The following is a 576,716-nucleotide window of genomic DNA, read 5'->3' on the forward strand; positions in this document are numbered from 1 at the left end:
CCATTCCAATAGACAGAGGGGTATGACAAGGATGCGTCCTGGCCCGACCCTCTTTTGCTTATTTATCGATTGTCTGGTGGAGGTTTTGACTGCTGGGAGGGACAGAGATGCCCCTAGGCTGGCGAACAACAAGGTTCCGGCCCTGATTTTCACCGATGATACCCTCTTATTATCCAAGTCCCCAATGGGAATACAGAGGGCATTGGATATTTTTCATCTATTTTGCAAAAATAGGGTTTTTAATGCAAGTAACACCATGAGACCAAACCCTTTTTTAGATGGGAAACCATTAGAGAAAGTGACTGTCTTTGGCAACTTAGGCTTAACACTCACTGATAAAATGGAGTGAAATGCACAAATTAAGAAGGCTAGCCTAAAGCTGGCTCAGACAGCCGCCGGGGGTATAGCAAAGATGTCTAGGAAGTGCACCTACAAAATGGTAGGTCCAGCAATGGAAAATTGCAAGACCCAGGGTAGGGAAGCGGACTTGTATGGGGCAGAAATCTGGGGCCATCGACCATCTGATCCTCTCTCTAAGAAAGAGAACTCTTTTATTAGGCAGCTACTAGGTCTCCCTAAAATTAAACCACTGACGCCACTCCGTATGGACCTTGGGGTCAGCCCAATAGCAGAGGAAGCTGCCCTTAGGCCCCTCCTCTATTGGAGACGTCTCTGGAGTACTCCAGAGCTTGAGTTTTTTAGAGAAGAGCTAAAGGAGGTGCTAAATTTACAGAGAGCTGGCAAAATCCCATGGCTCTCCTATATTAAAAATACCTTGGCTGCTATAAGGATGGGAGACCTATGGGTTAATGGCGAAGCAATTTGTATGCTAACTCCCAAGAAGGCACTGTCAAAGATTTTTAGAGAATTTAAACTCAACCAGATAAAGGCCAATCCCGACACTGACATACTGACCCTATCTTTTTTAAAAACCAAAGATCAATATAAGCTACAACCTGTTCTTGATGTCATACAGCCCCACCTTGTTAAAAAACTTTATTTACAATTTAGGCACGGTGTATTACCACTCCGTGTCTTTACAAATAAATGGGGAGACACTTTGACCCAGGACTGTCCAGTCTGTGCAGATAATCCGGAGACGGATCAACATGTACTATTTTTCTGCCCGGCATACAAGAAGATTAGACACCAATGGCTACAACAGGTATGCCGGAATCTTGGGACGAAGCATTGTGTGGACATCAGTCTGTCTATTGTGTATTCAGTCTCCCGAGATTTATTCTACAGTGGTGTGTACGTCTATCCATATTAAAAGCCGTGTCAATTGGATAATTTTATCTTATTATTGTAAACAAAACGTATTAATAATTTTAACTCCCTTTTTAAACATTATAAAATGTGTATTCTTTAGCAGTATTTTTTAATATTCATATTCAGAATTTTTTTAAATACTGTAATGCACACGCATTTTATCTCTGTAAGATTCATATGTACAAACTGTGCTGTATGTTTTCCACTGTACTTTTATGACCATGAAGGCCGAAAGAAAGATTATTTTGAATTTGAAAATAATTTGCAGTTGTAGCTCTACTGCATCAGTATGTATCACTGTGTGCCAAAACTTCTGTAGATGAGTACCGCTTAGCAAATCGCAGACTTAACAAACAAGTAAGCTTCGGCATTGCACCTTTCCTGATTATTCCTCTGACATAAGGTATAAATAAAGATTCTGTATTTCCTTGCATCAAAATACTGTATCTCCACCCGTGACATTAACCTTTCTACTTTTTTCTCAAAAGATTTCTTGCATTAAATAGATCCAACACAATATATGTGAATATATTAACAGGAGTCCTGGTTTAGCTCCTGACAGAATCAGACATGAAGCATTTTACATTTTTTAAGTTACTGAAGATTATATCCAGTTGTGGAACTGCACAATCTGTAACCAAGAAAACTGAACTCATATCCTGGCTGCCTTACTTGACCAAAATGTATGACGTCAAGCAGAACGGTTCCACCAACGTGAATTATTTTCCTCATCAAATTTGAAAGCAAAATTAAATAATTCAGGACAGGGTACTATACTATAAAAACACATTAATTGACAGGGTCTAATAAGAAATGTAATTGCACTTACCTCCTGTATCTGCAGCCGCTTTCTTCACATTCCTGATGGAGCAACCTCATAGTTCTCATTTGGGACCCAACATACTGTTTCCTATCGTTTCTGGCAGAGTGACCTTTTACTTCTTTTTCTTGTCCTGCAACCTTTTGCCTTTGGTTTCTCTGTCAGTGACCTCCTGCCTCTTGTTCCTGGCCTAACAGTCTGACAAAGCTTGGTTCTGGCCCAGCAACTTCATGCCTCTCCTTCATGGCCTAGTGGCCTCTTGCCTTATGTTTCTGGTCCAATGGCTTATTCCCTCTTGTTAGTGCTTCAGTCTCTTCTTTGTTTTAATTCCTGACCCACACTATCTTGCCTCTCATTCCTTCGGAGCGAACCCTTACTTCTCATTCCTGGTACAGCAATCTCTTTTCTCTTGGATCTCAGGAAGTAACCACTTGCCTCAAAATTACTTCTGAGTAACCTTCTACTTCTTATTCCTAGTGCATCATGCTCATGCTTTTGAATCCTGGCCTACTGACCTCTTCCTCCCAGTTCCTGTCCCAGTGATCAGCTCCCTCTTGTTTTAGTCCTAGGGTCCTGTTGCTTTTCGTTGGAGTCCTAGCAACCTCTTATCTCGTGCCCCCTTGTATGAAATGTATACATTTGTGGTCAAACCTCTCATAAATGTCATGATAGTGGATCTGAAATCAAAGCAAGATGACACATGTATAGGAGTGGGACTTTAATACTTAATCTACTTAGGGTACTCAAGGGATCAAGCTGAGACCTGAAGTCAACTGAGAAGCACATTCCTTATTATGTACAATCTAACTCAAAGTGTTGGGAACAACAAAGTGGACAATCCGAAAGCTAAACTGTTTCCATAATATGAGAAATTGTGTTTTTATGAATTTCACTAACATCTCACAATCACCATAAATGTCACAGTTAACTTTGTTGCAAAATGATTTTTGTAACCCCCTCTTTAGCTCAAGAGACTCGGTTTATCCGATCTACAGGTTTTAGTGGTGTACGATTCATTTCACCTAGCTTATATTGAGGGCTTAATTTCTCAAAAGCTACAACAGTTCTCCCCTCCCTTTCATCAGTAAATGGATTTAGGTGTTTAGTTACAAAGTAAAACATATTTCTGCACTTGGATCTTTCTCAAGAGAACCCATTTAACATATGAAAAAGCCAAAAAAGATATAACTAAACCATGGAATATGGTTAAACAGATGACTTTATAATATTGGGACTTTGGGTAAGCTCATTAACCATCTCACTTGCATTATTAATGACATTCTTCTCTTGATATATGCTATAACTATTTGTGGCATTTGAGTTTGCCATTATAGGCTATATTGCTAGAGATATCACCCTAACTCCTTTTCATTTGCTTTGTACTAGATATCTGGCTTTGTCCAGGACATATTTGATAGTAAGCCAGTAATCCATTCTCTTGTGCAAGTAAGTAATCAATTCTCACAGCTGCCATGTAAATATGGTGATTCTAGTCGGGGATAATGTTTCTAGTCCTAAAATCATATTTTTTTCTATACCACAAATGTCCCAATGATTAGCTCCTAATACTAAATAGGCAATATTTTTAAAAGTTGAAATATCTCCTACAGGTATTTGGGGCATATGAATATGGGCCAATTTTCTCAGGCTTGGGCCTATGTGTGGTTCCAATCTGACCCTGGTCTATACTTGTGATTGTATTGGCACATGTGGGGGATTGGGTTGATGCTTGTGTGAAAGTACCTGGAGTTGGTAGAAATTCATGAGCTAATGTTGGGGAGCAAGTGAATTCAAATGTGTGTGATTTGTATATCAAAGGATATCTACATCTGAGTTGGCAGAAGTTTGAAGGTGTGAGGTTTGGATGTACTAAATTGATGGGTTCATTTTCTAGGATATGGGAGCTAAATATTGTAATACAGTGAGTGTTGGAATGTTAGGGATCGGGCACAAGAGTGATTTGTTGCAAGTGAGTGAATGGCAGCATGGCTGTGTGCACAGAATGTGTGAAAAGTGGAGTGGATTTTCGTCAGATGGGTAAGAGTGAGTACTGAAATCGCTGCATCAAACACATCACCTTCTTAAGTCACACAAGCCATTTTTCATTATATCGGATGTATGACATTACAACGCATGCTTTTACCACGCATGCCTTTTACAACGCGGTATTTACAACGAATTCCTTTACAACGCATAGTGCTTTGGGGCGCTGGATAGTGAATAGTTTAATTTACTATTCCAACTCCAGTCCCCGTGGATAGTAGGGAAGGTGTTGGATAGTAAATTAAATCTATTCCCTATCCTAGAGCGCCCCCCAGCGCAATGTGTTGTAAAGGTATTCGTTGTAAATACCGCGTTGTAAAGGCATTGCGTGGTAAAAGTTGCGTTGTAAAGGATGTTTCCCCATTATAACTATTCATTCACTTTTCATAGGTTTGTGTATAAATCAAAACTCTGCCTTCCTTACCATATTTAATCCTAATGTATTCAATTATTCTTATTTAAGAAAGGATTTTTTTTCTTTGTATTCAATGTTGAATGTGTGTCATTCCTTTACCAAGCTTTTCTTTTGCCTGGGTTATCTGGGAGTGCGTCCAAAGAAAATAAGAAAACTTTGGGGCCGATTCCAATTCGGTAAAATCCCCTACAAATAGTTGTATGGAGCGTATTTCCCGTAAAAATCGTACACCTTCAACGTCCCCGTACGTACGATCAAGTATGATCCAAACCCAAAGCAGATCTCCGTACGAATAGTACCAAACACCGTACGACAAGAAGAAATCATGCGATTTGTATCAGGTTCATGCAGTACGCTACGTCCGTATGTAAACAAGCAGCAGTTTCCAGCTCAGCAAGTACGATTCGTGTCGGCAACACTCCGTACAACCCTTGTTCTACGGGAGCTGAAAACATCCGTAAAAGCAGAGTCCGACCCGAACCGCACCCCCGGTATGCGACATACACGACATGAACCCCGTCGTCCGTGTCATCCCAGTCCTGTACGCCTACGACCTGGTGCACAGAAACTAACAACGGCGCAGACGGTGAGAACAACGTACTGCAACAACGGAAGTGTACTTGTACGGTGCGTCTTACACACTCGCCTATACCACCATTGCAATAGTGATACGAGCCGCACACACGCCATGAATGTTGGGGTACAGTGCATCACACGCGCTGGCGCATGGCACCATTTTAACAGTGATACTGTCAGCTTCACGTCCGCTCCTTAGGTACCGAATGATGCACAAAGGGGTCCACCTCCAGACGTCCCCAACTCTGGATACACAACACAGTGTAGAAAGGCAGTCAGGTGAGGGAAAAATGTATTAGGGAGGGAGCAGCGGGGAGCGGGAGACCTGTAACAAAAGAATACAGGGTTAACACCAGGAATACACAAGGCTACTCTCGTAATATCTCACTAGAACTAACTAATACCTGCCAACTGTTCAGCGGAGAGCAGGGAATTCCTATACATCAATTCTTAGAATAACGCCTCACTTAAGGCAGATGCATGCCTACAACAAGAAACCAGAAAATGTTATACCACCCTACTTATCACTCCAACTCACACAATTTATACACACCTAACCATACATACCGGGGAATACAGGTTTCCACATGGGCTTCTCCCTTCCTAGGAATATATGAACAGGAATTGCCAGAGAAAATAATCCATAAGGTCTCTTTCTCCAGAGAACATAAAAGTCAAGGTACGAAAAATAACAAACTCAATGTCAGAATAGGAACGATTGTTATTTCAGGGACTCAAATGAGTAAACTGTATTTCCTCCATTAGCGTAGCAAAGCGCTTACCTTCAGCGCTATCGAAATCCAGACCGGTAAACTAGCACTCGAGATGGCGCTTAACATCAGCGCTAATACAATCCGGGCAAGGATAGTGACACTCAAGAGGGCGCTTAACATCAGCGCTAATACAATCCAGACCGGAATGTCCCCCCTGAGAGCTGGCGCTTATCTGCAGCGCGGCTGAGCTAATGAACACACCTTCAAACAACAAGACAGTTCTGGTGCTCTTCCCTTTCAGGCCAAATGCAGGATAACAGAACGGCCATCCGCGCTTGCCTCAGCACGATACCGGAATGTCAGCGCTTAGACCTGCGCTACAAGAACAAACGAAAACGAGGTCCATCAAATAGAATCCAAGTACAGAGGACTCCAGCACTGGAACTCCTACGACTCGATCCACAGTACTCAGCAAAACACACAGGATTACGCGCACTTCCTGGGGCGTAGCTCTGAATGATATAATGTTTGCTCCTCCCACTTTACAAGACTTCTGAGAGTTGTAGTGTTGTTGTTGCAATATTCAGTAGGCGCAAGAGCTAGCGCCTGACAGTATTCCCTCCTCCCCAGCGCCTCCTAGAGCCTGGTTTATCCAGACAACGCCTATGGAACGCCCTCACCGCCCGAGGAGCATGCACGTTCGAAGAAGGTTCCCAGGAATCGTCCTCCGCACCGTACCCTTTCCATGCGATGAGATACCACAAGCAACCTCTTCGATACTTGGAATCCAACACCTTCCGAACTTTGTACTCCATCTGCCCATCCCGGACCACAGGCGGCACCGCCTGTCGCCCAGCACCCACTGCAGGTATCAACAGGCTGCAGTGGAAAACCGGATGGATGCGTAAGGAGGCCGGGAGCTTCAACTTGTACGCCACAGAGCCAACCGACCTCACCACAGTAAAGGGACCGATGAACCTAGGATGGAAGATGCTGCGGTACTTGAAGCGAATGTTCTTGGTGGACAACCACACCCGATTCCCTGCTTTGTAAGTAGGACCCACCTGACGTCGGCGATCCACCCACGACTTGTACAGTCTCTTTGCACGTTCCAAATTACTCCGTATCTTGCCATGTAAGACCAAAAATCTCTCCACCTGAGTTGCAACCGCCGGTTGGTCCGTGACATCACTGGGTACTGACAGTGGAAGAACCTGAGCATGGAATCCATGGTTGGCCTTGAATGGAGTCTCTTTGATGGAACTGTGCCAGGAGTTGTTATACGACAATTCTGCCAACCACAGCATGGCAACCAAAGAATCACTGGCTTCTTTGGCATAACATCGGAGATAGGTCTTGAGAGTTTGATTCAACCTCTCCGTTTGCCCATCCGTCTGAGGATGGAAACTCGTCGACGTGGCTGCTGCTTCAATCCTAAGGGCTTTACACCACATTTTCCAGAAGCGCGCGATGAACTGGGGGCCCCTGTCTGAAACAATCACTCTGGGCAGTCCATGTATTTTCACCACATGAGAAAGTAACAGTTGAGCCATTTGACCGGCAGTGGGTACATTTCTGCAAGGAATGAAGTGTCCCATCTTGGTTAGACTGTCGACTACCACCATGATGGCATCACAACCCTGATCCAATGGTAACCCTAATACAAAATCCAAACTTATGGTGTGCCAAGGTTGAGAGGGTGTAGGCATCGGAACCAACTTGCTTTTGGATTTGCAGCTTTCTCCTTTAGCTCGAGCACAGGTGTCGCATTGTTTGATCCAAAGACAGATATCAGATTTCATGTTCTCCCACCAGAACTGTCTTTGCATCAGATGGAGTGTCTTGTTACAACCGGAATGACCAGCAACAACTGAATCATGACACCAATTGAACGCCTTTAGTCTGATTGCCAAGTAGGGTAAGTATAGACAGTTCTTGTAGAAGGGCAATCCATGCTTCATGGTTCTTTGAGGATTCTGACTAGCCCATTTCTTCCACCATTCCTCTGTTTTGTGAGTTTTTACTTTATCTAGAAAGTTCTCCAACGTGAGAGAGAACACAACTTTGTCTGGAGCGATTATGGCCTCCGGATCTATTGTTTGTGGTTCAAGCACATCTTCTTGTCTTGATAGTGAGTCAGCTTTTTTGTTTTCTGACCCTGGCCGATATGTAACAACAAATTCGAATTCAGCAAAAAACAGCATCCATCGCATTTGTCTTTGCGTAAGATGCCTGGCGGTTTTCATGTATTGCAGGTTTGTATGGTCGGTGTACACCGTAACTGGATGGGCTGCCCCCCACAAATAATGTCTTCACTCTTGGAATGCCTTCTTGATCGGCAACGATTCCTTTTCTGCAATGGTATAATTGAGTTCAGCTGGACTAAATTTTTTGGACAAGAATGCAACCGGATGTAAGTGTCCTGTGTGACGATTGCGTTGAGACAGAACGGCCCCTACAGCAATGTCTGAGGCATCCGCCTCCACCACAAAAGGCACCTCGTTCTGGGGATGTTGCAAAATAGGTGCCGATGTGAACGCTTTCTTCAGGAAAGTAAATGCGGTCATGGCTTCTTCAGTCCAACAAAAAGGAATCCCCTTTCTCAGAAGGCGTGTCAGAGGTGATACCAACTGGGAAAAGTGTGATATAAACCTCCTGTAATAATTGGAGAAGCCCAGAAAACACTGCACATCTCTGACATTCTTTGGAATGGGCCATTCTTGCACAGCCAACACCTTCTGTTCAGCCATGCTTAACCCTGATGGACTCAGTATCACCCCTAGAAACTCTACCTCGCTCACGTGAAACACGCATTTACTCAGCTTGCAATACAAGCCATTTTCTAACAGTCTCTGCAGCACTAATGACACATGACTAATATGAATGTCTTGATTCTGTGAGTATATCAAAATGTCATCTATGTAGACAACCACAAAATTGTCTACATAGTCTTTCAGTGTGTCGTTCAGAAAGAATTGAAATGCCGCAGGGGCATTACAAAGCCCAAATGGCATCGCAAGATACTCAAACAAACCGTATCGAGTTTTAAAAGCCGTCTTCCACTCATCTCCCTCCCGTATGCGAACCAGGTGATAGGCCTCTCACAGATCTAGTCGAGTGTAGACAACGGCCTCCCTAACCTGGTCCAATAAAACAGAGATAAGTGGAAGAGGGTACCGATTCCGAACAGTGTTTTTATTCAACACCCTGAAATCAATACAGGTCCTCAACTCGCCATTCGTTTTTTTTATAAAAAACAAAGGCGAAGCTGCTGGGGCGCGAGAGGGTCTCATAAACCCGATTTCAATATAGTGATCCAAATACTCTCGCAGATGCCGAGTCTCGGGTTCAGATAAGGCATAGACTCGGCATGAAGGCAACATGGCTCTGGGTGTTAAATCGATTTGACAATCATAATCCCGATGTGGGGGTAGTACTTGAGCTTTGGTTTCGCTAAAAACATCTCGAAACTTGTCGTATTCTACTGGAAGAACTGTTTCTTGCTGAGCGGCTGTAGCTATTTGATATCCCTGTGTCAAAGCTGCTACGTGTGGTTGATAAGTATGAACACAGTTAGCTCTACACTGTTCTGATTAAAAAATCACTGTCTTCTTCGACCAATCGATTGAGGGATTATGCAGCCATAACCAGGACATATCGAGAATCACCTCATACTGAGGTGCCTCGATGATATTGAATGTTATCCTCTCGATATGCAAAACATCATCCCCCTTCCTGACCAAATCTAGTTCTTCGGTGACTTCAGTGATTGGACCAGACTTCAAAGGCTTCCCATCTACAGCCAATACTTTCTTGGGAATGTCTCTGGGTATGCGCTGTAGCTCTAATCTCTGAACCAGCCCACTGTCTATGAAATTCCCAGTAGCCCCTGAATCCACCATCACCTCTATCTGATGCGTTCTGAAACTATCCGCAAGAGTCATGAACAAAGTTATATGGGAAACAGAGGTAACTAACTCAGATCCCGCCAATGAGGGCAACTGCAATGCTTGTTACGATGTGTGTTCTGTTTTCTTTGCAACAACTTATTCCGAGGGAAGGGAAAGGAGCACAGAAGTGACCGCAACTTTCTTATTGGCATAGAACCTGCCCGATGTTTTAGGTTTAACGGGGCATTCTCGTACAAAATGGCTCTTCTTCCCACAATACATACACAAACCAAGCATTCTGCGATTTTCCCCTTTAAGCTCTAGTCAATGGGGCTCTTACCGCTCCCACTTCCATGGGCTCAGAAGGTGGGTCTGACAAGGACGGGGAAGTTCTGTTTCCCTTCTCTGATTTCTCTACCTGACCATATACCCTTTCTCCCCTTCTTTCGGCTAACCGATGATCCAACCTCAACGTAAGGTTCATTAAATCTGTATACGTTGTGGGCTGAGGATCAATCTGAGCAAGAACGTCTTTCATGTCGTCCCTTAAACCCTTGGAATACAACGACGTTCTCTTTATTTCTGGCCATGCTGTTTCGGCGATCAACCGGTTGAACTTAGTTAAACAGGTTACCAAATCATTCTTCCCTTGTCTTAAGTCTAATAGCTCTCTGTCAGCTGAAAAGGTTGTAGCTCGTCTATCGAAAACCCTTTCGAATTCCCTACGAAATGAATCCCAATCAGATAGAAGAGAATCATCGTACTTGACCAAAGGAACTGCCCAATTGGCCGCGTCTCCAGTCATGTACGAGATAGCAAAAGCTACTCTGGAATGATTTGTGGGAAATGAGGCAGGTTTACATGAGAAATGTAACATTATCTGTGTGAGGAAGGTCTGTATTTTCAATGGATCTCCAGAAAATCGCTCGGGACTAGCCAATGGAATAGGGGGAGGGACATTGACTTGGATTTGAGACGAAACCGGCGAGGCATCGAAGGGGTTCCTAGCTTGACAATCTACTTTTTCTCTAAGGGCTGCAGTTTCTGCTTTAGATGCCTCCAACTCCTGTTGTACTAACACAAGCGCTTGTAACATATCGTCTAGGGTTGGCATGTTTGTGAAACATATGAAATGGAAGGAGCGTTATTTCTTGGGCGCGTAATTCTGTCAGCTTCACGTCCGCTCCTTAGTTTCCGAATGATGCACAAAGGGGTCCTCCTCCAGACGTCCCCAATTCTGGATACACAACACAGAGTAGTTAGGCAGTCAGGTGAGGGAAAAAGGTATTAGGGAGGGAACAGCGGGGAGCGGGAGACCTGTAACAAAAGAATACAGGGTTAACACCAGGAATACACAAGGCTACTCTAGTAATATCTCACTAGAACTAACGGATGTATGACGTTACAACGCATACTTTTACCACGCATACCTTTACAACGCGGTTTTTACATCGCATACCATTACAACGCATAGCGCTTTTGGGTGTTGGATAGTGAATAGTTTAATTTACTATTCCAACTCCAGTCCCCGTGGATAGTAGGGAAGGTTATTGGATAGTAAATTAACCTATTCCCTATCCTAGAGCGCCCCCCAGCGCAATGCGTTGTAATAGTTTGCGTTGTAACGACCGCGTTGTAATGGTAGTGCGTTGTAAAAGTTTCGTTGTAAAGGTTGTTTACCGAACTAACTAATACCTGGCAACTGTTCAGCGGAGAGCAGGGAATTCCTATACACCAATCCTTAGAGTTACGCCTCTCTTAAGCCAGATGCATGCCTACAACAAGAAAACAGAAAATGATATACCACCCTACTTATCACTCCAACTCACACCAATTATACACACCTAACCATACATACCGGGGAATACAGGTTTCCACATGGGCTTCTCCCTTCCTAGGAATATATGAACAGGAATTGCCAGAGAAAATAATCCATAAGCTCTCTTTCTCCAGAGAACGTAAAAGTCAAGGTATGAAAAAAAAAACCTCAAAGTCAGAATAGGAACGATTATTATTTCAGAAACTCAAATGAGTAAACTGTATTTCCTCCATTAGCGTAGCAAAGCGCTTACCTTCAGCGCTATCGAAATCCAGACCGGTAGAGTAGCACTCGAGATGGCGCTTAAAATCAGCGCTAATACATTCCGGGCAAGGATAGTGACACTCGAGAGGGCGCTTAACTTAACATCAGCGCTAATACAATCCAGACCGGAATGTCCCCCCAGAGCTGGCGCTTATCTGCAGCGCGACTGAGCTAATGAACACACCTTCAATTAACGAGACAGTTCTGGTGCTCTTCCGTTTCAGGCCAAAGACAGGATAACAGAACGGGCATCCGCGCTTGCCTAAGCGCGATACCGGAATGTCAGCGCTTAGACCTGCGCTACAAGAACAAACGAAAACGAGGTCCTTCGAATAGAATCCAAGTACAGAGAACTCCAGCACTGGAACTCCTACGACTCGATCCACAGTACTCAGCAAAACACACGCGCACTTCCTGGGACGTAGCTCTGAATGATATAATGTTTGCTCCTCCCACTTTACAAGACTTCTGGGAGTTGTAGTGTTGTTGTTGCAATATTCAGTAGGCGCAAGAGCTAGCGCCTGACAGATATGATGCGCACACATGCCATGAATGTTGGGGTATGGTGCGTCACACGCGTTCGGGTATGGCACCATTGCAATAGTGATACGATGCATAGACACGCCATGAATGTTGGGGTACAGTGCGTCACACGCACTCGCGTGTGGCACAATTACAATAGTGATACGATGCGCACACACACCAGGAATGTCGGGGTACAGTGCGCTCACGTATGGCACGATTACAATAGTAATACGATGCGCACACACACCAGGAATGTTGGAGTATGGTTCGTGACATCTGAGGGGTGGGTGGATATGACTCCCAGCAGAGGCCACCAGTATGGTGGTGGGTGCAAAGGACTCCCAGCAGTGTCCAGACATATGAGGGGTGGGTGCAGAGGACTCCCAGCAGTGTCCAGACATATGAGGGGTGGGTGCAGAGGACTCCCAGCACTATCCAGACTTATGAGGGGTGGATGCAGAGGACTCCCAGCAGAGGCCAGACATACGATGGGTGGGTGGATATGACTCCCAGCAGAGGCCAGACATATGAGGGGTGGGTGCGGAGTACTCCCAGCAGTGTCCAGACATATGAGGGGTGGGTGCACAGGACTCCCAGCAGTGGTCAACAGTATGGGGTAGGGTGAACAGGAGTCCCAGCAGAGGCCAGACATATGAGGGGTGGGTGGATATGACTCCCAGCAGAGGCCAGACATATGATGGATGGGTGCAGAGGACTCCCAGCAGTGTCCAGACATATGAGGGGTGGGTGCAGAGGACTCCCAGCAGTGGCCAACAGTATGGGGGTGGGTGCACAGGACTCCCAGCAGAGGCTAAGAGTATGGGGGTGGGTGCAGAGGACTCCCAGCAGTGTCCAGACATATGAGGGTTGGGTGCAGAGGACTACCAGCAGTGTCCAGACATATGAGGGGTGGGTGTAGAGGACTCCCAGCAGAGGCCAACAGTATGGGGGTGGGTGCAGAGGACTCCCAGCAGAGGCCAACAGTATGGGTGGGTGCAGAGGACTTCCAGCAGAGGCCAACAGTATGGGGGGGTGCACAGGACTCCCAGCAGTGTCCAGACATATGAGGGCTGGGTGCAGAGGACTCCCAGCAGTGTCCAGACATATGAGGGATGGGTGCAGAGGACTCCCATCACTGTCCAGACATATGAGGGGTGGGTGCAGAGGACTCCCAGCAGAGGTCAGACATATGAGGGGTGGGGGGATATGACTCCCAGCAGAGGCCAGACATATGAGGGGTGGGTGGACATGACTCCCAGCAGAGGCCAACACTATGGGGGTGGGTGCACAGGACTCCCAGCAGTGTCCAGACTAATGAGGGGTGGGTGCAGAGACTCCCAGCAGAGGCCAGACATATGAGGGTGTAGTGTAGTTCCTATTATCCCAATAGGCTCTGCGCATTGGAATAATATCTTCAATAGTATAGACGTAGGACAGAGGTTAACTAGGTCTTCTACTGACGATATTAGACTTAAGTTTTGTGTGCCAGCTAGCTCAGAGTTCACTAGAAACTTTCTCGAATAGGCGAGGAGAAGTTTAACCTCCCTGGATAGACAAGAAGGGATTTAGTTTCTGACAACCATAGAACATGACAACTTTGCTCTCCCTGATCAAGAGTATATCTCTAGAGTTGTGTGAAAACAAAAGACAGCTATTTTACTCAGTCAATACGTGCGTACTTAGTTTCACCAGATTGTAGAGAAAAGAAGAGACGGGCGTTTTCAATAAAAGGTGTTATTTATTGATCAGTCTCTTTTCTCATACAAGAGAAATGAATCGCTACAATTGTAATACTTATAGTTAAGTAAAATGCATACAGTAAAAGCAGGATTATAAAATAATACTGTAAAAGCATTGATATGGTTTCTTAGCCATATGTTACTTTAAAATGGATAAAAGATATACATACATATATACATTGACTAATCGTACTCAACTGGTGCTTCTAACTACGCCTACCCCGGTGTACCTGACCTAAGCCTAATACATGGGAGGGAGTAAGTAAGTAGCAGTTTAGGTTAAGTTTGTTTTGCCAAGAGTCTGACTCAAGAATTCTCTGTAAGGGGTTAGTCAGTTCAGTACCTGGGATTTAGAAGGCAGGAGGTCTGGTATCTCTTTCTCAGGACTCGGTATCCCAGTTACCCGCGAGGGCAAGCTGGAAACGCTGGAGGCTGGATTCCTTGGCAAGAGGAAAGGCAGCGTTTTTCCTCAGCGCGTCAAAAAGGGAGGGGCAGCGTCCGTGGGCTCTCGCATCAGCTGGGCTCTCCGGCAAGTAGTCGCTGCTCCAAGTTCATCACCACCGTGTCTTTACTTAGGGCAGGGTCGGTATATTTATACTCGAGAGGTGCCGGGTTTGACGTAAGGATGGACATAAGACGTCAATAAGGATGTCATTAAGAACTGGTCGTTCTTACATTCTTTACAGAAGTTCTCGAACGAAATCAAAACAATAGCAGCGGGGATTTCCCAGGTTTGCTGGAGGCTTGGTTTGTTTAGAGAACTCGGTGTGCTTTCTAGGGGGCTGGAGGAATAGTGCTTGCTTAATGTGACAGCATGCGCTATGACTAATTTATGAAACGGGTTTCTGTGCCGTTGTATGGATATTAGTGATTTATAACCGGACAAGGGTCAGAAATTGGAGTATCGATACAGGTCCTTAGGTAAACACACTACACCCACTCCACAAATTCATGTCCATATTTACTAACCTAATCAATAGTAAACATAACTAATAGTGCATGTGTATACCGAACCACCCCAAAATACATTTTTTGCATTTGAAAATAGGCATATTCGAAATACACGAAAATGAGTATAGGTACTGTATGCATTCAAGCAGTGTAATCATTCAAAAAGGGATGCACAATTTATCTCAGCATGAATGATTTGCGAAAATAACACATGAAATGGCTCTTAATACAGAACAAAAAGTGCGAGACCACTCCATCACATATAAACACAGTTACTTGTAAATACGCTAGAGGCTGAGGTAATGTATTGTCTCTAGAGTTTCCTAAAAATAGAAGCTCTGTTCTCTAAGAATAGTTCTACTTTAAGCAGAAGATAAGTGCCAAAAAGTAAATATTTTGGATTTGGGAAAAAAGTTTTCGTTTCCAGGGGAACAAGGAAAACAATTCTCAGTAGCTTTGTTTTTAAAGCCGAAGGCCAAATTCAGAGTTCAGGGAACGCTGTGTGCACGTTTCCTTAAAGTCACTCTCTCTGTTCTGGTGAAAACATCATTTCAGACAGACTTTCAAAAAAACAGTTTACTGCCTCAGGTGAAAGTTCGACCAAGTTGGAAAATGTCGCTACCATGCAGTCGTGCGCATGTTCGCTTTCAGTGATATTTTGATCAGCATTGCTTACAGAAGGCCGTACCTGGTTGATGCTGCTTTCATCCTGTACTTCACTACCCTTCAATCTTAGTGGTGAAGTCTCCACAAATGCCGTCATCAGGATAGGTAGCCGCTGGGGACAGCACAATGCATGAGCCTTTACTGGACCCAACAAAGTATCTGCATCCAATGGTACTTCTGATTGTAGTGTAAGACATGTGTCCAACACGCATTCCTCGCCGCATAGCATGCATCTCAATACAAGTAAGACACAATTCTGCCATATGGGTCTGAACGAAAGAAACCAGGTCATATTCAGATCTCTTAGCCGGGCTAATCCAAGGACTTTAGTTATGCGGTCCCGATAGCGTATAGCTAGGACCGTTTCTTCCATTGTTGCTGGAGTCTTGTCTGTGACATGGTTTGCCATAACGAAGCAGGAGTAGCAAAAATAAGATGCCTGCTACGAGTCCCAACAGGAGTGGAAGTCCGCCAGAGACAGAATGGACGAAATCTGGAAATATTCCCAGGACTGCTTTGAATGGAGTTAACAGTCCCGAAAAAACAGTCTTAAATACACTCGCGATACCATTTGTATCAGAAATATTTAAGATTTCGCTAAGCATTTCTGCGAAGTGTAGGGGGCAATTTGTTGATAACAATGCATGTATCTCTCCCGTTGTCCTTGCAACTTGGAGATCGTACGTTTCTTTTGATGACGTCAAGTGAACTGGCGTCTGTAGGAGCACAGTCTTCATTCTGCTTAAAGTATCAATTCGAATAGAAGAGATTTTCAAACTGGGCCAAATTTTGCCCTCCCTGTCTGGAGCGTCATTCAGAAACAATACTCGCTCACAGCAAGTGACCATGGAGCTCACGCTTACTAGATAAGGTTTTCCTGGCAGTAAGCCACAACATCTGTGATCTACAATTAGAATGTAACTCCCGTTAGAAAGTCTTCTAAAGAATGGTTCTATTTTCGTTGTGATGGAGCGAGATAGAAAACAAAATTTTGTTTAAACTCGTGAAGTCACATTTCCATAACATGAATAATAATATTAATGATTTGTGATATGTCGTGCTAATACAACTTAGATTAAACTTTACACATGGGGGGACTAACATGTGTGCTCATAAACGTGCATAATTGTTGCATCTTTTTGTTCGTGCAAAATAATAAAATAATTTATTGTTTTCGTTTTTGTCATTACTAACTGCTGCAAACTTAAAAGAAGCATGTGCTTGTTTTGCTTTTCCTTGTCTGTGTGATGTCATTTCCACTATTCTAGGTGCATATAAGTCTCATGGATTAACGAAGACTGGTAGATATAAACGCTGCTTTATTTGTTTGCATTGGCTAGGTAACATTTGATTAATCGGGTGGGTTAATTAATTAGTAAATCTTGGGGTGGATACAGAATCTACATTATTTCTTACATTAATACTTTTCTTGTGTTTGTTTTATACTAGAAAGCATAAGTTGCCTGCTTTTGGGCATAGTTTGCTCGAGCTACAAAAAGATGAATTTTACTTCTGCAAAAGTCACGAGACGCCCATTCTGAAATAAAATGTTCGTCAAAAGCTGCGTTCACAAAGCAAAAACTGACGTGCTATCATCATTCTGTCGGACATGGCCAAGGTCGAAAAAGAACATTTTGTCAGCCCTTAACTTGGCATCCGCGGAAGTCAATTGGAAGCAATGAGACATTTGTTGCAAACCTAGGAAGCTCCTGGTTGCATACAGAAAAGACAATGGTCCTTAAGAAAAGTGACCTAATGGAACTTTTGAAATGTGGGTGACATGTCACTTGTCACTCTCAGCCAATGGGACGTCGAAGATTTCTGAAAACTTTCCTTTGCGTAGTTTAGTTAGCGTAGAAAGGTATAAAAAGTCATGCCCCTAGGGATGGGCTGGCTGCTGCTTTCTGACTTTCCGATGAGGGTGAAGTGCTGTCGGACATTGCGTGGAGCACGTAAGAATCCTCAAAGAACTTTACTTTAATTTCTATCTATTTAGCTCAATTAGGGACTTAGATTTTAGAAATGCTAAACTTTAAATACTTACTTTAACTTTGATTCACTTGCTTAAATTGTATTTTTCTTATGTTTCTCTACTGACATGCTTGCTTCAATGCTAATAAATTACTTTTATAAAACTATCAATTAAATTACCATAATTTAGTAAATAAAATCTTACTTTTGACAAACAAGCTGGTCTTGGTTATTCAGAAGTGCAGGTTACTATTAGCTAGATCACGTCGCCAATGGTGGTCGTTTAAATGGTTAGGTTTTATTCTAATGACAATATTCTTTCCGCAGATGTAAAGCAGGCAACTTATGCTTTCTAGTATAAAACAAACACAAGAAAAGTATTAATGTAAGAAATAATGTAGATTCTGTATACACCCCAAGATTTACTAATTAATTAACCCACCCGATTAATCAAATGTTACCTAGCCAATGCAAACAAATAAAGCAGCGTTTATATCTACCAGTCTTCGTTAATCCATGAGACTTATATGCACCTAGAATAGTGGAAATGACATCACACAGACAAGGAAAAGCAAAACAAGCACATGCTTCTTTTAAGTTTGCAGCAGTTAGTAATGACAAAAACGAAAACAATAAATTATTTTATTATTTTGCACGAACAAAAAGATGCAACAATTATGCACGTTTATGAGCACACATGTTAGTCCCCCCATGTGTAAAGTTTAATCTAAGTTGTATTAGCACGACATATCACAAATCATTAATATTATTATTCATGTTATGGAAATGTGACTTCACGAGTTTAAACAAAATTTTGTTTTCTATCTCGCTCCATCAACTCCCTCATCTGGTGATTAACAAATCAGCACACCAGCACTCAAAATGTTGGTAATTTAAATTTCTAAGAAATCGATTCAAATTCATTTGTATCAGTAAACCTAAAAGTCTGTTTCTGCATAATCTTTGGAATTAGCATAACGCTCTCTATGTAACTCCTGTAATTCGATCTCCCTTTCTTCTTCTTTTCTAAGTTTATAGATTCTTTTCTTTTCTTTCAACTGTTTCTTTCTTTTATGTAACAAACAACCTATTTTGGTCAAAATAAAAATGAATACTATTATAATCAAAGGTGCCAAAATCTTGCCAAGAATTGAACTTCCGATATCATGAAACCAGTTTTTAATTGCTTGAAACCTTTTTGAAAGTTTCCCTGTAAAATCTTCTTCTTCTAAAGGAATTATCTCTGAATGCATTTGTGTAATATTCTTAATGTACATTTCAATATTCTTACTTTCGTCAGGTATATATGTGCAACAATGTTGTACATGTAAAATGCCACAGACTCCTCCCTCTTTTGCTAGGAGTATGTCTAAAGCAAGGCGATCTTGAATTACCATGGATCTAATTGCAATAACTTCAACATTTACTAATTGAAACCCATCAGCTGTGTCAGTTGATAATCTATCAACTATAGTGGATAATTTTCTAATTCTCCCTGCATTTAAGGTTATACCAACAAAAGGTATTACTGCTTGAAAAATATCTCCCAGAACTTCAGTAAAAGTTTCTCTTTTAACTCTATTTACATAATTATGAATTTTAAACAATCCTTCTGAATCTCTGTCAACATGAAACACTTTAGGAAAAACAATTCCCACATAACAAGTTCCATACCAGTGGTCTGGAAGGTTGTAGTAGGCTTTGTCACCACAAACAAAATAAATCCCAGGAAAGATTGGATCCTTTCCACCTTTGAATCCCCAACCTCCCAAAATCTGATAAGTATCTTCACAGTTACTTGCACCTACAAAGTAATTATCAAAAAGTGTATTATCTCTTCTAATGCAAAGCTTTCCACTAACTGGTTTGTCTATGTGAATTGCAATATTTTCAAGCATTTTGCCATTTAACTTCTCATCCTCTTTCTGCCAGAAATTTGACTTAGTCTGCTTGACTAATTCATTCCTCTTATAAATTGCTCTTCTCTCCTCAACCATATTCAAAAATTTCTTTCCTTCAGCACTTAATTTGCAAGTTAGATTATTTTTATAAGCATACTCATAAGTAAGTTCGTTAGTAACAAGGAAAAATTCTCTCATTTGCTTTGCTTTCTTGTGCTTATTTAAAGCATTTTCAATTTTAATATTTGCAAAAATTTCATCATAATTTGAATAGTAATATTCTAAACGTCCAGTTTGATAAAATAAACTAGTTAACACACTACATGTTACAGCATAAGTGAGAGGAAGCATATTATATGTTACTCCCTCAGAAACAGAAGCAGGTAACTTAACGCAGACGTAGCAGTCTTTTGCATCCATTACCTTAACATATTCACTCAATAGCTTTGTAAATGTATTACTTGAAAAATCACTAATTGATTTATCTTGATGAATGTTAGGCTGATGATCAATAACTTTTGCGGACGCACTATGTTTAGTTTGGGTAACCAGAGCTTTGCTTGTTATGTTAACTTTATGTAATTCTCTATTCATCTCCAAAGGGATAATCACAGCTAAAATCAACCAGAGCAGAATTAAAATGAGCAGACACACCAGAGTCATCTTACAGCATCTTTTAAAAACAGAACACTTTGAAGTGCTCTCCTTAACATAAGGCATTTTTGGTTAGTTTTAGCCTCAAAATAAAAATTTAAAAAAAAATTTAAAATCTAAATTTATATTTACACCCCCCTTTTAAAATATTTTTTTTTTTTTTTTTTTTTTTTTTTAAAACCCTAAACAAGATTTCTTCGACCTTATGTCATACATAAGTTTTCTTCAACTAAACAGTTTTCCTTCGACCTTGTGTCAACTAACAAATTTTCTTCAGCCTTTTGCCAATTTAATATTTCTGTACTTCAATCATTGTCACTAATTTCTTGGATTTCGTTTTCTTCTTCACTACTATCATATATGTCAATAACAGGTGGAATTACTAAGTAAGTCCACTCAGGAGACTTGTATTTTTGGTTTGGTCTTACTATTCTCTTCCCTTTTCTCGATATCACTTCAATTTTTCTTCCAACTCCAACTTCTTTTCCAGGACTCTTTTGACTACTGATTTCTTCAACTTGTTCTTTTGGTTTCTTGATCAATCTGACTCTCAATCTTCCACCAGGCCAATAGTCTGCTTTTCTCACGTACTTCTTCTTTGGTTCAGAATTATTTGATTCTGACTTCCAAGTCCTTTTCTTTCTGTTTTCACTTTCACCATCCACGTCACTTTCTTCAGTTTCGTAGTCTGAAATTTCAATTGACTCAGGAACTTCTCTATTCAGCAATTTCACTCCTTCAGGAACTTCACTTTGTTTTCCATCACTGGTACTCGGTAATTCGTCTTCCTCCTCTTCTTCAATTACCCTCAACTTCCCAGATTTCGGATTTTTGTTCCTTACTTCAGAGTTTGTTCTCTGCCTTTCGATACTCTCCTGGTCTGAAACTTCTTTTTGTTCTGCTTCTTTGTCTTCGATAGAGACAACCGAATCCTCAGTTATCTTTCCTTTTAACAGATTCTCTTCACCTTCAGAATCTATTTCAATTATTTCCAAGTCTTTTCTTGTCAAATTTCCATTCACTGGCACAGTTTCCAGATGTCGACTTTCTTGTCGATCTTCAGAATCTGGATTTATTTCACCTTCTGTTTCGCCTTCTGCTTCAGAATCAGAATCATCTGTGGTATCACTTTCAACATCAGAACTCTCAGGAGTTGGTACTGGAATAGTATGACTAGGATGAATCCAGCGTTTCAATCCTCTGCACTTTACAGCATTAGTAGTGATCAAAATTATCTGCCTAGGCTTCTGCCATCTAGGAGCTAGACAATTCCTTCTCCGATGTACTTTCGTTCTGACCCAATCGCCAGGTCTCAGATCATGTGTCAAAACCTTTTCCTCTGATTGTGCTTCAGTTCCCACCTGATTAGACACAGAAGTTACCATATCAGATAACCTTTTACAGTAATCCAAAATAGCACTGTCATTTATGCTCAACAGTTTACCTACAGGTACAAAAGCTTGCCTCATAACTCTTCCCATTAAAATTTCATGAGGACTCAAACCTGTCTTTTTATCTGGTGTACTTCTTAATGACATCAAAACAAGTGGAAGAGCATCAGTCCACTTTACACCTGTTTCAAGACACATTTTTCCAATTCTGTTTTTAATTGTTCCATTAATTTGTTCAACCACTCCTGATGCCTCTGGTCTGTATGCACAGTGTATTTTCTGCTCAATGCTCAAAGCTTCACAAATTAACTTCATCAGTTTGTTATCAAAATGGCTTCCTCCATCACTCTCAATAGTGACTGGAAAACCGTACCTTGGGATGATTTCTCTGAGCATTAGTTTTGCTACTGTAATTGAATCACAATGTCGTGTAGGGAAAGCCTCTACCCATCTTGAAAACAAGCAAACAATTACAAGCACATATTTCAAACAATTGTGTAAGGGCATTTCAATGAAATCCATTTGTAATCTGGTAAAGGGACCACCCTCTCGACCAATTATTCCTGTCCCCACCACTGATTTTCTGTTTGGATTCATTTGTTGGCATGACAAACACCTTTGACAAAAAGATTCTGCAATAGTTCTAAACTTAGTATTGAACCATGTTTCTCTGAAAAGTCTAACCATAGAATCTCTTCCCAGATGTGCTGGACCATGATATAATCTGGCCATGTCAGCAATCAAGCAATTTGGTAAGACTACTCTGCCATCTTTGTAAACCCACACTCCATCTTCTTCACGTGGTCTACAATCTGATCTTAACCACAAGTCTTTTTCTTCATCATCTGTTTCATTTTGTAAATCTCTAATCTCATGCCATGTTTCTACAACTGTTGTTAGCATTAATGAATTTGAATCAGTTTCTTTACTTCTCTCCCGATTGTAAGAATAATTTTTCCTTGCGCAGTATTTAGCTGTTTCATCTGCGAAGGCATTTCCTTTGGAAATATAATCAATTCCTTTAGTGTGCGCTGCACATTTAACAATGGCGATTTCTTTTGGCAATTGTATTGCTTCAATTAATCTCCTAATGAAAACTGCATTTTTAATTGGTGATCCTGCTGATGTCATGTATCCTCTCTGTGACCAGAGTTGTCCATAATCATGCACAACTCCATACCCATACTGACTATCAGTAATGATGGTAACTCTTATATCCTTTGATATTTCACATGCACGAATTAAAGCAATTAATTCAGCCACTTGTGCTGAACGAACTCCTTCAAGACATGATGCTTCTTCGACATCTGTGACTGTACAAACTGAATATGAAGCTTTTAAGACACCTCCTTCGGATCTTAAGCATGAGCCATCTACAAAGTAGACAAAATCCGATTCAGACAAAGGTCTGTCTTTGATGTCTTTTCTTGGTTTAGTGCAGAATTCCATGACATCTAAACATTCATGTTCTGTTTCAATGTCATCAACAATTTCAGAATCAGGCAGTAATGTAGAAGGATTCAGATTTAAACATCTTGAAATCGAAACATTATCTGCTCCTAGTATGATTTTCTCATACTTTGTTAATCTGCTACCTGTTAAATGCTGAGTCTTACCTCTTGTCAGTAATATTTCTACTGAATGAGGCACAAAAACTTTCACAGGAAATCCCATAATGATCCCCTCACTTTGTTCGAGACTAATACTTGTAGCTGCAACTGCTTTTAAGCAACCTGGTAATGCTTTTGCAATTGGATCAAGAACTGCAGAGAAGTATGCAATAGGTTTCTTTAAATTTCCATGTCTCTGAATTAACACAGATAATGCACATCCTTCTCTCTCACTACAATACAGTTCAAAATCTTTCTCATAATTTGGCATACCTAAAGCAGGAGCTTGGCATAAGCTCTTTTTCAGGTTTTCAAAAGAATCCATCTCAGCATCATTGAGAATAATTGGATCTTTTACATCTGACTTTGTCAGTCTTTGTAGTGGTTTTGCAATTACTGAAAATCCACTTATCCATTGTCGACAGTAACCAACCATTCCCAAGAACATTCTGACCTGTCTTTGTGTTCTTGGTGGTAACATTGCTTGAATCATTTTAATTCTCTCTATTGTTACTTGTCTTTTTCCCTTTGCAATTCTGTGACCAAGATATTTTACTTCTTGTTTGCAAAACTGTAGTTTTGCTGGGGACACTTTATGTCCTTCTTCTGCAAGGCGATTTAACAGAATTATTGTGTCTGTCACACAATTTTCTCTTGTCTTTGCAGCTATTAACAGATCATCAATATACTGCACTAACGTAGACCTACCAGGTAAGTCTAGGTCTTCTAATGATCTTTTTAACAGTTCATTAAAGATTGAAGGACTTTCTGTATAGCCCTGAGGGATTCTTGACCATCCGAGGGTCTTACCTTGGAATCTGAAAGCAAAGATTTCATAACTGTCTGGATGTAAGGGGACAGTAAAGAATGCATTGCAAAGGTCAATGACTGTATACCATTCAGCATCATGTGGAATCTGGAATAGAATTACTGCTGGATTTGGAACCACAGGACAACATGGAACGACAATTTGATTAACCTTTCTCAAATCTTGCACGATTCTAAATGTTCCGTTAGACTTTTTAACTCCCATAATTGGTGAATTACAAGGACTACTCTCCATTTCTTTTAATACACCTTGCTTGATTAATTTTTCAATTATAGGTGTAATACCTTCAATTGTTTCTGTTTTCATTTTATACTGTGGAATGTTAGGAAATTCTATTCCCTGTTTCAATGTAATTTTTACTGGATCTACATTTTTCATTAGACCCATCTCGTTCCCAGTAAAATCCCATATTTCAGATTTCACTGTTTCCTTGAGTTCTTCAGGTAAATCCTTTTCTTCAAATGCAGGAAACAATTTTGTTTCTTCTGCTTCCATCATCATCATTGTCATTCTGTATAAACCATCTTCCTCCATTGTTTGTAACTCAACTCCATCAGGAGAACAATATATTCTACAATTCATTTTACATAGGATGTCTCTGCCCAATAGATTCACTGGACTACTATTACAAACCACAAATCTGTGTTTGTCTCTGTAATTTCCAATTTCAACTGGTACTGGATCAGTTAAGTCAGTTTTAATTTGCTGATTACTTACTCCGACAACTTGGATGGTATCCCCAGAGAGAGGTAGGTTTTCGATTTCCACTGATCTAACAGTAGAACGGGTAGCACCAGTGTCCACTAGAAAAGTGATGTCTACATCATTAACTTTCCCGTTTACAAAAGGACCAGACTGGTCAACCTCAAGAGTGGCTCCAACAACACACTCTTCCTCCTCTCTCGGGCACCGTCAACAATAATCGTCTGAATCGCTGTCTTGACTTTCTGTTAATAAAAACTGTTGTGAAGCATTTTGCATTTGAACTCTTTGCTGCTTTTGCTGTTTTTGTGGTTTTATTACCTGTTCACTTCCCTGAAATCCCACGTTTGGATTATATTTTTGGACTCCCCCACAATTCGGAAAAGGTGGTTGTGGCAATTGGTCTTGACGATTATTCACCTGTTGCTGTTGCTGTTGCTGCAACTGTCGCTGAATATTTAATTCGTTTAACCCCTGTTGCATCTGTAGCTGTCGCTGCAGGTCAACACCATTCTGCATCTGTGGATTCAATAAGGGATTCTTTAAGTTTTTAGGAGGATGAGGACACTCGTCTCTCCAATGTCCGATTTCGCCACAATTAAAACAAGGTAATCTTTGTTTCAACTCCTCAATTTTTGGGCTAAATTTCTTTGGGAAATTATTACTTTTAAACTTTCCTTGTATCTGGTTTGTATTTCCAGTTTGAACAAAATTAGTGTTCTTATTACCCATGCTGGCAATCTGTTGCTCAGCCACTTTTACCTGAGCCCACATGGCTTTCTCCTTGAGCTTTTTCTGTTTTACTTCTATTTCATCACTGCAATATTTAGCCTTTCTTAGAATATCATCTACAGATAGTGATTGCCATCCGACAATGCTGTTTCTGATCATTTCTCCAATTTCAGGTTTTAGTCCATAAACAAATCTATAGACAAAATGGCTCATGTCTTTTTCGTCTAGTTTTTCATAACCACTGTATTGTTTAAAGATTAACAGTAGTCTTCCATAAAAAGAATGAACTGATTCTTTTGTTTCCTGTTCTGTCCTTTCTATTTTAACCCAATCGACTTCTTTGGGTGGAATTTTGTTTTTCATCCAAACAATTACTTTTTCATAAAAATCCATTACAAGTGGATTTGGAGCACCTGTTTCTTTGATTCGCTCAGGTTCTGTTTTTGGCCAACTAATCGATATTTTACATTCTGTCCAAAGATCTGATGGAACCACAATATCAAAAAATCCATCTAAATCAATCCACAGAACTTTTGACACTTTGATAAATCTATCGACTTGCCTGTACCACTCAACTGGTTTTTCCCTCAATTTCGGAAAGTCATTTGTAAATAACAGAATGTCCTGTCTCGACCAAGGGACATGAACATATCCTCCACCTGCAATTTCTCTCATTGGAAATTGTTTTGACAATTTTTCCAATCTTTCATCTTCCTTCTTTTTCGTCCATTTTACTCTCCATTTATTCAGTTCTCCTAGCTTTTTGATATAGACAATCAAATCTTTTATATGTACTATTCTTCCCATTGATTTCAAACTCTCAATGTCACTTTCTGAAAAGTCTAATCTGTAATGTTTCGCAAAATTCTTTTGTTTGCTCACATCAATTACAAGTTCTGCTGCTAGATCCTCTAGTTGATCATATTTATTTTTTGTTTTCCACTGAATGCTTTTCCAAATGAACAGTAGTTCATCATCTCGATAGTAATTTAAACTATCTGGACCGATTGTTCCAATTATTAATTCTTCGATATTCGCTTTTAATTTGGCCACATCAAGTTTTGGTGTGGTTACCCTGACTTCAGGACTCCCTATATCTGATATAGCACCCATTGGTGTTTTTGGAGATAAATCCTCATTAAAGGTTAAATCAGGCATTCTCGATTTAGAAGAGTTTATTTCAGATAAGTCTGAATAAAATTTTTCAGCAACCTTTTGAATTTCTGCATTCAAAGGAATAGTTAATCCTGTTTTGTTTGTTTCCTTTTGGTCAAATACAGGCTGAACAGGACCAATCGTTACTGGAACTGTCACAGCTTCCATGCCTTTTGTCATTCTTTTTATTAATTCTTCTTTAGATCTTAAATATTCATTATAATCGACATCTTCAACATTTCTTGCCTCTCTTGTATAATCTTTTGGAGCTTCTCTTGCCCTTGGAGCCATTGTAAAATGTCTACCTTCATTTCGAGCATTATCAAATTCTGGTCTTCTAGGAGTTTCAATGATTTCACAATTATTTGGATAAAGTTTAGGAGCTTCATTAATTGGAGGTGCACTCGGTGAAGTTTCAGTAGAAACCACCGGAGTAGACCATGATCTAGGAGGTCTCAAAGGTTGATTCTTTCTAGCTGTTGTATATATTTCTTCCATAACTGCATCCTCAGATTCACTTTCCATAGATTTCCCTGTAGGAGTACCCATTACCATTTCCTGAATTAAATACAATCCTTCACTCATGTTTCCCTGTCTCCACATTCGCAATCTATCTTCATGAGTTTCTCTTCTCCAAGGTGGATTTTTAGAAGGTCTTTTAATTCCACTAGCTTCTCTTTGTAACTGATACATTTCGTCTTCCCACTCAACTAAAGCTTCAAATTGAGTTGGTCTCGGTTTCGGAACAAGAGCATTCATTTTCTCTCGTAAATTTCTCAAGACTTTTACATTAAATGAACCATCATCAGGCCAAGTTAAAACACCGTCGTTCTTAGTATAGCGTTTCCAACTATTGAACCATAAGACAGTATGATATCCATATTCACCTTCCATGTACGCTGCAGGTGTTTTATACTTATGAAGTAGTTTACCACCTCGCGTTTCAATTTTCTTATCAGGTGAAAATAAATTCTTAAACTTCTGAAATAATGTTGGCTTTTTCTCAACATGTTTAAAATGATAACTCATTTTTAAGAGTTAAATCTAATTCACAAAATCGTTCGTAAAATATTTCCGGGATGTTCCGCAAAACAACCAATCCGTGCGCGAAACACACCAACAAGCAAATGACAGTTGAGCTACGTCACTTTTCTGCTCAACCAATAAAATTGGAGTTTTTCTGAAGGACCAATCAGCATACAGGTCGTCAGAGACTCAAGAGCCAATCAGAATATAGCTTGTGACGTAGGTCACCCAATCCCAGCGCGGCTCTGTGACGTACACAGCAGCTGCGGTTTCTCGTTTCTCACTCCTGGCGCTTACCCCTCCTTCACAAAATCTTTTCACAGCGCCATTTTAAGAACACTTTTCAGTGTAAATTAATTTTTAACAATGACTATAAGGACATCATCTGTTCGTTTCACTATTTAGGATAGTTTACATACATTCAAGTATCCACACTTCGGAATAGACGGCGCTATTCACACTAAGGATAATATCCAATTGTCAGTAGAGTAACCCTTACCCCACCCTTCTAACACGTATAATTATGAACTCGCTTTGCTCTGAACGCACCGCGAAGTGACAGTTCTAAGAGTTCCACTTGAACATAAAATACAAATCAAACTCGCACTTTCACGCTGAAAATTCCCTAATTTCAAACACACATGAAATCCGTACAGGACTCTCACCTGTTTATAGAGATCATGCACCGTTAGCAAAATAACGACGTTATCCGTACAGGGCTCTCACCTGTTTATAGATATGAAACATGTACCCGTACAGGACTCTAACCTGTTTATAGATAGTCATGCACCGACGCTACTTTACCCTTCACTCAAGCTCGGATATAACTAATACTCTTATCACAGTGAGTTTTATGGAAGGCGCTTTGTCCCTATTCTCATGCTGCTTTAATTTCTTAGAAAACCCTCACTATACAAGATTCACACCTAGCCCTAAAACTGTGCTGCTCGGCGACAACACTATGGTACACGGCGATACCTCTTGTGATACTCGGCGATATCACTACAAACAGAACAGATGGCTTGCGTGACTAATTTCTCGCCACACAATCTATACCGGTATAGCTTACAGATAGCACGAAAAACGAACTCAACATGTGTTAAAACATCGATCCTATTTCCATACCATAACACTTTAGTAACCCTTAGCAACCAACATATTACCTTGGTTACCCTTAGCAACCATCAATTTCAGTTTGTAGATAATGTGTATATAGATTTAATCTGACCACCTGATTCAGTAGGCCCAAAATATGTCAGGTTTATAAATGGGTCCATAATTTAGTATATAATTTTGTTTATAGGTTATGAAGTTGGGTAGCGTTGTTTATGATATATTTTCTATAGGCCGCTGGATCAATTCTCTGGTAGCAGAAATTGATGGTTGCTAAGGGTAACCAAGGTAATATGTTGGTTGCTAAGGGTTACTAAAGTGTTATGGTATGGAAATAGGATCGATGTTTTAACACATGTTGAGTTCGTTTTTCGTGCTATCTGTAAGCTATACCGGTATAGATTGTGTGGCGAGAAATTAGTCACGCAAGCCATCTGTTCTGTTTGTAGTGATATCGCCGAGTATCACAAGAGGTATCGCCGTGTACCATAGTGTTGTCGCCGAGCAGCACAGTTTTAGGGCTAGGTGTGAATCTTGTATAGTGAGGGTTTTCTAAGAAATTAAAGCAGCATGAGAATAGGGACAAAGCGCCTTCCATAAAACTCACTGTGATAAGAGTATTAGTTATATCCGAGCTTGAGTGAAGGGTAAAGTAGCGTCGGTGCATGACTATCTATAAACAGGTTAGAGTCCTGTACGGGTACATGTTTCATATCTATAAACAGGTGAGAGCCCTGTACGGATAACGTCGTTATTTTGCTAACGGTGCATGATCTCTATAAACAGGTGAGAGTCCTGTACGGATTTCATGTGTGTTTGAAATTAGGGAATTTTCAGCGTGAAAGTGCGAGTTTGACTTGTATTTTATGTTCAAGTGGAACTCTTAGAACTGTCACTTCGCGGTGCGTTCAGAGCAAAGCGAGTTCATAATTATACGTGTTAGAAGGGTGGGGTAAGGGTTACTCTACTGACAATTGGATATTATCCTTAGTGTGAATAGCGCCGTCTATTCCGAAGTGTGGATACTTGAATGTATGTAAACTATCCTAAATAGTGAAACGAACAGATGATGTCCTTATAGTCATTGTTAAAAATTAATTTACACTGAAAAGTGTTCTTAAAATGGCGCTGTGAAAAGATTTTGTGAAGGAGGGGTAAGCGCCAGGAGTGAGAAACGAGAAACCGCAGCTGCTGTGTACGTCACAGAGCCGCGCTGGGATTGGGTGACCTACGTCACAAGCTATATTCTGATTGGCTCTTGAGTCTCTGACGACCTGTATGCTGATTGGTCCTTCAGAAAAACTCCAATTTTATTGGTTGAGCAGAAAAGTGACGTAGCTCAACTGTCATTGGCTTGTTGGTGTGTTTCGCGCACGGATTGGTTGTTTTGCGGAACATCCCGGAAATATTTTACGAACGATTTTGTGAATTAGATTTAACTCTTAAAAATGAGTTATCATTTTAAACATGTTGAGAAAAAGCCAACATTATTTCAGAAGTTTAAGAATTTATTTTCACCTGATAAGAAAATTGAAACGCGAGGTGGTAAACTACTTCATAAGTATAAAACACCTGCAGCATACATGGAAGGTGAATATGGATATCATACTGTCTTATGGTTCGATAGTTGGAAACGCTATACTAAGAACGACGGTGTTTTAACTTGGCCTGATGATGGTTCATTTAATGTAAAAGTCTTGAGAAATTTACGAGAGAAAATGAATGCTCTTGTTCCGAAACCGAGACCAACTCAATTTGAAGCTTTAGTTGAGTGGGAAGACGAAATGTATCAGTTACAAAGAGAAGCTAGTGGAATTAAAAGACCTTCTAAAAATCCACCTTGGAGAAGAGAAACTCATGAAGATAGATTGCGAATGTGGAGACAGGGAAACATGAGTGAAGGATTGTATTTAATTCAGGAAATGGTAATGGGTACTCCTACAGGGAAATCTATGGAAAGTGAATCTGAGGATGCAGTTATGGAAGAAATATATACAACAGCTAGAAAGAATCAACCTTTGAGACCTCCTAGATCATGGTCTACTCCGGTGGTTTCTACTGAAACTTCACCGAGTGCACCTCCAATTAATGAAGCTCCTAAACTTTATCCAAATAATTGTGAAATCATTGAAACTCCTAGAAGACCAGAATTTGATAATGCTCGAAATGAAGGTAGACATTTTACAATGGCTCCAAGGGCAAGAGAAGCTCCAAAAGATTATACAAGAGAGGCAAGAAATGTTGAAGATGTCGATTATAATGAATATTTAAGATCTAAAGAAGAATTAATAAAAAGAATGACAAAAGGCATGGAAGCTGTGACAGTTCCAGTAACGATTGGTCCTGTTCAGCCTGTATTTGACCAAAAGGAAACAAACAAAACAGGATTAACTATTCCTTTGAATGCAGAAATTCAAAAGGTTGCTGAAAAATTTTATTCAGACTTATCTGAAATAAACTCTTCTAAATCGAGAATGCCTGATTTAACCTTTAATGAGGATTTATCTCCAAAAACACCAATGGGTGCTATATCAGATATAGGGAGTCCTGAAGTCAGGGTAACCACACCAAAACTTGATGTGGCCAAATTAAAAGCGAATATCGAAGAATTAATAATTGGAACAATCGGTCCAGATAGTTTAAATTACTATCGAGATGATGAACTACTGTTCATTTGTAAAAGCATTCAGTGGAAAACAAAAAATAAATATGATCAACTAGAGGATCTAGCAGCAGAACTTGAAATTGATGTGAGCAAACAAAAGAATTTTGCGAAACATTACAGATTGGACTTTTCAGAAAGTGACATTGAGAGTTTGAACTCAATGGGAAGAATAGTACATATAAAAGATTTGATTGTCTATATCAAAAAGCTAGGAGAACTGAATAAATGGAGAGTAAAATGGACGAAAAAGAAGGAAGATGAAAGATTGGAAAAATTGTCAAAACAATTTCCAATGAGAGAAATTGCAGGTGGAGGATATGTTCATGTCCCTTGGTCGAGACAGGACATTCTGTTATTTACAAATGACTTTCCGAAATTGAGGGAAAAACCAGTTGAGTGGTACAGGCAAGTCGATAGATTTATCAAAGTGTCAAAAGTTCTGTGGATTGATTTAGATGGATTTTTTGATATTGTGGTTCCATCAGATCTTTGGACAGAATGTAAAATATCGATTAGTTGGCCAAAAACAGAACCTGAGCGAATCAAAGAAACAGGTGCTCCAAATCCACTTGTAATGGATTTTTATGAAAAAGTAATTGTTTGGATGAAAAACAAAATTCCACCCAAAGAAGTCGATTGGGTTAAAATAGAAAGGACAGAACAGGAAACAAAAGAATCAGTTCATTCTTTTTATGGAAGACTACTGTTAATCTTTAAACAATACAGTGGTTATGAAAAACTAGACGAAAAAGACATGAGCCATTTTGTCTATAGATTTGTTTATGGACTAAAACCTGAAATTGGAGAAATGATCAGAAACAGCATTGTCGGATGGCAATCACTATCTGTAGATGATATTCTAAGAAAGGCTAAATATTGCAGTGATGAAATAGAAGTAAAACAGAAAAAGCTCAAGGAGAAAGCCATGTGGGCTCAGGTAAAAGTGGCTGAGCAACAGATTGCCAGCATGGGTAATAAGAACACTAATTTTGTTCAAACTGGAAATACAAACCAGATACAAGGAAAGTTTAAAAGTAATAATTTCCCAAAGAAATTTAGCCCAAAAATTGAGGAGTTGAAACAAAGATTACCTTGTTTTAATTGTGGCGAAATCGGACATTGGAGAGACGAGTGTCCTCATCCTCCTAAAAACTTAAAGAATCCCTTATTGAATCCACAGATGCAGAATGGTGTTGACCTGCAGCGACAGCTACAGATGCAACAGGGGTTAAACGAATTAAATATTCAGCGACAGTTGCAGCAACAGCAACAGCAACAGGTGAATAATCGTCAAGACCAATTGCCACAACCACCTTTTCCGAATTGTGGGGGAGTCCAAAAATATAATCCAAACGTGGGATTTCAGGGAAGTGAACAGGTAATAAAACCACAAAAACAGCAAAAGCAGCAAAGAGTTCAAATGCAAAATGCTTCACAACAGTTTTTATTAACAGAAAGTCAAGACAGCGATTCAGACGATTATTGTTGACGGTGCCCGAGAGAGGAGGAAGAGTGTGTTGTTGGAGCCACTCTTGAGGTTGACCAGTCTGGTCCTTTTGTAAACGGGAAAGTTAATGATGTAGACATCACTTTTCTAGTGGACACTGGTGCTACCCGTTCTACTGTTAGATCAGTGGAAATCGAAAACCTACCTCTCTCTGGGGATACCATCCAAGTTGTCGGAGTAAGTAATCAGCAAATTAAAACTGACTTAACTGATCCAGTACCAGTTGAAATTGGAAATTACAGAGACAAACACAGATTTGTGGTTTGTAATAGTAGTCCAGTGAATCTATTGGGCAGAGACATCCTATGTAAAATGAATTGTAGAATATATTGTTCTCCTGATGGAGTTGAGTTACAAACAATGGAGGAAGATGGTTTATACAGAATGACAATGATGATGATGGAAGCAGAAGAAACAAAATTGTTTCCTGCATTTGAAGAAAAGGATTTACCTGAAGAACTCAAGGAAACAGTGAAATCTGAAATATGGGATTTTACTGGGAACGAGATGGGTCTAATGAAAAATGTAGATCCAGTAAAAATTACATTGAAACAGGGAATAGAATTTCCTAACATTCCACAGTATAAAATGAAAACAGAAACAATTGAAGGTATTACACCTATAATTGAAAAATTAATCAAGCAAGGTGTATTAAAAGAAATGGAGAGTAGTCCTTGTAATTCACCAATTATGGGAGTTAAAAAGTCTAACGGAACATTTAGAATCGTGCAAGATTTGAGAAAGGTTAATCAAATTGTCGTTCCATGTTGTCCTGTGGTTCCAAATCCAGCAGTAATTCTATTCCAGATTCCACATGATGCTGAATGGTATACAGTCATTGACCTTTGCAATGCATTCTTTACTGTCCCCTTACATCCAGACAGTTATGAAATCTTTGCTTTCAGATTCCAAGGTAAGACCCTCGGATGGTCAAGAATCCCTCAGGGCTATACAGAAAGTCCTTCAATCTTTAATGAACTGTTAAAAAGATCATTAGAAGACCTAGACTTACCTGGTAGGTCTACGTTAGTGCAGTATATTGATGATCTGTTAATAGCTGCAAAGACAAGAGAAAATTGTGTGACAGACACAATAATTCTGTTAAATCGCCTTGCAGAAGAAGGACATAAAGTGTCCCCAGCAAAACTACAGTTTTGCAAACAAGAAGTAAAATATCTTGGTCACAGAATTGCAAAGGGAAAAAGACAAGTAACAATAGAGAGAATTAAAATGATTCAAGCAATGTTACCACCAAGAACACAAAGACAGGTCAGAATGTTCTTGGGAATGGTTGGTTACTGTCGACAATGGATAAGTGGATTTTCAGTAATTGCAAAACCACTACAAAGACTGACAAAGTCAGATGTAAAAGATCCAATTATTCTCAATGATGCTGAGATGGATTCTTTTGAAAACCTGAAAAAGAGCTTATGCCAAGCTCCTGCTTTAGGTATGCCAAATTATGAGAAAGATTTTGAACTGTATTGTAGTGAGAGAGAAGGATGTGCATTATCTGTGTTAATTCAGAGACATGGAAATTTAAAGAAACCTATTGCATACTTCTCTGCAGTTCTTGATCCAATTGCAAAAGCATTACCAGGTTGCTTAAAAGCAGTTGCAGCTACAAGTATTAGTCTCAAACAAAGTGAGGGGATCATTATGGGATTTCCTGTGAAAGTTTTTGTGCCTCATTCAGTAGAAATATTACTGACAAGAGGTAAGACTCAGCATTTAACAGGTAGCAGATTAACAAAGTATGAGAAAATCATACTAGGAGCAGATAATGTTTCGATTTCAAGATGTTTAAATCTGAATCCTTCTACATTACTGCCTGATTCTGAAATTGTTGATGACATTGAAACAGAACATGAATGTTTAGATGTCATGGAATTCTGCACTAAACCAAGAAAAGACATCAAAGACAGACCTTTGTCTGAATCGGATTTTGTCTACTTTGTAGATGGCTCATGCTTAAGATCCGAAGGAGGTGTCTTAAAAGCTTCATATTCAGTTTGTACAGTCACAGATGTCGAAGAAGCATCATGTCTTGAAGGAGTTCGTTCAGCACAAGTGGCTGAATTAATTGCTTTAATTCGTGCATGTGAAATATCAAAGGATATAAGAGTTACCATCATTACTGATAGTCAGTATGGGTATGGAGTTGTGCATGATTATGGACAACTCTGGTCACAGAGAGGATACATGACATCAGCAGGATCACCAATTAAAAATGCAGTTTTCATTAGGAGATTAATTGAAGCAATACAATTGCCAAAAGAAATCGCCATTGTTAAATGTGCAGCGCACACTAAAGGAATTGATTATATTACCAAAGGAAATGCCTTCGCAGATGAAACAGCTAAATACTGCGCAAGGAAAAATTATTCTTACAATCGGGAGAGAAGTAAAGAAACTGATTCAAATTCATTAATGCTAACAACAGTTGTAGAAACATGGCATGAGATTAGAGATTTACAAAATGAAACAGATGATGAAGAAAAAGACTTGTGGTTAAGATCAGATTGTAGACCACGTGAAGAAGATGGAGTGTGGGTTTACAAAGATGGCAGAGTAGTCTTACCAAATTGCTTGATTGCTGACATGGCCAGATTATATCATGGTCCAGCACATCTGGGAAGAGATTCTATGGTTAGACTTTTCAGAGAAACATGGTTCAATACTAAGTTTAGAACTATTGCAGAATCTTTTTGTCAAAGGTGTTTGTCATGCCAACAAATGAATCCAAACAGAAAATCAGTGGTGGGGACAGGAATAATTGGTCGAGAGGGTGGTCCCTTTACCAGATTACAAATGGATTTCATTGAAATGCCCTTACACAATTGTTTGAAATATGTGCTTGTAATTGTTTGCTTGTTTTCAAGATGGGTAGAGGCTTTCCCTACACGACATTGTGATTCAATTACAGTAGCAAAACTAATGCTCAGAGAAATCATCCCAAGGTACGGTTTTCCAGTCACTATTGAGAGTGATGGAGGAAGCCATTTTGATAACAAACTGATGAAGTTAATTTGTGAAGCTTTGAGCATTGAGCAGAAAATACACTGTGCATACAGACCAGAGGCATCAGGAGTGGTTGAACAAATTAATGGAACAATTAAAAACAGAATTGGAAAAATGTGTCTTGAAACAGGTGTAAAGTGGACTGATGCTCTTCCACTTGTTTTGATGTCATTAAGAAGTACACCAGATAAAAAGACAGGTTTGAGTCCTCATGAAATTTTAATGGGAAGAGTTATGAGGCAAGCTTTTGTACCTGTAGGTAAACTGTTGAGCATAAATGACAGTGCTATTTTGGATTACTGTAAAAGGTTATCTGATATGGTAACTTCTGTGTCTAATCAGGTGGGAACTGAAGCACAATCAGATGAAAAGGTTTTGACACATGATCTGAGACCTGGCGATTGGGTCAGAACGAAAGTACATCGGAGAAGGAATTGTCTAGCTCCTAGATGGCAGAAGCCTAGGCAGATAATTTTGATCACTACTAATGCTGTAAAGTGCAGAGGATTGAAACGCTGGATTCATCCTAGTCATACTATTCCAGTACCAACTCCTGAGAGTTCTGATGTTGAAAGTGATACCACAGATGATTCTGATTCTGAAGCAGAAGGCGAAACAGAAGGTGAAATAAATCCAGATTCTGAAGATCGACAAGAAAGTCGACATCTGGAAACTGTGCCAGTGAATGGAAATTTGACAAGAAAAGACTTGGAAATAATTGAAATAGATTCTGAAGGTGAAGAGAATCTGTTAAAAGGAAAGATAACTGAGGATTCGGTTGTCTCTATCGAAGACAAAGAAGCAGAACAAAAAGAAGTTTCAGACCAGGAGAGTATCGAAAGGCAGAGAACAAACTCTGAAGTAAGGAACAAAAATCCGAAATCTGGGAAGTTGAGGGTAATTGAAGAAAAGGAGGAAGACGAATTACCGAGTACCAGTGATGGAAAACAAAGTGAAGTTCCTGAAGGAGTGAAATTGCTGAATAGAGAAGTTCCTGAGTCAATTGAAATTTCAGACTACGAAACTGAAGAAAGTGACGTGGATGGTGAAAGTGAAAACAGAAAGAAAAGGACTTGGAAGTCAGAATCAAATAATTCTGAACCAAAGAAGAAGTACGTGAGAAAAGCAGACTATTGGCCTGGTGGAAGATTGAGAGTCAGATTGATCAAGAAACCAAAAGAACAAGTTGAAGAAATCAGTAGTCAAAAGAGTCCTGGAAAAGAAGTTGGAGTTGGAAGAAAAATTGAAGTGATATCGAGAAAAGGGAAGAGAATAGTAAGACCAAACCAAAAATACAAGTCTCCTGAGTGGACTTACTTAGTAATTCCACCTGTTATTGACATATATGATAGTAGTGAAGAAGAAAACGAAATCCAAGAAATTAGTGACAATGATTGAAGTACAGAAATATTAAATTTGCAAAAGGCTGAAGAAAATTTGTTAGTTGACACAAGGTCGAAGAAAAACTGTTTAGTTGAAGAAAACTTATGTATGACATAAGGTCGAAGAAATCTTGTTTAGGGTTTAAAAAAAAAAAAAAAAAAACATATTTTAAAAGGGGGGTGTAAATATAAATTTAGATTTTAAAAATTTTATTTTTAATTTTTATTTTGAGGCTAAAACTAACCAAAAATGCCTTATGTTAAGGAGAGCACTTCAAAGTGTTCTGTTTTTAAAAGATGCTGTAAGATGACTCTGGTGTGTCTGCTCATTTTAATTCTGCTCTGGTTGATTTTAGCTGTGATTATCCCTTTGGAGATGAATAGAGAATTACACAAAGTTAACATAACAAGCAAAGCTCTGGTTACCCAAACTAAACATAGTGCGTCCGCAAAAGTTATTGATCATCAGCCTAACATTCATCAAGATAAATCAATTAGTGATTTTTCAAGTAATACATTTACAAAGCTATTGAGTGAATATGTTAAGGTAATGGATGCAAAAGACTGCTACGTCTGCGTTAAGTTACCTGCTTCTGTTTCTGAGGGAGTAACATATAATATGCTTCCTCTCACTTATGCTGTAACATGTAGTGTGTTAACTAGTTTATTTTATCAAACTGGACGTTTAGAATATTACTATTCAAATTATGATGAAATTTTTGCAAATATTAAAATTGAAAATGCTTTAAATAAGCACAAGAAAGCAAAGCAAATGAGAGAATTTTTCCTTGTTACTAACGAACTTACTTATGAGTATGCTTATAAAAATAATCTAACTTGCAAATTAAGTGCTGAAGGAAAGAAATTTTTGAATATGGTTGAGGAGAGAAGAGCAATTTATAAGAGGAATGAATTAGTCAAGCAGACTAAGTCAAATTTCTGGCAGAAAGAGGATGAGAAGTTAAATGGCAAAATGCTTGAAAATATTGCAATTCACATAGACAAACCAGTTAGTGGAAAGCTTTGCATTAGAAGAGATAATACACTTTTTGATAATTACTTTGTAGGTGCAAGTAACTGTGAAGATACTTATCAGATTTTGGGAGGTTGGGGATTCAAAGGTGGAAAGGATCCAATCTTTCCTGGGATTTATTTTGTTTGTGGTGACAAAGCCTACTACAACCTTCCAGACCACTGGTATGGAACTTGTTATGTGGGAATTGTTTTTCCTAAAGTGTTTCATGTTGACAGAGATTCAGAAGGATTGTTTAAAATTCATAATTATGTAAATAGAGTTAAAAGAGAAACTTTTACTGAAGTTCTGGGAGATATTTTTCAAGCAGTAATACCTTTTGTTGGTATAACCTTAAATGCAGGGAGAATTAGAAAAGTATCCACTATAGTTGATAGATTATCAACTGACACAGCTGATGGGTTTCAATTAGTAAATGTTGAAGTTATTGCAATTAGATCCATGGTAATTCAAGATCGCCTTGCTTTAGACATACTCCTAGCAAAAGAGGGAGGAGTCTGTGGCATTTTACATGTACAACATTGTTGCACATATATACCTGACAAAAGTAAGAATATTGAAATGTACATTAAGAATATTACACAAATGCATTCAGAGATAATTCCTTTAGAAGAAGAAGATTTTACAGGGAAACTTTCAAAAAGGTTTCAAGCAATTAAAAACTGGTTTCATGATATCGGAAGTTCAATTCTTGGCAAGATTTTGGCACCTTTGATTATAATAGTATTCATTTTTATTTTGACCAAAATAGGTTGTTTGTTACATAAAAGAAAGAAACAGTTGAAAGAAAAGAAAAGAATCTATAAACTTAGAAAAGAAGAAGAAAGGGAGATCGAATTACAGGAGTTACATAGAGAGCGTTATGCTAATTCCAAAGATTATGCAGAAACAGACTTTTAGGTTTACTGATACAAATGAATTTGAATCGATTTCTTAGAAATTTAAATTACCAAAATTTTGAGTGCTGGTGTGGTGATTTGTTAATCACCAGATGAGGGAGTTGATGGAGCGAGATAGAAAACAAAATTTTGTTTAAACTCTTGAAGTCACATTTCCATAACATGAATAATAATATTAATGATTTGTGATATGTCGTGCTAATACAACTTAGATTAAACTTTACACATGGGGGGACTAACATGTGTGCTCATAAACGTGCATAAATGTTGCATCTTTTTGTTCGTGCAAAATAATAAAATAATTTATTGTTTTCGTTTTTGTCATTACTAACTGCTGCAAACTTAAAAGAAGCATGTGCTTGTTTTGCTTTTCCTTGTCTGTGTGATGTCATTTCCACTATTCTAGGTGCATATAAGTCTCATGGATTAACGAAGACTGGTAGATATAAACGCTGCTTTATTTGTTTGCATTGGCTAGGTAACATTTGATTAATCGGGTGGGTTAATTAATTAGTAAATCTTGGGGTGGATACAGAATCTACATTATTTCTTACATTAATACTTTTCTTGTGTTTGTTTTGTACTAGAAAGCATAAGTTGCCTGCTTTTGGGCCTAGTTTGCTCGAGCTACAAAAAGATGAATTTTACTTCTGCAAAAGTCACGAGACGCCCATTCTGAAATAAAATGTTCGTCAAAAGCTGCGTTCACAAAGCAAAAACTGACGTGCTATGCTATCATCATTCTGTCGGACATGGCCAAGGTCGAAAAAGAACATTTTGTCAGCCCTTAACTTGGCATCCGCGGAAGTCAATTGGAAGCAATGAGACATTTGTTGCAAACCTAGGAAGCTCCTGGTTGCATACAGAAAAGACAATGGTCCTTAAGAAAAGTGACCTAATGGAACTTTTGAAATGTGGGTGACATGTCACTTGTCACTCTCAGCCAATGGGACGTCGAAGATTTCTGAAAACTTTCCTTTGCGTAGTTTAGTTAGCGTAGAAAGGTATAAAAAGTCATGCCCCTAGGGATGGGCTGGCTGCTGCTTTCTGACTTTCCGATGAGGGTGAAGTGCTGTCGGACATTGCGTGGAGCACGTAAGAATCCTCAAAGAACTTTACTTTAATTTCTATCTATTTAGCTCAATTAGGGACTTAGATTTTAGAAATGCTAAACTTTAAATACTTACTTTAACTTTGATTCACTTGCTTAAATTGTATTTTTCTTATGTTTCTCTACTGACATGCTTGCTTCAATGCTAATAAATTACTTTTATAAAACTATCAATTAAATTACCATAATTTAGTAAATAAAATCTTACTTTTGACAAACAAGCTGGTCTTGGTTATTCAGAAGTGCAGGTTACTATTAGCTAGATCACGTCGCCAATGGTGGTCGTTTAAATGGTTAGGTTTTATTCTAATGACAATATTCTTTCCGCAGATGTATAAAATTGTATATAGTTTGTAGATAATGTGTATATAGATTTAATCTGACCACCTGATTCAGTAGGCCCAAAATATGTCAGGTTTATAAATGGGTCCATGATTTAGTATATAATTTTGTTTATAGGTTATGAAGTTGGGTAGCGTTGTTTATGATATATTTTCTATAGGCCGCTGGATCAGTTGCAGGTGTGCCGAGCTGGTGACATGAAAGGTTATTTGAAGTCCCTTCACAGGCCCCATGTAAACTTATACCCTGACATAGAACTATACCACTTAGTGATTTTTCACAATTATTACCACTAAGAAATACACTCTGTCCTGTATTACTATAACATGTGTGTATAAGGTAAGTTCCATGTTGACTTAATGTATCCTTTACCCAACCTTTCATACTGGCCTGCCTGTATATATTTCTGGCAGTATCGAAATTGGAAAGTCGTTATCGCAATAGTTATGATTCCATGTATTATCCATTCAATGACAGGTCGTTCTGATATTGTCAATGGTAATCTCTCAAATTTTTCAATGCTCAGAATTGTATACTCTGCACCCTTTTGTGCCAAGCTGATTTGTGTATCAGTAAGGTTAAAGATACTGAATAATGACGTTGTGTTGATTAAACGCCAAGGCACGTAGCCTGAACGCAGATTTTGTAACGTCCAGCCAAGCTGTACAATAGAATGCAATTGGGACTGACCGTGTTGTAACATCAGTAAGTCTTGCTCTATTATATCGATTGCAGATGATACAATACTGTCCTGTGAATATATTCTGGAAGACAGAGTCATTAACCCATCGTCCACAACAGAAAGTGATTTTTCCAAATTAACACGGTCAATTTCCCGTATTTTCTCTGCTGTTTCAATTTGAGTTACTTTCCAAGCTTTGTTGTAAGCTGCGTATATAGAGGCCGCTATCAAACGTTTTTGACGCTGTTTGTGTGGTCCCATAATGAAATCACGCAAGTCAGCACCTTCTTTAAGTAAAGTCAAGTGTTGCTTAATTTCTGCCAGCGTGGATGTTCGTAACCATTCGAGGCAGAGTTTTCCTACACTGTATGTAGTTACAATCCCTGGATGTTGTCGCTGGGTGTATCTAGGGTCTGGCCTGGTTAATGTGAACCCCTGTATTTTGTTCAGGAATCTATCTTGACAGTTATTTGTGTCTGTGGGCTAGATCAACCATTTTTTCCAATCAGGATGTGTTCTGTTTTGGTTTAAAATATGGGATACGTCTATCTCATCATCTGTAGTGTTATTACTGTCAGGTGTTGGTTTTGGAATAGACGGTTTGTTTAAGTCTTTAATTTTGGCTAGGACAAAACAGGTTGTCTGTTGAATTGTGTCATTCAAGAATATAATTTGTTCTGGGATCATGCAGGCTCTATACAATGATTCTATACCTTTGACCTGCCAATCTCTTGCACCCCAGATTGTTTTCGTTTCAATGTTATTGTTCCAGAAATCAAAACCGAATGTATTCATTTTGTCAAAAAAAGTCTCTGAATAGATTAATTTTGTATTTGTAAGCATGGTTTTCATTCCTATCTTATTTAACAGTTTGAAATAAAACGTTTCTGCATTACTTGTGTTAAACCCTGAGAAATATGGAAATTTTTCATAAAATGTTTTCGAACTGCCTTTTGGTGGAGTTGCACAATGTTCCCATTGGTTATAATTAAAAACATTTCTAGGTTGAGCAGATTTATGCAGATAATGGTTACCATAGTGGTTGTAACAGTACATCTGGTCATAATTAGATGAACCCTGTAAATAATCATGTTCTGTAAATTTAGCTGACATCACTAGATCTGACATCATATCATTAATACTTTCAAAGTCCCAATCATCAGCGAATGTGCTTGATTTTACAAAGTCACTTAATGAAATCCTGAATTGATGAGGATACTTCAGGAGCTCGACAGGGCCATAGATTTCGTAATCAGTTTTGTCCCATGCTACCCCAGCGGGTATAGGATTGGCTGTGAAGTTTACTGAAGAAAGTTCTCTTTTCTCGATGTGTGAAGACTTGTGTGGTTTTAGGACCAAGTTGATATTCTGACTTGCTGTGTCCATTGTAACATATTTTCCCTCAATGAAATGTCCCAAGTATAGTACCATGATGAGCCAAAGTATGAGGACAAATACACCTTGTGCCACCCAAAATTCAATCCATGGAGAAATCAGATAGGTTTCTTGTAGTTGATTTGTCTTTAAAAGTCTTTGATTGTGTCGGCTGTTCCTCCGGTACGCTCGGATCCTCAGAAAAGTCATCAAAGTTGATGAAATAGCCTGATGCAGTTCTGTCAATTGTTTCAATTGCTTCTGGATTCCTTTTTGTTTTTGGAATTTGCTTTGTTTCATTAGCATAGTCTGTGGTTACATCATTGTAGACTGGTGTTTCTTGATGCATTATTGTGATTTGGGTTTCAAGAGGTTTAAGTTCCATGGCTTTGTTGCATAGTCCTTGTTGATTCACTGTAGGTTTATCAAATGTGATTAGTCTCTCAGTTTGAACCTCTGTGTTTGTAGCAAACTTTGATGTTCTGCTATTTCTTGGGAGTCCACTTGGCCTACTACTTATTTTCGGCCACATGATTGTGTTTTAACCAGGTCGATGGATACAACTCGGTTCTCCTTTTTACCAGCAAGGGGCGGTAGTACAACTGATCTTGTTCCGTTGATAGCTAAGACAGGTACTGCCTTTCTGTAAGAAGGCCCAAATTCCTTCTTCACCGTTATTTTCTCTCTGACCAGATCCCCGATTTTTGGAATCCAGACAGGCCTTGCTGGGACAGGTGGTTTCTCTTCAGTGGTTGTTGGCTGTTGTTTAAACTTTATGTTGCTCAGGTCTTTTCTTGTTTCATTTAAGTCCTGTAAAATAGCCAAACGATCTTTGATATCAAAGCATTTTTCTTTAACCACTGAAGTGTGACTATCGAGGTCCTGGATTAACATTCTAGTCCCAAACAATAGTTCGTACGGACTGAGACCTCTCAGAGAATTTCTTGGCAGATTATTAAGACTACGTTGGACACTTATTAAATGTTTGACCCACCCAGCTCCCGAACCTAATACCTTTGCCGTTATAGATTGCTCTATGCCTCGGTTTTTTCTTTACACCATCCCGTTTCCCTCAGGAAGGAAGTGATAAGAGTCCCGCAATGCAATGCCCATGCTGGTCATTGCCTCACCCCAAGCTCGAGCTCAGAAGCAGGACACTGTTCAGAATGTAGCATGCCCATTGCGTATATGCCGTTTTAGACTCGCGAATCTTTTTATAACCGTTCTGGCGTCATCCGAGAGCTGGGGTCTACATTTTAAGTGAAGCTAGTCTCTATATGTTAATATGACGCATTTATTTATACTGGGTATTTTATATTTTATTGCTTAATTCCAATTTTGATCGAAACGCCATGGCAATATACCGTCTCGGTCGCCACTGCGATCTCATTTGCAGTCTGGGCAGTTTTTTGCAAGACTGTGATGTTGCAGGCTCATTCCTGGCCACCAGTATATTGATTGTAATTCTTCTAGAGAATCTTTAAGCTTGAGGTGTCTAAGACCCTCACCCATATGTGCGACTGATAATAACAAGACTCTCCTGTTCGTGTTTGGAATTACTCTATCCCCCACTCCAGGGATTTGAGCAAAAGAAACGGAGTTTGCATCGATAATGTATGTATAATTGAGTGGATAGGTGATGGGTAGCGCTGAGCAGTCGCCTTTTGATGACGTTTTCACCGCCAGCATTGTTTCCCCGTCAACGTATTTTCCTGAACGCTTTTTTGTAGCTACGGGAGACGATTTAGTTGCTTCCGCTTTGGCTGTCTCAGCCAATGAATTCCCTGCAGCATGAACGCCATCACGCTGATGACTCAGTGAGTGTATCACGTGAGTCTTTGGTAGTTCTTTCTGTAAAAGAACTACTTGTTCCCAAAGCGATTTTTGCTTGATTGTGGCACCTGTGTCATCTTTGTAACCGTTTTGAATCCATTTCTGTAAATCGTTATTGTATGATTTGACGCAGTAATACGAATCGCACACTATTAGTGTCAGGAATTTGCGATCGGCATTATCTAGTGCCATTTTTAACGCTATTATTTCAGTTTGTTGTTCTGAATTATTTTCTACCGAGTGTGATTTTGTTACCAGAGGTCTCAATTTACCTCCGCGCCACACGTTTTTTACAATCTCGCATGTGGCGTTATAGGCTAGTTTTCCCCAAACTGAGGGTTGAGCATGTCCATCTGTATATATTACACAGGCATATTGTCGTATGGGCAGAATGTCGATTGGCAGAGGGTATTCTCTTTCGTATTCTAGATTTTTTAATTTTCTCATTTCCGGGTCAAAGTAGTATTTCACTTTGTCTGTAGCAAGAGAATTTTCCCATTGTATCCATTTTGGATTTAGTGCCACAGTAGGTAAATTACATGGGCTTGTTAATGCCTCAAAAGCTGATTCTGCTGTTCTGACTGTAATCCGTCTGCCGTCAGCTTGGTATCTTTCTCTTGCTACAGCTGTTTGAACCGCATGAACAATGTTTTCCTTAATGCTGAATGTTTTTTCAGCTTCTGTGTACAAATGTGATTTGTATGCTATTGGTACCGTTTCTCCCTCATTAGAGGTCAGGTATGTGAATCCGCATCTTCCTGGGATGACCCGGATTACAAGGTTGCGTGTGTTATCGCGTGTTTGCAATTTTGTTTTAGCTAACATGTCTGTTTGCAATGATCTCAAAATCTCTGTGTGTTTTTGAGTCCAATTGATTCCTTTAAAATCTGGTTTTATTAGGTCATAGAGAAGTTTAACTATCTCTGCATAATTTAGAATGTAAGTTCTTCCGAAGTTCAGGAAACCTAGAATTGATTGTAAGTTTTTCAGCGTTCTTGGTGCTTGGATTACAGCGCATTTCTCTAAGAAATTGTCAGCCAGGCTTTTGCCTTCACTTGATAATTCATATCCTAAAAACAGGACAGTCAGATTGGGCAATTCTTGACTTCTTGAAGTTGAATTTGTAACCCTCTGCTGCGAACCCACGTATTATGGTGTTCACTCTTTTCAAGTGAGTATCCAAGTCATCATCTGTTAGATAGATGTCATCGACATAAGATAATGCCTCATCATCATACATTTGTAGTAACTCTGTTACTCTCGCTGAGAATAATACTGGACTGTTTTTGAACCCCTGTGGCAGACGACAGAAATTTTTCTGCGAGCCATTTATTGAGAAAGCGGTCAAATATCTGCTTTCAGGTGCTATATTTTGACAAAAGAATCCATTAGAGATGTCTAATGTTGTTTTGTATTTTTTGCGCACTATGTTATTCATTAGTGCTGCACTGTGTGAGTTTTGTACTGCAAAAGTTTTGCAACATGAGTTTAGGTGTCTGTAGTCCAAAACTAGACGATATGAATCATCTGGTTTGGAGACAGGAAACAAAGGATTGTTCATTTGTGAGGTGCAAGTTTCAATCACCCCCTGGTATTCAAGTTGATCTAAGATCTCCCTGACCTGTTTTTTAGCTTCTTGCTTAATTGGGTACTGCCTCTGTGCAGTTGGTTGTGATTTTAACTGGATTTTGTGAGGCAAAGAGTCCTCATCCCATCCCACATGGTTTTTATATAATGCAGGAGCTTGGGCTACTGCCCACTTTCTTGCAAGTGTATATTTTTTATGACTTGGAATGTGATTTGAGAAGGCAGGCATAATCATTTCTTCGCCATGAGGGCACTCCCTGACAAACTCCGGTGGCCAGTCTTTTTCAGCTAAAAGGATGTCATAGCCTTTGGAGAGATTATCCCAAAATAGACCCCTTATTTTCCTAGTCTTATCTCCCTCTATACGTAATGGTATTTCGTATATTTTATGAGGTTTGTTTACTCTGGTGTCTGCAGTTTCCACCTGAATGTATTCATTCGTGTCCACTGTCTCCAGATGATTCATCAGGATCTTGCGAGCTATGCTTACTTCTGCTGCGCTGTCTAGCATTGTCTGAGCCCACTCTCCGTTTTTCAGCTGTGTCCTCAGGATCCTCGGCATGTTTGATTACTTTAATACTGGCAAGCTTCTTTTTTGGAAATTGTAATGTTTTACTTTGATGAGCAGGTTCCTTGTCTTTGGACTTGAAGTGCTCTTCCCTTTGTTCTGACCGTCCTCTTCTTTCCGATTTCTGCGAGGAAGTCTGAAAAGATCGAGAGGGACGTGTATCAATATCTTGATATCTATCAGGTTTCTTCAAATTATCCCTATTTCTAAGGTTGTATTTTTTCTCAGAGGGCTCCCTCTGGGGAGACTTGTGTCCTTGGTCCGGAGATCTTTCTCTCCGCCGAGGAGACCTTCCTCTGTACTGGAATCTTTTTTCTTTGGGAGTGGATTGTTTATTTCCATCCCAGTTCTTTTTTGGAGCTGTTAGATTATTTTTAATAAATACCTTTTCAGGATTTTCAGTTAGTTGGGGTTTCACTGGTTTCCCACCCAAACTATCTCTTCCTAGTTCTTCCTAGGATTTTTCTATGATTCTGGCAAGTTCAAATGGTTGTTCTGCTATATCTGTTTCTTTCAACTTCTGGCGGATCGCTACAGATGCTGCTTCTCCTTTTATGTTGGATAACAATAAAGCTGAATATGAACAACTGTGCCCCTGCACTAACACAAATGTGTGCAGCTTCAAAATAGTATATGATTGTTTACATGTAATAGTGACATATAGCACATCAATCTAAACAGTTGGTGGAGATACGTAATTCAGTGACAATTCATCTATTGAGACGGGTAAGTCAATCAATATTCTGTATTTAGAGTGTGCATTTTCTGTTTATTGTTCCGTTTCAAAAAGCCAACACGTGTTTCATCGCAAGGAACAAATGCGAATCTTCAGGGCTAAACAAAAGATACAAGGTCTGTTTTTACTATACATGTTTTGTTTGTAATATTTATGCAGAAAACGGGTGACTCATGGTGTCACCCTGGTGAGCAAGGCATGCGCAGAAGGTGGTAATGTGACTTAGTGTCTGTGTGAAGAACAGTCATGGCTAAAGTGACATAAGTGACATGGTGGTGTGTGTGGTGCCAAACGATATTTTTCTGGAACATAGTGACTAGTGTAACTTGTTGATCAACAGTTGAACAAAACTGGCCGGTTAGAAAAGTGAAGTGATGAGACAGGTGGTGTGTGGTATAGAAAGGACGGTATCCCAATTGACTCATGAGTGACATAAGTGAACGTAATTGAATCGCATATGAAATTGACGATAATGTTATATAATTGTGGTTGTCCATTAGCTGGTGCGTAGAGAGTATGGTATTTTAAATTATTTCTATTCTAAAGTGCGCACTTTTTACAAATCTGTTTTGTGAGGGTAGACTACAGATTTGACATACCAGACATACCTGGAAAATGTGGCTTTCAGGACAGGATGTGCTGGTTCAGATAGGACACAAGAAAGGGCGCGAGAGGACCGGTCAGGACGTGAACTATGTTGATTGTTAATGAGAGGATTTCAAAAAGATAGATGGGAGAGAAGCGGAGGAAAAACTGTAAACGTGAGATTACTGAGAGTTTATGAATAGAAACAAAGTGAAAGGCACGCTGGGCGTTAGGTTTAGACTTAGGTAGACAAGGGGATTGTATCCGATAAAACAAAACAATTTAAGAGGAAAATAAGGGATATGGATGTATGCAGTACTAGTGTCAGACAAAAACCAAGAGGTTTAAAAACCAAAAAGCCGGTGGGGTAAAAAACACGGAGCTACATGCAATTTCAGGCCAATGGCTATGCGGCGGGGTGCTGTTAAGCAAGATAAAAAAAATTATATATAATTGTAAATACAAGAACTCACCAGGAAAACCAAAATTGTGTTTATTTGGCTTCTATGCACTAGGGGTATCTACCACGGTAGGGGCAGAAAACCACGTATCGCGTTATTTGGACAAAAGTATCTAATGTGTGGATAAACACATCTGCAAGAAAAACAAGATATACAGCGCATTTAACAAGGACTGGAATACTATGTTGGCAAGACAACCAGGTAGAGAGGGCGCATGGGGGTAAAGGAAATCCTACCTTAGTTTTAGGCAGGTTGAGTAGAGACCGGGAGGAGAAAGGTCTTCGTGGTTGTAGGGCGGGTGCGCTCGTGACCAACAAAGTACCTTGTCCTTTGGGGAAAGTGAAAATACGGGTGTAAAACTCTATGTACTGTAGAGGATACAGATCGTTTTCATACTCCGACGCCACATTATATGGGGTCGCAATAGTTCTGGGGGCAAAATGCGCTTACCTGGCGGATGAACTTCTCCCTCTTGGAGTTTCCCGGCGCCGTGTTTTGTAAACGGACACGTGACCGGAAGTGAGCTTCATCTAAATACCGTTATTTAGATGAAGCTCACTTCCGGTCACGTGTCCGTTTACGAAACACGGCGCCGGGAAACTCCAAGAGGGAGAAGTTCGTCCGCCAGGTAACACGGCGCCGGGAAACTCCACGATCTGTATCCTCTACAGTACATAGAGTTTTACACCCGTCTTTTCACTTTCCCCAAAGGACAAGGTACTTTGTTGGTCACGAGCGCACCCGCCCTACAACCACGAAGACCTTTCTCCTCCCGGTCTCTACTCAACCTGCCTAAAACTAAGGTAGGATTTCCTTTACCCCCATGCGCCCTCTCTACCTGGTTGTCTTGCCAACATAGTATTCCAGTCCTTGTTAAATGCGCTGTATATCTTGTTTTTCTTGCAGATGTGTTTATCCACACATTAGATACTTTTGTCCAAATAACGCGATACGTGGTTTTCTGCCCCTACCGTGGTAGATACCCCTAGTGCATAGAAGCCAAATAAACACAATTTTGGTTTTCCTGGTGAGTTCTTGTATTTACAATTATATATAATTTTTTTTATCTTGCTTAACAGCACCCCGCCGCATAGCCATTGGCCTGAAATTGCATGTAGCTCCGTGTTTTTTACCCCACCGGCTTTTTGGTTTTTAAACCTCTTGGTTTTTGTCTGACACTAGTACTGCATAAATCCATATCCCTTATTTTCCTCTTAAATTGTTTTGTTTTATCGGATACAATCCCCTTGTCTACCTAAGTTTAAACCTAACGCCCAGCGTGCCTTTCACTTTGTTTCTATTCATAAACTCTCAGTAATCTCACGTTTACAATTTTTCCTCCGCTTCTCTCCCATCTATCTTTTTGAAATCCTCTCATTAACAATCAACATAGTTCACGTCCTGACCGGTCCTCTCGCGCCCTTTCTTGTGTCCTATCTGAACCAGCACATCCTGTCCTGAAAGCCACATTTTCCAGGTATGTCTGGTATGTCAAATCTGTAGTCTACCCTCACAAAACAGATTTGTAAAAAGTGCGCACTTTAGAATAGAAATAATTTAAAATACCATACTCTCTACGCACCAGCTAATGGACAACCACAATTACATAACATTATCGTCAATTTCATATGCGATTCAATTACGTTCACTTATGTCACTCATGAGTCAATTGGGATACCGTCCTTTCTATACCACACACCACCTGTCTCATCACTTCACTTTTCTAACCGGCCAGTTTTGTTCAACTGTTGATCAACAAGTTACACTAGTCACTATGTTCCAGAAAAATATCGTTTGGCACCACACACACCACCATGTCACTTATGTCACTTTAGCCATGACTGTTCTTCACACAGACACTAAGTCACATTACCACCTTCTGCGCATGCCTTGCTCACCAGGGTGACACCATGAGTCACCCGTTTTCTGCATAAATATTACAAACAAAACATGTATAGTAAAAACAGACCTTGTATCTTTTGTTTAGCCCTGAAGATTGGCATTTGTTCCTTGCGATGAAACACGTGTTGGCTTTTTGAAACGGAACAATAAACAGAAAATGGACACTCTAAATACAGAATATTGATTGACTTACCCGTCTCAATAGATGAATTGTCACTGAATTACGTATCTCCACCAACTGTTTAGATTGATGTGCTATATGTCACTATTACATGTAAACAATCATATACTATTTTGAAGCTGCACACATTTGTGTTAGTGCAGGGGCACAGTTGTTCATATTCATTGTAGACCAGTTTTCTGGCCTTTCTGAGTGGTTGTGAGGTATTACCACTCGCCCTATTGCCTACACCATTTTACTCTTGCTTGCCACCATTTAGCGGTTACCAAGGCGTGCGCCCAGTTTATCTGGAATTCCCAAAAAAGACCTCAGCAGGTGCTTACAGTTATATCAGATTGCCAGAGTGGGCTGCCCCCCGCAAGTATTTGTAGAACTGCACCCTCTGAACTCCATTACAATCTAAACGTATTCCTTACTACATGGATCGAGACAAAGTAGCCGCAGACCTCTTTGAAAATTTAGCTAAAGGCATGCCGACTCACACAGGAGCAGCTATCTCTGGTCCCCCTCGGGTGGAGGGGCTCAAAGAAAAATTCAAAAGACTTGAAAAATTGAAGATGCAAGAGAACTCACGATGGTGGGATGCCACTACCTTAAAGCAATATATGCGCCTTAAGCAAATCCCCAGAGGCTTACGCTCTCAGATCTTTCCGACCTATGATAATCTGGATGTAGATCTTATGAAAAAATGGGAAGACTCTGTTAACAACAATTCTTTTGTCCTTATGGACATTCTTATAGAAAGTGCAGACCGCAAAACTCTGAAACTACAGGGTGAAATTGCTGTTCTTGAACAAGAGATAAAAGACCTCAACTTGCCAGAACCAACTGTAAAAAACTACACCATTCTGGATGAGGTTTTACTTAAACATCAGGAAGAAATTAAAAATAGAAAAGCAAGACAAATTAAAAGAGACGATGGTGACTACCGTAACGGTAGAGTGTTCACCTTCGATCGAAAATATGATGCCCTGATTCCCTCGACCAAATCCAAGAAACTAGAGGGTAACACATCTGCCCCAGGCTCCATCTCCTCAAGTACCACATCCTTAAACACTGTGGGTACTAGCGAACCAGAGACAGAAAGTGAAGATAATCTAGACGCAAACAGCAGTCCTTTTTTAGTGGAAATGGAACGCATTCGCAAAGGGAACAGGGCGCCATCCCGAAGAGGTCCTACACCTCCAAAACCCACAGAGGGACCAGGGGGGGCAAACGACGAATATCGCAGAAAACTCAGATCAGGGAGAACACAGAACTAGACAATACCAATACGGAAGTACAGGTTATCAACCTATCCTCCTTCCCCCTCACCTCTGATATGACTAATTTACTCTCAAAAGGTTTGAGTTTTAACCCTTACTCCACCGGGGATATCTGTCAAACTAAAATAGATCTCTTCAAATTTGTCCGCAACCTACAAATCAAAAAATACTTTGCAGGTAAAGTTCCTACCAAGAAAAATATCAAAAACATTCCTGATGTATTGAGTGATAATGTTGAATATACAATAAAAGATATACAAGCAGTCCATCTACTATTGTCTATCACTGAACGAGAAGACAGCCCTATGGAAATGGGGCAACTTTTAGAAGAACTTAACATAGATATGGATTTTGGGGTAGCCAGTGGTCCCAAATCCAAGTCCACATGGACTCCTACTTTACCAGGCGGTAACAGCATTGACAATTTTCATAGACATGTGTTAGAAGACCTCAACAAGATCAACACCAAAAAATTACAAGAAACATTCATATTTAAAGACAACTTAACCAAAGGAGAGCGTAACGCCTTATCTGTACTGACGCTGAATCCCTCCATCATTATTCGTGAGGCAGATAAAGGAGGAAACATTGTGGTAATGAACGCAGAAGACTACAACAATGAAATACTGACCCAATTAGCAGACCTCTCGTGCTATGAACCTATTGCATCCAACCCCATGGGAGTGCTCACAAAGACGGTCAACGACTATCTACTCAAATGGAAAGAGGATGGTCTCCTCAATGAAGAAGAATACATGTACCTGAAAGTACTGAAGCCAACGTACCCATGGCTTTACACACTACCTAAAATTCACAAGGATCTCCCATTTCCCCCTGGCAGACCAAGAGTATCAGGGATTGGAGGTCCAACTGAGAGATTAGCAGAATATGTTGATCTATTTCTGGGCCCACTTGTCAGAAATCTCCCTTCATATATTCAAGACTCCAAACATATTCTCAGCCTGCTAGGAGATTTAGAATGGCAACCAGGTACCATACTAGTTACTATGGATGTGGTTGCTCTCTATACCAGCATCAACCCAAAACTGGGTATTGAAGCAATCACCAAAGTTTTGTCCAAACGGCCGGCCTCTCTCTGGTCACACACACAAATGCTTATTTCTATGATGAGTTTGATCTTGGACAATAACTTTTTCATGTTTAATAAGAAATGGTACCAGCAGAAACGCGGAGTAGCCATGGGTTCAAAATTCTCACCCTCCTTCGCTAATCTTTTTATGGGAGCATTTGAAGCAGACCATCTCTGGGGCACATCCGGTAGTCAATTCACAGATTCCATTCTGTTCTGGGGTCGCTACATAGACGACTGCATTTTACTATGGACCGGAACTGATGCTCTACTACAAAGTTTTTTTGACTTTCTGAACAACAATCTTTGGGAACTCAGTTTCACTATGAAACAAAGTAGATCGCACATTGAATTTCTAGACTTAGAATTCTATGTAATCAACAACACCCTACAGAGCAAACTGTACAGGAAACCCACATCCTGTAATGCAATTCTAAGAGCAGATAGTTTTCATCCCTTCCATCAGATCAAGTCTATACCCTTTGGCGAGTTTCTTCGTGCAAGACGAAACTGTAGCGATGATGAGGAACTGGATAAAACAATCAATGACATGAATCTGAGATTTACCAAACGTGGTTACCCAAAAGCAATTTTGTCGAAAGCGAAATCCAAACTAAACAGAATAAAGAGAGAGGAAACGCTGAAAACTAAAGACCCCCAGACTAAGAAAGAGAATACAGTAAGAATGATCACAGAATACAATGCTCTACACAACTCGATCAGAACCAGCTTGACCAAACACTGGAAGCTGTTAAGAGATGATTCTACATTAAAGGAAATGATCCCGGCCACCCCTCAAATCACATTTCGCAAAGGGAGGACCCTGAGAAACAGGCTCAGTCCCACAGTGCCACGGTTAGATAGAAATCCGACATGGCTAACCCAACGGGGTAATGGTTTCTTTAAATGTGGATTATGCCCAATGTGCAAATGGGCCAAACACAAGACCAAACACTTCACGGGCCCCTCAGAAGAGTCATACGAGATCAGAACCAACATAAATTGCACCACCAAATATGTAATTTACATCATCGAATGTCATTGTGGTAAGAAGTACGTTGGTAGTACAATACGAGCTTTGAAAGAAAGAATCTCCGAACATATGAGAGCAATCTTGAAACAGGATCCAAAATACCCCGTGGCACTTCATATAGCCAAGTGTCAACCCAATACAGACGACTTTCAGGTTTCTTTCTATGGAATAGAAACCGAGCCCATTCATGTGAGAGGTGGTAACCGTGAACTACTTCTAAGACGTAAGGAAGCGACTTGGATTATGCGCCTTCGTAGTATAGAGTGCGGTTTAAATTATGACCCAGAACTGCAATTTTTTCTGGGTAACTAAAGTAACTACCTGTTCCTAAGTATATTTGTGTTGCTGTCTTTCTCTTTCCCCCTTAAGAACTCTAAAATTGAATATGTATTGATATAACCTATTGTATTGTATTTATACTATGTTGTTGTTCTCATTTTGCGTTCTGAACCAGCATGTGTACTAACTTGTTCATAGGAGTAAACAGTTGCTCCATCTAACGACAATCACGTAGTCATGACCAATTCCTGATCCTCTGTGCGATGAAACATTTCGAAAATCACAATCTATCGGTATCAATGACCCCTACTTTACCCCTACCCGGGTAGTAAAATGCTAAGCATTTCGCTCACGTCTCTACACTGAGACCTTCGAGAATAGTAATAATAATATTATCTTATCTTGACATGTAGACACACCTGCATGATGATGCCTGTATTCACCTAGCTGGGTGTTTAGTTACATATATTATTATCCCATCGAATCCTTGATGGTTTATGAATGAGGTCCTGGTTGGGCCTCGCAATAGTTAAACCCTTCACCTCCTTTTTGTTATTTCACATTTTCCAAAATAGTTTGTTAGAAATACGCCATGTATTGTAGTGTTTTCAACATTAGCCTAGTAACGAAAAATAGGAATTATATATATTTTTTCATATGAAGAATAAGTGTTTTTCCACACTTCATTCCCGCGCTAGCCGGATGCGCGCTAGCCGTACTTAAACACCTTATTCTTCGAGCTAAGTTTCAAATTTTCCTTCTACTCTACAACTCGGGGTAGTAACTCTTCCTTTTTTCGGCCACTCTCATCTCCATAGAGCTCTAGGACTACGTTCTAGTCTCTTGAACTCACCAACCGCAAACGGTATTTAGATGAAGCTCACTTCCGGTCACGTGTCCGTTTACGAAACACGGCGCCGGGAAACTCCAAGAGGGAGAAGTTCGTCCGCCAGGTAAGCGCATTTTGCCCCCAGAACTATTGCGACCCCATATAATGTGGCGTCGGAGTATGAAAACGATCTGTATCCTCTACAGTACATAGAGTTTTACACCCGTCTTTTCACTTTCCCCAAAGGACAAGTTACTTTGTTGGTCACGAGCGCACCCGCCCTACAACCACGAAGACCTTTCTCCTCCCGGTCTCTACTCAACCTGCCTAAAACTAAGGTAGGATTTCCTTTACCCCCATGCGCCCTCTCTACCTGGTTGTCTTGCCAACATAGTATTCCAGTCCTTGTTAAATGCGCTGTATATCTTGTTTTTCTTGCAGATGTGTTTATCCACACATTAGATACTTTTGTCCAAATAACGCGATACGTGGTTTTCTGCCCCTACCGTGGTAGATACCCCTAGTGCATAGAAGCCAAATAAACACAATTTTGGTTTTCCTGGTGAGTTCTTGTATTTACAATTATATATAATTTTTTTTATCTTGCTTAACAGCACCCCGCCGCATAGCCATTGGCCTGAAATTGCATGTAGCTCCGTGTTTTTTACCCCACCGGCTTTTTGGTTTTTAAACCTCTTGGTTTTTGTCTGACACTAGTACTGCATAAATCCATATCCCTTATTTTCCTCTTAAATTGTTTTGTTTTATCGGATACAATCCCCTTGTCTACCTAAGTTTAAACCTAACGCCCAGCGTGCCTTTCACTTTGTTTCTATTCATAAACTCTCAGTAATCTCACGTTTACAATTTTTCCTCCGCTTCTCTCCCATCTATCTTTTTGAAATCCTCTCATTAACAATCAACATAGTTCACGTCCTGACCGGTCCTCTCGCGCCCTTTCTTGTGTCCTATCTGAACCAGCACATCCTGTCCTGAAAGCCACATTTTCCAGGTATGTCTGGTATGTCAAATCTGTAGTCTACCCTCACAAAACAGATTTGTAAAAAGTGCGCACTTTAGAATAGAAATAATTTAAAATACCATACTCTCTACGCACCAGCTAATGGACAACCACAATTATATAACATTATCGTCAATTTCATATGCGATTCAATTACGTTCACTTATGTCACTCATGAGTCAATTGGGATACCGTCCTTTCTATACCACACACCACCTGTCTCATCACTTCACTTTTCTAACCGGCCAGTTTTGTTCAACTGTTGATCAACAAGTTACACTAGTCACTATGTTCCAGAAAAATATCGTTTGGCACCACACACACCACCATGTCACTTATGTCACTTTAGCCATGACTGTTCTTCACACAGACACTAAGTCACATTACCACCTTCTGCGCATGCCTTGCTCACCAGGGTGACACCATGAGTCACCCGTTTTCTGCATAAATATTACAAACAAAACATGTATAGTAAAAACAGACCTTGTATCTTTTGTTTAGCCCTGAAGATTCGCATTTGTTCCTTGCGATGAAACACGTGTTGGCTTTTTGAAACGGAACAATAAACAGAAAATGGACACTCTAAATACAGAATATTGATTGACTTACCCGTCTCAATAGATGAATTGTCACTGAATTACGTATCTCCACCAACTGTTTAGATTGATGTGCTATATGTCACTATTACATGTAAACAATCATATACTATTTTGAAGCTGCACACATTTGTGTTAGTGCAGGGGCACAGTTGTTCATATTCATTGTAGACCAGTTTTCTGGCCTTTCTGAGTGGTTGTGAGGTATTACCACTCGCCCTATTGCCTACAACATTTTACTCTTGCTTGCCACCATTTAGCGGTTACCAAGGCGTGCGCCCAGTTTATCTGGAATTCCCAAAAAAGACCTCAGCAGGTGCTTACAGTTATAACAATAAAGCTGAGACCTGCTTGAAGTCTTTCAGTAATTTCATACCCAGAGTTAAAGCAGGCTCTGGACCGTATTCATTTTGAATCTGTTTTAGCACATCTGGTATTACCGCCATGGACGGAACACCATGTGTTTTTGTGTAAATGGAAGCAAAGACTGTGCCCCAAGTGTCACAGTCCTCCACATGTGGTGCGATCCCCATAGGAAGACAGATAGTCAGAATTCTGTGTTACTCAGTAGGGGTAGTATCCGGAAATACCGCCTCTATTTGAGTGATTTGTTTGTGCTAACCAGAATGGAATTTGTTCCCGTTTAATGGGTACTTTGCCTAGACAGGACTGTATGTTCTGTGGTGTGATTTTATTTGTGTTCCCCTGATGAGGGGTCAGCTGTGGAATTTTAATAGCTGGTTGGACTGTTGAAGTCCGCATTACATATTGGACTAATTGTCTGTGTATTTTAATCAGTTGTTTTAGCTGTGCTAAAAGTTCTGGTATTGACATTTTTTCAATGTCTGGATGTGGTGTGTAGCTGGTTAGAACCGGCCACTTTGCTCCTGGTCTACCTAGTGGACCGAGCCTGGTGATGTGATCATTATGTTTTAGGGCGCCTTTAAACCAGAGCAGGTGCTCTTGGTATTTTAATGCGATTTCCACCTCCTCGAAAGGAGTGTACGCATCCGGAGGTTCCTCTATTTTATAATAGTGGAATTCTTTTGTGCTGCTGGAAAGTTTATCCATGAATAGAATACCTCTGTCTGCCGATATTCGTGTGCCTCAATTACGAATATGACTGTACCACCTCTTGGTGTTAGTCCATTTTCTATAAGTTTAAGTGTTATAGTTTTTCTTATGTTGACCGGGAAGAGTAGTGCGTCCGGGTCTTGTTGTAGGAGACTTGTGTCATCCTTTAGGAGTTGAGCTGCTATTCTAGCCACCTCCCTTTCTCCTTCGCTGTCTGACATTTTACTGACAGGAAGGTTTTTTTGTTTTTGTTGCAGATCAGGTTTTCAAGGAAACAAAGATTAGGTGCACAATATTTTGGAACACTGTATCCTTCAACGTTGAATAAACCAAAAACCATACATAGGAGTCTCCTCCTACTAAGTTTGGCAGATTTTTAACCTTTGACCCACTCCAGACGTCTTTGGAGTATTTATGGGAGAAAGGGTCTGTGTTAAAAAGCACGACTGAGTTACTCTAATGCCTTGCGTTAGATTTATCGCCTTACCAAACGTTGGGCGCCATGTAGTGTAGTTCCTATTATCCCAATAGGCTCTGCGCATTGGAATAATATCTTCAATAGTATAGACGTAGGACAGAGGTTAACTAGGTCTTCTACTGACGATATTAGACTTAAGTTTTGTGTGCCAGCTAGCTCAGAGTTCACTAGAAACTTTCTCGAATAGGCGAGGAGGAGTTTAACCTCCCTGAATAGACAAGAAGGGATTTAGCTTCTGACAACCATAGAACATGACAACTTTGCTCTCCCTGATCAAGAGTATATCTCTAGAGTCGTGTGAAAACAAAAGACAGCTATTTTACTCAGTCAATACGTGCGTACTTAGTTTCACCAGATTGTAGAGAAAAGAAGAGACGGGCGTTTTCAATAAAAGGTGTTATTTATTGATCAGTCTCTTTTCTCATACAAGAGAAATGAATCGCTACAATTGTAATACTTATAGTTAAGTAAAATGCATATAGTAAAAGCAGGATTATAAAATAATACTGTAAAAGCATTGATATGGTTTCTTAGCCATATGTTACTTTAAAATGGATAAAAGATATACATACATATATACATTGACTAATCGTACTCAACTGGTGCTTCTAACTACGCCTACCCCGGTGTACCTGACCTAAGCCTAATACATGGGAGGGAGTAAGTAAGTAGCAGTTTAAGTTAAGTTTGTTTTGCCAAGAGTCTGACTCAAGAATTCTCTGTAAGGGGTTAGTCAGTTCAGTACCTGGGATTTAGAAGGCAGGAGGGCTGGTATCTCTTTCTCAGGACTCGGTATCCCAGTTACCCGCGAGGGCAAGCAGGAAACGCTGGAGGCTGGATTCCTCGGCAAGAGGAAAGGCAGCGTTTTTCCTCAGCGCGTCAAAAAGGGAGGGGCAGCGTCCGTGGGCTCTCGCATCAGCTGGGCTCTCCGGCAAGTAGTCGCTGCTCCAAGCTCATCACCACCGTGTCTTTACTTAGGGCAGCGTCGGTATATTTATACCTGATAGGTGCCGGGTTTGACGTAAGGATGGACATAAGACGTCAATAAGGATGTCATTAAGAACTGGTCGTTCTTACATTCTTTACAGGAGTTCTCGAACGAAATCAAAACAATAGCAGCGGGGATTTCCCAGGTTTGCTGGAGGCTTGGTTTGTTTAGAGAACTCGGTGTGCTTTCTAGGGGGCTGGAGGAATAGTGCTTGCTTAATGTGACAGCATGTGCTATGACTAATTTATGAAACGGGCTTCTGTGCCGTTTTATGGATATTAGTGATTTATAACCGGACAAGGGTCAGAAATTGGAGTATCGATACAGGTCCTTAGATAAACACACTACAAGGGGTGGGTACAGAGGACTTCCAGCAGTGTCAAGACATATGAGGGGTGGGTGCAGAGGACTCCCAGCAGAGGACAACAGTGTGGGGGTGGGTGCAGAGAACTCCCACAGTGTCCAGACATATGAGGGGTGGGTGGATATGACTTCGAGCAGAGGCCAGGCATATGAGGGATGGGTGCAGAGGGCTTCAAGCATAGGCCAACAGTATGGGGGTGGGTGCAGAGGACTCACACAGTGTCCAGACCTATGAGGGGTGGGTGCAGAGGACTCCCAGCAGAGGCCAACAGTATGGGGGTGGGTGCACAGGACTCCCAGCAGAGACCAACAGTATGGGGGTGGGTGCAAAGGACTCCCAGCAGCGTCCAGACATATGAGGGGTGGGTGCAGAGGACTCCCAGAAGAGGCCAACAGTATGGGGGTGGGTGCTCAGGACTCCCAGCAGAGGCCAATGGTATGGGGATGGGTGCACAGGAGTCCCAGTAGAGGCCAGACATATGAGGGGTGAGTGGATATGACTCCCAGCGGAGGCCAGACATATGAGGGGTGGGTGGATATGACTCCCAGCTCTTTCCAGACATATGAGGGGTGGGCGCAGAGGACTCCCAGCAGAGGCCAGACATATGAGGGGTGGGTGGATATGACTCCTAGCACTGGTCAACATTATGGGGGTGGGTGCAGAGGACTCCCAGCATTGTCCAGACATATGAGGGGTGGGTGCAGAGGACTCCTCGCAGTGTGCAGACATATGAGAGGTGGGTGCAGAGGACTCCCAGCAGAGGCCAACAGTATGGGGGTGGGTGCACAGGACTCCCAGCAGCATCCAGACATATGAGGGGTGGGTGCAGAGGACTCCCAGCAGAGGCCAACAGTATGGGGGTGGGTGCTCAGGACTCCCAGCAGAGGCCAACAGTATGGGGGTGGGTGCAGAGGACTCCCATCAGTGCCCAGACATATGAGGGGTGGGTGCAGAGGACTCCCAGCAGTGTCCAGACATGAGGGGTGGGTGCAGAGGACTCCCAGCAGCGGCCAACAGTATGGGCTGGGTGCACAGGACTCCCAGCAGAGGTCAACAGTATGGGGGTGGGTGCAGAGGACTCCCTGCAGTGTCCAGACATATGAGGGGTGGGTGCAGAGGACTCCCAGCAGAGGCCAACAGTATGGGGGTGGGTGTACAGGACTCCCAGCAGAGGCCAACAGTATGGGGGTGGGTGCACAGGACTCCCAGCAGTGTCCAGACATATGAAGGGTGGGTGCAGATGACTCCCAGCAGAGGCCAGACATATGAGGGGTGGGTGCAGAGGACTCCCAGCAGTGGCCAGACATATGAGGGGTGGGTGCAGAGGACTCCCAGCAGAGGCCAGACATATGAGGGGTGGGTGCAGAGGACTCCCAGCAGTGTCCAGACATATGAGGGGTGGGTGCAGAGGACTCCAGGCAAAGGCCAGACATATGAGGGGTGGGTGGATATGACTCCCAGCAGAGCACAGACATATGAGGGGTGGGTGTAGAGGACTCCCAGCAGTGCTCAGATATAGGGGGGTACAACATCATCAGCATACCACAACTACATGGTGGTATGTGCACATCCCTAACTTGTGACTTTCAAGATAGTACCATAGAAACACATCACTTACAGCAGTGTCCCACTCCATGGAGGATGGATTTCTGTCACACACTGCGTGACACACCACATATGGGTGTGATGTCAAGTTTCACATGCATACCCACCCATGGAGATTGCTGGCGAAATGCACACCCTACCATCATGACACAATAGTGTATAGTGATGTACCAGCCCACTAAACAAAGAGGGCGAAAGGGAACACACACTGTCACGTACATCCCAGGGCTGATATGAATGTCCAGGTGGTGGTCAGACCACCAAGATGTAGTCTCTCATGGAAGGAATAGGGTTGAAAACTCTTTGATACAATGCTCAAAATTGTGAGTAATGTGCCCAAATACCCTGCAGAACAATTCCCAACATAGGGGTAGGCTGTGATAAAACACATGCATAGTGGTAAAAAGGGTGAATGTGTCCATGAAGGCATTTGTACATACTCAAAACACAAGTACAGTGAGTAGCATGGATGGCACAGACGAATGAGCAGTAGACATCTGTGAGCAGGCATGGCCATTGCTGAAGGCAACCGTCACCAAAAAAGCAAATGTGCACACATGTCAGCACATCAATTGTGCAACTGTCTGCAGTGAAGACCTCAGGTGTCACAGAGGAAGGAACACTCCTTGGGACAATGTCTGTAGCCAAACTGAACCCACACAACCAATGATTAATTGCAAAGACATTGTGATGGCACAGAGATACCGTGGTCCGCCTCATGACCATAATCAAAAAACATCTTTCGGAACCCCAAAACATTACCATGACACCAACTCTAGGGCCCTCATCACCAACATCAAGTACCTGAAATGCAATAGTATAGAATGCAAAATAAAAGGTTGTATTCAGCTTTAAATGAAAAGAAGTGCAAAAATGAGTCCCAGCTCAAATAAGGCCAATGGCCAGTCCACAACAATGTCTTGTAGGGGGATGTTGGGGAGGCCGTCTACCCCAAACTTGCCTGCACAGGAGGTATCTAAAGGGCTGTTGACCCTTGGGGGGCATCATCAGGGTCAGGACCAGGCACCGCAGGGACAGTAGTGGGAATGGTAGGTGTGGTGGGTGCTGGAGGGGACGTGTCATCCTCAGTGGCTTGTGCAGCGCCAAAGGTGGAAAGATACTCAGCGCTGCACACTGCTGCCAGTTCGTCCTGACCAACCCCTGCACCCGAGGACACTATTGGAGTGGAGGTAGAGGGCTGTGAGGGTTGCGGACTGTGACTCTGGCTGCGTGTCTGCGGTCTGACCCCAGTCCCTGTGGGTGTGCCTGCTGCCCTCTGAGTTTTCATGCCAGGAGGTGTGCGCTTCGACTTTTGTGGGGGTGTGCTGCTTGTGTCCATTGGTGTGCATGATCGTGCCTTCCTGCATGTGCTTTGGACAGGCATGGGAGAGGGGAGTTTGGATCGGTCCGAAGGAGGGGGGCGGACCGCTGCAGGAGGGAAACTGCTGCCGTCAGTGAGGAGTCCATGGACTGCATTATTCGACGTTGGTAAAGTAAAGTCCACATTTGTAAAGCGCACAATCACCCGTAAGGGTCTCTAGGCGCTGGGGGCCGTCGGGAAGATTAAGCGAGCTATTGCCCAGAGTCACATGGTGCTGGGCTAACCTGCCGCCGGAGCCGGGGATCGAACCGTGGTCCCCAGATTCCATTGTCAGTCGCCCTGGCCGCGGCGCCACACCTCTCAGACATCGTTGCAGACATGTCCTCCATGAACGACAACTGTGTTAGAATTCAAGTGTGGCCATGGAGGACATTCAGCATAGATGTCTGACCAACCTGAATCTGGTGGAGTAGGTCTACAGACTCTGCACTGAGGGCAGCAGGGGAGACAGGGGCAGAGGCTGCGGTCCCGGGCCGAAGGAGACATGAGGGCTGCACGGACAGAAGGGACCGGAGCAACTGGGAGAGTGGAGATGGTTCTGGAGGAGGCGGGGACAGACACAGTGATGCTGCCAGGTGTTGCGGCGTATTCTCCTTCCTCCTGGGAGTCCGAAGCGGATCCATCTGCGTGGTAGGATGTGTTGCCTTTCAAGAGGACCGCAGGCTGACTCCCCTCACCCTCCTTGCCACTGGCTCCCTCCGACTCCTCAGCGATGGTGGCACTGTGGCTGGGTCCCTCCTCTTGGTCCATGCAGCTGTCTCCTCCTGTCTCTGTTGATGATGCTGTGGGCAAGGAGAAGAAACAGAAATGAATCAGTCACCTGTATACATCTGACACATGAGCACAAATTCAGTAGCTCGCACTGCAAATCATGGCATGCATCATGAGTAACAGCCAGATAGCTCTGCACATATGTGAGACTTGTCCTGCCCAGTTGGTATAGACACAATGCTACTTGGACACACTGATCCAAAGAACACACCAGGCCACAACTTGAATGAGAATTACACTGAGAAGCTACTGTTTGTTTACAGGAGAGCAGATCAATACAATGAAGTGATGCCACCTCAAGTTCACAAATAAATAAACAGTAGTGGTGCCCCTCTGGGCAAACTAACCCACCTTACTCCCCAAGGTGACACCACACTCATAGCTCTGTAAGTACAATGGGGAACAAATGAATGTAAATAAATGTTGGCATCTTGGGACTCACCACACTTTACACAATATACATGTATTGAATGTGGTAATTCGCCATCTTGTGAAGACAACACGTATGTGCCTGCATCAAAGATGTCTCACAATGAAATGCACACAAAAAACATTTACACATTCTTTGAAACAGCTGGCACCCTTTATGATAAAACACTGTTAGAAACAAATGGCGTTGCAGATTTGCCATATACATGGTCCAACGGAGGTCTTTATGTCTTGACACAAATTAGTTTGTACAATTGACAACAAAGGAGTTTCGAGACCTCAAGACCACTGTGGGGACATGTATATGGAGATCAAGGCACACCATTAACCACTAACACTGGCCTCTTTGAAAAGCTGCCTGATTCTTTCAAAAAATTGGAAATGTCGTTTTGTGTGCACTACCTTGTGAGACAAGTATCATGCCGGCACATAAGTGTCCTTCGCACAATTTGTCATATTAACACATTCAAAACATGACCAACCTTTAACAAGTGTTGTGAGTGCCAAGGCACAATCATTAATGTTAGACAACTTGAAATATGTCAGTCCTCACATGGGCATCCATTCCCTGATGACATAGTTGCTTGCACATAAGACCTACTGGCTGTCATGTGAAGTGGCACACATGTCCCAACTCAGGACAATGCTTAAGCTAATGGGCCTACATTTGTGAAGAACAAAATCATTGCTGCATTGTGAACACAACGTTATCCCCAGGCAAAATGTCAACTCAGAAGTGTGCACACTAAGACAAAACAGAGTTTCATCAGTACTACATATATGTGGCTAAAATGTATGAGGCAGAATCATGTCTGGAACAAAATGACTTTGGCTGCCAAGCACCAACTGAAATCACTGGCCATCATCACAGGGGCAGTGCATGGTGAAACATTGATCAGCCAATTCTCACCCACAGGTCAGACCTGGCAAGGCTAAATCAGGCAGGCCCATGTAGACCTCTCTTGCACAACACCCTCAGTCAATGTGATTGATACAGCTCACGAAGTGAGACCTCAGAATCAGGGTAACAAAAACTGTGCAGCAACAATTCCAAAAGTAACCCATGCTCACCTCGTCGGGCTAGCAATACATATTAGTCACAAACAACCAACAACAGATAGTTGTGAATAGGCACACAGGCACTGCCCAGTGTGAGTATGCACCAGCCAAATCTTGTATCCATGTCCAGTGAACACATGTAGCAGACACAGGAAAAAAAAATAAACTATGCCAGGGACCAATGCCACAGAGGCAGACCCATGCTGAACCCACATAGAATGGGCACAGTGTTGGATGACACACATGATTAGGAGGCCAGGGTGTCTCGGGGTACTGTAGTGGGCACACTAACCGTGGGTCTGGAATGAGCTGACTGTACCATGGGTAACCGTCATGGCACTATGCATATCCCCCAACTGATGTACATCATGTCTGAGAACACATCATGGGTCATGCATGCTGCAAGGGTGTGCAGTTGAAACCTCACACTCCTATGATGAGACTCATCATCACTGCTAATCAAATATGAAGCCCAAACACAGTGCACAGGTCATGGCACACGCAAGGTCCCAACACATGTCACAGACCACCCTCCCACATGATGCGCAAATCAATGAGCAGTCTAATTTTCTTGCACCCTAGATGAACATGTGCAAATGTGATTACGCACAGACCAGGGGACACATGTGAAGGAGAGAAAGGGATGAAAATGAGCACCAGGTGACAATGGGGAATCGAAAAGACACTGCACATATAACCTGTCTGACCAGACACTCCAACCGTGGGAGTGTAGCCAGGCTTCAGAGCACCTCAAGAAGCAGGTGACACACAACACAACAAACAGCCATGCACCAACCCCCTCCTTGCTGCTGTCTCTCCTGCAACTGCCTATCGAGGTCTGGAAACACCACTGACAGGACCTGGAGCATGTGGGGGGTGAGGTGACGGCCTCCGCCATGCCGGCGTGGAGGCTCCATCTTCAGCTGGACCTGGGCGATACGCCGGGTCCAGCACTGGATGTCTTGCCACCTCTTCTGGACGTTGCGCAGCCGCCGGCAATGGCCCCCCGCAGACCTGACAGCCCTGACAATGTCCATCCAGATTTCCCCCTTCTCGTAGGCAGTTACCTGTCAGGAAGACAAAGTGAAACAACATCACTACACCTGCTCCATTTCCCAGAGACACACACTTGCACACCATTGATAATGTGAACAGGGCATAGGATGGTGACAGGACAAGCATCATTGTCCATGTGAATTAGGCCTGTGGGCAAGCCCCAATGCACTACATGGCATTGAAAGGCAACAGATGGCGTAACGGGTGCAACACACTCACTGATCATGGCACACACTGGGCAACACATGCAACTGCAGGGTTTGGGACAGCACGTGCCAAACAGTCACATATCCCACTCCACTTAAGAATCCTCAGCAGACCAGATAGACATACCCTGGCACGGATCACTCGCCTGTCACTGACAACAGCGGACACAACCCTCACTTTGCACATGTGCCACGTGACAATGGGGTGTCACAGGTGTCGTGCTAGCCTTGCAAGTCAGGCACACGGCACTGCTTACTTGTCACATCAGATGGCTAGAGCTGCTGCATACGCCATGCAGCAGTGGTGCAACACATCACACGCACACTCACCCAGATGACAAGGCACATTCACACACTTCAATGTCCAGAGGTTAAACACATCATTTGGACAATCTCACCACAGGTCCCCTCAATTTATAAACATCTGTGAGTACAGTCACCTGTCACTCCGGGGGGAACACTGTTCCACCTCAGGACATTTGGGAATAAAGCCACCAAGGTCTGGCACATCTGAATGTTTCATTCACTATGCAGTGAAAGTGACAGTAAGCACAATGCAAGTGAGGAGTGATCACACATGAACTACATAATGCTCTGCATGAGAGACAACACCATGTTCACCCCCGGGACTCACTCCCAACCACATTGCATGTCTGTCCCACCAATACACAATATCTGTTGTAACACTCGCACAACAGGTGCACAGTCAAAGGTAGTGCAGTCAGCACTCACCTGCTCCTCTGGTCTCCCATACAGCTTGCTTTACTGTGGTAGGAGGCCAACCAGCAGGGCCTGGTTTTCCTCCTCAGTGAAGGCTGGGTCCCTCTCCATAGTATGAGCCATGAAATGCCAAAGGATGCAGAGACAGCAGCAGTCTGGTCCACTCCAATGTTGTGCAGGCAAGTGCCCTCTCAGGGGTTCTTGCTACCTTAAATCAGTGCTGATGAGGGGCTTTCGGTTCGAGGAGTACAGAGTGATAGGTCAGATTTGTTCGCATCGTACGTTTCCTCCAATCCCTTTCAACATAGGGCTCAGACAGCATTTGCATCATTCAAAATTGGAGCTTCAGCTCCACAATCATTTTGCAACATTGTATATTTTTGCCTAACTGACTCTTGCAGGGCACCTATAGCACACACTCAAATCTCAGTATCCATGGCAACCAGGATGCATTCAGGGCCGACTACTCGTCCCCTAGGTGTCCCCTAAGTTTTTTTGAGAGCCACCCACGTGTACGGTGCGTTTCACGCGCTCGCGTATGGCACGATTACAACAGTGATACGATGCGCACTCACGCCCGGAATGTTGGGGTACGGTGCGCTCGCTTATGGCACGATTACAATAGTGAGATGATGCACACAGATGCCTGGAATGTAGGGGTACGTTGCGCTCACATATGACATGATTACAATAGTGAGACGATGCGCACATACGGCCGGAAAGTAGGGGTACGGTGCGCTCACGTATGGCACGATTAAAATAGTGAGACGATGTGCACACACGCCCAGAATGTAGGGGTACGGTGCGATTCACACGCTGATGCCAATGCAGGGGTACGGTGCGTTTCACACGCTGAGGCCAATGCAGGGGTACGGTGCATTTCACATGCTGTTGTAAATGCAGGGGTACGGTGCGTTTCACACAGTGCATTTCACACGCTGATATGAATGCAAGGGTACGGTGCGTTTCACACGCTGATGCGAATGCAGGGGTACTGTGCTTTTCACACGGTGTGTTTCACACGCTGATGTGAATGAAGGGGTATGGTGCGTTTCACACACTGATGTGAAAGCAGGGGTATGGTACATTTCACACGCTAATGAGAATGCAGGGGTACAGTGCGTTTCACACGGAGCGAAGCGACCCTTGACCCTGCTTGCAGGTCAGGCCGCCCCCATACTGCACAGCTCCACCTGTGTGCTCCTGCCTCCTGGCCCGCTGCTGCCACATCGAGAGTTCGCCACTCCCCCCCCTCCGCAGGTATCGCTGCTCTGTGCCTGCTGGTCTCGTTCTGCACTCCAGTTTGTACTTTGACTTTTTCACTTTGTTTTTCTTGTGCTCTCTGTTAACTGTGCCATTTGTTTATTTTTCTTTGCATTATTGCACTGCGTTCGCTGTGTGGAGCCCCTGCCCTGCCCCCTTTAGCCTTCGTCCCACTCTTCCCGCCGCTGCCCCCCTCTGGCCCTGCCCCTACGCACTCCCATTCGCCGCCCCACTCCCACCTCCCAGCTGCCACTCGCTTCCACATCCCCTTATATGGCAGCCGCTGCACGGTAGAGGGAGCGACCCTTGACCCTGCTTGCAGGTCAGGCCACCCCCATACCGCACAGCTCCGCCTGTGTGCTCCTGCCTCCTGGCCAGCTGCTGCAGCATCGGGAGTTTGCCCCTCCCCCCTTCCCTGGTATCGCTGCTCAGTGCCTGCTGGTCTCGTTCTGCGCTCCAGTTTGTACTTTGACTTTTTCGCTTTGTTTTTCTTTTGTTCTCTGTTAACTGTGTCATTTGTTTATTTTTCTTTGCATTGTTGCCCTGTGTTCGCTATGTGGTGCCCCTGCTGCCCTGCCCCCTTTAGCCTTCGTCCCGCTCTTCCCGCCGCTGCCCCCCTGTGGCCCTGCCCCCGCACTCTCATTCGCCACCCCGCTCCCACATCCCAGCTGCCCCTCCCTCCCACATCCCCTTATATGGTGGCCGCTGGCGCGCCAAAGCCAAGCCCGTCTGCGCCTGTCCGCACCTGGACCGCGCCCAGCACCAGAACTCCCGGACCCCGAAGCCGCCACAAGACCAGACTGCACTACGACCCCAGCACCCTCCACGCACTCAAACCCGGACTAGATCACTCCTGCTACCGGGCCACCCCGAATCGCACCCAAGGGTCCTTCATGTGCCAGAACTGCAGCTTCACCAGCATCCGGCCTGCCAAACCATCAGCAAGAGAACCCAACCACCTCCGATGCATCCTCCTCAATACCCGCTCCATCAGCAAGCACGCCATCGAACTCTGGGACCTCCTAGACTAAACCACCCCGACGTCGCCTTCCTGACGGAGACCTGGCTGAACATCACCTTGGCACCAGACATCACCATAGCCATCCCAGAAGGCTATAAGATATCCCACAGAGACCGCACCAACGGAGTGGGAGGGGTAATCGCCATCATCCACAAGGATACTCTCAGAGTCACAACCATCACCAACAACACCCTCACCACCGCCGACCACATGCACTTCCAGATCCACACCGATCCCAACACCACCCTCAGAGGAACACTTGTCTACAGACCACCCGGTCCCCGACCACAGTTCAGCAACTCCATTACTGACCTCATCAGCACGCATGCCCTCGCCTCCACGGACTACATCCTCCTCAGGGACCTGACTTCCACCTCGAGAACAACAACGACGACAACTCCACTGCCCTAATCGACAACCTTGCCAACCTCGGATTCAAACAACTCGTGACGACACCCACCCACGCCGCTGGACACACACTGGACCCCATCTTCTCCGCAAGTCCCCACGTCTCCTTCAACCACACCACTGAAAACCACTGGGCAGACCACAGATGCGTCCACTTCACCTTCAGGAAACCCACCACACACCACCACACTCAACAGATGCCACGCCGCTGCTGGGGCAAGGTCACCGAGGACCAAGTGACCACCACCCTCGCCCTGGGACCACCCGCCGACCCCACCGACCCCGACACTGCGGCCATCAACCTCAAACAGTCGATCAATGACTGCGCCGACACCCTCGCCCCACTCAAGTCCTCCGCCACCAATCACACCAACAAGAAAGCCGCATGGCTCACCGAAGACCTCCGGACCTCCAAGGGCACCTGTCGGAAGCTAGAGAAGAGCTGGCTCCGCAACCGAACACCAGACAGCTATACCGCCCACAAGAACTCCACCCGCAGACACCACCAACTCATCAGGACAAACAAGAGGACCGCCTTCAAGGAACGCCTAGACAGCAACGCACACAACAGTAAAGAGCTCTTCAACATCGTGAAAGAACTCTCCAACCCCAGATCCAACACTAACGACATTCCACCATCACAAGACCTGTGCGACTCACTGGCCACCTTCTTCCACCACAAGATCACCTACATCCACGATAGCTTCGACTCTGCCACCCCACATCCAACCCCGAGACCACTCCCACCGCCGAGACCACCCCCCATGCGACCAACACCCGCACCAATCGCCTGACCGCTTGGTTCAATGTCAGCAACAAAGACACCATCAAGACCATGAACTCCATCCACTCCGGATCCCCATCTGACCCATGCCCTCACCACGTTTACAACAAAGTCAGCACAGCCATCGCACCCCACCTCCGGAAAACAATCAATACCTCCTTCGAGACAGCAACCTTCCCAAAAAGCTAGAAGCACGCTGAGATCAACGCCCTACTGAAGAAACGCAAGGCAGACCCCAACGACCTCAAGAACTTCCGGCCCATCTCCCTGCTCCCCTTCCCGGCGAAAGTCACGGAGAAGATCGTCAACAGACAGCTGACCCGCTACGTCGAAGACAACAACATCCTCGACGACATCAGGATTGTTATGGAGAAAGGAGAAACAGCCGCCCTCATCCTTCTGGACCTATCCGCAGCCTTCGACACGGTCTGCCACCGCACCCTAACAGCACGCCTCCATGACACCGGAATCCAAGAGAAGGTCCTGGCCTGGACCACAATGAAATAAGGGTAACCTCTATTATGACCTATCTATCTTTACATAATAGCATTTAAGTCTATTCTCAATTTCATACGGGATGCATCAGGGTACATAGAATCATTCACTTAGACATAGTATTTGTTATTTTCCATTTATTCATTTTTATATCAAATTTTTTTTTCATTTTTTGGTGAATGTTTAGTCAGGATTGTGATACAATAACATACCATTTATACAATTATATAAAATACAAATCTAAGACATTGTTCAACAGGAACTCCTGAACAATCTGTATACAAAAAGCTGTCACTCATACCATAATTCATACAAACTCAGGCTATCATATCTAGTGTGCTGACAAAACTAATACAACATACACAGTGAAACAATAATGTCCTGTATTAGACTCCTCAGAGTGTAGTGCAACTCGTGGTTTGCATCTTCCTTTTTTTATTTATCTGCAAGGGTTGGTAGTCATTTGTAATCCTTTCCTTTATTGCTTCAGGATTTAATTCTATTTTGAATGAGGGTCTAAGGTGCGTACGACCTACGTATTGTTTCAGTGGTCTCATTTCTTTAGTACACCTTCTTCAGGGCCAACATGAAACTGGACAATGAACATATACATACATTCCATTAAAACCAGGGGGTTCTCATAATCTTTAGCATTCCTGTTCTATTCATGGAGATATAGGAGGGTAAGTCTCGTATGTTCTGAATCTCTGTGCAGATGATGGCTCTAAGTTATTTTAGTCCTCGGAGTGTATCTGTATTCCGTATTTACATAAATTAGTATATCGGGCAGGCACCGAGAGTGGCTGGTGCTGCTCTCGTGTCCTTATAACGCGAAATTTGCCGTCTCCGGGGAGGCGCCTACGGCCAATATCTCTGCCACAGACTGGACCACATCCTTCCTCTCCGGCAGAACCCGAGCGTCCGCCTCCCACCCTTCCGCTCCAAGACCACAAAAATCATCTGCGGTGTTCCACAGGGATCATCCCTCAGCCCGACGCTGTTCAATATCTACATGGCACCACTGGCCCACGTCGTACAACAACATAGCCTCAACATCATCTCCTACGCCGGCGACACCCAGCTGATCATATCCCTCACCGCAGACCCCCACAGCGCCAAAGCCAACCTCCACAGATGAATGAAGGCCATCGCCGAATGGATGAAGGACAGCTGGCTGAAGCTGAATTCTGACAAGACGGAGGTCCTCATCCTCAGCCCCAACCCCTCAGCCTGGGATGACTCCTGATGGCCAACATTGCTAGGAACATCCCAAGAACCCACCGACCACGCACCAACCTGGGGGTCATCCTCAACTCCGCCCTCTCCTTGACCAAGCAGGTCAACGCCGTCTCTGCTTCCTGCTTCAACACCCTCCGAATGCTGCGCAGGATTTTCAAATGGATCCCCTCCGACATGAGAAAAACAGTCACCCAGGCCCTTGTCACCAGCAGACTGGATTACGGGAACACCCTCTACGCAGGAACAACAACCAAGCAGCTGAGACGGCTGCAACGCATCCAGAACGCCTCGGCACGACTGATCCTCAATATCCCCCGACGCAGCCACATCACACCACACCTGGGAGGCCTGCATTGGCTCAGCTTCTACCCCTCACCGCAGCCTCTGCTCTACCAACCTAGCCCTTGCCACAGTCCCACGCATCCGGAAAACCACCGCCGGCAGCAGATCCTTCTCCTACCTCGCCGCCATGACCTGGAACACTCTCCCTACAAGCCCACGACAGACCCAGGACCTGCTGGCCTTCATAAGGCTCCTCAAGACCTGGCTCTTCGATCAGTAGCAGCACCCCTCCCCCCTCCCAGCGCCTTGAGACCCTCAAGGGTATGTAGCGCACTTTACAAATGAAATGATTGATTGATTGATTGTGCGTTTCACACGCTGATGTGAATGCAGGGGTTCGGTGCGTTTCACATGCTGATGCGAATGCAGGGGTACGGTGCGTTTCACACGGTGCGATTCCCATGCTGATGTGAATGCAGGATGGTGTGTTTCACATGCTGATGCAAATGCAGGGGTATGGTGCGTTTCACACGGTGCCTTTCACATGCTGATGTGAATGCAGGGGTACGGTACATTTCACACGCTGTTGTGAATGCAGGGGTATGGTGCGTTTCACACAGTGTGTTTCACATGCTGATGTGAATGCAGGGGTATGGTGCGTTTAACACACTGATGGATTGCAGGGGTACCGTGCGTTTCACACAGTGTGTTCCACACACTAATGTTAATGCAGGGGTACGGTGCGTTTCACATGCTGATGCGATGCAGGGGTATGGTGCGTTTCACACTCTGATGGGAATCAGGGTTACGGTGCGTTTCATACGCTGATGCGAATGCAGGAGGATGGTGCGTTTCACACGCTGATGCGAATGCAGGGGTACGGTGCATTTCACACGCTGATGCGATGCAGGGGTATGGTGCGTTTCACACACTGATGCGAATCAGGGATACGGTGCATTTCATACGCTGATGCGAATGCAGGGGCACGGTGCATTTCACACGATGAGGCGAATGCAGGGGTACAGTGCATTTCATACGCTGATGCCAATGCAGGGTGACGGTGCATTTCAAACGCTCACGTATGGCACCATTACAATAGTGATACGAGGCGCACACACGGCAGGGATGTAGGGGTACAGTTCAAAAAAGGATGTGTATCAAGCTCTTGTCATTGCATACTTACATGTGCAGGCCCTGGGTGTGGCAGGCAGTGATATAGCACAGGGCATCTGATCTTGGTGCACAATCGATGTGTGATGACCTGTTGACACATGTCATGTGTGATGGGGCACTATGTGGTACACATCACCTTCACACTTGTCCCATATGTATCATTATGCATATGTTGTCATGCACAGCAACACTGGGATGGCACAGTCATCACTACCGGCACCTGTCTCATGATGCCAGGGACCGGGGCACTTTGTCACTTGACATTTCACGCTCAGCATGACCCTATGTGACTATTTCTGGTGTGTGTCATGTTAAACATTGAGCTTGCTGTTTGTGTTCCGTAAACTGCATCTACTGTTGGTGCATCTAACATGTGTCTGTGTTGAGATGTGAATGCTTTCACATCAACGCACACCATGCCACATGGGCATTCCCACGGCTGTTGGGTCTGATGGCATCAGACATCATTTTTCCCCAGGCATACATGTCTGCATCGTGGCAATGGCTGTGTTCTTTTGTTGTCACATGCACACCTTAATTGCAATGTGTTTGATATGTACATTTGACATTCCATGTGACCTGTGCGTGTGCCTTGGAGTCAGCTGTCTGGATTGGATGACAACCTTCCACTGCAGGTTTTGTGACGTGTGTCACTCCAGTGATATCTCGGACTGTTCACTCAGACCAGCCCAGCAGTTCATTTGAGGGCATGCCATGTTTATTTGTCAATTAACAGGTGTATCTGCGTTTTCATAGGAGTGCCAGCAAGCTGGCATATGTGTTCTGGATGTATTGCACACGGCAGACTTCATAGTGACCTGATGTGTATTAGCAGTTTTGCATGTGCTATGTACATTGCCATCAATTTTGGCTGACAGTTATTCTCCATTCTTCCCCAATCTGTCCTGCAGAGCACCGCCTCTGCCAAGGCCATTTCCAGACTTGGCTACCATGAGGGAACGTGCCTGCATCCAACATTACAGATTCACTCAACAGTTGATTCAGGACTTGACGAACAGGCTGGAACCACATCTCCAACCGCAACACAGGTATCCTACTGCGCTGACTCTCGTTAAAGGTGAAGGCAGCCCTCCATTTTTTGCTACAGGTATGTTGTAATTAACCATAGTTGATGTCGGTGGAATGTCACAAACAATGTTCAGCCTTGTCCTGCGTGATGTTTTGGCAGCCATGTTGGAGCATATTGATGAATTCATCACATTTCCACCTCCTGAAGAGTTGAGAGATGTCAAGGGGGGGATTCTATGCCCTGGGAGGGATGCCACATGTCATTGGGTCCATTGATGGGACACATGTGGCTTTGGTGCCACCACAGGCCCAGGAGCAGGCTTACCGCAACTGGAAACATTATCATTCAATAAATGCCCTGGTGGTGTGTCTTGCTAACATGCTGATTTCCCATGTTTGAGCACGTTTTTCAGGATCAGCACACAATGCATTCATCATGAGGCGTAGCAGGGTGCCACGAATGATGCTGCAGCTGCGCAACGATAGGGCATGTCTTGTTGGTGGGTAAACTCTGTTTGTCCTGTGTGTTTCAGTATCTTTTGCTCTGACGGTATCTCCTGACCCACTTATTTACATGATGTATCTTTGTAGGTGACTCGGGATATCCCAACATGCCATGGCTAATAACACCTCTCCGCAACCCAAGAACAGCTGCAGATCAGCGGTACAATAATGCACATGGGCAGACCAGGGGAGTGATTGAGCGGATGTTTGGCCTCCTGAAGAGCCGATTCCGGTGCCTCGATAAGACCGGCGGATTCCTCCCATATGCCCGGGACAAGGTCTGTAATATCTTCATTGTGTGCTGCATGCTGCACACCATGGCAGTTGAGAAGGCAGTGCCACTCATCCTGGAACCTGAGGAGCAGGAACATCCACCCTTGAGGATGAAGGGCTTGGTCACGATGCAAGTGATGAGGGGGAGGAGGAGGATGATATCCGGAGTCAGCTCATACGTAACTTCTTCTCATAATTGTGAGTCACTGGGAATGAGTGTGCAAGCTTGTAGCATTGAGTGGCATGTGTTGCAATGTGTGTGTCCAGCTGACTGTATGCAAAGTAACTTTGATGTGTGTTCTGATGTGTCACACACGTGCTGATGTTATGCCACACAGTAATGTGCAATGACTTAGCTTGAAATTTACATGTGTACTACATTGTTCCTGTTTTGTACATGCCCATGTCTTTAGCAAAGATTTTTAACGGTGACCCCTTGTGTGTCTGTCATTCCCAGGTTGCTGTGCCTGTTGTCTGTTCGCATCATCTTAGTCCTCCTGCTATTCCTCATGATGATTGCAACGAGGGCCGAATCAGCGTTCCATGCACGGACATGTGTAAATGTAAGTTTGGGTAAAAAATCCAAACAGGCTGTTTGGGCTTGGTATGGTTTGTGAATGTGTGGGATCTGTTTCTGCGCATGTTGTAGAACCATTCATAAATGTCGCATCACCATGGATCAAATTACATGTTGCACCACTCCCATGACAGGACAGTCACCCTTCTTGACAGTCATCTGTAGCGGAGTTTTGACTCTGGTGAAGGCATCAATGTTTGTAAACCTTGACCCTGACACATTGCGGATACCACGGGTTGACATTGTGTGGTACATCACAACCACAGGCTCTATGGGGAATTGCAGCCTCACTGTGGCTCATCCACTTAATCTTGTGTTCCAGTACATTTTGCTTTCCAACAACCATGTTGTGAAGGTGTGGGCCAGAGTATATCCCACATGTTCTGTCAACTGTCCTGTGAGTCTATTCGTATGGATGCATTGCCCCTTGTGCCAGTATGTCATGTCACTGTCACGTCGCTTCCTCAGGGCCGGTGGAGAACACTGCTTTGCAAACCTTCTCGGTAAGTTGATGTTAACTTTCTATTCCCATGAGGCCAAGAATGTTGTGCTGATGATGTCACAACGTTTTGCTGTAGCAAATGTAAAGCTTCCGTGGCACCAGTCGGGTGATGTTAATCCCAGGATTCTCTTGTGGCGTGGGGTGTGTTTGTGCCATTGCTCCTCATTACTCTCTTTTGAGTTCCAGCCCAGCAGCTTGTTATGTTAGGCATTTCAAAGCCCAGTTTAACGAGCCAATGACTTTCTCTTGTGGGGCATCCTTGTGTTTACATAATTCCCTCCCTCATTGGATGAGCTTCTTAAGGTTCTTGCGGGTGATGTGTAATTTCCCCTCTTGACCCTCACTGATTCCCAGGGGTAACTACAGATTGTTGCCTTTGTGTGAGTAGCACTGCATCACATTTGAATTTCTGTTTATTGGAACCTTATTCATCCACTTTGGTTTTCTTGATTACCGCATGGCTATAATTGCAAAAGCAGCCTGCAGAGTGTTATACCCCCTGCATTTAGCTGCAATACTCTGCTACCTTTTATGTGTCCGTATTCAATCCTCAGATCCAGTATCACTTTCATTACTGTGATCCCAACTAGGATACAGTGGCTGTTGTTTTCCGTAACAGGTGTAACTGTTACAGTATAGGTCCTGAGGTATTCGGTGATTCAGTGACAAGAAGTGTTGAATACTTATGCTTGTTTACCTTTGTTTCAGATCTCCCTCCCTGCTGTTCCCTTCCTTTCCTTCCCTCGCCTGATTACCCTTTTGAGTCAGTCATTTCTACTCAGACCAAGAGGCTATCGGGAAATGGACCTTTTTGAGCATCGCACCTTTCTGAGGATTCAGGGAACCGACAGTCCCAGGCAGTCCTGTGCACATTGTTTCACCAGCATTACAGGTAAACTCATTGCATGACTGTTATTTTCTTCAGAGCAATGGCACTGGCCATGGACATTGGCTAAAGCAGCATGGCCTCAACACAAACTTGATCCATTTGTGTGGAAAATGTGTTCTCCACAGTACAATGTGCCTCATAACTGTCACCGCAGATCTCTTGCCAGTTTACATGCATCATCTATGGCATAATTTACAAAGATTGTGCATATGGAGTATGTGTACTGTGGCAACATGCATGCAGTTTATCATGGCTAATGATCCATATTGTGTATGAAGTACATGGTTGTGTATGTATTTGTGCAGGTTGATACCCACAACGGACAGGCAACACCTGCTGACGCTGTGTATCCTGTGCGCAGCTTGGCCTTTTGGTGCCTGATCCTGTGCCCGTCATTTTTGGTGATTGTTCATCCATTTTCTTTCAGTGACCCATGAGTAAACAGACACTCCTTCCTTTCCATACACCTGTTACATTGTGCCTTTCAAACCTCCTTGTCTTTGTGTGCTAGTTTTTGCATGGTGTCTCACCCCTTCCGCCGTCACGTGTTCACTCATTCCTGCTGCTGCCTCCCCTGTGGCACTGCACCACCGAGTGCCCTGATTCTGCAACACACACGCCTCCCAGATGCTCCTCCCTCCCTCCACCCATTCTTAATGCAGGCAGCAGCTTGTCAGTGCCACTGTGGCGCCACCTCCGTGCCAAAGGCAGGACCGTCAGCGCCTGCAACGTGCACAGTGCAAGACCCTCTGGTCCTTCCATGACGCAGGTAACACAAGACTCATGCTCCAGCCACCCACCAAACAGTGAACACCAGACAATCATCCACCTGCTACATGGCAACCCCTAAGCGCACACACAACAATTTTGCATGTTGTGTGAGCAACTCCTACTGCCAACACCGCGCTGCCCCACCTAACAGACCATGTCCGTACAACCAGGTCATATGCCTCCTACTGCACACCTGCTACATCCACCAGCACGCCATTGGACTCTGTTACCTCATCAACACAACATCCCCACACATCGCCTTCATTACAGTAACCTGGTTGAACGCATCCTCAGTACACTACTTCAACATTGCCATCAGACGGATACGAGATCACCCGCAGGGACCGCACTAACAATCCAGGAGAATGAATCGCAATTCTTTCTGAAGTACACCCTCAGAGTCACATACAATACCAAGGACACTTCAGCATTGTCAAGCATCTGCACTTCAGGTTTCACACCAACCCCCTGACCACGCTCAGTCTAACTATCATCTACAGATCTCCAGGCCTACAGCCACAATTCTGCTAAGCCATCTACAATTATAATAATAGGCATTTATTGAGCGCACAGCCAACCCAATGGGGTGTCCCGGCGCTGTAGTAGGCAGAAAATTAGGCAGCATATGCTGGAGCAACTAATCAAGCAAGCTAAATTGCCAGCTCTTAAGGGCTTTGCGAGACTCAAATTCAGACTGAATCAGATGCAGCGGAAGAGGTAGCTTAGTACAACATTGGGTGGTTCCTACCTGAAAGGTTTCACCTCCTGATCTAGGTTTTGCAAACCAAGGACTAATGAGCAAGTGCTTGTCATTGGACCGTAGAGATCGCGATTGACAATAGGCACGGAGTCTCCTCCTAAGGTAGACCGGACCACGGCCTTGTCCTGCCCTGAAGGCGAGTGTCAGTGCCTTGAATTCTATCCGTGTAGCCATGGGCAGCCAATGGAGTAGTCTAAGATCCGAGGAGATATGTTGTCAAAGTGAGACTCTACATACCAGGTGGGCAGCAGCGTTTTGGACCATCTGCAGTATACGGAGCAAGCCTAATGTGAGACCCACCTATGAGCCTTTCGCGTAGTGTAAATGGGAGGTAATCGGTGCGTGAACCACCGTTTTCCGTGTTGCATTGTTCAGATAGTTAATAAATCTCTTGATGGTTTTAATCTTGCCAAAACAAGCAGCACCCACCTCTTGTACCTGTGTGGCAAGGGATAGCTGATTGTCCCATCTAACACCCAGATTCCAGACCGAGTCCTTGTATGCCGGAGCAATGGCCAGTTCCTCTGGCCACCACAGTTTGGAAGAGAGGGGAGAAGGTTGGTTAAATAATAGGATCTCTGTGTTATCTGGATTAAGTTTCAAGAAATTGTGGTCCATCCAGGCCGCAATATTCTTGAGACAATTTTTGAGTGGGTCAAAATTTGCGGCAGACACTACATTTAAGGTGAATAGAAGCTGAGTATCATCAGCATATGATATGATTTTGACTTCAGACATGGCAATCAATTCAGCCAGCGGGGTTAAGTAAATCTTAAAAATCAGAGGGCTTAGAGCAGAGCACTGCGGCACGCCCCACTTCAGTGATTTGACTGGGGAGATGAACGGATAGGTCCGGATCTGCTGTGTGCAGTCAGATGTAAGGACGATATCCAGTTCAGCACTGAGCCCCCACGCCTATGGTCTTAAGACGGTTCAGAAGAATGGGATGGGCGACGGTGTCAAATGCTGTAGACAAGTCTAACAGCACCAACACCAACTTGGAACCTCCGTCGACAGCCCAGCGTATAGAGTCTGCCATTTCAATGAGGGCCGACTCCGTACTATAGCTGGATTGAGAGTTGTGAAGGAGGCTATTATCTTCAACAAAGGCCATCAGTTGCTGCCAGAAAAATGTCAATGAAATCTTGGCCGGAGCTGGTAAAAGAGAGTTAGGTCTATGATTGAAAGGAGATTCTGGATCTGCGTTGGCTTTCTTTAAGATGGGCAGGAGGAACACGTGTTTCCACGCATCCGGATAAGAGCCCAATCTGAGGGAAAGGTTCCAGATGGCGTTTAAATGGAGATTGTGAATTTAAGAAAGGATCTTGTATTGCTTGGCAGGTAAGGGGTCACTAGGGGAACCGGATTTACACTTCTGCAATTCGAGAAGAGCGGCTTCCTCAGAAATTGTGGCAAAATCTGAGAGCACAGAGCTGGAAAACAGCTTTACTGATTGGTCCTCGGCCATTTGACAACTACATCAGCACGCAGGCCCTCACCTACACAGACTACATGGGGCAGGGGGACAGCAACTTCTGGCTGGAGGACAACCACACCACCATCCTCCATTGGTACATCAACATTTGCATACAGTTTTCCAACAAGCAACACACTGCACCACACTCCGTTACAGATCCACCAAAGATGCTTGACCTAAGTCAACACAAACGAGCTGTGTGGCACCCTCACACAGGACACTCCAAACAACGACACCACCACAACCTGCAACCGCACACACTGGATCCGCGACTGATCTAACACTCTTGCCACATTGGCAGACTTTCCTGCGAAGCACAACAACAGTTAAGCCGCCAGGGACAAGGCAGACTTACAGGACTCATACAGGTCTAGCCGGACTCTTGTGCAAACCTTGCAAAACAAACAACCATCAGTTACCTTTCAGCCCTGAAATCCGCAACACACAGACATCACCATATCATCAGCACAGACAAGAGGACATCCTCCAGGTTTGGCCTAGGCACCAACACACACAACATGAAGGACCTTATCGGCATAGTGAGTGAACTATCTAACCCCAGCTCTCCATCCAAAAGACATCCCACCCTTGGAAGGCCAAGGGGATCTCGTGCAACTTTCTACGACTGCAAGCTTGTGGACGTACATGACAGCCTCGCCACACAGAGGCAGACTATTATCCACAGGACATACCCCCCTCAGGTCCTGGACTCCCGTCAGCAGCAAATACACCACCCGGCTCATGTACACCATCCACTCTGCCTCTCCATCAGGACCCTTCCCACACAACATCGCAATCACAGCATACACCATCCTTGAAGCCCACCCACCTCTGGTACATCATGAATGTCTCCTTTGAGTATGCCAGTTTCCAGGGGAGCTGGAGGCATGCAGAGACCCAGGCCCTTCTTTCACAACGGATGCCAGTACCACAGGATCTCCTGGAACATCACCCTGCTTCCCTACCCGGCAAATGTCATTAAGAAGACAGTCAGCGAGGAACTGACCATCTCCCTCCAAGCAAACATCTCCAGGCAACCCGCCCCAGACCATCTTCCACAGTAATCACTCCACTGCACAACTGCATGAGGGAGATGGTTCTCCTACATCATCAAACAGACCTGGTACTCCCTCCCTGGGCACCTCCACATGACCCATGACATCTACACCTTCATAAAACTCTTCCAAAACAGTCTGTCCACGCAGTACGGCAAGCCCCCCCCTTCAGCAGATTGAAACCATCACGGGTGAGTATTGTGCTCCATGTATGTATTTGATGAAACATTGTGACCTATGTGTGTCCTTGACCGGACTCAGATCCCAGTGTATGGATGGCTTGAGCTTGTTCAACACTCTGGGATACTTTAACATATCCCCACACGTATGTTGTTGACTAGGGGAAAATGACTGCAACATCAATTTCACTTGTGTTTGTTTTGTTTATTTATCTGTCTTGTGGGGGAAATGTGAGTAAGTGCTAGGTGCTGTACAAAAATGCTGGGAATCCAAAGTTCACAGAGGGAGATGTGATGCCTTGCAGTTTGAGTCAACAGAGTCCAGACCACAGTGCTTGGCATCATTGTTCAGACTGCTACCAGCAAGTCCATGTGGGAGAGTAGGACAGTCAATGAGGTGATGCTGTTGCACACAAAGGCAAGATGCCAGACCAGGTGCCCTGGGAGATGGGCATGGCCCACTGCCTCTCACTGCCTTTTCCGTGGACGACCCACCTTCCTTGGGGGACCCTCATATGCAGGCCTTGACGATGCATGGGACGCTCCGTCGGACGATTCCTCCTCCTCCTCCCTCCCTGTGCCTGTTGGCGGTCTTTGCCTAGATTTTTCTTGCCTAGTGACAGAGGGAGGGTGGTCCATGTGATCAGCGATCCGATGGAGTGAATGGCTTATGTCCTTTTCCCCCGGCAGGAGCTCAGCCACTTTTGCCTCCATCCATCCTTGGTGTTCTTGTTGACTTGCGTGTTGCTCGGCCTGCAGGTTTTTGATTTCTGTGATGGCCCCCACTACCTGGCTGAACTTCCTGGTGTCGCGCCGGTATGCCTCCTTGATGTTGCGCAGTTCATACATACCGGGCCCTGCAGCTGGCTGGTCAGGTTCTCGCCTCTGCCTTGTGCCACTCCCACCACTTCTGCCCACACAAGCCTGGCCTGCCATTGTGGGCACATTAAGTCGACGCGACCCCTGAGGGATGGCAGTGGTGGTGTTGTCTGCCACCTCCTGGGTGCCCGGCAAACCTTGTTCCTCATTGTCAGACTGACTCAGTTGTTGAGTGTGGGCAGTGCTGCGTGCTGTCTGCTGGGATGTGGCAGGAATGGGTGTGGTGGTTGGCGCATATGTTCCTGATCCAGCTGCTGCACGGGTTTGGGCACCAGAGGTGCCAGGTTGGTGGGGTCATCCGTGGAGTGGTGAGAGGTGTCGCTGTCGGTGGGATCAAGGTCCTGCGTATCCTGGGACTGTGATTCATTGTTGGGGGTAGATTCCGCACGTTGCCCTGTGAGTGTGAGAGACAGACAATGTTAATGCTATGTAATGCAACATCCATTTTTCATAAACATTGTCGTTGGCACTGTTCCACCTGGTGTTTGTCTATGCTTTGTTCTCAATATTCACTTGTGGATGGGCATGTTGTGGGGTCAGATTGATCTGTGCTCAGGAGTGGCACTGTGAGGGACTATTTACAATGACTGGCACAGCCCTGCATATCAGCAGGGATTCGCCAGTCATTGTGCCCCACAGCTATGCCAGGATGGATGCAACACATTTACAATGCGGATCACCATGGTGGAAAAACGGCACAGCTGCATCACACATCTGTGCCGTAGGAGTGGCACAATGCTGGAGTTGAGACGCCGGCGCAACGCAGCACCACTAATGCTCTGTGGGGCCATATCTGCACAATGCTGCCTCAATCCTTATGCCTGCTTCAAGCATGCACAGGGTTTTGAGGCAGCATGTGCATAAATGTGACTGAGTGAAATCTTGAAAATTTCACTCAGCCACTTTTAGGAGGTGTTGCTGCGCCGTGATGGCCACCCACTGCCCCCCTGGACCAGAACACCTACTTCTGGTGCAGGGCTTTAGAATGTGGCACATCTCCCAGATGCATCACCTTGTAAATATCCTGCACCATGGCGCAACTTTTGTGCGTCCGCTGCGTCACAAAGATTCAGCAACGGTGTCGTGAAAGAAGAGCAAGGGACTTGTTAATCCGCACCGTGCATTTTTTGCTTGGATGCTTCAGCAGATCTGTATTTGGTTTGTTGTGTTACATGACGATTGTGACAGTAGGGCACTCCATTGCCTGTCCCAGGAGGCTATGTTTATGTAAGGGGTGTGTGTGACAGGCCGTGCTGGTAGTTGGAGTCTGATTTGAAACTGGGCCTCCCTCGTGATGTGGCTGTCCCCATGGAGTATGCTGTCATGACAGTGGTTGTGAGTTCCTGTCCAAGATATCTGACCTTGTTGTCCTGGTGCTTGTGTTTGCACTGGTCACAGGAGGGCCTTGTGCTGTCTACACCAGGGCCCAGTGTCAGCTATCTTGTGAGTACATTCCCACTCCATGTGCATTGAGCATGGTGCATGGGTGTGTACCTGAGCCATATGGGATGAGTGCAATTGGGCATGGGCATCCACAGAAATGATTATGGGGTGGCCACATTTTTAGCTTAATCACCATCCCCTTGCACCCTCCACACCTCTGCCTCTCACACTTCTCACACTCTGCCTTGCACCCTCCTCCCCTCTGCCTTGCACCCTTCTGGCCCTCTGCCTTACACCCTTCTCACCCTCCGCCTTGCACCCTTCTCGCCCTCCCCCTTGCACCCTTCTCGCCCTCCCCCTTGCACCCTCCTCCCCTCTGCCTCGCACACTTCTCGCACTCTGCCTTGCACCCTTCTCTCCACTGCCTTGCACCCTCATCCCCTCTGCCTTTCACCCTTCTGGCCCTCTACCTTGTACCTTTCTTGCCCTCTGCTTGGCACCCTCCTCCTCTCTGCCTTGCACCCTTCTCGCCCTCCCCCTTGCACCCTTCTCACCCTCCCCCTTGCACCCTCCTCCGCTCTGCCTTGCACCCTTCTCGCCCTCCCCGTGCACCCTCCTCCCCTCTGCCTTGCACACTCCTCGCACTCCGCCTTGCACCCTTCTCCCCACTGCCTTGCACCCTCATCCCCTCTGCCTTGCACCCTTCTAACCCTCTGCCTTGCACCCTCCTCCCCTCTGCCTTGCATCCTTCTCTCCTGCCCCCTTGCACACTTCTCACCCTCCCCCTTGCACACTTCTCACCCTCCCCCTTGCATCCTCCTCCCCTCTGCCTTGCACCCTTCTCACCCTCCCCCTCGCACCCTTCCGGCCCTCCCCCTTGAACCCTCCTCCCCTCTGTCTTGCACAATTCTCGGCAACCCCCTTGCACCCTTCCCACCCAATGGAGGCTGCTGCCACCTGGGACAATGGCACCATTTCAAAAGCATGATGGTCCCACACCAGACACACTGGCGATCCAGGGGGGGCCAAGAGCCCCCTCGCCCTTCCCCCCCCCTCCGGATGCCCATGCAATTGGGTCTTATTTGGAGTCCCACAATGCATTTTGTGATGCCCATCTTCCGAGCATACCGACGTCCATTCTTGGGTCCGTGCTTCCTGTAACATGGACCATTGCATGGCCTTGGTTTGTCAATGGGGCATGCACGTTAGTGGCATTAGCGTTGTTTTTGCCTGTAGTTGTGGGCGGCGGGCGCTTGGGGGTTGTTACGTGCATTTTCTGTACTTGGAGAGTGGATGCCATTACCCCCATGTTACATGAGTTGTTTGTGTACTCACCAGGCTCTGCGACTCCTTCAATGCCATGTACTCCCACCGGTGGTAGCAGGGCCATGACCTTCTCCTCCCAGGGATGGTACTGTACTGGTACTGTACTGGTCTGCGGGGACCACCACCTCCAGTGTGCTGGCTCTGGGTGTACTCGACGTCCATCTTCCACTTGATCATCCTCCGCAGATCGTACCACCTGGCCTGGCACTCCTTCCTGGTACGTCTGATGGGTGCAACAGCATTCACCCTATTGACGATCCTCTCCCATAGACGTGTTTTCTCAGCTATGCTGGTCCATCTGACCAATGCGCCAAACAGCTGTGGCTCGACTCTGATGACTTCATCTACAAGGATCTCCATCTCCTCCTTTGTGAACTTTGGATTCTTTTGTGCGGACATGGTGTGGGGTGAATGTGATTGGGGAGGTGACGGTGTGTATGGATGTGGGTGTGTGGGTCTGAATGTGAATGGGGGTGTGTGGGTCTGAATGTGATGGGGGTATGTGGGAAGGTGGATGTGTGCAGTTGTTGGTGTGTTGTCAGTCTCTGTAGCTAAATGGGTATGTTGCAAAGGATCATTGTGTGTGTGGGCCCTTTTTATTGGTCTATTTGTGGGTGGGGCTTAGTTTGAATTTTTGGTGGGTGTGTTATCAGGGGTGGTTCTGAGTTAGGCCCTCTGTTTGCCTGTTTGGATCTGGCCAGGACATTCATTTCCAATGGTTTGTACACAGGAGACATGTTTTGTGGTGTTGTGCGAGTCGTTTGCAACCTCTTTGCGCTGTTTTTAGGGGTTCACGTACGCTTCGTTCAGGGTGGGTTCGTCTCGTATTTACTTTTGAGACTCGCTCATACGCAACGTGTTTACGGGGTTCATGTGCGCTTCATTCAGGGGGTTAGTTTCGTATTTAATTTTGTGGCTCGCTCATACGCGACGTTTTTACGGGGTTCGCGTGCGCTTCGTTCAGGGGGGGTTTGTTTCGTATTTGATTTTGTGGCTCACTCATACGCGATGTTTTCCGTACAAATCGCAGCTCATACAGGACGGTGTCCCGTATGAATCGCGTTCTCTGTCCCGGTTCTGGATCGTACTTGTTGGGTCGTACAGCATGTTTACGAATCATACGGTTCACTTTCCGAGTCCGTATCATACGGATTTTTGCTTGAATTTCGTACGGTTCGCAAAGATTCAGATGTATTTTTTAACAACGGATCGTACTATACGATTAGGACGGATTTGTACGAATCGTACGGAAACTGCTACAGATACAAATCGTCGTACGGATTCCTTTCCCGAATCGGAATCGACCCCTTTATGTTGGGGTTAAGATCTGGGTTATTAAAATGTAACTATTTTGTTGGGCCAAAATTTGTTTGCCATGTTATATCTATTAGAAAACATATTTTTCTAAATCATCATAGGTGGATTTCTTCTTTATCAATACATGAAGCAAAACCTTTTGTAATTCAATTCTACCATTATATCCTTTGTGGCACTGTCTCACTGGTGTGGGTTTGACAACAGTGGTTATGACTTCAATGTGGCTAGTAATTTGCCAGTGTTACTACTATAGCTATTATGACATTGGTGAGCTCATAAGCTATTAATGTGTTACATATACAATACATAATATCTTCATGAAAGTGTATTCAGAACTTGGCATTCATGAGAGTCATCTGGCAGATAACTATTAATGTATGTTGTATTTAGAAAGAAAGGGAGAGGAATATGGTTTGAGAATGCTCTGTATATTTAACCTTCTGTGTCAAAGTCTGTGTTAAAGTCACTACATTATGCCCCTCAGAATGAGTTGTTTTTTAAAGTCTGTAAGTTTTATTTAATAATGATTACAATATACATACCTCTAGATGAAATCAGACCAAACGTGCAATTGATATTGAATCAAAAAATATGAGACATAAAATAAAATAACATAAAAAAATAAATATACACAGAACATTGAACATTAATAACATGATTAAAACAATTGTAAGTCTTTACTTAATTGTAGCATTAAAAATTAGTCAAAGGGAAAAGACAGGGAGAATAAATGAAGAAGAAAAAGAGCTTCAAACAATCATTATATAACATTGTAAGCATCATTATATGGAATACAATATTGAATGTTGCAGGCAAACTAGTTTAACCAAACATTCTAGAACCTTTAATTATTATAAAACCAGAGAATATAACACATCTATGATTGACTATGAACTTCTTTTTTCAAGGGGGTTTGAAATTTCCCCAAAATAAAAAGTGCTTGTATGTAGTTTTTTTACTGGTGTTATTCAGTTAAAGTATAATAGGTAATCAAAACAAATCTACTTTCAATGGCATAAACTAAGAGCAAACAAATGCCCTACCTAATCTGTGATTAGATCAATTGGTAAACCACCATAACCTAAAAGAAAAAGAAATACTTTATGTACATTTTCAGTTAACAGTTATTTCTTGGAAGACTGGTGCCAACAAAGGGTCCAATGGCCCAGTATTGGAATAAGGTGAAGGCCAGTCATCAGCTAAACATCCCAGAAATAAATTTGTTGAACTAAAAGGAAAACAAAATCACTTTAACGTGTTTCCAAACTTTGTGTCATTGGGTATTAGGATACAAAAATAACATGTGGATGACATCACTGTCAGTATATTTTCACAAACAGCATTTATTTCTATTGTTTCTCGGATACCAAACAAGGAGCTATATCAAATCTATTATAAACAGAAAATAGTGCCTGAGTAGCAATAGCCGTTTTATGATCTTTTTGTGAAATCTTCTTCCATATGGGGAAGGACAAGGTAGAGCTCACATTTTTTTCTCATAAACTTTCTGCAATAGGTTTTGACCTGGAGGTCCCAGTATGAGATTTCTTTTATAACTACTGACACTTTTGGGGGTGAATGTCACAATCTGTTGGAGAACAGTACTCTTAAGTGTAAGATCAATACGAATCTCTAGCTTCTTGAAAGTGTCTCAGATAAGGTTCCTATTAGAAATAAATTTAGATTTAAAACAGTAGGGACTGTTATATTTTAACTTGAAATTCAGGGAAGGAAATGTGAGCAAGATTATCTGTTATATCATGTATTACAAGTTTCAATACTTTATTCGACAGCATTGTCATATCCTAAACAATTATAAATACTATGCTAAACTTTAAGATCAACCTAAAATACACATTAAATACAATCAAATACGAAAAAATGCTGGCGAATATTTACATTTTAAAAATACATTCATTTAAAAAGAAAAGTCAGAGTCACAATACTTAATTCATGAGGATATGGGGCTAATCCTAGAATAAATATAATCCATCTTAATTAATCAGTTGGAATTTAAAGTGCGCATACTAATTATCCTGGCCCATCCCAAGTATTTGGCTAAAGCGATTGCAAGATTAGGAGCACAATTTGATCTGAATATTCTCAGTGCTTCTAGGTGCTTTCTTATACCCAGATTCCTGCAAACCGGTTTTAGCCATCTACTTCTTGGGGCAGCATATAATGGGCAAACAAACACAAAATGTGGGATGTCTTCAACATGTACCTTACAGTAACAAGATGTATTTACATTGCCTGGTGACCATTTAAAAGTGAAAGCATTTAAAGGCAGGGAACCAACTCTAAACTGGAAGTACAGCTTTCTGTCCATGGGTTTTGTAATCAGATCCCAGTACAATTCATATTTTGGGATTGTTTTTATCTCCAAGTACTGGGATACCATCATAGACGGATGATCGGAAATTAAAGCGGAATGACATACCTTGTCCCAATACATTTTTTTCAGTATCGCTTTAGATGGAAAAGCGGAGGGGTCAATGGCAGTACATAAGTGATCTAGGTGCAACTTTTAAAGCAAGTTCCTAATTTCGTTGAGCCAAACTATTTTATGGAACCGATCAGATTTAACAATGTCCATAAGAGCTGACGCATAATGGCTCAATTCTGGCGTAGTCTTTATGCGCCTCCAATATAGAAGTGGGCGCAATCGAGCCATATCTTCAATCTTTTTCCTCCCAAGGTCATATAGGAGCGAAAGCGATGGGGTACTCTGTGGGACACCAACCAACCGGCGAAGAAATTTGTTCTCTGCAATAGTCAAAGCGCTCAGATTGGTGAAGCCCCATAGCTCTGATCCATAAAGACAGGCGCCCAGCACTTTAATACTATAAATCTCCATTATGGGCTGAATAGGTTTTGTTAATGAAGATTTTTATTTTTGCGCTATGGCCCCAGCCAGCTGGTGGAACTTTAAGATCACAAAATCCAAATGAGATTTCCAATTCATATTGCCCTGCAAAGAAATGCCAAGGTAGGTAAAAGCGTTCACTTCTTCCAAAGAACACCCATTAAAATATATTTTTCCCTTGAATTGCTTAACGGGATTCAAATTCATGAACTTGGTCTTTGAAGTATTTAGCTCCAAACCCCGAATCCGACAGAATTCTCCAAATGCATCAATTGTCTTTTGTAGACCACTGGGGGTCCGTGAAACCAGTAGAGTGTCATCAGCAAACATTAATACTGGAACCCGCTCCCCATCTAGCAATGGAGCATCTGTTGGAGATTTCTTTAAAAAATCTACTACGCCATTAATATAGAGAGAGAACAAGGCGGGGGCCAGGACACATCCCTGCCTTACCCCTCGCTCCACGGGGAAGGAGTCTGTGACGTCTCCCTGTCCCCCCCCACCTAATTCTTGCGTTATTTTCGTGCATACGCACGAGCAAAGTCAATAACTCTGGGCTAATGCCAAGATCACTTAAAACAATCCACAGTTTTTGTCTGGGTACTAAATCAAATGCTGCCTTCAGATCTACGAAGACAGCATATAATGGGCCATTTGTCAGAGACACGTTTTTCCAGTAGAGAGTTAAAAAGTGAAATACCTGGTCAACGGAGCTAGTTAATATTCGAAAGCCGGCTTGGTATGGGGAAAGGATATCCTTATCATCTATCCAGGCTTGTATTTTATTTTGTATCATTCTACCCATCAGTTTTTGTGCTGTGTCGATAAGGCTGATGGGCCTATAGTTATTTGGTAAAGCCTTATCCCCTTTTTTAAAAACAGGAATAATCTCCGCACCTTTCCATGAAGATGGTATCATAGCTCCTTGTGCGATAGAATTCGCAAGCCTTAAAAAATATTGGCACCAGTTAGCCCGGTCAGATAAAAATACATCTGCCGGTATTCCATCAATACCTGGAGCCCTGCCTCTAGTCACCCCGTCCAATGCTACATTTACATCTTTCAAAGAGAATATTTTGTGACTGTAAAAGACCATTTTGGGGAACGGATGGGGTGTCGAAATCGAGTTATCAGCATATTGGGGTTTAAAAAAGTCCACCCATGCTTCTTTTGGAACATAATTTTTTGGACACTCTGCCATTCCCCCCCTACCCCATTTTAAAATGGCCCAAAACTCTTTCTGTTGTTTAGCTGCACAGGCTTTTTTAAGATCTAACCATTGATTCTCATCCCACAACCTTTTTGCCCTAGCTTGTGCTTTCCTATAATCATCCCTGGCCTTCAGCACACCTTATTTAGTCCTCAGGGCTAGGCTAAGGTTCTGCCGTGCCTTTCTACAGGAATGGTCATACCATCCTCGATATCTCTGGGGGCCGGCGCCCTTCCCCTTATGTGCCTTTTTTAAGAAAAACCCCTGTAACTCAACAACAAACTTAGGATGTGACTCTTCAATTAATTTATTAAAATTTAATTCATTACAGTGAACCTGCAAACTGCTGACCTCTTTTTCAACAGCCTCCAATAAGTCCTGCATATCCCCTGGCTTATCCATCAATGTTGCCCATTTAATATGTTGGAGGTTGTTGGTTGAGATAACATCTAGCGGGATAACACCCCCTTCCTGAATAGGTGGACTTTTATTTTGGTCCTGGTTAAAGAGCAAGCACAATGGATTGTGATCGCTCTCTAATCTAGACATCACTTTCATATCTATTATCTTATTCCAAACTCTGACATCTACAAGGATGTAGTCTATCCGACTACTTGACCTTGTGTTGTCAAAGGTGTGCGCACCCTGTAGGTCTGAGGGGGTGCGGCCGTTTACTGCCCTCAACCCCCTGGCCAAACACATACTCTTGACTTGTATAGCCACCTCAGTCCATTTCTTTATCACAGGTAAATCCAATTGAGGGACTCCCCATTTAATGTCTTCCTCTAGGGACAGTTCGTTATCCTCATTGCCTAGTGGTTCAAACGTGGTATTCATGTCTCCCCCCACTATAATGGTGATATGCGGTGGAAGATTCTCTAGGTCGTTATCTAATACTACTACCACCTCGGCAGCTTTCCCCCTTGAGTTCCCCTGGCGTAGATGTTATAAAGGGCCATGTCTTGACGATCAGCCCATGTTTTCACGATTGGGAGTAGATCATAGTTGCTAACTGGCCTCACTTTGATGGAACATTTTAATGATTGGCGTGCCCATATAATTAGTCCCCCTGAGGGCCGCCCTTTTGGGTTCTTTTTGCAGGGGCAAAAAAATTTAAAAAGCCCTGCCGATAAACGGGGGTCACTACCCAACTCTCCTGAAACATGATAACATCATGGCTATCTATAAATTCACACCATTCGGGGGACTCAAGTTTAGAATGAATTCACGCCAAATTCCACGAAAGAAATTTAAGGCCTGTCTTTAACTGCCTATCCCTCCCATGAAGTGGCATTACATGGGGGGTATTGGTCAGATTAGAGGGGGGTTAATTTCGCCTCTGCATTCAATGCTGCGGTGAGTCGATGTCAAATGCCCCACAGTACTATAATGATCCCCTCTAGAGCTAGGTGTCCCCTCATTACTAGATTTAGTTACAATAGACTTCATAGCAACACCTATTCCCCTTACTTGAAACCCTGCAATTTTATCCATACCTATACTCATCCGCCCTTTCAGTCAATCACACTCATTGAGACCAGAAAGGGCAGAGAATCTGTTCTCTATCGGTACACCCCAGTTATTTGTTATGAAAAACGGTTTACCTTTTTTCACTACGGGGTTCCATTTTGTTTTAAGGACTGTGGGGTTTAATAAATTCCCTTTTTTTGCATAAAAGAAGTCTAGTGTTAATGGGACTATTTCTGTGGATCTACGCTGAGGGGGATATATATTTGCAAGGATGTTTGGGAGCACTTCGGGGTCAGAAAGATGTAACACCACGCAGTCCCCTTTGAATTTTTTGATACCACCCCCAATCCATTCTACTCTTCTAGCTTTTACTACTTCTTGAGCCAGCTGGTCCATACCTCCCGGGGTGAAGGCCATATTCTTCGATAACCAATGAAGTGATTTATTTATCAGAGAAGGAGTATTCTCTGCTTGCCCGGGCTCTAAAAGGGGAACATTTGCCAGAACGAGTATCAGGGGAGATGCCTCCACAATTAATTCTACATGCCCTTTCTCTACATTTGGATCTACCTGGTTATCCCTTTGACCTGGTCCTTCAGGATCACCGATATTAATATCTAATCCCCTGACAACCCCCCCTCCCATATCAGTAGTCAACATAGGGATAAGGGGAGTATTTTTCAATAGTTCTATTCTTGGAGCTGTCTGTGTAATTTTAGATTCAACTCCGAGAGTTTTCTGGTTAGTAATGTTAGTAGTTTCTTCTAAAGATTTTTGCAGAAGGCCCCCCAGTCTATTCACCTCTTCCGTAAGATGGTCTATTTTACTTAGGAGAGGTTTGGTGATAGTTTTAATTTTATTATCTAGGGCATTTAACAATTTCTTGAGTTGTTCTTCGTCCAAGAGTAGCTTCCCTCCAGGAATTCCCCTTGTTTCTTCTCCAGTGTTTTGGGATAAGGATGCATCGGGACGTTTTTTACTTGAGCGAAGCCCGCCCCGTTTTGAGAGGTTCTTTTCCACCCCCTTAACAGCTCTAGGAGCTGGTATCGGAACAGGGGGCTCCTCTTCTAACAATATTATTTCTTCCCCTGGTATACGCTCAGAAGCTGAGTCTACAATAGCTATCAGTAGCTGGGTTAGGGGGTTAGTCTCAGGTGTCTGAAATACCTCATTACTAATGTCAAAAGTAGAAGTAGGTAGAGGCGTGTCCTCAAATAGCAGTTCAGGAGAAAGACTCAACACCAATGAGGATCTCCTGTCGCTATTAATCTTTGCAACCTTCTGGACCATGTAATTTTCAATAGTATTGACTGCTGGGATCGATTTTGCCTTTGACATGATGAGTGGCAACGTGGGGGATTGCACAAGGTGATGCTTTGTTAGCTGAACCCAAAGAGGCTTTACTGAAAAAGCAAATACGTTGTAAATATAATTAACTTACGGGCAACGATTTAGGCAGAGTTTCTGGGCCCTGTCCCTGGCAATTCCTGCCGATGAGGGCTGTAGAGGGCCCGCCCTTTGCCCGGGCTTCGCCCCGGGCGTCCCGCGAAGCGGGGTGCAGCGCTGTTTTTGTGCGCCTCCTGGCGCTCTCTCGGCGTCACAGAGCGCGCCGCCGCGTAGGCTGCCGGGAATTGTAGTCCCGGAGTGGCGGCACGAGTTCTCAGCTGTGGGATGACTCCTGGCAGTGGCGGCGTCCTCACGAGTGCCTGGGTGCCCTTATGTGACTCCTGGCGGTGGCGGCGTCTCTCTGGTGAGTATCGGCTTACTTGCACGGTTCCCCCTCTCCGCCGTGTGCAGCGCTGTTTTTGTGCGCCTCCTGGCGCTCTCTCGGCGTCACAGAGCACGCCGCCGCGTAGGCTGATGGGAATTGTAGTCCCGGAGCGGCGGCGCGAGTTCTCAGCTGTGGGATGACTCCTGGCAGTGGCGGCGTCCTCACGAGTGCCTGGGTGCCCTTATGTGACTCCTGGCGGTGGCGGCGTCTCTCTGGTGAGTATTGGCTTACTTGCACGGTTCCCCCTCTCCGCCGGGTGCAGCGCTGTTTTTGTGCGCCTCCTGGCATCACAGAGAGCGCCGCCGCGTAGGCTGCCGGGAATCGTAGTCCTGGAGCGGCGGCGCGAGTTCTCAGCTGTGGGATGACTCCTGGCAGTGGCGGCGTCCTCCCGAGTGCCTAGGTGCCCTTATGTGACTACTGCCGGTGGCGGCGTCTCTCTGGTGAGTATCGGCTTACTTGCACGGTTCCCCCTCTCCGCCAGGTGCAGCGCTGTTTTTGTGCGCCTCCTGGCGCTCTCTCGGCGTCACAGAGCGCGCCGCAGCATAGGCTGCCGGGAATTGTAGTCCCGGAGCGGCGGCACGAGTTCTCAGCTGTGGGATGACTCCTGGCAGTGGCGGCGTCCTCACGAGTGCCTGGGTGCCCTTATGTGACTCCTGGCGGTGGCGGCGTCTCTCTGGTGAGTATCGGCTTACTTGCACGGTTCCCCCTCTCCGCCGGGTGCAGCGCTGTTTTTGTGCGTCTCCTGGCGCTCTCTCGGCGTCACAGAGCGCGCCGCCGCGTAGACTGCCGAGAATTGTAGTCCCGGAGCGGCGGCGCGAGTTTTCAGCTGTGGGATGACTCCTGGCAGTGGCGGCGTCCTCACGAGTGCCTGGGTGCCCTTATGTGACTCCTGGCGGTGGCGGCGTCTCTCTGGTGAGTATCGGCTTCAGGTTTTCCCGAAAATGTATTTAGTGTTGTATTTAACATGCTGATTGAACCATAATGGGGAATTATAAACACGTTCTTGCTGCATTTTACCAAAACAACCATGTAGTTCAAGTTGTTTACAAGTACATTTTGAAACTGTGACTAACAATTTTGAAGGCTTTGAAGAAAATGAAATATATTAATGAAAGGAGAAAGTTGATTTCCCAATATGCAGCCAAAATAATACAAAAAGATGATGAATTCTTCAATTGTTAAAAAAAAGCATGTGTGAAAAAAAGCTTTACTACATTTTCTGAAGTCAGGAAAATTAAGTTCATAATAATTTGGACAAGAGAGGGTCAATCCTCCTTAAATATATGGAAGGAAGGTATATAGGAATAATGGAGAGAGTATGTAGGAAAATACCATCATCAAAGTTCAGCATTAACAACCCCACCTTAATCAATACAAAGAATGCCATAGAAATTAACCCTGGGCAAAGCACTACGCTACGCTCGCGTAGTTTGCGCAACTTTGCACTATGCAAACTGCACGTCGCACAGTGCAAACATGCGTAGCGTAGTGCAGCGGTCATTTTTTGCTTGTTCGCCGTCCTCAACGTCAAGTTGGCGACCGCGAGCAAGCAAAATGACATCCTCGCGAGACTTTTTCCTTGTTCGCGATTAGCAACATCAAGTTGCCGATCGCGAGCATGGAAAATAAACCTCCCGGCGAGATTCTCAACGCGGGGAGGTCAGGTTTCTCATTTCGTGTGGGCATGCATGCTCACAACCGCTCACGATGAGAAACTACCAGTCTGCGTTGAGAAAGCTGCAGCTAGAGTAAAAATCTACTCGAGCAGCAAAAAAGTACAGCTCGCACTGTGCAAGATGCTGTTTTCAATGATTGCACAGTGCCGGATGCTTGTCCGCACTGTGCAATCATTGAAAATGACATATTGCACCGTGCAAACATGCTACTACGCAGTTCGCATAGTGCTATGCGTAGCTCGTGTAGTAAGAAGTGCACTTTGCGTAGCTCTACTTCGCGAACAACGCCCACGCTTAATAGAAATCCAGACTTAACAAGGTTATAATATTAACAAGTTCCCTAATGGAGTTAGAAAACCACATCCCAGATATTTAATCCCACTTCAGGGCTCCCATTGACCTTGGTTTGATCTGCTCCTGTTCCAGCCAATAGGCATAGCCACACAAGTGTGGCAACGTTTTTATCGGCACAGGTGGAGTAATGCTGCGTGGTCTGCATTTTGTGGATTCCTACATATTCCAGAAGTTTCCATTACAGCAATGTAAGGAAATATGTGATATCACCAAAGTTTGAGGTTTGCAGGGTATTGTGGGGAAAAAACTCCTAGGATTCCACACGTCACACCATCCTGGATCCCCTAGGTGTCTAGTCTTAGAAATGTGCAACTACCCACTTTGCAAAAAACAGGTCAGATTTGTGTGGAAAAATGTTTTGGGCCCATTCCTGTCATGGGCTCTAGGCCTACGCACAAAAGTGAGGTATCATTTTTACTGGAAGACTTAGGTAAATGCTAGGTGGAAGGAGGTGCGTGGCTACCGGCAGATTCTAGAACTTTACATCACAAAAATGTCAGTAAAATTTGTTTTTTTAGTCAATGGTTGAGGTTACAAAGGGATTCCTGTAAAACAACATCATGAGAGTCACTCAAGTTACCACATCCTGGATTTACCTAGCTATCTAGTTGTGAAAAATGCACAGGTTTGCTAGATTTCCCTAGATACCGACTGAGCTGGGGCCCAAATTCACAATCTACCCACTTTGCAGAAAAGGCCAGTTTTGGGTGGAAAAATGTGATGTTTTCATGTTGCGTTTCGTGTCATTTATTGTTGCAGGCACTAGGCCTACCCGCACAAGTGAGCTAACCTTTTTAACAGAAAAATTATGGGAGAATAGAATAGTTTGATCTTTGTTATTACCAATAGGATGTCACTGCATTTGTGCCTTCCAAATTTACTGTGTGAGAAATAAGACATTTTGAAAAATACCCTCTTAAACCTATGCTGGCACACATACCCAGAAATTCAGAGACGTGCAAATAACCACTGCTCCTATATTCCATATCTTGTGCCCATTTCAGAAATACATAGTGTTATAACTGACAGCCTAAGGGTGGTCTTCCCAAACATTTTACCTGCTTGCATCATATTGTTGCTGATTCCTTTTGTTGACCTAAGGACTGTGAGCACTTTACCACTACCAACCAATGATAAAGTGCATGTGCTTCTCCCCTAAAACATGGTAACATTGGTTCATAGAAAAATTGGCATATTTAATGTACTTATAACTCCCTAATAAAATGCACTACAGGTGCCCATGGCCTGTAAATTAAATGCTACTACTGGGACTTCAGCACTGCTTCGGTCACCTGCTTAGGAAGCCCTTAAACATGTCTCAGACTTGCCATTGCAGTGCCTGTATGTGCAGTTTACACTGCCATGCTGAATTGCATTTTAAAAACCCTTGCCAAGCCTCAAATCCCCCTTTTCTTACATGTACGTCACCCCTAAGATAGGTCCTTGGTAGCCCATGGGCTAGGGTGCTATCTCAATAACAGGTACAACATGTACTTTTATGTTTTAGTAGTAAAAAAAACTTACATTCATTTTCACTACTGAGCAGCTTACCCCTCTTATAGGTTCATTTCTGGGGATTCCTTATTACATTTAATAAGATTTAATCCCTAATTGAGAGAGAGTATATTTGTCATGCTCAGTACCTCTGGAATAGTAACAACAACTCTTCTTTATTGGTACAGATAGATTTGTAGTTACCATTCTGAAAATGCCACTTTAAGTAAGTTGGACATTTTCATGCTCTTAACCATTTGGTGTCTGCTTCTTGTCTCTGGTCAATGGCTGGGCTAAGTAACAGTTCTCTTTTGGATATTTCCTCCAGACAGCCACACAAAAGATGGCTGGGTATGACTTCATCCATCTTCCTGGGAGGAAGGGAGGGGGGAGCTGGGCATAGCCTCACACTTACATCTGAATAAGCTGGGCCCAGTCCACACACTAAGGGCTGCATACCTCCCTGTCGTGAGACCAGAACCAGGGTACGATGAAAGGACATATATGCACTTCAAAGACCCTTCCTTAAAGTCAAACTACTACAACGGTGCGAATGGGTATACATACTGGAACTCTGACCATACCAACTTCTGGACCTGAAACCAACTAGCCAAGAAGAAGAACTGCTATGCTAAAGACTGCCACTCTGCTGGACTACTGCTCTGATAGACTGCTGCCTTGTGGTGCTGTCTACAGCTTTTTCTGACTGAACCCTCATCACTTGACCCAGAATGACTTCAAGGGCTAGCACACTAGTTTCCTGTTATTATAAGACCCAGGCACATCAAAATCTTCCATCCAGCTCCTGTGCCTAGCTCATTAGAAGTGGACACAGGTGCCTGATCCAGTGGAACCAACACATCTTCTGCTGCAAGAGCAGAATCGCTGTATCGCATCTGCGGTGGGGAACAGAACCAGAACATCGCACTCGGAAGCAGCGCATCACCATAAGAACCACTGCATTGAAACCACAGCATTGCCGTCACTACAGCAGGATATTCAACGCTTCACTTCGACGATGTGGAGAAACCTGGCATATTGGATTTAGGACCAAGAAATCTTGAACCAGCGCTTCCAAATCGGCACATTGCCTTTGTTTTGTGGAGAAAACCAATAAATCTCACAGACTGTGGAGTCAGCACCAACACATTGCTCAGCTTCAACCCACATCTCATTGTTTGAGGCCAGGATTAAGGAACGTTTGCTCAGGCAGGCCTGTGTGGGTCATGTATCCAGCCCGCACGGTTGGCTAAAACTCTTGACTTTGTCTTAGGCCAGCTTAACCAATTAATTTGGGTGTTTAATGCTTCTAAGTGATATTTTTCATGTAATCCCGAGAAATTCATATCCTGACATTGGATTTTTGTCCATTTGAACTTGTTTTATTTATAAAATCATACTATATTTTTCTAAACTGGTGCAGAGTCGATTTGTGGTGTTGCTGTTGGAAGTGTTGCACCCATTCTTTACACATTGCCTCTTAAGTTAAGCCAGCCTTCTCTGTGCGAAGCTACCAGAGAGTAAGCACAGGTTAATTTATGGTGTGTGTCTGACTTACCCTGATTAGGATTGTTGTTCGTACTTGGACAGGGTGCATACATCTACCTACCAGAAACCCAATTTCTTACATATCGGTTACCTTGATACCTATTTTGCACCCTACATTTTTCACCACATGAATTGGCCTACAGTCAGTACACTGTGGAAAACTATTGTAGAGTACACCTCTGTTTTTGGCTTTAGGTATCTTTGGTTCTTGAAAAACCTAAAACCCCTATATATCCTCTTAATCAAAATGGTTTTGTAAACATAAGGTACACTGCTTTTGTAAATTGGCCATCATGACGAAAAGTTGCAGATGAAAATATTGTTACAAATGACTGTTTTTTCCAACTCAATTTCAATATTTGTTTCAACATTTCAGAGGTCATTACGATTTTGGTTGGACTGGCTTCCGAGGTCCTTTTGGAGGCAGTCAGACCACTCCAGCCTCGACAGAATCAGTCAGTACGACTCGCCGGATTACGATGCATGCACCATGTACTCCGACTGACTGCTGACAGACTGCCAAATCCAACAGCCTTTCTCCGGCCGCAGCTGTCAGATGGTCGGTCCAACCGGTATTGTAATGACCCTCTTGATGTCTTTAGGAAAACCTTGTGAGGTCTATATATGTGGCCCATTGCTGAATCTAGAATGTTGTCCAATTTTCAGAAATATATAGCTTTCTTGGATCACCAATGTGTCTCACACTTGTTTCCGCCACAAGCTGGAAGTAGCTTGAAAACACACACAATATGAAACATTGGCTACCTCTTTGAAAAATGCCAAAACCATGGTATAAATAAATTTTTTGATTCAGCTCTGCATGTTCCTGAAATCTGGTGACTGTAGTACAGAAAACCATTTGTTAAAGCCATTTTAATGAAAAAACAGAAACTTTTATCCAAATCACTTTTTTACTATTTTTCCCACTAGACTAACAATTTAGCTATATTTTGGCTATTTTTTCAGTCCCCTCCAGGAGATTCCACAAACCGTGGGTACCTTTAGTCTCTTCAGAAATTTTGCAAGTGTGGCATGGATACCTTATATTGACAAAACGTTATGGAGGGCTAAGCAAAAACTACCCCCAAATAGCTAAAAATGAGGTCTGCAATGGGGGGAATGGCCCAGCAGCTAAGGAGTTAAATGAAGTATTTCCTTTTACACAAGTTTATATCTGCATTTTGACACTAATGAAAACAAAGCCATTTCTCTGGTCATGATCTGGGTAAGAAATAAAAAGAGAATATCGCAAAGGCTGACAACTGCAATTATCACCACATCGCAAACCAGCAATTGCTGGATTTTCCCTAATTCTAGGAAAAAAAGAGTCAAGTACTAAAATAAAAGAAAACAATGAGGGTAAACACTCTCTGCCTCACTCCTGTGTGTGTAAACTATTTAAAAGATTTAACATTTCCCAGGACAGAGGTGCAGACAGAATCGTAAAGTAATGACATTATTTTGGTAACAAATCCATGCCATTCTACGGTTTTAACATAAACTCTGGTCTATCAATTGTTTCTGCTTCACTATTTACTACAGCTAGAGGGTATTTAAGATAATGAGATTGTTTTAAGATGTTGAAAAACAATCTTGTATTCTCCGATTGGAATCTGTTCTTTGAAAAGTCCATCCTATTAGGTTAAATAAAAAGGGTTCTAATCCTAAAGCTAATATTTTAGCTAAAAACTTTAAATCTTCAATTAATAACCAAACCCGCCTTTAATTTTGACATAAAAATACAATTTTTAGGTAGAAGTCAAAATGTGGAATCTTGAAAGGTACCTTTAATTGTATTATAGAGGTTAAACTGTAAACAATTCCAGCATTTTCTGGATTAAATTGTTAGAAAAGTGGGTATATGATTCTATAAAAAACCTTTCAAGGCCAGGAGACTTGTCTTTCTTCAGGCAAGCCCATTTAATAACATCTTCTGTGGATATAGCCTGTTTCAATAAAAACAAAACTCTAAAGTACTGTATTTAGTCGCTTAATAGAACTTAAATTGTGTGAAATATCCTTGCCTGTTTAATAGACACTAAAGTATTTAAATTCTTTAAAAATCACAACTCTGTGAGTATTTTTCAAGGCTTTGTCCTTGGTACCTTATTCTTTTAGTTCTAGGTAGCTCTCCAACAGGTTACCAATAGATTTTTTTTTACAACCATACTACTGTGCCCTGCTCGTCAGTACAAAAGAGGAGGCATCATAATCATCATGCTAAAATCTAACTTCACAGGAACCAAATTCTGTAAGGTAGCACCAGTTCTAGAAGGATGAAATTGTTGTTCTAATGCTAAATAACAGTAGTTTTCCTTTTTCTTTAGACACATATGCAGTAGTGAGATCCTGGGCTGTTGCATTAAATGAATCTCAAATAAGCTGTAAAGAAATAATAAAATCGTATGTATATCAAAACAATGTGTAAGCAATGAAGAAAAGTGAGAGTCATTAAATGAAGCGTTAATAAATCTCCAAGTATTAGCTCATTGTTATATTTGCTTCAAATATAAATGTGTAATGGCTGTATCATAATCTGAAATCAAAATAGCACTAATTTCAGTTTTTATAATGTTCTGAACTAGTTGTTTACCTAAAAAGATATAGAGCTACATGTATCAATATTTGTAATAGTGATTACCTAATTGCGTTTTCAGCTGATCGCAATTAGGTAATCGCTATTACAAATGTATGCAATTCCAAAAGTTTCATATAGAGATCCATGGGGAACACAAATCGACCTACCTCATTAATATTAATGAGGTAATTCACAATGTGCGACCCTCTAGGAATCGTTAAAATCATGGGGATGGTGGCAGATCACCTTGTCCGTGATTGCTTTTGAATAAAGCAATGTTTTATTTTTTTTTAAGGAAAATGGGTTAAATTAGAGAAATAAAAAAAGTTAACTTTTAATTTTTTAAGAGAAGGCAGTAGTCCGTGGGACCGCTGCCTGCAGTTAAAAAATGTTGAAGTTGGTGGTAAAATGCAAATGTTTGGCAACCGCATTCACAGTCACAAAACAGTCATGCATACAGTTACGATTTGGTATCTGGAAGGGACGCCCTAAACATGCTCGTTCCAAATACCGACTCGCGTACCCATTTTGCAATTCGGTAACAGGTTACCGAATCCCAAAATGGGGTTTGATACATGTGAAAAGAATTTTATTGCGTTCACAAATAGGTGGATTTTGAGAATTGGCCCATTTGTGAATGTGAAAATGCTTGATACATGTGGCCCATAATTTAGTCTGGTATAAGAGCCATGCACTGGATAGATAAAGGATTAATATTTACCAGAAGAATTACAAATCCTCCAGGTGTCCACCAAACTGCTGTGAAAATTGTTTCTGTATTCTATTTCATATGAATTTGACTAGAGATTGTTGATCAGGAAATTAATCTAGAATTTGATTACAATCACCCCCAGGATAAAATATTGATCATCACACTGAATACATATTTACAAAATAAGAGTTCAGAAACTGTAGCCAGTTTATGTAGGACTATATACATAAGGGTGTAACTGGGGCTCTATTACTTGCTAATTTAGCAGTGAACCATCTACCTTTATCATAAGATTATTTGGAAGGAACACAGACATTCAGGTTTCTTTTTACATAAAATAACTATGCCAGTATTCATGTATGATGCTGGGGAGGAAAGGACTGTACCCACCTAATGTATTCAGAGTTTAGATGTCTCTAAGCCTGGAAGGAGGGTTGTAACGGTAGGCTTGAACTTGGTGAGACGAGACTTCCTGTCTTATTTTGTGTTATTTAAACTTCTTACATTCCATGAGAGAATGCTGAATAATACCAAATAAATGAAAATGGATAACGGTCATGATTCTGCAATATTTTGCAGTGAATGAAGAAGAAAAAAGAAAAATGAGGAGGGACTAGAGGAGAATCGAGACACAAAATAAAATTCAAAAAGAAAGAAATATAGACAAGTAGTAGACAGTACAAGCCAATCCAATGGTCACTGCAGAATATACCTTTTTGGGATGAGAAGGATTAGATTGGCGGCCACACATTACGACAATGACACATCTAGTGGTCATATGCATCTGATGACTAGAAATGTCTTTGTAAAGAGAGATGAAATAAGGACAAATAATGGCAAAACATGGAACAAGAGAATGAGGAAATCAAAAACAGTTAACAACAGCTTCATATTATCGTAAGATATCAATAACAAGTAGAAGGCTGCATATGTGCTAAACGGTGGGAGGCCTGGATGTATACTTGCATCAATCCCTGCCCCACTACACTTATTTAAACTTAAAGGAGAATTAAAGGATACTGACAGGTAAAAATTGTGTTCTATTCCAAGCCATGCCCTGCCTCATTATGAGTAGTGCTGATCAGTATTTCTACATAGTTGTATGCAGTAATACCAGGTAAGTCTCGGTGGGGGATATTCTCAAGAAGGTGCGATAATTATCGGCATAATAGGTTAACGCAAATTTACATATTGCATCTATCGCGGGAAAATAACTCTGTGTTAACGTTGTATTCACAACACGGCGGTAACATGTGATAGTTTCCCGTCAAATGTCCACGATAAAATTACTGTGACGGCGATAAAAATCCAAAGCTGAATGTGAAAAACGTGGCGAAGGGCCCATCCGCAATAAAAAAAATCTGCGATAAGCTGCACCAGGCCTGTAATTCACACACATCAGGAGGGAAAAAACGCTATAAAACCAAAAAAAAAAGAACAAAACAAAACCAAAAACAACTGCAGAGCACTATGGAGGTAGCCGGAGCAAGTGCAGAGGACAACCGGAAGCCCACAAGCCTCATGGAGAACCAGCCTGGGTTCTTGGGGTCAGGAAAGGGCAAGGAGAAGAAGAAGAGGAAGACGAGGTTCAGTCTGCAGAAAAACAGGATCCTGATGACGAATATGATAGAACACCATCAACTACTGTTCGTCACCTCCAATCTGCCATTGGCAACAACATTTTTTATATGGCAGTCCATCGTGGACAAGGCGATTGCAGTCGGAATGCTGAGGAGGACAGTGGAAGGTCAAGAGGCGCTGGAATGATGTGAAGCGCAAAACCAATCGGAAACTCGGCAACAACCAGAAGGCAGCAATGCATACTGGAGGTGGGAGTCCAGCACCACAGGAGGAGCTGGATGAGATGGAGGAAATGGTGGCCACAGTCATCAGTATGGAGACGGTGACAGGAGTTGGGGGACCGGACACTGCTCAACATGACCTGACACAACAGCAACAGGGTGAGTAACGACGAGGGACTGGGGAGATGGGGAGAAGGGCACAATGTCACCCATGCGTAATTAAGTATTGCACAGTGCACACCCACAAAGACTCTTGATCATGTCCTTGATCCCCTTGGCACACTGCAGCACACCTAGAAACAGCAAGTAGGACCCCGTCGACTATGTGCGCAGAGTGGGCCCTTCCCACACATCAGCAATCTCACAACCAGCCCATGCACATGTGCCATACCAGCAAAGCGGCGTGTCTGTGAGCCATGATGAATAGCTTGGCTGCAGTCAATATATTATGACATGTTGCACGCCACAACACTGAGGTGGCTGAGTGTGGACCACATCTGTAAATGAGCAGGTCACACTCGGACACATCCACGTGCACAAACAACCCCTGACGTAAACAACACATCTGGGGAAAAAACATGCCCCAGACTCCCAACTCCCACCAAGAACCCAATGTACCCGAGTATGCAACACCTCAGCACTGTATAAGCACAGAAGTCAAAGGCACACCGCCAGAAAGCAAAATCAGAGCTGCAGGGCCGACTCTCCCAAAATGCAGCACACACACATAACATTCTGAGCACATCAACATTGACAACAATGTGGTACAAACTGCAACACGTTCACAACAGACCAGAGGACAGAACTGGTGCCGCTTGTCTGTTGAAACTGGCCAATCACATTTGGCATAGCAGGGAAATGTGAGATGATAATGTACAAGTACAAACACACTGTCCCGTATCAAATAGGCAGCTCCACCCAAACTGTCACATTGTATATTGTCATGCAGTCTGTATGTAAACTTGTACAATGCACAACATACATGTGAACACAATGTTAAACTGTATCTCCTCTTCACATTGCAGAGGGAAAATCAACAACTCCTGCAGAGCAGACCGAACATCTCTTCACTGAAGACAAAGAGGACTTCCACACCTTCGACAACGACGCCCTCCAAGAGCTCATGGACAGCTTCGGCACCCCACCTGCAGGAGCAGGGCAGCCCAGCTGTACTGAGGAGACCTCACCCCCTGCATACACCACATAGCAGGCAGCACCCGCCACCATGGCTGCCTTCCAGGATACCCACGAACAAAACATGGCCTTCCAATGCCCTGTGTTGGGGTGCCAGGAGAAGATGGCTGATCAGGTGTGGGTGGGGTTCGACCTCATGGCAACCAACCTAGATGCCATACATGAGTGTCTAAGTCACATCAGGGACCACTCACAGTCCTTAACGGACACCCACAGTCCGCTCCATGCTCTCCAACGATCCATGGCTGACATCGCTGGAGTCCTCATTCTGAGACAAGAACAACTGTCAAGTAAGAGTGGCTCCAGCGATGTCATCTGGGAGTTGGGACACATGCGGAAGATCATGGACAACATGGAGCGGATGCAGGTGGAAAGAATGGCTGCTATGGCTGCACACCAGCGAGAGGTAGCGGGGTTCTTCCATGTCCTGTAGACCTCCAACATGGCATTGCTGCCATAAGGCCTGGCGCGGATGAATGCTGGTGCTACTACTCCATCCACATCTCCTCCCCCTGAAGTGTCAGGGATACACAGTGCTGCATACAATCCACCTCTTGCCACTGATGTGTCACTGTCACACAAAACAACACCACCCACATGTGAGGCACATGATACATCAGAGGAGGAAGATGCAGATGATTCTGCCCTAGTGGTAAGAAGGACGCAGTAGCAATCATCTCTGCCATATGGCCTGTTTCTGCTTGGTTCTGCCCTCTGCTTTATCACCTTCCACTGTCCTCCAATACACTCTGCGACACTCACCTTGGACCTCTACATGGACAGCCATATTCTGTTTGGTTACCAATGACACAGCAATCAGACTGCGGACTGAACTCTTCTCTTCCAATGAACTTGTAATTCCCTAAAGGACTGTGGCTGGCCCTCCATGGGGCAACAATGTGAAGTGGGTTTGCATGGCACTGTACTGCTCCAGCGTCAACACTCCACTGAATGTGAATAAAACATTTAAATTTACACAGATGTGTCATGTCTATGATCATTCAAGTATGAAAGTATGGATGTATGTTGGGTCAGTGATTCCCCCATATGTCCATGTTGCTCATGTTGTGGGACTTGAGACACGGGGTGCAACATTGCCGATTGCGGTCCGGGTGGCACCAACACTACAACAGAGACACACACATTAGTTACTTACCTGTGCAGCCCAGAACTGAAACACGCTCAGAGCCCCCGGCTCATTGTTCACACTCCTACGCTGGACTGGCATACGCCAGTCCAGCCCACTCCACTTATGCATACAGGAAGATGACAAAGCTACTTGTCCCAGGTCTTCCCGGTAGTGATCTGCTGATCCCTTGTTTAGTTGTCAATATGCCACAGCCACTCCCTGAGGGTTGGTTTACACCCACATCACACCCATCCAGCACAGCCGCCATAGGACATGTGACCCTGTCAATAAAAAGGGCCTACCACATCACATTCCCCACTGCCGGAGTTGACATGTTGGCATCCGCACCATGAGACTTCATCATAAAGGGTCCATGACCTGTGGTGCACTGGGTTGGTGGCACCCGATGCACTGCGGCTGGCATGGGCATACTGCCACGGGACAATGACATGACTTGCGTTGCACAGAGTTGGTGGCACCCAATGCACTGTGGCCGTCACAGGCCTACTGCCACAGGACGATGACTTGCGGTGCACTGAGGTTGGGGCATCTGAAGAGCCGAGCAGGTGTGCAGCCTGCGATGATGTGTAGGCCTTGATACGCCATCATGCCAATTGAGATTCGATTTGCATTGAGAGTCCTGCTGGACGGCAGTGTACGCCGAAGTCAGCAGTCAGCACACACATGACTCTGCGGTGCGGTGCTGCAGGGTCCGCTGGGAGCCTGTGGTGTGGAATCCAGCGATTGTCTGCAAAGGTTGCACTGGCACATGGTGGGCCCTCTTGGAGACACGCCGGAGGGGGCAGGTGAGCATTGAGACCTGGGTGCGCATGGGCGGCCAGTCATCACTGGGCGACGGACGGGTCTGGGGACTAGGCCTAGGGTGCAGCCGGCGCACAGGATGGCACAGGCACCACCGGTCATGGCAGCGGTCTTGTGGCTGGGTGGGGGGCACTGCCCTGGCAGGCACAACCCTGCGTGTGATGACGAGATGTGCGTGGGTTGGCTAGGGATGTAGCTTCCTCATCTCCAGTGTAAATCAGGCTGTTGAAGGTGGTCAGCCATGGGTGTGTTGGCCTATGGACAGGATATGGCGGAGACAGAGACACACGCAGTATTTACTTTGGTGGCCATACCGGAACTGAACCACGCCCAGAGACCTGGGCTCTTTATTCATGATATACGCCGGCCGAGGCCACTCTGCTCACGCTTACAGGGGCTGACGACAAAGCAACATATCCAAGGTCTTCTGTACTGCCTGAGGTGACCTGTTTGCATCCACTGTCCACAACACTACAAACACCAGCAGCATATTTCCACACGGACATGTTTGTGCTCTGCATACTGAAGTCTCTCCAGCATCTCATCACCACACTTGGCATTGTGTACATTCTCATTGATGGGTCACTTGCCTCCTTCGCACATACTTGGTTCCCACCGCTCCCCACATTCTGCAACTGTGTGGCAGAGGTGCCATGCCATGGATGGTTTGACTTTATGGCTGGCCACGGTTACCACAGTTACTTGTGTTGTCATGTCTGGTATTTGGGCATGTTGACTGGCATGTTGTATGTGATTTTGTAACATGTGCAATCCCACAGTAGTGAGTTGTATGATTGTGGAATTGAGGTGTGTGGAGTATACAGTTGGTACTTACCGACGAGCAGTGCATTTCCATAGGTGCCATCCTCAAAGCCCTGGTTGGTGTTGGACTTGCGGAAGATGTAGGAATCATGCACACTGCCTGAGAAGATACAGGGGCCCGCCATTGCTTTTGTGGACATGCATCCAAGACATGTGTGAGGAAGTTTGATAGAGCTGGCTGTGAGACTCCTCCTACTCTGGCGGTTGTTGGTTGGGAGGTACCACAGGCCAACAGTAGCAGCTTTGTCTGCGGAGGGATGTTGGTTCTGCGCTGTGTTGGTACCATCAGGCTGTGCAAGTCAGGATACAGCGGATGGTTGTCCTTTTCAGCCTGTAGTGGGCAATGGCATCCTCTGGTGTTGATCTCTAAGGCCGGTGCATTTTTGGAACATCCGCTGTCTTCTTCTGAGCTGCCTCTGTGGTAGTCCAAGGGGGTGGTCCGGGGGGGGGGGTCCTGGGGGTGGCAGCACTGGGTGTTGTGGCCCTCTTGGGTCTCTGAGCTGCATGATCAGTAGCTCTATGACATGTGTTGGGCTTCAGATGTGGCTCCGGGCAGGGCTCCCTTTCATGCTGCAGGTTGTCGTACTGCTTAACCACAGTAAAAGGCAGGTGTTAAAGCCATACTGCTAACGCGCCTCATCGCCTGCTATTGGATCGCATCGCAGATCTGGATGGTTGTTGAGAATATCGCAAAGTGGTGTTTTCCTGTGTTTTTGCACTAGAAAGCCTACTCTGCATATCATTAGCGTTAGTTGTCATCCATGGCGATGTCTTTTGCGGCAGCTATTGCGTCAAAATTGGTGATATTGGCAGTTTGCACCAGCTTGAGAATAGGGCGATTATTCTATTGCCACTTTTGTGGCGCTAAAGTGCCGATAAATTGGCGATAAGTCCTTGAGAATATGCCCCTGTATTGCCTGGAGGAAAATGTCATCCAATGTTACTGGTGAGATACTGCACTCAGTAATACAAAACACAGTCTTACTCTGTTGGAAAATATTTGCAGCCAAAGGAGCCTCCTAAGTGAAAATACTAATGAAAACTCCACCTCCTCAATGCAAGTGGTAATTTATATAAATTACAAAAATGCATGAAAAAATACAACCCAAATTTGATTGGATAAGTGTGCACAAAAAGCAGCATGCACAACTATCTACAGAGGTGAAAACAATGTCTCCTTGAAGCAGACATTACGTTGGAAAGACATTTTTTATTTCTCCAAATGTTTTAAACTCATGTACTTGTCATTTTATTGAACATTTCAAATGGGAGGGAACATCTTTAGATTTCCAATTAGAATTAGAGGACGGGCTACAGTACAAGAAATAAAGAGAAATGCCTCCTCGGCCTCAGTTGAAAAAGTTCTGTCTCTACATAACCCAAACAGGGCAGCCTCAGCCTCGGGTGCGATTCTCTGCCCGATTGCCTGATCTAAGTCTGAATAAATTGCCTCCCAAAAGGGCCTCAACCTTGAGCATGTAAAAAAAAATGATGACAACCCCCCTCACCATCCGCCTGACAGCGGAAACGCCTATTTTCCGCATCCGTGTATCTTTTCGCCAATGCTTTCGGAGTTAAGTAGGCCAGCCATCGTGATAGGGTAACAAGACAAAATATCGAATCCAAAATATAGAATTACCAAAATATCGAAGTCAAAATACAGGCTGGACAAAATATCGAATGGACAGAATATAGTGGTCAAAAATATCGAATTGAAGGTAAGTAATATAATATCGATTTTTTTAAATATAGAAAGTCAAAATATCGAAGTATAAATTATAGGTATTAAAATATATCTAATTTGTAATATTATCGAATTTTTTAAAGTGTTTTCTATGTTAGTATATGTGTGAAAAGTATATATTATTTTTGTAATTTATTTAAAGTAATGAATTTTATGTTATTTCATTTTTGTGTCATTTAATTCTATAGCGGCGTGTGGGTTTATAGGGGAATAGGGTGGGAAGTAATTTAATTGTAATTAATTAAATATTTTTATTTATTTATTGGTATTCCTTTTGAATTAATTTTTATTAATTGATAATTATGTTAATTTTATTAATTTATTTTCTGTAGCGGGTTATGGGTTTATAGGGGAATAGGGTGGGAAGTAATTTAATTGTAATTAAGTAAATAATTTGTATTTATTTATTGATATTGATTTTTTAATTACTGTTAATTAATTGATAATTGGTAATTAATTTTTATTAATTGGTAATTAATTTGTTTTAATTTATTAATTGATAATTACGATATTTGTATTAATTTATTTTCTGTAGCGGATTGTGGGTTTATAGGGGAATAGGGTGGGAAGTAATTTAACTGTAATTAATTAAATCTTACAAATATATGTGTATTGATAATTAATATACTGTTATTAATTGGTATGACTTTTTTATTAATAATTAGTTTTTGTTATTGAAAATTAATTAGTTAATTAATTATGAATAGGTAATTAATTTTAATAACTAATATTTATTTGTATTTATAATGTTTTATTGGTATTTATATTTAATTTATTTTTATTGATATATTAAATCATTAGTTTCCCTACTGTTAAAGTCACTAGAGTGGGAATATTAATTTGTACCCCTACACGATCCAACGCTTTCCCTACTGTTATACTCTCTGGAGTGGGAATAGTAATTTTTACCCTCCCGCTATCCAACGGTTTTCCTACTGTTGCACTCACTGGGGTGGGAATAGTAATTTTTACCCTCCCGCTATCCAACGCTTTCCCTACTGTTGCACTCATTGGATTGGGAATAGTAATTTTTACCCTCCCACTATCCAATGCTTTCCCTTCTGTTGCACTCTCTGGAGTGGGAATAGTAATTTTTACCCCTACACTGTCCAACGCTTTCCCTACTGTTGCACTCTCTGGAGTGGGAATAGTAATTTTTACCCCTACGCTATCCAACGCTTTCCCTACTGTTGCACTCTCTGGAGTGAGAATAGTAATTTTTACCCCTACGCTATCCAACGCGTTCCCTGCTGTTGCACTCTCTGGAGTGGGAACAGTAATGTTTACCCTCCCGCTATCCAACGCTTTCCCTACTGTTGAACTCTCTGGAATGGAAATAGTAATTTTTACCCTCCCAATATCTAACGCTTTCCCTACTGTTGCACTCACTGGAGTGGGAATAGTAATTTTTACCCTCCCGCTTTCCAACGCTTTCCCTACTGTTGCACTCACTGGAGTGGGAATAGTAATTTGTACCCTCCCGCTATCTAACGCTTTCCCTACTGTTGCACATTCTGGAGTGGGAATAGTAATTTTTACCCCTACGCTATCCAACACTTTCCCTACTGTTGCATTCACTGGAGTGGTAATAGTAAATGTTACCCTCCCGTTATCCTACGGTAAAAATATTGTATATTTTTTATTAATATTATGTTTATATATATACATATATATATATATATATATATATATATATATATATATATATATATATATATATATATATATATGTATTAAAAAATAAAAAATTTAAGTATGGTTTAGTTAATTATATTTATTATTTCATTAATTTTAAATTACTTTTAAGACATTTTAAAACATTCGATATTTTGACTAACTATATTTTTTAAAACAATATTTTTGATTCGATATTTTCGTACTTACCTGTTTGGAGATAGGAATTCGATATTTTTGCATTCTATATTTTTTCCTTGATATTTTGGTAATTCTGTATTTGTGTATTCAATATTATGTCAGTGATCCCGTGATAGGAAGCCCATCCGTTGAAGTTAGCTGCATGCAGCAATTCACTTCCTGGGTGGCATAAGGCTTCCCATTCTTTTGTAAAAAAAGTACATTGTGTCTCACAGACTATTTTTTCCAAATGATTCTCTATCAAGGGTAGTTGACCCTGATCGTGTAGCAAATGGTACCAATTCCCTACATCATTTTCTTTGGCCCCGTAAAGAGCTACCACAATTTTATGGGGAGTATCAGTAATGCCAGAAGTGTTTTTTTTTTTAAATGAACAATTTGTAGGTATTCAAAAAAAGCAGGTTTCCTTAGAGTCCCGGCCCTTACCACTACCTCCTGCCAGGAGTTCACCCTTGCTTGAATAAATAAATATCTTAACTCCCCTAACCCACAACCTTCCCAATTGTTCATATGGCTTGGTTGAATCTGGAGGCTGAGGCTATTACATTCTCCCAGTCTCAAGTACTGTAGCCCTGAGGAGCCCGACTTTTTAAAAAAGGACTGAAGTCTAAAAGAGTAGTCCTTTAAGGTTTTCTATCTAGTTTTTTTTTTTTAAATTATGGAGGTTTTTAGAAACACTCGAATTTGCGATCCTGTTTCCTGTGTCATTTTATCAATAAAGAAACGATCTCTAATGCACTTAGATCCCAAAAAGCCTGCAACTAGATCTAAAAATGTGGCCTCATAATAAGTTCTTAAATGAGCTCCCCTGTGCAGTCGATAATTGTAATGCGGTCATTTTAACCCTTGACACTTTCTTCCCCCAGACAAATTCTCTAATCAGAGTTTCCATTTCTTTTAAAAAAAGACACATTTATTTTATTGGGCCATTAATAAAAAGAAATAAGAGTAACAGAAATATGGACATTTAAATTAATGAAACTCTTCCCACCAAGGTTCGAGGGAGTAAAAGCCACTGTTCTAAATGTCTTCAAATTTTCTTTCATCCTTAAATAATTCAATTTGTACAACTGATGATATTGGTTGAACACATACATCCCCAGATATCTAATTGGGTCTGACTTTGCAGTTTGTGCTCTCAAACAAGATGGAGAAAAATTGAGATCGATTTTGAAGGCTAAAACGTCGTTTTTATTAGAGTTTATTTTATAGCCCACAAATAGCTCAAAATTCCTAAATTCCCTCAATACTACTTCTAAATTATCTTTACTGGGCTTCAGGTATAAAATAATATTGTCTGCAAAGAGTTACAGCTTTGCCATACCAGCGATTGGAGATTGAATAGCAGCATTATTTCGCATTTTAATTACCAAAGGTTCAATAAAAAAGGTAAAAAGCAGTGGCAAAAGCGGACAGCCTTGCCTTGTCCCCTGGCTTATTTTTACAATGCCTGTTCGTTTCAAATGTATTACTTCCTGAGCCGAAGCCCCCTGATAGATGTTAGGTAGCATGGTAATGACCTGGGGAGAAAATCCAAATTGTCCGAGAGCGAAGAACAGGGTTTTCCAATTTACCAAATCAAATGCCTTCTCCGCATCTACCATCATAATACAGGCCGGAATCGAATTGGTATTAAAATAGTCCAGTGCCTGTATTAAGAACTCGGTACTGGCCACCAAAAATCCGGTCAGGTCTTTGTGAATAGTCTCTTGTGCAGCAAATAAAAAGCCCCCAGCCCATACCTTCATCAACATCTTATAAAGTGAATTTAAGAGTCTAATGGGCCTAAAAGAATTAAGATCCATTGGATTGTTATCTTTTTTTACAAAGGACATAAGAATCGCCTCTTTACAAAACGAGGGTACCAGACCTCCCTTTTTAATATAATTAAATATTTTTTCAAAGGTGGAATTAATTCCTTTGAAAAGGTTTTATAAAATGCAATGGGGAAGCCATCCTCCCCACACGCGTTGGCCCCGGCTATTGCTTTAATGGACGCCGATATCTCAGCGGGTTCCACGTCAGATCATAACTGATGAAGCCGGCTATCTGAGAGTCTAGGGATATTTGCATTTGTGAAATATTCCTGGATGGACTCCTCCCCCACTGAGTATTTGGTAGCAAACAATTGCTGGTAATGTTCTAGAAAGATCTGTGGGATCTCATCACCCTTAGCTACTTCTAATCCGGTCTGAGGGTCTAAAACTTTTGATATTATAGCTGTTTCTTGTTTTTGTCTTGTAGAATTAGCCAATAGTTAACCAACCAACTGGTTATCTTCATAAACCCTTTGTTGATACACTTTAGAACTGCAGATCTCCTCTAAAACAAAACAATTTCTCAGGGCCATTCTGGCCCCTTCAAGATGATGAGGACGCAACTGGATCTGATGAGCATACTCCTCATCGACTGCTGCTTGAAATTCTATTATTTTCAGTCTCCGGGCGGTAGCCTGAGCAGCTGAATAGGAAGTTATTTGTCCACGGGCTGCCGCTTTGGACCTGCCCCGTATGGAGAAGGGTTCCACAGTGATCTCAATGATCCTAAAATATTCAGAGATCCACTCTCTGCAGCTTTTCACCCAGTCTTGGTCTTGGAGGAGGAGGCAGTCCAGCTGCCTTCTGGGTCGCTCTCTGCACCCCTCCCCCCCCAGCAAAAGTTCGAACCCTACATATGCGTGGTCAGAAAAAAGGTTCCAACCCGATCTCTGCTTTTAAAGCCTGAAGGGATCTTGATTCAAGAAAAATATCAATTTGGGATGCAGTTTGGAAACTGTATGAGTAACAAGTAAACAGATCTTAATCAGGATTTATATTTCGCCAAGGATCTTTTAATTGATATTCTTGTTTAATGGCCTCCACCATTTTTTCGTATTGGGTTGGAGTTGTTTTATATTTTTATTTGAAGTGTCCTTTCTTAAATCAAAAATGAAATCAAAATCTACACCTATTATATTCTGCCCAGGGGCTCCCCACAGAAGCTCATAGATTTTAACCTACCCTGAGGTATCATCCGAAACCGGGCCGTAATAGTTTACGAAGTTCAAGATCTTCCCTTTTAGCTAAGTCAAAGTAAAATTTGCTTTATTCGAGATAAAAACTCATAAAAGCTTTGTTACCACCCATATCCAACTCCCCTGTGGATCCCTGTGCACTGTTACAAATTCACAGTGTAGTTTAAAAAAAAAATAGATGGCGACTCCTCTCATAGCGAGGCCTGCGGATGCAAAAAAGAAATCAGAAAATACCCTGATTAAAAATAATTTGGGGGAATTCGATTTTAAAAGCGTCTCCTGGAGGAACAAGACCTGAGTGTTAAATGATATCAGCCATCTGATAAGAGCGCCATATTTACATTGACATTGACTGACAGGATCTTGCATTTACTAGTTTCTATCACAATTGATATTTCTAGAGTTAACTACCAGTTTACTCAATAACAAACCACAACATTTCTTATTATCTGTACCTAGTGCTCCGTCTCTTTTTCCTGCTGTGAACCCTTTCCAAACCCCCTTCGCATCCCGCAAAAAAACAACCCACCCAACAAAATGTGAAAAAAAAACATTAGCCACGCTAGCCACATTTCGACCCACCCATCTCGCCTACTGGGTGTCATGTGACTACACCCTCGGTGACACTACCAACCCCCACAGTGGAAGGGAAACAATCAAAATTATTAAACTAGCGAATACACCTTAGCATTGTATAAGGGCAAAACCCCTTTTCAAATATGTTGTGCCAGGGTTTTTACGCTACTACCTTAAGCTCAAGATCTACCGGAGATCTCTTTTAGTAAATCCTGATCCTCTTCCAAATCAGGAAACATGAAAAATGTCCCCTTAACTAAAACCCGCAATTTAGATTGTTGAGTTATTGTTGCTTGCGCGCCATGGGCTTTAAACAAATAAAGAATCTTAACAAATTATTTTCTTCTGCACGCCGCAGCAGCAGTCATATCAGAAAGAATACTTAGAATATTTAGCGGTTTCTGGTTCTGCTGAATGGCCCTTTTAGGATTCGCTCCTTAATACGAAAATCTGCAAAGTTCAACAGAATTGTACGTGGTAACGTGGAGTTAGGGAAGGGATGGGCCGGAGCTCAATGTACCCTGGTGATAGTTAGGTCTCCTTCGAATTCCAGAAGGACTTTCTGCTTGATAAAGGAATTGACCCATTGCACGGTTTGAGACACTTCAACTCCTTCTGGGACCCCCACGATGCGGAGGTTGGACCTCCGACAATGGTTCTCGAGATCCTCAAGTTTGTTCTCCAGATAGCTTTTGTTTTTTGCTGCTTCTTTCACTTCCCCCATAATCGTGTTCATTTGATCTTCTAGTTCTGAAATTCTGGCTTCCGCTTCTTGTAGTCTTATTGGGAAGCTTGTCATTCTTTCTTCGATTTTGCCTAGCCATTGGTGCAGGCAGGCAATCTCCTGTTTTTTTATTTTTTTTTATTTCCTGCACCTCTTTCGATATAAGTTCAGCATGTCTCTGATTTCCAACTGATAAGTTCCTGGTGTTTCCGATTTTTGACTGAAATTGCTTTGTAATTCTATACTGCCCTGATTTGAATTTTTAACCATGGTGTCCTCCTGGACCCGTAGACCCCCTGTCCATAATTGACCATGGGACTGAGGTCGGATTGTGGCTGAAATTGAAATTGAGTTGATAAAGGGTTCAAGGATACATTTACTGGTGTCTTATTGCCTTCGTTTGAAGACCCAGGTAGCTTTGCTTGAATTGAACTAGAGACAGTCATTTTCAAAAGGCTAGGTGGTATTGGAGAGACCGCCTGGTCTTGCCCTGGACCTTGACCTTGATCAAGTCTCTGGATTGCCGACTTATTATTTGCGGGTGGTATTTGAGTCTGATACAGTACTGGATGGCATTGTGGTGTCTCCTGGTCCTTTGTAGCTAGATCCTCTAATGCTTCCGTAAGCACTGGTAAAGCTAATGGCCCTTATGATGTCATGGGGTTGGACTTGGAGGGGGGTTGTAGAGTTGCTTTCTATAGAAATAAAGGAAATTCCTTTGCTCCTTTTATTCCTTTTTTTTATGCCCATCGAATGAAGAATTATCCTGTTGTAGTTTTGATGCTGAAGCTAAAATTTCCATCGAATTAGGTGCAGCAACTATCTGATTAACCGTCACTAGCTCACATTCCGGGGACCCTGTAGGAGGGGCCTCCTCTTCCGAACTCTCAAGGATGCTATCCAGATCGTGGGAATTGGTGGTATTTTCCATATTGGCTACCCGCAAAGTCTCTTTTGCCTGAGCTAAACATGTTTTTGCCTTAAGGCGAACCTCAGAGTCAGCCTTAGCGAGTGCATTAGAATGCTTCAGGGGTTTGGCCATTTTTTTCTTCAATTACCCCCTTCTCCCTCTTCTCACTCGGTGCCCCCTTGAGGCCCCCTTTACCCTCCCTTCAGCTGCTCTGTACCTTAAGTCCAGCACCTTAGCAGTAACCCTGGGCGTAGTTGGCATAGTGTTGCCTGCTACGCCTACTTTGTAAATGGCGAAGTAGGCAACACTACGCCCACTCCGTGGGCGTAGCGAAGTACTACGCCCAGGGTTACTTAGCAGGAGACTCTTCACCGAACTTCAGGCTCCTCAAGCTCCTCGGGGGCTCAGTCTGAGCATCCTCTACGTACTGTGCCACATAGTCTGGCAGGATATCAGCACTTGGATCCGGCCGGTCAAAGGGACTAGTAGATTCAGGGGGAACAGCTCAATCAGCACATCACCACAGGAGAGCAATTAGAGAACGCTGCGCAAGTCCAGCTGGAATAATACCGCCATCAAATCCCAGCATTTGAGTCCGTGCCCACGTCCGCACAACCGGGCTGCCTCGAACTCCTCCGAGGGGGATTCTAAATCCAATCCCTGAGCTTCGCCGTCTTCTGTAATTTACAGAGGTTCCCCGGGGGTCCAAAAACAGCACTTTCTCACAGCGAGGTCTCGGCGTGATCGCTACAGCCAGGTAAGATTCTTCATTGCGGGGTGGTGCAGCAGCGTCACCTGTGGCTACTCGGAAACGTGGTTCTCCGTAGCCATCTGGTAATCCTTGTTTGGAAAAATAATACATGCCCTGTCTGAGGAGGCATAGGTAAAAGGTCTGTTTAAAAAAAAATGCAGGTGGGCCTCAACCTTGCATGACACAATGTGAGCCAGTGGGTTGTGTGATCAGATGTCCATCAGGAGGGGCATGTGATCATTGTGTGTGTTGTGTCCTGATTGGTTGCATGTCCTAACTTCATGCAGCTTCTGATTTTATGGTGTTTGGGGAATGCGCACACCCCTCCTTGTTTGCTTTATTGGGGTAATTTTCCTTGGACCATTGTGGTGTCACTGCGTTTATCTGTGGGATAGACCTGAGTTTCCTGTTCATGCGATTGTCTGCCAGTTACCGGGGGAATGGGTTGCAGAGCATGTATGATCACCTATTTTTGAGTCTGAGTTGATGGAGAGTTCATGATGTGCGAATTTGACAAAAGTGATGCAATTTCGTTTGTGTATTTGAGTGTACCATCATAAGCATTAGCATTGTTTTTACAATATCAACGTCCCCCCACTCTCGATAAATTTTCAACTACATTATTTAACCCATACTTCATGACAGTCACATTATTGGGGACATTATGCTCTTCAGTTTTGACAAATACTACTTTCCTAATTATGGGTCCCATTACGATCGCGGACGGACTTGCATCCGTCCGCGTTCCCTGTGTAGGAGGGAACATCCGCATGTGCTGTGGCGTTCCCTCCTGTGCAATTAGGATGTGACCGCCACCCTGGCGGTCTCATCCTCTATATTTAACATTGCGGCGGGTGGGGCTTCAATCTGCACCCGCCGCAATGTTAAAAACACATGCAGTGCATTTACTTGCAGAAAGCGGCAGGCACCGCGCGGTGCCTGCCGCTTTCTGCATGTAAATGCAGGGGGGGTACCATAGGTACCCCCCATGTGCACCCCCCCTCTCCCTTCACCCAGGGGGCCCGCAACGGGCCCCCAGAGTGAAGATCCGTATGCTTTTCCACGGCGGAGAGCTCGCCGCGGAAAAGCATCTCTTCTACGCCATCCTAATATGTCTGGCAGTGTCTGAGAGACACCACCATCATGTTAGAGCTTTTCCGCCGCGGACGGGAGGCGACAGCGGCGGAAAAGCTGCGGACTGAAAAACGATCCCCCAGCCATCCTAATCTGGCGGGGGGTCTTTTTCAGTCCGCAGCGGTTTTCCCGCATCCTCCGGGCCGGCGGTGGCTTCCGCCGGCCCGGAGGATGCAGGAAAACCGTCTTTATAATCGGCCCCTATGTGGATTCTACCTAATTTGAGAACTGCGTTTTCACAGCAGGAAACCCCCAATTATAGGATACCACACAAGAACAATAAAAGATGAGATTGGGCAACAGTGATGTGCAAAGCTTCGGTCAGCCACTGGGGGAGTCAAGCAAACCAGTTCAAATACTGACACTGCTCAAGGGCACCTCCCTCTTTACACATGTCTCTTTGTGAACGGGACAGTGCTTGGATTGCAAGAGTCAAGGTTCCGTTATCCAGGGCGTTACCTTGGATAAATGTACAGCAGGATGCACCGATCATGCTCATGCCTCTCAGACTGTGCTGTCTGTGAAAACTTTCTACATGGCCTAATAAGTGGCACTGACTTGTAGCCGTGTGAAGTAGGGGAGTTAGAAGGGGGATCCAGCTTGGCTCCCATAGTCAAGGTTGAAGTCTGAAAGTTGCCCTGAAGCCAACATCCACACCTCGAGCCTCTCCAACACACATGTACCTGGAGGGCAGAAGTCATGGACACCTGTACCTGTCCCAATTGGATGATAAGACCCCAGAATGGTCCCTGGCCTATCTGCTGGTTAGAGAACACCACAGCTGATATAGTGGCCCACTGCATGCACATCTTGGACCTCTCAGTCTTCCTTAGGAACCGGGGTGCTGTTCAGCTGTCCCGCCTGATTTTGATCCTGTGGCAGCATGCTAACCTTGTTCTGGCACTGTACAAACACCAGGTTATAGAGTGAGCCCCTGTTTCAATTGGTTGTTGTGTAGTAATGGTTGTGGCCCCAGAGCTCACCAGGAGATACTGCTGTCCTGTCGATAGACCCCATTATCTTGAGACAATGGTCTCCAACTCCTTAGCCAAATGTACCTAATTAGGAGCAGGTGCTTCGCGCAGATTTCCCATCACTGTGAAATAAGCTTAAATTTAAACACGGTGTCCTTACAAGTGAATTAGGTAAAGTATGTGCCTAGGTTGAGAACCAAAAGACTTATCTAGACATTTTCGTGGATTAATTACCATGACTAGACTTTTGAATTTTTTCTGGTTGAAGTCCTTCACAGTATCTATTTTTGGGAGATATTTTGAGTGTACACATTCCCACATTTAACGTGTACATTGTAGATGTCTACCACCTGGTCTTTTCCCGTGTGGTTCTCTTAAATTATGTTGAGAAAACTCAGCCATTTTCCATCTGCTCGGTTCAGGTGAAAATGTCTGGGAAAAGGGTGCAATGAAACGGGAATGGTCAGGCCAGGCGTGTGTATGTCTATGGCGCATTGTTTGTTCCCACCATACTGCAGTGGTCAGGAGATGCTGCCCGCAGCCCCTGCAGCGGTAATGACAGGCCAGGTGCTACCAGACTCAGAATTATCTGCCCCGGAGATTGCAGACCTAATGATTCTGGGTCCAGAGAGACTTCAAATTGTGGGTGGTTGAATGTCACCCAAAGTTATTGCTCAGGTGTAATTACCTAATTCTGCTCTCTGATCCGAGCCAGAGAATGCCTTTGGGAGCCGCACTAACAGTGCACCACCTTCTGCTTGGTGTACAGTTATAGTGCATCATGAAAAATTGTTAATTTTTGCACCTGCATATGTCTTATTTTTCTTATGTATGTTGTTGCATTGTGCCACACCCTTCCAAAACAAATCAAACGCCCTTTCACATTAGATAGAACTGAACTATGTACCTACCCTATGAGTATTCTTGAATAGGGTAATGTGTGTCTTTGGACTTCAGAGAGCATAAACTAACATGTTCTGCACTCCTGGGACAGGTCTATAATAAAAACTCTGGGGCATATTATCAAGGGGGTTTATCTCCGCTTTTTTGGCTTTAAAAGCTAAGAAAGCGGAGATAAAATTATCTCCCTATTGCCTAGCTGTCGCTAACACCAGTTAGCGACAGCTAGTAGGAGATAGCGACCATCTTGGGCCCCGCTTTGCATGTCAGTGATATTTATCACTAAAGACATGCAAAGTGGGCGTGCCAAGATGTTAGCGACTGGAAACAGTCGCTAACATCGCTATCTCCTATTACCAACTTTTGGAGATATTCGTGCTAAGCGCGAATATCTCCAAAAGCTAACACCTGCCCCTGAGCAGTTCTTAGCCATGTTATCCAATGGTAGGTGGATAACATGGCTAAGAGCATTAGCTCGGTAATGCATGAATATCGCGGACTTTTCAGCGATATTCATTCATTTCGGCCGATTTTTATCGCTTAGGAGATAAACCTTGATAATATCAAGGCTCCTAAGCGATAAAAATCGCCGCAGCTCGGCGATAAAAATATCGCCGCTAAACCAACATTTGTTGGTTCTATTGTGTCCGATTTAGAGACATGATCATCACAGCATTTGATGTGCTAGGGTCCAGTACATGATATCCCTCCTAAAAGCCCCAACATATATTAATTGCCAACTAGCTGGATGCTTAGGAGGAACCTACCTCATTCTTTCATTCCCTTTCACAATGTAACGTTGACATTTAGGAAGCTTGATGGCACTGGAGATGTGCAAACAAACCGTGAAATGTATGCACAAAGTCTATCAGCACTGTGAGCAGTGGGCCATCGGGAAGGGTAATGAGATATTTTCATACTTCTTACGAGCAAAAATTAATTCAAGATGGAGTAGTTGTGTGGAAGTGATTTGGGTTGATTTCAGGGTGGTCTATGCTTTTAAAAAGAGCATGTTTACAAAATGTTACTGCAAGAAGGAAATAAGCTCATTTGGGTGTATTGATTTAATATTATTATTGCCATGTCAGTATTTTATTAGATTCCTGACTTTCAGTTCTACCTTTCAATATGCATCTGACTTTTCATTTTCAGTTTTCCACGCCAGGTGACCTCTCCTTGATTAAAGGGCTTCACACTATGAAAAAATCCATATTTTCCAACGCCTCCTGTGGACATGTTGATTCTAATATCTTTAAAGCACACAGTATCCTTTCCACACTGTCCATACCTTGAAGAAAAATATTAAACTGACATATGAGAGATGAACACATTCCTGAATTACGTGATGCTACTTCATTGCTGTTGCTTACACAATTGTCTGCAATCCTATATACAGCAATTTGGCAAGACTTTGGTTATTAACTATGATTTCCTCCTACATTTGAATAAGAAAATCGTACTGTAGCATACTGCACGGTCGTATGGTTCATTTAGGAACAATTGACAGGATTGACAAAATATGGTCATACGAATGTAGTCATTAGATTACACTTGCACTGTGGCATTTCCAATCAGTGGAAATATATAAATAAACTATTGTAATTAAAGAAAATCATGCTCAGTAAATTCACCCTATGTTCTCACTTTAGAATAATCTAACTGAGTTGATCACCCAAAGTCAGCAGGAAACATGTCATGCAACAATACTGACCCAAACAATTGTATTCACTTGGGGCAGGGCAGCACAAGGGAAAATATTGAAATGTGGAAAGTAGCAGGCGTGAGGTCCCTATGCATTCTTTGTGATTAATGCGATGGTAAGAGTTGATACAAAAAATGCACACGGGTGACATCACATCTACATATGTTTGATAGATTTGAGAGTAGAGTTTCACATGCTGTCACTGTAGGTTAGTGTACATAGGCAGGTTACATCCCTCCACAGTTCACAATAGCTGCTTTGCCACCTTTGGGTGTTATAGTATTCCAGTATAATCACTTGAAACTGGTCCTGAAAAATCTTCTGATTTGCATTGAAATTAATGCATTCACATCAAGGTGGAGTCTACCTGTACTGTCAGGTAAACGATCATACATAAGATGACTTTGTACCTATAGTTCGATCTTCACCATATGTCTACACCATGCGTATGTCTCACATACCTCAAAAGCGTGAGGTCTGTGGAATCTCCATGACTCATTCATATAGTGGGTCCGTCCCCGCACTTATATTTGGTGTTGATTGATCTCACACGTAATTAATTCTGTAGAAGAGTGCAATGGTGTGAGCCTGAAGGTAGAAGTTGTGTTACTCTTAAAGGCACTCCAGCAAGGTTGTGACCAATTCATCATGGTAAGTGCCCCATTTCAAAGACCTAACTGACGCCCTTCCCTCGCGGAATTACCTGCACCACATGCATTGTTCTTTTATCAATTACAATGTATCCCAGTGGTACCCAAGCCCTGTGTGGCAGTGCTGAAGTCACCCCTTACTGTGCACAATTTTTGACTGCTGCTGACCTGGAAATGCACAGTCTGTGAGTTGTGCTTCTCCAAGGTTCACTTTTAGATCATTTCTATTAACATTGCTACCTGTGTCATCTGTATGTAGGCAGCTGAGGTGTTGGAGAAAATGTGATGCTCCCCCATATGAACCCTCTCTTGCATTCCTTGCTAGTATATGTTTTTGTGATGTTAGGGGTACAGTGCTCTTACAATAGGAAGCTCATCCTTGAATAGTCCTTTTGTTCCATGGGCAGTTAAACACTTGCAGCTTTGTTTACAGTTTGACAATCATGATACTCCACCCCAAGCCTATTAGGGAATCCTGTCCACCGAACTTTGTGTTGGTTCTCCCACTCTACTAAGAGTCAAATGACTCTCCAGTGGTGGAGCCACCACTATCCCCGCTGGTGGAAACCAGTGAACGACACCCCTTTGGATATTGTCAACAGACAACCCACCACCTGACTTTTTTAACTGGAAGGTTTCAACGTCCTTTGTTCCTGTTCTCAACTGACAAGAAAAGCATTCCAAACAGCAAAACATAAAAATAACTCCCCCAAGAGAAAACTCCCATGGCGCCGGGGTCAATATTTCGTTTTCTGTTTTCCAAAAACAAGCTCCCTCTTTAGCTGTTTGTTTTTGAATAACAAAAAGCTCTTCTAAATGGCTGAATGAAATATGGTAACCACACAGCGACCTTAAAGGGTCTTCAAATAAGCTGCCAAGGTGCCAAGGTGGGGGCTCCTTTGAAGGCACATAGGTCTCTGCCAGGCAGGCAGATAACTCTAAATATGGTAGGGGGTCATTCAACATGGAGGTGGAGATGATGACCTCCACCACCCTAACTGGATGGTGCGCTGCCCCCAAACCCTAAATAAGCTTCTTACGCTCCAGCAGTACTTCCTGGTATTGAGAGTAATGTTCAATAAGTTCCCACATCGGGCTTTCCATTTTTGATAGGCGTGACACTTTGAACTTTAGAGGTTTAAGTGAAAAAGATTTTAGCTAACAAAATGTGATTCATATGAAAGGACAGTCAATTCAATTCAATTCATAAAGCTTTATTCGGCACATATGAAATGACCATACAAGCACAAGATAACACATCTGATAACAAAAATTACAGAATTTGACAAATACAGAGAAAAATATAAATACAATTCTTAAAACAGCATACTTTTCCGGGCATTAATTGATTGATTTAAAAAAGTGGCAGTATAAAAACAAATATCTACAAATTGCAAATTTAAAATTATTCTCATTGCCTGGTTAACTGTATATACGCTATATTTGACAAACATAGCTTTCAGATAAGCAGTACGAAAATTCTTGTACAGATTACAGAATAATAAAAAGTGCAAAGTGCTCTGTTTGGATATGCCGTCACACAAGCAAGGCCCTATAGGATGTTTCTTGAGGTTCAGGAAAGCTACAAGATGATGTGCTAAACCAAGCCTCAGTCTGGTTAGCACAAACTTATGTGATGGCCTAATTACCATAACTAGATAAAAAGGGAAACCTTCAGTAATAATATAATTGTTATAAAACAAGATAGAGGACTTAGAACCATTAACTAATGTCCGCTTCCTCACTCTGAAGGCCAAGAAGTTAGATTTCAGAACTGCTTTAGGTATCTGAGATGCGGCACTTGGGTCAGCCAGTATGTTTATATTAAAAATTTCTAAAAAACAATCAGCAATATATTTTATCCAGGGAATTTTTAAATGGTTATCCAATAAAAGGCAATCTTCTACTACAGATCTATTTATACATTTTTCATCCTGTAGCCAGATGGAGCGCCAGACCATCGAGGGCGTTAAAGATAACAGATCAATTAAAAAGTTGATATCCAGTTCCCGATGGATCAGCTCAATATGTGCGGAAGGAGGTAGGCACAAAAACTTTTTCAAAAAGGAATTTTCCTCTGTCTGCAGGCTATAATCACAGCTATGCCCCCAGACACCCGCCCCATACAATGCAGTTGAAACACATCTGGCCTGGTAGATCTGGAGCATGTCCCTGGTACGTCTATCCCCAACTTTCGCCGCGAATCTAAAAACCCCATAAGCGTTTTTGGCCATTTTGTTACGGATATTAGTAAATTCGTTAGTACACTTTCTATCTTTTGAGAAGGTTATACCAAGATAACAAAATGTATCTACATGTTGCACTTTGTCATTATCAATAAAAAAGGCATTAGAAGATTTACTTTTTATCCCACAGGTCATGGTGTGCGTTTTTCCCTTGTTGATGATCAGTTTCCTATCCTTTATAAAAGTAGAAAATCTATTGATCAAATGTTGTAACCCAAGGGGGGTTCTTGAGAGTAGCACGGCGTCATCCGCATATAATAACACCGGCACAGTCGCACCATTGACCTGGGGTGCATCAGCATTTACAGTTTTTAAAATAGCGTCAATTTAATTAATAAATAAGATAAAAAGTAGGGGGGGCAAAACACAGCCCTGTTTGATCCCTCTTTTATCACTGAACTTGGGAGCACATTCACCTTTGGTGCCGTAACGCACACATGTTTGTAGCTTTTCATACAGCCTGGCAAGGAAGAAAATAATTCCCTCCGGCGCTCCAAGCTGTAGCAAGGTTGGCCATAGTATGGGGTGGTCAACCAAATCGAAGGCGCTGCTTAGATCTGCAAAGCAGAGATATAATGAGCCTTGTTTAGCTTGGGTATCCTTCCCTATCAGTAAGTCTAAATTTATACACTGGTCAAGCGTGCCCCTACCCTTTCTAAAGCCACACTGGCTTTCGGCTAGGATGCCCTCTAGCTCTACCCACTCTTCTAGTCTAGCCAACATAACTCTACTCATGATCTTAACTGAGGAGTCTAGAAGGGAAATCAGGCGATAATTTTTTACATCTGATCTGCTGCCCTTCTTATGTATCGGGATTATGATAGACTCCCCCCAAGTCTTGGGGGCCTCGGTACATACTGCTGCATTAAATACAATAGCCAGGAGAGGGCTCCACATCTCTGGTGCCGCTTTATAGACATCGATAGGGCCCCCATCAGGTCCTTGGGCTTTCCCCCCTTTACTAGCTCGTATACCTAGCTCAACCTCGTTGACAGTGATATCCAATGGAATCACAGCCCACTTGCTAGGGTTGGTATCTGTACCAGTATCAGAATTAAAAATTGTGAAAAAATGTGAGACCCATCCATCACTAGAGACATTAGAGGTTAGCTCCGGGGTATTTTCCTCCTTCAGAAAGGGAGAGTTGACCATAGCCCCAAATAATGCACAATTACATAACTCAGCGGCCTGGTTGAGAGATTCCCAGGCCTGCTGTTGCAACTCACCCTTCCTCCATTTCAGTGCGAGCTTATACTCTAGTCGTAGCTTAATAATTAAGTTAGTGTCCCTAGGATTTTTTGCAAGTGCATATTTTAACTCGGTTAGTAAAGTAGTACATGTATGGTCAAACCAACCCGGTCCATTTCTACGCTGAACTCTGTCCGGTCTGGTGAACCTGGTGTCAATACATTTATTAATGCCAATAAAAACAGAGAAAACCCGTTCAAAATCAGTACTATTTTCTAGGATAAGGGTGATTTCAGTCAGACACTCTTTAACAATAGAGCTTAATAAGTCATTAGATTTCTCCCCTATCCATCTTAGTCTTGTGCCATTTGGTCTGTGTGGTTCCACATTATTAACTGTAACCCCCGTTTCTACAGGCCTGCCCTCCCAAAGGGTGGTTTCTAAAATAATACAGTTGTAGTCACTCAAGGAGGTGACTTCAACCCTTGGGGCAGCGCAATAGGGGGTAATATTAGAAGAGACAATTACATGATCAATAACTGAACTGGTAAACCTGTTCTTAAAAGTAGGAACAATCTGGCCATTATCATCTTTTGTAAAATCCAAGATTTCCAGATCATGATCGCCTATGAATTTATTTAATATTTCTCCGTGACTATTGTGTTGGAAATGCAAAGCATCCCAACCAGCATTGTTTTTACCCCACAGACTTTTTGGTTTGACATTTCGCATAACGGGATATTAAAATCACCCAGCCAAATGAAATCAAAACCGACGTTCATTTCTGCATTTAAGTTAACAATGACGGTAGCCAGATCTTTTACAACTAGCGCCCTAGTGTTATCGAAGACATTGTCATAATAATTTACGAGAAGAATATTGCGGCCCGGATTCTCATATAACCAAAGAATCTGCACATGGGCTCCCACAGTCAAATACCTTTTTACAACGATTGGCCGATTAATAGAAACCAAAGTCAAAAGGCCACCTTTAGCTCTACCAGAGGTAGAGCCCACTGCTGGTAAATTATATGAAACAAACCCCTCAAAATGTACATCATCCGTACACCACGTTTCCTGAAAACAAAGTATGTCACAAGAATTGATCAGGTTCGTCCAATCCAAAACATTACCCTTAGATTTCCATCCAGCGATGTTCCAACTAATAATAGTTGCGTAATTGATACCCCTTGTTCCAATAGTATTAGAAATGCTAATTTCATTGAGACCATCTCCTACATTAGAGTTACCGTTCGCCATGTCTCCCCTGCCAGCGACTGGATTTAGATAGGCCATCTGCAATGGCCCGGAATCTGTAAATATTTCTCTTATTTCGGTCGCCTGGCTAATTGGAGTCACGCATGGGAGAGGCCGGCAAACTTGTTTATGTCAATCATTAGCATCTAAGGAGCTTAGGGCTTGGTAGCGGTTTAGCATTGGTACCATAAAGACTGGATGTGGGTCAGAACGAAAAATGGGTGTAAACGGGGTTTGTCTGTTATAATCTAAAGGTTTTTTGATAAGATGTAGAAGAAACCAATTGGGCGTACACATATACTATTCTCGTGATAAGATAAGGAAGCTGCTCTTAACAAGACAGTTGCCACATGTTGAGGGTGTTTGAAATTAACTATAACACAATCTCCCCTACAATTCTTTTTGGAGTTACCAATCCAATTTACCCTTCTGGTAGTTAATATTTGATCAGAATAAAAGGTTGGGAACCCACATTGTTTATTAAGCCATGATACCGTTTTATTTTTGAGGGAGTCATGAGATTCCTGACGGTTCTGGTTCAGGTAATTGTCAGATGGGGGAACATTGGTTAAAACCACCACATAAGGTGCACAATCAGGGGGGAGGTTAATAGTGTAACTTTTCTTGGGTACAGTCTGTCCTATGTTGCTCTCTGGTACTATTACCTGTTTTTTCCTGCAGACTATCAGCTGGGGGTCAGGCGTGCCCGCGTCTGTTACATTTATCCCCCCAGCCTCAACCAAGATAGGTGGCTGTAATACAGTTTTATTAGCCCTAGAACCCTCCTCATCAGCCCTAGATCTTTCTACTAAGTTAGTATGGGCAGTTAAAAGATCTCCTAATCTTAGAACTTCTGCGGAGATCATATCTAATTTGGCTGTAAGGGGTTTAATGGACTGTTTATTTTTGCACCGATGATGCTGACCAGTAACTCAAACTGCTCAGTATTTATTTTGACTGTGCCATTTTTATCCATTGACTCCTCACTGCGTACACTACTTATTGGTGGTGTTTTCCCTCCTTTTTTATTATAATTACCTCTGCGTTTAATTTGTACTTTCCTACATGCCCTTCTTGTCCTAGGTGCCGGGGACCACTGTACCAGAGTATTAGGGGGTGTGCCATGTGCAATCGGCGTTGTCACTAATTGGACCGACATAACATCAGGATTACTGAGTTCTTTGTTATCATCCAAGGCTAATACAGACGAAGATGTAAAGGGTGTAGGCGATGCATTGGGGAGACTGCCTAGGCCTAATGAGATTCGCCGTTCGGCCTTATCAATTTCATTGTTAATTTTATTAACAGCTTTTACTAGATAATTGTCCAACGTAGCAGTAGCGCGCACTAGCGGAGTTTTTATAACTTTCTGCTTAGACATACCTAGATCAAGCACCCAAATCTAAAAACAATTATAAAATACTACAGTGCTAAAGCTATTATGAATCTTTAAAAATGGTTAAATAAGCTTGGACCGATTTCCCTATTTCATTACGGTACAAATATTAATACACAAGCATGGGTTCACGAGTCTCACTTCATATGTGTAAGGGCTCCTTGACTTCAGGGACCAGGAACGGTGGCCCAGCACAGCCTCAGCCAGCCTGGATGGCCACAGATGGCCCGCCCTTTGCCCGGGCTTAGCCCGGCGCCACCCGCACGCGGTCCCTCGACGCGGGGGATCTGTGGAGTTTTAAGCGCCTCCGGGCGCGATGAAGGCGTTGGCGGCTTCCGCTTCCACCGCTGGGGGACCTGGATGTTGTAGTCCTCCAAGGCCGCGCTGCATTGATGGTGGCTGCGGCAGCGGCTGCGGCGAGGTGAGACGCGAAGCACCAGCAACGGGTCTGCGTCAAGGGTGGCAGGTGAGAGTCCCCACCAACAACACAGTAGTTTGCCTCAATTCCCCCGCTTCACCGGGGATCTGTCGAGTTTTAAGCGCCTCCGGGTGCGATGAAGGCGTTGGCAGCTTCCGCCGCTGGGGGACCTGGATGTTGTAGTCCTCCAAGGCCGCGCCGCGTTGATGGTGGCTGCGGCAGCGGCTGCGGTGAGGGGGGACGTGAAGCACCAGCAACGGGTCTGCATCGAGGGTGGCAGGTAAGAGTCCCCACCAACAACACAGTAGTTTGCCTCAATTCCCCCGCTACACCGGGGATCTGTCGAGTTTTAAGCGCCTCCGGGCACGATGAAGGCTTTGGCGGCTTCCGCTTCCGCCGCTGGGGGAGCTGGATGTTGTAGTCCTCCAAGGCCGCGCCGCATTGATGGTGGCTGCGGCAGCGGCTGCGGCGAGGGGAGACGCGAAGCACCAGCAACGGGTCTGCATATGGATTGCACCGGAACATTCCTCTTTGCAATTATATAGAACTAATGTGCAAAAGTTTATATAGGAGGAGTGAAACTAAAAGCATATATACATACTGAAATTAGAAATCGAAATGTGTCTATAATGACAAATTATAAATTGTTGGCAGCCTTCTTGTGCCTCGGTAGACTGATGCACAAGAAAGCAGAAAAACAAACCTGTAGAACTCAAAAAGGGGGCAGGATAGAAGCACCCTGACACCCTAGGTCTGCTCAGGGGGTCCCACAACGACCCCCAAGGCCCAAAAAATGTTTTTTTTTTAAATCGCAGGGTACGCGTACCATACGCGTACCGTACTCCTACGGTACGCGTACGGTGCACGCTCACCGGTATGCATACTGTGTGCACACGGTATGCTTACGGTGCACGCTTACAGATATATAAATTTTTTCAAATTCGATTTTCTCAACAACTACTGGAGGGATTTACACCATTTAAACAAAAGTGTGATCTGCGAATCAGACTCTACCATTTTGACACATTTCTTGTAATTCCGTTCAACCGTTCGGGCTGTAGCCGTGTCTAATCGTCCTATGGAAAATAACATGGGGAAAACACGTTTTGTGACCCCCTTTTTGTCTCAGCCCCCACTTCACTAATCCCCCCAAAACTTTCAGGGAAGGAGCAGAGCAGAGCGGGCCATCTTCTTTGAAAAATTCACAAAGATTCATCAACCGGCGCCAAAGTTATTCCCAATAGAATGTTGCGGATTTCCTATGAAAACTAGGTCCTAACTATGTCTACCTACTGGCGACCGCCAGTAGGTAATATATATATATATATATATATATATATATATATGTATATATATATATTCACTGAAAAAACCATAGGTTATAGACCATATATAGTTAGGAATTAGCATTTACAAAACCTTGAAAATTCACTGAAAAAACCATAGGTTATAGACCATATATAGTTAGGAATTAGCATTTAAAAAACCTTATTTTACTCACACAAAACCATTGAAATTCCATATATAGTTAGTTGCACTAACTATATATTGCGCACCCGCAATCCACTGCTGATGATGTCACATATTACATCATTCATGACATGGTCAGTGACATCACTGATGACAACATCCAGTGACTATGTTTCTGTAAAGTTAAAATATGTCTTACATATTGAAGAATGAGTGGATGTATAAGTGTCTGGACGAAGGATTTAGTAGGTGCATGACTGAATGTATGAGTGAGTGATTAAATGTGTCTCACTGAGTGCATGGGTTAGTGACTAAACTGTCTTAATTTGTGCATCATTATGTCTGTTGTTCTGTAAACTGCTGCATGTGTTGATCAGTAGCTATATGAGTAACTATATGGGTTATTGATTGATTGCCCAAGTATTTGCATGGGAGACTGAGTGTGTGTGTGGCTGGATGGGAGGTGTGTGACTCTGTACAGATCAATGTGTACTTGTATCAATGATTGTATAAGAGAGTAAGTATGTGTTAGTATATGGTTGAAAACGTAAGGTGCTCTATGTTTAACTGTATAGAGTAGAAAATGGAAGTGTGATTGATTCTTTACAGGACTGACTAGGTGTGTGAGTAACTCCATGGATGAGTGGCAGAGTGTGAGTGTCTGTATAGGTGTATGAGTGCATATGATTGTGTTGTAAACATGAGTGATTGTATGTATGAATGATTGTATGGGTGAATGAGTGAATGTGTGTGTAGACGTAGGAATCAGTGAGTACGTATGTAGTAACTAGTATTGGTGTGTCAATGGTTTCAAAAATTATACTCTGTTTTTAACACTGGGTGAAACAGAGGTTATATTAAAATGTGAGGAGATGCATTGTATTGTCACATGAATGATATCATCAGTGATGTGGTCATTGATGTCAAATGAGATGTCATCAGTGATGTCATTTGAGATGTCATCAGTGATGTCATCAGTGATGTCACTGACCATGTCATGAATGATGTAATATGTGACATCATCAGCAGTGGATTGCGGGTGCGCAATATATAGTTAGTGCAACTAACTATATATGGAATTTCAATGGTTTTGTGTGAGTAAAATAAGGTTTTTTAAATGCTAATTCCTAACTATATATGGTCTATAACCTATGGTTTTTTCAGTGAATTTTCAAGGTTTTGTAAATGCTAATTCCTAACTATATATGGTCTATAACCTATGGTTTTTTCAGTGAATTTCAATGGTTTTTTAATAGCAAATATCATAAGCTGTCGAATGTCAAGTACGTGGTAAGAATTTTTTTTTTCGTGTTTATGCACACTGATCTGCTTTGATTGCTGCCCCCCACCCCTCATTTCTATTAGGAGTACTCTCTCTTTGCAGATAGTGAAGGGTAGTTAACGCAGCCCTTTCCCCCTTTGTAATCCGTCGTGCCTGCTTCTCTCTCCATTTGATTGATTGTTCTCTTTGGTTCATTCTCTATTTACAAACAAGCACAGAGTCGCAATACTCTGTTTAGTCTTTGCAGATAGCGAAAAATCGTGTAAAAAAACAAAAGGAATCGAGCAAAATCAGTAGGCCACTAATGGGATCTCTTTTTGACCTCGCTAAAATAGAAACATTAGGAACAACCTGTTGAAAATAGCAATGCGTATGTACATAAGCGGCGTTCATTTGTGTTCACAGTACCCCTTGTTGATTGTTTCAATCGAGCATTGAATTGTTCGATGTTAATTCTCTTAAGGATCTTCTCTACCTGCAAACGAGGAAGAATAGGAATATTCTCTCTCCCTTTGCAGATAGTGAAGGGTAGGTAACGCAAGCCTTTAACACGTCGTACCTATTTCATTCCTCATTGATTGATTGATTGTCCGAACATTGACTGTTTGGGAATTAGTTCTTTTTGGAGGTATTCCCTGTTTGCAAATAAACGTAGGAAAATCTTTGCAAGTAGTGAAAGGGTACGTAATGCGGACCTTTCTCCCCCGTTGTAATCTATCATGCCTATCCCCACTGATTGATGCACCTGTTTCACCCGGACCATTTACTAGACATACGTCATCTGGCCCGACCAGAGAGCACCCCTAGTGAAAAGGACATATGCAATAATAACGAAGTGATCACTGTATCCTGTTAACAGAAACTTTAGCATGAAACAACCTGGAAAGAAAAGAATAGGAAAACGAAAATCAGTAGGCCACTGATGAACATGAACTTTTATTAAACAACGAACAAAGAAACGATAACATAACGTAATGATAAAACCTATTAATGTCCTAGAAACAAGAAAACGTTAAAATATGCCAGTGGTGAGAGACCAGAAAAACAGTAAGAGAAACCAAATCACCCCTCGCTGTCCCACCGCCTGCCACGCCAAAAAAATCGATAGACTAGGGAAAATGCAAGTCAGTAGAACATCCGCCCCCACTCTGGAAACTTCCAAGGTGGGGCAGGGTTCCGGCTACGCCCAGCCGGGAGCAGCCCATATAAGGCAGGTCCTGCTGCCACGCCTCGGCCAGGAGATCCTAACGTAGGGTGTAGCCGGAGGAGAGGCCGAGACCAACGGGACCCGGCCAGGGGATTGCCTTTACAACGCTGAACAGTTGCAGGGGGGGGGGAATGTCTCCTCGACCCTCCCCTCTCTCTCCCAGTCCGGCCGCGGTGGCCCTTGAGAGTTGCAGGTAGTCCCGCCACATGCTCTTCCGGTCCGGCCACCAACGGTCGGGGGGCCGAGGCCGACGGAATCCGGCTGCAGCCGATAAACCAAGAAACCCGTTCATGGGGCCAGAGCCAGGGGCGTCCGGCCGACATCCACCGGAAGCCCGGCCCGAAGACGGACGGGACACTTCTTTCTTTTATAATGGCTGCGACAACACTGGGGGGGGATGTCTTGCACATGCCTCCGACCCCCCCCTCGTCCTCATCGCCTGGTCCGGCCATAACAAATCTCAAGCGAGACGCCGTGGGGTGCACTGGGAGGGAGAGACGGTGCGAACAGGCCTCTCCCGCCTCCCCAGTGTAGGCTTCCCAGCTGCACCCTCAGCGGTCCAGGCGCCCGGAAAAGAGTTCTTCCACTGTGGCCATGCTGCAACGTCTCGCCCGGCAGGGTGGAGCCCGTCCGTTCATTTGACCCCGCGATCGCCAGTAGCTACCGAACTCTCAAAATGGCGGTCGACCTGGCAAGAGCGGGCCCAGCATAAAGAAATGGCCCGGTCACTGGTTGACTCCACCACCGTAGTCCTCCACGACCTTGAAGATTCTAGAGGAGCCGCGGGAGTCTCCCACCCCCGATGGGGAATGACTGCCATGATCACCCGTGGAGTGACGAAACTGTATCCGCGGGACGTCGGCGCCAGCCTCACTTTGAATTACTAGAATCCTGCAGACCTCACTTCCGGTGAAAGCACAGTGTGACCCGGTAGGAAAAATTGTTGCACCCCCTCCCCTTTTTGACTGATAGTTCAAACCACCGATCCTTTCCTTTGCCCTTTTAACGGAACTTTGGACTGCCTCCCCCTCTTTTACATTTTCTAGAGAAAACAAAACATTAACCACTACATTAGCATAGCAGTTGACACCAGAACTGTTTTCAAATTGAAAACCAACAACATCTTCAACAGAATCCTTTTTGTTTCTGCTGTGACCCTGCTCCAGCACAGGCATTGTCCCCAGCAGTAATTCTGCAATGCCGGTAAGAATAGCTGTGGTGCCTACTGGACTCACTCACCCCCGCGGCGCCCCACGCCGTTATTTGCTGGGCGGCAACTTGCTAGACATCACCTTCGTGACATCCAGATTTCAGCGCGTTCTGCTGCCTTGGAACTATTCGCACAACAGACCGCTACTGACAAGAATATTTCATTATTGGTGCTGTCAATTTCAATAAATCTATTGGATAATTCAAAATAAATTGCCACGGTCTCTTCGTTGTTTAAATGTTTTTACTGTTTTTGTTTTGTTGTATATATTTATATGTTATTAAAGTTTTATATTCCTACTACTTTGTTGGAGTGCTATATATTTTTTATGTGACACATAATTGTAAAAACTTTGATGTACAAAGAGTCATTCCTGGAATCTTCCGCTTCAGGCTCGGTCCCCTCCCCAATCACAATACAGGATAGTTTTCAGATAGTAGGAACACGTGTGGTGTGACGGATCTCATCGGGTGTGGGCCTTGATCTACTATAACTCCTTTGAAGAGGGGTGATTCTTTACAGCTGGGGCCATAAACTACATCTGCAGGGCTAGCTGATAGCCTGGACAATCGGACACAGAGGAAGAGGAGTGTCACAGGGTGCGGTAGTGAATAGGGCGAAAGGGAGGTGTCGGGCGGGCACAGTGTGATTCTCAGGGAAGAGCAGCGCAGATGGGGGGAGGTTTATTGCCCATGCATAAGACAGAGAGCGGGGGTGACCAGTGCCTGGGGAAGATGCTTGCGAGGGTGAGGAGCCATGCTACGAATCGACAGCGTGCAGAGAGTGGGTCTGGTCAAGACATCTAAAATGGCTGCCGTGCACGACAAAAGTGTGGCATTTCAAAAAAGGCAAGATGGCGCAGACAATGTTTTTCAACACTTCCTCATTTCCTTCGAATCGAACGTTAACAGACGTTGGGGCATATTACCAAAGTTAAGCGATATTTATCGCTAACGATGCTTACCAACCAATTTTTTACCACTAAGCATCGTCAGAAATTATCGAAGATAAACCTTACTATTATCAAGGTTTATCGCAAATGCGATAATAAACGGCCGCAATGCATGAATATCGCTAAAAACTCAGCGATATTCATGCATTACCGAGCTAATACTCTTAGCCATGTTATCCACCTCCCATTGGATAACATGGCTAAGAACTGCTCAGGGCAGGTGTTACTTTTTGGAGATATTCGCGCTTAGCGCGAATATCTCCAAAAGTTGGTAATAGGAGATAGATATCTTGCATGTTGTAATGCAAGTTATTGTGGTATATGGAACTCATACCATAATCTCTCAGGAAAGCAGAAACTGATCCTTTTGGGACCGCCTAAAAAGGCCTAGGGGGTGAGGAGTACTCTACTTTGCCCCCTTTTCACGTTCCGAACTATTTTATTTTACTCTCTTCTGTAATTACACAAAATACCAGCGATAAGATGCATCGGAGACACACAGTGAGAGAAAGGAGGCCGGAGATGAAGAAGACATGTCAAATACACATTGGAGATAATATAGTGGCAGAAGGGAAGTAAATATGAGTAAACTTACCATGTAACATAAAAATGTTGCACTCTATACTATAAGTCTCATTTTATACTACAATCACTTCGCTACAACCTCATAAATTAAAAATAAAAATAAATAATGTCTCAAACAATTTTTGATTTCTAAATATAAATTTATTCTTCAAAATTTTCTAAATTTGAAACAACTAGTAACATGTCCTCATCAGTAATTTCCTCTTCAATCATCTCATCTGGAATCTCCTCATTAAAAGTCTGCAATGATGATTCTTGTAACTCTATGGTCTCCAAACACTCGATAAATTCGCCATCAAGAGATTGATCAAAAAAATCATTCAAGTCATCTCCTCCTTCTGACAATATTTCATTATTGGTGCTGTCCATTTCAATCAATGTAGTGGAATCATTCAAGTCATCTCCTCGTGACAATATTTCATTATTGGTGCTCTCAATTTCAATCAATGTAGTGGAATCATTCAAGTCATCTCCTCCTTGTGACAATATTTCATTATTGGTCCTGTCCATTTCAATCAATCTAATGGAATCATACAAGCCATCTCCTCCTTGTGACAATATTTCATTATTGGTGCTCTCAATTTCAATCAATGTAGTGGAATCATTCAAGTCATCTCCTTGTGACAATATTTCATTCTTGGTGCTGTCCATTTCAATCAATCTAATGGAATCATACAAGTCATGTCCTCCTTGTGACAATATTTCATTATTGGTGCTCTCAATTTCAATCAATGTAGTGGACAATTCAAAAGAAATTGCCACGGTCTCTTCATTGTGAGCCATTTTATTTTGAAATTGCTTGCTGTAAATTGCAGAAAAAAATAATCACTTTCATTTATCGTTTTTAGTAATACATAATATAAAACTAACTTCATCAAGTATTTAGTATAACAGAAGGACTGCAAATAAATAACAGAAAACATTTTTCAAATTATCTTCAAGTGTACAACATAGTTCCCCTTACAAATTAACAACTCACCTTTTTAAAAGTAGCAGAAGTGTTAGTACTGTGTAAATCAAACACCAGAAATTCACCACCAAAAATTCCTCACAAATGTACCTCAGACAGTAGTATCACAAAATGGCTGTGGTTTCCTCTCATTTGACATATATACATAACCAATTAACTTTCATCACACACAAATACAAAACCAAAGTAACATTTTAATTGGTTCTAAATTTCAACACTTTCAAATGTGTTTTCCCCATGCAATTTTCCATAGGACATTTACATACGTCTACAGCCTGAATGGCTGAACGGAATTACACCAAACTTGGCAAAATGGTACATCAAACCTAAGAGGTCAGGAAGGATCTACTATGCCCCCTTATGGTCATTTCCCCCTTCGCTTTGGCCTCCTCTTGTCTCTCAATCCTACCGAGAGACAAGATGGCGGCCGCTACGGACTGTTTGGAATGTTGACAGACGCCGGAGAACCAATCAGCTTCGCAAAGCTCCGTAACGCGAAAAGTACGCGAAGCGGAGCGCTGTTACAGATATATATCTTTTTTTGAACGTTAATTTCTCAAAATCCACTGGAGCACATATATTGAGACCTAGCAAAGGCACATCGGGCTACCAGTCCCTAATATTTTGCCAAGTTTCGTGCAAATCCATTCAGGTGTTCGATTATTATTATTATTATTTTTTTTTGCCCCGCGGGGCCCTTTTAAAACCTCCACATCAAACCTAGGGGGTCAGCGAGGATCTACTATTCCCCCTTATGGTCATTTGCCCCTTCGCTTTGGCCTCCTCTTGTCTCTCGATCCTACCGAGAGACAAGATGGCGGCCGCTACGGACTGTTTGGAATGTTGACAGACGCCGGAGAACCAATCAGCTTCGCTTCACAAAGCTCCGTTGCGCGAAAAGTACGCGTCCTAGGACGCTGCCCGGTCCGCTGTTACAGATATATATCTTTTTTTAAACGTTAATTTCTCAAAATCCACTGGAGCACATATATTGAGACCTACAAAAGGCACATCGGGCTACCAGTCCCTACAATTTTGCCAAGTTTCGTGCAAATCCATTCAGCCGTTCGGGCTAAAAGTGAGGCCAACCGCCCTATGGAAAACTCAATGTTAAAAACACGTTTTGGGACCCCCCTTTTTTCTCGGCCCCCCCTTGACGAACCCCCCCCAAATTTTCAAGGGCTGCTCAGAAACAAAATGTGCCATTTTCCTGAAAATTTCAGCCAATTCCGTCCACAAACGCCAAAGTTATTAGACATAGAATTTTCAAAAAACCCATAGAGAAAAAATCCTAACTATATATACCTACTGGCGACCGCCAGTAGGTAATACATATATATATATATATATATATATATATATATATGTATATATATATATATATTCACTGAAAAAACCATAGGTTTCAGGCCTTAGATAGTTAGGAATTAGCATTTAAAAAACCTTTAAAATTCACTCAAATAGTTAGCTGGACATTTCACTCATACAAAACCATTGAAATTGCTCCTATATAGTTAGTTGTACTAACTATATTTCGCGCACCCGCAATCCACTGCTGATGATGTCACATATTACATAATTCACTGACATAATATCGAGTGACAGAATATCGACTAGCAAAAATATCGAGGAAAAAATATCTACAGACAAAATATCGAGTTTGTATCTACAAACAGGTAAGTACAAAAATATCGAGTACAAAATATCGTTTACAAAAATATAGTTTTAAAAAATATTGACTTTATTAAAAACAGTGTTAAATTAAATTAAAATTAAAAATTAATTACTAAAATATACTTAAAAATACTTAAATTAACTTACAATAATTAAATAATTAATGAAAGTTATATAAAAATGTACAATCATATTTGTTAAAACATACATATAAACATAATATAATTAAATAATATCCAATATTATTACCGTACGATAGCAGAAGTGTAAAAAATACTATTCCCACTCCACAGAGTGCAACTGTAGGGAAAGCGTTGGATAGCGTAGGGGTAAAAATTACTATTCCCACTCCAGTGGGTGCAACAGTGAAGAAAGCGTTGGATAGCGTAGGGATAAAAATTACTATTCCCACTCCAGTGGGTGCAACAGTAGGGAAAGCGTTGGATAGCGTAGGAGTTAAAATTACTATTCCCACTCCAGTGAGTGCAACAGTAGGGAAAGTGTTAGATAGCATAGGGGTAAAAATTACTATTCCCACTCCAAATAGTGCAACAGTAGGGAAAGCATTGGATAGCGTAGGGGTTTAAATTACTATTCCCACTCCAAAGAGTGCAACAGTAGAGAAAGTGTTGGATAGCGTAGGGGTTTAAATTACTATTCCCACTCCAAAGAGTGCAACAGTAGGGAAAGCGTTGGATAGCGTAGAGGTAAAAATTACTATTCCCACTCCAGTGGGTGCAACAGTAGGGAAAGCGTTGGATAGCGTAGGGGTAAAAATTACTATTCCCACTCCAAATAGTGCAACAGTAGGGAAAGCGTTGGATAGCGTAGGGGTTAAAATTTCTATTCCCCCTCCAAAGAGTGCAACAGTAGGGAAATCGTTGGATAGCGTAGGGGTAAAAATTACTATTCCTACTCCAAAGAGTGCAACAGTAGGGAAAGCGTTGGATAGCGTAGGGGTTTAAATTACTATTCCCACTCCAAAGAGTGCAACAGTAGGGAAAGCGTTGGATAGCGTAGGGGTAAAAATTCCCATTCCCACTCCAGTGAGTGCAACAGTAGGGAAAGTGTTGGATAGCATAGGGGTAAAAATTACTATTCCCACTCCAGTGGGTGCAACAGAAGGGAAAGCGTTGGATAGCGTAGAGGTAAAAATTACTATTCAAACTCCAAAGAGTGCAACAGTAGGGAAAGCGTTGGATAGCGTAGCAGTAAAATGTACTATTCCCACTCCAGTGGGTGCAACAGTGAGGAAAGCGTTGGATAGCGTAGGGGTAAAAATTACTATTCCCACTCCAGTGAGTGCAACAGTAGGGAAAGAGTTGGATAGCGTAGAGGTGAAAATTACTATTCCCACTCCAGTGAGTGCAACAGTAGGGAAAGCGTTGGATAGCGTAGGGGTAAAAATTACTATTCCAACTACAGTGAGTGCAACAGTAGGGAAAACGTTGGATAGCGTAGAGGTAAAAATTACTATTCCCACTCCAGAGAGTGCAACAGTAGGGAAATTAAATACTTCATATATTATTTCAACAAATATAAATTAATATCTATCAAAAATTAATTAAAAGTAATTACGAATTTAATATAATATAATAATTAATCAATTAAAATTACAAATTAAATTTAATTATTACAAATATTTAACTATTAATACAAATTAAGTACAAATTAACAATTAATAATTTAACATTTAAAAATGAATTTACAATAAATTCAAATTAAATACAATTAAATAAATTGATTTATTTAATTAATTATAAATAAATTACTTCCCATCCTATTCCCCTATAAACCCACAACCCACTACAGAAAATAAATTATTACATTATCATATTTACCAATTAATCAATTAAATAAAATTAATTAGCAATTCTAATTTAATTAAAGACCCATTAAAAATTAATTAACAATTAATTCTAAAACAATACCAATAAGTATGTTAGCATATTTAATTAATTATAAATAAATTACTTCCCACCCAATTCCCCTATAAACCCACAACCCGCTACAGGAAATAAATTAGTAAAATTAACATAATTAGCAATTAATCAATTAATTTTAATTAATTGCCAATTAAAAGTTAATTAAATACCAAATATAAATTAATTAACAAATAATTAAAAATGAATAACAATAAATACATTTACATATTTAATTAATTATAATTAAATTACTTCCCACCCTAATCCCCTATAAACCCACAACCCGCTACAGACTTATATAACGCAAAAATTAAAAAATAAAAATGTCATTAATTAAAATTATTTATAACATAAATACACACTTTTCACACATATAATAACATAAAAAACACTATAAAAAATTCAATATTATTAAAAATGTGATAATTTTAATAACCAATATTATATACTTCGATATTTTAACTGTCTATATTTTTAACATTCGATATTACATTACTTACCTTAAAAACAATATTTTTGATGTCTATATTCTGTCCAGTCGATATTTTGTCCATTCGATATTTAAAACTCGATATTATGTCCAGTCGATATTTTGTAGTCGATATTTTGACTGTTCACCGTCAGTGACATCACTGATGACATTTCAAATGACATCACTGATGACATCACTGATGACAACATCCAGTGAATGTGGTTTGCTTCGTTATTTAAATATGCATTATATATATAGCAATTTGCATTGAAGAATGAGTGGATATAAAAATAAATATTTGGATGGAGGATTTAGTAGCAGTGTAATTGACTGTTTACTTGACCAATTTATAGTGTCTCACTAAATATAGTGGATAGTAACTAAACTGTTTGAATATCTGTATCACTTTGTCAGTTGTTGTGTAAACGGGTTCTCCAGTTGGTTACTAGCTACTTGAAAGTCTATATTAGTTATTGATTAGTTATCTGAGTATTTGTATGGGAGAGTGAATGTGTGTGTGGTTCGGTGGGGGGGGTGTGACTGCCCAAAGATGTGTGAATAGTTGATTCACTAGATATATGAAGTTAAAACTACATGTTCTAACAGTTGTTTGGGTGAGTGAATATATTTATGGGTGTGGTGATGAGCAAATATATTTCTCAATGGTACATGTCCAACAAACTAGAAAAATAAAAGGCAGTGTATGTGTCTGTTGTTGTATATAAATAAGTATACATAAGACTCAATGATTGTGTGAGTGACTGTATGGATAACTTTATACTTGTAATAATGATTTTATAATTCACTAAATATGACTTACTATCTAAATGAATAGATGAAGTTGTGTTTGTATAAGTGTGTAGCTAAGTAAATATGTAAGTATGATCCATTGTTTGCATAAGTGAGTAGGATGACTTCATATGTGAATAGGATGTGTGCTGGTGTGTAATTTCGATTTAGGTGTATAAGTATATTTGATAGTGTTCTATTGTTCATTGACAGCATGTATGACTGAATCTACAGGTAAGTGATTAGATGTGTGTATACATCTATGAATCACTGAGTGGGTTTTTAGAAACTTGTATTGCTGTAACAATGGATTCAAATATGAAACTCTGTATTTTACAAAGAGTGATGAAAGTTTTTACTAGTGTATGAAAAGGTGTATGTAATTGTCAGGTGGATGATGTCATCAGTGATGTCATCAGTGATGTCATTTGAGATGTCATCAGTGATGTCACTGACCATGTCATGAATGATGTAATATGTGACATCATTAGCAGTGGATTGCGGGTGCGCGAAATATAGTTAGTACAACTAACTTTATAGGAGCAATTTCAATGGTTTTGTATGAGTGAAATGTCCCGCTAACTATAACACCCCTAAAACATATAGTTTTTTGAGTTAATTTTAAAGGTTTTTTAAATGCTAATTCCTAACTATATAAGGCCTGAAACCTATGGTTTTTTCAGTGAATTTTAAAGGTTTTTTAAATGCTAATTCCTAACTATATAAGGCCTGAAACCTATGTTTTTTTTCAGTGAATTTCAATTTTTTTTTAATGCTAATTCCTAACTATATAAGACCTGAAAGCCCACCAGGAATCTCCAGTATGCGCCAGGGGACTGCATTGCAGAGAGGTGTAATGAAGCCACGCCCCTTTTTACACCTCTCTGCAACGCAGCCCCCGTGCATGTTTGAAGAGGGGGAACTTATTCCCCTTGCATACTGGGGGCCCCTGGGGGCTAACTAGCCCAACTTGAACCTCCAGTATGCGCCTGGGGGCTGCATTGCAGAGGTGTAATGAGGATATGCCCCTTGTTACACCTCTCTGCAACGCAGCCCCCTGGCACGTTTGCAGAGGGGGAACTAATTACCCTTGCATACCGGGGGTCCCTGGGGGCCAACTAGCCCACCAGGAGCATCCAGTATGCGCCAGGGGGCTGCATTGCAGAGAGGTGTAATGAGGCCTCACCCTTTTTTACACCTCTCTGCAACGCAGTCCCCGTGCATGTTTGAAGAGGGGGAACTAATTCCCCTTGCATACTGGGGGTCCCTGGAGGCCAACTAGCCCACCGGGAACCTCCAGTATGCGCCAGGGGGCTGCATTGCACAGAGGTGTAATGAGGCTATGCCCCTTTTTACACCTCTCTGCAACGCAGGCCACTGGCGCGTTTGCAGAGGGGGGACTAATTCCCTTGCATACTGGGGGTCCCTGGGTCATGTCTGCCCAAACGCCGATATTCCGAACGATTGAAAATGACTTTTCTTGAGAAACATTTGGATTTGGATTATCAAGTCCTATACTTTGTAATTTTTGAAAGACTGACTTTGAGGATGCTATAAATTACTCAAGTCTGCCCGAATTGTGTGGGTAAAATTGATACCTAGTCACTTTGAATAAGAATGTACTTACGTCTCGTCTAACATTTGGAAGAAATATCTAGTTATATGACAACAGGATACCGACATAACTTGAAAGAAATAAGAACGCCCTGAGGAAGTTCTGTTGTACAGAACTAAACGCGTCGGCTGGCTGTGGTACATAAACTTAAGGAAAATAAAAGCATTTGAATATACACCAAGATTCAGCGCTTCAATAAGGACTCTAAGTGATATGATTTGATTGGACTTATTGTGCAAGTGGTGCTGTGCCAAACTTTGGAATATTCTCCACTACTCTCTACTACTTACTCTCTACTACTCCACTACTCTCTACTACTCACTCTATACTACTCATACTCTACTACTCTCTCTCTACTACTCACTCCCTACTACTCACTATCTACTACTCACTACTACTCACTCTCTACTACTCTCTAATCTCTACTACTCACTCTCTACTACTCTCTTTCTACTACTCACTCTTTACTACTCACTCTCTACTACTCTCTACTACTCACTCTCTACTTCTCACTCTCCACTACTCTCTACCACTCACTCTCTACTACTCTCTCTCTACTACTCTCTACTACTCACTCTCTACTACTCTCTCTCTACTACTCTCTACTACTCACTCTACTACTCACTCTACTACTCTCTACTATTCTCTCTCTCTGCTACTCACTCTCTACTACTCACTCCCTACTACTCTCTACTACTCACTCTCTACTACTCTCTACTACTCACTCTCTACTGCTCTCTACTACTCACTCTACTACTCACTCTCTACTACTCACTCTCTACTACTCACTCTCTACTACTCTCTACTACTCACTCTACTATTCACTCTACTACTCTCTACTACTCACTCTCTGCTACTCTCTCTACTGCTCTCTACTACTCTCTACTACTCACTCTCTACTCTCTATTACTCACTCTCTACTCTCTACCTCTCTCTACTTCTCTTTCTTCTAGTCTCTACCTCTCTACCTCTACCTCTCTACCTCTACACCTCTACCTCTCTGCCTCTCTCTACACGCACACATATACACACATATATATATATATATGCATATATATGCTTATGCATTTATATATATGTATGTGTGTATATATATATATTACATTACATACATATATAAACATATATATTCTGGATATCTATATAAATACAAATATAAATGCATGCATACATATACATATATGCACACATATGCATGTTATTTACATTAAAGTTTTAAAAACACTAATAAAAGCAAAGCTAAAAAGCCACCTCATTACAAACAGAATGGCTTTAACTTAAACGAGGGCGAGATCTATTGCATTTTCAATGCTTGTTTACTTTGGATCCATCAAGAAGGCATTCAGATGTGTCAGTCAGTCAAATAACTTTATTTCGGTTCCACAGAGGAATCATAAAAGTATACATCAATATAAAAAACACAATATAAAACCACAATACATTTTTACATATTTCTGGATTCTAATACATTCAATATCGATTTCTAATAACAAGTGTGGATCTAATAAAACTAAGTACAGCATGTGTCACACATTTGCCATAAATTCTGAATGTTAGCACTCTAGTTGCTGATTAGATCACTGTAGTAAAGCTACTGCTCACCAGGGAAGTCTGCTGCTGGTATTCAAAGTGCATGTTTCAGACTGCATATCAGAATTTTTTTAATGAAATAGAAGAGGATTTGAGAAGTCACTCAAAATGTGCCCTAATTTTTCTTTCTGAAGCACTAATCATACTTTCTATGGCAAAATGAACCCCCTCATTTTGTTCCTTTTTAAATTAAATGTTTTAAGAGTTACCACTTAATTCTAATCAAGATGGCTTCAGGTGTGCCATACCTTTGTAATAAGTAGGACTGTTAGCACTCTAGTTGTTCTTTAGAACACTCTCTAGGAGGCTGCAGTAGAACACAAAGGAATCAACTGACAGTCTCTGTCCTTGTTGGATGTACATGTTTTACTGAGAATGTCAGACTTCATTCTCACATGACTGAGAAAGATAATGTGAATTTACAGAAAATATGCTTTCAGTCTAGCTTATAGATCCCCTTCCAAACCACTGTGGGAAAAGCATAAGATAATAGTTTTCTTTCAAACATGATTCATGATATCCCAGCAGAAGGCTTTTTCACATGGTAAAATCACCTTAGAACACACCACAATTCCTAAAATGAGTATGGTATCATCAACAAATGATTTATAATGTAACTAAAGTCCTAAAACCCTCTATTAACTACAATGCTTTATAATGAGGTGCTATCATGTATATTGGTCCCAAGATGGCTGCCAACACTTCTTGGATGAAGTGCTGACAGCCAAGCAGATCTCACGATGAGATGTGTGGTTAGGCTCCGCCCAGATATATATGTGTTTTTGAAGTTAATTTTCATAAAAACCACTGGAGCAATTTTCACCAAATATAGCAAAGGCACTTCTGCGTACCAGTCCCTACAATTTTGCCAAGTTTGGTGTAATTCCGTTCAGCGGTTCGGGCTGTAGACTTGTCAGAACGTCCTATGGAAATTAACATGGGGAAAACACGTTTTTGGACCCCCCTTTTTTCTCAGCCCCCACTTCACGAATCCCCCCGAAACTTTCAGGGAAGGAGCGCAGCGGAGCTGGCCAAAAGTTTTGGAAAATTACACGCAAATTCCTCAACCGGCGCCAAACTTATTCCCAATAGAATGTTGCGGATTTCCTATGGTAGCTAGGTCCTAACTATATATACCTACTGGCTATCGCCAGTAGGTAATATATTAATATATATATATTACCTACTGGCGGTCGCCAGTAGGTATATATAGTTAGGATTTTTTCTCTATGGGATTTTTGAAAATTCTATGTCTAATAACTTTGGCGTTTGTGGACGGAATTGGCTGAAATTTTCAGGAAAATGGCACATTTTGTTTCTGAGCAGCCCTTGAAAATTTGGGGGGGGTTCGTCAAGGGGGGGCCGAGAAAAAAGGGGGGTCTCAAAACGTGTTTTTAACATTGAGTTTTCCATAGGGCGGTTGGCCTCACTTTTAGCCCGAACGGCTGAATGGATTTGCACGAAACTTGGCAAAATTGTAGGGACTGGTAGCCCGATGTGCCTTTTGTAGGTCTCAATATATGTGCTACAGTGGATTTTGAGAAATTAACGTTTAAAAAAAGATATATATCTGTAACAGCGGACCGGGCAGCGCTCCAGGACGCGTACTTTTCGCGCAACGGAGCTTTGTGAAGCGAAGCTGATTGGTTCTCCGGCGTCTGTCAACATTCCAAACAGTCCGTAGCGGCCACCATCTTGTCTCTCGGTAGGATCGAGAGACAAGAGGAGGCGAAAGCGAAGGGGCAAATGACCATAAGGGGGAATAGTAGATCCTCGCTGACCCACTAGGTTTGATGTGGAGGTTTTAAAAGGGCCCCGCGGGGCAAAAAAAAAAAATATTAATAATAATCGAACGGCTGAATGGATTTGCACGAAACTTGGTAAAATATTAGGGACTGGTAGCCCGATGTGCCTTTGCTAGGTCTCAATATATGTGCTCCAGTGGATTTTGAGAAATTAACGTTCAAAAAAAGATATATATCTGTAACAGCCCTCCGCTTCGCGTAACGGAGGTTTGCGAAGCTGATTGGTCATTCTGTCACTGGGCTATAGTTGGGCTACATCTGGCTGATATTTGGGCTACATTTGTTTTTTTTCGTCTCTGGCGGCCATCTTTGGGCTACATTGGGCTACATTGGGCTTCATTGGGCTTCATTGGGCTACATTGGGCTACATTTGGGCTCCAACATATATATAGGCCAATGTAGCCCAATATATATTTAATTTTCGTAAAAACCACTGGAGCATATATCTTGAGACATAGCAAAGGCACATCGGGCTACCAGTCCCTACAATTTTGCCAAGTTTCGTGGAAATCCATTCAGCCGTTCGAGCTAAAAGTGAGTCCAACCGCCCTATGGAAATGAAGGAAATGAATGGGTAATTTGTAATTAGCAAATAGCTCATCGCAAACTAGGAATGGTAAAGAATCGCTATTTATTCCTTAAAGTTCGCTATTTAGGAAATGCAAAAAACTTTGATGATACATATGGCGGTTCATCTCTAACAAGATAAGAAGCATAGGGATAGATTTATGATGACTGGCGCATCACCAGGGATGTGTTAGTCATTCTGTGCCGCTGTTCCGTCACCTATGGTGTGCTGCATTTACAATGCGGCGCATCATGGGGCAAAAACAGCACAGATGCGTGATGTATCTGTGCCGTAAAGGTGGCGCATTGCTGGAGTTGTATCGCAAGTGTGATGAAGCTCCAGCAAGGGTCGGGGGTGCCCCTGTCGCAGGGTTTCTGTTCTCACACAGAACTGTGGACAGAGGATTGGAACCTCGGCGAATTAGGGTGTCCCAAAACTCACCTTAGTAATCAAAAACCCCTTAGCAAGCTAGGTACAGTGTCACATTGGATATAACAAACTCTCAATGTTTAGACAATCCAGAATATGAACTTATAGTACCTCAGGATACGTGGAACTCATGAACAGTCGGTCGTTATATATTTCTTAGAAACCAGAACATGGAGTTAAGAAGAACACATGTGTATTTAAAATGTTTATTTACTAATGCCGTCTTCTCAGGCGTAGTATCTTAGATAATACAAGTACACATATTATCAGTAGCAAAATTACCAGCATAGTTACTAGTACATAAAAAGCGAATGGTGACAGTATGTTAACATGCTGTAAATGAATAAGAGTTAGCAACACTTATAAGCAGCCGCGGGCCGTGGAGGGAGTTACGGTGGGGCAGGGAGGCGGGGAGGGGGAGGGGCAGGGTGGAGAGGGCTCCACCCTGCTTCTCCCCCTCCCCGCCTCCCTGCCTCACCGTAACTCCCTCCACGGCCCGCGGCTGCTTATATCTCACCCTCCCTAATACACATATTATATTATTTGCTAAGAAGGTCTCTTTGTGTTGGTTTAGGGCGTGCCCATACTTTAGTGTCTTAGATTTGAAGGAATCACATCAGCATACACCAGCTCTCTCTTCATGTGAAGCGCATCAAGTGTTGTGTATGTGTGTTCGGCAAAGCAATATAAAACCCGCCTCATGCCCAGAATTGGCAGAAGTTGCACTTATGTTATGAGTATGAAGTCGTGGAGATCAGACCTCATAACAATTCTGTATCGTGTTGTTCTTGAAACTTTAGCACTCGCTGTACAGATATAGTTTAACAAGCAAAGCAGATAGTAGAGCAATAACATATTATTCTCATGTAAACCACGATGAACTACTAGGTTGAAAGCTAAAGCAACAACTAAGTGTCGTGTGCAGAAGTTGCAAAAAAGGAAAAATGGCGTTTAAACCGGTAATGAGCCCATGCTAACTTAACACGGTGTAAAGATATCCAGGACCTAGATGACACCTCCCCATGATCCGGAAACGAACTGAATAAGATAATAGATGTGCCATCTCATGAGAGCAGATTGCAAGTTTATATGTGGACGGTCCGCAAGGTAAAGCATTAAAAACTAGGAAAATTTAATGCTAAAGAAAAATAAAACAGCCAAGTACTTTATCGAGTCTTAAGCCAATAGGCAAGGTAAATAATAAAAACTTGACAAATAAGTCAATGAATTGTCAATGAAATGCTAGTACTCAGCATATCAAACATGAAAAAGGTCTATGACATAACTGTGTATGCAAAATAAGCTGCAACAGCCTCCAATAGGAAGTCACCGTCTTCATCCGAAAACAGTTCAGCCATCCAATTTAAAAGCGGAAAAGAACATACGTGCTCTCCCAGCACCGGATCCTCTATCACCATCAGAGGACAGCTCGGTGGGTTTTCAAGAAAGCTCTGTTCCAAGAAAGACTGTGTTGCCGCCAGTAAATTCCAGGGACCAATTAGTCCATGCATCAATGCCACAGCCATAATCCTTTCGCCAGGACAAACCAACTCGTGAGTAATGATAGGAGTCATCAGCTGATTAAAGTCGACGTCAGGAGAAACCGGTCCGCAGAGACACAAATCAATGGCCCAATCGAAATCACAGGTCAGGCAGTGAAATACAGGCTGGACACAGGTGAAGTAGGAGAATCGAAAAGATAATCCATATGCCGTGCTTAATATCGCCAACGGCATTGTGCCATAATATTCTAGCATGCGATTGCGGAACAGTGTCAGCAGCTGCAGGGCGGGAGGTTGCATAGGAGGGACATCCATATTTAAAAATGTAAAAAAGCACACGAGCGTCCGCTGGTAATGCAAGTAAAAATGGCAATCCACGAAGCAGAGTGGAAAAAATAGAATGAAAGAAAGCAGGGATGACTCCAAAGATTTTCTCAAATGAAGTCACGAGACCACTGGTAACAACTTTAAAAAAGTGCGCCAGGGCCTTTGTGGAGGATGCGTTAAAGATAGTCCGAACCATCTTGCTGAAATGGAAAGGCAAATCTGAATTGAAAAGGGTCTGCACCTCTGTACGGGTGTTCGCTATGTGAAGCACGAAAGTTTCACGGGCCGAACTCAAGGCCACCTCTCTCTGAGACAAAAGAGCTCTTATTCTTGCCATGCCGTTGAAATCTGCTCCCAAGGTTGGTATTTGTGGCGAGATTGAAAACTCCCTATGTTCATGTGTGGGAGGAAATAGAACATTTCTGCAGCAAATAACCCGTTCACTTACTGTTACGATAAAAGGAATACTTTTAATTAACCCAGAACAATCTTCATTATTGAGCATCAAATAACTACCATTTTCCAACAACTTGAACGTGGGGATGATAGCAGGAACTGGCGTGCCTTGCAACACGCAAGCCATATTTGGTCGGTGTTTGTTGCATGAACCGTGTAACTGTATGTGCCTACACATTAGTGAATGATCTGGCGTCTCAGTGCATTCCTCTCCATTCAGATAAACTTCTTGATCATCTTTGAAACATCTGTATGTGTATGGAAGCGACCAGACCTCATGAAGAAAAGCACTACCTAAAGGTTCATAACGACCTATTGGTATATATTTCATACAATTTGAAAACTTATATAAAGCAAAAGGCAGCGTTATTAAACCGTGGATAAGGCACGTTGCCAAAAAACCCGCAATCCTCTGCTGATGATGTCACTGAGCATGTCATGAATGATGTAATATGTGACATCATCAGCAGTGGATTACGGGTAATAGTATCTCTAGTTTACTCCCCTATAGCTGTCTTTCTTTTAACATAAGTGTCTGTTTCCTTCCCTTATACTTACTGTTTTTGGTTCGCTTCCGGTTCGCGTACCGGCGAGCGAACTGGGAAGCGAACTAAGAGAAATAGAGGTTCCAAATATTGTACCAATTTTTTAATAACGGGGAGGTAGTTCTGAAAAGAACTTTTTTTTATTGTTTTTGTTGTTTTATATTTTTTTTATTATTTTTCGGAACTTTTTTTGAATTTTTCTGAACAGTTTTATATTTTTTGGGGTTTTTCTTGGAGGGGGCAATGAAAACGATTCATTGTAAAGGGCTCAACAGGAGCAACAAAACAAAAAAAAGTATTTATTATTTTGGGCGTTTCGTACAAACTTGCATATGATAGTCAATAGCTCTGTTGATCAGAGTGATGCTTCTTTCTCCGTAGCAAATGAATCCATTGCAAAATACGCAGATGTGTTTTACTTCACCAAATCTCATTTGTATATTTGGCACCATCTCCCTGCCCTCTGGTCCCGTTACTTCCGGTACAACAGATCTTCTGGCCATAATAGGGAGATTATCTAGGTTGTTCCGAAACTGTGCAGCACTGTAGTTGTTAGGATGCCACCTAGTCATATGGCGATGCATTGTGTAGTTTCCGAAACTGTATTTTTTCTCGGTTCCTCTGGACAGTCTATCTTGACATATAAGGCAAGTTACGTATCTTGCATTTACTTTTTTCTGACCTTTGGGAATTTTAAAAAATTGCCAAATGAAGTTTTCTTTCCGGTGAGACGTCCTGGGCTCCTCAGGCAAAAACTGCCTCTCTTCGTGCTCGTCGTTCTGTTCCTCTTCTTCCTCTTCTTGTTGAATTATAACTTGAGCAGGTGGTCCACTCTTCCTTGGATGTGGTGGAGGTGGTGGGGAAGCACCAGCTGAAGCTACTAAAGAAGCCATTGCTCAGTGATCACAAAGGGTCTTTCTCTCACAATGATGAAAGTCAGAGTGAGGAAAGAAGGAGGGATTTTCATCATTTGGGAAAAACAAGAGTTCTCAACCAATGAAAAGTGTTCATTTTAGATTATATGACCTAGTCTTACATCATTAGGAAACCAAAAGTGAAATGAACCAATGAAAAGTGTTATTACCAAGTCACATGACCTGCTGTGTTTACGTTAAGCGCTTTGCAGGGCCTCCCGGTTTGCTTCCTGAAACCTGCGCTTTGCGACTCGCTTCGCGTACCAGTTCGCTAACGTAGCACGTCATATGACGTATCACGCGACAACGTGAAACGTCATGCGGACGGGAGGCGTCACGATGTTGTTTTCTAACGCGGCAGTTGCGGTAAAGAAACGTTTACCGGCTCGCGGTCTATTTCGCGGCATCAAGGTCAGCTAACGGGAAGCTTCCCGATTCGCGAAGCGGGAACGAAGAAAAAAAAATATTAAAAAAATAAATTATTCATAAACATATAAAATATATTTTTGGATTTAAAGAAGAATACATTTTACAGCTACAGATATAAGCTGTTAAAAAAACCAATGAAATTCACTGGAAAAACCATAGGTTATAGACCATATATAGTTAGGAATTAGCATTTACAAAACCTTGAAAATTCACTGAAAAAACCATAGGTTATAGACCATATATAGTTAGGAATTAGCATTTACAAAACCTTATTTTACTCACACAAAACTATTGAAATTCCATACATAGTTAGTTGCACTAACTATATATCGCGCACCCGCAATCCACTGCTGATGATGTCACATATTACATCATTCATGACATGGTCAGTGACATCACTGATGACATCACTGATGACATCTCAAATGACTGCGCATAATAAGAGAGCTATTTGCCTCAGAGATGGGAGCCATTTGTTGACACATGGATATTCTGAAATGTTGTTACAAATCTATTGACTGTAAAATTAATTGCAATGATATATATGTAATTTGTTAAATTATGTTTTTAGGGGTCACTACCGTTTGCACACTTTTCTGTCCTGAAGATGGTCTAAAGGATTCATTCAACTCAAGACCGAAACGTCGACTATACAGTCCTTTTCTTTGTTTATGATTAATTTATAGTGGTAGAATAGATGTCATCTAATAATTTGATCTAGGATTGGACTTCTTTGCAAATGAAATATAGGCTGATTTAGCAATTTCCTTGTTCATTTGTTAAGCATTGTGATCAACGACTACTGTTGATATGTACCCTATGAGTTAAGAAACAATAAAGACAACATTTTTTTAAAGAACAATTTTTCCGTGTTTTTTCCCATCTAAATTTTTTTTGATCATTTAATGTGAATGCTTTGGTCACTTTTTTTAAACTGATGATAAACTGCAACAGTTATTGATTTGATCAATAGGATTCTGTCATTATTATATTACTGAATCATATACTGAAAGCCAGTTGACTGAAACAAAGTCCCTTGCTGGCATCACTAACCTTACACTGTCTACATTGGATTTACAGCAAAGTGGGCAGTGGTCACATCTTCATGAGGAAATTATTTTTCATCAGAGAGTTGGGGGAATAGGGCAGTTGCCTAGTCAACCACAAAGGAATTGTTATAACATACATTTTAACAGGTCCTTGGTAGTAGATGATGTCATTCACCAAGCAAACGCAGATCTTTTTCAGCCAGGCATATAAATGTTGTGCCATTGAGGTATTTTTATGAACATTTAGCATAAAAATCCAGTAGAGTTAACACACAGCGTCTGCCAATACAAGGCTCAGCCGCCACAGGGGAACAGGTTCCAGGTTTTATCTAGCTTGGAAGATAATGATTGGCAGCTGGTGGGAAAGTGGGACTTGGCTAAGGTTCAGAGTAGCAGGGACTTTGTACGACAATGTAGGACTCCCCAATGCATCATCCCTGTACCAAGTCCTCCAGCGAGTGTCAATAATATTGGGCTATTCCAAGGAGCTCAGAATCTTTCCTGTATGGGTGACAATTAAGAGGATTTCGAGCCTCTGGATCTAAGAGTGCTTATGATTCAATTTTAGTCCCGTACTCACCCATGTCTAGTTTGGATATTCATATCAATGATTCTTCACACACTGATACCATCCACACTTACTAGGTTAGCATAAATACTCAGGACTCATCGATCCACTCTAAAAATCTCAATGTTGGCTTACCTGGGGCTTTGTGTACTGGCAATGAGATTGCAGCTTTTGAAATGTTAAATAACAAACTGATTGATTCTGCAGGCATTTTGTCCCCCAGGAGAGCCACACTAAGTGGCATGATCTACCTTTGATTGAGGTTCCGTGAATTCTGAACCTGGGCCATAAAGGTCATGGTTCTGTTACGATTTTGGTAACAGCAAACCGTAAACAGTGAGCTCAGCAAGTATGAGTGTTTTTGTCATGTTACACCGATGGATTCACTGTGTATTTGAAGATTTCGTTCTGAACCCTTGGGTTCCATTTTGTGCATGGCAGCCATTCTGCTACCAGTAACCCTAGTTCCTTCCTATTTATTTCTACCGTACCCGACTTACCAATCCACTGTTACGGGTACCTATAATCACAATGGATCAGGGAGCTAGCTGTAAAAGAAAGGCAGACAACACAATACCAACTTTATATTCTTCTGCATTAAATGACCACAGACTACTGGGAAGTTTTAAAGATTTTTATCTAAAGTTCAGATTCGGAAAGCATCAAGTTTACAACCAAAAGGCAATCAATATTCAAAATAACGAAAAGCACATATCCATAAAGGAAGTAAATCAGGGCAACCATTTATGAGTCTAAAGGAAGATTAAGAACAAGAAACATGCTAAGCAGATTTTCAGGTATGGAACTCACGAATGAATGACTGTAAGTGGAGCAAACTTAGGCACAAACTAGTATTTCACTACTAGGAAATACTCCAAAGGTTAGGTGAAAGTTTTGGAAATTCTATACCTCTATAGGAAGGGAAAAAATGGAACACGCTATAATTCCAAGAGCATAAATTCAGTTGGCAAAAAGGGAGAAATTATAAACCACATCTATATTTCATAAAAGGTCTGTAGAAAGGTACTTAAAGGGAGGGTAACATAGGAACATGCTAGAAAAACAGTAATAACGTATGATCTTTTCATTTAGTAGTTTTGCGAAAGCATGGAAAATCAACTATGCGCAAAGGTATGTCTTAATTAAAGCAAAAGACAGAAAAATATAAGGTGCAGTATATTTACCTAAAATGGTGTGAAGACCAACCCTGGCCACGGATCAGTCAAGGACAGGAAAAACCCCAAGGAAGGACAGTCATCAATGGGACAGCAGGTGCAGAATGGACACCCCAGGACAGGACAGGAAACCCAGATTAGGATCAGGACAGATCCACCAAGGCACGACCAGCACCCGCAGTTTGGAAGCAATGCCTGCGCTCCACCCTCTCTGCAGCTATCGGCCAGAACCCCGATTGGGTTATCGAACTCCCCAGTAAAGTGCTCCGCCAGCACTTAGGGTTTCTTTAGCAAAACCCCGTGAGTCTATGGAAATTTCGGACAGAGTGCTCCGCAGCCCTCTGTATCAAGTCACCTATTGAGTGCGTTGGGTCAGTGACAGGTCAGCCATTCGGACAAGTCGGACAATTTCTCTAGCTAAACCTAGGCTAGTTATACTGTTTTCGGGTCAGTGTACCACCCCCCAATGTTGCAAGTGTCAGAATCCCCAATTTCGATTGGTCCCCAAGTAGGATAGGTCAACACACCAATCATATTTTACTTCTACAAGCCGATATTTGCATATTCTGGGACCGCCTATTGATTTTGGGGTTCCCATGACCTATTCTACAGAATACAATGGAAAGAAATACATTTGTTTCAATTGTAGTACATCTCAGCTTCTTCGGCTGGGTGAAGGTGCATCTTCCAAGGCACGTTTTGGCTGAGACCTCAGGTTGGCATGAATTCAATGCCACCGGCAGACGACAGACATGCGCAGTGGTGTACTTCAATATGGATTCCTGCGTGTCTCGCAGACCCTCAGAAACCCGGTACATGAAAAGTAAGCGAAAACAAATGAAATCACAGAAAATAAATGAATACACTGTATACCATGAATAGCTACTCTATACCCCTTTACTTAATATTATACTATGGCGTTAAAGTTTAGTGCAACAGACAATGACATGAAAGCATCAGTGCAAGCTTCACCATGTGAGGTCACAGGCAGCCATCTTAAAAGCCAGTGCGCAAGCGCAAAGGTTCCCACCAGAACTGCAAGTACGTCACGTCACGTGAGTGTGACTAACGCATGCGCAGAAAGGAAACCCGCCAAGCAGCGGCCATTTTAGGAACAAGAGTTATTGAATTAGTAAACACATATGCAAGTGTCTCTAGGGCAATCCCAATTTAGAATAAAGGGAAATTAGTAAGACAAACAGGTTGAATTACGTTATTACATGTCATTTCGAGGTTCATGAATCCAAGCAAGTCGCGTAATGTGCGAATCCTTGCTCCATCAATCCCCTCTTTGATGATATCTACTATCATCACAAAACCAATGGAATCAGATGCCAACTATTTCACACTTTGTTCATTTCAATTTCTTCCAACACTCTATTCAGCTTTTCTTTCATCTCTTTATTAGGGTGAGAATTTTTCACCCTTTTATAAATCCGATTATTCATCTCTTCTAATTCAAGCTCATCCACGTTCCGTTTCACACCTCTCTTATTCACAGTGTATTTATTTTGGTGTTTGCGACATTTGCAACAGACAAATATGAGGAATATGATGAAACCTATTACTCCAATTGGCATCAGTACCTTTAACAAAAAACCTTTACCTAAATTAGAAAACCAATTACCTACAGCGGAGAGACCATCAGTGAGTCTCTTCCAGGCACTATCAACCTCCAGTGGTTTGAGTTCTTTTTCCAAATTTGTAATGTTCCTGACATACCTTTTAATTTGCAAACTTTTATCCGGTATGTAAGTGCAACAATGTTGCGCTTTCAACATCCAGCAGACTCCGCCCTCTTTCGCTAATAAGGTATCAAGAGCAAGTCTGTTCTGCAAAACCATAGATCTGATCGCAACCATTTCGGTATTGACCTACAGAAATCAACTTGCAGTGTCAGTAGACAACCGATCCACTATAGTTGACAATTTGCTAATTCTGTGTGTATTCAGAACCACTCCCACTGCAGGTATCAATGCACTAAAAATACTACCCATTATTTCACCTACACTTTCTCTTTTACTACGCACTAAACTGTTAGTGTTTTCATTGCTTCCAGCAATTTCATTCACATGGTATATTTTCGGGAAGACAATTCCAAAATGACAGCTTCCATACCAGTGATCCGGTAACTTGAAAACCTTGTTTCCACATATATAATAAATTCCTGGAAACACAGGTTCTGACCCATTTTTGAAACCCCAACCTCCAATTACCTTGTAATTGTGTTCACATTGACTGGAACCAATGAAAATGTTATTATAATAACTAGTCTTTTCACGGTGAAGACAAAGGGGCATATTATCAAGGGGGTTTATCTCCGCTTTTTTGGCTTTAAAAGCCAAGAAAGCGGAGATAAAATTATCTCCCTATTACCTAGCTGTCGCTAACACCAGTTAGCGACAGCTAGTAGGAGATAGCAACCATCTTGGGCCCCACTTTGCATGTCAGTGATATTTATCACTAATGACATGCAAAGTGGGCGTGCCAAGATGTTAGCGACTGGAAACAGTCTCTAACATCGCTATCTCCTATTACCAACTTTTGGAGATATTCGCGCTAAGCGCAAATATCTCCAAAAGCTAACACTTGCCCTGAGCAGTTCTTAGCCATGTTATCCAATGGGAGGTGGATAACATGGCTAAGAGCATTAGCTCGGTAATGCATGAATATCGCTGACTTTTCAGCGATATTCATGCTTTGCGGCCGTTTTTTATCGCATTTGCGATAAACCTTGACAATAGCAAGGTTCATCTGCGATAATTTCTGACGATGCTTAGCGTTAAAAAATTAGTTGCTAAGCATCGTTAGCGATAAATATCGCTTAACGTTGGTAATATGCCCCAAAGTTTTCCCTTCCTCTCGAAATCCAGCAACAAAGCAGGACCAGCCCCACCATTTGAGGTGCTTTCCATGTTTTCAGCCCACTTAGGAGTTTTCTGTCTTTTATCATTTGCCTTTCTTTGGAAACTTTCCCTTCTTTTCTCTGCCATGTTTAGAAACATTTTTTCTTGTTCATGCAATGAACAGGTCAAGTTATCTCTGTGTGCTTCACCTAAATCTATAGTACCTATAGTCAGGAAGTATTCTCCCATATAACGTGTCACGTCACTTTTTGTATGTACAGGGTTCAGATTTCCTCGTATAGGAAGTTCAGAAAATATCACGTCTGAGTTAGAATAGTAGTATTGCAACGGTCCTCTTTTGTAAAATAAGCTAGCTAAAATACTACAAGAGATTCCATATGTTAGTGGCAAGTGATGGTATGTCACTCCCTCAGCTACAGAAGTAGGTAGCTTCATGCAAACATAACAATCCTCTATCTCCATAGTTTCTACGTAATGCACTCAAAGATTAGCAAATACTTTTAAAGGAGTCTGGTTCTTGATTCCGTGATAATGCAGTCCTTCCTCATCTGGTGCTTCTAAGTCCTGTTTAGTTTGTCTAATGCTAAGTGCTTTCTCGTGTCCTTCTATGTTTCGTGATGTCGTTTCTCTTGCATTTGTCGTCACAGTCTCTGTGGTGTCAGCATTAGTACTTTTACTCATCATATAAGGAATAGTACTGGTTAGTCCTATCCATAATATTAACACTAAGGCTACACTACACATACATACTTTGCAGCATGTTTTACAACAATTACGTCTAGGCCTTCCATTCACATTTGAATCAGACATTTTCGCTTAGAAGAAGTTCTCAACCCCTCTTTGTAACTTTGCACAGGTAGCTTACACTGAGCAACTTCAGGTTGGTTCTTCCTCTTCGGCAGACTGATCAGCTGTCTGTTCTTTGTCACTTTCGTCAGTTATATCAAGATCTTCAAATTCCTCCAACACCAAATAAGTCCATTCAGGATCTTGATATTTTTCGTTCAGCCTTTTTATTCGATCACTCCTTCTTTTGGAGCTCTCTCCAGTTTGCTTTGCTATACGGGAACTTTGTCTTCTTTGCTCAAGTTTTTCTTCTACTGTTTTTAGTCTCAGTCTTAGTCTCTTAATGAACCTTGGTTCAGTATTTTTCTTTTTCTTGAGTCTTTTAACTGGCACTGTCGTTTGGTTTTCTTCTAAGGCTCTTTTATTTTCATTCGGTTGTGGCACTTCTGTTTCTTCTTCTTCCCTTCCTGTCTGGCTAGTCCCAGGTCTTGTATCTGTCTCTTCTGCCTGGTTACTAAGTTTGCCTTGTTCAGGTGTAGACAGGATTTGACTTTTGGGCATTTCAGTTTCTGTGTCCTGAACACATTTGTCTATTTCTATCTGATCCTGTTCAAGCACTTCGAACCTTTGATTTTCTTCCGCTTGAACTTTCGCCCTAATTTCTGTCTGTCCCTTTTCAATTTCGGGAGTTCTTGGAGGTGTGTCGATCACCTGTTCTGTCCCTATCTGATCTTCTTCTTCTTCAGATTTTACATGGATTTTGATAATCTGATTGTCTTCTCCTATTCCTGTCTCTTCCTCACTATTCCACTCTCTGTCTGCGTAGGTTTGACTTCTTGTTCTGATTGGGCCATCCACTCATCTCGACTGGTGCTCGGTTGTTCTTCATCAGCTACTTCGGAACCCACGTCTGGAGACTCCTCAGCTGGGCAACCTTCAGCGACAGTCTTATTTTCGTCTCTTATTACCTTCTTGGTGTGGCTGGCATGGATCCACTTTGGAATGCCGGCACACTTCACCGCTGTCTTGGTCACCGTTGTTTTCCCCACTTCGGTGCAAGGCAATTTGACCGAGTATGTTTCTTGAGTACAACCCAGTCGCCTGGAACCAATTTATGGACTGGAGTTGTTGGACTGGCGACGGCGTCTTCCCCAATCTGGGGAGAGATAGAACGCACTTGGTCACCCAGTTGCTTGCAGTACTCAAGTACCAAATCATCAGAAATGCTTATCAGTTTATATCCTGGTACCCATGCTTGTCTCATCACTCTTCCCATTAGGATCTTATGGGGACTCAGGCCTGTATTTCGGTCTGGAATACTTCGGATTCCCATCAGAACAAGAGGTAAAGCCTCTATCCAATTCATGTTAGTAGACTCACACATCTTTTCTAGTCTCGACTTGATAGTGCCATTAATCTGTTCCACCACTCCAGAAGCCTCTGGACGATATGCACAGTGCAGTTTTTGTGTAATCTTGAAAGCTTTACAGAGCTGGTCAATTACTTCATTCTGGAAATGCCCACCTCTATCTGATTCAATTGTGACCGGAACCCCGTACCTAGGTATTAGTTATCGTAGTAACAACTTGGCTACAGTGATGGCATCATTCTTTTTGGCTGGGTAAGCTTCCACCCATTTTGAAAATAGGCAGACAATAACAAGGACATATCTCATTCCTTTACAAAGGGGCAACTGTATGAAGTCAATCTGCAATCTTACAAAGGGACCTCCTGACTTCCCAATTTTTCCCATTTCAACTACTGTTCTCTTCCCAGCATTGAACTGCTGACATGTCAAACACCTCTGGCAGAGTGACTCTGCTACCTTCCTGAATTTCGGGTTGTACTATGTCTGTTGGAAAACCGAATCATGGCGTCCCTACCAACGTGTGTATCTCCATGTATCAGTCTGGCCATAGAAGCAAGCAAGCGACTAGGCAACACAGGCATACTGTCAGGGCCCACAACCATACCATCCTCGCTTCTCTGTCGACAACCAAGCTTTCTCCATTTTTCCTTTTCCTTTTGTGGTGCAACATACTGCCAATCTCTCAATTCCTCCCATGTAGGCACATCCTCAAACACCATAAGTTGGCAGCTGTTTCCATATCCCCCCAATTTGATATTGACAGACGTTCGATGTTTGGCACAATGTTGGGCCACTTCGTCAGCATATCGATTTCCTACTGTCACATGATCAGTGCCAGATTTGTGAGCAGCACATTTGACCACTGCCAATTCTTTTGGTAATTGGATTGCGTCCAGTAATTCTTGTACAACTTTCCCATTTCTGATAGGAGTACCTGAAGAAGTCAGAAACTCCCTTTGCAGCCACAATAGGCCGAAGTCATGCACCACCCCATAACTGTACTGACTGTCAGTATATACGGTTATTCTTTTGTTTTTCCCAATTTTACAGGCTCTTGTCAATGCAACCAATTCGGCTACTTGTGCAGACTTTACTCCAAATAGACAGGATGCTTCTATAGTGCGTGATACCGTGACTACAGCATAAGCAGCACTTAGGCCTACAAGTTCGTGTCTCAGACATGAGCCATCAACGAACAGCTCGCAATCTTCTACAGGCAGGGGCATTTCTTTGATATCTGGGCGTGGTTTAGTACTGAACTCAGTTAGGTCAATGCAGTCATGCTCGACCTCTCCCTTTGCTTCTGCAATCAGTGACTCAGGCAACAAGGTTGCTGGGTTCAATATGTTACACCGAGTAATGACTACATTTGCAGCACCTACTAGGATCCTTTCGTACTTAGTCAGCCGACTAGGGGTGAGGTACTGAGTTTTCGTTCTGGTCAGTAGTATTACAACTGCATGTGGAACATACACAGTTACCGGATGTCCCATAACAATGAACTCGCTTTGCTCAAGACTCGTGCAAGTTGCAGCTACAGCTGTCAGACATCCGGGTAATCCAGCAGCCACTGGATCCAAAGTAGCAGAAAAATATGCTACTGGACGTCTTGTCAAGCCATGTTGCTGAGTTAGGACTGACAGTGCACAATTATCTCGTGTATCACAAAATAGTGCAAATTCCTCTGAATAATCAGGCATGCCTAAGGCAGGGGCTGTACACAGACATTCTCGTAATTTAGTAAAGGCTGTCAGGCTCTCCTCATCCCACTCCACTGGGTCTTTTGCTCCTTTCTTTGTCATTTTGATCAAAGGTTTGGCTAGGACTGCAAATCCCACAATCCACTGCCTGCAGTAACCTACAACTCCAAGGAACATTCTGACTTCTTTCTGAGTATTGGGTAACTGCATGTTTCGAATTATCCTGATTCTTTCTGAAGTAACTTTTCTGATGCCCTTCTCTATCTGGTGCCCCAGATATTTTACTGATTTGGTACAGAACTGTAGTTTGTCAGGTGACACTTTATGTCCTACTTCACCTAGATGGTTCAGTAAGGCAATGGTGTCAACAACACAGTCTTTCTGACTCTTAGATGCCACCAAGAGGTCGTCTATATATTGCACCAAAACTGAGTTTCCAGGTAAGGTTAAAGATTCAAGGCATTTTTTCAAAATCTGGTTAAAGATTGAGGGGCTTTCTGTGTACCCCTGAGGGACACGATTCCAAACGAACACGTGACTGTCGAAGGCAAATGAGAAAATAAATTTGCTGTCTGGATTCAAGGGAATCGAAAAGAATGCATGACATAGGTCAATCACGGTGAACCATTCAGCATCCCAGGGGATCTGATACAGAATCACTGCTGGGTTCGGAACAATAGGACAGCAAGGAACAACGATTTTGTTCACCTTTCTCAGGTCCTGTACTACTCTGTACTTGCCACTAAGTTTCTTTATTCCAATTATGGGTGAGTTACACGGGCTACTCATCACTTCTTGTATGATGTTTGCTTCTAATAATCTTTTTATTTCAATGGCAACTCCTGCTCTTACTTCTGCACTCATTTTGCAAGGCTTCGTATTGGGGTAAACTGCATTTTCTTTCTTGGCTATTTTGATTGGATCAACATTTGCCATCAAGCCTACATCTTTTCCAGTAAAGTCCCATACTTCTGGTTTCCCTGTCTGTTGGAGTTCTTCAGGTAAGTCTTGTATAGTCAGTGTTTTAATTTCTGAGTCAGGTCTGATTAACATTAACTTGTATATTCCATCTTCGTCTGGGGTTTGAATTTCGATGCCCTTTGGTGTGCAAAAGATGGTACAGTTCATTTTACACAACAAATCACGTCCTAATAAGTGTACAGGACTGGTGTCACAAACTACAAATCTATGCATTTCTTTGAAGTTCCCTATTGTAATCTCCATGGGCTCAGTAACTGGGGTACTAATCAATTGATTAGATACACCCACTACTTAGATTGCTTCTACCGAGAGGGGTAGGTTTGGAACGTCTGCTGTTCTCACAGTAGAACGGGTAGCACCAGTGTCCAACAGAAAGGTGACATCATTGCCCTCAACCTTTCCTTCAATGTATGGCCCTGACTGGTCTACCGGCAAGGAGGCGCCAAGTATGCACTCCTTGTCCTCCCCCCTCAGGCCCCGTCAGTAAGGTTCATCACAGAGAAAAGTGTCATTCAACAGAAATTGCGAAGTTGCTGCATTTCTATCCTCCTGTCCTCCCCAGATTTCTATGTCTTCACCCTGCGGTGTCTTTCCTTTATAATTTGGTTTAGGTGCATGAGGCAACTGACTCGCCTTTACCTGTTGCTGAGTCTTTCTTGGTCTTTCATTCTGCGTCTGTGGATTTAAATCAGGGGTTTGAGGGTTATTATGCTGTGCGTATGGACACTCGTCTCTCCAGTGCCCTATTTCTCCGCACTGGTGACAGGGGAACTTCTTTTTTGGCTTCCTCACAACTCATTTTTACTCTAGGCTTTCCTCCACCCCCTGGACCTTGATTTTGGGAATTCTTATTCATTTTACCCAATTGCTTTTCTTGCTGTTCCGCTAGTTTTACTTGTGCCCACATGACCTTTTCCTTCAAAGCCTTTCGCTTATCAGCCATCTCGTCTTCGCAGTACTTTGCATACCGTAAGACCTCATCAATCTTCTTTGACTGCCAACAGATTCTATTGTCTTTGATCCACTGACAAATTTCAGGTCTTAAACCGTTTACAAACCTGTAAATGAAATGGGTCATATCCTTCATCTCGATGTTATCTATACCGCTGTATGTTTTAAACACCTGTAACAGTCTTTCATAAAAGGAATGCACAGTCTCATCTCTTTCCTGTGTAGTTCTATCTATTCTGGTCCAATCAGTTTCCTTTGCAGGCACCTTTCCCTTCAAGTGTAACATCACTTGTTGGTATTTTTTCATTACTTCATCAGAAGGTGCTCCCGTATTAGCATCCCTCGGGTATTCCTCACTAGGCCAACCAATGGCAATTTTACAATCTGTCCATAACTCTACGGGAACGAGTATGTCGAAAAACCCATCCAGGTCTTTCCACAGGCATTTTTGTACTTTCACGAACCTTTCCACCTGCCTGTACCATTCCACTGGTTTCTCTCGCAGTTTTGGAAAGTCATTAGTAAAAGACACAATATCCTGTCTGGACCATGGAACATACTTCCCACCTGGCACTTCTCGCATGGGGTATAACTGTTCGGGCTTGTCTGCTTCTCTTAAAGCAAACTCAGAAGTCGTCTGTTTGGACCTAACTTCTTCCTTTTTCTTTGCCCACCTGGCTTTCCACTTGTCTACATCTCCCCATTTTTGCAACAGGGTCAACAATTCTATGATCTGAACCTTCGTTCCTGACACATTCATATTCTCTAGATCTTTGTCTGAGAAATCTGCTCTGTAGGGTTTTTGCAATGGCTTTGATTTTGAAATATCTATTCCCATACTGGCTGCAGTGTCTGTCAATTTCTCATGGAGCACTCTGGTATTATCGGTAAGACTCTTGCCAATAAACAGCAGCTCTTCCTCGGAATAGGTATTTAATCTGACTAACCCCACATTTCCGGCCGTCAGTTCTTCCATTTCAATTCTCAATTTGTAAATATCTAATGGTTTGGTCTGAGGAGTTTGTCTCTCTAATTCTCGACTCCATCTCTCAATTTCTTCAGGAGTCACCAAGGTGACACTCTTGGTACCTGAAGTCGATTCCATTTGAATCTCTCTCGTATTGAAAGGATTATGTCTCTTCTGCAAACTCCTTCCCGAGTTCCTAATCGGCAAATCCATTAAAGAAGCTTCAGATTCACACTCACTTGTCTGATCATCTACAATTAGGGGCTCTTTTCTTGGCTGCACTACAGTTGGGGTAATAATTGGAGCTCTTGGACTCCCTTGTCTATCCCCATACAAAGGAACAACTGGTCCAATAGTTACTGGGATTGTCAAGGCTTCGGGGCTGGTATTTAACTGGGAGAGTTTCTGAATTATTTCGGTTCTCTGTTCCAGGCTTATTTCAAGTACTATTTGCGGACTTAATGTTGGGGCAGTTGGATGCGTCATACTTGGTCCTTCACCATAATTAGGTTTTGGGAAACAGCTTCCTGTGTTTACGGATCTCGGTCCTTCCTCATAAGGAGGTCTTGAACCAAAGTCTCTTTCACCTGAATATCTTGATTCTCCACTAAATGGAGGTCTTAGACAGGTGTCCCCGGCACCTATGAGTCCCAGGCCCTCGCTATAGGAAGGTATTTGACAGCTATCTCTTGTGTTTACAGATCTATTTCCTTCCTGACACGGGGGTCGTTGAGAAGTATCCTCTACACTAGACGATCTGGGACCTTCATTATAAGGAGGCGGACTTTTCATAAACATGTCATCTAATAAATCATCATCCGAATCCCCAGTGGACACCCAATGTTTGCACTTTTCTGTCTTTTTCTCTCCCGCAGGACCACCCATTGCCATCATTGGAAACAGTCCTTCTACAATCATATTCTGTCTCCATTGTTTCATTTTTTTATCTCGGGTTTCTTGCTTTAATTTCGGATAAAATTTTGTTAACCCTTTGTCCAATCGGGGCTTGTCTCTCTCAAAAGCCTCGATCTCCCATTCCTCTAATGCTTCGTACTGCGTTAATCTAGGTCTGGGATGTAAATCATTCATTCGGGTTCTCAAATTAAATAGAATCCTGCCATTAAATGTTCCTTCTAACAGGAAAGCCAAAATTCCGTCATCTTTTGTGTATTCCGCCCAATTTTCCAACCACACACATGAGTGGTACCCTTTATCAAACATCATGAACGATGCGGGGGTATTAGGTGGCGGTATGACAACACCTTCTCGGGTTTTGATAGGTTTGTCCTTTTTGAAATAATTCTTTACTTTATTTACAAGGGACAATATTCTCTTATTTCCGTACATAATGCTAGTGTTATGCCCTTTCCACTAATCGTTTTCAAACCCTAAATGTCGTGGATCAGGTCTAGTATTCGGTCTATACGTGTGCCACATACAACTTCTGCGAGCGACTTTGTTTACAAATCACTCCCAATCCAAATGCGGTTTTTATTTTCGTGCAACCAATAGAATGCACGAGTTAAAAAATTTCGTCCAATGGGTGCGCGCCCTTTTCGCGAGACAGGTTCTCACGCTTCGGCACTCATCCCTCCTTTACAATTCCAGCTCCGCTACACACCCGCTGTTTCGACCAATACCAGCGCTGCACAGAGTGACGTCAGAGCAGCTCCACAACTGACTCCCTCCTTTACAAGGTAACGGAAACTTGCTTTCTCTTTTAAAGTGCAAGTGCTTTAGTTATTTAACAACATAAACACATTCGCCACTGTACTCGAGTGTTCTAAAAAAGGAAAGATTTGTTTCACTGCAAGTAAACTACTTCCATTTACTTTACCTTCACTACGGATAGATCTCTTCTGCCTACCCTACACTCAATCATTAGGGAACCTGCTACTTCTTTGACTCATCCACTTCTTTTCGGGATATATACTAAGTCTAAAGTTTCACTAGCGAACCCCTTTGCTATCACCCAAGCTTCGACGAACCTGCTACTCCTTCCGGCGTGACCCTTACTAGGTTATATCACACTAGAAGTTTTGCCAGCGAACTCGTTGCTATCATTTATTCAACCATATATTCAGAAAAACCCTAATTAGTGCTTCCAGTTTTGCCTAACCTGCACTAATTTTCCTAGAGTCAGGGACCTCACCGCGGCGTGGATTCTCTTCACCACCCGCTATTCAATTCCCCGGGGATTCCAGACAAACACTAAACAATTACTAACGAGTAGGTTAATAGATAAATCAATATAACAATAAGAAAAACTATTTAAAACATTTCATAATTTTCAAAGCAAAAACATTTCACGTGATCGATCAATTTCAGAAGTAAAAATATTCACAATTTAGCAGCAAAATCTTTATAGCAGCTTCCGACCTACCTACTTATCTTAACTAGTCCTACCTAACTTTAACTAGTCCCTAACCATTCCCTCTGCTACCAGAAAATTACTGATAGAGCGCCCAGGTCACCCAACCAACAATTTCACCATATACGTATCGGGCCCATAAACTTCAATTTATCTTATACATTAATCAGGTGACCTTGCACTCTGCTACCAGTAACCCTAGTTCCTTCCTATTTATTTCTACCGTACCCGACTTACCAATCCACTGTTACGGGTACCTATAATCACAATGGATCAGGGAGCTAGCTGTAAAAGAAAGGCAGACAACACAATACCAACTTTATATTCTTCTGCATTAAATGACCACAGACTACTGGGAAGTTTTAAAGATTTTTATCTAAAGTTCAGATTCGGAAAGCATCAAGTTTACAACCAAAAGGCAATCAATAATCAAAATAACGAAAAGCACATATCCATAAAGGAAGTAAATCAGGGCAACCATTTATGAGTCTAAAGGAAGATTAAGAACAAGAAACATGCTAAGCAGATTTTCAGGTATGGAACTCACGAATGAATGACTGTAAGTGGAGCAAACTTAGGCACAAACTAGTATTTCACTACTAGGAAATACTCCAAAGGTTAGGTGAAAGTTTTGGAAATTCTATACCTCTATAGGAAGGGAAAAAATGGAACACGCTATAATTCTAAGAGCATAAATTCAGTTGGCAAAAAGGGAGAAATTATAAACCACATCTATATTTCATAAAAGGTCTGTAGAAAGGTACTTAAAGGGAGGGTAACATAGGAACATGCTAGAAAAACAGTAATAACGTATGAGCTTTTCATTTAGTAGTTTTGCGAAAGCATGGAAAATCAACTATGCGCAAAGGTATGTCTTTATTAAAGCAAAAGACAGAAAAATAGAAGGTGCAGTATAGAGTTTCAGCACTATATATTTACCTAGAATGGTGTGAAGACCAACCCTGGCCACGGATCAGTCAAGGACAGGAAAAACCCCAAGGAAGGACAGTCATCAATGGGACAGCAGGTGCAGAATGGACACCCCAGGACAGGACAGGAAACCCAGATTAGGATCAGGACAGGACCACCAAGGCACGACCAGCACCCGCAGTTTGGAAGCAACGCCTGTGCTCCACCCTCTCTGCAGCTATCGGCCAGAACCCCGATTGGGTTATCGAACTCCCCAGTAAAGTGCTCCGCCAGCACTTAGGGTTTCTTTAGCAAAACCCCGTGAGTCTATGGAAATTTCGGACAGAGCGCTCCGCAGCCCTCTGTATCAAGTCACCTATTGAGTGCGTTGGGTCAGTGACAGGTCAGCTATTCGGACAAGTCGGACCATTTCACTAGCTAAACCTAGGCTAGTTATACTGTTTTCGGGTCAGTGTACCACCCCCCAAATGTTGCAAGTGTCAGAATCCCCAATTTCGATTGGTCCCCAAGTAGGATAGGTCAACACACCAATCATATTTTACTTCTACAAGCCTATATTTGCATATTCTGGGACCGCCTATTGATTTTGGGGTTCCCATGACCTATTCTACAAAATACAATGGAAAGAAATACATTTGTTTCAATTGTAGTACATCTCAGCTTCTTCGGCTGGGTGAAGGTGCATCTTCCCAGGCACGTTTTGGTTGAGACCTCAGGTTGGCATGAATTCAATGCCACCGGCAGACGACAGACATGCGCAGTGTTGTACTTCAATATGGATTCCTGCGTGTCTCGCAGACCCTCAGAAACCCGGTACATGAAAAGTAAGCGAAAACAAATTAAAACACAGAAAATAAATGAATACACTGTATGCCATGAATAGCTACTCTATACCCCTTTACTTAATATTATACTATGGCGTTAAAGTTTAGTGCAACAGACAATGACATGAAAGCATCAGTGCAAGCTTCACCATGTGAGGACACAGGCAGCCATCTTAAAAGCCAGTGCGCAAGCGATAAGGTTCCCACCAGAACTGCAAGTACGTCACGTCACGTGAGTGTGACTAACGCATGCGCAGAAAGGAAACCCGCCAAGCAGCGGCCATTTTAGGAACAAGAGTTATTGAATTAGTAAACACATATGCAAGCGTCTCTAGGGCAATCCCAATTTAGAATAAAGGGAAATTAATAAGAGAAAACAGGTTGAATTACGTTATTACATGTCATTTCGAGGTTCATGAATCCAAGCAAGTCGCGTAATGTGCGAATCCTTGCTCCATCACATGCACACACCTTTCTATCTTGCGTCTCATCTGTTTCTGTTCCTTCTTTATGGCCTATTTACGATGGGGATGTGCCCGTTTTTATTATGGGTCTGATCGACCTGTCTGATGAAAAATGTTAAGTTTAACCAATGATTGATTTAGGGCTGGACAAACTGAAAAATGGGCTTGTCATCATGATCCTGCTTTTGTCGTGGAAACATGTGAGTGGTCAAACTGTAAGGAAGGAATGTTGGATTTTTTGCATGCTTGCAAAAGCTAGGACTGCCCCTTACTTTTGTGCTGAGTCATTTAACCCTAAAAACATATAAAAGGCCTCTGTCCTCTGTATTCCTCAGACTACCTCATTCAGTTGCTACGGCTACTGTGTGACGTGGCCTCACTTATTAAATTTAATAAAGATGTCTTTTCATATTTTCAGCTTCTGTGCAAAGTTCTTTTTTATTAGTAAGTATTCCCTGAGAATGAATATTACAGTTCTTCATGATTGTGGTGGTTTCTTGAAATGTGCTGGTCATAAAGCCAATAGGATGCAGCCACCATGGGGTGAGTTTGTCAATAAGCATGACTTATGCCTCTTCCAAGAAATGTGGTCATTGGAACCTCTATATAAACTTAGGTACGTGTATTTTCAATTCCCAGTTAAGCTGAGTAAGTTTAGGAGGTCTTTTGGTAGTCTAACAATATGGGTGAAGTCTTCACTAAATTGTAAAATTCTCCAATTAACAATTGGCTGCCGTGACATACTAGGCATTGAAGTAAATAGACAAAAAGGGACCATAGTGTGATGATCTTTAACATATGCAGGCGGGGTTCAGGATGGATGCGCTTTGGAGACTATTCAATCCCTGGAGGCATACTTGGCTAAATTTCACTCAAGCTCATATCTGATACTTGCTGGGGACTTCAATAATACGTTTGGGGAGACAGCGTGTACAATGCTGGTGGTGCCACGCGGGTTGATACCAACGCGGATGTTACATTGTCCGTCTTGTTACCACGCATGGCATTACATTGCAAGTCTTTCAACAGGCGCAAGTCGTAGAAACGACTTGCGATGTAATGCAAAGTGTGAAAACAACGCAGACGATGTATCGTCCGCATTGTAACCTACCGTGTGGTATTTGCTCGCGGTGTAACGTCAAATATCCTAGACATGGATGATACTGAAATTAGTACCGGGGAGGACTCTTCATGGGCTGTTTCCCAGCTGGAGTTCATAGATGTCATACGGAGAGTAATACACGTCTAATTCACACGTGTTACACGCCGGAATTAGACACAGATCACTCTCCGTATCGAGGACGAGGATTTCAAGGACGGATACCAGCCTAATTTTTGCTGTTAGTGATGACTACTTATTAATACTCTCACAACATCGCCTGTGATGGACACACTTTGAATTTTGATGTTATAAACTTGAAAAGAGGGTTAGCCATTACATTCCAATTTCATATTGGATACCGCAGTTGGCACCCTGAGGAAGTCTTTGGTTAAATCCAGAGGGCGAAACACGTGTTTGCATAAACCAGTGGCTATCTGTTCTGCTGCTGTTCTGTTATTGAAGATCTGAAAAACAAATTGTAGCACGAAGGATACAGAATAAAGATTGAAGAAGAAATATCTTAAGAAGAATACTACGTGGACTAATTGTGGCTCAGGAAATTGATTGTGTATTTTGCCTCAAAATTCTGCATTATTTTACCAACTTTTTTAGAGATGGCAAAAAGAATGCAATTGCAGTGATCCTACTCTGTCCCACATTTGCCCTCAAAATTGTAGAACAATATGAATCATACAAAAACTGTTTAGTTCATGTAAAGATTTCATATGTTAAGTTAGAGATACTGTTAGACCTGTCAGCGTTAGAGTTGTATTCCCCCAATCTGTTTGCCTTCACCCTCCTTTCTGAATACATTTTTGCAGTCCATAGGACTCGGTGCACTTTACGACTGCTAATTGGTGCTAAATTGCTTGTGATTATTCCCTGAAACATGACAACAATGGCTAACACCTGATTGGCATATTTAATTTCTGTATAAGTCCTTAGGAAAGTGGCATACCATATACACAGGGCCTATGAATTAAATGCTACAAATGGGCCTGCGGCAGCGATTGTGCCACCCACTGATGTAGCTCATTAGAACATGTCCCAGTCTTCCATTGCAGCTTAGATGCAGTGTTTAAACTCTCCATCTAAGCTTAATCCCTGACTCCCCAGCCTCACGCAGGAAGGAACTGCATTTCCCAGAGGCCTGTGGTGGCGCTAGCTGAGCGCATCATCGCCCAGCGCCAGGAGGCGCATTTAAATGACCGAGGCCCCAAGCAGCGCGGAACGCTGCAAACCTTGCTGCCTGATTTTTTTCATACTGGCTCCTTGTGCCCTTGGAGGGGGAAACACTGCTAGCCTGTGGCCGCCACTGCACTTAATCCCTGACTCGCCAGCCTCAAGCAGGAAGGAACTGCATTTCCCAGAGGTCTGTGGTGGCGCTAGCTGAGCGCGTCATCGCCCAGCACCAGGAGGCGCATTTAAACGACCGTGGCCCCACGTAGCGCGGGACGCTGCAAACCTTGCTGCCTGTTTTTTTTTCATACCGGCTCCTTGTGCCCTTGGAGGGGGAAACGCTGCTAGCCTGTGGCCGCCGCCGCACTTAATCCCTGACTCACCAGCCTCACGCAGAAAGGAACTGCATTTCCCAGAGGCCTGTGATGGCACTAGCTGAGCGCGCCATCGCCCAGCGCCAGGAGCCGCATTTAAACGACTGAGGCCCCACACATTGCGGGACACGTGCGGGCGTGCCCGGGCTAAGCCAGGGCCAAAGGCAGGCCCGTCCGCGCCCGACGGAGCCTGAAGGAGGCTGGGCTGGGCCCACTCCCTAACATCCACATCAGAACTGGTATATTCATTGTACACTTTCCTGTATTGCTTGTTCTATCTGGCCAAGTAAGGGAGGTACCATGAGTAAAATAAAGAAGACCCAAGCTGATGTAAAGGGCCTCCAAAAAACACAATCAGGGGGACAATCGTCACTACTTTCTTATCTTGTGGGGGCTATGGGGGTCATAGATAAACAGATTAATACCTTAGAAGAGACCCTGGGGAAAGGGATATGTAATTTGGACCCAGAGGCTAGCACACCCATACCACTTCTGGTCAGCCCTATAAAAGAGATTCACTTGCAGGACAATGCACGAAATGGATGCATACAAAATCCAGTGGATACCATAGAAGTGAGTGTTCTAGAAGAAGAGGCCCAGCCCCCGAATAAACGTTGTAAGAACCTAGAAACAACGGTGTGGGTTATTAACTCTATTACAAACCAGAGTATTATTCACATAAGTCCAACCAAGGAGCATTCCACTAGGAAAAAGTCCAAAGGGAAATTACATTCAACTAAAATACAAAACCGCAAGACAAGCAAAAATACATGTAAAGTGAATTTGCCCACACAATCAGAACGTAATATAACTCCCATCGAAAAACCTCACAAAGGGCATTGACACTCTCCGTTACACCTTGGGCGAGGCACTAGAGTCCCTTTCTAACAGAATGACCAATCTGGAGGTGGCATTCAACGAGAAACATCCCACTATTAGAGGGAGCAGCGACAGGCTGACACGGGCTGGTATTCAAAATATAGCAACTATTACTTCACAGATCTTAACTGATTTACTCACTGTAATGGCAATCACCCCACAATCTGATACTACAAAATTAGACCCCAGACCCACGACAACCAGAAGTATACCATTAGAGCACCCTGATCGAACGAATCCTTCAATCAAGGCCAGTGGCCCTAATGAGAATCGAAGTCTTGCTACTATTCCAAAAGGTCCAACCAACCCAAATAATCCCCAAATGGTGGACTATCTCGATTTACCTCCCGCCGCCACGCCGTGTGTAGTGGTGTTGGCAAACGCTCCCACATTACCGCTGGAGAAGCGTGAAACCTGGAGGGAACTGGGGAATAAGTCACTCAATTGGCTGGGAAATCAAATTGGGTTAAATGATGAATTGTTCGACTGTTTCAAAATGGGAAGAAGGGGAGCATAGGTGAGCAGGGAAAATAAGACGCTGCCTGGAGACTGTATAGTCCTGACTTTCAGCGACCCCGGACTTGTACACGAGATCTTTTTAGGAACTAGGCACATTACTAAACAGTATAATTCCATAAGTATCAATCTACTGGGGACATTCTATCCTCGGAGTTCATCCACACGTAGGCCCCCTATAAATTATCACATTAGAATGCAGCAGAACAGACATATCCCAAGGTGGAGCATACCCTTGAACAATCACTATGAAGTGTTATCAAGTATGGATGATCAAGATTGACAAGGGATGAACAGGAGGGGGGAGCAACCATCTGAAGTTTCCACCTTTTTATTGAATCAACTAACTGAGAATCAGGTGCTGGGAGGGGCAGAAAGCAATGAGATTGAAAAGGAGGATTCAGATACCCCAAATGTAGAAGCTAATAATGTCCTAAAGACAACACATTTAGAAAATCCTAAAATACATAAGCAAATAATACACCCTCTTATAAGGGCAGGACCAACATTCTCGAAGGGAGGGAACAATGGCATGAAAGTAGGGGAGCCAGAAAGGGTCTCCCTCTTGGGGACATCACTTACGTGGCTAAAACTTTTATGTGGGAATATTGCGGGGCTCTCGGATAAAGCAGCCCTCCCACTATGATTGGACATAGTAAATAACCATAGCATACTATGTCTTCAAAAAACGTCGTCTGTCCAAGAAATCCACCTAAACGGATACCAAACTTTCAACACACCAGCTACCATCAGCGCACAGGGTAGAAATAAAGGGGGTCTGTGCACCTACGTTTCAACGTCTGGAGGGATTACAGTTGCTAAGTTTATCACAATGGAGCATTACCAGATCCTATTAGTTAGTTGGGACGGAGTAAAAAATATGGTGATAATAAATTTTTATAATAATATTCCCACATCCTTATGGGAAAATGTCATAAACAATCTTAAGAGTAAGATGCTTAGCCTAGAGGAACAGGGGAAAGGAGATATGGCCTTACTATGGGTGGGCGATTTTAATTGCATTCTGTGCCCACGTAGTGCTTCTGGCACCTGCGGTCTGGGGACAATAAGGATGATACTCCCACCCACTTCATCCATTCAAAACTAGGGAGGTGTTGAATAATCTGATATTTCATGTAAATGAATTATGTTCACCAATGATATCTTTTCAGCCCACCTTCTGTGGGAGAGGGTGTAACTCGATTATCGATGTCACCCTTTTATCATCGAGGTATTCAACACTCGTGTCCTCATGGGGAACACTGGAAACCCTGCTGAGTGATCACTACCCTATTTCTTTTGGTCTGAAAATTAAAGGGGTGGAAGATAACTCTGATGGAAAGGTCCTCCATATTCTCCCTATTAGCCTCGCGAGTCCAAATGGGGACTCCATTAAATGGGATAAAATTGAACCCGAAGCTTTCCTTCATAAGCTTGTTACAAATACCTACAACCATATGGAAATATGCCTGTCGCGATCGAAAGGAGACCACCTAGTTATTGACTCTTTTAACAAAATTACAGAGGAAATAAGAAAACTATTAACAAAGGAGTGTACCCATAGTATTAATAAAGCCCACAGATAGTTCGACAAGGATTGTACTAAGAGGGCACATATTAATTTGAAACGTGCCTTACATGAAGCCCCCAGATCAACCTAGTCAGTTTGGCTGGATAGAAGATCCTACCGTGCTGCCATAGTTAGCAGGAAAAAAACAGCTAAAATGGGAAGCCTGGCAGACTTTACATGAAGCATGTCAAAAGAATGATAACATAGCTGTTTGGAAAGCGGTTAATGCACCTTTCCTACAAGACAAGGATACAGATGTTATTGATCTAGCCATTCCTGGTGATACCTGGGTTACACACTTTACTGGCCTTTATGATAAAGCCAACATAGTTGATGGTGAAAAAGAATCTGAAAATCTAATTGGAACATCTGACGATAGTGGCTCAGCTAGCATGTTCCCATTGGGGATCGAATTTGATTGCGAAGTGGTCATAAGAGCGATCAGGGAAAGTGCTCCAGGAAAAGCGCCAGGCCCGGACGGGGTCCTGATCGATGTTTATAAATTTGAATTCGATTTATGGGCACCCATGGTAACTAATGTGTTAAATTGATCTAACAGTTCTGGATTCATTTCATCTTGGCCAGAAGCCATCATGATTCCGATTTTTAGAAAGGGGGACAGGAATGACCCAACCTGTTACCGCCCCATATCCCTACTAGACGCCTTAATGAAGGTGGCAGGTAGGATAATTTTAAATAGGCTACAAGAGTGGGCGGAGGAGAATGACATTATTTCTAATTTACAATAGGGGTTCCAGACATGGAGAGGAACAATTGAACAGGGCCTCAATCTACCGTTGCTGATAGCTAAATATACACAGGCTAAGAAAGGAAATCTCTTTGTGACGTTTGTAGGTTTAAGTTCCACTTTTGATTGCGTGGACCATGACAAATTATGGAAGATTCTGAGTGACATAGGTATAGATTGGCAGATCCTGTCATTCATTAAGAAACTGTATAGGGGGGGCAGGTGCTAGGGTACGGAGGCAAGAGGGGAGAGTGCTCTGCTAAATTTAAAATAAGAAGAGGTGTGAGACAGGGGTGCATTTTAGCACCCCTTTGCTTCACAATGTACATTAATAGCATAGGTCAATATCTTAGTGAATTCCAGCTTGACTTCCCAATTGCGGGAGGTACCCCCGCCCCAATCCTTTTGTATGCAGATGACGCTGTAATCATGTCACGGACCACGATCGGTCTTCAAATGGTGGTAACCAAATTTGCAGAATACAAGAATGACAGAGGGTTAAGAGTCAACGTCTGAAAACTCTATTCTATGATCTGCGGAAATACGGCAAAGAATAGCAGAGGAACCTTTCTGGACAAGAATAAGATTGAGAGCACCAACAGATCCTCCACCTAGGAATCAATTTTGATAGAATGGGAACAGGGCAGGCAGCGGTGACTGCAAGGAAATTAGCTTTCGCTAGGGCTAATGGAGCATTGATACATTTTGCACAAAAACTGGGTGGCAGACCGGTACGAGAACTTCTATAAATCTAAATTTGTCACTACTGGTGCCTATGGGGCAGGTATTTGAGGGATCGAACAGGTGGAGCAGATCCAACGCTGTGAAAACCATTTCATCTGCTATTTATTAGGGGTTCCCAAATCTACGGCCACTTACATCTGCCATAGAGAAGTGGGTCTACCATATATCTCTTATACTATTAAAACCTCCCCCTTACTCTTGTGGCATAAAATATGGGTAACGCCCGAAAGAAGTTTAAACAGAGACATCGTTTTAGACTGCCTTAAATTAGATAGAGTGGCTAATATGAAATGGTTAAAGTATGTAAAAGACATGATGTATGAGATTGGGCACCCAGAATTCTTTGATACTCCAATAAGTATGGAAGCAGTGCCAAGAAGTACACTTAAAAAGATGGTCCTGGAACATCTAGACAACGTAAGGTGGATGTCAGAAAAGGGTAAATGTACCGTTATGGAAAAGTAGCTACTCATCATTGATGTAGGGATCCAACCTTACTTACTATTAGACCCAAGTTTTTACTCTCGCATGTTGCTGACCCACTTTCGCAACGACTCATTTTTCAGACTAATAACCTTCCCAGAATGTAATGATTGGTCAAAGGACCTGGTAATGTTCCCATGTGACGATACCTCCCACCAATCTAATTTTCACTGGATCTTGCTTTGCAAATTCTATTTGATTCCGAGGAAAAGGTTTTTGAAACCTATATTAAAGATTTGGGGGATAAGGAGCTGTAGAGTGGCACTCTTTAAACTAAAACAACTAGAGACTGAATATGTTATTAAGGCAGTATCTTCCTTTTTAAAGATACCCATTAGCTTCTGGAATACCATATGATGTATGTACATGTCCTTTCTCTGTAACTGGAATATTACTTGATCAAATGTATAAAGTGTATATCTAACTTGTAACACTCTGAATAGAATATGTATATACAATACTTCTCCGTCCTTACCTTGACACTGGCCAAATGAAATTAACTGTTTAGAGCAGTGATGTTAACATTCCATGGGCTTTGTACGAACTGTATATTAGCATTTTAATACTGTTATGTATGTTAACCCTGTATAGATCTTTTAGCATTGTCTTAACATGTGCTTTTATGATTTTGCAATTTAAGAATCGAATAAAGCTAATTTGATTTTGATTTGATTTAGTGCACAATTTTTATTTTCAAATAAATATTGTAGTGTTAAGAAAAACTGAGTATTTAAAAAAAAATGGATAATAATACATTTAAAAAATAAGAAGGAGTCTGGGGTAGTTTAACCTTTTCCTTATCACTTTATGTAGGTGCTACAGTCCACTAGTGACATTTAGCTTAAACTAAGGACTTACAGTTAAATTAAATATGCCAATCAGAGACAAATTCTGCAAGTTTTATGGGCCATAGAACATGCACTTGGTGCTGGATGGCAGCACCTCGATGTTGAAAGTCCATTCACCAGCAGTAAAATCCAACAAAAAGCGGGAGGATGACTGTGCAAAAAGGGCAAAAGAACCTTAATATATGCAGCTTGTATTAAAGTGACATTGCAGCACCATTTCTGTTGAAGTGGCTGGTAGGAATTCAAGGCCAGATGTATTAAGCCATTTAGCGCTTCCAAACCTAAGATGTGCTAAATCAAATGTTTTGGGAAAGCAAAATGGCTTTTCACCATATACTTAACCCATTTTGTTATTCAGTTAATGGTTACCAAATTGCAAAAATGGTTTTAGGAATGCATAACGAATTACTTATAGAAAACAGGTGCGCCTTCCAAAACTGCTATTTGCAATGTAATGTATCAATGGTTTGTGACTATAAATTTGGTCACAAATCTTTGAAGAGGTACTGACTCCTCAAATGAGGTGGTAACCCTCTCGCAAAGGGGGAAGATATATTCTTTGGACCCCCTCCTCTTTGTGTATGCTTAAACAATGTTTTATAGGGAATAGTAAGTGGTAGCGGGGACTACTGCCAAATCTCAAGCACTATTTTCCACAAAGTTATAATTGTACTTCAAACACAGTCCTTGTCCTTTGAGAAGACTTGCTGCATTTGAAAAAAAAATCTTTCTTTTATCCAATAGGAGATGAAGGTCACTAACTCTGTCATGGCATCCCGTAAGTTTAAGTCATACATTTTGACCAACCACTGTAATATTCATGAGGTAGGTCAGATTGCGACCCACTTTGAATGGTGATTTTGCAACCTGTCCTAATATTACATACGTAAATTCTTAAAATTTCAATGCATTCACTGGAATTCAGTGCACAATTTGCGACCCATTTTTGCTAAGCCATTGTTTATACATCTGATCCACTGTTCCTTGTAGCCAGCATGGGCAGCTCTTCAACAGCACTAGTTTTGCCCAGATGGATTCAGCTTAGTTCAAACTTGGCAGACCTCAGCATTGTGCATATAATACTATTCCAAGAAATTCCATACCAACATCTTATTGATTTATTATGTAGGATGCAGATCAAATACAGAATGGCTATTCACGTCATTGTTTTCAATGGCTTATTGCTCTTCACACATTTCATGAAACACTATGGGCCAAAAGGATTTTATAACTTTAGTGTTAGAAATTAGGTTGCTGGCTATCTAGGATAGGATCATCTGATCCGACGTTTACAGGACCTACTGGTTTGTGCCATATGGGTTACTGTTCCTGTATGAACTTATTTGCATCCCTATCATCTGGATCTTGTGCTATTCCAAATGTCTGACTTTTACCATACCTTTACTATACAGGGATCACGGTGTATGCTGGGTGTACGTTTAAAAATAAACACACCTACCTCACTTGCTGCGCAATGCACGCAAGAGCACTTTTTCACCTCCTCACAGCATCTTGTGGATGATTTTGGCCCATAGGCCACCCTTGTACTGAACCTGAGTCTCCACTAAATTTCAGCTTTACAGCCCCTGAAGAAGGGAAATCCGCCCGAAATGCATTGGGCATGAGCAAACCCTTGTTTCTTGTAAATCCTTGGTATGAAGTAATACAACTGCTATCAAGAAATAACGGATGACAATACTAAAAATGTAACAACAAATGTTAAGTTCAATAAAGTTATATGTGACAAATGATTTAAGAGTGAAGAATTAAAACTATACATTATCTCCTCGAGTGCACATGGGAGACGCCTCTCTGCGTCAGAGGTCACCGCTAGCTTTAAGAAAGTCTTTCCGGGAGCACAAAAGCCCTTCCTCCTGGCAGAGTATCCACAGGTCTAGAAGTGTACTGAAAAGTTGGTGTCTGAGGTACTACTTTGATATCATGGTGCAAAGGTTCTCGAAGGTGGAAGAAGCTTCTAGATTGTGGCTTTGAAGTGCATGAAATGTACTTCCTCCCCAGCCCTGGCTCCAAGTTGGCTGCAGTTGCAATGAGGTTGTTAAGCCTTTTGTGTGAAGGCAAAGTACAGGCTATTCAGTTGCAAATAGGGATGTGTTCATCATTGCCACCCCATCCTGCCAGCAGATGTTCCAATCAGGCACACCTATCCCCCCTATTGTGTGACTGTCTGGGAGGAATTTGCAAAGTCTGTCTGTGACATACACCCAGTCAAGTGACCTAGGCCGGGCTACAGGCACAAAATTGAAACATACATGCTTTCTAAACGTGGGACTTTTTAGATTTTAATAAAAAACCTGACTTTACCATTAAATTGGGTATTTCACTACAATTTCAAGGACACCAAACATGACATAACACCAGCTCCCAATTGGAAATTACAGCTTAATAAATGAAATAAGGAATGCACAATGTTATCTTATAAGAGGTGGTAGGCCTCAAGGAAGCGAAAAACAAATTTAGGAGTTTTTTATTACCAGGAAATGTAAAACTTAAAAGTATATGTCCAACCTTTTAATTACACAGCACCTATGGACTATCTTAGGGGTGATATATGTAATTAAAGGGGAGTTTAAGGTTTGGCAAGCGGGTTTTAATGCCAAGTCGACATGGCAGTTTAAACTGCTTTCAGGTTGCAATGGAAGGTCTGGGACATATTTTAAGGTTCTACATATGACCCTGTCACAATAAGTGTTCGCAGGCCCACTGATATCATTTAATTTGCAGGCCCTGGGTACTTGGAATACCATTCTACAAAGTACTTCCAAGTAAATTTAGTATGTGAATTGGATATATGCCAATATAGCCATGCTTTTTTCAGAGAGCTCAAGCACTTTAGAACTGGTTAGCAGGCACACCAAAACAAACTCAGCAATAAGTAGGAGGGTAAACGTTAAAATGTTTGAGGAGTGATCCTGCAGAGAGGGCACTTAGCTATATGCACATGGTTCTCAAGAAGAATTGGCTTTCTCTTTACAAATAATATATCTCTAATTCCAGTGCCCCTGTGGTGGCTGTCTGTGCTCCAGTTCAGCATGTTCAAATCTTAAACATTGGTGCACATATCCGTTAATGTGAGCCCTGTCTTCATCAATATGAATGTACGAAGTAGCTACTTCACCAGAAGCTCAGTTTAGACCATTCCTCAAGCAAAAAGTTTCCCAGACAGAACAAACTATTTGATAAATGCAAAAATGTGCCATCCTCTGTATATGTTCAATGTTGGTGCTGTTTAAAAGGGGCCTGTGCACCAGGGGCCGTATTCCACATAGGTCAACATGTCCCAGTTTGTTCCTTGAGGGCAGTGCACTAGTGAGAAGCAAATCAGTTGTTTGAACCCAGAGACAGAGATCCTCCTGCAGAATAGTGCAGTTAGTTACTGAACACATGTGCAAAGGTAGCTGGTAGGTCCATGGGACCCCATTTGTCCCCTTTGAGAGGGTGCCCTGTGCTGGAGGTGCACTGACTATGAATCAACCTTTGTGGAGAACACTCAGTGTACCTCCTGGCAGTCTGTTTGCCTCTGCTCCTACGTCTGTGCGCCTGAATAACAAAGGTAAACTTAGACATTTGTGTAAGTGTACACTTTTCTAGTTTTAAAAAGACTACATTTTATTAGTACGTTTATGAGTGTGGAGATTCCGCAGTTGGGGCGGGGAACTCTGCACATAAAAAGATAGGCCTGTATTATCTTTATATGTTCAAAGTTCTCCACCCCGCCAGCGGAATCCCTGCACTTGTAAACTTACTATTAAAATGCAGAAAAACTGATAAAGCATAACCTTACACAAATTTGTAAGTTTACCTTTGTGACTCAGGCCTCAAATGATCTATCTGAATTACAGAGGGACCAACAAAACCACCTGTGTCACCTTCTATGATACTGCAGTGCCCGGGTGCACAGAAAATATGCATGTATAGCCCTGGCACCTCTGTGGCACTGCTTGTATAGTCTAATAAAATCTGCTGTGTAAAGCACAGTCAATAAAATCAAGAGATAGCTCATGTGCTAGAGAGATGATCCAATTGAGAGAGAGAGAGTAGTTTGAGAAAGGTCCTTTTTTACAATTATCTATTCATTGTTAAAGTTCATTAATTTGAGCAAACAATGTCCAGTTCCTTTGAAAGGTTTATTTCTGAAAGCCTAGCAACAGATGTGTTAATGCAAAGAGTAATCTACCATCAATACATGAATTCTATTCAACAACTATTTATTAAAGGAACCTGTACATTAAGTCAGTTATAAAACTTGCACAAAAGGATGTTTTTGCACATTTTAAAAAAAAGTTTAAATGGCTAGGTAGAGCCAAGACTTTGAAAATGCATGGAGCGCAAAAAGAGCCTCCTAACAATAACAATGCTTCAGAGAATAAACATGCAGTCACGCAGATGGGAAAGCAAGAAACAGGAGAATGGATTAATTGTGAACAAACGAAGCAGAACAACAGAAAACGCTTGAAGCTAGGGAGAGAGGATATAATGACGCCACAGGGTGTTCCTGTAAACTAAACTACCACTTTCAAAAAGAACAATACGATGCTAATGGAAAGAACACTGCAAAAAATTCACGCTGAGTCTGATATCTTTGAAAGACCAAGAAAGTTCACAGACAAACACATGAAATTCGTTTTTATTCTTTCACATATTGTGGAGCATTTCTTACATGGCTTTAATCATTAAATATTTATATAAAAAGATAGTTTCAACTTTTGATCATTTGATGTGGTTAGTCAAGATTTTTTACGAGATTTTCCAAGATGCGAAAAAAGGCACATTTGGTGTATTATGTTTGGCAGTTATTGAATAATTTCTGCCTCATACTGTGTTTGTTATCCCTTTGAGAAGCAGCCCTGTCTGCCCGAGTTTATCCTGCTGTCCGGTTGACAGAGGTAAACAGTTTTACTCAGGGATTACTTAGAACACCGTTGGTAACTGAAGGCCAGATGAAAATATTGGCAGAAAGATGTTTTTCATCGGCCTAGCGGAGGGTTTAACATATCGTAGGCCAGACTACTCTGACTGCCAAATTTAGAAAAGACCGCCAACACCAAGCTGGTTGTCATTTTTAAAGCACTAGCCGGAACCACTTTTACAGTCGCTCCTGTCAATGAAAATTTGAGTTAAATGAATGGCTACGTCAACATGACAGAGAGTTCTGTCAAACTTTTTTTTTTTTTTAAAGAAAATCATAGCATTTTTTTAAAAGCAAAAAAAAAGGGCTCCCATCGCTATGGTAGCTCTCTCCCATAATGAGGGGATCATTGAGCTGTGGGAGGGGGGTAACCATGGTAGAGTATTTTCTGTCATGGTTACACCAATAGTCCACCTACAATTAAATCCGGCAGAGGGACCATTATCATGACTGTAAAGATACTGAAAGTCACTGTTACAACAGAGTAATCTCATCGTCAAGATATAAATCTGGCCCTAGGTCAGATCAGCAAGACATATCTCATAGAAAATGTGTGATGTATTATGTGGAACAGAATAACCGGCGAGCAATATGCATATAAAATAACTTTAAGGTCCACATAAAGGTAAGATAAAGAGACAAATACATTAATGAGATAAAACAATGCTTGAAAGACTTTCATCAAGTGATTCACAAATGGTAATTGAAATATGCCCACAAAATAAAATGGCAAAGAGAGTTCAATTATTCTTTAAGGGTTTCTCCGATCTTCTCTCTACAGCCTGTGAAAACACCCAAATCATAGGTTGTAAGGTTTTAGGGAATAATGAAAGCTTATGCATTCCACCTTGTGATGCATAAGAAATTAGGCTATTAGTTGAGGAGGGGAACCACCTGTATCAAGTGATAACCACAATCCTTGTGATGGGAGAAACACTAAAGTCACTAAATAAACCTGTGCTCAACCCCTTGGTAGCTATGGCACAGAGCAAACAGGTCTAACTTAGAGGAAATGGGCCAAAATCACAAAGGAAAACTGAGACAAAAGTCTAACTTTATGACTTTCGGTATTCAAAAACGGCATTTACGTGTTGTAAAGTTAGACTTTTGTCTCAGTTAAACTCAAGTTTTGGTCTTAAGTTTCACTGAGACCGAAAAGTTAAACTTGAGACCAAAACATACGGCTAACTGAGACAAAAGTCTAACTTTACTACAAGTAAATGCCTTTTGTCAAAACCGAAAGTTGTAAAGTTGAAGTCTCTTCTCAGTCCTAATGTCTTAAGCATTTATAGAGTACCAAAACACTAATAAAGTTAAAACACAACAAACAAAAAACTCCAAAGTAGAGTAAAAACATTTTATAAGGGGAAACAAGAGATATGAATTTTTATAGTTTTAAATGAATTTTGCTCCAAAAAGAGCCACCATGGTCATCTGATTGCCGTAGAGCAAGGCACAATTTGAGGCCGACAGTGATGTAACGCAAGTTGGCTATAGAACACACGTTTGATCTGGGTGAACCTTTTACCATCAGACTTAGTCTTTGAAATGGAAGTCCAAAATCTTCAACAGTACAAGGCTGCAGGCTGCAGTGAGGGGAGATCTGCAGGGTCCCATTAAGGCTATTCATTCTTGGTGGGAACCCTCCAAGTGGGAGAAATTAGAATTAGTCGCTCATCTGCCAGATACTTTTGGCACCCTCACCCTGTCAAGATTATTTTGTTCACATTTGACGGTTGTTTTTTTAGCTCCTCAGTGGGCCAAAGCTGCAGTCTGTAGCCAAAGACAGCTGCATCAGCCCAGATAACTTCTCCTCAAGGTTATGCTGATTTGGATTAGCTTCTTTAGAAAAGCTCAGTGCAACGGCAACATGAATCTTCAGACAAGGAGCAATGCTCTTTGATCAGATTGACTTAGCAGATTTGTCTCAGTCCTCCAGAGCACTTTGGATCCAAAAAATGTCCTAATCACAGGTTTCTTTGGATGTTAAAAGGAATACACTTTGAAATAGCCCTGGGTTCCAATACCTCAGGAAGAGCACTGAGGGGTCAAGACCAACAGCAGGGTCCAGGGCAGGATCAGAGTCAGGAACAGGAAGCTGTTCAGTTGCAGGAAATGCTTCTTGTAGCTTGCTATGTACCTGTGGCTTAAATAGAAGATCATCCTTATCACCCTTGTTGTCTACCTCTTTGTCCTGGGTACACGAGGCATAGCAGCTCCAGTCCTTCAGGGCTCTTCTCTGGACTCAAGCAGCAGATTCAGCACTCTTCTGATCTTCTTCAAATCCAGAAAATGTTCTGAGGAGGGTACTGGAGATGTTACATAAATGCCTGGCACCAACCTGTGAGTGTTAGTGACTTCTAGCTCCTCTTCAAACTAATGAGGTAAACGTTTCCAAGGATCACCCTACCAACTTCTGCAGCATCATATGTGTGGCCTAATCCAAACAATCACATATTGCCCTTGATGCCAAAATACAAGATGGTGAAACTCTTTTCCCCATGTGCAGATCCTGTGTGCCAATTCAGAGTTGTGGCCAGAGAAATGAGCAACCCCTCCTCTGTGGTCACTTCAAATAAGTTAATCATTTTCCTGGGCAATGCTCAAATGGTCATCCTGCCAGAGGCACAGCAATCCCTCCCGACACCCAGACCACTCCCTTTGTCTTATGCGCTCAAACTCATTTCTACACCTCATTCAGGGTTCAGCACTCTGAGGTCTGCAGATGAAGGATAATGCATATTTGTTTCCATAGGCTTCAGGCAGGGAAAAGCACAATTTATAAACGTTTGGTTTCCCTAATATTTATAAAACAAATCTGACTGCATTAGTAAATTGAGCTTTTAATAAATTGTCCAAAAATGAAATGTTTGGGGGTTTCTTAGCCAGACATATCTATATTTAATGTAATATTGCATCCCACCATTTTCCCGTGGAACAGCCAGCAGTTATACATTGAAAATAGATTCTGGAGCGTTTTCACTGTAAAGGTGTTTACTATTATATTTTTTACATGTTAAACCTTGAAAAGAAATGCACCCATTCTTATAGGCAGGAAGGCCTACATGGGGTGGCCTATTAACATTTAAAAGAAAGATTTTGACCTGTCCAAAGTGGTTATTTGGACAGGTCAAATTGCAGTATTTAAAATAGCTAGGCGACATGAAGTCATGTTTAACACTGTCACTGTAGTGGATAGCACAATGAGTTCTGCAGTCCACTAATGGCATTTACCTTACAGAACCTAGGCACACTTCGTACCATTTACCAAGGACTTATATGTAAGTTAAACAAGTCAATTAGGGGTCTAACCAATTTCATTCTGCTGAAAGGAGAAGCAACAGGAGTTTAGTGGGGTAAGATGTCACAAAAACAAATAAGCAAAAATCTGGTGTATGCCACACAAACAATGGTAATTCCCTACACAAGGTCTCCCAGGCACACTAAAAATCTAACATGTCGAGCCAGCAGATTATGACAGTTGAGTCATATATGGTTGTATCAAAATTGCAGTGAGCCAGGATTGGAGGACACTACAGCTCTGGCTCAACCTTGTTGGTGATCTTGTGTAAAGAAGATAAAAGAAGAGCAGGGGTAGCTATACCAGAGAGTGCCCATCCTTGAACAATGGGTGGATCTTGGAGTATTCAGATGTCCTTGAAAACGGGAAAACTGCTAATCCATTGCTATGTAGTTTACTAAAAAGATGAAGGACAGAACTGAAATGGTATATATTTATTTATTTTTTAGTTCTTATACATTTAAGGAGTCTTATTCTTGGATTAGTGCAGCATTTTATTTATTTCAATTCTGTGAGGCTTCAAGGTTGGAACTACTGTGTGTACAGAAGACAGTCAACACGTGTTTCACCCCCCTAATGGTGCAGAGTCCTGGGGGTTTGTCAAGGCTGACAATGTAAAGCAAAAGTAAGGTAAGTCAAAATTGTATCAAAGTTGACCAATAAAACAAATACAATTTTACATCACCAACATAAAATATAATGCATCCTCATGGTCCTCCTCGATCTCTCTGCCGCCTTTGACACGGTGGATTATACCATCTTACTTTCCCGTGTCGCGGCGGCAGGGATCGGAGGCACGGCCCTGGTATGGTTATCCTCCTTCCTGAGGGACCGCACCCAGGCAGTTCGCCTGGATGACTTGTCTGCGGACTTCCGGAAGGTCCAGTGCGGGGTCCCCCAAGGTTCCTCCCTTTCACCTCTTCTGTTCAATCTTTACATTTCTCCCCTCATTTTTTCTTTAGAACAAATGGAGGTCTCCGTATATAACTATGCGGATGACCAACTTGTTTTCAACCTATCTTCTTCTCCTGCTTCTATTTCTAATTTCCAGTCTATTATGATTTTTATCCGGGACTGGATGGATTTCAACCACCTGAAACTCAACCCCGATAAGACCGAGTTGGTGTTGACGGGTGGTTGCTCCAGTCCCTGGTCTTCACTTTTTTGGCCCCCTTCCCTTGGTCTCCCTCCGGTCCCCTCTACCTCTGTCAAGACCCTAGGTATTAAACTCAACTCTCACCTTACCCTTCACTCCCAGGTTAGTTCTGTGGTTTCTTCTTCCTTTCTTTCTCTCCGTACCATCCGCAAGGTCTCTCGATTTTTCACCTTCGAGGCCTTGAAGCTGATCGTCCTTGCGATGGTCATCTCCCGCCTGGATTATGGCAACGCCCTATATGCAGGTATACCTGCATATAGTCTCAGGCGGTTGCAGATGATTCAAAACCAGGCGGCTCGGTTGGTCTTTAACCTTCCCAAATCCTCACATGTCACTCCCCTCCTGAAAACTTTACATTGGCTCCCGGTCCGGGAACGTGTCCAATTCAAGCTTGCGACTATCACCTACCAGGCTCGACTGGGCACGGCCCTGCTTTCATTTCCTCGGAGATTATCCCTTACCTTCCAGCCAGGGAGCTCCGATCTTCTTCCCAATTTCTGTTGACAGTCCCCCGGTTTAGCCGGAAAAAGTGGGGGGGTTCAAAATTTGTGACCCATGCCCCAGCTCTCTGGAATTCATTACCCTTAGAGCTCAGATCCCTAACTCCATATTCCCAGTTCCGAAAGAAACTTAAAACCTATCTTTTCAGCAAAATCTTTATTTAGTCTCCGGTCACCCTCCTCCCTTTGTCCCTTGTGGAGATCTGCCAGTTACAGCGCTGTGAAACCGCTGGTGAAAGAGCGCTATATAAAACTTTTTAAACTCAAACTCAAACTCATATGTCTTTGGTTGAAAAAAATAATATGTTCGGACTTGAACTCTAATCATGTATCACAATGCACCCCACAAACTCTCTTTTACTTTATATTACTTTAAAAGTAAATTCTTATTGCTGCTTATATAATTTCATAGTTGGGTAATTACATACTCATCACTATATTATTGAGTATTGTATTTTGGGTTTGCCTTCGACTGATGTCCATCCCCCTTTTCTTTCACTCTTTCTTTTCCCTTTTCCCTTTTCCCATTGTGTTCCCTTTTCACTCTCTTTTCATTTTTAATTCGATTTAAATGTAATTACACTTAGTTGGAGATGTAAAATTGTATTTGTTTCTATGGTCACATTTGATACAATCTTGACTTACCTCAAACTTGGTTTAAACTGTCAGCCTTGGGAAAACCCCAAGCCTCTGCGCCATAAGGGGCTGAAACACATGCTGGCTGCATCTGTAAACACAGTGGTTCCAACCTTGGAACCTGGCAGAAATGAAATACAGAAACATGCTGCATTAATCCTGGACTAAGACTCTTTGTCTGTACTAGAACTAAAAGAATATGGAATATATACCATTTCTGCTCTGTCCTTCATCTCCTAGTGTAAAGAAGATGAAGGGTTCAGCCATACCGGCTGTTTGTGTAATAAACAAGCTATGCCTAGCAAGATGTTGTTGAAGATGGAGGCGGGGTAAGTCAATAATTAGGTTTAGATTTACAAACATTTTGCATTGTGGTTGTTCCATTTTGTGTCGTAGCCAGGATGCAAATTGCTAGTAGATTTTTTGCATTACATTTCCTTCCGGGAGGCTTTCCATGGGGGGGATCATGGACATTCCTGTGCATTTACCCATGGATTTAATGCAATCCCATTTTTAAAAATGTTTGTAGACTTGAGATTGAGTGAAATTGATAAGCCTCCTGGACAGTGGCACAATGAGAACAATTATTTTTTTCCTCAATATGTGCTCTTCTTTTGTGTGCTACATTCTGCAGCACACATAAAACAGGAAAATCCTTGTAATGCAGGCACCTTTGCACCATTTTGCAAGGGTGCCTGCTGTGGCGCTAGGATACCTGAGGTGTGCCAGCGCTATGGGAGAGCAGAAGTGCACCATATCTTAGTACACATTTCTGCTTTCCTACAATACAGAGCAGCAAAGATGCCGTGATGCACTGAGGTGTAGGAAAAGTTAGTAAATCTGGCAGGTGCTTAATTTGAGCCAGTGGTTGCAGATGTATGACGTTACAACGCATACTTTTACATCGCATGCCTTTACAACGCGGTTTTTACATCGCATACCATTACAACGCATAGCGCTTTTGGGTGTTGGATAGTGAATAGTTTAATTTACTATTCCAACTCCAGTCCCCGTGGACACTAGGGAAGGGTATTGGATAGTAAATTAACCTATTCCCTATCCTAGAGCGCCCCCCAGCGCAATGCATTGTAATAGTTTGCGTTGTAATGACCGCGTTGTAATGGTAGTGCGTTGTAAAAGTTTCGTTGTAAGTGATGTTTCCAGTGGTTGCTGGAGGGGAGTGGGGATGGTGGGCACCGGCAATTATTTTTGGGGACAATTTATATTTCTGCAAGGGACTGAAAAAGAAACAAAGGGAAAGACGGAGAACTAGAAGAGACAGAAAACCGTCATAAATGGAGAAAGCAGGAGCCTGTAAGAGTGAGGTAAAGTGGTTTAAATAGGCCTAAGGTACATTTATGACTGTGGAGCCTTGGTATGCAATGCGCTGACATTTAAATGTACTGGCTCCGGGTTTCAGAGCACAGCTTCAGGCATCACCGCTCATTCCATTACAAATTAAGCACTGATCTACAAGCCCCTTTGGCCACCGGTACATCACTGTTTCCCTTACTAAAAGTGACTCACCTGCGGCCCTTGGTGTACAGAGGTCCATCTTAAAGATGCTAACAACATGGCAACTTAGCAACTCAAAGTCACTATAAGAGTGGTATGGCTGTACTTTACTTGATCAAATGATTATCTGAAGCCATAGCTTGAAATTGGACATTTCAAATTGCTACATGATTTAAGCAGATGTCAGTGCTCATCAAATATTTAATGAGAGAAAGTGGTTTTATTTGCACACCATTTTTGAGTTTTTTGGTTGGTTCAGGGTTTCTTTTGCGAGCACCTGACTTTGGGGTCAGCTTCTAAACCCAAATGTTTTTGAAGTACACTTCTCAAGCAAGCTTTCATCCAAACAGTTGTGTGCCCAACATCCTTGTACACTAGTGTGCACATTTCTACTCCTAGCTCCAAACAAAACAGTTCCAGAAATCGAGATTAAAGTCTCTGAGAGAAGGAAGCACTCTGATATAGGGCAAATAAAGGAGGTCAATTTAAATCAAGCAGTAGTGTTAATATTCTAATTTCAAGTTGGTTCAAAAGTACAGAGGCTAATCAAGAACTTTTGAAAGGAGAACAGTTCTGGAATGGACAGACAATTATAATGCAATCAATACAGATTTTAATACCCCCGCTCCCCCTTTTAAATCAAGATGGCCAGAGAAGCCTCTGCAGCTAAGTTGCTCCCTCTTTCTCTTCAACTCACCAATTACGACCCACTCTGATCAGTAAACCTCAGAGTTTTCAACATCTTCAACAAGCATTTTCATGTGATGTCTACCTGGGCCCTGGAATAAAAAAGATGTCATTCACCCTTGCTGGAAAAGGTAAATAAACATCCCCAATCAAATAACCGGGCAGAGGAACCAAGCAAAATCCTGCACCCTTTTTCCCCTTTTTGTAGTTCTTTCTTTTGTTGCTTAGGTGCACTTTAAGTCTTTAGCTGATTATTGGTCTTTAAGTTGAGTTGTTAACTAAATAAATATGTAGCTCATTAGGCGACTAACATTGGTTCAGACCCACAGTATCACAAGTGACATTGGATTAATCACAAAGCATCGCAATCTTAAAAATAGTTGAAGATCTGAAATAGTTATATCTAATGATAGACTGAAGCTTGCCACTCCAAATTACTTGTGACCTCTAAACATTAAGGGGCCTATAAGGATTGCGGTTTTTCCGCATCCTCCGGGCCGGCGGAATCCACAGCCGGCCAAGAGGATGCGGAAAAACCGCAGCGGACCCACCAGAGACCCACCGCCACATTAGTATGGCTGGTGGGTCCGGGTTTCCGTCCGCAGCTATTCCGCCGTGGTTGGCTTACAACCGCGGCGGAAAAGCTCTAATATGGTGGCGGTGTCTCTCAGACACCGTCCACCATATTAGGAAATGCTTCAAAAGATGCTTTTCCGCGGCGGATTTTCCGCCGTGGAAAAGCATGTGGAACTTCACTGCGGGGGCCCGTTGCGGGCCCCCTAGGTGAAGGGGGGTGGGGGGTGCACATGGGGGGTACCTATGGTACCCCCCTGCATTTGTATGCAGAGATCGGCAGGCACCGCGCGGTGCCTGCCGCTTTCTGCATACAAATGCAAAGTATGCATTTTTAACATTGCGGCGGGTGCAGCTTGAAGCTGCACCCGCCGCAATGTTAAGGATAGAGGATGTGACCGCCACCCTGGCGGTCACATCCTAATCTTCACGGGGGGAACGCCGCTGCCCATGCGGACGTTCCCCCCTACTCTATGGTGGCGGACGGACTCAGGTCCGTCCGCCATCATAATCGGCCCCAGTGTTTGTCAAATTTACAAAGTTGCAGTGAGGCTTAGTTTTCTCCAATATTATTCTGCAGCACAAAATACACCATTTCAGCACACCAATTGAGATGCCCGTCATTGATACAACTGCACAAATGATTTGTTGTGCTCTACTGTTACCATGATTGTCCCCCATATGCCAGGATAGGACAGCCGTTACCCTTATTATCAGCTTTTAGGGAGATAGTTATTAATATTTTTGTCAGGACTTATTGTGAGGATCCAGCGACAATAGAGGTGATGTGCCAAGGGACTCTTCTGCAAGCCTTACCCCATGGTTGAGGCAAAACATCTTACGTTTTTAAAAACAGAATTTAAAGAATCATTCAAAAGAAGTCTCGAAAGAATGAGGAAAGACTTTTGATGTACAAAGTGTGGGCCAGTGTGTATATGTCCAGATGTCCAGGATGAGGAACGCATGACCACTAAGTGTGGTGTGTAAGTTGTGTCTTGTTTGGCTGAGTGTTTCTTAGCTTTGTGTTTATTAGGGGAGTGCAAACCTTTGGCTAAACATGCACTATTGGTGCCAATTGCCATGGACCTCTTAGTGTTGCAACTATCTATCCACAGGATTGATTAAGGTATTCCCTGTGTGTGCTTTTATCTTTGTGTTAAGAGAGACCCCACCTGTTACCTGTTATTCTTTGGGCATGGCTACAGGTTGCAGGGCCTGTCTGACCATGTATCTGTGACTCACGGTTGTTGGGGAGGCCACCTTGGGTAAATCAAACAGCAATGGTACAAGTTCACTGGAACTCCTAAAATGATATGCCAGTCACTGGTGTCAATTTAATTGACATTCTCAATAGCTTGTGTACAGCTGTCAGAGCGTACATTGGTATTGTTTTTACCAATATTGACATAGTTATGCATTTCTAGATCATGGCATACATTGACATCGCTTTTACTGGTGATAACATTGTCGTTTTTTACATGGATTATGGCATACATTGACATGGCTTCTGCTGGTATCATAGCTGTTGTACAGTCATAGATTATGACATACATTGACATTGTATTTATGAGCATTGGCAGTGTCATATGGGCACAGGTTATGGCAGAAGATGGCATTGCATTTTATTGCTATTTTCGTTGTCGGCCCTGCACAATTCATGGTACTCATTGACATCGTATTAATCCATTCCAACCGCCCCCATTTGATTCTTCAACTACTTTATCCTCTTCATATGACATGACATTTATAGTATTAGAAAGTGTGTGTTTGTGCGTCTAATATCTGTTACTTTTTCCCTAGCTAAGTGCATACTACCTAATTTGTAGACATCATTTTTACAGCAGGAAACCCCTACTTGTAGGAAACCACATAACACAAACATAATAACGAAAAGTAGCAACATTGACATAAATACTTTGGACACCCTTGGGGATCCACAAAAAGATATTATGCAACCAGTTCTGCTCTGGGGCACCTCCCTCCTTCTTCATGTCGGCTTGCAGGCGATGCAGTTCTTGGAGGGCACAAACTAATGTCCCATTGTCCATGTCCTTTCTGGAAATAAAAGTGCAAGAGGAAGCACCAATCTTGACACACACCCTTCTTCTGTAACGGATGATGAGACAGCTCAGACATATCTTTTCCTGGGATTACCAGGGCTTGGGTGTGTACGGTCATGAGGGTGCCGAGGCCTCGCCATCTGGGGGTGGGCTGGGTTTAGGCAAGGTCACCACATTGCCAGCATATATCCATCAATGTGGAGGAGCCCCATTGCAGGTCCAGTATGCATAATATCACGTCCAGCCCTCATAATAACCGAACGGTATGGTTCCTGTAGCGGGAATTCCGTTCTCCTACATAACTGTGCATAGAGATTTGGAACCTCAGTGAATTAGGATGACCCAAAACTCACCTCAGTACCCAAAATCCCCTTACCAAGCTAGCTACAGTGTCTCATTGGTCATAACAAACTCCCAATGTTTAGACAAACCAGAACATGAACTTACAATACCTCAGGTCACGTGGAACACATGAGCACTCTTTTGTTATACAATCATTACAAACCAGAACGTGGAGTAAATGAGGACACGTGCATATTTGAAATATTTATTTACTAATGCCATTTTCTCAAACGCAGTATCTTAGATAATACAAGGAAACATATTATCAGAAGCAAAGCTATCAGCATAGTTACTAGTCCATAGAAAGCAAAAGGTGACAGCATGCTAAAATGCTGTAATGAATAGAAGTTAACAACACCTAATTCTCACCCTCCCTAACTAGCATAGAATATTATATCTATGAAGGTCTCTTTGGGTTTTAGCAGGGCGGCCCCACACCTCAAGATCCTAGTGTGAAGGGATCACATCATCTTCCACCAGCTGTCTGCATGCGAACCGCATCAAGTGTGTTACGTGAGCTCTAAGCAAAGCAATATAAAACACGCGTAAAGCCTGATTTTGGCAGCAGCTGCATTCATATTATGTCTAGGAAGGTGCGTAGATCAGACCTCACAACAACACTGTGTCGAGTTATCCTTGGAGGCTTCAGCACTCACTGTACAGACATAGTTTACCAAGCAAAGCTGATAACAGAGCAATAACATATTATTCTCATGTAAATCACAACGCTCTTCTAGGTTGAAAGCTAAAATAACAATTATGTGTCGTGTGCAAAAGCAGCAAAAGGAAAAATGGCGTTTAAACTTTTAATAAGCTCATGCTAACTTAACACGGTCTATAGGTAAGCAGTAACTATATGACATTCCTTAGCCTCTGAAACATAAAGAGTACAGTGTAAGTTTCCGTACAACTAGAGGTTGTCCCTTCCCCTCCAACAATGTGTACCTATTAATCTCGGTATCCCAGATTTCCTCGCAAGGGATGTCTATGCTAGCATTGAACCTCCTCTAATGGGACTCATTTCCCCAGTGTGATTGAATTCCATGTCCAGGGTTAAATTGAATTAAAGAAGGTGGTCCCAAAGATTTTAAGGGCTAGCCTGGGACTGCAGACAGAGGATGGACCAGTCGCATTGTGCACTGGTGTGGTGGTCTCTCTTCCTCTAGGAACCTCTTCTCCACAAAGTCCCATGGCCAAACAGTGGGGCCGATTAAGACCGCAGACGGACTTTTTCCGGCCCACCATCCAGTCGTGGGAAGGGACCGTCTGCCATAATGGTGGGGGTCCCGTCCTTGGAATTAGGGTGCACTCGCCACAGTGGCGGGTGCCTCCTGCATTTTTAACATTGCGGCGGGCGGTGCTAAAAGCACAGCCCGCCGCAATGCTAAAAATGCATGTTGTGCGTTTCAAAGTACAACATGACAGGCGCAGCGCGCTGCCTGCCATGTTGCACTTAGAAATGCGGGGGGTACCATAGGTACCCCCCATGTGCACCCCTCACCTCTCCTTCACTCTGGGGGCCCGCAGAGGGCCCCCAAAGTGAAGACCGTATGCCTTTCCGTGGCGGCATCGCCGCCAAGGAAAGGCATCTGAAACAGCCCATCCTTATATGGCTGGCAGTGTCTATTAGACACCGCCACCATATTAGACCTTTTCCGCCCCGGTCGCAAGCCGACTGGGGCGGAAAAGCGGCGGACGGTCTTTCCGTCCACTGCGGTCCCCCCCGCCATACTAATATGGCGTGGGGTCATTTAGGTGCGGATGGTGGGCAGATTGCCCCCGCCAGGCTGGCGGTGGCTACGCCATCCTAATGGGCCCCAGTGTTTTCCCCTGTGGTGCCCCTTTTGTACATCCTGTCTACCTTGGATTGTATTTCGCTAGGAGATACTGTGCAGTGGGGTTGGTCTCATACCAGGTGATGTTTGCTGGTGTCCTACGTGATGCTACTCTATGGGGTTGTTTTTATGCTCTGATCCTACATAGGTACAGAAGGATGAGACATTTTGCTCTTTCGGGGTCTATCCCCTGAGATACATAAAGTCTGTCTGTGCCTCTGGCGTGTGGTATCAATGAACATATATAACATGACATGTTCGTAGTTTGTGTGCCTACTGTGGTGGTCTGTTGATACCAGTTGTGTAGGAGTGCACTGTGTTGTGTGTGAGGATTACTGGTGTTTGCTCTGGTTTAAGTGTATGTGAGGTGAGTGAGGTCTTTGTGCATGTATTGCATGTCTGTAATAGCAGAAATTACAGGATTAGGCACCCTAGCTGAGTAGGGCTTTTACAAAAACACAAAAAGACAAAATCATTTGTCGGCTGCAGAGTCATCTTCGTATGATATGTTTCTCATATGGATGCCAAGAGGTGTCTTGTCTTGATGCACTATAAACAATGTCTTTCAAGGGATTGTTACAAAAAAGTAAATTTATCCTGTATTACTTGAGTGATTGTCCTTTAAAAACTTTGGGCAAAGGAATGGCGGGCCACGGCAGTGATGTTGCACTTTCAACTCAATCACAGTCCTGTAGAGCTGTGGTTTTGGGGGTTAAGTTGGAAAGAGCACATTGCTAGGCAATTGTCTGGAATATTCCTGTGCCTACATTTTACCGATCTGTTCAATGGTTTAGCCATGAGCAAAAGATGTCCTCATGGAGTACTGAAAAGGGAGTGCTAACGTTTTTAGGAGGGTGGATTTCAAGGGAGTAGTGAGTGTTAAACTGTTTTAATGCTCCTGTATTTTGATTTACCCCATCTCCTAGCTAAGGAGGGGGTCATACTCTTTTCATGTGGGTTGTTCTATTTTAAGGTGTGATGCTTTGATCAGGGCAGGGGAGTACTTTAGACTGCTGTGTGCAACTGTGAAGGGAAGTGGGTGTTTAGATTTTAGTTTAGTTCAGTTGACACATGCGCATTCTTTGGGCCTCAGCACATGGCATGTATCGAGGTTTGTCTCTAATGAAGCTGAGTTACTGGACTACGCCCATCTTCTGAATGGGTTAAGAATCTTTGGGCTATTTTTGAGCTAATTTTTTGCAGTCCCAGTGGGCGGTTACCTTTGATTTTGGCCATGGTTTAATTTTAAGAGAAGGACAATGGAGTTGGTTGGAAGGTCGTGTGCGGACCCTTGTGAGAACCTGAAGGAAAATTGTTGGGACAGTGAATGTTTGCAATGTATTCTTGGCAAGGATCAGGGGTCTTGTTGGAACTTTATATGCTCGGCTTGATGGAGGCAGCGCTAATTAATTCTGTGGATTTTTCTATGGACATGGGTCATGTGATTGGATTTTCCTGGGGTTTTGGATGATATTGCTGCCATTGTGGCCAGAACTGCCATATTTGTGTTGAGAAACCTGGTTACCGATGCTGATGCTAGAGCATTCACCTCATTTAGGAATTAAAGAGGACCCTCTATAGATTGGTAAACCCTGAGGCAGTGGAAGCTTACTTAGTCTGCCCAAAGATGGACTAGTTTGAGTAGTCCTGGGTGACTGCTTTTATGCACCAGCTAGGGGGCCTTCCCTCCTCCACCGTCAGACTGTTTCCCCCCCTGGGGTGGGTTAGAAAACCCTTCCCTTTGGGATCAACAGCAGTAGGGGGTCCTGACCCTCAAGGACATCCGGATGGCACACTCTAGCTTATATTCCGGGTCAACATAGAACAGCTGCCCTGGAGTTCTCTTGTGGGTAAGTAAAGCCTTGCTTCTTCCCTACTGTTGTGTTGCTTTCCCTTATTGTTGTAGTGAGTTTTCTGGAGTGGGTATGGAGTGGGCACTACACCGAGGTCTTGTGTTCACTACATACTTGGCTGGTTCTAGGGTTTTGTTTGGTGGGTAGGTAGTTTGTGTGAAGTGACTTGGTTCTATTCTAATCTGTCTGTGGTATATTTTTTGATGACAATATTTGGCTGTATGTTTTATTAAGTAGCAGTAATGGCAGTATTTAGAATTTAGAGGTTACCAGTCTTTCGGCTTTTGGGTGCCAGTACTCTGTTGGATCCTCTGGGACCCTGCCGCTTGTCCAGGCAGGTGCCCTATAATGATCTTGCCTTTCCTCCTACTTCAGTTTCACCGTCTTATGCATCATCACATTCTCCCTCACCAAGTATGAGCTGTGTATCATCATGTTCTTTGTTCTAGAGTGTTGGTTCCCTTGAGTGTACACTTGATTCCTTTGTGTCAGTTGCTGTCAGCTCGATGTGGTTAGGACATACATTTTCACCCACTTGCGTCTACTTGTTAAATAAACCTCCTTTCATCATCTACTACCAGTGTACCTAGATCATTATACTGCTGATGATCTTGAAATGGACCCCAGCTTACTGACGTCCTAACACATCGAGCGGATCATCTACACTGTGAGAGTTTGAAATCTTCCTACCTTCACTCAGGTACTGTGATGCGCATTGCTAAAATTGACTTTGTCGCCTAATAATTGAAGCGCAAGCTAGCGCCACCCTGCCTCGTTAAACATTTATGAAATTGACTTTGCGGCCCAATAATTTTCATCAAATTTTAAGTGCCTTCTTTGCATCGTGCTCTACTGGCTAAAGCTGCATGATGCATATCCTCTGCCTATGTGTCGTTTCCTGGTAGCGTGTCGCTGCCTAGTAACCAAGCTCGGGTTACCTTTGACGGCTTCAGAGACTGTCTCCAAGAAACCAGAAGGCGCTCTGTCTACGTGGCGTTTCCTGGTAGCGTGCTGTTGCCTAGCAACCTACAGCGTGTTACCTTTGATGGCTTCAGAGACTGTGTCCCAGCAACCAGAAGACGCCTTTGTTACAGAGTGAGCGCTGCTACTTAATCTCCGCAAGACTGCACGCACACTATTACTTGACAACTCTCTCTTCCTGTGGATCCTCAACTCGGCGTTTACACATTCCCTTATTTAAGGGAAATAACAAGTCTTCTGCTTGTCAAGCTTTACCTCGCTGAAAGGCACAGCTTTTAAAACAACAAGTCTTCTACCTGCCACTATGTTTCGCTTGTCTAGATTTTCTCGCTGACGGGCACAGCTTTAAAGTTCGGTGCTGGCAGGCACAACCTTTAATTCAATCCTTGCCTATCATTTCTTATTCAACGCTGATAGGCACAGAATTTACTGTACAGTTACGTGTTCAACACAATCTTATTATGACCTTTCCACAATATTTACATGCAGCAAGAAGTTCTTTAACTCATTTTATACTATGCCTGTTAAGCTTTACCTCACTGACAGGCACAGATTTAAAGCGACTACTAGTTTTGCCTGCCAAACTTCGCCTTGCTGACAGTCAAAACTTTAAAGCTTCTTCGCTAACTGGCACAGCTATTATTTTTTTTCTTTTTTTGTTGATTGGCACTAAGCATGGGCGTAAAATCCGCTCCGCTCGCGGATTTTTCGGATTTTCGGCAAATCCGCAATCCGCGAACGCTCGCGAATTTGTCGAAAATCCGTGAATCCGCTCGCGGCGGATTTTTTGCTTGGTTGCGGCGCGCGGCGTGGTGCACGGCGTTCACTTTCCGTCATTTTAGCGTTTGCCGAGTTGTTTTTCTTTGCGAGTGACGCGCCATTTTAGATCTTGCTGCGTGTTCCCGGGGGAGTTTGTCGCCCGCGAATACGTACTCGCGGCTTGCCACCTTGCACAGCACACCTCGCGAGAGTTCGCAATTGCGAACACGTAGTTGCGGCGGAAAGGAACAATCTCGCACTTGCGAAATAGAGATTTTGCAATTTCGCACAAGAAAATCACCAGCAAACAGGATAAACCTTCAGAAAATTATGATTTTTATCAGAATCACTCCTCAGGTTGACATTTGCATGGCCTTTTTTTTTTGCAAGGAGTCCATTTTGGGGGGGGGGAGGAAGGAAGTGCCCCACAGTCTCCAACTTCCTGTTCCTGTCCAGCAGGCTCCTCCCAGTGCTTTGTCCATCTCCTGGTCACTTTCATTTGGATCTGGAGCTGGAAGGATTACTTTTTGTGGGTGCTGCTGGATATTTGGATTTGAGGCCTTTTTGACTGTCTTTGGATCACTTTTGGATTAGAAATCAACTTTCACAAGTAAGTTTGTTTGGGGCATTACAGTTGCTGCAAGTAAAATTTTGGAACTTTTTCAGAACATTAAATAAATTATATTGTGGGTAGCCACAGTATCCAGTAGGACCAGGGTTGGTTAGGGGTGCATGATACAACTGTTTTGTTGAATTTAAACACCATTTAGGCCATGGATGGGCTGGGATTGTGCTGATTTTTGTCTTTTTTTTGGGACTGCTGGTGGGGCCCTTTGCCCAGGGGTGGTGAGTGTTGCATGGGCCTAGTCTTTCTGTGGGGTGTCTTCTTAAATTTAAACATAATTGAGGCCATGGATGGGCTGGGATTGTGCTTATTTTATTGTTTTTTGTCGTTTTTGGGGGGCTGCTGGTGTGGCCTTTTGCCCAGGGGTGGTGGGTGGTGCATGGACTGAGTGTGCCTGTGGTGTGGTCTCACTCTCTTTAATGTAAACATCATGGATGGCATTGGATTGTGGTGATTTCTGGCTGTTTTTCTGTTTTTTGGGGGTGTACTGTTGATGTGGACTGGCCATGTGGGTGGTGGTGGTGGCCATCTTGAGTGCTGGCTGCTACAGGCAACATGTGCTTGGGGTGTAAGGGGCCATTTTGAGGAGAGGCAGTGTCTGAGGCCTGCACTTATTTTGCCTACTTTTCATCCATTATGCCCAGGGGTAGTGAGTGTTGCATGGGCCTAGTGTGTTTTTGAGGGGTGTCTTCTTGAATTTAAACACCATTGAGGCCATGGATGGGCTGGGATTGTGCTGATTTTATTGTTTTTTGTCGTTTTTTTGGGCCTGCTGGTGGGGCCCTTTGCCCAGGGGTGGTGAGTGTTGCATGGGCCTAGTCTTTCTGTGGGGTGTCTTCTTGAATTTAAACATAATAGAGGCCATGGATGGGCTGGGATTGTGCTTATTTTATTGTTTTTTGTCGTTTTTGGGGGGCTGCTGGTGTGGCCTTTTGCCCAGGGGTGGTGGTGCATGGACTGAGTGTGCCTGTGGTGTGGTCTCACTCTCTTTAATGTAAACATCATGGATGGCATTGGATTGTGGTGATTTCTGGCTGTTTTTCTGTTTTTTGGGGGTGTACTGTTGATGTGGACTGGTCATGTGGGTGGTGGTGGTGGCCATCTTGAGTGCTGGCTGGTACAGGCAACATGTGCCTGGGGTGTAAGGGGCCATTTTGAGGAGAGGCAGTGTCTGAGGCCTGCACTTATTTTGCCTACTTTTCATCCATTATGCCCAGGGGTAGTGAGTGTTGCATGGGCCTAGTGTTTCTGAGGGGTGTCTTCTTGAATTTAAACACCATTGAGGCCATGGATGGGCTGGGATTGTGCTGATTTTATTGTTTTTTGTCGTTTTTTTGGGCCTGCTGGTGGGGCCCTTTGCCCAGGGGTGGTGAGTGTTGCATGGGCCTAGTCTTTCTGTGGGGTGTCTTCTTGAATTTAAACATAATTGAGGCCATGGATGGGCTGGGATTGGGCTTATTTTATTGTTTTTTGTCGTTTTTGGGGGGCTGCTGGTGTGGCCTTTTGCCCAGGGGTGGTGGGTGGTGCATGGACTGAGTGTGCCTGTGGTGTGGTCTCACTCTCTTTAATGTAAACATCATGAATGGCGTTGGATTGTGGTGATTTCTGGCTGTTTTTCTGTTTTTTGGGGGTGTACTGTTGATGTGGACTGGCCATGTGGGTGGTGGTGGTGGCCATCTTGAGTGCTGGCTGGTACAGGCAACATGTGCCTGGGGTGTAAGGGGCCATTTTGAGGAGAGGCAGTGTCTGAGGCCTGCACTTATTTTGCCTACTTTTCATCCATTATGCCCAGGGGTAGTGAGTGTTGCACGGGCCTAGTGTTTCTGAGGGGTGTCTTCTTGAATTTAAACACCATTGAGGCCATGGATGGGCTGGGATTGTGCTGATGTTATTGTTTTTTGTCGTTTTTTTGGGCCTGCTGGTGGGGCCCTTTGCCCAGGGGTGGTGAGTGTTGCATGGGCCTAGTCTTTCTGTGGGGTGTCTTCTTGAATTTAAACATAATTGAGGCCATGGATGGGCTGGGATTGTGCTTATTTTATTGTTTTTTGTCGTTTTTGGGGGGCTGCTGGTGTGGCCTTTTGCCCAGGGGTGGTGGGTGGTGCATGGACTGAGTGTGCCTGTGGTGTGGTCTCACTCTCTTTAATGTAAACATCATGGATGGCGTTGGATTGTGGTGATTTCTGGCTGTTTTTCTGTTTTTTAGGGGTGTACTGTTGATGTGGACTGGCCATGTGGGTGGTGGTGGTGGCCATCTTGAGTGCTGGCTGGTACAGGCAACATGTGCCTGGGGTGTAAGGGGCCATTTTGAGGAGAGGCAGTGTCTGAGGCCTGCACTTATTTTGCCTACTTTTCATCCATTATGCCCAGGGGTAGTGAGTGTTGCATGGGCCTAGTGTTTCTGAGGGGTGTCTTCTTGAATTTAAACACCATTGAGGCCATGGATGGGCTGGGATTGTGCTGATTTTATTGTTTTTTGTCGTTTTTTTGGGCCTGCTGGTGGGGCCCTTTGCCCAGGGGTGGTGAGTGTTGCATGGGCCTAGTCTTTCTGTGGGGTGTCTTCTTAAATTTAAACATAATTGAGGCCATGGATGGGCTGGGATTGTGCTTATTTTATTGTTTTTTGTCGTTTTTGGGGGGCTGCTGGTGTGGCCTTTTGCCCAGGGGTGGTGGGTGGTGCATGGACTGAGTGTGCCTGTGGTGTGGTCTCACTCTCTTTAATGTAAACATCATGGATGGCATTGGATTGTGGTGATTTCTGGCTGTTTTTCTGTTTTTTGGGGGTGTACTGTTGATGTGGACTGGCCATGTGGGTGGTGGTGGTGGCCATCTTGAGTGCTGGCTGCTACAGGCAACATGTGCTTGGGGTGTAAGGGGCCATTTTGAGGAGAGGCAGTGTCTGAGGCCTGCACTTATTTTGCCTACTTTTCATCCATTATGCCCAGGGGTAGTGAGTGTTGCATACTTGCATGTCCGTAGTCTTTCTGTGGGGTGTCTTCAATGTAAACATCAAGGATGGCATGGGATTGTGCTCATTTTTCTGTGTTTTGTCGAATTTTTGGGGTGTATAACTGAACTGATGTTCCTCTGTCTTCCATTGCTTTTAGGTGCACAAGAAGACTCAAGAGAACCACCAGTGCCAGGAAGAAGTCCTGCAGCGGTGTGTGCAGCATAACGTCACGCGACGTCACGTCTGGACACAGAACCCTCTGCAACTCGTGCAACTACTGCCTGCTGACCTGCTCTGAAGAGGATGGCCCCAAAAAAAGTAACCCGTAGCTCCTCTAGCAAGAAAGGTGCCAGTAAGGAGCAGAAGAAGCAAGTTACCAAGGAGACTGGTGTGCCGTCGGCCCCTTTTTTTGGGAGTAAAAAAAAAAGTATGCCTGCAGCAGCAGCAGCGGGATCTGCTGGGGACCAAGCTGGCAGCACCCCCCCGCTCCATTGGGCTCAGTGCCACCACCACCACCGCGCCAACTTAAGTCCAAGCCCTTGAGTGCTGCAGAGGCAGCCAGTATAGTTCTTCAATCACCATCGACCAGTGATGTTGGCTCATCGCAAGAAAGCAGCAGCAATGTCCCTCAATCAACACAGGTTGTTGTAGCTCATCTGACGAGTGTTGAACAACCACAGCCGCAACAACAATCACATGTGCAAGTACAAGCCCAAGTACATGTGGAAGGAGAGGCAGCGCAAGGAGATGCGCAAGCAGAGGTGCATGGAGGGTCACAAGTGCCCACAATAGTTGTTCCTCCCGAAGTAGGGGCACATCAGGAAATCGACAATCAAGGCGAGGTATCATTTGAGGAAGCCACTCCTCCTGCTGATCCTTCATTGTCTTCCACAACCCTAGCAAGGAAGAGATCAAGGGTGGTGTCTACATCCTCTTCAAGCACACCTCCTTCTGATGATACGGATCAAACTTGGGAACCAGCACCACAGCCGTCTGAGAGTGAGGCACACCATGATCCAACAAAGGTACTTAAGCGTAAAAGGAAGCTCGTCCAAAGTCTCAGACTTATGGAGTGTGATGAGGCTCAACAAGAAGTGGCGGATACTGCTGCTGATGAAGACTCTGCCAACGACGACCCAGTCATCATAAAGGTCACTGCAGCCCCAGCGGGCATGCAGCAAACAGACATTTTGACCCTAGCCCGAAGAGCTGCTGCGCGTGATGATGATGATGATGATGTTGTCGATGAGGAGGCAGTGGAAACACCACAATCATTGGAGTTAAGTAGTACACCAACTCGTCCCGCTTCCATATTTCTTTCTGGCAAGAAGAGACCTGCGTCAACCTCGACCTTAATTAGTGGCGGTGAAAGTGGAAAACGTACAAAAGTTGGGCAATCCAGATCCTCCACTTCATCTGGCATTAGCTTCATGACCACCACCACCAGTATCGCCGCCTCCTCCAGGCTCCACAGACACTTCAAGTCCCCAGTTTGGGACTTCTTTACTGTTTGTCCCAAAAATCCAAAGTTTGCCATTTGTACCCTTTGTAAGCTTGCAGTTAGTCGTGGTAAGTCAGGTACCAACTATGGTACCGGCGGCCAGAGTGGTCATCTTGAGAGAAAGCACGCTGTCAAATGGTTTGCGCACCTAGCTGCGATCAAGAAAGGCCAAAATCAAGGAAACGTTGATGTTTCATCTGATGTTGACGAGCAGGAAGAAGACGTGTCAAACACTTCCCTTACACCCAGTACCCCTGTCAGCAGCACACCCAATGTGAGGCACACTAAGAGTGTTGGAGCGAGTGAGACACCAACGCACAAAAGTTCACCAGCGAGCAAAATTGGATCAACGAAGTCATTATCAGCCCGTAAATGCTTGGTCCAGGCCAACATTAGAACAATGCTTACTTCAGACGTGCCATATGAACGCAACCACCCACTGACGCGTCTGTATAACACTAAGCTGGCTAAAATGCTAGCTGTGGACCTTCTACCTTTTTCTTTTGTAGAAGCGGTAGGTTTTCTTGAATTAGTTGCAACGCTCTGCCCTAAATGGAAGGTTCCGAGCCGGTTCTATTTTGCCAGAGTTGCGGTTCCAGCACTACATGAAGATGTGCTGCAGGCGATTGGGGCAGCTTAGCAGAAGAGTGCTGTTCACACAATACATCTGACAACAGACATGTGGACCAGTGGCCCAGGCGATGATTACATGTGCATCACTGCACACTGGGTCTCTTTTTCAGGTGTTATAGCAAAGCTAAACGCAGGTGTTGACCCGGACCAAGTTTTCAAAGCTGCTCGGAAACATGCAACACTAGCCATGTTTGGCTTGGAGAAAAGTCACACAGCAGAAAACCTTTTGGAAGAGTTTGACAAAAAGGTCTTGACAATGCTATCCCCCCTAAAACGCAAGATTGGTTATGTTTCCACGGATAATGGCGCCAATGTAGTTAAGGCCATGTTCCTTGGTGACCATGTTAGAGTGCCATGTTTGGCGCACTGTATCAACCTGGTAGTTCAAAAATTCTTGAGTGATAAAGAGAGTCCAGCGTTCGAGGTAATGGCCACCTGCCGCAAAATGTGCAACCATTTCAGCCATTCTTTTAAGGCCCGGAAGCATCTGCGGAGACTGCTACTTCAACGTGGAATGCCAGTGAAAGCACTCATCCAGGAGGTGGCAACACGTTGGAACTCAACCTTCTACATGCTTGAGCGTCTGCATGAGCAGTATACGGTACTCGATCACTATTTCTTGACAGAGGCTACATCTCAGAAGGAGGACCTGCGGATGAGTAAGGCGCAATGGGACATAGTTAAAAGCCTGACAGACATGCTTCGTCCTTTTGAGTTCTTCACGCGTGCAGTCAGCCAGGAGGACTGTAATTTGGGAAAAGCTATCCCATTGTTGTGCATACTGGAGCACCAACTGATGGCGGTTTCTTCTGAGTTTGCAAAAGATGAAAAAAAAAAAAACCATTTCATTTTGTCTGAGAAATTATTACATCGCCTACGTGGTGATGAACGTCTTCAAAACATCAACTCAGATCAGCATTACATTTGTGCTACTATTCTGGATCCACGCTACAAAAAGGCGCTGGCAGACAACGCATTCTTTCCTTTCGCTGATGCAGATGTTCAAAAGTACAAACATTGGTTAGCCTGGTCAGCCAAGAGGTTTGAAAAAGAACGGCAGGTTATTGAAGGAGAAGCCAGTACATCAGCATCAGCATCAGCAGGCCATCCGCAGTCACAAGAATCCACTTCTGCACCTGTGGCTGGGGCACAAGTGACCTCTCAGCCATTAAAGACACCGGCAACTGGATCATCTGCACCACACACAATGACAACACTAACAGTGGCTGGGGAGGAGGATTGGCTAAGTTTGATGGGGTATGGTTCTCGAAAAAATGTCACAGGCACAGCAAAAAGTAAGCAAAGTGGAGGAACAGTTGATGACCTTGAGTCGATGGTGCAGGACTATCTGAATGACTCAACAGAGGTCTTCCTTAATGATGAGCCATTGCAGTATTGGCATGGCAAAAAACAATTGTGGCCACAGCTCTTCAACCTGGCTATAAACTATTTGTCTTGCCCACTCGCAAGTGTGTCTTCTGAACGTGTTTTCAGTGCTGCTGGTGGCATTGTAACTCCCAAACGGAGCCGCCTCTCGCCCAAAAATGTGGAGCGGCTGACAATGATCAAGATGAATCAGCACCTCATACCACCAGATTACAAAGTACGAGAAAGCACGCCGCATGAAGACGAGGAGGACAGCAACGTAGATGAGGGGATTTTTTCTCTGTTCGGTGCCACTGACCTCATCCAGCCTGAATTCGCAGAGTATGATGACGAAATCTTGTTCTTATTCCCTGACACCGAGCCCTGAAAATGAGACAATCAATCAAGAACTTTCTTTTTCGTCCTTATTCACTTTTATTCCTGTGTGCTTTGTGTCTCTCTTTCTTTGTTTTGCACAGTTAATTTAATTCAAACTTTAATCACCTAATCCCAAAAACAAGACCATCATCAGAACTGTCTTCACTTGTTTGCTTATTGATTTGAAGGTGCCGCAGTCTACATTCCTCAGGTTCACAAGTTCTGAAGAACATGCTCCTCTATCCTCCTCCTCCAGACTGCGATTTCCCTCCAAGCAGAGTGCTGGATTACGCACAATGAAGAAAGACTCAGCACTTGTGGGGGTGTTGTACTTCTTTGCGGGTGAGTTGACGGTTTTGGGCCCATTGCTGTGAAGCTCTAATAATGGACAAAAGTGTTTTGGACCAAATATGAGGTGGAAATTTCTTGCCGTTTTTGCTGACTTGCTTGCCTTTGAGGTGCTCTTTGGCGGGGTTCCGGGGGTTTGTGTGTAATTTTTGGTGTCTGTCGAAGCACTGCTGCGACAGTCTAATCTTGATTGCATTTGCTTTTCAGGAAATCCGTGGTGGAAAACAGGAGTTATGATGATTGATGATGATGACCTAGCTGAACAGCGCCGCATTTGGAACGAAGGCCGAGAGATATTGTAAGTATGAGATTTAGCTTTTTCGCTGTTTGGGGGTGTTGTCGGGTGTTTTTTTGCGGGTGGGTTGGCGCCGGCGGGTCTTGCCTGGGGCATTCCTGGGAAGGTCTAATACCGGATAGAAGTGTTTTGGACAAAATCCATAAGGAACAGCCTTTTTTTTGCCATTTCTTCAGACATCTTGCTCAATGTAGCGTTTTGGGGGGCTTCCTGCTGTTCGTGGGTGGGTTGCGGCCGGGGTCTCTGTCGAAGCACTGCTGCGACAGTCTAATCTTGATTGCATTTGCTTTTCAGGAAATCCGTGGTGGAAAACAGGAGTTATGATGATTGATGATGATGACTAAGCATGAGCGCAAAATCCGCTCCGATCGCGGATTTTGCGGATTTTCGGTAAATCCGCGATCCGCGAACTCTCGCGGATTTACCGAGAATCCGCAATCCGCGATCGGAGCGGATTTTGCGGTCAAAAGTTCAAGCCTGCATAATTTACGATGGCGCCGGCAAGCTGCCAGCGCCATCCTCAAATGGTTACTTAATTAGCTTCGACAGGAAGCTCTAATAGATAAGATACAGCAGGGGCTCGAGCGCCTGCTTTATTTTAACAGTTGGAGCTTCCTGTTGAAGCTAATTAAGTAACTATTGCAGGATGGCGCTGGCAGCTTGCCGGCGCCATCGTAAATTATTTCAACGGTGGTGTCTTCTTGAGTAAATATGAAGGGCAGGGTTCATTCGGGCACGACGGTCCTGGCACAAAAAAATAAACCTCAACAGGAAACACTTGCAGATATCAATAAAGCATGTGCCCTAGTTGAAGCTTTAATTCAGTGACTCATTGATCAGCCCAAAAATTAATCTGCTGATCGGTCTCTGCCCTTTTATACACACAAGAGGCATGCTCGCATGGACGCCCCGTCCGTTTGGCCCCGCCCACACACTCGAGGTGTGCACCGTCTTCCCGCCATTTACCCACTATGATGGACATTTCACTAAAGGGACCCCTGCGCACTTCGGCGCGATTGCATAGTAACACACACTTGGTCGCTGGAACTAGTTGAAGCGCAAATGTAGTGACTCATTCATCAGCCCAAAAAAAATCGTGAGCGTTGGGAGGCTGGGCAGATGTGCCTTCTTCCCAAATATCCCATCGATGCTGCTCTGATCGGTCTCTGACCTTTTAGACACACAAGAGGCATGTGCGCTCGCGTGGAAGCCCCGTCCGTTTGGCCCCGCCCACACACTCGAGGAAGCCCCGCCCCCAATCCGCAAATCCGCTGAATCCGCTAAATAGGCGGATTTTGCGGATCCACGATCCGTGGATCCGCTAAATCCGCGAATCGTGGATCCGCAAAATCCGCCCATGCTTAATGATGACGACCTAGCTGCACAGCGCCGCGTTTGGACCGAAGGCCGAGAGACATTGTAAGTATGAGATTTAGCTTTTTCGCTGTTTGGGGGTGTTGTGTCGGGTGTTTTTTTGCGGGTGGGTTGGCGGGTCTTGCCTGGGGCATTCCTGGGAAGGTCTAATACCGGATACAAGTGTTTTGGACAAAATCCATAAGGAACAGCCTTTTTTTTGCCATTTCTTCAGACATCTTGCTCAATGTAGCGTTTTGGGGGGCTTCCTGCTGTTCGTGGGTGGGTTGCGGCCGGGGTCTCTGTCGAAGCACTGCTGCGACAGTCTAATCTTGATTGCATTTGCTTTTCAGGAAATCCGTGGTGGAAAACAGGAGTTATGATGATTGATGATGACCTAGCTGCACAGCGCGTTACTTTGGACCGAAGGCCGAGAGATATTGTAAGTATGAGATTTAGCTTTTTCGCTGTTTGGGGGTGTTGTCGCGTGTTTTTTTGCGGGTGGGTTGGCGGGTCTTGGCTGGGGCATTCCTGGGAAGGTCTAATGCCGGATAGAAGTGTTTTGGACAAAATCCTTAAGGAAAAGACTTTTTTTTGCCATTTCTTCAGACATCTTGCTCAATGTAGCGTTTTGGGGGGCTTCCTGCTGTTCGTGGGTGGGTTGCGGCCGGGGTCTCTGTCGAAGCACTGCTGCGACAGTCTAATCTTGATTGCATTTGCTTTTCAGGAAATCCGTGGTGGAAAACAGGAGTTATGATGATTGATGATGATGACGACCTAGCTGCACAGCGCCGCGTTTGGACCGAAGGCCGAGAGACATTGTAAGTATGAGATTTAGCTTTTTCGCTGTTTGGTGGTGTTGTGTCGGGTGTTTTTTTGCGGGTGGGTTGGCGGGTCTTGCCTGGGGCATTCCTGGGAAGGTCTAATACCGGCTAGAAGTTTGTTGGACAAAATCCATAAGGAAACACCAGTTTTGGCACTTTTTGTAAGTTAGGGTTCGTTAGGGTTAGCCCTAGCAGCAGGATTGTATGTGTTTAGGGGGGTTCTATTGCAACGCGGTTCTGTTGTTGTAGAGCACTGTTGGAGCGATGCTGGCTATGGATACTTTTGCTTGCAGGCAAGTGGTTTGAATACAATCCACGGTCTGTATTTGGGCCTACTGTTACTTTCAAAGTACGTTTTGTAACCATTTTTCTGCTAGGCATCGTTTTTGGAGATATGATTGGGTTCTTCTACATTTTTGCGACTGGCTTTAGTAAGGGTCTTGGTGGGAGCATTGCTGGGAAGGTCAAATTTTGTTCTAAAACACAGTAGTACACCCACCTTGAGGGGAAAGATCCGCTATAATATTTTGGCCATACTTATTGATCCTTAAAAAGGTGACTCAGACAGAGCACGCAATTTCAAAAATATTGTACTGTCTATTAGGGAAATCAAAGTGTCACTTTTTGAACCACACAGCGTACATACCTTTTATTTATTTATCAGTGGTATTGTAATAGCACTTCCTGTTTTCCGTTCAATAATTACAGGCCGGGTTTCAGTCAACATCCGCCAGGCAGGCAGTGGACAGGGTGTCTCTTCTGTCAGTGGTCACCACCACATTGATGGACGAAGCGTCAGCTGGAATGGAGGAGTGCCGCCAATAAGAGGAATTGTTTGCTGCATGCAACTTACTTACCAATTTCAACAGGACAACTCCAACAACATACGCAATACAGATACAGTATCCATTGTTGTCTTTTATTCTATGAGTGTGACTGCATGTGCTTACCTTTAGTTTGTAACCAAAGATTGTCTGTAAACTCTGTATCTTCAATTATTGTTTGTCCATGCTCTGCTTTTTTTTTCTTCTCTCAACAAAACCTACCCAAAAAGAAACCCCCATTCCCATCCATTTTACAAACCCTAACCCTCTTCCCCCGGGCTGTGTTGTTTTGCTTGATGTCTGACTAAAATGACATCAATAATTCCACACACTTGCTGGGGAGGATAAGGTGATAGCAGCAACAGGCTGGTGAAGGAATACGAGGATATCTTCTAGACTTACTCAGCTTCAGTACTATATCTTCTAGTAGTAGTAGCCAATGTCAAATAAATTCAACGCAAGTACTAGTTATACTTGCAAGCAAATACTTTACCATTTGTTAGGCTACATTATGGCACTGTTCTAGTGTACTGTCACCTGCTATTTTCTCGATCGTACCGTAACCGTTGTAATGCTACAGTAAGGAGGACAAACAAGGTTTCGTTTTCTTTTTTTCCATAGGCATGCAACTGCCACTGTGTCACACCACTAGTACCACCGCAATGAGGAAATGTCACCCGCCCAGGATTGACAACGTTAATCCCCATTTCACCTGGAGCCAGCCCTGGGCCTAGCCCTAATTTCTAACACAAATTACAGGTAAGATAAGCGTTTGGTGGGAGGTAGTATAATGGAGTATTATTTCGGAGTAGACAAGAGATTGACGGTTGTACTACTAAAGTCCTACGACTGTTCAGGAAAACAAAGTTACTGTTACACCCCCTCCCCCCACCCACCAGACTGAAAAGCAGTAAAAAACAGGTATGGTCAGATAAAGTTGAAAAATATATTTATTTAGCCCTAACAAAATAATCTCCCTCACCCACCCTAACCCCAACGATTGTCTCTGAAACGTCCCAAAACGATCCCAACTCCCAAATCCCACCCCCCAAAAGTCTATAAAAAAAGGGCAAGGGACACTCCACTACTAGAGGGTGCTGGTGCTGGTGCATGATGCGGCATGGGCATCATACTCCTTGCGGAGGGTGGCAAGCTCGGAGCGGAGGCCCTTAACCAAGTTCTTATACCTCAGGACCTCCTGCTCCAGGTTGGACATGCGGACTCGTAGGCGGCGTTGGCGTTCCTTGCAGCTCCTGTGGGGGGCAGCTGGTATTTCGGTTGCTTGGCGGTGGCGGTCGGCTTTCTTAGCCCGGCTCGGTCCCGCTGGCTTAGTCACGGAGGAGGATGCAGTGGTCACAGTCGAAGATGTTGCCCCGCTCGACTGCGTGTCCTCCTCCTCCTCCAGGGCCACCAGCCGCCGATACTCGGCGACTGTGGCCTCCAGCCTCCGTTGCCGGGCCAATCTAGCCTGCTCCCTCCTTGTTGTTGATTTGGAAGGAGCAACTATATGAAGAAAGAAAGACATAGTCTGTAACCAATGCTCCTTATTAATAACACAAAGTGATTGAGCCGAAAGTTGGGTCACAGAGTACAAGTAGCAAATTGAAAGCACAGTACATAACTATTGAGGACAGTATCTATGTAACCTCCCACTTCTGCATCCTTGCTCTAACAGTAGTGGTAGTTTAATGAACTAATTCTATGACCACTATGGACTTCCATTACAGTCGACTATGACAGTACACCAGTCTTATTCTTCTTCTTCTCTCTTGTTTAGGGAAATGGGTACGTTATCTTATGCAAGCCGGCAGAATGACATGGACACAGCACAGTGAAGTTGCACCCGAGAAAAAAAGTTGCACACCATGATGATGGAGACAGACTTGCGTTACTGTACCGGTCCAGTACATGCAGGTGGTGAAGCTATTACTTTTCTATTACGGGTGGCACTGAGAATACTCTGTTACAAGGGCTACTGCTTAATTAATTTACCTTTCACCCTACAGTGCAAATGAGTACTAGAAAAGGAAACTGAAGAAGCTAACTAATTTGATTATCTATCACTTCACATGGGACGTATTTAATGACAGATGAGATGACTTTAGGTGCTTTGCTTAATATTGAGTGAACAGTGATACACCCACACATGAATGACGTACTACAAGTAAACTAAAGTTATTAAGAGAGGTACGGAGTGTCCACCGTAATAACCAGATATATGCTGTGAATGCAAACGCAATACAAAGTACTGCTACTATTCATGGTAGTATTGGACACATTTACAATTTCTTTTCCTTGCCTTCCCTGCACTGGGACGGACGTGCGGGTGCGGTGGTACATGCTCTTCAAGGTAACACTTACTTCACCTGGCGACCATCTACTCTCTCTAGATACACATGTGCTATGTAAGAGTCAGAGAATACCATGCTCCAGGCATCCATTCAGTCAAAGTATACGCACACATACAGTTTCTGTTTCACCCACCCAGGCTGCTGTCCTTCCACCCATCCTTGCTTCATCATTGACCCAGCCATGCACCATACCATATTCTTTCCTTCCCAGCCACCTCTGGGTCCAAGCAAACACATATCGTTCTTCTTTGCCAGCCATCATACAAGTTCGCGTCCCACTTACTTACACCCTTCTTTCGCTTTTCGTTCATCCCATCCATCACGTTCGTCTAAGAACTTATTGGGATTCTTCTCACCAAAAACTTCACAGCTATGTCGAAGTACATTTCGAGGAGGCTACTACCTGGTTGATTTGTAATTGTAATACACCCGTGCAGAAAGCACACTATGCAGTCTTCAATCTCAATAAGTAAGGAATATATAGCTTACCTGTTTCCGCCACCACCGTTTGATCCCCCACAGGAACGGCCACCAGCTCTTCTACCGCCGCCTCCTCCCCAGAGGCCTCCGAGTCCAAGTCCAACACAGCCACCTCCGCGCTGGCCCCGTCACCAGATGTTACACCTACAAAGTACATTTAAGAATGTTAGAATACACCACTCACTACTATATAATATTTGGTCTAGGAGAAATGTTAAAAAAACAGAATACAATGTAATAATTTGTGACTGTCTACTCCATAGTAAAAATGTCCCATTTTCCAGCGAAGGCTGTTGTCTTGCTGCACTTTTATGCACAACTGATGAATGCTTGCTTTTGATTTTTAACACGCACCACTTTTTCTCCTAACAGACAGAAGCTTGACTCCTGAGTCCTAAGAACACGACCAGGATCAAGTTCAAACTAGGTGAGAGTTCGGCTCGACCACAAGAAATGTGTCCAATTAATCGTCAGCACTAACCACTTTTCCGTTTACAGTTAAATAGTTTTATGACAAAGTAGATTTTAATAAATGTGTTTACTTTTAATAAAGCTTTTACACTTAAATAGACTCTGTGGTTTTTGTTCCTCTAGACTAGAGTGGATGAGCTAAAGGTTTTGGAATTTTTGCAAGCATGAGTGCCTCTGACACTTCTTGACTGTGCTGTGACTCCGTACTACTCTCTTGTCCTGCGTACGATAATCTAGAGATCATTGGGGATCTATAATCGGTGACTTCGGGAGCTGAATGACTCTGCCACACTATCTAGTCAGTAAGGAGACAGTGCATAGAGGTATTGCTGAATATAATGGGAGTCCAATGGAATTGCCAAATGTCCAATCTTAGTTAGCTACACAGACAGACTAATAAGAATAGTCTAGTAATACCACAGGGAGTCATATTCGAGGCAGGATAAGAATTTATATCCAGTCTACAAGAAGATCAAAGACGATTTAGAAAAAATCGAATGAGGAACGCTAGGAAAAAATAGGTACTGTTTATTAAAATGTAAACTTACTGGGGCCAGCAAAGGAGCCCTCGCCTGCCCGATCCTGGCCTGCATCCTCAGCACCCTCCTCCTGTGTCCTCTTGCCCTTGGGGGGAGCTGATGTACAACATGAAAGAAAGAAAAACCAGAAAACATGGATGAGATTTTTCAACCAAATCAAACATTTGAAAAGAACAATAACAACATATTTTGGAAAAATAGCAAATAGATAGACAACTATTCCACGGGATCTATCTCATGTGGTATACTACGTTATTCGTATTGCCTGATTTGCGGAACGTTGACTTAGAAAGTTCCTATGTAACTCAAAAAACAGACTACTAAAGAGGTTTGCCTAGGCCTGGCACTGCAGGCAGCAGTGCGCAACACGTGACAGACAAAGTCCATCCTGCTTGCAGATCAGTGAATACTCAAACTATCAATCCACCCGCCACCACCGCCACTATTTCTTCTGATAGCCATGTGACTGTCTAAAGGAAGGACTGGACTTCAGTCTGTTGGGGCTGATTTATAAGTCCCTTGCGGAAGTTGCGGCTGATTTTCCTCCATTGTTGCGTGCCTTTTCTGACGCAGCGGCAGAACAAAAGACTCGCCATGGTGTTGGTGCGGCGTATATATTAAAAAAAAAAACACATATGGGCATATGGGCGATGCATCACGTTGTAAAGCCCTGCGCCATCAGGGGGCGTTCCGGCGCAAGGGAGGGCGTACCTGCGCAGGAACGAATCCTAAAAGTGGCTGAGGGAAATCTACAAGATGTCAATCAGTCACTTTTAGGACAATGATGCATGACTCAAACCCTGCGCGCTTGAAGCCGACGTACGGCTTGATGCAGCATTGGGGAGATAGGGTACCCCAGAGCATTGCTGGAGCTGCGCCATCGTTGGCACGCAACTCCAGCAATGCGCTGCCTTTACGGCACAGATGTGTAAGGCTTCTGTGACGTTTTGGGCCAATGGGTGGTGGTGGCATGGCACACAATTACTGCCGCATCCCTGCTACTTTGCAGGGATGCGCCGGTAATTGAAAATATGACCCTTACTGTCTAGCATTACGCAGTTCTTTTCTTTACAGTACACTCATACATAATTTCTCAGGCCAATGAAATGCTTCTGAACACAACATACAAAACAAAGAAGCATAGTAGCAAGCAAGGCTACTGAGAAGGAGAGCAGTGCACCTGAAAATGAAATGCATAGAAGATTTTGAAATATAATAAGAATAATTTCTCAGGGTGCTTACCGGCTCCCTTTACCATGGTCTGGGCAGAAATAAACTTAAATGATAAAGAAGAAATAGAATAGTGAAGAAGAAAAGAAAAGAGTTTAAAAAAGTAGTTTAAAAGTAACTAAAAGCTGCAGAAAACACAAAAGTATAGAGCTAGAAAAATAGAGGGTTAGATAATAAGTAAAATTAGATCAAAAAAACTTCAAACAAGCAAAGGATGGCAGAGATAGAGAAAGCATGCCCAGAACCATAGCAATGAATGAGAAACAAGATGGCCGCGCCCGTTCACGACCGCGTGGGTAAGTTCGCGCGAGATTTTCCTTGCGAGTACGCGCGAAATTGTACTAGCGAGCAGCACACTTTGCGAGATTACACATAGCGGGCGGATACGGAATTACGTCACGCCAACAAGATGGCCGCGCCCGTGTACGACCGATAGGGTAACTTGGCAAACGTATAGCTAGAAGCGCCTCGCGAACACGCGCAAGATCACGCGAACATACACGTCGCAACAAAAACAATTTTGTATTCGCACGTATTCGCGGCTTCCGAAATCGATCTCGCACGGATTCGCGCCCCAAAAAACGCGCGAAATTGCAGAAAAAACGATTTTAGCTAAACTGAAAGCAATGAGCAGGTGCAAAAGTTCAAACTTAACATTAGTAACATTCAAGGTAGTGCTTCCTGATGGGCCCCTCCAGAGTTTGCAACTATTCTATGACCCTGCTATGACCCAAACAGCAGGCTCATAGAATAGCATCATAAAGGTCCTGTGAAAAAAAAATTTCACTGCAACAAAAAGCAAATTACAGATAAGGAAGGAAGCAGGTGCCAGCCAGACTGGAACTTTCAAAATTACTGACACATTAATGAAACACAAATTAATTGATGGCAGTTGAAGAAGGGCAGGTGTGCTTGCTTTTTTCAACCACCATAATCTACAGTGATAAATAAACCTAATAGGTGCCAGTGAGGATGTACTAGAGGGTGGCATGGGTGTCCCAGAGGGTGGCAGTGGTGAAACAGAGGGTGCTGTGAACCTGTGATGATAAACCAGACGTAGAAACAACATAGTCGCGGCCGTTGCAAGCCGAAAAGTAAGTTCGCAATTGCGAACTTGTCCCAAAATCGGCGCGAACACGCGCCAACACAAAAAAACGGAAAAATCCGCAAATCCGCTAGAGTTCGCGGATCTTCGCGGATTGCGAATCCGTAAATACGCAAATTCGCGGATTGCCAATCCGCAAATTCCGCCCATGCTTAATTGGCACACCATCTACAACACTATCACTTTTTCAGCACCTTTTGACTTCTATCTCCTCTGTTTATTATGCAAAATGTCACCCCACCGCCTTTTTTCCTTTCCAATCCTGTGAACCTACTGTACGCTGGTTAAAATGGAAAAAAGTCTTTGTTAACTACGCCAGGGTATGTGGAGTATCTCTCAGTGGTGAGAGAAAATCAGCTTTGTTGCTACACTGTTTAGGCACTGAGGGACAAGAAGTATTTTAACATCTACTGGATCTTGATGACTCTGAATCCAATAGCCTTAATGAGTTTGAGATTTGCTTGAAGAAATTAGATAAACATTTTTTATCCAAAGTAAGCACAGTCTTAGAACGCTACCACTTTGGAAAAAGAACTCAACAGCCTAAGGAAACTGTAGAGATGTAGGTGTCTCAACTACGTAAACTCGCCTCCACTTGCAAGTTTGAAGGTGCACTAGAAGAACGTGTATGTGATCAATTCATGCTTGGTTGTGCCATTGAAAAAGTGAATGATGAATTGTGGCAGAAGGATGACCCTAAACTTGACAAAGTCATCACTATCACAAAATGAATCGAACACTCCTTAGCCTGTGTTGAAGTCATAAATAAAATGAAAATGGCTCTCCTACTACTTCAGATAGTAAAGTTCAAGCTGTCTCTCAAGTCAAATCATCAAAAAAGGTGGAAACTCATACCACAAAACCATTTTCCAAAAGTTTCGAGCCACAATAGTCATGACGCAGAAAACCTTTCCCGGTAAGGTGCTACCGTTGTGACAATGTTGGCCATCTAGCTGATGACAAGTCTTGTCCTGCAATAAATGCATAACGCCTCAATTGGGGAAAGGTGGGACACTTAGCCAAAGCTTGCAGACTACAAATGTAAAACAAAACAAGTTAAAAAAGTTTGGATACAAGATGAATCTGAATCTAGTTCTGATGATCTACATTGTGGTTAGATTTTGACAGAAGTTGCCCAGGCTAAGTGCTTAAGCCCTGTTGACAGTGTCATAATAAATAGCCAGCATGTTAAAATGCTGTTTGACTCAGGGGCTAAAATTACTCTAATCCCTAAGTCATTTTACAACGTCTTCCTTATGGGGAAAGTGAAAGTATTGAAACCTGACATTAGACCTCTTGCATTCGAAGGACAACCCATCAAGCTGTTTAGTTACTTCCAAGGTGACATCGAGTTCAAGAATAGACTTACAGCTGGGAAGATATACATCTCCTCCAAAGGGGATAGTATAGTGAGTTGGATTCAACTGGCTGATCTTGGTGTAATGCTAATTCCCGGTGGCAATCCTTGCAAAGTCTTGAGAGACAAACCTGTTGACCCTCTCAAGGAGTCACATGCCTCCACACACCTTCCTGTACACTTGAAATCACTGAAGTTGATCAGGTAGACAGTCTGCGCTCTGAATTTAAAGAAGTCTTTAGTGAGCGCTGGGGCTGTTTATCCATGTACACTCACGAGACCATCTTAAAACCAGACGCCATCCCTGTAACTTGTAAGGTACATTATGTGCCTTTAGCTATGAGAGATTCCATGGAGATTGAATTAAAAAAATTACTCAAGGAAGGCATCATCGTTAAAACGTAGTCAAGTGTTTAGTTAGCCCCAGTGGTTCTTGCCTGAAAGGCCACAGGTGAAGTTAGACTTTGTGTAGACCTGCACTCTCTCAATCGCGCTGTCGTACCTGACAGGTACCCACTCCCCAACATAGCGGAGATGCTGACCCAATTGGAAGGAGCTGAAGTATTTTCTACATTTGACCTCAGGGCCACGTATCATCAAATTAAGATCGACCCTGAGTCACAGAATCTCACAGCCTCCTTCCACATTTAAGTTTACTAGGTTTCCATTTGGACTTAATTCAGCAGCATCTGTATTCCAGAGAGCCATGGAAGATGTCTTGCAGGGACTGCCTGGTGTTAAAATGTATCAAGACGACGTGTTAGTCCACAGCCCATCTCAAAGTAGGCACGATGTAAGGCTCAAAGCGGTACTGGATCGCTTCAAATCACGTGGTTTGACACTATGTGAGAATAGGTGCAAGTTCAAACTTGATGAGATCGACTACTTGGGTCACAAGCTATCTAAGAAAGGGGTCAGACCTAAGGACAAATTAGTGAAAACTGTTGCTGATCTCCCTGTACCTCAAACCAGAGACGAGCTAGTCACCTCTTTAGGGATGGCAGAATATTATACCAAATTGGTTGCTCAATTTGCCCCCCGCACCTACACCTTCAGAATACTTCTTTAAAAAGGAGCGAAATTCACTTGGTCAGAGAAGTGCCAAGAAGAATTTGACGATGTGAAGAGGGCCTTGGGTGAAGCTCCTTCACTTCACAGCTTTGATACCTCTGCTTCTTCCATACTCATTACTGACGCTAGCTCTAAGGGTCTTGGAGCCATCCTTAAAACAAGTTAAAGGTGGTCATAAAACGACTATTATGTTCCTATCAAGAGCACTCATAGGGCCCGAGTTACAATATTCCGTAATAGAGAAGGGAACACTCTGCATATTCTGGGTGATTAAAAAACTTAGAAAGTTCCACTGGGGAAGCTCCTTTACGGTACAGTCTGACCACAAACCCTTGAAAGACTTATTTATAAAAAAGAGTCTGGATGCTGTCTCCTCGAGAATCACCAAATAGATAGTAGCGTTACAGGACTATGATTTTGTTGTCTATCACATACCTGGTGCACAAAACAAAGTATCCGATTGTCTGTCTCATCTTATAAGAAACAACTCAGTTGACACGAGTAACAAGTTAGGTGAGACATGTTAGTTCGATTATTATAAAGTCTGTGTAGTCACAGATGGTGTTTTGAGTGAAGATGAATGGCAATCCTCCATGACAAATGATTCCGTCATTCTTAAAATTTGTGAGTTGGTAACTGAAGGATGGAAGGGTATAAAAAGCCTTGATGAGGAGACGAGGAAATTCTGGAATGTATGGCATGAGTTGTCTGTCTCCTCTGGTCTACTTCAGAGAGGCTCTAGGTTAGTTCCACCTATTTCCCTCAGGGAGAAAAGTGCTCAACAAGCTCATCAGGGTCACCAGGGTATCTCTAAAATGAAAGAGAGAATCCGTTGGACCGGAATTGATCTGTTGGTTGAACGTATGGTGAAACATTGTCAAGAATGCAACACTTCTGATAAAATATATAAGACGAGAGTACAACCCATGGCTGTACGAGATACTCCCACTCGTTGCTGGCAAGAAGAAGCTCTGGATCTTCTAGGCCCCATTTCTAGTAACTCTGGTCAGTCATTTGTCTTTGTCTTAATAGATCTGTTCTCGAGATGGCCGGAGATTAAAGTTTGCCACAGTATCGAGACTAAGGATGTCATCAAATTTCTAGATGAGATCTTTTCTCGTGAGAGTCTTCCTGATTGTCTCCTTTCCGACAATGGGACCCAGCTAGTTTCAAAAGAGATGGAAACTTATCTTACAAAGAAAGGGATCAGACGCAAAAGTTGTACCCTCTATCATCCCGAATCCAACGAAATGGTAGAGAGGTTCAACCGTGTACTTAAAGAATCCATTTAGCTGGCTAGGTCCCAAAACAAGGAAAGGAAAGCATAGATACAAGAAAGAGTAATGATATACCGTCTTACTCCCCATTCGACATCCATGGTTCCCTATGAACTCTGTCGTGGTAGGAAATCCGATACCCCTATGTTTTAACCATGGATGAGAGGTGAGAGAACAGGTCCTGGTTTGAATGTTGAGATTAACTTATTTCCTAATTCTAGAATGGGGTCTCAAAATGTTGTTACAGCTTCTGTTCTAGCTTCTTGGCAAGCCAGTCAGAAATGTAAAGTTGCAAAGAGGAAGGCATACTTTGACTCTAGGCACGCAGTCACGCACACTAATGTGCATGTGGGTGACAGAGTGCGAGTTCGCCTTCCAAATAGATCTTCTGGCATTACAAAGTTTTCCTCACCGTATGTTGGTAAAAAACTTTACTTAAATGCTGTCACGTTAAGTGATGGTCGCATCTGGAATCTTAACAGAATTGCTCCCGCACCTAACATGCTTGTCACTCATAATGATTCTCCTGCTAATTTCCCGAAATTAAGAAAGAGTGTGCTTGTTGGGAATCTCTCAACAAAACTCAATGACTTTGTGTTGCATTATTGTTTTGCGTTTTGGTTGTTATGGTTTTATTCTTTCCTTTTCTCTTCTCTTCCTCTTCCTCCTTGCTCTCTCTCTGTGCTCCCAGCTCTTTTCTTTCTCTTCTTCTGAAAGGGGGAAGATGTGTAATGATCTTGCCTTTCCTCCTATTTCAGTCTCACCAAGTCTTATGCATCAAACATTCTCCCTCACCAAGAATGACCTGCGTGTCATCATGTTATTTGTTCTAGAGTGTTGGTTCCCTTGAGTGTACACTTGATTCCTTTGTGTCAGTTGCTGTCAGCTCAGTGTGGATAAGACGTACATTTTCACCTACTTGCTTCTACTTGTTGAATACACCTCCTTTCATCAATCTACTACCAGTGTACCTACATCATTACATGCCCCTTGCCCAAATGTGGTTGCTGCAGCACCTTTGCGGGCACTCTCTTCTGGTTTTCTGGCCACTACGAGGGGATTCCAGCATGGGGGATGAGGTCAGAGGCCTATCCATTGCAGGACAGGGGACTTCTTTCAGGTGGCAGCTGGGGACACCTCCAAGGGGTGTCACCTTGCCTGTCGGGCATGCTGTGTTTGATGACAGCGAGGGGCCTCCTGATCTGGGCAATGCACACCTTGTCATGGTGCCACTTTGTCTGTAGCATTTCCTGGGGAGGTGCCACAGTGGTGACAAAGGCTGGATCAGGTACCCCGGGGGAGTGCATGGTCTGGTTACTACAGATGCAGTGAGTTGGTGAATGCAATGGTCTTGGGCTTCCGGGGCCCCTGCAGCCTACATGTTACCTTCTTGGTCGTTCTTACTAAGAAATGGTGTGCCCGGCTGGTCCACTGCTGAGCCAATTTACATAGCTTTAAGAGGTTACCCATATGATCCAAGAGTAACTCTTTGGTGAGGGCTTGATATCCAGGTTTGACCTGGCTGGCATTTCCAGGGCGAGGAGGAGGTTGCCAGTTATTCTTTTTAGAGAGGAGACTCCAAGAATGGAACAGGCTATGATTCCATCATTGGTGAAGTGGATCGACATAATAAGATTGGGCAACAGATCCTGCCCTTATATATTAATCAGGGAGGATGGACAGTATAGCAATTGCCCCCGGAGCTCGTTTCACCCTATTTCTAGGTCAAGAGGTTCTGTGAATGGGACCTTGGTCATGGAACCCAGAATTCCTTCTAGTGCAGAAGTGGTCTAGGACAAATGGGGATGATCTTTCCCGCAAGCAAGAGGAACTTGCTGCCCCTGTATTCACTAGAAAGTGGTATGGTGTCCCATTTACTAACATTGTAACCAAGGGGCCTTCCTCTGGTTGGTCCTATGCTGTCAGTGAGGTGAGCGCATCTTAGAGCAAACGCCGGGCCCACAGCGTGCTCTCCCCACCCTCCTTCTGTGGTGCCGGACCCCACCCTGTGCTTTCGTATTCGCTGACGAATTCTGAGGAGCTCAATATTTCTTCCTTGGTATTGCCAGTTTTGTGGTAATGTACATTGGGTTTTGCTGCCACACTGGAGTCAGCACAGAATTTCAGCAGGGCTAGATTCCTCATCAGGTCTGGGGAGGTCATGCCACTCATGGCAGTGTCTCTCTAACCTCCAAGCATGGCCAGTGAAGCTCGCTTGCACATGGCTTAAATAAGGGGATGACACTGTTGTTGCTACTTTGTAATGATGCACTGTTTAATTGAGTATCAATGCTTTGCAATCGCACTGTGTGATTTTCTTTGCTGAGCAAAATGTGTTTTGTATTTTTCTTCTATGAACAAAATTGATAAAATTGGTTTATCAAAAATAATGACTATCTGTCCTCAAACTCTCTTCCAGCAAAAATATACAATGCAAGGATTACACAAAAACATTCCAAACTGACCACATGGACCATCAGAAGAGCAGCAATGAAAATGTGAAAAAACAATTCAAATCAGGAAATGCATCAGCAGTCAATGACTCAGTGGCAGCTCCTCGAGGGATTGCTCCCCGCCCCACCCTACTGCCCCGCAGCATTCCCTCGAGGAGCTACCACTGCAATGACTTGCACTCCTGCCAGTGCTTAATTTGAGCCAGTGGTTGCAGGCGGGGGCCGCCAGCTATTATGCTTGGGGACCGACACCTATTTTTCCCCATCAATCAATCAATGAAACATTTGGAGAGCGCACTAATCACCCTTGCTGATATTTACCAAGAGTTAAGATGGGAAAACACACACAGCAGAAAGACAAAGGAAGAGAATGACACAAACAAGTTGCAAAGGGGCCTGACCCAGGACCACCTTGCCTTCAGGAAGCAGCTCAAGACCTGGCTGTTCGAGCAGTAGCGGACCCCCCCCCCCTCCCCTAGCGCCTTGAGACCCTCCGGGTGAGTAGTGCGCTATATAAATGCTGTGATTGATTGATTGATTGATTGAAAGGGAAAAAAGAGGCACCTGCAAGAAGGAGACAATGGGCCAGGAAGTGTCTAATACTGGTTTAAAGATGCATAAGATGGATTTTAGACTACCAGTCTTGGTTTTTGGAATCCAAAATGTATTTGCTTTTGAGCAGAGCTTCAGGCACGGGACACTTTCTTTTACAAACTAAGCACTGACCCCAGACTCCACACAGTAAGACATCCAAGGGTAATAGCAGTAAAACTGGACCCCCCCCAAAAAAACATAAAACATTTTCGCATGCCTGCACCACTCCAGTGCAGTTCAATATCATAACATGGCCCCTAGACTACACCAGGCCCTCTGTACCAAACAGCGATGAGGGTCTGGCTTGCGCCTGCATTGAAAACCATATTTTCCATGTTTCCAAGCAAAAAATAATTATTGCTGGTCTTTCATGCCGCTTTCACCAACCAGTCAAGAAAACAGAACCATATAACATTCATTATTTGATTTTACTAAATAATGCAAAGGGTCAGGCAGACAACTGATGTCTTTAGTGTTCCTTACAGAAAGGGAATACAAATGATTTACAAAGTCAACAAATATGAGGTGAGAGTCCGTAAGGAATGAGAAGGACATTTCTACTTAGTAAATACAACTGCAAAACGTATTCTAATAACATAGAGGCATATTATCAAGCTGCTATTGCCACCACAACGATACTTTTTGTGACGTTGTGGTGGCGATATGGTCAGCGCCCTATTATCAAGGCATCATTAAGCCACTTAGGGGCCTATTACGATGGAGGATTTTCCGCATCCATTAGGATGGCTGGTGGGTCCTGGTTTCCGTCCACCGCTTTTCCGCCGCGGTTGGCTTACAACCGCGGCGGAAAAGCTCTAATATGGTGACGGTGTCTCTCAGACACCGTCAGCCATATTAGGAGGGCCTGTGAAAAATGCTATTGCGCGGCGGGTTTTCCGCCGTGGAAAAGCATGTGTAACTTCACTGCGGGGGCCTGTTGCGGGCGCCCTGGGTGAAGGGGGGGTGGGGGTGCACATGGGGGGTACCTGTGGTACCCCCCTGCATTTGTATGCAGAAATCGGCAGGCACCGCACGGTGCCTGCCGCTTTCTGCATACAAATGCAATGTATGCATTTTTACCATTGCGGCGGATGCAGCTTGAAGCCGCACCCGCTGTAATGGTAAAAATAGAGGATGTGACCGCCTGGGTGGCGGTCACATCCTAATTGCACAGGAGGGAACTCCGCAGGCCATGCGGAGTTTCCCTCCTACTCTATGGTGGCAGACGGACTCAGGTCCATCCGCCATCATAATCGGCCCCTTAATGTGGCTTAAAGCCACGTTAAGTGGCTTAACGCTGCCTTGATAATAGGGCCCCTTTCATGCTAAACTTGGAGTGAGGGGGGCGTGCAGTGGTTGGTGCGCTGAGCGTTCCATCGCAACACCAATTGAAGTCGATGCTGCAACCTTATATCAAGTTTGGCGATAATAGGTGGCAGCGCCGAACTTAAGCCCAGAAAAATACGGGCCTTAAGGAAAAGCAACATGCCATGGTTTGTTTATGTACAGGAAGGTGTCCCTTCCAGTACATGAACAAACCGTTTTTCAAAATGCCATTTTGCACGTTCCATGTGTGCTGCACGAAGCAGCACACATGAAAGGTACAAAATTGCATTTTAGGTTTCTTTATGAGCAGGAAGGAACACCTTCCTACACATAAACAAACTTCCCTGCTCGCAGACACCCTTGCACTCTGGTGCAAGGGTGCCTGCACTGGCACTCATTTGTTTAACCTAGCACCATCGCTTGGGGGAAAAGCCATGCTGCACCATATCCTTGTTAATATGGTGCAGCCTGGCGTTTCCAAAGTGGCACAGAGAGGCGTTAAGCCAAGACGGCTAATGCTTCTCTCCTTCCTTGGTAATATGCCCCATTGTATTTGCCAAATAAAGTTTGTGGACATTTGCGATAAAGAATCCACAAGAAAAATCATTATTTAATTATGCACTCAAAGGTATATGTTAAATATGTATATGTATATTCAATGTTTATACCTTTATTATTTAAGAGCACAACTCGCACAGGCATCACATTTCACAACTCTCGTAAGATATTTCTGCTTGAATCAGCTTGTATGTGAGAAAAAACCCAAGGTCAGAATGAGAGAGGATAGCTTTAGAGAAACAGAAAAATATGCATGATACATGTAGCCCAATAATGGTGTTAAACACAAGATTACGCCTGAAAAATCATGAATAACTTACAGTCCGTAAAAAGACGCCTACTTACTGAAAATGCTTTGTGAACCAGGTCTACCAATTGAGAAGCAACTCACATTCAAGACAGAAGTGCATCATACCGTAAAAGAACCATCTACACTGTAACTTAGTGCACTTTGCACTTATGTTTCAGAATCAACTAACTTATCAAAGAGTTTTAAAGCTGTAGCACTGTTAATGTTTTCTTGTTGGTTTGTTTATTATGCATTTGGTTATACATGTCTTTTAATACAAACAATTGAAAAAGTTTATTAGGATCCTATCAGGACAAAAAGACAAAGAAATAGAAACGAAATAAAAAATGGTGATATAGTGACCAGCAGTCCCCAAAAATATAGAAAGTAAAAAGTGTGACACTAAAAACTCTGTAAACAGGATCAGACATCCCCTCATGCTGTTGAAATAGCATTCTCTGGTTCTTTCTGTTCATGTACAAAACTCTTTCTAATCTTTCCTTGTCAAGGTTCTTATTATGTATTATTACATACTAACCCGAAGTGCATAGGACAACACATTCCCCCAGATGCATCAAGCACCGATTCTGCGAATTTTAATTTGCGAAAAATACCGAATCGCAAATTAGAATTCGCAGAGTGGGATGCATCAAATAATGCGTCCCAAAACGGGATTTGCAGTCGGCTGCATGCGAATTTCGCAAAAAACGCACAAAATTCACAGAATCTCCTGTTTCCCATGCTGAAATTGCGATTTCGCAATTTCCGAAATCGCAAATAGCGATCTCGCAAATTGCGAGATTGCAAAAACGGGAAGTCACATTTTGAGCACAATGATGACATCACAACCAGGAAGTAGGCAGTTCCCTCACTCATTCTGAACACAGAGCTGGAGAGAGGAGGAGGCACAGCACTGAGCTCTATCAGACACACCCTGCAGCCCCACAACAGGACATACATCCAACTCCATAATGTCCCAGGATGCAGCAGAAACCAGTGTAACTGGCAGGAAAAGACAAATTAAATTTTCCGAACAGGAGCTGCAGTTCCTGATCCAGGGAGTCAGCAGGGACCATGATAAGCTTTTTGGGAAGCAATCCAGGAAGGTGCCTAAAGCAGACAAAAGGCACATTTGGCAGCGCATCAGGGTGAAGGTAAACGCCGTAGGAGTGACACAGCGCTCAATTGATGACCTAAAGAAGAGGTGGTATGACCTCAGGGGCCTTGCCAAAGAGCGCATAGCAGAGAGGCTGGGGGAGCAATGGGCCACGGGAGGAAGAGACCCCACAGTTGCGGACAACACTCCACCCGAGGACCTTGTTGAGGATATCATCAACCCAGCAGCCTGCGTGGGGGTCACTCAGCAGGACACCTCCTGACACACACAACAATCCCAAGGTAAGAGCCATGCAACTGCGACCCCGACCCTAACAATGCCCATGCTCCCAGAGCTACCCATTTGATAACCTCAGTAATGCAGTCCATGCACATCAGAAACACCCTATTGCATTGTGGGACCTGTAATGTGACAATAGTTCCCTGATAGCCACACACAGCCAGAACTGTCAAGTGAAAGATATCCCTAAAGCCAGTCAGAGAATGCAATCCTGCATGCATGTTGCAACATCCCATGTGCAAGATTCACATCATTAATCATGCACCCATTTACATCACAGGTGCTGCAGAACCAGCGAGCACAGACAGTGAGGCATTCCAAATTGAGGAGACCCCAGAGGAGACGCACCTGCACCAGTGCCACCATCTCCCCATGCAGACAGGGCCACCCCTTTAGCCACAGGAGGAGTGCAACCACCCCATGGGTCGTGCATGGCAGTGGAACAGGCCACACCACCACCCAGGAGGCAGACACACCGCACAGCCACTGTGCGGTCGCAGTCAAGCGGCCGGTTGAGGCTGCAGCTCAACGTGGCAACAAGAGCTGACAGGGGGCAACATGCCCAAGATCCAGGGCTTGGGATCAAACGCCGGATGCTAGCTGTGCACTGCAAGCAAGCACAGCATATGGCAGCCATGCAGCTGCAGCTGTACAAGACTGCGCGCAATGTCAACCAGCTCACCGAAAGCGTGCAGGAGTTGACGGCTGCAGTGAGGGAGAACAGCCAACTCATGGTGTCACAGCAGGACCTCAACCGCCGCCCCCACCGCCAGCTGCTGACCCAGCTATCAGCATATACCAGGTCGAAGCACCTGATCGGGAATGCAACATCCCAACTGTCACGCCGGTCCCTGGCAATGCAAATACAAATGGTGCAATGCTGCCAGGATGTTGCAAGGGCCCTGGAACAGGTCACAACCGCAGTCCAAAGTCAGCAGGTGTGTGGCCATGGCCATGCAAGGGGGGGGAGTGATGATGCCAGTGAGGGCACGTCCAGCCTGAGCGGCCTGTCTGTGCCGGTGGTAACAGAACGACGCCGCAGTACCAGGCCCAGTGCAGCATCACGGCCGGATACTGGCGAAGTGGATGTGGAGAGGCGACAGGGTGCGTCTGGCCGGAGGCGCCAGTGATTGACTGAAAATTAGCAGCAGTGCCATGCTGATGTACCAAGCACTCCTGCTCTGCAATCATGTGGCTGTATGACACAATACAGTAGTCATGTTTTTTGAACAAAAAAACTATTGATAGATCTTGTTCACAAAATTCTAAGAATTTATTTCAAACGCAATGACTACTCATGTCATTATTTCATGTTGCATGCATGAGTGCAGTGTTGTGTGAGGGGTATGGGTGCACTAGAAATAATTCAGTGTGATGTTGTTGCGGCGCCTGTGTCCTTCAGCAGGATTCTCCCCGCGTGCATGATGCACATGTGCAGGTGGGCGGTTGTCCCCCTCCGACTCACTGCCAGAGATCTCCACAGGTATCCTCCGCTTGATAGCAATATTGTGGAATATGGCACACACGGCCACGATGCGGCAGCAGACCTCAGGCTGGTATTTGAGGGCCCCACCAGTCTTATGTAGGATGCGGAATCGGCTCTTTAACATCCCAAATGTCCGTTCAATGACATTTCTAGTGTGAATGTGAGCAGCATTGTAACACCATTCCTGTTGTGAGGCAGGGTTGAGGTATGGGGTAAGGAGGTACTCACGGAGGCCGTAGGCACTGTCACCTGAAGGATAGGAGCAGAGGGTCAGTGTGCCTTGTCTTGATGTACTGTATGTGGGCATGTGTACTTAACTAGGAGATGTCCTTCGCCAAAGTCACCCCAGGCCAAGCGGGTGTGTATGCCGCTGTGCCTGAAAATGAAGGAATCATGCATGCTCCCCGGGTATTGGGCCACTATGTCGGTAAGGATTGTCTTTGCATTGCAGACCATCTGGATGTTGAGTGAGTGGTAGGACTTGTGGTTCCGGTACATGTATTCTGTCTCAGCGGGTGGGCAGATGTGGATGTGGGTACAGTTAATGCATCCAATTATATGGGGGAATTGCGCGGTTTTATAGAAGTCAAGGTTTGTTTGATTTAAGTCCTGTTGGGTGGTTGGGAAAGTTATGTAGTGGTGTATCCGGCTCAGTATGGCGTCCAGGAAACTCCGTAGGCAGCGTGACAGTGTGCTCTGGGAGATCCCCCCTGCAACTGCAACTATCCCCTGGAAGCTTCCGGAGGCCAGAACAGGACCTGCAGATGGGTGGGCACGGCATTGGTCCTCCTTGTTGGGCGCTGCATCAGGGGGTCAAGGTCTCTGATGAGCTTCGTTATCATTGCCCCATTCAGCCTATATTTGGAGTAGATCTCCTCTTCAGTCTGGCCCAGGAGTGCTATCCGCAGCCGGAAGATGCGCTCCTGGATCCTGCGTTGGTTCCGTGCTGCAGCCTGGAGCCTCAGCCGCCTTGCCATGATGTAGAGACCTGGCATTGTGAATGTCCTCATGCTCCTACTGTGTCTCCTTACGTGTGTTTGTTTCATCATGCACCTGTTCCTTGTTAGAATTATTATTTTCTTTTTCCAAATGAACCTCATGGTTACCTCCTGGTTTGACTTCTCCTTAATTTGCGACTCGCATTTAGCGATTTTCATGTTTATCGCAATTTGCGATTTTTGATGAATTGTATTTGCGATTTATTTGCGAATTTGCAAAAAAATTCACAGAATAGGTGGAGATCCTCGGTTACAGATTTGCTAAGGGGGTTCCACTTTGATCCTGCGAATTTATGTTTGCAAATTCGCTATTTGGTTGTATTTTACTTCATGAATTGTGGGAGCGGAAATTGCGATCGCAATAGCTGTTTTGCAGCTATTGCTATCGTAATTTCGGTTGATGAATCTATGCCATTGTCCTTTGGAATGGAAAACTAAGAAGCAATAAAGAGGACGGAAAGAGTAATCACCTTGTTAGAGAATGATTAGTTTGTATCCAAGTATACAACACTCTTTGGCCTTCGTAGTCAGCATTTAGGTTAGTGAAGCAAGTTTGGTTGCCTTTTGGTGCTAATGCTAGGTCCTTCAAGGTTTGACTTTCAGCACGTTTCACACTTTTGATTTCATCCAGTGCCATTACAAAAGCTGTATATTTCTGTGCTACTTCTGGGTAAGGAGGCCCATGTAGTAATAATAGCATCTCAGGACTCTGCCTCAGAATTTTCTAGAGGAAGAACTTTTTGCTCTAAGAATACCATCCACAATATGTAGAAAAGAGAGTAGTCTCAATTGACTGACCATTACAATTATAGACTGCTTCGGATTCCTGATGAGGATCCGGAGAATTAGATGTTGCAAAGGAATTGTCCTGCAATATTCCTTACAATGAATGCTCAAGATATTGTGTTACTATTGTAGTGGAACCTAGTAGACCTCATTCCATGGAGTATTTTTATTCAGCTCCATTATCTGATGCCGTTCTCTGTGGAATGGAAGCAGACATTTCAGTACTGGACTATAGACAGTGCAGGGTGGCGTAAATCTGTGAGAGTGAAGCATCTGAGGTGCTAGATTCAATTTCAGAGCTTCCTAGGACAACCAATCTCCTTTAGTCGCTGTTAGATTAAACATAGGTTACATTTGTCAATTAAGTGGAATGAAAATGGTTTGAAAGCTTGGCCCCAATGCCATTGGCATTTCAAAGGAGTGAAATTCGACTGGTGTATATGCACAATTAGTTTTGAAAACTACCATTGGCCTTGGCTACGGTAGCTCGGTAAGAGATTACCACAGTTACCTCTGTAGGAGTCCTGCTCCTATGTTTCTTTCCATGTCTCACCATACAGTCACAACAGAGGTGGTGGTCGAGTACATTTTTGCTTTGTTTATTGATAGTAGGTAGAGAAGAATTTGTTCTCCTAAGTGGCACATTAAGTGGAGATTCAACTGTGCATTAGTTTCACTCTTCCTAGCAATCCTCTCAAAGTAAGGTTTCTTGGAGTTTGAGACCACACATGTTATGCCAAGCTATGTTAAGGACTCTACTATTTCAGTTACCTCCTCTTACAGGAAGTCTTGCTTTGCTTTTGAGTTCTTTGCTTTGGAGCTCTAGACTGTAGGAAGGTGGATATCTGACTATGATTACCCCCAAACTTTTTGCCTAGTGTTTAGCTGGTTTTTGACTTAGTTGGCCTGGGATCCTGCTATTCAGGGCCCCAGGCTAATTGCTCTCTCCTTAAAATGGACTCCATGTACCTTAGGTACATACACAATTGGAACTGGTTTACCATATTGGCCCCTGTAACAGTGTACCCCAGGTACCCAGGGCCTAGGTGCTTCCAAGGCCTACCAAGGGCTGCAGCACGTATTGTGCCACCCCTGGCCTGGCCTCCATATTTGACACAACTGGCTGATCACTCAGCTGGGGTAAGTCGGTGTAACCACCCCTTACTTAGGTATAGTATGCCTATATCTAACCTAAAATGGACACATATGTTCCTATCAGCCACTCCTATGGAAGGCCTCATCAATCCTGGAGGCAGAGTGCTTGGAAATATGTGAGATGGTGCTCTGGCATTAGCTGAGCCTGTCTGCAGCTTTCGGAACCAAGTCCTTTAGCTGTTTCATGATACTGCCATACCATATACTCTTAAGTGCATTATGAACCTCGCGGTTAAATGCTATCTTTGGTTTGGCTTTATCAAAACATGTCGAGTAAGGTGTCATACGAATTGGAATACTACCCCCTCGCCAGTTCTGGCGACGGGGGTAGCATTTCACCCTTCTTGAGGGACACGACATGTACATAACCTGAACCCCGGATAAAGTTAAACAGAGCCTCAGCATCACAAAATGGATGCTGCCACCACAGACACAAGTCTGACCTCCTGCTGCTGGGAGTCCTTCCAGCGAGGGCGGCTTGGACAAAGGGTTTCCTGCCTTGGGAGGTGCTAGCACCACCTCAGACAGGGTTTTGTGTATTGGGTAGGACAGGGCTGAATAGAATCAGACATGCCTGGGGCACACAAGGTGTCCCTGTGCATATGCCAGTTCAAACCAGTGCTGGGGCTCTCCAGCCCCAGTCTTGGCGCGAAGCTGGACAAAGGAAAGGGGGTGTAACCACCCCCCTTCCTGGTCCCACCCAGAGGAGGGACCTAGCAGGTAATCCGGCCCCTAGATTTGGAATAAGAGTAGGAGCTGTGTCCCAAGACTTCAGATCATCCTGAACTCGACTTGAAACTAAGAAGAAAACTGGACTTTGACATTCTGCTGCACAGAAGACTGAAGAGAATCTCCCTTGTGGCCAAGGAGTGACCACCCTGTGAATACAGGCACCAACCAGCAACTCGACATCTGCTTTGCCACCGCCTCCTGCCGGAGCCCGAGCCCAGAGCCTAACAAGACCCAGACTCCCAGACATCTCAGAGCCCGATCCACAGTCCCTGAAAAGAAGAGACCCTTGGAGGCACCGTGAGACGTGGGACCGGACATCTTGGAAGACCCCCGAAGAGCTGACTGCGCAGCACCCGAGGCACCCTCGATGCTGTGCTTTGAGGTTTGAGAAGCCTCCACACCGAGCAGCATTTGCACCGAAGATCAGCCCCCCAGCTTCTCCACGATCTCCGTGGGGCCCTTTTGCACTTTGCCACTCGACGCGCCATCCCGGCCACTTGCCACGTGGCTAGCGGCCATCATGGCGACGAAAACTACAACTTACACCACTGGTTGCTCCAGAATGGCCCTTGCTCCCCTAAAAAGGAGCACCCGCTCTAACCTTGCTGGTCCGAGTGAGAAGCTTGCATCGAGTCCTGCGTGGCTTGCATTAGCCAAGGCCTGTTTGCTCCGATCAAGAAGCCGACACCGCCAACAGCTAGAGCCTTTGTGGGACAGCTCGTGACCAATGCCTGGACATCCTTGACCTCTTCGTGTCCACGTGGCTGCAGAAACAATCTTCACTTCTTCACCTGTTTGCACCCGACATTGCCTGGTTCCATCCTGGTTCCACGGTAGTCACTGGCTAGTGACTTTGAAAATTGTCCCCTCTGCTTTCAGGTCTTCACCTCTTCAGATCCACCCTTGGATCCACCGGAACTCTCCTCGACGACCCGCCTGCAGCATCTTCAGCTCCAAGCACCATCGACCTGCGTGACGAAACCCGACACTACTTCGCACCTGTGCACCCGCTTCCTATGGGTGAGGTAACTTAGCAACCCCGGTGTTCCCACACTGGTAAACACCTCTAGTGCCTGTGTCTAAAGTTTTATCCTTGTAGGTCCATCGGAAGGTTCCTTAAACACTAACTTTGTAACTTTTACGCACCATTGACATTACATTGGTGCATGCGTGCGCTTTAAGCGCTGCACCCGAGTCCCGCGGGCCTTTCCCGACTTTATCACTGCTAGTCCCGAACAGCTCCAGCGATTCCCCAGGCCCTAGGCCTCTTTCCTTTCCCCATAGTGGTTCTGATACCACTATTTTAGTATATGGTTTAGGTGGCCCCTAGGGCTCATCCATATTGTGCAACTTTTGTATATTTAAACTGTGTTTTGTTTTAACGCATTTGCTTCTGTGCTCATAAAGAGTATAGGGGATATTTGTAGAAATAAATCTATACATATTTTCAATATATATCTGTGTGGTGTCCTTTCATTTGGTATTCAAGGGGATTGTGTATGGTAAAACAGCTTGCTTCACATGCCTTTACAGAGTTTAGCCTAAGACTGCTTAGTCCATGCTACCCCTAGGATAGCTTGTCTATAAGGTTGACTTACAACCAATCACCATAAGGGTTGCTTGGTATGGTACAAGGTGATCACTAGAACTAGTGAGCATCATATACCAGGCCAACTTCTCACATTGGTGAGCAGCGGATTGGGATTTGAGCTTGCTGTTGTTTTACCATTACAATCTTTGAGCGTATCATTTGAAAGATCATACAGGTACCTGATAGGTACATTAAAACAAGACTAGTATACTTAAGTTCTACTGAACTTAGTTGTTGTAGAGGATAGGGAGTAGCACACCCTGACTACAACTACTAGATAGGTTTAGTAGGTAAACACCAGTGTAGGTAGATTGCAACATATCCACCCACACTAGAGCAATGTCTGGAGCAGAGGGATCCACTGGACCTATCTCTGTTGAGAGTGACCCTCCAAGGGCACCATCCAAATTTGCTATCTTTAATTTTAAAGAACTGAGGCAGCTGTGTTCCTTAAGAGGAATCAAAACGGGTCCTACCCCTACAGCAGATCACCTCAGAGAGCTTTTAGAAAAGTCTGAAGCTCTAAAGACCTCCAAACCAGGCCCCTCAGGGATTGGAGATGGAGGCTCTCCCACAGAAGATGATAACACTGACACCCCTGTCCCTGTCACCCAGATAGATGAGGAAAACCAGGTCACTGGAGATACTCAGCCTGAGGATGAGGAAGAAGAGGAAGAGGAGGAGGAAAGTGGGTCTGATGATGAGAGAAATAGTCAGGTGTTAGTCAGCAGGCTTAACCAGGCTAACTTAAGCTTATTTGGGACTGAAAGTGGGTCCAACCCATTCAGACCCCCAAGTGGACTTAACCAGGAGCAAAGGAGGAGGAGGAATCACTCAGGTGAGTCCAATACCTCCCAAGCTTCTAGAGGTTTTCATGGTCACTCCAGAAGGGGGTTGACTAGGCCTCAGAGAAGGGAGCATGAGGCCAAAATGAGAGAGGCTGAGCTTAGGATCCAGAAGCAAGAATTAGAAGTTGCCCTGGCCAAAGAGAAACTTGCTAGAGCAAGACAGCCTAGAGAGAGTGGATTAGGATCCACTGGTGGCAGCATTATCCAAAAGGATAAAGACAGGTCCTATGACAATAGAAACCTGAGTAAGATTGTGTCCCCCTACAAAGCTGGGGATGATATCCAGAAATGGATGACTGCACTTGAGAGCCTGCAGAGTACAGCAGATCCCTCAGGAGCAGTGGGCAGCAATCTTGTGGCTCTCCTTTGAAGGTAGAGGCCGAGACAGACTCCTCACAGTTAGTGATGGGGATTCTAGAAACTACCTGGTCTTGAAGAGTGCTCTGATTGATGGGTTAGGCTTAACCAATGAACAGTACGGGTTAATGTTCAGAGACACCCAGAAGACACAGACTCAGGACTGGTCTGAATTTGTTGAATGTGCCACTTAGGCTCTGGAGGGCTGGTTGCTGGGAAGTAAGGTTACAGACTATACAGGATTGTATAATTTAATTATGAGAGAGCAAATGTTAAGTAATTGTCAAAATCAGCTTCTACCTCAGCACCTGGTGGACTCTGATCTGACCTCTCCACAAGAATTGGGTAAGAGGGCAGACAAATGGGTCAGAACCAGGATCAGGCCTAAGAACCAGGGTGGTGACCAAAAGAAAGAGACTACCAAGCCTCAAGAGAAGGGTGGGGATAAATCAAAAGAGAAGACTTCCCCAGGGCACCAAAACTCCAAGGATGGGGGTGGGTCCCAAGACACTTCCTCTACAGAGATAAAGCCTTATTGCCATAACTGTAAAAAGCCTGGCCATTGGAAAACTGACCCCAGTTGCCCTAGGGCCTGCAATAAGGAAATTATACCTCCAGGTAAAGCCCCAACACCTCCTGTCACTGTTAGCAGTGGTCCCCCAGGTGGTGGGAGCACCTCCAAGAATTTGGATGGGTTTACCTTTGGAACACAGGTGGACTCTGGCCTTACCAGGTCCCCAACTGATCTTGTCTGTGAGACTGGCATGGGGTTTGCCAATTTCACTGATTTCACAAATACTTTGAGCAAGAATAGACAAGAACCCCTCATCAATGGCTTGAAAGTTGAGGCCATTAAAGACACAGGGGCTAGCATCACCATGGTGGCTGAATGTCTAGTCCCCTCAAGGCAACTTTTACCTGATGCCATATATCAGGTGACAAACATTGATGGAATAGAAACCAAACATCCCATGGCAGTAGTCAATCTTAGCTGGGGAGGTGTCACTGGCCCAAAGAGAGTGGCAGTGTCAGCAAACTTGCCTGTAGATTGCCTACCTGGTAATGATTTGGAAATATCAGCCTGGGCTGAGGTTGAACAACAAACGCATTCTAGAATGGTAAATCTCCATGGAAAGGTTAGTGGGGCTGTGATGGCTACAGCCCCAATCCAAGATGTCCTTCCTGAAAAGGTTGGTAGGGCTGAGCAAACCTCAGCCCCATCTTTAGCTAACTTCCCTCCTGAAAAGATTAGCAGGGCTGTGATGGTAACAGCCCATACCCAAACTGAGTCTCCTCCTGAAAAGGTTGGTGGGGCTGTGATGGCCACAGGCCAAACTCAAACTGATATATGTGTTGTGAAGCCTGAAAAGATGGATCACTCCACACAAACAGAGAGCATTGAGGAGGAAGAGAAATCTCCCTCCCCCCAGACTTTAGGAAAGGATCAGCCTCCTCAGGGGACTGATCTTACCCATGATGAAGGAACTACCCCAGAGGTGGTCAGGCCTAGCCTGACAGAGCCTCTGATGTCAGTGGACCCTTCTCAGGTGGGACCCAGTCTGGAGCAGGTATCCTGCCCCTCTCCACCTTGCCTTAGTCAGCACAGGGCTGCAGAGGACAAGAAGGACAGTGAACCCCAAAGGGCCCCCTGTCAAATAAAACACCCACATCAACAGATTAGGGGCACCAACGCTAGCAGCCCTAGCAAGGTGAAAACTTTAAAAACTTCTGAGGGATCCCCCTTACAACTAGTTAGGGACCTCCCCCAAATGGACACTGTTGGGCACAGCCAAACCTGGGATCCCAAGGCCCCAAACCTGACCTGTCCCTCCAGTAAGCCAACAGAAGGGACCCAGCCTCCAGCTTTAGGTAGCCAGAGGTTGACCCTGAGAACACAGTGCAACTCAGTCAAGGAAAGAAAGGCCTACATGGTGGAGAGTGATGGGAAGAAGCTGAGTCCTACAGAGGAATCTCACTTCAGTACTCCACCTCAACACCAGCCTTTAACTTTGCCAAAACAGACCACAGGTAGAGATTCCCTATGGTGGAGACCCTCAGATACCCTTAGGGTGAGGGATTGCTTAGTGGACCATGAGGCAGGGGGTAACCCAGCCAGAGCTGGTACTTCCTTATATGGCCACTTAGGCAATATAGGCTTACCTGGTCAAGGATAGCCTTATCTCCTTTCGTTTGGGGGAGGAGGGGGTTGTGTAGGAAGGCGGATATCTGACTATGGTTACCCCCAAACCTTTTGCCTAGTGTTTAGCTGGTTTTTGACTTAGTTGGCCTGGGATCCTGCTATTCAGGGCCCCAGGCTAATTGCTCTCTCCTTAAAATGTACTCCATGCACCTTAGGTACATACACAATCGGAACTGGTTCACCTCATTGGCCCCTGTAACAGTGTACCCCAGGTACCCAGGGCATAGGTGCTTCCAAGGCCTACCAGGGGCTGCAGCACGTATTGTGCCACCCCTGGCCTGGCCTCCATATTTGACACTGGCTGATCACTCAGCTGGGGTAAGTCGGTGTAACCACCCCTTAATTAGGTATAGTGTGCCTATATCTAACCTAAAATGGACACATATGTTCCTATCAGCCACTCCTATGGAAGGCCTCATCAATCCTGGAGGCAGAGTGCTTGGAAATATGTGAGATGGTGCTCTGGCATGAGCTGAGCCTGTCTGCAGCTTTCGGAACCAAGTCCTTTAGCTGTTTCATGATACTGCCATACCATATACTCTTAAGTGCATTATGAACCTCGCGGTTAAATGCTATCTTTGGTTTGGCTTTATCAAAACATGTCGAGTAAGGTGTCATACGAATTGGAATACTACCCCCTCGCTAGTTCTGGCGAGGGGGGTAGCATTCCACCCGTCAGAGGGACACGACATGTACATAACCTGAACCCCGGTTAAAGTTAAACAGAGCCTCAGCATCACAAAATGGATGCTGCCACCACAGACACAAGTCTGACCTCCTGCTGCTGGGAGTCCTTCCAGCGAGGACGGCTTGGACAAAGGGTTTCCTGCCTTGGGAGGTGCTAGCACCACCCCAGACAGAGTTTTATGTAAGCATGGGCAGGTTTTGCGGATCCACGATTCGCGGATTTGCGTATTTACGGATCGTGGATCCGCAAAATCCGCGGATTTTCCGGATTTGCGGATCCGTGGATTTGGGGCGGGGCTTCCATGCGAGTGCACATGCCTCTTGTGTGTATAAAAGGTCAGAGACCGTTCAGAGCAGCAGATGAAGATACAGAAGCTCCTGGCCACAGGAACAGCACGAGGATTGCGCTCGTGAAAGTCAAGGATGCAAAGGCCTTTGTCCAGCATCACAGCTGATTTTCGATGGTATATTTGGGAAGAAGGCACATCTGCCCAGCCTTGACAACGCTCACGATTGTTTTTGGGCTGATGAATGAGTCACTGAATTTAAGCTTCAACTAGGGCACATGCTCAATTGGTATCTGTAAGTGCCTCCGGTTGAGGTTTAATTTTTGTGCCAGGACCATCGTGCCAGAATGAACCCTGCCCTTCATATTTATTCAAGAAGACGCCACCGTTTTGTGCCATACCTCTACTCAACTGGAGTACTTTCTACTGGATAATCAGTAAGTGCTACCTCGTTGGGTAGATGTATAGTGCTTTTACTACACTACAGCTGCCTAAAGTGCCAGAGAGTTGTCTACAGCGACCAGGTGTGTGTTACTATGCAATCGCGCCGAAGGGCGCAGGGGTCCCTTGAGTGAGCTGTCCATCATAGTGGGTAAATGGCGGGAAGACGGTGCACACCGCGAGTGTGTGGGCGGGGCCAAACGGACGGGGCTTCCATGCGAGTGCACATGCCTCTTGTGTGTATAAAAGGTCAGAGACCTTTCAGAGCAGCAGATGAAGATACAGAAGCTCCTGGCCACAGGAACAGCACGAGGATTGCGCTCGTGAAAGTCAAGGATGCAAAGGCCTCTGTCCAGCATCACAGCTGATTTTCGATGGTATATTTGGGAAGAAGGCACATCTGCCCAGCCTTGACAACGCTCACAATTGTTTTTGGGCTGATGAATGAGTCACTGAATTTAAGCTTCAACTAGGGCACATGCTTAATTGATATCTGTAAGTGCCTCCGGTTGAGGTTTAATTTTTGTGCCAGGACCATCGTGCCAGAATGAACCCTGCCCTTCATATTTATTCAAAAAGACACCACCGTTTTGTGCCATACCTCTACTCAACTGGAGTACTTTCTACTGGATAATCAGTAAGTGCTACCTCGTTGGGTAGATGTATAGTGCTTTTACTACACTACAGCTGCCTAAAGTGCCAGAGAGTTGTCTACAGCGACCAGGTGTGTGTTACTATGCAATCGCGCCGAAGGGCGCAGGGGTCCCTTAAGTGAGCTGTCCATCATAGTGGGTAAATGGCGGGAAGACGGTGCACACCGCGAGTGTGTGGGCGGGGCCAAACGGACGGGGCTTCCATGCGAGTGCACATGCCTCTTGTGTGTATAAAAGGTCAGAGACCGATCAGAGCAGCAGATGAAGATACAGAAGCTCCTGGCCACAGGAACAGCACGAGGATTGCGCTCGTGAAAGTCAAGGATGCAAAGGCCTCTCTATCCAGCATCACAGCTGATTTTCGACGGTAGATTTGGGAAGAAGGCAGTGGCACACCTTCCTGGCCTGTTGTAACTATTTTACGATGGCACCGGCAAGCTGCCAGCGCCATCCTAAAATAGTTACTAAATTAGCTTCAACAGGAAGCTCTAATAGATAAAATAAAGCAGGTGCTCGAGCACCTGCTTTATTTTATCTATTAGAGCTTCCAGTTGAAGCTAACTTAGTAACTATTTTAGGATGGCGCTTGGCATGGTACAAGGTGATCACTAGAACTAGTGAGCATCATATACCAGGCCAACTTCTCACATAGACCATGATCTTTCTTTTCTCTTTACTGATCTTGGGTCCTATTTCAAATAGACGCACCTATCCTTTTTGCGCCACTGCCACCTTAAAACAGGTGCACTGAGAGCAAGCAGGGAAAGTGCTCCATATCACATTGAATACACTGCATTTGGAGGAAGTGCATTGAAGTGAAACACAGAGAGCCTTTGAAGCAGCTGCTCTGTGTTTTAGTGTGCAGGCGGCAACCCACTCACACTTTTAAGAGGGGAGAGAGCCTTGCAGAAAGGTGTAGTGAGAGACTGCATCTGCCTGCAAGGGGACATCTGAGGGATCCATAGGACCTCCCTCCAGTGGGCAGCTATCAGGGGACATACTAATGATGTGAGACCTTTTAGGTGGCTCACTGTCAGTATGCCTCCTGACAGCTTCTTTGCCTCTTACGGTCTTTCTCGGTTTTCAATTCAAGCATCCTTTCTCCAGTCAGCTGTCACACCAGCTGTGTACTCGTTTCAGGCCCACTCCACATCAAACCAAGTTATTGCTGGTAGTACACTGAGGATTTGATTATTTCCTTATAAGTGGATCCTCCTGAGTGCTGTTGATGTCCACTGGGAAACATTTGCACTCGGAAGAAGATCTTTCCATCCTTAGGATCCTTTTAACTTAATCTTTTTTAGGGTGTCAAGAAGATCCCATAGGTATACCTGCAGTGCCAGTTTGTTTTTTATACAAAAAGGTCTGCTATTAGGAGAGACAGGAGGGATACGGTCACTTTCAACTCTCCATCACTGTATTGCATCATAAACCTAGAGCCATTCGCTTGAGTGATTTACTATGTGATAACAAAATTAGAACACACAACCATTGCAAAATGACAGACTAACTGGCTGCCTGAGAGAGTGCTTGGTTCTTAATTGCTACCGTATGAAGGGTAGAACACATGTCAGAGTGGTTATGGAAGTTTGTGAGTGCTGCACCTTTGCAATCTTTCCGTGGAAAATGTTTGCTCAGAAAGGGGGCTCAAAGAGCTTGTGTGGACCACATGTTAATGTGCTTTGTCATTATGCTACTCTTAGTCATATTATGTTTGGGTGAAATGTGATCAGTATTGTGTGGTTTGTATTGAATGTTGTTGTATCTCTAGGCCACAGTTTAATAGTTCATAACGAGAAATTTAAGTCATTAGTTTTTTTATCTCTTGACTGCTGGGATGTATGCAAGACATTGTTAGATAGAGAAGCCAATATCTTTGAAGGCCTTGGACTAACATCGGAGGGCATTGCTCTTGCTCTTTTTGACTCCTTTGCATGATCTCTACATCTATCAAATATTTGGGAGACACCCTCAACAACATACTGCAGCTCCAGTCACAAATCAATGCCATAACAGAGGGCTTGCTTACAACCCATTTAGCTTTGAAGAACCAGACCGATTATTTATCATCTAGGCCTAAAGTCACTATTTGAAGCCCACACTTTCTCAGGTAGGTGCGGCAGAACGACCTGAATTTCATTTGGCAGAATACGGTGGAATCACATAAAAACTCAGCGAGATTCGGTGGGTTTCCCCCACCAGGCACAATAATGCACATTGTGCTGCTTGAGCTGCAATTTAGTAAGTATGGGCGAAATTTGCAAATTCGCGGTACGCAAATTCATGCGAACACATACTTGCGGTCCGCAAAATTCGCAAATCTGTGCGAATTTGCAGATTTTTTATTTTTGGGTGTTCGTGTTTTTTTTTTCAGCGCAGCTACCCCGAAGTTACCCATGCGGTCGTACATGGGTGCGGCCATCTTGTTTTCAGTGTTCATGTTGCGTATTTCCGTTTCCGGGCGCTAGTTGCATGCTCGCGTTGGGCATTTCCTACGTGGCGGGTGAAAATGCGTGATCGCGTCCGCTTTTGCGTGCTAGTGGGGAAAATATCGCGCAAACTTACCCACGTGGTCGCAATGGGCGCGGCCATCTTGTTTTTCATTTATTGCTATGGTCCTGGGCATGCTTTTTCTATCCTGCTTTAATCCTTGCAATCCTTTGTTTCTTTGAACTTTTTTTGGATCTTTTTTACTCATTATCTATCCCTCTATTTATCTACAGCTATATTTTGTGTTTTTTTTCAACTTTTGTTACTTTAATAACTTCTTTTTTTGTTTAGCTCTCTCTTTTCTTTTATTTACTTTTTTTCCCTATTCTTTTCTTCTGGGGGAAGGTGTGCCGAGCCATGTATCGGGAGTCTGGGGTCCGGCACACCTACAACCTGGCGATGCACCGGTGGTCCGACATCCTGGACCGGGAGCACGACCTGCTCGACCTGCTTGGCGTGAGATCCCTGGGTTTGGTGAGTAGTAGTAGCTATTTAATCACTACTTTGTTTTCCCCTGCTCTGTGTTATTATGATAATGCAAATATTTGTTTTTACCGAAGAGCAAGAATGCTGCCGATTACATTGTAGGTAAATTATGTTTCAAAAGCTTCTGTGATTGCAGGTGCTCGCCTGCTCACTGGCGGTTCTACTATGCTTACTTGTTTTCAATTTTTTGCTCATTTGGCCATGGTGATTATGTATGAGTGTACTTTACAGAAGTGTGTAATGCTAGACACTAGAGATTACATTGCAGGTAAATTATGTTTCAAAAGCTTCTGTGATTGCAGGTGCTCGTCTGCTCACTGGCGGTGCTACTATGCTTACTTGTTTTCAATTTTGTGCTCATTTGGCCTGAGTGATTATGTATGAGTGTACTTTACAGAACTGCTTAATGCTAGACACTAGAGACTCAAGTCTAGTCCTTCCTTTGTACTCCTGCCACTAAGAAGAGATAGTGGTGGTGGATTGATAGGTTGAGTATATTATGACTGGTTATTATTTACTATTTAGTAGGAAACTTTTTAGTGGTCCGCAATCATGACGGACTGTGTCTGTCACTTCGCGTGCTGCGGAGTGCTGCCTACCAGTCGTAGTAGAACCTTTTTGTAGTTGGTTTAGTGAGTTACATAACTTTCCAACTAGTCGGTCCGTGAATCCAGCAATACTAATATCCTAGTAGACCACATCAAGTAGGTCAATAAATTTAGTGCAATTATTGTCTATTTCCCCGAAATAATTTGTAATTGTATTTTTTAAATTTTTGATTTGGTTGACAACAATCATCCATGTTTGTGTCTTTCAAATTGTGCATTATATAAAAACATTTATTAAAATCAACTTATATATAAGATAAATGGTGAACGACTTAAAAGTGGCTGATTTCACACATTAATTGTGGGAGAGCCCTCACCTGGTTGGAACTTAACGTCTTGGTGGGGATGAATCGTTGACGACTCCGACTAACATTCATGATCTTGCTCTTGTTCGTAGAAGGGAAGCTTCTGTCTGTTAGGAGAAAAATGGTGCGTGTTAAAAAGCAAGCATTCATCATTTGTGCCAAAAAGTGTAGCATCACATGTTATGGCTAAGCATAAATAAAAAACACCCTTCCCTGAAGAAAGGGAAATTTTTAGTTTAGACTAGAGAGTCACAAGTTATAAAATTTGTTTATGTAGTACTAGTAATTTTTTTTTATTCCTAGACAAAATAGGGAGTGGTGTATATGGCATCTAAAAATATTTAAATGCATTTTCTAGGCGTAACACCATCGGCACAGCCATCCACCACTGCCGGGGCCAGCGCGGATGTGGGCACTCCAGGGGTGGATGCGGTGCCACAGTCAGCAGGAACTGTTGTGGGGGATGCCACGGTAGTGGTGGGCAGTGGTAAGCTATTATGGGCTAGATGTAGGTAAATCTATTTTACCACTTCTTAAATACCGAATTTTACCGATTCGATATTTAAGAAGTGGTAAAATAGAGGGGGGAGATGTAGGTAATTCCAGATGTTGAATTACCGAATCAGTAATATTCGGTATTTACCGATTCGGTAAATACCGAATCGGTATTTCCTATTGATTCCTATGGGCTGTAAAGCCCATAGGAATCAATGGAAAATACCGATTCTGTAATTACAGAATCGGTAAATACCGATTTTAGCATGGGTGCAGGGGGTGTCACTTTGACACCCTCTGGCACCCCAAAAATTGACATGTGCGCCATGTGGCACATAGACAAGTCTTTCTGTCACATGGCATAGGTGTGCATGCACACATGTGCATGCACACCTGAATTCGGTATTTTAACACCCAATTGGATTGGGTGGTAAAATACCGAATTTGTAGGGCCTTTGGGACTCTGAAGAGTCCCACCTACATCTGAGATTTACCGAATCGGTAAAAATACCGATTCGGTATTTTACAGAATCGGTAAATTTACCGAATCGGTAAATTTACAGATTCTGTAAAAAAGTGCCCCTACATACCGAAAACCCATTTACCGGTCGGTAACGGCCGAAATCGGCCGTTACCGGTCGGTAAATGGCTCCTACATCTGGCCCTAAATTCCTTACTTATTGAGATTGCAGAGTGGGCTCTCTGCAGGGGTGTATATGTTGTACAGTACAAGTACTCTTTACTGTTAAGAAGACTTACACATTTAGAACTAAGTTTTTGTCAACCAGTTAGCAGACAGTCACCCATGACTTCTCATTAGCAATAGCATTAGCGACAGGAGTTGACTAGTAACTAATGGCCTCCTCTAAATTTGACTTCAACTCAGCTGTGAAAGTTTTATCGAGAAGCCAAGTCAGATCAGAGATGAACTTGATGGATGGGATGAACGCAAAGGGGAAGAAGGGTGTAAGGAAGGACGAGCAAGTTAAAATTAATGACTAGCAAAGAATGATACGTGTTTTTGAATGCTGCTCGAGGTGGCTGGGAATCTGATGCATGGCTGGTTGAAGGCTGAAGCAAGGATGGCTGGAAGGAGAAAGAAAAGAGGACTGCCTGTGTGGGTGAAACAGAAACTGTATGTGTGCACAATATATCCTTTGGTTCAAATTCAAATGCAAGTCAAGCACGGATGCATGGCTGCCGGTTTACAAAATAAAATAAAAAGGTTGTTTTTCGATGAGAAAAAGTAAGGTTTGTCCAATTGAGACATTATGAAGAGTGATTGACATTTACTTTGAATGGATGTATGCCGGGATGGTATCTTCCTCATAGATAGCATAGGTGTATGTAGACAGAGTAGACGGTCACTGGATGAAGAGTGTTACTTTGAAGAGCATGTAACACCGAACCTCCGTGCCAGAGTAGCAAAGCCGAGGAAAGAAGTTGTAATTTTTCAGATACTACCATGACTAGTAACAGTAGTTTGCAAGCACAGCATATATCTAGCAATTGCGGGGAGTCAGGGACCACTCACTACCTCTGTTAATAATTTTTTTGCAACTCTGTCATTGACATTGATGTGTGGCCTATCGGTGTTCAGTCAATCAAAAACAAAGCACCTAAAGTCATCCCATATGTAAGAAAACAGCCTGTGAAGGGATAGATAATCACGTTATCTTCTTCATTTTCCTTTTGTAGTAGTCAGGGGCAGGCCAGGGTGAAAGTTAAATTAATTTAGCAGTAGCCCTTGTAACAGAGTATGGCGAGTGCCACCCGTAATAGAAAAGTAAGAGCTTCACCACCTGGATGTACTGGACTGGTAACAGTAACGCAAGTCTGTGTCATCATAGCTTGCGTCTGTTTTTCTTGGGTGCAAGTTGACTGCGCTGGCATTATGCCGGCTTCCACAAGTTTACGTACCAATTTCGCTAAACAAGAGAGAAGAAGAAGATTGGTGTACTGTCTGAGTCTAATGTAGTGAGTCCATACAGTGCTAGTAGAATTCCTGAAACTCCCACTAATGTTAGAGCAGAGGCCGACGAAGTGGGAGGTTAGATAGATACATGCCACAAATGTTATGTACTGTGCTTGAAAGTTGCTAGTGCTACTGTGACACAACTTTCTGCTGAATTATTTTTTGTTAATCTTAAAGAAAATTGGTTACAGTATGTTTTTCTTTCTTCATATAGATGCTCCTTCCAAACTAACAAGGAAGGAGTTGGCTAGACAGGTCCGGCAACGGAAGCTGGAGGCAATTGTTGCCCAGGCCCAGGAGGAGGAGGACACGCAGTCGCAGTCGACAACATCTATGACAGCTGCATCCTCCTCCGCTGCCCCTGGGTCTTACGGTCAGGGCAAGCCTTCAGCGGTACGGAGCCGTGGTCTGGCAGCCACCCACTGCCGCCGAGCAGCAAAAAAATCAACTGCCCCCCACAGTACCTGCAGGTGCAAGGCTCGTGTGCACCGCTTGACCCTCAGAGTATCCAACCTTGAGCAGGAGGTGGCGAGGCAGAAAGCCCTGCTCAAGGACCTCCGGAGAGAGCTGCGTGACCACCTGGCCACAGGACACCGCCAGTGGAAGTAGAGTAGTTGCCCCTTTTTTAAAGAATTTTGGGGGGTGGAAATTGGGCGTTGGAGTTTTTGGACTTTGGGGACTATGATTTGATGGACATTCGTTGGGGTTAGAGAGGGGTGAGTCGGGTCTTCTTGTGGGATCGTTTATTTTTGTTAGGGCTCCAATAAATATTTATTTCTACTTAAACATAGCATAAGTGTTTGTATTACTGTTTTGTGGGGGTGGCGATTAAGGTTGGCTATGGAATCCTGGATGGATGAAATGTCATTGTTGTGGTGGTAGTAGTAGTGGTACACACTGGCAGTAGCAGCATATGAAAAAAATTGAAATAAAACATTGAGTGGCCTGAGCGGAGCATTTGAACAGTACGATAGATAGTACAGTACACAAGAACAGTGCCATAAATTGTAGCCTAAGCAATGCTAAAGTATTCAAAATATAACTACTAGTCGCATGAAGTATGGCTACTACTAGAGATAGTACTGAAGGTGAAGGACACATCAGCGTAAGCATTCGTGACATGTAGGAGAAGGATTTTGTTGATGATCAATCAAGTTGATGGTGCACATGAAATTCTGATTTGATTTGTAAATACTCATGGGTGTGTGTCAAGCAGAATAAGAATAGGAATATATCCTCGGATTCCTTCACCAGCCTTGAAATTGATTTTCTGTTGCTTTGACCTTATCCTCCCCAGCATGTGTGTGGAATTATTGTTGTAATTTAGTCACACATCAATGAAAACCACACAGCCCGGGGGAAGAGGGTTAGGGTTTGAAAATTGGATGGGAATGGGGTTTTTGGGAAAGTTTTGTGGAGAGAGGAAAAAAAAAAGCATGGACAAACAATAAATGAAGAAAAACAAATGTTTGGATACAAAGATATCCATAAATCTTTTAAGGGAGATAAAGGAAGTGCCCTGCATGCATGAAGTTGTTTGCTAAATGGATGGTTAGGTTACTGAAAAGTAGTACTTACTACAACTTACTAACTATGAATAAACAATTTGACAGTACAGGGCTGCAGTAATTACGCAATTTCACTTGCCTATCTGCCCTCAGAGAGAATAAACACTTATTAATACATTAAATTAGTTTTAAAAATAGCAAAGAAGCTTATCAAATAGCTGTAGGGATGAATTTGAAGCAGAGACCAAACGCACAGAGTCACACTCATAGAAGTTCACAACTATAACATTATTTTATAATTAGCTTCTACCAGCTAAACCGACCTGCAAAGAAATGTAGATTCGGGCACGCTGCTGGTGGAATCATGACTCTGGTATCAACTAAGATCATGAAGAAAGTAACTGAAATAAATGTGAAATGCAAATTGTTGTTGGCATGTAGAATAATACTTTCAGGATGTATAAAAACGGATACAATTCTAATGATAAATGTGTACATACAATAGGATACCATAGAGCAATATGAAAAGGAAATGGCTCTCTTCAAGGAGGACATAGACTACCTTGGTGAAAAATACGGTGGGGATATGCTTATTCTCATGGGTGACTTTAATCACAAACTTCACCCCGAGAAGGTAGATTATTGGTTTCTAGATACTGGAGGCCTATGAAATACCTCAAGCGAGCTTCCCTGAATGTATATTTGGTGCTAAAGATACACAGTTGGGAAATCTCCTGGGAACTAAAAACCTGTTCTGTTTAAATGGAAGATGCGAGTTAGACTGCCCCGCCAAAAAAACATTGAAACCAGGTTCCCAATTTTGTCCCATAGACTATGCCTTTACCACACCTTGGAACTTTAGATTAATCGCGGAATTCAGAATTGTGAATAGAGAGGGAAGTGACCATAACATGGTAACTATGGAGATCCCGGATATGCGCTTTGAATCTAGCCAAAAGGTTATGGAACAAGAGGTGGATTACCCTAGACGCCGGACAACTAGGCTCACGGAAGAATATGTTGCCAGATTAATAAAATTACAACAGAACCTAGACCTGAAGACAGCAAGGGGTCGAAACCTCGATTGGTATGTACGAAAAATGGAAGAGGTGATCCAAACCCTTAGTTTAGGTCTAAAAAATATAAATAGAGGCAAAAATAAAAATAATGTAAAAAACCAGAAGATAGAGAATTCCACCGGCTGGTTCATAAGGGAATGCCAGGAGAAAAAAAGGGAAGTTAGGAGAATAACCCGCCGCATTCAGAAAAAGAGAGACCAAGATAGTGTAAACACCCTAGAGGGCATAAAAAGAGAATAGAGCATGCTTATCAGAAGGGCAAAAAGGGAATTTAAAGAGGGATGCTGGCAAAAATTACTCGAGGCAATCGAAACTAAGAATATACGCAATTTTTGGAAGTTAGTCCACGCAGCAGCAGACCACCAGCCAGGGGAAATGAACTGCATAGTAGAAGAGTCTGCATGGGAGGAGTATTTACAGGACCTGTATTGCCCTCGGAAAGGCCGGGAAGAAAATCTGTACACAGACTGGAGCGGTCTGGTAACAGATATAAAACCCGCGTTTTCCGCTCAAGAGGTTAAAAAAACGATAAAGGGTTTGAACCTCACAATAGCGGCAGGCCCAGATAACCTCCCGGCTCAAATAATTAAAACCCATGTAGATTGGTGGGTGGAATTCTTTGCAAATATGTTTGAAGTCATTTTAGATACTGGGAAATTCCCCGATAACTGGAATGGGGCTATAATTAGGCCAATTTATAAGAAAGGGGAAATGAGCAACCCGAAAAACTATAGATTAATCAATCTACTGGATATCGGGGAGAAAATATTTGCAAAGATAGTGCTTGGCAAACTAAAGTACTGGGTGGAAGAGAAATGAATTATCCCAGTGGAACAGGGGGGCTTTAAAGAAGGGCACTCCACCGTGGATCACTGCTATGCCCTGTGGGCTCTTGCCCGGAAGTCAATAGAACAAAAGGGGAACCTGTTTTGTTGTTTCGTCGACTTCCGGGGAGCCTTTGATTTAGTGGACAGGGTGAAACTATGGGAGTGCCTGATCAAATATGAAATCCCGGTGTGCTTACTAGAAATCATGAAAGAATTACATAAAGGGAACTGGTCCCAAGTCATTAAAGACACACATGGGGCGCTGACAAAGAGAATTGGAATAGGGAACGGGCTGAGACAGGGCTGCGTCCTAGCTCCGCTCCTTTTTTCAATATTTCTAGCGGATCTGCCAGCAGCGCTGGAGGTGGAAAGAAGCGCGAGCCCGAGAATAAATAGTAGAAAGGTCTCAAGCTTGCTATACGCAGACGACCTTGTGATTACTGACTTGACAGAACTCGGGCTACAAAGTAAAACTAAATACATTCCATGATTACTGTAAGGATAAATTGCTTACAGTGAACATGGAAAAAACAAAGATCATGTGCTTCGGCAGAGGGACCAAGAACTTTAGCTGGTACCTAGATAGAACAAAACTAGAAACGGTAAAAGAATATAAATATCTAGGTCTTTGGTTCGAATCCTCTTTAAAATGGGACGTACATCTCGAACACCAAAACGCAAAAGCATCTTCCTCCATCTGTGGCCTGAAAAAATTCAATAAAAACTATGGGGACATGTCACACAAACCGTTATTAAAAGCATATGAGGCCATGATACCACCCCAAGTACTGTATGGTGCAGAAGTGCTCCTTCTAAGCGGAAAGGGAGGCTGGGATCGGAGGGAAGGTAAGGCCCTGAAAACATTATTGTCACTGCCAAAGTCATCAATGATACAGGCTATTAGACTGGAAACAGATATGATTGGATGGAATACCTTGGCCAAAATAGCGATGATAAGATTTTGGAAATGCCAATCACAGGGGTTAGGGGAAAAGGTCTCACATTGGTGTAGTGAGGAAATCCGCCACAGTAACCTAAGATGGGCATTAGATGCTAAAAGAAAAATAAAGGAAACAATTGGGAACCTAAAAGTGGGAGTAAACCAAAATTCTCTAGATGTGGAGTTCACGAAGAGTGCACTTAGGATATCTAAGAAACAAAAAATCTGTGTTAAATATGGTAGAATCATGGGAAAACGAGACGGGGTACCCGTACTTAGAAACCTTGCCAAATTACGCTATTAGGTGGGAGATACTGAAAATTCGAATTGGCACCATCCCTTGGCAAATGGAGGGGAGAGTTAAGGCAGAAATGTTATACCCAGATGGCATATGTAAATGTGGCTTGGGAACCAAGTGTGAAATGTTACATATACTTCTTGATTGCTTGACATGTTTAAAAGTGAGACAACGGTTCCTACGTCCTTTATTTATAAAACATGGAATAAGACAACGTGTACAAGCAACAAACTTGTTGATAGGAATGGAAAATCTGGAAATAGCAATTGCTCTTGGTAACTACCTGAAAGAGGTAAATCGCTTAGCGCAGGAAGCTAAAAGTTAAAGTACGAGGGATTGCAAGCCCATAAGACATCAGATAGTACTGTAATGAGCAACATATCAAAATCGTCTATTTTAAATGTAATAATTTCCAATTTTATTATGTATAGCATGTGTTTTAAATTCTTTTTTAACGATTTTAAGATTTTTAAAATTGTGTACGGTTTTGTTTGTTTATTGATGTGACGCAGCTCTATTTTCGATCTCATTGTTTAAAGACTACGGTCTAAATAAACAGAGTTTCTCTCTCTCTCAACATTATTTTAAAGATAAGGAGAAGTGAAGAGGATACTGTAGCTGTATGTTGTAGTTGTCCTGTTCAATTTGGGAAGTTGCATGCATCCAGCCATTCCTCTTATTTGCGGTACTCCTCCATTCCATCTGACGCGCCGTTGATCAATCTTGGTGACAAGACACACTGTCCACTGCCTGCCTGGCGGATGCGGAATTGCGGATTGCAAATGGTAAGCCTGAGTTAATGTTTTTCCCATCGCAACAGGGTTAAAGCCAGCCTGTAATTGTTGAGGTACGGTGTGTAGTGCAAAAATAACACTTTCAGTTTCAGTTTCAGAGGCAAAAGAATTACATACAACAAGCATCATTTCTAAAGTGCGTACTCTGAGTCTCCTTTTCAAGGATAGTAATTAGCACACAGCAGGCCAGGGCCATGCCGACGGTCAAAGCAGGCACCACTGAGGGAACCAACCTGATGTAGCATACCTCTTTGACACTGACAGACAAGGCATATCTAATTGTATGCAGCAACCCACATAGCCGCAATTTTACATGAACTGCTGTCTGGACTCTGGCATAACAACACTACAATGGCGCGACCACTCCATACCATGACCAGAGAGACATGTAGTTCTGCTGTGGTTGTTGTTGACTTGTTTACCTGTTTGCCACTCGCGAAATGGCCATAGTTCTTCCGTAAACCAACAATGATGATCCAGCATCAATCCCAGTGAGTGACTGTAAAGAATAAAGATATTATGTAACTTTGATCATCAAGACTCATCATCATCATGGTATATTGGCAAACTCAATGTTGTTCATGCAGTCACAGTCTACACACAGTGAGTCCAAGGACATTTTCCATATTAAAGAATGCAACGTAGTGGCCCCTGCAGTAGAAGTACAATTTGAATTAAACAAGCTAAAAACAGAGTAGACTTGTGTTAGATTTGGTGTGTAAAAGATTAAATAATAACAGAACACATATGATTCATTTCATGCACAACAAACAGCAATTGCTTTCAGTTTCAACAGAGCCAGACAGCCAGTGTTGTCCACTGCATGCCATCTCATTATTCATTACCTGTTTCACTTTTTGTCGGCATCTTGTTCTTAAAGTTAAGGCCCACATGGCAGCCTCTCGTGTCTATTTCTGAAGTAACAGTCAGCATCAGCAATCAGCATATAGTCAGTAATTCCAGTCCCACTTCTTTTGAGGGGACTCGTCTACGAAGCGACAGTTTCTTGATTCTGCGTAATCCAGCCATCTGCCTTGAGGGAGAGTGTGGAGGAGGAGGATAGAGGAGCATGACTAAGTTGGGAAATTGTGAACTTCAGGAATGCAGACAGCGGCACCTTCAATAAGGAAATAAGAAGAAGACAGTGCTGGTGATTGATTTGTTGTGATTAGAGTTTTCTTGTGGTAAATGTTGCAAAACAAAGAAAGACACACAGGAATAAAAGTGAATAAGGACGGAAAAAAAGGAAGTCAGTACTTCAGACCTAGGTGTCAGGGAAATAAAGCTCGTCCTCTAACTCTGTGACTTGCAACGGGAGTGGGTCAGCTAACAGAGAAGACTTCCATCACCTAAGTCGGTGTCCTCCTCTTCCCCCTTTTTTTTTTTTTTTTAATCCTCATTTACTGCCATGGTTGCAAACTACTGACAACTTAAACAAGAGAAAGACTAAGAGAGGGTGCCGCCGTGCTGCCTCAGTCAAGACTGGTAGGGAGGTCGAATTGCGGGTGCCAGATCCCAACAACAACGGCTGGCTCCCCCCTAGGTTAACCCTTGTTGTCCTGTTGGCAGATGTTGACCAATCACTGGTTATCTCGATTGCCATCAAACAAACCATATACCGAATGGAAGAGAGAGAGCGGCCAGATGAAGTAGCAGGGAGGTTGTACCATGGCAACATAATCATAGGAACTGGGCAAGGAGAAAAAAAAACAGTTCGTTCAACGAGACCAGTCAAGTCGGTGCCGGAAGGCTCTCTTGTCCTGTTTCCCTGCCCTGGCTAGATCTAGTTTTGAGATCTGTAGGAGCGCTGTATACCAATCATGAACTGTAGGCGCAGAAGACTCTTTCCATCGTTTGCATAGGTTTCTACGGGCCACCAGGATGGAATAAAACAGGAGATTCTTTGCAGAGCTACGATTCTGATCCACTATTCAAAAAATTGCGAGACGCAGATCTATCACTACTGTGCATCCCATGGCGGTCGAGAGCTTGCTGCTTATTGAATCCCAAAAAGAAGTTAACTCAGGGCACTCGAAGAACATATGTGAGTCAATGAGACCACACCGTGCACAAGCCACAGTGCCCCCTGAAGTGAATTTGGAAATCTTTTGTGGAGAGTAGTATGCCCTGTGCAGGGTGAACAGGTGGTTCCTACGAAGCCAAGCTTAACTAAGTCCCATAACACCTTGTAGGACTTAGTCCAGAGATCGTTTACATTAAGATCAGGCATCAAGGTGCCCCACAGTTGCTCTGGGAGATAAAATTCCCCATCGATTTCATCCATTATTAATGTGTACCAGAGGGAAACCTCTTTTTTTACAGGTGGTTGATCTACTAGAAAGGTTTCAAGATAGCTACATCCCCCTATTGGGAACTTAGTGAAGCGTGTAGCTTGTGTTGTTAATGCTTGAGCCCAACTAGAAATTTGTAAATATTTAAATCTTGAGAAGTTGGGCCCAACTTTACAAGCTAGGTCTTCCCAGGGGAGCAGAGTCCCTTCCACAAAAAGGTCTCCCCAAACTGCTATCCCAGCTTCTCTGAGTGGGATTGCCAAAATGTCACCCACCCAACCTGGGGCCCCCGGCGATCCCATATTGGTGCTCTACTAGAGTAATACCCCAGTTGAGTTAAAGATCTTATCTTAGCCCAAGTTCTTGCCAAGACCTGTAGCACCTTCAATTTCACCTTTTTAAAGAATTTGGGATCGCCAAACTTAAACAAAAATCCAGACTGCCCAATTCCTTCGCCCTTCAATAGTGCTTCAAACATACTCCCTATACCCTCTCCTGTAGGTGTTTTTAGGAGCATATGCGCATGAGATAGCTGGAATGCCCACGCGTAGATCTGCAAATCTGGACCGGCCAGGCCCCCCTTCTTCCTACGGCGTCTAATCTTTTTCCAAGCTATCCTTGAATTTTTATTTTTCCAAATGAATGAGGTTATCTCGCCCTGTAACTTGGCCAACAAAGAATAGTCAAAGCAAAGAGAAATTGTATTGAAAATAAAAGAAACTTTCGGTAGGATGGACATTTTCACCAGGTTTACTCTGCCTAGTAAGGAAAGGGGAAGATGCATCCAGGCTCCCATTAATTTCCGGCATTCTTTCGCAACTACAGAGAAGTTTGAAGACGCAATCAGATTGATATCTTTAAAAATATTCAACCCTAAATAACACAAGCTGGTACTAAGTTGTTCATTGAAGCCACTAATGTCGTCGTTCCATACCATTATTTCTGTCTTCGAAGCATTTACCTCGTATCCGGAGACTTCTCCAAATTCCATGACATCGTCGGCATACAGCGCGAACTTCTTCTCCCAATCTCTATATATAAACGGCTTGATGTTGTTATCCTCTCGTAATTTTTGAGCGAAGGGCTCAATATAGAGGTCGAATAGCAGGGGAGATAGAGGGCAGCCCTGTCGAGTTCCTCTAGTGACGGCAAAAGATTCGGACAAACCCCCATTAGCAAGTACACGTGCAGTTGGACTGTGGTACAACAATTTCACTGCTCTACGGAACCCCTCACCCACACCGAACTTGGCCAAGGCCCCCGACAGGTACAACCAATTGACCCTGTCGAAGGCCTTGGTGGCGTCCAACTTGAGAATGGCCAACGGAGCAGCGTCTGAGGTTGCCATGTCAATGGCACCTATTAAGTCATAGGTTAATTCGAAGAGTTGGCGACCCCTGACAAAACCCTTCTGGTTAGGATGCAAGATTTCGGGGACAACCAAGCCCAACCTCTTTGCGAAGATTTTATAATTGGCATTCAATATTGATATGGGGCGGTAAGAGCTACAGTTGGAAGCAGGTTTACCCGGTTTTAATATGAGTGTAATGGATGCACTACTCCAAGAAGATGGTGGAAAGGCCACCTCCCGTAAAATCCGATTAAATAAGATTATAAGGAAGGGAGATATTTCCTCTGCCAGACTTGTGTATATTTCTGCTGGCAGGCCATCTGGCCCTGCTGCTTTGCCCCCCTTACTGTCCCGTATGGCCATCTCTACCTCCTCCTTGGTGACCTCCCTTTCCAAAAGGACACTTTGTTCTTGAGATAGTCTTGGAAGGGTGATACCATCTAGCCACCTCTCTATATCTTCAGGGTTGATGTTCTTATCTTCCTGATAGATGTTTTGAAAGAATTCTTTAAAGGCAGTTCTAATATCTATGTCTGAGGAGGCGGTTCCTTGTCTAGTTGTTACGGAATCAATGATGTTATGAGCCCGGTCGGATTTTGACTTCCAGGCCAGTAACTTCCCGGCCCCTTCTCTATATTCAAAGTGAGCTAATTTACTCGCTTCCCATGCGTTGCTTTAACACGGAAGCCAGGTTTTCTTTAAGAGCAAGCAATTTAGATTGTAGTAATAAACGGTTGGTATTAGAAACTAAGCAACTGGCATCAATTTCAATTTTCGTTGCAAGAAGTTCAGCTTCAAAGGAGGCAACTTCTTGTGCATACTGTCTCCTCCGATATACAACCTTACTCTTAATTATGCCCCGAAGACAGCACTTAAACGCATCCCATACTATGCAAGGTTCTGCAGAACCAATATTTACTTGCATAAACTCAAGTGCTTCAGATCTAATAAAAAGCAAATCTTCCGTTGAAGAAAGAAGGGACCGGTCAAAAGACCAAGATCTAGGAGATGGTCTAATTACTCCTGCGAGTTCCAGAAAAACAGAAGATTGGTCTGACAGGTGGGAGGGAAGATAGCGAATGTCTTTGACTGAATCAACCAAGTCGCGACTTATCAAAATATAGTCAATTCTAGATTGGTGGTGGTATTTGTAGTTGCGAAGAGAAAACACAGATTGTTTGCCTGCTCTTACCCGCCAGATATCGACGTGGCCATATTGGTTCATACAACTGCGCAGAAAAGCTCTGGATTTAGACGGTATCCGCTGTCTACTACTCAGGGACTTGTCTAAAACGGGGTCTAGCACAATATTAAAGTCCCCAGCTATAATAATAGGCTCAGTAAAATGCAAGAGATGTGAAAATAGGAGCTCCAGAGCTGCAGGGTCGTCCTTGTTGGGTCCATAAAAACCCACAAAAGTCAGGTGTGCACCACCAACATCTACTGTGGTAATCACCCTTCTACCTCCGGGGTCTACCTTCTGGGTTAATATTCTTGTGCTAATAGATTGTTTAAACAGAATAGACACACCCCTTATGTTTAGTGATTGAGAGGTTGATACCGATATGTCCATCCACCTATTCTTTTTCACAAGATCGAGTATCTCAGCCTCAATTAGATGTGTCTACTGGAGTATAATGACCTGCGCATCCATGTCACGCAGGTATTGTATGATCCTATTCGCCCTTGGTTTGGTGCGCAGGCCATTAACATTCCAGGAGAGAATCTTGAGATTACTCATGAGTCGTATTTCCTCCTATAAAACTGGCTAGAGGGAAAAAACCACCTCAACCACCTAAAACAACTGCCCAGAAAAAAGCAGCTACCATAACTATATAAAAGAAAATCTATAAGGAACCAATCTGAAAATGAGGAAGACTTTTTTATTTTTTGTAACCCAAACCCCTACACCCCAGTGTCCCAACCATCCCCCCTCCCCTGAGGAACCCTTGTACTATCTAACCGGAACAGATCCGGTTGGTGATACCCCCTACCATACCCCAGCCCCCGCAAAGTGAGTGCCAAATCTAATAGTTTTTTTAAATTTTATTATATTTGTTATCTCTTCCTTTTTTTTGTAAACTTTTTTTAATATTGTTTATTTCCTAATTTGCTTGCCATCCGATTCCTTAAATATCGAAGAAAGAGAGAGAAATAAAAGAGAAAAAAATATACATCGCCTTCCTAATGCTGTGATGACCTCTTACCCCTCGATTTGCAATCATGCAATATGATGTATCCAAGAGATTTGGAAAGGAAGAGAAATGAAATGAAATGAAATGAAAAATTGCATTTGTATAGCGCATAACTGCCCTAGGGCCTCGCAGCGCTTGAAGATAAAATGGTTTAGCGCAGGCTCGGGGCAGATCAGCAGGATTTAGCAAACAAATGCGTTTTCAAGGCCTTTCTGAATGAGAGGAGGTTGCTATTTCCTCGGATGGCAAAGGGGAGGGCATTCCAAAGTCTGGTCGCCGAATGGGAAAAAGAGCGGCCACCCCAACGGGCTTTGTTAATTTTAGAGGAGGTGGCCAGCTGCAAGGTACCAGACCGAAGGGGGCGTGCTGGGACATAAGGCGTGACCAAAGGGTGCAGAATCGCTGGGCCTACACGGTGAAAGGATTTGTGCATAATGCACAAAGCTTTAAACTGCACTCTGGCAGCCATTGGGAGCCAGTGGAGGTCTTTCAGAGCCTTCCTCGCCGACTGCCGACGGGAGAGATTGAACAGTAGGCGGGCCGCACTGTTTTGTGTGACCTGAAGCCTCTGCAGTACCGAAGCCGGTGCTCCTAGGTAGAGAGCATTCCCATAATCCAGGCGAGAGAGAATCAGGGCCTGGACCATGGTCCTCCTCGCCTGGAAAGGGAGCAAAGGGAGCACCCGCCGGAGCATCCTCATTAGTCCAAAGCAAGTGGCGGCAGTCTTAGTAGCCTGGACCGAGAAATCAAGGGCGGTGTCAAGCCAGATCCCGAGGCTCTTTATCTGGGACTTGGGGGCAGGAGGAGCGCCAAGACATGGTGGCCAGACGGGTGCAAGAGAGGGGAAAAGGGACAGAAAGGAAAGAACAGAAAGCCAAAAGAAGCAGAGAGAAGATGGAAACACAATAATCCACCCCCCTAGATGGTCCACAACAAGACCCTGACTACATGGGTGATCAACCTGAACCTCCTGCAGCGCCCTTATTGCCCTGCAAGGTCATCAGCAGCTCATCTGCTGCCTGGACTGAGCAGATGTTAAACATCTTGTTGTTAAACATTATTTTTAGGGAGGCAGGGAACCCCATCTGTACTGTGGCTCCAGTTTTCCGAAAAGCATCCATTCTCCTGCCCAACTCCCACTGTTTTTCGAGGGTGGCCCTGGAAAGATCTGACCGTATTTGATAGGCGAAGCTCTTGTACTCTAGACATTTTTGTTTTAGTGCTAAATTAAGGATTTGCTCCTTAAGGGAGTACGTATGAAAGTTCACTAGGATCTTCCTCGGCTTAGACCTCTGGGGGTTTCGCCTAAAGGGGTCCCAATGTATGCGTTGAATATCTCTGGCTAATTCATCTTCAGATTGGTCCAGGTTTAGAGATTGCTTTAGCAGTGGAATGATGAAGCTTTTGATGTCCGATCCCTCGCTGCCCTCCGGTACATTGAGTATTCGGATGTTGCTGCGCCGAGCGTGATTTTCAAAAGTCTCCATCCTTTCAGATATTGCAATGTCTTCCTTCTTAAGTTTCAAGATTTCTTCCTTGGCGTTATCTAAATGCAAAGATAACACGGCCATGGTCTCTTCTAGTACACCTGTTCTTGAGGTGAGTCCATCTATCTTATTGCCCAGGGCCTCGCAATAGCTCTTAATCTCTCTCTGAATTACCGCAGATTCTTCAAACCCCCTTTTAATGTCAGCTGACAAGGTCAAGAATATTTAGTGCAAGGAGGGGCTGGAGTGCACGCTGCAGTATTGAAGACGGAACTGTCCTCTAGCACAGGGGGAGAAACAAAGGAAACTTGCTGTGTACTACCCTGAATACCAAGACTCACACATTCCTCCTGAACCTGAGACTTGAACTGCATCTTACCCCTCTGATCGATTAATTGCTGTCCTGCATCCTCCATATTACAAGAATCAAGGGTGATAACTGAAGCAGTTGGAGAAATGTGACCACCACCAAAGCTGTCCGCAACACCCACTTCTTTGAGCAAGGAATCCTGTGGAATCCCTACTAAGGGGGTTTCTGCGTTTAGTCCAGGAAGTAGCGTTAGTAACTGTGTTGGCGATACAGGGCCACTGCCCTGCACAGTTGGGCTCAAGATAGGACCAGGCACTCCCCCCTCGCCATCCACTGCGGCGGGAATGGCAAGTACGGCCTCTTCCATACCAGCCTCGAGAGGAAGAGCTGATGGAAAAATTGAAGATGGACTTGTTTGGAGTACCACCGAGGGGCACGGAAGTGTCACAGTGTCGGATGTTGCTGCGCCGAGCGTGATTTTCCAAAGTCTCCATCCTTTCAGATATTGCAATGTCTTCCTTTTTAAGTTTCAAGATTTCTTCCTTGGCGTTATCTAAATGCAAAGATAACACGGCCATGGTCTCTTCTAGTACACCTGTTCTTGAGGTGGGACCGGATCCAATGAGCCAGGCGCTGAGAGATCGCCTGTTTGAGGAGTAGAGTTTAAGCCCAGTTTAAGCACCTGGGGGACAACTTTAAAGTACAAGCGCAGGGAAGGCATTATCTTAGAACCTGAGTCAAGTATAAACTTTAGAGACTTAGCAGCCTTATTACTGTTTTTTGCCCGTTTAGCCTTTACCTCGTTGGAAAGAAAAGAAGAGGTTTTAGTAGGGGTATGAGCTTCTTGGGATGTAAACTTGTCTAGCGGAGCGCCACCTTGCACCAAGATATGAGCAGGCTGCTGGAGCTTCAAACCTCTGCTATCCCCCTTCTTCTTTCGACTCTGGCCCCCTCTTGCTGCTTTCCCCAGCTGCCCCTGGCTCGTAGACCCAGGCGTGTCTGGAATATGTGGCAACGTGAGAGACCGCTCTACTGATGATAGCAGGGGCTCGGGCACAGGCTCAAAAGAATCTGTCCCCTCTGCCCCCTGGCTCGTAGTCGCTGGGCTACAGGCCCCCCATGGTTCTCCAAGCTTCGCCACAACCCCCGAGACTTCGCTGGCTTTGCCCGTCTCCTCCTTCCCTTTCACCTCCTCTTTGAGTGCTGCTGCTGCTGCTCGTGTTGTTGCTCCAGCCAGCGCTGCCGCTGTAGCCGCCGGCGCCGTGACACTAACAGGGGTATTAATGCTAGTGGCCGATCCTCCAACAATGGCTCGTGAATCCCGCAGAAGGCTCCGCAACCGCCTTCCACGCCGGAACTCCAGGGCGGCCCCGCTCCAAGGCCGTAGACCCATCAGTGGCAGTAACCGGCCGGGAACCGCCGGCTCAGGTTGTTCCACGCCCCCGGGAGGAAGGCACATGGGGGGGGGAGAAAGACTGCGGCCCCGAAAAAACCAGCTAATCCAGCTAAAGATGATGAGAAGGTGAGGGCAAAATAGGGAAAAGAAGAAACTTCTCACGGAAAAAATGCTTCTTCCCGCATTTCGTTCTCCAACAAGCACTGCTGCATTACAAAAACGCAGAAACGCTAGAGCGCTGGCACCTCACTCTGCTGAGGCTAGGAGCGGAGTACCGCGGCAGCTAGCCTGCTGCCGCCATGTTCCTCCTTCCTCCTCTTATTCCTGTGTGGATTCAGGTATTTTGTAATCTGGTGGTATGAAGTGCTTATTCATCTTGATCATTGTTAACCTCTCCACATTTGTGGGTGAGAGGTGGGTCCTTTTTGAAGTTACAATGGCACCAGCAGCACTGGAAACCGGTTCAGAAGACAAGCTTGCAAGTGGACAAGACAAATAATTTAGAGCCAGCTTGGTGATCAGTGGGCATTGACCCTTTTCCCATACCAATACCTCAATGGGTTGTGATAAATTGTAGACCTCTGTTGGGTCATCCAGATAGGCCTGCACCATCCACTCAAGGGCATCCAGGTGTGCTCCACTTTGTGTACCATCTGTGGCCTTTGCATCAGCACTGGAATGAGCAAACCCTTGATGAGTTATCCAATCCGCTTCCGACAATATTATGGCTGGGCCTGGTGCAGGTGAGGAGGATAACAAAGATACGGTTGCTGCTGTCGGTAACGGCTCTGAGGTAAAGTGACTGCCTTCGGCCACAGAAGTGGACCTTGACGCCGGATGGCCTGCTGATTCAGTAGTACTTCTGCCGGTTCCTTCAATTTCCTGCCGCTCTTTTTCGAACCGAGTGGCTGACATAGCTAGCCAATATTTGTACTTTGAAACATATGCTTCTTTAAAAGGAATGAATGTATTGCTGGCCAGTGCCTTTTTTGTACCGTGGATCCAGAATGTTGGCACAAATGTAATGTTGATCAGAATGCATTCCATTAAGCCTTGCATTGTCAAGTAGGCGGGTTAATAAGCTCTCCGCCAATTGATATGCGTCTTGCTTGTCAGTATCATCTTTGAACGTTGAAGACACCGCCTTCAGTTGGTGCTCTAGCATGCGCAACAATGGGATAGCTTTGCCCAAAGTACAGTCCTCCCTGCTGATTTCACGCGTGAAGACCTCAAAAGGACGAAGCATGTCTGTTAGGCTTTTAACTAGGTCCCATTACTCCACCTCTAGCCTCATGTCTTTCATAGAAGAACCCAGTGCAAAGACATACTCATTGATTACCAAGCACTGCTCAAACAGATGATCAAGCATGTAGAAGGTTGAGTTCAAACATGTTGCCACCTCCTGGATGAGTCCTCTGACTGGCACTCTACGGACACGTTGAATGATCCTCAGCTGGAGATTTCTGGTGGTGGTGGAGGTGCTACTTTCAATGCCAGATGAAGTGGAGGATGGGCGTAGCTGTATTTGAGTCTGTTGTGCACTTACAGCACCACTACTTGAGGTAAAGGAGGTCGAGCTGGATGAAGGTCCCTGCCGGCCCTTGTGACGAGAAAATATGGAAGCAGTAGGTCGTGTTGGTGTAGTAGTTACCTGTGTTGGTGGTGGTACCACCAGTGGTGCCACGCCACACATCTTGCAAAGCAGCATTTTTGGATAGGGTAGAAATGTCTGTCTGCTGCATGCCCGCTGGTGCTGGAGTGACGACTGTGATGACTGGGTCGTCATCGTCAGACTGTTCATCAGCAGCAGAATACACCACTTATACTTCTTGTTCATCGTCATCACCCATAAGTGAAAGCCTTGTGGGAACCTTCCTTTTAGCTACCTTTGTTGGCTCATGGCGTGCCTCCCTCTCAGACTGCATTGGTGGGTTCCAATCAAGATCTAGATCATCAGAAGGAAGGGGGCTTGAAGAAGAACCTGTACTAGCCATCCTTGACCTTTTTCTTGCTGGGGATCTGAAAGACAATGGAGCATCAGGAGGAGTGGCTTGCTTGGATGATACCTCTGCTTGAATCTCGATTTCCTGATGTGCCCCTACTTCTGGAGGAACAAGCATTGTGGGAAGTTGTGCCTCTCCATGCGCCTCTACTTGTGCCTCTCCCTGCGCCTATACTTGCGCCTCTACTTGCGCCACTCCTTGCGCCACTCCTTGCCCCTCTCCTTGCACCACTCCTTGCGCTTCTCCTTGCACCTCTCCTTGAGCCTCTCCTTGCTCCTCTCCTTGTTGCACCTGTGCAACAAGTAGTGAGTGCAGCACCTCAATTTGCCACCCAATGCAAGACTTTGACCACATATCCCCAGCATGTGTGAAGCTCCAGTGACCTCTCATTAAAGCCAAAGGCCATTTTAGGGTCTCACTCACAAAGTCTTGCACACAGCAGCCATCGAGCTATCTGGCTGAAAAATGAAAAAACTAAGGTGGTCAACATCTCCTGCGTAGGTCTAATTCATGGCTAATGGAAACTCCGACGACTTTCAAAAGAGATTTTCCTTTGGCAGAGTGACAAGACTGTGGAGCTTACTTCCTTCTGCAATGTGTACCATTGCCCTTCTATCTACATCAAAAAAGAAACAGTTTTAGAGACATTTTTATGTTGGGGCCCAGTCTGACTCTACCTCTAGTCCTGCTCTCTCATTATATTATATTTCAAATGTCTTGTTTCCATGTTTGAACCTCACGTTCAACCCTCTTCATAGCACCTTGTTCCTGCTATATAAGACTGCATAAATGTCATAAGGGCGTCCCAGGGTCACGTTTTTATTTTGTGTGCATAGGTGAATCGAACAGCCAAGGGGGTTACTACACTAAAGTTGCTGCCAGCTGTCCTTCTATACAAACATCTTTGGTTACTTCTTTGGACTTGCATTGTGTTTGTTGGCTCTTAACTAAGGTGATTGTATCTTATGATTACATCCTTAGCTTGTTTGAAGGCATCCCTGTGTATTCGGTACAATTAAGATGATCATATCTTATTATTACATCCTTAGCTTGTTTGAAGACTCGATCTATCTATATTTGGACTGAGTATGACTCCTTTTCAGCTTTCTTTCCATTCTTTCACTTCTCTTCAGCTATAACATTATTTCGTTCTCGGACCGAGGCATGCTAATTTTCCTCTCCTGCCCTAAATCTGACATGGCCTACAATTATTTTTTTACTTAGCCTCTAGAATCATACAACACTTCTACTAAAATGACTAAATGCTTTTCATGCCCTCTTCATTTCTGGACTGCTTGGGGTCCAAGCTATGGCCTTACTTGGGAGTGATGTTTAGACTTTGGGCTAATATTCTCCCATTAATATTAAAGCATCCTATGTACCCGATTAATTGTTGTACTCTTTTGTTCAAATATAAATCAAATCCGGTCACAGACACCTTTACACTCTTCTGTATCATGAGTTTCTTAAGGATAGCTTTTACATTAAGGACTACAAAGGGTACGTGAACTAGACCTGCAGATGGGGCTGATTTATGAGAGATATGTTACATGTGATGTTTATTTTTTAGCTAGATATATTTAATCTGTACTATGTAGATTTTAAACTGTTGTATTGTTCCTTTTAAAACAAAAACGAGATTGGTATTGTAACCTATGGATAAATTGTTACTTTTATGGTATTATTATATATGCCGAATAAAGGAATTTGATTTGAAATAAAATCAGGTTTATTTCCAGGTATATTTCCAGGCAAGATTGCATGTTATATATTGCTGATTTTATCTGTGGCCTATGACGGCTGTGGCCTTGTCAGATGCCAGACGTTTCCCTTGCCTTCTTATCATTCTACCCATCTTCAGTAACTTCTCATTCTGACATAAGTGAGCATTGGAGGTGCTAATTTAAAGACAGTTTTCAGCTGACAAGTGTTTCGAAGAGGTAAAGCAGCAATATTTTGCCACGTTATCAGTGGTAAATGTTTTTTGTCAAAGGAACTTTGAAGACATTTGTTACTTTCAGGTGGAAATGAAGTGGTCTTTGTTGATATATCTAATGTAAACAATAGCACATGATGCAATCACAAACACGAAACAACATAACAACACATTTAAAACATAGCAGAACACAAAACATCATAATAGTGTAAGCACACCTCAACTCAACACAACGACCACAGTACAACATTACTTTCAAATAATACAGCACAAAAACACAGCAACACAAATATCAATACAACACATCAACACCGCAACAAAATGTCACAAAACAAATATGCATTCATGTATCAGACATTACCACCTCCAGTAATGGTCTCTCATAACACAGGGGTGAAAACAGTTTGCATCAAGCGTTAAGTTAATTTACAATCAAAGGCATGAAGTAGCGCTAGTCAAAAATATTTTGTGATCCAGAACAGAGGACTTGATTTAATGTTTGTCCAATGGCCTGCCATCCATCAGGGTGGTTGGGGAGATTCTGTGAGTGACCCTGATTGACCTCCACCCGCCAAATAGTGGGTCATCTTTGGATCAGTGGTGAATTCTGTACTCTACAGCGATTCCACAGAAGGCCCGCAAGTTTGGTAAATGGCCACTGTCTTTCAGGCGGCCATGAACCAATCTTTTGTTCCCCCAAAAACAGCTCTAAAAAAACAAACAAATAACGAAACCCCAAGACTCCAGGGTGTGTGCGTATTTTGTTTCTGTTCAAGACCCCGGGATTTTACTGGCAACGATAGAGAGAAGGAAAACATCAGACAATCCGCTATAAGTAGGTCAGGCAGTCTCTAGGGCTGGACTGACTACCGGGCGTTTTGGTGTGCTGCCGAGCTGGGGGATAATTTCACTGTGGTGGGGGCTGATTTCGTTGATGGGGACCTGCATGTGTTTTGAAATACACAAAGCAAAATGGATTTTGTTCAGCACACGCAGGTCCCCATCAACGAAATCAGCCCCCAGCTCGGCAGCACACCAAAACGCCTGGTAGTCAGTCCGGCCCTGGAGGTCTCATGTCCTTTTTTGGGGGGGTGGGGGAGGGAGTTTTATATAGCCCGAAATAGACCCAAAATGTAGCCAGAAATAGACCAGAGAAAACCGGGTATCAGAGCTCTTCACATGGGCACCAGTTTTGTTACAGAAAGACACAATGATTTTTGTTAGGCACAGGGAGATTAAGTGATTTGCCCAGAATAACAGGATGTTTTTAGAATCGTTACCGAGACTCGAACCCGGTTCCCCAGTTTTGAGGTCGACCGCTCTAGCCGTAAGGTTACTCTACTCTGTTGGTTTGACTAAGCTTTCTGATGACAGAGCCAGCAGGGGCACTCATAATAAAGTGGGCGGACCAAAGTTTTCATGAGCAGTGTACTCTGCCACATTTTTGCCACTATACCCTGTCTTCCAAACTCTAAATCAGCCCAGAGTTTCTTGTATGATGGGACATTCTATTCATATTTGAAGCTTCTTTCACGCTTTTGCTGTCCCAGTATTAAAACGCTTCAATTACACTAGAAGGATGTTCTTGCAGATCTTCATGCTTATATTGTTTTTAACTTAGAATGATGCTACATTTGAACTTGTTTTTTTTTTAATAGAATGGATGTTTGGCTGTTAATCATAGTGCACTGTGTTTATAACATGATGTAGTCTACTGGCACTGGTAAATATTAAATCAATTTGGTAATTGCTATTGCAGAATCACGGATAATTGTAAAAGCTTACACCATTGCAGATGGGTAGTTCTTGTTGAGGACCAGCCTGTCACATTTGAAGACTGACACAAGTTGACATATTTTTTTTGCAAAATGTGACACCGAATAACAGTGTGACAGTCATAAAAACAGCAGTGGTTTATTTTGAAAAAAAATAACGTTACTAAATTGTGGATTAATTCAATCAACCAATCAAGGCATTTATAAAGCGCACTACTCACCCGGAGGGTCTCAAGGCGCTTGGGGGGGAGTGCTGCTACTGCTCGAACAGCCAGGTCTTGAGCTTCTTCCTGAAGGAGAGGTGGTCTCGGGTCAGGCGAAGGTCGGTCGGGAGGGTGTTCCAGGTCTTGGCGGCCAGGTAGGAGAAGGACCTTCCTCCTGTTGTCGCTCTTCGGATGCGGGGGACGGCGGCGAGGGCGTGGTTGGTCGATCGGAGGTGGCGTTTGGGAGCGTAGAAGTTGAGGCGGTTGTTGAGGTTGCTCGGGCCTTGGTCGTGTAGGGCTTTGTGTGCGTGGGTGAGGAGACGGAAGTTGATTCTCTTGTTGACGGTGCAGGTCTCTCAGATGTCCGGAGATGTGGCTGCGTCGGGGGATGTCGAGGATGAGTCTGGCTGAGGCGTTCTGGATCCGCTGGAGTCTCTTCTGGAGCTTGGCGGTGGTTCCGGCGTAGAGGGCGTTGCCGTAGTCCAGTTGGCTGGTGACGAGGGCCTGGGTGACCATCTTCCTGGTCTCGGTGGGGATCCACCGGAAGATCTTCCGTAGCATGCGCAGGATGTTGAAACAGGATGCGGAGACGGCGTTGACTTGTATGGTCATGGAGAGGGAGGGGTCCAGGATGAAGCCCAGGTTGCGTGCGTGGTCTGTTGGTTTGGGTGCGGTGCCCAGGGCGGGGGGCCACCAGGAGTCGTCCCAGGCGGGGGGTGAGGAGCCCAGGATGAGGACTTCCGTCTTGTCTGAGTTCAGTTTCAGGCGGCTGGTCGTCATCCACTCGGCTACGTCTTTCATCCCTTCGTGGAGGTTGGTTCTGGCGGCGGTGGGGTCGTTGGTCAGGGAGAGGATCAGCTGGGTGTCATCGGCGTAGGAGATGATGTTGAGGTTGTGTTGGCGTGCGATGGCCGCAAGGGGGCTCATGTAGACGTTGAAGAGGGTGGGGCTGAGCGAGGAGCCCTGAGGAACGCCGCAGATGACTTCCGTGGCTGCAGATCTGAATGGTGGTAGGCAGACTCTCTGTGTCCTTCCCGCGAGGAAGGAGATGATCCACTCCAGTGCCTTCTCCTGGATTCCGATGTTGCTGAGGCGCTGCACTAGGGTGCGGTGGCAAACAGTGTCGAACGCCGCGGAGAGGTCTAGGAGGATGAGGGCCGCTGTTTCACCGTTGTCCAGCAGGGCTCGGATGTCATCGGTCGCAGCGATCAGGGCGGTCTCGGTGCTGTGGTTGGCTCGGAAGCCAGACTGAGAGGGGCGAGGGATCCATTCGTCTCGAGGAAGGTGGCCAGCTGCTTGTTGACGATCTTCTCGATGACTTTGGCTGGAAACGGGAGGAGCGAGATGGGGCGGTAATTCTTGAGTTCGGTGGGGTCGGCTGATGGCTTCTTGAGTAGGGCGCTGAGTTCGGCATGCTTCCAGCTCTCCGGGAAGGTAGCGATGTCGAAGGAGGTGTTGATGATGTCCCGCAGGTGGGGTGCGATGACAGCGTCGGCCTTGTTGAAGACGTGGTGAGGGCAGGGGTCGGTCGGAGATCCGGAGTGGATGGAGTTCATCGTGCGGATGGTGTCTTCGGTGTTGATCAGAGTCCAGGCGCGGAGGGTGGTGGTGGGGGGCGGGGGTTCGGTCGTGGCATGCGTCGGTTGAGTGCTGAAGCTGTTGTGTATGTCCGCGATCTTGTTGTGGAAGTAGGAGGCGAGGGAGTTGCAGAGGTCTTGCGAAGGGGTGATGTCGTTGTTTCCGGCGTTGGGGTTGGAGAGCTCTTTGACGATGTTGAAGAGTTCCTTGCTGTTGTGTGCGTTGTTGTCCAGTCGTTCCTTGAATGCGGTTTTCTTGGTGGCGCGGATGAGTTGGTGGTGCTTTCGGGTGGCGAGCTTGAGGGCAGCCATGTTGTCCGGAGTTGGGTCTCTGCGCCAGGTTCTCTCGAGGGCTCGGCAGTTCTTCTTTGAGTTCTTGAGTTCGTCGGTGAACCATGGGGCTTTCTTGCTGCCGGGTCTGCTAGGCGGGGTCCTCAGGGGGGCGAGGTCGTCTGTGCAGTTGCTGATCCACTTGGTGAGGTTGGTGGCCGCCTGGCTTGGGTTCGTTGTGCTGGTGGGAGGGTTCATGCTCAGGGAGGTCGCGAGGTGGTCGGCTGTGATCTTGTTCCAGCTTCTGCGTGCAACCTGTTGCTGGTGGTGGTGGATCGTGGTCCTTCTGAAGCTGAAGTGGACGCAGCTGTGATCCGTCCAGTGGAGTCCGGTGGCGTGGCTGAAGGCGATGTCCTTGCTGGATGAGAAGACGGGGTCGAGTGTGTGTCCGGCGTAGTGGGTGGGGGTGGTGACCAGCTGCTTGAGTCCCAGGTTTGCGAGGTTGTCCAGCAGGGTGGTGGTGTTGCGGTCGTTGTTGTTCTCCAGGTGGAAGTTGAGGTCCCCGAGGAGGATGTAGTCAGCAGAGCAGAGGGCGTGCGGGCTGATGAAGTCGGCGATGTCTTCGCTGAATTAATTGAACACTTTTCCTTTTCCAGGACCACCAGCATTGCTTCCAAGGGACTGTCCCAATAGGGTAGTACCCCGAACAGTTTTTCCATAGACAACAGTGATTGCCTGATTGTGATGCTGGCACTGGGCCTACCACCAGGAAAACCATCACACCTTGCGTATCCAAATGATGTGGGTAATGGACACATGGGCGTGCTAGATTCTGTTAAGTTTTGGTAGCTGTATAGTAATATTAATGCTTTTTGTGGATTGATCCCAAGAATTACTACAGGGACACTCTTTCATGCACTCATACATGCATTTTTGAATTAACAGGGTATCTTATAAGGGGGAGTGGGGATGGAGTGGATCTGCTGCCTTCTGAATTTTAAATATTCTCGTAGATGATGGAGGGGGACTAATATGCGAGCAACAGCAAGAAGAGGAAGTTAATCAAAGTCCACCTATAACCATGGACACTTATCATTTTATAGTCCCATCTTTAGTTACAGCATGCATGTGCTTGGTAGAGAGACAATGAAGTTATGTTTCACATTGAAGCCCTGTAAAAGCAGCAGAAAGAACACCAGGTATTATATTTCCAAGTACAAGCATGAGTTTTCCTGTCACCTTTGTTCTGATAACGGCTCCTTCAACCCTAATTTGGCTATATCACAAAATGGGGGCAGGGGTATGTGAATCAACCATTGGAGGCACCATAGTTTCAACAGATGTTTTTGAAAAGGTGGTTGTTTTGCTAATTTAGTCCCTAAAGTAAAGGTTTGTTTAAAAAATCCAAACATTATTCTAAAAGTTGATACTACTTAAAGTGATGTATCATTGAGGATAGTTTGGATTTGGTTGCATTGCTATCTTTGTGAACACCCAATTGGTGTTGTCGTAAAATCAATAAGAAATCATCGTTGTTTTGAATGACATTTGTAAAACTGGGAACTGTAAAATTATTGAGAAGATAAAGAATAAGACTGGCAGATGAGACCAAACTGTCCTTGATGCAAAGAGGGTAAGGTGAAAGTTTTGGGTCTATATGATTTATAATTTATATTCAATAATTTAAAGCTAATTTCATGGCAAATGACTTCAGTAAAAAACAATGTTTTTGTCCATTGAGAAGAGTTTCAGGGTTTTTAGACCACCCTGCAGACAGTCTTCTCCACCTGCTCGATGGAGGACCTCCGGCTTAATTAAGAGTGCTCTGCCATATGAGTGGTGATAAGTGTGTTGAAAAAGCTGCAGTACATTTGTCAAAACTGTAATGTCAGAGTAGAAAATTGGAGGAGTGACAGTGGCAGGGGATAGTCAGTCTCAGTTTTAGAAGGTACACAAATACACAAAGTGTGAGAGGACAGGGAGAATAAAATAGATGAGAAACAAGAAAAGAAAGCTTTGCGGAGAGCAGGATTGAAAGAAGAAATGACATCAAAAGTTGTGATTCATCAACATGAAGTGATATTAATCTTTAAAGGAGGTAATAAAGAATATGAAAGAAGTCTTTGTTTCATTTTTTTTCTCCGCTTAGAAAGTATTTTTCCGTGTGGACAAATCTTATCCTCTACACCATCATCAAATTTAGTGGTGAGCTGTTCCCCTTCTTGCTCTGAAAGGGGAGTTACACCAGTCATTGATTTGACTAACTTTGAGATCCTCTCATGGTTGGAAAGGGGAAGGAGAGGAGTGTGAGAATGTCCACAAATGTTCAATTAGGGGGAGTTTCTAAACATCAAATGTACACCATGCCTTGTAGACCCCACTACCCCCCCAATCCCCCTTGAGTGTGATTTGAGGCTGCATCGCACTGCATCTACACTCCTGTCATAACTCCACCCCTGCAAATGGGTTTACAATTGACAGGATTCCATTTGTGAATTTCTGGTAGGCATATAAACAATACATGTGTTTTTTTTTGTTAAAATTTACATTTGTGAAAAGAACCTGACATGTTTAGTGTACTCAAGAAAGGAACGGAAGAAATAAGAAAGAGCCGTGAATTATGGTAAAGAATGTGATGAAATTGAGGACTAAGAGATGAGGGCTCAATGTATAGAGGGCAAGTTATAGAATTTGTGGTTCTAATAATGGAAAAGAGTCCAGGGGCTTAGCCCGGGCAAAGCCCAGGCCCAGGGCGGGCCCATCCTTGCCCGTCCTCGACCCGAAGAGGCTGGGCTAGGCCATCCCTCTAATATTTTTCGCCTCCGAACTCAGCTTGCAGAAACAAGGTATTGCCATGTGACTTTTATTAATTGCCTCTCGTGTTTTCAATAATTGTTTCATACTTAGTGGATATGGCAAACTGTTCCTTTCCATTAGGCTTAACTGGGACGCTGTATTGTTTATTTTACTTGTGTAATTAGAAACTCCTTCCCACATCAACCAAATTGTGTTTTGGGAGCTGTTTTGCCTTGAGGTATTATTCAATATGAGCAAACGCGAAGAAGTGGCAGGTACCCTGGATGCCTTCATTATTAGGGTGGAATCCATGCTTTGCCACGAAATTGAACTAACGGAGAGGCGCCTATCTATGGACCGCGTATCCTTGAAGAGTCATCTATCATTAGGCCCCACTACCCCGCGTCATGTCTCTTCAAGCTGTTGGTCCTGGTCAGCTCCAGCTTTCCGCAGAAACCGACCCACACCATCTTTCTTCACCATCTGAATCGAGGATAGTAACAAGGTAGCGGACCATTGTTACTCCTATGAAGGACAACGGGGGTAATGAGGATAAGAAGAGCAAGCTTACAGGGAAGCGAAGAAGAGGGGCGGGCACCCTAAAAGCCAAACAAACGCAAACTCGCTAAAATCATCTGGAGGTGCCCAAGACACAAACTGATGTTGTCCCTCTTGCATGTAACGTCTAGGGGCATACTGCGGTGGACTCTGTGGGGGAAGTCACTTGTTTGTACACAATTGAAATATCTGATTTACAATAGTATTGTTACATTGAGAGGCCGTTTAGATCAACAGGATTCCATTTTAATTAAGTAGATTAACTCTAATGGGTCCTTACAGTCCGATGGGGAGGGTTTGTCCATGCAGAGCCCCATACTCCAGCCATAATCCCTTTAGAACAAGTACTGGTCAGGATAGCATCCATTGAGGATTTGTTGAGGAAAAGTGATGGGGCAAGTGCTACAGGCCCAATGTACGATATTTGGGGCCAAATGGAGGTCCTGTAGTGCCAGTACCCCAGGCTAAGTCCCAGGCTAAGCCCCAGGCTAAGCCCCAGGCTAAGCCCCTCTGTTTATCAGATAAAGCGCTCACAGGATCTAAGTGCAGTACTCATTTGACCCCTGATCTTGCCATTGTTCAGGCAAAATCTCCTGCTTCTGCCCCATTATTTACCCAGCTGCCAGCTTATGGGGATAGGGACAGGGAGGAGGCGTGCCTGAGCTTGCCCCCATAAGCTGCCCCATTAACTATAATTCTGGCGAACGTACCACCTCTCTCACCCCAGGCAAATGAATCCTGGGAGGCACTGAGAAACAAGGCTCTCTGGTGGCTCGGGACTAAAACAGGATTACCAGCAGCCTTGTTCAGTGAGTTTAAAATGGTGAGGAAAATAGAAAGGGTGGGGAGAAGGGAAACAACATTATCTGGGGACTGTATCGTTCTCACCTTCAAATCCCCAAAACTGGCACATGAGATCCTATGTAGACTTGGCAATGCCCATGTGCTTTATAGAGGAATAAATGTTTTCCCCTGGGATATTTTTATCCTCAAAGGGTTCACTCTTATCAGTTCTCACACCAGACACCTGCTAGCTCCAACATTTATCATCAGTTCACTTTATCCCTTCATAATAGATTTGACATTCTCCCATCTTTGGAAGACATTGATTGACCTACCCCTGTAGCGGGACCTGCAGCACATAGTAGGCCATCAGAGACCAATGAGTCTAGTTTTGAATTGACTCCTACATCTCTGATGGAGCCTCTCCGCAACAATAAAAGGCCTAGTGTAGCCACGGAGGGGAATGTTATTTCTCAATGTATGAGGTTACCTAGCGACACCAAGCAAGGTAGAGCTACAGTAGAGGAGCATCTTGTATTTGGTTCAAATAAGCAGGATTCTCAATCGCCTATCGAAAATATTTATCCTACACATCTTACAAACAATACTGTTTCCCATACTGACGATTCTAATGTGGATAGTGGTCAACCCGAGTCTGCGATTAAGGGTGATCCCAGGTCAAGCCTGCTGAACGTTCTTTCATGGAATGTGGCTGGTCTAGCCACATACTGGCTTAAATTTATCTATGATTTTGAAATGTTGTGTTTGCAGAAACCTGGGCAGTTGAAACGCTACTCATTAATGGGTTTAAAACTTTTTGTACTCCACTGGCTGTGCCCTCCAGTCAAGGGAGGAATAAAGGCTTTTGTATTTTGTATCCCACAAATTGAATGCAAGTAGGGTAGACCTGGTGGCATCTAACACTTATTATGAGATACTAAATATTTAAATTGATAAATCTCACTGCTCGGTTCTTGCAAATTTTGATAATAACATCCCAGCTCTTTTGGTGGGGGGAGTTATTAGGCAGCTGTAGTAGGACTTGGATATTATCTATAGGAATACACAGAAAAATCTCTGCCTAATTTGGGGAGGGGAATTTAATGTGGGCCCATGTACCTTGGCAGATGGGGAACATTCTGGTCTATCTTTAGATACTGATAGAGACATCTCTCACTTTGTGCATACCCCTGTTGGGGAGTTGCTAAACAGTTAAATACTGTATGGATTTGGGTTTTGTAAATGACCTCTGCTCCCCACCCACATCATTCAGTAGCATTTTTAATGGTCGAGGGCTGTCTTCCATCATTGATTTCTTTTTAATATCTAACAGATACGTTGATAGATTATATCATTTTAAAACTCACTTGGTAGCCTTCAGTGAGCATTTTAACATCAGCTTCACTCTAGACTTGCCGTCTGGAGTGTTATCTACCAGAATTATGTCCACCGAGCCCCTACAAGATATTACCATTAATAGTAAAATGGTTGCAAGCTTAGATGGGCCAGGGTGGATACCTTGCAATTAACAAAGCTACTCATAGCACAGTATAATGCAGACTTCCTAACCTGCCCAAATGAGAAGGCATCGGATATAAATATCTTCAATTCATATTGTAATATCTCACTAGCTATTCAAAACAATTTGACCTTAAAATCCAAAGGTAAGCCTAAGGTAAGCCAGGCTGGTTTGACTCGCAGTGCAGCAAGTCACATGCTGCCCTTAAACCTTTGTTGCATGAGTCGAGGAGGGACCAAGAAGCAATTAAAAGTGCCAGGGTGGTGTACAAGCTGTCTATCAAAAAATGTAAAGAGGCCATTAAATTATAACTGTGGCAGTCCCTTAAGCAAGCATCTGCCTTAAAGTATATGAAAGGATTTTGGAAAACAGTAAATGCCCCCTTTTCTAGACCCCAAAAATACATCTTGTTTTGAAAATGCAATTGGGGAAGACAAATGGGTGTTCCATTTTTCATGCTTATATTGTAATAATTCTACCCCCATTACTTCTGAGGAACCTAGCTCAGGTCCTAAAGGCTATTTTCCAATTTGCATACATAATAATGTGGATGAGGTGATTCTGGCTATTAAAACAAGCGTAGGTGGAAAAGCTCCAGGCCCAGACAGTAAACCAGTAGACCTTTACAAATCTTGCCCTTTGCTTTGGGGCCCACTTTTAACCCTGGTTCTAAGGGCATGTTGCACACATGGCTTCACCCCAACCTGGATAGAGTCCACACTTGTCCCTATCTTCAAGAAAGGTGACAGAAATGGCCCGGCCTGTTATAGACCGGTTTCTTTGCTGGACTCCCTCGTGAAAGTGTCCGGGTGTGTTGTTTTGAATAGACTGTTGTCATGGGTGGAGGACTCAGGCATCATATCAGAGGTCCAGTTTGGATTCCACAAAGGCCTAGGCACCAAAGAACAGGGACTGAACCTGAGTCTCATATTGGGAAAATACACCCGGGCAAAAAGGGAGTCTCCTTATATGCGTTGCCGACTTGAGTTTGGCATTTGACTGAGTCAATCATCAGAAACTTTGCCATATTCTAGATGATATGGGGGTAGAAACTCAACTAATAATTTTTTTAAAACAGTCCTAATTAGAGCCACAGGCAAGGGTTTGTTATGGCAGAACTGGTGAGCTCAGTGACAACTTTCCTGTTGGCAAGGGGGTAAGACAGGGTTGTGTCTTGCCCCCCCTTCTCTTTACCCTCTACATCAGCAGTCTTGGTGACACCTTATCCTGGGACTGGCTGGACTTACCCAGGATTTGCAAAAGGTAAATTGGTACGATGCTATATTTTGATGATGCGGTCTTGTTAGCCCGCACTACTACTGGCCTACAAAGAATAGTGACACATTTGGTTTCCTATACGTCAAATCTTCATCTAAAAGTCAACATCTCTAAAAATGTGTCATGAAATGTAGCAAGCCCAGCGTGAAGTGTTGTGATATCTTTATAAATAGTGAAAAACGTATTTTCACTGATCACTTCTCATACTTTAGAACTGTATTCGATAAAAGGGGTTCCAGGTCTAAAGCTGTTAATTGTAGAAAACTGCTTTTTGCAAAAGCAATCTGTGCCTTAATAAACTTCACTAGAAAACTGGGAAAGCACCCAATTGATGACCTGTTGGTAATTTATAAAGCTAAATGTGTCTCAGTCACTTTGTATGAAGCTGGTATCTGGGGACATGTTAATGTGGAGTCTATTCAGCAAGTCGAGAACGGGTTCCTGAGGTATCTCTTAGCCGTGCCAAATAGCACGGCTACCTATACCTGCCACGCTGAGATGGGGCTCTCGTACCTGTCCGACCTTATTAAAATCCAGCCGATCTTGTTGTGGCATAGGGTCTGGACAGATGCAATCACAGGTCTCAACTGGGATGTTATAAAGGACTGCCTGAACCTTCATCAGGCAAAATGCATTCCCTGGCTTGCTTACATCCAAAATGTTATGTAGGATCTGGATCAATCTGCATTTTTTGATAATCCTGAGACCCTGTCCTGTCTTACGAGAAGGGATCTGAAGGCATTATTTTTAAGTCATTTAGAGTCGATCATGCTATCCTCTAATATTATGAAAACATCGGTCCGGGCCAATCAATTGCTTTTGATTAAGGCGGGGATACAACCTTACTTATTATTTATCCATGGTAATTATGATTGTTTAATATTGACGCATTTACACCTGGGCAATTTTCATAACCTAGTTACCTTTCCCCAGCTAAATAATTGGTCACGCTTTCTTTGCCCATGCCCCTGTGGTGACACTGCATCACAGTCAACAGTCCACATCATATTTTTCTGCAAATTTTATACCTCAGGAAAATGTGGATTTTTCCTCATTTGAAACTGCAAGGCTTGAGACTCTGTCGACCCGCTTTCATTACGTTATTGTTTCTAGATGATGAAATTGTTACTGACCACATCGCAAAATATCTGAAAGGGATGGTCAGAACGAGCAAAACAATGCAAGGCCCGACTTAATTTGAACTGATTTCTAGTTTAGTTATGTTAGCGTTGCATATTGACGGAAGGCTATGGTTTTGATTGTAACATTTTAACCTATCCTATCCCAATAGATCAGTTCATAATTTTTAATCAGATGTTATTGCATTTTAAAAGTTTTACATTGTTGTATGCATGTCATTTTTGATATGTTTTGGGCTTTTATGATTACATATATTTTAATTGAATAAAGCGTATCTTGACTTGATAACGATATTAACTCTCTTAAAAAGCAATGGGTTGGTCATGTGTATTGTTCCCCAGCTAAAGAAAGGAAAAATGGAGTGGTGACACTATTCCATAAGTCCCTCTCTCTCACTATACAAAAGGAGGATAGGGATGCTGATGGAAGATGTCTTCTTCTTCATCTACTTATAAATAGTTCCCCTATCTTTCTCCTTAACATTTTTGGCCCCATTGGTATTGATTCATAGTTTTGGCAATCCATGTCACACACTCCAACCTTTTAGTGGGTGCGGATGGCATGGAACTTGGTGCTGTGCATGCTCCGCCACCCTACTTGCGGTAGCTACCGCCTGGCCCCCGGCGGTGTGTCACCAGCACCACCCCTTACACGAGTGCGGTAGTGCTAGCCATAGTGACATGCCCAAATAATGGTGGGCATGCTCCGCCACCCAACTCATGGTAGCTACTGCCTGGCCCCGGCGGTGTGTCACCAGCACCACCTCTCACACAAGTGCGGTAGTACTAGCCATAGAGACATGCCCAAATGACGGTTGCATGCTTTGCCACCCAACTCGCGGTAGCTACTGCCTGGCCCCGGTGGTGTGTCACCAGCATCACCCCTTACACGAGTGCGGTAGTGCTAGCCATAGAGACATACCCAACTCGTGGAAACTACCGTCTGGCCCCGGCGGTGTGTCACCAGCACCCCCTTCACACAAGTGCAGTAGTCATTGGCATGGAGACATGGGAAGATGACGGTGGGAATGCTCCGCCACCCTACTCATGGTAGCTACCGCCTGGCCCCGGAGGTGTGTCACCAGCACCACCCCTTACACGAGTGCGGTAGTGCTAACCATAGAGACATGCCCAAATGGCGGTGGGCATGCTCCACCACCCAACTCGCGATAGCTACCGCCTGGCCCCGGTTGTGTGTCACCAGCAAACCCCTTCACAGAAGTGCAGTAGTCATTGGCATGGAGACATGGGAAGATGGCGGTGGGCATGCTCCGCCACCCAACTCGTGGTAGCTACCACCTGGCCCCGGCGGTGTGTCACCAGCACCCCCCTTCACACAAGTGCAGTAGTCATTGGCATGGAGACATGGGAAGATGGCGGTGGGCATGCTTCACCACCCTATTCGCGGTAGCTACGGCCTGACCCCAGCGGTGTGTCACCAGCACCACCCCTTACACAAGTGGGGTAGTGCTAGCCCTAGAGACATGCCCAAATGGCGGTGGGCATGCGCCATCACCCAACTCGCGGTAGCTACCGCCTGGCCCCGGCGGTGTGTCACCAGCACCACCCCTCACACGAGAGAGGTAGTGCTCGCCATAGAGACATGCCCAAATGGCGGTGGGCATGCTACGCCACCCAACTCGCGGTAGCTACCACCTGGCCCTGGTGGTGTGTCACCAGCACACCCCCTTCACACAAGTGCAGTAGTCATTGGCATGGAGACATGGTAAAATGGCAGTGGGAATGCTCTGCCACCCTACTCGCGGTAGCTACCGCCTGGCCCCAGCGATGTGTCACCAGCACCACCCCTTACACAGTACGGTAGTGCTAGCCATAAAGACATGCCCAAATGGCAGTGGGCATGCTCCTCCACCCAACTCGTGGCAGCTACCGCCTGGCCCCGGCAATGTGTCACCAGCACCCCTTCACACAAGTGCAGTAGTTATTGGCATGGAGACATAGGAAGGTGGCGGTGGGCATGCTCCGCCTGCCTACTCGTGGTAGCTACCGTTTGGCCCCGGCAGTGTGTCACCGCCATGGGGCATTGCATATAGCCAATGGGAGCGATGATTGTGGTGGCATGATGCAATTTTGGAGATCGCGGTAGGCATGATCCATCACCGCGGAGGCGGACATTGGATGCTTTTGAAAGATGCACCATCACGGTAGCGCACCCCGGGCCCCTGCGGTGCATCACCACCATAGAACATTGCCTACAGCCAATGGGAGTGATGATTGCAGTGGCATGATCCTCTTTTGAAGATTGCAGTAGGCGTGCTCCGCCGCCGCGGAGGCGGTCATTGGATGCTTTTGAAAGAGGCAGACCTGGAGAACCAATCGTTGCAGCTTGGCACCTTAGAAACTACCCCAGGGGGCTATAAATGTGTAGGAGTGAGCCTCACATTTCCACTGCTCACAGAGCCTGCTGCCTGGGACCCTCACTTGCTGCTGCCTCCAGAGCCTGCTGCCAGAGACTCTCATCTGTTGCTGCCTCCAGAGCCTGCTGCCTGGGACCCTCATCTGCTGCTGCCTCCAGAGCCTGCTGCCTGGGACCCCTCACCACCCAATTCCACCACAGGTGTTCCATGTCCACAGGGATGGCAAGGACAGAGAAGATCCATGCCAGTCCTATCACAAGCGAGGAGCTCGAGGTCCTGGTGGAAGAGGTGCTCGCACAGTACCCAAGGCAGTGTGGTGCCCCAAATGTCGTGATAAGTCAACGTAAAGGGAGGTGTAGGGCAGGGGGGCAGACATGTAGTAGTACTGCTGCAGTATATGCCTGAGGGTGTGGGGTTGTGTTATACACTGACAAACATGCTGTCTCCAGGGGGAAGGAGTGTGTGTCCCAATATCACGGTTTTCCTTGCCTGCAGTTGTATGTCTTAGTGGAGTGTGTTATATTGTCAGCCATACAGAGCCACAGGATGTTGTACATGCAGGTGCAAGGACAGTAATTGCTCGTCCGATTGTCTCTGTATGCCCCTGTTGTCCGACTCAGTGTGAACCCAGATGTTCTGCACAGTGCCCACCCACCAAGACAAGATCATATCACTGCACTTACTGTGTCCTTACTCTTGTTCATTGACACTGAAATCCAAACATGCACCATCTCAGCCCTGTATCATTGCACACAACCACACTTGCATTGATGTATATTTTGTTGGTGAGTCCATGTACCCCAATGCCACCTACATGACATACAGATATGTTCACAGGACATGCTCATTGAATGCTGCCCAGTCATGCACACAGTGAGTCTACACACAGACACAGGTGGATATGTGATGTATGTAGTGGCCAGACACGCATAGGACTGGAGATGTGTGCAAACCACAGAGGGGTTCAGTGCAGTCATCCTGCATGTGTGTGAGATTATCACGGACCCTGTGCACCCTCATAAATACATACAATCACACCTGCTTGGCCCATGCAGAGTGCCGAAATGAGGTGTACCCCAGGTTGGGATGGAAAGAGATTACATTTGGTAATGAGTCTGTGTATTGCTACTGTACTGATAGATGTTGGTACATGACACTGTGTCACTGATCATTTCCCCCTCTTTTCTCCCATGCCTGCAGCTCAAGGTACAACATTGTAAGGCAGTGTGGTGGGCCATTGCAGCAAAGGTGTGAGTCCTGGGGGTATCTAACTGACAACACACCCACTGCCAAAAGAGGTGAGACGACATCAGCCGGCTGGCAGAGAACGTCCCAGAGATGACCTTGGGGCTGCTACCATGCACTGGGCGTTTGGCAGTGACTCATCCTGAGCTGGATGCACGTCTGAAGGAGCATCAGCAGCAAGGCAGGGGTGAGTATTTGGGGAGGGTGACTTTGGCAGGTAGCGGATGCATGTGTACAGGGCCTGTGGTAGCAGTTGCCTATGTGATGCTCGTGGGGTGGTGCTGTGCTGTGTCATGTGAGTGGCTGCTGGGATGGGTGCCAGTGTCATGCATTGGCCCAAACTGGCCGTACAAAGGTGATCCTCCCTGCTGTGCATCCCATAGCCAGATGTGTTAGGATCTACATGGTCATTCAGCATTGGGATAGTGTGGGGAATCTATTTGTTGGTGAACAGCAGTGTCCACTGTCTGAGTGTAATTTCATTTATGCGTACTTTGCATGCACCTTGATGGCTGAAGACCACACATCTGACAACAATATGCAACAGAGTAAAACATGGTGTTTGGCATGGGCTACTTGCCATTGTGGACTGTCATGTCCTAACAGGTGTCTGTGTTGTCCCCTCCTGCTCCCTCAAGGTTTGTCATTGGCAATAGGTGGTGTGCCCACATCATGTCCCTAGGTGTGGGCAGAGCAAGTTGTGTGTCTGGTAGACTTCATCCATGGGCAGGGTGTTGTGCTGTGTGGCCTTAACATGGCTCAGTATCGGCAGGTATTCAGGGTTACAGGCACTGTTGTGGTCTATGTAGTGAGTTGCTGCAATGTGATTGCAAAGTGTGGTGGTCAACATGTAGATTTGGTCATCTTTTGTACTGCATTGATTGAATTGTTTTGTCCTGTTGAGGACACTAACCCCACCCTGCATCTCTCTCTCATGCAGATTCGTCAGTGGACACGGAGGGGCAGGAGCCGGAAACCAGTGGCGGCGAGAGAAGCACTACAGCTGCACAGGAGCCCAGTGACACAGAGGTCACCAGCGCATCAGAGGGGAACCGTAGTATGCAGGAGGAATCCCGGCCTGAGTCACAAAGTACAACATCATCTGATGCCAGCGGGGATGCATCCATGTTGGCATGCACACGGAATGGGGACTCTGCATCATCTTCTACCACACAGCGGCCAGTGCCCACCCTCCCATCCACTTCCTCTGGTGCTGCCCGTGTCCGTGTCAGTAAAAGGGGATGAGTTACATTCACACCTGGCACCGCTGAGCCTGCACCTGTCCCCCCTGCTGCCCTCAGTGTTGAGTCTGTGGAGCTCCTGCGCCAGCTTTGTGTGGGCCAGACAGCCCTGCTCAATGCCTTCAGTGACCATGACAAAAAATTCGGCCAGGTGGTTGCCTACATGGAGGGCATACATTCTGACGTGGATGGGCTACACCGTACTGTCCAGGCTTTGTCATCCAAAGTGACGTCTGCCCTTCAACAGGCACATACTCCCATTCCTGCTCCAAAGCCTTTGTCCACCCCCAGTCAGTGGCCACATTGGATGATAGTGACCACAGTTCCCATGCGTCACAGTCATGATACAGCACAAGAAGTACCCTGCAGAAACAACCCAAGCGGGCCTGCCCGCAGACACAATCCCCACAGAAGATCAGAGTCACCCCAGAATGCAAAGACGAGAGCCCGTCAGGGAAGAACAAGGCCGAAAAAGCAAAGAAGAAGACATCAGGCTCACATGCCTCAGAGGCATCACCAGCGAAGGACTCTCCTGTCCCTAAAACTTCACGCTGAGCTAGGCGTACAGTGTCTATGCCCACTGAGGAGGTGTTGTATGGCAAGGGTACACCTAGGAATGGCTCAGGGCCACATTTCCCCACCACATCAACTCCAAGTCCAAGCCCAGTGAAGCAGGTGAGAGAGGGCACTGTAGGGGCTACCCCTGGCAAACAGGTGAAGGAGGGCACTGTAAGGGCTACCCCTGGCAAACAGGTGAAGGAGGGCACTCTAGGTGGGACACCTTACAAACAGGGGAAGGAGGGCACAGTAGGGGGTACACCTGGCAAACAGGGGAAGGTGGTCCAGAGGCGTAGCCAGACAAAGCGTTCCACAGTATCCAGCACGTCACCAGAGGGAGTGCCAGTGTCTAAACCTGATGCAGGTCTGTTGGTGTGTGTGCCTGTTGGGTCATCACCAGTTCCCATTGACTCCAGTACAGGGAAGGCATTTTGAATTCCCAAGAAGTGGAAAGGCCCCCCTCAAACCTCACCAACCCAGACTGTGTCACAGGTCTGCATGACTCTACCTCCATGTGCCACTACATCACCTGGTCCAAACAGCCCTCCAGCTTGCCAAGCCACTGATAGCCGTACATCACCTGGGCCTCTCTCTTCCCAGGAAAGTGGGCCTGATGTCCCCGACACTCAGCCAGCTCCATGTCCGCCTGACAGCCAAGAGTGCGGGGTAGTCCCCCTCACACACCTGTCTCTCATACAGGTGTGCTAGTCATGCCCATTGTTTACCACCTGGGTGTGTTGCTGGCCATGGAAGGGTACAGTCAAACACACTCACTGTGCAGCTTCTCATGTCCTGACTCTGCACTTTACCATGCCCACTGGCCTTGTCATTCATTGCTGTTCTGCCCTTGCCTGTGCAGCTTCTCATGTCCTGACTCTGCACGTTGCCCTGCCCATTGGCCTTGTCATTCACTGCTGTTCTGCCCTTGCCTGTGCAGCTTCTCATGTCCTGACTTTGCAATTTGCCATGTTCACTGGCCTTGTCATTCACTGCTGTTCTGCCCTTGCCTGTGCAGCTTCTCATGGCCTGTCTTTGACCTTTGCCCTGCCCACTGGCCTTATAATTCACTGCTGTTCTGGCCTTGCCTGTGCAGCTTCTCATGTCCTGACTCTGCACTTTGCCATATCCCACTGGTCTTGTCATTCACTGCTGTTCTGCCCTTGCCTGTGCAGCTTCTCATGTCCTGTCTCTGCACTTTGCCCTGCCCACCGGCCTTGTCATTCACTTCTGTTCTGCCCTTGCCTGTGCAGCTTCTCATGTCCTGACTCTGCACTTTGCCATGCCCACTGGCCTTGTCATTCACTGCTGTTCTGCCCTTGCCTGTGCAGCTTCTCATGTCCTGTCTCTGAACTTTGCCCTGCCCACTGGCCTTGTCATTCACTGCTGTTCTGCCCTTGCCTGTGCAATTTCTCATGTCCTGACTCTGCACTTTGCCCTGCCCACTGGCCTTGTAATTCACTGCTGTTCTGTCCTTGCCTGTGCAGCTTCTCATGTCCTGACTCTGCACTTTGCCATGGCCACTGGTCTTGTCATTCGTTTTGTCCTTGCCAGTGCAGCTTCTCATGTCCTGTCTCTGCACCTTGCCCTGCCCACTGGCCTTGTCATTTACTGCTGTTCTGCCATTGCCAGTGCAGCTTCTCATGGCCTGTCTCTGAACTTTGCCCTGCCCACTGGCCTTGTCATTCACTGCTGTTCTGCCCTTGCCTGTGCAATTTTTCATGTCCTGACTCTGCACTTTGCCCTGCCCACTGGCCTTGTCATTCACTGCTGTTCTGCCCTTGCCTGTGCAGCTTCTCATGTCCTGACTCTGCACTTTACCCTGCCCACTGGCCTTGTTATTCACTGCTGTTCTGCCCTTTCCTGTGCAGCTTCTCATGTCCTGACTCTGCACGTTGCCATTCCCACTGGCCTTGTCATTCACTGCTGTTCTGCCCTTACCTGTGCAGCTTCTCATGTCCTGACTCTGCACGTTGCCATGCCCACTGGCTTTGTCATTCACTGCTGTTCTGCCCTTGCCTGTGCAGCTTCTCATGTCCTGACTCTGCACTTTGCCCTGCCCACTGGCCTTGTAATACACTGCTGTTCTGCCCTTGGCTGTGCAGCTTCTCATGTCCTGACTCTTCACTTTGCCATGCCCACTGGTCTTGTCATTCACTGCTGTTCTGTCCTTGCCTGTGCAGCTTCTCGTGTCCTGATTCTGCACATTGCCATGTCCACTGGCCTTGTCATTCACTGCTGTTTTGCCCTTGCCTGTGCAGCTTCTCATGTTCTGACTCTGCACTTTGTCATGCCCACTGGCCTTGTCATTCACTGCTTTTCTGCCCCTGCCTGTGCAGATTCTCATGTCCTGACTCTGCACTTTGCCCTGCTCACTGGCCTTGTTATTCACTGCTGTTCTGCCCTTGCCTGTGCAGCTTCTCATGCCCTGACTCTGCACTTTGCCATGCCCACTGGCCTTGTTGTTCTGCTGTGTTAGACTCTCCCCTGTGCAGCCACTCATGTACTTGCTGTGCCATCTGCCATAGGCACTGGCCCTGTTGCTCTGCTGTGTTGGATTCTCCCCTGTGCAGCCTCTCATGTACTTGCTGTGGCACCTGCCATGGGCACTGGTCCGGTGTCTCTGCTGTGTTGGACTCTCCCCTGTGCAGCCTCTCATGTACTTGCTGTGCCACCTGCAATGGACACTGGCAATGTTGCTCAGCTGTGTTGGACTCTCCCCTGTGCAGCCTCTCATGTAGTTGCTGTGCCACCTGCCATGGACACTGGCCCTGTTGCTCTGCTGTGTTGGACTCTCCTCTGTGCAGCCTCTCATGTACTTCCTGTGCCCCCTGTCATTGATACTGGCCCTGTTGCTCTGCTGGGCTGGAGTTTCCCCTGTGCAGCCTCTCATGTACTTGCTGTGCCCCCTGCCATAGGCACTGGCCCTGTTGCTCTGCTTTGTTGGACTCTCCCCTGTGCATCCTCTCATGTACTTGCTGTGCCCCCTGCCATGGACACTGGTCCGGTGTCTCTGCTGTGTTGGACTCTCCCCTGTGCAGCCTCTCATGTACTTGCTGTGCCACCTGCAATGGACACTGGCAATGTTGCTCAGCTGTGTTGGACTCTCCCCTGTGCAGCCTCTCATGTAGTTGCTGTGCCACCTGCCATGGACACTGGCCCTGTTGCTCTGCTGTGTTGGACTCTCCTCTGTGCAGCCTCTCATGTACTTCCTGTGCCCCCTGTCATTGATACTGGCCCTGTTGCTCTGCTGGGCTGGAGTTTCCCCTGTGCAGCCTCTCATGTACTTGCTGTGCCCCCTGCTATGGACACTGGCCCTGTTTCTCTGCTTTGTTGGAGTCTCCCTGTGTAGCCTCTCATGTACTTGCTGTGCCCCCTGCCATGGATGCTGGCCCCGTTGCTCTGCTTTGTTGGACTCTCCCCTGTGCAGCCTCTCATGTACTTGCTGTGCCCCCTGCCATGGACACTGGCCCCATTGCTCTGTTGTGTTAGACTCTCCTCCTACTTATAATAGGGCAGTCAGATCATTGGTGAGGCAGGACCGCACAGTGGGTTTTGCATTCCATTGGAATGCAAAACACATGATAAGGTCCTAAGTATATTAATGCAGTTTACAATAACATTTTAAGTTGAATCTTAATCTTGGAAGTTCTTCCTTTAAATATCAGTTCAACAAATAACATTTGGAAACTTTGAATGCACATAAGGCCCTAAGGTGCAAGCAGGATCTCTTGTCTTTTAGAAAGGATCTAAAAACCCACCTTTTTCCGAAGGCAGTGTAATTGTCATCTGTAGGAATGTCTGTGGTCAAAGCGCCAGGATACCCTTTGGGTGACAGTTGCGCTCTATAAGTATGCCTACATACATACACATGAAAAACTAGGCTTTGGCATAAAGTCAGTGGGGGAAGTTTAAGAAAGTGTCTTAACTCAAGATTACGCTGCACAAGCTCCATCAAAATAGTAAAGGACGTACATCTCTAAAAATATGGAATAGATATGGGAGTAAACCTCTGCTATGTAGGGATATGTCTGCTATGTGTTATTGCAACATGAGATATCAGATATTGTACTCCAGGCAGGCCTGTGCTTAAAATTGATTTTGTATATATTTTTTGGGTGGGGAAGTATTTAAAGCACCAATCCTCTCCCATTCTTCCCCCAACCTCTGCCCTCTGTAGATATTTGAAGACATATCTCTGAGACACATTAAAATATATAGATTACCTACCTCTGAGTAACATGGTCCAATAGTTAGCTTCCTCGACGCTTTACAAATATTTCTCTAAAAGGTATTATTTTGATGGTTAACAGCTTAAAGTTAACTAAAAAGCATGAAAATTGCTTTTACTTGAAATATATATATCGTTATTTGGTGTTTTCATTAATTGTATCCTATTAGGATCAATTTACTTATGAAAGAATATGTTTTATCTTTTTGATTATTTTTGTTGCATAAGACATGTAAAGGTGGACTCAGTTGCACAAGACATGAGAGAGGTTCTAAGATAAAAACTGAAGCAAAAAGTAATCCTTAAAACAGTCTTCTATCTACTCGTTGCTTTTTGGGGGGTGGCTCTACCAGCTTATGATGGAGGGAGTAGAAGGAGCCCACATAAACCAGTGAAGGAAGTGGATGGTGTTTGTAATGACAGTGTGTGGTTACCGCCATGAGTAACACTTTGAGCCTTGCAACTTTTTAAAATTAAGTAGTGAAGAAAGATTCCTGCAGTTGATTTATAGATTGCCATTTTAGATTGGAATTCTTAGGAGAACAAAGACTGCATAGGTTTTTGCAGTGCTGTAATGGAAAATGATGTCTTCCCCTCCCCCAGAATTGGATGAGGGGCCCTGAGTGTCCCATAGAGCACATGTGTTTATGGACCTTGACTGAACGGGACAACCCCTGAAGAATTGGGGGCACTCTAATGGGCTGCTGTGGTCTGCATAATACTCCTGGACTTTTCATGTGGTTCACTAACACCTAGTCCACTACTGAAAGAACACTCACAATGATTTTCATAAAAGATTGATGGGAGAGTGCCTTGATTATTCTTGCAATATCAACACAGCCCATTTCGATTAATTAAGCTCCCACCATTTATACTAAATAATTTCTGATAAGTATATGTCCCAAAGATGTTAAACAAGATCATTTCAATTGAGAGTGACAGAAACGTTGAAAGTAAAAACCTTTACTTATTTAGGCTTCTTCTTGATTCCAACTTAAGTTGGAACAGTTTATTTAATACCAGGGTAATCCAATGCCTAAGATCTGTATAGTCAGAAACTAGCTTTGCTTGCCGACTCGAGCACAAACTTGTACAAGAGCTGGTTAATATTTATAAAAGCAAGCGTATCTCTTCAGCAGTTTATGGAGCTGGTGTTTGGGGGCACAAAGGTGCTAATCAAATACAGCAGGTTGAAAACACATTTCTGGGTAGACTCTTAGCTGCCCCTCAATCTACACCATCTTGTGCTATTTTGAGGAAGGTCTGGTCCCCATAGTGTACAGAATTAAAATGGAGCCCTCTACTTCTCTGGATAAGAATTTGCGAAAACCTGGAAGCGCACTTTTCTAGGGAAATACTGGTTAACTGCCTTTTTTTGGAGAATGCCATGGCAAATACCTGGATTATGTTAAAAAAAATGTCAGATTTAGATATAGATGAGCGCTTTCATAATCCAGAGACCGTAGAGTCGCAAACAAAATTTCAGGTGAAAAAATTGTTCATGGAAAGGCAAGCCAAACTCCATCATAAGGATTTTGATAAATAGTGCTCCAGCACTAATTATAGTCTATTCAAATTGATCTTGGGGTTTGACATCAGTTTTTTATGTGAATTCTAGGTGTAATCTTACAAGATTTCATTTTAACATGTTACATTTTTTTGTGGCATACCCTAGAAAGGCTGATTGGACTTCTACACTGCCAAAGTTTTCACATGATGAGGTTTCTTCTCAAAGCACAATGCACTTCATTCATTTTTTTCAGTTATACTTGTATGCACCGAAACACTACTTGGTTCCAATTTTGAATTCATCTAATATCAGATTATATAAGGAATCTTTAGATTTTTGCAACAATTAAGTAGTATGGAACTGTGTGCTGCTGTGAAAACTGTTGTCCATCGTGCATTAGGGATTAGAAATAGACACAGTAAAATACTCTGTGATCTGATTTTTAGGTTGATACCATGATGCATAGCTTGTGTGATTTCTTTTTAGATATATCAACCTTTAAATTTGTACATGTATGTTTATGAATTGTCTGATGATGATGATTATATTGATGATGCTGGTGGTTTACACCCATTCAGTCATTTGAGCTGTAGCTGTGTCTAAATTTTCTGTGCAAAAATGAATATGGGTTTTTGGACCACCCCATTTTGTAACCTCCCACTTGATGGATCAATCCAAAGCTTTCTGGAAAGGAGCTGAGGTTGAAGAACATCTCTTTTGGAAAGTTTCATTAACCTCTGTAAAATGGCGCTAAAACTATAGGCAAACCCAAAAAAACTTTTTCTATGGAAACACAATATTAGCTGAGAAGAGTCTGAAGGATGGCTTGTATTGACTATTGTAACATAACTGCAGTTCAGCTACTCAAACGAACTCATCAAATGCATACCAAATGCTCTAAAACAAGGCAAACAGTATGTGAACTTTTGGTGACTTGGCCATATTCTTGGTCATATAAAAACCAGTCTTAAATATTTCCACTAGCTAACAGTAGAAGGGAAATACCTATAGATATTGACCAACTTCTTTCTGTGAAACAAATCCTGCATCCTCTATGGCAATCAATGGAATGAGTTTTTAAACTCAAGAGTAGGACAAAAGACACTGGCATCCCAGGGACTCCGATAAAGGAAAACATTCAAGCCACGCACCAGAGTGGTATCTGGCTACTTCTTTTTTATGATGGGTTTGAAAACTGAACTATTACACCCTGTTTGTAAGTAAACTACATATCCCAGAATCAGTGATCAATAAATGATGGGATGCAAACTACCCCATTCATACTTTTAATATTCTATATTCCTTTGAGTATTCTTGACTAATTTAATAGAAACTCATGATGCTCTACACAGTCTGCCAAGATAACATTCACAAAAGTGGTCGCAATTTGAGCACTAACTTTTCACAAAGAGTATGGTATTTTGTGAAGTTACCTGTGTTTTGACAATTTGACAATTTGACAATTTGACAATTTTTTATGACTGTATAATTAATTAAAATCGTTACAGTAAAATCAACAATGAAGCAATTTCTTATGTATAGAAAAAATAGATACTTAAAATGCGAAATTTAAAAGCTTGTACTAAGATCAGGACTGTGAGTGGTTACATCATTTACTAGCATTAGGTCTATTTATTCGGGTGACTAAGACCCGCATGATTGTCCGTTCCCCGACTTATGTGCCTTGGAGTTAGTCTGTTGCAGGTGAGCGCAAAAGCTACTCTCAATGTTACATTGAGTTTCTTACTAGGTGCATTGTTTTCTTGAAAGGGGACGTGCGAATGGGACGCTGTCAATGGAGCTGCATAGATGGATCCCGTCCGCTTCGGCCCACAGCTTTTAAGGCCAGCCTGATTTGCTGGATGAATTTCGCCAGTCTTGCCAGGATCATTGTGCTGTTATTAGACAGACATAATGTTGATGCTTCGCTACAAGACTTAATATTCGTGCTAAGGCAGATAGGGCGCAGCAATCGCCGACGGTCGTTGTTAAGGTTTGGGCAGCAACAGAGAAGGTGCAGCCAGGATTCCTTCTTGTAGGTACACAATCTGCAAGTTATGGGTTCCCCATTTCGATCCCAAGCGGGATTAAAATCAGCTATCCCCAGCATGGTCAGCCTCATATATGGGATTTTGCTTCAGGTCTGAATTGTGAGGGACTCACTTAGGTAGGGTTGTGCAGTTCCTACCCTGTATGAGTCATTTAGTGGGACCAAATGCGGGCTTCGGCGAAGTGATTTGTGGTCAAGGTCGAAGGAAGTTTCGTGCACTTGTCTATTAATGATTTTCTTCCATGCGCTTAGGGGGATGTCCTGCCTCTGCATGCTTTCTTCCTCGATCTTCAAGACTCGTATTGCCTTTCCCAGCCTTGTGTGCCATTCCGAGCCTGGCCGCTCAAAGATGGATCTCAGATGAAATTTTTAAGAATTGGGCGGGGCCCTTAGTATTCGTAAATATTGCTTTATAGTCTCCCCCTGACATATCAGGTCTGGTCTTGCGAGGCCGAGCTCCAGTCTTAGCCTAGTTTTTCTTGCCAGCTTTGGAATTTGTAGCACCGATTTATATGCCTTGACCTGGGCAAGATTGAGAAGAGTATCCAGTTTCCCGGGGAAGGCTAGGTGGCCATAAGTGATTGCTGGAAGGAGTTTTGCTCTAAGGGCTATCAAAATAGGGCTGGCGGAAGGGCTAATCAGGTTCTGGCTGAGTTGTCTTAGTGCGTAGATGACCTTATTGGCTTTGGAGCTCTGCTGGTTTATATGAATATTCGCCTTGGCCCGTTCCATGAGCCAGACCCCTAAGTAGTTGTATGAGGTCACCGAGCTAATTAGATCGTTCCCCAATTGCCACTGTGCTTTCTTTTTCCGTTGGTAGGGCCCAAAGATGATGACCTTGGTTTTTCCTTGGTTGACTGTCAAGTTGTTTGCTGTGTTAAAGCTGTTTAGAGCATTTAATGCCCTTTGTAGTCCCACCTTCGTGTGGTCAAATATGACTGTGTCGTCGGCGTACTGGAGAACAGGAAGCCTCACGGTTCCTAATCTTGGGGCTATTAGGCAGGCACCTTTTAGTGCCTCTCCCAGGTCCGCCGTATATAAATTGAAAAGGGTGGGGGCCAGCATCCACCCTTGCTTCAGCCCGTTCTCTATGCTTATTTTGGGGGAAACTGTACGGGCGCTTGTTTTGACCCTCACCCAGGTGTCCTCATGTAGTGAACTTATTGCCTTCAAGAGGTTTGGAGGGATGCCCCACTTTTCTAGTTTCCACCATAATCGTTTCCTGACTACTTTATCGAAGGCGGTGCTGTAGTCCACGAAGCAGCAAAAGAGTGGGAGATGATTCTTCAGTGTTGCCTGGGCTGAAATGTGTGCGAGCGCCATGACATTGTCCATTCTCCCGCCGCTGTCTCCCTGCGGCCCCGCCCCCCTGTGATTCCATTCGCCGCCCCGCTCCCGCCACCCAGCTGCTCCTCCCTCCCGGCTCCTTACTTATGACGCCCCCAGAGCGACCGCATAGCGGACGCGCGCAGCGGGAGCGCCGATTGAGCGCTGAAGGTGCGCCAAAGGTAAGCCCGTCTGCGCCCGTCTGTGCCTGGCCCGCGCCCAGCGCCAGGACCCCTGGCCCTCCCCGCCGAGGCAAGATGACCCGACTGACCTACGAGGCCGCCACTCTCAACACACTCAATGCCGGCCGGACCCACGCCTGCTGCCGAGCTACCCCGAGACGCACCCACAGACCCTTCACCTGCTGCACCTGCAAGTTCACCTGCCTCCGAACCTGCCCCGCGCCCGCCAAGACAAACACCAGCAGCAACGACCTCAAGTGAATCCTGATCAACACCCGCTCCGTCCACAGACACGCCGTGGAACTCTGGAACCTCCTCGACGCTACATCACCAGACGTCGCCTTCCTCACGGAAACCTGGATGAACGCCTCCTCTGCACCCGACATCGCCATCGCCATCCCGGACAGGTACAAGATCATCAGGAGGGACCGCATCAACCAGACCGGAGGTGGCATCGCCATCGTCCACAGGAACACCATACGCATCACGACTGACGCCAACGACTCCTTCGCCGCAGCCGAACATCTCCACTTCCAGATTCACACCGACCCTAAGACGACCCTCAGAGGCACCCTCGTCTACAGACCCCCGGGACCACGCACACAATTCAGTGAAGACATCACAGACTTCATCAGCCCGCACGCCCTCCCCTCCACTGACTACATCCTCCTCGGGGACCTCAACTTCCACCTGGAGAACAACAAGGACCGCAACACCACCACCCTGCTGGAAAACCTCGCCAACCTCGGACTCAAGCAACTGGTCAACACCCCCACCCACTACGCCGGCCACACGCTTGATACCGTCTTCTCTTCCAGCAAGTACATCACCTTCAGCCACGCCACCGGACTCCACTGGACCGACCACAGCTGCGTCCACTTCAGCTTCAAAAGATCCACGGCCCACCACCACCCGCAACAGGTACCTCACAGGAATTGGAGCAAGATCACCGCAGACCAGCTCACCACCTCCCTCAGCCAGAGCCCACCCGCCAACACAACGGACCCCAACGAAGCAGCCCGCAACTTCACACAGTGGCTGACCGCCTGCCCTGACGACCTTGCGCCACTAAAGAACCCTCCCAGCAGACCCAGAAGCAAGAAGGCATCCTGGTTCACCGACGACCTCAAGGACTCCAAGAAGACCTGCCGCACCCTCGAGAAAGCCTGGCTCCTCGACCGGACCACCGACAACATGACCGCCCTCAAACACGCTACCCGCAAGCACCACCAGCTCATCCGCACCACCAAGAAGAAATCCCTGAAGGAACGACTGGACAACAACGCCCACGACAGCAAAGAGCTCTTCACTATTGTCAAGGAGTTCTCCAACCCCAGCACCGGCACCAACGACATCACTCCGTCACAAGACCTCTGCGACTCCCTCGCCTCGTTCTTCCACCGCAAGATCGCCGACATCCACCACAGCTTCGGCGCCCCACCCACGCACCCAACCGTCGAACCAACGCCCCCCACCGCCACCCTTCGCACCTGGACCACGGTGACCACCGAAGACACAGCCCGCACGATGAACACCATCCACTCCGGATCACCGACCGACCCCTGCCCACACCACATCTTCACCAAGGCCGACTCCACCATCGCACCCCAACTCCGGAACATCATCAACGCCTCCTTCAACACCGCCACCTTCCCGGAGAGCTGGAAGCACGCCGAGATCAGCGCCCTCCTGAAGAAACCTACAGCGGACCCCACCGATCTCAAAAACTTCCGCCCCATCTCGCTCCTCCCTTTTCCTGCTAAAGTCATCGAGAAGATCGTCAAAAGACAGCTGACCGCCTTCCTCGAGACGAACGGATCCCTCGACCCCTCGCAGTCCGGCTTCAGAGCCAACCACAGCACCAAGACCGCCCTCATCGCAGCCACCGACGACATCCGGACCCTGCTCGACAAGGGGGAAACAGTGGCCCTCATCCTCCTGGACCTCTCCGCTGCGTTCGACACGGTCTGCCACCGCACCCTAGTCCAGCGCCTCAGCAACATCTGTATCCAAAAGAAGGCACTGGAGTGGATCATCTCGTTCCTCGCCGGAAGAACACAAAGAGTCCGCCTCCCCCCATTTTGCTCCGAGGCCACCGAAGTCATCTGCGGCGTCCCGCAAGGATCTTCACTCAGCCCCACCCTCTTCAACATCTACATGAAACCTCTCGCAGCCATCGCACGCCAGCACAACCTCAACATCATCTCTTACGCCGACGACACCCAGCTGATCCTCTCCCTCACCAGAGACCCCAACACCGCCAGAACCTGCCTACACGAAGGGATGAAAGACGTTGCCGAGTGGATGAAGGACAGCCGCCTGAAACTGAACTCGGACAAGACGGAAGTCCTCATCCTGGGATCTTCGCCCTCCGCCTGGGACGACTCCTGGTGGCCCCCAGCCCGGGGCACCGCACCAAAGCCAACCGACCACGCACGCAACCTGGGCTTCATCCTGGACCCCTCCCTCTCGATGACCAGACAAGTCAACGCTGGCTCCTCATCGTGCTTCAACACCCTGCGTATGCTTCGCAAGATCTTCCGCTGGATCCCGACCGAGACCAGGAAGACTGTCACCCAGGCACTCGTCACCAGCCGACTGGACTACGGAAACGCCCTCTACGCCGGAACCACAGCCAAGCTACAGAAAAGACTCCAGCGCATCCAGAACGCCTCCGCCCGACTCATCCTGGATGTCCCCCGACGCAGCCACATCTCCAGCCACCTGAGGAACCTGCACTGGCTCCCCGTCGACAAGAGGATCACGTTCCGGCTCCTCACCCACGCACACAAGTCTCTCCACGACCTGGGCCCCAAGTACCTCAACGACCGCCTGACCTTCTACACGCCCACCCGCCAGCTACGGTCCACCAGCCTCGCCCTCGCAGCCGTACCACGCATCCGAAGAGCCACCGCCGGAGGAAGATCCTTCTCTTACCTGGCTGCCAAGACTTGGAACTCCCTCCCCATCCACCTTCGGCTGACCCAGGACCATCTCGCCTTCAGGAAACAACTCAAGACCTGGCTGTTCGAGCAGTAGCATACCCCTCCCCCCAAGCGCCTTGAGACCCTCCCGGGTGAGTAGTGGGCTATACAAATGGCATAATTGATTGATTGATTGATTGTTGATGCCTGGGGCCTAAAGCCTGTCTGATACATGGGTATTATGTTTCTCTCTTCTACCCATTTTTCTAGATCGTTCAATAGCAGGCGAGCGTAAGCCTTGGCTTCAAGGTCTAACAGGGCGATGGGCCTGTAGTTTGACGGCTTTAGGCGATCTCCTTTTTTGAAGATTGGGACAAGTATTGAACCCCTCCAGGTCTCAGGAATTATAGCTGTCGAAAAGGAGTAGTTGAAGAGCGGAGTCAGGAGTTTGGCCCAGAATTACGGTGCCTGTTTGAAGATCGGGGCTGGAATCCCGTTGGGCCCCGGGGCCACGTCGTTCCTCATTCTCTTGATGGTTTTGATGACCTGTTGGGTATTTGCCCAAGTTGGTAGAGTATCATCTACGATGGGCGGGGATCTATTTCCCGTTGGGGTGTGTCTGGGCACGGAATTGGAGCTCCTGGTTTTTTGCCGCTCCGTTGTGCCAACTCTGCAGACTCCACTTTATCTCTTGGTGGGGCTTCCTTGTTGGAGGCCGTTGCATATAGCTGCTTCACATGTTGTGTCCAGACGCTTTCTGCAATCCCATTTTCTCGTGGTGGGACTTGGTTACTCAGCTGATTTATATACCTCCAGAGTTGTGCTGAGTTCTTTTGTTTAAGCAGGGAGAAGACCTTGAGCCACTTGCTTTCTGTATCAGCTTTTTTGTGTTCCCAAACCTTCTTCCTGAGTGCCGCCCTCAGTGAGGCAATCGATGCTCCCTCGGTTTGGGGGCATCCTCTTTTCTTGTTTGCGAGCGCTTTGCGCAACTGTTTTTTCTGGTCCCGTATGTCCTGTGGGAGGGTGCTTCCAGGTCTGTGTGGCCGGTCTATTCTAGGGTTTTGGGGTTTGGGGTTCCCAAGCTTGGATTGAAGATCCTCTATTATGTTATCCCATCCTTTTATGAGTGAGGGCTCTCTCAATAAGCTACCTTCCTGTGCCTGGTCTAGCCATTTTTGAAGTGTGGTGTTGATCTTTTCTGACCACTTGATCCTCCGCAGGACGGTATGTTTCTCCTCCCCACTTGACTTCCCGATGGCTTGGTAGACGATGGCGGGTGGTAGATCCAGTTGGAATGCTGCTCTTAGTGGCCTATGGTCGCTTTCCTTCCTGTCTACCACTTCGAATTCGACCATTCTGGCCGCCAGCTCTTCGCTGATCATGATGTAATCTATTCTCAAGACGTCCCGGAATGTGGGCTTGGGCTGCCAGCCGGTCGAGCGGGATCTCTTCAGTTCTTTGGTCGATGTCAGCTTGTGATTGTTAAGAAAATCATGCAAGGGGGCTGCCCTGCCCAAGCCCCCAGGAGGTGTTTCGGTTTTGTCCAGATTTTTTAAGTTAAAATCCCCAGCAAGGATGACCTGGAAAGTTTTGTGCTTGTTTAGCAGATCTTCTAGTTTCTGTGCCAGAGCCTCCAGTTGAACTTTCATTAAGGTCTGTGCAGGGTTGATGTAACAGTTTATTACCAGTAGGCTCGTTGGCTGTTTATTCAGACTTAGGCCTCTTATCTGCACAGCTTGCAAACCGGGAAAGTTCAAGTTGATAGAGGTAACTGTGAGTGCGCACTCGTGTTTTGTGAAGACCGCCTGCTGGACGACCGAAGATATTCCTTTTTACGGCTGGTATTTGATGTTCGTAGAACCCCGCCTGAGGGGTAGTGGTCAGAGCCCACGTTTCTTGGAAACAGATTATGTCTCCGCTTTCCAGAAATTGCTTCAGGTTTTTGTTTTTGCAGATTTTGCTGATCCCTGCTATGTTCCAGGATATCATGGTTAATTTCGGTTTTGACGTTGATCTGGGCTCGGCGTCTCCTCTGGCAGGCTGGATTTTGTCCAGGTTAGGAATGCTGTATGCTCCTTCTTGCGTGTCCCTTTTGGTCAGGAGGGGGGGATATGGTGCGGATCACCCGTTGGTTGTTTTGGCAGGAAATTCTAATGCCCGATTGATCCCTTTTACCCGTTTGTTTTCTATCTTTAGGGCCCGGACTGTTTATCCCGTGCAGTACCGACCAAGTGGCCTTTCTCCCTCTTTCGGGGGCCAGTATGTGTGGATATTTTGGGTTCGGCAAGATCCGAACTTCAATGCCCCATTCCGCGAATTGGGCAGTGTTGTTCGCTACAGCTTGTTGTGTTGCTTTGTTCTTCAGACCCACCACTGTAGAGTCGCCATGGGTGTCCCCCTTCATGCTCTCGAATTTCACCCATTCTATATCGCCGGTGCCTGTCTTGTCTAGGGTGTCCAGGTGTTTGAACAGGCGTAGGATGTTACTCCGGTTCAGGATGTCGTGGTTTCCCGTGCTCGGGAATCTTGGAGTAAAAGCCACCTCATAGACAGCTTCTAATGGGGCCGGCATTTGTGCTCTTTCTTCCCTTTCTATGGCAGGCGCTTCTAGAGTTGTCTCTTTGTTTAAGCTTCCTTGGTGGCTTGAGGGGAAGCTTCCTTGAGGCCTTGCGATTTGGCCGCTATTCATCCAGGTAGCAGGCTGGATCTGCGTATTTGGGATTAGTTGATTTGAGATGATCCCTTGCTGTTTCTTTGTTGCCGGGGTTATCTGAGATGGCAATCCTATAGTGAGTGGGTGTTTTCTGGCCGTTGAGTGGATATCAGTGAGATGGTTTTGCCTCTCTGGTGGCTTTTGGCCATTCATGTTGGAGCTCCTTGAAGGGGTTGTTAATTTGGGTTGGGCTTCCATTATCGGGGCTGCCGGGTAGACCCTGTTACCCCAGTTTTTTTCTGTAAATATTGGATACAGCTGGTCTGCTTTTATGCCCAGTTTTGGGGGCGGTTGTTTGATTTTCAATAGCTGGGTTTGTCTCGCTTTTTGCTTTGTTTTTTTCCGCTGTTTCTTTAGCTTCTTTTTTGCTCTCCTTGATAATGATAGTTCTTGCATATCTGTTAAACGTGAGCGGTGCTCCTGCTGGATGATTCCGGAAACGTCACCATCCCCGAGATTTGGGCTTTGTGAATTATTAGATGCTTTTCGGCTACTTTCTAGTTTGTTATTTGTGGGCTCTTCGCTTTTGCCGTTGTCGGCGATGTTATGCTGACCAAGTGGGACCGCAGAGTGCTGGGTTTCCCTGGAGATGGAACTATTGTGCTTCTCCCCTTCTTCTTGGTTGTTGGGAGTCGGAACCGCCGTGCTCCCTTTCGCTAGTTCCACTATATCTGCTAGGACCTCTGGAAGACAGGCCCATTTCTCGATGAGCGTAGAGCAGCGACAGGAGCAATCGCTCCGTTGGAAGGACGCAAGTTCGGAGATCCTGCCGTCAAGGGCCTCCACCTTGGAGCTTATGTCTACTAGGCGGCCTGCAATGTCCCGTGACCCCACCAACAGCAGGCTTCAAGACGGCAAACGCGGTAAAACCTAACGCTCCAAGACCAGAGGCCCGAAAACCAGCAAGGTAAATGTCCGGTTGGACGTTAAAACACTTTCATAATGGCAGAGTCACTATAGGGTGGAAAAGCAGTGTATGAATTACCTGATTGCTGCCAGTGCATAAGGGCTGGAAGAGAACGAGTACTCCACCAGCTTGCTTTTTCATGAGCTGGGAAGTGTTGGGACTGAAGCTCTTCGGTTAGGCTGGGGAGGGGGGCCACGGACTGCAGCAGCAAATGGCAGTTTAAGGATGACCCAAGTGTCTGAATATAATTTGGACAGATATGAGTCACAGGCAGCTCCTCGACCAGAGCTCCTCAGCCGGCAGCAGGGAAACTAATTATTTGAATAATTCCTACGTGAGATAGTCACATCGCAATTTCAAATTGTGATGTGACTTGTTGAAAGAAATTATTTAAATATTTTAGCACCTCTGCTGCCAGCCAACCCGCTTCCAGTGTTTACAGGCTCCCCATGCATGTCAGAGGTTTCTTGGGGTGGAAATCTGTTTCTGTGTTCCTTTCGCCAAGATGCCGCCCACGCCAGCAAAAGACCCCAACTTCCATAACTCACAACTTAGCCGCCTGACCGTGCTAGATGGGAAGCAGCTAGACGTGCGTGTCAGAGGGGGCACTGGCTGGGGCCGCAGAGGGAGCACAGTTTGTTTTTGTGGGGAATGTAAAATAATGTATCCTACTGTGCCGATCCACGTCACCATAACAACGAGTCGGTGTGAATAGATTTAGCGCTGTGCTCCAGTTTTGTTTTTCTGAGCGACACATTAGCCCCAAAGCATGTCAGAGTGCTCTCTATGCGTGGCAATACATTTTCATGCAGTGATGTCGACACCAACATCAAAATGCAATTTGTCTAATTCCTGATGTGTGGTACTTGTTAGAGTTGTGTGATGATGTACTTGACTATTTATTGTCTGTCACAAATTAAAGGTGCGCATTAACATTTACAGGAGGTGTGGTGTAGCCGCCACGGCGACTGGACGCTAGGGATCACGGTTCGATCCCCGGCTCCGGTAGGGATCTGCCCCGCACCATGTGACTCTGGGCAATAGCAGTCGCTTAATCTTCCCAATGGCCCCCAGCGCCTTGACACCTTCGAGTAATGGTTCGCGCTTTACAGATACTGGACATGGACACATAGCTACCAAGTTTTCAGGTTGCTTATGTGTGACATTTCCATGGTTTCAGTGTACCTATGAGAGGCATTCTACAACCGACAATTTGAGTGACCCTTTCTCGCCAGTAGAATGAAATAACAAAGCCCATATAAAGTGCTAAATACAGACATTACCAACCTTTCTGCAATGAGAAGCACTAGCCTGACTATATATGGTCCATTCTAGCCCCATTAACACACGTTGGAATTAGCCTTAACAATCCCAGTCCATTCTAAAACTCCATTAACGCTCATCAGAGTGTTTGAGTTTTAAGTATGCATTGAGAGGAGCTTTACGTGAGTTTCCTTTATTTGTGTGCCAACCAGGGTATTCAAGTACTGGTCAGGCAGGTAAAAAATCACAGCCATGTTGCAACCCTGTGGTAATACTCGATAGATATGGGGCTAGAATGGTGTGAGCTGGTATTTGAACACACGGGGTGGGGATGGCTGTCTTAGATGGGAATGGGGCTTCTAGTGGGGACTGGACAGGACCACACTAATTTGTATAAAAGAATTTTAGTAAGAACAACCTTGTATGTCCAACCGTATGAGTATAGATAATCCGTTTCACAACTGTTTCTATGACGAAATATATTTTATGTTTTCTCCTAGTTTTAATTCATTTATTTGTCCTGAAGAATGTGGGATAAAGCTCAAGGTTCCACTGAAACACTGCGTCTACACAATAACTTTTTTTGTGTTTTTATTGTATACAGTTGTTTTCTAAGTTATTTTTGGACCACATATTTTTGATAATGTATTTGGTCCAATGCATGATGAACTATATTAACAAATGTCACTAGTATTTTATGTGTATTTTGGGAGAATTATTGGTTATTTTTTTACTTTGAAGTTCTGTTCTTCTTATGTTGATAAGCATCCACATAGCAAAAATCTGGATTTTAACAAGTCCAGGGGAAAAACCTTTGTATTGGTTTAGCTGAATCCTATCCCTTGTGCCTTTATAAAATGGGGTTCTCTCTAAATTGTTGATAAAGAGTTGTATGTCGGCCATACCCATCACCCCCATTGTGCACTGAGAGGCGACATTTATCCATACCAATGCGAGGCTGTTGGCCTGCACAGAGAAAGGAGTGGATCCCAAACTTTAGTTTTTTTTAAACCATGTGCTGGGTATCATCAGTGGGAAGATTTGGAGTACATATAGGAATCGCAGGAGTATCATCATTTTAATAAGGACTACTCAGCCAAGTATGTTTAGCAGCTGGAGTGCCCTTTGCTGGAGAATTCTTTTCGTTTTTGCCCGGAGGGGAATAAGGTTGAGGCTCCATATAAGGCCTGGTCCCCAAGATGTAGCGAGGCCCAGGTATTGGAAGATAATGCACCTAATAGGAATCGAAGAATGCCATTCAAGATCTTGCTGTTCCCCTGAGTGGGGACCAGCAGGTATTTACTTTTGTTCACTTTGAGGCGAGAGGCCTTCTTGTAGAGTTATAAGAGGAAAAGGCAGTGGTGTCTGGACGCCATCTGTGTATAGCACGTTTCTGTCCTCATCCCCACCCTTCCATTGGCAGTCGTGATTTTGAGCATCACAGCCTACCAGTCTGGTCAGGGATGACGGCTTGCACCAAAAGGAGTGGGGAGAGCGGGCATCCTTGTCAGGTACCACAACGAATAGGAAAAGAGGCCAACAACACACCATTTATTTGCATCCGTTCAAGGGTTGGAAATAGAGTAGTTTAGCATACCTACGAAAACATGGGCCTAAGCCCATACGTTCGAGAACCCCACCCAAAAAGCTGCAGTCTATTCAATGAAACTCCTTCTCAAAGTCAACTAGAAGAAGGGCCCACGGGTCTTGACATTTCTGTAGTCCTGCCTGCGCTATATGCACCGCTGAATACAGTAGCAGATTCTAGGGCCAGGCATAAAGCTGCATTGATCCGGGTGGACAAGATCGGGCAGAATGTATTTAAGCCTTTTTGCAAAGATTTTGAGCTCAGTGTTTATTACGGAAATGGAGCGACATGCCGCGCAATGGTGGTGACTTAGGGATGACGGCAATTGTGGCCAAATCCAGGTCCACCAGTAAGGCTCCAGTTACGAACGCTTCTTAATAAAGGGCAAGTAAATGAAGGGAGAGGATATCACGGAATCTATGGTAATTCTCAATTAGGAAGCCACTGGGTCAGGTGTCTTACTGTGTTCATCCAGAGGACTGTGTGCTCTATGTCTTCAACAGCGAGGGGTGCATCTAGGTCAAATCTAGATGCTATGGAGAGTACAGGGAGTGGGATCATTGAGAGCAAGGGTTGGTGGTGTTCACAGGATGGCCTTGGGTGGTATGCAAAAAGGTTACAGTAGTAGTTGAAAAGGACTGCTACTATTTCGGTGGAGTGACTAGTGGTGTCGCCCGCAAAGTCTCAGATCGCAGGGATAAATCTGAAGGTCAGATGCCTTGTGACCAGTCTGTATAATAGTTTGCCAGTCTTGTCCCTGTTTTCATATACCTTATTTGTTGAGGATCTCTAACACTGCTGGGCCTAGTCATTAGCGATTTGGCGCAGGGAGATTCTTGCAAGTTCTAGCCAGCAGTGAAGGTTTTCTGTTTCGCCCTCTTGACACTGAGGTTTCAGCTGTAATATTTGAATTTTGTGGGTGGTAATGTGGTATAATCTGTCGCTCTCTTGGTGCCAGATGTACCCTTGCACAACACCACTCATGGTGGCTTTACATGCCACCTATAGTTTATTAGGAGAGGTGACTGTGCCCAGGTTGTCTGCTGATTCTCCTCCTGAATGTTCAAATTGGTAGATATTTGGAATACAGGCTCTGTTCACTGTGGCCTTTCCGAATTTCGCCACCACTCTCCCCAATACCCTTGTCAAAAACATTTGATAAGGCACAATCCCACAGCTACTTCGGTCTCAATTTATACTAGCCTATTATTAGTATGATCGCACTTTCCCTGGCTTCAAGAGCAAAGGGAAACTCCCTACTTTTCTGGAGTGCCTGTCAACTATTCCCCTTGTAATTTGACCACCCAATTTGAATATGTGATGAAAATGTGCTGTAAAATTCACCATTTTGGTCTGTCGTTTTCCAAAAATTTCCCCCCCTAGTAATAGTCGAGCTTGCTCGCTGCGCTCGCTCGCTAGACGGGGGCTGGATAGCTACGTGCCGGATGGGGGCTGGTCTGACAAAATTTGCCAGGGCTGCTTTCAGTTCCCAGTCTTACCATGCATTAAAGAAGCCTCAGATATTCACTGAAAAAATCAAGGTTAAAGTGATGCTATAGTTAGGCGAAAATGTCAATTTAAATGTAACGTTTTTAACTAAACTAAACAGTTATAGTTATTTCAAGAAACTGTAACTCACGCCCGCCATACACAGTGTTGTCATGACATGGTGTATGACGTCATTGCTAACATCACTGCAACATCTGAAACAACATAATTGATGACACAACTGTGCATGGTGGGGGCACACATTATAGTTACATCAGCGCACAAGTTAGAGTTGCTTGAGATAGCTAAATTTGCAGTTTCAGTTGATATCAAAATTCTGTTAGGGTCATTAGTGACTAAAACAGGGCCCTTTGCAATTTAGAGGACTCTTGTAATGAGGGTTTTATATAATAATACAAAACATTCTGAAACAATAGGATTTGTAGATAAAAACGATAAAATAAATAATTAAATTACCAACCACTGTGTGTGCACACTGCTCTGGGAACTAGGAAACAACTCCACTGATCATCATCTACACATAATAGTTTTTTTGAGAGATGAACCTAACAATACTCATCTGAAATAACTCTGCTTTACAGCATTTGCATTTAATTTTCCTTGTAATTTGTTTGATTCGTTTAGAGCCCTCCTAGGGAAGGCAACATTAAATCTAATAAAATAGTTTAATTCTCAATCCAGGAAGAATAAATAAATGTTTTCAATTTTAAATTCCATGGGATACACAGTAATACCTGTTAAATATAATTGATCCAAACTTGCCATGAAAGCTTGGCAAGACATTGAGCCTAGCCCAGGATCTACAGGACTTTCAATCCTTAGTCTTTGCCATGCATGGTTGCATTGTGATTTCTTTTTTGATTTACCCGTTTTAACATTTTTGTAACTACTACAACATTTCCAGTTTGTGCTAGTGTATTAGGTCCACAAATCCTGAAAGAAAAACGGTTGTATTTTCCTTACAGGACAGTGGGCGCACCCTGCACGCATCCTCCCTGCCCACATCCCATCTGTCACTTGTTTTCAGGTCAGTGACTTCAGCGCCTGGAATGCCAAATACAACAGAAAGTTGTAGTTATTTTCAGACAATCATATTATTCAGATCCTTTAATCCTCTGAGGTCCACGAATCCCACATTGGAAGATGGGAAAAGGCATCCTTTTCGGATAGCATTTGATTTATTTTTCAAATATATTATCCTTCAGAAGATGTATAGCATATTTTTGAGGTACATAGTGTAATATGGTATTTAATCCCAATGATAGGGCCCTCTACTTCAAATTCAGGGTAGGTGTGCTTCCAGTGGGAACTGTGACTGCTAACTGGAAGGTTCCGGCTCAGACCTCGCCCTATTGTCCTTGTTGTTCACACAGATTAGAGACTTTTCCCCATCTGCTGTTTGAATGTGTGGCCTACGCAGCACCTCGTAGCAGATGGTTGAAGCCACTCTGTAGAGCACTTGGGACTAGGTCACACCGGGAGGCCTTAGGAATTCTTAAAATGGACCCTCACCCCCTGTTCGCTATTGCAATGGCCAAGTTTTTAGGCTGGGCATGGCGTATTAGACTTAATAGACTTTCTCATCTTGTCTGAGTCCATTTTATATTGCTGTACTGTTTTACTGAGTCATATGCATAGAGTGTTCCATAGAGCTATGTATTTTGTACTGTTCACTTTTTTAACTGTTTTAATGTCTATGTAATGCTTTTAAGATATCAGATGAAATCGAAATAAAGCTATAAACAAACAAAAAAAAATATGGTATTTAATCCCAATGTTGAGCATGAGGGGGGCCCATTTTTCATGACACTTCTCACCTTTCTCAACAATAGTAATAAATAGCATATTGGCCATAGCGTATTGATGATCATTGATGATTATGCCATGCTGTTTTTTTCATGTGCATTAGCTACAAACAATGGTATTAACGATAATTCGAACACAAAGGTTAGATGTGAGCTAGATGCACAATAATTAGAAATTGCGAGACCATTACGTTACAAGTTGATAACAACATAATACAAATCTTAGCATAATACATAGTGTCACATCTATTATACAATATGCTCCGAGTACAAACTGAATATTGAAGTACAAACGTTGGCATCCTGGGCACATCCAAAGAAGTATTGAAAATATCATTTTGATCATTCAAAACTCTTTACAGCATAATCGTGTGGTATTTCATAACAGCATGCACCCATTCTAAATGTATAACCTCGTGAAAGGTACTTCAAGTTGAAAGGCAGGTGGTAAGAGCATTATCTTGCAGGCTTGCAGCTAAAATATGTATGCAATAAAGGGGATTTAAGATCTAATGATTTTTTTTAAAATATATATCGCTCAGCCTTTCTAGAACCTAGCAATATACAATGAAGGTCATGGTGCTCTCTGCATGATGACATTTAGGTTATTGCTAACTGAAGCCCGGCATGAAACACATGTGGATTGCAATGTGAAAAGCAATGGGACAGAATTTCAATTGTTAAAAGAGGCAACATTACTGAGAAAAGCAGTGTCAAAAGTGAAGAAATATTAAAACGAAAAGCTACAGCAACAAATAATGGAAACAAAATTGATGACCACAGCTATCCCTTGTGTTATAAATGAAGTGGAAATCTGTGTGTTTCTATAGTGAGTGACATGTTCTCTGAGATCATTTGATACCTAGGAGTTTCCTGATTCCGATTGTCAATATAAAGTAAACACTGGTTTTCGTTATGTATAGAATGGATCAGAATGATTTCATTCCATCCAACTGCATGTACATTGCGAAGCTGCTACTACTGAGTGTAAACCTCTGGAAGCTAGTAATAATTGGTGAGATTTCAAACCCTTTAATGATAGATTTAGCATTAATTGATGTGCAATTACCAGACCTATCACAAGTTCAAGCTGCCTGAATGGAGGAAATACCCCTGAAAGATTCCACGTGCTCGGAGTAGGACGTAAATCAAAATAAGCATTACTCAGAGATTTAACAGACAAATGGGCACTCACAACACACACTATTACACTTACAGGAAAGAAAACATGGATTAATGAAAAAAACATATTTATCCATATGACAGTCAAGGCCTTATTGTATTGACCTTCACTGAGCAATAGAACACACCTATATGCACATGGCCACCCAACAAGATATTCAGGACTATAAAATGTAGACCTTGAATCACACACATGAGGAAGCATCAACCTGTAGGATGCATGAATGATCAATAACTACTTCATGCCCCCTGCTTTCTGAATCTTGTTCTGTAGTGGCAGCAACAGGAGAAAACAGCTTAGTGGCAAGGGGCAACAGCACCCCACAGACAGAGCAAAGTTAATGAGAAGACGCCTATAACCACCCAACATGTCCACAGTTTATATCGTCCATATTTCCTGGTGGAAAATGAAAGGCATTTTTAACTTGATAACGGCTCGTGAGACTGCACTGCAAATCAGAATAGGCAGTCAAACTAAATGAGACACTCCTTCCCCTCACAAACCTACAAGCTGTATTTCACATCCTAGCCACATAGGCATTTCTGCCTCTTATACACATACACTCTGTATGCCTTAACCCTGGCCACATTGGCTAAAGTCTTGAAGCAAGTCATTACAGCCTTTGTCATGTTGATGTTATCATACATTGTCTTCTAGTCAGATAGCATACGTTGTCAATATTAAGGGCCTGATTACGACTTTGCTGCAGCGGAGATGGCGCAATGGCTCCTCCACTGCACTGTGGTGAAAGCATGGCCTTACTTGCGCACACATTGCTATGTTAGCAAAGGCTTATTAGAAGTTTAAACGCCATTTAACCTTTTTGCTGCTTTTGCACACAACACTGTATGTAACTGTTGTTAGGCTGCGTGAATTGATTTACATGAGAATGGCTTGTTTTCAACGTCCCTAGACTTACATCTCGAGCTTAGTCTGCACAGTGAGTGCTGAAGCCTCCAAGGGTATCATAACAATGTTAGCTGTTGTTCGGGCTGCTCGGCTCATGCGCTAGAGATAACCTGCACGCAGCTGCAGCTAGCTGAAATTCTGGTACCTTTAATATCACCATGCATGCATGATTTAGAAACTTGGAGAAGATGAGTTTCCAGAAAGACAGTGAGCTTTTGCAGATCCTGATATAATTTACTTCTGCTGATCTTGGAGGTATGGGGTCCCCTATTCAAGCATAAGAGACCTTCTATATTTTATAAAATATAGTTCCTAGCTAGGGAGGGTGGCATACAAGGCACCATAGGACCTGTTTCCACCATCATTATAATATGATTTCTCCTTTTGTGTTTTATGGAATTGTAACAATGCTGATCGTATTATTTGTAATCATATGCCTGCTTATGTTCGCAAAAATACTGCATCTTAGATCATGTCGTTAAAATAAACATTTTAAACTTTACCGTGTCTCTTTTTTACTCTTGTTGTGGACTGGTATGAGAATAACATACAAAAGAGTGTTCTTGATTCCCACCATTCCTGAGAGTAACCTAAGTCGCATGTTCTGGGTTGTCTAATCATTGGTACCTTTGCTTTAGGACGAAGAGCTAATGTGACACTGATGCTAGTCGGTTAAGAGTTCTAGGTACTAAGGTGAATTTTTTGGTGTACCACAACTCACTGATGTCCTGGGTCTCTGTGCAAAGTTCTGTGTATGAGCAGAATCCCTGCAACAGCACCAAAGTTGCACAGGCGCCTGAGACCGTATTTCGAGTACAAAATGTGTAACTTGTACTATGGCTGGCAGTCCTTTGCTATTCCCATGGATGTGCCTAGAAAACAGGCACAGCAATCGGAACAGCAAAAACGTTCCAGCAGGGCATACACGTGGACGTCCATGCTTTGCTGGAACTTTGTCGGGGAACAGACCGGGGGGCACATGTTGTGCCCCTGCGAATGTATCCCCATTATCCCCAAGGGTGTTATGGGGGCCCTGTACGGCCCCTTTGTTCCTGCACTGCCAATGTTTTCAGGGCGGGGCTCCCCATGAAAAGCTGAAGGTCCAAGAACTGGTAATATGCTGAGCGGAACTGCGCTGGTGCCCGCTCTGCATATTCGTTGTGGCTTCCCTGCGCCACCTTCAGGGAACTTACCTGGCACAGCCAATGGTCCACCATTGCAACAATTTTTGAAGTCACACTATGGCGGACAGTGGACTGCCACTACAGAGCTACCACAAGCCTGAAGGTCAGAAGACCGCCAGACTTGAAATCAGGCCCAATGTTCTCTGCAATTGGGAAGGTGGTAACTCTTACGATGCATTTCCTGCGACCAGTGTGGCACAAGTTCCCCCAAGGGCAATGCAACAGTGTTCTTGGAGTAGAAAAGTGTAACACACCATAAATTCTCCGAAGGTGTATAATGCTGATGTGGTAATAGCACATCACATTCTCTCTTTTTATAATTAGCCTGGCATACACTACTTGCCTAATCGATACAAAACACACAATGTAAGGCCCAGGAAGCATAGCCAACATGGAACATAAGACCACACAAAATTCAGCTAAGAACACGATACCAATCTTGTTCTTAAGGTGACCTGACCTCTAGTCGCTCCCCACACCGCACGGCTCCTCCTGTGCACCCTTGAATCTCCCCTATGCTGCCGCCGCCGGGAGTTCGCTGCTGGTGTGCCCCTGGTGACTGTCTCTGCATTTTTCTGCTAAGTTGTTTTTTTCGCCTTGACATTTGCTTTCTGTATTCTGTATTTTATTCTGTTAGCGTTCCCTGAGCCCCTTGCCCTATGTGCCCCCCGCTCCACGCTTCCCGCCGCTGCTCCACTGCGGCTCACCCTTTTTTGCCTTCTGTGTCCCTTTCCTCGCCAATTGGCCACACCGCTCCCGCCTCCCAGCTGCTCCTCCCTCCCACTTGGCCTCTTATGGAGGTCGCTGCGGGCAGTGGTTGTGACCTGACCTCTGGTCGCTCCCCACGCCGCACTGCTCCTCTAGTGCACCCGTGACTCTCCCCTCTGCTGCCGCCGCTGGGAGTTCGCCGCTGGTGTGCCCCTGGTGACTGTCTCTGCATTTTTCTGCTAAGTTGTTTTTTTCGACTTGACATTTGCTTTCTGCATTTCATATTCTGTATTTCTGTATTTCTGTATTCTGTATTTTATTCTGTTAGCGTTCCCTGCGCCCCTTGCCCTCTGTGCCCCCCGCTCCATGCTTCCCGCCTCTGCTCCCCTGCAGCCCCGCCCCCTTTTGCCTTCTGTGTCCCGTCCCTCGCCCATTGGCCGCCCCGCTCCCGCCTCCCAGCTGCTCCTCCCTCCCACTTCGCCTCTTATGGAGGTCGCCGCGCGCTAGCGCGCAGCGGGCACGCCGCTGGTGCGCCGAAGGCGTGCCAGAGGCAAGCCCGTCTGCGCCCAGCGCCAGAACCCCTACACCCCGCACCCCCCCGCCACGCCAGACTGCACTACAACTCCAGCACCCTCCATGCACTTAACCCCGGAAGACACCACCCCTGCTGCCAGGCCATCCCGAAGCACACCCAAGGTCCTTTCACCTTCTGGAACTGCAGAAACACCAGCATACGGCACGCCAAACCACCAGCCAGAGAACCCAACCACCTCAGATGCATCCTCCTCAACACCCGCTCCGCTCGCAAGCACGCCATCGAACTCTGGGACCTCCTAGACTCTACGTCCCCGACGTCGCCTTCCTGGCGGAGACCTGGCTGAACGCCACCTCAGCACCTGACATCGCCATAGCCACCCCACAGGGCTACAAGATCTCCCGCAGAGACCGCGGCAACGGAGTTGGAGGGGGAATCGCCATCATCCACAAAGACACAACCTCAGAGTCTCGACCAACACCGACGAAACCCTCACCACTGCCGAGCACATGCACTTCCAGGTCCACACCGACCCCAACAAGACCCTCAGAGGAACACTCTTCTACAGACCACCCGGACCACGACCACAGTTCAGCGACACTATCGCCGACCTCGTCAGCACCCACGTCCTCACCTCCAAGGACTACATCCTCCTCGGGGACCTGAACTTCCACCTCAAGAACAACAACGACGCCAACTCCACCAGCCTGAACGACAATCTCGCCAACCTCGGACTCAAACAACTCGTGACAACTCCCACCCACGCTGCTGGGCACACGCTGGACCCCATCTTCTCCTAAAGCCCGCACATCTCCTTCGACCACACCACCGTACCCAACTGGACCGACCACAGATGCGTCCACTTCACCTTCAGGAAACCCACCACTCATCACCTCACCCAACAGTTGCCACGCCGCATCTGGGGCAAGGTCACCAAGGACCAACTGACCACCACCCTTGCCCTGAGACCACCCGCTGACCCCATCGACCCCGACACTGCCGCTACCAACCTCAAACAGTGGATCAACGAATGCGCCAACACCCTCGCCCCACTCAAGATCTCCACAACCAACCACACCAACAAGAAAGCCGCCTGGTTCACAGAAGACCTTCGGACCTCCAAGCACACCTTTCGGAAGCTGGAGAAGAAATGGCTCTGCGACCGATCACCAGACAGCCTCGCAGCCCACAAGAACGCCACCCGCAGACACCACCAACTGATCAGGACTGCCAAAAGGACCGCCTTCAAGGACCGCCTAGACAACAACGCACACAACACCAAAGAGCTCTTCAACATTGTGAAAGAACTCTCCAATCCCAGCTCCAACACCAACGACATTCCACCATCACAAGACCTGTGCTACTCCCTGGCCACCTTCTTTCACCGCAAGATCACCGACATCCACGACAGCTTCAACTGCGACACACCCGCACTCACCACCAAGACCACCATCCCCGCGACCTCCACCCACACCAGTCGCCTAACCACCTGGGCCTACGTCAGTGACGAGGACACCATCAAAACCATGAACTGCATCCACTCCGGATCCCCATCTGACCCATGCCGCCACCACGTCTTCAATCAAGCCAGCACAACCATCGCACCCCACCTCCAGAAAACAATCAACATCTCCTTCGAGACAGCATCCTTTCCCGGAAAGCTGGAAGCACGCCGAGATCAACGCCCTTCTGAAGAAACCCAAGGCGGACCCCAAGGACCTCAAGAACTTCCAGACCATCTCCCTGCACCTGTTCCCGCCAATAGTAACAGAGAAGATTGTCAACAAACAGCTAACCTGATACCTCGAAGACAACAACATCCTGGACCCTTCCCAATCCGGCTTCCCCACCAACCACAGCCCCGAAGTCACCCTCATTGCCGCCACCGACGACATCAGGATCCTGATGGACAAAGGAGAAACAGCCGCCCACATCCTCCTGGACCTGTCAGCTGCCTTCAACACGGTCTGCCACCGCACCCTATCAGCGCGCCTCCATGACGCCGGAATTCAAGAGAAGGCCCTGGCCTGGACCGCATCCATCCTCTCCGGCAGAACCCAGAGCGTCCGCCTCCCACCCTTTTGCTCAAAAACCACCGAGATCATCTGTGGCGTCCCACAGGGATCCTCCCTTAGCCCGACGCTGTTCAACATCTACATGGCGCCTCTCGCCCATGTAGCACGACAACACAGCCTCAACATCATCTTCTACGCCGATGACACCCAGCTGATCATATCCCTCACCAAAGACCCCCACAACGCCAGAGCTAACCTCCACAAAGGAATGAAGGCCATCGCCGAATGGATGAAGGACAGCAGGCTAAAGCTGAATTCAGACAAGACGGAGGTCCTCATCCTCGGACGCACCCCATCCGCCTGGGACGACTCCTGGTGGCCCACATCACCAGGCACAGCCCCGGAACCCACCGACTACAGACGCAACCTGGGATTCATCCTCGACGCCACCCTCTCCATGACCAAACAAGTCAACGCCGTCTCCGCGACCTGCTTCAACAACCTCCGAATGCTCTGCAGGATCTTCAAATGGATCCCTCTCAACACGAGGAACACCGTCACCCAGGCCCTCATCACCAGCAGACTCGACTATGGGAATGCCCTCTACTGAGGAACAACAACCAAGCTCCTGAGACGACTACAACGAATCCAGAACGCCTCGGCTCGACTGATCCTCAACGTCTCCCGACGCAGCCACATCACACCCCACCTGAGAGGCCTGCACTGGCTCCCCATCAACAAGAGAATCACCTTCAAACTCCTCACCCACGCACATAAAGCGCTACACAACACCGGACCAACATACCTCAACAACCGACTTAGCTTCCACACCCCCACCCGCAACCTCCGCTCTGCCACCCTCGTCCTCGCCACAGTTCCCCATATCCGGAAAACCACCACCAGCGGCAGATCCTTCTCCTACCTCGCCGCCAAGAGCTGGAACGCTCTCCCTACCAGGCTACGACAGACCCAGGACCTACTGGCCTTATGAAGACTTCTCAAGACCTGGCTCTTCGATCAGCGGCAGCCCCTCTCCCCCCCCCAGCGCCTTGAGACCCTCACGGGTATGTAGCAACCCAGGAAGCATCCAGTAATTTTCCGCCACCCTTAGTTCCGACCAATCTGCGTCACAAACCGACCGCAGCTGATATTTTTCTCTCGTCCTATTTGGACGACACAGTCCCAGAATATGCAAATCCTGTTCCACCAGCTCCTGTGAATAATGTAATTCATGGTCTTCCAGCCACCGGGGCACCTGTTGCAGTACCTGTTACGGTACCCCCGGTCCAGCCCGTAGTACAAATTCCCGCCACATCAGTCACTCTGCCAGCTCGAAGAGTATCAGTCGACAATTCCAGTTTAGGGGCCGCGGGAGGAGGTCCTCCTGGTACCCCGCCGCCAAGTAGACGTTTAGGAGCAGTCGAGTTACATGAACGTGCGTTACAGCGTACGCCTAAATATAAGACTATTGCAGAAATCAGGCGACTTCTTACTGAATGCTGTTATGATCCAGTCCCAGGCGAGGATAGTATGGTTATATATTCCGTACGTATAAGACAGGTGTCCGAGTATTTGGTCACCCTACCGAATATAAAAGAAGATCTAGACAGAATGTATCGTTTCATTCGTACAGGAGACGATCCAGAAAGTATTGGTGAAGTCATGTCTCTCAGGAAAGCTGAGATCCAGTTCATGTTATTAAAGTTTCTGATCAATTGTTTAATACGGGAACAAGATTCCCCGACTAAAGATCCGACCGAAATGAGAATTCTGACAAAGTGGAGTGATAATATAGCCGAGGGTAAGCACAAGACACTCAATAGTATAGAGAGTATGTACAAGAAAATACGTAAAGAAATAATAAGGTTACACGAACAACGCAAAGAAGCACAAGTAAGCGAGAAAGAAAATGACTCTTCGACTGAAGAGGTAGACGACGAGAATACCGCCAGAATAGCGTATGTAGGTAAATCTAGAATTCTAGACCGACATTTACGCCTAGAACACAAGAAAGTCTTTCATCTTCCAGCACCAGAACAAGGTTCTCTAGAACAAGTATTTCAAGCTACCGATCAAATTCTGAAATCACGAATCGGTTATAGTGAATTAAGTACTATGCATGAACAAGAACTAGCCCGATCAGCAGTCCGATGGATTACTGATTCTACCACTTTTCCAGACGAAATAGTGGCACAAATGTTTCTGAAACTGCCCCCAGCCGAGCAGCGACTGGTGGGTATGTATATAATCCAGCACCTCATTACGCTGTATGAGGGTCAACATTCTGATCCAGGTCCGTTACATGATGTCCTGAACGAGTTACTCCAGTATAGATGGAAAGGTTTAGGTACCGATTTAATTAGTGTCATTCTAGAACAGCGCCACAAATATAGAACGTTTTTAAATCCGCATTTTGTTCATGTCTCACCTCCAGAAAGTAATCCGTTTTACATAGATAGACAGCATCCGTTACGAGAAGTACACCCAGTTAGGACACCAGATGGTGAAATGCAACGAGTATTTGTTTACACCCCAGTTACAAAGATGGAACTCTTAGAGATGAAGAAATTAATTCCCTGTCACGACAAAGATCCAGCAGGGTTCCACCGTGAATTAAAAGACATGCTCCGTATGGGAGAATACACGTATCCAGATATTATTAAAATGCTAAAAGTCCTGTTGCCTGCAGGCATATATGAAAAACTCAAGGAAAAGGATTGGGAGGTGGGAGAGAAAAAGATCGATTGGACAGCTCTAGAAGCTGAAGATAAGATACGAGTACCAGGTACAAATGTAAAGAATTACCAGAATTATTGATACAAGTTTTGCCTAGATTATTAGCCACTAAAAAGGAAGACTGGGATGCAATCTCAGCCTGTAAACAGAAACAAGACGAAGACACTAGTGATTTTTATTCTAGATTTGAGAAATGTTTTAGCATCATCAGTGGTTTGAAGACGAGTAGTGAGTCATACCCTCATCTTTTTGTTACTAAATTAGTCGAGAATTCAAGTCCACAAGTTAAAAATCGAGTTTTGAAAGTCGAAAGTACTTGGCAAGCTAGTACCCCGTCCCAAATGCTCCAGATGCTCCAGTATCACCAGAATAGAATCAGAGAAGAGCAAGAACACGAGAGAAGACGTATGAAAGACACGAAAATGAAAGTACTAGTTGCACAATCTGTTCCTCAAGACAGTCAGAAGAGGGGTCCGAATCAAGCCAGTCATCCTGCAGCTCCCGTTAAAGGGACATGCAATTATTGTAAACAGCCAGGTCATTTTATAAACGAGTGTGCAGTTCTGAAACACAACATAGCCACTGGTAAAACTAAAGAAAGACCACGTCCGCCTAGACAAGAACAAGTTTCACAGACTTCTCAGCCACAAAATGCACAACAGACAGTTCCAGCACCGCAGCCTATCGCTGCAACACAGCATGTTACACAGCAGATGTACCAGTATGCACAGACAGAGTATCCAGAGTATCAAGCGTATTCATGAAACAGCCTAGAGAGGGAGGTAGGCTTGCCTCTCATCGAGATTCCTGTAGATCAAGAAGGTCCCTATGTACATAGTCAAGTATTAGGGAAAGACAGAAAGTTTTTGATTGATACAGGGGCAAGTAGGACTACCATTAGTCACGACGAGGTTCCAGGGGCTCCGCTCTCAGGCTCTAGAAATGTTTCCCTTGGATTTTCAGGAAAGCCAATTGTTAACGAGATTTCCAAACCAGTTACTCTAGAAGTAGGTCCATTGTCCCGAACTACTGATCTATTGCTTACGAAGTCCTGTCCAGAAAATTTGTTAGGTATTAAGACACTGAAAGAATTAGGTGCAGTTATTTGCTGTTCCCCAGAGGGAATACGTTTGTTTTTACGTGACTTCAAGGGTCACTATGTTTTACGAGATTTTGATCCGAGATTGTCTAATGTTCCGCAGCATCTATGGGCGCAAGGTCCAACTGATGTTGGCTTCATGCAAATCACACCCCATCGTGTGACTCTCAAGCAAGGTATAGTCTTGCCACGAATCAGACAGTACAGATTGCCACCTGAGGCTGTAGCAGCCTTATCCAAAATTATTGACGAGCTCATTGCTCAAGGAGTAGTTGTAGAAACTGACTCCAATGTATGTAATTCTCCTATCATTCCAGTCATGAAACGTACTGATCCAAATGCACCCCCAGTATATCGATTAGTGATTGATCTTCGAGAACTTAATAAATGTATCATCCCCCAGTATCCAGTAGTCCCAGATATCTCATCTCTATTGACAGCCATTGATTCTGAGGCTACATTTTTCACAGTCATAGACCTCAAAAACGCATTTTTCAGTGTCCCCATTCATCCAGACAGCCAGTACCTTTTCGGTTTTTGTTTAAATGGAAGGAGCTATAAATTCACACAAGCTCCTCAAGGTTTCACAGAAAGTCCTAGTATTTACAGTCAAGCACTTAAGAGACAACTAGACAACATTCACATGCCAACTGACACTGCCCTGCTCCAGTATGTCGATGATCTACTGATCACAGCCCGTTCTGAACATGCTTGCGAGCGAGCATCGCTTACAGTCCTGTATTTCCTAGCCGAGATGGGGCACAAGGTGTCTCCTTCAAAGCTTCAATTCTGTGTCCAGCAAGTGATCTACTTAGGCCACTTACTGTCCAAGTGGGGTAGGCAGTTGACACCTGACCGTATCCAGTTAATAGCGAGTCTTCCACAGCCCAAGACACAGAAGGAGGTACGTGCTTTTATCGGCCTTACTTCTTATTGCAGACAATGGATTCCTCAGTATGCATTTCTAGCCAAGCCACTGATACAGTTAACGACACAGGAGGCAGCCGTATCGACTGTCCTCCCTTGGACATCTGAACATACACTTAGTTTTAATGAATTAAAGAAAGCTTTATGCCAAGCTCCTGTTCTAGCTACACCGAACTACAATAAGCCTTTTACACTTTTTGTCACAGAACGTGATGGTACAGCATTATCTGTTCTTACACAAGATCAAGCAGGACAATACAAGCCCTGTGCTTATTTTTCGAGCACACTAGATCCAGTAGCCCAGGCTCTGCCTGCGTGCCTCAAGTCAGTTGCAGCCACAGCACTAGCTATCAGACAAAGTGATTCCATAGTATTGGGACACTCCTTGACAGTACAAGTTCCACACTCCGTGGAAGTTCTTTTAAACCGAACACAGACCCAGCACTTGACAATTGCACGTTTAACAGGTTATGAACTGACACTGTTCCAGCCACACATAGAAATCAGACGCTGCAACGTTCTAAATCCTGCTACACTGTTACCGTCAGTTACTTCAAATCCTGTCACACATGATTGTGTGGAAGTTGTTAACACTATGACTAAACCAAGACAAGATCTGACAGATATTCCATTACCAGATCCCGACCTGACACTTTATGTGGATGGTTCATGTATGAGAACGAGTACAGGAGAACTAGTAGCCGCGTATGCAGTGACTACTGACACTGAAGTTATTGAAACACATCGTATTGACACCCTGTCTGCTCAAGCAGCAGAGCTAGTCGCTCTGACTCAAGCCTGCATACACGCCAAGAACCTGACAGTTAATATTTACACAGATTCACGCTACGCATTCGGAGTTGTACACGACTTTGGAGTGCTCTGGCAAGAGAGAGGTTTCATGACTTCTCATGGAACCAAGATTCAGCATGGTTTCCTTATTCAAGCTCTGTTAGATGCAATACATTTACCGACATCTATCGCTATCATGAAGTGCAAAGCACATACGAAAGTTACAGACATTATTTCCCAAGGTAATGATCTAGCAGATCGAACAGCCAAGCTTACAGTACAGACACCAGACATACCAGTTAACAAGACACCGACATCCACTCTAGAACAGACTACTTGTATGACAGTTAAGGACCCTACTCAAGATGTCATAGATATCCAGTTACATGCTACTCCCGAAGAAATCAAGAAATGGTCCGAACAAGGAGGGGTCCAGACAGATCAAGGATGGTTGACGAAGGGAAAAGCCACATGGTTTCTCCCCGACTCAATGGTTCAAGTCATTATCAATACCGCACATAGTCCTGCACACTTAGGAGAAAAAGCCATGTTAGACAGTATTCAGAACCTTTGGTTCAACAAACACTTACGAGCTGCAGCCAAGCAGAAAGTCCGTACTTGTATGATATGTTGTCAATTCAATCCAGGTAAAAGTGTCCCGGTGGAACAAGGTGGATTCCAGCCCCCTGACCACCCTTTTGAAGTCCTCCAGATGGATTATATTCAGATGGAGCGATGTCGAGGTTTCAAGTATGTCCTTGTAGTTGTATGCGCTTTGTCCAGGTGGACAGAAGCATATCCAGTCCCAGATTACACAGCCGCGACCACTGCCAAGCAGTTGGTTCGTGAATATTTCCCCCGTTATGGACTCCCAAGGGTCGTATATTCTGATAACGGCCAGCCCTTCTCATCTGAATTAATGAAGCACGTTTCCCTTTTGTTAGGGTACCAGTGGAAGTTCCATTGTGTACGCCATCCAGAAGCAGCCGGTCTCGTAGAGAGACATAATCAAACCTTGAAAATCCGTATTGCCAAAGTCTGTAAAGAAAAAGGTGTAGACTGGTTAGTTGCCCTGCCAGTCGCTCTGTTCTATATGCGCATGGTCGCACATTCTAGATCAGGTCTGTCTCCTTATGAGGTCGTATTCGGCCGTCCCCCGAACGTGTGGGGTACACCTAGACCCCGAAGTATTACAGATGTTTCCAGTAATATGCTGACAGATTACCTAGCTTCCTTGATGTCTGCCCTACACTCTTGTCGTTCACAGGTTGCCGCCGCATTTCCAGACAATACCGAGGTGAAACCGCATGAAATCGTTCCAGGAAGTCTAGTGCTTGTCCGGAATTTTGATCGTTCAAGTCCGCTGGAGCCTCGCTGGAAGGAGCCGAAGTTAGTCCTTCTAACCACCCGTACTGCCGTCAAGTTGGAAGGCAGGAAGGGGTGGGTGCATCTGTCACACGTCAAGAAATTTCACGGACTAAAAACTGTTTCCAAGAACATTTCAAAGGATTGTCAAGATTTTAAAGACTGCCAAGATACTATTCTTAAGGACTGTCCCGCAAATGACATTGATATCAAGCCCTCCCTGTTAGAGAAAACTCCGCAGCAGGAGTATAAACTGAAGCTCCGGTCTAGTAAAATAAGTCAGCCAGTTTAATTGTCTAAGTCCTCCCCTAGGTGAAACGGTTAGACAGGTATCTGACATGTATGAAATAGACCCCCATAGTGAGAGAGTTAGTCAAAACTCTATCCGATGTATCGTTTTTCTAAGTTTTATATTGTTTTTAAGCTTAATGGTTACCTGCACGAGTTATGCATTTCATTTATGTTTTCCAATTTCTCATGTAAATAAGTCTTCTAATGCTACAGTAGAGCACACGTTTAGTGATCTACCTCCTCACGAACTATCCTATCGTCTTGCTATGCGCAACAATTCATTTATCCGTATGTTACATTATTCACACCAGACCAGCAATGCCACTAATTGTTGGGTGTGTGGTCGACTCCCCCCTTTCCAGACACCTAAGGGAGTTCTGCCACTCTTTCCTTATCCGTTTTCACATAATGGCTCATGTGGAGCCTGGTCCACGTTAACGTCATCCTCAACTGATATGTCCTTTCTGAACAGTACATGTTTTCCAGACAAGCAAGGTCTTCCCCACAGAACAGGGTTAGATCTAGAAAATGAAGTTTATAATTTAGGTAATTATTCCTCGAATTTTATGGTCCTGAATGTTCAGTCTGATCCTACTCCAGACTTACCTGCTATTTCAGTATTACCAGTCAAAGGCGAATTATGTGTCAGAAATAATGGTTCCGTACATGTAGGACATAGTGATTGTACTACTATTGTCGAGTATAGTGACAGTGGGAAATCTATTTTCAAAGCTTCACGTCATTCTTATTTTGTTTGTGGTCAGACCGCATATGTTCGTCTGCCCCTCGATTGGGAGGGAACCTGTTACATTGCCTTCCTACTGCCACCGGTTTTCCTAGCCCCATCTGATTATCATAGAAACACACATCTAGTACATATTAGACATAGAAGGGAGATCGAGTCCCCGATTGTCGATCAAACTGAAACTGCTCTAGAACAGTATACAGATTTCAATAGAGGATTCTTTTTCTTTATAGGACCTATCCAGAATAGTAAGTTAATCCGTAGATTAACCAGAACCCTTGAAGCAGTAGTGAATGAGACTGCTTCTGCCCTAGGTAACTTAACCGAAGAGCAATCTGCTATGAGATTTGTCGTGCTCCAAAATCGTCTCGTTCTTGACGTCATACTGGCCGATAGAGGAGGAGCATGTAGAGTCATCGGATCTAGTTGCTGCATTTTTATTCCTAATAACGCGCCGTCTGTTTATTCAGCTATAACCAGAATTCATAAAATTGCCCATCAGATACACCAGAATCCAGGCACCTGGACATGGTCCGGTTGGTTTTGGAGTATAATTTCTGCCTGGGGATGGAAAGTATTGTCCTTTCTAGGTATTGCAGTAGCGATCATATTCAGTTGCTGCCTCTGTATACAATGTGGCCCTGCGATTTGCGGCATTTGTGCTACCTCTTGTATTCCTAGTCCCAAGTCCCGTCCTAAATCCCGTTCCAAGAAAATTCGAGACGAGCAAATGATACTGTATGAAATGATAGATGGTATCATGAATATTGATGTTTCCTGATGGAAACGTAGTGACAAGGAGGGAATGTGGAAAAGTAAATTTTGCCATGTTCTGTGTCCCTACGTGTCCCCCATCTTATGTTGTATGTGCATGATTAATATGCATATGTATTCCCCATGATTGATTAAAGACGCAATTACAGTTGTGTCCATCTCTAGTATGTCAGTTCCAGTTCTCGTGAAAGCTACGAGTATTGAGCCTATGTAAAGTTATGTTGCCACGTTTTACAGTGTGCACGTTAAATTCATTGAAAAGTCTCCGTTTCTAGGCCTCAAAAGGGCCCGGACTCAGATTCAGCTCCTGTCTCCTGAACCCTCGCTGAGGAGCGATACAGCCCCCACCTGTATCCCTAACCCTTCACTTACTTCCTGCCTCACAGTGCCCGGCTCGGCCTGGCTCTGCCTGCCAGTCTGCCAAGAGTATGTTATGATTCCAGTTATCAGTCCAGCTCTCCTTCTCTGCATTCCTAAGTTACTGAATCGCATCAATAGTTTCCGTCATGGTCTAGCCTTTACGTCTCCATGTAAGAGAAATACTGTATTAATGGTCATTTAATATTCCTCAACACACACTACATGTAGAATAATGCATGCACCAGTCTTAGTGTCTGTTAGCCTTTACCCTGATAACTTTTGGATTCTATCAACATGTTCTCTAAACATCAGATACTAGATAGTGTTTAGGTACATGTCGCTCTGACTCTCCAGACTTTCGTCTCTCCTTCTAGCTCAGAAGTCATAGCCCCCAGCTTCTCCCTAGTTACACGTCATTGCCAGCTTGTGCGCACCACTAGGTTAGAGGTCCCGGCTCCTTAGGTAGCCCCCTCCATGTTTCCGCCCCATTTATGACATATTCCGTTACGTTTACATCACATGTCTATGTATACGTCTTGTTCACGCCTCTTGTTACACCTCCTTTCTGCCTTATCTCTCGCGACTGTTACAGGCCCCACCCACTGTTACGCCTACTGTATGTACTGTAATGTATTTTGTTTAACTATATATGCTTGTGCACTGTTATTAAAAGCGAAGCTAGCCATCCCTGATCTTGCCCGTGCAGGTTGTCCTGTTCCTGTCCTTTATGCTGTATTAAAACCTGCAAACTCCTACTACCTCGAATCTTGACTCTTATTTATTGAGCTATCTGTTATTGTTATGTCCAGTCAAAAATAGAGGTATTATTTATTTATTTACCACATATTAAATAATATTGTAGATTATTTTGATATATTTATTTGAAATGACAAAATAAAAAACACCTTTGATAACAATATACATTCAAAATGTATCTATTTTGACATTATTAAATTAAATTAAAATCAAATTAAAGAATATATATAGGGCGGGGGAAACATCCTTTACCACGCATCAATTACAATGCAGTATGTTACATCACAGTTTTGACTACACAAGTATTTATTTATCGACTTGCATTGGAGGGCGCTCTAGACTAAGGAATAATGTAAATTACTATTCCAACACCTTCTCTACTGTATGTAGACTGGAATTGGAATAGTAATTCACACTGTCCCTAAGTCCAGCACCCTCATTGACTTGCGTTGTCAGGATCACGATGTAACATACCGCTTTGTAATAGAACGCGTTGTATTGTTATACATCCATAGGGCGGTCATTACGAAGTTGGGCAGATTCCCTTCCACCCAACACCGACTCTGTCAAGGGACTGACAGACACCCGGTAGGCAGTCCCGACAGCCCCTTTAGGATGCAACCAAACACTGTTCAGTCACATTCCAATATTTTGCTATGGGAGCATGCATTACACCCATAAACCAGCCGTAATGCATGCTCACATGGTGAAATGGGAGGTGCAGTTCATCCCTGCACTCCGTGGCAGGCTCCTTAAGGCGCCTACCACAAGCTGCAGTGATCAACAGGGGGGTCACCTGGTGCCCCCTTGGCCTCCAACCGGAGGCTGTGCACCAAAGGAGGCCCTGCTGGAGGCCCCCTAATATGCTTTCCGACATGGTTTCCATGTCAGACCGACCGGCATGGAAACCATGTCAGAAACTGTGATCAGAATCTCAAGGGTGAAAAGAATCATCCTTGAGATTACAGGCCAGCTTACGACTGTCGGATGGCCTCTCCAAGCCCGTGGGTAGCCAGCCGTAATGACTGGCCGGTTTCCTCTCTGACCGCCTCCATCATAATGAGGATGTCGGAATGGAAACTGACTGTCCAATTATGATGTGGCCCTAAACGTTCCTCACCACTGGTCAGAGCCTTTACGGGCCGCCTTGTAATCAGCGTATCGTAATTGGCCCCATAGCGTCATTACGTAATAATAATTATTGAGTAATGGACAGAATTAATAAACATTATTGAATTATATTTTAATTAAAACAAATTATTTCAATTAAAAATGTTTATTAAAATATGTTCAAATAATAAATATGTTTTTGTTTGAGATAATTTTTTTAACATTAAATAAATGGGTTTATATGTTTAACTATTTTTAAAATGTAATTCAATTTAACATTATTTCCTTTGTTTTTTTTAAGTTGTTACCTCTATTACATTTGATGGTAGTGTGCTGCAGTACCAGTGGGGGCCCATATGCGGTGCTGGACTTACTCCAGCTGTGACTGGGAGTACAGTTACAACTGGTTTGGCTGCTGGAACCCTAGAAGTGCAGTATCAGAATAGGAGTGGGCTCACTATTTTGTGGGTGGGTGCATGCCCTTCCATACACCCCTCCCCGAACACCCTAGCCCCTCCGTCCTGAACCCCAAACATGTAGTCAGTATTCCACATTTTCCAGCCACTTCTCACTGTCCTTCCCACATTTACTACTAAGGGACCGAGTACGATCTCCATACGACTTGGATCCAGAGGGCTTTCCTATCGAATTGTGCTCCGCGAGTCACAGCGATCAAGTACGATGCACCCGTCTGGTGACGGACTCGGTTCGCTCGGACTCCCATTGAACTCTATGGGAGCCTGTATACCGAACACATACACAGGCTCCCACTGCAAAAAAGGGGTGGGTGGGGAAAAGCGTACAACCTGGTGCCCGCCACACTGTGCATGCATGGAAATGGGGGTCATATGGGTACCCCACAGGACAGATTCGGAGGGCCCTGGGTAAAGGGGGGCACATTACAGCCCCCCGAAGTCCATTTCCCACTGCCCATTTATTTTGCGGACACTGAGTCGATATGGCTGTCCAAATCGTGCCTTGCACCCGCTCGTTTGGAAGCCGGCTCCATTGTGCGGCACGATTCGGCTGCGAACGAGTCAGACTGACAGGATCTATTTGGTCGACGTGTACAAGATATTCGCATGGTACTTGGTCGTTGGGAACGGGGGACGATTCGGTCCAAAACATAAGCTGTGAATCACATTTGCTTGTTCCGGAACCTGTCTGGAGGCCTTTCTAGTGAGATCGTACTCGCACTCTTAAACGTACACTTATGTGAGTGGGGATTCAGCAGTCAGAGTGTAGATCTCCACACGAAAAAAGATAGGAGAAGGGGAGGCTGAACCTCTGCTTGTATGTTTGTGAATAGCATTTTGTAGTATGTTAGAAGTACTAATAGAATACCATTAAATGTACTACAAAATGCATTTTATTAATAGGCTCCTGAGATCTCTAGGCCTTACTCTTCAGCTTATACAGCAAAAACATATCTTCTAGATTGCAATGAGTATGTATACCTGGACCTCATATAAGGCTATTTGATGGTCTTATAATGAACCTAACTCTTTTTTCACATGATGTGGTCTTGTGACCAAGTGCCTAAGGACCGTGGGATGTTTTTGCAAGTCTCAGTTTCATTCTAAATAGGAAATCTAAAGAATCACTCTCTGGGGACTCTTATGAATGAAAATGTGTTTCATACAATAGACATTGCCAAGAAAACAGCTTGTGGAACCTAGACATAAGCCTAAGGTGGAAATTAAGTGAACTGCTTTACATCACCTAGTGACATTGTATTTGTATTACAATCATTGTAAAGTCAGATGCAAATCCATCGTGAATGCAATTGCTTACTATTAAAATGTATTTCATTTCAATACTGAACTATACTGTGTCTTTTTGTATGTGACGTGTATGTATGCATGTTTCTTTATATAGGGCTAGGGGTTTGGGGTTCATTATGGTTTCAACATTGGAACAACATAAAGGGCCTAATTACAATGTGGGTTGGAAATCCCCCGACTGGTGGTTGGAGGCTTTCTGACAGACATTGTAGGTTTAAACTCCGACAACGTATTATAATGGTCGGAGTTTAAACCAACTCGGGTTTTCGACTCGGTTCTGACGGAGTCAGGAAGGTCTCATAATCAAATCTAAAGGGCAGCGTTTCTGCTGCCGGGATTATGATGGAACTTTCTGACAGCAGTTCCATGTCGGCCTTTCTGACATGGAACTGCAGTCGGAAAGTGTTTGTCAGAGTACATCCCCCCTTTGGCGCCTTCCTAATTTGTAGCTGACTAGCAGTACAGCAAATCCCAGAGGACATGCTGACATATGGGGAGGAGCCAGGAATTTATCCCACCTTCACAAGCCAAACAGTGTGCATAATTCATCTTACTTGCTGCCGTAGACCAGCTCGGCTGAACAAGTCTGTTTCCATGAGTACAGACGTCACCTTCTGTTTCCTGGGTTTAGGGGAAGGAACCCATTTGCAGCTACAGGGTTGCTTATTACCGCTCTCCGTGTTCGGAGAGCACCTTTGGATTTCCTCCGGTTGACATTCCGTCAACACACGCTTTCGTTTTGGGGCAGATTTCCCAGCTCTGTGGGGGTTCCAGTTGGAATGCAGACCACAAGCGCCTCTCAGTAGCTGGATTTGTTTACCGCGCTTGCTCGGGGGGAACTCCTCTGTAAGCTGAAACCAAGAGGTGCCGTAGGAGAAGCTGGTTAATATCTTTACTAAGAGACTTGGGCTGCAGTAGGAAGCATTGTACCGCTTCCATTTGAGCTTTCTTATTTTTGTTTACCCGTTCTTCAAAACATGCTGGGCAACTCTACTTCCAGGTTGGAAGTTTTGGAGGTTGTAATTTCTTTAAAGGAACTGTGAGTGCTTCTACTCTCAATACCACTAAGTCAGTGGCCATACAAGGAAAAGTCTAATCCTTAATAGGCAAATATTTTGTTTTCTTTGTTTGAACTTCTTATCCACTGGATTGGGTGTCTTTTGGGAATTCTTATTCTGTGAGAAAAGAAAAGGCCCTTATCTCAGAACAGACTTTTGGATTGAAGGAGAGACGAACATTTCAAGCTCACCTTTTTTGCACATTTTCTGTTTGGCCTTATTTTTGTTTTCAAACTGAAATTTGGTATGTATAAGTGTTTACTAGGGTTTTAGTTGACTAAGGGAAGAGTGCATATGTAATCTTGAATTTTAATATTATAGGAGTATGCCAGGAGGATTGATAGTACAATTCAGGGTCAGAGGCATGACCCGAGTTGACAGCTGTGTGGTTCAGGTATGACTCAGCTGTATCAAGAACATTTGAGAGTAGGAGTGTTTATTTTTGATTCTCATTGTGTTCTCTCTCTTCTACAAGTTTACTATTCCCAGCTGTTCCTTCCTAATTCCCTTCCCTTGCTTGCTTGCCCTAATATTCTGCGAGTACTTATCAGGCCTGGGCCTAGTTTTCAGAGTTTTGCTATGCAGAACTCCGCAAAGTGACAAAGCAACTCTGCGAAGTTCATTAAGTGACGCAGTGCCGTGCAAACTGCTGTTTGTGCTGGTTTTTCTGCCGCTCTGTAAAAATTCTACCCTAGCTGTAGCTCGTGCTTGCAAACTGAATGCGAGCAGGATAAAAAATCAGTTGCACTACGTGGAAGGGGAGCTTTTTGCACTCCGCAAGTTCCACAGAGCACGTAGTGCGGAAAACTCCACAAACTCCTCGGACGGAGAGGAGTTCACCGCCCAGGCATAGCTCTTATCAGAGTAGGGGATGTCAAGAGATGGACAACTTTTTGTATCACTCAGATTCTGAGGAGTTCTCATTGGGGTTCATGAGAACCCGTACAAAATTACGTACCCAAGTACATAATACTCCACCGAATCAGGTTGATCCATTAGGATAGCTTATGTGAAAGATGTGCTTCATTCACTGGTTCTAGTACAACAAGAACTAGCCACGTCCGAGCGGAAACCGCAGTTCTCAGAGAGAAAGTCGGGAAACAAAATAGAAACCCTTTTGACCTGTCTGCCTCGACTTCACATACACAGGTTAATGTGCCACCACCTATACCGGTAGCTAACCCGCAGTGGTATTCTGGTGACCCCCAAAAGATACAAGTATTTCCGACACATGTTATGTTACATTGGCCTGCAAACCTGCTTATTTTCCAAGCAATCATTCCTGTGTAGCGTTTGCTATCTCTTCCACGAAGGAATGAAGGCCGTTCCCGAATGGAGAAAGAACAGAGCCGTAAACTGAACTCGGACAAGACGGAGGACCTCATCCTCGGCTCCACCCGCTCCGCCTGGGATGACTCCTGGTGGCCAGCCTTGCTGGGAGCTATGCCGATACCCACCGACCACGCACGCAACCTGGGGTTCATCCTGGACTCAGCACTGTCAGTGATCCAGCAAGTCAATGCTGTCTCATCCTCCTGCTTCAACACCCTCCGCATGTTTCGTAAGATCTACAGATGGATCCCCACTGGAACCAGAAGGACGGAAACACATGCCCTCGTCACAAGCAGGCTGGACTACGGCAACGCCCTCTATGCGGGAATCACGGCCAAAGTCCAGAAAAACTTCAAAGCATACAGAACGCCTTTGCATGCATCATCCTGGACACCCATGCCACAGCCACATCATTGCCCACCTGAGGGACCTGCACTGGCTCCCCGTCAACAAGAGGATCGCCTTCAAGCTCCTCACCCACGCTCACAAAGCACTCCATGACTCTGGACCACCATACCTCAACAAACGACTCACCTTCTACACCCCAAATCACCAGCTTCCCTCTGCTGACCTAGCCCTCGCCACCGTTCCACTCATCCATCGAACGACCACCGGTGGCAGATCCTTCTCCCACCTCACCGCCAAGACATGGAACATCTTCCTCATCCACCTGCGCCAACCCAGGACCTGCTGACTTTCAGGAAAAATCTCAGGACCTGGCTGTACGAGCAGTAGCAGCTTTCCCCTTTACCCCCCTAAGCGCCTTGAAACCCTTGCGGGTGAGTAGTGCGCTCCTCAAATGTCTGATTGACTGATATGTTTGGGGATACTGAACCTGTGCTTTCTGATTGGAATGCCTTTCACTGTGAATTCGAAAGGGGTTTTGACAGACGAGCTACTCCTTTTAATGTGTATAAAGTGTTGTTAGAGGTTAGACCACGGAACCATGATCTGGTAACCTATCTGACCACTTTTAACCATTTGGTAGCAAAAACGGCTTGGTCCGAAGGAAAGAGAATGTTCCTATATTAGCAGGGTCTTAGTAATGAAATGAATAACATGCTAGCCTGGATATACCCACAACTGACTAACTGTAATGATCTGATGAACTTAACTTTACGTCTGGATCATCGGTTGACCAAGAGAGGGGGGAGAGAATGAAAGGAGAGAAATCTTATGCCAGATTTGACAGAGCGAGCAACTTTTAATTGGACCAATGAGGCTATGGAAGCGTTCCTAATCCTAGAAGTGGCTTTCACAACTGCACCAGTATTAAAACTTCTGCAATCAGAGATCACATTCATAGTAGATGCGGATGCTTCTGATGTGGCTATTGGAGCAGTTCTTTCACAAAGAGACAAACAGACAGGATAACTTCATCCAGTGGCGTATGTTTCCAAGAAATTCAATGCTGCAGAGAAGCACTACACAATTGCAGAAAAAGAACTGTTGGCAGTAAAGAAGGCCTTCCAAGAATGGATGCACTATTTATGGAGGTCCCAACACCCAATTATTGTGTCTACGGTACATGAAAAGAGCCAGACATTTTTCACAGGGACAAATGAGATAGATGTGGTTTTTCTCTGATTATGACTTTGTGGTCAAGTTCCATCCTGTATCAAAAAACAGAAAGGCAGACACTTTGTCCTGGCAAGACACAGGAGATGGACCAAAGAAAGCAATCATTGATGTATTCATTAGTCCAAACAAAGGGCTCTGTGTGATCAAGGTGGAGAACTTCCTAGAGGAAGTAAGAAAACACAAGCCAGCAACATTCTGGAAAAAATGAGCATACCTTGATGGCCATCGGAAGCTTACATAAGGACGCCCATTCTACATGAACAAACTTTACTTGCCATCTCAGGAGCTCTGGTTAAAAGCTTTTAACTGGTATCATGAATGGGAGACATCCTTTATATTGCATGGGATACATCGCATGCCATTACAACGCGGTTGTTACAACGACTGCGTTGCTATATCGCAAACCAGTACAATGCAGGTCGTTACAACCACATGCTGTAGGGGCCAAAGGTGTTGGATTTAAAATCGAACCTTTCCCCTACAGTTGCACAGACTGGAGTTGGAATAGTAAATTGTATTATTCCAACAGCCAGTACCCCCTACAGCAGGTCTTGTGTCCTGGTGGCAAGACCGTTGAAGTGTAAGTGAGGCAGGGCACAGCTCTGCCCCCCAGCTATCATGGCAGAATAGCCCATCCTTCCCACAGCTTGTCCCTTTTGTCTCAATGTCTGGGAAGAATGCAAAAACCTCAATAGCAGAACAATTCACAGTCATGTGACCCAAGATACTGGCAGGAACCATACATGATTAGGATAAGAAAATGCCAAATTTCAGAAAGTGCTATTTTCAGAAATATGACTAAACATTCAACTTAGAGTATCACAAGACAACAGCAACAAGGTGATGGATGGAATGCTTGCCCCACTAGCAATCTCATGGGGTCACATCCTAACCCATCATTCTTTACCCACCATGCTACCTCAGTTTAGATGCAGCCACATGCAAATCAGTCTTTACCCTGTTCCTCATAGGAACTATTGGCAGAGTAAATAACTGTGACATCTGAGAAACGTGTATAGATGTTAGACGTTTTCTCAGAGAAAAATTGTATAAGTCATTACATAGTGGCTTTGAACTGAAGGAAGACTAGTTTAAGAACATGGAGGTGGATTAAGTCGATTTCTACATTTTTAGGCATGCTTTGATTTATTAATTTCAGTGGCATAAAAGATGGTATGGGTTTATAAAAAGTAGGATTTCATGTTATTAATCACTTCTCTGTATTTGGTTGTCTTTAATTTGTCATATGTTCTCTCCAAAATGTGCTCTATGTGTCCGATTATGATTGGGGCACGGAACACGATCTGGCAGGGAAAAGTACGAGCCGTATGCGTGTTTTCCACCTGACTTGTACAGCGGTACGAGTGAGCAGTACGATGCGAGCAACGCAAAATTCTCTGACCAAATTGTTTCTGGGTCCAAACCACTCCGTACATAAGCAAACCGTGCCGTGCAATGGATGCGATTTACGACTGAGCCAGTATGATGCACTCGTCGGACAGCGGGTTCGAGGCAAAGTTTCCGTCTCGCAAAACGTCCGGAACGGTGCCTTTGGGGGTCAGCGTCGTACCCCCTGTCACCTACAGCGTTACAACTCTTACCAACATAGGCATGCACGGTGCAAATGGTATCGACGTGTTCCCACTGTAGGGGGGGGCTTTGTGCGAGAAGTGCCCCTTAAGTCAATGGAAGCCCATGTACGCGTTGTCACAGGGATTCTACTCCTACACAGAACTGTGCACAGAGACCCAGGACCTCAGTGAATTGTGTTGTACCAAAAAACTCACCTCAGTGTCTAGAAACCCTAACCAGCTAGCATCAGTGTCACATTAGCTCTTCGTTCTATAGCATAGGAACCAATGATTAGACAACCCAGAACATGTGACTTAGGTTATACTCAGGAATGGTTGTAAGCAAGAACACTCTTTCGTTATGCTCTCATACCAGTCCACAACAGGAGTAAAAAGAGACACGGAAAGGTTAAAATATTTATTTTAACAATGTGCTTTACGATGCAGTATTTTTGCTATCATAAGTAGACATATGATTAGAAATAATATGTTCAGCATTGTTACAATTCCATAAAACACAAAAGGAGAAATCATATTACAATGATGGTGAAAATAGGTACTATAGCGCCTAGTATATCACCCTCCCTAACTAGGAACTATGTTTTATAAAATATAGAATGTCTCTTAGGCTTGTTTGGGGGACCCCATACCTCCAAGATCAGCAGGTGTGAATCACATCTGGATCTGCAAAAGCTCTCTGTCTCTCTGGAAAAATGGACTTCTTCCAATTGTCCGAAATCATGCTTGCAGTGCATTATTAAAGGCGCCAGAATCAAATTGGCTTGCAGCTGCATATATGTTATGGCTAAAACGTGAGCTGATCAGCCTGAACAACAGCTACGTTGTTATGATAACGTTGAAGGCTTTAGCACTCAGTGTGCAGACGATGTAAGTGAAGGGATGCTGAAAAAAGCCATTCTCATGTGAAGCATTTCACTCAGATAATTACTTACAACAACAGTTATATGCAGTGTCATGTGCAAAAGCAGCAAAAAGGTAAAATGGCGTTTTAACTTCTAATAAGCCTATGCTAACATAGCAAGGCCCATCCGTCACTACAGCGTCATACGACCGGCTCCCATTGACTTCTATGGGAGTCCGACCAAACTGAGTCCGGCAGCATGAGGCCGCATTGTACTCGCTCGGTTGAACTGCAGGAGTCCGGCTCGGTCGGAAAACACTCGGTCGGAGAGCTTTCCGATCCAGATCGGAATCGGGCCCTAAGTGCTTGCATGCACATTTGGCTTCTTTAATTTAAACATTATACCAGAATGCTAGAGGATCTTTACATTCAGAAGTAGTTAGTGTAGGAGTGGTTATTGGATCCAATGCCATAGCTATCCAGGTATTAGACTAATTGGCATTCGTACAAGTCTCTTTAGGCATTGGTTTGCATGACTGGATAAGAGCAATGGAGCCATTAGTTTGAGAACATCAAGCCCAGGAGCAAGGGATTTGTTGCTTAGGTGGTAGTAAAAGGTGCATGCTATGTGATGGCTAAGAGAGATAAATAGGAACAGCTGAATGGTCTTATCAAGTTAAAGGAAGGTGCTATCCAAAGAAAAGAGTGATTAGTAAAGTCCGGGTCTATTATATGCCCTGCTTTCTGAGTGTAGAAGGTTACTAATTATTGGAAGCCTAAGATTGCTAGGGCTCTGATCATCCTATGTAGTAAAATGGGATATATTTAGTCATCAAAGGGTCAAGAATACTTTATGATCTCCTGATAGACACCTGCTTGAGGTCCAGAATGTGAAGGTACACAGGATCCTGTAATGGATTGTAAGGAAATGGCTCTTTTTGCATGTTCACTGCCACATTTTTGGACTGATGCTGTTGGTTTTTCGACTCCGAGGGTGCACTGAGGCCTGCTATCCAAACCTAATTGCTAGTTTCCTAACCCATTAAAAAGTACATGTTGAATTATCTATTCCCGATTGGCAAGTACTGACTTACTTATAAGTGCCTAGTATATGGTTCCAAGGGTAACAAGGGCATGTAAGACAGAGAGTCCACTCAGGCCAGCAACATTGTTGTTGTCACCCTGTGTGTGACAAGTTACAATACGGCTCCGAGCCTGCCACTGCAGACTGGAAAGGCAGTTGTCACACTGTCAGTTCGACTCTGCCATTACCTTTAATGGCAAATCCACAAGTCTCCCTTAAGGAAGGCCTAACGAAGTCTAAGGCAAGGAACTGAATATTATTGATTAGGACATGTAGTTTATATGTGTCTTATAAACAAAACCCATAAAGGTGATGTTTTGCTGTGAAAAAGTTAGTACCCCCATTGGCTAACACAAGGTTGCAGTCTGGCACCCCAGCCTGGCTAACTTATGAATAGGACTACCTAACTGGATACTTTAAGTTATCAAATTAATCATGGCATTAAACCTGACCAGATGGCCAGATCTAATTGAATGTCAATATTAAAGTAAACCAACTTTTAGAAAGTTGCCATAAAGTAGTGATAAAACTGCAGAGGGGCTACCCTTTGTTCCCATAGACTAGCAGAAGAGAGGATCAGAGAGGGAAAACCCATCCCCAACCTCTAGGGTGGGCTACTGAGCTCCAAACATCTGAGGGAGGGTCCCAACATCTTGAGAGTGGCCAGTGTGGTGCACTGTGGGATTGCCAGATGGCACACATAGCCAGAAAGTCATCTCCAAGAGGGAGGAGACTTGGTAGGCCATAGACTAGCAACTACATGGTCTCCCCAGAACACTTTAATGGGATTAATAAGGCACCCCTGGTACAATGAACTGTTAGATTACACTTGATTTGGAAATAAGACTAAAAATGGACTACCTTGCTGCCCTTGGAACTGCCCAAAGAGAGGCTGCATCGCCTCCTGTACTGCACCTTGGGTTAATGACGTTTGGACTATGAGTGGTGCTCCTAGGCTGGGGAAAAGCTGATTCCCAGACCAGTGAAGTGACTCAAAAGTGCTAAAGAAGCCCAAACCGGAAAGTTGCAAGCAACCAGAGAATATTTACTGTTGGCTGCCACTGGGCTTCTCAAGAGACCAATCCTAAATAGCAAAGTTGCACTTGAGTCAGACCTGGGAGAGCTGTCAGAGTCCATATTGGTTGCCCAAGAGAGACATGAGCCACCACTAAAGAATTTGTCTCCAACCGCTGCATCTGGTGATTTGAAGCCAAGCTGCCACTGTCCTTCTAACCCCAGGAAGAGGACTTTTTGGGAGCCTGACCTCGGTGACCACGTCACACCAGATCACCTGTGTACCTTGCAACCCCCAAAAAGGCTCACCCACTGACTGCACCGCACCCGGAGCATCTTTGAACATCCTTTCACTCTTGATCCCCAGCATCAGGACCACTCTATCAAAGTATATGACGGTCGTGCTGAATGGCTGGAGCTGGACTGGAAATGGCTCTAGTGGCCAGGTAACTTTCCAATGTATTCTTACTGGGCCACCAGACAAGAGATTTTATTGCCCAAGCTTAGTCGGAGTAGTCAAACTAACTTCACAATATTACAAGCTTTTTGTTGACCCGTGCTTGTTTGCGATCTTTGAAAATCATAGCTCCAGAAACCTCTAGTTGATTTTGCTAATCAAGGATGTTAGAAATGGGGTTTCTGGTTGGCTAAGGTATGCACCTATGGGAAAGTCTCAAGATTAGCCAAGCAAGATCTCAAATTTACACACATCTCAATTTTTTTGTCTTGGTATATCCTGATGACTTTCACCAAGGTCGATGGACCTTGAACACCATGTCAAAATTTGAGCTTTGAAACAATGATAAATCATGCTTGCATCATTGACAATCAGAAATTCAAATGTGAGTGAATGAAGAGAGTTTTGAAAGGCTTCACCACATTTATTTATCTTAATTGATTAGTAATGGTTTGTCATTTAATTTAATTTAGTCAATTACGGAAATCAATAAAAGATAGATTAGTGACAGTATCAATCCATGCTCAGTATTCTATACAAAGTAAAGTCACTAAACTAGCTACAGGACATAACCTACTCTAAATAGAAACACATGAAAAAGTTCCTTCACAAATTAGAATAAAAGAATAAAGATGAACTTCCCATAAAGAGTAGTTCTGGAAACTGAGCCAAGTTCCACAACAACTGCAGTAACAACTGTCACTAAAAGAATGATCTTTGCAGTAGCATTGATCATCAAAAATAAAGAGGAAAGTCACCTTCAGCAGTAGTTGTTGGCATCCAAAGATAAGAGCAAATTAAGAGAAGTCTGGGAAATAGACGGTGTCAAGAGATGCAGGTATGCAGCCCTTTATCCTCATTCTACATTCCTAACTAGGAGTATTTATTAATATAAACTCACATATTCATTGTAATGATTATTATTCCAAGGCTATCCATCTGAACCAATGAAGTTCACTCATCCGATGGTGTAGTATGTTTTCTTATGACTCTTCCCTTGGTTCTCATGCCACCACATTAGTGTAACATTGTTGCATGGTTGAAACTTGAAGTAAAGTTTACGTGAGAGATTTCTTTTCTAAGCTAGCTCAATGTAGTCTATCAATGAATCAAAGGCCTGTTTAGGGAAGTCAACCAGCAATGCATTTTGATGAACATACATAAAATATAATAACATACAGTACGTTTTATTGTTCAGATAAATGATCTAATAATAGGTGAGGAAGCTTAAGTGGAACATGTGATAGGAGTCAGCAAATTCCTAAGCAAGTTGCTGGTGCTAGGCAAATGTTCTAAATGAACGTTTATTAAGCTATGAGCAAGAGCTGAAAGGCGTTTTTAAGGCCTATGCTAAATGTGCACATTTAGGAATATTAGATTGTTACAAAAACATTTTACACACACACTCTATATGATAAACACCTAGATATGTTTACACATTAATTATTGAAGAATTAATAAGCACTTGCCTATTTAGTTATACATTAAAAAGGATTTTTTTCACATTATATTATGGGCAAAAGTTTTCTAAGTGTCAATTTTAAATTAAAACATTTCTGCAGAAGCTCTAAATGCATTTTAAAGGCACAGGTCTAATATGATTGAATGCCAATTTTTAACTGATGTCTCCTACACATAAGCCTGACAGAACCCACATCTCTAGTTAGGGCAAGAAAGTTACACACCAAAGATACCCATGCTCACCCCCTTGGTAGCTTGGCTCGATCAGTCAGGCTTATCCATAAAGGCCATGTGTGAAGATTTTGCACAACAAACTCACACCAGTAACACAACAAATACACAATAATACACCACAGTAGAGACTCCACACAAGATATTGCACATAAAACACAGACCAAAACAACATGAATCATAGGTATTGTGAAAATGAAACCAATACTGCATGATTATACTTGTTCTGCTAATGAAAGCATTCCAAATGATACACATTATGACATCAGTGTCAGTAATGTAGGAATTGGGTTAGAAGCATATATTGAAAAATCAGGATGTGCCATCACCATTGTCTTAATGCTCACAAAACACCATAAATAAATCAGAGTATGGAACAAAACACCCAAAACACCATCAGTACATAAAACGCTAAATATGGTCATAAACATAAGGGGTGCAGCACACCTGCATGCTTATTAAACGTAATATGGTAAATAGATTTCCATTGTAGGACACCAAAGCCTCTGTGTTCTTACTAGGGGTATTAGGTAATTCCTGAATTGTCTCCTGTAATCAGTAGAAAATTTGCCTCTATTGAGTGCTTTCCCCCATGCTGCGCTGCCAACATCAAATTTAAAAAAATGTTGCTGTCCATCATAGAGAGTTAATGAAGGGCAATAAAGCAAGTCAGCTTGCTCTGCTGCCCTACGCCAAACTGAAAGGGAAGGAATGCAGAGTGTGTATACAATACTGTGCATTCCTGCGCTTTCCCCCTTCACTGGCACCGTTTTGGCAGCCTAGTGCCAATGCAGGCACCCTTGCACGATTGTGCAAAGGCTTGTGTGTTGTCAGCAGGATTGTTTTTGTTTTGGTACAGGAAGTGGCACCTTGAAATGGCAGGTGAAAAAGGACATTGGGGGTCTGTAGCAGGCCCCACTTCCTCCCTGGCCCTCTGATTTGGCCCCTAGGGGGCACCTATGGTTCCCTTCAACATTTCCCTGAACGATCCACCCGCACAGTGCAGGGATCGGCAGGGGTGCATATTTTTACTGCGCATGTGCTGATGCCTGCAGCACCTGTTGCAATTCAAAATATAAACTTTGCAACCACCTTAAAGGCAGCCACACATGATTCAGGGTGCGGGACTGCTAACAGCTTGTCATGCAGTCCCGTTTCCCACCAGGATGGACCACCATCCTATTCAGACACATAGTTTTTTGATTACTGTTATGTGATGTAATTTGTATGTATAAGTATTCTTTAATGTATTGTATGTAATGTTCTTTAATGTATTTGTAAAAAATATTAGTGGTTATTCAAATAAATTTAAGTAATTGTTGTTTCTAGTATCATAGTGGGTTGAGGGTGTTTAGGGGCACAGGGTGGGAAGTAATTTAATTATATTAAATTAGTGATACATTTTTAATTCATATTATTGTTTTAATTAATAATGAATTAATAATTTGATGTGTGGGTTGTGGGGTTTATAGGGTTATAGGGTGGGAAGTAACTGTATTTTAATTAATTAACAATGAATTGTTAATTAATAAAAATTTAAATGATAATTGTGTAAAAGAAATAGTTGTAGATTGTGGGGTTGAAGGGTGTGAAGTAAATTATTTCAAAGTAATTATTATAAAAATATTTATTTACTAATTATTATTTTAACTAAATATGCTAATTTGGAAATTACATTTTCCAACTACAGTTTTGCTTGTGGGTTTGGGTTTTGTTGGGCTATATGACAGGAATTAAATTACATTTTAATTAGATTAGATTTAAGTTTTTTAATTGATAATAATTATCAAAATTAATTGTGTAATTAATTTTGTATTACATTTTAGGGGTGTGTTATAAATTGTCTGGAGGTATATTGTGAAAAGTAAATTCAATTTAGTTAAATAATAATACATTTTTATTTATTAGTTTGAGAAATATTTATGTTAATAGAGTGAAAAATAAAGTCATGTTTTAGGTGTTCCTAGTACATTTTGTTGGGTATATTGTGGGTGGTAGCTAAAATAAAAAGAATGCAAACAAATTATATTTTTGGTAATTAATAATTTTAAAAGAAAAATAATTTTTCATATTAATTGTTTTGGGGATTTCAATGTTAATAATTATGATGTGTAGTTTTCTTAAACAAATAAATGAAATATATTTGTGTTTTTTTTAAATATTTATATTTTATTTAGTTTTTTAAAATATTTTATTGTTTAGCAGAGAATGTGTTCGTTTATAATGTAGCACTGACTGTAGTGGGAATATTGCAGGTGTTCCTTATGCAATCCAACTCTTTCCCTACTTTTGCACTCGAGTGGGCATAGTAAATTTTACCTCCCCGCAATCCAACACTTTCCCTACTGTTGGGATTTTTGGAGAGGGAATAATAAATGTTATTTTTCTGCAGTCTAAAATTCTCCTAGTGTTGTATTCATTTTAGTGCTACTTGTGCTATATTTAATCTAATTTTACATTTATTATATTGAGAGTTGTAAATTTGACTTAAGTGTGATGTAACAATGTTATTATTGTTGTGTTGTGTGAGGCCGGAGTAGTCCATTTTATATTATATTCGTATAAGAGTTTGTCTTATTTTATCTCAATTGCAGTGGGAATTTTATATGCAGTAATTATATTATTGAGTAATCTATTTTATATTGTTGTAATTTATATCATTATATTGTTGTTTGTTTAAAATAGTAATATTTAGGGGTCAATTCCGATTCGGGAAAGAAATCCGTACGATGATTCGTATTCGTAGCCATTTCCGTATGAATCGTACAAATCCGTCCGAATCGTGTAGTACGATCCGTAGGAAAAGAATACGTACGAATGTGTGCAAACCATATGAAAAGCAAGGGAAAATCCGTACGATACAGGACCCTCACAGTGAACCGTACGAATCGTAAACATGCTGTACGACCCGACAAGTACGATCCGGACCGGGGACGAGAACGCGGTTCGTATGGAAAACATCGTATGAGCAATTCGTATGGAGAACCTTACATTCATATACGCACCGTACCTTGCAATCATGGGAGTACGCACCGTACCCCTATGTTCTGTACCCTACACACCGTACACCTATGCATCGTACACCTACGCACTGTACACCCATGCACCGTACCCCGATGCACCGGAACCCTTTGCACCATACCCCGATGTACCGTACCCCTACGCACCATACCCCTTCAATCATGGGGTGCACTCGCATAACCGGGGGGGTCCGTTTCACACGCGGTTCAAGTCGAAATATGCTTTTACGGAAGTTTTAAACTCCCATAGAAAAAGAGTCATACGGAGTGTTGTCGTAATCGTACTTGCTAGTTCGTAAAAAGCTACTTTAATCCGTGCGGACGTCTCGTACTGCGTGTTCTAAATGCGATATGTACGTACTTTTAAGTCGTATGGTCTTTCGTACGATTCATATGGAGATCTGCTTTGGGTTCGGAACGTACTTCATCGTACGTATGGGGACGTTGAAGGTGTACGATTCGTATGGGAAAAATGCTCCGTACGGCAATTCGCAGGGTATTTTACCGAATCGGAATCGACCCCTTATAATTATAAATGTTTCTTATTTGTAAAACATTTTTATTAAATTGTAAAATATTTATGTTGTTTAGTTAGCAACTTTAATTAAAGTGGCTTGCTTTTTAAATATTTTATGTTATTGGGAATTATATATATGTTTATATATAAAAATGTATACATATATGTATATATACAAATCAATATATATTTGTTATTTTATTAATTTTTTGTTAAAATAATGTTAGTATTTAATATATTTCATGGTTAATGTTTTAATTTATATTCATATTTAAAACTCAATATTTAATGCAATGATAATATTGAAAATTATATATTTGTTTCGATAATTTTAAAAATATATGTAGTCGATTTTTTTGTAGGTTGATATTTTGGACCCAAATATTTTATCAGTGAACTGGTAATTCAGCATGTATAGCACACATACATCAAACAGTCTCTTGGTGCTCTGTAACTATCCAAACATGGCTCAGGATCCTTACTAATAGGCTTGCTTAAAGAGCCAAGTCTTCAGCATCCATCTGAAGTTCCTATAATTTAAGATGGTCTTGAGTTCCACAGGCAGTGACTTCCAGACACAAGGAGCAGGGACTGAAAACCTGACTCCACCTATCCTAAAGCTTTTAAATTGGGGGATCACTAAGTGCTAATAGATAGATCTAAGATTTTTGGTGGCGGAGTACTTGAGGATCCGAGATTTAATAAAAGCAGGACTTTTCATGCTCAAAGTTTTGAAAATTGGGCAACATGTTTTGAATTCAGATCTCTGTGCAACTAGGAACCAGTGAACATATTTTATTCACTTTAGAAATATGGCAACATTTGTGAAGCTAAAAAATACACTGAGCAGCTTGGGGTTTCGACCAAATGAAGGCTCCACACAAGATGTTTAAGAAGACACAAGTAAAGGGAATCAGCATAGTCAATTGTCAACATGATTAAAGCTATTCTAACCTGAACCAAGGCGTCGGTGGTAAGGAATTTCTTGATCTTCTTAACTCTGCGAAGTTGCAAAAAGCAGTATATCACTGAGCGAAGTTGTGGTTTCAGAGACAGATCTTCAGCAATGATAACAACCAAGATTTTTTACTGTCTGCTTTGGAGAGAGGGAAGAACTCAACTCATTGGGCCTGAAGGAAGGACTCCAAAGGTTGAGTTATTTTTGGCAATCACTATCTTTGTTTTGCCAGAGTGTAGTTTCAATGGGTTGATGTCCATTCAATCCTGGATGAACAGAATGGTGTCTTGGAACTGTAGCTTAGAATTTGGAGCACTGGCAATTGTGAAGAGGAGATGCATTTCATCAGCATAATTACACATTTTCACTTCATGTTTTTAAGCGAGTGGACCAGGGGTCGATATATATGTTAAAAAGATGAGAAGTAGAGAGAATAGCCTTGTGGAGTTCCACAATATGGTAAATGTATTTGTGGTGAGCTTGGAAAAAAAGGTAAAGAAGAATACATTATCTACTTTGTACTATTAGTTTAACATTGTTTGTATATTTTTCCTGTTCCAGTGCTTCTTGAATATGAGTTTTATATTATGTGGTTATACACCTAGTACCGTAATATAGAAAGTGCCCGGGGGCAATGGGCATGTGTGCTTGGTTTGTTTGCCCCAGGGCACTTTGGTATTACAAAAGGAGCGGTAGATGACTGTGCACCCCTTCTGTAATACAGATAGCACTAGTGCACATGTAGCACAAGCACTATCGCAAGAGGGTGCTCCATTATGTGCATGCGCGCATGGCCAGATGCAAATGAGGGAATCTCTTTACATCTATACCCCGTACTGTATGATGGACGGGGCGCAAAGACAAATAAGCTGTCAGGAGCTGTAGTGAAAGTGTGCCACAAAAAGGTGGCACACTATCACTGCCACTACCCCCGATGGCAGCCCTCAGGATGCAGGAAAAAGGGGTACTACGGACCTCCCAGATATCCCCTTGTGGGTGGGTGCAGTCACTCACTGCACAGACCTGCAAGGGGATCTCTAAACCCTCTTAAAAGTTCAGGGGTTTGTCATCTCAACAGTGAAATATGGAGTGGGTTTGAAGCAGCCAGTCTGTATTTCTTTGCGCTGTCCCAAGGGCTGCATGCAATTGCGGCTGCCTTGAGGGCAACATATTCTTTGCAATAGGGTGCACTTTCCCGGTGTGCACACGGCACACATTTTTAAGGTGTGCTGTGGCGTAAACACAAAAAGGTATCACTGACATAATATCGATTACCAAAATATTCCCATACACAGATATCAACACATAAATATCGATGTAAAAATATTGACATGCTATCTTTATAATGTAAAGTACAAAAATATTGAAAACATAAAAAAATTAACTTAAAAAAACATTATTATGATGTAATGTACATTTGAACAAATATAAGAAATACATATAATAAAATAATATAAACATACATATATAAAATGTACTATATAAATGTATATTTACTTTAAAACAATTAATAAACTAATATTTTATTGTATTGTAAAATGTTTTAAATATATAAAACATTATAATTATATATATATATATATATAAAAAGTGAAGAGGCCACAGCAGGGGAACCGTAGGAAACAGCTTTTATTCCATCACATGGTTAAGTATCAATCCCACATCACCCACAATCGGCGAATGCATTTCGGCGTATTCTCTGCCTTCCTCAGCGCCAGGGGTGTAAATAGTTCAGGAAGGTTCGTGGTTCTCAGATATAGTATCTAGCCCTTCCCGATAGGTTGCACAGTGTACCGCTCCTTAAAGGTATATGCCTAGCGCATACAGCCCTGGTAGTTCGTTAATGTGTCTACGCCTACCAGTCCCAGGATGCAATGTCCATGCTCGTGTCTGGAGGCTGTTGCGTGGGGCGGGTACACAAAGCTGCTGAGGGAAACCTTCCTCGTCCCATGCTTGTGGAACACGCCGTCTCCTCCTGTCCCCAACCGCTTTACCCTGCCGTCACAGGGAGCACTTTGGACGGGGGCAAGGCTGGAAATCAAACCTCACCCATCGTGAGGCTGAATGACCTCAACACCGCCGCATCTCGTCCCGAACTTGCAGGGGAGCTCTGGTAATTCCGGTAACCCGGATAGAATCTTCCACAGAAGCGGAATCCAGATGTCCAGAGCATACTCAACAAAGTGGAGGCCTCCGGGGGCGTTACAGGAAGCCGCGCTGCGATATCCAAACTCCACACCTTAACCGAAGAAAAAGTGAAGAGGCCACAGCAGGGGAACCGTAGGAAACAGCTTTTATTCCATCACATGGGTAAGTATCAGTCCCACATCACCCACAATCGGCGAATGCATTTCGGCGTATTCTCTGCCTTCCTCAGCGCCAGGGGTGTAAATAGTTCAGGAAGGTTCGTGGTTCTCAGATATAGTATCTAGCCCTTCCCGATAGGTTGCACAGTGTACCGCTCCTTAAAGGTATATGCCTAGCGCATACAGCCCTGGTAGTTCGTTAATGTGTCTACGCCTACCAGTCCCAGGATGCAATGTCCATGTTCGTGTCTGGAGGCTGTTGCGTGGGGCGGGTACACAAAGCTGCTGAGGGAAACCTTCCTTGTCCCATGCTTGTGGAACACGCCGTCTCCTCCTGTCCCCAACCGCTTTACCCTGCCGTCACCAGGAGCACTTTGGACGGGGGCAAGGCTGGAAATCAAACCTCGCCCATCGTGAGGCTGAATGGCCTCAACACCGCCGCATCTCGCCCGAACTTGCAGGGGGGCTCTGGTAATTCCTGTAACCCGGATAGAATCCTCCACAGAAGCAGAATCCAGATGTCCAGAGCCTACTTAACAAAGCGGGGGCCTCTTGGCGCGTTACTGGAACCCGCGCTGCGATATCCAAACTCCACACCTTAACCGAAGAAAAGGTGAAGAGGCCACAGCAGGGGAACTGTAGGAAACAGCTTTTATTCCATCACATGGGTAAGTATCAGTCCCACATCACCCACAATCGGCGAATGCATTTCGGCGTATTCTCTGCCTTCCTCAGCGGCAGGGGTGTAAATAGTTCAGGAAGGTTTGTGGTTCTCAGATATAGTATCTAGCCCTTCCCGATAGGTTGCACAGTGTACCGCTCCTTAAAGGTATATGCCTAGCGCATACAGCCCTGGTAGTTCGTTAATGTGTCTACGCCTACCAGTCCCAGGATGCAATGTCCATGTTCGTGTCTGGAGGCTGTTGCATGGGGCGGGTACACAAAGCTGCTGAGGGAAACCTTCCTTGTCCCATGCTTGTGGAACACGCCATCTCGTCCTGTCCCCAAACGCTTTACCCTGCCGTCACCGGGAGCACTTTGGACGGGGGCAAGGCTGGAAATCAAACCTCGCCCATCGTGAGGCTGAATGGCCTCAACACCGCCGCATCTCGTCCCGAACTTGCAGGGGGGCTCTGGTAATTCCGGTAACCCGGATGGAATCCTCCACAGAAGCGGAATCCAGATGTCCAGAGCCTACTTAACAAAGCGGGGGCCTCTTGGCGCGTTACTGGAACCCGCGCTGCGATATCCAAACTCCACACCTTAACCGAAGAAAAAGTATATATATATACTATTACCTACTGGCGGTTGCCAGTAGGTAGTTATAGTTAAAACCTAGTTTCCATAGGAAATTCGCAACATTCTATTTGCAATAACTTTGACGAATCTTGACGAATTTCTCCAAGGAAATGCTCCGCTCCGCTCCTTCCCTGAAAGTTTGAGGGTGATTCGTGAAGCGAGGGCCGAGAAAAAAGGGGGGTCCCAAAACAGGTTTTCCCATGCAATTTCCCATAGGACCTTTAGCCGGGGCTACAGCCCGAACGGCTGAAAGGAATTACACCAAACTTGGCAAAAAGGTAGAGTTCTGTTCGCAGATGGGCCTTTTTGTTAAATGGTGTCAATCCGTTCAGTAGTTCCTGAGAAAATCAAAAGTAAAATCATAGATATATATTGGAGGTGATACGGTAAGCTTACTGTAAGCTTACTGTACTCTGTACCTTCCCGAGCACGAGCTGAATGCTAATTGGCTGTCAACTGTCTGTCAACACTCAAAACCAGAAAGTGTTGGCAGCCATCTCTTGCCTCGGTAGACTGAGGCACAAGAAAGCAGAAAAACAAACATGTAGAACGCAAAAAGGGGGCAGGGTAGAAACACCCTGACCCCCTAGGCCTGCTCAGGGGGTCCCACAAGGACCCCCAAGGCCCCCCCAATTTTTTTTCTTTTACAAAAAATCACGGGGTTCGAGTACCGTACGAGTACCGTACGAGTACGGTAAGCTTACTGTACTCTGTACCTTCCCAAGCACGAGCTGAATGCTAATTGGCTGTCAACTGTCTGTCAACACTCAAAACCAGAAAGTGTTGGCAGCCATTTTGTGCCTCTGTAGACTGAGGCACAAGAAATCAGAAAAACAAACGTGTAGAACGCAAAAAGGGGGCAGGTTAGAAACACCCTGACCCCCTAGGCCTGCTCAGGTGGTCCCACAAGGACCCCCAAGGTCCCAATTTATTTTTTTTAATCCCGGTCTGCTTTTTTCAAATTACCCCCCAGGGGGACCAAATCCCGGGGGCATAATGAAAAAGAAGTGTGGGGGGGGCCCAATCCCCCCACACTTCCCCGGGGACCAGCACCTCCCGGGGCAAAGAAACGCAGCCCCCGGCGCATACTGTAGGTTCCAGGTGGGCTAGTTGGCCCCCATGGACCCACAGTATGCAAGAGGAATTGGTTCCCTCTCTGCAAACAGGCCAGGGGGCTGCGTTGCAGAGAGGTGTAAAAAGGAGGGTGGCCTCAATACACCTCTCTGCAATGCACCACCCTGGCGCATACTGGAGATACCAGGTGGGCTAGTTGGCCCCCAGGGACCCCCAGTATGCAAGGGGAATTAGTTCCCCCTCTGCAAACACGCCCGGGGGCTGCGTTGCAGAGAGGTGTAAAAAGGGGCATGGCCTTTGAACGACTCTCTGCAACACAGCTGCCTGGCGCATACTGGAGGTACCTGGTGGGCTAGTTGGCTCACAGGGGACCTCAGGATTGAAGAGGAATTAATTCCCCAATCTAGATCACTACTATTCCTGAAAAGTAAATTTAACTGTACTTGCCAGTAACTTGAATTTCCTTCCACAGGATATCATTGCCTGCTATATAAAATATATATAAATTAAAAAGAGTATTAAATAAAAAAAATATTACAATTTCAATATTTAAAAAAAAAAGTAATTCAATTGATATTAAAAATGTGTAATGTAATTTAAAAAAATAAAATATCTCAAAATAAATAGTTTAAAATAATGTAGTAAATCAGTATAAAAAAATATAACAATTAATACATTTAAAAATTATCATTTACAAAACCTTTGAAATTCACTGAAAAACACCATAGGTTTCAGCCACGTTATAGTTAAAAAATAGCATTTAAAAAACCTTAGCAATTCACTGAAAAAACCATAGGTTTCACACATGTTATTGTTAGCTGGACATTTCACTCATACAAAACCATTGAAATTCCCCCTTTATAGTTAATTCAGCTAACTATAACTCACGCGCCCGCAATGAACTGCTGATGACGTCACATCTTACATCACTCATGACATGGTCAGTGACATCACTCATGACATCACTGATGACATCTCAAACGACTTGTTGATTTTGAGGTGATTCTACGGACGTTGTCGCCGTAGCTCGCTTTTTGTACTTCTGGCTGCTGAACATGTTTTGTAAATGGTGAATCCAGATTTCTACTCCGATTCCTGCTTCTTGTTGCAGTTTTGAGCCAATTTTCAGAATATTTATGATACCCCAGAATTCCGTGCTGTTAGGCAATTTACTTGCCCCCAAGAGTTTTGTTCAGATTGCTTCTTTATATGCTGTTTTTGCTTCCCTCAGCATCTTCTTGTAACTGACCTGCATTTCCTTCAATTTACCATTGTCTGATTTCCTACCTGTTCTTACCGCCACGGCTTGTAGATGCACCTCTCTTGCAATCCTTCTCTTTTGCTCTCTTAATTCTATGTTGGACCATGGCTCTCTCCTGATGTCTATTTCCTTTCTACACCCGTGGATGGCTAGAAATTTTCAGATAAGGGTGAGGCCTAGATATTCCCAGTTTTTTACTTGCTCCTCTTCTATCAGGAGCCCAATTTGGCTCATTTGTTCCTTAAGTGGGTCAAATATCGTCTTCATGTCCATTCCTCGCCATTTTAACTTCCGCAGATTGAGCTTTTCTGTGTGTTGTGCTTGAGAGTTTATTTTTTGGGTCAGAGCGAGAGTAATGTTGATGTTCGTGATTTGCAGGGAATGATCACTTGACACTTGAAATGAGTCTATACTTGGGACGAGATTACTACTGGTTATGGTAAAGTCTATTGTTGATCTGCCTTTTCCACTCTGATATGTTATTGCCACTGGTGTATCACCAGTTGTATTACTGTTCAGGATTGTCAGACCCAGACTTTCCAACTCCCACGTTATTGTATGAAATCCACAGTCCTCCTGCATCTTTTTCTTGTTCAGTTTGTTAGTTATAAGATTACTATTATATTCTCCTGAGATGATTAAAGGGCATTGTTCATTTGATCTTTGCAGCGCCTTTATCAGTTTCACTAAAATTGTGAATGTTTCCTTCTGATTCTTTTTCTCGGGGTGGATATAAACATTGACTAATATTAGTTGCCAGCTTAACTTATTGAAATTAAGCTTACCGGTAAGTTTTATAACTTGCAACCAATTTGCCCCGCCGTCTAGTTCTTCTGTTTGCCAACCGTGTTTTTGTGCTGTGTATATTGACAGACCTCCTCTCGGGTGACCAAATATTGAAAATCTTTCCGCAAGGGTATGATGCTCTATGTAGCCCGCAATTGAAACTGGTTTCATATTCCATGTTTCTTGGAGCATGATTAGGTCTTGTTGGTGAAAAAAAGACAGAATTTCATGGTCTTGGCCCATGTCATTAAAGCCATGGACATTTCATGAGAAGATCCTAATCATATTCTGTCTCCTGTTTCCAAAATTTTGGTCATGCCTCGTGCCTTCCTTTAAATCGTGCCCATTGGCCAGACCTGGCAGCCCCCCTCTTGTATAGTCTGGGCTTAACCTTAATTGTTCATTACGTATGCTTGTTACTTAGTACCTTGGGCACCAAGGTCCAGTCCATGCTGTCACGTGTTTGGCCATCGGGGATTAATGGGCATGCTGTTCCATTGGCCTCAATAAAATTGGTTGGCCTTGGTGGAGGACTTGTTCGGGCGCCGCGTAGACATGATTTTGGGCTAGCTATTTCTATGCCCTCAATAGAATTGGTTGTCCTTGGTGGAGTGCTTGTTCGGGAACCGCATAGGCATGGATTTTGGCTTTTCCCTGGTGTGTTTTCCCTTTTCATATTCGTGTGACTTCCTAGGAGGAGGTACGGGTACTTTGGACGTTTGTGGGGCCTCAACGTGATTCCCCAGGTTTCAAAGGCTGATCTTGTTGCGTATATCTTATCCAAGTTGTTAGGGTCTCTTCATTATCAGGGGTAGATGTTACATTTTTGAATTCCACGGCTAATAGATCATGTGAGGATATTCCCTTTAGTTCTGGAATTTCTTTAAATAGCCTTAGCAGGTTCCCTCGGTTCAAAATGTCTTGCCGTCCTTTGGTGGAATATTCTGGCACAAATGTCAGTTTTGATGTATTTTCCACAGTGTTATTTTGAGACCTAGTGGGAATTTTCAAAGTTAATTTTTTTCCTAATAAAGATTTTCGAGTGGCTGATGTTTTAAAGTCAGCGCGGTTTCTTGGCCCTTTAGTTCTTTGAGGGCCGTTTCCTGTGATATAGGCAGAATGATTACTTCTTTTGGAACTTGCTCTGATTTTTTTTGTTGATATTTTAAGTATTGATGGCCGTGTTAATTCTATTTGTGGTTCGGTACGGGAAAGCCTGCAGGTTCAACCCTTTCTATTCAGGGGCCGATTCATATTCAGGTCGGAAGGGCTCCGAACCATGTTTGGAGCCCTTCCGACCAAACCGGTCAGTGCCGTTCGGATTACATTCCGACCAAGCTATTCCGATGGGCGCGGTCAGAATGGAATCCGACTCGGATTTCTGGATGGCCTACGATGGGCTCGGAGAGCCCGTCTGCTATCTGGAAATCCTCCAGTACTCCCCCGGTCGCCTCTTTACGACCGAGGGAGTACAATGGCCGTTTTTCACTGCCTTTTCGTGCCTGTGTGTCGGGCACGAAAAGGCAGGCGGAGAATGTCTTTGGTGCCCCTCTGTAGATCCCTGCACCCGGTGGCAGGCAACTTGAAGTGCCGGCCACAGGGTGCAGGGGTGAACTGCACCCCTGCTTTTCTCAATGCAGGCATGCATTCTGCTCGGAATGCATGCCTGCATTGTGAAGTATACAAATGCGATCAAACCCTTTTCGGTTGCATCGTCTTAGCAGGGCCGTAACCCACAACAGCAGGTCGGTGGGTTACAGCTCCTGACCGATTTCGGACGGACCTGAGTCCGTCCGACATCGAAATCAGGCCCCTTAATGTGACATTAATCAGATTTTTAATAGTTTGAACTTCATTATTTATTTTATCGTGGTCCTTGTTGTCTGGTGTTTCTTCTGTGCTTCCTGGTATGTTCAGTATTTGGACTTCCTCTTTCCAACTGGGTACCTCAGTTTTTGGTTTGGTGGGGGGGAGCCTGCAGGTTGGTCCCTTTCCTTTTTATTGTGACATTTATCTGTTTTTTGATACTTTGCACTACGTTATTTGTTGTGTAGCGCACCTGTTGCCCGGTGTTTCTTCCATGTTTCCTGGATGGTTCTGTATTTGGACCACCTCTTTCCAACTGGGTGTTTGCACCCCTTTATCTGGACTTATGGCTCTGTTGCCCTGGGGAGTGTTTCTTACTTGGGCCTGTGTTGTTTTTTCTGCCCCTTCTCCATTCTCAATTGGTTGAATTTGGTCCAATCACCTCTTTTCTGATCTGGAAATTTGTTCAACTTCTTTTGCCGCCTGGTGGCTTGTTGTTATTTGGAGAACCTGATTCCTGGTCTCTTGTAAAAGGGAGGCTAGTGGTTTCAGGGCTTCTTGCTTTATTTTAGACCCATTAGAGTCTATTGTACGCTTTTATTGGTCTGAAACTGTAATTGAAGCATCCAAATGACTTTTTTTAATGCTTTATTATTTGTTTGTTTGCATGATTTGGTTTGTGAATATTGAGAAGATTTTCTTGGAACCTGAGGTGGCTTGGTTGTTATTATTACACCTAGCCTTCCTGGCGTGTTTTCTTTGCCTTTTAGTGGGTTTTACAATTGGCAAGGTATTAATGATGGTCTGTGTTACTTCGGCTTTGTGAGGCTGTTCCTCTGCTTCCTTTTGCTCTGCTTCACACTTATCATTGCTGCTTATCTCTTTTATTGTTTTCTTTTTTTAATTTGAATGGTCCTTTTTCTCTGCGTCCTTTTTGATGCCTATTGTTGCTTTAGTCTTTCTTGTTGATTGAACTGTCCCTAAAAGATCCGTTAGTATTTCGGGCAGATTTGCCAATTTATCGATTATTTTACTGCAGCCACAGTTGAGCTATTGTTGGAGATTGGTTGTTGGTGGCTCTGAGTTTCCCCTGCATGTTAAAAGGGACTTAATTCAGTCCAGCTTGGTGTTTATACCTGAGATATACCCGGCAATTATGTTTATAAGGTCTATTTGCCCCTCCATTTTCTCCGATTGAAAGTTGAGTACCCTGATAGCTCATTCCAATCTGTCCAATAAGGTTTTACTCCACAGTGCAGTTGGAAAATCTTAAGGGGACTTTCCTGAAGCCCCTGACCCATAATCCATCCTCTTAACTGCCAAAATTGTTATTGGAGATGACAGACTTAATTGAATTATTTTCATTAAAAAGCTTCCTTCTTCTGGTGCAATCTCCTGTTGTCCATTTCTGTATGTCGGGGTTGATGAAATTGTCATTGGAGGTGACAGACTTAATTTATTTATTGTCATTGAAAAGCTTTCTTCTTCTGGTGCACTCTCCTATTGGTTGTTTCTGTGTGTCTGGTTTGACGGGGTGGGTGCCACCATTCCCTTTCCTCCATGTGCTCATCCCATAACAGGTGATGAACTTTTCCCTTGTTTTCCTTTTTTTGTTGTCACCTGTTTTCGTGTGTTGATTTCCATAATTTTTTAAAAGTTAGCATCATTGGATAGGAGAAAGAGCTTGACCATCCTTCATCTAAAGGGACTTCTTGTTCACTCGTAAGCAGTTACCGGACCTTTGGATTGCTGCTCCTTTCTGTCGGAGACGTCTTTAACTTTTGCTGTGTGCTTGAACTTGGCGCTGTTAGGCTGGGACTGCACAGGGGGAAAGCTCCTGATTCGGAGGAGACAGAGCGGCCGCCCGGGACTGCGAGGACCAGCATTCTTAATTTCACCCACAGCTGGTGCCTCTTCCCGGGCGAGCTCCTCCCCCACTCTCCGCCTCTTTACTGCTCGTGGCCCACGCTTCGCGGGAGCCACTCGTAAGCAGTTGCCGGACCTTTGGATTGCTGCTCCTTTCTGTCGGAGACGTCTTTAACTTTTGCTGTGTGCTTGAACTTGGCGCTGTGAGGCTGGGACTGCACAGGGGGAAAGCTCCTGATTCGGAGGAGACAGAGCGGCCGCCCGGGACTGCGAGGACCAGCATTCTTCATTTCACCCACAGCTGGTGCCTCTTCCTGGGCGAGCTCCGCCCCCACTCTCCGCCTCTTTACTGCTCGTGGCCCCCGCTTCACGGGTCCCACTCGTAAGCAGTTACCGGACCTTTGGATTGCTGCTCCTTTCTGTCGGAGACGTCTTTAACTTTTGCTGTGTGCTTGAACTTGGCGCTGTGAGGCTGGGACTGCACAGGGGGAAAGCTCCTGATTCGGAGGAGACAGAGCGGCCGCCCGGGACTGCGAGGACCAGCATTCTTCATTTCACCCACAGCTGGTGCCTCTTCCCGGGCGAGCTCCGCCCCCACTCTCCGCCTCTTTAGTGCTCGTGGCCCCCGCTTCGCGGGTCCCACTCGTAAGCAGTTACCGGACCTTTGGATTGCTGCTCCTTTCTGTCGGAGACGTCTTTAACTTTTGCTGTGTGCTTGAACTTGGCGCTGTGAGGCTGGGACTGCACAGGGGGAAAGCTCCTGATTCGGAGGAGACAGAGCGGCCGCCCGGGACTGCGAGGACCAGCATTCTTCATTTCACCCACAGCTGGTGCCTCTTCCCGGGCGAGCTCCGCCCCCACTCTCCGCCTCTTTACTGCTCGTGGCCCCCGCTTCGCGGGTCCCACTCGTAAGCAGTTACCGGACCTTTGGATTGCTGCTCCTTTCTGTCGGAGACGTCTTTAACTTTTGCTGTGTGCTTGAACTTGGCGCTGTGAGGCTGGGACTGCACAGGGGGAAAGCTCCTGATTCGGAGGAGACAGAGCGGCCGCCCGGGACTGCGAGGACCAGCATTCTTCATTTCACCCACAGCTGGTGCCTCTTCCCGGGCGAGCTCCGCCCCCACCTTTCATCTTGTATTTAACTAAACTCCCAACGCGCATCGCGGGACGCGCGCGGGACTCAGCCCGGGGCTAAGCCCGGGCAAAGGGCGGGCCCTCTGAGGCCCTCAGAGGCTGAAGTAGGCTGGGCTGGGCCCCGTCCCTCTGGTTTCTGTGTTTGACACTTCCTATTGATTTTATTTTCTCATCAGTGAAAGTTTTATATTACTGCTTTGTATTTTAGTTGCCCTTCTCTCCAGGATTATTGCTTGCTTTAAATATGACTGCAAAAAAACTTCGATCAGGTCGATTATTAGTGGGGAGGACAGGTTCTAAAACGAAATCTAATCCCCTGCGGAACAAAATTAACTCTACTCTGCAATTGAAAGGTCAATGTCAACAGTTTAATTTATTGGAAAGGGGAAAGGATAAAATTTCATCAGATGCTCCAAATCCTGTCGATCTAAAGGGCGTAGTCTCAGAGGTAGTTCCTCTCCCTACTATAGATATTTTTAATTTGTCTGATATTCCATTATCCCTTCATCTTGGGAACACCTCCGTCAAAACAGTGGGGGGTTTTCCCCCTGCACAACGGCAAATGGAGCTTCCTCTTGGGGCCTCTGGTCTTATTAATTTAAAATCCTCTAATGATTTATTTACAAAATCACCTGAGGCAACAGTAATTAATCCAACTCTTCCGATTAGAGAGGAATTAAAAGTCTTTCCTGGCCCTTCTCACTTTAAGTCAATTATGGAGGGTGACTTCACCTTACCTGATATTGACTTACAGGTGCAAAAGAGGTACTCGAAGTCCGCCCACACTAAAGCCACGGTCATGACAATCGATAATGAAGCCCCAATTACCCCTAGGCTCCATCTCTACAGTAGTACCCCTTCTAATAAATCAGATTTCCCTTTAGCCCAACTAAACCTCTCTTCCAGCCAAGGCACTAATCTGAATAACCTCCTTCCTACTTCTCCGATTGGCAATGATAATTTAATTTCTAAAACCATGTCTTCTTTGGAACATTTGTTATCTTCCATTCTCAGTTTATTGGAAAAATTTGTTAGAGGCTCAGATTGCGTCCTAGATACGGTTACCCAAATCCTCAGGGTTTTATTATATAAGAAAGGGGGGGTCCATTCTTGAGTCACACCTGGAGTCTGATAACCTATTGTTGAATCCAAATAAAGACAAGAGGTTACTCAAAGAGATGGAACATCTAGACCTAGTCCAAAAGGACACGAAGCCACTATCTGATGGGCGGATTGGAAATAAGCTAGCAAGTATTCCGGAGAATCTCAGCGTCCCCAATGTAATGTCTGCCGGAAGCAATTGTATTGCCATCCTTGATGATGTGATAGAACCTATGATAGATTTAGTTAATACTAAAAATACAGAAATACCCCCTGTATTTCCTATATTTACTCCACATTTAAAGATAGGAAAATAGGCGACCATTGAACCTCCATTTATTGATGCCAAGCTAGCCCCCACAATGCAAAAAAAGAATAGAGCAAAAAAAAGGAAACCTGTTCGACGATTTTATAAAAAAAGACAGAATAAACTCAATTTTGACAAATAACTTAGAGACCTCTTTGGAAAATTTTTTCCAGAAAGAACCATCTCCTAATTCTTTGAATGACTTAACTGGGGTATCCCAAGGGGACCAGGGGAATATTACTATCGCTTCCACAGGTCCTATGAGAAATTCAGAACCTGTTGAATCAAATTTTCCCGTAAATGTTTTACCTCTAATTCTGAATCCTTTGGCTATGCCATTGCAGGATCTTCCGGCAATTGATCCTGTCCCCTCTTTGTCTACCCAGGAGAAAGAAAGTGCTGATACTGTCTTCTTGGATTTAATTCCTCTCTTTGATTCCGATCTTATTTTAAATAGATCGGCACTTATCAAGTGCTTCCAAGACATCGAAAGTCTAAAACTAATTCAAACCTCCGACTTGGACTTGGTAACACTTATGAACTCCGCTATGGGGAAAACAGCCAAAGTTAAGTTTCATTCTAAACTGGTATTAAACCACATCCTACACTGGGCAGAGGAATTTCAAATTAGAGGGATAGATGTCACCCCTTTCTTCATGGAGGAACGGGGTAACAAATCGTCCACTAATTAGTCATCTATTCAAGGAGTTAAGTCACTCACTTCAGACTGGTCTTTAGCCAAGACTAAAGATTTAAAAATTCATGTAGCAAATAACGAACGCCAAGTACTGTACAAAAATCCTCCTCCTCTGAAACCAGTTTTGATGAATGATTTATCTAAATGGAGTTGGTTGCCAGGTGTCCTCTCAAGCAAATCCACTTCTTCTCTCAAACCTCATTTACATTTTTAACATTGATTTGAAGATTATTTCTTGGAACATTGCGGGTTTGAAGAATAGTCCAGATAAAATGTTATTTCTACAAACCTTAGCAGCTGATATTATCTGTCTTCAGGAGACTTGGGTGGTTGGTAAAATGATGATGGAAAAAGATTATTTCGTTTTAGATGGTAGTGCACTGCCCTCCAGGAGAGGCCACGCGAAGGGCGGAATAGCATGTTTACTCTCCAATAAGATTAATTGGAATTTCTCCCATTTCCTAGACCCGAATAGAATGTTCCAGGCAATAACTCTGAAAAATCTGGTTAAAGACGGTTCAAATAAATCGTTGGTTTTGATAAATACCTATATTCCCCCTGATACCTGTTTCAATGTTGGCCTAAAGTCGCTTTTTTCTTTTATTTCTAAACTTATGGATGACTCTTCCCCTCCTTATGTATTGTTATTAGGTGATTTTAACTGTAAAATTTCTAATTGTGGTCTTGATTTATTCAGGAACAAGTATAAGGAAGAATCTCTCCATATCCCACAAGCGCAATTCCCGGTGAATATTAGGTCCAACAAAAGAGGGAAATTATTTTTGGAAGGTCTTTCTAAGGTGGATTGTATAGTAATAAATGGTAGGCTTCCATCTGACACCCCTGCCGCTTTTACTCACAAATCAAAAAACGGAGAATCGATTATTGATTATGTGGTGGCTGTTGCCTCCTTTTTTCCATTTATGAAGGATGTACTGGTTGTTGACTCTGTATTAAGTGACCACAAGGTACTGTTTCTTACAGTCGATCTCAAACCTCCCTTGTCGGACCCTTGGTATATTGATTCTAATTTAGTGAGTTTTGGAGCTAAGTCAGGGAAATGCTATTGGAATTGTGGGGGTATTAAGAATCTATTGAGTCTTTTGGTATCTACAGTGGAGAATTTGTCCCATTGGAACGGGAGGGAACTTCAGATTTCCTGTATTCAGTAACCTTAACTGCTAGGAAAGTTCCTCCTATTAAAAAACCTTCAGTCCTACCTAAACCACTTCGGCAATTAAACATTGAAATAAATAAATTGATAAGGGGGCAATATTTACTATTTAACAAAGATCGGTATCATAAATTGGTCCTGTTAAAAAGAAGAAGATCGAGGTTGAGGGCTAGATTAAAAAGAGACAAGGATGATTCTCTATGGATTCAACTCCGGGAATCCTCACATAAGGGCCATACTAGGACATTCTGGTCTTTAATTGCCGAAGGTTGTGGCATTTGGGTCCAATATATTAAGCAACTGTATAGCAGTAATGGCCTTCACCAGGATATTGATCCTTTGTATGAGGATCATCTCCCGTATGATCCCCCGTCCGAAAAGGATATCGAATTAGCTATTAGGGGCATGCGTTTTTCTGGTGCGATGGGTTCAGATGAGATTCCAATTTCTGCTCTAAAACAACATTGCAAATTATGGAGTAAAATTCTCTATCCAGTATTCAAGTTTTGTTTTATTAACGGTACTGTTCCTACATCATGGAAGGGGAGCATACTAGTTCCTCTTTTCAAGAAGAGAGCTAGAGATCTCCCTCAGAACTATCGCCAAATTGCACTTTTAGATGCTATTGGTAAGGTTTTTGCTAAATGTCTCCTTAATCTAATTAACGATTGGGTGTCTCTGGCTGAAATCTTACCTTATGAACAAACTGGTTTTAGGAAGAGGCATGGTACCCTTGATAATCTGACCGCACTTCAAGTTTTAACAGAGAAATATGTCAAGGTTCGTGGAGGGCGAGTTTATGGCGCCTTTATCGATTTCTCCACAGCTTTTGATAAAGTGGATAGATCAGTACTGTGGGGAAAGCTATTTGATTTGGGGATGCCATCCTCTCTCATTAGATTGGTTTGTGCTTTGCATACGGATACCTGGTGTAGAGTGTTGTTGGGGGGGGGACAGAGGTCTGTCTAAAATTATTGCTACATCCAATGGGTTAAGGCAAGGTTGCTTGTTAGCTCCTTTGCTGTTCTCTTTATATGTAGCTGATTTACCCCAGGCTCTTTCTGCGAGTACCGGTATTGCTCCGAATTTGGGGGGCTTCCCAATTATATGTCTTATGTTTGCTGACGACATTTTAATTCTTGATTTAACACCTAAAGGGTTGAATAATCGACTGCATGCATTACACAAATATGAAGGAAAGCATCACTTGACAATAAATATCGCAAAAAGCAAAGTGATGTGTCTATCGGGCAGGAAAAATCCCAAATATGTGAACTTTCATTGGACTGTAGGGGGCCAAAAATTGGAAACAGTAAAATCTTATACTTTTCTTGGCAAAATTGTTATGAGCAATTTAAGTGAAAAACCCCACATAGCTAATAATATCCGGAAAGCTATTGTCCAAGGAAAGAGCTTGGTATCCCTATATAAGGCTACAGGTAGAAGACATCTTTCTATATTGTTGGAGGTATTTAGAGCAAAAATACCTACCTCCTTACTTTATGGAATGGAATTAATTGATATAAAATGTTGGAGTTTCTTAAACTCCTCTGAAGGTAAAATCCTACGTAGCCTTTTTTCTATCAATACAGCCAGTTCAACAGCTGCTCTTAGACAGGAACTTGGTTTACGCAGCAGCTGGGTTCAAGGTTTAGCGGGGAGTGTTCGCTGGGCTCTTAGCCTGGCTAAGGGTGAATCTGGCACGTTACGATATCTTATTAAAACTGAGCTACTGGGGAACCTTAATGATCACTCCATGATCTTAAAATTTTTTAAATATGCGGTAAACCGTTTACAATTAGATGAAGACGTTTTATTTTCTTTATCGTCATATCAGTTGAAATTCCTTCTGAAGTCTGCATCTTGGGAATTGGGGTTTAGATTAGACAGAGAGTTTCGCATTCAGAATAAGGGCACCACTCCAGTCATTGATTCCTGTATGATTAGGAAAGCGCAACCTTATGTTCATTGGAATATTCCCCATGGAGTTAGGCGCCTGGTGCTTTAATTAAGGCAGGATTTACTCCCGTTGAAATCACTCTTATCAAAATGGTATGGTTCATCAGCTATATGTGATTTTTGCAATATGAATAATCAGGATTTGCCTCATGTTATGTTTGTCTGCCCAGCTCTAATGTCGCACAGGCGCAAGTGGTTAAGACCGATTTGCCTCCAACTGAATATTTTTTCTGCTACTGCCTTCATTGCGGCCATGAATAATCCCCCAAATGAAATGTTTTGTTTTAAATTGTTTAATTTTTTTAAATGTTTCTTGAATTTGTATTAGGTGAAAGTTTTGATGTCCAGCTTTATTATGTACATCTTTATATTTCTATTTCTTGATGTATATATAATGTTCCTTTTGAAGCTTTTTTGGAATGTAATAGTTTGTCTTTTATGTGGATCTCAAGTGAGTTCCGTAATCATATAATAAATAAACTTGAAAACTTGACTTCCTGTTCAGCTATGATGTTTATTTTGTATTCCACATGATATTTTTTTGCCCTCGTTTGAGCCTCTTCTGATTGCTGTATTATGGTTTGTTGTTAGGCTAATCTGATGCACCTGGGCGGTTTCAGTTACCAACCTACTTTCTGAGATATCTATAATTGATTTCTGTAGAGCTGATTTCTCTTTTTAGCTTTATTGATATTTGACTGTAACTGAGGCTGTGTAAAAAGGGAACTTGTTTTAATAGACATAGAAGTGCACTTTTTTTGTTGGTCTGATGGTCCTGAATTGGAGTCTCCCTTTTTTACCCTTGAGTAGGGGATTATTGGGCTGGGCAGCCCGGCTGACTCTCCTGTTGGTGTGTAAATAGCAGCCATTGGGTCTTTTAAGAAGAACATTTTCTGGATCCCAGCATTACTGCCAAGACTAAGGAGTGATGATTTTGGTGTTGTAGCTGCAACTAATCTCTTTCTTTATCTTGAAGCCTTTCTTTTTTGGCTTGAAGGATGACCTTGTTCCATGGATTTTTTATTTTTCGTTTTATTCTTACCAGTTACACCTGTCGCACTTTCCCCAATCTCATACTCCTTATTAGGTTGTTGAGTTGTCTGGCGTAATTTGCCTTTGAGGACGCTAAGAGCAGGGCACACTGGTGAGCCACTAGCTATGCCAAACCTAGTTTGACCGATTCCACTGACTCACCGGACCTCACTTTGCAGCATCCACTATTGGTTGCCATGCTCTATTGTTGGTGCTTGCACTCTGCAATGGCTGTGGCTGTTGTTGCTGTTACTGTTGTCCTGTGAAAGTCCTCAACCCAGGACAAGCCGACAACTCCTTCTGCTCCCACTCTCACTCCCACTGCCGGAACTACTGTGCAGCTGTACTGGGCTGAACTGAGCTGTGCTGGGACCTGCCTGGACCCACTGGTGGTCAAGTTGTACATCCCAGTCACTGTCACAATGTTCCCAATGGGCTTGTGGAGCTCGCACTGACGATCTTGCCACCAACCATTCTGTCTCTGTGTCTTGAGCCTTTGCAGAATGGAACGGAATCAGGTCTGTGCGGCTTTGCGGGGCGATGCGGAGCAGGACGGGTAAATGTGAGGAGATGTGGAGCAAAGCGGGGCGGAGTCGGCCCAGGTGGATTTCACCGTAAGACTAAATGCGTCTGAATGTGTCCTGCGTCCCGCGTCTCACCTTGGCTCGCGTCACCTTGGCTCTCATGGCTCCCATGGCTCACCTCGAACACATGGCTCTCGCCCCAAGGTCTCCGTACCACCGCCGCTGCACCTCTGAGCCGGTGCCTTCTTCAGTGCTCTCTTCTCCCGCCGTGGCCACCTGCTTGCCTGCCTGCCGATCTCCGCTTGCCGATTCAGTCTCTGCACCAGTCAAGAGCTCCCAATATATCTACAAACATCCAATGTGTGTGAATAAAAAGAAATGTTGTTTTATCCTCACTAAATTCACCCTGAGGTCCTACCATACAATGGGGGTAGGGTCTCGGAATGGATTACTTAGGATGGGGTTTTATGGGCAGGCAGTAAGAAACACCCATATATAGTAGGGAAGCCCAGTAATGGTACCTGCCTAAGTTCAACATCACAGACCTCTTGGCGATAGCACTGCAGATGTAATCACGCGTAGTGGCATACAAAAAGGCATAACAAAATTTAGGAAACCGCCCTGAATCTAGTTTTGATCCCACTCCCAGAACAGCGCGTTCCAGCTCTTGTGTTAAAGTGTTATAGTACAAGTACTAGACAGCAGTAGGGTGGGTGAGTCTCAGTCCTAGAATAAACCACCCAAAGAACCGCCTTTAGCCTATGAATCCTCCATCAGGTCGCAATTAGAAAGCTCAGAAATATTGCTCCAAAATTCTTCAGTTATTCTAACAAATTCTATCTCTCTCAGAGATAACCTCATTAGACCTAACATCAGTCGGGTTCCAACAGGGTGAACAAGGTAGAGAAGTTTCCAGAGTTTCTTTCATCTCTCCTTGTATTATGGACCTTGTACTTAAGGCCAGAGGAGATTTAGCAAAAATAGGTTTACAGGCCCTATGCCCTTTAAAACAGTGCCCTCCGTTATTAGCATCCCAGAGAGGTCCTTTTCCTCCTCCCATTTTAAATATGCATAACAGCTGATCTATTACTCAATGGGAACGCTCTATACCATATATCACACAGCTAAGGCTTGAAAACTCACAGCAAAGTGCCAACACTCCCTCCGATCTGAGATTGGTTGTAGTAACTGACAGACCACTCTCTCAGTCTAGGCAACCAGTATGGGCCTTAGCCAATAGGTTCTCCCCCTTGCGGTACTTGCAGGAGGACGGTGATTGGAATAACAGGTCCAGCTATTCCTAGAATGAGGGGTCCTTTAAAACCTGAAAATCCTAAGCTGGAATATCAATGGGTTTGAGCGTTTGAGGAACAGCATCAAACAGGTAGAAAGTTGGAAACCCTTCCATTTGGTATACCATCAGGAGTCTTGGTTATGAGAGGACCAGTCGGTGGAATGCTTTATGGCCTTGAATAGTAAAGGCCAGTCCAGGGGTAGGAGGAGAGTATTCACTGGTGTATTGACACTTATATCTACTAAGGTGATCAAAAGACCTTTAGCGGTCATAAATTTCTCAAGTGGCTTGCTGCTATCTGTGGTTGAAATGAGCTTAGGCAAAAATGCTCTTACATTCTTCTTACTTATAAATGCCTATATCCACAAGAAGGATCATCGGCAATTGAACCGTTGGTTTGAATCATTCAAACCTTCTTTTCAGCATTTGGTGGCAAAATATCCAGAAGCAGTGATAATAATTGTTGGGGTTAAAGATGCTCGTCTCTTCTCTGTACAGTTAGACCAGCACATTCCCTTAGCACAGTTTCCCTCTAGTACCATCAAAAAAGAGGTCAAAGTGTGGAGTCAAAGGCGGAAACCCTCTGGCAGGGCCAATCTTTGGGCCCTCTTGATTATATATTCACTTCCCTTTGGCATTTCGAGAGTTTTGAGGTGGCTAAATATGAGGGTAGTGACCACTGGGCAATGACAGCAGTTCTTGACCTGTGTGAGCCACTATCCCTGAGAGGGTTCTGCCTCTAGAGATGTCCTATCCTTGCAGGCTCACTAAAGGCTTAGACTCTATGCATCTTCAACAGCTAGCCTCCCTCCAGTTAGAGGAGATGATTGATATTCACCCACAATGTTGACGATGTCATTGTGTGGTACAATAATATTGTGTAACGAGTTTTGGGTTGCATTTCAGTTAATATGTGCGAAAAGGGCGTGCAGGCAAAATTCCTTCTGCAGGGATCTGGGGGGCTGGTTTGACTCGGATTGCCAAAGATGAATTGACTGGGGAGACAGAGAACAAAGAGTGTTAGGCGTTATAACGTCCTCTCAGCCAGCCAAATGTTGGTTAAACTCAAACACCAAGATAAATCCCTTGTGCTGTCAAAAAAGCAACCTTTTCCCATAGTAAGTGAGATGAGATGCAGGAAATCATATTATTAAAAGACCAACAAAAATCCTGGAAAGAGGTCAATGAGTTCAAGGTCAAAATAGAGGCACACTCGTTTGTATGATTTCTGAAGACCTGTGGGCCACTTATTTGATTGATTTAGGCAAGGGACCCTTCAGGGCAGATGGTCATCAGAAAATATGTGGGCGAACTCTCCCAGCTATACGGTTCCCGAAAAAGGAAGTAAAGGCTGTTATTGAGAGGGTAAAACTCTTCCGAGCCGCTGGAACAAATAATATCCCAGCAGTCATAATCAAAACAAATAGCTTTTGGTGGGCTACGATATACTCCTACTTGTTTAGCTGGATTGCTATTTCCAGTCTTTATCCTTTGTCCTGGAAGGTGTCAATAGTAAACCGATTTTAAAAAAAGGGAGTGGTACAGACCCTATGCAATACAGGCTGATAAGCCTCTCAGATAGCTCTTTAAAGATATTAGCTAAACTCGAAGATTGGGCAATTGAAACAAAGTAAATTCCACTAGAAGAAGGGGACTTCCATGAGGATCATTCCACTATAGACCACTGTTTTGCTCTGTGGGCAATTATTCAAAAGGCTCTGGAGGAAAATCAAAGGCTGTGATGTTGCTTTGAAGATTTCAGGACAGCTTTTGATTCTGTGAATAGGGATATCTTGTGGGGGGGAAAACTTGCCTCCTGGAACCTTCCACTAAATCTTCTTGGGGTACTCCAATCCTTGAACTCTGGCAATTGGGCTCAGGTGGATTTAGATAATTCAGTCGGTTATAACAAAGAATTTCTATTGGCAGTTGCCTGCACCAGGGGTGCGTTTTAGCACCCTTGCTGCTTAGCTTATTTTTGGTCGACCTTTATTTCCCAATCTGAGTCCTTTTTGCCAAAAATAGGGAACTAGCATATTGCTTGTCTGCTCTATGCAGATGAGTTATACCCCAATAGGTTTGCAGAGGAATCTAAATGCCCTGGGAATCTATAGCAAGCAGAACATTCTCTGTATCTAACTGCAAAAGACCAAGATTATGATCTTTGGAAAAAAAGTACAGAATTTTTCTTGGCACTTAGGTACACAGAGAGAAGAGCAAGCCGATCAAAATAAAAACCTGGGTCTAATTTTTAGGAGTAATTTCAATTGGGGAGCGTATTCGGATACCACTAAGCAGGAGGCCCTATTGCAGGCCAGTTGTCTGTCAAGATTCAATGGTAGATTTGGGGGGCTATCTCATATCCCATAACTAAAGGCTTATGAAGGGAAGTTACCTCCGTTAGGCCAGTATGAGGGAGAGGTTATTTCCCTCGACCCAACTTATGAGTGGGATAGACTGGAAGTTGCGGTGCTCAAAATACTTTTATCACTCCACCAAGGCACAATGGAGCAGGCCATAAGGAAAGAGTGCAATTTGGTCTCTTGGAGTACGGCGGTCTCTACCCAGGCACTAAGATATTTTAACACATTTTGGGCGGATGATGAGGTGGTCAAAATCTCCAAATTGAGTGGGAAGAGATCCAAAAGCAGTGAGAGGATGTGTGAAAAAGCTTTAAGAACCAAAATAATTGCACTAAGGTACCTTCATGTAAATAATGCTACAGTCCCATTTCCAGGCAAACGAGCTTCTATGGTGTCAGAATCTAACGACCTGCTGTATTTAAAGAAGAGATTATCCATTAGCTTCTTGATTCCTTCATTCGGCCAGGATACTGTTTTGCCTATCTCTCACGGCTACCAGACCCAGGATTGAGGAATGAAATATTAAGGGCCAGGGTGAAATGTAATCCAATCTACTCTTCCCGCCCACACAGAATTAGGGTACAGAATAATAGTGGTCTCTGTCCCTGCCCCTTATGCATATTCTTATGGACTGTGTTTTTTATTTTGCAAATATAATCAAGTGTTTATGACCTCTGTTTTTTAAATATGATGCTTTCCCTAGGAATAAAGTTGTGGAGTTATTGTCTGGAATTGCTCTGTTTTACGATATGTTAAAAAAAATTAATCATGAAATGTAGTGTGTTGGAGAGGGGGTAGGGTAGCTAAAAGTGGGCTATTTAAAAATGTTTTTAACTGTTTTAATGTTTTAATTGTCTAGTGTGTTTTTTTATTGAGAATGTTTTATGGACAAATGTCTAAATAAACTTGTTTCTGAACCGGAACCAGTGAGTTCAATAGTAGGGAAAGGGTTGGATAGCAGAGGGGTAAAAATTAGTATTCCCATCCAATAAACGCAACAGTATCGAAAGTGCTAAAGGACGGAGGGGTAAACATTACTATTCCGGCTCCAGTCAGTGCAACAGTCGCGAAAGTGTTGGATAGCGCAGAGGTGAATATTCCCACTAATGTCAATTCAAAATTAAAATTAATCAACTACAATTCAAAGAATTTTAAAACAAAAAAAACATATGAAAATAATAAAAATGAAAAAGATAGAAACATATTATAAAGTTAAAAAATCTAGAAATTACCCACAAACATTGTTGTATAAACATTTTTAAATAATTTGCAAACAAGTAACTATATTTAATAGAAATTAATTATAATTAAAATAATTAATTGTTCCATAAAGTTAATATTTTTTATTGCCTATAAAACCTAAAATACTTTCCACTCTATACCCAAATAAACACCACAACACACACCTAAAATCATTACGAAATTTCCATAACTAATTTTACATTATTACTTTATTATCATTTAACAACTTATTATTTAATTAAAAAGATTTTACTTTCCGCCCTTCACCTCTATAAACCCCACAACTCACATCTCAAATTAATTGCACAATTGGCATATTTATTTTTGTATCAATTAATTACCATTAATTAAAAATTAATTATTAATTTATTTTAAATAAACTACTCTCCACCCTATTCCCCTATAAACTCCATCACCCATTCCTAAAATATTACACAATTAATATAATTAATTACCTAATAATTAATTAATATTAATTAACAAGCAATTGATAAATAAGTATTAATACATTAATTCTCACAATTAACACTATGAATTATAAATTAAATAAATATAAATAAATACAAATTATTATTAAATGAATTAAAATTAAAATTCAATTACTTCCCACTATATTCCCCTATAAGCCCACAACCTGCTCCTACAAAAATGAAACAATTAACATAATAACCAATTCATTATTAATAATTAACAACTAATTAATAATTAATTAATAATACATTAATTCCCACAGTTAATACTATAACATCTAAATTAAATAAATACAAATACTTAAAAAATATTCATTAATTTATTATAATAAAATTACTTCTCACCCTATTCCCCTATGAACCCACAACCCGCAACAGAACTCGCAAAATGTAATTAACATTAAATTAATCATTACTGAAAATGTAACACATATATTAAATAACAAAAGCAATACTTATACAAAAAAAGATCACATACTTTTATAATACATAACACTAATTTAAAAATCGATATTTTAAACAACTATATTTTTGCAAACGAAATTACTAAATTCAATATTTTCAAAAATAATATTTCTTACCTTAAAGTCGATATTCTTGACCACAATATTCATGCTGTCGATATTCCTGTATCACTATTTTTCCAGCTCGATATTTGTGTATGTCGATATTTAGAAACTCGATACTCTGTCTGTGCACCCACAAAAACTGTACTATACCTGTAATAGGGGACCGTAATGTCTATGGGCCTGATTATGAGTTTGGGGCAATGGTGCCGGATTAATACTGGCTAAGCTGCACGAAACCCACTGATGGTCCGTCTACTGTACTATGAGATTTAAAAGTACAGCTCGTAATATGGTCGGCGGTCCTTTTGCCATTATCATGACGGTTCCTTGAAAACAAGCACTGCAATGGGAACAGCTAAAAAGTTCCAGCACAGCATAGAAGTTGACATCCATGCCGTGCTTGAACTGTGGGGAATACAGAAAGGGGGGCAGATGTTGAGCCCGTCTGAATGTATCTCCATGGTGGGGGGACATGGGGGCTCAGAAGTGCACCCTTTGTTCCTGCACCACAAGCCTTTTCATGACGGAGCTTCACCATGAAACAGCAACATGCTGAGCAGGAGTGCGCCAGTCCCTGCTCACTATAATGCATTGTAGCACACCTGCACCAATGCCAGGGAACAGCCGGTTCACCACTGATATGACTTACAAAGTCGTAAACGGCAAAACAATGGAATCGCGGTCGCAAGACATACCACATTGGATCATTTAGATTTCAAATTTACCTCTTTGTGCTTTCTGTAAGTAAGCATGGTCCTCAAATTTGTACTGCAGGCAGATCAGACTTGTAACTTTAAGATTCCTTAATCTTCCTGCAAACAGCCTGAAATTGGTTTGAGCTTCAATTCTGGTTTATGGTGATCTCCAGCCCCTCCCAGTAATAAACTGAATTATTAATTGTGTGAAAAGAAATCTTCCACAAGTAATAAAGTCATTTACTCTTAGGTCCAGTGAAAGGTTTCAATAATTTAAACCTGCGCTCAAACCCTGGTAGCTATGGCACAGAGCTGACATACTTACCTTAAAGGAAATATGAAAATCAGTTAGAAGTACGAAAAATGTTAAAAAGTTAAAAACACAATACGTTAAATCCCGGTCCAGTTTATGAATCTAGAGAAATATTTAATGAGCAAAATGATATCAGTACATCAAAAATTCAATACAAGGATCTGATATATATGACTTTAGAAGATTTTAAATATTTCTGTGTAAAAAGTGCCAATAAGTACAAGGCACCAGTTGTAGTTAATGGTTGCTGTATACCAGGCCCGTCTGAGCCCGTCCGAGACCGAAAGAGGCCGGGCAGGGCCATATTATTTCCATTTTGCTTTACGGACTTACATGGACGTTAACTAGGAAAACTGGGACTAAGGTACAAGGCCCGAGGTTTTAATCTTAATTGCGCTGGTACATACTGTTAAATATTGTCATAGACTGTTGCTGCTATGTCTGACAATAAAGGAAAATGGCACAGAAAACTTTGAGCAAACGGAAATCTTTAACAGGCCAGGGAGTGGTGGAGACACTGGATGCTTTTCTGTTACGGGCAGAGTCAGCCCTTATCCATGAAATTGCTCTTACAGAGCGAAGATTGTCACCAGAGCACAGACCTTATTGAACCCCAACATTGTTCTTCAACAACTAGGGTACTGCTCAGTCAGGTAACAGAATTCAATGAAACCCCAAAAACAAGTGACTTAAAAACCAGGCCAAAAGTAATCACTAAGGGACAAAAGAGCAAGAATAATCAGGGGAGTAGCCCCTCAACCCAGTCTATAAAACGAAAGGGACAGGGCCCTTATAAGCAAATACACCCCTCACCAAAAACAGGGCGCAAAAGTAAAAACACGGTGGATGAGGAGGAGGAGGTGGAGGAGGGGAATTTCCCAGTAATTAGTATTGCCAATAAGGAGTCTACTTTTACAACCCTAACTCCCTTGCAGGGCATTGAAAGTGGGGAGTTTTGGGCAAAAAAGAGGGAAGTTGTCTCAGCTTTAATAAACCCACTGATGCAAAAGTTAAACCGACTTGAAGAGAGCATAGATAAATTAGAGAAGCTCACAGGTAGAAGCTACACAAACCAGCCGCCCCCAATGAGCCAGATGGGCTTACAGACCACTCAGTCACATGTGACCAATTCAAGTAATTCATGCCCAGGCAAACAGGAGTGACACATTTTTGACTGCACAACCTGGATTCTGTGGCCTTCGCACAGTGGAAGCATCTCACACTGCTCTAGTGGATCCCCCGATTAATCCCCATAACACGGCGGTTTTTACTAAACCTTATAATATTGCACAGGCTCCCAGTACTAATCAAGAGGGACTGATGAATATCCAAAAGGAACCCCTCTTTAGTAGACCTAACCACAAACGCAGAAAGAAAGCCCAAACACCAGCTGCCCAAAGAGAAAAAAAACAGCCATTAAGAGGTTTACCCGACATAAACACATTACATCTCCCACCAGAAGCAACACCTTACACAATTGTGTTGGCCAATGTCCCTATGTTGCCACATGGAGCTGGGGAAAATTAGACAACACTAAAAAAGAAATCACAAAATTTGATCAGTGCAAGGTCGAGATTATCAAAGCCACTCTCCTCAGGATTCAAAATGGACAGACGGATTGGCTGGTTAGGAAGATGTAACTACACTAGAGGGCGAGAGCGTGGTCCTAACTTTTGGATCACCAGATCTAGTCCAAACAATTCTAGACGGGGCAGACAACTGGTCATTAGAACAAACGGGGATCAGTATTTTACCACCGGGTTTTTTCTACAAGCCATTTGGCCCCATACAGATTTTTTCAGGGGTAGACAGAGGGGAGGGGTAGAAACAACATAGTTATTATATTCCAGTGAACAACCATTATGACGTCCTCTACTCCCTAGATGACAACGACTGACTAAAGCCATTAAATGGGGGCTTTGTTGATAGGAGGGCTACCTCAAGGTATGACCGGATTGTAGATTTAACTTGTAACTTCACTCCTCAGGGCCAAGTGGTTGTGGGGGTTGGGGGAGTGTAAGGAGCACAAAGTGCAGAATTTAATGGAAACCCTAGTATCAGCAATAAAGAAGGTTCTCCACTAGCAGGCATACAAAGGCCATCAGCAGGTGAACCCACTATTGGCAATGCCAGATGTTGACAAGCCCACAGTAAGGCATGGTTTATGGCCCTAGGTAAGAAGTCTGGAGGCCCTAGTCAGCTATTGAATGACCCACCCTAGCTCCACATATTATCTTGGAACATTGCAGGCCTCCCTTCCAAATTATATAACACGGAGTGGGGGCATTTATCCAATATAGCAACATCTGCATGTTTCAGGAAACTTGAGCTAGGGAGGATATGCATAGACTTGGCTATGCAACTTTTAGCATGGCAGCTGCATGCGGGGAAAGGGGAAGACCAGCGTCGGGCCTCAGCATCTGGATTGCCACAAATCAAGGATGTTTAGCAACACAGGTAGAGACATTCTCCAGTGACATTTTTTGTGTTATCCTTAGGTTTTTCAACCAGGACTACAATAGCATTGATTAATGATTATTTACGGCCAGTAGGGTATGGCCAAGAGTCTGTTACCCTTAATCTTGTATCATCTTATTTGCCTACCATCCTTGACAATAGTTTGGTGATCCTGGCTGGCGATCTAAATTGTCAGTATGAACCTTTGGAAGATTTAGATGCAGGTGACCCCAATCAAGAGGACTTGCACTGGGCCATTCTGGAGCCTAAAGTTCCGACAACCCGGGCTTGGACACCACTCGTAATACAAATGAACACGATTTTATTGAATTATTTGCTTAGGTCATGCAATGGGCGTTTTAAATCTGATTCCCCAGCAAATTTTACTTGTATTAGACTAGGTTGACCCTCCATTCTAGATTATATTCTGGTGAATACTAAAACATGGCACCAGATAATTGATTTTAAGATTGTGCCCAAATACAATAGTGATCATAATGCCCTGATTCTTGAAATGGTCTCACCTCAAATAGGGGACACGTCAAAGAGCCAATTTCCGACTGCCCCTGGGCTTACCCTAACTAGCTGTAAGAAGAGAGTAAGATGGGGTTTATTCTGTTAATCCCATGAAAAGCTAGCCTCCCTTTATCGAACCATCATTCCTTTTTTGGAGGTTGCAAAACAATCTGTTGATTTTTATAGTACTTTAACTGAAATTGCAGAAAACCATGAAGGTTTAGTCTTTGCCTTGGCTGATATTTTCTTCCATAAATCACGTCCCAAGGAAAGCGGGGCACCAGGGCACCTCTGGTTTGATGGTAACTGTTGCAAGGTCAAGCAAAATCTTGTCCTAGCCATTAAATCTAACGATAAGCTGAAATTAAGGGCAAAGCGGTTAGTTTACAAAAACACCATCAAACTAGCTAAAAGAAACTAAGAAGAAAAATGGGAGAGCCTGAAAATTGCATTAAGCAATTGGGACATGAGGACTTTTTGGAATCTAATTAATACAGACTCCAAAGAGGATAAACCAGCAATGAACCAAACCTTGGGGCAGAAGTCTGAAAGGTTCATTTCAGTCCTTATATTCTAGGGTTGAGAACGAAGTAGGGCAAGCCACAATTGAATGTCCCCACCAACAGCTTTTTTGCTTAGATACCCCAGAAAGTTCCCTAAAAGAGATAATGGATGTCATAAGCCGGATTATTCCTGCAAAGGCTCTGGGCCTAGATAAGATCACTGGTGATCTTTTTTGCACTGAACCATGTATCTGGGCCCCATACTTATGGACCTTATTCAATGCTATTCTCCAGGGAATGGAGATTGCCACAACATGTTTGGGGGCGGAAATTTTTCCGATTTGCAAAAAGGGTTCACCCCTCCATCCTGTGAATTATCGGCCCATCAGAATTATTGATGTCACTCAGAAAATATATGCTTGAGTGCTGCTGGACTGATTACAGAGTTGGATGGAACAACACTCTATTTTTAGCCCCTATCAGGCCGGCTTTAGAGAAAAACTTTCCACAATTGACCAAATCTTCAGGTTGCAATTACTGCACTGGAAAACAGTGCTCTTGGTCTTGATCTTTGTGGACAAAACATTGGCATTCAATTTAGTACGTAGGGTGAAATTATGGGCCATTCTTTCTGATCTGGGAGCCCCCCCCCCATTTCTATGCCATAATCTAAAAAGACAAATGCAAAACAACAGTTGATGGACAGAATGCAGAACAATGTCATACATTCATCCCAGTACAGAGATCTGGGCCTAAATCCATCGTTTTTTTGCACTCCACACCACTCCAGTTCAGACATGGCCATATGCAAATCAGCCTTGACCCTGTGCCTCATGGGAACAGTCCAGCCCGAACTGCCAAGCCATGTCTTTCCTGGACCGGAATCAAGCATCCTAGGACCGGTTTCTGGCTCTCAGCCGTCTTCAGCCAGGATAGCTTGACTCCAGTGGTGTGGAGAGCATGGGACTCACGTCTGAGCATACCCATCCCACTCGGGGTGACAAATGCAAAACAACAGTTGATGGATAGAATGCAGAACAATGTCATACATTCACCCCAGTACAGAGATCTGGGCCTAAATCCATTGTTTTTTTGCACTCCACACCACTCCAGTTCAGACATAGCCATATGCAAATCAGCCTTGACCCTGTGCCTCATGGGAACAGTCCAGCCCGAACTGCCAACCCATGTCTTTCCTGGACCGGAATCAAGCATCCTAGGACCGGTTTCTGGCTATCAGCCGTCTTCAGCCAGGATAGATTGACTCCAGTGGTGTAGAGAGCATGGGACTCACGTCTGAGCATACCCATCCCACTCGGGGTGACAAATGCAAAACAACAGTTGATGGGCAGAATGCAGAACAATGTCATACATTCATCCCAGTATAGAGATCTGGGCCTAAATCCATCGTTTTTTTGCACTAAATAAATCACATCATTTAATCACTTAATAATTATTAATTACCAATTAATTATTAATTAACAATAACAAAAACATTAAATATATTAGCACATTAACTCTAATTAATTTAATTAAATAATTAATATTATTTAATTACCAATTAATTATTAATTAATAACAAAAATTAAATATATTAGCATATTAACTCTAATTAAGTTAATTTACTAATTAATATTATTTAATGACCAATTAATTAATTAACAATAACAAAAATGTATATATTCAAACATTAACTCTAATTAATATAATTAACTAATTAATATTAATTAATTACCAATTAATTATTAATTAAAAATATTTACAAATATATATTAATTAATTAATTATTATTGAATTACTTCCCACCCTATTCCCCTATCACGTTGCCATTGCTGTGTCCGGCGGAAGAGGAGGTGCGAGAAGTGAAGAGCGAGGAGTGAATCGCGAAGCGGAGCGGGGAGCAGCGGTACCGAGCCGGTGAGCGATATTCAATAATCCGCTAGTACTGGCACATCCGCTGGCACACCCGATCCAGTCCCCCCGCTCCCCCAAGCTGCGATTAAGATAGCGATTAAGACCACGGCGCATCACAGCGTCACAGCGTCACAATACGGGTTCCGGTGCGAGCAGGCAAACCCCCGTAAAACTCCCTATAAACATTTAAAACATTTTAAAACATTTAAAATCTCTGCAGCCCCTTTCTATCTCGACACTGCGGGGGCCTCCCCGTCCCGCTCCGTCCAGGACCTGCCGATATCTACAGGAGCAAGGACGTGAGGTTGAGGCAGGCTGAAGCTGAGCACGAGGCCTTGGCATGAGGCCCGAAGCATGAGGATTTCGTCTGCCAGTCCCGCGGCGCCTGACCAATTCCGCAGTACAACGCTGCAATTGTGGTAATTGCTTCATTCCATTCCATCCCATCTCTACTCTCCAACTCTCTTCCAGCATACCTCGCCTCCCGGCGTTCTCTAAGAGTCTCTGAAACGCTGCATCAGAGGCTCTGAGCTTCCACCTATCTACTATCTACAAGCCACACGAGAGGTGAGAGCCGGGCTTGGCGCGCGCGAGCGCGGCTGCCGTTAGAGGCAGCTGCTAAGTAAGAGCCGGGGGCAGTGAGCCAGGCAGGGCTGACTAGGTCTATCCCTGCCGGAGGCCCTTCCCTGTGTGCCCCGCTCGCCATCTATTTCGCTTTTACCATTTGCTATTGCTGCCTATCAGCGGCCTATCAGCGGCCCACTCTACCTGAAAGGCTTTTCATAAAAAAGCTCTGAAAAGCCTCTTCCGAAGTGTCTAAAAGCGCCAAGAGCACTTCTTAACCCAGCGCATTAGAGACTTTTTATGACCCTGGGAAAAAACTGTGATGACTACACCCCAACTACCAACTTATTCTCAAATCACTTTGCAATCTTTTCAAAATCTGAAGTGATACTGGTTTTCTCGACACCTTGTTTATCTGTTTTTCCAATATAATGCGCACTAGGAGTAGCTCTCAACCACTAAACACTAACCGCCCTCACAAGTCCGCCAAGCGCCAGAAGTCTAAACTGCTATATCCACAAGAGACTGGTAGGGGTCCCCAATCTCCCCCCCGCCATCTGTACTTGGAGCGAGCAGAAGAGGCAGACGTGAGTCTTCCAAAGCACTCACCGGGCCGCCTAAAGGGCGATAAAATGGCACTCAACCATCTGCAAACAGCTCACTTGCAGTACTTAGTAAAAACTAAAAATAACAGCACTGCTGACATCAGAGAGCACTTTCCCAGGATCACCAAATTAAACCAAACTGCCCCTTATCCTCAATGCGGAACTCATGGAAAGTCCCCCCAACAACCATTAGCATTGCCAGCTCACTCTGACTCGAGGTCTCTCTACCCTGAAATAATTATTCAACGCAAGACCTCCGCTTCTGCCAGCGCACTGGAAAAATCATCATCAAGGCACCCCACCCATGATGTGTCCCCTCTATTGTCACCACCTGAGTCCCAGCCAACTGGGCTAAGCACAAATAAATCGCTTGGAACCCAACGCCCTTTGGCAGCACCAATTCCATCCACGGTGCTGCCCACGGAGAGCTCAACCAACCTCTTCGAACCTAAAAACGAGTTCCCAACTCTCAAGTGGGAGAGCGGAAACTGCAATTATAACGTCGAGAATTCGACATGTGGCAAAGACGATTCTATAATATGGGTCTCAACACTCCACCCCCCCAATCAAAGCAGTAAGGCCTTCATCATTGAAACCCTGCCTACTACGTGAAGACGCGATAAATTTGTTGAAATGCACACTGAATGACTCCTCTCAAATAGATAGTTTCGACCTTCCATCACAGACATCCACTCCGTTCTTCAGTGGGGTACCAGACCCCCCCTGCATCAGAAACAGTGATCTGCCTACGGCAGCAACCAGCGTAAGCCCATTAAAAGGGCTTCCAGCAACCAGCCTTAGCTATAACGCTGGCACTGAAGATTGCAGTCTTATCTTAAGTCAAAACAAAAACTTTCCAAATGAACAAATCAACACACCCACTAATTCACCCTTGGCTCATAATTCAGACACTGCAAACAATCTACTCCCTAAAGACCTTGGGCTTGGACCCGACTTATCCCAATCCAACCTAGGAATGCAAAAAATCGAGGCACTTCTGTCAGTCACCAATAGAGCTTTGAGCTCTATGACCTGTGCGGCTCACATGCATGCCGACAAATTTGACACCCAGATATCCATCCTACAATTGGTGGCCGACTCCATAATGGGAATCGACCTAAAACTAGATCAACTAAATTCACTTATACGAAGAGCTCAAACAAGCACGATCCAAAACCATGCGCCTGAAGCGAACCTGAGCATGGAAACAAATGCAAATGCAAATGCACACCCAAAACACGGCCAAAGTACCTGCATCTGCGAGCCTTTATTGAACAAACTTGAAACCCTACCAGAAATAATGTCTACGCTAATAGAAGACCTGAGGATGAAGACCCAAGTCAGACCACAGAGTCCTAGCATTCCCTCACTTACCTTCGAACTTTGGAAACTCAAAGGCGATCAGAACCACGCTTTAAAAGCCCATCCCGCCTTACCAATATCCACACCAGTTTAAAACTGGACCACTCTCCACCTAAACTGATACTAAACACCCCCCTTGAACAGCCTTCCTACGTGCCACCGGTTTCTGTTGGCAATCTATTCTCACAACTATCCAATGCCACAAAAACAACTACGCAGTCCAATACTGAAGCAGTTCCCCCAACCTTATCAAGCCATCATACACCTACTACCAAGGCTGACGACGTCCAAAAAGCAAGCACCAACTTATCCAGAAAAAACTGAAGAAAGTAAATAAAGCAAAAAAAAAAGGGCAACGCACTAACACAATGGCTTGGAACAAAAGTGGGTAAGTCCCCAATCAACTTGACTAACCAGGCAGAAAAATCAGCAGTCTCTCAAAAAGAAAAAAAAGAAAACTTGGAAACTCCAACGAATTGTGCACAGCCACTAGTAGATCACAAGTCTCCTGGTAATTGCCAAAAGCAAAACGATGGTCTCACAAAACTATCTGATAATAGCTCCTTGCCTAAAATTGTTGCAGTACACAAATCCGCTATCAAGGACCTAAGTCCAAAAGAAGGAATAGTGGCGGGCGCCTCATCTTCGGTTTGCCTGGGAGAGGAAAAAAAACAGCCCAAAGTTAATGCAAATGCAGACATCTTTGACAGTAAAATACCCTGCCCTTGTGAACCTCCGATGTGTGGCGAATCACTGAGAATGAGCAGTCCTCTAATGATTAAATCAAGCGCACAAGCTAACGCAGAACCTCCGGGCATTTACTCGGACGGTCCTTGCATCAATCCGGCTTCACTGCCTCAAGATCCTTGCCTTGGACAACAACAGCATAGAAAAATACTGCTCTATCCGGAGTACGAATCTCAGGGACAATGGGATATCTTAAATAGAGGCAATTTTCTTATGCTATGCCTACATTTGGCAGGTTTAGAAACCGTGAACACAACAGATATTGAGACAGTGTCCTTTTTAGACCCTGTCTTAGGACAAAGAAATGAGTCCACACTGGTAACCTTTTTTTATCCAGAACGCGGGGCCACGCTAATGAAGAATAAAAAACAACTGAACGAATGGGGCATCCAGGCTAGCCCTTATATTAACACCAATTATCCATCCTTTTAAAAAAACCTTTCTGTCACAGCTACGTCTATCAATACCAGACCGGATCAAAAACAAATAAAGCATTCACTCCAGTCATCCTCGGTGCTGCGCGGTTTTCGGCAAGGGCCGAAATCAGTTTCATGGACCGAGAACCCACTGCAAGTAATCACCTCCACAGCAGGTGGCCCACGCAAATGTATATTAAAACCTCACAAATCGGAAGACTGGTCTTGGCTTTCCCAGGCACTAGGGTAGTGCACCGACTTCTGTGCAAGGCCATAAACCTAACCACGAGACGGTCCATCGTCACTTAAACATATGCTCTTGGAATATTCGGGGGCTCACAAAGGACAAATCAGAGCGATTAACTTCAGGTTTGCTAAAGACCCATGAAATACTTGCCTTACAAGAAACCTGGGCCCTGGAAAACACCATCTGGGAAGATTTCACTTCAATAGAATCCACTGCCAAACCTTCCAAAGTTGGTGGCCACGCATCCGGGGGAGTGCTGATTGCCGTGAAGAACACGCTGACTAAGAAGATAGAAATGCTTTACAGTGGAGACGGCAATCATGTTTTTATTAGCATGGCGATTGAGAGCCAGGCAAAGGGTAAACCAAAGCAAAAAATGATCCTTGGCTGCGTCTATTTACACCCAACAAAAACGAGGCGTGAGTCCACCTTGAGCACGTCACTACCAATAATGAACAATCTCGAAGCTCTTTATCCCGCTGACCTTTGGCTGATAATAGGCGACTTTAATGCAAATTTAATGGTAATCGATCCTACTCAATCCTCCCAAATAACATACTTTAATACAATGTGGGCAATTCCGGAGATAAGATCCCAGTATCAGCGAAAGGATATGAATGGAATAAACCTGGCAACAAAACTGAACCACCTTGGCCTGCGCATCCTCAATGGAAGGATGGCTACAGACCAACCGGCTGCCTACTCACACACATCCTCCTCTCGTATGGCCACTTTAGATTACATATGGATTTCATTAATGGCCTTCCATCTGGTGTCCCAATTTCTGGTAACGCCATCTCCAGACAGCGATCACGCTATTTTAACATGCAGCATCGCCCTCGGGCCACTACATCGTCCGAACATAAATCCAATAGGGACCGCTGCAGGACTGCAGAGTGTGAGGAAACTACGATGGTCTGAAAGCAACCAGGAAGTAATTGAAATGGAGGTGGACAAGCTTATGACCAGAGGCCCCCCAGCTGCTTGCACCGAGGTGACAGCTCTCACCTGGGAAACAATACTGACTAACTTCAGAGATCGCTTTGCCACAAAACCGTCAAACAATCTCTCCAGGGACATTATGATTCTGACAACCTTGTCAGTGCAACAACAACGCATAAAAACTGCCAAGAGTAAATTAAACAAGCTACAAAGACTAACTGTCCATAACGAAAATGACCACAAACTCTTGAAGGATGATATCACGGCTGCGCGGAAAGCCTATAGGAAGGAACGCTTTACCCTAAAGAGACTAGAGGAAGACCAGCATTGGGTAACAGCCTTTGAAATTATAAAATCTAAAGATCAAAGGAAATTTTGGAACTGGGTTAACAAGGCCAGCAAAACCACCAAACCGCCTACCGCAACTAACATCTCCCCCGCTGACTGGGAAATCTATGTTAAAAAGCTCTACACAGTACCACATGACCAAACCATTAACAGCCCGGCCTTTCTTGACCATCCAGTCAATCATGACGAAACCACCATCCCCGTCAATACACTAACGGACGATATAACTGGAATAATAAAGAAAATGCGCTCGGGTGGCGCCCCTGGTCCCAACGGAATTCCGACCCAAGTATTTAAAACCTCTGCTGGAAAATGGGCCCGGATTCTGACACCCCTCTTCAAGGCTGGAATACTGGGTGGCCCCATCCCGATGTCTTGACAAGGATCGCTTCTTGTCCCCTTTCATAAGAAAGGACCACGTTCTAACCCCGATGATAGCTCTTCTAGACGTGGACGGGAAGGCATATGCCAGCTCTCTCTTAACTGCACTCACTACGTGGGTGGAAACCAACAACCTAGTTCCTTTTACTCAAACCGGTTTCCAAAGAGGCTGCCACATTGAAGACAACCTGATGTGTCTTGCTCATCTGATGGAATCCGCCCTAGCCGTGAAAGGTAAAACCTTACATCTTGGTTTTATCGACTTTCGAAAAGCCTTTGACAGCGTAAGTCGGTCAAAACTATGGGCAAAACTAGCAAGATGGGGTATTCCACAATCGCTACTGAAAGCATTAATCGCTTTACATACTGACACCTGGGTCAAAGTGCGAGTTACATCGAGCTGGTCGACCTCCAATAAAATATATACCACCAGAGGTTTAAAGCAAGGGTGTACCCTTGCACCAATGCTTTTCAACCTGTACCTCGCGGACCTCCATGAATGGCTGTCATGCACTCGTTCTTTCCCTCCACGAATAGAGTCAAGAAAGATCCAAACTCTTCAATATGCAGATGACACCATCCTACTTGTTCAAACTCAGGTTGGTCTCCAGAGACTGTTCGACTCCCTCGCTCAGTACTGCAATATGAACACGCTTGAGATAAACCTGACGAAAACTAAAGCAATGATAATATCATCTGGAAAACCCAAAAACCCAAAAAGTCTACGTGGTTCATCGAAGGGAAAAGACTGAAATCTGTCACCGCCTATAAGTATCTGGGGGTGTGGATTGACCACAAAGGGAGACCCTCAGTGCATACTACCAAAATGCGGGCCGTTGCCCGTAGTCTGGAATGGGCCTTTATAAGAACAAAAAGTGCTCTTCACTCCCAAAATCTAGTACCATTAATAAAACTGATTGCCGCAAAACTACTCCCCACTATCTCGTTTGGTGCAATAATATTCAAGGACAAAATGAATAATTGGTTGGACAGAGCACAATCTTCCTGTTACCGTAGGGTTTTCCGGTTGCCAAATTCTACTGCCCAAGCCCAAATCCGGAAAGAATTTTCATTGTTTTCCCAGAGGTGGATAATGAGTGCACGCTACATTAACTATTGTTTAAAAACGAAGCACGCTAGCCCTCAGTCTCTAAAGAACTGTCTATGGTTAGTCTTTAGCAACCACAAAACATCGTGGAAAAAATATCTGACGTCATGTCTAGAATCCCTCCAAGCAAAGGACATATGGTCATCCCAGTTGCCCATTGCAGCGAAAACAAAACTTCTAACCAAACAAGCAAAAATTCTTTCAAGCGCCCTCGACGAGCAACGGGTCGACCAGCTCTTTCATGGCCCCTGGGTCTCTAAATTATACACCCCGAAAATTCTCCCGTCGTATCTGGCAGCTTCTATGAAAGTGCATATAAAACTTCAATTGATGCGATTTCGTTTTGGTTTAATCCCGCTGATGGCATACAAGTTTGGCCAGGGGTACAGGAAAGGGGCATCATCTCAATGCCGCTTTTGCAAACAGGAAGAGGAAAACCTTACCCACATACTGTGCATTTGCCAAAAACTTCGAGCCCAAAGAAACTTCTGGTTGCGTCCCCTTTGGCTTCTTCTCAACATCAGGACTTGCCAGGAAGCACTAGATGCCTGCATGAGAGGAGACTCTCCGCAGTTGGCGGCTCGTTTTGTTAAGTTTATTTTAGAAATTAATTCCCCAAAACTTGCTTTAGACCCAGCATGAGTTCCTTTCCTGGTGACATTACTGCACGTTTTTCTTTTTTTTTAATTTACAATTTTTTTGTTTTAATTGTTTTGTGCACCCTTTTACTCCTAATGTGTAACGTCTATTTCCGTGCATGTACATTGCTCGCTCCAAGTACAGATGGCGGGGGGGGAGATTGGGGACCCCTACCAGTCTCTTGTGGATATAGCAGTTTAGACTTCTGGCGCTTGGCGGACTTGTGAGGGCGGTTAGTGTTTAGTGGTTGAGAGCTACTCCTAGTGCGCATTATATTGGAAAAACAGATAAACAAGGTGTCGAGAAAACCAGTATCACTTCAGATTTTGAAAAGATTGCAAAGTGATTTGAGAATAAGTTGGTAGTTGGGGTGTAGTCATCACAGTTTTTTCCCAGGGTCGTAAAAAGTCTCTAAAGCGCTGGGTTAAGAAGTGCTCTTGGCGCTTTTAGACACTTCGGAACAGGCTTTTCAGAGCTTTTTTATGAAAAGCCTTTCAGGTAGAGTGGGCCGCTGATAGGCCGCTGATAGGCAGCAATAGCAAATGGCAAAAGCGAAATAGATGGAGAGCGGGGCACACAGGGACGGGCCTCCGGCAGGGATAGACCTAGTCAGCCCTGCCTGGCTCACTGCCCCCGGCTCTTACTTAGCAGCTGCCTCTAACGGCAGCCGCGCTCGCGCGCGCCAAGCCCGGCTCTCACCTCTCGTGTGGCTTGTAGATAGTAGATAGGTGGAAGCTCAGAGCCTCTGATGCAGCTTTTCAGACACTCTTAGAGAACGCCGGGAGGCGAGGTATGCTGGAAGAGAGTTGGAGAGCAGAGATGGGATGGAATGGAATGAAGCAATTACCACAATTGCAGCGTTGTACTGCGGAATGGGTCAGGCGCCGCGGGATTGGCAGACGAAATCCTCATGCTTCGGGCCACATGCCAAGGCCTCGGCCTCAGCTTCAGCCTGCCTCAACCTCACGTCCTTGCTCCTGTAGATATCGGCAGGTCCTGGACGGAGCGGGACGGGGAGGCCCCCGCAGTGTCGAGATAGAAAGGGGCTGCAGAGATTTTAAATGTTTTAAAATGTTTTAAATGTTTATAGGGAGTTTTACGGGGGTTTGCCTGCTCGCACCGGAACCCGTATTGTGACGCTGTGACGCTGTGACGCTGTGATGCGCCGTGCGATGCGCCGCGGTCTTAATCGCTATCTTAATCGCAGCTTGGGGGAGCGGGGGACTGGATCGGGTGTGCCAGCGGATGTGCCAGTACTGGCGGATTATTGAATATCGCTCACCGGCTCGGTACCGCTGCTCCCCGCTCCGCTTCGCGATTCACTCCTCGCTCTTCACTTCTCGCACCTCCTCTTCCGCCGGACACAGCAATGGCAACGTGATAGGGGAATAGGGTGGGAAGTAATTCAATAATAATTAATTAATTAATATATATTTGCAAATATTTTTAATTAATAATTAATTGGTAATTAATTAATATTAATTAGTTAATTATATTAATTAGAGTTAATGTTTGAATATATACATTTTTGTTATTGTTAATTAATTAATTGGTCATTAAATAATATTAATTAGTAAATTAACTTAATTAGAGTTAATATGCTAATATATTTAATTTTTGTTATTAATTAATAATTAATTGGTAATTAAATAATATTAATTATTTAATTAAATTAATTAGAGTTAATGTGCTAATATATTTCATGTTTTTGTTATTGTTAATTAATAATTAATTGGTAATTAATAATTATTAAGTGATTAAATGATGTGATTTATTTAGTGCAAAAAAACGATGGATTTAGGCCCAGATCTCTATACTGGGATGAATGTATGACATTGTTCTGCATTCTGCCCATTAACTGTTGTTTTGCATTTGTCACCCCGAGTGGGATGGGTATGCTCAGACGTGAGTCCCATGCTCTCTACACCACTGGAGTCAATCTATCCTGGCTGAAGACGGCTGATAGCCAGAAACCGGTCCTAGGATGCTTGATTCCGGTCCAGGAAAGACATGGGTTGGCAGTTCGGGCTGGACTGTTCCCATGAGGCACAGGGTCAAGGCTGATTTGCATATGGCCATGTCTGAACTGGAGTGGTGTGGAGTGCAAAAAAACAATGGATTTTGGCCCAGATCTCTGTACTAGGGTGAATGTATGACATTGTTCTGCATTCTGTCCATCTACTGTTGTTTTGCATTTGTCACCCCGAGTGGGATGGGTATGCTCAGACGTGAGTCCCATGCTCTCCACACCACTGGAGTCAAGCTATCCTGGCTGAAGACGGCTGAGAGCCATAAACCGGTCCTAGGATGCTTGATTCCGGTCCAGGAAAGACATGGCTTGGCAGTTTCGGGCTGGACTGTTCCCATGAGGCACAGGATCAAGGCTGATTTGCATATGGCCATTTCTGAGCTGGGGTGTTGTGGAGTGCAAAAAAACGATGGATTTAGGCCCAGATCTCTGTACTGGGGTGAATGTATGACATTGTTCTGCATTCTGTCCATCAACTGTTGCTTTGCATTTGTCACCCCGAGTGGGATGGGTATGCTCAGACGTGAGTCCCATGCTCTCCACACCACTGGAGTTAAGCTATCCTGGCTGAAGACGGCTGATAGCCAGAAACCGGTCCTAGGATGCTTGATTCCGGTCCAGGAAAGACATGGCTTGGCAGTTCGGGCTGGACTGTTCCCATGAGGCACAGGATCAAGGCTGATTTGCTTATGGCCATGTCTGAACTGGGGTGATGTGGAGTGCAAAAAAACGATGGATTTAGGCCCAGATCTCTGTACTGGGGTGAATGTATGACAGTGTTCTGCATTCTGTCCATCAACTGTTGTTTTGCAATAATCTAAAAAGACTAGATGAATATAATTTTGCTCAGATTAGATATGGGAAAAATGGAGAGCTCACTAATCGTGTACCTATAGAGAGAGGTGTACGTCAAGGGTGTGTATTGGCCCGACCCTCTTTTGTTTAATTATAGTTGACTTTGTGGAGGCCTTGTCAGCAGGGAGGGATATAAATGCTCCAACGTTGGCAAACTGCAGGGTACCTGCCTTGATGTTCGCCGACGATACCCTCCTGCTGTCAAAGTCCCCTATGGGTATCCAGAGGGCTTTGGACATCTTCCACTCATTCTGCAAGAGTAGGGGCCTGGAGATTAACACCCAGAAAACCAAATATATGACTTTCAACGTAGGGCACTCAACACGACCTAATCCCCAATTAGATGGGAAATTCTTACATTTTATAGAAAGTCTCTGTCTGTGAAATTTGGGATTGTCCCTTAACGGAATGGGGTGTACAAATCAAGAAGGTATGTTTAAAATTGGCCCAGACAACGGGGGGCTAGCGAAGTTGCAGAGGAAGTGCACACACAAAACAATGGGGCCTGTGTCGGAAATATACAAGGCAGAAGCCAGAGGATCTGCCTTGTATGGGGCAGAAATATGGGGCCATCGGTCATTTGACCAACTCTCCAAGACTGAGAATTAATTTGTTAGACAACTTCTGGGACTTCCCAAGAGCACGCCGTTCACACCTCTCCGAATGGATCTTGGAGTCGGCCCAATTGCAGTAGAGGTTGCCCTTTGACCCTTGTTATAATAATGGTGTTGTCTATGGAACACCCCTGAACTATCTGTGTATAGTGAGGAACTGAGGAAAGTGACAAACCTCTGGGGAGCAAGCAAAATCCCATGAATGGCCCACATTAAGAACTCTCTAATTTCCATGGGAATGGGTGACTTATGGGCAACTGCAGAAGACAGTTGTCCGTCAACTCCTAGGAAGGCATGGTAAAGGTCTACAAGGAATACAATCTTACCTTATTGCAGGGGAGTGCCGGAACTGGCACACTGACAACATCTTATCTAGAAGTAAAACTGCAATACAGGCTATAACCTATCATCAACGATATACAGCCATCCCTTGCTAAAAAGCTATATTTGCAGTTTAGGTATGGTACACTTCTCCTACGTGCTTTTACATATAAGTGGGTGGGCAGTTTCACTATGGGCTGTCTGACATGTAACAATACACCGGAGACAGACCTACACGTATTATTTTTCTGTCCGGCATATAAGAAAGAGAGACACAGTTGGTTGCGGCAGTTGTGCAGAAACCTCGGATCATCCCTCTGCTCCCAGGTTTTTAGGATTTTAAAATAGGACACCAGTATGCCCATTGCGTATTCAGTTTCACATTATCTGTATCTCAATGTGGTGTGCACACCGAGCAATTCTAAAAATAGGGCTAGCCCAACCAACTCATCTTGCTTCCCCACTGTGAATTGTCATCTTTTAAATTCGATTTTATTATATTTTATCATCGTCTGACATGTTTTTCTACATATTTATTATACTATATAACTTCTATGAATTCTTGACTAATATTTTAATGTGTATGCCCTTCTTTGCCGGATAATTTGTATTGTTTGCATTGTATTTCTATGCTTTTTATCTGTGCTATTATGGCCTTGATAGGCCGCAATAAAGAATCTCTTGACTTGACTTGACTTATTTCCACTAGATACAGGTCGGAGCAGGCCCGGCACTTCTGGTTTTCAACAGCAGGTACAGTTCTACTACAGGTCCAGAAACAGTTATGAGGGGGTGCCTTGTGGTGCCATATTTATGTCTAGCCTCAGGTATCGGGTGGGTTTGACTACTTGCACTGACCTTACCAATGGGGTAATTGTTCCAGGGGTTAGCAGTAGATACGTTTGCAGCAGTTCATCTCCCCCTTACTGCAAACAAACTCACAGTGCACCTTATTTCCAAAATTTAAGATTTGGAAATGTGTCTCCACTTGTGCAGAGCCTCTGTGCTCAGCCAGAAGTGTGACCAGAATAATGAGCAATCCCTTCCACTGTGTAAACCGGGGGTGGTATTAACCTGACATGGGGGGAAAAAAGATTACTTCACCCAGATCTCTTCTTACATTTTATTGTGAAATGGCAGATTCCTTTTTCGAGTTAATTCAGTTCCTGGTTCTCCCATAACTGGCCTTCCTGCATGGGGCAGGATGGCACGATAGGTACTTCTGTCCGCATGTGGCATTTAACATCCATTTCTAGGTGTGGTTTTTAAACCATATGCCATTGCCCTATGGGAGAGTTAAATAAGCCAATCAGGGATTAGCTAATGACAAAATGTTTTAGGGTCAGAGCATATACACTGGGCCCTGGACAGCAATGCCCTGGTTGGCAGGGTCCCAAAACAAAGCGATAAAAAAGGGGGTGGTGATTGACGGAGCATCTGAACCAATCAAACACTCACACCCAGTCAAAAGATCTGGGTTTAATCCATCACCGTTATTTAGCCCACTCTGCCACCCCAGTTCAGACATGGTCCCAAAACAAGCAATACACTTCAGGACAAATGGGAGTGACCTCGCAAAAAATGAAATTTTCTCAAACTCCTGTTGGTAAAGACCTTGCAATGAGAATCGCCGCTATATATCAAAAACAAAAGCAGCTGTCTTGATTTTACCTGACTGCCAGTCCCCCAATGGCTTTTATGGAAACCTTCACTGTACATATTATTGTGGTCTTATGAAATGCATAAACCAAAGCATCATGGCAGCTAAATAAGAGAGATGCAGTTTACCCTGTCTGCGAGTGAGGCATGCCTAAACATGCTATTTGTACATTTCAGTGTGACTTGTTTTATTTTCTTTCTGCATTGCTGATGTCTTAATAAATAACCAACTGTAAATAATAGAATGATATTGACAGTCTGTGAGACAAAAAGGTTGAATCAATGTTTGCTTTTAAGTATGCGCTCATGGGAAAAATGCATATAACTGAGCACGCACAGTGGCTATTGTTTGTCTTACTATAACGATTCTTAGAAAGAAAAAAATCAATGCTTCCCTGAAAAATGTCCTTTAGGGAAAAAGATCAGTTTGAAGAACCCTGCATACTGCATTGTTGAACGGTGCTGTAAAACAAACAAAAAACCCCAAAAAATCATCAAATTGTGTGCTTTTTAATTAGTACCGTTTTTTGTTTGATATTGTATGGACATAGTTCATAAGGCAAATAATATAACCAGATTGCCTTCTTTCAGCGCATTGGTGCACATACTTCACCTTACTTGACTTATTCTTGATTTGTATCACATTATATTAGAGTAACATTTTTACTCTTATAAAATGTGTGCTATCGGAATTTCATTGCACGACGCCTGAAGCAGCAATAGAATAAGTGAAATGTGTGAAGGAAGCCCATCTGCTCTGCTATTAAAACACTTAGAGGCAGATTTATTAAGAATTCCAGCAACGCAGTGCAGCAAGGCAAGCTGCTGAGCTGCTTTGTGTGAATGGGCGAGAACTGAGAGGCGCCATATCTACTAGGATAAGGCGCTCTTCAGCTCTCTCCCTGCTTGAGGGGGAGGGCCTATGCACCAGGTTTATTTTTGGGTAGGAAGACATACTTTGCAGACCAGAGAAAAGACTGCATGTTTGTGAGAATACAACTTGCATAAAATCACTGGAAAAAGTAAAAAAATATGACTCATTTTTCTTCCGCCATTCAAGTCAGTAGTTCACTTTATTCTCATCTCTCCAATTTATTTAAGAATTTGAGTGCAAACTGGCTTTTCACCCATTTTCCCATGCATTAATGAAGTATGTATGTGTGGTATTTCTGTTGCACGAGTTCAGCCAAAAGGCAGCCCTCCTGCCATATTTGGCCACCTTATACAATATCATGTTGGAAGGGAGGAACTCAAACATTATTGCCACAGCAACCCTCCTTCGGACTTGCAAAATCATAAACGTAAACCCCATCAGGGAACAAGCACTGGGAATCCCAATAGATCTGGCTTATGAATGAAAGTGCGCTCTGAGTCACTGATGGGTGTAGATATTCAATAAATCACCATACACACACTTTGTCATTCAACTTTGCACTTGTACACCCGTTGATTAATCCAGTTACTCATCCTTCCATTCACCCTCTGCCACACTAGCAATACAACAAGACAAACTCAATAATGTGTTCACAATACATTAAACAAGCACAAGTAGAAAAAAGAAAAACATGCTGCCTTTTAAACACATCAGGCATATGTTTATAAAAACAAAACTAAACATATCAGTGGATGTCTGTCTTGCAAAGGTATTATAAATTGTCTATATTTGTTTTAAAGTTCAAGCATGACCATTATATTTAAACACAACTCGTTGGCCATGACACACAATGGTACACTATGGATAACAACATTTCATAATGGTCTCCTAACTTGGAGAAAGTGGCCACATGGAATTAGGCACACTGCAGATGAAGTGAGCAGCAACCAACCAACCATTTACACTGCTTAGATATCGGCAGGAAACTCTTAGGAAACACTGAAACAAAAAAGAGGAGAGGCAAATAATTAAAAGTGGGACAATAAAAGGAAAAATTCATAGCTAAAGGACTGGCCAGGCAGCACTGATACTGAAGCACACTAATTTTCAGGTATTTGTACACATGTGATCAGGAAATGCCACTATTCACAGGGCAAAAGTGCCAGTAACTAATGCAGACTGATCCATTATCCCATGAAGCAAATGGGTGGGCAGCTCCTCCTTGATTCCCGCTGGTCTTATTAATGCGCCATTCTGACCCCAAATTGTGGGATGCAAACACAGCCTCAAGGGGAGACTACCTGTCGCTGAGTCGTGCTGCTACACCTGGAGCAAGGGGCAGTTGGTGGACAATCCTCTCTACTGCCTGCTGAATCACCATTAAACATAATTCTCATCCCAAAGACCAAGACACGCAGGGTCCATCTGTTCAGAGCAGGCTAGGCCACTACTCTTTTGTTCATATCTTTACAAACATGAGAAAGTGCAGGATAGTAAAAAAAAATAACAAAAACATAAGGTACATAGATGACTTTCTAGAACGTGCTGTGGGGGTGATTACAAAAGAGATTGATTTTGCTGACAGACGTATTTCTAAGACACCTGCTCTGGTCTCAGAACCTGGGTGCACAACTGAGGCTTTTATTCATTGCGTCTCCACTGATTCTGACATAAAGAGAACTATATCTTCACCCCTTAATGGAAATGCCACAAGTGATGTTATACCCTCACCAGACATGGGCCCAGAGGCAAAGCGCAAAAAAAGGTAATCCAAGAGTTCATAAAATGGGGCAGCGTCCTTAGGATATCTAGGGTTGGAAAGCATACGAAAAAAAGGTTTCAATCTACAGAAATGTACAGACTCTTTTATCCAACATACTAAACTATAGACTGTTTAGATACTTGTGTTCTCCCATTTTTTATTCACTTAGACGTGGTGACAGTGAAACATATTGCATTGCTAGGGCCTGAGAAGGTAGGGGTTGAGACAAACACAAGGAAATGTGTTACAGCCCTATCACAAGATCACCAGGAGAGGAATAACATGTATGTACAGAACTAAGTGGAAGATAGTAGTAATTACCTTATGGAGAACTGACAAGGGGAAAGATGGGTAGGGGGGATTAGTGGAAGAAACTGAGAGGGAGAAAGGAGCCGGGTCTCAGAAGTACCACCTGTAATAAATGTTCAACCTGCTGTTTGTTTGTATTTAATTGTTTTGGCAAATGTTCTATGTTTAATACCTCAGAGATCTGAAACTATTGCCCAATTAAAAAAGAGGTTATGTGCTGAATTTCACGAAACACAAAATATAATCTGTGTCATTTCGATGATGAATTGATGGCATGTAGGGTCTCATGGATGGGTACATTGGGGAAAGCTTTTGAGGGTGAATGTGTCACTGTAAATTTCAGATACCACTATTCTGCAGGGGTACCACGTTTTAATCAAATATAGACTTTGCTATTGGGATATGTATGTAGGCACCTCGGTACAGATAACCAGGGGTCCACTCCCACTAGGGACCTGTGGCCCAGATTCCTATCATAAACTGGTTTTCTTTACTTTCAGATTTGCCTGAAAACGATTGACAAGTTGAACCTAAGCCGTGTTCTACAGTTATGCCATTTACGCATATGAAGGGACTTAATTCAGGAAGTGATATTAACTGTTATGTCTCAAACATACTACAATCACAAAGTTGCAGCAACTTTTAAGATGTAGGGTATTTTTGGCTGGAACTGTAATAGCATTTGTTGAGATATCTAAAGTAAACAACACAACATAACATATCAGCATACATTGGCAATACACAAAGCAAAGTAAACAACACAACATAACACATTGGCATACACAAAGCAACACAGCAACACAATTAAAGCACAACGGGGCACATCAAATATAACTCAGCAAAATAGCTGTGGCACAACTCAATAAAATCACATTGCAGTAACCTAACAAAGATAAGCTGCAGGATAATAAGAAGGAGACATCATCGCCTCAACTAAAATTCTCAAACGTTCCATCACATGAACACACCCAAAAAATTGTTTTCAGAATTCAGTGATAATAATTTATTAGAGCAAGCACTGCCTTACTTACATCAAGAACATGAAACGGAACCAATCAAAAATGTTTTGCGATCCAGCGATTAGTGGTTAACCATTATCACAGTAATTCTAATTGTAAATCTTGCTTTATAATTAGTGGGAAGATATTCTATATTTTAATGCAATGAATGTGGACACATCTGTTTCCTCTGACTACAGATTTAGAGAAGATAAGCAAATCTGTATTACCAGAGCAAAACACTTGGGGTATATTTATGAGAACCTTGCTTCATGTTTGCACAACGCAAAGTGGTACATGGGGGATGCAAGGCTCTGAGTCAGATTTATGATGCCACACAAAACCACATTGGGTGGCTTTGAGAGGTCTTATAAATCTTCAATAAGGCAATGCAGCGCAAATCTTTGTGTTGCCTTACTCTGTGCAAGGGAGGTGTTCCATGGGTGTTGGGGGGCATGTTTCCAAGCGACTCCGATGGGTTTGACACATTCCCAAATTTATAAGCACTTGTAAACCTGGGAATGCATCAAAATCTTACGCCTCCCTAGGGCAGGTGTAATGGGGAGAAATAGCTTTATTTCGCATTGTTTTTATTCTTTCTCTGTGCGCTGCAGAAGAAGAAGTACGTCTCTATGAATTGGATATATGCACAAAAACAATTCTGCCTACAACACAGGCACCCTTGCACTATGGTGCAAGGGTGCCTTCGTTGCTTCAGGTTTGCTAAAATGGCACCAGTACTGGAGAAAGGACAGGAATCAACTGCAGTGGATACATTTGGTGCTTTCCTGCCCTTTCTCTGGGATTCAGGGCAGTGCAGCAAGGTTACTTGCTGCGCTGTCATGCGCCACCGATCCCATCAATGAGGCCCTAGTGAGGAAAATTGAATTTTGCCCTGTTATGTGTCCCTACGTGTTCCCCAACAGGTAATATATATGCATGATTTCTATGCATTTCCCCTCCATGGCCGATAATAAAGACGCATTTACAGTTGCATCCAACGTTAGTATGTCAGTTATCCAGTCCTCCGTGAAAGCAACGTGAATTAGGCTTTCAGGCCTATGTTGCCAACGTATTTACATGGTGCACGTTAAATCATCAAGATACACCCGTTTCTAAGGCCCCACAGAACCCGGACACCAGATCCAGGCCTCAAGTCTCCTGTAACGTTCTGAGAGATGCAGCCCCGCCCGCATCCCTGACCCTTCCCTTACTTCCTGCCCAGCAACGCGGTGCCCGGCTAGGCCTGGCCTGCCTGCCAAGAATATGTTATGCCTACAGTTATCTGTTCAGCTCCCCGGATTCACATTCCTAGCTAACGAACAGCATAAACATATCCATCTACAGTCTAGTCTTTCTGTCTCCATGCAAGTGAATTACTGAATTAATATCCATAGAAGATCCATAGCTCACGCAATACATGAAGAAATATATGCATACACTAGCCTTTAGTGACAAGTAGCCTTTGCCCTGATGACTTTTAGAATCAAGCAACATGTTCTCCAAACACAAGATATCAGATACGCTATAGGTACAGGTCGTTCTGACATCCCAGACTTCAGTCTCCTCTACTAGTGCTAGAAGTCAGCGCCCCCCAGCCCTCCCCAGTTATACGTCATGACTCGTTTTGCGCGCACCAGTAGGTTAAAGGTTCCAGCTGCCCATGATGCCCCTCCATGTGTCCACCCACTTATGACACTTCTGTGACGTCTACATCACACACCTCCGTGCACGCCTTCTTTCACGCCCATATGTTCTTATCTTTTGTTTGTCATTTGTTACGCCTACTGTACTCAATGCAACTGTATGGTTCTACTATATATATTGTATGATGTTAATGAAATGTTGAGATTGTCCCTTCCTGAACTTTAGTAGGTGATGGAACCTGATGTCCATTGGCTCAAGCCACTTAATTAAAGCCCGTATGACTCAGATACCACGGACTCTGCCTCTCATTTATTGAGCTATCCTTTTTCATTTAATGCATAGAAAAATAGTACCGGTAATTTATTTATTTACCACATAATGGCGCCCGAACAGGGAAGAGCCCCTTCCCCACGCGCCGGCGATGTAACACAGGCACCCTGTCCCCTTCTACAGCCGTGACGGACCCTACTGTGCACCTGCAGGTTTTCCTGCTAAACTCCCTCCGGCCCACGGAGGAGACGGAGACTGCGGTCTAGCATCCAGACGAGGCGGTGAGGAAGGCGGAGAGTCCCGACCAGAGCCCAAGCCGAGAGAACAAGGTCCGAGGTATCCGGAGGCCCACCTGTTGCCGAAGCCCGAAGCACATGCGTAGTGCGTAGCAGTAACCAGACGCCGTAGCAGTCCAGTCCAGTCCAGTTTCCGAGGCCTTCAGTTTGCTTCCCGGTGAGTACCATTGCTGGGAACGCATCTAGACGGGTTCATTAATTTGTGCCCGGTCCAGACGGGTCTGGGTACACAGATCCGGTCCGACGTGTTCACCTAGGTGGATACGGTATGACGTGTCCCTTTATGAGACCGGTATGTTCTTTACTGTTTTAGCAGTGCATCCAGTAATTCTGTTTTCTAGTATAGTCTCTCGAGATTTCCAGTATTATGTTTTCGACGTACTAGGTAGTATCTCTTCGAACTGTTTTTAATGTGTTTTGATGTCGTGGTGTGAATGATTTGTTTGCTATTTCATTACTGTGTTCATTGTGTTCAAGTCGAAGTACGTTTAAATATGCCTCTGTTTTCAAAGTTACGTCAGATAGGAACCAGAAAAGGGATACTCGAAGAATCAGTTCCTGTCCCACCTAGGGACAGTCCCGGACATTTCATGTATCATAAACATGGCTTAGATGCCATACTGTACTTAGACTTATGGGTAGACTATACCAAACATCTGGAAGAGAAATATAGATGGCCTGTTTCAGGAACCTGGGATGCTGAGTGCATCATGAGAGTAGAGGAAGCATTATGGAAAAAGAAAGCCAGACAATCCCAGAAAGATGCCATAGAATTGTGGCGTAAAGAATCGCATAAAAGAACAGAAAAGGAAATCAGAAAAGCAGAACTAAGTAGGGAATCATCAGAAAAAGCCCAAGAAAGGGAACTACTAGAAGAAGGTGAACGAGTTAGAGCAGAACAGTTAGACAGACAAAGAAATGCCCTTATTAAAGGCATGTATCCCCTACTCGCCGAGGGCCTGCCTCAGGCGACCCCGGAAACACCCTGTAATTTACCGCCACCATTGGTCCCGGCTAAGTTACGTCATAAACCAACCGCAGCAGAAATTTTCCTTTCTTCCTATTTAGACGACACTGTCCCAGAATATACAAATCCGAATCTTCCTCCGCCTGCTCAACCTCACAACCCTGGTAATAACGCGATTACTGTTCCTCCAGCCACTTGTCCCGGGAATCCCTTTGATCCGCCAGTAACCCCGGACCAACCCACATTACGCTTGCCTACTTTACCAGTCACACTACCAGCAACGGCACATCCAGTATTAGTTGCCGATTCTAGTTCAGGAGGAGCAGGGGGAGGTATCCCTATTACCCCGCCTCAAGTAAAACGAATGACGCTGAGAGACGCAGCATTACAGCGCACGCCAAAAGTAGCTACATACGCAGCCCTCAAACAATACCTTACGGATTGTAGATATGACCCAGTGCCAGGCGAAGATCAGATGATATTATATTCCATACGTCTACGACGAGTTGCAAGCTATTTGGCTATCATACCAGAGATGAGGGAACATTTAGACAGAATATATCATTTCATCAGGACAGGGGAAAGACCAGAAAGTATTCACGAGGCTATGGCCCACAGGAAAGCCGAGACTCAAAATATGATCTTGCAGTTTTTTATAAATTGTTTAATAAGAGAACAAGACCAGCCTGGTACAAACAAAGACGAGATGAAAGTCCTGACAAAATGGAGTGACAATATAGCAGAAGGAAAACACAGTAAACAAGGTTGTATAGAATCCATGTATAGAAAGATTCGTAAGGAAATTCTAGGCATACACGAAAGGGAGAAAGCAACGAGAGAAACCGAGAAAGAGAATGACACTTCAGACGAAGAGGTAGACACAGACAACCCAGATAGAATCGCGTACGTCGGTAGGACGAGACCTTTTGACAGACACACACGCCTAGAATGTAAGAAAACTTTTCTTCCTCCCGTACCAGAACAGTGTTCTCTTGAGCATTTATTCCAAGCTACCGATAGAGTTTTGAAACAACGAATAGGTTACAGTGAGCTTAGTACCATGCATGAACAGGAACTAGCCCGATCAGCAGTTCAATGGACTAGTGATTCTAGCACATTTTCAGACGAAGTAGTGGCCCAAACGTTTCTGAAACTTTCCCCAGACGAACAGCGACTGGTGGGTATGTACATGATCCAACACCTCATTACGCTGTATGAAAGTCAGCATTCTGATCCAGGTCCCCTATATAATGTATTGGACGAGTTACTCCTAAACAGATGGAAAGGCCTAGGTACCGATTTGATAAATGTCATTTTAGAACAACGCCACAAATACAGAACGTTCCTGACTCCACATTTCGTTCCTGTTCCACCCCCGGTAAGGAAGACATTTTACATAGACAGACAGAATCCCTTGCGAAAAGTCCATCCTGTTAAGGGAACGGGAGGTACGCTCGAACGAGTATTTGTTTACACTCCTTTAATGAAAATAGAACTACTGGAAATGAAAAAGTTAGTGCCCTGTCACGATAAAGATCCAGCAGGGATCCACCGTGAATTAAAAGACATGCTCCGCATGGGAGAATACACGTATCCCGATATCATTAAAATGTTAAAAGTTCTGTTGCCTGCGGGCATATATGAAAAGCTTAAAGAAAAGGAATGGGAGGTGGGAGAGAAAAAGATTGACTGGGCAGAATTAGAAGACGAAGATAAAACACGAGTTCCTGGTACTGGTCTCGGGGAAAAAGCCAAAGCATTGCCCGAGTTGTTAATACAAGTCTTGCCAAGATTACTAACGACGAAAAAGGAAGACTGGGATGCCATCTCAGCCTGTAAACAGAAACAAGACGAAGACACTAGTGATTTTTATTCCAGATTTGAGAAATGTTTCATTATTAATAGCGGCTTGAAAACAAGTAGTGAGTCGTATCCACATCTTTTTGTTACCAAATTAGTAGAGAATTCTTTACCACAAGTCAAAAACCGAGTACTGAAAGTTGAGAGTACCTGGCAAGCTAATACCCCGTCCCAAATGTTACAAATGTTGCAGTACCACCAGAACCGAATCAGAAAAGAGCAAGAACACGAAAAGAGACGTATGAAAGACACGAAAATGAACTAGTGGCACAGTCTGTTCCGGTGGATAGTCAGAAGAGGGGTACGACTCAGACCAGTCATTCTGCAGCTCCTGTAAAAGGGACATGCAATTACTGTAAACAGCCAGGTCACTATATAAACGAATGTGCCGTTCTGAAACACAACATTGCTACTGGTAAGACGAAAGAGAGACCGCGTCCTCCTAGACAGGAACATGTTCCACAAAATACGCAACCACCACAGAACGCACAACAGACAGTAACAGTACCACAGCCTATAGCTGCCACACAACAAGTTACACAGCAGATGTACCAGTACGCACAGTCAGATTATCCAGAATATCAGCAGTATTCATGAAACAGCCTAGAGAGAGAGGTTGGCTTGCCTCTTATCGAGGTTCCTGTAGATCAAGAGGGTCCCTATGTACACAGCCAGGTATTAGGGAAAGACAGAAAATTCCTGATTGATACAGGGGCAAGTAGAACTACCATCAGTCATGACGAGGTTCCAGGGGCCCCTCTCTCAGGCTCAAGAAATGTTTCCCTGGGATTTTCAGGAAAGCCTATTGTTAATGAAATATCGAAACCAGTTTCCCTAGAAGTTGGTCCATTGTCCCGAACTACAGACTTGTCACTTACGAAATCATGTCCAGAAAATTTACTTGGTATTAAAACCTTGAAAGAACTGGGTGCAGTGATTTGTTGTTCTCCGGAAGGAGTGAGATTGTTTTTACGTGATTTTAAAGGACATTATGTGTTAAAAGATTTTGATCCAAGATTACTGAATGTACCACAGCATTTATGGGCGCAAGGCCCTACTGATGTAGGTTGTATGCACATTACACCATACCGTGTCACTCTGAAACAAGGAATTGTACTACAGCGAATCCGACAATACAAGTTGCCACCTGAGGCTGTAGCAGCCTTATCGAAAATCATTGACGAGCTCATTGCTCAAGGAGTGGTTGTAGAAACTGACTCCAATGTATGTAATTCCCCTATCATTCCAATTCTTAAACGTACTGACCCAAATGCACCTCCAGTTTATCGACTAGTGATTGACCTTCGAGAACTTAATAAATGTATCATCCCCAGTACACAGTGGTTCCAGATATCTCTTCCCTATTGACTGCCATTGATTCCGAAGCAGCGTTCTTTACTGTCATCGATCTCAAGAACGCCTTCTTTAGTGTCCCCATCCATCCGGACAGCCAGTTCCTTTTCGGATTCTGTCTAAATGGACAAAGCTATAAATTTACACGTGCACCTCAAGGGTTCACAGAAAGTCCTAGTATTTACAGTCAAGCACTGAAACGACAACTAGATAGTATTCACATGCCAACTGACACTGCCCTGCTCCAGTACGTTGATGACCTATTAATTACAGCTCGTACAGAACGTGACTGCGAACGTGCGTCACTGACAGTCTTGTATTTTCTGGCAGAAATGGGGCACAAGGTATCCCCTTCGAAACTGCAATTCTGTGTCCAGCAAGTGGTGTACCTTGGTCACTTGCTGTCCAAGAGGGGTAGACAGCTGACACCTGACCGTATCCAGTTAATTGCACATCTTCCACAGCCCCAGACACAGAAGGAGGTACGAGCTTTTATCGGCCTCACTTCTTACTGCAGACAATGGATCCCTCAGTACGCATATCTAGCCAAGCCACTGATACAGTTGACAACACAGGAGGCAGCGACATCGACTGTCCTCCCTTGGACTCAGGAACATACACTTGTTTTCGAAGAATTAAAGAAAGCTTTATGTCAAGCACCTGTTTTAGCGACACCAAACTATAGTAAACCTTTTACACTTTTTGTCACTGAACGCGATGGTACAGCATTATCTGTTCTCACACAAGATCAAGCAGGACAACACAAGCCTTGTGCTTATTTTTCTAGCACATTAGATCCAGTAGCCCAGGCTTTGCCTGCGTGCCTCAAATCAGTTGCAGCCACAGCTTTAGCTATCAGACAAAGTGATTCCATAGTGTTAGGACACCCCCTGACAGTACAGGTTCCACACTCCGTGGAAGTTCTTTTAAACCGAACACAGACTCAGCACTTGACTATAGCTCGATTGACAAGATATGAACTGACACTGTTTCAGCCACACATAGAAATCAGACGTTGCAACATATTAAACCCTGCTACACTGTTACCCTCGATTACCTCAAACCCTACAACACATGACTGTGTGGAAGTTATTAACACCATGACGAAGCCAAGACAAGACTTGACGGACATTGCATTACCTGACCCAGACCTGACACTTTATGTGGATGGTTCATGTATGAGAACAAGTACAGGAGAGTTAGTAGCAGCATATGCAGTGACTACTGAAACTGAAGTTATAGAAACACATCGTATTGACACTCTGTCTGCCCAAGCAGCAGAGCTCATCGCTCTGACCCAAGCCTGCATACGAGCCAGGAACCTGAAAGTAAACATATATACAGATTCACGTTATGCATTCGGAGTCGTTCACGACTTTGGAGTCCTCTGGCAAGAAAGAGGTTTTATGACCTCTCATGGAGCCAAGATTCAGCATGGCCCCCTCATTCAAGCTCTGTTAGAAGCAATACATTTACCTACAGCTATAGCCATCATGAAGTGCAAAGCACATACGAGAGTCACTGACACCATTTCCCAGGGTAACGACCTGGCAGATCGAACAGCCAAGCTTACAGCTCAGACTCCAGACATTCCAGCGGACACGACAAAGACAGACATTTCAGTCCTGACGACTTGCATGACAGTCAAGGATCCCACACAAGATGTACTAGACATACAGACACATGCTAGTCCAGACGAAATCAAGAAATGGACTGAACAAGGAGGGGTCCTGACAGATCAGGGATGGTTGACGAAGGGAAAAGCCACATGGTTTCTCCCCGACTCTATGGTTCAAGCCATCATTAATACAGCACATAGTCCAGCACACTTAGGAGAAAAAGCCATGTTAGACAGCATCCAGAACCTCTGGTTTAACAAGCATTTACGAGCAGCAGCGAAGCAGAAAGTGCGTACCTGCATGATCTGTTGTCAGTTCAATCCAGGTAAAGGTGTTCCCGTGGAACAAGGTGGATTTCATCCTCCTGACCACCCTTTTGAATTCCTCCAGATGGATTATATTCAAATGGATCGATGTCGAGGATTCAAGTATGTCCTCGTAGTTGTATGCGCTCTGTCCAGATGGACCGAAGCATATCCAGTCTCAGATTATACCGCCGTGACCACTGCCAAGCAGCTGGTTCGTGAGTTTTTCCCTCGATATGGTTTGCCCCGTGTCGTGTATTCAGATAATGGACAGCCATTCTCGTCCGAACTCATGAAACAGGTATCACTTCTGTTAGGGTACCAGTGGAAATTCCACTGCGTACGACACCCCGAGGCAGCTGGCCTCGTCGAGCGACACAATCAAACTCTGAAAATACGATTAGCGAAGGTCTGTGCAGAAAAAGGTGTAGATTGGATGGTAGCCCTGCCGGTTGCCCTCTTCTATATGAGAATGGTGGCTCACTCCAGATCTGGTTTGTCACCATATGAAGTCGTTTTTGGTCGTCCCCCGAACATGTGGGGTACACCTATGCCTCGTAAAATCACCGACGTTGACAGTAACATGCTGACAGATTACCTAGCTTCCTTGATGTCTGCACTACTCTCTTGTCGTTCACAGGTCGCGGCTGCCTTTCCGGACAACACCCAGGTGAAACCGCACGAGGTAGTTCCAGGAGATCTAGTTCTGGTTCGAAATTTTGATCGCTCAAGCCCTCTGGAGCCCCGTTGGAAGGAGCCAAAACTCGATCTGATGACCACAAGGACCGCCGTAAAGCTAGAAGGAAGAAAAGGCTGGCTCCATTCCAGTCACATCAAGCGTTTCCATGGACCGTGTCCAAAGACTTTTTTCAAGGACTGCCCTGATACTGACTCTAAACTTCCCCTGTTAGAGAAAACTCCGCAGCAGGAGTATAACGTCAAATTGAGGTCTAGTAAGTCAGACAGCGTTTAATTGTTTAAGTCCCCCTCGGTTGAAGCGGTTAGACAGGTTTCTGATATGTATGAGATAGACCCACATAGTGAGAGAGATAGACGAAACTTCAAGAAAATGAACTATTGTAAAAGTCTCCGAAGCAGATGCATCGTTACATTATTGTTTATGTTTTTTCTGAGTCTTACGATCACATGCATAAGTTGTATGTTACACGTACTTTTTCCTCCTCTCGATTCACATGTACACCTTTCCTCTAATGATACAGTAGAGCACACATTTAGTGAACTACCCCCTCACGAGTTATCCTATCGACTTGCAATGCGCAACAATACTTTTATTCGTATGTTACACTATTCGCATCAGACCAGTAATGCCACTAATTGCTGGGTATGTGGTCGACTTCCCCCTTATCAGACAGTGAAGGGAGCTCTGCCACTCTTTCCCTATCCGTTTTCACACAATGGTTCGTGTGGAGCATGGTTTTCATTAACGTCATCTGTAGACGATAAGTCCCTTCTGAATACAGTTATGAATGAAACCTGTTTCCCAGACAAGGACGGTCTTCCCCATAGGACAGGGATAGATCTAGAAAATGAAGTATATGATCTAGGTAATTTTTCCTCTAACCTCATGATTTTGAATGTTCAGTCCGAGACTAATTCAGACTTGCCTTCTATAACAGTTCTACCAGTGAAAGGCGAATTATGTGTTAGAAAGAAGGGTTCAGTACACCTAGGACACAGTGATTGTACTACTGTGGTCGAATACAGTGACAAAGGGAAGTCTATTTTCAAAGCTTCACGTCATTCTTATTTTATATGTGGTCAGACCGCTTATGTACGTTTGCCCCTAGATTGGGATGGAACATGTTACATTGCATTCCTACTGCCACCAGTTTTCCTAGCCCCATCCGATTATCACCGAAACACCCATCTAGTACACGTCAGACATAGGAGGGAGGTTGAGTCCCCAATTGTCGATCAGACTGAAACTGCATTGGAACAGTATACGGATTTCAATAAAGGTTTCTTTTTCTTCATAGGTCCTGTCCAGAATAGTAAATTAATACGCAGGTTAACCAGAACCCTTGAAGCGGTAGTGAATGAAACTACTTCCGCCCTAGGAAACTTAACAGAAGAGCAGTCTGCTATGAGATTTATTGTTCTTCAGAACCGCCTTGTCCTTGACGTCATTCTGGCCGATAGGGGCGGAGCTTGTAGAGTCATCGGATCTAGTTGTTGCGTTTTCATTCCTAATAACGCACCGTCTGTGTATTCAGCAATAACTAGACTTCATAAAATAGCTCATCAGCTACACCAGAGTCCAGGCACCTGGACTTGGTCCGACTGGCTCTGGAGTGTAATTTCTGCATGGGGATGGAAAGTACTGTAATTCCTGGGATTAATAGTAATGATCATATTCAGTTGTTGTCTCTGTTTACAATGTGGCCCAGCGATCTGCGGCTTGTGCGCTACATCTTGTATTCCACGTCCACGATCCCATACCCAAATGAAAAAAGACAAGCAAATGATGCTGTATGAACAGATAGATGGTCTCATGAATATTGATGTTTCCTGAAGGGAACGTAGGGAACAAGGAGGGAATGAGGAAAATTGAATTTTGCCCTGTTATGTGTCCCTACGTGTTCCCCAACATGTAATATATATGCATGATTTCTATGCATTTCCCCTCCATGGCCGATAATAAAGACGCATTTATAGTTGCGTCCAACGTTAGTATGTCAGTTATCCAGTCCTCCGTGAAAGCAACGTGAATTAGGCTTTCAGGCCTATGTTGCCAACGTATTTACATGGTGCACGTTAAATCATCAAGATACACCCGTTTCTAAGGCCCCACAGGACCCGGACACCAGATCCAGGCCTCAAGTCTCCTGTAACGTTCTGAGAGATGCAGCCCCGCCCGCATCCCTGACCCTTCCCTTACTTCCTGCCCAGCAACGCGGTGCCCGGCTAGGCCTGGCCTGCCTGCCAAGAATATGTTATGCCTACAGTTATCTGTTCAGCTCCCCGGATTCACATTCCTAGCTAACGAACAGCATAAACATATCCATCTACAGTCTAGTCTTTCTGTCTCCATGCAAGTGAATTACTGAATTAATATCCATAGAAGATCCATAGCTCACGCAATACATGAAGAAATATATGCATACACTAGCCTTTAGTGACAAGTAGCCTTTGCCCTGATGACTTTTAGAATCAAGCAACATGTTCTCCAAACACAAGATATCAGATACGCTATAGGTACAGGTCGTTCTGACATCCCAGACTTCAGTCTCCTCTACTAGTGCTAGAAGTCAGCGCCCCCCAGCCCTCCCCAGTTATACGTCATGACTCGTTTTGCGCGCACCAGTAGGTTAAAGGTTCCAGCTGCCCATGATGCCCCTCCATGTGTCCACCCACTTATGACACTTCTGTGACGTCTACATCACACACCTCCGTGCACGCCTTCTTTCACGCCCATATGTTCTTATCTTTTGTTTGTCATTTGTTACGCCTACTGTACTCAATGCAACTGTATGGTTCTACTATATATATTGTATGATGTTAATGAAATGTTGAGATTGTCCCTTCCTGAACTTTAGTAGGTGATGGAACCTGATGTCCATTGGCTCGAGCCACTTAATTAAAGCCCGTATGACTCAGATACCACGGACTCTGCCTCTCATTTATTGAGCTATCCTTTTTCATTTAATGCATAGAAAAATAGTACCGGTAATTTATTTATTTACCACACTAGGACTAAACAATCTCTGCTAAGGAATCTTCCAAAAGGACATCTTGTAAATTACCTAATCTGGTAAAGAGTTTTCAGTAATTTGGGCATGAGATGGCATTTTCTTTGTGAAAAATATTTTTATTTTGCTTTTGATACAAAACCAAAACTACAAATCAAGCATGAATACACAATGCACAATAAATATCCATCCATATTACCATGGCAAGGCAGATCTTTATCTTTTTTTGGAATTAAACAAATCATAGCCTCGAGAAAGGAACCTCTATCCTCGCCCATGAAAACAAAATATTGATAAAGAGATAAAAGATGGGGGAGGAGGAGGGAAGAAAAACATGATTAGAATTCTGCAGTAAGACCATCAGGGCTAGGGGCCTTGTCTTTAGGTAACATAGACAAAGCCAATTTAATCTCAGAAAGAGATATATATTTTTCCAAAGCAGAACAGTCAGGAAGTGAGGAGGAATGAATTAAAAAAGTCCAAACCAGCGTCAGAAGGGGAGGATTCTGGGGTGTAAAGGTGTTTATAGAAATTAGTAAAACACTTCAATATCTCTTTGTCTTTGAAGTGAGGGGTATCGTGGTCATCAATAATTTTAACTATTCTCCATCTTTGAGACTTAGGGGCATATGTAGGTAATTTCCATTTTGCGATTCTCAAATAGCGATTTTTAAGGAATTGCTATTTGAGAATAGCAACATGGAATGTAGGTAACAATTTGCATTTTTTTTGCGAATCCCTAACATTCCTTATTTGCGATTAGCAAATTGCGAATCGCAATTAAGGAATGAGTGTACCATTCATTCTTAAGGGCCTTTAATGAATGGGGATACATTCTCAAATTGCGATTTTCTGTGAGAAAATCGCAATTTGAGTAACCCAATTCCAAGGGTGCCAGGGTGTCCAAAGGACACCTGTTGCACCCCTGGAATGTGCCTGTAGGTACATGTGGCATGTCTGTGAGCCACATGGCACTTTGAATTTTTTTTTTAAAATGCATTTTTAAAGGAAATCGCAAAACACCATCTACTTGAAGTAGGTGGTATTTTGCGATTCCTTATGCCAAAATCACAATTTTTAAGGCACCCCTACATAGCATTTAAGGAATCGCAAAATTGAGATTCATTAAATGCTATAAGCAAAATAAGGGATCGCAATTTTTGCGATTCCTTATTTTGCTTAGTGCCACCTATATACCAAAGGGGCGTTTGCGATTCACAAACGCCGAAATTCGGCAAATGTTGGCGTTTGCGAATCGCAAACGCCTACTTACATATGCCCCTCAATCTTTAAATAATTCACCAAAAGTTTACCTGCTCGATTAGGACCACCATAAAATGTAGATTTAATTTTTAATAAGATCCCTGAGGCTTCTTCGGTTGGTGTGTGACTCAATTTCCTCCATTTGCTCTGTTAAGTTTCCTTCTGATGCTTACTCCATATTCTTGGGAAGTAATTCTATGACCTGGTTTGGATCACGTAAGATAGTCTTATTTGTGGATTTATTGATTGCTATTGCTTTTCAAATAATCACTTCTAATAGGAAGGATGCCACCAAGATCTCCTTTTCTGCCTGGTGGAATCTTCTTTGCTACCATCATAGACAGGATAGAGTTTCCGCCACCACTTCTCAACTACTTATGCGTAAGGATGCCTTTTGGTTACCACTCACCAACTATTAGTGCCCATCTGCGAGGCATTTTCGAGACAGCTCCTATGTTTATCAACCACCATGAGTATTTTATTTTATTCTATCTTTTTTTCCTCTGTGCAGTTTTTATTAGTCAAACTACTGATGTTATTCTCGCCTTAAGACTCATTATGATTATTATACTGCTGTAAATCTAGTATGATACATGATGAAGATATTACTTTTTCTTTCTTTTTCTCTTTGCTTTCTCGTTTCCTTTCTCTCCCTTCTTTCTTTATTTTTTTTCTCTCTTCCTCTGCTTCTTTTTTCCCCTCCATTTGAAAATTTGTAAAATGCTATATTTGACTATTGCATTTCCTTTTAGGAATATCTCTTTATTATTGATAGATTTCTTGTGTTCTTTTTTCCATTATATTGACATTTACTGTGCTATTTTAGGACTATTTTCATATTAATATTGTTGTGTATTGTACCTTTTCCTAATTTACTTCAATAAAGCTCTTTAAACTTAAGAAAAAAAAAACATGGCAAGGCACACAATAGGGTACATTATCCTCCTCCAGCCAGACACCAGACAGTAGTCAAGTTCGGGTGGCCTGGGCACAGCTGATATATAGAGTCTTAGACAGCCACGGTCTGTAGGTGAGTACCTGCCAGGGCGGTGACGTGGGGAGGGGAGGGGCAGGGTGGGGGTTAGCAATGTATGGATAATGGAGGTTTGCAGGAAAGTAAGCATTTAAATAAATCAAACGAATTTCGTTGCGCGCACTGCATTGCATTTGGGGATGCAGTGCGCGCAACGAAATTCGTTTGATTTATTAAAATGTGTACTTACCTGCAAACCTCCATTATTCATACATTACTAACCCCCACCCTGCCCCTCCCCCTCCCCACGTCACAGCCCCAGCAGGTACTCCCACTACCGTCCGCGGCTGGTCTTAGATACATCACACACGTGTCCTGGGATATCGCAACATTCAAGGCTCCCCCTCCGGTTCATCCTGTAGTAGGTCCCAATGAGCTGACATTTTTGAAAACCAAAAATCAATGTTTCAGGAACCTTCTGGACTTTCAGATGCAGTATGGTCTGGCACTTATTTAATCGTGTCTACATAGCATATTTTCTTTAAATAGAAAGGGTAAGATAGTCTTAAGGATTTTCAGTTTTAAAAATTACTCTTTAAGGACTATCTCAATACAGGAGGCAATGCCTATCTAAGCACCATAATAAGCATACATTATGAGCTTTATTGTTACTTCAGACAGCTGACCGAAAGGAAGCAGGAGCTTTAATGTTGTTCATAATATTTTGTAGCCTATGCTTTGGAAAAAGTAGCTGCACCCATTTGGCTTCATTTAAAATGAGGGTATTCGGGAAAATCTACTTTCCAGAAGACACGAACGATCACTTCGACCCCACCGTTCCCTGGTCGGAAATATACAAATAAGTATGATTTTCTTTGATAACGCGGTGAAAATGGATGGCAATATTATGCATTATGACGACGTATACCCAAATATACTTTTAAAAAGACTGTGAACTCTCTGCCAGCAGATTCAGAACATATCACTCTGAAGATGCACACATTTCTCATTCTTACCTTACTGTCTAAGTTCTGTAGAAAGATGTGAAACCATGAACTGGCCTTTTCTCACACCCCAGGAAAGTCTGGTGGAAACGTCCTCTTATTCCAACACATGAAAAGCTTCCATAAGAGGAAAAAATCAATATGCTCGGAGATTCTTTTTCTCCCATCTGTAGCAGATCGCATTGCAATGCTCATTAAATGAAGCTCCCTTAGCTCGGTTTCCACGAAAACCTTCAACAGTTGAGTCATAATTCTGTTCAGAATTATAGACTGCCATGGAAAACCTTCTATGAGTGCAAACCGGTACAATTCATTGACATCTGAGGTACGTTTGTCAAACGTGGAGTAACATATGTACGTTTAAGGTAATTGGGAAATGCACCCACGTATGGGGAAAGTTAATAACTTTCATCACGGGGTCAGGCAGAGTGCATACACATTATATTACTGTCACCGCTGGCCAAATCTCACTGTATTATTTAGATAGTTACAAACTGAGTATCATCTTTCTTCACTAAGATCAATGTCAATATTTCTGTGCTCTGATAATGTATATTTTATTCATTTGATGTGTACATATATTTATACATAGAATGTATGCGACAATTTATAAATTAGATCACAGACTAATAAACCTGTACTTGTTTCAGGCTGATTACTAGTGCAAGCAGGCCACTGGATCCCTAGAAAGTAAAAAGTGCAATGAAAAATTTAAAGAAGCAATTACAGATCGAAAATGCATACCCTGTTTTGTATCTTTGATATCATGCAGGTGACATTTTTATGCATTTAGAAAAAAAATCTCAAAGTATGTCAGTGCACCAACAAAACAGACAATGCATTTTTACACAGGGATGTTCTGATTCAATTATAAAGGTTATATATTTTTGAATTAGTGTCAAATTAAATGACAAAATTAATTAAGTACCAAATTGCCATCAATGCTACCCGCATTGTGTAGATTCAACTAATTAGTGGGTCAAAAAACAAAATATACAAACCATTACCCATAATTATTACACACTAACATGTGTTCAGGTGGTAAGGACCAACTTGCTCATAACGTGTGTACCATAGCTTCATTAAAGACTGTAGCATCAAGAACTAGTTCATATAAACTTCAAACTGTTTCATTTGAGATCCACCAATACATGGAAGCATGCGAAAAGTTAGAAACTAACATTAACCCTGCAAAATATTTACTTAGGACATAGCCTTTTCAGAAAAACAGTACTAGGATGCATTATCCCAGATTTGGTAAAATTGGAACTCAAAGGGGTGACTCAAAAAAGTCATGTAAAGATATACTCCTGTGGTACTCAATGAAATACTCTTGTGCGAGAAGGTTTTTCTGCCCATCTTAATTTGTCAGGATTTTTCACTTTTTGATCATCCAGTGTTTTACCTTTTACTGTGGGGGAGCCTCACAATCTATGACTCACCCATGGTAAACTCATTGTAAAATGGGTTGGGCAAGTTTACCACCAGTGTCACCTTTTAAGATAAGGCTGCTGCAGTGCAGCAAGGGTAAGGGGCCCATGGCTGGTTACACATATTGCATGTGCACATGTTTGAGGGCTGCACGCCAGAGACTCCTGTCATGGGCATTCCAGGAACTGAGCACAGGTAGCCTGGCTTAGAAGGCACTCGCCAGAGTTGGGTATTGATTGGGATAGGCCTTATAATGTTGGTGTACACAGGGAAAGCCAGTATGGTTTAATAACTTGTCTGAGGTGATACTCCATTATACACTTATGGGGAAGGCTGCCTTATCACCAGATTTCCAGACCTCAGGCATTTACATCCATAGTGACTTCACATACATATTTACAACAGTCACAATGTAAAAAACATCTTATGCTCCACATAAATCCATCCTAATAAACCAATCAGAGTTGTTGACGATGTTTCGATCCCAGCTAGACTAGGGGGATCATCATCAGGATGGCAAGATACATGCCTGAGAGTTAGCCTGTATAAGACCAAAAAATACAAAAGAGGGGAGAGGGAAGGGAAAACGATGCGAAAGATAAGGGGAAGTTAGGGATATAAAAAGAGATTAAGGAGCGTTTGTCGATGACTGTTTCACATATGTCAAGGTGAGCTACAGAAAACCCAAGTTCGATGTGGTAGCAGGGCAAGGTGGTCATGACATTAAAAATGATGGTGTGAAAAATGAGAAAGATCAGTGAGCATATGCCATAATGCTGATAGAGTGAATCGAGGATTGCTCGAGATTATATAAGTAGGAGAGGATCACAACAGTATGTGAATAATGTGGTCTAAAAGCGAAGTGAACATGATAAATAACTTGAGGACAACCCACTACACAAGAGTGAGTGATGGTGATCCGAGTCTAGTCTAGTCGAGTCTAGAAGATTTTTATGTGGAATAAAGGCGGAAGTGTGAAAGAAGTTCCATCTACAGTGCACTTACAAAGAGTAGCCATCAGTCCTGCCTGAAGAGTGACAGTCTGGGGAGGAGGGGCCAAGTCGAGTGTTATTGACCCCAACCAACTACAACAAACCATGTCATGTGATAAAAGCCTAGAGGGACACATATTCAAGGTTAGTCTGTAGAAAAAGTGATTATGTAATGAAAGTGAAAGTGTGATAGATACACTTACAATGGGATCAATAATTAACCCTGGTTATAAAATCCGCTCTGCTCGCAGAGTTTGCAGATTTTCGGCAACTCCGCGACCAGCGTAAATTGCAGAGTTACAGAAAACTCTGAGCTCCGCAGAAGTGCAACGTTTTTTTTGTGTTCGCAATCTCAAAATGCGTTTTTACGTGTACAGGATCGACTTACCGGGATGCCTGCAACAAGATTTCCTATCTGTTTGGGAGCACCATAAGAATTGGTAGCTGGCCGCACGATCCTGCAAGAGTGTCCGATCATAAACACGTCATTCGAATGCACCATCGGACTTCGGCTGAATTTTTGCAAAGATTGCGATCCTGAACATGCAGAATTTGCAATCTGGAGAAGAATATCTCTCGAGCAGCATCAAAACCTTCTCGAAACCGTAATTTGGTTAAATAAAACTCCTCAGATTGACATTTGGCTGTACTTTTTTGTGCAAGGAGTCATTTAAAAAAAAAAACATTTTTGAAGAGGAAGGAAGTGCCCCAGAGTCTCCAACTTCCTGTTCCTGTCCAAATGGCTCCTCCCAGTGCTTCGTCCATCTCCTGTTCACGTTTCATTTTGATTTGGAGCTGGAAGAATCACTCTTTGTGCCTGCTGCATCGTATATCATTGGATGTGAGGACTTTTGAATCCGAGATTCCACAAGTAAGTTGGAACATTGGTGTTGTTTGTTAGATTGGGGAATTGCACCTACTTTATTTGTTGTACTTTCCATCGTTTAAAAAAAATGTACTGTGGTGAGTGGCCTGTAGTACAGTAGGAGCCTAGTTGTTTCTTTGTAAGTAATTTTTCATCTTTTATAAAGGAAACATGTTGCACAGTGTACTGCATGTTCTTCAACTTTTGAAATTAATTAATTTGCAATATTAATTTAATTCACTAGCCCAGTATGCTGCCAATACTATAGGCCATTCAGCCAGTAGGCCCAGAGCTACTCATGGGTGCATGAAACAACTGTTTCTGTGGTGTCTGTTGAATTTAAACATAATTTAGGGCATGGATGGCATTTGGATTGGATGGAATTGCAAATTGTTTTCTTTTGCAGTGTTTAACTTTTTTCATATGTGTTAATTAAATCCCTTTGCTGGATATGTGTGTTGTGGTTATTGCGTAACTTGCAAAACTTTTTTAGTCCTGTGAATTTTTTTTTGCATTGTTGCATTAAAGCTGTGTTGTTTAGCATGGCTCCTTTGTCTGGCAATATAGACCTGCTTGAGGTCATTGTTTTCCAGGCATCCTGCTTGTTGTGAGTGGCCATGTGGCTTGTGGCCATTGTGTGGTGGTAGTTAGTGTGCTGCTTTTGCCAGCTCATGGCCTGCATGCCTTTCCTTTGTTCCTCTTGGCTTACTGCTTCCATTCCCATTGTCAGCTGCAACTCCCTGAATGCTGCATCCCATGTGATGCACAATGCCAAACATGTTCCATCGATTACATTTGTATTTTTGTTTTTGTTCTTCTTATTTCCTATCCTTCCTCAGTGTACACAGTACACCATGAAAGATCTAGTTGTCAAAGTCTCACACCCGGCTACACTGTTATGTTTCTTTAATAACTGACTCTGAGTTAATAACATGTAATATTATTAATAATAACAGCACTAACAAGTGTGAATACACACTAAGTTATACATTATATTTGTTTGTACTAGTAGAAATTGAACCACAACAATAAATGCCACGTTTCACTGATGTTCTTCTTGCTTCTTTGCTTTTAGGTGCACAAAAGAGGAGGTGGAGGCATCATCATCAGTGATCACCCATTGTACTTCCTGACAGAAGTCCTGCTGTGCACAGCATCATGTGACGTGTGACCACAGACATCTGTTCAACTTGTGCCAATGCATGCTGCTGACATCTGAACAACATGGCTCCAAGGAAAGGTACCAGGTCCTCCAGTACCAAGAAAGTTGCCTTTGAGAAGAATGAACTGCCACTTACTAAGACTGGTGTGCCGCCCAACATATTTTTGGAGAAAACAAAAAGTGCACTTGAAGCAGTAGTGTCCGGGGAGCAAGCTGGGAGCAGCACCCCCGAATCAGAGGACCAACCCCACCAACCTAGGCCCAAGCCCATGTCTGTCGCAGAGGCAGCCAGCCTAGTCTAACAATGCCAACAAGCAGTAACGTGGAAATTGACTTATCGTTATCACAATGTAGTACCCAATCAATGCAGGAAACTCAGATAAGTGGACAACAACAGCCAAAACCACCGCCCACAATAGTAGTTGTTCCTCCCGAATTAGGGACAGTTCAGGAAATCGAGCTTCATGCAAAGGAAGAAGAAAACCAAGACACTCTTTCAGAAGATCCATTGTCGTCCAGATCCCCAGCAAGGAAAAGGAGGGTTAGTCTATTGAGTTCTTATGGAAGTCCACCTTCTGATGATCTAGACACCACTTGGAAGCCATCACCTCAGTCTGAGAGTGAAACACGCCACGAGAAAAGGCTAGGGAAAAGGAAGGTTCCAGAAAGCCTTAGAGTTATGGAGGTAGATGTGCAAGAAGAGGATGATTTTGATGACGAGGCAGTCATCATGGATATTAGTCCCGCCCCAGTGGAGACCGACATTACCCCATCTCAAATTGTTGTGAGGGATGTGGCACGGATACCACCAACACAGATAACACCACCTCCAGGTTCCATATTTACATTTGCAGTGACCTACATCCAGCACAACCCCCGCAGTAGAAGAAGGTAATGCAGAGAGTCAAACACCATGCCCACCTACCAGTTCATCTGGCTTCGAAAGTAGCACCAGCAGCTCCAGAAAGTTCAGCTTCTCTATTTGGGATTTCTTTTCGGTTAGCAGTAAGGAGGTGAACATAGAGATATGCTCCATTTGTTGACAAGGTGTTAGTCGGGGTAAGCTTGGTACAAACTATATTACCAAAGGCCAAGCAACCTATCTAAAAAAAACATCACTTGATCCAGTGGGAGGCGCACCTTGGTGGCCAAAAAACTGCACTCATTGTTGTTGGTGGGGATAAAGGAGTAGAACATCCGATCACAGTAGAAAGTGAACAGGAGGGAGACATTTTCTCTGGTACACAAAGTAGCACTGTCCCCAGCAGTGCAGTGGTACTGGCCAGATCCGCTTCAGCATCATCGCAGTGGCACAAGAGTAGGAGTCACACTGAGACACAAAGGGGTCTGAAGCAAGACAGTACTGCAACAAAATGTGTGTTGAGCCTAACAACATCTGGAGTCAAGAAGATGTCACCTTCATCAGTGGCACCAGAAAAGAAAAAAACCCAGGCTACCATTGTCAGCATGTTTAGGTCAGAGGGGCAGTATGAACGCAACCACCCAACGGCATGTTTGTACAATGTGAAACTGGCGAAAATGTTAGCGCTGGAACTTCTCCCTTTTTCTTTTGTGACAACCATCTGCACAAAATGGAAGGTTCAAGGCAGGTCCTATTTGGCCAGAGTTGCTGGTCCATCACTACATCACGATGTGCTGGAATTGCTTGGACAATCTTTGCAGCAAAGTGCTATTCACACTATCCACCTGACAACAGACATGTGGGCCAGTTGCCAAGCCACTGATTGCATGTGCATGACTGCACACTGGATCTCTTTTGTGGGGGTTAGAGAAAAGATATCTGCCAGTGTGTTGACACTGCTGAGATTGTTAATGCCACTCAGAAACATGCAACTGTAGCCATGTTCACAATGGAGAAATCTCATACTGCTGCAAACATTTTGGAGGAGTTTAACAGTAAGGTCTTTGATTTGTTGCACCCAAGAGGGCTTAACATTGGTTTTGTTGCCATGGACAATGGCAGTAATATAGTTCGGGCCATGCACGACGGTGGCTATTTCAGGGTCCTGGGTTTGGCGCACTGCATTAACATTATTGTTCAAGACTTTCTGAAAAAATAAGACCGAGTCAGCAACGTACTGACCACCTGCATTTTTATAAAGCCCGGAAGCAGCTGAGTATCATTCAACATGAGCATAGAGTACCAGTTAAAGCATTCATCCAGGAGGTGTCCACACATTGGAACTCAACCTATTACATGCTTGAACGTTTGTTTGAGCAGTACAGACCAATCAATGAATATGTCATGCAAAGAGAGGATGCTAATGTGAAAGGCATGACAATTGAGATGAACCAATGGGGCCTAGTTAAATGCCTGACAGAGATGCTACTTCCTTTCAAGCTGTTCACAAGTGAAGTCAGCAAGGAGGACTGTACTATGGGCCAAGCTATCCCATTCCCCAACTGAAGGGGGTGTCTGCATGTACGCATGTGTGGAGGATAAAAAGAAGCCGTCTTTTTGCTCCCTCCTGGCTTTATGTCCTAGCGCCAAGAAACCGCATGGTGTATGTGCGCTTTATAAATATTTTAATTTCAATTTCATATGAGTTGGTGGAGAGCTTAACCCTTCACTTATCTGAAAATTCAAGGGTGCAAAGAGGCATTGTGTAATCCAGCCATTACATTTCTACCACAATTCTGAATCCATGGTAAAAATAACCCTGGGTTTAGTGAGCATAGCAGGGCTATGCGGAGGTCCACGGAGTTGCAAACAAACTCCGTGGAACTCCGCTCCACTATGCTACGCCGCTCGCCTCCACCCTCTATTAAGAAGTAAGTTAACATTAATTAAGAACAAACTTAAAACCACTTACCTCTTTACTACGGCGTCCCTGGGCTCTCTCCTCCTCTTCCTCGCTGTACCAGTAATGCTTGAGAAAACTGTGCATGTGCAGTTTTCTCAAGCTTTACCGGCCTTCTCTAGGTTCTCTACGGAACGCGGAATGCGGAGAAGGCAAATCTCTGCACACTCCGCGGGAGAAGCAGAGGTCTCCGCCCGGGGTTAGGTACAAAGCAGTACTGTACACTAACACATTGATTCCTTTTTCAGAAGTGGATGTTGCCAAGTATAAGACTTGGATAGCTGTGGAAGCTAGTCGCTTAAAAAAAGAATGGCTGAGAATTAGAGGCCCTTTATTCCAGCCCACAACAAGTACCGCAGGGCATTCGGCGCCAAGTTCAACTTCAGAGCCTGAGGGCAGTGCAGTTGGCTCACAGCAGTCAAAACCACAAACAACACCAAGAACAACATCAAAAACAGCAAGAACAGGATCATCAACCCCAGTAAAATCGGCACAGGAATGGTATGTGTGGCAATGGCTTGTTAGGTCCAGTGCCGAGGAAGAGACAAAAGAGGCAGAGCAAAAGGGAGCACCCCGGGGCATTGAGTGGTTGGCCAGGGCCTATCTGGATGATCCAAGAGAGGTCTACATCGACCAAAACCCATTGGTGTATTGGTTTAGGAAAAGGGGCCAATGGTCAGTGCTCAGTAGGCTGGTGATAAACTATCTGGCTTTCCCTGTCGCAAGTGTCTCTTCTATGCATGTTTTCAGTGGGGCTGGTGCTGTTGTAACAGTGAAAATGACAAGTCTCTTGCCTCAAAACGTGAGGAGGTTAACCATGATCAAAATGAATCAGCACTTTATAACACCGGATTACACCATACCTGAAGGAGCACAACAGGAAGATGATGACAGCGACTTAGGACATGGAAGCAGTGTGTTAGATGACCTACTTATGGGTGAACCACCAGAGTTTGAGGACAAGCTCTACTGCCCTGACAACTAGGCCTTCAATGTGTTACTTTCTTTCTCCCTTAATTACTTTTATTATTTGTGTGTGTGTCCATGTCTTTCTGGTTTGAGTCACAACAAATCCATCACCACCGTCTTACTCTTTTATTTTCGGGTTGGAGTTGCAACTGTGTGCAGTCATTAATTAAATAAGTCCACTCTTCCGAGTCCTTCTCCAGTCCACTACTCCCGAGTCCTGACTCACTCTAATTCTACATCCTTCAAGCCAGACATTGGATGGATAATAGTACAAGTAATGTATGCTTGCCTCGTCGAGTCCATCCAAACAAAATGATTGACTATAGCTATTCTACTTTCCAAGCCAAGAGGAACTGCCCCTTAAAAACAGGTCATGAGGATGGCAAGTATTGAACGCTGACTCTGAGTGATTGATGTTTGTGTTATTGTTGTTGTGCATAAAGTGTACTAGTATTTAGTCTATTCCACACGCTGAAAAGTGACTCAAGTACATGTTTCCCTTCTGGTTGTTTAATAAAAAATGTGTACTTCTATTCTATTGCAGGCCGATTTTTTGTGTTTGAAAGCTTTATTGAAGAACAATCATAATAAGCAGAGACATCAGCAAAAAACGATAAAGATACATAAGAGAGTTCTGAAAGTCAACAATGCTAATGTCAACAATTGAGGAATCAAAAAAAGCATTTTATAAGGATTTTGAGGATAGAGGAAGCAGGGCGGAAAAAAGGGGGGAAAAAGGGGACTTGCAAAAGATAAATATTGAAAAAGAATTACGGCAAACAGGCAAATGATGCAAATAAATTATACAAAATATGCAGAGTGGAAAGGTAATATAACAGCTTAACCAGCAAAAGGTAACAACTAAGTAAATGGAATGAGAGAGTACAAGTCCTTCAAGGAGGTTTAAAGTTCTCTGATCTGACATGAAATGAATTCCTTAGAGCAAGTTGATCGAATTATGTGGAAAGGGGTAGCCAGTAAAGGTCAGTATTACGAAATGGTTTACAGGAAGATGCAAGAGCGACATCAAGTCTATGAGAATAACACACAGTGTTCCATCAACCCTGTATTGAAATGTTTGTAAGAGATTTCTAATTGGAAGAAATATGTTGAAATGCAAGGGACAGCATGAGATCGAAAAGACCGTGTGATTGTACAGGAAGAGCTAAGGAATCAGAAAGGCTACCCAAGAAGAGAATAGTGATTGAAAATGGGACAGAAATATAGAAAATACGGGAAAGATATGACCAAATTTTGACCCAAAAAGCAGACACAGCAAGATAGAGGAAGAGTAGATGTAGAAGATCAGCATTTAAAGAACCACAAGTCCAACATTTAGAGTCAGAAGAAGGAATGAAACAGTATAAAGCTAAAGGAGAAAGGTAAAGCCTGTGATATAGATAAAATAAAGACTGAGTTAAAGATGCAGAGCGAGAGACTTTTAAAGATCTGGACCAAATCTTATCCCAGCTAGCAACAGAACAAGTACAATCGAAATCCACCTCCCAAGCAAGTTCCATTTTGGTTTTGGTACGATCTGGGTTAGGAGAGGAAAAGAATTTATAAATAAGAGAGGCTTTAGGGAAGGTAGAGAGAATTACAAGAAGAGGAGAAGCTTGAGAAGTTAATGAAGCTGAAGAAGGAAGAGAGTAATATCGATCCAGAATGAGGGCCATAAGAGTAGTAAACTTCTGCAAAAAAGAACAGGGACAACGGAATAAACGTTGAAAGTGAGGAAAGGATAGACCATCAAAAAGTTGATTAACCCATAGGATGCCTTTTAGTCTCCAAGATAACCAACAAATGGGCCTATTTTTTTTAAAAGGATAAGTGAATTATACCAAATGGGGCTATTTAAGAATGATTCACACGTGATAACAGTAGCAACAAACAAATGGTTTAAAAGAGTGAAAATAAATTTAATTAAGGGAAATGAGGTATAAGGGGATTTGGTCGAGAATTGCAGTACTTCGTCAAAAGAAAAGGGTAACAAGAAAGTTTCCTCAATGAGGAGCCAGAGAGGTGTAAAAGGGGAAGGATTTGATGAAAGCCAATGTGATGCCTGACGGATCTATGGAATATACGAAAATCCGGAAATTTAACTTCACCATTAGACTTAGATATACAAAGGGCTGTAAGAGAAATTCCAGATTTTTTAGTTTTCAAAGAAATTTCGTGAAGGCGGAATCAATGCGTTTGAAATAAATGTTAGGAACATGAACTGGTAACATAAAAAAATATAAATCAGAAATGGGGCAATCATCATTTTAATTGAGTCTAATCGACCTCACCAGGAAAGAAAAAGAGGGTTCCAGGAGGAGAACAATTGATCAATGCGGGACAAAACTGCAGACATATTTTATTTAATTGAAGAAGAGATGGAATTGGAGAACCAATTACCAAAATATTTTGTCTTTGAGCTATTCCAAGCAAAGCCTGTTGAAGAAAAGATATGAGGAAGACAATGTTTGGTCAAAGTGAAAATTTCAGTCTTATCTGAATTAATTTGATATCCAGAAACTAGAGAAAAGGAATCGAATTCAGACAATAAGGGGGGTACAGATACTTCTGGGTTGGAGATAAACAAGAGAATATCATCTGCGTATGCTGAGAGTTTTAATTGATTATTACCATAGGGAAAGCCAGATATGGAAGTATTATTGCGAATTGAAGTCAGAAATGCCTCAAGAGCTAGGACAAAAAGAAGAGGAGATAAGGGGCTGCCTTGACGAACTCCCCTCTGAAGGGTAAAGGATGAGGACAATGGACCGTTCGCAAGTACTGAAGCTTTGGGTGCAGAATATAACAGAGATATAAGGGATATCATTTTGGGACCAAAACCATGCCAATGTAAAGAGGAAAACAAGAAGGACCAATCTACCCTATCAAAAGCCTTCTCCGCGTCAACAGAGATAGCGGCTAGGGGAATTGAGAGGGATGTGGTAAATAAAATATTACCCTGGCAGAATTTCTAGGCATTAACCAAATATCATGCATCAAATGAGAGACAGGATCCGTGGTGTCCAAGTTAAAATGGGCTTTATTCCAATAACTCGAGTCAAAGGGAGAATATGTTCCATCACCACTGAGGCTCAGGAAGAGTAATCTAACATTTAATAACAATGAACAGCATATATACAATTTTCTCCTTGTACATAGGAGCAGGCGCAAGACAGAAAATGAGATAAGAGCATGTGGGCGTACACTTGATGAGTCATAGGTAGATGATAGGTAGATGTCATAGGTGGGTGGGTACTTAGGGGAGGTGTTTGCATGACCAGCTGGAACTCTGCCCTAATTGTGCAACTTTGAGCATGGCGTGCAATTGACGTGTAAATGGGAGGAGAGCTGACTTTTGGCTTAGCAGAGTAATCTCTTGTGTCAGGGCGACTTGAGCACGTCTGGTACAACTGTGTCTGGAGTCAGGGGATGTTTTATCTGAAACAAAGGTTCATCGCTAGAAATAAAGAAAAAGCATATATTTCTCCGTTCATTGCATGGGGGCTGAGACAGAGAGCTAGGCCTTATCTGTCGCGAACGGGTTCTGTTTACATTTCCTCACCGGGCAGGGATGCCACTCTGTACAGCAAAACAGATAACTCTTATTCATAACACTGTCTTGGCAGAAGTTCAGAAAGTGGTTCAACCACAATAAAATAAAGGGCTCAGTACGATATTTATTTAAAATGCACAATGCAGAATGCATAATACATGGGCCTTTATTTTAGCTTAACGTTTGGGAGACTTTGATGACTTGACTTGCAGGACATGTTTGCAGAGGCCTAGTGATTCAGGCCACTACGAGAAATATGCATGGGTGCCATGCACATGAATGTAACATAGGGTGTATGTAGTGGACATTTTTTTTGGGTCAGGCAAAATATCATTTTCCTCATTCCCTCCTTGTCAACTACATAACCCTTCAGGATACATCTATATTCATGAGACCGTATAGCTGATCATACAGAATCATTTCGCCAGGCCACACTGCAGACAGTGATAGTATCATGGCAAACTGCTCCTGGATCAAGTCGCCAGGGCAGATGCAGTCACATTCACTACTGCTTCAAGGGTTCTTGTTAATTTGCGTAGCAGTTTACTCTTTTGGACGGGGCCAACAAAGAAAAAGAAACCTTTGTTGAAATCTGTATATTGCTCCCACGCTGTTTCTGTCTGCTATATAACAAGTTCCACCCTAGTCTAAGGGCAGATGTACATAAGCTGTCTGACCGCAAATGAAATAGGTATGGCGTGACGTTTTGAAAGAAGAAAGTCCTTCTGAGACTGAAGTTCCCTGTAAATAGCTCCTTGAAAATATGGTTTATGAAGAGCATGTCATTATTATAACTTGCTGAGTTTCTTGTAAATATGGCTTGTGAATAGCGCCATGTGGTCATGGTTTGTGCAGAGTATGTTGTCATTACGTTAGGCAGGAGAGAGCTGGATCTCTTACAAGTGCTTGGAGGTAACGTTTTGAAGATGTTTTGTTTTAACATGCTGCTTAACAAGGTGTTGAGGGATTTTGGCGTTGTTTGGCGTTTTCGGGGGGCGTGTTTCTGAGCGGAAATACGTACCCGTTCCAGTGGAGGGATTCGGCTGTTGTTTGGTGAGGATGTAGGGCATCGCTTGGACTACTGTGATGCCAAATTAGAAAAGGATCTGAGCTGTGGAAGTGGAGGAAAAAGCATGTCTTGTGCGGAGGTGCGATTTGCCATGTTATCCAATGGGCATGTTTTCCTAAAAATCTTTTTTTTTTTTTTTTAGAATCTATTTCGGCAGAACTCCCTTTGTTTTCTGATAAGGGGGTAGTTGGCCACATACCAAGCACTCAGTTGCATTGCTGGTCACGTATGCATACTGGATGAATGTATATGTGTGGAAATGAAAAAGAAAACATGTAGCAATAAACTAACACCGATTATAACAATGCACAGAATCAAATAATAATCAAGGTAACAATCCATCTGCTGCGTAATGTCTTGCAGTATCTGCAGTGTCTTGCAATCTCTCATCTTGCTATTCTCATATGTGATCTTATACATGTCAGAAACTGGTCTAACCGATTCACCACCGGGTGGGCTTAAACAATTAAACTACGTCTGACTTACTAGATCTAAGCTTGGACCTATACTCTTGCTGAGGGGTCTTTTCAAGCAAAGGCGGCACAAAGTCTGTTGTGTCATTAAAGTCAATGTTCTTTTCGAATGTTCCACATTGTCCAAAATAGCGCTTAACGTGATGGGCATGGATCCAGCCCTTGCGTCCCTCCACTTTCAGTGCGGTCCTCGTGGTAAGAAGCACCAACTTCGGGGTCTTCCAGCGCGGCTCAAGGGGGCTTGATCGGTCAAAATTCCGGATGCACACAAAGTCCCCTGGGACTATGGCGTGTTCCTTGACCTGTGTGTTGTCAGGGAAGGCGGCAGCAACCTGTGAACGACAAGAGAGTAGTGCAGACATCAAGGAAGCCAGGTAATCTGTCAGCATGTTACTGTCAACATCAGTTATCTTTCTGGGCATAGGCGTACCCCACATATTTGGCGGTCTACCGAAAACCACTTCATACGGAGATAGGCCTGTTCTGGAATGTGCTACCATACGCATGTAAAAGAGGGCAACCGGCAGGGCTACCATCCAATCCACGCCTTTCTCTGCACAGACCTTTGCTAATTTTGTCTTGAGGGTTTGATTATGTCTCTCTACAAGGCCTGCTGCTTCCGGGTGTCTGACACAATGGAACTTCCATATGTAACCTAACAGAAGGGACACTTGTTTCATTAATTCAGAGGAGAATGGCTGGCCATTGTCTGAATAGATCACCCGAGGTAATCCATACCTGGGGAAATACTCCCGCACTAACTGTCTGGCTGTTGTTACAGCAGTATAATCTGGAACTGGATAAGCTTCTGTCCACCTAGATAGTGCACACACTACCACCAAGACGTACTTGTAACCTCTACATCTGTCCATTTGGATATAATCCATCTGGAGAACCTCAAAAGGGTGGTCAGGAGGATGAAATCCGCCTTGTTCCACCGGGATGCCTTTACCTGGATTGAACTGACAACAGATCATACATGTTCGTACTTTCTGCTTCGCTGCGGCACGCATGTGCTTGTTAAACCAGATGTTCTGTAAGCTGTCTAACATTGCTTTTTCTCCTAAGTGTGCTGGACTATGGGCTGTGTTAATGATTATTTGTACCATGGAATCTGGAAGAAACCATGTGCCTTTTCCCTTAGTCATCCAACCTTGGTCAGTCTGGACCCCTCCTTGTTCAGTCCATTTCTTTATCTCATCTGCAGTGGCATGTGTCTGTATGTCGAGTACGTCTTGAGTGGGATCCCTGACTGTCATACATGTTGTCAGTAATGGTACCTCTGTCCTTGTCGTGTCTGTTGGTGTCTGGGCTGTAAGTTTGGCTGTTCGATCTGCCAGGTCATTACCCTGGGAAATGGTGTCTGTAACTTTGGTGTGAGCTTTGCACTTCAGGATAGAAATGGCTGTAGGTAAATGTATGGCTTCTAACAGGGCTTGAATAAGCTGGCCATGCTGAATCTTGGTCCCATGGGAGGTCAGGAAACCTCTCTCCCTCCATAGTACCCCGAAATCATGAACAACGCCAAAGGCATATTGCGAATCAGTATAAATGTTTACTTTCAAGTGCTTAGCTCTTATGCAGGCTTGTGTCAGAGCGATGAGCTCTGCTGCTTGTGCTGACAATGTGTCTATTTTCTGTGTCTCTATGACTTCTTTATCAGTGGTCACAGCATAGGCCGCTACTAACTCTCCTGCACTCGTTCTCATGCATGATCCATCTACATAGAGCGTTAAGTCTGGGTCTGAAAGTGCAATATCTGTCAGGTCTTGTCTTGGCTTTGTCACTATATTCATTAGTTCCACACAGTCATGTGATGGTGCATTTACTGTACTTGAGGGCAAAAGTGTTGCAGGGTTCAGAATATTACAACGTCTGATCTCTATGTGTGGTTGAAATAATGTCAGTTCATATCCTGTCAGTCTTGCTACAGTCAAGTGTTATGTTTGTGTTCTGTTTAAGAGTACCTCCACTGCATGTGGAACCTGTACTGTCAGAGGGTGGCCCAATACTATTGAATCACTTTGTCTTATGGCTAGGGCTGTTGCTGCAACTGATTTCAGGCATGCAGGCAGAGCCTGGGCCACTGGGTCTAGTGTGCTAGAAAAATAAGCACAAGGCTTGTGTTTTCCTGCTTGATCTTGTGTGAGAACAGATAACGCTGTTCCTTCTCTTTCAGTTACAAAAAGCATGAAAGGTTTGCTGTAACATGGAGTCGCTAACACTGGCGCTTGACATAAAGCTCGTTTTAATTCCTCAAATGCCAAGGTGTGTTCTTGTGTCCAAGGGAGAACAGTCCCCCCTGCCTCCTGTGTAGTTAACTGTATGAATGGTTTGGCTAGAAAGGCATACTGGGGAATCCATTGCCTACAGTATGAAGTGAGGCCAATAAAGGCACGTACTTCCTTTTGTGTCTTGGGCTGTGAAAGGTTAGCAATGAGCTGTATACGTGCTTGTGTTAGCTGTCTCCCCTCCTTGGAAAGCAAGTGTCCTAGGTACACTACTTGCTTTTCACAGAATTGCAACTTCGAAGGGGACACCTTGTGCCCCTTGTCAGCCAGAAAATGTAAGACTGTCAGTGATGCATTTTCACATTCTTTTTCTGAACGTGCTGTAATCAGGATATCGTCCACATACTGTAGAAACGCAGTGTTGGAAGGCATGTGAATGCTGTCTAGCTGTCTTTTTAGTGCCTGACTGTAGATACTAGGGCTTTCTGTAAAACCTTGAGGAGCTCGTGTAAAGACAAAGCTACGACCTCTTAATGAAAATCCAAACAGGTACTGGCTGTCTGGGTGAATGGGAACACTAAAGAAAGCGTTCTTCAAGTCGATAACAGTAAAGTAAGTAGCCTCTGAATCAATAGCAGTCAATAATGAAGAAATGTCTGGCACCACTGGATATTGTGGTACTACACATTTGTTCAATTCTCGCAGGTCAATAATCAATCGGTACACTGGCAATACACTAGGATCAGATCTTTTAAGGATAGGAATGACAGGCGAGTTACATACATTTGAGACTGTCTCTACCACTACCCCCCGTGCAATAAATTCGTCAACTATTTTCAGTAATGCTGTTTCGGCGTCTGGTGGTAACTTGTATTGTCTAATACGTGGAAGTACTACTCCTGCTTTGAGTGTGACATGGTGAGGCGTAATGTCCATGTAACCTACATCAGTCGGTCCTTGTGCCCACAGGATCTGTGGCACGTTCTTGAGTCTGTGGTCAAAATCAGTCAGTACATAATGCCCCTTAAAATCACGTAAGAACAGGCGTACTCCTCTGGAGAACAGCAGATAACTGCTCCTAGATCTTTTAATGTCTTCATACCAAGTAAACTTTCTGGACATGACTTAGTAAGTAGCAAGTCAGTGGTACGTGACAGTTGACCAACCCCTAGGGAGACTGGTTTTGATACTTCATTAACAATAGGCTTTCCTGAAAATCCCAGGGAAACATTCTGTGAGCCTGAGAGAGGTGCCCCTGGAACCTCGTCATGACTGATGGTAGTTCTGCTCGCCCCTGTGTCAATCAGAAACTTTCGATCCTGACCTAGAACACGACTATGTGCATACGGACCCTCTTGATCTACTGGAACCTCAATAAGGGGCAAGCCTACTTCCCTCTCAAGGCTGTTTCATGAGAACTGTTGATATTCTGGATAGTCAGACTGTGTGTGCTGATACATTTGTGGTGTGACATGAACAGGCGGTGGTGGAGGATAATTCGCTACTGTCTGTTGCGTGTTGTGTTGCGTGTTATTCTGTCTAGGAGTGTACTGTCGCTCTTTTGTCTTGCCTGTAGCAATGTTGTGTTTCAGAACAGTGCAGTCCTTTACAAAGTGACCTGGTTGTTTGCAATAATTACAGTTCCCTTTGACAGGTGTCGTGTTATGTTTGTTTGAAGTCGCCGGTACCGTCTGGGCAACCAGCACCTTCATTTTTGTCTCTTTCATGCGTCTCTTTTCATGATCCTGCTCTTCTCTAATCCTATTCTGATGATACTGTAGCATCTGTAACATTTGTGAAGGGCTGTTTGCTTGCCAAGTACTCTCAACCTTCAGTACTCTATTCTTGATCTGGGGTAAGGAATTCTCTACTAATTTGCTCACAAAAAGATGTGGAAATGACTCGCTACCAGGCTTAAGGCCACTATTAATAGTAAAACATTTCTCAAATCTAGAATAGAAATCACTAGTGTCCTCGTCTTGCTTTTGTTTACATGCTGAAATAGCATCCCAATCTTCCTTTTTAGTAATCAATAATCTTGGCAAAACTTGTATCAGAAATTCAGGTAGTTCTCTAGCTCTTTCTCCAAGACCAACTCCTGGGGCCCTGCCCTTCTCTTCTGTTTCCAACGCATCCCAACTTAACTTTTTCTCACCCACTTCCCAGTCTTTTTCCTTAAGTTTTTCATAAATCCCTGCAGGTAACAGTACTTTTAATAGCTTCAGAATGTCAGCGTATGTATAATCTCCTATGCGGAGGATGTCTTTTAATTCACGGTGAAATCCCCCTGGGTCTTTATCATGACAAGGCAACATCTTTTTCATTTCAAGAATCTCTAATTTCGTTAAGGGGGTGTAAACATACACTCGTTGTAACTCATTGGCTGCATTCTTAACGGGATGAACCTCTCGTAGGGGGTTCTGTCTGTCTATGTGTACGTTATGTCTGTCATGGTGTAAGACTGGAGGCATGTATGTAGTCAGAGAATCTATGTACTTATGTCGTTGATCCAGGATTACATTAATTAATTCAGTACCTAAACCTGTCCATCTATCTAGTAAAATGTCGTCAAGTATTTTATGCAAGTGACCAGGATCAGAATGCTGACTTTTATACAACGTTATCAAGTGTTGAACCATGTAAATACCAGCCAAACGCTGTTCGTTCGGTGGAAGGCTTAAGAAAGTCTGAGCCACTATATCACTGCTATATATATTGGCATTGGACACCCACTGGGTGGCTGACCGGGCCAACTCTATTTCGTGTTGTGTGGGAGGTCTCTCACTCCCTATCCATTGTTTCAGTGCTTTTTCAGTAGCCTGGAATAATGCTTCAAGGGAATACCTTTCTTTTATAGCTGGCCCCTGTTTACGGTAATCAAGGCACTTGGTTCTGTCAAACTGTCGCGCTTTTCCTACATAATTCATTTTGTCTTTTGGCTCATCTACTTCTTCTGTTGATAACTCACCATTTTCCTCAGACTCTTTTCTGTGCCTTTCTATTATTTCCTTTCGTATTTTCTTGTACATGGCATCTATCTGTCCCTGTTTCTCATGTCTACCGGCATCTATGTGATCACTCCATTCTATCAATCCTGCTTTTACATCTCCGTCCCCTTCGTCCTGTTCCCTGATCAGGCAGTTAATAATAAAACGTAAGACATGGTTCTTAACCCCTACTTTTGTCTGTGCCATGGCTTGTGCTATACTATCTGGTCCCTCCCACGTTCTAATAAAACGATACATGCTATCTAGGTGATCTTTCATGTCTGGTAATGTCTCTAGATATGCAACAGCTTGTCTTAGTCTACGTGAAATCACGACCATTGAACCCTTTCCTGGTTCTGTATCATATACACAAAATGGAATGGCTGCATCTACAGTAGGCACCCCTCCCACTGCCCCTGGACCTACGTCATCTTTTGCTAGCTGCTGCTGAAGTTGCTGGAGCTGATCTGCTGCTGGGGGTGGAGGAAAACCTGCATTAACGTAGTCTGGAAGGGACTCGTCTAGATACGAGGAAATGAATGCTTCAGATGCTGTCGGCTTTATTCTATGTACTCTATATGGTACAGGTGGTGGCGTTCGAGACCTACTGGATCTTTCTGAGGTGGTCACTTTAGCTAGTTCTTCTGACAGAACGGGATAAATACCATTAACAACGGCGTTTCTTTCCCTATCAGTCTGTTCTGTTTTGACACGTTCCCCCTCCTCCCGCAGTTCCTTTTCTCTGGCTTTTTCCCCAGCTTGTCTAGTTCTATCTGCTTTATTCAATTCTTTCTCTGTTCTCCTATGTGACTCTTTGCGCCACAATTCGATGGCATCTTTCTGAGAGGGTCTTGACTTCTTTTTCCATAGTGCTTCCTCCACCCTCATAATACATTCAGGATCCCATGTTCCCGAGATTGGCCATCTATACTTTTCCTCCAGGTCCTTGGTGTAGTCTACCCATAAATCTAAAAACAAAATGGCGTCTAGCCCATGCTTATTATACATATAATGACCAGGTGTGTCTCTAGGCGGGATGTTGACTGGTTCTTCTAGTATACCTTTTCTGGTCCCTATCTGACGTAACTTTGAAAACAGTGGCATGTTTTAAACCAATATTCACAAAAATAGACTGAAACAATCAACAATCATTCACACACAAACAAATATTAAACACTAAAACAGTTACAACCTAAACTGATACAGAGAGCTAAACATGTACTTGAAAAACTTTATGCACTGAAATACAGTACAACCATACCGGTCTCAAAAATGAGACACGTCTTGACCGCGCCCACGTTTACCATGGGCACGTCTTTACCGGTCTCACGTGAATGAGACAAGTCTTTACCGCACCCACGTTTACCATGGGCACGTCTTTAATCTTGATGCATTCCCCATAGTGGTACTCACCGGGAAGCAGAATCTTGAAACTTGAAGGCCTCAGACTTCTACGCATGCGCCTTGGAACAGGTGGACCTCTGGAGACCTCGGACCTTGCTCTCTCATGGGCTGGGCTCTGGGTTGAGACGATCCGCTTTCCTCACCGCCTCACATGGATGCCTGGTCGCAGTCCGTCCTCCTCCTGGGCCTGAGGGAGTAGCGGGTAATCCCAATGGCGTGTACACTTTAAAGTCCGTCACGGCTGTGGAAAGGGGCAAAGACTAGACCTACAAACTCCGGCGAGTGGGGAAAGGGACATGTCCCTGTTCAAGGGCGCCAATTAATGTGGTAAATAAAATATTACCCTGGCAGAATTTCTAGGCATTAACCAAATATCATGCATCAAATGAGAGACAGGATCCGTGCTGTCCAAGTTAAAATGGGCTTTATTCCAATAACTCGAGTCAAAGGGAGAATATGTTCCATCACCACTGAGGTTCAGGAAGAGTAATCTAACATTTAATAACAATGAACAGCATATATACAATTTTCTCCTTGTACATAGGAGCAGGCGCAAGACAGAAAATGAGATAAGAGCATGTGGGCGTACACTTGATGAGTCATAGGTAGATGATAGGTAGATGTCATAGGTGGGTGGGTACTTAGGGGAGGTGTTTGCATGACCAGCTGGAACTCTGCCCTAATTGTGCAACTTTGAGCATGGCGTGCAATTGACGTGTAAATGGGAGGAGAGCTGACTTTTGGCTTAGCAGAGTAATCTCTTGTGTCAGGGCGACTTGAGCACGTCTGGTACAACTGATGTCTGGAGTCAGGGGATGTTTTATCTGAAACAAAGGTTCATCGCTAGAAATAAAGAAAAAGCATATATTTCTCCGTTCATTGCATGGGGGCTGAGACAGAGAGCTAGGCCTTATCTGTCGCGAACGGGTTCTGTTTACATTTCCTCACCGGGCAGGGATGCCACTCTGTACAGCAAAACAGATAACTGTTATTCATAACACTGTCTTGGCAGAAGTTCAGAAAGTGGTTCAACCACAATAAAATAAAGGGCTCAGTACGATATTTATTTAAAATGCACAATGCAGAATGCAAAATACATGGGCCTTTATTTTAGCTTAACGTTTGGGAGACTTTGATGACTTGACTTGCAGGACATGTTTGCAGAGGCCTAGTGATTCAGGCCACTACGAGAAATATGCATGGGTGCCATGCACATGAATGTAACATAGGGTGTATGTAGTGGACATTTTTTTTTGGTCAGGCAAAATATAATTTTCCTCAGGGAGGAGGCCTTATTTAAGACATTAAGAAAGAGACGGGAATTATCAGAAATAAGCCTACCCTTAACAAAACCACATTGCTCCTTGCCAATAAGATGAGGCATAAAGGGGTCTAAGCGCAATGCAAGTAATTTAGCAAATAATTTGTACTCCACATTAACTTAAGAGATTGGACAATCATTTTTACAAAATTTAGAGTCCCGGCCCTCCTTTGGAATAAGACAAATGGTGGCGTCCTGAAAAGTGCGCTCTGCTTTACCAGAGGAATAGAATGATTGGAAAAGAGTTAAAAGTCTGGGTAACAGAAGATCAGAAAAATTTAGATAAAATTCGACAAGAAAGCCATCAGGACCAGGTGATTTGCCTTTCGTAAACGATGTTAAAGCCGCAGATAGTTCATGTAATGAAAGGTCAAGTTCAAGATCCGTAAAGTGAAGATGGGAATTAGAGGGACTGGGCAGTTTTTCAAAATAATTCTGAATAAGAGAGGGAGAGGGAGGAGACTCTGGAGTATAGAGCTGTTGTTAAAAAAGTTGAAATTGGTCAAGAATTTCTTTATCTTTATATAATAGAGTGTTAACGGAAGAATCAATAGAATCAATGAGAGTGCGTTCTTTACGAGATTTAAGATAATTAGCTAGGAGTTTACCTAACTTATTTCGCCCGCCATAATAACAAGCACTGCTACGAACAAGAATGGAGGATGCGTTACCAGTAGTAAGTTTGTTAAACTCTAGTTTTGCACGCAAAAGATCTGGAGACATAGATTTGTCGGAAGAAGTATGCCACCACGGAAAGGCATGCGGAGACTCCCTGCGGGGGCCCGTCGCGGGCCCCCAGGAACTCCAGGGGGGTGGGGGGTGCACATGGGGCTACCTATGGTACCCCCCTGCATTTCAAAGTACAACATGGCATGCACCGTGCGGTGCCTGTCATGTTGTGCTTTGAAATGCACAACATGCATTTTTACCATCGCGGCGGGCGGTGCTTTCAGCACCGCCCGTCGCAATGGTAAAAATACAGGATGCGCCCGCCACTGTGGCGGGCGCATCCTAATTCCCCCAATGGGACCCCCGCCCTTATGGCGGGTGGTCCATTTCCACGTCACAATTGGGGGCGGACAAAGTCCGCCCGTCATCCTAATAGGCCCCATAGTCTCTCTCAACATACAGTGTACACCCTTGCAGCGAGTATGTAACTACTATTGTCAATAACTAAGGAATATAAGTATAACTTACCACTGCCCTCTAGTGCTGCTGGATCACACGCCCCTGTGGCAGATGACGCATCCGCTTCTCCCTCATGGCTGGCATCACCTGCCTTGCCGCTGGCCCCATCAGTGGTGGTCGGTACGCCTAGAAAAAACATTACACATTTTTTAAATGCAAGATACGCCTCCCCTATTTATTCTTTTTCACTAGCAAGACTGAAAATAGTTAATATAATACATACATACACCACATACATCACTAGTATCATTTGGGTACTAGACAGAGTAGACTAGACAGTAGAAGTGTGTCCTACCCTATCAAAAATAGTAAAATATATGGTTGGGGATTTTGTTGGTGGCAATAGTCGAAAAGCCTCTCAAGATTAAGAAGAGGGAAGCCCAAAAGACTGGACTCAGTGGCTAGCGCTATTGGTGGATTTGATTTTTGAAACTTTTTAAAAATAGAGTGGCCAACTGGGCAAGCTGCAGACAGACTAACAGTAGTAGTGGAAAGTCAGAGGCAGTTAAAGACAGCGATAACAAGAATTGAGAAACAGATAGATCGAAGATTTGGTGCAAAATAGAATTATGAAACAGAAATAATAGTTTAAAAAAAAGGTACAGTAAAAGTTAGGGAAATATAATCATTAATATTAAAAACAGGAGGACCCACTGGGTCCAGCAGCAGAGCCCTTGTTACAGGAGTGTTCCTAGTCCTGGGAGGCTTCACCAGCTCCCGCCTCAGACCCCATTGTCTTCTTGCCCCTGGGTGCTGATCATGTACGATCTAATAAAGAAAGAGATAAACATTGATAATTGGTGTAAAACAAATAAAATATTTAAAAAATGCTCTAGAATTTTTTTTAGAAACAACTATTGCAATAACATCTAATCTGATTGACTAGTAGTATCGCGGGATTCGCAGACAGTCTTGTTATTATTTATTAATCTAATGTTCCATTCTGATTCCAGAATCCTAAACTTTAGTACCACCTGACCTAGCCCACCCATTCCAAAGACATTGGAAATTAATTGCCAAAAATATATATATTTTTTTAAGTTTCAATCTCATTCAAAATCATCAATGAATCAACCCACTTTGATGGGCCAATTGTTCTCTAAGTCTGCATTCCCATTTATTTTAGTCCTGAAAAATGCATAGATGGACACATGCATAAATTTGCATACACCAAATTGTTGGTTGGTTGCTGCTGATTACTTAGTTGCTATATTACTCACTCACTAACAAACTACAAAAGGTTCTACTAAGGAGGACTGGAGTCAGCACTCCGCAGCCCGTGAGTGACGTGACGGAGGACGCGTCAGGCAGACCGCAAACAAATTACCAACTAATGCTAAGCAACTAAACTACCTATCACTTCACTACTATCTTAGTGACAAATATTCCATTTCAAACCGTCTCCAGATATAAACAGAAGGTAAACGTCTCCATGAGCAGAGCTCGTTATGAGATGTGGTACAAAAGATTTGTAGCAGTAGGCAGCCGCAGCCCATGCAGGTAAGAGCGGTGGGGAGGGGGTATTTAGGCAGATGACGATGTGGGGAAATTAAAATAACTAATTTTCCCTTGTTGTCGTCTGTGGAAATCCCCTCCCCACTTGTCTCCACCGCCCCACCACCGCTCTTACCTGCACAGGCCGTAGCTGGCAGCAGGACAGGATAGATAAACTCACTGGAATTGGTATTCCTCATTCAGCAATCAATTATCACCCTGGACCTTGGGATCAAGCAATGAAAGGCTGTTATAACTATTGACAATTGTAAAAAAAAAAAATGTCAGGAGTGAAAAGTTTTCAAATTTTAGCTGTTCTTTGTAGCATAAACAGTGATTATTTGCCTTTCAGCAAAACTTTGAAATGCTAGATCTATAAAATAAAGACACATTGAGGGCCAGATGTAGGTAATTTTTATTTACCGACCTCTTAAATACCGAGTCATACCGACTCGGTATTTAAGAGGTCGGAAAATAAAAATACCGAGATGTAGGTAATTGCAGATGTGCAATTACCGAATCGGAAACAGTCGGTAATTTCCGATGTGGTAAATACCGACCAGTCAATGCCCATGCATTCCTATGGGCTTTGAAGCCCATAGGATTGATTGGGCATATACCGGTCGGTATTTACCACATCGGAAAATACCGACTGTCACAAGGGTGCAGGGGGTGTCACTTTGACACCCTCTGGCACCCCCAAAAGAGGCTCGGGTGCCATGTGGCAGGCATACCTGCCCTAAGGGCAGGTCTGCCTGTCATATGGCATAGGTGTGCATGCACACATGTGCATGCACACCAGAAACGGTATTTTACCATCAAGTAGTATTTGATGGTAAAATACCGATGTTGTACTGCTTGTGGGACTCAGAAGAGTCCCACCTACATACCAATTGTCCGGAATCAGTAATGATACCGACTCGGTATTTTACATACTCGGTAAATTTACCTACCGGTAAATTTACCGAGTCTGTAAATTACAGGGACCTACATGTCAAATTGCTTTTACCGGGTGGTAACGGCCGAATTCGGCCGTTACCACCCGGTAAAAGCCTACCTACATCTGGCCCTAAGTGTTTTATTATGTTCTGAGTTTTGTAGTGCCATAGAAGATGTGATTGATTGATTGATCTTCATTTGTATTAATTTCTCTCTAAAATAAACATTGTGGGCTTTCTGAAACGGTTATGGCCTAGCATGTAAAAGCATCTTTTTTAATAACTATTTGAACTTGCTAGTGTTTCACTATGCTGTCATCTTCATACATAAAGACTAAACCCTCCATTTTCCTAGAGTATTTCTGTCTAGATACAACGCATTGCTGTCCTCTATATACTGTCAACAACAAAGGGGGTGGGGTGATTAAATGACATGTATGTAGGATATTAGCAATTTGATTATTATATGCCTCTGCATATGTTCACTTATATAGGCACATACATATGGACCCAGGGGTTGACGAATAAAGTGATTTGAGGCCAGTATTCAGTGCTTATATTAAACAATTTGCAGAATACGGTATGCACTCGGTATGGGAAGTTACTTTGTGTGTCAGAGCATGTGGTTTACGATTGGTGTTAAAGCTATCCTAAATGCCATGCCCAAAATAAACATTGTGCTTCACGCCCTGTGAAGCGTAGGCCTGACAATCAAGGCCATTAAGTGCCATATAGGGCAGGGGTCTGTGGTGTGTTTGGGATAACTGGTGGGCGTGGGTTAGGTGCAGCCCCTCCAGGGGAATATAGAAAATATCATGACCAGGGAGCCCCCAATGAATCAAACAGAAGTGAAAGCCTTCTTATGCCTCAAAGGATATTCCAAGAGGTTTGTCAAGAGATATGGCACCATTGTTTCCCACTTGACTGAGCTGGCTTAGAAGAAGTAGCCCAGAAATGTATTATGGACGGAGGCATACTAGAAAACATATGACTCCATAAAGAAGACCATGTGCACAGCCCATGTTTTCAAGGCCCTTGACATTTCCAGGAAATTCATTGTTCAAACTGATGTCTCAGGGCATGGCTTAGGGGCAGTACTTTCAGAACTGATTGAAGAAGGCATAGATCAACATGTATCTTTCATCTCCAGTAGGCTACTTACCAGGGGACCTGAACTCATCATCACGGCTATGTGCTAAAAGATCTCCATGAAGGAGCCCTCAAGTGGGACCCGTGGGGCATTGCAGTGCCAGTCACACAAAGAGCTAAGCCCGATGATGAAGCAAGACACTCACACAGGTGTGTAAGGTCACCACCTTCCGATGAGGAAGACTCCCTCACTACATTCCCAGTCCAACCAAACATCTTCTTTCCAGGAACAGCTACCCTCCTTTTGTATTAGCACAACCATTTTACACATTGCATCTTAAGTTCAGCCTTAATGCTCTGTGCCACGCAACCAGCGGGTGAGCAAAGGGTAATGTTGGGTGTGTTTCTGACTTACCCTGTCTAAGATTGTGGTTCCTACTTGGACAGGGTGCATACCTCTGCCAACCAGGAACCCAATTTCTAACAGGAGACTTATTTAATATCTGGTTTCCAGGCGGGACTTTCTCATATCCATTGACACATCTCAGGGGTATCCCCAGAGCTCTGTCTACTGGAAGAAAGGTGCTGCCATGTTTTATTTTAACAGAGCAGTGCACTGTGTGATAGTGTAGGGCCAAAATCACGGTGAGAGATCTCAAAGGGGGTAGGGTTGCCCCTGTGAACCATTTTCCTATTTGTCAGGAAGTCACCCCCACCTATGATCTGATGATCGGCATAAAAGTGGCATCTCGGGATACATTCTACAGAACATTGGTGGAACTCAGGAAAACAGAAGAACAACTGCACCTGCATAACCCTGACTTTAGGAAGAGGACTGCACTTGTTGTAAACTGTGGATAGAAACCATAATGGCAGTATCTGATACAACTTGAAGCCCGGACAGGATGCTATTTGGCTAGCATCCTGTTAAACTCCAGAAACTGAAGCACTATAAGAAACCCAGGATTCTGCTAAGCCCAGCTGACCAGTTCAAGCTGGATGTGCCCTAGACCACCGGGTAGATTCTGAAAGACAGAGACCTAATCCCCAAGTGGTGCCCATAAGCTTCTAGACCCTGGGAGTTTGTTATAGAGTAATCTTCTCCTCAGGGAATTCAGTACTGGACTGTATGAAATTGTGTTTTTGATTGAAGGAATGAAAGCCCTTTCCAAGCAATATCCACAATCCATGTCAGGGTGAACCCCAAATGTCACAACATTAACCTGTGTTTAAACCTCTGGTAGCTTGTCACAAAACAGTCTGCCTTAAAGTAGATGCACTGGGGTAGGTATTGATGCAGCAAACAAACAACAATAAAGTGATAAAACAACTTGAGAAAAAACCCACAACCATTTAGAAAAATGGTGTAACATTTATTAAATATAATGAGAACACAACAGCAAGATTCCAGTCGGGAGAACAGGAGATTCCTGCAGTTGACATTTTGAACTTTTTGGCACAGGAAACATCTAAAAATGTGCAAAACAATATATTTTCAGGTCCCTACATACGTTTGTTTTTTATTTGGATGTCTATTTGAAGATTACAACTTAGTCTATATTTATACATTTGAGTGGTATTTTTGTTCTGTTGTGTCTTCTGCTTATTCACTGTCTAGGTACTGATAATTGTTTTACACTTGTTTGTCCTACATTAAGCACTCCTGCCCTTTGCCTCAGCTACTAAGTGTTAATTTTAGGGTTAAATACCTGAAATCCAACCATACCTATTAAAGGGTGTACCATTATTATGTGAAGAGAACAAACATTTAACATCTAATAATCCACTTTATCACACACATTATCAACAGCAGGATTCAATTAATAAACTAGGGTCAGTCATTGGAGCACCTCTGAATCAGCCAGGTCGGGGGTAATATAAGTAATCTAGGCACATTAGGCACAGTGTCTGGCAATGTTTGTTTATTTGTTACAAGATTACTCTTGGTACTAGTTCACATCTTAAATTTGTATCCTTAAATTTTTTCCATTTGGGAGGTAGGGTTTTGTTGTCTTGTTCTCCTACTTACAGCCTTCTGAGGGGGGTAAGGGTTGAGTTTCTAACTAGTGTATAATGAGAGTTTGAGAAGATATTCAGGTTTTCTTGGAGGTTAGTCAAAGCAGGGTCAAAAGAGCAACTGCAGTTATCGCGCTCCATTTGGATCTTCTTTATAATACATCTGTTAAATTGTGAATATCCATTTTGTAAATGTTATTACCCTTAGCATTATCAGTGCTACGTAGGGCACCAATATCTCAGTTCATGAGTAATGTCATGTTTAGTGGTCAGGACCAATGTCTTGTTTTCTCTACCTCTCTCTTTATCTCTATCTCTTCTTCTTCATCTCTCTCTGCCCCAATTACGTTTTTCCACGTAGGTTTTTTTTTTGTCCAACAGTTGAATTTTTGGTTAGGGTCAGAGTTACAGGGAAGATTGCTATTAATGTCAGCTTCATCCAGTCAACATTCCTGACACATTCACTATGCCTAGATGTGAAATGTGCCATTCAGTGCATTTGCAGTTCATAGATCAGATGTTCTATTCTTCACCTTACTGTTTGAGCAGGAACCCATTGTGGCATACCAACATGGAAAATAGGCAGCCCTGCAGAAAGGAAGCTAGGTCTTGGGAACAGGACTAGATGTGAGATACACATGCATATAAGTAAATGGGCACCCTCATATGTTTCCCGAAAGAGACAAAGCATCATAGGAAGTGACTTCAAGTGATTAGGAGGAAGACGGAGGTGGAAGAAATGGTGAATCATGCAGGAGCACACCCTTTGACTCCAGAATATTGATCATAACCAAACTGACTAATTGCTTCCAATTTTGTCTCTTCTGAGGGTCTTCACCTTGCTTTCATTGGTTCTGGAGGCAGCAGTGTCCCAGCTGTAGGACATAAGAGGAAGTTACTCATTTGCACAGAAGATTGTTCTCTAACTCATGAATAGCTGTATGGCAATGAGCTCCTGAGTGTCATGGCAGCAATGGCAACACAAGCCCTTTCCAGCAAAATAACAATCCACATCCTCTTGTTTTGCACAAGTTGCTTTATAGTTGCATTATGCTGGGTGTTTGTACATATGAAATATAGAACTTATTCTAACCAAGGGATTATTTAATTGCAAACTAACAGATCCATTGGTATACAATGAGCATATCAGTGATGTCCTCTTTGTAGTTACTGCTGATTTAATTAGAGCTGTCATGAGACATGACATAAATTACATCAATTGAGATTCCATCACCATGTCATGTGCAAGTTCATGATCATTGCATGGCCGGGTTCATAACTGGAGAACTTCATGGATTTTTAGGTTCTGTGATGGAACAATAGGCTTTTGCAGATAAGTTTTATGTTTGTTTCCATATTTTACTATGGAAATCGATCGGTGAATGAGTAACCCTGGCACTACTTTGCAAATTGCATGTAGAACAGTGCAAACACGCGTAGCATAGCGGTCATTTTTTGCTTGCTCGCAGTCCTCAACGTCGAGGGAGCCAAATGACATCCCGGCGAGACTTTTTCCTCGTTCGTGATCAGCAACATCAAGTTGTCGATCGTGGAAAATAAACCTCCCAGCGAGATTCTCAACGCGGGGAGGTCGGGTTTCTCATTGCAAGTGGTCGTGTCTGCTCGTGACTGCTCGCGATGAGAAACTACCAGTCCGTGTTGAGAAAGCTGCAGCTCGAGTAGAAATCTACTAGAGCGGCAGTAAACAACTGCTTGCACTGTGCAAGATGCGGTTTGCACTGATTGCACAGTGCGAAAAAGCATCCGGCACTGTGCAATCAGTGCGAACAACATGTTGCACAGTGCACTACGCAGTTCACGTAGCTATGCGTGGATTGCGTAGTGCAAAGTGCACTTCGCGTAGCTACGTGTAGTGCTACTAAGCGCACTAGCCCAGATAATATGCATGAGCAATAATTAGATATACCAATTTATGGAGTTTTTCAGTGAATTTCAGAGTTTTCCACTGTAGAAGCAATTTTTCATAATTTTTTTTTAATTCTAAAAAATTATTGTCATGCAAAAAATTCTGACAAAATTAGAATATACAAGTACTCAATTAAAATGAATTGCTATGTGATTATAGAGACTATCCACCCAATACCCACTAAGCCCAAAACGTAAATAAAACATGATAGATTACTACACCATTTTTAGAAAACAAAGGTATAGTTCATATTAACATAATAAATTAAATATAAACATAAAAGAAAACAACATATAAAAAAACAATAAAATAAATCATACTAAGACATTTTAAAACTCAATAATATTGTAAAAAGGTAAACAATGATATGTATTTTCCTTGATATTTGTGTCCATAAATATTTGGTAGTCACGATATTTTGACCATGCCATGCTACTCGACGTGGGGCCCGTGGGGCATTGCACTGCCGGTCACACAAAGAGCTTGGCCCGATGATGAAGCAAGACACTCACACGGGTGTGTAAGGTCACCACCTTCCAATGAGGAAGATTCCCTCACTACATTCCCAGTCCAACCAAACATCTTCTTTCCAGGAACAGCTACCCTCCTTTTGTATTAGCACAACCATTTTACACATTGCATCTTAAGTTCAGCCTTAGTGCTCTGTGCCATGCTACCAGTGGGTGAGCAAAGGGTAATGTTGGGTGTGTTTCTGACCTACCCTGTCTAAGATTGTGGTTCCTACTTGGACAGGGTACATACCTCTGCCAACCAGGAACCCCATTTCTAACAGGAGACTTATTTAATATCTGGTTTCCAGGAGGGACTTTCTCATATCCATAGACACATCTCAGGGGTATCCCCAGAGCTCTGTCTACTGGAAGAAAGGTGCTGCCCCATGTTTTATTTTGGCAGAGCAGTGCACTGTGTCATAGTGTAGGGCCAAAATCACGGTGAGAGATGTCAAAGGGGGTAGGGTTGCCCCTGTGAACCATTTTCCTATTGGTCAAGGAGTCACCCCCACCTACGATCTGATGACCGGCATAAAAGTGGCACCCCGGGATACCTTCTACAGAACATTGGTGGAACTCAGGAAAACACAAGAACAACTGCACCTGCATAACCCGACTTCAGAAAGAGGACTGCACTTGTTGTAAACTGTGGATAGACACCCGAATGGCAGTATCTGATACAACTTGAACCCCGGACAGGATGCTATTTGGCCAGAATCCTGTTAAACTCCAGAAACTCAAGCACTATAAGAAACCCAGGATTCTGCTAAGCCCAGCTGACCAGTTCAAGCTGGATGTGCCCCAGACCTCCGGGTAGATTCTGAAAGACAGAGACCTAATCCCCAAGTGGTGCCCATAAGTTCCTAGACCCTGGGAGTTTTTTATAGAGTACTCTTCTCTTCAGGAAATTCAGTACTGGACTGTATGAAATTGTGTTTCACGTAGCTATGCGTGGATCGCGTAGTGCAAAGTGCACTTCGCGTAGCTACGTGTAGCACTACTAAGCGCACTACGCCCAGATTTTATGCATGAGCACTAATTAGATATACCAATTTATGGAGTTTTTTCAGTGAAATATGAAAACAATAAAATAAATCATACTAAGACATTTTAAAACTCAATAATATTGTAAAAAGGTAAACAATGATATGTATTTTCATTGATATTTGTGTCCATAATTATTTGGTAGTCACGATATTTTGACCATGCCATGCTACTCGACAGAAAAGCGACCCGTCAGGGGTAACAAGTGCTATATGAATGCAAACCTTTCTTCCCCTTTTATCCCTCCGCTATCCTTCTCACACCAAATAACTGACTAATATCCACCACTGAAATTAATATTCATATTTCACCATATTAATTCACTACTAATCCTTTATGGGCTTCCTGAATAGCATGTTTCAACACCCCATCAGGGGTAACAAGCGCTATATAAATACAAACCTTTTTTTTCCTCCTCTATCCTTCTGCTATCATTCCAAATCCAAATAGCGGACTAACCTATCCACCACTTAAAATGTACTTCCATGTTTCACTATACTAATTCAACACTAATCCTCTATGGGTCCCGGAGTAGCATGCCACCCGCCAAAAAAGTGCTCCGACGCCTCATCAGGGGTAGTAAGTGCTATATAAATGCAATTACAATACAGTACAATGATCGGACAATATTTTAGAGTTAATATTTTGGTAGAATACCCAAATTGGCAAAGGGTGGGACAGGTATTAGAAAATCTAAGATGTTTTGACACCCCTCTTATTTTCATTCCAAAGACCTTGTCAAATATGCATTTATCTTAAGATTCCTCCACTCTGGTTTACCTGATAACAGCCTTCCAAATTTCATGCAAGTGCATTTACAAGTGCCAAATTAAAACTTGGTTGCCCCTTGACATTTTTGCAACTTGATATTGAAACAGAATACTTAGAGGGTATTCACAAGGAGCTATCGCCGAATTAGCAACACTTCATCGCAGCCAAAGTAGTCATAAATTTACCGCACCATTCACAAGCTGGTGCTAACAGCCCACAGAACCAGTTTTCCCGCGTTAGCAGCCGCAAAAAACATCACCACATAGGACCCCCGCAACTATCGCTAACGAGATGCAGAGTAGGCGTTCCGGTGACAAAACCCACGACAATACCACATTCCCTAACATGACCAGCCAGATCAGCGATAAAAACACAAAACACGCGATAAGGTGCGTAAGCAGCATGAAATTTACACCTACTCTGACCTGGTGTAAAGTCGGACCACAGTCTGCACCACAAAAGGGAGCACAGCCCACAAGCACATCTAAAGACAAACAGATGCCATTGAGCAACTGAACATGCTGCAGGGACACTCAAGAGGGCCACAAAACCCACCGACACCACCCCAGGGCCATCCCTCCCTGGCACCCCCTCAACCAAAGCAATGCCACATCAGCTACAATGAAAAATATATGAAATAATCCGCCTGATGTCGCACAATCACAACTGGTGACATGCATGTGTCGTCACAGAAATGAGCATCACACATTCACTTTTTGAAGCAAACAATGAAACTTTATGAAAATTAACACAGAAATCGAATGAAGACACATGGCGGCTCCCCTTGACACAATCCGTAGGTCACAGCCTGCAAGACAAAAACATGATGAGAAGGTTTGTCCTGCGCACATCAAAGTACAGAGAGAGAGCGAAGGAGAGAGAGAGAGAGAAAAGAGGGGGAGTGAGAGAGAGAGAGAGAAGAGAGGGGGAAGAGGAGAGGGGGGTGAGAGAGAGAGAGAAGAGGAGAGGGGGGAGAGAGAGAGAGAGAGTGAGGAGGAGAGGGAGAGAGAGAGACAACCCTGTGCACTCAGGCCACACTACTCACCTGCTGCCATCTTGTGTCTCCAACCACTTGCCGGTAGGTATAGCAGTACACCAGGTAACACATCTGAGACAGAGCCGTCATCTGAAACAGAGTCCGGAGACATGACTGGCACAGTACACACACTTGCACAAGATAACATCGCCTGCCTGCACATGCACACCCAAGCAGAGGCATCCCAGCCCTTCCCGCTGCCAATCGAAGCATGCCCGCCCATGCACGCACGGGCCTCACTGCTCACCTTCCGCCACCAGCGTGTAGACTGCAGGTCCCACCACGTGCTGCTGCAAACCACAAGCCCGGGGCCCACGGACATTGCGCCCTCCGCACCATGCACCCACGCTGTGCAGGCCACCAGGTCTCACGTTTGGTGCTGGGTCTTGATTACACCATGGGATGGGACATACCAGGGTACCCAGCAACATTGCAGCCTGCACAGCTGCTCACCCCAATGGGTTCCATTAAGTCTGTGATCCCAGAAGCGAGGCCACATGGCAGTAGGCCCACGCAGCCCACTGGCATGGCCCACATTGTGGTCCAGGAAGGCACACTAATCCTGATCAGTCCAGACTGCCAGAATGGGGCAACATCGCAGGCTGCACACCCGCTCAGCAGCTCAAGGTGCCAATGACTCAGTGCATCCAAAGTCACCATCCTGTGCGGGGTAACTGTGCTAACTGCAATGCAGCGTGTGTCACAAACCCTGTCCAATCCCAGTCACGGTCCCGTGGCGGGGTGCCTGTGCCTGCCGCAATGGAGTGTGTGCCCCAAACCCTGTCCGACCCCAGTCACCGGCACGTGGCGGGGTGGTAGGCCCATGCAGGCCACAATGCAGCATGTGCCATAAACCCTGTTCAACTCCAGTCTGCGACACATGGTGGTAGACCCGTGCCGGCCTCAAGGCCTCGGGTCCTTCATTCAGTCACCACCGGCAGAGGGGTATGTGATGTCGGTGGCCCCTTATATTTGCGGGGGGGTCACATGGCCTGTGAAGCCTGTGCCGGATGGGAATGCTGTGCATGCAAACCTGCCCTCAGGGAGTGGCTGTGACATGTTGAAAACTAGACCAGTGACCTGCACAACACCAGCGAGTACGCCTTCAACGGGTAGCATTGAGGCCCCCTGGGAGCGTGAGTGGAGTGGTCTGGCCTGCCATATGCCAGAACAGCGCAAGGCTTGCAAAAATGACTCGTGGGAACTGGGCGTGGTTCAGTCCATGTCCAGACAAGAAAGTGGCTGGTGCGTGTGTCCCTGTTGTGGTGTCCATGAAACCCGTGTACACATCGGTATGTAGCACCCTCTAACTGGCATCCCACAGGATGAGCAACATTGACGCAAGGGAAATCAGTCTCTACATTCATCCACACATACATACATGAATGATGAAAGACATGAAACAGCAGTGCGTCACTGGATATTTATTGCACATCCAGTGCAGTTCCACAGTTGGAGTGGTACAGGGCACTGCCGAATACACCACACAATTTGGCCCGTGGAGGCCCAGCCATGGAAGACAAGTACTGCGGAAGAGGAGGGGTGCAGTCCGCAGTCTGGTTGCCGTGTCATTGGTCATCAAACAGGATGTGGCGGTCCATGTCGCTGTCCAAGGTGAGTGCATCTGAGTGAATCGGGGGTCAGTGGAACGTCATGAAGCCATGTGCAAGACCAACCAGGAACAAGCCAGGTGGCCGAAATGAATGCTACTGAGCCCTTCTGATCACAATCTCATCCATGTACTTGTCCCTGTATGTGTGCCCTGCCCCACCTGGGGGTGTTGCTGTACCAGCTGCAGCACTGTGCGCAACTGAGACCTCAGGTGCCGGAGGTGGATTGTCGGCCGCACTGTGTGGCAATGACACCTCAGGTGCCGGAGGTGGATTGTTGGCCGCATTGTGTGGCACTGTAACATCGGGTGCCGGAGTGGTTAGGCCTGCTGCACAGGGAGGCATAGACACACCAGGGGGCGGCAATGTGGATGGTGTGGGGGCAGCAGCATTCAACATTGCCATGTCTTGTGGCAGCAATGCCAGGATGAGGATCTGCAGGGCATGGTAGATCCTAACTACGTTCCGCTGATGAGCAGCGGTGACTGCCATCCTTTCTGCCTCCTGTCCTCCATGAGCCTCCGAATGTGTGCCAGCTCACAGCTGGTATCGCTGGAGCCACTCTGAGCCAACATATGTTCTTCTCTCTGCGTCATGACACCAGCAATGTAACTCAGGGCTGATTGGAGACCATGGAGCGGGGCTACACACCCAAGGATGGCGTCAAGTTTGGTTGCCATGTTGCCAAAGCCCAACCACACCTGCTCTGTGGTCTCCCTCTGGCACTCCAGCACTCAGCGTTGGATGGCCATGTGTTGTTCCTGGGGGTCTTGGGGGAGTGCCGGGGCTGTGGGTGCCTCCTGCTGAGTGCTTTGGGTAGTGGGTCTGTTCTCCTCGATGTAGCTGGCCTGCCCTGATCCTGAAGGTTAGTGGTGGATGAGGTTAATGATGTCTTGGATGGCTTGGGTGTCGATGCTGGTGTTGTCCTCTTTGTCATCAGTAAAGAGTGTCTGGGACTGCTCTGCAGGAGGAGTTGACGGTGCCACTGAGATATGAAGGGGAGATTGTGTATTACAATATGCCCACATGTATGTAGCTGCATGGTAAATGTTGACATTCAGACAGCATGGCATTGCACATTGTGACAGTCTGGTGGTCACTCACCCTGTTGCGGTTGTGTTGTGTCATGCCGAGCAGTGTTCAATCCTCCGACTCTGCCTATCGTCTCCACACTGATGACTGTCGACACCAGCTCCTCCTTGTCATCCAGCACGAGCTGTGGCGCAGGGCCCCACCTCCAGTCTGCGTTGCTGCCTTATGGTTTGCAGAGAGTTTCTCCTTGGTCCGCCGATTGAAGTAATTCCATCACCCCTTGACCTCATCCATTGTCCTCTTGTGCTCCCCTACGGCATTCACCTTGTCCACAATGTCCCCCCATAGTCCATTTTTGGTGCCCAAAGACACGTTGGAGCTGACGAACAGTTGTTGATGGTGTTCCATCACCTCCATGACTATGATCCTGTTCGCCTGCAGACTGAACTTTGTCTTGCTCTTCCTCTTGTCCTTGCCCTTCCCTGTGCCCAAGGTCCTGGGCTGGTCATAGGGAGTGCTTGTGGTGTTGCGCTAGTCCTCTGCACCTGCTCCAACTGCCTGCATGGTGCTTAGGAGTTTGTCAGTTTGTGTTTGGGTGTTTTTTCTACTTTTATGGTGATTTTTCCCGCCTGCCAGGTGTGTGTTGCAGGCCTGGCACTGCTTATTGCTGGTTTCCTCATTGCGCTTTGGCCCATTGCATGTTTTTGGTCTTGTGGTTTTGTCTCCATCGAGGCGGTTGTATCACAGACATTGTCCGCGATTTCGACAGACTATTGCATGCTACCGCTGTGTTGTGAATTCCACGTTGGTACGGGGTTATTTTCATGCAATAGCAGGTGATGTTGAAAGTTGTGTTATGCTGCTCTTGTAGTAGTTATCACACGTTCTTGTGAATATACCGCTAAAGGTAACAACTCCCTTCATTTAAAGACAAACATTCTGACACCAAGGCAACTATAAACAGAATACAATATAGTCACAGTGCATAACCATGGCACTGTAGTACCATGACATCAGAGACAAAGAAGTCTAAGATGCCATACACCTTCCCCCGTAAACATAAAGAGAAAAGATGAAGAAAAAAAAACAATAATATGCAATACTTAAGAAACATAGGGCCATATGTAGGTAAATGCCAAATACCAAATTCTTAATACCGAATTTTACCGATTCGGTATTAAAAAATCTGAATTTGGGATGTAGGTAAAAAATCTGTCATTTTTACCAAATCTGTAAAAATCGGAAAAAAAATTACTGATTCCTTAATACCGATCGGTATTACCGAATCTGTATTACCGATTTGGAAAATACCAAATTGGTAAATACCGAATCGGAAATTAAAAAAAACAGCAATTGAGGAATCAGCCAATCCCGAGCATCCACCCCACCTCCCAACCAGGAAGTGGCCACACCAATGCAGGTGCACTGAATCAGAAACATCTGGAAAGGCTGGGAGTGCAGATGAGAACAACTGAGCCACTGGGTGAACTTTTCCTGCAAAACCTGCACAATGGCTAGCAAGGACACAGACAGAGAAGGAGGTGAAAGGAAGAGGAAGCTGAAATTTAGCAAAAGGGAGCTACAGGTCCCGGTTGAGGTAGTGGTAAAACAACATACCAAGTTGGTTGGGAAGCAGTCCTAGCAAGTGGCTGAATCGGAAAAAAGGAAGATCTGGGTGGGAATTCAGGCACAAGTGAATGCCATAGGAGTGACACCCCGAAACATTGAAGTACTGAAAAAAAGGTGGTATGATGTGAGGAGCATCACCAAACAGAAGATGGCGGAGATCAGAAAACAAGCCAGCCAGACAGGAGGAGGAAGGAACAGGGCACCTGCCCTTACTGCACTTGAGCAGCTTGTGGAGTCCACCATAGAGCCAGAAGGTGTCTGCGAAATCGGGGATGCAGACAGCTCAGCCAGAGCTGCCATCAAACAAGGTAGGAAGCATGCACACCAATCTGCACCCCCTTCCCTATCCCCATTTCCCAATGAGGCTGTGTGAATCTCACTCCAGTACAGGTTTTGGTAAACACTAGCAATGCATTATGGGAGTTGTAGTTAGTGAAACATGTATCATGACAGTCATCACACTGAACAACAAGGTATGTGACACACATCAGTGATAATCAAGCAGAGGACATTAAGATAGTGTGCCAGAAATGAAAATGTATTATTGCTAGGCAGGGCTGCCGGACTACTGAGCTAATGTACAATTTCTGTCCACAGGCGAGACATCGCGCAGGTCTGCTCAAGACAAGGCAGGAAGGGCAGCCCAGAAGGAAAGATCAGAGGAGGCCAGTGCAAGTGCAGGTCACACCACCCCACCACCACCGGCATCACCACCACTGCCAGCCTCACCACCACAGCCATTGTCACAACTACTGATAGCATCACCACCACTGCCAGTATCACCACCACTGTCAGCCACACCACCACTGCCAGCCTTACCACCACTGCCAGCATCAACTCTACTGCTAGCATCACCAGCAGCAACACCACCTGCAGTGGCAAGACCCAGGAGTCATGCTGTTGCCACACTCCAGGAGATGGTGTCGTCTTTGGAAGACACCAGGGAGAGAAATCTCAACTGTGCCAGTGGATTGCAGTAATGCTGGGTCGCAGTCCACCTCAGGGAGAGCATACACAGGTGGCAGACGCCACAGGGCTCGGGAAAACAGTCCACCTGTGCAGGGTGACGATCATGGTGTCTTCACAGGGCTGGAGGCAAACATGGTCAAGGTGCAGCGCCTGCAAGGGAAGGCAATTCAGTCTGTACAGCAGTAAATGAAACACCTCAACACCAACATGGCTAACATTGAGAAGGGCATCAGCACCATGACCTCCACCCTGGCTGAGGGCATGAGGGAGATGGCTGAGGACATGAGGGACATGTCCCAGTCAGTGATGCTGTTGTGCAGCAAACTTGACGATGAGCACAGGGAGAGTAAGCATGGGCGCAAAATCCGTTCCGCTCGCGGATTTTTCGGATTTTTGGTAAATCCGCAATCTGCGAACTCTCGCGGATGTGGCGAAAATACGCAAATCCGCGCGCTGCGGATTTTTTGCTTGTGTTCGCACTGCTCGCGGGCCGCGGCGCGGGCAGCAACAATCTCGCACTCGCGAAATTACAAAAATTACAATTGGGGAGGGGTGAAGGAAGTGACCCAGTCTCCAACTTCCTGTTACTGTCCAGCAAGCTCCTCCCATTGCTTAGTCCATTTCCTGGCCACTTTGAATTCGATCTTGACTGGGAAGGATTACTTTTTGTGGATGCTGCTGGAGATTTGGCTTTGAGGCTTCTTGGATTACTTTTGGATTCGAAATTTGTTTTCACAAGTAAGTTGATAAGTTGATGTTGTTTGTTTGTGGTGATTTTTGTGTGTGTTTTTCGACTTTCTGGGGTGGGGTTGGGGGCTGGCTATGTTGGTGGGAGGCCATTTTGAGGCATGATCCTGCAGGTCCTGGCCATGTGGATGGGGTCAAGCGGCCATTTTGAAGTCAGGCAGTGTGCTTTGTGCCCTAGGGGGGCTACCCAGTCTGCTCTGATTTTTTTCATTATGCCCAGGCGAAAATCGGATTTAAAAAAAAAATTTGCCTGTGTTTGCACTGCTCGCGCCCCGCGCAGCAACAATCTCGCACTCGCGAAATTGTAAAAATTACAATTCTGCACATGAGTTGAAAACTACCAGGCTTAGTTATGGGTGCATGCATGATACAACTGTTTTGTTGAATTTTAACATGATTCTGGCCAGGGCATGGATGGCATTGGATTGTGGTGATATTTGTATGTTTTACGACTTTTTGGGGTGGTGTTGGGGGCTTGCTATGTGGGTGGGGGCCATTTTATTGCCTGGTCCCGTGTGGGTGGGGGTCTAGGGACCATTTTTAAGGCAGTTTGTGTGCTTTAGGCCATAGGCCTGCACCCAGTGTGCTGTGATTTTATCATGCCCAGGGGGCCCAGAATCGGTCTGTTCGCGGATTTAGCTGGTTTTTCGCCACGTTCGCGTCGTGAAGCAACAACCTCGCACTCGCGAAATTGCAAAAATTGCAATTCTGCACCAGAAAACCACCAGCAGGCAGCAGGCAGGCAGCATAAACCTTCTGAAACTTGATGGATGGCATTGGATTGTGGTGATTTGATTGGTGTTGTGTTTTCTGACTTTTTGGAGTAGGGGTTGGGGGCTGGCTATGTTGGTGGGGGCCATTTTGAGGCATGGTCCTGGCCATGTGGATGGGGTCAAGCGGCCATTTTGAAGGCAGGCAGTGAGCTTTGTGCCACAGGCCTGCACCCATTTTGCCTTGCTTTCACCCATTGTGCCCAGGGGGAGTCAGTGGTACATGAAACTATAACCCTCTCTGTGTGTGCTCTCTTGGATCAATGTTAAATTCCTGTTTCCCAAAAATTTAGCAATTCCTAATTTTGAAATTTCCATATTGTGTGGTGTGCACGTGTGTATTCATAAATGCCTACTTGCAAACTATTTATTGAAGCGCTACATATGCAACATATATTTACTGATGTTCCTCTGTCTTTGTTTGCTTTTAGGTGCACAAAGTCAATAACTCCGCATCATCGTTGAGCATCAGTGCCAGGAAGAAGTCCTGCTGCGGCTTGTTGTTCCGACATCTGAAGAAGATGGCTCCAAAAAGAGGTGCCCGTACCTCCTCTTGCAAGAAAGATGTCTCTACTAAGGAGAAGAAGAAGCAAGTGGCACCACTTACCAAGGAGACTGGTGGCACCACCACTAAATTTTTGTGGAAAAAAGAAAGGCCCACCATGAGTGCTGCACAGGTAGCCTGTTTAGTGGTTCAATCACCAACGACCAGTGATGTTGGCTCATCGCAAGAAAGTAGCAGCACACCATCAACACAGGTTGTAACTCATCTCACAAGTACTATTCAACAACCAAAGCAGCAACAACAACTGCATGGGCTACTAATGTACATTACTAGTACAAGCACAAGTACATGCGCAAGGAGCTGGCCGAGAAGGAGCTGTCCGAGAAGGAGCTGGCCGAGAAGGAGAAGGCCGAGAAGGAGAAGGCCGAGAAGGAGAAGGCCGAGAAGGAGAAGGCCGAGAAAGAGAAGGCCGAGAAGGAGAGGTCCATGGAGAGTTGCAAGTAGAGGTCAGTGAAGAGGCCCATGTAGCGGCGCATGGAGCGGTGCAAGTGCCCACAATGGATGTTCTTCCAAGAGTAGGGGCACAGGAGGAAATTGACTTTGGAGCCGGGGTATCATGTCAGGAAGACGAAGGCATTCCTCCTGATGATTCATTTTCTCCCAGCTCCCCAGCAAGGAAAAGATCAAGGAGTGTGTGTAGAAGTTCCTCTTCAAGCCCCGCTCCATCAGATGATCTGGATCTAGATTGGCAACCATCTCCGACGTCTGAGACGGAGGCACACCATTCGCTGCGAAAGGTATCAAATGTTAAAAGGAAGGGCCCCGGAAAGCTCATACTTATGGATCCGAACGCCGGACTTGATGAAGTGGTGCATTCTGATGTTGATGAACAGAATGACAGCAATGACCTAGTCATCACACACGTCATTCCAGCCACACCGGCCATGCAGCAGACAGACATTTATACCCTATCCCGACGTCATGCTGAGCGTGACCCTGGCGACGTGGCACTGGTAGCACCACCAACGCAGTCAAGTAGTACAACAAGTTCAACAAAACCTACAGCTCCCATATTTTCACCCCAGAGGGGGACTCCATCCAGCTCGACTCCCTCAAGTAGGGTTGCTGCAATAATTGCACAACCCAGTAGATGTCTGCAAGGCTCATCCACCACTGCTTCATCTGGCATTGGCAGTATCATCTCGTGCGGCAAAACCAGAAGTTTCCAGTCCCCAGTTTGGAACTTTTTTAGTGTCCATGCAAAGTATGATAACATAGCCGTTTGTTGCATTTGTAAGACTAGAGTTAGCCGTGGTAAGACTGGTACCAACTATGGAACCGGAGGCCAGATAGGTCATCTTCAAAGAAGGCACGCTGTCGAATGGTTTGCGCACCTAGCAAACATCAAGGGAAAGCAATCCCAAAGGGCAAGTGGCCAAAATATACCCATACTAGGTGTTTCATCTGAAGATGACGGGGAGGTAGAAGAAGCGTCAGACATTTGTCCGGTTGCACCCAGTACCCCTGGCAGCACCACACCCTCCGGAACACATAGGAGGCACACTGAGAGTCTGGGAGACACACCAATGCGGAAAATGTCAACACTGAGCAGAAGTGGGTCGAAGAAGGCATCAGCATCATCCAGGAAATTTGTCCAGCGCACCATTTCAGCCATGTTCTCCTCAGATGTGCAATTTCAACGCAACCACCCAACTGTACGCCTGTATAACACTAAGCTGGCTAAAATGCTAGCGGTGGACCTTCTCCCTTTTTCGTTTGTCGAAGGTGTGGGTTTTCTTGAACTCGTGGCAACACTGGCCCCTAAATGGAAGGTTCCTAGCCGGTTCTATTTTGCCAGGGTTGCTGTTCCAGCACTACATAAAGAGGTGCTTGAGTTGGTTGGGGCAGCTTTGCAGAAGAGTGCTGTTCACACTATACACCTGACAACAGACATGTGGACCAGTTGCCAAGCCCTTGATTACATGTGCATCACTGCACACTGGGTCTCTTTTTCAGGGGTTACAAAACAGATAAATGCAGGTGGTGACTTGGTCGAGATTTTTAAGGGTGCTCGTAAACATGCAACATTAGCCATGTTTGGCATGGAGAAAAGTCATACTGCAGCCAACATTTTGGATGACTTTAACAAAAAGGTCTCGCAATGGCTGCCCCCAAGAAATTGCGAGGTTGGTTATGTTTCTACTGATAATGGCAGCAATGTAGTTAGGGCCATGGAGGACGGTTACTATTTCAGAGTGCCGTGTTTGGCGCACTGTATAAACCTTGTCGTGCAAAAGTTGTTGAAAAAAGAACTTGCAGTCGACAAAATACTGACCATCTGCAGAAGAATATGCACACATTTCAACCATTCTTTTAAGGCCCGGAAGGAGCTGAGGCGCCAGCAAAATGTACGTAGAATGCCAGTGAAAGCACTTATCCAGGAGGTGGCAACACGTTGGAACTCAACCTTCTACATGCTTGAGCGTCTGCATGAGCTGTTTCCAGTAGTCAATGAGTATTTCTACAACCTGGGTGGTGATACGACAGAAATGATGCTAGCGGTGGAGCAATGGCAGCTAGTTAAAAGCCTGACAGACATGCTTCGCCCTTTTGAGGTCTTCACGCGTGACGTCAGCAGGGAGGACTGTTCTTTGAGCAAAGCTATCCCATTGTTGCTGAAGCTCGAGCACCAAGTCAAGGTGGTGTCTTCAAAATTAAAGGATGCTGGAAAGAATGAAGCATATGAGTTGGCGCAGAGATTATTACAACGCCTAGTTAGCAATAAACGGCTTGTAAATATCAAGAAACAACAGCACTACATTTGTGCTACTATTCTGGATCCACGTTACAAAAAGCCATTGTTTGGCAAAGTAATAATTCCTTTTGAAACATCAGATGTTACAGAGTACAAAGGTTGGCTAGCTCAGTCAGCCATTCGTTTTGAAAGAGAGCGGAAGGAAACTGTAGGAGAAGACAGTACTACTAGTGAATCAGCAGGCCATCAGGCATCCCAAAAAAGCACTTCTGCATCTGTGCCTGTGGCAGAAGTGAGTGTCTTTTCCTCTGAGCCGTTACCCACACCAGCAACCGTATCATCTGCACCAGGCCCAGGCGATATGTCTGAAGCGGATTGGCTAAGTGAGCTAGGGTTTCCTTGTCCCAGAAAGCACACAGAAGTGCAAAGTACAGGAATCTGGGAGGACATTCTTTCAATGGTGCAGGCCTATCTGGATGACTCAACAGCGGTTAATATTACTGAGGACCCATTGGCGTATTGGCATGGGAAAAGAAGCATATGGCGAGAGCTCACCAACCTGGCTATCAATTACTTGTCTTGCCCACTCGCAAGCGTGTCTTCAGAACGTGTTTTTAGTTCTGCTGGTGGCATTGTGACTTGCAAAAGGTCCCGCCTCTTGCCCGCAAATGTGGAGCGGCTCACCATGATAAAGATGAACCAGCACTTCATACCACCAGATTACAAAGTACGAGAATGCACGCAGGAAGAAGACGTGGACACCGACCTACCTGAGGAAAGTTCTCCTCAGTTACCAGAAGTACTACCGACTCAATTTGCAGAGTTTGAGGACGAGCTCTGCTTCCCTGACAGCGAGTTCTGAAAATGAGTCAATGATTCATTAACCTTAACATTAGTCCTTATTCACTTTTATTCCTGTGTATCTGTCTTTCTTTTTTTAGCAAGTGCTTCATCACATTCACAACAAAACTGTAATCACCCCATCAAACAACAAGCCCATCAACAGAACTGTCTTGATTTTGATGCCGCAGCATTCCTCAGGTTCACAACAGTTAGTTGACAAGAACTCAGTCCTGGTCGTCTATCCTCCTCCTCCAGACTCACCCTATCCATTTCCCGTAATGCTGATGCCTGGATTCTGCACAATGAAGAAACTTACGTTGACGAGTCCCCTAAAGAGGGACTGTCTGGAAGTAGTGAGTCCTCATTTAAATACAATTTGCTAAGTGTGACTTTTTTGCGTTTGGGTTTAGGGGTCTTGGCTGGGCCATTGCTGGCCAGGTCTATTAAGGGATGAAATTGGTTAGGCATTTACTTTGGAAAACATTTGGCCTATTACACGTGAACGTTTAGGCGTTATTATTGCTCGCTTGCCTGTCTTAGGGGTGCTGTCTGTGGGGCATCTAGGATTTTGGGGTCTGTGAGCACCGCTGCCATATTTCTAATGTTGATTGCTTTTGTTTTGCAGAAAATCCACGCCGGGAAACTCCAGTTGGGGCCCTGCTGCAGAACGCCTTAGGACACTGTGAATTCCAGGTGGAGCCAGCCCTCAAACACAAATTACAGGTAAAATAAGCGTTTGGATGGGAGGTAGTATAATGGAGTATTCGGAGAGGCGAGAGAGTGACAGTGGTACTAGTAGTAAAGTCCTAGGGCTCTTGAATTAACAAACTCTGTGACAGGCATTTACTTTGGAAAACATTTGGCCTATTACACGTCAACCAACACGATGACAGTGTTCAGTTAAATGAACTTACTGCAAAACCACCACCCACCAAGCTCAAAAGTAGTAAAAAAACAGGTATGCTCAGATAAAGTTTGAAAAAGTATATTTTTATATCCCTAACAAAATAATCTCCCGCAAGACCCTCCCTAACCCCAACAAATAAATAGTCCTTCAAAAGTCCCCAAAAAACCCAACTCCCAATTCCCACCCCCCAAAAGTCTCTAAAAAAGGGGCAAGGGACACTCTAGGGATGCACGGTGTTGAGTTTGGCCTCCAGGGCATCATGCCTTAGGGCCAGGGCATCGTACTTCTCCTGGAGGGTGGCGTGATCTAAGCGGAGGCCCTCCACCACATTCTGATAGTCTTTCCATTTCTGGACCTCCGCCTCTAGGTCGGACACTCTGCGGAGTGCACGGCGCAAGCGAGCCTTTATAGTACTGTGAGGTGCAGCCTTTGCTGCTTGGCGGTGGCGTCTGCCAGCACGGCTCCGTTTTGCCGGAGCACTGCGCTTACCGGCAGAACGTGGGGTCACGGAGGAGGATGCAGATGTTACATTTGATGCACTGAACTGCGTGTCGTCCCCCTCCAGTTCCACCAGCCGCCGATATTGGGCAACAGTAGCATCCAGCCTCCGTTGCCGGGCCAGTACAGCCAGCATACTCCTCGTCGGTTTTGAGGTTTTAGTATTACCAACTATATGAAGAAAGAAAGACATAATCTGTAACCAATGCTCTTTAAGAATATGATTAACACAAAATGTTTCAGCAGGAAGTTGTGTCACAGTACAACTAGCAACTAGCCAGCGCAGTACAAAACTATTCAGGCCAGTATCATGGGCGTCCGCAGGAAGGGGCAAGGGGGGGCGCTTGAATCACCATTTCCATTCCCACAACTCACTTGTATCCTTGGTTTGATGCTCTTTCATATGAAAGAGATCTGGCAGAAGTGAGTGACTTTTCCTCTGAGCCGTTAACCACACCAGCAACCGTATCATCTGCACCAGGCCCAGGCGATATGTCTGTTTCCCTCTCTCTCTCTCTCTCTGTCTCCCTCTTTCTGTCTCCCTGTGTCTCCCTCTACCTCGCTGTCTCTCTCTCTCTGTCTCCCTCCCTCACCCTCCCTCTGGCTCCCTCCCTCTCTCTCTCTCCTTCTGTCTTCCTCTCTCTCTGCCTCTGCCTCTATCTGTCTGTCGGTCCCAGCCTGCTGAAATTACCATATTGTAATTTGTCACTGGGCCAGCACTGGATACACATCATATCCTATCTAAGAGTCAGATAGTACCATGATCCAGCTTACCTGTACTCGACTCTAGTCTAAAGTAAAAATGTCCCTCCTTCCAGGGAAGGCTGTTGTCTTGCTGCATTTTTTTGTCATAATTGATGAATGCTTGATTAATTTTAACACACATCATTTTTCTCTGAACAGACAGAAACTGGACTTCTAAGGACAAGAGCAACATCAACTTCAAACCAGGTGAAAGCTCGGCTGGACCACAAGAAATGTGTTCCATTACGCACCAAGCACTTTTCCATTTCCAGCTAACTTTATTTTAATATATGTGTTTACTTTAACTTTTAATAAAGCTTTTAAACTTGAATAGACTCTGTGGTTTTTGGTCCTCCAGACTAGAGTGACTGAGCGAAAGGTTTTGTAATTTTTGCAAGGAGGAGTCCGTGCCGCTGACACTACCAGGTTTATACAGTGTGCCAAACACGCCACTCTGAAATATTATTACTCTGGTCTTTGGTGTCCATAGTTAGGTTTGTGGAGAATTGTCCCTGCAACAGTAGTATTATGGATTTTGCTCCTATCTAAACACTATTTCAAAAAAATTAAATTAGGAACGCTTGGACAACAATAGGTCCTCTATATTTAAATGAAAACTTACTGGGGCCAGCAAAGGAGCACTCGCCGCCCTGGCCTGCATCCTCCTCCTTTGGAGCCACTGCATCCGCTTTTTCTGTCCGCTTGCCCCTGGGCGGACCTGATGTACAACATGAAAGAATGAAAAGAAAACATTGATGATTGCTGCTTGTCGATGTCCTTGTCAACCAAATCAAACATTTAGAAAGAACAAGAACCAACTATTTCAGCCAAAAAGAGGGCTACAAAGGAAGGACTGCACCTGAGCCTCTACTCTAGGGGCAGATTTACAAGCCCCTTGCAGCTCTTTTGCTCCGTTCTTGCGTCACTTTTGTGACGCAGCGCCACAACAAGAGAGGCGCCATGTTGTGGCGTATATTAACAACGTGACACATATGGGAGATGCATCCCATTCTAAAGCCCTGCGCCATAAGGGAGCGTTCCAGCGCAAGGGAGGGCGTTCCTGCGCAGGAACGCATGCTAAAAGTGGCTATGGGGAATATATAAAATTTCAATCAGTCATTTAGGACAATGATGCGTCACTGAAACCCTGCGCCTGCATGAAGCAGACGTACGGCTTGACGCAGCATTGCTGGAGCTGCGCCATCGTTGCAACGCAACTCCATCAATGAGCCGCCTTTACGGCACCGATGCGTAATGCTTCGGTGACGTTTTGGGACCATGGTGTGCCGCATTGTAAATACGGCGCACCATGGGTGGTGCTGGCGTACCGCACACTTTGCAGGGATGCGCAGGTAATTGCTAATCTGACACTTAGGGGCATACTTACGAGTTCTGAGCTGGACACCTCCAGATGTGCACCAGAACAAATGCGTAACGCAAAACTAACCTTGCGTCACGGCAGATGCGCCGCAATTACAATGCGGCAAACCCTGGCGCAAGGGTAGGCAGATGCGTGAGGCATCTCGTGACGAAAGAGGGGCGCATCTCTAGAGTCGCGTCGCAGGCGCGATGCAACTATAGCAATGCTCAGGGCTGCCCAATACTCAACATACCGCATCAGTCCTTACGCCTGCTTCAAGGAAGCAGGCATAAAGAATTGACGTAGCAGCGTCGCGGAAGTGCCTGCGTTAAATCTTGTAGATTTCACGCAGGCACTTTTGCGAGGCGCACAGCTGCCTGACCGCCACCCTCCCACCCCCCTCCCCTGCATGGGAACGCACCCATTGTGGCGCAGGCCCAGGCCTTAACGTGGCGCATCTCCTTAGATGCATCTCGTTGTACATGACTCGCATGGATTCGCCACGTTTACGTCGCTGTGCGTCAGGTAAGGCAGCGTAAACGTGGCGCAAGGGGCTTGTAAATCTGCCCCTTTGTGTCTAGCATTACGCAGTTCTGTAAAGTACACTCATACATTACTCAGCCCAATTAAATGAACACAAAATAGAAAACAAATAAGCAGTGGCACCGCCACAGAGAAGGAGAACAGTGCACCTGAAATGCACAGAAGATTTTGAAATATTAATTTACCTCTCCTATCAATGTAATCAGCAGCATTATTGCTCTTTGTAAAAAAGTTAAAGCAAACATTTGCAATATAACACAGTCACACAGAGCAGGAGAAAAAACAGAGTAGTGAGTGATGAAAAAATTGCTACTACTACTCACCAAGCCCGGGGACCTCCACTCCCAGCAGGTCTAGCAGGTCGCGCTCCCGGTCCAGGATATCGGTCCAGCGGTGGGTCACTTGATTGTAGGTGCGCTGGACCCCCGTGATGTCAAAAAGGGCCCGGCACACCTGCCCCCACCGCTTCCGTCGCTCCTGGCTGTTGGTATAACCAGCAGCGATCCTGCCGCCTGCCGCGATGGTCCTGGGGAGACGGCGCTGCACATAAAAAACGAGTGAGCCCACCTCCTCAGGGCTGAAGATCTCCCTGGGCACCACCATTTCCGCCCTCAAACGGCCACACGGGAGCCGGGCACGGGCTGCGGTGCCCGTCTTGGGCAGCTTGACAGCTGTCTTCACCATGTTCTGGGCAGGTGTTAGCAGTAAGGAGGCAAAATGAAAAAGAATAAGAGTAGGGAAGAAGGAAATAAAAGTTTAAAAAAGTAGTTGAAAAGTAAACAAAAGTAGCCTAAAACACAAAAATATAGACCTAGAAAACTAGAGGGATAGAAAAAAAGTTAAATAGATCAAAAAAATATTAAAATAAGCAAAGGATGGCAGAGATATACAGAGGATAGAAACACCATGCCCAGACACATAGGAATGAATGAAAAACAAGATGGCGGCCCGAACACGTGCGTGTAAGTAAGTTCGCACGCGATTTCTCTCGCGAACTCGTGCGAACTTGCATTCGCAAGGCGCTCATTGCGCGAGATTACGCATAGCGGGCGGAAACGGAAATACGTCACGCAAACAAAATGGCGGCGCCCATACTCAACCTTGGGGTAACTCGCACGAGTTCGCGGCTTCCACGGTCGATTTCGCACGATGCCGCGCCTCGCGAATAGGGCGAAATTACCGAAAAACGAGTTTTGCAAAAGCAAAACCAACGAGCAGGTGCAAAAGTTCGAGCTCATCATTTGTAACCATTTACCTGTAGTGCTTCCTGAAGGGGCCCTCCAGAATCCGGTTGCCTACTTGCAACTATTGTGTGACCCTGCTCTGACAGTCACAGAATAGTTACAAGTATGCCATTGCATCCTGTTAAAATTTTTTTACATTGCAACAAAAAGGAAAGGGAGCAGACAAGCAGGTGCCAGCCTTCATTAATGTCAGTTGGGGCAGGGCAGGTGTTGTTGTTTGCAAAACTTAAAGCACTTAGCAGGTGTGCTTGGCTTTGCCACAATAATGTACACTCACTGGTCAATCAGAGGGTGCTGTGATGACACCGAGGGTGGCATGGGTGTGCCAACCAGAGGGTGGCATGGGTGAACCAGAGTGCCAGTGTTGACAAAGGATGGCAGTGCTTTGCTTTGCCCCAATAATGTACACTGGTGAACCAGAGGGTGCTGTGATGACACAGAGGGTGACATGGGTGAGCCAGAGGGTGGCATGGGTGACCAAAGAGAGTGCCAGTGGTGACAGAGGGTGGCAGTGATGAAGAAAGCCTTGCAAACAGGCTGGGCACGTAGAAACAACAAGTTCGCAAAACTGGCGACCCGACAAGTAAGTTCGCAATTTGCGAATATGTACAAAACCCTCGCGAACTTGCAGAAACCCGTGCGAACACACACCCCCCAAAAAAATCCGCGGATTTTGCGTATTGTCGCAATACGCAAATACGCAAATACGCAAATTCGCGGATTGCGAATCCGCAAAATCCGCCCATGCTTAAGGGAGAGGCAGAAAATGGAAAACCATACTAATGCAGTGAATCTAGGGGACTGGTCAAGGTAACGACTGCACTTGAAGTGCTGCTAACAACTCAGGCAGCCAATACTGGTGCTGTGGATGTGGGGGACAGTCAGAAGATGACCAGCCGCAGCAGCATCACACCCCCTGTAACTGAGACCCGGAGGAGCAGCAGATGGCATGGGGCTGGCTCTGGATCCATAGCCAGTGAAGACAGTCTGCTGATGGCATCCAGCAGTGTTGTGCGTGGCCGCAGACGCTAATGAAGCCCACACTTTCTGTACTGAATTGGGTGAAGTACCCCATGACTTTCTCCTAGGTTTGTCACAATTTGGACTGGCAAGTTAGGCCCCTTGTGTAGTGGCGTAGTGCACAAATATTAAAACTTCGTCATTTACATACAACAACTGGATGTGTCTCCTTACTTACTCAAAAATAGTTGTATGTGCTCTCTGTTCGTCTTTGTCTCCCATATGCTGCTGGTGCCACTCCTGCTGCATTGGGCTCTGGCTCAGCAAATTCATCATCATCGTGCTCAGAGTCAGTTAATTCAACTTCTGTACCTTTCTTAGTGGCAAGGTTGTGCAGCATAGCATAAGTTGCAATGATTTTGCAGAAGAGGATGGGTGTGTACTGACGTGCGCCTCCGCTTTTGTGGAGGCAGCGGAAACTGCTTTTCAATAGTCCAAACGTGCGCTCCACAATTTTGCGTGTTGATTTCTGTGCCACATTTTATCGTCTCTCACTCAGGGTTGATGGGTTTAGGTAGGGAGTGAGGATAAATGACCGCACAGCATAAGCGCTATCACCTAGGTGAGAAAGAGAGTGCCATTAATTACATACACCAACACTTTCACCTGCAGTATCCATCAGGGTGTGTCACAGTGATTTGCCTAGCAGGTATCCTTCTCCAAGTTCTCTCGCAGCCAGGCATGTGTAGATCCCACTGTTCTGGAAGATGTATGAGTCGTGGGTGCTCCCTGGAAATTTGCCACGATGTCGGTGATTATGTTGGCAGCATCGCAGATTACCTGCACATTTATGGACTGGGTGGATTTTCTGTTTCTGTAGATGTACTCTGTGGCTGCAGGTGGGCAGATTGTAATGTGTGTCCCATCAATGCACCCTATGATATGCGGGAACTGTGCCATTTGGTAAAAGTCAGTCTTGGTTTCTTTCAGCAGTTCCGCCTGTGTGTTTGGGAAGCTTATGTAGTGATGCATTCTCTGCATCATGGCATCCAGGAACGTCTTAAAGAAATGGGACAGGCAACTCTGTGACACCCCGCCTACCACAGCTATCACCCCCTGGTAACTGCCAGATGCAAGTAGGTGTAGGCTACAGAGCACCTGCACATGTGGTGGTATGGTGTGCGTCCTTGGTGTTGGATGCTCCAGGAGTGCGTGCAGGTCCCTTAACAGGTCTAGGATGGTGTGGGGGTGTAGCCTGTACCTTTCATGGATCTCAGCCTCAGTCAGTTGGAAGAGTGTGATGCGCTGTCTGTAAACGCGCTCCTCCTGTCTCCAGATCCTCACAACTGCTGCCTGTAGCCAAAGCCGCCTTGGAATTACATAGAAGGCTGCCATAGTGATCACACTGTGGCATTTTGGGACTGTTTAAATACATTGCACCTGATTACCACCTGCTTTCAGTCAGTGTTAATTACCGACTCCTAAATACTGAATTTCATGAAATTCGGTATTACCGATTTTTCCTACATCTCTTTTCTCGTTTTTACTGTTTCTTATTTAACGATTTGGTATTTGGGTGTTTGGTAATTCCGAATCAGTAAATTAGAAATCGGTATTAAGGAATCGGTATTTACCGATTCCTTAATACCGAATCCTCCCTACATCTCAAATGCCTAAATACCGGTCGGTAACGGTGAAATTTACCGAATTTCACTTTTACCCACCGGTATTGGGCCACCTACATATAGCCCAGAGTCATTTAAATAATGAGGTTTCACAACAACCTTAGAAGAAATGTGTGGGGTAACAAACAAAGTAGAACAGGTCCAGAGGAACTTTCTTTATAGGAACTTGCATCATCACACACACAAATTCTGCTCAAATTCCAAATACTGTGGTCTTGAGTCCTTACAGCATTCTTAAAAACCTTAACCACTCGTATGGGCTTAGAGAATTTCATTTTGTGACCCGGAAGCTTGATAACCACCAAGGCACCAACTTTGACCACTGTTTATTTAGTGGATTTCCTGGAATCAAAATGTAACTTTCTGGCAAAACACTTGTCCTACTCCTTCTTGCGTCATTGCATAGTATACTCTTGAGGAGAGGATAAAGGCACAGACTCCTCAAGATGTCTAACCCATGACGGTTCAACTAAGGTGCAAGTAGCCCTTCCCTTGAAGAGAACAAAAGGAGACTGACCAGTAGAACTGTGAGGAGTTAATCTGTAGTTTTCTACCTTTTTTAGAACTTGCTCCTTCCAGTTAAGTCCAGAGTTCTTGGCCCAGGAAATGGTTTCCTTTAACACCCTGTTAAACCTCTCAACCATGCTATTGGTTTCTGGGTGCTAACGGGAGCACTTCTTGTGTTTAATGCCCCTGTTTTTTAAAAAGGTCTCCATTTCCTTCGAAACTCACTGGACCAAATTGTCTGTGAGGATAGATTCAGGATAACCCTCTCTGGCAATGAGACCTTCCAAAAATGTGATCACCTGAACCATCTCTATAATGGAGGTAAAGTGTATCTCCGGCCACCTAGAAAATACGTCCAGGAGTAGAAGAATAAAAGTTTGTTGGCCATTCAAATGAACTGGACCCACAATGTCAAGATCCACCTCCTTCCAAGGGCCACATGGAAGTTCCCTAATAACCATGGGTTGAACTCTAAAAAGTTTTGACTTCTCACTCGTAGCACACACCATGCAGTCCCTAATGACACTCTCAACACACAGATCCATGCATGGCCACCAGTAAGAAGATCGGAGTGAGACTCATGAGCTATATCCAGCAATTCACTACACACCCCAAGAGGAGGTATAAGGCGTGTCCCACGTACAACCATCTCATCAAACACACCCAATACATCTTTGACTCCCAAAAATTTTGAAACCTCCTCAGAAGCTTGTTTCTTAGCGTACCAACCATTTCGGAAAAGGGCTATTACTTCAAACAAAACAGGATCTTGCAATAACTTGAGGCGCCAATGGTCTTTGTCAATAATGGTCTTTCCATCTGGGCAGATATGAACATCACTCATACTCCATTTGTTATCAGAGTCATCCTCAAAGGAACCATCAACAACTAGTCTCGAAAGAGTATCAGCCAAACAATTTTCCACCCCAGGGATGTATCTGATATGAAAATCATACTCTTGAAGAGCTATGATCCACTTATATATTCTTCTAGAGACCAAATCTACACCTTTGTTCTTTAAAGTCTCACATATAGGCTTATGATCAGTTTTAACCAAAGATTTTGTCCCCCAAGGAAATTTCTTTAGCTTTCTGATGGCCCAAAACACTGCCAGAGCTTCACGCTCAATCACAGAGTAACCTGAATAAGGGTCCTTGAGACCTCATGAGATAAAAGTAATAGTTTGCATACCATTTTCACCCTCCTGTTGGAGCACAGCTCCTAGACCCTTAAGACTAGCATCAGTGATAACAATAGAAGTTTTGGAGGGATCAAAACTTTTAAGATTGGGAGCATCAGGGAGCCTTTGCTTGGGAGAAACATTATCAAGATCACACTCTTTACCTCATTTAAATTCTGCACCTTTCTTTCAAAGTACCCTCATATACATGCAATGCTCAGCAAAACCCACAACAAACCTATTGTAATATTCCGAAAAACTTCATAAGTTCTTCTCTGCATGAGGGAGGAGGCATGCGAGAGATCGAATCTACAAGATCAGACTTGGGAGCAATACCATTCCCAGAGATCCTGTTTCCCAAGTACTGAATCAAAGAAGCAGCAAAACAACAATTCTCCAATTTTACTATGAGGTTGGCTTCCTCAAGCCAGCACAAAACATCATCAAGACGTCACCCATGTTATTCATTGCCTTTCCTAAAGACAAGGATATCGTCTGGACAGATGCAAACTCCTTTACAACCCTTGAGAACAGTCTCCATTGCACGTTGGAATATGGACGCTGCCGACACCAAACCACAGGGCATGCAAATAAATCTGAAGGTTCCAAATGGAGTAATGAAGGATGTGAAATCCCTTGAGGTCTCTGCCAATTCAATCTGATGATACGCTGACGCAAAATCAATGGAACTGAAGACTTTGGCACCACCTAACAACACTAACAACTCAGCTATATTGGGAAGAGGATAGAGTTCTACCACCACACACTTGTTAAGATAGCTCAAATCCACACACAAAGTGACCCGTTGGGCTTTTGTGCTGCCACAACCGGAGCAAGCCAATCGGTACCAGTAACCTCTTAAATTATGCCTCTAGCCTTGAGCTTGTCTAACTCTCTCTTCATCTCCCCCCTCACATCTATCAGTACATTTCTAACTTTACAGCAAGAGGGATGAGAATTGGAGCGTAAGGGAATGTCTAATTTAAAATTTTTGAGACAACCAAGACCTTCTCTAAAGACCTTTGGAAATTTTTGTCTAACATGTGTCTCAACAGTGGTATCAGACTTAACAGAAACTGGATCAGACTTGAAAGAAACAGCATGACCTTCACGTTTTAGAATGATAGGACATGAACTACTGGGATCTAGCATAACACCTAAGTCTCCCTGGTGAAACCAGCTGATAATGTTGTCACCTTTTTGCGAGACATAAACTTTATCAGAAACATAACGTCCCCGATATTCAATGAGACCCCAAAAATACCGACATAATGGTATGGGCTCACCACCATAGGCCAAGGGGTGCATGTCTGGTTTAAGAAGTAAAATCTTACAAGCAAGTTTGGTTTGATAAAAGAAATTGGAGACTATGGTAATTTTTGCCCCTGAATCAAACAAAACTTTCGTAGATTCACCCTCTACTTGAATTGTGTCAAATGAACAAGACTTCCGTTCCAATGCAGAATACATCTGGACTAATTTGTCCACAGACATAGTCTTCCTCAGGGATATCAGTCACAACACAGTTAATATTTGATGTTGAACCCTTGCTTTTACACACAGCAGAAAGATGTCCTTTCCTCTTACATTTTGAACAGATCACACTTAAGGCAGGACATTTCTTATCATTGGCAAAATGTCCAATTTTGTTGCATCTTAAACACTTGGAACAAAAGTACTTTTCTTTGGCTTAACAACACTATCGGTTTTAGATATAACTTTGGACTCCTCTTTGAAAACTTGAACAGAGACTTGTTTATACTTTTTTAAAGTATCAACTCACTTTAAGGACTGTTCAATTCGTTTTGCTACCTGTAACACTTCGTCTAAAGAAGGTTTATCTCTTAGCCACAGTTCTTCATGAACTTTTTCAAAATTACACCCAGCGTTAACTGGTCCCTGATCCTCTCATTCAGTAATGAAGAAAATTTGCAGGACGTCTTGCAGAAAAGCAAATAAATGTCAGGACAAACATGAAGAGGATGAATCGCGATACTGTGTGCGTGGGACACAGTGTTGATGCGCAATAAAGTTAAATGAACGGTGTGATGAACCCAAAATGGTAGCACGCTACGTGAAAAAAAGTGGAGCACAAACAGCAAGAATGTAGCGTGGAGCGCAAATTGCAAGAACACAGTGTGGAGCACAAATGACGAGAAGATGAAAGACAGCAAAAAGGCGCACACGCTGTCATAGAACGGCGAAGGATTCCAAACGTCTCGCAGGCCAATACAAGGGCAGAAAGGCATTGTGCAAGATTTCAAATCTACACAAGCAATGGTAGAAACACCAGTTGAATGTTTAGAGTCAGCATAATGTGTAAATAAAAGCAGCATTCACACTAGCACCCAAGTTATTAGACGTGTAGAAAGAGTTGCAGGACCGTAACATTTGAGAGTGCAACATGGTCAACAGTTCAGCTTTAAGCAACGCTGGCAGCATCCGCTTAAGCGCTCCTAATCATTGAAGGATACCAAACAATGACAAAAGAGCAGCATCCACTCTAGCACCCAGATTATTGGACGTATAGAAAGAGGTGAAGGGTCGTAGCATATTAAAATGCAACACGGTCAACAGCTGAGCTTTAAGCCACACAAGCAGCATCCACATAATCGTTCTTGATCATTGATAGAAATAAAACAAGCTCAGGAGCATTTTAAGGTGCAGCACCGTTTCCGCTCTGCCAAAAGAAGGTACGAGCCTGCGTCAACTCTGAAGCCCCAGGTAGGAAAGGGGTAAACACGTGGTGAAAGCTCCCAGTACCAAAATGAGAAATAGCACAGTACCTTTCAAATGGGTGATGATGAGATGTTGAGGCTGTTAGGTCTTCCTTCTTTTTCTTAAATAGCTGCCGACTATGCCAGTGTAGTATTCTCATGCAGATACAAAGGATGCAGCGGGGCACAACAATGTAGATAAAAAATCCAGGGTTATTGTATGAAGAAATAAGGAAGACCCATCCAGGCCATAGCCTTAGCCTAGTAAGGTTAACAGCTGTCAGCATTTGAAGACAAACATTTTAACACCAAGGCAACTATAAACAGAATACAACATAGTCATAGTGAGTAACCATGACACTGTAGTACCATTACATCAGAGACAAGGAAGTCTCAGAGGCCACAGTTGTGCTTTGTGGTTTTGGCTCCATCGAGGTGGGGGTTTCAGCAGACTATCACATGCTACCTCTGTGTTGTGAATTCCACGTTGACACAGGGTTATTTTCCTGCGATAGCATGCAATGTTTAAAGTTACGTTACGTTGCTCTTGCGGTAGTTATCACACGTTCTTGTGAATATACCCCTAAAGGTGCTGAAAGTCAGGCTTATTTGTTCAAATCTGCCACAGGTAAAAATGAAATTGACCTTTTTTTTCTGTACCCCGGCTTTAACAGCAATTTTCACTTGCACAAAGTTTAACATACTTAGACAAAAACTAAAAATGCCAAATACCTCCCAAAATTTTCACAAATTCGTCGAATGGCCCTAAAGTTAGTCACTTCACAAACTCCTTTCGAACTATTAAGATAGCTGTTAATTGTATCTATTAAAAACAGCATTTTTAAATGCAAATATCTCAATAACAACTGAGTGGAGCATGCTTTCTAAGCAAATTACTTTCCAACTAAGTCACTTGTAAATGCAGTCAACATCTTTTGCTATTGCTATGAGCAACATTTCATTGGGAGCATTTTTGACCTCTCTTCCCCTGAATGTTTTTCCCTGCGTGGATCTGCACAAAACTTGTCAACCCAAAACAGGGTCAGTAACACTGGGCGCCCACATTCATCAAAGGGCGCCTAACTTATAAGCCAACCAAAAAATTAATCTCAATAGAATGTGTGGTGGATCTATAACTAAATTCACCATCACCAACTAATACAAACACTATGTAAAATATATACTTTATTTTTCAAATCAGACCCAAGTTACCGAATATTACTAAATATTGGTGAAATTACATAACTCTTTTTAAACAAACAGAACGTCTGAGTCATATTTCATGTGGGCAATTTTTTTTGCAAAACAGAATCCAGTGATTGCGATGAAACAGTTTACACACCATAAAGAGGCAAAGATTATTATAAAATGGCCCCCTGAAAAGATTAGGATCAGAGATTAGCTAGGCTATTACTAATTTTGCAGTTGTCAAGCTGGGGTTTAAACGGAATTAATAACGTGAAGAAGGTAGTGAGATGGAAAGGCACAGTAGGGATGGTATTTAAGCTTCACAAAATAGAATAGACTTGTCACTTGATGGTAGAGGTGCTTGCCAGACAAGCACAAACTAAATAAGCACACCGCAAAACCTCCCAAATCCTACTTTACATTTATATGAGCATTTTAAATTAAAATCAAAATTGCACACCACCTTCAAAGGAGTATAATTATAAAATCACGCATTCCATAACCATTTGATATTTTTTTTAACTCACATACTGAGCTTCCTTGATCTTTGGAAGCAAAAAAGTAATATTAATGTATTATGATAGCAAATTCACCATGTTCACAATGTTCCTTTGGAAAATACAGAGAGGACGGCTTGACTCCACTAAATCAGAGTCAGAATGATGTGCAGACTGACATGAAGTCCCTCACTGTAATGAATTACAGTACAAGAAGGCATCAGTATTCACAGCATGGCCCTGCTTGACAGCTTCAAAGTCTCAAGAAAGAAAACCTTGATTCAAGTATGTTTGCTAATCAGAAAAAAAATCTTCTAAATCTACTTTACGGCGAGAGTCGGTTTATAGGGTAATAATGAAGCTCTCCTCCTCTGCCCAGCAGTGCATAAATTGTGCCGGCGCAAAGTTTAGCAGAAATGCTATCGACAGCACACAGCTGAGAGAAGCGGCCTTGGCAGCAAGTAGGCTGGCGGACTTCTGTGCATTGCTGTTTTTTTATTTTCAAAATACGTTTCTGCCTGCGAGTGAACTGTGCCCCCTTAATAACAGCTTATCAAAGATGCACACGTTTCTCTGTACATGTTAAAATACAGAAATATGTGGCAAGGTCCCTACATGAGTCACAGGAGTGATCTCTTCTAGCACCGCGTACCTAGATGTTCTAAACAATACCAATCACACAGTTTTTTTATGGCCTACGTTGATGTATATAAGGATTCAAATTTCACCAAAATACAATCACTCAATAATGTCCACTAGCTATGTATGTCATATGCATATTGATACCTTGAGATTATAACAACTAATACAGACCACAATCAAAATAATTAATACATAAACAATCAAAAAGAGAAAAAGAACTTGGGAGATATGTTGTGCAAGTTGGTACAAAATTTATTTAGACATGTTATCGATTTTGTAATAGTCACTGGTTAATACATCACTTGATATAAGTACATTCATAAAACACTTTATAAAAACATCAAAAAAAGAACACAATCGTTAAAAATGTTCATCAGAACAGGGGTCGACGCAGCGTTTCGGTTGTGGGTTTGAATAAAAACCTTCTTCAGGACCAGTTCTACAAGGAAACAGACAGTAAATATTTTATCTGTGCATGATATCTCTTTTGTACAAATCAGCACCAACAACATCTTTGTCCCATTATATACATTTTTCTACTTCCTAATGGACATTTTAGACTACACATCATCAACTACGCAGGTTATACTATTGGTATTGTTGAGAAGCATCATTTTGGGGTACACTCTACATAGTAGCTCTGATAGCTACTTGGGGTTTATCAATCTGTATGGGGTACATACAACCAAATTTGATGGTTACCTGAGGGTATTAAAATTCCTCTGACTTGGATCAGTCAAGCAGCATATAAGGCGATAAGATGAAGAATAGATTCAATCTCAGTGCTTTATGCATTCATAAATCTGAAATCAGATGCATTAATTGTTATTCTAAGGTGTCATTTAATTACACCCATAGATCATCAAAGTACGTACGTGGAGCGCATAGACATATATACCTTGGCCGAGATAAACTCGGATTGGAGCTTGTATGATAGGAGCCACCAATGTCCTTGCATTTGAAGAATGTGGTGAGGCTATGATAAAAATCAAACAAAATACAAACACATAGTTGGAATCCATAAAATGTGTCTTTGTTGCAAACTATTTAGGCCATATTGTGTAGTTGCTTACCAAAATTTGAGCAATGGCACACACGATGTAGCCGCAGACTTTTAACTTGTCGTTTTGGGCACCGTTGTTTATTGGGGGTTGACCTCCCACTAGATTAAATTAGAAAACAGAATAAAATTTGTAAAAATAAAAATTTTTTTGGTTTTGTCATTTTAGACTCGCAATTCTATTGATATCTAAATCTTTTACTTTATGTGCAAAGTGAACTTTGTTTGGTACCTAATTTGTCTGTAGACATAGTTCATGGTATTAACGCGGTGTTTGTCCTTTTGGTTACTGCCACTCGCGATATTACCAATCCCCTGTATCAGGCACCACAGTGCAATTTAAAACAGAAGGCTGTCCTGGATTATTAAACAGTAACGTAGATTTTTCCAAGCATCAAGCACCACAGTGCAGTTTTAAACAAAGGGCTGTCCTAATTTATTTAACAGAACCCTTTTTAGATTGGTAATTTCTAGTGTATATTTGGCGTCATCAAGTCAAAATAAAACATCGCCGAGGTTACCAGTTCTCTAATTATGCAACCATACCGGCGTTTTAACGTTTTAAAGCTAGTCTAAGTTGAAACTCTCTGTCTGCATTCCACACGGTAGACCGCTCACAAACGGTGACATACCGGCGAGTTGGTGTTTAAGGGCAGATTAAGTCTCTACCTCCAGTCTAACCAAGCTTAAGCTTTAGAACAACAACATCTCCGGGTTTTAGGGCCATGCTTACCTCCTTAATCAGGGTCGGCCTCCCTGCTCCTATCGATACAGCGTTTCCGGCGTCTTAGCAATCACGCGATAGTAGGCATGGTTGCACTTCGGGTCTTAAATACAAGACCGCTCATGATAGGGTGTTGAAAGATCTCTCTTCATTGGTTCATACCGGGTCACATGGTGCGCTCCTGATAACACCAAAACTTTATTAAATCTTTTGACGGCACAGTGTTATTATTGTTGACATAAGGTTTATCTGCTGTTAGCAGCGTGCTGGAGGGGGTCATTTCATCTAGTTATACTTTGTGAAGGCTGTTATAATATTAATCGCCGTATTTTGGGAATAATATCTCTACTATGTATAAAACAAGAGAGAGATTAAGTCCCCAACCAAGTAGATAAACAATTGTTTATCTATTTTTCCATGTTTATATCGAGCTTGCTAATCTAGGACGTCAGATGATGTTCCACTCGTATTCATTATTAGAACATAAGGGGTATTGTATCATGGAATAATTGATTTGTTATACAATGCGTTCCCAGTCTTCTCTGGTGTTAAGACCTGACCGGACACTGCAATGGTATTGCTTGGAAACAGTTACCATCAATGCAAGAGGAGGAGATCTGACACAGAAAAGGAAAAAACGTGAGCAATACTATATGTCTACCTTTAACAGTGTCCGGTCAGGTCTTAACACCAGAGAAGACTGGGAACGCATTGTATAACAAATCAATTATTCCATGATACAATACCCCTTAAGTGCATAATACTGGAAATGGAGTTGCACAAAATTAAAACACCGTGTGAAAAGAGTTTATTTTGGTATACCAACCTTAAGATGTTCTAATAATGAATACGAGTGGAACATCATCTGACGTCCTAGATTAGCAAGCTCGATATAAACATGGAAAAATAGATAAACAATTGTTTATCTACTTGGTTGGGGACTTAATCTCTCTCTTGTTTTATACATAGTAGAGATATTATTCCCAAAATACGGCGATTAATATTATAACAGCCTTCACAAAGTATAACTAGATGAAATGACCCCCTCCAGCACGCTGCTAACAGCAGATAAACCTTATGTCAACAATAATAACACTGTGCCGTCAAAAGATTTAATAAAGTTTTGGTGTTATCAGGAGCGCACCATGTGACCCGGTATGAACCAATGAAGAGAGATCTTTCAACACCCTATCATGAGCGGTCTTGTATTTAAGACCCGAAGTGCAACCATGCCTACTATCGCGTGATTGCTAAGACGCCGGAAACGCTGTATCGATAGGAGCAGGGAGGCCGACCCTGATTAAGGAGGTAAGCATGGCCCTAAAACCCGGAGATGTTGTTGTTCTAAAGCTTAAGCTTGGTTAGACTGGAGGTAGAGACTTAATCTGCCCTTAAACACCAACTCGCCGGTATGTCACCGTTTGTGAGCGGTCTACCGTGTGGAATGCAGACAGAGAGTTTCAACTTAGACTAGCTTTAAAACGTTAAAACGCCGGTATGGTTGCATAATTAGAGAACTGGTAACCTCGGCGATGTTTTATTTTGACTTGATGACGCCAAATATACACTAGAAATTACCAATCTAAAAAGGGTTCTGTTAAATAAATTAGGACAGCCCTTTGTTTAAAACTGCACTGTGGTGCTTGATGCTTGGAAAAATCTACGTTACTGTTTAATAATCCAGGACAGCCTTCTGTTTTAAATTGCACTGTGGTGCCTGATACAGGGGATTGGTAATATCGCGAGTGGCAGTAACCAAAAGGACAAACACCGCGTTAATACCATGAACTATGTCTACAGACAAATTAGGTACCAAACAAAGTTCACTTTGCACATAAAGTAAAAGATTTAGATATCAATAGAATTGCGAGTCTAAAATGACAAAACCAAAAAATTTTTTATTTTTACAAATTTTATTCTGTTTTCTAATTTAATCTAGTGGGAGGTCAACCCCCAATAAACAACGGTGCCCAAAACGACAAGTTAAAAGTCTGCGGCTACATCGTGTGTGCCATTGCTCAAATTTTGGTAAGCAACTACACAATATGGCCTAAATAGTTTGCAACAAAGACACATTTTATGGATTCCAACTATGTGTTTGTATTTTGTTTGATTTTTATCATAGCCTCACCACATTCTTCAAATGCAAGGACATTGGTGGCTCCTATCATACAAGCTCCAATCCGAGTTTATCTCGGCCAAGGTATATATGTCTATGCGCTCCACGTACGTACTTTGATGATCTATGGGTGTAATTAAATGACACCTTAGAATAACAATTAATGCATCTGATTTCAGATTTATGAATGCATAAAGCACTGAGATTGAATCTATTCTTCATCTTATCGCCTTATATGCTGCTTGACTGATCCAAGTCAGAGGAATTTTAATACCCTCAGGTAACCATCAAATTTGGTTGTATGTACCCCATACAGATTGATAAACCCCAAGTAGCTATCAGAGCTACTATGTAGAGTGTACCCCAAAATGATGCTTCTCAACAATACCAATAGTATAACCTGCGTAGTTGATGATGTGTAGTCTAAAATGTCCATTAGGAAGTAGAAAAATGTATATAATGGGACAAAGATGTTGTTGGTGCTGATTTGTACAAAAGAGATATCATGCACAGATAAAATATTTACTGTCTGTTTCCTTGTAGAACTGGTCCTGAAGAAGGTTTTTATTCAAACCCACAACCGAAACGCTGCGTCGACCCCTGTTCTGATGAACATTTTTAACGATTGTGTTCTTTTTTTGATGTTTTTATAAAGTGTTTTATGAATGTACTTATATCAAGTGATGTATTAACCAGTGACTATTACAAAATCGATAACATGTCTAAATAAATTTTGTACCAACTTGCACAACATATCTCCCAAGTTCTTTTTCTCTTTTTGATTGTTTATGTATTAATTATTTTGATTGTGGTCTGTATTAGTTGTTATAATCTCAAGGTATCAATATGCATATGACATACATAGCTAGTGGACATTATTGAGTGATTGTATTTTGGTGAAATTTGAATCCTTATATACATCAACGTAGGCCATAAAAAAACTGTGTGATTGGTATTGTTTAGAACATCTAGGTACGCGGTGCTAGAAGAGATCACTCCTGTGACTCATGTAGGGACCTTGCCACATATTTCTGCTTACTCTCCCCCTGGTCCCAGACCTTAACAATTGGGGGCCTCTTTTATTTTTTGCATGTTAAAATACAGACACTTTTTTTTTATCCTTGTAATTGTTTAATTTCACCTTTTATCCAGGCCTTGGGACAGTTGGCAATTATCGATAAGCATCTCGTGCACCACTATTGTCCGGAGAACTAGCTATTTTGGCTCTTTGTGAAGAAAACTACCTTTTGTTATAATTCTCCCAATATATATTTAGCGTTCCTCACTTCTATAGGACCTCTAAAGCAGCTGGTAACTGCTAAGTGAACACTCGCCTAAGAAGCAGTTAAAGAAGTTGTAAGTCACGAGCCAACCGTAAATGTATGCACACTTTTTGCACAGTTGCCCAAAGATTAATTATGGGTCACAAGAGCTCAAGAAGTATTTTCAACTGATGCCTAAAAATATAAAATGCTAATTCCTCTATTACAATTTCAGTTTCAACAGCGATTCAGCAGGAAACTTAGGGCCAGATTTATCATGTTGGAGTTCCATAATGTTGGCTTCATTCTTTTCTGTTTAGCTATGCCACATATCTGGCCTTATCTACTTCTGTGCTGCAATAATACTAATAAGACAAGGTGCCCCAAAGATATAGCAAGTGCATCTATTGGGGATTATGACATATATGTGTGTGTGCATATTAAAGTTTTTCCTTTTCAGAAACCTCTGGAATTCTGATACTAGTTTTCTATGTATATAGATTGTAAGGTGGGACGCTAAAATGTATTTCATGCAGTGGATTCACCCAGGATTATTGAGAATGAATCAGATGTGTGTTTAATGCTTTCTTTATAAATTGCGAACAGTTTTCATTTATTTTTAATAAAAATGTATTAGTATGTTGTAGCACATATGAAAGGACGGAATAAAATAGTTGATTCCTTTTTAAATGATGTCCATTTATTGGATTATTTGTAGGTGGTGGAAATAATATGCTGTTAAAGAGAAATGTTAAGTTTGCACTCTTGTGGGCCTTAAGCTTGCAGTCAAGATATTTAATACTAACTATTAACATGGAAGTTGTTTTTCTGCATGGTTCTCTTTTCGGCAGGTTCAGACCAAAGGCGTTTGTTAATTAGTGAAAAGCACATTGTAATTCAGTGATAGTGAGACAAGGACGAGCTGGCAAGGTGAATGATGTTAATAAATACAAAAGGGAGTGTTACCAGTTGGTACTATCAGATAAAGGGAGGAATTCAAGGATGCCTTGGAAGCGCAGACTGTTATATGGGAGTAGTGTTCAAGGGGCCAAGCTCTTTCTTGGAAACTGGAAAAGTACTGTGATATGTATGTTGTCATATTTCTTGAATGTTCTTTGTACATTTTATTTAGTGAGCCCACCTTGGGGTTAGTCAGATCCCGCTTTATACTTTGTCTCACTTTGCTTATTTTATACTTTTATACTATGTTTTAGAGATTGATATATATCAGTCTGGCTTTGAATTTGCTGTTGACCCCCGCCACCAAACCCTCCCCCAGCTCCTTGAGACCCTCTCAGGTGAGTAGCGCTGTTAGAATTCCCTGATTGATTGAGTTTGTAATTAACCTTTTAAATTCTAGTTACTGATTCAGACTTTTATTGTGTGGTCCTAATGATCACACTGCATATTAAGATCTAAATTGTTGTTAATCCCTTTTCCTCTCAGGCTACTAAAAAGGTCTTTTGACAAGAATTGAATTGGAATGACTGATCTAGAGAATTCTCAGATGGTAGTATAACGAGGATGGTTAGTACCTAAAGTAGAGGGGTTAGAAAACAGTTACTTTAGATTAGTCCAGATCCGATCCCAGTCCCTATTGCCCATGTTTTCACTTGGAGAACTGGTGATGTTCCAATGGTTTCAGAGTGAGTGATAATGACGGAGGAGTGAGTATCAATAAGGTTGTGTATAAATGGCTTAGCTTGCGGTGTTTTTGGCAATTGTGTGGTGTCTCATGGAAATTGTGTGATATGATGTGGTATGGTTTTAGATGATTGTGTGAGTTTAGCACTTATTGTGGAGAAGTTGTTATCAGGTGTAACATGGTCTAAGACCCTGGGATGATAATAAAAAGTGTAGAAGACACTGTATTTTCCTTGTTTGGTGAGGTTTTGTGGGGTTTATCGTGAGACATCTTCAACAGCCCAATTGAGATAGGGATGATTTTTTTTTGTGAAAGTTAGGTATGAGTAGTGTGGCAAACCTTTTGCGCAGAAGAAAGCTGCACTGATCAGAGTGATTACCCACAGGACGAAGGTTCCTTTTATTATGTTTTTGCGTTACTTTGTATGATTTGATTTCGGTTGATTCTTTAGTAAAGTAGACAATTGTTGCTAATGCATTGTATTTAGTTGAGACCGTGTTGCTAAAAAGAGTGCATGTGTCAAAATTGTGAAAGAGGGTGAGAATCTGCAAGGAGTGAGATTATTGTCACAGCATGCCACACTGGGATAGGTCAGTTAGTGTGAAGCCACGTAGGTATTGGCTGTCTACTTCACAAATTGCCGTGCTGTTACTGGTTGATGATTTGAAGCAAGATTTTTCAGTAAAATATTAATTTTGATTTGAAACTAACACATTTTAATAAAAAATTAAATAGTTTAAAGTTGTACAGGATTTGTTCATAGGAGATGTTCAGATACCTCCCAGGGGGGAAGAAGCAGAGCCTGAACATACTGCATGACATTATATGGTGATAAATGTAGGGTTACACATGTGTATCTGGCTAGAACAATTGCACAAGTTCATTGAGGAAGATGGTGCATTGGCATTTCCTTGTTATGGTACATTTAAACTGTCAATTATTGATAATTTGAGGAGAATTCTATATGAAATTAAATCACAACCTAGACAAACACAATTTGAAGTGCTTAACTCCTGGGAGCATGCTGCTCATGCCAGAGAAAAGGTGAGATGTCAGGGATGAGTGAAAAAGGCAGTGCATACTTATGCAGATGCAAGGTGGGATGCCGAGCAGAAAAGGTGGGGAACTCATGTGATAGAATGAGAACACCTATATCCATTGTTGCAAAACAGAGAAGTGGAAACAGTGACTGAACAGAGAAAGAGGGATAAAACAAGAGACTCTGGAGAGAAAGAACAAAACAGTGATAAGGATACTAGTGACAGTCTTTTAGACATATTAATGTCTGAGCGATCACCTCTGTTTAATGAGATTTAAATGGAGCGAGGCTGCAGGTGGGAATACTGGATTGGCTACTGCACCAATAAGTATGATCAATGGTATGATAGGGATTGATCCTGTGCAGCAGGACAAGAGTATTATGAGGACTATTAAAGTGAATCAAAACATGATAGTATGAAATCCAGGGACTGCAGTTCCTGGGTCCTCTACTGTTTGTAGAGTCCCAGATGCGCTTCCAGTTCCTGTTGCCATAGGACAAGTGGTTTCTATTGATAAACCTGGTTCTGGGGGAAATGGTATTCAAAACTCAGCGGTTCTCAGAAAGTTCATCAGAAAGTATCCTCATGAGTCAGAAGGCAGAAGAATTGGGCTCTTTATTTCTGAGTAATGCAAGTTCTCTTTGTGCAGGGCCGGACTGGCCGTTGCAGGCACCGGGCAATCCCCAGTTGGGCCGCAAGGGTGGGGGCCATTTTTGTTAAAGGGCGGTTTTTGCAGCAAAGCTGCAAAATCGGCCGTGTAACAAAAACGGTTGAAAACCGGCACTGGCAAAGAGCTCTGTCACACCCCTGGTGGCTGGCCGAGCACTTTGCCAGGGCCGGTTTTGGTTCCCAGTCCGGCCCTGTCTTTGTGGTGCAAGTGCAGACCCATCTGAACATCAGACTGTATTTGGACCTTTACGGTACTTCCAGGGTTTACCAGATCTAGGTTCATTTATTTGGGAACCGCCTTTAAATACGTAGCATACATACATTAAAGGGAGTATCAAAACCGACTGAGGTACCTCCTGGTCTTAATGTCTTTTGGAAGGTTTTAATACTACAGCAAATGAGAGTGGGAGTGTGTCAATGAGTCAGGGAACGCTTCAGTCTACTTTTAAAGTAAACTTTGTGGAAGTGGGAAAATTGAAGCTTGAATTGAATGATATGATAAGTGGCTGTCTTGCGCTGAATCCAATAGAAACGTATCCGCAGAGTAAACTTTTGTTCAAGAGTGAAGATGTTACTAGAAGAGAATGACAAGCACAGGACAATTTATCTGAATTGACTTTAAAATATGAGGTAGATTTAGAGTGTCCAAAGGCTTTAAAGAAAAGCCACCAACTCACTTTTAGCGGTTTGGGACATAGAACATATGAGAATACCTGGGATGAAGATGCAAATTCGTGAATTAATTGACCACATCCACATTTGAAGTGAATTAGAGAAGCAGTAATTTAAATGGTCAAAAAGAACAACTCCCAAGAGAATGACGGGAGAGCTGCCTTCTCTTGGATGGGGGGGGGAGAGATTGGAGCTACAAGCTCTTTACAGGAGTACCTAGTGGAGGTTATATATATTTACCTTGGAGTAGGATTGCTCTTGCATCATTTTCAGATTAATTCCCCAAATTAGGAGAGAAGCCTGTGGAGTGGTACTAGCAAGTTGAGTGGTTTGTGAAAATTTTGAAGGTTTTGTGGACTGATTTGAATGCCTTGTTTGAGATTGTGGTCCAAAGCAATTTCTGGATGGTACTTCAAAATAACCATAGAGTGGCCCGAGAGAGAGCCGACAAGAGATCCTGCGATTAATGGTCCTTCAGCTATGGTAATGTGAAAGTATGATTAGGCAATGATGTGGCAGAATTCTAAGGTGCCACCCCTAGATATTAACTGGGTCAATATTTATTTGATGATCCAGGAACTGAAAGAGTAAATCCTTGCATATTATGAGAGATTAAACGTTATAGTGGAATGGAAACACTCAAGCCTAAAAATATTGGACATTTTGTGTCTAAGTTTGTGACAGGTTTGAGGCCTGAGATTAGTATGATGTTTCAACAGCATTTGATTTGTTGGCAGAATAAGTCAGTTGATGAGAATTTGTCATATGCTAAATATTGCAATGATGAAATTGAAATGAGGCAGACAAGGGATGCAGGTTCCCCAACCTTTGATGCCAAAGCAAGCTACTAATGTTCCCCTATTTTCATCAAACCAGGTCCTGAATTTGAATCAGCAGGCTTTCCAGAATAATAATCCTTACCAGCAATTTCTTATGCTTGAGACAAGTGAAACTGTGAAAATTCCTCCTGATGGTGCCTGAGGGGGGAGGCCAATTTTGTGTTTGGTGCAGTCTTCGAGGAAGACCAGGGTGGCTCATTTATAGATGCTCAGGTAAATGGCTATGACATGCCATTTTTTGTTTTACCTGTGCTACCTGCTCTACTGCATGATTAGTAAAAGTCCCAAAGCTACCACTCTCTAGAAGAACTATCCATGTTGGTGGAGTTGCTGATCAACAAATGAAAAACCCCATTCCTGAAGATGTCCATGTAAAGATAAGACATTTATAAGGATAAACATCAATTTGTGGTTTGTAATTTGATTCCTGTGAGTTTGTTAGGAAGTGATTTGCTGTGCAAGTCGAATTGCACTATAAACTGTACCCCAAAACAAAAATATTTACAAAGACATGATGAGGACATTGCCTTTACGTTGGCAAATCAGAATCTAATTACTGGAATTTATTTGATGATGATGACAGAAGACTTACCTTTAGATCTTAGAGATACAGTGACACAAGCTGATTGGGATTTTACAAGAAAGGACATTGGACTCATTGTAGAGTTGAGCCTGTCTGTATACAAACAAAACTGTATGTGGATTATCCCAGAACACAATGTTAGGGTTAGTGAACAACAGAGAGCTGGTCCCCTCTCAGTACAGTAATGGCCTCGTTAGTAGTTTCTGTTTACACATACTGTGTTAAGGTACTTTTGTTAACTCATCTGTTATGCTTTAGGTTTATGTGCTTGGTGCTTTATATGTTTGATTATTCTTGCTTTTACCAAGGCTTTTCTCTTTGTAAAACTCCCTAGACAACGTGCAAAGCCCTCTCATGTTAGTCCTAATTTACATAAAAACCAAAGCACTGCACGTTCCTCATGAAACACGTGCAGTGCGAGAGAACCACACCCAGCCCTGGCTATAAAAGGCCTCCCCGATCTTCACCCAACGCTTGTGCTCGTCTTTCTCCCGCTTACATGAGAACGGCTCCCGTTCGTCGGCACTGGCGCTCCTGTTCCCTTCAGGATCTGCATTGGCTTCAAGGAGGCGTGGTCGCAGGTCATCCGTCTTCCGGCAATCGGCTCTTAAGAATCCTGGTTCCTCCCCTGACCACTCGAACCTACCTGCAAGAAAAAGAAAAGAACAAGGTTAGATAAAAAAACATCCTCTCCGAGGACCAAGTAAGTGAAAACCCATATATAAATGACAAGATCTTTTGTCCGCGCTCCCAAGATCTCTATCAAGACTCAGGTGAAAATAAATCCGGACATTGTTTTCAGATATTGTTCTCAAATTTTTGGAACTTTGTGAAAAGAACATTGTTTTTCCTTGGACTTTGAAACTCGAACTGAAATAACTTTAATAGCAAGACATTCAGTTATATAAGACTTTCTTTTAAGCGGTCTTTAGAACTTTGAAGTAAAAGTACAGGACCCATTTTTGCAGAACTTCTGGGCAAGTAAACAAGTGAGTGTGTTACAAAATAGAATCATTGGTATAACTTCAGGAATTAATGTATGAAATCCTAACCACAGTATCCTATTAGTTCTAGAAGCTTCACTGAATTCAAGAAACATACCAGAACATAGAAAATCATCAACCTGGAAGCCAGAGACCAGGATTAGAGAGGTATACCGGCACACCTAATAAGAGAAGGAAAAGTCAGTTACACTATAAGGGATAGGTTGAATTTACCTTTTCTTGTTTATGTTTTATTAGGCACCTGTTCCCTACGAAGTCTGATTGAATCTCAGATCACTTCAACTCTTCAGCAGTGGAAAAACGCAGGAACTGTGTTGTTTCTCTTTTTTTATTTTATCCACTTCCCCCTCCCCTGGAGCTTCTGGTTCTTTGTGCACTGTGAATAACTAGTGTGCTGGAGCAAACAGTTTCAGGGTGGGATTGGACTGTCTTCAATATCCAGCAGAACTAACCGGATACTCAGGTGAGCAGGGCTCCGACACACAACAGCATTATATGACTCCTGAAATGATTGTTGGAATAGCTCATGTGATTTTGACAATGATTCAACAAGTTGTACTGAAAGAAATCATGGGGAGTGCATGTAACTCACCCATTATGGGCCTGCAGAAGCTTAGTGGTTAGTACTGCATAGTGCAGGACCTTCGCAAAATTAATCATATTGTGATTCCTATTGTCCCATGGTATCAAATCCTACTTTGACATTGGTCCAATTCCATGTAAGGCTGAGTAGTTTGCTAATATTGATTTGTGTCAGACATTCTTCTCCATACCCTTGCATGAGGACAGCCAGTTCCTTTTTGCCTTTAAGTGCGGAGTCCCACAAGCATATGCAGATCGCCCCTCCATCTTTAACCTAATTGTTAAGAAGAATTTTGAGGGTTATTTTTAAGCCCCTTTCTCCACAGGTATATCACTTTTTGTGATGCTCAGGTGGTGCAGGAGCCTGCTCCGTATTTACCAGCCAACCATAAGCCACTTTTTTTGATTAATGCTCCCTTGTAAATATTGTTACTTTTAACACAGTTTTCTGTGTTAAAAGGGTGTGCAATGTGTGTTGCTGGTGGTGTTCCCGCAAAAAACACAGTTGATGGACAGAATGTAGAACAATGTCATACATTCACCCCAGTACAAGGATCTGGGCCTAAATCCATCGTTTTTTTGCACTCCACACCACCCTGGGTTAGACACTGGCTATATGCAAATCAGCTCTGACCCTGTGCCTCATGGGAACAGTCCAGTCCGAACTACCAAGCCATGTCTTTCCCAGACCGGAATCAAGCATCCAAGGACCGGTTTCTGGCTATCAGCCTTCATTCAGCCTGGATAGCTTGACTCCAGTGGTGTGGAGAGCCTGGGACTCACGCCTGAGCATCCCCAGCCCACTCGGGGTGAAATTGCAAAAAACACAGTTGATGGACAGAATGTAGAACAATGTCATACATTCACCCCAGTACAAGGATCTGGGCCTAAATCCATCGTTTTTTTGCACTCCACACCACCCTGGGTTAGACACTGGCTATCTGCAAATAAGCTCTGACCCTGTGCCTCATGGGAACAGTCCAGTCCGAACTACCAAGCCATGTCTTTCCCAGACCGGAATCAAGCATCCAAGGACCGGTTTCTGGCTATCAGCCTTCATTCAGCCTGGATAGCTTGACTCCAGTGGTGTGGAGAGCCTGGGACTCACGCCTGAGCATCCCCAGCCTACTCGGGGTGAAATTGCAAAAAACACAGGGTGGTGTGGAGTGCAAAAAAACGATGGATTTGGGCCCAGATCTTTTGACTGGGGGAGTGTGTGACATTGATCCACATTCAGTGCATCACTTGTTGTTTTTGCAATTGCCGCCCTAAGTGCGCTGGGGATGCCCAGACGTGGGTCCCAGGCACTCCACACCACTTGGAGTCAAGCTAGCCGGGCTGAAGAGAGGTGTTACCTCGAAACCGGTCCGGTCCTCGGATGCTTGATTCCGTTCTGGGAAGGACATGGCTTTTGTAGTTCGGACTGGACTGTTCCCATGGGGCAACAGGGTCAGAGCTGGTTTGCATATCGCCATTGTCTAACCCAGGGTGGTGTGGAGTGCAAAAAAACGATGGGCCCAAATCCACCGGGCTGAAGAGAGGTGTTACCTCGAAACCGGTCCGGTCCTCGGATGCTTGATTCCGTTCTGGGAAGGACATGGCTTTTGTAGTTCGGACTGGACTGTTCCCATGGGGCAACAGGGTCAGAGCTGATTTGCATATCGCCATTGTCTAACCCAGGGTGGTGTGGAGTGCAAAAAAACGATGGATTTGGGCTCAGATCTTTTGACTGGGGGAGTGTGTGACATTGATCCACATTCAGTCCATCACTTGTTGTTTTTGCAATTGCCGCCCTAAGTGCGCTGGGGATGCCCAGACGTGGGTCCCAGGCACTCCACACCACTTGGAGTCAAGCTAGCCGGGCTGAAGAGAGGTGTTACCTCGAAACCGGTCCGGTCCTCGGATGCTTGATTCCGTTCTGGGAAGGACATGGCTTTTGTAGTTCGGACTGGACTGTTCCCATGGGGCAACAGGGTCAGAGCTGATTTGCATATCGCCATTGTCTAACCCAGGGTGTTGTGGAGTGCAAAAAAACGATGGATTTGGGCTCAGATCTTTTGACTTGGGGAGTGTGTGACATTGATCCACATTCAGTCCATCACTTGTTGTTTTTGCAATTGCCGCCCTAAGTGCGCTGGGGATGCCCAGACGTGGGTCCCAGGCACTCCACACCACTTGGAGTCAAGCTAGCCGGGCTGAAGAGAGGTGTTACCTCGAAACCGGTCCGGTCCTCGGATGCTTGATTCCGTTCTGGGAAGGACATGGCTTTTGTAGTTCGGACTGGACTGTTCCCATGGGGCAACAGGGTCAGAGCTGATTTGCATATCGCCATTGTCTAACCCAGGGTGGTGTGGAGTGCAAAAAAACGATGGATTTGGGCTCAGATCTTTTGACTGGGGGAGTGTGTGACATTGATCCACATTCAGTCCATCACTTGTTGTTTTTGCAATACATTCACCCCAGTACAAGGATCTGGGCCTAAATCCATCGTTTTTTTGCACTCCACACCACCCTGGGTTAGACACTGACTATATGCAAATCAGCTCTGACCCTGTGCCTCATGGGAACAGTCCAGTCTGAACTACCAAGCCATGTCTTTCCCAGACCGGAATCAAGCATCCAAGGACCGGTTTCTGGCTATCAGCCTTCATTCAGCCTGGATAGCTTGACTCCAGTGGTGTGGAGAGCCTGGGACTCACGTCTGAGCATCCCCAGCCCACTCGGGGTGAAATTGCAAAAAACACAGTTGATGGACAGAATGTAGAACAATGTCATACATTCACCCCAGTACAAGGATCTGGGCCTAAATCCATCGTTTTTTTGCACTCCACACCACCCTGGGTTAGACACTGGCTATATGCAAATCAGCTCTGACCCTGTGCCTCATGGGAACAGTCCAGTCCGAACTACCAAGCCATGTCTTTCCCAGACCGGAATCAAGCATCCAAGGACCGGTTTCTGGCTATCAGCCTTCATTCAGCCTGGATAGCTTGACTCCAGTGGTGTGGAGAGCCAGGGACTCACGTCTGAGCATCCCCAGCCCACTCGGGGTGAAATTGCAAAAAACACAGTTGATGGACAGAATGTAGAACAATGTCATACATTCACCCCAGTACAAGGATCTGGGCCTAAATCCATCGTTTTTTTGCACTCCACACCACCCTGGGTTAGACACTGGCTATATGCAAATCAGCTTTGACCCTGTGCCTCATGGGAACAGTCCAGTCCGAACTACCAAGCTGGTGGTGTTCCCACCACTGTCCATGGCTTTTTGACAGTGCCCCAGATTTACGAAAAATCATATTTCTGAGGCAGCGCCAAAAACTTGCTTTCACTGGGGAGGTGCAAGGGAGACACACCAAGAAGAAATATCTTTATTTCTCCTTGTTTTTCCTTTTTCATTCTGCAGCACACATAGAAAGAGGAAAAAGCTTCTTGTGATTCTTTTTGTGCAGGAAGGTTTCCTATCCTGCACAAACATAACCATCCCCACAACGTAGGCACCCTTGCATCATAGTGTGAAGGGGCCCGCATTGGTGCACCACAGTCCATTGTGCGCCAGCGCAGGGGAAAAGGACAGGAATGCACCGTATCTGATAGATACATCAGGCACTGCTGCGCTTTTCTTTTGCAGTACTGCAGCGTAGGCGCTCCCCTGTAGCAAAAACTCATAAATGAGGCCCTCTGAGTCTTTGGTTATGCCCTATAGCTCTGTTGTGGTCCAGTATCTTGGCAACTTGCTGGTTGCGTTAAATACACGGGAAGCATTCAAAACTGACACTATTGCATTGCTAACCCACTTGGCTGAGAATGGACATAAGGTGTCCCCAAATAAGTTGCAGTACTGTTTGAGATAATTCCTATATCGTGGTCATAACATTAAGAGGAATGCAAGAAGGGTGTCCCAAGAGAGAATTTTGTTGATCAGGCAAATTAATCCACCATCAACAGAGAAATAAGTCAGGATGTTTTTGGGGATGGTGTGCTACTGTCGTCAGTGATACCCAACTTTTCCCTAGTGGCCACGCCTTTACAAAGCTGACACACAAGGATGTGTCAGATCTGTTGCCTTGGGACAATGATCATCTGGTTGCCTTCCTAGAATTAAGAGAAAGCCTGCGCCATGCCGGGCATGAGGAATGTCTAATTACAACAAAGAGTTTTTACTTTTCTGCAGTGAAAGAGAAGGCTGTCCTCTTTCAGAGCTATCACAGAATCGCAGAGGTGCCCGAAGACCAGTATGTTATTTTTCAGCCATGTTATATACAGTGAATTCAGTGCTGCGGCATGCTTTACAGCGATGGTGGTGACAGGTGTCAGCATCGAAAGGTGCAAAAGTATAGTAATGGGTCATCCTTTTACTATACTTTATGTATGTTCCTCGTTTTTTTTAATTATGAACAGCTGCATGACCTGGCAAGAGCAAATCCTACTGGCGACTGAGAACGTATCCCTTAAGAGGTGTTCTGTTTTGAATCCTGTCACTTTGCTACCCTTTCCTGGGAATGGCAATGAGGATGGTATTGTAGACCATGACTGTCTTGATGTCACTGAACCATGCACCAAGATGAGATCAGATATACAAGAGGAACCACTAGCTGAATCTGATTACGTTCCGTTTGTGGACATCTCATGTTTACAATATCTATAAGGGAATATGAGAGCTTCTTATGCAGTCTGTACTATTTCAAGAGTAGAAGAAGCTCCTTGGCTTCAAGGAGTAGTCTGTGCACATGTGACTGAGCTGGTTGATGTTGCAATGTTTCAGATCGATTATATTTGACTATATTTACAGATAATCTGTACGGCTTTGGTGTGGTGCATGTCTTTGGACAGTTATGGTCCCAGAAAGGATTTATGATGTCATCAGCATTACCTATCCATAATGGGGACCAGTTGAAAAAACTATTGCAGTTGCAGGCTTTGCAATTGCTTGCGCAAATTGACGTCTTGAAATGTTACGCACATTGCAAGGGAAATGACTATGTGACAGTCCGCAACATATATGACAATGAAGTTGCAATGTACTGGGCTTACAATGCTTCTATATTTAAGGGCAGATTACGATGTTGGTTTGAAAGCCTCTGACTGCCAGTTGGATGCTTTCTGACCACAGTCAGAGACTTTCTGACCGACTTGGTCGATTTGTGGTCCGGCCCCCCGATTACGATGACGGCTGGTCGGAACGTAAACAGGCCGGTCATTCTGACTTGGTTCCGACCGGCGCTCAGATTATTCCTGTCGGCTAGAACTGCACTGCAATCCCCTATGGATGGCGTTTCTACCGTTGGGATTATGATGTCGGTTTCTGACTGCCTTTCCATGCTGGCCTTTCCGAATTGGAAAGGCTTATCAGAATGCTACTTTGGGGGCCCATAGCAGGGCCCCCTCGGCAACGCTGCCTACAGTTGATGGCCGAGTCCCCCTGTGAAACCATGCACTGTGTGGCAGGTACCATATGGTGCCTGCCACAGGGTGCAGGGTTTTTCACACATACCTATTTCTCTACAGGAGCCTGTATTATGGGCGGTTTACAGCCGTAACACAAGCTCCCAGAGAGGACAGTGGGAATCTGGCCGACAGTGTTTGGGTGCATCATAATCAGGCGGTTGGAACCGCCGACCTCAGGTCGTTCGGTCCTGAGTCTGAGATGGTGTAAGTTGGAGGCAACACAGACAAACATCGTAATAAGCCCCTTAATAGTGAGTATGTAAATGAAAGAACAGATTAATCCAATTACAACATTTTGCTCACAGCAGCTGATTCTTCGTAAGAAGTTAAGAGGTTACAGGATGTGGTGCCAGAGCAGAACAGCTGCGTTTGGTGAATGCAGGTTGTTTTAAAAGAGATGAGGTTGAAATATGTGTTTCAGAAGATGGTTGACCAGTCCTGCCAAATAGTTTGTTGCTGCCAATGCCTAGCATTAACATGGTCCGACTAATGTAGAAAGGGATGCCATGGTTAGATTGTTTCACCAAAAATTGTTTTATCCAATGTTCAGGGTGATGGCGGAAGCGTTGTGTCATAGATATGTTGTGTGCAAACAGGACAATGTACAGAAAAGAACTGCAGTGACATTGAGCCACATAAGGAGGTCAGGTGGTCTCTTCAACAGGATCCAGATCAACTTTATTAAGATGCCTGTGTGCAATGGGCTGAGATATGTGTTGGCTGTTATGTGCATCTTTTCACAATGAGTTGAGGCATATCCCATAACAAGGAATTGTGGTGGTGGGCCTCAGCAAGGTCTACCAGTGCTAGGTGTTCATTCTTCTCTGCACAAGTCCTCAGACCAATAGGATAGAAGTTGGCACAGAAACTGGAATAGAAAATACAAAGTTTATTAAACCTCATGAGGTTGAACTACATTCACACAACACCCTTCGGTAGTGTATGAAGTAGCACACTGAACAGAGGGAGCTTGGTCCTTTTATACCCACACAGGGGCTCAAAAGAAGGCGGTACAAGTACAAGAGAAGGTTTCAGGTACATATAAGGTCAAACAGAAAATGCACAGTCAACAAGTGGGAGGAGCTAACAGTTGCTATTCCTGACATTTACAGACTAGGGACAGCTGCAAGGACAGCTGCAAGCTCAATTGAGCATGTGTGAAGTAGTAGAGGCTAAATATAACCTGTCTTTAGGCAGATTTCAAGAGCAGACAACAGAAAGGTAGGACAGAGCACATGGCACGCACATGGTAGCACATGGCAAACAAGATGGCTGCCAGAAATACAAAATGGATTCCACAAAACGGGCAAGATAGCCTCTAAATACAAGATGGCTTCTGTTAATGCTAACCTAATCGCTGCCAAATTACAACAGCTTGATAATCTCACAGTAGCAAAGTTGTTGTTGAGGAAGTTGATACCAAAGTTTGACTTTCCGACTTCTTTGGAAACTGGACCGAGGCATGCACTTCAATAACGAAGTGCTGAGGATGCTGTGTGCTGCTTTGCAAGTTCAAAAGAGACTGCAATGTAGTTGCGGAACTGAGGCTTTGCGTCTGATGAAGCAAGTAAATAGGACACTGAAATCAAGACTTGCCAAAGTTTGTGCTTCTAAGTCTTTGAAGTGTCCGGAAGCTTTGCCGTTGGTGTTGATGAGTCTGCGCAGCACAGCCGATTGTAGGAAAGGACTGTCTCCTCATGAAATCATCATGGAAAAGACAATGAGATTGCCAAATGTACCTGAAAATGCTCTTGTAAATATTACTGATGATCTGATACTAGATTATTGCAAAGGATTGGCTGATGTGGTGTGCTCTGTGTCTCATCAGATTGAAGCTGCTACAACCCTGCCACACCAGGAACTGTGCCACAACTTAAGTCCCAGAGACTTGGAGGTGGTGATGAAGCATGTATGGAAGCATGTATGGAAGCCATGTGTGGAGCCTCGTTGGAAAGGGCCATATCAAATTATTTTTGTAACTACAACCTCTATGAAGCGCTGTGGTCTCCCAAATTCAATCCATGCTGCCTATACTTGCAGGGTTCCATTTTGCCTTGTTGAAATGGCAGCACCTCTCCCAGAAGAGCCAGTGATGGACAAGAGATCATGAATCAAGCTGTAGGAACACAGTCAGAAACTGGCATAGCACTTGATCAGCCTGAGTAGGTGTGAAAAACCAGGACCTGTTTACAATGTCTTCCACTGTTTGCACCCATTTTGACTGCTAGCTGCTGTTTTCCGACTCTGACTGTGCCCTGAGCTCTGCTAGCCAGACCCAGAGTCTGTGCTCCGATTAAAAGTATATGGTAATCAGGTATACTTACGATTGGTACTTACAACCTACCTGTAAGTCCCTAGTATATGGTAGGGCATGTAGGTCTAGAGGTCAGTAGATTTAATGCACTTAAGTGTGCACTACAATGGTGCCTGCTGTCATTTTAAAAGCCACCCCTGCCTTTCAGGCTGCTTTTAACCTTAAATGATATGCAAATTCGACTTTGAGATTAAATGTACTTCCAAAGCCTTAAACTACCTTATATATGATATACAACACCCCTACGGTCTCCCTAGATGCCCGGGATAGGGTTATTTGGTAACTATAAGCAGGGACAATATAACATATGTTAAAACTGCCAATTTCATTTTCCCCCACAGTAACACAATGGCTCTATAGGCTGACTTGGGGATACTATAATAAAGTATAGCTATTGATAGGAATTGACTTAAATGGATAGTTATGATAAAGCTAACAACTTGCCACTGCTGGATTTGTTTTATAAAAAAGATGTTATAGAACTTTCTTTACTGTGAACCAAAATCCAGCCTTCAGCAGCCCTGCTCTGATTGGTTAGCCTCTGGGGTGCATTGGCCAAACTGATCTTCAAAGAGGGGACAACAGTTTATGACAACACAGGCTCCCCCCAAATCATGCAACCCCAGCCAGACAGGAGATCCTGTGGACTCCCTGAAAGCAACAAGTTAACAGAGCCCGACATACATCATCGCCATCAAGAAAGACCCATCTGGAGTGGGTCCAGTAGACTTTTAGGGAGTTGTCCAGGTGCATTGTTAGAAACGTAGTCCCAACATCCAAAGGACCATCTCAGAGCTTCTAGACCCATGGATTGGTGTTATGCACACTTTAAACCCATAAGAGGAACTTCTTCCTCAAATTTGGAGAAGTTTGGAGCAACTTTTGTAAAAAGCGCCATAAGTGGACCAACCCGTCTTCGAGAGTCAAGCCACCAACATCGAACCATGACCTAGCCTGGATTTCAGGTTTATCCTGCTGAAAATTCTGGAACTCCAGCCATCAATGAGACTTCCAGGATTTGACCGGATCCTTGCGGTGAACCAAGCCGATGATGTTGACAAGGATTTGCCCTGACGAAGTGCGTTGATCAACAACAAGAGGAAAAAGCTCCAAAACTTTTATAAGTGCAAAGGTACAATTTTGACTGAGGCCTCCTGCTAAGTGTATCTGACCATGGCTTCATCGCAGTCAGACTCAAACTTTGACTTTGTCCCGGTATTGTGTGACCAGAGGTCCCAAAGTGGCACTTTAAAGCACTTGAAAATGCTTATTCTTCAAAATTAATATCTCCTCTTCCCTATATTTGATTTTTCTCATTTTAATGTCTATTAGTTCATAAAAATATAACCAATTTTTAGGTTGAACCGGCGCAGCACTTGTGATGCTCTGTAAAGCATGTTGTATTCAGTCTATGGGCTTCTCAACACATCCAGTGCTCTCGTTAGTTGGTTGGCCCACCATTTGAAATTCCTTTACTATGGTGGTCAATAGTGTCCATACGTCCTGCCTCTGGGTGCTAGGTTCCCACCCAGGAGAAATCATAAATTGATCCTTTTGGGTGGCCATCTCTGGCCATCAGTTGCTTCCATGTTCACACCCCCTCCATCCCTTCCATCATAACTGTTATACATCCTGTGGTTATGGCTGCATTCTACTCCTCCCTCCTGTTTGTTTATTTATTTCCTGTTGGCTCCGATGTTTGTGTCCAATGATCCCACAAGTGTGCATCTAAAAACAAGCTTGCTCCCTCTTTTTGGGCTGCAGCTGCCCCTACCCTCCTGTTTGTTTAATATTTATTTCCTGTTAGCTCTGCAATCATCACATGAGCCTGTGTTTAAAGACAATGCATAACATGCAATTAGCAGTTTATTTAAACAAATATTTCAAGTGAAACAGACAGAAAAGCTGAGTTTAAGTTGTACATTGCGATTCTCCTATTAACATGACTAGAGAATCTGGATTTCATTAAAGACTCGGAGGCTAGCATTATGCATATCACTTTTAATGCAGACCCAAGCAGCCGCATACATCATAAAGCAAAGTTCCACAAAAGAACATTAGCAAAGATGAGAGGCATGAGCACATAACAATAAGCCTCTTTTAAATGTGGTGAACATAAGGAGAATTCCAAGAAACTTTAACTTTAACCAGAGACGATAACAAATCTTTAAGCCATCATGAAGAAGAAGGTATGAATGTTGGATAAACTTGTCCAAGGAACAAAACCACGAAGTTATGAGAGGTTATGTGAAAAAAAGAGATAAAGGTATGAATAAACAAAAAAATTGCTCATGAATCATACGTAAGAGAAAAGACTAAAGTCAATATGACAAACATAACAATAAGCAAAACATGAGTACATAAGTATAGAAATAATGAAATGCACATTGAATGTCAAAATTTCCACCCAAGAGAAAGAGTGGGAGGGATAATGCTAGCCTCCGAGTCGATACGATTCGAAGATACTTTTTTCAGTTTTACACATGTTGAAAACCATAAAAGCAACATTACAACAATGACATTAAAAATTTGAGCAAAATAAGTAGCATAATCTTTGAATCAATTTCTATACAGTCCATTTCATTTACAGAGATATATAAACTGTATCAATAAAATACAGATGTAATACCTCAATTAAAAAAAAGGGTTATCAAAGTGCTCTTGTGTTTCTGGATTTTAATGCTGATTTAGGAAATCCAACCCTATATAGAGTGCTTTCAGGATTTAGCATTTGCAGGTAACATAGGGCGGGGCGAACCTGTTTGAAGTTTAGTTTTTTTAGCACAGGTTTCAGAAAAAATCTCCGGGGAATAATATAGAAGGGACAGATAAATAAAAAATGCACCAGATCTTGCGGAGACATATTGTCGCAGCCGCAAGGAGGTAACATCTGACCTCTATGTGAACCCCTGGGTATGGCTAATAGAAGATGATAATAGCCCAATCGAAACCTTGTTAAGAGAAACCGTTCATGGTTTGTGATGGGCCATGATAAATATGGCTCCATTAAGGATGTGGTTTTAAGCATTACAAATTTACGTATGCTGGATTTTGCCAGTTCCACCTCCTCTCTAGCTAGTGTTTTCTTGAGCAAAAAGTTGTTTTTTAACAAACTCCACATCTGCGGATTAAGGGCCAGGTCTTTATTTAACCAGCACTTTCACCAAAACAATAAGGGCCATAGTGCTATAGTGTCGTCAATGTAGGGTATCCCAGTTTCCTCATGTATTATTAGGTTGGCGGTTCCCCTGGGTACCCCCAGTAGCTGTTTCAAGAAGGTGTTCTCTGCCACCTCAATGCTTTCAACTGGTACGTACCCCCAAAGTTCACTGCCATACCTTCCCAGAGACGAGAAAAGAGGTCCCGTCGGAACCCGTAAAGAAAGGACGAGACCTCCGAGATTGAGCAAGCACACATGAGAAACATCAAGAATTTCCCCCACCCCCCGAGGATCCCAGGCGTCTCCATAAGAAAAAGCAAGCTACACAAGTCCTGGCGTGAAAATCACAATCTCCCTGACGAAGACCTTCACAAAAAAACGTGCCAATAAGAAGGTCAAAACGCGTTGGTTCTTTGGAGAGAGGTTCTCAGCCGAGCCAAATTCAAATTAGGTCCTTAATTGGACTGAAACAATTCTTAAAAGAATGGTGTTTACTTCGTGCTCGTAGTAAAATTTTCCTAGACCTCTCACTTGGCAAATAAAGAGTTAGATAATTTTGAGGACAGTCTAATACAATACAATGCCTTGATATATGTAAAAATCAATAGGACTTCTCCCCCTTCCGAACATGAAGTTTTCGGTGTTTACGTACCTTTGATTTAATGTATATATTTGTTTCACTGTTATAATGTACATAATACTTGAGTATTGAATACTGCACTGTATATAATTCACGAGAACACTGCATTTTGTCTGAAAAAACAGTTTGACTTTTCTTGGTCACTTTTGGGGTCCTGTTGATGGGCTGTGTTGTTTTGCAACTGCTAAAAAAGTAAAAAGAAGTAAGAATGTGATACATACAACCCAACGTTAATTAAAAAATCATTTGGGAAAATAATTGTTTTTTGTATCTATGGTGTCAGAGGTAATTTGTTCATTGTATTTATAACTGCCCAAGGCGACACTTTTTGCCTGATATATTTTCAGTAGAGCAGCCACTGGACGTTTGCCCATTTTAGACGCAAGGTTGAATATTCCTGAATTAGCCGTTATTATCTCGCCTCTTTTCCTTTGCACCAACGGGCCCCAACTTAGCTGTTCATCAAACAGAACGCCCAGGTATGAAAATGAACTGGTTAATGGTACCTTCTCAGCATTTACCTTGAAGGAATACTGTTTCTTTGGGCGCACACCTATCTGCATTACATACGATTTGGTATTATTTATGGCAAGGTCTCGATCAGCCATAAAGCCATAAAAGGCATTTAATAAAGATTGCAGACCTCTGGGGGTTCTTGCCAGAAGAACAGCGTCATCTGCGTATTACAAGACAGGCAGACCCCTGCGCCCAACATACGGAAAATCAGTGTTAGTTTTTACCAGAGATGCTTCCAGCTCATTAATGTATAAATTAAAAAGGAAGGGGGTCAAGATACAGCCCTGCCTTACTCCTCTCTCGATGGGAAAGTCCCCAGATACCCTAAGATCTAGCGAGTATCTTACATTTGCCTTGGTGGCCTGATGGAGGGCCCTTAAAAAGTTTACCAAAGGAGGCTCCACCCCCATGGTGCCCATGAGGTCCCATAACTTCCACCGGTTTACACAATCGAACGCAGAGAAGAGATCCATGAACGCCATGTAGACGGTGCCCCGTCGGACCATAGTATACTTTCCTAGGACCATATATAGGTTTAGGCACTGGGCTAATGTGGAGTGGCCAGGGTGGAACCCGTATTGAGTGTCTGTTATTATCCTGTTTTCCTCGGCCCAAGTTGACAGCCTGTTTAGGACCACCCCTCCCACGACCTTAACCACAGAGTCAATCAGGGTGATCGGTCTGTAGCAAGTAGTGCTATTCCGGTCTCCCTTCTTGAAGACCGGTACGATCGTGGATATTCCCCAAGACCCAGGACAACCCAAGGTTGCTGCTGCGTTGATTACTGCTGTAAGGACCAGTGCCCTTAGTGCCACGTTTGACTTATAAAGATCCAGCGGCATTGTTTCAGGGCCTGGTGCTTTATTACGTGTCAGCCCCATAATGCCTCTCTCAATTTCATTTAAGGTGAAATACGGACGTGATGTATCCTGCCCACCCTCACACAGTTCTAACGGAGGGATCTTGGCCTTAAATATGGAGATGAAGTGCAGTACCCAATCGTGTTCAGGGATATTAGTGCCTAAATCAGGTGCCCCGCCTACGTCAAACAGTGGTCTGCTGACTATGCCCCAAAATTTCTCGCTGTTGCTCAAAGTACTGGGGTCTAAGAGTTCCCTCCAGATCATTTCTTTTAATTCAGCCTTACGCTTTACTAGTGCTTTTTTATATAATAAACGTAGTGAACAAATCTGTAAACGATCTCTCGGGATACCTTTCAGGGCTGACTTTAACTCCCTGGCAGCCCTTGAACAGTTGTGGTCAAACCATCCCGGGTCCCTAGGCTTCGAGGCTGTTTTGGGGGTTGACAACATTGTGCCCACTTTGATGGTGATTATCTCTAAGGCCCCAAGAATATAATTTGGGCAGAGGCAGGGGAAACACAAGATGCAAGTTCCTTAGCACATGATTTGTGAATACCCTCATAAAGTGCATCCGGGTTTACTTTAGACCACTTGAGGCGGCACCTTCCATCTATAGGTTTCAACGACCCATAAGGTGTGGAGTTTTCCCGAAGGGATAATATGTTCCCTGCCAGATGAATACAAATGGGGTTATGATCACTATATATACTTTCTAAAATACTGAAACTCGATAAACGGGTTCGCAAACCCTATGTAATTAAAATGTGATCTATATAAGTCCCTCCTGAATGGCCCTGGAATGTGGGGACAGCCAATTTGCTCTCAACCTCTACCACAGACATCGTGCTTATTAAGTCATGTTCATTCATTAGAAGGTTAAGGGCATCACCCCGACTAGATTGTTCAAAGTGTATACCCCCCATTCTGTCGCAACCCAGATCACCCAAGTCAGTTTTAGAGGGGTTACCGCACGGGTGAATGTTAAAATACCCCGTTAGCATCATGCAGTTTAAGGCTTTTCCCCGGTGTTTTTTAATAAATGCACACAGTCGGTCAATCTGGCATATCCCTAATGAGTTCACCGCATTATAAAAATTGATCAAGAGCACCCTAGCGTTCCCTCGCTTCAAACTATCTGCTTGGATATTACTGCTGTTACTAGTTATAGGGGTGATTACACATTTCAACCATAAAGAGGTGTATATGACCAGGCCACTTTGGCTCTGCCACTCAGTGAATGTTCGGCCGGGACGAAAAAATGCCTTATAGCCCTCTAAAAAGAGTTCACAGTCCACCAGCCAGGTCTCTTGTAGACAGATCATGGGAAAAGACCTAATAAACTTTAGCCACTTTGGATCTTGGAATTTCCCTGCAAGACCTGCATCGTTCCAGGAGATTAAGTTGTAAGCAACATTATTCCTTTTGGCTGGGCCAAAATCCATTTTGGGGCTTGCGACTTGAGAAGAGATGTAATCTCCACCCCTGGGTTCACCCAAGCCATGCTCTCTCGTGTGCTGAGGATCAGTTGGCAATGTTGGCTCTTCAGATACAACAGGTCTGTTTAGTAAATCACATTCCTCTAGAGAGGAGAGGGCTGCAAATCTATTACCTAGACTAGGCAAATTGATGGAATTCCCCTGGGGGATATACTTTGCTGATTGAAATGTATGATGCGTTGGTCTGGTATCGGTAGATGACCCGTTTAGATGCCAGTGTGTGACGGTCGGATGTTTTTAATTGGGTACGCCGAATGATAGAAGAACCCCAGAGGGAGAATCTGAATTCCAGTATTAATTTTAGGCATGTCAGAACCGTTTTCTCTGTGTAACCTTTCAACGGGCCTACGATCATTAAAGTTTACAACAATGCAGTCCCCCCTTCCCGGTTTTCTTGAGTTTACCATCCAACCCACCCGACGGACCATTATGATGTTGCGATCTATTGTTGGGCTCACTGATGCGTAATTATGGAACCAGTGGATCACTTTATTCTTGAGTTGTGAGTAATCCTCAGTGATACCTTGCAAAAGGGGCAGAACATTGCCCAAGATTACCACCAGGGGTGTAGATTGGGGGGTAGATCTAGTATGGTGGGATTTGGGCCATAAATGGGCCTTGCACCCTGGGGCCTGCTACCAGTGGTTCTGGGCCTTGAGGCGTGAGGTTGGCATTTAATACTGACGTGGGCCTGATTGATGTCGGACCCTCAGTGATTCCTCCCGTCTGCTCTATTAATGAATTAGCACCCAAACCCCTTGGGGGCACCCAGAGTTAGATGAATCAGTAGTTAGGTATTTCTCTAATGTATTTAATCTAGCTTCAATTGCAACAGGACTCATTATTATCGATAGCCTTTCTTCCAGGTTTTTTAAAATATCTGTTGACCCTTGGGGATAATTACGATCTAACCCTCCCGCTGACATTCTGGTACTGCCCCCAACCCCCTTATATGTATCTGAAGTTAGTGACGTAACTATCCGGCCTTCCTGCTCGTGCGTAACTTTGCTGTTTTTGGCCTGTTTGGTGATCTGTTGGCTAGCTTTAGGAGCACTACGTGCTTTTCTTTTTTTTTGACTGTTCCTTTCCTTTAGATGCTGGCAGGATCTTTGATTGCCTGGTACGGGTGAAGGGGGGAGAGGGAGAGGGTGATGGTAATAGGCTTAATGAGTTAACCAGTGTTGGTGGTTCAGGGGTAACCTGTGACTGGAGTGAAACAGAACTCTGGGGAGCTATTTGTCTGTTGGCTATAATCATATTAGGCTCTATCAGGTGGACCTGGAGTAGATTTAAATTAAGCGGTTCTAATGATAGCCTCCGCTCTGTGAGCTGAATCTCGTGCATTAGCAGAGACTCAGCCCTGGTAAGAAATGCATCCAAAGTCCCCACAACTCTCCCCCCATTACCGCCTTTACTTGCTTGCTTACTCATGACTCAGGCTATATCTTTGCCGGATCGTGAACTGATCAGTTATCCACAATAAATTGCTGTCTGACCAAAATGTGCCCAAAACAGTTATATCACAGTTCGTTTTCCGAGCGCGCTAACAGATATATAGCAATAATGTTCATCTAACCAGAGTTATTAGGCTACTTACTTTTCAGTTCTTGTTGTAGACTTTGGGGGGGGTGACCCACCCCAGCCTCTGCCTGCCGCTGACAGGTGCGGACGGGCCCGCCCTTGGCCTGGGCTTCGCCCGGGCATGCCCGCGTGCGTCCCGCGCTGCGGGAGGGCTCAGCTGTCTTTAAGCACCTCCCGGCGCTATTCGATGATGCGGCACCCCGAAGGAATTCTAGGGGATGTAGTCCCTTACGAAGACCCGACGTGATGAAGAATAGGCGTTGAGCCCAGGCAGTGGTCCCTCTGAAGGTCAGCACCTCGCTCACAGGCGAGGCAGAGCGGCAGCAGACTTCCCTTTCGAGTGGCAGCAGGTAAAACGGCAGTCCCACGCTGCGGGAGGGGTCAGCTGTCTTTAAGCACCTCCCGGCGCTGCTTAATGATGCGGCACCCCGAATGAATTCTGTTGGATGTAGTCCCTTGCGAGGACCCGGCGCGATGAAGAATAGGCGCTGAGCCCAGGCAGCGGTCCCTCTGAAGGTCAGCACCTCGCTCACAGGCGAGGCAGAGCGGCACCAGACTTACCCCTCGAGTGGCAGCAGGTAAAGGGCTCAACTGTCTTTAAGTGCCTCCCGGCGCTGCTCGATGATGCGGCACCCCGAAGGAATTCTGGGGGATGTAGTCCCTTGCGAGGACCCGGCGCGATGAAGAATAGGCGTTGAGCCTACGCAGCGGTCCCTCTGAAGGTCAGCACCTCGCTCACAGGCGAGGCAGAGAGGCAGCAGACTTCCCCCCGAGTGGCAGCAGGTAAAACGGCAGTCTCCTATGGAAATCCAGATTCTCTAGTCATGTTAATAGGAGAATTGCAATTTCATTACAAGACCGGAGGCTACAATTATGCATGTTGGTAGCCATGTAAGACAACATCAGACATATGAGCGATTGGTTTGCAATAGTGATGACCAAAAGTTCTAGAATTAGACCAATCAGCAGCTTTGAGGATATCATCTAACTTACCTCCAGACCAGAAGGACTTACTGGCCATTGCACCCCTGATGGAATGTGGTTTAAAAATATTCAGATCGATGCCAGCTAGGTTCATAACAATGTTAACCCACCTAGCAATAGAGGCAGAGGAAATAGCTTTGTGAGGTTTAACAAAGGAGATGAGTAATTGATTCACACCAGAGGGGCGAAAAGCATTCATTCTGAGATCATATTCTTTCACACAGTTTACAACATAAAGTTTTTTGTATAAGTCAAAACGAGGGTGAAAGATAGAATAGTCTTGGTTCTTCTATACATTTCAAATTTAACTCCAGACATATCATAGGATCTATAAGAGATGATTCTATGACTAAACAACTACTGCCTGAACCACGACTACCTAAACCACGAAAGCTAAACAACGAATAATCCTTAACAACTACTTTTTTTACAACGACTTTCTTATCCACGAAAATACTTTAAATTGCCCATTACTAATTGACGGCTTTTTTCTTTTTTTTTAATAAACATGTTCAAGCTGTGCCCATCAGCCAGCACCATTTTGCAGAGTGAGATGAAAGGCTGTTCGAAATTTAGCATGTGCTTGATTATAAATAAAATGTATTACTAGTTTACTTTATATATTTTTTTTGTGAATATTTCTTAAATTAACCTATTTTCCAAAGGAAAGACATACTTTTAAACTCCGCACGAACTTGAAAATTCAATATTTCACACACCGAGTCACAATATTAAAATTCCATCACCTATTTTTACACTGCTATCTGCAATGATCACTAAAATGCCGGGGCATAACGAACTGAAATTAGATTTGTAAAGCACTTTTTAATTCGATGACATTAATCTCTTTCACACATAAATAAACATTATTTAAAAAAAGGATTTCAGAAATATTTTCATTCTCATATTAATTGAACTACAATTAAGTTTATAAAAAAACGGACATCCACCATTGATGCCATTTCAAATGTGACAGCCATAGAGTTTTTACTCGTGTCGAGAAGAGAAAGGCTTCACCACAGTAAAATGCTAACCAACAGTGCCATCTACTGGCTTTAAAAGGTAAATACATTCTGAACATTTTAAATGTTTTAAGTCGTTGTTAAGGACTTCGTTGTTCCGCAAAGTTGTGGTTCATGACTTCGTGGTATGTGATTCTTCGTTGTTCAGACTTCGTTGTTAAGGTACGTCGTTGTTTGATCTTCGTTGTTTAGGATGTTTCCCATAAGAGATATCAAGAGCTTTAACATCTGAGACCCTATGGCAGGATATTAGACAAAGTAGTGTAGCGAGTTTAATGGAAAGGTTCTTTCTGTTCAAAAGGGAATTATCGGGCCAACTAGAAAAAAGATTAAGAATTAAATTGACATCTCATAGAGATTGGTATCTTGGTTTAGGAGGTCTCCTCAGTTTAATACTTTTCAGAACTCTAAATATAATAGGATTTTTACCTACCGTTTTACCGTTGATCAGAGCATGGCCTGCGGAAATAGCTGATCTACAACAGTTGATAGATCTATAGCTAAGGCCCCTTTCAAATTGTTCCACAAGAAAGTTAATTATATCAACGATAGGTTCCTCCATGGAATCCAGGTTCCTTTCCAGGCACCAACAAAACCAGACTTTCTAAATGTTGTTGCAACGGTAGTGTGTACCAGGGGCCCATGATTCACCGAGGAGAGTTGAAGCTGTCGATGAAAGTCCAGCAAGATCATTAGATCTCCTGACTCTCTCCAGGCAAGAAGGCTCAAATTCCCTGTTTGAACAAGAGGGTGAATGTGTCTGTCTATGTTTGTAAGAAGGTCTATCAATGGAAGGAATTAGGAAGGGGGGATTGTAAGTTAGTTCTAGGTCCGTAGAGAACCATGCTTGGGATGGCCAAAATGGGGTTATCAGGACAATTGAAGAGCACTGATGTTTCACTTTCTGAAGGACTCTCTGGATCATGGCAAATGGAGGAAAGTCATAAGCGTTTATCCCTACCCAAGATTGGAGAAATGCGTTTACCGCTAGAGCACCCGGGTCGGGCATCCAGCTGTAATAAGTCTCCAATTGGAATGTTAGTCTGCTCGCGAATAGATCTATTTGGAAAGGACCCCAGAAATTGTTGAGGGAATTGAAAACAGACGTGTTGAGTTTCCAGTCGCTGCAGTGTAAGAGGAACCTCGAGTTCCAATCTGCACAAAGGTTGGATTTCCCCATGAGATATTCTGCTCTGAGGGCGATTTGTGTTCCAGGCAGAAAATCCAAAGTTTCTTGGCGAGCTTGGAGAGGTCTTCCGATTTGGTACCACCCAAACGGTTTATGTAGGTGACAGCGGACATGTTGTCCATTTTCGGAATAACTGATTTGCCTTGAAGAGAGTGTTTGAAACTCATCAGAGCATAAAGCCCTGAGGTTAACTCCAGGTAATTTATATGGTGAGAAGATTCTTCCTGAGACCAAATTCTTCCTGTGTTCTGATCCAGGAGACAAGCACCCCAGCCATGAAGGCTCGCATCTGATTCCAAAATAAAATCTGGCACTGAACCAAAGATCGCTCTGCCGTTCCATGCGTCCAGATTGTCTAACCACCAGTTCAGTTCTAAAATGGCCTCCTGGTTCAAGGAAACACAATCTCCGTATCAGAGGCCTGATCTCAGAGCCCTTGCTTTTCTTCTTTGAAGGACTCGATAATTTAGGGGCCCCGGAACGATAGCCTGAATGGAAGTAGAGAGAAATGAAAGAAAGAAGGATTTGTAGAGCGCATGGCTGCCCGTGACCGTTCCAGCGCTATGGCCCAGGAGTCTGGCTAATTCTCTTAAAGAGAGATTTTGTTGCTTCAGGACATATCTTATCTCTTTCCTGATTTTGGAAGAAGGCAATTTGTGGTGTTCCACGGTGAACCCCAGGAATTCCATAGTTTTTGAGGGAGATAGTATGGATTTTTCCTTGTTTATGATAAATCCCAGGCTTTTTAAAAGTCTACAACAGTTTTCAGTTCTTGGATGATTCCATTGTGATCTTGAGACAGGATAAGAATGTCGTCTAGGTAGATGATGAGATGAATACCTTTTTCTCTTAAAGATGAGGCGACTGCTCTCATCACCTTGGTGAAACACCAAGAGGCTGAGGAGAGGCCGAAGGGAAGGGCTTGGAATTGAAAGAGACGGGTTTTCCAATTAAACTGAAGGATGGGTTGATGTTCCTCTGCCATTGGAATGGCAAAGTAGGCATCTTTCAGACCTAATTTGACTAACCAGTCCCCTTCCAATAAGAGGTCTCTCAGAAGATGGATGCCTTCCATCTTGAAATGTCTGTAAATAAGGTATTTGTTAAGTTCCCTCAGGTTTATGACAGGTCTCCAACATTTTCTACAAGGAAAATAGTGCTCAGAAATTCCATAGGGACCTCTATAATTGCACCTTTCTGAAGCATTGAGGAGATCTCTTCCTCTATTATTTTTTCCTGATCTAAGGTGAGGCGAATTACTTTGGGGTGTGAGTTTTGAATTGGAATTTGTGTGAAATCTATAGAAAATCCGACTACGGTATGTATCACCCAAGGGTCTTGAGTGATGAGTTTCCAGTTGTGGTAAAAGAATTTCAGTCTGCCTCCCACTTTTGGTTTCAAAGAATGAGGGGGAGGATAAGGGAGAGAAGTGCTCACTCTGAGGGTTGGTGTCGGCAGAAGCTCCTTTCGCTCTGAATCCTCTTGAACGGAAGCCCCTTCCTCTTGGAGGGTAGAATTGAGGTTGATTGGAGGGTTGGTATCCTTTTCCACCATAACTTCTAGATCTGGAATAGGGCCTGCGGTTGAAGCGGCTAGGAGATTGCCCCCTTTTACAGGCTCTTCCAAAAAGGTTGTTGGAATTGAAGACCCGTTTCATGTTCTAATGGGCTTTGTCCAATGCAGTGAATGTAGAAACATATTTACAGAGGCTTTTAATTAAGTCTTCCCTGAAAAGTAAACCTTTAGGATTAAGAGAGGGTTCCTTGTCAGCCAAGTCAGTTAGTTTTAGGCTAATCTTGGTTAAGACTACACTACTCCTCTCTGAGTTAAGGCCTGCATTTGCGTTGCCTAGTGTAGTAAGACAAGGGCCCTTTGACTCCATCTCCAAATTAAATGGGTGTTCAGAGGGGAGCCATTAAGATAGCTCTCTTCGGCAGCATCAATGATTTTAGTTAAAGGTCCTAGAATGTCCAGGACTCTGTCTTGGCAGATTTTAAGAGACCTTTCTAAGCCCTTTCGAGGGTCTCTACCAAGTTTGAAAAGATAAGTTATAAGTTCGGGGTCAAGATTTGGGGTCTGGCAAACTCTACCCTCGATTGAAGGTCTAGAGCTTTCTGCTCTTAAAAGGTTGCGGGTCTCCCTCTCCAAAGGGTTCCTTAGCCATTTAGTAATACATTTGCATACATGCTCACGAGGGGTCCACTCCGAACTCCTGGGATGTTTAATATTAAAAGGAGAAAACATCTCCTCTCCCAGGGGGTCAATGATACTATCTTTTGAGGAAGAAGGTAGGTTGTCGTCAAAGAGATGAGAATCAATATCTTGTTCATCCTCATTAAGGTCAAGGATATGTTCATCTGGAAATTCTGAGGCATTATCATCATGGTCATCAACATGAAAGTTATCATCATGTACAAATTGGAGACCATCTTCATCATTTTGAGCACTTTGATAGTGTGTGCCGCGAGGGACACCCATATAGTTTGTGCCGCTGAGGACACCTTTCAATGTCGTGCCGCTAAGGACACCTGAAATGTTTGAGGTGCGGGGTTCTCCTGTAAATCTCGAGGTGCTAGGACCTCCTGTAGTGCTCTTTGGGGTACATTCAATATTTTTCGTCTTTTTAGATTTCTTACCCCTTGTTTCAGTGAGACTGTTCTCTTCTGTCAGGTCAAATTCGGGGGTGTCATCCTCTTCAGAAGGAAATTATCTTTTTGAAACAATGACCTGGGAAAGTGTTGAGAACATGCAGGATCTCATTTCCTTATGAATTAGATTTTAATTGTCTCGTTATTAAAACCAGATTCAGCGGCGCTAGCCTGATCTGAGTCTGTGTCAGAGATACTGTAATGAATATTCCCTTTTCTTTTCTTTTTTGATCCTTTTTTTAAAATGTTCAATATATCAGATATAACCCTTTTTTGTTGTTGTTAAATGAGGGTAGATAATGAGAAAAGGGTGGTTGAAAAAAGGGGGGGCTATATGGAGAGGGTCCAGTAGGACAAGAGTGACTCAGTAAGGCAAAACACTCAGTAGAGTGAGCAACAGGAAAATATAGAGGGTTAAACCTCTTTTTATAGATGGGCGTAGAGTTAAAATCTGTCAAAGGGGGTAAACAGCCGATCTGCGCAATGAGCAACTGATAATGTGCTCGAGCGCGATCAACTGTTACCAAGACACTTGGAAATGTAGAGAAAGGAGCCTTGGCAACGCGGGGATGGTGCGCGAGTGTTGCCAAGGCCTTTTCCCTAACGGTGCTCGGAAGCGCTGAGAGGAAGGGTTTAATCCGACGAAGAATTTGTTTGTGTGAGTGCGCAAGGAAAATAAGGGATTATAAATTTAAAACGCTTATACGAGCTCACTTTAAAAAAACAGAAAGAAGTGAAGGAGGTGAGTGACGCGCTCACCGCGAGTGGAGCGAGATTTGAAAGATGCGCTCTACTGCACTCAATAAAAAGGTGAAAGGTACAAACAAACATAAATTTAGGCATCACAAGGCATCGGCAAAGCATTGGCAAGGTCGGGAGCCGGCCTCCATAAATTGGCTGTCGGGTGACCGAGTATAGTGTTGAATAAAGTACAAAGATAGGCAATATATCAACAATAAAGCACAAATACAGGCAATATATCAATACAGTAAGGTGTGGTAATGAACAGGCAATAATAGATAAAAGACAATTAAATCAATTTAAATCAATTTAAATCAGGTATAAGACAATCAGTACAAGTAAAAGGCTTAAAACGTATCTGCTTGGAGCAGCATTTAAAAGAGGATTATTGTTATGTGCTCATGCCTCTTATCTTTGCTAATGTTCTTTTGTGGAACTTTGCTTTATGATGTATGCGGCTGCTTGGGTCTGCATTAAAAGTTATATGCATAATGCTAGCCTCCGGTCTTGTAATGAAATTACAGCATTTACTTTCTGTAGAAGGAAATCAAAATGGATGACCCGTCTTTTTGATTCTTGATCAAAGAAATCTGAACCTGCTGCGCTTAGAAGTGGCTCAGTATTTGGACAATTGACGTTGAATAATTAGAGCACAGTACTAATGCCATTATTAGATCTTATAATCAAACAACATCAGGTGTAATCTCACCTGCCCTGGAAATCTATCTTGCAGCAGCACGGGGTTCATCGCTCTATGGCGCTGAGATCTGTGGCTATGCCGACCTTCATATGCTGAAAATAGTGGAAACAACTTCATTAGGAAATTGCTTTGTCTTCCATCCAGCTCACCCCTTACCTCTTTGTACTTTGGTGTGGGTTTGCAAAGAATTGCTGATTTGGCTGTTTTAAACATTTTAGTCTATTGGATCCAACTTTGGACCACACCTGAGCTAGGAGTTTATAAAGATTCATTTATAGACTTATTAAAAACTCTGAGAGCTAGGCATCTCCCATGGGCTAAATTTGTTTCCGTTTGGCTGGGGAAATTGTGGTTACAGAGCTATTGGATTGACCAAACTGTGATTCGTAAAGATGATTTCAAGATGGTGAAAGCTCGTATTTGGGTTGATATAAAGGATGGATATACAACAAATAGCTCAAATGGCCTCCTGACTACTTTGTTTTTAGATTTTTAGTCGTTTCCAGCCCTTGAGAAGTTTTTAGATCGAATATTAGCACCTCTAGCTGAAAGTATGTATATACGTTTTCGCCAAAGGTATCTCCCTCTACGAACTTTTGCTTGTAAATGGTACATGAAGCACGATTTTTTTTACAAGGTTTTATAGAGCGCAAATTTGACTTGAATCGGGTATCAGAGCGCTTTACATAGCACCAGTTGGATTACATGAGGAAACATTCATTTTTGTTAGGCACAGGGAGATTAAGTGATTTACCCAGAATCACAGGATGTTCAGCAATATTGCCGAGACGTGAACCCAGTTCCCCAGATTCAAGGCCGACCGCCCTAGCCAACTCCTCTCTCCTTGTCCAGCATTTGGCCTGAATGACAAGATGAGATACATAAAATGTGTATTTGTCCTGAATATTGTAATCTACATCACAAATGGATTGTTCCCATTTGCCATGCCATGGGAACTCACAGACACTTGGTAGCTTTTAGGATTTTAAAAAGTGATACAACTCCAAAAATAGCATTTGCAGTTAGTACATTTTTAGAAGCAGTATGGTTTAAGAGATTGAAACTTCTAAAGCCTACTGCTTAATGTTGTGCTATGTAAAAGGTTTTTTGACTATCTTGCACATGACTATTGGTTGCACTATGCACGGTCACTTTTTGTACATATTGCACTGTTTTTTATATTGCTTTGAGAGAATGTTGTTTTATGAAATATTAAAACATTGGAATGTGGAGCACTCCATTGAATACTATGGAGTGCTATGAGTTTCTACGGGCTGGTAAAAGCCCGAACAACATTCCAATGTTATTTGACAAAGGCCTCTCGTAGCCTGAGAGGATTTAAACCCCCTCGGACTTCGAGAGGCCTTTTTTCAATTTGTTAGAACATTCTGCCCTCTAGTGGCAGAATGTTCTAATAGCCTAATAGCCCTCCGTAGCTGGGCTATACCGGCCATTAAAGTCCCGCTCCTTGTTTAATCCTAGAGCGAGCCTTTAATGGCCAGTATAGCCAGCTGTAGTGGGCTATAATGCTATATTATGATATTTTATAATGCGGGATGAAATATAAAAGGATTTATACGTGCTTTAACAGCATATGTTTTAGTGCTATTGTATTTTTGGTTGTGTACACTTTGATGGTTAACTATAACTGAATAAAGTATTACTATATTATTAATAATAATTGAAAAAGTATTATGTTTGTTGTCTACTCGGATGTATACCAAGTTGCAGCGTGACATGAGTGACATGTCCAAAAGCATGGGCATTGGAGTCTAGCGTAGTGGTGACTATTATAATCGGGGAACAGCCATTACATTGTAGCTGTTACCCCGCATGCCAATAACAAGGTTACAATGTTGTGACAACGCATGACTATCCCAACACAATATACAACTTTACAATGCATGCCTTTACAACAATTGATGTTGATGTTGTAAAGGCATGTATGGTAAAGCGATATTCATTTCAAATTTAAGTATTAGGTAAGTATGGGTTTTGGGGGGTATGGGTATTTTTAATGTTTAGGGTGGGTATGGGTTTTGGGGTTACAATGGCAAGTTTAGGGTTTAGGGTGGCAATGGGTTTTGGGGTGGCATGGATAATTTCAGGGTTATGGGTAGCTATGGGCTTTGGGGTGGCAAGGGTAATTGTGGTGTAGGGTGGGTATGGGTATTGGTGTGGCATGGGCAATTTTAGTGTAGGTGTGGGTTTTGGGGTGGCAAAGGTAATTTTAGGGTTTAGGGTGGCTATCGGTTTTTGGGTGGCATAGAAAATGTTAAGATGGGTACAGGTTTTGGGGTGGCAAGGGACATTTTAGGGTTTAGAGTGGGTATGGGTTTTGTGGTGGTAAATAGAATTTGAGGGTTTATGGCGGGTAGGGTTTGTGAGGTGGAAAGGGTAATTTTAGTGTTTAAGGTGGGTAGCGATTTTGGGGTGGCAAGGGTAATTTTAGGGTGAGTTGCTGGATTTATATATGTGGTTTTATATATTTCAACAGGCATCACTGTGTGTGAAATATATAAAAACATATATAAAAGTAAGTATTTCACAGGGAAATATGACGCTATAATGTATACATACATAGTGTTTATATTTACCTATAAAACACTTATATTTTCACAACTTCAACCACGCATGTGCATTTACAAAACTTGCTTTTACAACAAAATTTGTTGTGAAGGCCTGCGTTGTAAAGTTATATGCGTGATTAAAGTTGTATTTTTGGCCTCATACCACCATTGTTTGCAAAGTCAAGCCCGTTATCTGATCTGTGCCACCCCAGTCTATTTGCAATTAAACATAGTCCTGCTATCCAGTCCATCCAGTTTCCTGGTTACTGGTCCCATGCAGGTGTAATCATAGGACATGTGAACGTTAAATTCTTGTAATTTCGTTCCAATTCAGATAGTCGTCCCATATTTTACTACATGGTCTACCCTCAATTCTCAAGTCCGTTTTGCAAATAGTTTGAACTGCTTGAAGCCATTCAAAACTGTGTGGTGGTGCAGAATCTATCCATCTCTTGCAAAACTCTCTTCTAGCAAGGATAATCAGATAGAAAAGTAAGTCCCGTCTGTTTGCCAATAGAGGAAAAATCGGCTGATCTTCCAACCCTATCAGAATCAGTGTTAGGCTAATTTTTATATTAGTCTGAAGAATTTCATGAATTACTTTTCCGACCATTTGCCAATACTCCTGTCGATGATGGGGCATTCGAAAAACATATGCCTTTCATCCGCGCTTAAGATGCAACATCTATGAGTTATTAAAGTTTGCGATGTAATGGTAATGCATTGTAACAACACTTGCGTTGTTACAACCGTGTTGTAAATGCATGCAATTAAATGGCATGCGCTGTGGAGCCATACAACCATTATAATGTCCTCAGCATAGGTATTGTAAAAAATAATAATATCAGGTGATAGTTTAAAGGCCAAGATCAGTGGTTTCATATAGGAAGCACACAATGCTGGTAAAAAAGGCAGCGCTAAAATGCATTATCTCATGAAGCTGGGAAGGATTTTTGATTCCCTAGATCCCAGTATCACTTGGGCTCAAGAAAGGAACATACATGACATGCCTTGCTGGGTGTGTGGCCACTACAGTGGTCAATGTTCCTTTTCACCTTGTTCAGTGCTAGAAATGCTAATAATTTACTGCAGGATCTATTAGGTGGGACCACACAGGAGGGGCAGAGCCTTGAAGAGTAGGGTCTTGAGGAGCGAAGTCGATGGCAGTCTGCCAATGTATTATTTTTAAAAACCCTGTCCCCAAAGAAATTAACAACAATGACCATTGTGACAACAAAGCTGATCTTGCATACTTACTTTGTCAAATACAAACACATTACAGGGTTGAGGCACCTGCAGCTGAGATCTTTGCATATCCAGGAGGTTCCAACGCATAGCAGTGGCAAGATAACTCTGCTAGTTGATTTCACTTATGGCTGTTTCAAAAGTAGGCACCCAAACTTCATAGTACACTCAGCTGTGGATTGTGTTCAGTGAGTCGAAGTGGCTGAAGGGTGACTTGTGGCTATAGAGAGTATAAGTCTGTCTCCTTGAACAGATGGAGATGGCAGATAAATGACCCATACCTTGGGTACCTACTTTTGAAACGGGCATTATAGCCATCTTATTACATTACATATGAAATTCCTCCCTCTGAAACTCTGTGTAACCAAATTGCAGATTTCTTTGTGAATAAAATCGCCAATATACAAAAGGACTTTTTGCCTCCCTTGATCATTCCTCATCAGGTAGCTGACAACCATCCTTCCCTTTGCAGCTTCCAACCTGTCTCCCTCCAGCAGACCCGCAAGGCTATTTTGGCCTGCAAATCAGGAGCACCAACCGACTCCTGTCCTCCTCGCATTCTGCACCATCCAATCGAGGTAGTAAACCCTTACATCAATTAACACATCCCTTGACTCAGGGGTAGTGCCTAATGAATGGAAAAAGGCTACCGTGAAACCCTTGATGAAGAAGCAGAATACATCTCCAACAGATCTTACCAACATGCGCCCCATCTCACTCTTGCCTGTTCTAGGAAAAATCACTGAACAGATAGTACATTGGGAGCTAAAAACATTTGTGGAGAATCATAACATCCTGCATCCTCAGCAATCTGGGTTTCGTCCCGGTCACTCCACCGAAACGGCTCTGATAGAACTCTCTGATTCCATCAAGTTCCTGCAGGATGAGGGAAGGCAAGCCGGCCTCATCCTGCTTGATCTAACAGCAGCGTTCGACACTATCTCTCATGTCATCCTGATTGATAGAATGTGAGAGATTGGCGTGACAGACACAGCTTTGGCATGGGTAAAATCTTTCTTGTCCAATAGGTCCCAATCTGTGTCCTTGGGTCCCTACCTATCCAGCGAAAAACCCATCACATCGGGAGTACCGCAGGGGTCCATATTAAGCCCACTTCTTTTTAACATCTATATGGCACCCCTCCTCGCTGTGATAGAGTCTCATGGGATCCTTGTCACGTTATACGCTGACGACATCCAACTTGTCGTCTCCATCGACAAAAACTGCATAGATACAGAGCTGCGATTTCGGAATTGTTTCACCGAGGTATTCCAGTGGCTGAATAAAAAACACTTGAGATGCAACAGTGGGAAAACCGAAATCATACCATTGGGTAAAAATGTATCCTTCTGCCCGAAAGATTGGTGGCCCAAAGACTCAGAGGCCCTGCCTAGCGAGCTGTCCTCTGCGCGCAACCTGGGTGTGCAATTTGATGCATCCCTTTCCTTTGACGACCACGTCAGGATCACGGCTGGTTGCTGCTTTGGACTAATTAAATCTTTAAAGAAATTCTTTGACTTCCTCCCCATCACCGCTAGGAAATCGGTCGTGCTGGCACTAATACTTTCCCGACTCGATTACTGCAATGGATTAATGGCAGGAGTGAAAAAGTCCACCCTTAAGAAATTGCAAAGTATACAGCACGCGGCTGCAAGATTAGTGTGGAAACTCCCCAGACAATCTTCGGCCTCAGCAGCATTGAACTCCCTCCACTGGTTGCAACTTCACAAGAGAATTCTTTTTAAACTTTTACTTACAGTGTTCAAATCCCTGAAAAATATAGGTCCTTACTACCTCGTCAATCGCTTCATTCATTACAACCCCGTGCGTTGTCTGAGATCCTCAGGGGCCAACCTCACGAAGATCCCGAAGTTTAAGTACAAAACCAGGGGTGGAAAAACTTTCACAGTCCTGGCGGCAAGGGCTTGGAACAACTTGCCCGTAAATCTCAGACTGATCGAGACTGAGAGTCTCTTCAGGAAACAACTGAAGACATGGATATATCAGCAATCAGGTACCTATGTATTGACAGCTATTTAGATCTTTTACCACCTATCTCCCGCATTCTCAGCGCCAAGATGCTCCTTCCGGAGCGAAAGTTTGCGCTTTACAAATACCCACAAATATCAAATATGAGTGAGGTATACATCTGTACAGAGTGACTTGTATCAATATTTTGGTCCTGAAGAATGTCTAACAACTCCTTTTGGAGTCGATGACAGGCAGAAACATGTTGACCTTTGAGGGGGTATATTTGTTTTGAACGCCCCAGCCTCTGCTTTTTTTAATCCTATCCAAGGACACTATTGAACTAAACCTTTTGAGCTCTTGATATAGTTTTAACTTTTCCTACACTTTTCACTGCACTCTGTCCCTCACTCACTGGAATCACTTTATGGTATCCCTTGCCTTAAAATACCTCAGCTCCTCCCCACACCACAACATTAGGTGGGGAGTTGTAGACCACATCTGGGACCATTTGACCCCGATGTGCGGAGGGAGCCCAATGATGAAGCATGTCACCCTTGGTTGAGTGAGGGTTCTCGTCCGTTAAGGAGATCTCTTTCCCACATACATATCACACTAACCTCATTACTAGCAGAACATATCTTTAGTGAGTTGTTAGATTCAGATAGGGAGTGTTAGAAATGGGGGTCTCTTGTTGGCAAGGGCTTGCACCCTTCTCCAAGTAGGGACATTTCTTCCTAGTCAGGAGAAGGCAGTTACACTCCTAAAAAAACTGCTCACCCCCTTGGTAGCTTGGCACGAGCAGTCAGGCTTATCTTAGAGGCAAATAACATACAAATACCCGATGCACACAACAAAGCAAAATAATAAGTTTGTGTCAATGTTGACACACATATCAAAGAACAAAGCTAACAGAAACAACACAGGGGTTTCTTGTACAGTGTATCAACAGTTGAATCTTTTAATTTTCTCAAAACCAGCCAGCCTACACGTGTTTCATCGGATTTGGAATAGTGTTTCCGTGACTCCTCAGGGCTGCAATGGAGCAAGATACAGATAGGAAGTCGTTCCGCCGGTGATAATTCCGACCCGGCAGGGCCCGTGACTCTGTAGGTGGTTGTAGTGTGTTGGTTGTTTACCAACACACATCTGAGGGGTTATAGGGCTTTTTCACATCACCCAGTTGCACTACACCCCTACTTTGGTACTACACAATTTTCATCCACTTCGAGCAGAGCGCCCTGCTACTACCCTGAAGCTAAAAACCCTCTTTTTGCAAGTACATTATCTTAGAGGCAATGTGTAAAGAATTTGCACATAACCAACAGTAATACAGGACACCACACCAGTTTAGAAAAATAGCCAATATTTTTATATACAAGACCAAAAACGATAAGAATCCACAATACAGTACTTAAAAATCTACAGTTATCAAAATAAGCTTTCAAAACAGTTCCTTGATGTCTATAGCTCCATTCGAGGCTATCATGGCGTCGTGAACAAACAAATCCAAACAGTTTAGGATGGTTGTGGCATCACGGACCAGCTACCTTGTTGGGAAGACCCGCAAACAGTACCCTGGAAATCACTTGTGTTGCAGGTCGAGCTCCTTTATATTGGGATCAGGAGCGCTGGCGTCGGCAGGTGTCCGGTGCTGTGGTTCCAAGTGCAGTGGTGCCGCGTGTAGTGCCCTCAGGTTGTGATGGAAGCAGCGGCTTGGTGGCGGCATACGATGTCGTCGTCGGTGAGACAAGGGTTGCGGTGTGAGGGGAAGGTGGTGCTCGTCACAGTGCTGGCAGGTCACAGTGCAAGCAGTGGCATTGCTGAAGTGCTGTTGTCGGCTGATGAATGGGAGTCGATGGTGCTGGCATCGGTAGGCCAAGGCTGCGGTGCTGGATGAGGGCAGTGCGTCGTGTAACTTTATCAGCGGTGACCTCGAACCATGGTACAAGCAGTGGCACTGGTTTCGTAGTAGAGCGGCATCATCGGGGAGGCCCACGCATCGTCGTGAAGTGAGGTAGTACGGAGTGCGGTGCCCACAGGAACTGGTGAATGCAACGGCTCGGTGGCGGCGTCAGCAGGCATCATCGGTGAGATCAGGGTCATGGTGCAGCGTTGCAGCAGTGCAGCGTTGCAGCAGTGCCCTCTGCGGTGCCTTCAGGACAGGGAGTGGGCAGCGGTGTTGTAGATATCATTGAGTTACTTTTCTCCTGTTGCAGCACAAAACACACAGTCCCCAGTGCTGAGGGCAGAAGAGCTAGAAATCTTTGTTGTTCCTGAGACTTCTTGAACAGGGTGCAAGCTCTACCTCAAGCCCTGGGAGAAATTCACAACAGTAGAGTGCAGAAAGTTCAGTCCAGTCCTTTCACTGCCCAAGACAGAAGCAGCCACTGTAGGCAAACACAGCAAAGCACACAGCAAAGTGGTAGTCCCTCCTCACAGCTTCTCCCGCTCTTCTTCTTGGCAGTCTTCTTGATCCAAAAGAGTTCTAAAGTTCAGGGGTCTGGGCCCGAAAATTTGTATCCAAAAATCCTTTGATCAATCCTTTGATCCTCTAGTCAGAGGTTCTCTGTGCGCAGCCAAAACCAGTTCTGCCTTCTCTGTTGTGATTTCCTGGCAGGGGGTGGGGGCAGCACTGTCAGAGGCAGACCAGCCCCTTTGAGGTGCAAGGACATCTCCTCCCTCTTCCACTATCACAGCCCAGGTCTAGTCAGCCCTTTCCTGACCTACCTAGACTATCCGGAGCCACCCTTGCTTCCTAGCCATCTGTCGTCTAAATCCCAGACAGGCAATCCAAATTCAAGCAAAGGCACCGGGGAATACTAAGCAAGAAAATAGCTACGTCATAAAAGTGGTATTTTCAAACACAGAATGTAAAAATCACCTTTACTAAAAGACGCATCATTAGCTCCTGAGTTCAGGCATATAAGATGTTATAAACAAACTTCCTATTCTGTCCTATGGGAAACAGGTAGCCTTGCCATAGTGAAAAAGGAAATGGGCTGTAACTCACTATCAGGACATGCCACACATAGCAGGGCATGTCCCACCTTTCACATACACTGCACCCTGGCCACAGGTTTACTTTGGGCCTACCTTAGGGGTGCCACACATGTAAGAAAAGGGAAGATTAGGGACGGCCAGTGTGTGCATGGGCCAATATAGACATGACAGTTATAAATTGCGAGCAGACTCTGCAATGGCAGGTTTGAGGTACCTTTTCCGGGCTACACACATGGGTGGCACAATCCGTGCTGCCACACGTAGCATTTTATTCCCAGGCCCTGGCACACTCAGTGCGCTTTATTAGGGGCTGACAAGAAAACCAAACGGCCAATCAGGGAAACACCAATCCATAGCATACTTTACCACAGGAGCACTTACACTTTACCACTGATCAACAGTGTGAAAAGTGCGCAGAAACACTAGACCAGCAAAAACAGAGTAAAAACCGGGAGGGGCAGAAAGCAAAAAATCAGGGGAAACACGCAAAGAGATGCCAAGTCTAACAGCGAGTGATATGTTCTTTGTTGATCTCCCATGGATCCTACGTGTGTTATTATTATTGTTTGAAATCAGCCACAAGGCAGCCGGGTACTTAAACCACAGGTATGGAGGTTTTACTACTACAGTGCAAAGTATACATAATGGGTCTGGTGTCCCTGAATTAAAGAGATACCATGGGTGATTTGCAGTGCATTCTCTTTTTAATTTCTAATTGTAGTTCACACCACAACTACAGACTCTCCTTCTCCAATTCTATGCTGGGATCAGAGGGCTCTAAATATGCTACTCTTATTTTACTACTCTAAAACGACAGCAAATGAAGAAAGATTTTACATTTAACATAACCTACATATCCCATGATGCTGTGTCCAATAACCACTAAGGGCACAAGAGCCCATATAAGTACATTCAACACCAGCCTCTTTCTTTGCGGCTCCACAGTCAAGATAAGTATCTCAGTGTTCATCACTTTTACGATATTCAGACATTGCCTTGCATTGCATATACTGTTTTTCTATAAATGCATTGTTATTTAGTGTGTGCCATATGAGTGTATTCTCATGTGTTATTCACCTTAAACAGGCTTTACCTGCCTACTTGCGCTGCATGTGAAGACACTCCTGTCCTCATTTCTATATCGGTCCTAGCGACCATTCTAAAGTGCCTCAGTTCTATTTTTGTCCTTCCAGCGATGGTTACATGGCTTCTTCCTTCAGCCTCCCCTCATCCGACCTCAGATTCAGAGCTTGTACTTTTGGGCTACACTCTATCCTCTTTTGACTCATGCTCGCTGATGCATTCCTTTAACACTCTGCTTTGCACTAGCTCTTAATTTCCTTGGCAGCACTGAATTAGACACAGGCTCAGGCTGCAATAATTGAGTTTTGCCCAGAAAGTTAGAGGAGTGCACACTCTTTAAATTTCAAGGTCTTGACACCCACTGTGAGTTATTCAAGGGACTGTAAGAGTTGGTTAAGTACTTTCTTTCTCTTTCATTTTGGGGTTGGGGTCCCCACTGCCTTATCCTGCAGGATATACTTGGATCTATACACAAGCATACAGTTTGTCATTATGGAAGATTGGGCAACCTTTGATGAGGGGGCATATGAAATCTGTAAAGAGCAGGATCAAGGGTGCCATTTGGAGGATAATTTTGATGATCCTCTGTGGAGCAGTCAGTCAACAGGGCAATTGAAACTGTGGTTCCCTTTACAGTTACACAGGCTTTGGTGGTGGCCTTGAAGCCCATAACGGCCCAATTTGAGTTGTTCACCAACCAGCATGGATATGATCAGCAGGTTGCCCCAAAACCTGCAGAGGGTAATTCTGACATTCCTCACAACGCAAAGGCCAATTTGTCTGATTGACCTCATGCTCGCGCCTTATCTGCCCTCACTCAGGGACCTACTGGGGATCATCAATATTGTTCAGTCCCTTCCACCTCCAAAGGATCCCAGCCCAAACACAAGGTGGATACAGACATGGATTTTACACACACTCCGATTCTGCGCATTCTGATACTGATACTGATGCTACCATGAAGCGCAAAAAGCCTAAGAAGTACTCCTCTGCAGAACCTTTCTTCAGTCTCTGTCTCTTTTCATTCTAATCTATTCAGTTTCAACCTCGATTACATAGTTCATCCAAGATCTTCTGTTTGGACCCCCGCTCCGATGGTTACAGAATATTTGAATGACAGATTACACAAGAGCTTCTACGTGGAAGTTTGTAACAGTCCTAACAAAGTGACTGAACTCCAGAATTTGATTTTAGAATGTTGACCTTTCTAAAGAAAAAATTGCCAAGAATCCCTGAAATGGGACGAACCAAGCATGGCGTGCATGTCAAGACAAAATGCTCAATCTCACAGGTCCTCTGGAAAAATCCTAGTGGTGGCCCTATCTATGAAGGAGACCGGTGCCGCTGTCGACAAAGGACATTTTGGTGGTGTGGACACAACAGGCCATATGCCTGCTGGATAATGCCAATTGTGCAATGTCCTCAATAAGAAGAAAATCTTTCCTGATGTGTATGGACACAAACCTGGTCGAGTTAGCTGCGGCAGAAGTGGTCCTTTAGAAAAAGGTCTGATTTTGGGGGACAAAATTGTAAAAGATTTATTCAAATATGTGACTACATTTGCAACTCTGGATAAGGAACAAACCAGTCTAAAAATGGCATTTCATGTAAGCCTTTTAGAAGGGTAAGGTGAGGGAGGGGCTGCTTGCCAGGCCATGCCAACTATCAAGGCCCTACCAGAGGATACTAGGGGCATGGTTGTGGAGAGTATCATGACTGAACACTGGGTGGTACATTCCTCCCATCCTGACAATGATTCTCCCAATGCCTCATCAGAAGAGGTGGGTCCGGGGCTGGTTTCCAATCTAGTAATTCCACAGGTAAGACTTATAGACGTATTGATGTTTCCAAAGTACACTTGGGAGGTCGAGTACAGTTCTTCTCCCACAACCGGGTCTCTGGGTACTACAAGCTATTCAAGGTTTCTGGTTGGAATTCTATCAGTCACCCCATCAACTGGGGGTCCCTCCTCAGCTTCAATTTTCCCTGCAAGAGTGATCTTTTAAAGATGCTTTTATGGATGCTGAAATAGGAGAATTGCTGCAGAAACACGCAGTAGCTTATTGCGACCCTCATCCCGCGGGCTTCTGCAGCAACACCTGCTTGATACAGAAAAGAGGGGGAGGACACTAATTGGTTTTGAATCTGCAAAAGTTCAATGACTTCATCGCATGCAGGCATGTCTAGATGGAGGGTACCCATCTATTGACAGACTTGTTGCAGAAAGGGGACTGGTTTGTCTGTCTGGACCTCAAGGATTCCCACCCATCCATTCCCATCTTTCTTCTACACAGATGGTTCCTTCAATTCAGGTGGAGAAACAGGTGGCTTGGATATATGGTACTCCCTTTCAGGCTCTCCTCAGCATGGTGAATGATGAGGCCGGTAATACCCAACCACAGGGAGAAGGAAATACGCATGATCATTTATCTTGATGATGTTCTGATAATGGCGCACTCTTGAGAGGTCTCTCAACACCTGCAGATAATAATATCTTTCCTACAATACTTGGGTTTTGTAATCAAAAAGATGAAATCAGGTCTTTCTCTCAATCTATAGAGTTCCTGAGGTTTTTGATCGAATCAGCTCAACTGAAACATCCCATGACCAAGCTATGAGATATAAAAAGAGAGCAGAAGTCTGTTCTTTCCCATCAGACGGTCTCTCTATGGGCAATTGCTCACCTTGTCGGCTGGCTAGCCTCTTCAATACAAGAAATATTTCTGGGCCCGCTTCATTACAGGGCCCTCTAGAAGTAAAAAATTCAGCAATGGAGGAGGGGCTCAGCTTACACTGATCAGGTTCCTCTGAGGGACAAGGTGAGAGCGGAGCTCTGATAGTTGTTAGGACACTTGGAAGTGTGACACGACAGAGACATTTTCTGCTCTCAACCAGAAGAGGTTATAGAGTCAGATGCCAACTGCTGGGGTTCGGGAGTGTGCTGTGCAGATAGCTCAACAGTTGGCAAGTGGTCTCTACAAGAGTTAGAACTTCATATCAATTGCCAGGTTCTTCTGAGACGGACCTTTGCCATCAGGACTCTCTCCCCCAAGAAGATATCTTGCTGCATCCTTCAAGGATGGATAATATATCTGTGGTGAGGTAAATCAACAAGTTGGGGGGGCACAATATCACCCCTGCTGTTGGAGATAGCAAAGTATTTGTGGCACTATAGCCTGAGTCACGCAATATCTGTAGTGGTGTAACACATTCAGGGACAATTCAATGAAGTGGTGGAATGGAACTCTGGATACCTGGTAGATTACAGCAATTGGAAGCTCCATCCTCACCTGTTTAAGTTGACCCAAGACGTTTTGAGTCCCTGCAGGGTAGACCTCTTTGCCTCCAGACTAAACTGTAAAGTGGATGAGAATTTCAGTTGGAGGCCAAATTTGTTAGCGAAGACGATGAATGCCTTTTCCCTGCACTGGTTGCAGGGCCTGAATTATGCTTGTCCCCTATTTGCAATGATTGTTAGGGTAGCGACTCAGATCAAGCGGCAAGTAGCAGAGGTGGTGCTTGACACCCCTTGTGGAAAGCACAACCTTGGTTTCCAGTCCTCTTGAAGTTGACATGCGATTCCCTCTCTCCCTGTTCCTTGGTCTCAGACAATGCTCCATGTTTCTCAAGGTGAACTACATCCAATGGTAATATCAGACCAACTGTACCTGGTGGCATGTGGCTTTCCAGCAACAATGGTGTTTGTCAGGCATTTTTGATCCAGCTCCAGGAATTCATTAAGTGTGCCTGGGCCCCCTCCACTAGGAAGAGGTATTCTTCAGCATTGAGATGCTGGATGGGTTAGTACTTGGAATAGGGACTTGGATCCCCTGACAGTAGACATATTTCACATAGTGAATTTCTTATCCCAGAAAGCCCCTGAAGGTGTATCATACAGGTCAGACAACATTTTTCGATTCTGCACTTTCTGCAGGACAAGTACAGGTGAGTAATAATCTGGTAAGGATGCATCCTGTCATTTGAAAAAACTTCTTAATTGTATTAGAGTTACTAATCCTCTCAAACCTAAATACTCTGTTTTGTGAGATGTGAATTTGTCCTTAAGCCCTTATGAAATATGGCTGAGTGATGATGTTTTGTTTCAAAAACAGTTATTAGCTAAGCTAGCCATGCTGTTGCGCCTCACTGCATGTAGAAGGACTTCGGTTGTAAGAGTTCTGGACATTGCAGGTAGAGTATTTACTCCTGAAGGAGTTTCTTTCCTGTGACCGGCAGAACCAATTTTTTTTCAAAGAATGTTGAACATCATGCCTTTCCTGCTAAGGATAAACAGTGTAGTCAAATGCTTAAATGCATATGCGGAATGTAGCCATGCATTGCAAAATGATACCTCTGTCTTGATTGCTTACAGAAAACTTTTAAACCAGTATTATCGCCACATATATTGCTAAATAGTTAAACTCAGTAATGGCTGAAGCTGGGACTGGTACTCAGGTATTTGGAGCTCACTCCATTCGAGGAGCTTTGGCCTTTAAATCCTTTATGTTAGGTTCAACTATTCAGGATATCATGAAATCGGGCAATTGATCTTCTGATTCTACATTTAAACAATGTTATTACACACCAGTGGGTGATATTGTCTCTAGTGGTATTAAATAAGCTTTAAACTACCATAATCTCCAGTCCACAGCATTCGTGCCAAGGATTTTCAATTCTATTAATGACACGGAGGAGCATCCCACCCGGGCATATCAGTCCTTGATTTGGAATGTTAACATTTTGACTGTTCTTCTATTCTTGTTACCCTACCTGTATGTTTCTCTCTGGGTATAGGGATATTATGGTTCCTTATTTCTTTTATAGGTTGCGATCAGAAGATGGAATGAACAAATGTTCAGATCTTGTTTCCAAAGTTGACGCTTCATTCTCCTGTTGTTGGCTGAGCTGTCGCTCGTGGACTGAAGACATCCAATGGACTTGTCCCATTGGCTTCAGTTGGCTTTTTCGTTGGTATTCAAGGACTTATGGACTCTTTCGAGCAAAGAAAGAGGCTCTCAAAATAGTGTTGACTGTACTTATATGGGTTAATGGGCCATTATTGGTGGTTATTGGACAGAATATCATAGGATACATAGTTTATGTTAAATGAGAAATGTTTTTTCAGTGGCTACTGTTTCAGAGTGGTAAAGGAAGAGAAGCACAAACAATCCTCAAATCCGTGTCCTTAATAAAATTGAAAATTCTTGCCGCCAATGCTAGCAACATTTTTACTCTCCTTTGCAGTTGATACTGCCCCAACTCCTCCTTCCCTGACAGGCTTCCTGGTCTGCCCGATAAGGAGTAGTGTTGTTCTCAGGGTCCCATCGCAGATCTCACAATATGTCTCAGGCAATAACTACTATAACTACACCATACATCTGCTTACGATAGGGGTTTGACCAGACTCAGTAAGACGATCAGTCAAAACATTGCCAACTGGATTCACTAGGCCTGAAGAGTAACTTGTCTTTCAAACAACCATCTTCTGCTAACCTACAGGTGGAGATGCATTGAAAGTCTGTAATTTATGTAGGACATGAGTTCTCTCACAAAGGTTTGGACTGGCTCTTTATACTTGGGGCAGTATCTTGTTGTTCGGTTTGTATTTCACTTGCAGTAGGCCACAGTGTCTATCTAAACTGCTTACGCAAATAATGGCAGCAGTGACTATCAATAGTTGCACATCCCATACAGTATGTAGAAGCAGTGGCTTTAGTAGAAAAACATAGTAGCATGTCAAAGTTGGGGTGCTCTCACTATCCAAACAACCTTACTTCATAAGGTGTTAGATGAAGGCTTCTGCAGATCGGGGATCCACTAAGTCAAATAGACAAATAAGGTTGGAGCACAGACCAAGGTTCATTTTCATATTAGTTACACAATTAGTTAAAAGTTTGCCACAGGCTTTTTTTAGGACTATTAACGTTTATTTTTCTTAGGAGGCTGTCACGGTTGAACAGCTGTTGATGTGGTATTATAAATAGTAAAGATGGACAGCTAATAAGAGAGAGTATCTGGCATGTGTTTGTGGTAGACAGACCTTATTAAGGCTGTAGCTGCTAGATTGTTTATTGCCTTGAGATACCTTGCATTGGGAAAGCGTTCCCATCGTGGAGAATGGGAAGTCCTACGTAATTAACTCTGGAGTTTAGCACATTCCCAGATTTACAAAGACTTGTACACCTAGGAAAGCAAAAAAATACTATACCTTCCTTAATGAGGACATAACACAGAGGAATGCTGTTGTTTCTATTTGATGTTTCCTCTTTCCATGTGTGCTGCATGCTTCAGCACACAAAGAAAGAGTTAAGGATTGTTTTTGAGCAGGAAGGTTTATCTTCCTGCACAAAAACAATCCTGCCTTTAACATAGGCACCCTTCCACTATTGCACAAGGGTGCCTACGTTGGCTCTAGGTAGCAAACAGTGCACCAGTGCTAGGAGACAGCAGGCATGCACCGTGGGGCACATGCATCATTGTTTTATGCGGTTGCAACCACAATTTTTGCATTTGGGATGCATCATGACAAATTCAAAAGTGCTATCTAACTAATCGCAAAATTTGCGATTACTTAAATTGCAATTGCAAAGTTGCAATTCCCTAAATGCATTGCAACAAAAAAAAAAAATTCTCTTGTAAGAAATGCATATTACCATCAATTTAAAGTGAATTTTTCAAAGTTCTATGTTGCACACAAAGATGCCCTTGGGGCATGAGTATGTGCACATCGTTTTTTAATTGCACCTTCAGGTGTACATCGGCGTGTCCTTTTGGCACCCTTGCACCCTTGAAATTGTCTGCGCAATTTGCGAATACCTATTTGGTACTCGCAAATTGCGCGTGCAATTCCCATTGATTTCTGTAGGCTTCTAGGGCCATAGGAATGAATGGGAAGCCATTCCTTATTTGCAATTCGCAATTCGTGAATTGCAAATAAGGAATGCGTATGAATCACACATTTTTGGGTGATTGCTACATGCACAAGTGATTGCGATTCCTAAATTGCAATTTCTTACAAATCGCAATTTAGTAATCCCAATTCCTAAGTTTGATGCATGTGGCCCCATATCTTTTGTAAATATGGTGAAATTCTGCAGTATCCCTTTACACAATGCAGCACATCAAGGTGCCTTGTTGCATTGCTTACAAAACTAGTAAGTATGCGTATTTGTGTATTGCTCATATACTGTTTGAAGTAAGTGCAAGATTGAGTGTCCCCCAAGCAAGCCGGGCCGAAGACGGCTGTAATGCCAGAAACCGGTCCCCGGAAGCTTCTTTCCTTCCCAGTGTAAGAATTGGCTTTTGTAGTTTGGTTTGCCCTGTTCCCATCATGCACTGGGACAGGAACAGACTAATTTGCATACAGCCAGGTTCTGAAACTGGGATGGTGCAATGAGCTAAAAAACGGTGTTGGATCTAGCCCTGATCTCTTGACTGGGTGAGAGTATTCTGCTTAGTTCAGAGACTCTGTCCCTCACCACCCCTTGTTGTAAATAATTATGTCCACCCTAAGCGTGGAAGGGTACACTCAGACATGAGTCCCTTGCTCATTGCACAATCAGGATTCAAGCAAGCCGGGCCGAAGACGGCTGTAATGCCAGAAACCGGTCCCCGGAAGCTTGTTTCCTTCCCAGTGTAAGAATTGGCTTTTGTAGTTTGGTTTGCCCTGTTCCCATCATGCACTGGGACAGGAACAGACTAATTTGCATACAGCCAGGTTCTGAAACTGGGATGGTGCAATGAGCTAAAAAACGGTGTTGGATCTAGCCCTGATCTCTTGACTGGGTGAGAGTATTCTGCTTAATTCAGAGACTCTGTCCCTCACCACCCCTTGTTGTAAATAATTTTGTCCACCCTAAGCGTGGAAGGGTATACTCAGACATGAGTCCCTTGCTCATTGCACCATCAGGATTCAAGCAAGCCGGGCCGAAGACGGCTGTAATGCCAGAAACCGGTCCCCGGAAGCTTGTTTCCTTCCCAGTGTAAGAATTGGCTTTTGTAGTTTGGTTTGCCCTGTTCCCATCATGCACTGGGACAAGAACAGACTAATTTGCATACAGCCAGGTTCTGAAACTGGGATGGTGCAATGAGCTAAAAAACGGTGTTGGATTTAGCCCTTATCTCTTGACTGGGTGAGAGTATTCTGCTTAATTCAGAGACTCTGTCCCTCACCACCCCTTGTTGTAAATAATTTTGTCCACCCTAAGCGTGGAAGGGTATACTCAGACATGAGTCCTTGCTCATTGCACCATCAGGATTCAAGCAAGCCGGGCCGAAGACGGCTGTAATGCCAGAAACCGGTCCCCGGAAGCTTGTTTCCTTCCCAGTGTAAGAATTGGCTTTTGTAGTTTGGTTTGCCCTGTTCCCATCATGCACTGGGACAGGAACAGACTAATTTGCATACAGCCAGGTTCTGAAACTGGGATGGTGCAATGAGCTAAAAAACGGTGTTGGATCTAGCCCTGATCTCTTGACTGGGTGAGAGTATTCTGCTTAATTCAGAGACTCTGTCCCTCACCACCCCTTGTTGTAAATAATTTTGTCCACCCTAAGCGTGGAAGGGTATACTCAGACATGAGTCCCTTGCTCATTGCACCATCAGGATTCAAGCAAGCCGGGCCGAAGACGGCTGTAATGCCAGAAACCGGTCCCCGGAAGCTTGTTTCCTTCCCAGTGTAAGAATTGGCTTTTGTAGTTTGGTTTGCCCTGTTCCCATCATGCACTGGGACAGGAACAGACTAATTTGCATACAGCCAGGTTCTGAAACTGGGATGGTGCAATGAGCTAAAAAACGGTGTTGGATCTAGCCCTGATCTCTTGACTGGGTGAGAGTATTCTGCTTAATTCAGAGACTCTGTCCCTCACCACCCCTTGTTGTAAATAATTTTGTCCACCCTAAGCGTGGAAGGGTATACTCAGACACGAGTCCCTTGCTCATTGCACCATCAGGATTCAAGCAAGCCGGGCCGAAGACGGCTGTAATGCCAGAAACCGGTCCCCGGAAGCTTGTTTCCTTCCCAGTGTAAGAATTGGCTTTTGTAGTTTGGTTTGCCCTGTTCCCATCATGCACTGGGACAGGAACAGACTAATTTGCATACAGCCAGGTTCTGAAACTGGGATGGTGCAATGAGCTAAAAAACGGTGTTGGATCTAGCCCTGATCTCTTGACTGGGTGAGAGTATTCTGCTTAATTCAGAGACTCTGTCCCTCACCACCCCTTGTTGTAAATAATTTTGTCCACCCTAAGCGTGGAAGGGTATACTCAGACATGAGTCCCTTGCTCATTGCACCATCAGCATTCAAGCAAGACGGGCCGAAGACGGCTGTAATGCCAGAAACCGGTCCCCGGAAGCTTTTTTCCTTCCCAGTGTAAGAATTGGCTTTTGTAGTTTGGTTTGCCCTGTTCCCATCATGCACTGGGACAGGAACAGACTAATTTGCATACAGCCAGGTTCTGAAACTGGGATGGTGCAATGAGCTAAAAAACGGTGTTGGATCTAGCCCTGATCTCTTGACTGGGTGAGAGTATTCTGCTTAATTCAGAGACTCTGTCCCTCACCACCCCTTGTTGTAAATAATTTTGTCCACCCTAAGCGTGGAAGGGTATACTCAGACATGAGTCCCTTGCTCATTGCACCATCAGGATTCAAGCAAGCCGGGCCGAAGACGGCTGTCAAGCCAGAAACCGGTCCCCGGAAGCTTGTTTCCTTCCCAGTGTAAGAATTGGCTTTTGTAGTTTGGTTTGCCCTGTTCCCATCATGCACTGCGACAGGAACAGACTAATTTGCATACAGCCAGGTTCTGAAACTGGGATGGTGCAATGAGCTAAAAAACGGTGTTGGATTTAGCCCTGATCTCTTGACTGGGTGAGAGTATTCTGCTTAATTCAGAGACTCTGTCCCTCACCACCCCTTGTTGTAAATAATTTTTTCCACCCTAAGCGTGGAAGGGTATACTCAGACATGAGTCCTTGCTCATTGCACCATCAGGATTCAAGCAAGCCGGGCCGAAGACGGCTGTAATGCCAGAAACCGGTCCCCGGAAGCTTGTTACCTTCCCAGTGTAAGAATTGGCTTTTGTAGTTTGGTTTGCCCTGTTCCCATCATGCACTGGGACAGGAACAGACTAATTTGCATACAGCCAGGTTCTGAAACTGGGATGGTGCAATGAGCTAAAAAACGGTGTTGTATCTAGCCCTGATCTCTTGACTGGGTGAGAGTATTCTGCTTAATTCAGAGACTCTGTCCCTCACCACCCCTTGTTGTAAATAATTTTGTCCACCCTAAGCGTGGAAGGGTATACTCAGACATGAGTCCCTTGCTCATTGCACCATCAGGATTCAAGCAAGCCGGGCCGAAGACGGCTGTAATGCCAGAAACCGGTCCCCGGAAGCTTGTTTCCTTCCCAGTGTAAGAATTGGCTTTTGTAGTTTGGTTTGCCCTGTTCCCATCATGCACTGGGACAGGAACAGACTAATTTGCATACAGCCAGGTTCTGAAACTGGGATGGTGCAATGAGCTAAAAAACGGTGTTGGATCTAGCCCTGATCTCTTGACTGGGTGAGAGTATTCTGCTTAATTCAGAGACTCTGTCCCTCACCACCCCTTGTTGTAAATAATTTTGTCCACCCTAAGCGTGGAAGGGTATACTCAGACATGAGTCCCTTTGCTCATTGCACCATCAGGATTCAAGCAAGCCGGGCCGAAGACGGCTGTAATGCCAGAAACCGGTCCCCGGAAGCTTGTTTCCTTCCCAGTGTAAGAATTGGCTTTTGTAGTTTGGTTTGCCCTGTTCCCATCATGCACTGGGACAGGAACAGACTAATTTGCATACAGCCAGGTTCTGAAACTGGGATAGTGCAATGAGCTAAAAAACGGTGTTGGATCTAGCCCTGATCTCTTGACTGGGTGAGAGTATTCTGCTTAATTCAGAGACTCTGTCCCTCACCACCCCTTGTTGTAAATAATAGTATGAAGTAAGAGTGCACAAGGGTGGGCCTAGGAATAATCAGAAAGAAGAAAAATCTTTGTGTGGCTTCAGCAAAGTCTTGTGGTATAAGCAATAGAGTGAAAAGTCAAGAAATATAACAAATAAGAAGAGGCTGAGTATTGTAATAAAGTAGAGGGAATCATCCAAGAAGTACAGGTTACAAACATGATCTATGTGCTTTACTTTTGGAACACTGAATTTTGTTATTGTTAGTATTTTGCAATCTTACCAGAAATATAATCCCTAACAATTCTTGCAAGATGGCACATTGAGCATGTATTCAGTTTTAAATCTGTCTCGTACTACGATAATCTAATTGAAATGTTCAATATAAAAAAACAGCACATTCTTTAAATTGGTACTGCTCTCTGTCTTTGCCAGTTCTAGTCAGAATAGCTACCTTTTATCTAGATAGTCGTTCATTTTAGTCAGCTAGTATCTGCACACACAGTTCATTTGCTGAAGGTTACTGTGAAGCAAGCTGTATCTCTCTCATTATCTCTGACAGTGTCAGGAATTAATTGACAGCACAAACCTCATTTCACCTGAGCAAGATTCAGCTATTAGCAGATAAACAGTCTTCCATAAAATAGCCTCCATCAGACATTGTTAGGATAAACACGAGCTTGGGCAGTCAAAGGTTAGCTGCTGGCTCCAGTAAAAGCTATTACTGTATATGAGTAATTTGAATGTATCTACTGCATTTCAATATATGAAGAGAGCAGAATGCTTCCTGCAATGTTTGTTTGATACCAATTTTGGTGTACTGCGTGCCTCCTTCCACCAATCCTTAACAATGTTCATTGCTTGCTGGTATAGGTCAGAGAGGATTAGGGCTTCATATTGAGTTGTTTGATAATATGATGCACCACCCCTCACCCTTTATGCGTGCCCCAGTTTAGAGCTCTCTGTTCCCAGATTGAATTAAGAGGTTTGGGAAACTGCTGTGCTCTGATGGTGGTGCATGAGCCCTCTCAGCTCCTGGAACTACTACTTTTGCTTCCCATTCACCAGACGGTCGTCAACAGGTAGATTATTCCTTCTGCTTTCTCATGACTGGCAACACCATGCATCCTCCGAGAGCATTGGAGTCATTGCTTTTTTCTTTTGGAAATAATTGCTACCTGTTTCACCAAGGCACCATGGGATGATGGACCCCCCAAAAAATATGCCGGTCCTATGCTCGTGAAATTAATTATGACAGAAATTCACTTCTTGAAACGTGGGATAGGCTGACAACTATTGCGCTGGCAGAGGTGGGGCTTTTGTTGTCCTAGTCACTTGGTGGCTGGTGCTCTCAATGATAAATGAGGCCATTAATCTAGGTTATTTTCTTTTGTTACTCCTTATATGGATTCAGTTAGCTTTATCCGTGTTTCTGATTAAGTGCCAAGAAACTGAAAGTAATGTGCCCAAATCGCAAACTGCATTTTGTAGTGTTTAAATAGAAATACAGTAATACTACTTACTTACTACAAAGTACAATTCACAAACCTAACGTTGACCTTCACCTCTATTATCTTTCCTATGGGAGATCCTAATAAATGTAAGTTTACTACTTAGGGTCCGATTCCGAATTTGCTCAGAAGGGTTCCGAACGGGATCCGTAGCAAACGAGTCCGATTCTTAGCCCCGGTTTCCGAATGACTCGTACTGCTGTACATGTGAGCAAGTATGATCTGAATATCGCCTCACGCTCTGAGCGACTCAAACCCGTCAGTGTAGCCCTCCAGGTGACTACAACATGGTTTATTCGTGCAGCGCAATGGGTCTGATTTTCGAGCGACCAATTATGATGCAAGTGTCGATCAGCTGGATTGAGTCAGAGCCTCCAACTCGAAAAAGTTCCAGGAAGCGTACTTTCACCCAGGGTCCTCTGAATTGGTTACATGGGTGCCCATGGGTCCTTCCAATCCAAGCATGTATAGTGTGGTGGGCACCATGGGGTGTCCGCCACAGGGTGTATGCTTTTCCCCACATGGGCTTCAATAGAGTTCAATGGAAGTTCAAGTGAATTGAGTCTGTATGCTCAAGGACGCATCCTACTCACTCATTTAGACGCCCGGAGCATGTTTAGACTGGAAATGCCTCAGGATCTAAGCCGTATGGAGGGCTTTATGGATGGGATTGGAATCGGGCCCTTATTAGTAAATGTGGGAGGAGCCTTGTAGTAGATAGAGAAATGGATATACTTACTACTAATTGTGAGGGGTTTTTAGAGGAGCAAGAAGGGATTTGAGGAGCGTTAGGAAGGGCCTTCAGGAATGATAGCAATAAAGGACCCACAACACTAGTAAATGTGGTCCAGATCGGGGGTGAAATAAGTCCAATTTCATACAATTGCCTAACCATTCTGCAACACCCTTCCATTGAAAATGAAGGTGGTAGGGACTTCAATTAAAACCTCATAAGAAATAAAACATTATTTAAAGAAGGTACAAATATAAACACATGTAATTTAGGGTTTACAAATTATACTGTAAGTGGTATTTTTAAAATTGTTTCTTCAGGAAAAGTATTGTAATTTATTGTACTATGTTCACTATAATTCAATTCTGAATTAATATAGAAATTTATAATTTATATGAATTTTTTAACATGACTTTTTTTTGCAAATTCTTTCTTAACTTGTTTACGTTTCTCTATACCTTAACACAGTCAGATCTTTACCAGCAGGTTTGCAGGATAGCAGTAGTAGGCACTCTTATTTGAGAAGTGCATTTATTTAAGTAAAATGTACTAATGCGTTGGTCTACCATTATCATATATTTTCTGCAGGCCTAGGTAATAGATGATGCATGCAAATATGTAATGTTTTTGTATCCTGTACTGGTTTGGCTTTACTTTATGCCACATCCGCCCCGCAAGTGTGAGATTTGTTGATGGTGGAAATAGAAAACTGTGCAAAAGGTCTCACAGCTTGAAGCAAGAGGGTTAGGGGATCGATGATTTGATGAGCATGGGGAAGTTCTTCTGAAAGAGACAAACACAGCATTCAGCAACTCAATGAGTGTGGCACATCTGTCATAGAATAAATATAACAATGAACCAATTGAAACAGTCTTTAACAGCCAACAGACCTTTTTGTAAGTTCTAGTTATCGATTTAGCTAGGTTGCAGTTGAAATTGGTCAGGAATATACATACAGTTCAATAATATTTTTTATAAATTTGAGAAACATATACTGTATACAATGTGATAACATTTTTCTAGAATTGTTTGTCTTGGGTGCAGAGTTGAACTACAGAGAAGGAGCATCTAGCAGCAGTTTTTTTGTAGAGGGAAAAATCTGTAGAATTAGTCTGAAGAATGAGAAGAAAATTAAAATATTTGAGAGTCAATGTAACTTGAAGGCCAATCTAGTGCCAATCCAAACAACCAGACAACTAATTGCTTGTACACTCAATGATTGGTCACCTAAACAACAGCAAAGTTCAGCTGTGCTCATTTATGTCCACAGATACTGAAGCGTTGCCACTTGAGCCACTAGTCTACATAAATATGAATTATTCATATATTTCTAGTCCTTTTTCAGTCTTTTTGCCTCATTGAAGTAGGTGCTGGTCCTACTCCTGGTGATGTTACCGGGACTTGCAGATTTGATTTCTTCCAAAAAGAAAAAGACCTGTTAAAAATTGAAATGAAAAGAAATGTAGGACTAGGGCCTTAATTAGAGGTTGGAAATGGAATGCTCCATCAAAAATGAAGGATATCCATTTGATAGATAACAAGGTCCATAGGCTTATAACGCACCTGTAATATGGTGGATAGACCACCACGTTTTGACAGATTATTCCATGTACCAAACTGCAAATAATAGCCTTAGTGTAATCTAAAAAAGCTTAAAAGTTTCCTAACAACCTAGAAATGCTGGAATGCATTAACAAAATGGTAACCAAGTACCACTCCCAACGTTCATTCAGAATGATCGCCCAACCATTAAATACCAAATTCACCTAAGCCCCTCTAATCCATGACATAAATCAATTATGCAAATTGCATGTTCCATGTGTGTTTTCAATATACTTATTTATGTGTCTCTTTGATGATGGAAGCAGCATAAATAAATGGTGTAAACCTTTGAACCTTCCATTGCACTCAAGCATGAGATGGAACGTTTAGACATGGGAGGCAGGCTTCATGTTTTTTTACGAAAACTGAGGCATTGAATAAATATTTAGATTTGCTTGGTCATTTCAATTCCTACTGTTGACCTATAGTTGAATTTGTTTCTTTTTTTTAATTTTTTTTTTTATTGACAGCACAAGCAAGCATTCATTACAGAAATAAAACACTTTCAAAAAAGTTATAGTACATACAATTCCTTAAAGACTTAATCGAATAGCAATAGACAAGGAATATACAATAGATCAGAAATCAGTTGAATTTGTTTCTATCTTCATCACAGCTCAATAATCACCAGGCCAAAACAGCAGTGTACTCCTTGATTGTCTATCTGTGCCATTCCCACAGATCCATTTATGTTAATTTAGATTAGCACCACACCAAAAATAAAATGATAAAAAAAATTGTTTTGCTGCAGTGATTTTCTGTTTTGTTATTGCTTTTTTTTTATCTTGAATGTAGAGTTCACCTTCAAATTCAAGGAGATCATCTTGAGGATAATAACTCACCATGCTTGTGATATCTGAGAGATTATCCTCTTTCACTGTTGTGCCTTGCTGAGCCTTATTGTTTTTTATGCAAATAATGTTAATCGATTTTAATCACTGTATGTGGGAGAGAGACTGGTCATTCTGAGTGTGACAATAGCCCAAGCTGAATGGAACACCCGCTTCCTTGCTGCAGGACATGAAAGATACCTTATAGCCAGCTAACTGAGTTCTGGGCACTATTCCTTTCTCCCATGCAAATGGGTTAATGTCTCAAGCTCTCTGTTTGGTCATTCAGTAGACATACCAAATTCTCTACTGTCATATGTGTTGATATTTGCTGTCTGAATTTTCTGGGGACTGGAGTTGAACCCTAAATTGTTCACAAGTCAACTTATTAGAGATGTTGGAAGTGAAATTAATGTTTTTGGTATTATAGGTGTGATAGCATGTAATAGCATGTGACTGTGTTACCACTAGTAGGTGTTGATACAGTGTGCCCTGTTGCTGGATTCAGAGCCACCGCACACTTGTCAGAGGTTTAGGCAGTATTTCATATCTTCTCTGCCTTCTCTGTAGTCTCTCCTCCTCTAAGTCATTCACTTTCCTGACAATCCAATTCAAATAGATGAAGATATCCACTGATGAAAAAAATAAAGTGGGTTGCCCTTTTTGTATTGTGGAATCAGTATCATTGCTCAGATGCATTTTTTGGAGGACACAATCCCGTTTTGCAGCCTTTGATTTACATGCACCTGAAGAGTTAATTTATTGACCAAAGCTGAATAATTTTTATTGACATTTGTATATGCTTATTCTACCTTCTGTAAGTCGTCCTGCTGCTGTTTGAACAACATAATGGCTTGGCTCATGATACAATTCTCCCAGATTTCTTTTGATGGTTGCAACCTAAAAAGAAGACAAGAAGACAAATGTTGGTGAAAACGATCTTAAATGCAAAAGCACATTTACATTTCACAGTTCTTGATTTATAGAAACACACTTTGAATAACTTTGCTCAAGAGAATTAAATTCCAAGTAGCAGAACAAAATCACAGCCCCCTTTATACGTTTTGCACACTTGTTACACTGATTTCTTCAGCCTCGCTTCTACCGAGGCACAAAATGGCTGCCAACACTTCCTGCTTTGAAGTGTTGACAGACAGTTGACAACCAATTAGCATGCAGTTCGTGATCGGCAGGGTGCGCTCAGGGTGCGTTTAAGGTGCGGGGATCCTGCGCGCCTCTAGATATATATCTGAATTTACTTTTGATTTTCTCAGGAACTACTGAACTGATTTACACCATTTAAGCAAAAGGCTTGACTCTGACCCATGGGCTACCTCTTTGCCAAATGTGGTGTAATTCTGTTCAGTAGTTCTGGCTGTAGCTGCGATTAAAGGTTTCTATGGGAAATTGCATGGGAAAACACGTTTTTGGACCCCTCTTTTTTCTCAGCTCTCACTTGACCAATCACCTCGCAACTTTCTAGATAGGAGCGGACCGGGGCACCCCACCAGTTTTGAAAATTTCGCAAAGATTTGTCAACCGGCGCCAAAGTTATTCCAAATAGTATGTTGCAGACTTCCTATGGATAATAGGTCCTAACTATAACTACCTACTGGTGACCGCCAGTAGATATTGTATATATATATATATATATATATATATATATATGCACAATGGGATTTGAAGTCCTTGTAATTTGCATATCCATGAGGACGCCAGTGTTTCAATGACAAGTTAAAACATGGCACAAGCAATGTCTTTAGGTGCTTCCCTGCGATTAAAACTGACCCTCCAGTTCCGCTGAGCTTCAGAAAGTTCCAATGCTGCAGACCCACACAGGGCTTGTGGGGGTGCGAACCGCAGCCTGCGCTTGGCCGCAACTATGTGAAAAAACAGAGATTGCCAAGCCGGGTGGTTGCACACTCTGGAAGTCAGGTCACAAGCAGGGCTGCTCCTGTAGAACATCTCCCCATTAATGCTCTGCCTATGCGTTTCGGGATAGCTCCCTTCCTCTGGGCGGCTGTCATACTGAATGAGGAACACCAGCAAGTTCATGAAGGAAATGCCATCTTTATTTTTAAGATAACACTGATAGAAATCAGGTGGGTAATAACACAAAGCACGATGGGATTTGAAGTCCTTGTAATTTGCATATCCATGTGGACGTCGGTGTTTCAATGACAAGTTAAAACATGGGACAAGCAATGTCTTTAGGTGCTTCCCTGCAATTACAACGGCCCCTCCAGGACGGTTGTGCTTCGGAAAGTTCCAATGCAGCAGACCCACACGGGTCTTGTGGGGGTGCGAACCGCAGCCTGGGCTTGGCCGGAAATATGTGAAAAAACAGAGATTGCCGCTCCGGGTGGTTGCACTCTCTGGAAGTCAGGTCACAAGCAGGGCTGCTCCTGTAGAACATCTCCCCATTAATGCTGCGCGTTTTGGGATAGTTCCCTTCCTCTGGGCGGCTGTCATACTGAATGAGGAACACCAGCAAGTTCATGAAGGAAAACCCATCTTTATTTTTATGATAACACTGATGGTGCAGCAAGACATACTTAGAATGGTGTATATTTCATTTAAATCATGTGGTTAAATCTTTTGTATTATTACATGAGTTGTTCTGCCAAGGATGCACGACAACTAAATGTCCAGATAACTCTGGGGATTAATGATCCTGCTGGAGAGCAATCTTTTGTCGGTTTGTAGTTTTTAAATGCAGTTAAACTGTAGTCAACGTGGATAGCTCAGTGGGTTACTGCCTTTGTCACAGAGATCCTTTGATTCTGAAGTTACAATCCTAACATAGGACAGTGTCCTATGGACTGTCATCAAAGACGTGTATACAAACCAGAATGGTATAATTATATATATTTTTTTGTATTGCTAGTAGGTTCAAATTTTCCCAGTATTTCATTATTCTAATGTTGCAATACAAAATGGGGGCAGATATACGTTCTAATCAGTAAAGCCAACCACTGGGGTATGCTTTAAATCCTGTTTTTGTGCTTCTGCCGACCCAACCCTCTTAAAACATATTGCCCAGCAGCATGGATGAGATGTGATTCCTACACCTGTTAATCCTCATTAGCTTCTTTGACATTCCCTATAGGCTGATATGCATACTTTTATGAATCATAGTGTCTGCATAATGTGTGTGTGATGTACAGTACTGTGATACCCTACACTACGAGTAGCGCTATACAACAATAAAATGCATATGAGAGAGGGGCTACGGAGAGATGATGGGCACTGTTGGAGGGTGGCAACGAGGGAATCCGAGGGGGACATCATGGGGATGGGGCTTTGGAGTGATGAGAGGCACTGGTGGAGGGTGGTAGGGAGGGACTCTGAGGAGGAGTTCATGGGTATGTGCTAAGGAGTGATGAGGGGCACTGGTGGAGGGTGGTAGGGAGGGACTCTGAGGAGGAGGTCATGGGCATGGGCTATGGAGTGATGAGGGGCACTGGTGGAGGGCGGTAGGGAGGGAGTCTGAGGAGGGGGTCGTGAGGGGGAGGGGCTTTGGAGTGATGAGGGGCACTGGTAGAGGGTGGTAGGGAGGGAGCCTGAGGTCATGAGGGGAAGAGGCTATGGAGAATGAAGGCCAGTGTTGGAGGATGGCAATGAGGGAATCCAAGGAGGGGGAGGAGCTATGGAGAGATGAGGGGCACTGGTGGAGGGTGGCAGTGGGAGAGTCTGGGAGGAGGGCGGCAATGAGGGAATCTGATGAGGTCATGGGGGAGGTGCTTTGGAGCGATGAGGGGCACTGGTGAAGGGTGGCAGTGAGGGAATCAGAGGGGGAGGTCAATGGGGGGAGGGGCTATGGAGCGATGAGGGGCACTGGTGGAAGGTATTTGTGAGGGAGTCTGAGGGGGAGGTCATGGGGAGGGGCTTTGGAGTGATGAGGGACACTGGTGGAGGGTGGTAAGGAGGGAGTCTGATGAGGAGGTCATGACTGAAAGGGGCTACGGAGAGATGAAGTGCACTGTTGGAGGGTGGTAGTAAAGGTGTCTACTGAGTAAGAAGTCAGTGGTGGGACGCCAATAAATACTTTCGCACCAGCGCTAAAATGGACCCTGTAATGCCCTTTCTGTTTTTGCTTATTTAATTAGCAGTTGGGTCATTAGGGACAGATTTTAGAGTGTGTGCTAATTATATTTATTGTTATATTCAGGGTTTTGAGTTTGAAGGTGATTTTACTATTTTTTTTTTTGTGAGAATATGGAGAATGAAGCCAGGTGGTGACTGATATGGGGCTGGGGACCAAGGTTAGCTGTGAGTTAAGATGCACGGTAGATGGTAGAAAATTAATAATCAGGCCTGGAAGGGAGTGTACTGCAGAGTCTGGGGTCAGATGGAGGTATTAATGAAGAGAGATTCTCTCTGAAGGCTGGCAACAAGGGAGTCTGAGTAGTGGTACTTGCCTGATACTCCCACCTCAGAAACCTCCTCTTCCCAATCAAAGGGACCTTACATGGGGACCAAAACTCTTTTTGAGAGTATTAACGATTAGAAAGAGATTTGGAAAATAATGGAGGGCCCTGAAGTAGGCCTGGCTAGATATATGGGACCATTTCTAGGGGTGGGAGGGACAACAAATTAACAGGAAGAGCCGAGGCAGTTGAGCCATCTGTTTGGCTTGGTTCAAAGACCCCAGCAAAAAGCTCTTACAATGCGTCTTAGTCCTGATTTGCAGCACTGCTATTTCTGCATTAATAATCACTAAAATCCTTTACATTACGTTTAAATGGTGACTTGTAGCACTCCTGCTTTTCCCTCTTAAAAACTGCCTCCGGGCTGATTCTTGCCCTACGGTTTTTGAACTTTTAAATACTCACATGTTGTTAAAACTCACTCACAGTTCACTCTAGTGCAATGGTGTCAAGGCTTTTGTGTAGTAATAGGGACTTACTTAAACTTGAATGCTTTTTGAATGCTTAGCATTCAAGTACTTGTGTTGAAGCCGGGGAGGTGGAATTCGAGGGTTTGCAGTTAGGTCCAGACATTGGTCTTACTATCAAATAACTCTCCATATGCTCTGTGTACACACAGAGGCAATCTGTTGTATCATGCTGCCTGTTTGCAAGTACATATGATGTAATCTAGGGCTTGTAGGCTACCTCCAGAAGCGACAAATTGAGCACACAGTGGCCCACCCAAATGCGCCCTTGGCCCACACAAATAAAAATTCCTGGAGCCGGGCCTGGGTGCAAGTTATATTAGCGAGAGCTTCTGGAGTGCATCAGTTTACCTCACAGAGAGAACCTGTTTTATTCACAGTGAATGGTGGCGACCCACTTGGAGGTTATTATTGGACTTCAAGACCCATGAATCATAGCGTCGTATACTCACTTGGTATCTATCGCACTTGAAATATAAGAAGGGATGTTCTTGCTTTGATGTCTGCCTATGATGAAGGGCGTTCCAAGCCCGAAACACGTCAGCAAACTTAAAAACATTGGGGCTTTGATGTGCCGATTGACTCTTGCAGCGGTCAGCTAATTGTTGCCAGCGAGTGCACCTCATCCGGTTGGGGCAACCTTTATTTCAAATATTTGTGGCCGGCCCAGGTCACGAGGGAGCACCACCCCGAGATCCCAGTGGTCCACCGTAGCTCACAGTTGCGGTGATGCGGAACTGGCGCAAGCTGTTATATTAGCGAGAGCGTCTGGAGTGCATCAGTTTACCTCACAGAGACTACTTGTTTTATTCACAGCGAATGGAGCCGACCCACTTGGGGGTTATTATAGGACTTCAAGACCCATGAATCATAGCGTCATATACTCACCTGGTATCTATCGCATTGAAATAAAAGAGGGGATGTACTTGAAAGTCAGTGTTTGCTATTTACTTTGATGTCTGCCTATGATGAAGGGCGTTCCAAGCCCGAAACGCTTCGGCAAACATAAAAACATTGGGGATTTGATGTGCCGATTGTTGCCAGCGAGTACACCTCATCCGGTTAGGGCAACCTTTTTTCATATATATATATATATCTATATATATAGATATATAGATATATATATATATATATTTAATACACAGCAGTCATAAACAATCCAAGAGTGCCATCTACTGGCCCCTGTAGGTAAATTTAAACAACATACTTTATTACGGTTGCCTAAATAAGGGTAGGAAATGTAAAACTGTTAATTATTTTTTTTTAAATTTACACTCTAAGAAAAAAACAGAGCAGCCATACTTAACTTACTATAACAAAAAAAACTAATCTCTTCAAGCGAGTCGTTACTTAGACAAGTTGTTGTCTCGACTAGATAATTGTAAATGCATTAGTTGTTGAGGGATTGTGGTTCAGGCCCCTCGTTGTTAAGGTTGTTCCCCAAATTTTTGGGCTGTCAACATTGTGTGGGTTACCCCTATTTTAAATGTTCAATAAATCCCTAGAAATCATCCTTTTCTGAAGACTATTGGCTACTTCATGCCCACTGTTTCACACCATACAGAATGAGCAAGCATGCAAGGAGTGAAACATATTACATGGTTTTAGTTAACTTTTTGAGTCCTTTAATAAAAGCCTAGCAGCCTGATTCATGAAGCGAAATAGCACCCGCAATGGCTGCGAAAATGCAATTGCGGGTGCAAAATACGGAATCGGCATTCAAGAACAAAATAGCGAATTCGCAAACACAGAATAGCGATTATAATAGCGATTACGCTATAATAGTCGCAGAGTCCCGGTAGTCGAGCATTAGCGATACGGAAATAGCGACCAACCACGGAATCTGCGAAATGAATAGCGAAACGCAATATATTCTCAATCGGCATTCATGAAAAATATACAATAGCGGAAAACCCCAAAATCGCAATTTTGCGAGGCGCAAATTAAGGACAACTCAAAGCAGGTGGTAACCATAAAAGCCATGATTAAGAAAAATTTGAAAAACAGTTGGCCAATCACCAACAGGTCCAGGCCTGACCAATCACACATAAGGACATTCAGCAGCAGCATTAGGCGTTCCACAATGCCAGGAATGTACATGGTGGTGAGGCGGTGAAGGCTACAGCGAGCAGCACGGAGGAGACGCATGAGGCAGGAAAGGATTTACCGGCAGCGGGTCACCTTGCTGGGCCAAACCAGAGAACAGATATATGCTAAATACAGGCTGAATGGGGAAATGATCATCTGGCTGATACATGAACTTGACCCCCTCATGCAGCACCCAACAAGGCGGAACAATTCGGTGCCTACACATGTGCAGGTATTGTGCAGCCTGCACCTCCTGGCCTCCGGCAGTTTCCAGGGCATAGTAGCGGCTGCTGGGGGGATATCCCAGCCCACCATGTCACGCTGCCTCCACACTTTCGTTGACGCCATGCTCACCCAGCTCCACAGCCACATCACATTTCCCACGAGCCAACAGGAATTGGACCTGACAAAACTTCAATTTTACAATGTAGCCCATTTTCCCCATGTCCTCGGCTGCATAGACTGTACCCACGTCGCCATCTGCCCACCAGCTGCCACGGAGTATATGTACCGCAACAGGAAGTCCTACCACTCCCTCAACATACAGATGGTCTGCAATGCCAAGACCATCATCACTGACATTGTCGCCCAGTACCCAGGGAGTACCCATGACTCCTTTATCTTCAGGCACAGCGGACTCCACACACGACTGCTCAGGGGAGAGTTTGGGGAAGGACACCTACTTGGTAAGTACACTTTGTCGACAATGTCACATTGCAATGAAGTCACTGCGCTGCACAGGCAATCAACATCTGCTCCTCTCATTCAGGTGACAGTGGCTACGCCCTACGGGAATACCTCCTGACCCCTTACCTCAACCCTGCCACACCTCAGCAACGGCGCTACAATGTTGCGCACATCCGGACAAGGAACTGTATAGAAAGGACATTTGGCCTGCTCAAGAGCAGGTTCCGTATACTGCACAAGACAGGTGGGGCCATGTATTACAGTCCTGCTGCCTGCTGCTGCATTGTGGCTGTCTGTGCAATGCTTCATAACATTGCAACCAAGCGCCGGATACCTGTTGAGATCTCAGGCAGTGAATCAGAAGGGGACGACCGGCCACCAGCACATGCGCACCATGCACGCGGGGAGAACCCAGCTGAAGGCCACAGACGTCGCAACCACATCACAGCGAACAATTTCTAGCCCACCCTCTACCCCCACCCCACATATCACAATTGCATGCAGAATGTAATGATCACACAAGGCTAATGTGTGCAGCAAAATAAATATATTTGTTTCATTCACAAGAAAAAGGTAATCTGTACAACTATTTACAACCAACAGTATTCCTTCATACTGCAGTGTGCAAGTACATGGCAGGCTTATAGTCAGCCTGTGCCAGTGTTTTTCGGACAGAGTCAAGTGCGCCTCCTGCGCGTTATGCCCAGCCGCCTCTGAGGCTCATCCTCCTCCGGGGCACCTGTACCAGGCGTTGCCCTGGTGCTGCGCCTAAGTGGCGGGACTAGTGTTGCAGATTGGCTGCTGACGCTTGAAGCCCCCTCACTGCCATCGTCACCCTCTACAGTGGCAGGTAGAGCTGGAGGGTGTAGTGCCGTCACCGCGGTGGTTAGGTGCTCCAGGACCCTGGTGATGTCCTCACAGCACTGAACTAGTTGGTGCTGCTGTGTGAGTGACCGGCGTGACAACTGGGAGGTGGCATTTGCAGCCACATAATTTGACCGGCTGTAGGAGGCCAGCCGGCTCATGAGCTGGTGGTGGCGCCGGCTTGCTGCCCTGCGCTGCTTGCTCATCGCAGCAGTGTTTGCCTCCATGGCTGCAGTCATGCGGCCCATGGCCGCCGTCATGCGGTCCATGCGGTCTCCCACTCCCGCCACATTGCACCCAATTTTGTGCAGCTGGAGCTGTATGGCTCCTTGCTGCTGTGACTGGCGCTGATGGATCCTGAGCATGCGCCTCTCTACGCTCAAACAGGCATGGCGCTGTCCATTGCCCCTCCTGCTGATTGGAGCTGTGGTGTGACGGTGAGAACTCCCACGCCTGCTCTGCTGGCCTGTCACAGTGGCTGGCCGCTGTGTTGCCGCTGTCGCAGGCCCAGATGACGTAGCACCAGCTGCAGGTGGTGTCACAGCAGGCGTTGCTGGTGCGGCAGGGACTGGAGGCACATTAGTGGGGTGCCTGGCTCTGGCTGCGGGTGGGATGGCAGATGCAGAGGCCACAACGGTGGGGGGCCTGGCTTTGGCTGCGGGTGGGATGGCAGATGCAGAGGCCACAACGGTGGGGGGCCTGGCTTTGGCTGCGGGTGGGATGGCAGATGCAGAGGCCACAACAGTGGGGGGCCTGGCTTTGGCTGCGGGTGGGATGGCAGATGCAGAGGCCACAACGGTGGGGGGCCTGGCTGCTGGTGTTGTTGCAGCGGCAGGGGCTGGTGCCTGGGTTTCCGGTTGTGAATCCTCCTCCTGGGCCTCCTCATCTATCTGCAGCCTCTTGCTGTCACTGCTTTCTGCGCCACCTGTGAGGGTAAGTGGATACTCATTAGTTGCATGTGACTGCCAGACGTGCTGCTGGGTGACATTCCCTGGATGGCTGTGGATTTGCGTACTTTGGAACCTGTCTGGCTGCATTGTGGTACTACTACATTGTGGACATACTACATCTCCCGCAATGCTTCAGGGAATTCCCTGATGCACAACAAAGGCATGACTAAGGGCCAATAAGTGAGCCTATTTGGTCAGGGACGGTCATAGGGGACAGGGTCGCAGTCGCATGCCACTTACCTTGGGTGTCTTGGGTGGGGCGGGAGGAGTCCAGAGGTGTGACGCCAACGCACGCCTCCCTCTCAAGGGTGTTCTCGACCTGGTCCTCCAAGGGTGTGTTGGGAGGGACTGTCGGTCCGCCACCTCCAGTGCCCGATGCCTCTCCAAGGCGCTCCGCCACCCTTTCCTTGGCACGACCTCGGAGGTCATACCATCGCTTTTTGAGCTCCTCCAATGACCTATCGGCCACACCCACGGAGTTCACGCTGGAGGCTATTCCCAGCCAGATCCTCCATTTGTCTTGCTCTGGGACCTTCCTGGAGTTGATCCCGAAGAGTCTGTCGTGGTTGGCCACCACCCCTTCTATCAGGTTCTCGAGCTCCTGCTCTGAGAACTTCAGTTTCCTCTTACGCCTTGCGCTGTTGCTGGGGCCAGGAACAGGTTCCTCAGACATGGCAGCAGTTAGGTCGCTAGTAAAGTCGTTAGTGAAGTCGCTATCACTAGTTTAGCTGCTGCTTTCCGACTTGCTCCCTCGAAGGTTTGCCTCACTGTGGTGTTTGGGGGTGGGAACTGCCTGCTTCCTGGTTGTGATGTCATCACTGTGCTCGAAAAGCGACTTCTCGTTTTCCCGATCGCGCGAGATTGCGAGTCGCATTCCCGATCGCACGAGATTGCGAGTCGCATTCCCGATCGCACGAGATTGCGACTCGCATTCCCGACGCAGGTAGCCGGGAATAGTGATTTTTCTGCGATTTGAGTTAGTCGCTAACGGATTTAGCGCCCGCGTGCGAGTCGCTATTTTTTTCACGTAATGTACATGAATGCCGTTTTGCGTGTCCTCAATAGCGAGTCGCTATGAATCGCTATTAGGGCCACGCAATACGGCCCGTACATGAATCAGGCTGTAAGAGCCTAAGATTTTTAGCTTTCCACTTCACAGTAAAATAAAGAAGTCAACTGTTTTAACTGCAATAGTTTAATAGAACATATAACCCTTTTCTTCCAATTTGCATTTCACCATTGAGAAATGGTTCTGTGTATCTTTGGAATCAAATAAAATAAAAGAAAATAACTTCAGGTTTCAGATGGGATTTTCCCAAAAAATATTACAAATAATATAAGCGTTTTGATTTAAAAATGTAGCGAATTACAAGAAAGGTATTACTGTAAGTGAATGTCTGCTTATTTACATGAAAATGCCACAGTTTCTCCGAGCAGCGAAAAAAATGAACTTTGAGACTCCGGTTCCTAGTTATCCTTACATTTGCATTCATTGACCATGAGCTGCAGACTCTTTAGCAGCTCAGAGGCCGTAAGTGTCAATCACCTTGAATTCTGCTGTCAGAGAAGGCAATTTAATCCCTACAAATTGAGAAATGGTCCATCAAGGGAATCCTTTGAGTGTCCTGCTTCGCTGGCTTTTGTATCATTTTTTCTGTGATTGTCCTTGATAGAAATGAAGGTGTGACAGTCGTGAGCCTGCACGATCACAATTAAATGATATTTCTTGGACTGACCATACATTATGGACTAAATGTAAAACTTTTACCATTTATGGAAACGTATGTGCGCAATATATAAAAAGGCCTTGAATCTGTACAGTGGCAGATTCAGCAAGTATTGTAAGACCGAAAAGCACAACATTTGCATTTCAATTCTATAAAAAAAAATACGATGCATATTCTACTAGAGAAACACGATTTAAGATTGTGGATCTGCTATAATTGTTTCTATTAAGTGTGCAAAATATGACGTGGTTTTTGACAGAGCAGAAAAGGTTTGCATCTAACCTGCACAAATCATATGTAATAGAATGTTATAAAATTAATTCTCCTTGAGTTTGTGCATTATTCAGTGTCACAACAAATTAGGACGTCAAAGTCCTCTACATGGGAATGAACGTATATCCCTGTCCTGATTACCCAGCTGCAGCAATATCTGGTTCTGGGTGTTGACTTTTTCATCATGACCAAAGACGGATCATGCATGTGCACTGTGACTAAGGCTAATCTCATGAATTGCATGCAGACTTGTTAGACCGTAAATGGATCACAAGCGTTACATTGTAAAAGGAAATGGCTACTGCCCTCACTCAGAGTTAAGTAGCGCAAGCACAGTGGCGACAGCCTACCCTTTTTGTGACAGTGATCAATGAAGTAAACAGGCTTTTTTACCAGTAACTTGAGTGAGGCCTACTGTCCCACACATGTAAAGTTCTGCTGCTGTGCACCCAACTCACATTTGGCCTATATCATGTTAGAATGTAGACCTTTGCATGTGAATGCTTGTGCACATTTGAGGAATGGAGAGGCAGGCTCTCGTTTGCACTTCAAAATGATTCTTTCATTCTGTAAACATCATTGTCAGTGGAGCCTGGGCACATGTCAGGAAGGAAATGGGGCCATTTGCAGAATAATAAAGAATGGGGCTGGGTGGCTTAATAACCTTTTTATAGGTATATATTAGTGATGCTGACATTCAGGTGTGGTCCTCTTGTCACTCCCATTGTCTGTGTGTGGAGCTATCAAGTTTGGAGTTTCTTCTTCTGTGACAGACTTCTTCCTGGACAGAGGGCAAGAAAGAGGAGTGGGCATTTCAATCGGGGTAACCTCCACATCATGAACATCAAGGACAGAGACAATAAATAAAAAAGTGTGTTTGGAAATAGATTATAAAAAAGGGAGCTTGAGCCTCCTGAAACTGCTAAACTGGAGCTGTACATCAGCATAGAGAAGTTTAGTGACACTTTTAATTGTTGTGACCAAGACTGGGGACTGAGGTCTACCGGTCTCCCAGCTGGGTGAAGGGAGACATTGACCAGAAGGATCAAGACCACTTGTCCTTGAGCCTAGACTACCAGCATCTGAATCGAAGGAGCAAAGTCCATTGAGGTTCCTGTTGTGAGGATCCCTGAAGCAGAGCCTGAGATTCTGGGTCCATGTTGAGAACCTTTTCACTGATTAGGTCATGCCCCTGAGAGCTACTGTTTGTAACTCCCACTGTTGCCTGGTGGGGGCAGCAGAGAAGATAAGGACTGTCACCCTGGTACAGCACTGTGGCAAGAAGGGGGACACCAGACTAAGAAAGACTTACTGACGGATGCTGGTAGTACCATGAACACCTGCCGCCTCATTTCAGCATCCAAACGTATTCTCACACCCAGGCCTACCTCACAGCAGCTCCAAATGAGAGTGGATAAAACTGATTGCAGGGTCATCAAGCCTCTGAAGGAACTTGCTCTGACTAAAAGTGTAACTCTGATGGGACACTTTGACTTTTAAAAAGCCATCAAGGAACTTCTAAGACTTTCACTTTCTAGTGGGGCCTAATCTGAATTATCACATCACATGAATGGGGAATATGCACCGTCCTTAGATAAGGTAGTGAGACTCAAGAGAGTACCAAGAGATTGCTAGAGTGCTAGTCTTACAAAGACTGTGTGTATTTCTTTTTGTGTGTGCCATATTTCACTTTGTCTTCCTATATAAATACTACTTTTATCATAAAAGAAAGTATCTGGCTAGTCATAGAAGTTGCTGTGCATGTTTTGAGTCTGTGCACACCTCGCCTCTGCCTCCACCTGAAAAGCCTCAGGCTGCTCAACCGTTGCTCTTCTAGGAGTTAAGTGCTGAAGGAGTAGTACTTGACCAGTTACTCCGGACCGATTGAAGGTCAGGACACAATACATCTGACTAAAGGCAACAAATTCCACAATTGGGCCCAGTAACTCCTGCTTGCCCAGTACAGCCACTTCACAGTACCCAGATTTCTGACGAGTTTAGCTGTGGCCCCTGTTGAACCCGCAGCCTTGCCCTGACCAAAGTTGCACAGTCAACATAGTGCCAAATTATAGCAGCTTGGGTCGAGGTTCTGTTAATAGAGCTCTTACGTGTCCTCCCAGTGTTTGTTTGCCACCTGTTTATCCTAGTTCTACAAGAACTAGCAGTGTTGTTCACGCTTATAGGGCGCACAAGTACGAACCTTCTCGAACCTTTTCTGGCATTGTTCCCTCAAGGCAAGTGCAGGGGAACTCCGACACCCGATCAGGCCGTTCAGAATTGATGGGGAGAGTGCCAAAGCTTCCTCTTAGTTGTTTTAAAATAGCTATTCTCGAAAGAAACTGGATTTCCATTGGATTAGACACGTTAGGACGGGAAACATCCTTTACAACGCAACTTTTACCACGCAGTGCTATTACAACGCAGGTTTTACAACGAAAACCATTACAACGCATTGCGCTGGGGGGCGCTCTAGGATAGGGAATAGATTTAATTTACTATCCAACACCTTCACTAGTGTCCACGGGGACTGGAGTTGGAATAGTAAATTAAACTATTCACTATCCAGCACCCCAAAGCGCTATGCGTTGTAATGGTATGCGTTGTAATAACCGCATTGTAAAAGCATGCGTGGTAAAAGCATGCGTTGTAACGTCATACATCCCGTTAGGACATGCCAGTCAATTGTTTATTTTGATATGAATTATGCACACGTGTTGTGGCACCTGTGGAATCAAAGTACTCAATTAAAATAAACATTCGAGCTGGTTGAGAAATGGATTTTTTCTTCATCAACGTACCCCTCCCCAAACGGTTCAGAAATGTGCTTTACATTAAGCCCCCAGTCTTTGACAGACTTGTGCCCACAAAAGGGTGTGGAGCTGGGGATCCTGTCAAGGAGAGGAATGGATCTGACCCGAAATGTGGGGCTAATTTTTATTTCTCCCAAAAGAGTTGCTTGGTAGCTGTTGACTGACTTCAGAACTTGCATGTTTTTTTAACTGCTCCATTCACTGAATTGACTTATTTAACAGCAGGAGAGATTCATGATGAGACAAAGAAGGCAATTAATAATACATACCACTTGAATAATAATATTCAGCAGCCGGTGACAATCTCTTTAAATGCAAACTGTGTGCATAAAAATGTTATGTCATCTCTGGATTTAGTTATATGAAATATTACTGGGATTCGTTCCAATTAGGTGATGAGGACTGGGCACTTTTTATAGATACACTTCATATATGTGTTCTTCAAGAGACATGGGCCTTCACAAAAAATCCATAAGTAGGGTTTCTTAAGCCATATCATTGAGGTTACTCCATCAGCAGCAGGTAGAATTTTGGGTGGGGGGGGTCAGTATCTCGTTGAAAATATCTCTAGAATTTGTTGTTAAGAGAATTTAATATAGACTCCCAACCCTTTTAGTACTTAAGATATCACTAAAGGTAGGGAATCTGTACTTAATATTTAAAATTTACAGTAGTTCGACCCCTTTTAATAAATCCTCCTAGATTATAAGAATTTTAAATATTTGCTTAGTGGAGGTTAGTTGTATCCATAATGTAATTATTGCAGGTGCTTTTAATGCATGTTTTGAACTACTGCATGTTCCTCTTTAGGAATTAGTTAGGGGAGAAGAGGAATTTTGGGGTATTCCTTCCTACTCTGCCCAAAGAAGATCTCTCTGAATGAGTCTTGCTGCCCTTCAGATTGTTGAAAATGTGGTCTCTCATGGTCTGAGGCCGTGTAATGGCTGATTCATAGCGAATATGAATGCTAGACCAACATTTGTGAGGGCTAACTGCAAAATACATATTGATTATATTCTCATGGATATGGGGATATGGCATGAAATGGCAGACTTGGAGATTATTGACTGCCATGAGAGCGATCAATTTCCAATCGCACTAAACTCAGACATGGCCTGGATAAGGAATATAGACGGCCCAGACTCAATCCTATTATCCAGCCCGATTGTGTTGACTAACAATAAATGAAATGTTAGATGGGAGGTTGTCTCAACATCAGACAAAGCCATACACAAGTTTTATAGTATTGTCTCCACTGAATTGCAAGTATTTGAGCAACAAACCCTTTCCCATTTACAGCGTACGGGCGAGCATATTTTTTCCCCATAAACTGGGGAATATATTGATGAAGGATTGTTAAAATTAGCAGTGCCTCAAGCAAAAAGAGAGCAAATGAATGCTGTGATGACTCGTGTAAAATTGCAAAGTAAGATTTAGTTATCGCATTAAGGAGGAAGCAAAGAATAGAGATTGTAGTGTTGCGGGAATTCTGCACACATGCAGAACTATGCACAGGAAAACAGGACCTCACGGTGTAGGGGTTGTACCTTCCTACCACCTTAGTACCCGAAATCCCAAAACCAACTAGCTATAGTGTATCATTCGTTCTCCTACATAATCACAAATCTACAACTGAGAACACAACACTCCCGACTCTCAGGAATCGTGGTACCAAGACATACCCTTTCGCTCAAGCACTCGTACTTGTCCACACTAAGGATGGCCCGAGTCACTGAATAGTTCAAAATGTTTATTTTAACTATGTGGAATGATGACTATAAGGCCTAACTACCCTCCCCTTGGTAAGGTGAAGTTTATTATATAAAGGAAGATCTCTGGGCTTTGTCAGCAGACCCCATACCTTAGAGCCTAGATGGAAGATTTACATCATAGGAACAGCATAGCTCTTCTCCAAGGAAAGGTTTCTCTCCAAGTGTGTGTGAACAACATGCATCCCCATAATGTCAAAGCACGAGTCTCCAGCAGTGCAGCTGTGTGTATCATGTTTTGTCTAGGTGCTAGGGACTGACCAGAATAACAAGGTGCATGTTTATCGACCTTGCACATCGTGTTCAGAATAAACTCCAGGAATAAGCAGAGAATGCAGAAAGCAGACAGTTCTCATGTGAAACGCACAAACAGAGTCTAACCAAATAAAGTCTTGTAGTAACACGCGCAAAAGCAGCATCATGGCAGCAAAGCACATGCTAGAGCTTAGCAATGTCGAGAACGGCCATATAACACCCTCCCCTTGGTAAGGTCATAGTATATAGACAAACCATCAAAACAAATACAAGCCAAGTTCAGAAGCCTGGTCTGTGCATTACCACAAGATGAGCAGCCCTTGCGTAGTAGAAGCAGAAGGATCAGTATTCCACCTGCAAGCGCCAGTAACAAAGAAAACCCTCCGATGACCCTAGAAAAGATAGAATGAATAAAAGCTGGTATTAATCCAAATATAATCTGAAAAGAAATCACAAGGGCAGATCCCAGAAGTTTAAAAAAATGAGCAAGGCTTTTGGTATCAGACGCATTAAATATTTGATGTATAAGCGCCCAAAAGTGAAGTGGGAGGTTTGTGTTCAGAAGTGACTGAATCTCGCTAGATGTCCTAGCCACCTGCAATTCGAAGGTCTCTCGAGCTGAAGTGAGGCCCACTTCTTGTTGAAACAATAGCGCTTGGAACCTGCTTAATTTATTGAAATCTGCTTTCAAAGTAGGAATGGAAGGCCAAATGGAACTATCTACTTTCCCATGCGGAGCAGAAAAAGCACATTGCTACAACAAGTAAAAAGTTTTGAAAATTTACTAAATACCGGATCCCTGCTCATAAAGCACAACAGTTGTGGATGTTTATAATTAGATAACTGCCATTAGTAAGCAATGTAAAAGCGGGAATTATTGATGGGATGGGTGTTCCTTTAAAAAAACAAGCAGGAGTAGGCGCATATAAATTACAAGCGCCGTGCAACTTAACATGTTTACAAACCAGGGAATGTCCGACTGTGGAATTGCAATCCTCCCCTGTTAGGAAATCTTCCTTATCCTCCCGTTGACATCTGTAAATGAAAGAAAGGGACCATAATTCATGGAGAAACCCAGGGGTTCAAAGCTGCGTATCCGAAAATGTTTCATACACAATTAAAATTGAACAGCGAGAATAGGAGAGATATAACCCTATGAATCAACCAAACAGCTGAGTCTGCTCTCAAAAGAGAGTGGCAAGGGCTCTAACCGTTCAATGTGTAATATGTAGCATCTTTTATGGACACAAATCTTTGCTTATCAGTCAGATTTAAGGGTAAAAACAAAGCAGAAACATTTAAATAATCCCAAGGGATTTTTCCCATTTTGAGAGTCTGCAAAGTCCTTGCAAACTACGTTACTGATCTTAATTGATTTTGACAATGATATAACACAGATACATCATTCTGAACAATATCAATAACAGACAAAACAATATTATCCAAGGTATAAATGCGTGAAGACAGTGTATTGATGCTATTGTTGACCACAGCAAGGACTTATTCCAAAAAGTGGTTTGGTGCACTGTATCATTCAAAAATTAAATTTGAGTGGGAATCAAGCAGGCAAGATGCAGAGCTTCAGTACTCTGAACCTGCCAGGTTTTAGTGCCCCAAATTGATTTTAAATCAATGCTATCTTTTCAGTGATTATAGCCCTGTTTGGCCAATTCCATTCTAAAGGAATTGGAATAGATCAATTTGGTATGGGTGACAATAAATTTAGGCAGCAATGAGAAATGCAATTAAAAAAAATAGGATTCTGGATTAGACTTGTTATAATCGGTAAAGTATGCAAACCTATCCCTCAGTGTTTTAGAACTCCCCTGAATGGGAGTTGGACAATCTTCCCATTGAGCGTAATTAAAAACAGGTCTTAAAGTGTTTGTTTTGTGTAAGTAATGATGGCCATAATGTTGATAACAGAATAAATCAGTATAATTGGCGGAATTTAAATATAAATATTCAGCATCTAAAGCAGCATAATATGTTAAATCTGAAAACATGTACAGCTTGCACATCCCAATCAAAGGAATGTATGTCCTGTGTTACCACATTTCCTAAGAAGACGCGAAACACATATGGTATCTTACGGACTTCCGTCAGGCTGAGAATTTCAAAAGCTACTTTATCCCAAACAATGCTATCTGCAACCAGGAGAGCCGAAATTTTCACAAGAGTTTGATCATATTTCATGATATGGGATTGTTGGAAATGGGATCCCCGGCTGGCCAGGGCTTTCGCCAAAGTCAGTCAGAGACCACCACACCCAAGTCAGGGCAAGGGAGTTACACGCCAAGATAACCCCTACTCACCCTCTAGGTAACGTGGCGCGAGCAGCAAGGCTAAACTTGGAGGCGATGTAAGTTAAGTATTTGCGCACGCACCCCAGCAACAACCCCCAGGCCCACCACAAAGGAAACTCCACACAAGGTTATATAAAAATAGCCTTTGTATTACACCAAAACACATTAGATAAAACACACACTTTACAATGTGCCAGAGGCACGGGCAGAATTTACAAGGGATATTGCACAGGACAGGGCCACTTGGACCACTGTCAGGGGTATCAGCACTTCTAGAAATAATACTTTCAGAAATAGCACTTTAGAAAGTAAAATCAGTGTAGCACACAATATAAAAGTAGAGCATTCAACCAGTAATCACTGGTAACAGGACCTCACTAGCACCACCTGTACTAGGGAGAAAAACAACCACCTATGTATCACAATACCTGTAGGGGTGTAAGAACAGAACACATGATGCAATGCATAACATTCATTCAGAGGTGTAAAGAGGAAAACACATGATGCATCACAATACATTCAGAGGTGTAAGCAAAATGAACAATTGCGCCAACTCACGTAAGTCACCACCTGTGACTGTCCCTAGGCCCTCTGGCCTTGTTGGGGCTAGGACGCCCTGTGTCCAAAGTCCAGGGGGGCCTAAACGGAGCAGTTGCCCACAAAGTGCTGGGCAACTGGGTAGCAATTGATGGGGCCAACACGCTGGGGGAGCCTCACAGGCTCTGCAGAAATAAATGTCCCCCTGAGCCCCTCTGGGCTCTAGCAAAGGTCTGGTCCCTCTGAGCCTCTCTGGGCTCCTAACTGAAGATGTGCCCCTTGAGCCTTCTCTCAGGGCTCACAACCAGGTGGGGGCAAGGTGGGGCCTTCTGGGGCCACTCCACCACAGACACCAAATGCTGCCCTGAGCCTCGCAGGCTCTTCGTAATGAAATGCCCCACTGGTTGGGGCGAGCACACAGGGGGGGGCGGGCACCGACAATATGCCCCGACGCCCCCCTCTACCGCAAATGGCCGCCGGAGCCCTTCGTGGACTCAATCAACACTGGCTGCCACGAGCCTTCTACTAGGGGGAGGGGCGGGCACTCACCGGTCTCTGGCGGCTGCAGCTCCTCTCTGGGGCTGCTCTGCACGGGAGCTCCCGCTCCTCGGGGGCTCCCTCCACACTTCTCCCTCCCTCTCCTGGGCTCTCCCTCGCTTAGGGAGCCTGGGAGGGGAGACAAGGAAAGACGCCGGCTTCTGTCCTCACCGGAGCGCGGGGTGGCCTCCCGTCTGCTTCCGGTTGCTTTTCTGTCCTGCCCCCGGCCTGCCTGACTTCCGGGTCGCGGCTGTGGGGGCGGGACTTCTGCCGGGCCGCGCTCGGATTGGCCGGCCGGCAGGAGCACTTCCGGGTCATCGCGGGCAGCGCGGCGGCCCGTCTCCGGCACTTCTAGGCGCTTGCAGGAAATAGGGCGCGCTCTCAGCGCTAGGGGGCAAATCTAGCGCCGCAAATCAAGGGAAGCGCTCCCAGGCGCTCGGAGGGAAATCCTCAGCGCTCCTAGCGCTAGCAATAATCCCAGCGCTTCCAGGTGCCCTCAGCAGGGCAGGATCACAGGGAAAGTTCCTTGTAGGGGGGGCAAGGCTGGGCCCAGAGCCAGCACACTGGGTCTCCAGGCAGGGAGACACCCCAAGTGGCGGTCCTCTGGCCCAGCAGCAGCAGCAACAGCCCCCTCAGGATCCTGGAAGAGAACAACTTCAGTGGGGACACAGCCCCATTTTTATACACCATTTCCCTTTGTCTGAAGGTGCAGGGTGGGGGGAAAACCAGTTGCAGCTGGTTCTTGAGTACTCTGTTTACCTCAACCACCCTCTCTATTCACTGGCAGGGCTTGGGTCATTAGACACACCACAGGGGGGCGGAGCCAGCATTGTGTGGGGAAAACCCAGCCCATCCAGGACACAGGTACACTCCTCCCAGACATCACTCATGCTAATCTCCCACTCACCACCGGGCAGACCCATCCAGACTTCCTGGAGCCTGGCATGCCAGCCAGCTCCAGCCAATCACACGCCAGCACCCTCACAGCACACGTACAGCCATGTCTAGAAATTACGCTTCCCTACTAGACACATACATGCTGCATACACCATCTCGCAGCATTCACTCTCACGAGTTCACACATACCAGACTCAAGCCTGTACACCCCACGCATCAGGAACTACCAGGGACACATACATTCCCCATGCATTCCTATGGGCGGGCAGGCCTAGCTCAGCACATGCACTCAGAGTGCGCACGCACTTTCCACTGGGACACAGTGAAAGTGCGCAGAATCCAAAAAATCACCATTGCCAGGTCACCATTTAAAGCAAAAAGTCTAGGGGTGAACCTGCCCTAAGGGCCAAAGTCCAACACAACCCCCTTCCAGCCAAAACGCAGGGTAGACCAATCACCACCGTGATGGACTTCCCTGCTTGGGGCGATAGAACACGGACGCGGGCCCGCAACTGCAGGGACACCCTCCTGTTCTACGCCACGGTGAACCCATGGGATTCCTTCTCAAACCACTGTCTGGACCAACTGGGCTACCCCACTGGTACTCCCAAGTTGTCCGCGGCCAGGACCAGGCCCTGGGCCACCCAGGTGCCACTGGTCCATGCCAATTCGCAGAGCGGGGGGTAGTAACCCCTGGCACATAGGAGCCATTTTCCACTCTTCCTGTCCACAAGACAGGACTAGACTGCCACTGGTTCTCCAGCCTAAGGCCTACAACCTCAGGCGGACCAGGAGTGTCAGGGAAGGCTCTCCTCCCCTTACCTCTTCTTCTAGGGTTCCTCCTCCCTCTGCGAGGGGTACCCCTAGAACGCCATTCCAACCCAGGACTTATCCACTCAGGTTGCACCGGGGTCAGAGGTGGGCTCTCCCACCCTCTGCACCCCCTTCCAGAGGTCTGCCCTCTCCCACCTGGAGAAGTTCCTCTGGAAGAAGAACCGGTCAGGACACTGGTTACAGTCGTCCTACCCTTCAGGTCAGGCTGATCCTGAACCTGGCCTTCCAGCCTCTGGTCTAAAACCTTCGGTGGAACAATTGCCTGGCACTCCAGGACTTCTGGGGACTCACACACAATCCCCCTGAGGCTAACAAATGACACATCTGTTGTGTGACTGTCTGTCTGGCGCAGATCTCCCGCCCTCTGTCCACCTGACAGTGCGTGACGATCCCCCAGACCAGAAGTGTTGTTACCATGGTCACTACACGGGAACCTAGCCCAACTGGGTAGTCCCTGACCCACTGGTCCTTCCACTGGGGAACTCCCCCAATCACTCCTCACTCTGGACTCCTGTACCCTCCCTACCGGAGCGGTACTGCCAGACTCTAGAACCACAGGAGCTCTGGTTACAGACACTCCAGGTCCTCTACTCACTAGGAGATCCTCCTCAACTGGGTTAACAGGACAGCCTAGGTCCCCAACCTGGTGTTCCCTCAAGAAACCACCCAGGTTCTGAGACAGGGCTTCGGGCCTCTGGGGGCTCTCAGCCACCCACTGACTCCTGCTCCACTGAGCCAGGCAGTCAGCCCCTACACCCTTCTCACTAACCAGGGACCTAGCTGGGCTACACTGAGCCTCTTCCACCACGCTGGGCTGGAAGATCCCTGACCCACTACTTTTGGAGTCACTCCCTAATGACTCTACAGAACCCCTAGTACCTTCCCAGCGGTCTGCTTCCTCTGCAAGGTCCCAAGGACAAAAACATTTCAACTTCAGCAGGTGCTGGCGTAACTCTGGACACACAACACTGAGCAACTGCTCTTTGAGGAACATATTCACTACTCCGTCCCTCTCATCGTCCGGGTTAGCCGCCAGCCAATCCTCCATTGCATCAGAACAGTCATCCACAAAATACCCCCACTTCTGGTGAGGCGGTTTCCTATGGTTCCTGAACTTCAACCTGTTCTCCTCCTCTTGGGAAACAGGTTCCAGACTGGGGGAACTGGGACTGGGATTTCCTACACTGAAATCTAAATAGCTGCCACCACTGGACTCAACCCTCCCTGGGGGATCCAGAAACTCAACACTGTGCGCAGGGGATAGTCTACCCTCCAGAGCTACTTTGCCTCTGGTGGCGGCCCTCTCAGCCTCCTCTATCCTTTCCTGCGCTAAGACCCTCTCGGTCTCTAGCTGTTGCTTCTTAACCTCCAGCTGTTGCTTTCTAACGCCCAGCTGTGCCATAGCCTGGGCATGCTCCAACCTGAGCTTTTCTAAAGCCAGCTGGTGCTCCCTTTCTCTCCTCCTATCTTCCAGCTCCTCTGGGGACAGGTAAAGGGATGAGGCGCTGCCTCCTACGCTGGACCCAGCAAGGGACTCCCTATCTATGGGGTCCTCACTATCTGCTGGCGTCCCTGTGCTATCATCTTCTTCCTCCTCCTCAGACTCTTCAGGGCTCCCCTCTGACCCACCACCCTCATGGTGTGAGACCCGGGCCCTCTCCTCACTGTGCTCACGCTCCCAGTCCTCCTTCTGCCATTGGATTAGGTTACCCCTAAGTTGGGACTGGGTGTCTGACTCATTCACTGCAATGTCTCTCTCTTCGCAAAACTCTCTCAGTTCATGCAAAAACAGACCCCAGACATTAAAAGCAGACTCCATCTTGGCAAGATGCTCACAGACACGTGCAACACAGGGGACTTAACAATCTGAAGTAAGAGTACACAATTCCAAAACTTCAACAATCTCCTTATGAAAGAGAACTCACTCATGCGTCCAGGAAAACACACCATTCATCCACACACACCCTCCCCTCGGATCGGTAAGGCAGTTTCTACCACCCCTGACTTCTCAACCTGACCAAAAGCGACACAGGTACCAAACTCTGGAAGCAGGGCGGGGGACAAATGTACTGAACACAATTATCAAATGACACTCTTCAGGAGAAGAAACAATGGAATTTCACCAAAAACAATAATCCCCAAATGTGGTTATCTAAAATGCAGAGTTTTGTGGTGCAGCCAGCTGCTACTAAGGTACAAGGCAAACACAAATCCTTATCCCCACCGCTTGCCGCCAATGTTGGAAATGGGATCCCCGGCTGGCCAGGGCTTTCGCCAAAGTCAGTCAGAGACCACCACACCCAAGTCAGGGCAAGGGAGTTACACGCCAAGATAACCCCTACTCACCCTCTAGGTAACGTGGCGCGAGCAGCAAGGCTAAACTTGGAGGCGATGTAAGTTAAGTATTTGCGCACGCACCCCAGCAACAACCCCCAGGCCCACCACAAAGGAAACTCCACACAAGGTTATATAAAAATAGCCTTTGTATTACACCAAAACACATTAGATAAAACACACACTTTACAATGTGCCAGAGGCACGGGCAGAATTTACAAGGGATATTGCACAGGACAGGGCCACTTGGACCACTGTCAGGGGTATCAGCACTTCTAGAAATAATACTTTCAGAAATAGCACTTTAGAAAGTAAAATCAGTGTAGCACACAATATAAAAGTAGAGCATTCAACCAGTAATCACTGGTAACAGGACCTCACTAGCACCACCTGTACTAGGGAGAAAAACAACCACCTATGTATCACAATACCTGTAGGGGTGTAAGAACAGAACACATGATGCAATGCATAACATTCATTCTGAGGTGTAAAGAGGAAAACACATGATGCATCACAATACATTCAGAGGTGTAAGCAAAATGAACAATTGCGCCAACTCACGTAAGTCACCACCTGTGACTGTCCCTAGGCCCTCTGGCCTTGTTGGGGCTAGGACGCCCTGTGTCCAAAGTCCAGGGGGGCCTAAACGGAGCAGTTGCCCACAAAGTGCTGGGCAACTGGGTAGCAATTGATGGGGCCAACACGCTGGGGGAGCCTCACAGGCTCTGCAGAAATAAATGTCCCCCTGAGCCCCTCTGGGCTCTAGCAAAGGTCTGGTCCCTCTGAGCCTCTCTGGGCTCCTAACTGAAGATGTGCCCCTTGAGCCTTCTCTCAGGGCTCACAACCAGGTGGGGGCAAGGTGGGGCCTTCTGGGGCCACTCCACCACAGACACCAAATGCTGCCCTGAGCCTCGCAGGCTCTTCGTAAAGAAATGCCCCACTGGTTGGGGCGAGCACACAGGGGGGGGCGGGCACCGACAATATGCCCCGACGCCCCCCTCTACCGCAAATGGCCGCCGGAGCCCTTCGTGGACTCAATCAACACTGGCTGCCACGAGCCTTCTACTAGGGGGAGGGGCGGGCACTCACCGGTCTCTGGCGGCTGCAGCTCCTCTCTGGGGCTGCTCTGCACGGGAGCTCCCGCTCCTCGGGGGCTCCCTCCACACTTCTCCCTCCCTCTCCTGGACTCTCCCTCGCTTAGGGAGCCTGGGAGGGGAGACAAGGAAAGACGCCGGCTTCTGTCCTCACCGGAGCGCGGGGTGGCCTCCCGTCCGCTTCCGGTTGCTTTTCTGTCCTGCCCCCGGCCTGCCTGACTTCCGGGTCGCGGCTGTGGGGGCGGGACTTCTGCCGGGCCGCGCTCGGATTGGCCGGCCGGCAGAAGCACTTCCCGGTCGTCGCGGGCAGCACGGCGGCCCGTCTCCGGCACTTCTAGGCGGGGGCTCAATAAACCGAGGGCTCCCTCGAGTTTAAAAATAGCAGCAAATCACCGGGGCAATGCCGGGTGGGCACCGGCTGAAACAATAAAAGCGCCCCGAGGCGCTTGCAGGAAATAGGGCGCGCTCTCAGCGCTAGGGGGCAAATCTAGCGCCGCAAATCAAGGGAAGCGCTCCCAGGCGCTCGGAGGGAAATCCTCAGCGCTCCTAGCGCTAGCAATAATCCCAGCGCTTCCAGGTGCCCTCAGCAGGGCAGGATCACAGGGAAAGTTCCTTGTAGGGGGGGGCAAGGCTGGGCCCAGAGCCAGCACACTGGGTCTCCAGGCAGTGAGACACCCCAAGTGGCGGTCCTCTGGCCCAACAGCAGCAGCAACAGCCCCCTCAGGATCCTGGAAGAGAACAACTTCAGTGGGGACACAGCCCCATTTTTATACACCATTTCCCTTTGTCTGAAGGTGCAGGGTGGGGGGAAAACCAGTTGCAGCTGGTTCTTGAGTACTCTGTTTACCTCAACCACCCTCTCTATTCACTGGCAGGGCTTGGGTCATTAGACACACCACAGGGGGGCGGAGCCAGCATTGTGTGGGGAAAACCCAGCCCATCCAGGACACAGGTACACTCCTCCCACACATCACTCATGCTAATCTCCCACTCACCACCGGGCAGACCCATCCAGACTTCCTGGAGCCTGGCATGCCAGCCAGCTCCAGCCAATCACACGCCAGCACCCTCACAGCACACGTACAGCCATGTCTAGAAATGACGCTTCCCTACTAGACACATACATGCTGCATACACCATCTCGCAGCATTCACTCTCACGAGTTCACACATACCAGACTCAAGCCTGTACACCCCACGCATCAGGAACTACCAGGGACACATACATTCCCCATGCATTCCTATGGGCGGGCAGGCCTAGCTCAGCACATGCACTCAGAGTGCGCACGCACTTTCCACTGGGACACAGTGAAAGTGCGCAGAATCCAAAAAAATCACCATTGCCAGGTCACCATTTAAAGCAAAAAGTCTAGGGGTGAACCTGCCCTAAGGGCCAAAGTCCAACAGGGATGATAAATGAGGTGCCAGAACTCTGTCGACAAAGTTCACAGCAGAGCGTTCTGGCAAATAATGACCATTGATCAGTAAGAAAAACACTGTCACTCACAAATCCAATTGACATGAAGAGGAAAATCAGGATATGTACCAAACAAATAAAGGTCCAGGGTGGGATCAGGTAAGTCTTTTTTGAACTAAGAGATGAAAATACACAATTTTGTTGATGTAAGTGTCAAAGTGGAAGAAGAGGAGGTTGAGTCAGATGAGAAACTGGCATCATCTAAAGTAACCATTTGCACTCCTGTTTATTAGAGGCAGTAGAGCGACATCAGCATGATGTTGTTGAGGACTGTTTGGCACCTCACTAGTGCACTCATCCGTAGGGTAAGTATACTCAACGTCTGTATTGAAAGAATATGGAGGCAGAACAGGCAAAAGGTCAATCGTAGTGGCCATCACTCCCTCAACCGCACGGGCACTAGTGGAAGAGGATGAAGTCTGCGGATTCAATTAAATTACGTTGCACGAAATTGCAGGCGTGACACTATTCATAATCGACCAGACAGTGTAACTTGACTTTGTCCACTGATATGTATCTGTTGTCTTTGCGGCCAGAGAAAGGTGGTAAAATGACTGTATGAGTACCCTTTATTCCAACTACTGGAACCGGTGCATGGTAAGAGGGACCAAATTCTTTTTTGTTCTCCAGCTATTCTCGTACTAGATCTCCAATCTTAGGAAGCAAGCCAGCTACCAGAATCAGCAGTGCTGCATCATTGGGAGAGGGTTAATGTTCAGGTGCGTAGCTGTCTTAGGTCTTTTGTAGGTCTTGTAACATAGTAGAATGATTATCTATGTCAAAGTTTGCGGCAGCCGCCGCAACGTCTAGACCATCAAGGTCTGGCACAAACGTTTCAATGCCAAAGAGCCTTTAGTATGTGGTCTGCCCACCCAGAGATCTTATAGGGAGATTATTTATTGCACATTGAACCCCATACAAGTGGGCCAGTCAGTTCCTGCCATTACCTAAGACTCTAGCTCTCAAAGATTGCTTTAAGTCATGGTTAATTTCTCCACTGCAGATTTACCCTCAGGCCTATATGGACGAAAACTGCACCTGCACTCCCATTGACATCATCGCGTCCTTGTACGCTTTAGAGGCAAACAATGGACCTTGGTCAGAATGGATGATGCCACAGGCAAACATCCTGACAAAGACACACAAATCTCTAACAACATTTCGAGCACCAGCACTGCGTTGGAGCCAAAGGAATCTAGTGCACAAATCAACTGCAACCAAGATATATTTATATGCAGTATCAGAAGAGAACAGACCTCAGTGATCAAGATGCACACAGCCGAAAGGCTGATTGGAAATACATAGCTGTTTTTGTGATGGACGTAAGACCGTCGGCGGCTTAATTTCCTGAACATTTTTCACACAGAAGAACATAAATATGGGTCTGTTTATTTAAACCAAGCCACCAGCAACGTTGCTGTAAAATAGAGACTGTCACAAACACTCCAGCATGTGCAGAAGCCATGCCTTCATGTGCGGCAACGATCAAAGCAGGTCTGCGGTCCTTGTTGGGGATCAGCCAATCCCTAACAGATGGAATTTTAGCATAAGCAACTTGTTCAGGAGATAAATTATAAGAATAATTTGAAGGGAAGCCCTGCGGAGGAGCAGTTCCATCCTTCGTAGCAACAATAGCTGCTAAAATGTCATTATCTAGCCTAGTCATGGACCTTGTAACAGCTTCTATGGAACACGTGGCTACAGCAGACCTGGCAGCTTCATCAGCCAAAGAATTACCAACAGCATGTGCTCCACACTGCTGTCCAAGAGTATGGATAACCTGTGTGAGTGGGAGACATTTTTTAAGTTCCGCCACTCGAACCCAAAGCATTGTATGCTTTATTGCGCTGCCTTTAGAGTCTCTATAGTCATTTTGGGACTAAAAGAATACGTTGTCATTAAAAGACTGGACACAGTAGTAAGAATTGCATACAATAGGAGTATTCACATTAGGAACAGCAAACTCAAGAACAAGAGCACCCAGCTCCACCAATTGTGCTGTACAATCCCCAGGGGACTGCGTATGTACTATGGAAGACTTAAATTCTCCATTGACAATTGTATCAGCCACATACCGCGGTAGTGAGACAAAATATCGAAATTAAAATATCGATATACAATAATATCGATGTTTTAATTTCGATAGTAAAGAATATCGATGTCCAAAATATCGACAGACAGAATATCGTTTTTTTAAGGTATGTATCTTACTAATATCGAATTTTACTAATATCGAAATTTTGTTTAGTGTTATGTATTTTAATATGTTGTTTATATGTTTGTTAAACATGTTTTGTAATGTATGTTTGAAAATTTGTAAATTTGTTTACATTTTGCGTTTTAGTATCAGAGCGGGTTGTGGGTTTATAGGGGAATAGGGTGGGAAGTAATTTAATAATAATTAATTAATTAATATATGTTTGTAAATATTTTTTATTAATAATTAATTGGTAATTAATTAATATTAATTAGTTAATTAATTAATAAAATGTACATATTTTTAATTAATAATTAATTGGTGATTAATTAATATTAATTAGTTAATTAATTAATATTAATTAGTTAATTAATTAATATAATTTTGTACATATTTTTAATTATTAATTCATTGCTAATTAATTAATATTAATTAGTTAATTAATTAATATAATTTTGTACATATTTTTAATTAATAATTAATTGGTAATTAATTAATATTAATTAGTTAATTACATTAATTAGAGTAATTTTTTAATATATATACTGTTTTGTTATTGTTAATTAATTATTTGGGTAAAATTAATATTAATTAGTAAATGAAATTAATTATAGCTAATGTGCTAATATATTTACTTTATTGTTATTGTTAATTAATAATTAATTGGTAATTAAATAATGTTAATTAATTTTGGGTAAAGGAGTATTTTTAGGGTTCAGGGTCAGTTTTCAGTTCTTGGGTAAAGGGGTATTTTTGGGGTTCAGGGTCAGTTTTCAGTTTTTGGGTAAAGGGGTATTTTTAGGGTTCAGGGTCAGTTTTCAGTTTTTGGGTAAAGGGGTATTTTTAGGGTTCAGGGTCAGTTTTCAGTTTTTGGGTAAAGGGGTATTTTTAGGGTTCAGGGTCAGTTTTCAGTTTTTGGGTAAAGGGGTATTTTTAGGGTTCAGGGTCAGTTTTCAATTTTTGGGTAAAGGGGTATTTTTAGTGTTCAGGGTCAGTTTTCAGTTTTTGGGTAAAGGGGTATTTTTAGGGTTCAGGGTCCGTTTTCAGTTTTTGGGTAAAGGGGTATTTTTAGTGTTCTGGCTCAGTTTTCAGCTTTTGGGTAAAGGGGTATTTTTAGGGTTCAGGCTCAGTTTTCAGTTTTTGGGTAAAGGGGTATTTTTAGGGTTCAGGGTCAGTTTTGGGTTTTTGGTATTTTTAGGGTTCAGGGTCAGTTTTCAATTTTTGGGAAAAGGGGTATTTTTAGGGTTCAGGGTCAGTTTTGGGTAAATGGGTTTTTTTAGAGTTCAGGGTCGGTTTTCAGTTTTTGGGTAAAGGGACATTTTTAGGGTTCAGGGTCAGTTTTGGGTTAAGGGGTATTTTTAGGGTTCAGGGTGAGTTTTGGGTTTTTGGGTGAAGGGGTATTTTTAGGGTTCAGGGTCAGTTTTGGGTTTTTGGGTAAAAGGGTATTTTTAGGGTTCAGGGTCAGTTTTGGGTTTTTGGGGTACAGGGGTATTTTTAGGGTTCGGGGTCAGTTTTGGGTTTTTGGGGTACAGCGGTACAGGGTAAAAATCAAATAAAATTAAATTTAAATTAAATCAATTAAATAAAATTTAAAAAAAATTACATTAAATTATATTAAATTATATTATTTTCAATTTTTTTAAATTAAAATAAGTAATATATACTTACCAATACTTACGTTGTAATGGTATGCGTTGTAAAGGTACCTGCGTTGTAAAAACATGCGTTGTAAATACATGCGTTTTAATCGTTTTTGTGTTAATTTATATGTAGAGTTTTTAATTTATTTTAAATGTATATGTATTAGTTTTAATTTTTTAATTATGTTTTAATATTTGTAAAATTATATGTATTTTAAAATTATTTTTACATTATTATTAATACATTTAAAAAAACGATATTTTTAATTTCGATATTTTTGTACTACGATATAAATTTTTCGATATTTTTGTACTTACCTTTATGAAGATATGACTCCGATATTTTTGATTTCGATATTTTTGTGTCGATATTTTTGTATGTAGATATTCTGTCTGTCGATATTATGTCATAGATTCCAATACCGCAAGACGCTGAATGATCGTGTTTGGAACCGATGGCTGGTTGAGCAGAGCCATCGGTATAGTTGATACACTGTACTCATCCAAAGGAAGCAACAACAGTGGAGGAGGCCGATCATACTGTAAAAACTCATGTGTCTGAAGGGCAGGGTCAAAAATTAACGTGACTTCAGATGATGTCGAAGAAGTAGCCTATTGAATCCAACGGAGATGTAATGCTAGTTTGGAACACTTGCCTTAGTCACTGCTTCTAAAGCAGGAAGAGGCTTGACCATAAGAATGTGTTTTCCCTGTGCCAGTGAGCATTCTTTCATTATCGCCATTTGGACTGAAATCAAAACTTTTTCAATATTCGAAAATCACATTTCCGCCGATGTGTAAAAATGAGATTTGTATGTAATAGGTACTCTGTCACCCTCATTGAACGTCAAGTAAGTGAAACCCACCGTCCCCAGTACTATATATATCACCAGGTTCATGGTATTGTCACGCGTCAACAAGTCGTTAGTAGCAAGCAAATCTAATTGCAAAGATTGTAGAATTGAGGCTTGTTCCCGGAAGCCAGCTGGCCGAAGAAAATGTTGATTGTATCAATGTATATAGCGGTTTGATACACTGGGCCTAATTGGGAATGTATGTCCTCCCGAAATTAAAAAATCCCAGCAAAGACAGAAGCTTTCAGTGTGGAAAGAGGTAGAAATTAAGCACATTTCTACAGAAATTGAGGGGGCAACCCCCCTACCTTCATTATTGAGCTTGTAGCCCAAAAAGAATACCACAAAATTTACGATGTGTGATTTTTCAAAATTGAATTTGTATTTATAGTCGGCAAATGACAAAATAATGCAGTTGACTCAGACAAGCTGTGGCATCAGTTCATCATCAGTCAGATAAATATCATCAGTGCGAGAATGCATCAGGGTCTAGGCTGTCTAACAAACGCAGAACACATGCCACAAAAGCCCAGGGGCTATTCTTATACCCCATAGGCAGGCGTGTAAATATTTTCTGATTTCCGACGGCGGAGAATGTGGTCAATTTACTGCTCTCAGGAGCCAAGTTGTGACTATAGAAACCATTGGATATATTCAGTGTAGTTTTGTATTCTTTATGAATTAAACTGATTACTAACGCAGAGCTGTGTGTGTTTTGTACCGCAAATGTACGACAATGACTATTCAAATTTTGATAATCTAAGACAATGCGATGCAATCCGTTTTGATACCAGAAAAAGAAGATTATTCATTGGTGATACACAGAATTCAATCACTCCTTGATATTCCAACTGAGTCAGAATATCACAAACCGGAGCTTTAGCTTCTCGCTTGAATGGATATTGCGGCTGTGGCTGTTGAATAGATCGTAACCAGCCCACCTGATTATGGTACACTGCCAGGGCAAGGGCCAAAGCCCACTCGGCTGCAAAAGCCTTTGCATGTTCCTCAGGGATATAATGCAAAAAACTCAGAAGTATCACGTCCTCCCCTTTAGGAGCGGCTAGCACAAGTGGTGGTGGCCAATCTGCCTCTGCATAAAAAATGTCATATGAAGAGGTGAGATTTTCCCAGAAACCCGCTGTGATTGTACCCTGTATATCACCTTCAATTTGGAAGACTATTTCATAGAGGCCAGCCGCGGGGCGGTAACTTGTGTATCTGCTGTTTCTACTGTAATGAATGTATCAGTTTCTCTCGCCTCCAGACAGGGACGCAGTGCCTCCCGCACTATGGTAACCGCTGCCACGCTTTGAAGCAGATTTATTTATTTATTTTTAAAGTTTTCTATAGCGTGAACCAGACCCAAGGTAGGGTAACAGAGCGCTTTACATAGTGAGCAAGGTATGAGTAGCATACTTAGTAAAACATAGCACATTTAGTAAATCATAGCATATAAGAATGAACGTATATAAAGTAATAACATAGCATAGCAGAGTTCAGGGGATAAACGAAGAGTAGGGAACTGTTCTGAGCACAAGGAGTCAATTCGAGATTGTGCATGTCTTACTTTTGAAAAGTCAATGTACTGAGAGTTTAGACAAGTTCGAGGTTGTAAGCTAGCGTGGTGTTTGTGTGGAATTTAAGGGAGGAATTTGTTCATCAAGAATGTTTCTTTTTTGAAGAGGGGGGTTAAGGCAATTTTTCTGATGGATGGCAGAAGTGAGTTCCAAATTCTTGGCGCCGCTCCAGAAAAAGCTCTGTTGGAGGTCTTAGTCTTGTTGAAGCATGAGGATTTCAGGAGTAGATTATCTGCGCTCCTAGAATGTCTGTTTCCTCCAGATATTGTAAGTTTTTGGGCTAGGTACAGGGGGGTGTTGTGATGCAGTGCCTTGTGAGTGATGCAAGCCATCTTTAGGTGATTACGAGCTTCATAGGGTAGTGAGTTGAGTGCCTTCAGGTGAGGCGATATGTGGTCAAGTTTCCTAGATCCAGTTATGAGTCTTGCTGCGGCGTTAAGACAGGCTTTTAGAGGGGCGGTAGAGATTTTGGGAAGCCCTGAGAGGGTAGAGCATCCGTATTCCAGGCTCGCTATGACTAAGGACTGAACTGCAGATTTGAGGTCTGGGTTCTCAATGAATGGCTTCATTTTTCTGAGATAGCTGAGGTGAAAGCGGGCATTATTAGCCATCAAGTTGATGTGAGCTTGCATGTTAAGATTCTTATCCAGTGTGATCCCAAGTGATATAGTGGAGTCCACCAACGTTGGCGTGTAGTTCAGAGCAGTGATCATTTTGGTCCTTTCCTTTATTTCATGGGCGTTGTTGGGGGGGAGATTAAAAGAAATTAAGTTTTTTGTGAGTTTAGCTTGAGGAAGTTGGTTGTTAACCATAGAACGTTTTTTTCGAGAGCTAGATTCATTGTCTTTATCTCATCAATGGAGGTGATCTTAATGTAAAATTGGGTGTTGTCTGCGTACATGTGGTATGAGATGTTCGCCTGCTGTAGTAGATCGGTAAGTGATTTGACATATAAATTGAATAGTGTGGGGGATAGGGTGGAGCCATGTGGTACTCCTAGTAGTTTAGCCTAGGAGAGAGAAAGGATCTTGTCGGTCATGAACGCTTGAGTTCTGTTTTCCAGGAAGGATTTGAACCAAAGAAGGACTTTGACAGATAAGCCCATCCTGATGAGTCACCGCTCATGTCCAGTCTAGAAGACATGTTCTCACTATCTGAGGCATATTGCGCTGTTAAAGCAGCAATTTTCTTCTTCTGATACTGCGGTCTAAAATTAAGCAGATCCTCTTGTTTGGCTTTAACCTCAAACTGTCGAGGTTGATCTCGTCCCTGTGTGCGGTCGGACCATTGCCACGATCCTGGCATTCCCAACCACAGACTTGAGAGTCTGATGAGTCCTGTAAAGAATGAGGAGAGCACTGATCAGGGACTTGAAATCTGTCAAGATTTTTAATTTTCGCATGGTTGCGTAAGTCATAAGTACGCTCAGAAGACTGGGTTGTCAGTGAACCAGCATGCGAACCCTGCTTCTGTTGTTGCTGCCCCTGTTTTTTATTTCTCCAGTTCCTTTTAGGAAAGAACAGGTGCCCATCTTTGTTAGTGTTGGCCAATTGTTGATTTTGGTGTTTGAGTTGGAGGTTGAGTGAAAGGTTTGATTCCCAGACTATTGCGCCTTATAGTTTCATAAGCTTTAGCAATAATCTTTGGCAAGAGATAGTGTCAGACAGTGGTACAAACTTCATGTCTAGTTACTTGATTTGACTTGGCCACACCCTATCACCCACAATGTAATTGTTTAGATGAGAGATTCACTAAAACCTTTAAAGGCATGATGATCAAAGGTCTCCAAGAAAAGCTTAGATGCAGATGGAACATCCTTTTGCCCTGCCTTCTATTTGCATACTGGGAGGTTCCTCAGAAGGGGGTTGGTTACAGCCCTTTTGAACTTCTGTTTGGGCATCCTGTACGAGGTCCATTGTGTCTAATGAAGAAGGGATGGGAGTTACCTCTCGAACCTCCCAAACAGCATATTGTGGACTATGTACTTGGTCTCCGCTCCAGGATGGCAGAGTATATGAAGAAGGCAACCAAAAACCTTGAGGCTAACCAGGAATTGCAAAAGGCCTGGCATGACCAAAAGGCTGTGATGACTGTTTACCAGCCAAGGCAGAACGTATGGGTGTTGGAGCCTGTGACCCTAGCAGCGCTCGAGGACAAGTGGAGTGGCCCCCATACAATTGTTCACCAGAAAGGAGAGGTTAACTATTTGGTAGACCTTGGAACTCCCAGGAGCCCCCATAGGGTGCTTTATGTCAACAGACTGAAACCATATGTTGACAGGGCAGACATGGGCTTGCTTATAGCTACTGATGAGGGACAGGAGGAAGAGAGAGATCTACTCCCTTACCTGCTCTCAAAGAACCCTGATGATGGGTCAGTGGATGGAGTAGCCTTGGCAGGCAGCCTCACTGCCCAGCAGAAGCTGATTGCAGACAAGTGCTTAATCAGTACAGACATATGTTCTCTCTGACTCCAAGTCAGACTACCTGGTGCACTCCTGAATTGGACACTGGGGACAGTCTGCATGTTAAAAATACGATTTATTGGCAACCTGACCATGTCAGGGACTGTATCAGGACTGAAGACCAGAAGATGTTGGAATTGGGAGTTATCGAACCCTTAGGTAGCCCTTGGGCTAGTCCAGTAGCCTTGGTGCCTAAACCTCACACCCAGGGTGGTAAGAGAGAGATGAGGTTTTGTGTAGACTACAGGGGTCTCAATGCAGTCACTAGGACTGATGCCCATCCAATAGCCAGAGCAGATGAGCTTATAGATACTTTGGCCTCAGCCAAGTTTCTGAGCACATTTGATCTGACAGCTGGCTACTGGAAGAACAGACTAGCTGATGATTCAATGCCCAAGACAGCATTTTCTATCCCTAGTGGGCACTACCAATTTGTGGTGATGGCCTTTGGTTTGAAGAATGCACCTGCCGCTTTTCAAAGGTTGGTGAATAAAGTCCTAACAGGCCTGGAAGACTATAGTGCAGCATAGCTAGATGATATTGCTGTCTTTAGCCCCACCTGGGAGGACCACCTGGTCCACCTGAGAAATGTTTTGGAGGCCCTGCAAAAATCAGGCCTAACTATCAAGGCTATTACGTGCCAGATAGGGAAGAGTCAGGTTGTGTACCTGCACCACCTTGTAGGCGGAGGCCAGGTTCAACCATTGCAGAGCAAAATCCAGACCATCATGGACTAGTTTGCTCCAACTACCCAGACTCAAGTCAGAGATTTCTTATGCCTGATTGGGTACTAAAGAAGATTTGTCAAGGGGTATGGATCTATTGTTACACCCCTGAATGACTTAACTTCCAAGAGAATGCTCAAGAAAGTTAAGTGGACAGTTAGTTGTCAAAAGGTATTTGATGACCTGAAGCAGGCCATGGGCACCGCTCACATTCTGCAAAGTCCTAACTACTCCAAATATTTCATTGTCCTAACAGATGCATCTGAGTTGAGGATAGGGGCTGTGTTATCACAATTGAATGATGTAGGTCAGGACCAGCCAGTAGATTTTATTAGCAGAAGGCTGACTCCCAGAGAGAAACGTTGGTCAGCTATTGAGAGGGAGGCATTTGCTGTGCTTTGGGCCCTGAAGAAGCTAAGGCCATACTTGTTTGGCACTCACTTCACTGTTCAGACTGACCATAAGCCCCTCTTATGGCTAAATCAGATGAAGGGTGAAAATCTCAAACCTTTAAGGTAGTCCATTTACCTACAATGGATGGACAATACAGTGGAACCTCGGAGTAACCATGCCAATGCAGATGGACTCTCCAGATATTTCCACTTAGTATATAAAGTCTCAACTGGTCAAGGTTAGTTTAATGTCTCTGTGTTTGAGGGAGTTTACGTAGGAGAGTAGGATCTGCTCTTATGGTTCTCCCCACGTTTTGCTGATGTTTCACTGTTTTTTTATTTAGTCTGGCTGGGGCCCTGCTATTCAGGATCCCGGCCTAGCTGCTTACTCCCTAAATTGATTGATTTAAAGTACTTTAGGTACACTCCAGTTTGGTTACTTGTGTACCTTTATGAGTCTCTAGTATATGGTACCTTAAGAACCTAGGGCATAGGTACCCCAGAGGCCTACCAGGGGCTGCAGCAGGTATTATGCCACCCCTGGGAAGCCTTCCAAAATGACACCACAGGACTGCTACTGCAAACAGGGTAAGGTGGTACATGCACCCCTTACTTAGATATAGGTTACCTATATCTCCCTCAAATCATTACACATATTAACTTATCGGTCAACCCTATGACAGGCCTTATCAATCATGAAGTCAGGGTGCTGGGTTTTGTGTGAGAGGGTGCATATGCATGAGCAAGGCCCCTCTGCAGCCTTCAGAACCTATTCTCTGGGGCTGGTCTGTGATGCAGCAAGACTATATACTCTTAAGTGTCTTATAACCTTGAGGTAAATGCTAACGTTTTGAAATGGCTGCACGGAAACATGTTGTGTTTGGTGTCAAACACTTTGGAAACCTACCTCCCCACCTGTCCTGGTGGTGAGGGTAGAAGTTCACCCTTCTAGAGGGAGAGACGTGTACACACCAGTATACCCTGTACTAGTTTAAAAAAGCCCTGGCATCACAAAATAGATGCTGCAGCCACAGACACAAGTCTGGCCTCCTGCTGCTGGACGAAACTCTGCAGGGGAGGACAATAGGTTTCCTGTCACAGGGAGGTGTAACCACCTCCCCAAACAGACTTTAGTGCATTGAGTGCTTTGAAGTCTGCACTGGGGGCACATTTGGTGTCCCTGTGCATAGCCCAGTTCAAACCAGTTGCAGGGGCTACCAGCCCCATCTCTGGTATGAAACTGGACAAGGGAAATGGGTGTAGCCACCCCTATTTTTAAACCCTCCCATAAGTGGGTCCCCAGAGTCTGTCTAACTCATTCCTTGGGTATACAAAAGGAACCCCTGTCTACAGGATTTTAGATGACACCTGAAAGAAACTCTGCTACAGATATCATGGAACTTCGATGATCAACACAACTAGATGACTGAAGAATCTCCCTTGGAGTAAAGGTGTTACTCCCCTGCTCGGCAGGCACCTAAGACACATCTGACTGGTCTGCATTTCCGAAGCTCATGCCGGACTCTGAAGTAATTTCAGCCCAGGAGGTGGATTTCTAGACTTCTCAGAGATGACCTGAGTCCCCAGCAAAGCTGAGACCCACAGCCCTCATGAATTCCATGGAACTGGAACCCCTGGACACAGTGGACATTTGCAAGTGCATTAGCTTCTTGACGATCCTTGAGACTGTGCATTTGTTTACTTGTAGCCCACACCCCGAGCACCTTTTCCACCAAAGATTGCTGGCCTACACTCCACGAGTGTTTCGTGAGCTGGCCCTTTGTTTTTCGCTCGAGGTATATTTGCATTCCCTAGTCTGTTGACTGGTGGGTCCCTGAGAATGCAACTTTGACTTTCCATGGGTTTCTCTGGTTGCTCCAGACGTGCCCTGACTCTCCACCACTTGGGGAGTCCCTCGGACCTTGCTGGGCCGCACCAAAGCATTTCTTCACTTTCTGCATGGGTTGCTGTTACCAAGGCATGTTGGGTCCAATCTGGTCACCGATGCAGCAGCACTTGACATAGTTTGTGGGACAGTTAGAATCCAGCTCCTGGTTATCGTCGACATCTCCTGATCCTCGTGGCTGCAGAGACAAGGTTTACCTCTTGTTATTGTTATTGTGGTTTTGTATCGCGCCTAATCACCTGCAGGTCTCTAAGCGCTTGGAAAGATGGTAACAGACAATAACTTGACAAGGTGGAAGCAGAGGCCGAAGCTAGACTATACTGTGCTCATGCTTCTACTGAACAGTATAGTTTTTAGGCTCTTCCTAAATCGTAACAGATTTCCTTCCCCACGCAGCACCCCAGGCAGCCTATTCCATAGCTGGGGGACTAACACTGAAAAGGCTCTCCCTCCCTTAGTCGCTAACCTGTAGCGAGGGCAGACCAGTAGCTGGGAGTCTGCGGACCGAAGTGTTCTCATAGGGCAATACAGCTGCAAGCGATCTTTAATATAGGCTGGGGCCTTGCCATAAATTGCCCTATGGGCCGTACACAAGTTCTTGAATTCCACTCTTTCTTTAATGGGGAGCCAATGCAAGCTTTGTAGTAGGGGAGTGGCTTTAGATCTCCTCGGGAGTCTGAAGATCAACCGAGCAGCGTCATTCATTATGACCTGAAGCCTACTGGTCAGAGTTTTAGGTAAGCCAAGGTAAAGGGCATTACCATAATCAATTCTGGAGATGATAGTGGCTACTACTATTGATCGCATCATGGATTGTGAGAGGACAGGAGTTAACTTCCGCAGTTGCCGAATGATGTTTGTACAACTGCCCACAACCGACGAGATCTGAGGGGCCATTGACAGATCACCATCCAGCTTGATCCCCAAGCTTTTTACAGACAGGCTTGGTTTTGGAGCAGGGCCTAACTCCGTGGGCCAATAGAGGTCACACCAAGGTGAGGTAGTAGATGAAATCACTAAAACCTCAGTCTTGTCTGGATTGATTTTTAACAGGTTATCCGTCATCCATTGCACTGTGAACCTCAAGATGTTCTGAGCTTGGAGTTGTGCGGCCATAGTGTCATCGACACTTAGCAGCAGTTGCGTGTCATCCGCGTAGTTAAAGACTTTACAGCCCATGGTGGCCAGAGAAGCAATCAACGGTTGCAAATAGAGATTAAATAGAAGCGGGGATAGGGCAGACCCCTGTGGTACCCCGGACTCTAGAATCCCCATCTCAGATGTTTCATCCCCCAGTTGTATCTTTTGGGTCCTTCCTGTAAGGAAAGATTGCAACCATTGAAAGGCCAAGCCCTTAATCCCAAAATCCTTCAGTCTTTCCAAGAGCAAGGCATGGCTGACGGTATCGAACGCCGCTGATAGGTCCAACAAAATCAGGGCGCTCGATTTCTTGCCGTCAGCCATGCCTCTTAGTTCATCCAGCACCGAGAGCATCACCAACTCGGTGCTGTGATGAGCTCGGAAACCTGCCTGTCGCTTGTGGAGTAGATGATAAGATTCCAGATAGAGGGACAGGGATTTTAACACATGCTGCTCAAGGATTTTTGAGAGAAAAGGCAGCTGGGAGATAGGTCTGTAATTCTTTAACACCGCAGGGTCTGTCGTATTTTGGCAGCTCCTGAGTTAGCGTTTAGCTCAGCTACACGATCTTTTCTCTTAACTTGACTAAAATATACGGGGGCCATTTTGAACCCTTTGGCTTCCATTTGTATGAACACGCTGTCTCGTGGTCAACATGCCCTTTCGTCCTTTCTTGATACCCATGATCATTTACCTTGCCCAGCAACAGGCTATTTTTAGTACTGGTCAAACGCACATGCGCATTATACATCAACTGGTCATCCTTTAGGAATGTTATCCCAAACTGACCAGTACTACTGGACTCCTCCCACATGCTGGCTGTGTTCCAAAAATGACCTTATATGTACCTAAAATGTGTAAACTTGTAAACGCCTATCTTTTTATTGCTATTAAACTGTATAAAAGAGGTCGTGCACCGATACTCGGTGTGCTACTTCTTGCATTGCCGAAGGGTGCTGTAGGAATGTACCACCACCCCATGGGGTCTTAATAAACTTGTCTTTTGCATTTTCCAGTGTCCGCGCCAACTTCTATACTAAGGTGTTCGAGAGTTTAGCAGAGTATGTAGGCCTGATTGAACCCAACACCACAATTGGCGACCACGAAGGGACTCATCGGCGACTCGGATGCCCGAAGGAGAGGTCGTGACGAAGGATTGGAAACTCGCCTTGGAAGCGATCGCTGCCTTTGAGTGACCCGAGTCTTGGCACCCACGGTGTTTCTTCCCTCCTTCTGATCCGACCTTCCAGGTGGCGCCGGTCCTCGACTGAGATTCTGATCTTGGATTGTCGTGTAGTGCCGTTTGGCTGATTCGATTAAAGAACTTGGCAGTTGGACTTTGGTCGTTTGAAGATATTTGGTAAGCTTATGATTGGTAAGGTAGTCTACTGACACTTACTGTGGCTTTTTGAATTTGAATTTGAATTTGTTTGAGTTAGCTAACGTTTGAACCTATGAATTTGACGTATATGTGGAGTGCACCTCACATAGGCAGGCTTGTAGGGATATTTCTCTGATTTTGCTTTTTGTTTGAGCGGGACACCGTGTATGAAGCACATTAAGCGCCATTTTATGTAGTATCACATTTCCGTGATATTTTGACATGCCTGTTCTCAGCACACTCCGAGGAATGTGCTGCCTTGGAAATGGTACCAGTTATCGATTAAATAAATCACAGCCGGCTCCCCCAGAGGGGACTCCAAATCGAGAGATGTATGTTAAATTTGGTATTCCGCCAATAATGTATAGTTCATTGTGGCATAAGTATACCAAAGCCGATCGTGAATTGCAGTGGCCACTACATGGGTCATTTGATTTACGAAAGGTGCAATATGTGGAGCAGTGTTTGTTTCAGCGTAGGTCTAGGCAGGATATGTTTGATTGTGTGCGTATGTGGGAGAAAGAGGTGCGTGAACGACTGAAGCGTGAGGAAGCCTTGGCGGAGAAGGTACAGCGAAGGGCTGCGCGTGACAAAGCTTTACAGCTACAGGAGAAGGAGTTAAAGGAACAGAAAGAGAGGGAGACTCGAGAACGTAATTTACAGATTAATGGGCAATTCCCTATCCGACGTCCTCTTTATCCGGTCCTTACTAATGAAATAGATGATTTTTCGTTATTAGATCGTTGCCCGCCTCCGTATGTTGCACCTACAGCTCCGAACGAGGAATCGGATGAGGAAGATCAGAATACACAGCGTACTAGGTTATCTTCGGATCGAACTGCGGAATTACGTTCGCTTGCACGGAAACTAAATGTTAATACTATACCTGTTTCTGAGATTAGTAAGCATATGGAGCAATGGTCTGATAAGGAGCGATTGTATTTCTTAGATCATTTTGGAGATGAGGTTGTTGACCGATTTAGAAAGTATTCTTCTGAGCTAGAACCTAAGGATATATCAAAGGGTCGTGATAACTTTCGTAAAGGTCTCTTTGTTCTTTCAGATGCGGATGAGTTTTTCAAGTGCTTGGTTCAGCTACGGAATGAGGCGTCGCGGCTACGGGAGTCGGAAAAGACATCGGGTTCACCTGCGTCTGGAACGACGGGGATATCCAAAGAATGCTCTATCTTTGGAACAGATAAGAACGCTGCGATTAATGTTAGACCTATGCGAGAAGCTGCGCCTTTGTATGTCCCTCATAAAGGGGATGGCACAGATGACGATAAAACGTCCAAAGACGCGAAGGGTTATTTTATATATAATTGGGTTTATACGCCTTGGAATAGAGCAGATGTTATGGCGCTTAAGAATGCTTTGCCTGATCCCCGTAAAAATCCAGCGGCTTTCTATGAAAGTGTTGAAAGTGCAATTTCTTCGTGTACTATGACACTAGTTGATATTGATCTGTTTTTTGGGCTGATATTGCCCCCTGATATGTGGAGAGCGATTCATAAGTTTGATGACCAAACGGTTCTTGGGGCAAGTTGGAAGGACATAGCTCAAGCTGATTTAGACAGGGAACCAGCATGTAAGCCTTGTCAATTAATATTGGAACTCCCAGGGGCTATATTAAACAAATTAAAAACGCTCGTTCCCGCTAAGAAAATTGATTGGACCATGTTGGCCTCTTGTAAACAGAAGATAGATGAATCGGTCTCTGATTTCTTTTCTCGTTTTGAGGAAGCGTTCCATGATTACAGTGGCCAATCATTAACAGAAGATACAGGCAGGCATTTATTTGTTGATAAGTATGTGGCTAATCTCCTACCGGAGATTGCAAAACGATTAAAGGCGAGTGAAAGTTCATGGACCACGGCAACCCCTGCTTCTTTATTGACTATGGCTCAATACTATGAACGACAGGAATTGGAGGCAAAGGAAAGTAGTGATAAGAAAGTGAAGGATTTGAAGACGAAGGTAATGTTGGCTCAGGTCCAGGCTACGAGGGGGAATGATAGGGGTAGACGAGGATCGTATAATAATGCGCCTCCTCCCCGTTCTGACATCTCTGAGGATCAGTGTGCATACTGCAAACAGTTTGGACACTGGGTTTCAGATTGTCCGGTGCTGAGAGAACAGCGTAATCAGCGTGGTCGAGGAAGTGGAAGGTCTAGGAATAATTATGGAGGATCGAGGGGTGGAGCGAATGATCGTGGAAGGAATGAAGCGAGGGGTCGTGGACAGACAGATTATAATACGTTTGATCGACGAAATCAATACCAGATAAATGAGGGTGACTCGCCTGAGTCACGCTATGAGCGTCATGCATAGGATTGCGTAGGATGGGGTGTGGAATCGGTTGAGGTACCAGTTGATCAAAGGGGTCCATATATAGAAGCACATGTTTTGGGTTCTACTAGTCAGTTTCTGGTTGATACAGGAGCTACTCGTTGCGCTTTGTCCAAACACTTGGTTCCAAGGGCTCCCCTGTCTGGCGAGGTAATTACAGCTATAGGGTTCGATGGAACACCTACTCTTAGCCCACTGTCTCAACCTGTTACATTTTATGTTGATAAATTTGCTGCCCTATATCCATTTTTGCTGTCCCCAAACACACCAGATAACATTATGGGGCTCGATATGTTAAAACATTTTCGAGCTACTATTCGTTGTGCTCTGGAAGGAGTACGGGTTGTGTTAAATTAAAATTATCCAGAAATTGAGCGAGTGTGTCTTCTCCAAGAAATTGAAGTATTAGCCTCCCTACCAAAAATGTTGTGGGCCACTTCCGATACTGATGTAGGACAGATGATTGTTCCTCCAGTGCGTATTACTGTAAAGGAGGGCGTATCTCTGCCCCGTGTCCCACAATACAAGATATCTAGGGAGGGCGAAATTGCATTGATACACATTGTAAATGATTTGATTACGGCAGGGGTGGTTGAGGAAGTTCCCTATAATGTTTGTAACAGCCCAATTCTTCCGATCCTTAAGAGAGATACAGATACTAAGGTTTACCGTTTTATTATCGATTTGAGGGAAATTAACAAGATAGTAGTGCCTCAGTACCCGGTGGTGTCTGACATCACCACGTTGCTTACGTTGGTTCCACCGACGGCAACTACTTTTACAGTCATCGACTTAAAAAATGCATTTTTCTCGATTCCTGTACATCCTGACAGTCGATATCTTTTTTGTTTTACATTAAATAACAAATCGTATAGATTCTGTCGAGTTCCTCAAGGTTATAAAGAAAGTCCTAGCATTTATAGTCAGGCTTTAAAAAGACAGCTTGATTCTTTTGAATTACAGGCTGGGGTGGCTCTTATTCAGTACGTGGATGACATTTTACTCGCAGCAGACACACAGGAACAATGTGAGGAGAGTACTTTTTCTTTGCTTTCCTTCCTTGCTAAAAACAATCATAAGGTTTCGAAGAAAAAGTTACAATACTGTAGACCTAAGGTGACCTATCTCGGTCATCTTTTGTCTAAGGAGGGCCGTGCATTGACACCAGAACGAATTCAAGCGGTATTAGATACACCAGTCCCCCGCACTCAGAAGGATGTTCGTGCTTTTATAGGTCTGACGTCCTTTTGTAGACAATGGATACTAGGATTTTGACACATTGTCAAGCCTTTGTTAGCATTGTTATCCAAAACTACACCGATTCCTATTGAATGGACAGATGAATGTCAGAATGCTTTTGAACAATTGAGACAAGCTCTTTGTTCTGCACCAGTGTTAGGTACACCTGATTATAGGAAGATCTTTACATTGTACGTACACGAGAAGGATGGGTGCGCGTTGTCAGTGTTAGTGCAGACACATGGAGATAAGCAGAGACCCTGCGCATACTTCTCGGCGGTACTCGACCCTGTGGCTCGAGGATTGCCTGGATGTTTTCGAGCAGTTGCAGCAACAGCAGTAGCTATACGGCAGAGTGAGGGTATAGTTTTGTCACATAAACTGTTGGTGTTAGTTCCCCATGCGGTAGATGCTTTGTTGAACCAAACGAAAACACAGCATCTAACAAGTGCTCGTTTAACAGGATATGAGCTAACGTTGTTGGCGCCACATATCACACTGAAACGATGCACTACTCTGAACCCTGCTACTTTATTGCCATATCCTGTTGCTGAGACCAAGAAGGAAGAACAACATGATTGTGTTTTTCTGACTGAGGAGCAAACAAAGGGTCGTATTGACTTACAGGATACACCATTTCCAGATGTAGATGGGGAACTGTGGGTCGATGGATCGTGTGTGAAGTTACCAGATGGTACGACTTCCGCAGCCTATGCGATCACGACACTTAAAACAGTGGTTGAAGCAGCACGAATACCCCAGAAATCGGCCCAAGCAGAGGAATTGATAGCCTTAACGAAAGCATGTGAGTTAAGTGCTGGACTATGTGTGAACATCTATACGGATAGTCGCTATGCTTTTGGAGTAGTCCATGATTTTGGCCTACTCTGGAAAGAACAAGGGTTCTTGACCTCACATGGGGTACATATCATGCATGGAGAATTGGTACGTGATCTCCTGAATGCACTCTTGTGCCCAAAGAAAGTAGCGATAGTCAAATGCAGTGCACACAAAAAAGTGACAGACAAAATAGGACAAGGAAATGCTTTTGCAGATCGCATTGCGAGAGAGACTGCTATGCTACAAAATGACTCTCCCATGTATGTGGTGAAATCACAAGCTGAGCGATGGCATGATGCTAGAGAAGAAATATTAGATATACAGAGATCAGCATCTAAAGCAGAACTTGTGATATGGGCAACTGAAGGAGTGCTGGATGATGAGGGTTGTTGGCGTAGTAAAGATATGGAAAGATGGAAATTACCTACGGCCTATTTACAAACAATGGTTCAAATGACACATGGGCTGGCACATGTTGGAGCTCTTGCAATTACTAAATTGCTTACACGGCTTTGGGAAAATCCTGAGATTGCTAGTACGGCCAAGAGAGTGGTTCAGACCTGTCTGATATGTTTACAGCACAATCCTGGACAAGGGACTTATACTCCCAAAGGAGGGTTTGTTCCACCTACTGCACCATTTGAAGTATTGCAAATGGATTACATTCAGCTGGAGCGCTGTAATAACCTCAAGTATGTCTTAGTGGTGGTGTGTGCCTTCAGCAAATGGATTGAGGCTTACCCCACGAAAGATAATACAGCATTGACAACAGCTAAGGTGTTACTCAAAGAGTACTTCCCGCGCTATGGTGTTTGTAAGTTTATGTGGAATGATAATGGTCCTCATTTCATTGGGAAAGTAGTGGAGTACATCCTGAAAGGATTGGGAATCAAGCAAAGATTCCACGCTGTCTTTCACCCACAATCAGCAGGTTTGGTAGAAAGGTATAATGCAACTCTGAAGCTGAAGTTAGAAAAGATCGTGGCATCCACATCTTTGAAATGGCCGGAAGCCCTGCCTTTGGCATTGCTGTCTATTCGATCAGTGCCACATTCCCGATCTGGCCTCACACCCTATGAAGTGGTGTTTGGAAGGCCGATGAATATCTGGGGAGTTCCTAAGCCTCGTTTGATACATGATGTGCCTTGTATAATGATGAACGATTATTTGGCACGATTAACAAATGATTTACTTTCTATTCATCAACAGGTTCGAGAAGCGCTCCCTGATAACTCCACTGGTGAGGCTCACGATCTTCATCCTGGGGACCACGTGATGATCCGTGTGTTCGAGAGGTCCAGCAGTTTGGAACCGAGATGGCATGGCCCTGAGCAGGTGCTGCTTGCGACCTGAACGGCAGTGAGGGTTACCAACAAAAAACGGTGGATTCATTCCACTCATTGTCGTCGTGTTTCCCCGGATCTGGTGAACCCTGCGGTGTTGTCTGACTACAGAGACATCTTGGATGCAGAAAAGAGCCCAGCTGCTACGTCTTTTGGAAAAGTAAATTTTGCCATGTTGTATGTGCCTACGTGTTCCCCATATTTTGTTATATGTGCATGATCGATATGCATGTATTCCCCTCTGATCGATTAAAGACGCAATTACAGTTGTGTCCATCTCTAGTATGCCAGTTTCCAGTCTTCGTGAAAGCAACGAATATTAGGCCTATGTAAACTTACGTTGCCACATTTTACAGTGTGCACGTTAATTCATTGAATTGTCCCCGTTTCTAGGCCTCAAAAGGGCCCGGACTCAGATTCAGCTCATGTCTTCTGAACACTCTCCGAGGAGCGATACAGCCCCCACCTGTATCCCTGACCTTTAGCTTACTTCATGCATCGCAGTGCCCGGCCCGGCCTGGCTCTGCCTCCCAGTCTGCCAAGAATATGTTATGTTTCTAGTTATCAGTTCAGCCCTCCTTCTCTGCATTCCTAAGCTACTGAATCGCATCAATAGTTTCCGTCATGGTCTAGCCTTTATGTCTCCATGTAAGAGAAATACTGTATTAATGTTCATAGAATATTCCTCGCACACGCACTACATATAGAATAATGCATGCACCAGTCTTAGAGTCTATTAGCCTTTGCCCTGATAACTTTTGGATTCTATCAACATGTACTCTAAACAACAGATACTAGATATGCCTGGGTACATGTCGCTCTGACACTCCAGACTTTAGTCTCCTCTTCTAGCGCAGAAGTCATAGCCCCCAGTTCTCCCTGGTAACACGTCATTGCCCATTTGCGCGCACCACTAGGTTAGAGGTCCCAGCTGCTTAGGTAGCCCCCTCCATGTTTCCGCCCCTTTTATGACATATTCTGTTACGTTTACATCACATGTCTATGTATACGCCCTGTACACGCCTTCTTGTTACATCATTTTGCCCTTATCTTTCGCGACTGTTACGAACCACGCCTACTGCTACGCCTACTGTATTGAATGTAATGCATTTGTTTTGATATATATACTGTGCACCCATATTAAAAGTTACCCTTGTCCATTCCCAGATCCTGTCCCCGGCAGCTGCCATCATATTCCTGTGCAGGCTGTCCTGTTCCTGTCCTTTATGCCTGATTAAAAGCCTGTGTACTCCAGCTACCTCGAATTTTGACTCTTATTTATTGAGCTATCTGTTTATATGAGTATCCTGAAAAATAGAACCGGTAATTAATTATTTATTTACCACATAATGGCGCCCGAATAGGGACTTGCCCTTTCCCCACGCGCCGGAGAAGCCACGCAGGCCCCCTGATCCTCTGCAGCCGTGACGGAACCATACCGTGCACGTGCAGATATTTCTGCTTCAAGTATCCCTCAGGCCCACGGAGGAGACGGAGGTTGCGGTCCAGCGTCCAGACGAGGCGGTGAGGAACGCGGCGAGTCCCGACCAGAGCCCAAGCCGAGAGTCCAAGGTCCGAGGTATCCGGAGGCCCACCTGTAACTGAAGTCCGAAGTTCGTAGTCCGTCGTCGTAGCAGTCCAGTCCAGTCCGAGGCCTTCCGTTCTTGCTGCCCGGTGAGTACCGTTGCTGGGGTAGTATCTAGACAGGGTCAATTAATTTGTCTCTGGTCCGTGGGTTTGGGTACACAGATCCAACACGAAGTGTTCATCTAGGTGGACGCGGGTCCTGACGTGTCTCTTTATGGGACCGGTAAGTTTCGTACTGTTTTAGCAGTGCATCTAGTAAATTCTAGTAAGTTCTGTTCTCGAGAAATTCATGTGTTTCTGTTCTCAGTATACCAGGTAATATTCTGTTCGAACTGTTATTTTAAATGTTATTCCATGTGTTTTCAATGTCGTGGTATGAGTGATTCGTTTTCCAGTTATTATTGTGTTTATCGTGTATTGTATTGTGTCCAGACTCCAGCCTAAATTATGCCTTTGTTCTCGAAATTACGTCAGTTAAGAACTAGAAAAGGTCCGCTCGAGGAAGCAGTTCCTGTCCCGCCTAGGGACAGTCCAGGTCATTTTATGTATCATAAGCATGGCATAAGTGCCATATTATATCTAGACTTATGGGTGGAGTACACCAAGGAATTAGAAGAGAAATATAGATGGCCCATGTCAGGTACATGGGATGCCGAGTGTATCATGCGAGTAGAAGAAGCATTATGGAAAAAGAAATCCAGACAGTCCCAGATGGATGCCATCGAGTTATGGCGCAAAGAATCTCATAGAAGAACAGAAAAAGAAATCAGAAAAACAGAATTAAGTAAGGAATCCGCAGAAAAAGCCCAAGAAAGGGAATTGATCGAAATAGGTGAACGAGTTAAAGCCGAACAGTCAGACAGACAGAGAAATGCCCTCATTAAGGGTATGTATCCTCTTCTTGCCGAGGGCTTGCCGAAAGCAACCCCGGAAGCACCATGTAATTTTCCGCCGCCATTAGTTCCGATTAAGCTACGTCACAAACCGACCGCAGCTGATATTTTTCTCTCGTCCTATTTGGACGACACAGTCCCAGAATATGCAAATCCTGTTACGCCAGCTCCCGTAAATAATGTAATTCCTGTTCCTCCAGCCACCGGGGCACCCGTTACAGCACCTGTTACGGTACCCCCGGTCCAGCCTACAGTACATGTACCCGCTACATCAGTCACTCTTCCAGCACGTACAATACCCACCGACGATTCTAGTTTAGGGGCCTCGGGAGGAAGTCCTCCTGGAACCCCGCCTCAACACAGACGTGTGACATTACTCGAGCTACATGCCCGAGCGTTACAGCGGTCACCCAAAAATCAGTCAGTTGCAGATATCAAACGAGCTCTTACAGAATGCCGTTATGATCCGGTCCCAGGCGATGATGGTATGGTCCTGTATTCATTGCGTGTAAGACGGGTGACCGAATATTTGGACACCCTACCGAATATGAAAGAATATCTAGACAGAATATATCGTTTCATCCGTACAGGAGTAGATCCAGAAAGTATTGGCGAGGCCATGTCTCAAAGAAAAGTCGAGATTCAGCTCATGCTTTTAAAGTTTCTAATTAATTGTTTGATAAGAGAACAAGATTATCCGGATAAAGATCCGGAAGAAATGAAAGTCCTGACCAGGTGGAGTGACCATATAGCCGAGGGAAGACACAAGACACAGAACTGTATAGACAGTATGTATAAGAAGATCCATAGGGAAATAATAAAGTTACACGAGAAACGAAAAGCAGCACAAGTAAGTGAGAAAGAAGACAACTCTTCTACGGAAGAGGTAGACGACGAGAATCCCACCAGAATAGCGTATGTAGGTAGAACTAGACTTCCCGACCGACATTCACGCCTAGAACACAAGAAAGTTTTTCCTTCTCCAGCACCAGAACAAGGTTCTCTTGAGCAAGTATTCCAAGCCACCGATCACATTCTGAAATCACGAATCGGTTATAGTGAACTTAGTACCATGCATGAACAAGAACTAGCCCGATCAGCAGTCCGATGGACTACTGATTCTACCACTTTTCCAGACGAAATAGTGGCACAAATGTTTCTGAAATTGCCCCCAGCCGAGCAGCGACTGGTGGGTATGTATATGATCCAGCACCTCATTACACTGTATGAGGGTCAGCATTCTGATCCAGGTCCGTTGCATGATGTTCTGAACGAGTTACTCCAGTATAGATGGAGAGGTCTAGGTACCGATTTAATTAGTATCATTCTAGAACAGCGCCACAAATATCGAACGTTTCTGAATCCGCATTTTGTTCATGTGTCACCCCCAGAAAGTAAATCATTTTACATAGATAGACAGCATCCGTTACGAGAAGTACACCCAGTTAGGACAGCGGGTGGTGATCTAGAACGAGTATTTGTTTACACCCCTATAACCAAGATGGAACTCTTAGAGATGAAAAAGTTAATTCCCTGTCACGACAAAGATCCAGCAGGGTTCCATCGAGAATTAAAAGACATGCTCCGTATGGGAGAATACACGTATCCTGACATCATTAAAATGTTAAAGGTTCTGTTGCCCGCAGGGGTATATGAGAAACTCAAGGAAAAGGAATGGGAGGTGGGAGAGAAAAGATAGATTGGACAGCTCTCGAAGCTGAAGATACTTCACGAGTACCAGGTACCGGTCTAGGGGCTAAGGTTAAAGAATTGCCCGAGTTATTGATTCAGGTTTTACCAAGGTTACTAGCCACGAAAAAGGAAGATTGGGATGCAATCTCAGCATGTAAACAGAAACAGGATGAAGACACTAGTGATTTTTATTCTAGATTTGAAAAATGTTTTATTATTAACAGTGGTCTGAAGACAAGTAGTGAGTCGTACCCTCATCTTTTTGTTACCAAACTAGTCGAGAATTCAAGTCCACAAGTTAAAAATCGAGTTTTGAAAGTCGAAAGTAGTTGGCAAGCTAATACTCCGTCCCAAATGTTACAGATGCTCCAGTATCACCAGAATAGAATCAGGGAAGAGCAAGAACACGAAAGGAGACGTATGAAAGACACTAAAATGAAAGTATTAGTTGCACAATCTGTTCCACAAGACAGTCAGAAGAGGGGTCCGAATCAAGCCAGTCATCCTGCAGCTCCCGTTAAAGGGACATGCAATTATTGTAAACAGCCAGGTCATTTTATAAACGAGTGTGCAGTTCTGAAACATAACATAGCTACTGGTAAGACTAAAGAAAGACCACGTCCGCCTAGACAAGAACAAGTTTCACTGACTTCTCAGTCACCACAGAATGCACAACAGACAGTTCCAGCACCGCAGCCTATCGCTGCAACACAGCATGTTACACAGCAAATGTACCAGTATGCCCAGTCAGAGTATCCAGAGTATCAACAGTATTCATGAAACAGCCTAGAGAGGGAGGTAGGCTTGCCTCTCATCGAGATACCTGTAGATCAAGAGGGTCCCTATGTACACAGTCAAGTATTAGGGAAAGACAGAAAGTTTCTGATTGATACAGGGGCAAGTAGGACTACTATCAGTCATGACGAGGTTCCAGGGGCTCCGCTCTCAGGCTCTAAAAATGTTTCCCTTGGATTTTCAGGAAAGCCAATTGTTAATGAAATTTCAAAACCAGTTTCCCTAGAAGTTGGTCCATTGTCCCGAACTACTGATTTGTTACTTACGAAATCATGTCCAGAAAATTTGTTAGGCATTAAAACATTAAAGGAATTAGGTGCAGTAATTTGCTGCTCCCCAGAAGGAGTCCGATTGTTTTTGAGAGACTTTAAAGGTCACTATGTATTACATGATTTTGATCCAAGATTACTGAATGTTCCACAGCATTTATGGGCGCAAGGTCCAACTGATGTAGGCTGTATGCACATCACACCCCATCGTGTGACTCTCAAACAAGGTATAGTTTTGCCACGAATCAGACAGTACAGATTGCCACCTGAGGCTGTAGCAGCCTTATCCAAAATTATTGACGAGCTTATTGTTCAAGGAGTGGTTGTAGAAACTGACTCCAATATATGTAATTCTCCTATCATTCCGGTCCTGAAACGTACTGATCCCAATACACCTCCAGTATATCGATTAGTGATTGACCTTCGAGAGCTTAATAAATGTATCATACCCCAGTATCCAGTAGTCCCAGATATTTCTTCCCTATTGACAGCCATTGATTCTGAAGCTACATTTTTCACTGTTATCGACCTCAAGAATGCATTTTTTAGTGTCCCCATTCATCCAGACAGCCAGTACCTTTTTGGTTTTTGTTTAAATGGAAGGAGCTATAAATTTACACGAGCTCCTCAAGGTTTCACAGAAAGTCCTAGTATTTACAGTCAAGCACTTAAGAGACAACTAGACAATGTTCACATGCCAACTGACACTGCCCTGCTCCAGTATGTCGATGATCTACTGATCACAGCCCGTTCTGAACGTGACTGCGAGCGTGCGTCACTTACGGTTCTGTATTTCCTGGCCGAGCAGGGGCACAAGGTGTCCCCTTCCAAATTACAATTCTGTGTCCAGCAAGTGATCTACTTAGGCCACTTACTGTCCAAGTGGGGTAGGCAGTTGACACCAGACCGTATCCAGTTAATAGCGAGTCTTCCACAGCCCAAGACACAGAAGGAGGTACGAGCTTTTATTGGCCTTACTTCTTATTGCAGACAATGGATTCCTCAGTATGCATTTCTAGCCAAGCCACTGATACAGTTAACGACACAGGAGGCAGCCGTATCGACTGTCCTCCCTTGGACCCAGGAACATACATTTGTTTTCAATGAATTAAAGAAAGCCTTGTGTCAAGCACCTGTTCTAGCAACACCGAACTACAGTAAGCCTTTTACACTTTTTGTCACAGAACGTGATGGTACTGCATTATCTGTTCTCACACAAGATCAAGCAGGACAGTACAAGCCCTGTGCCTATTTCGAGCACATTAGATCCAGTAGCCCAGGCTCTGCCTGCGTGCCTCAAGTCAGTTGCAGCCACAGCTCTAGCTATCAGACAAAGTGATTCCATAGTATTAGGACATTCCCTGACAGTACAAGTTCCACACTCCGTGGAAGTTCTTTTAAACCGAACACAGACTCAGCACTTGACAATTGCACGTTTAACAGGTTATGAACTGACACTGTTCCAGCCACACATAGAAATCAGACGCTGCAACATTCTAAATCCTGCTACACTGTTACCGTCCGTTACTTCAAATCCTGCCACACATGACTGTGTGGAAGTTGTTAACACTATGACAAAGCCAAGACAAGACCTGACAGACATTGCATTACCTAATCCCGACCTGACACTTTATGTGGATGGTTCATGTATGAGAACAAGTACAGGAGAACTAGTAGCCGCGTATGCAGTGACTACTGAAACTGAAGTTATAGAAACACATCGTATTGACACCCTGTCTGCTCAAGCAGCAGAGCTAGTTGCTCTGACCCAAGCCTGCATACGTGCCAAGAACCTGAAAGTAAACATATATACAGATTCACGTTATGCATTCGGAGTCGTACATGACTTTGGAGTGCTCTGGCAGGAGAGAGGTTTCATGACTTCTCATGGAACCAAGATTCAGCATGGTCTCCTCATTCAAGCTCTGTTAGATGCAATACATTTACCGACAGCTATCGCTATCATGAAGTGCAAGGCACATACGAAAGTTACTGACATCATTTCCCAAGGTAACGATCTAGCAGATCGAACAGCTAAGCTTACAGCTCAGACTCTAGACATTCCAGTTAACACAACACAGACATTCAATCCAGATCAGACTACTTGTATGACAGTTAAGGACCCTACACAAGATGTCATAGACATACAGTTACATGCTACTCCCGAGGAAATCAAGAAATGGTCCGAACAAGGAGGGGTCCAGACAGATCAAGGATGGTTGACGAAGGGAAAAGCCACATGGTTTCTCCCCGACTCTATGGTTCAAGTCATTATTAATACCGCACATAGTCCAGCACATCTAGGAGAAAAAGCTATGTTAGACAGTATTCAGAACCTTTGGTTCAACAAACATTTACGAGCTGCAGCCAAGCAGAAAGTCCATACATGTATGATATGTTGTCAGTTCAATCCAGGTAAAAGTGTCCCGGTGGAACAAGGTGGATTCCAACCTCCTGACCACCCTTTTGAGGTCCTCCAGATGGATTACATTCAGATGGAGCGATGTCGAGGTTTCAAGTATGTCCTCGTAGTTGTATGCGCTTTGTCCAGGTGGACAGAAGCATATCCAGTTCCAGATTACACAGCCGCGACCACTGCCAGGCAGTTGGTTCGTGAATTCTTTCCCCGCTATGGACTCCCTAGGGTCGTGTATTCTGATAACGGCCAGCCATTCTCATCTGAGCTTATGAAACATGTTTCCCTTCTGTTAGGGTACCAGTGGAAGTTCCATTGTGTGCGCCATCCTGAAGCAGCCGGTCTCGTAGAGAGACATAATCAGACGTTGAAAAATCGCATTGCCAAAGAATGTAAAGAGAAAGGTGTAGACTGGCTAGTTGCCCTGCCAGTAGCCTTATTCTATATGCGGATGGTTGCACATTCCAGATCAGGTCTGTCCCCGTATGAGGTCGTATTCGGCCGCCCCCCAAACATGTGGGGTACACCTAGACCCCGCAGTATTACAGATGTTTCCAGTAATATGCTGACAGATTACCTAGCTTCCTTGATGTCTGCCCTACACTCTTGTCGTTCACAGGTTGCCGCCGCATTTCCAGACAACACCGAGGTGAAACCACATGAAGTAATTCCAGGAAGCCTCGTGTTGGTGCGGAATTTTGATCGTTCAAGTCCGCTGGAACCCCGTTGGAAGGAGCCTCGCCTAGTTTTATTGACTACAAGGACCGCCGTGAAGTTGGAGGGCAGGAAGGGATGGGTCCACCTGTCCCACGTCAAAAAATTCCATGGACTTCGTGAAAAATCTTTTGCAAAGGACTGTTCCATTACTAAAGACTGCCTAAAAACAGACTCTGAACTTGATTCTGAACTCAAGCCTCCCCTATTAGAGGAAACTCCGCAACAGGAGTATAAATGAAAACTTCGGTCTAGTAAATTAAGTCAGCCAGTTTAATTGTCTAAGTCCCTCTCGGGTGAAACGGTTAGACAGGTCCCTGACATGTATGAGATAGACCCCCATAGTGAGAGAGTTAGTCAAAACTCTATACGATGCATCATCATTCTAAGTTTTTTGCTATTTATGAGTCTTATGGTTACCTGCACAAGTTATGCTTTACATTTATGTTTTCCAATTTCACATGTAAACAAGTTTTCTAATGCTACAGTAGAGCACACATTTAGTGATCTGCCTCCTCACGAGCTATCCTATCGTCTTGCTATGCGAAATAATACATTCATTAGAATGTTACACTATTCACACCAGACCAGCAATGCCACTAATTGTTGGGTGTGTGGTCGACTCCCCCCTTTCCAGACGCCGAAGGGAGTTCTGCCACTCTTTCCTTATCCGTTTTCACATAATGGTTCGTGTGGAGCATGGTCCACGTTCACGTCCTCCTCAAATGATATGTCCCTTCTGAATAGAACATGTTTTCCAGACAAGCAAGGTCTTTCCCATAGAACAGGGTTAGATCTAGAAAATGAAGTATATGATTTAGGTAATTATTCTTCGAATTTTATGGTCCTGAATGTTCAGTCTGATACTACTCCAGATTTACCTGCTATTTCAGTACTACCAGTCAAAGGCGAATTATGTGTCAGAAAGAATGGTTCTGCACATATAGGACATAGTGATTGTACTACTATTGTCGAGTATAGTGACAGTGGGAAATCTATTTTCAAAGCCTCACGTCATTCTTATTTTGTTTGTGGTCAGATCGCATATGTTCGTCTGCCCCTCGATTGGGATGGAACATGTTATATTGCCTTCCTACTGCCACCAGTTTTTCTAGCCCCATCTGATTATCACAGAAACACACATCTAGTACACGTCAGACATAGGAGGGAGATTGAGTCCCCAATTGTCGATCAAACTGAAACTACTCTAGAACAATATCAAGACTTTAATAAAGGTTTCTTCTTCTTTATAGGACCTATCCAGAATAGTAAGTTAATACGTAGGTTAACCAGAACCCTTGAAGCAGTAGTGAATGAGACTACTTCTGCTCTAGGTAACTTAACCGAAGAGCAATCTGCTATGAGATTTGTCGTGCTCCAAAATTGTCTCGTTCTTGACGTCATACTGGCCGATAGAGGAGGAGCATGTAGAGTCATCGGATCTAGTTGCTGCATTTTCATTCCTAATAACGCGCCGTCTGTTTATTCAGTTATAACCAGACTTCATAAAATTGCCCATCAGTTACACCAGAATCCAGGCACCTGGACATGGTCCGGTTGGTTCTGGAGTATTATATCTGCCTGGGGATGGAAAGTGTTGTCATTCCTAGGTATTGCAGTAATGATCATATTCAGTTGCTGCCTCTGTATACAATGTGGCCCTGCGATTTGCGGCATTTGTGCTACATCTTGTATTCCTAGTCCTTAGTCCCGTTCCAAGACAATTCGAGACGAGCAAATGATGCTATATGAAATGATAGATGGTATCATGAATATAGATGTTTCCTGATGGAAACGTAGGGCACAAGGAGGGAATGTGGAAAAGTAAATTTTGCCATGTTGTATGTGCCTACGTGTTCCCCATATTTTGTTATATGTGCATGATCGATATGCATGTATTCCCCTCTGATCGATTAAAGACGCAATTACAGTTGTGTCCATCTCTAGTATGCCAGTTTCCAGTCTTCGTGAAAGCAACGAATATTAGGCCTATGTAAACTTACGTTGCCACATTTTACAGTGTGCACGTTAATTCATTGAATTGTCCCCGTTTCTAGGCCTCAAAAGGGCCCGGACTCAGATTCAGCTCATGTCTTCTGAACACTCTCCGAGGAGCGATACAGCCCCCACCTGTATCCCTGACCTTTAGCTTACTTCATGCATCGCAGTGCCCGGCCCGGCCTGGCTCTGCCTCCCAGTCTGCCAAGAATATCTTATGTTTCTAGTTATCAGTTCAGCCCTCCTTCTCTGCATTCCTAAGCTACTGAATCGAATCAATAGTTTCCGTCATGGTCTAGCCTTTATGTCTCCATGTAAGAGAAATACTGTATTAATGTTCATAGAATATTCCTCGCACACGCACTACATATAGAATAATGCATGCACCAGTCTTAGAGTCTATTAGCCTTTGCCCTGATAACTTTTGGATTCTATCAACATGTACTCTAAAC

The sequence above is a fragment of the Lissotriton helveticus genome, chromosome 9 (genome assembly GCF_964261635.1).
Source record: "Lissotriton helveticus chromosome 9, aLisHel1.1, whole genome shotgun sequence".
Classification (NCBI taxonomy): domain Eukaryota; kingdom Metazoa; phylum Chordata; class Amphibia; order Caudata; family Salamandridae; genus Lissotriton; species Lissotriton helveticus.